Genomic DNA, 520,557 nt, shown 5'->3' on the forward strand with positions numbered 1-520,557 from the left:
ACATGTGGTTTTCAATAAGAAATGAAAAGCATATATGTATTTTAATGTTATTGCCAAGAATTTATTAAACGTGCCAAGATAGTAGTAGCAGCAATAAAAAAATAACGTGCTGAATATTCTCTTCCAAGGCATCAATCATCTCGGATTTATCTGCCTAGTCAAGCGACTTCACACAATTTGACAAAAAATAGTTCAGCGGTGTTAAATCACATGATCTTGGTGGCCACGCCACATGTCCTCCAAAAGTTTCCTTCAATAAATTGATTGTTTCGTTGGTTATACCGTTCTTGAACGACTTATACCAATCAAAAATACGTGCACGTGATAGGCAAGACTCCCCATATGCCTTCTGCAACATTTTCATTAAGTCCGTCGCACTTATTCCATTGGAATAACAAAATTTCAAACAAACACTATTTGCTCAACGTTAATTTCCATAGTAAAATTCGAAAAACACACTCGAGGTTGACTTGTTTATAGTGCCTTAAAAAAAAACTATGTGACAGATCGCGCTCAAATTTGACATGTAAACATATAACAGTCCTGCCAACCTAAGCAAAAAAAAGTATGGCCATATGTCATGTCCTTGTCGAGTTATGGATAAAGTCTCGTTTTGCGTTGAGCAGAAGGTATGTATCAAATTCTAATTCCCTCTGCCCATGGAGCACACAAGAGAGTGACTTTTTGCGGATGTTACAGCGTCTTATAATGTCTTTTGGATTTTCATCACTCCAAATGTGACATTTTTTGTTTTTTACAACAAGATTATTCTTCAAATTCTTCCAAAAAGTGGATGGCCACAGGTCCAACTATTGTGCGCGATGGCGGATGGGATCATTCGGTTCTTCTTTACTCTGCTCCACAGCAACGAAAACGTCTTCGCTGTGGCACTGAAAAGCGTATTTGTGGATGCGAATTATCAATCAATGGTTGCTCGAGTTACTGACTCTGTTAGGTGATTATGTCGACCGAATTATATTATATGTAGCGCCCGATGCATCCTGCAAACTGAAGCAGTATTCAAGTAATAAATTAGTCGAAAAGACCAACTCCGAAAAAAGTGTTACTTCATTCAAAACCACATATCTAAAAAAACACCCGTTATATTACTAAAATTTTTGTATAATTTCTTTATATATTAAAGGATTTCCTTAGAATATATTTATATCGATTTTTGTTTTTTAATTTGGTTTGACGAAAATACCAGCGAAAATTTTCAAATGAATCGCAGTGTTCTTTTGAAGCTGGGTCCAGTTAGTTTTTTTCTCACTTATATACAGCATTTAATTTATATGTATATCACTACGAATTTAAAGTTTGAATTTAAATATTTAATTTTAATAAATATTTCGCGACAGTAGTACGGAAATATATATCGCTGCGAGAGAAAAAATCTCAAACTTATTTAGAATTTTTTTTTTCACATTTCTGCAAAAAGATAGTCACAAGCAACTGCTAATTTAAATGCAAAAATGCACTTTTTAAATGAATGAATAATTGAAAAACACAAAGTTAGTCCAGGACAACTTTCTACTCTCGCAGTGAAGAAAAATGAAATGAACTTTGAAATTAACTGCAGGCAAATGCAGCAGACGTCGCTACGCTCCACACGCAAGTCGATATGTATATGCACATAAAAACACCTTAATATAATACAATCTTTAGTACGCACGGAAGTTATCTGCCTGTCTTCCGCACACACCCACACGCTATCTTGCGCACGTGAAGAAGTTGCCTTACAAATGGCTGCTTAATTTTTTCCAACTGATTAATGATGCTAATGAGTCAAACGAGCTTGAAGTCGTCTTATGCCAGCTAAGGCACTAACCCCAAGCCCAAGCCGATGGCAACAAGTAGTTCGACCCCGCGCCCCTCACTCAGTCTCATATACGCACACATACATACCTACCATATATTACAAGTATATTATAATATATAAAGGTTGTAGAAGGGCTGCTCGACTTGCTGATTGTGGAGAGTCTGCCATTTTGTTGTTGCTTCTGTTAAGTTGTCTACTGCTTGTGGGTAATTAGGCATACTTTTTGCAGCCTTGTCATTTCATTATCATTATGCTTCATTGGCTTCGAGAAAGACAGTTAAGGCAGCTAAATATGTTTGTAGTGTGCTCAGTGCTCGGAGACTCACAGACAAGTTTTGTTTTGTAGCTCAAGCACTTGTATGCCCTCCATGTTAGTTTGCTAGCGCTCTGATTCTGGTTCTATGCAAATATTAAATGCTGAATCTCCTTGCTCTACTTTTACTTCTATTTCGAAGGCATTGTAGTAATGAATGTGCCAATCAGGCACTAACACCAAGGCACAGTTACAAAGTCATATTGAGCTCATCAGCTTTTTGCTCTCCAATGAACTTTAATTCGAGCAGGTGTTTGTAATTAAACGGAAACTTCAGCTAATGAATTCCTTCTCATTTGTCAACAATTACATAAAGGTACTACCGCTGCAAAAACTACATATTTTTTTAATTGAAAAAGCAAATGGGACACCTAGTGAGCTCTTATGGTGGTTTAAAATATTGGCGGAGTAATTTGTCTTGAAGTTATGATTTTTTTTAAGAATTGGATTTTGACAGAAGGCAGGTTTGTAGAAGACAAGTGAACCAACCTAAAAACAAACATTTAAGCACAGTATTACCCTACCAGGGCAGGTTACATGGATCTAGTGGTCACATTATAAGTCACATATTTTTGAAGTTGCTGAAAAAGTTAGACTCACTAAGCAACTGGAAGGTGTTGACTCTCACCGTTCAAGCATTAAATGACATTCGTTTTTGCTGCAAAGGTCGCATTCATATTCAGGGGTGGTGAGGATTTCGATAAATAACTTAAAATTCTCACATTTTCAACTAAATTTCCGAAAACCAAGACCACTGCATCGCCGAGCCAATACCTGGTAATATTTTTCTCCGCGCTCATACTGTATGTATCTGAGAGGGATGTATTGACGTGGCGGAGTCGTTGGAAGAGAAGATTGGGAGGAAGACAAGTTGTAATCATCTGGGTACTTCCTGATGGTCTAGATTTTTTAAGATTGAGGTAGCAACACCCTGGATCTCATACGTTCAGTCTCAATGAATTTTTGACTCGCTGGGTTAAACTGAGAGCGTCTGTTTGCTAAAAGAACTTCTTCCCTCTAATCTTATAAAGCTACATGTTTGACGGTACTATTGAAATAACAACAAAAGCCACATATTGCCACCACATTTAATAAAAGCATCCGTCAAACGGCCAAATACTTACAAACATAACAAATATACGAGGAGAGTGTATATATGTTTAGAACAATTCGTCGTCTTCCAATCGCGTCAACGGAAGCTCTAAACTACTCGACTTAACCTCATTAATTTGCATAACACGAAATGGAAATTTCCTGTACGTGATTATGAACACAATTTAATGAACTTGTCAGTGTGTTAAATGGCCGAAAAACGCAAAAAGATGCGGAAGACAGATGCGGTAATTCGCCACATTGGTATTTTGCGAAAGCGTTAAACGTCTGTGACTACTTACAATACTTGTATTCGACTATTGTTGGTGCTAAAACTAAAGCGACGTCTTTACGCACGTACGCCTGATGAAGCAAGCTAACAATTTAATGTATAAAACCGTTGTTGTTCTTGTTGTTGTAAGCAATTATGTTGACATATACCTGCTGATTAAATTTGATCATATTATGTTGGCACATGACGGGACTGTGAAAGCATGAGAGAGTGTGGAAGCAATTGTAGAAGTATAACTTTAGGCGCGTGACACAGAAGCTGAGAATAGAAATTCTAGTACATGCGCCTAAAGTTATACTTTCAGTGTTTTGAGTACTTTCAGTGTACTAAGGTTTTGAAAATATTATTAGTGAGAAAGTATTTTCAATAGACATTAAACAAAATCAGAAAATAAGCACATAAACTCAAAATATTTTCATAAGCCATTTTTGTGATGCTTTCCCTTCGGTATTCAACTGTTGAAATGTGTTTAAATTGGCAATTTGCGAGCTAATCAATGCTGCTTGTTCGCTCAAAAGTACAACGCACTAAACGCCGTTATGCCTTTGGGATATGTGATCCAACACACACATACAAATCACCTGCATCTCAGCAACACGTCAGCTGGTGCATTGCTGAGCTGTGCTCAATCGCGTCTCGTTAATGACTTTATAAGAAGTTTTCGTACATGTCCACGTGCGCGAACGACATGTTAACTCTGCTGCTCACCTTTGGGCTTACATCAGTCTCACGTCGTCGCTTGGTGCTCGTCGCTCGACGCTCAACCTGCAGACAAATCGCACAAGATGTTATCCTGAAGAGTTGGGCAAGTTTAATGCGATATTTGTAGGCATGAGTGTTTGGATTGATGTAACGTGCGTTAACAAGCGTTGCACGCAGCGTGAGCGTTGACTGGCGCGTGTCTGCTGTACGTCACGCTTCTACTATATGTCTCATTTTCTCTGCGATTTAAGCATTTCCGATGCGTAATATGTTTTGCAGTGTGAGAGTCTACTAATGCTTCTGAACGAGCGCTTTCAATGTCTTTATGATTGACTAATGAAACTTTGGCCGATAGTTTTGTGGCATTGTATAGGGGCTTAGGGTGAAGTTAATATATTTATAGCACTTGAAAGTTATTTTTGACCAATTTTTTCAATCACAATGAGTTAAGTGATTTTGGAAATTAGTCCACTTGAGATACTTTGACTGTGAAGGCGGACGCCCATGCGTATGAGTAACATTTCATGAAAAAATATTGTTTAAAGTGTTATTTTTAATATAAGTCTAGCTTTTATTTCACTGGTTAGGAAACAAACTATTTAGTACTTAATTAATAACATATATATATATGTATATATATAAGTTATTTGAATTGGAGCTACACGTCGAAATATAGCATGCTTCTAAACAATCTCTTATATATGTTTCTTATTGCCAGTCATCCAAGAAATTGTAACATGTTCCATTATAGCAGACAGGCGTTCGAAGACAAAATAATGTCAGTTCCTTTTATTATTGGGCTTTCCTCCCCAGAGCACGTTTTCTTTTACCTTTACTACATAGAACTGTTTTTTCTAGAAATGCTTTAGTAGCTAAAGCGACTGAGCGCATTCCGATGACTATCGCCGTTTGCCAAAGCCACTTTGTCTCAAGTAGTTCACATGTAAATTTCAGCATTCCAGCTGCCGGTTGTTCCAAAAGGTTTATTTAGTGTGTCATTTCAAAACGAGCATTCTTAAAATCAAGTTATGGAATTTCCTACGTTAAGTTACAGGGTTCAACATACTTTTCGACTGCCGCTTTCTTGTAATTGTGAAGCGAATAGAGAAGCTTTCTTTCAGCAAATTCAGTTACCAGGTATTCTTAGCCATTTTTATCATTTTGTTACTCATAAAATTAGCTCTACTGCATTTGATAGATCCCGCTTCAAAATATGCTTTTCAAATTAACCAAACTCCAAACCATAAGGTTTGTGTCATTGCTAAATTGTTGCCTAGTTTAACTTTTGGTATGACCCTAAGGCTGAGAATCTAAGAAAAAATTAACTGAAATGTTTGTAGTATTAAAAGTAGACTACATATTCACTAGAATTGGAGGTTTTCTAAAACTATATGCCATTAGTTTATGGTAAATGTTCCAATCCAAAACGTTGTGAAGGTGGGAAAAATGTTTTTAGTGCTTTCTATCTAAATATTTTTTTTTTGTTCAAACTCTTTATACTTATACATTTATTTTTCGATGAATTATTAAATTAAATGGTTTTTTGGTGTTTCTCAGGAAGTAGTGTGGTATTTTCCTAGTCATCTGTAGTTCTATAGTATCGAAAGTTATATGTGTTATTGTTTTGCTCTAGTAACAGCGAAGGCAGAGTGAATATTATGGATAACTGACTTAAAATTTATTCCTGTATTTGATATACGATCTCTATGGAATATATAATATGTAAGCATATATAAAAGATAATATTCTTAAGGGTAGCAATTAGAGTGAAATTAAAAAAAGCCGATCTTATCAAATTTCAACATTTCATATAACTAAAAATAACATACTCAAATTTTAAATCAATATCTCAAATAGTTTTCGAGTTACAGCGTTCTAAAGTGTTGCCGCTCAGTTTAATAGGTTAAATCAGCTTATTAAGTTTATCTTTAAATGCGTGTTTATCAAAACTTCATTTTTCAAATTTGGTTGACGATTTCTTAACACATACGATCCGATCATTACCAAAATTTCTGCATATTCTGTAGATAGTTTTCCATACAATGACCTACCAGCCTTTTTATTGGATAAAAAACGAGTTTTAGCAGGCCAAAAGCAACCAACATATTGTGTAAAATTCAACTTGTTCTTAAAAACTTTTAGATAATTTTTAGATTAATTTTTCCATCGGCCATTGTACGGTCAATATCTTCAAGTTGAGAGTTTTTTTTTGTAGTTTTCATTTATAGAAAACACCGGGGGAAATGGCGTGTCGCTCGAAACATATTTAACTTTTTTTCAAAAATTTTATTGTTTAATCCTAAAATATGTATAAATATACCATTAAGATTTAAAACAAGTGATAATGTAGTGTGTTTTTTTAATTCTCAAAAATTGCCTCTTTTGAACTTAAAAAAGGTGTGTCCCTTAATATTAAAAATTTGTTTCTGTTACAAAGTTTATATTTTTTTTGGTTATTCAAAATAATGAAGCATACAAAATTAAAAACTCTTACAAAATCACTTCATGCAAACATAAGTGAAACCAAGAGCAATTTCAGTTTTCCCAAAAGTCAAATTCTATATAATACATCAGTTGCATACTCAATTACTTTGGCTTGCTTTGTAAGCGCCATATCTTCTCTTCCTACTCTACATCTGCGCTGTCAGAGATTTCAAGGATTTCTTCAGCACACACACACACACAGGCATACGCTACAACAACAGCAACTGAATCAAAGCAATAATCAAGGAACTGCATCATAAATTTAATTTTATATTAACTCGTGCAAAAATGCCATTGCCGAGTGACCTTAAGACACAAGCATGCCGGAATGTAACTAGTGCTGCTGCTTACTGGCATATTATATTATGTACGATAGTGTAGCATTTTATTTAATTTTTATTGTTGTTGTTTTTGCTGCTTTGTTGCTTTTTTTGTCATTGTTCAAGTGCACTACTGCGCTACTAATCCACTCAGCAAAAGCAGCCATTGTGCAGCAGCGAGAGTTAAGTAAGGATGCCATTCTCAACTCAACTGGGCAAACACACTTACGCAGACACACACATACCTATATATGTATATGTGTATATATAGTTTTGACCGAAACTCTAAAAAATAAGTGCATATGTATATATAAATTTATATGCAACAATGCCGGCACACACACTTTGTTGTTATATATATATGTATTTAGAAGCGTATAGTCACACACACACACACACAAGCAAAAAGTGTTTTCTGATATTCGTAAGTGTATTTCATTTCGACAAGATTTGCTCGAGCACCAAGATGCATTACAATGTCAGAGTATAATCCTTGCCACCCATACGTTTGCGCTCAGGCAACAGAGCGCCGACACGTACTGCACACACACACTCATACTCATTCTCACATAAAATTTAACTACAACAACAACAAGTACGACACTACTACAGCTGTATTGCGTGATTTTTCATTGCAATTCTTTTTCCATTTTCAACTATACAGTTATACACACATATACAAACGCTGATAAGGTCACACACACACACACACACACACATATGCAAACACTTGCATGAAATTGTATTAAAGTATACATTTTCTTCTGCTTTTTCTCGGCTCTTTAGTATACATTATTTGAGTGTATTTGCGAGTAATTCATAGCAAAACTCTTAGATTGCATTACAATGGCAGTGACCATTTCTTTTGTGAATTTTCTTCAATTCGAAATATATGTGCAGCGACAGCGTAGCCAACAGCAGCAGCAGCGATAGCAGTGCTTTTGATCCAAGTGCATATAGAGAATGCCCGAGTGGCCGTGTATAATTCGCATTTCATATTTTCTTGCAATACATTTCGAGTGTCCTTGTGTAAAACGTAAGCTCTTTAGTTACATAGACACGACTTTTTTACTTCTTTGCAAAATTTTGTGTGTTATTTATACCCTTAACAGTGTATATAAACTTTGCCACGAAGTTTGTAACACACAGAAGAAAACGTCGGAGATACTTTAAAATGAGTATATAAATGAAAAGCATGATGAACTAGCTGTGTTGATTTAGCCTTGTTCGTCTGTCGGTCTTTAGGATCGTCCCTTTATATTTATGTATATACGTATCTCTTATTTTTGAGATTCCGATCTGAAATTTTGCACAGGTCCTTTCGTCTCCGAAAAGTTGTTCTTTTATCAAAACTGCCAATATCGGCCGACTATAGCATATAGCTATACCACATAGCTGAACGATCAAAGTCAAGTTCTTGTTTGAAAAACTTTTTATTTGACGAGATATCTTAATGAAACTTGGCTCAAATTATTATTTAAGACAACAGTATAATCTCTGAAGATATTGTTAAGTTCAAATCACTTTAGCCTATAGCTGCCATACACATGATCGATCAAAATCCAAGCTTTGTCAATAAAAAACTTTTTATTTCATAAGTTATTTGCAAGAATATTGCCTTGAATTATTGTCTGATGCAACTGTACAATCTGCAAAGAAATGGTTCAGATCGGAGCACTATACCATGTAGCTGCTATACAAACTGAACGATTGGAATCAAGTGCAAGTATGAAAAACTTTTTCATTTAAAAAGATGTCTTTAGAAAATTTGGCATGGGTTATTGTTTAAGACAACGGTAAAATTTCCGAAGAAATTATTCAGATCGAGTCCCTGTAGCCGTCATTCAAACTTACCGATCAAAATCAAGTTCTTTTATGAAATCTTTAGTATTTGTGAAGGGCATTATAGCTGACCGAATTTAATGTTTTTTCCTGTGTTTTTTGTGTTGGCTTTTGGATTCTTCACTCGTTTTGGATTTCTATTTCTATTTATTTATTTTTTTTTGGACTTCTTTTCCTGTGCAACTTATGTGAAGTATTCAAGATAAATGGCAAGCGTATGTCACGTACGGCGTGTGCAACAAGAACTGACATTTATAACAAAAGCTTGCAACAAAAACAACAATAGAGTAATATAAACATTTATTAAAAATATTTATACAACGGGAAAGCGTAGAATTGTTTTCTGTGCGGAAATTAAATAAATTTATTTTATTTGTGAATTTGCATTAGAAAGTGCTTTCGGATTTTGTGCGCAAAGTTTAGTTTGCATGAACTTAATTGTTGTTGTCGTATGTGAAATGTCACAATTTCATGAAAGTTTAATTAAAATGTGTTCAAATGTAGCACAGCGTGTATCAGAAAGCAACAAACTAATTTAGTTAACTGCACAAATGTAGTTTAAAACATTTTATTTTCGAGTGATTTTCAATATTTAGTAAGAGATTTACTACAGCAGTGAGTACTTTTCACATTGCGAGAGCTTAAGTGAACTTGCTTAATTTCTTATAGTGATCTTTGCAATGCTTTTTCATATATGAGTCAGGCTGTAAGCTCCACGTCTCTATGAGAAGGCGTCAATGGCATTGAAAATCTATATTTTGTAATAAGAAAAAAGATACGTGTATAAATTTTACAGTCGAACAATTGCTCAGACGAAAGCTTAGTGAATTTGCGAAAGCTTTATTAATATGTGAAAGCTTTATGAGTATGCGTAAGCTTAATGGATATGTGATAGCTTTGTGAATATGCAAAAGCTGTATGACCTTTCATTCTATTATATAGCAGCCTAATAGACGGCAATATTTAAAGACTTATTGTTGGCTTAATTTTGGCAGACATTTCTGCGTTTGTTTGTTCCAGGACTAATCTTTGCAGACTCTATATATATAGTTTGATTGACATTTTATTGTGGCCACATTGGTAAATTCATGACACGCATATATATACATACACATCTTCATACGTACATACTTCCACCTATATTATCCCATTTTCTGTAGCTTCACCACAAACTCAAAATTTCACCTTAATAACTCTAAGTTTTACATTGCAGCCGTGATGTGTTTCTATATTACTTTCTAGGAATTTATGTCTGTGGAAAATACCAGTTTATGCACACAAACACACCTAGCAACATTTTCACAACAAAATTTTCGGCAACATTCCTTTACTGTTAGATGTGCTGCCTCAACCGCACAAGAAAAATGCTGCGCCAAGCAGCCGAATCAGGTTGAAGATTTAATTTTGATCAAAATCAAATTACACGTTAGATACCTACTACTTATACTCAGCTGAGTGCCTAAGAGCTACATAGTTGGGTGCTGTGTGTGTGTGTGTGACTGTGAAGGAAAATAGATTAAAGTATGGGGAAAAATTGAATTAATCAGTAAGCGAGATGGACAGCAGCGTGTAGCGCTCGATTGCGGACGCCATGTTTGGAACGGATGTGCGTGCACAAAGTGCCAGTCGAGTGATGCGATGCGGATATGCGTGTGCAAATCTACATTGTGGTGATGGTCTTCATATATGAACTGTAATACAATTGTAGTAAACGTGATTATGGCGCTTCTTATAGGCGATCAGGCTGCTCTGGTTAAGTTCATACAAAGATGGATTTTTACCATTTGGATTTTGCGTTTCTCTACTACAACGTTGTAGCAAAATGATACAGACATTTATAGAATAGACGTAAACTGACGGAAACTTTTTCAATTCGTTTCTAATGGCAATCACATCAAGCATGCCAGCTGGCAGCTCTGTCGGTTGTACGTCCGTGGTCAGTTCAATCGAACTAATGTGACCGGTCAAAGTTGGGCACATCAAGTTGGGTATGAATTTCAAGCCATTTACACAATATTTCTGTTTGTTTGCGTACGTCTCCGCAAGCATGAACTCTCTTCTCTCACGTACATGGCAATAAGTATACATGTATTCAGGCAGTTCCTGGAAACACTTGAGTTATGGTTTGTTTGGTTGAATCTTCTTTGCAGATTTATGCTTATTTCAACTTTTAGTAATAGCAATAATTTCACCTTTTTCGACATGGAGGCGCAATTTTCATAGATACGTCGTGTTTATGCTTGAATCAGTGGACAGTAGAAGTGGGAGAGGATTTTTTTGGAAATCTATTTCACTTGTAAGATTGATGCTATTATTTTGTCATATTTATGAACATAGCCCGTAGTAGGTTTAGTAAACTTTTGTGACACCAATCGCAGAAGAGTTCGAGGTCCTAATATTCTGGCGATTTATCATCTTATCCTGCTTCATTATATATATCTATAACTTTCGCATTTTTCATCTCTTATGTTAGTGTATTATTATGGAATCTAATGTACAAGTACAATTGTTTTTTTTTTTTTTGAGTAATCTGAGTGGATATACTTCAGTCTAAGTGATTATTTAGCTCTCTCAACCGCCTTGACATCTTGAATATGTCGGTATAGTTTTTGATGATATTCGATTTCAGCAGCATGATAAATCTCTTGGGTAATCAAGCTATCAGTTCTCTCGGCGATACCTGTTGAGCACCAAGAACTGTAGTTCTACCTCCTTTGACATTTTAAGAGCTACCATGAAGCATACTTTTCGGCGCCTAGCTCATATTATATCAAAGTCACTTACCAAAACCCTATTAAAGCTTTAATACAAAAAATTTAGTTCTTATGTAAATTTTTTTCGTAGAAATGAAAAGGTAGACCTTCGAGCCTCATGTAGTTTGCTTATAAAAAAATGTTTTGCGAATGTAACCTACGAATAATTAAATAATACTGACAAAGCTATAATTTTTCCATTTTTTGTCATTTCAACCCTTAAACTCCGAAACATTTACCAAGCAAGGGCTGAATTATGAATTAAAGCATAATGGCATGCTTTTAATCCGTTTTTAGTTATCTCGTCCCAATAAATTTAGTAATTTATGCGGACATGTCCTTTTTCCACCACACTGCTTCCTCCAGCCAACCAAAGGCATAATCGCAAAATGGTTTTAGTTCTTCATTTCCTTTCACTTATCTACCCATTTAAAGCGAGTAACAGCAATAGATTCATTGAAATTATATACACAAAATATATATATCTATACTAATAAAATATAAAATTTCCTTCAAACAAGCAGAACTTAGACACTACTGAGCAAAAGCATATCTCGAACCAGCGGCTCGTGTGCCCAGCTGACGAAGGAGACGAGAATCAACCGTATAACTAAGCTGAGGGATAATTTGTGCAAATCAATTATGGAAATTCTATTTGAGTGTGTGCTTCGGGTTAAAAATTATAATAGTATGCTCGTTAATATATTCGTACGCTTCCAATGTGTAATGAAAACTGACAAGCGAAGCACTTCGTTCATACTCAATAAGCGTGATGCCAAGTATTGCATCTCTACGGGTTTATTTAAAGGAAATTATATTGGCAATGACTGGATTGGGCGTTAGATTGTTAAGAACATTTTATTAATATTCATTACCAAGCTACAATATTACGCATGCATGAGCTTGTTAGTTAATAATAAGTAAATTAGAAAATGAGTAACAATTAAACGAATTACTCTGCGATGTTAAGCATTTATTGATTATAATCTATTAATTAGGTATAATCAACTTGAGTAAAGTGTATATGGAATGTATGGTGAAATTAACGCCACCCGCCGCCTACTTTTATACGAAATTGCATATCTCAGAACTACTTGCCCCTTTTGAATCATATAATCCCGCTATATGAGGTATCAAGATATTCAAGTTGACTTTAGGTCGTTTTTATAGGCAGAACAAAAAAAAAATTAAAATAACTTATTTCCATACCCCCTATAGACTGGAAAAAATATTATTTTATCCCGTAGGTCAATTTAGAAAAACGGAACAAGTGGGGTTGAAAGAACGCCGGTCCATTGGGATACCTAAATAGTTCTAAGAGTTGATCAAAAAGACTCTGAAAAATCGGCAAGCGCTTTGAGCCTCCCACAAATTTGTTGAAACGGCTGGCTATTTTGCCAGGTTCGCTGAAAATATGACTGCCGAGATGTTTTAAACACAGTCTTGCAAAATCCAATTGTTGAGAAAGTGCCTAGATGTTTCCACATTTTTAACAGTTAGCGCCCGGCAAAATGTCAAATCACTATTAAGAACTTCTACGAAACGTAACCTCATAAAAACTAATATATAGACCAATTCAAATCAAATCAGATGAATTAGATGGCTAACTGGCCGATCCAGTAGCGAATTTGGTTGATTAGACCTACTGATGCAACGTACATCGATGTACACTTTCTAAACTACAACATAAGATTTCATTGTCTCCATAATTATCAAGCCATGATTTATCTTTAGCTTATCCAAGATCTTTAGCTAAGTCAGTGATTGGAATGACAGCTTATGCCTACGGATATCCTTATAGCCAGGATGGCTCGGATGTCTTAAGTTCATAGTCAATCGCTTTTCTGCGACCTAGGACACAGCTAATTCTTACGTCACGCATATTTTCCTTCCGAATGCATTTGACTTACCATTGCAATCACTTACATAATGAACTTCATTAAATTTATTCCAATGCATAAATATATCATCAGCAAGGATCTTATATATACGTAGTTGCGTGAACCGAACAAATATCAAAAAAAGCAATACAGTTATATATACGCAATAACAACAAACATACCCAATCCACTCGCCAACAGTCTGTACGGCATAGCAATCAGCTGCTTTGTTCCAACTAACTCGTAAGTCAGAGCTGATTTTAATTGAAAACTAATTGCTAGTATTAGCGGCGAGAGGGTGGAAAAAAATGATATAGGATAGATGAGGGTACACCCTCGAGGCAAATAAAAGTTGAAAAAAAATGACAAGCACGAGGGAGCAATGAAAATAAATGAAGAAAGTGTGGCAGAGAGCAAAAGGGTATTTTGCATTTCTAAGAAAAAACAAGGAATACATAACCTCCACAGAATTAAAAAGAAAGAAAACACTGAATTATAAATAGCCTGCGCAGGAGTTAGTGTGAATAAGTATCGAGGGCACAGCTCCTATGCAAGTTGCGACGTTTTCTTGCGCATTTTAATTGACTTTATATAATTTATGAGAGTGTTTCTTTTTATGTTTTTTTTTTGTTTGTGTTCAACAGCGAAGCCGCAAACGCAACTTTTAATTACTTAAAGAATAATTTGAATTTTAGCATGAATTTGTTTGTTGGTTTACGCACAAAGAACAAAAAAAAAAAATTGAAAAAACTTACCACGTTTATTAGCTCTAAAATATTCATTGAATTATTGAATTAAAATAACTTGCGTTGTTAGTATTATGTAAGTAACCAGTTACAGTTGCCAGTCAGTTACGTAAGGCCATCAAGTAAGTTATTGTAATTTATTTAGGAACCTCTATTAGTAGGGAATTCTAAAAACAAATATACAAGTACTTGTATACTTCAGTGAAAAGGGGATTTGGTCTACTTCACAAAACACCCTTAGTCGTTCGTACAGGTCTTCACATATAATATCTGCAGAAACCTGGTATTAAGGTTCTTAAATATTAAGTTGGGTGTACTTGGATATATTGACCTTTTTTTTGATGGGATAGGTTGATCTACACTAAGTTGATCCAAAGTAGTTACAAACCTTTACTAGATTAGTATTATTAGTATCCTTTTCATTTATAATTTTGTTTGTTTATATATTGGGTCAAATTTTGCCATCAAAAGTAGTACTACTTGGCAGACCTATCATTTCCATGGCTTTTGTGGACTTTATATTGGAATGTTTTCTTTTTGGTCGATGAATGTTCTTGTCGAACTCATTTAGAAACATCCAGGTTTAATCGCTGCTCTTCTTTTCTTGTTTAATCTCATGCGTAAATTTTTAGCTGGAAGCAAAGGAACGCTGTGGTCAATCCTATTCATCAATGCCGATCTTCTGAGCGCTCTTTGAGTTTACATTGCTTTGTTTTTGAGGTACAAAACATTTAATATGCTTTGTTTTTGAGGTACAAAACATTTAGTACAAAAAAATGCAATCACGAAACCTTATACCTGTTACTCTGACCATAGTTTAAAATTTGAGACCTGCATTTCTCCTTTAATTAATGTTGGGCTATCTGACTACTAATGGGTTCACTGATGTTCTCTGTGGCAATAAGCCCATAATGAATCCGAAAAGTGCTTATCTACATGTAAAGATATATCGATCGTAGTATTGCTCTTAAATGTCTTTAACCAAGTATGCTAAGTCGTTGTGTGAACCTTAGGTAATAGATGTATATACTAATTTCTGCATTGCTCGTTTTTCACCCTGTTGTAACATGTTGCATCATCCTCTCATCATTCGAAGTTCTTCGCTCAGCTCAATTTCCTTTTCGTTTCGCCTTCCTTTCTTGAGTTCTTATACAAAAGCATTCCTTGGCATCTGTCCATTCATTTTAGTCATTGTTGTTGTTTGGTAAATTGTATTTTGTTTATTACTTGCTGCAAGTGAAAACCCTTTCCGTGTACAAGAACTTGATGATGAACTCATCAACAACTCATTGCGTGGATTGCATACGGAATTTTTGTGTTTATTTACTTTGCTTTATATACATTTTTGGGGTCTTTTGACGGTTGCAGTAGCATTTTTTCTTTTGCAGATAATTTTTATGTAAGATGTTGATTTCGCTAAACTTTTTGAAAAATTAAAAAAAAAAAAATTAATTAAAACAAAATTAACTGTGAGAATTATTTCTTTTTTCTACATGTAATTAGCCTATTTTAATATTCTTTTCGTCTTCAGATTAACAAGTAATTTATTTTAAAAGTTTTGTTGATTTTGAGATAAAACTAAAAATATAAACTAAATTTGATATTTGTTTAGTTATTGGCAGAAAAAAAACCAAAGTATATACATAATATTAGAATAAAAAATTCAGATAACTAAATTTATGTTACGTTATTATTAATTAAATTTTAAATCAAGTAATTTAATAATAAGGTCATTAATAAAACTAGAAAGCAATATAGCTGAGAGTGTGCGTACATATGCCCATACATAGTTATCTATAAACAAATCTATTCCTTCTAAGTTATAGAGTCACATCTTCGTATATGAAAAAATATTTTATAAAACGTGTAGGTATGACATTTCCAATTAATTTTTAGCGAGTGCGTTGCGGAAGCTTAAATTTTGATACCAACTCTTCCTCTTTACACAAATAATAGGTTTGCTAATCAATAACACCACTGTAATTGCATATATAAAAATAGTCGTTCAGCTACAGGTTTTGCTATTAACACCTTTTATGAGCTTGAAACTTGCATAGGAAAGAAGCCAAGACATCAATCTGTTTGAAAAATTATAAGCGATGTTAAAATGTGGATGAGTTAATAGTTTTGTATATTTTTAGGTGTTTAAAAAGTTGAATTAGCCAGAATGGACAACTAGTTAGACCTAAATATTTATTATTTCAAGGTTAGGAGAATGAATGATTTGATCGGCAGCTATTTGCTATAGCTGCCATTTGTTCGGAGATTGCTGCGCTGCCTTGGACAATAAATGATTACATTTCATGAATATGGCTTCGTAAATAAACATATTTTACATGCAAGAACTTGGATTTGATCCATCTTTTGTGTGTTCCCTCTGTGTGTTACAAAGTTTGTGACAAGCTTAATAGGCCCTGATCATTTTTTTTCGACCATATGAACCGATTCGAAGACCCATACAGTTCTGTTTTTATATGTGGGTGTTTTGAAAATGAAGGTAGTTTACCTGTAAAAAAAATAATAATAGTAAGGTAGTAACAGCAGAGTAATTGTTGTATATGAACAAAAAAATAGGAAGAGGCAAGTACGATCGAAACCGGAAATTAAATATTTTTGCGAACCAAAGGAACAGATACATGTCGAGAAATGTTTACAAATTTTTCTGAGAACATGGGTCCGGAAATCTGTGACAGTAACTAGGTAATGTTATAAGTCGATACTTGAGCTCCTAAGTTTTTGGTAGTTACCTGTTATAATTATCGCTAAATGCGGGGTAAAGTTAACCGCAAGTCGAATATGTAATATTATGTTTAGAGAACCTGGAAGGAAGGTATGAATCGAATTCGATTTTAGGCTCATCTCATTTTTTTAAACTCATTTAACAACAATAGCCGGTGGGACGGAAATAATTTGAAAAATTAAAATAAAATAGTTTTTGGAACATAGTGCCATATATTAAGAACATTCGATAACTTTGTTGATGCTTGAGCTATAAATCCACAAAACTTCACTGAGATAACCCTTATAAAGTTAAACAACTAGTGCCAACGCTCAATTAAATTTTACACACACTTGTACTTTTATGTACATACCTCAGATGAGCCTCGTCTGGGATGGCCTTCAGTGCCTTTACCGAATTTTGGTTTTTCGTTTTCGGCTCATTTATGGAGCGCCATTCACTGGATTGGTCTAGTTTGGTGGCAAGATTGTCATGCTCATAAACCCACACCCCGTCATCAGGATTGATGCGTTTGATGAATATAAGGTATTGAGCTACGTTGTTTATCATCTCTTTTGAGACTTCTACTCGAAGTCGTTTTCCCAAAAGATTCTGGTCTTTTAGTATGAGTTTAGCCAACATGTGTTAAGTTGATCCATAAGAGATATTGAGATCTTCTGCGAAAATTTCTATCTGATGTCAACACGATGACGATGATTTCAAGCACTGTTACTTTAACTTTTTTGGTGTTATCGTCAGTAAGAGAGGTGAGATCACGACCTTCATTGATTGTTTTGTGCGACTAAAATATTTGTGTTCATCATAAAATATACTCCCCAAAACATTTCTGCTACATTTTCAATGACTCCGTGACCGTGTTTCCAATGGAAATTGCGAACAGAGTCGTAGGTTATTTTTTTTCATTTTAAAAATTACGAGACACATATTTCGACGAAATTACACACAAACACAAAAAGATTGTACCAATCCAATAAACATTTTTTGTCGATTCTGTTTACGCTTTCAATTTATATGGACTAGGTTAAATTTGATCAGATGGTATATTAAGCTTGCTCAGTAGTCATAACACAAAGCAGGTAATGTCATATATCAGTATATAGGATAGGACATTTATAAATGATCAGCGTGATGAGCTGAGTCGATTAAGCGATGTCCAAATGTCTGTCTGTATATACTCGAAATAGTCTCTCTGTTTTGAGATATATAAAATCCAATTGATCAAAAACAAGTCCTTGTATGGAATTTTTTTCAATTAAAAATAAATCTTCACTAAATTTGAAATGCATTATTGTTTAAGGCAACGCTACAATATCCGAATAAATTGTTCAGATCGGACCACTATAGCATTAGCTGCATACAAGTCAAAATCAAGATACAGATCTTTTTACACGCCTTGTGCTATAAGAAGTGCAAGTGAGAAGGATATATTAGTTTCGGTGCCGCTGAAGCTAACAGTTTTTCTTATTTAGATATATATATGTATGTATATCCTATCCTTCCTATGTATAGTTTGCTTATTTATGAAGTTATTAGTCAGAGTTGAACGAAAGCTACACGAGTCTCCGAAATCTATATCACCAACAAATATGTTGGTTCGTTAAATATTTTATATATTTAAATACTTAATAAACTTTTATGGCTTAAAAAAGTAAAACAGAATGTCAACATGGGGTTTAATCACTAGCGTTTATACATACATACATACATGCATACAAACTCGGTTGTGTTGAAATAAACTTTTGACTATTATATTCGCTTTAATAGCCATTAATCAAAGCATTAAAATTTTAATATCGATTCCTACTCTTTTTGTGCTGCATTTCTAAACAAAAGTTGTGATTCATAAAATATTTAAAATTATTTTTAATAGCTATTAGTTTAGTTTCTTTGTGTTATGAGCTGAAGCATAAAGTCAAAGCACGACGTTTTGTCAGACACCTACACGGCACACACAAATACATATAAACATTTATGTTATTGTAGCTAAATCACATTTAATACTTTAAAGCTAGCAGATAAAATGTGCAAAAGGCAAAAGAAAAACAAAAAAAAAATAATAATAATAATAATGCCAGAAAGCCACAGCACAAAAGGAAATACGAGATTGGCTAGAATGCAAATAATTGGAACGGAATTCTACAGGCGCTTAGCGGAATTGTATATAATTTTGGGTGGAAGCGCTTACCTGTTTTCGGCAGCTACGCCATCCAGTTAAGACGAGATTACGCAATAAGCATTTAATGCTTCCGCTAAAAGCTGCAAGTTGCGCTTACCCATACGAGTGTTAATGAATACGCGTAAAGTAAGTGGCTAAATATTTCCTCAATGTTTTAGTTTTTTATTTACGATGAAAAAATATAAAATATTTAAATTTTTTAACAAATTGTTTGTGTAACACACACTTATAGAGCTAAATACTAAATTAGAAGTTTTCGATGTCACTATGTTTAATTCCATGACGCTTCCTCTATCTGTACCTGTATACTGGCAAGTAGGTGTTACTTAGATTTCCGCCGAAAATCTCATTCACACGTGTATCTTCTGGTTTATTGTAGTTGTAGCCACTTTTCGAGGGATGTGTGTTTGTAAAGCCAGCAACAGCACTTAAACTTGCACTTCCAGCTGCGCTAGAACTTCCACCTCCGCCAGAAACTCCAAATGCGTTAGAACCGCCGACACTACCAGAACTTCCGACTTCACTCCCAACAGTACCAGAGATTCCAGATGCACCAGAACCTCTGACTCCACCAGTAGCTTCAAAACCACCGGTACCTGAGTTGGAGTAAATAACTTCGAATCCACTATTTGAACTGCTGGCAACATTGCCACCACTGGCACCAACAGCTGAAGCAGCATCGAAAGAGCCACTCTGATCACCATTATTGGTATTGGCATAAATGACTTCGAATCCGCTATTAACATTATTGCTGCTAGCTACTCCACTCTCGCTCTCTTCCGTCGGTTCAATGACAGCTGGGCGCTGTGCGACCACTGTTGGTTTGACATCGATTGTGATCTCAGTTGTTGTGCTCACAAGTTGCTCAGGTGCAGTAGTGGTAGTTGTTGTTGTTGTATACGCTTTTGTGCTTGTTTCCGGTGTAAAGACAGTGTTTGGTTCGGTTGTGCTCTTGGTGGTTTTCTTTGGTCTGCGTGTCGTCGTGGCCACATTGGACTTGAAGCCGAGTCCGAAACCGCCACCAATGCTGCCACCACCACCACCGCCAAAGCCGGAAAGTAGACCGGTGAACAAACCCAATTTGCGACTTATGATGCCAACAGGCAGTTGAAAGAGGCCACCAGTTGCTGATGAGCTTAGCGAAGCGGAGGAGGAAGATGATGAGTAAGAAGAGCCACTCCCGGTTGAAGGTGCTGAAAATATAATAAGAGATTTTGATTGGTTGATTGATTGATGGTTGGTTCAAAAAGGAGGCGCTCGAGCGCTAGAGATTACGGTTGTTTTACGCTCCTACCGGTTAGGTCTGATATACCATAAGCTCACTCTCGTCTCTCAATTTACTATTTTAGTGCTCTTAGTGCAAATAATTTCCAACTTTTATCGGCTTTTTTCTATTAGAATATTTTCATTTAGTAGTTTTCATCTTCTTATTGTTTTTGAATATGAAAAATGAATGAGTCCCTCTGTGAACATATTCGAGTTAAGTCCTCGTTTTCTAAAGAGCTTTGCGTGCAAGAATTTCATTCAAAACAAGCCGTTTAATTCATTAAGTATTCAATCTTCACTCACCTCTAGTGGTTAAGGCGAAGAAATTTTTCGACAACAAGAATAATGGTTTGGCCTCAGTCTGTTGCCACAGCACCGCCATTGTGCCGAGTAAGAGCAGCATAAGACCAAATTTCGACATGATTATATTACTTAAAATTTTTATTTTATAAAAAAAGTGATTTTTAAAAATTCTAGTTCTGCCACTACCTCACTAAAACACTCGTTTTTCGCTTTCACAAACGCTGCCTTGGTCTCAATGTGTTATGCTCTCGCCTGCCGATTTGGTACTGCCGATATGCATTTCCTTATTTAACTACTTAAACCGCAGAAGTTGTACCCAGCTAGAACATAATCATATTCGCTAAAGTGCAGAATTCTTGAGCGCGGACACGAACACACAAAGTGGCTTTTAATAAAGACAGGTTAAGGCCAAAATTCTTTAAATTTTGCTTTGCGCATCAGCAGCAGTTGTTTTGGCCGAGGCAAAACTTGTTGATTGTTGATATACAAGCGTACTCTCTGCTTATCTACCGCTCATGAGCATATACTTTAGCCTAAGTATGTATCTATGTATATATGGAAGACTACAAGCCACGCTTTTAAGCGAAGTCAATAATTTTTGTGATTTCTTTTGTTTTATTTTCGCGAAATCTGTTTCATCTTCTTCGCATACACAATTAATACTTTATCTTGCTTCTTCTATCTGTTTGTCAGTTATTGTTCTGCCGGCCGTGTGTTTGATACAAATTCACTTTTCAAGCCATTGCTATTTTTACACACTCGCCGACAGCGTCTCAACTCAATCAGGTTGTTAAGTGCGCGCCTAGCTAGGCATCTAGAATTTTTAATGCTTTCCAATAAAATGACAAGCTGAAGAAATTAAATGTCCGCATGTTTCATGACAGTATATATGCGCCTATATATGCATATGCTGTCTTCATCGAAGAACTCCAATAAAGAGACTCTTTTAACAATCACATGTGCGCATGCGTCGCTGTTTTATGAACAGATAGTTATTTTAAAGGTGTCGTCTGGGTTTCCCTTCAAAATGGGATTCCCAAATAGAGGTAAACCAATTATGACATTCTTCGTTTTCTTCTGGATTGGCCTTGTAAACAGCAAAGTGATTTTGAACGAGTCTGCAGTGGTTGTCTGGTTTGTCTGTGTCTTTCAACACATATACGAATTATCGTGTCCTCTTCTCTTTGGTTTTCAAAATATAGTAAAGATTTGCTTATATTAGTGCTATTTGCAGAGCTGGCGACTTTGCATTTACGATGAAAGATAGCTAATATTAGTTTTGACTCAGTTCAAAGTAGCACTTGTTCTCCTTCTTCTGTCATACTAAAGCTAGATTATTTACTTTTTGAAAATAATTATATCTATGTTTTTTACTCTTTTTTAATCGTACATCTATTTACCATTTGTACGCCAGTAAACCAAAAATGTCTTTAACCTAATTAAATTCCGTTAATGTACAGTGTTGCCACTGTTTATATATGTAAGTATATGTATATATTTATCTAAGCTCCATAACCACGAATTCAAAAGAGAATAGCTGACGACAGCACAGATTGCAGAAAACTTTTACAACATACCAGCACTTTGTGGTCAATTAGCAAGAGTGATACAGACGTAAAAAACCAGGCAGATGTGGTAAATGTGGGTATAGTTTTAGACGAAAATGTAGACGGAATAACTTAAAACTTAATAAATACCGTTAAATAAGATTTTGAAGTATGAATTATAATATTCATTGATTGTGAAAAACTAGTGTTGATATCAAGCGATTTATTCGGTATAGAGTCAATTAAATAAATAAACGGAAGCAAATATTTGTAATATAAGGGGATTGAAGTAATTCATGGTCCCATTTCGCTTATTTTTGGCACCAAACAACAGTATGTCCAAGATAATATGTTCGCTAGATTTCTTGCTCTAAGAAAGCCACTCATATACTACAAGTATATACTTATATGATATAAGGGGCACTGGGGGACGTACTAAACCCATTTTTTGATTCATGATTTCATCCCAAAAAAACACGGCTTGGTGACCAAAAACCCAGTTTTAGCACCTCATAATACAGAATACACTTCTGATCCCAACAAATACAGAACATTATCTCGGCGTCATGGATATTCGGTTTTCCCATTTTTCATCACGCGTCACAATGCGATGTAAGAACAACTTCTTTTTGGGGGATTCAAGCAGAATTTCTGATATGCAAAAGCGTCTTTTAACATTACTTGGCTTTTGCATAATAAAGTAATGAAAAGAAACTTAATCGTAGTATAGTGAAAGAGTTAAGTATCCGATTTTATACATCTGTACACTCTATAATGAAATTCTAAAAGCCAATGTTCTTATGAAGCTTTTTTGTTTAAGGCTTCGGCCATCAAGTTGTGAAAAAGTTCAGTTCTTCACTACTACACTGTTTCTTCACTCGTAATATTATTGCACTTCAGTGTGTAGACATCTACGAATTTATGTACGTGCTCTTCCATGATTTATTTTTATAAGTAAGTGTGTGTTTATGCGTCTTCCAGTTCTTTCATGTAGAATTCATACATTCTAAAGATACATAAGTACAATGTGGAGTATTCTCTTGCAGTTTCAGTTCATGAGCTAGTATTTTTATTGCAATTCTTTTTTTATCCCTTCACTTATCATTTATGCTTTAAACAATGTAATCTAGTACCTTAGCTGGTAGTATATACATACAGCTATACAGATGTATACTATATATATATACACTGGTACATATGTTTCCGGTATGAAGTAGATAGAAAATCGCTGTTTCTTGATTACTCTTCTACGCCTTCCCGGCTCTCCCGTGTAATCCACTTTAGTCCAGTCCAGTGCAACGTTTCTTGTTAATAGAGCATTTATGATTTATAAACGCGTAAAAATTATTACCATTGCACCTTGCTGACATTGATTTAGCGCGTCTGACCGGTTTTTTTATCCGTTACACCGGTGTAATGTGAATACACCTCCATTTAGTTCAAGTGGATATATGAATACATGAATGTAAGTAAAATATAAGTGCATGTTACTAGGTAGGGTCAAAGGTATGCGCTTTGTTTTCAATGTTAGTGGGATAAATCACTATGTCGCTTTTGTTTTATGAACTATGCAATTGACATAGTGTAAAAGCTTACATGAAGGAGGTCATTATCTTCAGGTTTTTGGTATAGAGCTTCGTCTGCTTTCGTTGCAGTCCTTGTTGCAGCGGATCATGTGCTACATAGGAGTTAGTGTAGTTTATTTTCTGTCATCTTTTACTTTGGTATTTCTCTCCGGAATTTATTTAAAGTTTTGTAAAGGAACTTAAATTCCATCAACTTTCCATCGAAGCTCTCGCGATGCTGACTATCCCAATGTATATTAATATGTAAGTATTTTCTCTCCGCTGCGGTATATTTTTCACATCACTCAAATTGTTGTCCATACTTTAAATAATACAATTAAGCATTCAAAGTAGGAAGAGTTGATTTCACCTATGATTCTGAATAAGAAACGAGATATTCACGATTTTTTTTTTTTTTTTTTTTAAATAGTTTATGAAAACTATATCTTTCCGTCCTACATTTTTATATTTAATTAATGTAAGATTGCCCATATTAAGTTAGCCACATCCAAAAGGAAACGTCGGAGACCCAATAAAGTATATCATATAAATGATCAGCTCGACGAGCTGAGTTAGCATGTCCATCTGTCTGTCCGGCCATCTGTATATACAGGAAATAGTTCCTCAGTGTTTGAGGCATCGCATGAGGAAGCTAATCTAGATACCTTTTCCCAATTGGAGGATTATAAAAGTTGTTGCTTGAGGTGCTGTTGTTATCGTATATTTGTTGATCATTTCGCTTAGAAACTTGGCTGTCGAACTACAAAGAAGACTGATCGGTTCATTTGATCCCCTGTATACCCAATCAATTTCGCAACAAGGAGGAGATTGGGATCTCCCTTGATGGGTCAAGTTGTCGGTAATATAGTCTACGACTGGCTTCGAACTATGTATATGATATGAATACCAACTCCACTCTTACCTACCTGTCGCACGTGTTCCCAAGTATTCTATGTTATGGATTCCAAAGCCCGCCTATATGTTCATAAAGCTCTCCTTGCTTCTCGTACATAGAGCTCAGCAGAGATACGATTCTTTGCATTTTTATTTATATCCTAATCGAAAGTAAATATGTATCTACACATGTACATATATGTTATGTATGGAAATTTTATGTACTTCGGCTTCACTTCTTGCGGCTTCCCTAAAATAGCATATATGAGTTCACTGAGCACCAAATGTCTGGAAAACATTGAACATTTTTTTTTAGTTCCAACAAATGAGCTTCAAACTCTTTTCTATAAACTTCAGAGTGCATTCAACATTTAAACGCGAATGCATGCACGAACACTTTCATACATATTACCAGCAGGAGTTAGACTAACACTCATTTCAACTATGTAAAGGCTCTAGCTTTGTTCTCAATACGAAACTAGTAGTGGGACTAGTTAAAATTTAACTAAGAATCATAGAAGTCGTCAAACCAGCAGTGAAAGAATGGTATTTTTATAAGTGTCCATATATTTTTGACTATATAACTTTTGGAGAAAGAAGACCACCAACTACTTACTACCCCGAATTCGTTCGTAGATCACTAGTTTCATACTCATGCTCCGTCCATTGTTTTGCCAGTGCTTTTCTCGTATGAACACGTTCACCATACACACTTACACCAATATTTATGAAATAATTTGCGATAGTAGAAAAAGTTATAAACATTTTTATCTTAAAGCTCATACACTTGAACAAAGTTTGAAAACACATTTGTGGCAATGCGGCACACTATTTTCACTGCATCGCATATACCGTTTGTGTGTCAATGTGTATGGGGTGCAATGTATGCCACTTACCCTGTCGGAATAGTTTTTAGTATTCAGTTATATGTTAGGCCCTTCTTAGAAGGTTTTGTTAGCTTTTGTGGTAATGCTTCCGCGTCGCTATTATGAGTTAACTTCCAATATGGAATTTTATTTAATTTAGGATTAGGTAAGATGAAAATTATGTATAAGAGCTCTACAAGACTATTAAATGTTTTAGAAACTACATCTAAGGTTGTTTAAATATAAAAATTTTTTTGTTTTTGATTTTTACCAGTCGATAATATTAACAGTATTATAAACATAATGAAGGACTCTAACAGTGAGCTCAATTGGCACTGGATGCCTCCTTCCATCGTAAAACCTTTATAATCTAGCCATCTGATTTTATCGTTGCGCTCAAGCGATTTGATGTTCCCAATGAAACTACTTATATAGCTGATTTTTTTTGTCGACAGCTATTCAAGGTTTGGTTCTTGATAGGTCCCAAGTATTCTGTAACAGTCCCATTTTTAGCGCATGCTCTCCAAAAGGCAAGTTCCTTGTTATACTAGCTGTGAGTCGGTAAATACTATTCCTGGACCTATGCAATAAGTTCTTAGTTCTTATCATGTCATACTTGGGCCATATCTACTTCGGTATCTTGCAGTTGAATATAGATTTCCGTCTACTCTGAGCTATTTGTTCAAAATGCGTACAACGCTCTCTTTTGATCGGTCGCTGCGGCCATAGTATTAACTCCGCCTCAGATTCATCTAAAGTAGTTCCTAGCTTGGTCAACTCGGTTTGCTTTTTAGTTGCCGAAAATATATCTGTTTTCGGGAACAAAAATTTTGGACAAGTGAAGTTGACTTGCTAGTGAGTAAAGCTTTCCTGCAATTGTTGACAACGCTGGAGTTAATCTGTGGTGTCGACAAGGACAGCAATGCCGCATGGATATCTGTGCATATCGAAGCTTTCTCAATCCTGCCGTAGTTATTTAATAGAACTCCATAGGTCTTCTCTATACTTAGTTCTTTCTCTTGAAAGATGATGGCTGAGTTTGGTTGCCGGATAAGAGATAGAGATAGAGATGTCTAGATCTATGGGGTATACCACCGTCCCTACACCGCAGTCCATTTTGGAGCCGTCGGTATTGTTAGAGGTAGTATCCTCCTCTCTCACTAAACCTCTTCTTCACTCACGTCTAGAAAGTAGCCCCACCCGAAAGTGACTATTGAAATCTAACCGTGGAAGGATATAGTCACATTTATTTAGGTTTAGCTGTTACACGATGGTGCTATGTTCGTAATAGTGATGAAAATTACTTTAGATTTTTGGTTGGACTACCAAGGGCTCTTTACTTCGCCGGTGCTGCAAAATGACGGTGAAGATGATGTAAATACTGAAAGTTATGTGCTTCACCATATATTTTTCCACTTTTAAAAAAATATTTGAAGATTTAAAAAAATTTATTGCAGAAAAAAGAAGTCTGACTATATCTCAAGGTAGATTCTAATGAAATTTTTGTCAAATTTTTTTCTTTTGGGACCTAAAACTTCGACCAAGAATGATGAAAATTATTTTTACAGTTGTAACAACCGGACGGTTCATTCTTCAACCTGTGTATATCATATAAAATATTTCATAATTTACCCTAAAAGTAGGCTACTGCAGTGAGAGAAAAATATATATTTTTATATAAGCCTACAACTAGGCTTAGAGTATAATATTTAAAAATTTTTTGTATTAAATAATTTTATTTATATTCCTTCCTTTTCTTACTTAAAATTGTTGCTCAATTCAGCTTAGTGTATTCCTGCAGGTCACTCTTGCAATCAGTTCATGCTGTGGCCGCCAAATGCTTGTGATCCCCCGTTGTTTTTGTTTTTTTTTTGCTAAGCTCAAGGCAATGCCCATGGCGTTCGCTGGAATGCGTACAGTTTGTAAGTGTATTAGTGCACATATTTTGTTCGTGACATTGTTCTTGTTGTTGTTGTTGCTCTATGCGAAGTTCTTCTCTTTCAACGCAGTGATGCGTAAATATGAACTTTTATGCCGAGCACGCACCACTTCTATTCATTCACACATGCGCTTCTAACCATTTGCTCTATATTCCACGTATATGTGAGTGTGTGCACATATATAAATATATTTCTCGGGGCGCGTGCATACTAGTGTGCAATGTGCGAAAAAAGTCACACAGTTGCAAATGCAGTTTTTCACGTTGTTGTTGGTTGGTGTGTATAAGTGCGCGCATTAGTGGTATTAAGATTATTTATTCCTGTGTGTGTGGTGGTGTTAGTGCACTTGCAACATGGCTACTTAACTGAATTTCAAAGTGCAATGCTGGTGTCAAAACTGTATAGAAAAATATTGTAAAAAAAAATTAGAACATTGCTTGTGCAAAAGAAGTTTGCAAACACATGTAAAATATGAATGCAGCGCGCTACACCACGGGTTTGTATTTGCTATGCGCTATAAAATAAATTCGATAAGTCAAAAAGGTGCGAAATAATAAAACCACAAACACTTAGTTATATATATGTATATATTATATATATATCACTTTTCATAAAAAAAAACTTGTTAAAAAACCTAGCAAAACTGCAATTCGAACTGTATTCACCTATTCACCTAACAAAAAATACAGTCGAGTTTTCTCTGCGTGGCGTGCGCATTTAAAATGCATGACTGCCTCCGCGATGGCCATTTTGGCGTATTCCAATCGCAACAGAGTGGCTCTTCTGCGTGCGTTCAATTGAATTAAAATGTTCACACATATCATAGCGTCAATGTTGTCGTTTTCACTTTGTTTGAAGTGCTTCGCTTTGGGTTTAAGCAAAACTTTTCAACGCCCGCGCTATCACTTACCACACCAGGCATATTCATTAGAATGTAAAAAGAGCGCAAAAATATTATTTTAACTTTGCTGTTCACTAAAAATTTATATGTGTAGGAATGAGTTTTCAGGATTCTAACTGGAAATAAAGAACTAAGAGCGCAGAGAACGATCAAAATATTCTCTAAAATCTAAAATCTAAAAATTGCGAAGTTTAAAAAACAATGAGATGTAAAAAAGTTTATATTGTGAATTAGCATTCATTAGTTGACAAATTTATGCACAGATTTTGCCCCATTTCGGTAACAAGTCAGCTTATGTCGAAACGTGTATTCAGAGTTAAAAAGTTGACATCCTAGAATATGCATTATATTCGCCAGATCTACCATAAATACCATAGAGAACATTTGTGGATGCTTAGTTAATAGACTTTTAAAGTCCAGAAAACAATGTTATACAAAAAAGAGTTAATTCACGTCAATTACGTCAGACACGTGTTGTCCACCATTTATTTCAATTACTATACCCAGAACAGGGTATATATGTTTGCCACGCAGTTTTTAACACAAAAAAGAAAATGTCGGAAGGCTAAAAAATGATTAGCATGACGAGCTGAGTTAATTTCAAAACTGTCTGCTCAAAATCAAGTTTTTGTATGGAAACTTGTGTATTGTGGAACCGAAGTTTGCTTTTTTTTGTTTTCCCATCCATTTTCCGAAATATTTGCAAGCAAAGTCGGAACCACGCATTATATATTAATAGTTCAATCATCTGTAACAAAATATCAAAAAAATGTTACACAAGTAATTAAGTACGATATGCTTTACCAAATGGCGTTGGAATTGAAATTTCTATCAACTTTACTTTAAGTATCAAATTAAAGTACGAGTAAAGTAGCGTACATTAGGCCCAATAAAAGTAAAATGTTTCTTGCCAACGAAATATTTGTGTGACATTTCATCATACTTGAAATTGGTAGCACTTTATGGTTTGAATTTCGAGACACTAATTTTGTCAATTTATTGTCATTGAATTTAACATAATGAAACCATGCATTAGGCTGTTAGTCTATCACTCCTATGGTGAAATATTTGTATGGTCCTTCGACCCCAGTCTCGTTTATTGTAGAAAAATGTGAACCGAGTATTTTGTTACATATGAATAATGTGAGATCCAAGTATTAAATTAAGCAAGTTGAAAATACTGTATACTGTGTTATAAATACCGCAGCACCACCTATCGGGTAGCCAACTACATTTTCTGTAAATCGGTTATTAAGTCTAAGTTATATGATAAATGAAAAACTGGGCGTTATTACTCAGCAATATCCCACGATATATTTACTGTATTTCGGTATAATTTGAAACAGATGGAAAAAAATTTATGAAATCTTAAAAAAAAAAAAACAATTATTTGTACGTCATTGCCTTCACTTGACATTCTAAATTGAAATGTTTGCATTCTTTCTATTAGAAACATTATTTGAATTCACATTGGCTTGGGAAATATTGAACGATTGGGTAATATTTCAGTAATTCCTGTTGAAAGAGACACATATTTACATATCTAGAATTGCAGTCAAATGAGGATGAAAATAGTGAGACTACCAGCCGGTGTCCAGAAGAATGCACAAGTACAAGACCCACTTAAACTTTTTATTGAAGATTGTAATAATGCCACTAGAATCAAGATAAATATGTATAATAAATTGAAATTGCGCTTTTCAAGCTGTTGTTAAAAAATATGAAGATCTTCTCGTCTATGAAGAGTTTGAATGCTTATAATCAACTAATAACGAACGATTAAATATGGTGTACACAAAAACCGTTAATCAAACATATTTATCGCTTAATATTTTTAGGCTTGATATTTTTGCAGGAGAATTCAATTTATCCTTCTTGAATATCTCCTAAAATATTCGGAAGAAGATGAAAAAATAAGATTTTAAGGAGAACTGAGTATCGTTGTTGAAAATTTAAACGTTCTTAGTACTCTAAAAGCAATGTTTAGTGTAGTTCATGTAGGTTTGCAATGGGTGTTCAGTTTTCTCTACTTTTGTACTTTCGTATGAAACTTTCGTCAGTCAAAATGATGTATCTACCGAACCAACCATATGATAGCTGTTACCACATATTGTAAAGTTACCACATATTGGTATCAGAGTTGCCAAATGTCTTGAGCATAAAATGGGCAAAGTTTTCGATGTCTTTGCTATTACTTGAGTTATCCATTTTGAAGTTATGTTATATCAGGACATGACAACATATTAGCATTCTATGTAAATTCAGGCGTGCTTTTCTCTGATTTGGAGCATGCTATATGCACGTTATATGCGAGACAGGCGTGGTTGTTTGACCACAACTTTAAAACTATAACAGAAAATGACATAATTTATGCTTTCTAACAACTTTAGTTGATTTGCTTCACTGGTTTATGAAGTACCATATACGAGGTGTGTTCAAAGCAAAAGGTGAATTTTGAAATGTGCGGGTTGTGTACATTCGATTATCGATATCAATCGGAATTTCTTATTCCTAAAACTGAAGAATTGATGATTGATGAGATCAAGGCAGAATCCAGGAAAAAACTGATAGCCAAACCGCAAAGCGCATTTCAGAAGTGCTTCTAGGATTGGCAAAAGCGTTGGCACAAGTGTATTATTTCGGAGGGGGATTACTCTGAAGAAGAAGGGACTAAATAGATATTGATGAATAAATAAGTACTTTTCAAAAAATAAGCCAAAATGCACCTTTTCTTTTGAACATAACTCGTATACACAAAAATTATTAGGAAGCGCCACTACGCCTTTATTTTAATTTTCCACCACACATGTGTCTTCGTAATCTGACTTTTGTATTAAATTTTTCAGTTAATGCCACAAAGTTCAATTTTTAATTTTTGGAATTTATTTTTCTATTCAAAAATGGCAAATTATAAAAAAAGTAGTTTGCTATTAAATTTTTCTTCCTGAGCAAATGCGCCGAGTAATATTTTACGGAAAGTCATCAGCAACCTAAACGATATTGGGACTTCCGACTTCGAAATTCAAGTACTACAAAGCTCACAAATACATATGTATGCAAACTCGTGCATCGCTCTGCAACAACAACTGTATAAAGCACACTTGTGCCAGCGGCTCAATGCGGTAGTATTTATATACACATGTATGTTTGATTGTTTGCCGTAAAACGTTTCTCTTGTAAATTTATGATTTTCAATAAAATGCCAATATAATTTTTTTACGCTAATGCGACAATGCAAAGCAAATGTCAGAGACATAAATAAACGATGTCATGCGAAATGCAAATAAAACAGAGGCAAGAACAATTTGAAAATGCCAAAAGGCGACAGCAGTCATTTGTGAATAAACATGGACAGCTGAAGTAATGATAAGCAAAGCAAGTAGAAACAAATGCAAAAAAAGAAAAAAAATCTGGAGAAATAATAAATAAAATAACATAAACAGAACATTTGGCAACACATGTCGCTGAATGTCAGAAAATTTAGAAAAGGGTATAAGGGCCGGCTTTTACCTCAGCAGAAAGCCAATAAATTAGGCATAATATGAGACTGCTGAATGGCAAGCAGACGCTGTTGTTGTAATAAAAAAGAGCTGCTTGTAAAAAGTGACTGAGGGCAATTGCTATAAACTGTCAAATTATGTTTTTCTATCGCGAATTTCTGCTTTACTAGTTTTTTTGTGTGTAAGCGCTTGATGGTGTTGTTGTTGCTTTGTGACTTGCGCCTGTTAGCCTTTTTGCTGTTTTCTCTTTAATTTTTTTTTTGCTTTATTCTTCTTCTTTTACTTTATCACTTGATGATACTGCCGAGTATTAGCAGCGCATCACGTAGCCGGTAAGTGGGGCGCGTGTTGTTGCTTGTGGACTGTGATTTATGTGGCAAAGCGGCCGAAGCGGTGCGCGTTCCCTCGCACATTTTTTGATATACATATAAAGAAGTCTGTCAGTATGTGCCTTCTAATATCTTGCAGCGCGCTACTAACAATTTGCGAAAAAATAACGCTAAGCGGCAAAGGGCACACAAACGATTTGACACTACTTTTTTAGCCCCTTTTTTTATAAAATCCCTTTTGCGGCGCTACACACATACATGCGCACAAAGCTGGCTATATTTTTACCTTTTCGCCACCAACACAACTTTGAAATTTTTTTTCGTTTTTGTTTTTGTCGATTTATGTGTCTATGAGAAATTATTCGCCGGTAGTATGATTTATAGGCGTCATACAAGGGAATGAGTTTAATCGGATGCCACGTACGACCACTGATTTTCGCGCTGCTTGTGTGTGTACATGTGTGTGTTTTTGTGGGCCCAAGCTGAGTCGCGTTGTCCGCACATATAGTTTTTGAATTTTGTTGTTTCAATGCAATTCCAGTCGAGTGCCTCCAATAGATAAGCGGTAGGCTGGCAATTTTTTACTCAACAAATATGTCAACGCGTTGTCAGTGGTGCATCAAGGCATACACCAAAGTTTTATGGCGAAAAATTGCTTTTTAGGTCAGCAGAATCTTTGCTGCGTGTCGTAGGAGTTGACTTTGCATGCAGTTTTTTTTTACCGCTTTTCTGGTTTAGTTGTTCTTAATGGTATTTAAATTTCCGTTAGACGCTTCTAAAGCGCTAAAAAAGCTTTCTGTTGGCGGTCTCTAAAGCTTCGACAAAGCTTTTTCAGAGAATAATTATATGCATTTTTTACGTTTAATATTTCGGCTCTTCTCAGGGTTTTTAAATTACTGCTGAGGGGTTTTAAAGCTTTCGCTATTTAAGAGCTTTTTAGGAGTTAAAGAGTTTTCCCCTTTAATAAGTTTTTAGAATTAATCAATTATTTCAAGGTAAAATGTTGGTAAATATCGTTGGGTGTTCCATAGTTTTATTATAGTTTCGATTAAATATTAAAATCGTTTTTAGTAGAAATTTCAATATGCTAATTTCTTCAATATTGATGTTAAGATGAAATGCATATTCGATAATGGCGAAAAAAAATTTGAAACAAATATTACCTTTTTTTGTGAGCTTTGAAGTGGAAGCTTATTATTGAAAATATATTTTCGAAGATGATGACAAGTTTTCAAGATTTTAATTCAACTAAAGTAACGAGGTATTGTATTTGACGAGGTGTCTTCACAATATTTGATGTTATTATTGTTTAATACAACATTACAACCTTCGAAGAAATTTTTTAGATCGGATAACTATAGCATATAGCTTCCGAACAAGCTGAACGATCAAAATCAAGACCTTGTATGCAAACCATATTTATTTGTCGAGATAGCTTCACGAAATTAGGCACAGTTTATTGCTCAAGGCATCCCTACAAGTATTATCTCCGAATAAATAATTTAAGTCGAACAAAGATGTTGTATAAATGATATTTAAACTGACCGATCAAAATCAAGAAAATTATCTTTTTATACCCTTTTATGCACTTGTGAAAGGTATTTTTAGCTGCGGTGCTGCGGAAGTTACCGGGTTTCCTTGTTAACATACTAAATTTGGGCAAATTTATAAATTATTGAAGCACAAATACATATCTGAGGGATAGACTTATTAGTGCTTAATAATAATAATTTCTCTTAACGAATTAAAAATATTTGAGCAGCTCTAAATTAATTTATTTTTGTATGTAGTTGCCACACGTTCAAACGTTGAATGTAATTAATGCAGTTATGAAATATTTCCGTATAGTATGTGCAGAAAACGAGACAGATTTAAAAAGCTTTATATCGATTATATATCTGAAGCTAGGCAGCAACTTTAAAAAAAGATTATGTAATTAAAAAATTATTCAAATAAAGTAAAATGTCAATCGGGCTATTATTGTGTTATTTCAGCTTTCCCACATAAATTTGTTCTATTTGAATAAGTATAACTACAATCAGCTGATATATATTATAATTGTGGCAAGTTTGAATAATTATACTTTTTTTAATACATTCAAAACAGTCGTCAACAACTCATATAAATATACCCTACTCCAGCTACCTAAAATCTGCTTTAACTCCACTACGACCTTTGTTTATTCAATTGTTGTTTTTGGTATAAGGTTTTATTGAAATCGCGCGTGCTCGTAAATAAATTATTTGACAAATTATTTCTATAGAAATAAATATCAAGCAACGGAAGCATTCTAAACGCATTGGTATTGTATTGGGTAAATAACAAATATTAACTACACCTGACACGTGCCACATTAATCTTCCTCTCATACTTGACTTGTAAGAATTTGGTTTGATTGTCACTTTTCAAAACGGAGGGCTAGATGTTTAGTGTTGTAATGTACTTTTTGGAAATTTTTGAAAATAAGGAGGTAACTAAAGTCAACTGTTAGGATTGCGTATATTTTGATCTCTTTCTGTAAGGAAAATGTTGAAGTTTGGTATTTTGGTAAATTAGTTTATAGTCATTTTATGACTGTGTTGTTAGAGGCTGTTTCTTGCTAATTTTGGGTTGCTAAAACCGTAAATGATACTAAGAATTTCATAACACGTAGGATTTTTGTGTTGTAGTTAAGGTGTAATTGGGGTCAAACCACCACTATTTACTCAAATGACAAAAAAAAATTATAAGTGGTGGAAAATTTGTGAACTCAAATTCGTAATCAAGAAAACTCAAATACCCACACAGACCTCTTAGCACATCAGTCGAAAATTTTTCTTTCAGTTTTGTTGAGTAGTGTAATATGTAGATTTATGATATTGTTGTATATTTTAAATTTCTCATGATAGCACAAAGTAAATTTGTTCTGCGCTTGCCGGCTTTGTAGAACGACTTAAATAGCCTTGAGTTACAACTGCAGTTTTATTCCAAAATAAGCTTCCGAATAAGATCATCACCTGATTATCATTTGATTTCTTAAGCTAAAACCTTATGAGAAGAACAATTCTCTGTATTTTTTGAGCGAAATAATTTTTTTTTTTTATAAAATAAGGAGTCAACACTCAATTGTTCCTTGATTTCCATATCTTTATAACAGTCATAACTTCGAAGACAGAAATAATTTTCATATATTGCGGTTAAGAAAAAAAATAATTTCTTACACGTCTAAAATAACACACTCAGTTGATATCATTAGTAGATCATATAGTAACCGATATAAAGTCAACCTGAAGGTCGAAAATCAAACTATTGGATTAATTAGAGTGCATGGGGCTTAAGAAAGGTACTGACCAGAATTTGTGATGATAATGTGGATTGTAAAAGTTAGGATGTGCACTTCATTTCATAAAAAATTATCGCAATCTTACCGTTATGTCTGGTATAAAGTTTGTCATAGGTTCGAAGATCCTCAGTTTCATTATCTGGCGACTGAAAGAGATATAGTCTGACGTCAATTCTTTTTAATTGAGAGTTCTCATACATTAGAGATAATATTTGGTCTAAGTTTTTTTCGGTATCTGCATTGATGTTTGATTTATTTATTGTAAGTAAAAGATCCTGATAGAATTGGTACTTGTATTATAGAAGAAGTAGGCTTTTTGTTTTTGCTGAAACCCTAGCTTAAGAATCTAAAGAGAATGTTAAGTGGAATTGCTTAAAATCGGTCAACTAGCTTCGAAGGTATGATATCTCAACTAAATGTGGGCGGTGATACGAACATTCCATGAAATTTATGTAATGACTTAAATGCAACTCTGTAATGCCATGTTTTGAGATTTCACAGAGAAAGTTCGCTTGAGACCACTTTGAAGAGGTGCTCCACCTCAGAGTGAACAACATGTCATATATTTAATTATACTTTGAACAGGGTACATTAAGTTTGCCACGTAGTTTGGAACACCGTCGGAGACCTGTTCCATTATAAATGATCAGCTTGATGAGCAGAGTCGATTTAGCCATGTCCTTTTGTCCGTCTATATGTATATATGGGAACTAGTAGCACAGTTTTAGATATATTGATCTATATTCATTTAAAAGGGTAAGTCAGTTACAAATATTTCCAAAGAGGGTTTTACACGAAGCAACTGACACTACTTAAGTAGGGCCAGTGGCAACATAATTCTATTACTACAATTTCACATTATTTGCGTATTTCAGCAAATGTTTCACATGCCTTACGCATACATTGAAGCTTGTTCTAAGTATGTACATATGTATGGGTTAGTGTGTTTATTGAACTTGTACGTGAATAGCAACGGCGACTGCAATGACATGCACAACTCCTACTTATGATTTATTGTTTCCACCATTTTATTGTAACCAAAATACGAACCTAAATTGAGTTGTCAATCAAATGACATGACTGCCAATGACAGCAAGAAGGCTGCTTGCGGAGAAATGGACAGTAGACGGCTCCTACTATGTTGAGTAGCTCATCTGAACTGGAATAGGAAGAGGGAGAGGAGTGATAGCGAGAGTATGACAGGTCTGGAGCAAAAGCTGAGCTAAGTTGGCGACTTGCATAAATTTATGGTGAATGGGCGAGTGATATACATACACACTATATTTAAGTAGATACAGTTATGAACTCGTAATTATCATCACTATATATATATATACACATATATTGTGTGTGTGTGTGTGCTTATTTCCGCTTGTTGGCCGCTGCTGAAATGTAACCACAAATAGCCATACATCACACACTGGTCAAGCGATAATCCTCCGGCGAGCGTGTATATAATTATCAATGTTTGTTATAATGTGCATCTCCACGGTGTTATGGCATGTGCGGTGTGTGATTGTTTGGGCGTGTTAATGTCCGCTGTGCCTTACCGAATGACGGCTCACTTCACTATACGAAATGACAACACGAAATGCATTTCATGTCATTTCAGCTATCGCTCAGTTATTACGATTTTCTGTCGCACAATTGTGATGTGTTATTCCAGCGGCGCTGTGTGTGATTGTGCTTGGGTGATCGTGTGTGTGCGGGGATTTGGATGGATGTTATTATATTTACCATTGCTTAAGTGTGTTTGCTCACGTACTCATGTAATGAAATAGTTTGCATGTGTGTATAGCATATAATGGATCGAGTGTAAATAATGGCCTACTATGGTGCCTAGCTTTTCATCAGAGCAAGTAAAGCTTTATATGAAAATAAATGAAACTTCTGCAGTGGTACCAATTTAAAGATCTGTCAGTAACTTAAGGATTCGAGCAGCTAAATCCTAAAGTAGTCCGATGTTCAGCTTCTTGGTGAGAAAAGGGTATGTGCAAAATTTTAGATTGATATCTCAAAAACTGTGGGACTAGTTCGCGTATATACAGGCGGACAGAAAGACGGATGGGGTTAAAACGCATCAACTCACCACGCTTATCATTTATATATATACCTTATAGAGTCTCCGACGTTTCCTTCTGGGTATTACAAACCACCCTGTTCAAGGTATAATAATATAGTAACATTGGTTTTTGATTGGTTGAAATCTCTTGATAACAGACTTTTGTTTCTACGACAAAGGGTGGTTCATCACCCTCAAGAAACCATCAAGTGTTACCAGATCAGAAGACAAGAAACAAACTTTTAATATCCAAAATCTTTCATGGACAGTGGACTTTTGCTGATTATACTGCTCCTTAGCAGGAATTTTGCCCTCTGACTTATATATGAATATGTGGCTAAGTATCATCTTGCCTCTCTTCCCTTCCTTGAAAGAGATGATATCAGCGAAAACGCTTAGTACATATATATTATCATTACTGATTTGGTCTACCTATACTCCATCCACTGTTGTCTGCTCGATTTTTTTATCTTTCCTCTCACACCTAGGCAGACCTCGTGTGACAGCCCAAAAGAAAAAAAAAAACGATTTTTGGGAGTTAAAAATTAAAACTATTGTATCTATTGTTTTAAAATTTTAGGGGTATTTTTTATTTATTTTATTATTTTTTTATAGATATATTTTAACAATACACAGTTACATATTTGAATAAAATAAATAATTATTATTCGTTTTTCACACAATAACCTACGGTGACAAAAACTTAAACATGGACAAAGTATCGGCTTTTTGAGAAAAAATAGTGAATTTTAACCATAATTTTGCTTGTTTTTAGTCCGCCAAATTTTAGTTTAGCCCACTAGTCCTTTTTAAAGCTAGAAAATCACTTTAAATACTTGAATTTATCTAGTGTGTGTCAGATTTTTGTTGGTTTAGGCCCATCTGCCTATTACTGTTATTCAGTTATACAGTTTATACTAATATATATGTACATATATAAGTGTCCAAATCTACTATCATATTCCTTATTTAAGTAAACATATTAAGCAAATTAATATATTTCTATTTCACTAAACTCATAATTTAACACAACTCTTTCAAAGTGTCTAGACAGCTTGACAGCTGGCAGAAATATTATTCTTTGCTTAACGCAATACATGCATTAAGAGATAAAGGATTAGTTGTGCATCTATTAGTATGTATGTTTGTATGTATTTAAATGATTCAAGGTTATATGTATGTGGTAGTGCATGACAAGCGTTTTTGGGATTATATAAAATAAAAAAAAATTCTATTTGCTATATATTTATTTAAATAATAAAACTTCTAGTTGCTATATAATTATTAATTAAATTAAGCTAAACTAGAGTTACAAACTAATATTGAAAAAATAAAATTACTAATACTTTTCTTCTTACAAATATATATCTTCGGTTGTTGTTTGCTTACTCTTTGCACATCTTTCGTATCCTCATTATTTATGCGAAAGTTTTTCTTTTACTAAACATTTCTTTTATTCACATGCTTCGGTTAGCGCAGAAAGCATAAACTTTAGATATGATCTGCAATTATGTGCGGTGCTTCTTCATTTTCGCGTCATTCTGCATGGCTTCATCGCTACTGTCGCGTGCACTCACTACTTGCCGCACTATGCTTTGCTCTGTTTCTTTGTTGGCTTGATTCGTTGCCAGTTGACACAGGACATCTACATCTTCGCTAAATGTTTCCTTCTTCATAACCTGTGCTACTGCTGTAGAATACTGCATAGCATAATTTTTCTCATAATAAATATATTAGCTTTGTTGTACTCTATGTTTCGAGTTAATATAGTTATAAGTGGCCGTTGTTTAAATGTAATTACTTTATTTACTGCAGTTGGTCATTTGGACAACACATGAAGAAAATATATTAAAGATATATTCAGAATCGCTGGTAACTGCAAAACTGCTATCCAGAGTGGAGCGTTTTCCACTGGACCAATGACCTCGCTGGTTGACAACCTGCTCTTGTGCCACTGCTACATCCTTTTGTTAGTAGAGTAGAGCGCAGGAGATCTACAGAACTACTTGCTCTTAGCAAATCTCATCTTTCCGCAATCGTGAGGATTTTTACTGGACACTGTCCAATAGGCATTCAAGCGGTAAAGCTAAAAAGCAAGGACGCAAGTTGCCAAAGTTGCATGGAAGGGAGTGAGGTTGAATTATCCAGGTACTTTCTCCTCCATTTTCCAGCCACTGCAAGACTGAGGTTGAAACATCTCGGTAGTCTTACCTTCGGCGAACCAGGGGATATGGTTTAGATACCACAAAGGACCAGCGTTCTAAGCTGTCCAAGTGAGATCTCTATTAAGATCAATCCCTTAACCTAACCTAACCTAACCTTAATATGACTTGAAGTTTGGTTATATCTGAAGAGCTGGGTTGATTTAGCCATGTCCGTCTTTGTCCGCCTGCCTGTCTGTATATATAAGAACTAGTCCCTCATTTTGCAAGCTATCGAGAATGTTACATCTGTCGTTATCTGATATCTTCACGAAATTAGGCATCGATAGTTGTCTAAGGCAACGATGTGTTATTCGAAGACATTTTTCAGATCTGATCACTATCGCATACAAACTGAACGATCGGAATCAAGTGCTTGTATGGAAAACTCTACTATTTGACGAGATATCTTCACAAAATTAGGCACGAGTTAATGTTTAAGGCAACAATATATTCTCCGAAGAAATTGTTCAGATAAGATTACTATAGCATATAGCTGCCATACAAATTGAACGATCGAAATCAGATTCCGTGAGGAACCTTTGTATTTGTGAAGGGTATTATAGCTTCGGTGCAACCGAATTTAACGTTTTTTTTTCGTTTTAGTTCACTTAAGTTTAATATTAATTTAAATTTACTGTACTTCTTATGCTAAATAAAAAATATTAAAAATCATCCAATTTATATTTCCTTTAGCACTCATTGTCTGTGTTCTTTCTCTTTTGATCTCGTTTATAATAAACTACTTGCCACTGCTGTGCTAATTTGTTTTAATTTAATTTTGTTTTTGTCACGACTAGCATGTTGAATTGCTTTAAATTTTTATGCATTAAGCTGTTATTGTTGTTGTGTTTTATTTTTTAAATTATCTCATTTACTTTGTTATTCCATTTTTCCTTAGCTTTCAGAAGAATCAACACATCAAGCGCGCTGCAAAAATGGCCAGTGATTATGACATGACATAAAACTACAAAGTGCTCGGCGTTCTTTAGCTGAATTTAAATGTCCTGCCACCACAACAACTATTAATGTGGGTATGTAGACTATGTTCACTTGTCGTCTTCTTGTTAGTGAATTTGTGGTCCTGTTTGTTTGGCTGCGGTCGCTTATTTTGTGTGGTGAACTAAGAAACTTTTCTCGACATTTCAATGATATTGTTGTTGGTGGCTTTTTGCCACATAGCGGTAGTTGATTTCTTGAAAAGCAATTAACGGTTTTTTTTTCTTAATGTGAAATGTGGGAGAATTTGTTGGTTTGGATATATTTTTCTTCCAAGATCTCTTTTGATTTAAAGGTAGCAAAGACCTAGATTTGGAAAATAGAGATAAGGCATTGTTTTTTTAAAACACTAAATTTGTGAAAATAAGGTGAAGATTAGAAATAACGTTTGTTATGTGAACATTGAAAATTGAAAGGGAAAATTTCTATCGTCTAATCTATCTATCAGTCTAATAAATATTTATTATCTATTCCTGAGCCTCAACAGCTGTGAGTACAAAAAGATCCCCAATAAATATTTTATTTTAATTAAGTATTACTGTATTTATGATGAGAGAACGCAACATTAACTCGTGAGCGAGAGAGGTATTTTCTATTATATTTTTCAAAAAAGTATACATTTTCTTTGTTTATCATTGTACAGTTTGTTTGTCCGCCGCATAACTGTAAATGTTACGCATTCTCCACATACAGCTAATGTCGCTCTGACCAACTGGCACTTGGTCGTTGGTCGTTGATGAATGTTTATGAAATTCATAAAATGTAAAATAGCATATTATCATTTGCCTGTGCATGATAAGGGCAAATTGCAAAATCGTCTCAAATGACCGCCATTTACGCAACGACGCACAGGCCGTGTGTGCATGTATGTGTGTGTGTGTGTGTGTGTGTTGGATGCGCTTGCAAAGCGTAAATACTTGAAAGGCGTCCACAGTACAAGGGATGTCAAAGAAATGACAGCAGACGCAGTGAAAGCCAGCGAAACAAAGGAGGTTGTGTTCGGGTCAGTGGTAATAGTTGTTTTGAGCGCTTGTCCTTTGTTCATTAAAGAAGACGAAACGTTGGGTGGGAGCTAGCTTTGCTCAAGAACGTTTAAACAAGCACTGACAGCTAACAAAAAGAATGAAGAAAATCTGAAAAAGCTGCAGATAAGGTGACAAGCAAAATTTTGTTTTATACTGCGATCATCAACAACACACTGAGTTTACTGTATTCCCACATAGACACTCAAACTGCATAAGCAAATATACAAAGCTGGAGTGGTTTCAGGTGTTAACAGTATTTCAGAGTTGTGGAAATTTCACATCTGTCAAAACCCTCGATATCATACGAACTGACCGATTGGAATCAATTGCTTGTATGAAAAACTTTTTCACTTGACGAGATGTCTTCAAGAAATTAGATATGGCTTATTGTCTAAAGAAATTGCGCAATATTCGAAGAAATTAATTTGATCGGACCACTATAGCATATGGCTGTCATGCGAACTGACCGATCAAAATCAAGTTCTTGTACGGAAATTTTTTTTAGTTGTAAAGGCTGTTACCGCTTCGTTGCAGTCGAAGTTAACGTGTTTTTCTATTTTTTATTGGGTCAGACCTATTTGTTATTGCTAAAGCTACAGTACCTAGTATTTAAATACCTTTGACTGTTATATCTTGAGGCCAAGCAGTGGCTATAAATTATATGAAAAAACTCGGAAGTCTAAAAATTATGTACTTCGCGTTTGGTCATTACATACATTCCATTTGTAATAACGGTACTGTATTTACTGGCATCATGGATACCATTTCGTTTGCTGCTTGAAAACAGGGCCATCTCTGATTCTTTTTTCTCCGTTGCGTTTTATTCTCTTTTATGATACGGTACTAATTTCCAGAATAAGTTTCTATTTCCATCCAGATCTAGTTGTCTCTGAATTTATTAATCCTACTAATCCTCTTGATCTGCAGTAGATGTTAAATAGTTAGTTTTAGAATTGATTTTAATTTTTAAGAGTTTTCCCAAAGTCGTTAGTGCTGTCAAAATTTATTTAATGTTTTTTGTATGACCTTACCTCTATCAATATATAATTTATATTTTTAAGGTATTACTAAGTTAATTTTTCTCACTTATTATAACATCTTTTATTACTGTAGCTCTCAGCAAATCTTTTCGCCTGCTATATATCGACCTTCCGAAAGCACCTCACTAACAAACCAACCACCAACTTTACCTACAAAAATTCAGATCAATTCGTCAGCCGAAGACTCGCACAAGTTTGAAACAGATACTTACAAACACAACGACACATAAGCTGACCAAACGATTGAACTGCATACTCCTAAGTACTAAGTGTTTGCAGTAGTCGATTGGTGGTCGGTGGCGTATACGTAACTTTTAGCATGTGCCTTCGAAGTTCAAGCTCAGTCAGCATTTGTTTATGTATTCATTTTCTGTTGGCTACTTTTGCCTGTAGCTCGCCTGCAAACACAAACTCACAACACTATGAAATTCATAGTGTTAGTTATGTCATTGGAAAGGCACTTCTCCTGCACTCGTTGTTGTTGCTGTTGTTGCTACTGTGGCTGTTGCTGTTGCTGGCTTGGTCGGTGCGTGTGCTCATTATTTGCAGGTTTCCTGGCAATTTTTCCTGTCATTCATGTTTATGCTAATATCTTGCTTCGTTATTGGGCTTGTTTGTTGTTTTTGCTTGTGTGTTGGCGTGTGCTTCTGTACGTGTGTGTTCATTATCTGTTTGTCCACAAAGTGAAAAAGCAAAGCTGAAATAATGAAAATTTTGTGGAATGCCGAAAATGCCACGAAATTAGTGCACACGCACAGACGCACACATACATATACTTTCATACATTTTTGTAGATTTTTGATTTTTTTAAGTGTGTCACTCCCATGTCTTTCAGTATTAGGAAATATGGCTTTCGTACGCGCCTTTTGAACACACTTTTCCTTTGTTGTATTAGTGTGTGTTATGAGCCTTTGTATTCTATGAAAATGGCCACGAGCAGTTTTTCTAATGAAATCATTAACTTTATGGCCTTTGACTGCTATTTATTTTAATTTTATTAAAATAGTGGTGTGGGTCGGATGGCAGGTGCCTAAAATCGCCACTTAATATCAATCACGTTAATATGGTGGGAGTAGGAAGCTAATTGACTTGTGTAAAACTTAATGCAATTTACTTGATGAGTAACCATTATATATTCAGCTGCATATGATTCATTCCATTAAACAGAATAATTGTGTGCTTTAAACGCTAATGCCTGCTGTCCGCTTGTATCTATGTATGTATGTATATGCTCTTCTTACTTAAATTAATCGAAATTTTTGTTGCCTAAACCAAATGCATAAAAGCTTATAACAGTAATTTTACTCTATATATTGTACTTGTACAGTAAAAAAAAAAAGAATTTTGACTGCATAAAACTTGCATAATGACTAGTTAATGTGTCTGCCAACTGCTGCTCCTATTTGTGGGTCGACAGCCGGTTTATGAATCATCACTAATGGCTCTCTGCTACTTGTGCATATGATGTTCCTATTTTGATGGAATTTCTATGCTAATTTGCGTCAACACTTGTTAGTAATGAGTAGCCTATTATATAATGATACGGCGTGCAAAATAGTAAACATGTGAGTGAGGTGTTAGGAGTTTATAGTACTACTAATAACTAATGTTAATCAAAATTGTATAGTGATCTTAATGAAGTAATTGTTACTTAATAGGGTAGAAACATATAGTTTATTTTTTTAACACTTTCACATAATTTCGCTCAAAGGTATGGCAATTAATGCTTAAAGGTGGTTTGCGGTACTTTGAAATGTTTGGATCGTTATAGAGGAGGTCTTCTGCGAGCCTACATATAAACATGATCATATCTGAATTTTCTTATCTGACAAACTGTACGACGAGTTCAAAGCAGAGAAAGCGTTCTCAATTAAGGAGTATTTACAGCTTTATGTAAAAGTTCGAAAATGAGTCAAATGGCATAACTTCCCATAAAAGCCTATTTGAAATACCATCACATTTGTTCGCTTTACAGTAGATATATTGAGCTTAAAGCACGAATTGAGAAAACTTCTATCAACTCTTATTTAAAAACAGTTAGGCTTATTACATATTGTTTCTGGACCCCTTTTATTATATTATATATGTGATCTCCCTAGCTACAACTGACTTTATGGGGCATCTCGACAGGCAAATAATGTTTTGCTGACAACTATTTTGGTAATAGTACTGCTAATGGAGACTGCACTGCAACATAAGCAATATGTTTATCATTAACTACCTTATTATTTATCTTGACCACTATTGCTGCCAGTAAACTATATTTTTGGTAGTTTAACTTTCTTGAATCATATTAAATGTAAAATATTGTTTTTAAAAAAATGTTTTTGTCCTCAAAAGTATATTTGCTACTTTTTCTATTATCTTAATAAATTTTTGTCTTGCTCATGAAATTTCTAAACGGTTCAAGAGCTGAAAAATGCGCTTCAAAGCCTAAACCATTTGGTGAACGATTATGTCAAGATAACAAATGTGCACACAAAAATATTGCCAACCTTAATGAGAATAGATTGAACAATTGGTTGACAATAGCAATTGGCAGTGAAAAGGCAGCGTGATACAGGAAACTTCAGTAATTTTTAGAAATATTTTAATGAAATTGGTATGTGAATTTGGCACCAAAGGTTGACAAAATCTGCTCAGACCTTCCTTAGCCTCATATTACAAATATAGCGCTTATAGTCTTTCTGGTACATATCGGTCAAGATTCTTGACATTTACATTAAATGGACATATTTTGTTGATCATAATATAGCTTACCAAAAAATATGGCTAAAATCTGTTTAGAACTCTAATTATTTTCGTCTCACTGATACACTTCGAAAGTGAGAGAAATGGTAAATTTTTAGTTATAACGGTCTTGCAGTAAGCAAAAGTTGTATGCTACTTCGGTAGTGAAACAAGATATAGTAATGTAGTTAAGTGATTACATGATTTATATAGCAAAGGTTAACACCAAATGAAAGTGGTTGGTTGGCAAATCCTCTTAATACAAACTTATCCTTTACATAATTATTGATTAAAGTTTCTTGTCTTACAAACTGCTTGATCGATTTATTTATTTATTAAAATGTTATTACTTTAACGGATATTTTTAAGTTTTTCTCGTATATATGTATATCGGCTGATATGCGACTTATTTTGTAAGTAATATTTTTTGAATAAGTTATTATTTTTTTTTCGCTTGACCTTAAATAAATATCAGCGACCATTGGTAAAATAAATTTATTAAACTTAGTAGGAATGTTGACATAACGCTTGCCGATACGCAGAATGGAAAAAAATTATCTGTACAAAATATATTTATAATAAATATTTCTACTTAATTCCCAAAGTCAAATCACTATTTTTTTAAGTTCATGTCGTCGAATTTTTGAAAAAAAGTTCGTAAAATGATGAACCCATACTTCTTAGATCCTGTAAGTACCATATATTATTTGTATATTTTATAAACGTATATACATATACACTCACAAAAGACAGTTAAGCAACGTTCTGGTAACAAAATCGAATGCAAATTTTAACATAACTTAATTTTTATTTTTCTATTTTACGTGATTATGCATGAGCAACTACTCGTAAGTGTGAGCTTGTGCATAAAATTTTAATATTACACTCAGCTAAAACTGAGTAATAAAAGAGTACTCTTCAACTATTAAGCTCAGCCCTAAGATGCTTGTAATTCTAATAGCAAATTTATTATTTATGAAAATTACCATTTATTACCATAATAAAAGTTTTACAAGCACAGTTTGCTATAAAAAAATTTTACAACATAAAAAATGTATATACATTTTAGATTAACTTATATATTGTGCCAAGGCTTTATGACTTTGTATTTTTTTCATAAGAGTGAGGCAAGTTTTATTAAGTGAAATATTATAGTTTCGATGGTGCTCAGATATGTGAGAGTTAAGTTTTATTGGAAAGCATATAATCCTTCTACAATGTTATCACATTTTTATGTTTCCATGGCATCTAAATTCCAATAACTAAGTAAAGAACTAAATTACTCTTCATTTATGAGGTAATCCATACATTTTTTAATGCCTTCAAATGGGGTTCGGTTAGGAAAAGCATTTAAAAAAATATTGTTTTTTTTTATTAAAACAAATATTTTCCCCCCAAAGAGGCGACTTTTTTTGTCAACCAAAAACAATGTTTTTGAAAATCTATAAAGTTTTGGGCAAAAACATTCAATTTTTTTTTTGTTATTTTTTTCTGAATTTTTTTCATTTCGTTCTCAACTTAACTGTCACTTTACTGAATCAATTCCACTATCTCAACCAATATTCATATCAATGCCTGCAAATCCCCAATTCTGCAAAACTACTCCGCTTTTTTCTTATAATATCTGCTGAGCAAAATTGTAAATTAGGAACAGGTAATCAGTAGAATATCTCCGTTTCAAATTAACTTCGTGTAAAATCTCGTTAGCAAGTATGGCGAACAAGCTGAGAGCAGAAAATGTACGAGTATATTTTCGTGGAAAAATATATACTGTAGTAACAACTGATGTTATCAAAATCGCACAGAAGAGTTTTAAATGTAAATTTGCTCCCTTTTCGAATCAAACGCGAAAGCATGCTGACCCATTTCAACCACTTGCAAGCGAAATTTTTTCTGCTTAGAGAAAAGAAAAATTAAAAGTAATACCAATGACGAGGTTGAGTTGGAAAGAATGGGTGTCTAGCTGGCAGAAAGGATATCTTTATTGAAAGTCACTGGACTGTGAAGTGGCGTGTCAATAGTCACACCATAGATACAAACGCGAATTGCAAGCAAAATTATGCTACTTCAACCTGCGATATGTACATATGTACATATTAGGTCTGCGCGCTGTACGAGAAAAAAAATCAAATTCAGTGGGTAAAACAAAAAAGGAAATGAAAACGCAGACGCAAACAAATAAGATGAAATAACAATTTTGGTGCAATTCAAATAAATACAACTGTCCATATATATAAACATACATGTGCTTTTAGGTATTGCTTCCAGGTATTGATGCCGTAAGCTGGTATATATAGTAAGTAGGTGGGTCGGAAAAAGGTCTGACTGTGAAAGTGTTAATGGCTGCGCATAACTGTCACCAAGTGTCCATACAAGTAGTGGAAGAGAAAAATAAGATATATATGCGTATTTTATTAAGTTTTTTTTTATCTCATGCATGTTAATACTCGTAGTAAAATCTGTCTTTTTATATTTGAGCAGTATTATCTGTGTCGAATAGGGATGGCGAAAAGGGCTTTGAAAATAAATTACTTGCATTTAGATAGCCGGAATGAGATTATACATTTCTATTTAAAATTTAACATTTTAGGTTAAAAACATACCAAATGCAAAGTTGAATAACATTAATTCGACTTTTTCGACACTCTGATAAAAGCGTTAGAGAAATAAAGAAATGGGTTTTTTTTCAACTCCCTTTTAACTCTTTAAGCTTAAAATAGCGCCAAATCTCTTAAATGCAATGATATTCTAGCGATAAGTTGAAGTTTAAGTGTTTACTACTGTAGCAAAAACATTTAGGTCGTTTCTTTCATAGACTTATAATGTAGTTTAATAGAAGACTATATAAGAAGACTTAATTTTCTCTAGGCATTTTGTAAAATATAGCCGAACTGAAAATGAGCTAGCTAGGATATAAATATTCGCAGATTCTATCACTTTAACTGTATGAATTTGTTTGAGTCTTTATCAAAAAACATTTGCTAATACTAATAATAGTTATTAATAGCTGATTCTTAGTTAATGCAAAAACTAAGTATATCGTCTCATAAAATCTACGACAACAAACGAAGAAAAGTGCAATTGATTAAACATAAATCAGTACTAATATTAAGAGCAAACAGTAACGGCTCCAAATTTTACGGAAATAAACTTTACTAGTTATTACCGCCACCTATCTTTCAAATATACCACTTGTCAGGCAATAAATATAAAAAAACATGGTATATTATAATTGTTTTATTTTTACGTTTTATTATAAATTTAGTAATTTACATAGTAATGTGAACGTTTTTTGAGATCTTGGAAAATATACATATGAGCAAAGAGAGTAGCTTTAAAGGCATTCGATTGTGAGATTATCACTTAATTAGCTGAAATATGTTATTGTTACATTGACCAGTATGTTATTGTTATATTTTTTTTTTGTTTTTTTGAAACTAAATTTTTTAATTTAAAACAAACCGCTCAGGTATTTTAAGTAAGTCGTCAGTCTTCCGCTGAAAATTTTCTTCAGTTTTTTATCAATAATCCTTCCAAATTATTATTGCTAGACTTGGAGGATTAGTTACCTGAACAAAAACTCCAGAAAGAAAGAAAGAAACAAGAAAAAATGTGAACTCGGATATACTGTCGCTATAACACCCTACACAAATACAAACGATTCCTTGCAAGAATTTGATTTCAATCATTGAGTTTGTATGGCAGCTTTGTGCTTTACTGTTACGATATTAACGTTTCTGGCAAATTAACAGCTTTTTGAAGAGAAAAGGTTGTGCGCAAAATTGCAGATAGATAACTCAAAAACTGAGAGACTAATTCGCCTATACATAGACAGACGAATGGACGGACATGGCTAACTTGACTCAGCTTCTTCGTGATATATGGTTTATATATATTTATATATGGTCACCTATGTTTTTTTCTATGTGTTACAAACTACGTAATATACCCTGTTCAGTGTATAATTTCTGTGAATATAAAACCGGCATCGCCATCATAAAAAAATCACTTAATTAAAATGTTTGCTAATACGAATACCAACTTAGCTGAGAATATCTTAACTTATTAAAAACAAGCTCAGAAACAAATATCACGTCCAGTTTGAGTATACTTCAGGCAGGACACGCTGACTTCTTGGCCGGACTACCTCAGAGTCGACAAACAACTCAGCGGCGTTTAGCTTGTACTGGCGCTTAGAGGGTTTCAGCTTTCGGCGCCTCGGATATACATAATTGAAATGCAGCTCAACCAACTTAAGGGAGATTACACAGTTGAAAAGCTCTAGCTGCTACAGTTGTCGATTGAAGACGCGCAGCAACTTACGAAAAAGAAGCTACGCAAAGTGGAGGCAATGAGAAAAATAAAAACAAAATAAAAGAAATAAAAAATATTATAGCATTTAAAAAGTGTAAAACTTTGCGCTTTTCACGTCCAGCTAATGTAAATAGTTTGTACCGTTTTTTAGTTATAATTTTTTTTTTTATTTCCTTTTCACTTAATTCTTTATATCTTTACACATTTTCTTCACGTTCCCAACAGTTGTGTTTTAGTTTCGCAGGGAAATTTACTATTGAAATGGCCAAAGGCGTAAAACAGTAAAACGCTTGGGATGCGAAGAGCGGGGGCGGGATGCTGCGCGCATGTTAAGAGTATTAACTTTATCAGGAACTTTTATGCGACTTTTTACAACAATTTAAATAATTTGCTACTGCTACATGCATAAAAGATATTGCACACAATTTTGTGCGTGTGTATTATTTTAACTCTAAGCTCTTTAGGGAAATTGTTAATCGCTCTCTTAAAACTATATACGTTCCTTTGGAGGTGGGGTTTATCCCTCACTTAATTTGTATAAATTTATTTTTAAAAGTTATAAATTACCTATTTGCTTATAGTAACTGAAATATATATACGATATCATACTATAGATGGAAAATTAGTGAAACGGGTAATGACCACACCCACTTCTCACTGTGCATAACTTATTTTACTAGATTATGCATACCTAGCTTGTTTAACTGGTATATCTAACAAACTGCTCGATCAATTTGTTAGACCTTAGTCTTATTTCCCATAGCTCTATTATAATGATTTTCAGTTCGCTGGTTAAATTTATGGCAAAAATAGAAATTAATATGTAAGATATTTTTGTGGCACTAAGCAAAAGGTATTGTATTAGACATATTAGGCTCAAGAGCAAAACTCGAGGAGAATTGGTAGTAAAATATACTTGTAATGGAAATTTCAATTCAAACAAGAAAAAACTTTAACTTTGCCTGCACTGAAGCTATACCCACCACAGGTGCATTACTAATAGTGTATAATGGTATAAAAAAATCTTTATCTTGATTCTGATAGGTTATTTTGTATGCCAGCTATATCAGTCTGATCAGAACATAATATTCGGAGATTGTGCTGTTGTCTTGGAAAATAATCTATGTCAAATTTCATGAAAATATCTAGCCAAATAAAAAAGTTTTTCATACAAGGACTTGAATTTGGTCGGCCAGCTTGTATGGCAGCTATATGCCCTAGTAGTCTGATATCGCCGGTTCCGACAAATGTGCAACTTTTCGGGGGGAAAAGGACGTGTGTAAAATTTCAGGTTGATATCTCGAAAAATAAGAAACTAGTTTGTGTATATATGTCCATACAGTCATACGCACATGGCCGAATCAACTACGCCCGTTATGTTTATCATTTTCATATATATTTTATGGGATCTGCGCTGTTTCCTTCTGGATGTTAGAAACTTCATGGGAAACTTAACTATTCAGTTTATAAATATACAATTTTAGCTGGAAGTCGACACAGAATCCTAGTTGTGAACTTATTTTCCTTCTCAAGATACTTAAATGCAAAAAGGTGACATCTTTAGTCATTTCTGTTAAGCTTCAAGATTTCCGCTATGTGAAAAAAGAAGCGAATATAACAGTATAGAAAGGAAAAATAATTTACGAGCAAACTGATGTCAGGAAGTGTTTAGATTTTAAAGAATGCTTTAGTTTTTAAAGATAAAAAAAAACAATTTGTCTAGATTTCCCGTTCAACTGCAAGTCCTATGGGAAAAAGTTAAATGTCAAAGTTATAAAGAAAAGTAAAAAAATCTCCAACTCTCATCTTGACACTTTTTTTACACAACCTCAAAATTTATTTGAAAAATGCAAATAACCAAGCTTTTGGTTTTTAATTTTATCTTAAAAAAATGTTTTTTTTTCCCGAAATTTGGGCTAAACTAATGTTTTTATGTCAAAAATAAGTTGTATTTCTTATTTAAAATATATATATATATTTTTTTTTTGACTTGTTTGAGTTAATCTTGGAAAAGCACTCTAGTTTTTTATCGAAAATCTTTACATCAAATTATCTGCTTTTATTAAAGGACGCTGACTTTTTCTTCGTTTAAATCTCTACGTTCCAATGCTATATAAAATATTATATATATATTTCTGCCAAAACGCAAAACAAAGGCTCCACTGAAATATTCAAGCCTGCTTTTTTACAGTTAATAAAATTAACAAATAAAAGGTATATAAAAAAAGTAGCTTTACGACGCCAAGTTAGTTTTTATAAATTTTGAAGTCACTTATACGTCGCGGAGCACGTAATTCGAACATGCTCTTTATTCGAATTGGGTCATCGCCTTATTGATATTTAGACCAGTTTTAGTATTTGAAATGATGGAATTTGCTATTAATTACAAATGGTGTTCGCATTATTATAATCAATTACTGTCTTGGCACGTTGCTTTACTTGTGTATTTCATTAGGTGAACAATTTCAAAAGTGAAATAAGGTGCTGAGAATTTAAATACTAAGTGAATAAAACTAAACCGTAATGTTCTTAAAGTACAGCCCTTTCTTGGAATATAATAATCTATTAGCATATAGTTAGTTCAAAATGTATTGCTACTTTCACTATTTGGACAAACTAGAAGCTTTAAATTGAAATTTACTAAATATTCAACAGATTTCGAGCAGTTTTACATTTTGGGTGAAGAAGTAATATTTAATTTCCTGTTAAACACAGCTCTCACTGCTCTATTTTTCTCACATATCAACTAAAAATTAAAACGCATACGAGCGCAAGCTAAATATATATGCTAAATATTCACTGAAAAGCAAAACTTTTGTCATAAATTATAAAATTTAATTTTTAACCACAGCCAACAGCGTAACTTCCGTCCGACTGCAGCGCTCGCAGTTGCACCCCTCACGCAGTCCTCTCCAACACACCACCCGTTTAAAAGCGCATTCAGGCAATATTTCCGCTTGTATGCATTGTGTTTGGTGTTGTTAGTGTTGCTGTTGTTCTATTTTATTTAATTTTTCGACTAAAATGATTTAGCTTTCTGTTTTGTTGCTATTCTTATTGTTATGGTGATTGCGGTTGTTGTTAGTTGGATATACATACATATATGTGAGTGTGTATAAACATGTGTATGTATATTCGTGAAGTTTTAATTATGCGTTAAAATTGTTTGTTTGTGAGTTGTAAAGTATGTCGTAGTATGAGTGAGCATTTTATATGTGGTTGCATTTTCATTAGCAACATGCCACATGCTTTTTTTTTTTTTTGTTAAATTACTATATGTTCTAATAAAACTGGATACAGTCTTGCAGGTAAAACGAGTATAAGCTGTACTTTCAAAACTGGCTAGCTTTAGTAAAAAAATATTTAATATGTATGTACTATATAGAATACAAATTTTTACGAATCCACCAATTACTTTCGACTTACTGCTCAAAATAAATATGTATATATACCATCTGAGCCATAAAATCACCATCACATCACCATCACGGTCTGACAAAAAAAAAAAAACATTTTCACGTATTTTAATGCAAATCTTTACTATCGCCTTCAAAATAGGCTGCTTTCGAGCCAATACCAGCCTGCCAGAGATTAATACAATTTTGCATACGCTTGTTATAAGCCTCGGCTGGGATGGCCTTCACTGTCTTAGCGAATGACGTTTAGAGTCTTCAATGGGCTCATGGCCAATCCATTTCTTTCAGTTTCAAAAACAGAAAAAGATCATAGGGAGCTAAATCTGGTGAATACGGTGGCGGTGTGATAACTCTCGCTTTGTGTTTGGCCAAAAACTCAGTTAAAATCATACTAAAATATGACGATGCAAGACCGTTGTAAAAAATCTAAGAATTTTTGTCTACAAATCCGGTCGCTCAAAATGAATTTTTTCAAAATGACATGAATACTACGCCATTATTGATCGTTTTATTATTATTTGTCGGATTTACTTAAAATTTTCAGAGAATATTTCATAGATATTATATTAATACTTTCGGAAAATTCAAAATTCGATTTATGAAAATTCTGACTAAAAAAATTTGTATCGATTCGGCGATATGCGCACTTAGCTTAACTGTTCTAGCTCGGGTCAAATTTGATCAGTTGATAGATCCTTTGCGAAATGAAACTGGATTCGAGAAACGACAGTCCAAATTTTCGTGGCAATTTCGTGTAAATTTTGGCATCGTACGTGTTGTATTGTGTTGTAATTCTGTGTATGCGTAATTACATATACTTGTCAAAAATTGGAGCAAAATTGGTATGCAATATATACAATTAACGGTATAAATACGCGTAATTATATTATTTGCTGTTATTCCGCGTTTACTTACATACATAAGTACGCAAACTAAATCAACAGCTGTAGAAGCCTAAATGTGCTCTACGTTACATTCCTAAGATTTCAGCAAGCTCTAGTATTAATTTCTCAATATGTTTGGCGTTACTTTCATGCCTCCCACGCTTCACAAGGGGGGTAGGTTTGGCCACGAGCAAGCGCCTTCAGCTTGGTCAACAAGCGAATATTTATATGTGCGTGTTTAAATATATATGTATATCTTGAAAATGCGTTTGTTCTTTGTTGGTGATTCTGAGTTTTTTTCGCTGCTGTCTGTCTTCGCTGCTTTGCGCACCAACAGCAGCCTGTGGGATATTTAACCGTTAAACGCAAACCCCACACACGCATACCAAAATGTACTTGCATGTGTATAAATATTTGATTAGGAATTATTGACAGGTTCCTCGAAAAACCGAAGTGCCAGCTATTTGCATACATATTAAACGAGAAGACATCACAAAAAAAAGCAATAATAATAATATTCGATTTGCCGCCGTGCAGCATAGCAGGTCAGCATCGCTTTCTTCTCACGGACAAGGCAGTCCTTATCAATATTTACTTTTAGCGGTGTACGCTGCTTACCCAACAAAAATACGAACTTTCGTACCCCACCCCTTATGATAACCTTAAGGGTAAGTAATTTTGTTTTTGTTGGCAGTTGCACGTGATGCCATTAATTCTGTTTGTCTGCCTGTTATTTCGAGCGCAATTTTCTGTATAATTTTTGTTTTCTCTAAGCAGTTAATAGAAGTGTAGTTAAGGGCCAACAAAACTGTCACGACCAACAACAATAATCAGCAATCACCTGCGTGTTAATAGTGTGTGAAAATGCGAAAATCACTGAAGTGTTTAGTTACCTGGTCGGTTGTGGTGCTTTAATTGGCAGCCTGCCACAATAAGGAGTCGCAATGCCAGTGAAGCAATGCAAGACACAAGTGTAACTGTACTTCGGACAAATGGCTAATGCGTACTATCCAAAGAATGCCTAGTTATTTGCTTAAGGCAGACAGACTTTTGTAGGTTGGTAGATTCTGCAGGCGCGCTCTATATATACAATACATTCGGTGTGCAAATAGTTTTAACAATTTCCAACATTTCATTATAGGTTCTCGTGGTACAAAATTTCGGTAGCGCTTTCGCATATTATTCACTAATAAGACATACCGTTCCACTTTTTTATTATCTGTTGAGCCATTTTTTAGTATGAGAGTAGTATGGCTCACCAAAAATCATGTTCCATTAGTAAGAGGAATTCCTTATTTTATATTTTAAATGCAAAATACCAGAGCTTGCCTCACTAAAAATACTATATGTATGCCACGAAGCAACTGCCCGGTAGGAATAGTCAACGAATTATTCTACTTCCTCTGCAGTTTTGGCACTACAACCGTGGGTTGATTACATATTTATGACTCAAAATCCAAATAAGAAAATCAATATATATAAGGTATTTGCGCGAAATTTTAATTATTCATCAAATTTTTTTCATAAAATTTTTTTAAATTTTTCCATAAAAATCATACCTGCCCTTATGAGATTAATTAATCATATCATTGATATCATATCATATAATATATAGTATATATATGTATATATATATTTTATTGATTATTTATTAATTGGTTCATTTCCAAAATACTTCCCTTAACACCTTAATTTAAGTCTATTATAGTCATCAAGTCTATTATAGTCATCGAATAGCTATATAATTGATCAGTTCTTGCAATAGATCCTTAGGTGCAATTATACCTTGAACTGAGCGTTCACGAAGTTTGTAACACCCAGAAGGAAACTTCGGAGACTCTACAAAATACAATATATATATAAATGTCCTTCAGTTTTCGAGATATCGAACTGACATTTTGCACACGTTCTTTTCTCTCCAAGAAGCTGCTCGTTTGTCGGAACCGCCGATATCGGACCATTATAGCATATAGCTGCCATGAAGCATCTTCTCATCTATTTGCGAGTATTATTGAAATTAGACGCGAAAATCGTCCAATTAGCATGTGATAGTTTGATCCCTTAGTAGGAATTTAGGAGTGAAGCCATCAAATTCATGGCAAAGTGACTATTTGGTTTACAAAGAAAAACCACGAGATTAAGTCGGGTTGCTCACTCAGAGCCAGAGACTTGTTGACAGAGTCATATTCACTGAGAGAACAAAACCCAAAAAGGTCATACTTGTATTGGTTAAAAAAGAGATTAAGGAACGTTAACTCTACGGTAGAGAATTACATGAAAAATATGCATAAACTGTCAAATATATTAAGAAATTAAGAAGATAAATGTAAATAAATGTTCCTTGCTGTATATTATATTTCTTGAATAATTAGATATACCATAATATAAAAGAATAAAATTTTGCTAAATATCTAACATATAGTTGTGGCATCCCCGGTTCATGAATACTTATATAGTAAAGACAAAATTTTGATTTATGTTACAATATGCTGAAGTTCTTTGTATGGTATATTTTTTTAATTAAGGAGGTATTGTAGTCTAGAAGCTGAAATTTCGAGCACTTTTTAAAATTGATATATTTGTCATAAATTTTTTTTTTTTAATTCATAAAGCTAGACATTCTTCAAATAGAGGAAAAGAAGAACACGTCCTGGACGTCACTATTTCTACTCTCCTAGTCATTTGAAAAGTTAAACAATGACAGTTTCTTGATGACTACGATTGTCATTACTGTATGAGCCCACAAAACTTTAACAAAAATTTTTTCCAACAAATCGCGGCTTTACAAAAATAAGGCTCAATTTTTAACAACACTTTTTTTCTCTTGAATATTTTAAAAATATTATAAATTCGAAGCAGTCAGTTTTTGTTATTTTGTATTAAGTGTCGTTTAATTAAATTTAATCAAATCAACTGATCAGAAGTTGACATATCGTGACGAAAGCATCGAAAAAGTAGTTTCGACAAAATATCAACATAAAACCGCTATAACTTTGAAAATAAGTTGAATTTTGAAAAATTCTTTTAGGGAAATATTTTTGAACAGCTAAGTTATCAAAATATGTAAGCAAAAAAGTTTATATTTTTCAGATTTCTAAACTAATATAACATAACCTCTTAAAAAAACAAAATTTTCAGAAATCAAAAATTGTGTGGGTTAAAGCTGAGTTGATCTCATAATAATCCAATCGAAAAAAATAGTGTAGTAAATAAACTGAATTGTGATATTTTGAAGAGAGTCTTGAAAAATACCTGAAAAAACACAGCTAGCTATTCTATATACTCTATAATATATAATACGTAATAAATAATTCATTACAGTTCTATTGAAACTGAAAACAAAATTGTTTCAAGCGCCGCGTGGTTCCCACTGATTATCAACTAAATTTTGATTTTATGCATATTTCGTACTTCCTTACAAACTTTCGGTTATGGTTTTCCATTAATAGAAGAGTAATGATTTTTTTTTTAGTATTTTATTGTGTCTATCTTATTTCGTTACCATTTATAATTTGCTCCCAAATTAGTTAATACCATTAACCCAATAAATGTGGTCAAATTAAAACATTATGTAATTTTCAAATTTCCCCTAAAATATTTCTTGCAAATTTACTTATTTATTGACATGTCTACAGTTCATTTTGTAAATGTCTCTTAATGAAGCCAATTTAGGTGCATCTGTTTGTTTAGGATTCCGGAATGGAGAACTTTTTTTTATGTATTATGTACAGTGCCTTACGCCAGTGCTGCCCTTTCCCGATTCCTTTTCGAGTTTAAGTTTGCTTTAGTGACATTCAAATGAGCTGACTATTTTGCTCGTCAAGTTTGTTTACTCGCTGCGAAATGGGAAAAACATATAAATCACAATTTCTTTTCTTTTCTTGACAAATTTGCATAGCTTCTTCATGACAATTTCGAAGAGGTTAACTCGGACACAGATTTATTTATACGTGAGGGTGAAGTACTTACATAGGTGCTGAAAAAAGTAAGAGGAAGGTTCAAAGCACACATGTACATATACATATTGTATGTATATATGTATGTATATATTTTTTTTATTCCATTCAACTGCCTGTGTTTTGGTTAAATACTAGCAAGTAAAGCTTACATTATCGTTATCCGACTACGTTCAACTTATGGTCAAGTGCATAAAGTAAATAGTACCGAAGAACAACAGAAACAAGCGCCAACGCAATACAAACAACAATAAGCGAGTAATACGCACTTTTACGAACTTAAACAAATAGATCCCAGCGAAAGGACTAAATTCCTTGATTGCAATCGAGAAAATTATGCGAATCAAAGTTTTTCTGCTCTACCTACTTTCTTTGCTGCTTCTTGTTTGGTTTAGCCTTCGTTTCGTTTCATTTCATTCGTTAAGTTCTCGCCCATTGTTTTGTTGTGCTAATTTTTGTTTTGTACGCAAAAGTAAAGAAAAAACCAAAGCGGTACAAGTGGAGTACAAGCTGAAAGCACACACACGCGTGAATATGGGTCAAGCAGTGGGCTGGTGGCTGGCAGTACGTCGAGTCGGTCAACGGGAGTGACCCGAAGGGGATACACTAAAGCAAATTAGAAAACTTTTTCAACCCATTTTCGAAGTAATAGCAGCGAGTGTGGGTAGCGCTTTAACTCACGCACCTTGAATGGTGTTTTTGTTTTTTTTTTAATTTTTTGCCTTTAGCAAGTTGGCTGCTTATTAGGCGGCGTAGATTTGCCGGTTATAATGCCGCTGCCATTGTTCTTCTGCGCTAATTTTCTCATTTGTTTGTGTTGTGCGTATGCGTTTGAGCTACAAAAGATTGTAGAATGTATGAAGTCAATATCCACACAGCGCTGGAAAGCTCAGCAAGAGCAACTCACTGGTCGAATGATTCTGGAAGTTAGTATTTCTTGCGCATACTGTTAATTGAGAAATTAACATAATAATAATGTAAATAATTCCTGTTAAAGTTACTGAAGAACTGTCTGTTTTTCAGTCAATTATTCAAATTTAAATAAGGTTAAATGCAAAACGAAGCTTGACATATGTATACAATACGAATTTGTATCTGTGAATGGCTGTTGAATCGCAAAAAAATTACTGGTGATGAAAACTTGATCATAAAAAATTCGCCTCAAGAGAAGCTTCTGAAAATCGACTATCCTCGTTTTTGTAACTGGGGTCGAGGGTTTCTGTGAATGTGGCATGTAGGACATTTCCTTCAAAATAACAGGTTAGCGAAAAGTGGTTCGTATTTGACCTAAATCGGACCATTCTAACTATGCAAGAAAAAAAATTATCGCAAAGATGAGGGATTTATTTTTACTAGATCTTATATATGGGGCTGGACTTATTTAATTAATAGGAAGCATGTCCACTTACTTTTATCAAAATTACCAATACTTTCGGTAAAAAGTCAGCTATGAGCACTGAGGATCTCTTCGCTATAAGGGTTCAGTCCGATTTTAAAAATTTTACATGTAAAAAAAATTCTATAAACTTTGTGCACCAAACTTGGTTCAAATTGGTTGAGTAGTTGCTGGCGCTTGGAATTTTTCGTAAAAGTGGGCGGTGCACCCATTGTCCAATTTATTGAGTATGCCGATTCAATGAAAACCTGCTCTGCTATTCTTACGCTTAATAAAAATTGCTAAATTTGCTTAAGTACTTTGATATCGGAATATCAGAATTTATGAGAGACCTAAAAACCACCTATTCGTATAATTAAGTGAAGAGCAAGGTAACCTGCTAAGTTTTAGGTACTTATATATGTACATATAAACCTTACCTTTTAAAGAAAAGCAAAGAAAATGTAAATTTAATAGGGAATGTTTATTATCATTCGAAATAACATTCTTTAGTATTTATTTTTTTAAGATTATCTATTTCATATGTTGGCCGCGGTCCTCGTTCGAACCTTTCGTCTGGGAACTGGCGAATGACACGCGTTATGTTTTGCTTCAAGGCCGGAATCGAAGCGGAATTGTCCGCGCAGACTTTAGACTTTACATAGCCCAACAGGAAAAAGTGTAACGGTGTGATATCACATGATCTTGGTGGGCAATCGACCGGCCCAAAACCTAAAATTTATCTGCTCACTGAAGTGTTCTCTCAATAAATCCATTGATTGTTGCAATGTGTGGGAAATGGCGCCGTCTTGTTAAACCAAATGTCGCCGAGTCACGAGTTTCAATTTCAGGCATCAAATAGTCGGTTATAATGGCGCGAGACCTGTCGCCATTGACGGTTACGTTCTCACCGCCATCATTTCTGAATAAATACAAACCACACCAAACCGTTGTTGTTTCTGCATGAAATGACAGCTCTTGAATCTCTTTAGGTTGCTCTTCGTCACGAATGGGGTAATTTTGATTATTTACATACTGATTAAGTCAGAAATAGGCCTCATCACTGAACAAAATTTGGTTCGAAAACGTTGGATCTTCTTGGAACTTTTCAAGAGACCATAGAGCGTAGCGTTGCCGCTTGGAAAAGTCGAGCGGCTTCAGTTCTTGTACAAGCTGTGTTTTGTACGCTTTCAATTTAAGATCTCGGCGTAAAATGCGCCAAGACATTCCATACGTCAGTTCGAGTTGCTGCGAACGACGCCGAATCGACTCTCCGCGGTTTTCGTGCAATAATAATTGATGGGTCTCAAGATGGGTGATGGTATTGCGAATGGTACACTCAGGCCGATTATGTTAACCATAAGTTGAGTTGTTAAACATATTGTATCCGTTGTTCAGGCATAACTCTTTCCATGATAAATTGCCAAACAATACTGAACAAAAGTAACATGCCAGCTTGACATGATTCACGCCTGATCTGTCAAAAAAAGTTATTGAAAAAAGTACCTCTACTTAGATTACCCGTTACATACCATAAACCTTGCTATTGCTGTTATTTATTATATTTTGAATGTGGATGAAGAAAAAATGTCTGATACTAAATACCATTGAATCCTCATTAAGTTTCTCTACACCTACTGTAACAAACTAAATATCTGCATAGACTCAGTTCTCCCTTTTCACTTCGTTACTTATTTTGATATGCATGGGTTTGGAGCTGAAATATTTCTTCTCTCCTATTTGCTTACGCTTTGCTGAGCCTTTTTACTTGCTTGCTTGCTTATATTTAATCTGCACTTCCTCTCCAACTACAAATTTGTCATTCACTACTTTGCCGCTTTCCTTCCGACATACTTCACTCCTCGTTCTCCGTTGTAGGTTTAATTTTGTGTCACATATTAGTCGGATAACTTGCAATAAGCCTAACTTTGTTACAGTCTATCAATGCCGTACGACACGGTCGACTAGTTTGGCTGTTTAGACGGTTAGTTAGCTGTTTGTTGGCCGATACTTTTAATAGGGTTAATCGTGAGTGAATTGTGCGTATGTGTGCCCATTTATGTCTGTGTCACTTTGGGTTGTGTCGGCATCAAGGCGCTCTTGCCGCCGTCTGAAATGTTCACATGTGTACTTAAGATTTTATTGTGCGAGTATTTATACTATTTTCTCCTTGGGTTAGGCCGGCGCCAGTTGTAGACTTTCTTTTGCGCTTCATTGTGAATCAAATGAAGCGGCAAAGCTAAAATTACCTATGATGCTAGTAAACAAACCTTACTAATGGGGTTAAAGTTAAAGCTTGTAGAGTGGTCAGTAATTTTTAATAAAGTTTGCTGATTTGCTGGAATATTTAATAAAGAACTTTTTCATGTTGTAAATATCTTTGGGGTTTCTACATTCTTTGTCGCGACTTTCGCTTTTTCTCTTTTCTTGCTTTTGTTAAAATTCAATCCTATGGTCCATACGGGGAGAGACCTTAGTTTGGATTCGATTAAAACATGTAAAGTAGGTGCTATAAACTTCGTTCCTGTTTTGGTTTTTTTTTTTGTTATTTTGTTTGGATTGTTCATCCATATATCATAGAAAACTATTTACTGCCGATATAGTATCAACGTTCGTTCCAATGTTAGAGATGATTTTTTGATCCCGTTTTTTAAGTTTCAGGGTCCAGCTTCTTCAAGCGCTCCGATTTGTATCTTTGCATTATCTACAAAGTCAAAGACATGCTTTAGTTTAGTACATAGATATATAGTATATATAGATTACTATAAAATAGTAATATGTATATTTAACTTGCAACCCCTCTACTACTCCATTTACCATACCCAAATTTCTACATATAACAACCGATGTTTTCGTCAAGTCATGAACGTCTGCATTGAAACTAACTTAAGAGCAAAAATCATATCCATAACTATAGAAACATATGTACACAGCATTCAATGGCTGTTAAACAATTCGTAAACTAACTTGTTCATCGCACAATAACAATAACCGAAACAACAATTAGTGTGGAACCATACTAAAATCCAATACAATATAATACTATATTTGTACTCGCCGAAAAGTTTTGGTTTCTTGTTTTATGAAAATAGTTGAATTAATAGCAAACAGCAATTACAATGAGTCAAAATCAGTGTTGGATGTTGGCTAAAACAACTGCAGAGCCAACGTCAAAGTAATATATGGTATGGATTGGTATGTATGGGAAATTTCTTGTACCGTTATTTAGAGCAACGAAAGTAGCACCAAAAAAACTAGAATTTTGTAAACTACCTATTTTCTTGCGCTATTAGAAAAGTTATGTAATTTTATATATTACGAACACTTTCAATGATCGTCTATATATGTATGTATATTATATATGGCAACGCCAGTTCTTAATTGATGATTTTTTGATACCATGAACAGGGTATATTAAGTTTGTCACGAAGTTTGTAACATCCAGAAGGAAAAGGCCTTATAAAATATATACATAAATGATTAGCATTATGAGCTGAGTTGATTTAGCTAAGTCCGTATGTCTGTCCGTCTGTATATAGTCACTCAGTTTTTAAGCTATCGATCTGAAATTTTGCACTTGTCCTTTCCTCAAAAAGAAGCTGCTTATATGTACTTGATTCCGATTGTTCAGATTGTATGGCAGCTATATGCTATGGGTATCGGCGGTTGCGACAAATGAGCAGCTTATCGGGGAGGAGAAAAGCACAGGTGCAAAATTTAAGATCGATGTTTCAAAAATTTCGCGAGTAGTTCAGCTATATATAGAGAGACGGACGTGGTAAATTTAATATACCCTGTTCAGGGTATAAAAATAATCCTTAAAGTTTCAGGTAGAAATTTGATTTTGATTTCCGAGAGCATTCCATGTTCGGTTTCGCCCGAACATACGCCCTTCTTACTTTTTGCTTACCAATTTGTTTGCTATTAAAACCACAATCAAGCACAAACGTGAGTGAAAACTTTATCACCTATCTAAAAAACTTAATCACTGACCTCTTACTGGGCCCATTAAGATTAAAAGGCGTGACACTCCAGCTCTTAGCATCAAGTAAATTTTGCAATCAAAGCCTATAATATACACATCTACATGTATGTACAAACACACGAAAGCTCTCTAATATTTTTTACCACAACAATCAAATTAAGTGCCACCAGCACGCTGCTCGATGCTTTTCAGCTGCAATTGAGGCGTGTAATCAAATCTGCCAATTCGCGCTGGCACAACATACACACACACGCCCATGCACACACGGCCACCGCCTGCTGTTGATAAAATTAGCATTTCTGATGATACTCTTTAGGAGGGCATTTCGATGTTTTCCGACTCGAAATTCAGTGTTGAAATTGCAATGCGTTTGCACGCTTTGTTTTTGTAGCCGCCTTTCGATTTGTTGTCGAACAAAGTTTGATTGTTTATATCACAGTGTCTACATGTGCCTCGGCGGGTCTCCGTGCTTCCCCAGCACGCTTTTACTGTCTCTCTCTCTCTCCCTCTCTCATGCTATTTGCGTGTTTGGCTGTCTGTCTGCTTGCCTCTCGATAACGGTATGTGTGGTTGCCACTCGTCAGTTGACAAAATAGTCAACGGAGCACTGTGGCACGCTTCTCGATACAGAGTACCGTTCTAGCTGAATCGGTCGTCGGTACAAATGATTGCCTCGGTATGCAGGTCTGTCGCTCGCTTGTCCATTTTTCCATTAAAATGCCACGTTACGCCTACTTACTATGCAAATTGATTGTCATGCCACATAAAAATGTCATTTCAATGTCAATTGTATTTGCGATTGAGCGCAGAAATGGCTAGGCGGTGGGGGGAGGTGGCGCTTGTGCGAAGGGAACAAGTGCGTGTCTATGTAAATCCGTTAACATGCATGTAAATTTGTATGTGTATTTCATGTGTGTGCATGTAATTGTTACTGTTTTGCTGTAGATATGCGTGTATACATGTGTGTGTGTGATTTTTTCTGTTTGTAATTCTGCTGTCAATCCAGTTTGCTCTACTTCAGTTTATTACGCTGTTCAATTTGCATTGATGACATTCAACATCGCAGTCATTATATTGTTGCTCCCTCCCCTCCCCTTTTCTACGGAAATGCATAATACTTACACACATACAATTACAAATCCCATTATTTGCTGTGCATATCCTTCCGGCTCCGGCTCTACCTTTGCAGGTATGCACACACTCACCGAGCAATTTAAACCAAAATTAAATCCTAGCATGTGTGTATGCATGTGTGAGTGCGCGTGTGCATGTCCAGTTATCCACTTTAATCTTGTAAATATTTCAGAGTACATTAAGTTTTTCGTGCGCCTTTATCTCTGCTTATTTGTTGCATGTATTGCCTGAATTCTGATGCGTAAGTAGTAGCCCTTATTTAAATCTTTTTTTTTTCGAAAGAGTTTTAACCTTTTTTACACACATGCACCATTAAAGGGTTTTTCTGCTTCACTGGAAGTTGCTCCGAAAGTTGTATGATCGATTTGTGCAGCTTAATTTATGTAAATAGTATGCAACACCCTTTAAATATTTGGAGTTTTAAAATATGTGAAGCAAAATTTAATTTGGTTTTTCTTTGAAAAAAATTACGACTTTCTCATATCGAACGTTAACTCGACGCACAGCAGGCTGAAAGTGACTGTCTGCTGACACAAAGTGCTTCATTTTGCGGCCAGGGGTCAGAAAGAATAAAATATTTTGCACATTTTGTTTAGAGATTCGGACTATCGAGTCATAGTACTTCGTTAGAAAACTGATAAGATTAACAGGTTACAGCGGAAGGGCAGGCTCGGGAACGAAAATGCCTCGCTTTTAATATAATAGGTACGGGGCGGAGTTCTGCCCTCTACGTGCGTTCTACTACTGGAAAGCTGGGCTTTGGCAGAACTTGTTAGCAATAGTTCTTGAGCTGCCGCAAGATCCTTTTGTCCCCAAGAGGTTCGCAAGAGATTTGGTGCGCACTTCACTCAAAATAGGAATATTTTTTCCCGACTTTTAGAGCATCTAACTGGTCACTCACCTATCGGTGTCCACAGCATATGGTTGAAAATCTTACCGACGCCAGAAGAATACGAAGTAGATACATCTGATACGTTTTTTCTCTTCTTCTTGATTGTCCCGCCTTTGCGAGATCAAAGCTTAAAAACTTGTGAACTCTCACTTTCAGTCCTCCCTCTAAACTGGAGTTAATAGAAATAAAACAGCTTAGCAGATTTGTATTGGCCTCAAGGCGCTTTGTTAGTTTATGTGATCTCATCTCAGGAGTTCTTTTTTCTGCCTCCACAAAGGACTGTATATGGTAGTCAATAGGTGCAATCCAGTTCAGTACCAATAATGCAGAATTATTCTGGAAATTCACGCTGTGCCAAAATTTTCGATCATCTAAAGTAAAAATTTGATCAAGCAATGAAATCAGTATAATATGATCTTCCAATTTTTCGGATCAATTTCCCATTTCCTTTAAAATATTACATCCTCAGTGATTACCACCTCTTCACTACTGTCGTTAAAATAATTCATAACTTAGTTAAATGTCATCCAAGCACAGGCGATCATAAAGGAATTATAAACATTATTTTGTTGCTGAGAGTAAGTGCGCTACATTCTCTTTCACTCACACATTCGGGTTTGTGTTATGACTGTAATATATTCTGTATGCGTTCCGGCTTAGTTCGCTATTTCCACATACCATCTATTTATTATAGTTAAAGCGGCAGAAAATATTCCTAAATAGTTGTGGCTGAATTGGCAGTCCTTGGTCTGATAAGATCATTAGTTCGTACCCAGCATGCAAGCTTGTTTGTCATCAGTTGTTACGCTATTCGAAATAAATTTCTGATTTCCCAACATACGGGGTTACAACCCCGAATTGGATGTGGGCATGTTGAGATAAGGTTTTTATTTGTTATAATTATTTCTGCTGGTATACGATCTCTTCAAACTGAACTGTTTCTTACAATGTAATCTATTTGGAAGAATAGAGAAATGAATGCTTGTGCCTATCAGCGAAAGGAAAGAAACGAACTTTAGACACGCACTGAGCCCCCCATTGACAATGGAATCATCAACACCTTTATCGATTCCCTCCCAGTGAATGGCATTCTTGGAGTTAAACCGCCACCCAGACGAAAGCCTCGTGTTGCCTCGAAAGTCGAAAGTGATACTCCAACAACTTCGAGCTGTATACTGTAGCAGTTTAAACTTTTACTTATCCAGAATCGACCCCGACATAACAAATATATGTGCAGCGTGCAATGAGTCCTCGCGTGATTCTAATCACCTCTTTGTACCTTCTGCTCAAATATAAACGAGACTGGCTCAAACAACAAAAACGGTTAATTATTCTTTAATATTTATTTTATCCCCTTCAAAATAGTCACCATTAGAGGCGATACACATATGCCACCTTTTTTTCCAATCTTCCTAACACTTCTGGTAGGCCGCTTTAGGTATGGCTTTCAGTTCCTTCTTCGAATTCTCTTTTATGACTTCAATCGACTGAAAATGCTTTCCACGAAGCGGTAATTTGAGTTTAGGGAAAAGAAAAAAGTCACACGGTGCCATGTCGGGTGAATACGGTGCTTGCGGAACAATATTTACGTTGTTCTTGGTCAAATAATCGCGTACAAGACGAGACGTATGAGCTGGATTTTGGAACAAGTCGAGCAGACACACGTTCATGCCCAAAACATCGTGAATAATGCTATGAGCGGATCCATTTGATATGTTGAGCTCACTAGCTATCTCTCTTTCAGTCACACGACGATTTTCCAACACAATTTTCTTCACTTTTTCGACGTTTTCTTCGTTTATTGACGTTGCTGGACGACGATCATGGGGCAAGTTCTCCAGCGATGTGCGGCCGTCCTTGAACAACTTATACCAATCAAAAATACGTGCACGTGATAGGCAAGACTCCCCATATGCCTTCTGCAACATTTTCAGTGCGTCCGTCGCACTTATACCATTGGAATAACAAAATTTCAAACAAACACATTTTGCTCAACGTTAATTTCCATAGTAAAATTCGAAAAACACACTCGAGGTTTACTTGTTTATAGTGCCTTAAAAAAAAAACTATGTGACAGATCGCGCTCAAATTTGACATGTAAATATATAATATAACTGTCCTGCCAACCTAAGCAAAAAAAGTATGGCCATATGTCATGTCCTTGCCAAATTATGGATAAAGTCTCGTTTTGCGTTGAGCAGAAGGTATACCTAGCGAACGCCCCTCATCTAACACACGTTAGACGACTTCGATGAAAACCAACTGGAACTGGAAAAAAAACAAGAACATTGCTTTCCCTTGCGAAAAGCTTAAACTCCATACTATTTTATCTATATTGAATATTTGATAAAAACGCCATGTCACATGTTTCGAGAGTATGGTCCTCGAAATTATCATCCAATAATCACAGGGTGAGCAATAATGTGGATATGACAAAATAAATCCATTTGAGTAAAAAATTTGAATTTTAATAATATTTAGCCCTTAATACACCTTTAATAAAGGAAACACATCAGCCTATATAATTATTTTGTATGTATATTAAAAACACATTTGGATTTAATAATATTCGACTTTTATTTATTTAATTATCTCATTTCGCTGCGCATTTCAGTTTTTACGAGTTTGTTGCTTTACACTTTTTATGTTTTTGTTGTATTTGAGTTTTTTCGCTCAATAGTTTGAATTTTCATTTTAATTTTAATTTTAATTTCATATCAATCTTATCTTATTTAGTTTATGCACTTCATTATATAAGTATATATTTGTTTTATATGCATTACTATACTATTATATATGTATTTAGTACGTTACTTTTTTTTGATGTTTATTGATTTCTTGTTGTATGGTAAACCATTTCACTTTACGAATTCAGTACAATATAATTTGCATTAATATTAAATTTATTTATAAATGCTTAAATACTTATTAAACATTTAAAAATTTCCATTCTTATCATTTGCTTGTTTACTATTTTACAGTTATCATTTTTGTAATATTATACAATATATATTTTTTTAATGTACAAATAAGGTTATGTAGATAGTACTTTTTAATAATGTACAAATGTAATTGGTTGTCAATCACTTAAACGATTTACAGGCACTCCACACCGTTACTCATACAAACATACCCAAATACTAACCATATGTATCTATAATATAAAATAAAATGTCATTTATACTTTTTTTTAATTACAATAATATTTTTTTTATATTTCGAGTCTATGAACTCGCATAAAATATATTAAATCATTGTACAGTTTAATTTTACACACTTTCATGAATAAAAACTGAAATTTTTTATTTTTAGATATGCAGCATTGGACAAGTTTTGTAGAAAATAGTCTAAAAGCATTTGGCTTTTATATAAAGATATTTAAATTACTTCAAATTTTTTCATTTGAAATTTTTTAATTAACTTTATAATATTATAGTTTCATGGGCAGATAAAATTAAAAAAAAAATTGATTAACTAGAAAATGCATCCAGTGGTAACTCGTTGTCTGCAGTAATCTTTCCTTGGAAGTATTTTGGAAAAAAAAGAAAATTTAAAAATTTTTTTTAGATATATTTTTTACATTTTATAAACAGTACTACATAATAAAGCGGCACATGAAAGATACAATTTTAAAATGTAGAAAAAAGTACTTCTCAATTTTGTTTTCAGAGGAGGTTTTAACTATTATAAAATAAAATTAATGTTAAATAAAAACTTTCGTCAAAAAAATTAACGTGTTTGTGTTTTAGTTTTTCTCACGATTCATGTTAAAATTAGGTTTGTGTCTTTGCTGCCAAATACAACTTTGTTTTTGTTCTCTATTCGGCGGTCACGCAACACACTGGATAGCAACAGAGCATTCAAACAGGCGCATAAAAATCATAGTAAGTAACTGAGCGCTTATTTTAGCAAAATTTACTATTGGTTCCCACAGGCCAATCAGGAACAACTAGTGGCGTGACTTAGTCGCGATAATAGATAATTGGTAAATCTAAGGAAGAAACACCGTCTTCTATGATTCATGAGCGCCTGGTTATTTTCGAAACGAATTTAATTTTATGCAGTTTTGCAGCATATCTGCTGACGACGTCATACATTTTCAGTTTTGTGTTTTCATCTTTCCACCAGGTGCCCATAAATGTATATCAAGTTGCTAGGATTATATTTGAACAATGAAGACGATATTAATATGTGGTCATAGCTTTGCTTTTGGGCTGTTGCTGGCATTCCGAACATTCCAATGGGTGCGTGGTATGCAATTTTAATGAATTGTATGTGCACAAAAATATTTAATAAAATATAAAAATTTTTTTGTTGATGATCCACTGAGTTTTCTGTGCGCCTGTTATTTTTAGGAAGGTCTTTTTGTTGCCCAAAACATTTTATTTTTATTTTTAGGCTTCCGGAAATATATTTTTTAGCAGGTCAGCATACACGTTTAGAAAGTGTGTTCTGGAATATATTTCTCCATACATTTTTATTTTATAAATCCATAGATTTGTTCTTTGTGTATTATAGCTAAAGAAAAATCATATAGTTTTCTGTTTGCTTGTTAAGTTTCCTGTTCTCTTATTAGCTTGGGGAAGCTTGTCCTTCCTTTTAAAAATTGTAAAAAATTCATTTTGGAATATCAGTTGATGTGGGTGGATCAGTCAGTCAGATCAGTATGACCACATAAATTTACTAAACCTCAGAATTTTAGCAGGCGCTCATGAAAACACATCGGTGGCAACTAAAATGATTTTGTTGGTAGTTTTGAGCATACTTTTTTACTAACATTAACTTTAAATATATGTGCTAACTTTTCTGGTCGCCTAGTACCCAAGGTTGTACAATAATGCTCCTTCAAAAAATCAAAAAAAAAAAGAAAACAATAAGGAAATATATAAAAAAAAAAACTTCAATGTTTATCAGGCGCGCATAGAACACACAGCGACTTGCCGAGAGTGCATACCTTTAGAAATAATAATACACATATTAGCATGTCAGTTGTTATTTATTATTTTATATACAATATATAGAATGAGACCAAAAATATGAGAGTTTAGTGAAGTATAATTCCAAGTCGAACGGTTTTGCATTGCGAGAGAGTCCGCTTGATGCACTAATCAGCATGCATCTGCTTTGCACTCTCTAGCTCTCAATGCAAACACAAGGACTCGTTGTCATAACAACTACATATACGTACGTGCTCAATAGAGATCTGCAACTCTTACTAGTTTATGTAAGTGGTGAGAAAATGTGTGAGCGAGAGAGAGTGTAGTGCACACATTGTCAGCAATTGAAATAGCGCTGATCGCCTGGTTCTCAGGATGACATTTGTTTGAAATTCGAATTTCTTACTTTCAAGGTCGGTCATCTTCAAACTATTTGCATTATTTGTTTATATATTTGTTGGAGCTGCTGTCATGGCTGCTGTTGTGTCGGGTCTTTGGCGAACTGCATGACTTTTAATTAATTGTTAATTTCATCTTGCATGCTGAGTTGCTGCTAATTGCAATTCACAGTTGTTGGAAAAGTTATTGTTTTTCAATGAAGCTGTAAATTCGTTTTAATGCAACGGCAAATTTATTCGTTTTTTGTTTACCGAAAACATACAAAAGCACAGTACTTTGTGGAATGCATTAATGCACATGCACACGTGCATACATAGCACGACATAGCGCCGCGCTGCAATAAATTAATATGCATGGCTTCCGCATTTTCATACACACACAAACACACACATACCTATATATGTATATACATGTGCACACGCTATTAATTGTTTTTTACGAGTTTATTTGCTGTTTATTTTAACATTTACCATTTATTTACATTTAATTTACAACATTTATGAATATGCATACATATGTAGGTATTTATGTCAATTTAAATTATTACTTTTTTTTCATATATTCTTGCGTACTTTGTTTTTGTTGTTTTTTTCATTGTTTTGTATGTAAAATTCTAGTTATTTAATAAGTTGCTAATTAATTTAATTTTACGCTAACTACGGCAATTAAGTTTTAGTTACATTTTCGTTTGTTGTTGTTGGTTTTTACGCTTTTCGCAATGTTTTTTTATGTGTTGTTAGTTATTATACAAATAATTGTTTGTGGTCTTCTGCAGTTTATCATTATTACTACTTTTTCGATTTCACTTTAGTTTAAGTCTACTCTACTTTTTTACATAATTTACATAACATTTGCATGTTTTTGATGTTTCACGTTGTGTTTGTTGGTATTTATTTGCTAATTACACAAATAATTGCAATACTGCACACAAGTTTTAACATAAAAGGCGATAATTTGATTTTATGAGTAGTTTAAAGATTGCATTTTATTTGATTATTAATCACGTATATTTGCTGTTGCGTAATTTGTGGAAGTTTGTCGAACGCATTGAAGTGTTGTGGTGGTTATTGGTTACAAAATAATGGAAACTAATTTAAAAAGAAATAAGTAAAATATTCACAAATGTGTAGAGTAATAAAAAGTAAATTTTGTGAAAGTGATTTAATTAAGGGCAATTAGAGATGAAGGATAAAGAAAAAAATAAAATAAATTTTCAAAGGTTTGAAGCAACTACTCAAAAATTTAGGGAAAGGCCAAACAGAAAAATTCACGAAAATCATCAACAAAACTAAGAAAGAATTTTTGAAAATTTTAGATTGCAAAAAAAAAATTAAATAATTTCAAACAAAAAAAAAATTTATATTAAAAAGTTTATAAATAAAAATAAAAAAATTATAAATTAAAAAAATCAAAAATTAATTTACAACAAAGATTAAAAAAACCGATATATATTTATACATATATATATAAGAGAAAAATATAAAGCTAATCAATTAAAAAATAAAAAAAATTAAATATATTTGCAAAAATTAAATATATTTCCAAAAACTAACAAATAATATTTTAGAAAGCTTAACAAATTAAAAAGAAAAAAAGAAAAAAATAATAAATTGAAAGAATTAAGTTCTGTAAGCTCTGAAAACAAATTTAGTTTAAAGTTTCTCATGAATAAAAAAAAACCGTTGTTCAATAGGAAACTGTAGTGTTAAGAAGCACTCATTACCAGACAAACGTAAAAATATGTCTATGAGCCAAGTTTATATCAACCGATTTCTATATTTTATAATATGTTGCTGTTCGTTATGTTTTAGGCCTTCGTGTATACTCGGTATGTTAGCAAAGAGCAATATAACAAAGATTACATAAAGGCAAATTTCAAAATAAACTTGCAACCTTTGGGAAAATATTTTATTTGAAAGAAAAAAGTTTTTTATTAGTGTTATTAGATAAAACAAAGTTTTGAAAAAGAAACTAAAAATGCTCAAATTATTCTTGAAAGGTTCTGCCCTGAATCTGATTTGCTGAATAGGTCCATAATAAGTTTTATTTGCATATTTTTTAGAAGGAAATTTTCTAATGAAATTTTGAAAGCGCATTCAATATACTAATTAAATCTGCCCAGATTGTTAGGGTCTTTAAATTTGAAAATTCTGTCTTAACTTCTTGATCGAAAAATATTATTTGAGTTAATACAATGGCGACTACTTTTACTTTTGAAACTTTATTTATATATTTATTCATAAGCGTATGTAGAAATATTATATATTAAATATTTTCAGAACTCAAATTCTGTTTGAATTCTTGTGTCTAGTAGCTTCGTATCAGTTCATTACAATCAAAAATAACTTATTTTTATGCTTTAGGGTGCATGCCAAAAAAATTCGTAAGCATTTTAAAATCTATTGAAACCTTTTGAAAATTTTGAGAACTGTTTTTTTTTACTGAAATCTACACACTTTTTAAAATTTGCATTAATAAAAGAAATACCAAGCCATATGCTGTACTCAGCAATTTGCTGTTATGCTACACTGCTGTATATTAAAATTCTGTTAGTGAAGGTATATTTGCATTTAAAATTATTTCAGTTTTGTATGTTATGTATGAACAGTTTCAGAAATTATTAGCTTCAGTTGGGATTTTCAGCAACTGCAATATTTTTTTACATACTTTGGTTTTTGTAAACGAACCACAAGAATGCGTAGCCAAGCATGAGTTAATATTGCATACTTTACAGAATTTAATAACAGTGCCTATAATGATTCACTTATTGAGAGACAAGCATGAGTAATTTTGCAAAATTTTTTATGAAATCTTTGTTTTTCGGCTTTTTGAATTATGGTTATTGTGAAATTAATTTTTCTCTCTTTAGTTTCATATTCCTTTGTGTCAGCCAAAGGCTATTATTTTAACTAAAATACATGGTTGCAGCTGCATATGCTTATTGCATGAAGATACATGTGGCGCTCAGGGCAAAATTCTAAAGGAAAACATGAAAAATATGCTAACTTTCATATTTCGCATTTACGGTGAGGAAGTATGTGCTAACAAGTTTATCAGATTTAAAACAAAAATAAAAACATTTTTTTTCATAAATTTCATTTGGTTAAGAAATTTTTAAACAATATACAGACAAAAATAAACATTTTTTCTCGTTATATTATTAACATTGACAAAATTCTAATACTTAAAATAGTTAAGATAAAATCATTATTAAATTAAAAGTGTTAAGAATTGAATTGTAAAATATCATAAAATACATTTTTTAGACTTTTACAAAATATATATGTGTAGTTAAGAATTATAAAAGTAATACGTAAATTATAGAGAACATTTTTATAGGATATTTAGCATACAGGCAATGCCTTAGAAATATAAATTAAAGAAAATTACATCAAAATAGGCGTAGAATATACGAGTACATATAGCAGAGCAATAAAATTACTAACAAAATATTATTTTTAATATATAAAAGAGCTAACTAAAATATGCATTTTATATTTAAATATATACTATATACAAAATTAAATCCAATGAAAGCGGCGTTGTATTTTATATTTGTAATATGCATAGTTTCTTGCTTGAAGGCGCAAGTGAACTGCCTATATTTTATATATTATATTAGTTTGTATTTTTTATTAAAATTTGCAGTGAATGAAGAAAAGAGAAAGTGTCGGTAGTGCAAAATGAACCAGCAATATTTTTCTTTAGTTTCTGGTGGTTTCTGCCTGCTCACACGTAGTTTACCTCTGCTATAAATTTATATGTGGTAGTTATTTACTAATTTACAAATTATTTACATACAAGTGGATAGTTTGTAGTTAAGATTTTTTTCAGTTTTACTGTGTAGTTATTAATATTTAGTTGTTGTGTCACAAAACAAAAAAATTAAAAAACATATATATATATAAATCTGGAGATATCGAAAGCGAAACAAAAATTTTCTGCGGAAGCAAGAAAAAACATGAATTAAATAAGCCATAGATAAATTTATGAAGATTTCTGTTGTTAAAGTTATTTTCGTTAATTTCTGTTTTCCGCTACTGTTCCTATAGAGAAGAGACTTCTGACTTCATGTGTATCAGAGCAGTTTACACTGTACACAAAGATATGCGTGTAAGCCAAAAACTGATCAGCAACAAATTTATAAGCACAAACAGAATTACTAATGGAAACAGAATTAACAACAGAAACATGATTACCAACGGAAACAAAATTGCGAACAGAAACAGAAATTATTTATATTAAAAATTTGTTTACATATCCGCACAAACAATGTGTTATACAGAAAGCAAAATTGGCAACAGAAACATGATTATTAACAGAAACAGATTTAACAACAGAAGCAGTCATTATATGTGTTAATAATTGGTTTACATATACGCATAAGTTTCTGTTAAGTCTAAGACTGTAATTATTTTCAGCGTAAAAATTTGAACTTTTCAAATCAAAATCGTGGCTGTTGTAAAATTTTCGTTATCATTATCGAACCCGACATCATCTCCTTTGCTATTACTTATGCTTTAGCATTCATGTATATATGTTAATATTAATTGCTTAGCGCACCCTAATACGCCAGTACGCACTAATTCCACTTAAATTGTTGCTTTCATTATTCTAACATTTCGTTTCTTCTACTTTTCAGTTTAGTGAATTTATATATATAAATCATTTTACTAATAAAAGGCTTTTAGCTACTAATTTTTTACAATTTTCAGTTTTTTCATTTTTGTTGTCGCTTTATACACAATCACAAACGCAAATTCATTACTTGCTTGTTATCAACGCAACGCGAGCTTTACTCCTATGTCCTTTCATTGGTGCTCAGCACACGGTTGTTGGTTGTCGCCGCCGTCGCAGTCGACGCTTTTGGTGACCTCTTCAAACCGACATTTGGCGTCGCCTGTTGTTGTTTCTGCTGCGTTTCGATGCGTTTCAGAAATGGCAATCGTGGTGGCACATTTCGGTTTAGGCTACTGTTGTTGGTATTGTTATTGCTGCCGTTACTGCTGCCCGTTTTGCGTTGCTGACGCATAATTTGTTGCAGCTCATTTATTTCGTGTACGCTGTCGTTAGCAGCAGCCGTTACGCCAGTTATTAGTGACTGCTGCTGCTGCTGCTGTTGTTGTTGTTGTTGTTGCAGTACTGCTTTCGTGCCGCGACAATAGTATTCGATGTCGTCGATATCACTCAGCATTGTTGAGTTGTTTCCCACCGACTTCGCTGTGCCTGTTGCCCTTTTTGGTGTAGTTTTTGTTGCTGTTGCAACTACTTTGCCTCTATAGTCTACCGTTGGCATATCCAGTTCGTTGACGTGCACCTCTTCTGTGGCCATTGCTGACCGCTCATTTACTTCGTCGCATTCATCGCGATAACCGTAACCATCATCGTCCTCCTCCTCCTCCTCGTCCTCGTAATCATCATTAGCTGTGCCCTCATGCAGATTTGATTCGGCATCTGCTTTTAGTAGCTTGGATGTTGCGGCATTTCGTGGTCCACCTCCGCCGCCTCGTTTCTTCTCCGATTTATTTGGTATTTTGTTGTAGCGAATTGCATCGCGTGCATTGCTTGAGCGCTAGGTGAGAAAAAGAAAGCGATATAATCAGCTTAGATTGGACTTTTGAAAACAATCGGAGTTAATTATTGTTGTAAAAATTTTATGTAATGTACATGTACCATATATTTAAATTTATAATGTTTTAGAGGTATACAATCTCCTGTGCAGATAACTGGTAAACCAGCTGTTAACATAATCACATGATCATTAAATTACCACACGGATTTTAAAACGTTCAATATAATAAGAGAGTTAAAACAATAACAGCTGTAACAATTATAAGGTCCTCAGTAAGAAGTGGTCACTGCTTTAAAAAACTGGTTTGGGTCCATTCTCACGGTCAACATCAACTCTCAAATGGTACAAAAGTTCAATCTTGAAGTTATGACTCTCACGGAGATCAGGAGATTTGGTCACTATAATTGAACTAATCTACTCTCTTGTTTACATTTTCATTTAGATCTACAATAGTTACCTTACAAGACCTCAAACCCAAGATCCACCTTTCACTGAAATAAAGACAATTTGAGGTTAGGAGACAGAATATGGAAATCTTTATATCGATTTTACTGAAACCAGATATTGTTCTTGTCAAATTTCAATATACTAGCTACCTGATTGTAAAACACAACTTACTCGTATATATACATAATTATTGAATAAACCTACATACCTATATCAAAAAAAAAAAAAAAAGAATTTCTTGAAACAATTTAAAAACACTTAAATCAAATAATATTTAAACAATAGTTGTCAACTTTTTGAAAAAAGAAAGTTAATTTACTCAGTTAAAGAACTCATTTCAAAGGAAAAACTCTAATAGCGAACCACTCGGATACTAGATTTATTCAGCTATTCATCTCTGAAGCCGAATGAGCTGAATACAAAAGTAGTCGTAGAAGTTATTTGCTTTGAGTAATTATAGACATTTCGTTTTTTTCAGCTACTACTCTTTTAAGCTGAATAAGCGCTTAGAGTCAAAAAGCTTTAAAAGCCTAATAACAAGTTTTATTTCCACACCTTTGCTGATCTTCGTGTCCTACTTAGGGTGAGGAGCTTCATATAATATTAACGAAAAAAAGTCAAAGGGTCACACGATAAGTTTGCCCCGAAAAATATTTTCTGTGAGAGTTTTTGTGTGACATAATTAAAATTCAGCTTTAGATATATGGGCTTTAGGCTTACTATGGTCTAATTAATGCAATAAACTTTACTTATAGTAATTTTTACTTATAAAGATAGTTACTTTGTCTTACACGCTACCATATTATACCATCAGTCCAATCGTCCGTTTAGCCCTATTAATGACGACAACCTCGTAAAAGTTAAAGAAATAGTGCTTGAAAATCGTCGTGTTGGTATCAGAAGGATAGCAGAGTATCTGAACCTTTCCAATGAATTAACTGAACACATACACATTCATGTTTCCGTTATGAAGCTTGTCAATGCTAGACTCGTACCAAAAGATCTCAATCTTTTGCAAAATCGATCTCGAATTGAGGTCGCAAATGAGATACTTGACAACGTGGCTGAAGACCCTACCAAAGTCGCGCAAAAATTAAAGTGATGTTCATCGTTTTCTTTGATTACAGTGGTGCGGTTCACCATAAATTCTTTGCACAGGATCACACGGTCAATAAGGAATACTACTTGGTCGTTTTGGGAAGTATATGTGAAGCAGTTTGTCGTAAACGACCGAATTTGTGGCCAGAAAATTCATGGATTTTTTACCACGATATAGGCCGTCTCATTTTGGCATAATTGTGACTGACTGTTTGGATAAGAACATGAAAATAAACCACGGTATGCGTCAGATTTGGTTCTTTGTGACTACTTTCTGTTTTCGAAAATAAAAATCCGTTTCTGGGAACGCGCCTTGAGTCCTTTGAAGCTATTGAAAGTCATTCGCACTGAAGGCCATTCCGAACAAGGATTATAAAAATGCTGATGAAAAATTGTTTTAGCATGTTTATATTGGCTCAAAAGGAACCTATTTTGAAAGCGATAATAACGATTTGTTTTAAAGTACGTATCAGTCTGGATCAAATGATAAAATCTTATTTACATCGAGTATATGTAGGTATGTAGCATAAAGCCACCAAAATGTTTAAAAATTTGTTGTGTGACGATGACATAGTTTGTGGCTAATATTTGTATTCTATCCTCCAAATAAATAGTACCAGAAATTTCGGATTAAAATTTTCGATTTCCTATAGTTAAAATATTTAATCCCCGAGCATTGATAAGTTTTTGTGTGAGTTATTATATTTAATATGCCATTCTATGAGAGTTAACTTGAAACAGAACGAGAATTTCTACACTGCTCATTATTTAGTTTTCATTTAAAGTACCATAAAATCAAAGCTTTGAAGCTTTCAAAGTCGCAAGTTGCATATATAAAGATTTATACAAATAAATATATACCACAATGTGCATTAGATGAAATATAATGCATGCAACTAACCGAACAGTTTGTGGTTTGCAACCGCTGAGCGATTTTCTATAGTTAAAATACATATGTATTCATATCATAATATAATACATATGGACAGACGAGACACGGACGCATTTAATAAAAGTAATCACAATTTTATATCGACATCTAATATATATAATATATTTATTGTATATATGTCCTGCATGTTATGCACTTCCGTGTTAAGCAAATCTGCATGGTAGTCAAGCCATTAGTGCCATACAGGCGCGTTGATATTCTATAACAAATTGTTTAACTTCATAGCGTTATGGTGTGTTCGTTAGAATGAGCCAATTTTCGCGCAACGTCCGACCACCACCCGATAACCTGCTGTGCATACTTTAGACCAACATGCATATTTGTAGATACATATATGTAAACACATATATATTATATATGTAAATATTATAAGTATTGGCGCTCACTAAACTACCAACAGTCAATCGAATAGTCAAACCGAGCAGCGGCTACACCACTCAACCGCTCAAGCGATCAAACCAATAGGCGTAATATTCAATGGACCAACTAACCAACTGACTAGCGCAGCCAATGTACCATAACGGCGACCAGTCAATTACACACAACGGCATATAAATATACACGCACACACACATACTTAGCTTTGAAACAAATATAATAAAAATGTGCGTGTGTGTTCATATTGCGGCTATTCTATCAATAAATCGTGATTACCACTGCCGCTATATAGGCAACTTTGTTGCTCTACTATGTATGTGTGCGTATATGTGTGACTCGTTAGTAATGCTAATAATCCGCAAAAATGTGGATATAAATGTGGAAACATAGTAAATGGCGCACATGAATGGCGAAAGGTCTGCGTTGTCTGGCCGAAAATTTCGAACACAAGCGCGAAAATTAGCGTGTAATGCGTAACAAAAAAAAAGGCGAAATTTCGAAAAAATTTCAGCGTTAAATGCGAAAGCGTAAATTTGCGATAGTCGAACTTCCTTCCTTGGACGCAGCGTTGCATTATTTGTGAAATTCGTAATTTCACAAATGCGTCCATTTGGTGGTCAAAAGTACAGGCATATACAGTCACATGCATACATATAAATAAATATATATAAATATATATTGTAATTACACACTACGCTCTGCACACTACAATAAACTAATAAGAACATGCGCCTAATATTATGCTTGCTTTATGTGCATTTTGATGTTTTGGCATGTGGACATTGTGCAAATTGGAGATATTTTATTTAGACCGCATTGTTATCATTTAAAACGGTACAATAGATGGCCGTGTTGTGTGGCATGTTAAACGTTATAACGGTATTTAGCTTTAGCTCATAGATTGTGCGTTAATAAGTAGTTGTGTGTTGTTGAACATGACTCATTATCACCGTAATCTCAGTTTACAGCCATTTTGGCGATTACAAGCAGAATTTTCTATTATTAAATGATATTACAAGGGGCAGTTGGTATTATAAATATGTAAGGAAATATTTTCTTTGTTGAAAATTTTAGATTTCAAATTTAAATCATTGAATAATTTCGAGAAAATTTGATAAATTTTTGAATATTTTTTGCCGGATTGTGATCTTTTCATACTCGTTTTCTTAAGAAAAAACTATGAAAAAATGGGCCAAGTGATAATGATATTATCAAAGAAATTACTTTTTAAAATTATTATTAACAAAATTTTATTAAAAATAATAATTTTCATTATTAAAATTTGTTAATAACTTCATATTCATACCTTTATCTAGTTGTGACTTTCTTTAATTGGGTATGCTAGTTTAAAATTTTCGAAATATCAAAAATAAAATTTTTTTTTACGTATTTTGACAGTTTAGATAATCAAAAATATCTCTGTGAAAGAATTTTTCAAAACTCAAATTATTTTCATAACTGTAGCCGTTTTAGTGTCGTTACAACTTGGCCGGTTTAGCTTTAACTTAAAATTGTAAGGGCATTTTTTTCGAAACTGTCTTTTTCAAAACATTAGCCTCAGGTTCTGAAATGATTTATCTGAAATTTTAAGATAGTTTTCTTTCTAGACTTGTCCGGAAGTAGCCATATTCCCAAATAAAAAGTTTTACTATTTTTAAAAAATTCGAAATTGTCATAAAAAGTGGTAAAAAGCTATTTGTTTTTCAGGCAGTTGCCATTTCGTGAAAAAAATATTTTATAATTATTCTGTAGTTCCAGGCATAGCGATTATATTCTAGTAGTCTACTATTTTTCTTAAAATTGTATGTTACTAAAGAATTGCTTAAAGTAATTGAGTAGTTTAAAGTATTCCATGAGGGTAATGAAAATGTAAAGTTTACATTGTTACCTACATTGTTCAATCAATTCCATTATGTTGACAATCTCACAAGAAAGGAAGGCATCAGAGAAAGATAGCAAATTGAACACATTTTGTTTGATGTTTTGAACATTAAACTTTTCATAGTCAAACTCAAACCAAAATATTGGTTTTTTTTCCTTTTTGTAAACACATCGAAAAATGAAAAACCACGCAATGATACTCAAAAAAAAAAATAATAAAAAATAAAAAAAATCACACCAGTTTCGCAATTTTTGTTTTCTAAGATCTTTTATGTTTTGAAGAACTCGAATATTCGCTTTGGAGGGGGATTCTGGTCACATACAGTCATGCAATTGAGGCCATAAAAGGAAATACGCTGTACGAACTCATTTTGACTGAAACCTAAAACATATGTATGTATGTATGGAAAATTCAATACGCCATTGACAATTGATGAAGGAGACAAATCAAATTGGTAGACTAAAATAAGGGTGAGTCGATTTCGAAGGCTATTATAAGAATTCGTACTTAGAAATATGAGGCAGTTGTTATTAAATATTAGAGAGAATAATACAGACCTTATCAGTGTTGGAGTATTTGCCAGCGTAGATTTTTTAATAGCATATTTAACTGGAGCAATTTTGCTATTGGCATAGCATAAACGATAAATGCAATATTAAGTTATTTCAATGAGTTTGAAGGGGTGCAAACTTCCCAATTAAAAAATTTTTGAATAAAAATTGAATTTTCAATATTTTCATTTCTTGAAAATTCAATATCAATATTGAAATTGCATAATTCGTTTTTATGCTAAAAATTGCAAAAACTGAGTTAAAAATTGAAAGTTTAAGTTGTGAACCTAAAACAAAAATTACCAATAAATTGATAAAATATTTTGGTACTTAAAAATTGCAGTAGCAAAAATAAGATTGTTTTGATACAAAATGAAAAGCAATAAAAATGCTAGATTTACATATTTCTAACTGAAACACAATAATTATTAAATATAATTCAAGGTAACTAAAGATAAATAAGACAAATGAGCTTTCCTTTTACAAATATAACCAAAATGGTAACCAAATGGTTGCGCGTACTGCAAGTGCAAATTAATTAAAAATTCCAAAACATAATTTTTTTTAATTGAAAAATTTGATAAAATTTTGTTACTTTTTAAGCTGCTTTAAATATTAATTTTTAAAGTTTTTTCCGAGTTTTTGGATTAAAGAATTATTATTACTTTTTTTTATAATCTAGTATTTGGGAGCAGAAATTTGAAAAAAATTTTAATTCTGGTTAAACTAAAAATTAAAAAAAAAATTGTGTCCAACCTTGCTTGAACTTGAGTTAAGTTTTTGGTCATAGATAAGTTACAACTTTTCCTTGAACGGGTAATCTATAATTGCGGATTATTTATAAAAAATAATTTTGGATTAATTCTACAAAATAATTTTTTAAATTTCCTCAACGTTAGAGGCAAGTGAAATGCCATATGTTGACAATTAGAAATCTAACAAGGATGTAAAAACTATATAAAATATTAAAGTACTGCCTATATTATTTCCCTCTCAAGGTGAAACGAGTTTGTTAATGCAAAAATATATTTTGAAAAAGAAAATAAAATTGTTATTTATAAAATCTCCTCAACATTTAATTTTTTCAAAAATAGTTAAATACTTCGATTTCTGAAGTTAAAATCTTCGCGAAGCAGCTTGAGCATAACTATAAGGTATATTACGCCTAAATGTAGACTTTCAAATTATTATACTCCAACTTGTTCAATAGTCACCGAGTATGTTACTGGGAAGTGGTCAACCAACAAAACCGAGTGACTTTGGCGAATACCCAATTACTGTCTACCAACAACAACGTATAAAAGCACCAATAACAAAGCAATAAACAAATACCAATATAAGCGAGACAGCAAGCAGGCGCAACTGCTCAAGCGACAGTGATAGCAGACGCTAAACGACAAGCAATTTTTCAATGGCTATTGGTGGAAAATTGTTTTGCCCCGCATATATACACATACATACTTTTATGAAGGTATACACATACATATACTCACATATATATTTATATGTACACACACGTACATACATATATACCACTTTTATGGCCAACACTTACGTGCTATACATACAAACATTTATTTGCTCACGTTTTATGTGTGTAAGTCAATGTTTGTTGTTCGTACACACACACACACATATGAACATATGTAAGCAAGCATATATGTTGCTCGTAATCCTGTTTCGTTGTTTAACTTTCTGGTTTTGTGCGCTCAACCATACCAATAAAATGGCAATAAACCAAATATCTGCGCGCTTACGGGGCGCCTAAACGGTCGCAAGCATACACACAGCCGCACACATGCGCTTACTACAGCTAAGCGCATATTTACAAGTAGACATGTGTGTGTGTGTGTGTGCAGTGAAGTATGTGGTAGGCCATGCAAACTAGCCGTGTCTGCTGGTGAGAAGGCATTACGCGGTGAATAGGGGTAACACTTTGAGGTAAGCGAAGCGTGTGCCTAAGCCAGAGAGTTGACACACATACATACACAGGCACGAGTCGTCAGTAGGCCTGTGACCGCACAAAGCGCATATAGGTTCTGCAAAAGCGCACTTGCTATATAAGAGTGCGTGCGTTCGTGCGCTCATAAAAGTTTGATGGGTCGCGCCAGCAAAGGGGTAAATAGGATTACGTAAGCGCGACGTCAAAGGCGCAGCGGTAACCCATTTATTTGTTTTGAATTTTACAGCGCTCGGATATTTAAGCGCGTCATTTCGCTAAATACGTGGCCCGCATCGCTGAGCGCTAACCAACACACGCACATGTGTTATTGCTTTATCAACAAAGCATAAATTACACATAGCCAAAACACATTAGGGTGGGCCCAAAAACAAATTTTTTTTTCCGTTTGGTACTCTGAAAAATGGGTCCTTAGACACCTAAGGGTCTCACAAAATTGTGAGCTTTACAATTTAAAATGATTTTTTTCATTGAGCTATAAAATTCATAAAAAAATGTTTGCCTCAAAAATATCTTTCAAACCTTTAAGTTTACGAAAAAAAACGTAAGAGACCATTTTGTAGAACACCCAATTTGCTACATAATCTATGAAACGAGATACTATTCTTTTAAACAGTTTGGAAGCGAAATTTCAAATTTTCTATCTCGTAATAAGAAAACAATAGAAAACGGGAAGTCGGAGGACCTTTCTGTTACAATTAAGAGCTTAAACTTGCAGAGATTTTCGTAGATGTGTCTAAGAACCTTCTTTTCAGATTATCAAGCAAAAAATATTTTTTAATTTTTGACCAACCCTAATGCGCATATGCATATAAACAAATATATAGACTTATACATACTCGTGCTGCTCAACCATTTGGCTTCCGCCGCTTTTATAGCTTCTCATTTGTTATTGCTCATATCGGTATCTCTCTCATTTACCATTTGATGCGTGCACCGCTGCTGTTTTTTTTTTGTTTTTTTTGTTTAAAGGATAAAGGATATCCTTTTTCTTATGTACCAGTACCAGTACAAGCACAAAATAACAACAACACATTTTGAACAGCGGATGTATTCACTCACTCGTAAGGATGACGGATTGATGGCGCCGCAGTGTCACCAACAACAACGTTCATCATTAAATTGACAAGTACTTTTCAAACAATTTACTTCTGACTATGTGTTTAGTTATTTATAACTGCACATAGTTGCATACAGACATGCTTCTATTGAAATAACATATATACAAATGCATATATGTACATACATATATGTGACATTCTTTGCATGATTGACAGTGGAATCGGAAAATAATCGTCATGCTTAGCTTTATTGCTAAGAAATTTAAACTGACAATACTTCCGGGTCTTCTTGAATTTTATTAGTTGCTAATCATTGCATATTTTAATACAACAACAACAAATATAGTTGTATTTCTGAACAAATATACTCGTACGTCATATATTGTGAATTGCCCCAGAAAAGTAGCTCCAGTTGGGAGCAGGTATAAACCTCCCGTCACGATCCGAAGCAAAGCGCGGGATTTCAATGTGTTACTGACTTAAATTTTTACCTCGACAGAAAAAATGAACAATACTTTCTTCTATTAGTTGTTCGAGCAAAATTTATGTGTTTGACTTTCGCCTTATCTTTGCCAATGCTAAGAAGGGTAGAGCAAAAGATAGATATTCATGGCTAAAGTTTCAGCAACCGTATGAGGCCGATCGACTTAGTTGAGGCCTGAAAAATTGCCTTTCAAATGAGTCGGGATGAAACTGATAAGTAACTCAAATGAGGAATGGCATCAACTCGAATGAGGAATGGGCAGAAAAATTTTATCGATATTAGAAACTAAAGTTTTGTTAGCTTAATTTAACCACAAAGAGTTCAGATGTCAGCATTCAGAATACTATGTGAGAAACAGAAGTCCGCTGTCTACTGATTTTTTATGGCCTAAAAGTCAAGCCACTGATTTTGAGTACTATATAAATAAAAGAAAGTCAGATTACTTAAACCATTTATAGCTCATCAATGATAGGACTGATATTATGGTATTCCTTTTTTTGAATTCTTCTCTGTTTCAAATAATCGAATTACTATTAAAATATTGGAAAAATTCCTTTAATTATTCTAAAAATATATCCAAATACATTGAAAATACTCGTAACGAAAAAAAAAACCAAGAAAAAACGTTAAATTCGGTTGCACCGAAGCTATAATACCCTTCACAAATACAAAGGTTACAAAAGGGTACTTACAAGAACTTGATGCCGATTTAATTTCGTGAAGATACATCGTCAAATAAAAAAGCTTTTCATGCAAGCAATTTATTTCGATCGTTCCGTTTGTATGGCAGCTATCTACATGCTATAGTGGTCCGATATCAGATCGATAGCTTAATAACTGAGAGACTAGTTTGTATATATACAGACAGATGGACAGACGAACGGATGGAAAGACGGACATGGCTAAATCAACTCAGTTCATCATGCTGATCATTTATGTATATATTTTATAGGGTCTCCGATGTTTCTTTCTGGCTGTTAAAAACTTCGTGGCAAACTTAATATACCCTGTTCAGGGCATATTAATTCAAACGCATGCTCAGCTAGTTATCATTGAAAACAAGAACACGACATTTTTAAAAATAAAAAGGATCTCTTCTTCTTTGAGTTTCGAATACTCATATCAACGTTTATTGATATTACCTTGTGTAACTACTTTGGCATAAGCTACTTTAATAACTATTTTCTAAGCAATCGAATATTTGCATAAAAGACCACAGCTAAATTCGCCTTAAAAGTAAATAAATATCAATTGAGTTATCTATAATAGTTTGCCGTTGATTTGCTATTAAATTTGCGTAGCCAATGATTGGCTGAAGGCCTTGAACTTTACTGCCAGCCAAATCATAATAAACATCAATTTCCAAGAAAAGCGGTGAGACCTTATTTCACAAGCAAATTGAGGAAAATGTCAAACGAAAGCTGCGGAAATGTTGAATATAGTAAGAATTTATGACCTTTACATAATCAGCGCTAAATGTTGACGATGAGCAATTTATGTATGTGACAAATGAAAGCGTGAGAGGCAAGTATGATTTGTATATTGGAGGTATGTTGAATAAATATGCTTGCTGGAGGCGTTCGATTTATTTAAGTCAGTAAGTTTATGACTTGGTGGTATCGTATTACTGGCTATGGGATATAGTAAGTTGAGCGATAAAGATTTTAGCGCTAAATATTGCTGTCCACAAATTGAGTGAAATTTCCTGCTATCATTTGACTTTTAGTATGTTGTTGTTGTACAACCGCAGGCTACGCACAATTCGTCAATTATGCGCAATCGAAGTGTTGGCCATCGACACATATAGAAACAGATACCTCGGCAGCATATTTATGCTCGTAGCAAAAAGTTGACTACTGTTATACAGCAGCGCTCGCTCGCGTAGCAGTCGTGAACAGGAAGACACGCAGATTTTCACTTTTATCTGATAAATTTATTACAGTGGTATTTGCATAGATTTCGCTTTTACAGCTAAGAATTTGGCTTCTTATCATTTCCTCGTCGACTTTCCTTCTTTGTGCCTTCGCTGTTTGATTTTCGGACCACACGTTCACATTTTATACATAGCTTTGCGCTTAGCGCACGCTGCCATTGCTTTCTGCACTGAATTATATTTGAAAAACGTAAGTCGCTGTACATACGGCTAGATGTGAACCTGACTGTTCGTTCGTTGATTTTATGCGCATTTTCGCCGTCAGTCAGAAACCGAAATTTATCTTTCCAATAACATTTTCTCGTAATTCGCTTCACAACGTTGGTAATCATATTTGTCTGCGGGGCGAAATAAATTGCTGTGAATGCATGCAGCGGTGTCGTTGTCCATGTTAAATTGTCACGTTTTTGCAAATATATATTTCGATGACGACCGTTAAATATTATATAAAAACTATATTATATATGTACTTGTATATATATTAAATATACGATTGCTTAGAGTCGATAATTGTATGCTTTGCCTTTCACATAAATTCTTGTGGCGTTAAGAAATGCATACGCTTGTGCAGAAGTTTATTTGACACCAAACAGCAGCTTTGATTTCAAACGCCTGTAAATATGCCACTTTATTTGTTCCTTTGCGCAGTAATGTTATTGCTTGTTTTTATTATTCCAAGCATTTTCTTATTTATTTATCATGAGAAGTCAGGAATTGAAAATCGAACGGTAGCTTTATCAACACTTAAATATATAGACATACAGGGTATTTCATCAACTATTTCGTGTATCAGACTGAACATTTTTTAAACAAAGTAGCGTTAGCTTTGGTGGCACCGAAGCTATAGTACCCTTCACAAATCAAACAGTTTTCCATAAAAGAACTTGATTTTGACCTACCAGTTTGTATGACTGCTGTGCACTTTAATGGTTCGACTTAATTAACATATTGTAACTTATCTTTGAACAATAATTCAAATCTAATTTCGTGAAGATATCTCATCAAATGAAAAATCTTTCTATATAAGAATTTGAGTTTGACCGATTAGTTTGTTTGACAGCTATCTGCTGTAGTATTCCGTTATTGGCGATGGGGAGAAAAAGATGTGCACAAAATTACAAATCGATATCTCAAAAACTGAGGGACTAGACCAAGGCTAAATGGACACAACTCATCACGCAGATCACTTGTATATATATATATTGTATATTTTACAGGGTCCCCAACATTTGCTGCTAGGTGTTACCATTTAATATACCCTCTTCAGGATATAAAAAAAACGTATTTTATATTTTAAATTTATTTATGATATTTGGTCCTTTAAAAATTATTTAAACTACCTTTGGGCACAACATTAGTTCAGTTAAGTTAAGTTTTGAAGCTGTATTCATAACTTTTCAGTAGATGATATAGTAATAGTTTCAGCACAAATATTTGCTTTGAGTTAAGCAGTGGTCCTAAGATTGTCAGCGTGCTTTTGCCGAGTAAAGTCAGGGGAAGTCAAACTTGAACAATATTGCAATATTGCTAGTAATTGTCAGGACCTATCTTCACGAATATTAGGGTACACATAACTCAATATAAATCAATATTTTTTTCCAAAGAAAAAAAATTATAAATGAAAAAATAATCGCCAACGCTGGTTTTGTGTAAAAGCCGAATCAAATTGTCCCTTTTATGGTTATTCTACGGTATTTTCGGGATAGCAAATACCTGCTCAATAACGTTCCGTTTAAAATATCCCTACTTCGGTGCGTTGCTGCGGTATGAAGCGATTCATGATTAGAACTGCATGAAACTAGGCTTTCTAAAATTGTTCTAAACGAGTTCTATTCGGCTACCAAAGTCAAAATTATTTAATATTTCCATATCGACATAAAAGATGGCGCACCCTGTAATACCTAACGCTAACAGCTTTGTTACTAATTTGGCTGCTCTTCTCACTTATTTGAAGCTCACACTACTCACATTTTGAATATATTCGCTTAAATTATTATTAATAACTTTTATAATTTTTTTGAATATTGAAAAATGTATCTAAATATTTGTTGACCCTCGGCCTAACTCACCGGGTAAACAATTATTTTATGTTATTTTTAACCTATCGCATTGTTTTTCATCATCTAAATCGCATATTTTATTGTCATCTATTTAAGTGTTTTTTCCAAATAGATAAACAAACAAAACGACACATATATATATACACACACATACACATATACACACAAATTTCCACAGTTCCGCCGGTAAGGAAATGAAAACGTTCGCAGATTAGAGCAGCTGTTGAAAATTGAATATATTTTTGCATATTAATTTCTGCGCCTGTACCGTTGCTACATCAACAATTGTTGGCAATTGTTAGCATTTGAAAGAATTTGCATAAATAAATGAATACAAAAAATATGCATTTTGTAAATAAATATGGTTTAGTGAATTGAAATTGAAAATATTAAATGACTTTTGAATTTCAATGATATTAACAGGAGGGTGATGGAATATTTTATTGCTGGTTAGACGGCGGTCTGTGGGTGTGGTAAGCCGAAACATTTTCTCTCGGCGCGTAAAATTACAATATAATTAAATTCGTGGATTTTTGGTTAAATTTTGGAGATTTTGAAAGTACTTGAGATTGCTGAATATTTTGAGTTCAAGGCGCTTGTTTTATATTATAAATACACAATGAAAGGTAATTCATCTCTTACTCCACTTATGCTAGTTTAAGCTTATATACTCCATCAGATCAGCAAATAAAAACTCCAGGCTTGTGCCGGTTATGTATATCCGACTGTCGTAGCAACAGAATGAAGTATTTGTCCCGCAATTTAGATTTTCATTTAATTTAGATTATTATAAGGTAAAATAGGTATAAATCTTTTATAATTTATGATAAATAGTTATTTCTTAAAAAATGCCGTTTTTAATAAGTTATTGCGGAAGATTACTAAACGCTTAGTTTTCGTTATAGAAAGCTTCATGTTACTCTAAATTTTTGTTTATATACTTGTAGGTAAAAACTTAGTTCAAAACTTTAGTAGCAATGAAAATTAAAAAATGTTTATTGAAAAAAAACCTTCACAGAAACTGACATATTTTTCTATTTTCGAGTCAAAATTGGGTTGGAATTCAAATCATGAAATTTCGACTGCAAAACCTGTTGATAAGTCAGTTTTACTAAGCCATGTCCAAATTTATAGTGGATTTGCATTTAGCGATGAATTTTGGCAGCAGTCGTCAAGGGTTCGGTTGTGACTGAAAGAGTTTTGGTATCTTAGATGACAGACATTAGTATCAAAGAAAGAGATATAAAAAAGTTTACGATAATCAATTATTTTATATTGTAAGCGATTGTAACCAAATGTATAGTGGAAAAATATAAAGATCCTAGTTCTTCAAATCAGTAACTCTTTAAAAGTATTTAACGCAAAAATTATTTAAAGGCATTCTTCATTTATTTTTAGTACAACAGTTTTTTGATTTTATTATGGCATTAAAGTTCAAAAAATAATAGGGGCTCGGCCTCTTTAAAAAATCAGATACTTCAGCTATAGATAACACTTGTGATTGGAGTGAAATATTTACGTATTTCATTAAAATGCGACCAATGAATCGCTTGTGATTTATTACAGATTTGATACAGTCTTTTTATATTAGACTAAGCCAAGAGCTTTTCAGATATACTAAAGATAAGAGAATAATATTAAATGAGGAGTAAGGATAAGAAGGGACTAACTGAACTAGGTGAATCCTCTCTTTCTTATATTTATATCATGAGCAAGAAGATTAAGCTTACCACGAAGTTTGTAACACTCAAAAGGAAACGTCGGATATCCTATAAAATATATACCCTATAAATTATATACATGTATAAAAGATCAACATGACGAGCTGAGCTCGATTTAGCTATTTTCGTCGGTCTGTATATACGCGAACTAGTCACTCAATTTTTGAGATATCGAACTGAAATTTTACAAACATTCTTTCCTTCCACAGAAGCTACTCATTTGTCGGAACCATCAATATCGCACTCCTATACCATATAGCTGCCATACAAATTGAACGATCGGAATCAAGCGCTTGTATGCAAAGCTTTTTCAGTTCATGAGATATCTTCAAGAAATTTTACGTAAATTATTGTCTAAGGTAATGGTGTAAACTCTGAAGGAATCGTAAAAATCGGAAAGTTTAATTTTGTTTTCCCTTTATCTATAAGCATACAAGCGCTTGAACCTCTGCATTTCTATTTGTATTTGGTTTTTCTAATCAACTCCAGGAATGTGAGTGAAAAGCTGAGGTTCATTAAATATATATATATATAGCGTCAGGCTTATACGTTATAAACTAAACTACTTTATAATTGATAAAACAAATCTTACATTAATTAGTCCCACTGCAACATTATACTTCCTATAGTTGCCAACGAAATCTCCACTTACCTGCAGCACAGCAAAAACGACCACAACAATGGTGACAATCGCCAGACAAACGGCCACAGCAACAGCAGTAATTGCAGTCAGCGGTGAGCTCATACGCGAAAATAAACCGCCACCGTTACCGGATATATCCTCATCCAAAAAGCCACCATACAAGCCGCCACTGTAAGCGCTGCCGAATTGTTGTTGCTCCGCAGCTGCGGCGATGCGACGCTTGCCCGCTGGCGAGGCATTGATGCAACCGCCTGCAAAATCAAACAATAGCGATAAGAAACACAAGACAGAGCTGCTGCCATTATGCATTAATAAACTCATAACTGTAGATGTGTCAATGTGTGAGTGTGTGAATATGTGACACAATGCATGCTTTGAAAATGTGTACGATTAGATACGCGCGTTTATGCCTTTGCATACACTTACCGGTATCCTTATCACAATGACAGCATGACTGATCCTCCGGTGCCGCATCGGTGGGACAACAGGGCACACATTGATTATTTAAACGGTCCAAATGCAAGGGGAAAGCGCACGTTTTGCATGAATACTGGCCGGGGCCGGAGCAGGAACGGCACGAGTCGTGACAGGTTTTGCACGTTTGTGTGGGCGAGTCGTAATACTGTGACCCCAGGCACTCCATGCATAGGCCGCCGTCAAGCATGAAATGTAGCGGACAGGAAGTGCAGGCGAGTGGTCCGGCGCCTGAGTGGCATAAAATTATGGAAAGAGAGTAAAAAAGAAAAAATGCAAGCAAAAAAAAATATAAGTAATGTGTGCAGCAGTTGCATAAAAAAATTAAATTCAACAAATCAATTCACTCAGCGCGGCACGTGCGGCAAGCTGGTGCTAAGCAGCTTTGCAACAATTGCCAATGGCTGAGGGTCGGGAACTTACCGTTGCAAGTTTTGCAATAATGATGACACTTCTGACAGCCAAACTCGGATTTGTAAAAACCCTCCGGGCACTCCGGATGACATTCGCCGCCGGCCAGCTGCCAACCTAACGGACACTGTACGCATTGGTCGCGCCGCGGCCCGCTGCAGGTGTGACAGCTGAGGTAACACTTGGCGCAGGTGCCACGGTCGCTGTAATAGCTGCGAGTGTGTGTATGTGTGTGCATGTGATTGGTGCGGGAAGAGAAAAATGAAAAAAAAATTTATATAACTTTTAGCACGAGTGTTTGCTGAACAATAATCTTAAATTGTAAAATTTTTATTTTGTGCTGCGCGGGAAGTGCGCGGAGGCAGCAGTAGGCGGCAGCGTAGTTCGGCAGGTGAGCAGCGAAATGAGTGTGAAGTTGGCAAATGTGCAAAAGTTGTCGTTAAATTTTCTTTACACTCTACTGTTATGCTTTGCAAGTAGTTGGCGTTGTCTTGTTATTGTTGTTACTTTAGCTGCTTGTTAGCACTTTGACAGAGCGCTGTAACTTGCGAACTTTTAATGGTGACGCCAACGTTATGTTGTTATATGCTATTGTTATTTTTGTTGTTGCTAAGATTTTGAGTTGTTCAGCTTGTTGTATTGTTGTTGCTTTTAAATATTTGAACAGTTTAAGAGTTGCATGGAGTCGTTAATCAGCAGCGCTTGCGACACGACAAGCGGCCAAATTACGGTGCGTAGAAACAGTTATGAAATAAATGTGAAAAATAAAACAACAACAAAAACACATTTACATTTCTACAACTTGTGTTGCCGGAAAATATAAAGTTTTTACTAGCATTTTTCGAAATTACTATAAATTTTGAAACACCGTTCAGAAGAGGTAAACTCAGTTTACAAGCGGTGCTTTGCAATCTCAAAACTTGTCAGCGCCATCGACGAAACGCAATAATCGCAACAAACTTTATCGTCTTTACAAAATCAAAGTCAAGCGTAAAATTACTTTCCCGTTCATTTCCTCCAACTATCGACCTACCAGGCCGCACTACCCCCTCCCTCACTCAGCTACAAAAGCGCCTGCTTCTCAAGCGCAGCTACAATATTGAGCCCACTATAATGAGCGCTTCGACAAATGCCATTAATTACCCATCAGCGCAGGTTGTGCGACATTCGCCGCTCTGCAGTTGCAATCCTTTGGCGCAGGCGGTACAATTCATGCGTGACACGCATTGTGTGCAGGTGTGCAGGCACTTGGCGCATACGCCCGCCTCCATGTAGAAGCCGTCATCGCAGCTGCTGACGCAACGACTCGACTGAAGGAGTAGACTTTGCGGACACGAAAGGCAATTCGATTCGGTGGGTCCATCGCAGGTTTCGCACGTGGAGTGACAGGGATGACAGTGATTGTTGTCGTAGTACTCAGCTGTTCATTGAAAAGAGAGGAGAAGAAGAAAAGTTGTTAAGTTTGTTGATGTTAATCAGTTTTGTTTTGTTATGATAAAAGCAGGAATATTTATAAAAAAAAAAGCTTCATATTGTATATCATATATATTAATAATATTTTTCTTTAAAACTGTGTATACTTAAAACTTTAAAACAATTGACAGAGTAGTATTTTTTATTACCGAAAATTCTCTTTTTTAGGCGGCCCCTTAATACAATTCATTAAAGATAGTGCTGGAAAAGCGGTAAGAGCATAATTTCGAAGTACATCTTATGAAGTATTATTTATTTACATGAAAAAGGTGTTGAAATTACAAAAACAAAAAATCATCCATCAAAATCGCCTTAAAGATACCTATGATATAAATAACACTAGGGTAGGGTGAAAAATTTAGTTTCTGTTTTCACCATAATACGATAGTAATGCCAACATTGCTTTGGCATTTGGTAAGCGCTAGTAAATATAATTTTTTGTTAGACCAATTCTGAAATGTGGCTTGGAAATTTGGAAGCCAATACTTCTAGTTCGTTTAGTAGTTTATAGTGCTTCCACATTTTGTTTTACATATTTTAGACCAGTAATACTATCGTGAATGGAAAATTGCAAAATCCAAAATCAAATTACATAGATTTTTATTTTTTATTTTAAAATCTTAAGGACTTAAAACCAATTATAAATGTCTATAAAAAACAAAAACAGGGTATTACCAAAACATTTTTTGACTTAGAAAGAAGAATTTCTCGATCAAAGAAAGGAGCGCCATACAGCATACGTAAGAAGTCATATTAGCGCAGAGTTGAATCGCAAGTGTTGCCCTTATGTTTGAACATCTGGTATAGTCTGTTCGATTCGCTACTCTCCAGCGTTTGGCGAATCGATAGCTAATTATTTGTGGCTATTTAAGAGATTAAGCTTTTTCGTTAATTTGCTAGATTTCATTAATTTTTACTAACACTAAAGAAACTTTTTCTAAGAGCAAAGTTATCAAATATCGAGAGTACGCGCTGATTTGTAGGTAAGTCTAATTTATAACTACCCAATGCTGTATAAATCTAGAAGTAAGAATGAAAAAGCAAATTTATAAATTTTGCTTCGACATTTCTGTGCAACTTCTGATAATTCCGATCTATCTATTTTGAACTATTACAAAAACTATTAGGTGAACGAAAGATTGTAGAGATCTAAAAAATTTGAAGAGTTTTGTCTAACTCTCTGCTCTGTCATTGCTAGACTTGCGCATTCACAGTGTGAAATCAAACAAATTGAGAAATTTTGCAGAAAATACTCTATGAGTTGAGCTTGTTGGCAAAAATCATGTTTAATAACCGCACCATATCAAAAATCGCAGCACTTAATATTGAACTGGTGGAACGAAAAAGCAATCAGTACTTCTGTGGCAACATAAATGGTGCATGTAAGTAATATCACGAGAAAATGAGATGAAATTATAATTATGGCAGGTAAAATGAGTTGATGTGTCGGAAAATGAAACACCAAACGAACTTATAAATAGCACGAAGTATATATATACACACATACACACACATACCCTTCAGCAAACATGCTTAAAACCAGAGCTGAAGAGAAGAAAGAAAAGGGCAAAAAGCTGATCACACAAATGAAATGGTGGAATGGTCAAGCATAATTGCAAATGAGAATGGGAAAATGTAATTTGACGAATGAAATGAATTGGCAGTGCAGCAAGAATGAATGGGCGCTATGTAAACGTGTGGCAAGGCAAGGCAGCGACCGCCTGCTTAAAGTGTTCACATTGTTGTTTGTGTGCACGCAATTTTATGGCAATCATAAAGGCGAATTGCCACAACGGCCTATACTTGCAACCGCCCATCTTACGGCCGCCTACACGCATCGCTTACAGTGCGTCAGATATGTCCGTGTATGTGTGTCTCGTACGAATCTGCATACGAAACTCATTTAAATCACACGACTCTGCGCAAATTTAACGTGCTTTTAATTTCGTTTTGTATGCAGTGCAAAGAAGTTGGTCACAGATGCAAATTGTTGTCGGGAAAACGGTAATTGCCCCGTTTTTTATGTTGCAACGGCATTTTAATGGGTTCTTTACATGAGTGAGGCATTTATTTTTTAAACGATTTGCCTTGATACTGTTTGTAGGCTTTCGAAATTTAAAATTATTAAAATTTTTTCCAAATCGTATGAAGTGCATTGAGTTTAGTTATATAATATTTTAGACGAGGTTGTGTATTCTTTTCCTTTACAAGTAATTTTTCCTAATTAATTTTTAATGATTTCGAATAATTTTTTTATAAAATATGTGCACACATTAAACATAGAGTAAATTTTGAAATTATTTCAAAAAATTTTATCTTAAGTTAAGTGGCAACTCTGTATAAACATTTTTTCATGTCTTCATGTCTCTTTTATATCTTTTTCAAATAAACTGTATTCTGAAAATTTATTAATGGCTGTTTTTCTTATCTTTTCTATAATAAATATGTGGCAACTCTGTTTTTATGTCACCAACATTCTTGAAATATAAAAAAGTAATTATTTATTGATTAAGTTACGGCTTTGTGCTTATATTAAATATACGTTTAAATTTGTATTTGTTCAGGTGGCAACTCTAAAAAAAAAGTGTAATAAAAAAATTGTATTAATCTTGTGCGGACACATTTTTCAATCTTCAGTTTTAAATTTTTTTCAAAAGCATTATTTATATATATATTTTGTAAATTAATATATGTGGTAGGTCTGTTTAAATTTTTAGGTGTTTTAAATTAACCCGTTTCAGTTTAAAAGCTTTTGACTGGCTTGTTGCAAACAACTTTTGTTTTCGATTTTTGCAAACTAAAATTTGATTTTCCGCAAATCCAATCACAAAAGAATACCCCAATCAGTCTACGTATGCGTTGCAACATTCTTTGTAGTCATCAACATTTTCTGAGCCTTTAATGCTCGGCGTTGTTGCGCTGTCACTTTGCTGCTTTTGACAGCTGCCTTCTGCCAGCCGATGCACGTGTCATCAAGCCAAGGTGGCTGTAGCTGTAGCAGCAACGTGTTGCGAATGCAAGAACATTACAATTAGCCTGCCAAATGGCTGAGCAAATGACCTTTTTACTTTATTTTATATCACTGCCTCGCCCATTAAATGGCCCGCCTACCGCCTAGTCAGTCTGCTGTTGCAATTGCTGCAAGCGAAAAGGAAAAATTATCGCCAAGGTATAGTTAGTCAGTTGGGTATATCGAGCTGCATGCTCTGTGGCTTATTCATCAACTGCCCAAGCAGACAGCCGCTTGATGTCTATTTGTCCGCCTCACTTGTTTGGCTCGTTTGGCATGCAAATGGAATTGTCACTTGCAGTTTGCAGCCAGCAGAATTCACCCTAGAAATGCGTAGGCTGAGTGCACTCTCATATAATATTATATATGAGGACAGAGGTGGTAATAATTTGAAGCAATCCTGAGGGATCAGATGCGATTAAATTGCAATTTTTTAGTGACCATTCGGTCAAACAACCATAAATTCATATTTTAAAACAAGATTTTACTCAATAATATAAATCTTTTTTAATTTTTAATTGGCATGAAAAAATTTATTTTTTATTACCTGCTTTCCTTAAAGCAAATTACTTTACCAAACTATTGTATATGAAAAATCAAAAAAACAAAGTTGTACTCGGCTTGCGTGCCCTCTTTGCATGCCTTGCACTTGCGTCAACTCTTGCATGCCTTGCCATTGTCACTTCCTGCCGCTACACCTTTAATGGTGTTCTGAAACTCATCACAAATGTTGTCAACAACAGTTATGCACCAAAGGGTGCAAGCGCAGCACTCAAGCATATTTATACACACCTACATATATGTATAATATATTTGCAGTTGTATGGTGTGTCGCGGCGTATACGTAACACCACACAAATTGACTTGTTTGCTCCGCTGTTGTGGTGCAAAAGTGTTGTCGCTGTTTTTGTTATTATTGCTGCATCTCATATTAAAGTTTCTTATTTGGTTTTGCTACTCTACTGTTATCTCGTTGCTTCGTGTGCTCTGTGGTGGCATTTTCCTTGCTTGCCACATTATTAATGGCGTCGAAAGGGTTGAGATTGTTTTGAGATTTCTTTCGTGGGGGAGCGCAAAAATTTATTTGTATTATTACGCGGTGCACATACTCGTAAAATATCTTAATTGCTATCTGTTGGGATGCTATACCATAGTTGGAGAAGTGATTTTAGGCCGTCCCTGCCATTTAAGGTTCGTGAATAAATCATTTTCTAAAAATTAGATTTTTCTAATCAGTAAAATCCCAGAAAAAAAATTAAGAAACGAAATATTTGAAGGAATATGGAAGGGAATTGAGTTTTTTTGTTAAGCATCTCATATTAATCTTATTAGTAACATTTATACCCTGAACTAGGTATCGATATTAAGTTTCGCTCACCCTGTAGGAAAATGTCGGAGACCATATAAAATATATATATATAAATTATCAGCATGACGAGTCGAGTCGATGTAGTTATTTTCATCTGTCTTTATATGCGGACTAGTCTCTCAGTTGTTGAGATATCGAACTGAAATTTCGCACACGTTCTTTTTTAACCTAAAAACCGCTTTTATGTCGGAACCGCCAATATCGCACCACTATGGAAACTTGCATATTTGACAAGATGTCTTCACAAAATTTGGCACAAATAAATGCTTAAGACAACGGTATAATCTGCTTAGAAAATGCTTAGATCGGATTACTGTAGCATATAGCTGATATACAAATTGATCGATCAAAATTCAGTGCTTCTGTGTTCTTAGAGTAATGCTTAAATTAAACTTTTGGTTCTTAAAATTATAATTTAATTGATAGAGTAGTCGAAAAAAGTCTTAGTCCACCCCGCTGTAATATCTAAGCATTTTTAGACAGTTGAAGTATGTAAAACTTTAAGCCAGTTTCATCGAAAGATCGCACAAAATTTAGTTTAACAAATTTTTTTTTTTGGAAAAATTTATGTTAAGCTAAAAACTTTACTAGTAATATATTAAGTTCCTGTTTTTTATTTTGTTTCAGGTGACACGAGTTGCTAGAATAACCGTCTCCCACTTAAAAAAGGTGATTCCGAAACTTTGCCTAGTAACGTCCATTTTGAATAAAAAACTTAATAAACAGTCTTTATGTATACTCAAATAAAATATTTTTAATAAAGCTTCAGAGAGAAAACTTCTATACCTATTTTCTTAGTCTCAGAATAAATTCAAATTTAAACCTCTTTTGAGTGCTCTAGAATGACCTAATTCTTTCAGCAACTTTTTGCTTTCTTCGGCTATAAAAATATCGACTCATGTGTTGATCTTAAAGGAATAGGATATATGCATATATAAAACTCTTTACTACATTAAAGAACCAACCTAATGTCAAATAACAACTTATTTTTGCATTAATAACCATCACAAAAATCCGAAAGCAAATAATATATGAAGATCAAAATAAAAAAATTCTGTATATATGTAAGCATTATCAACCTATATTATACCGGCACTCTGACACCTTGTATATTTTCTTAAAACTCTCATTTCTTGTATATATATATATATATAGTACTTACATTCATCGCAATTCTCACTGCCGGTGATAATGCATTTGCTCTTCTTGTTGCGCGTCCAATTTTCGCGACACGTCAAGCAAAAGCCATTGCTGCTACATGTTGCACAACCGGTGGGACAGGCAACGCATTCTTGACGTTTTTTGTCCGCATAGTAACCGTCCGGGCAATTGTTTAAACATTTGCCATCGAAGGCAAAGCGACCCGAACGACACGTGATGCATTGCGATTCGGCGGAACCGTTGCAAGTGTCACAAGATGGATGGCACGATGCGCAACTGAAATAAAAGAGCAACAACAAGCATTATAGCTTAAGGTAAGAAGTGGCATATACGAGTACATATGTATATGTATGTGTATAAAGTGTATATATCTACAAGCGAAAGATCGAAGAGTATATGAGATTTTTATGCAAAAATTTATTCCGAAAAATATTTTTGTATGCAAATGTATGAGAGTGGAAATAATAAATGGATATTTGTATATATGCATAAACATAGCAAGGCATATAGAAATATGTATACTATATAATATGGTTACGAATGCCTGCTGACTATTTTAGCCATACACACATACTTATGCAGGCCCTGTAAAGATTTGTCTTCGAGAATCTGTCGCCAAGGGTAATAACTTTCGTTATCCTTTTACATATATACCTGTGCATAGAGTATCTGCTTTATGTAAGTGTATATATACATATACATACATATGTTTGTAAAACTGTTCAGTACGATTATATTTAATGGCTGCAGGTAAGCAAATATTTCACTGCAGAGTGAGTTGTAACATTTTATAAGAAAATCACCAAAAAAATTTTATATTTCTCGAAGTGATGAGGTGTGTTGCACCGCTTGTCGAAGTGTGAAATTTAATATTTTGCATATTTTTAAATTCTGGAGGCAAGGTAATGTCGTCTATTGCTGATGACAGCATGACGTTCAATGACTTTTTTATTTTTTGAAGGTGATATTATATTATCTCTGTTTCGAAGTGAGTTTGAGTTTCTGTGGTTTTAGAGCTTAGCTTAACATATGCAGCTTGATACCAAAATCTCTTAGTTTTATTTTGAAATAATAAAAAATCACACATTTATAGCACGAAAATACAAATTTTTAAAGAATAAATCGGAAATTGATTGTATATTTTTTATTTTTTATTTTTGCAAATTGATTACCAAAATAATGGTACGGTTCGAATAATGCTGAGCCATGATTAATGACTTTTTCGTGTCGGAATTGGAAGATGTTGATGTGCACCACATTTCGTTCCTACCACACGGCGTTACATACCATGTAGTCAGCGAAATCAATTTATTGAAGGAAACTTTTGGTGGACGTATTATCTCGCGACGTGAGCCTGTAGCGTGGCCTCCAAAATCGTGAGATTTAACACAGTTGTAATATTTAGGGTTATATGAAAACGCTTATCTAAGCAGAAAAGTCCGAGACAATTGATGCCTTGGAAGAGAATATTTAGCGCCTTATTGCTGACGTACGGCACCAATTGCTGCAAAAAGTGTGCGGAAATTGATGATTCGAGCCAGCCACGGCGAACACATGCCCGAAATCCTTTTTAAAACATAACGGCAAACTGTTATATTAATAATAAAGCCAAATTCGTGGTCATAACATTAAATAATAAGCGTTTTATTTCTTCTTAAAAATCACGTGTCTAAAAAAATCCTTCTTTATAATATTAAGACCTCAAATTTTACACGATTTTTTTTCGTCACTTTTGACAAAATTTTCACGTTTCTAGGGCAAAAAAAAATTAAAATTGTTTTTTTTTTTTGGCACACCTTAATGCTCATATATATTTTACTATTATATTTGAAAAAAAAAAAACTAAAATTGATTTAGGACATATAGCAAACTTAATTCTCTACTGTAAGTTCCTGTTTATAAGTAAGTCTTGGATTTGCTATGATTTTGCGCTGAATATTTGTAAAAATTGCGCTCGTAATTACTTTTTGAACTGTATTTAAACTGCTGCCAACCCAAACAATTGAGAAAGAAGTTGTGCAATTATATTTACATCTTTATCAACTTTGTTAAGCATATTTCATTTATGTATATACAATTTTTTTTGGAAATTTTAACCGCTTTTAAAATTTCTCTAATCGTCACAAGTATGAATTCCTAATTGAATATGATATTATTAGTATTTTAATTCTATGTACAGGTTTTAGAAGGCTTTGACAAAAAATATATGTAAATTATACTTTCAACGCTTGACATACATTTTTTCAACTATGACTAAATCTATCGCACGTATTATTTTTCGCCTTCAGCTACTAGCATGAATGTATGCAAGTGTGTATGAGACTGTTCGAAACTCCGAACAATGGATTTCTGACTAAGGCTGTTGCACTCATAGTCGCAAGTGTAGTACATACATATGTATGTATGTGTGCGCAGTGGAAATGTTATAACCGATGTACATATTATGCTTTTACAAGGAATGGGTAATGCAACACATATTACAATAACCAAAGTATATGCAAAAATAGTTTGGAAACAAAACAGGACAAAAAAACATTAAAAGTATGGCATGACATATATGGTACATTCGCTAACTCCTATATAAGTATTTATACAAATATACATACGTTAGTCACTATATAAGGGCAACAAAAACTTGGTTAGAAAATCTATATGAGGCTAGTTGTAAATGCTAATCAGAAATCTAATTTCACTACAATAATATTTTCCGCCTCCCACTTTATTTTTATGCAACATAAATTAGATAAATATTATTTTATAACATCCCTAACACACATTGTAAAGCATAATAAATAAATTTCTCGACTCGCTAAAAATTTCCTACAGAGCATCTTATGCACTTAAAATGCGCACAATTCAAATGTAAAATATTTATACACGGATTCAACTATGTATATATGTATGTACGTGTACATAACTACATGCCTGTGATGCGGTGGTAGAATATCTGATATTCAATTTTCAATTGGAAATAGATTGAATGCTTTTTATTCAATTCAATTGAATGCAATTCGTGTGCGGAGGCAATAAGCGTTCAATGAACGGTAGCGTGGTCATATTGTGGTACTGGAATCGAAAATGTCTGATTTATAAATGTACACATACACATATATACATATGTATGTGTGCGTGTTAAATAAATGAAAAACGCAACAGAATAATAAAGGACCGACGAGGAAAGGAAAAAGTCTGCCGTTTATAGTTGTAGCATTAGCAGCGCGTGGTTTTATTGTGGCTCTATGTGTGTAATTAAGTATTGCTGAGATTAAGAAATATGGATAGGATAGATCAGCATATTTGAGAGCATCATGTTGTAAGGCAAGTGACTTTGCCTAACTTGCTAAGCATATTTACCGTCACAGTTTGGTTTAGTTCCTGCCCAAGTATAGAGTTTGTTATACACTTACAGAAAAGAAATAAAACCTTCAACATTTAAGAAGAAATGAAACGAGGCCAAGAGTTTAGCTTTATTGTAAATATAAGGGCTTGTCATTATGTTTTGAAAATGTTTGCGGACAAGTGACAGTCGCGGCTGGCTTGAATAAATTCCAGCTGATAGACACAATTTTGGACTACTTCTGCAGCAATCCGTATGGGCCGTATATCAGCAATAGTGAGTCGAACATTCTCTTCCAAGGTGTCAGTCGTCTCGGACTTATCTGCGTAGACTATCGACTTCACATAACCGTACAAAAAAAAGTCCAGCGGTGTTAACTCACAGGCGCACGACGCTTGATGATGCGCTCACCTTGCTCTCAATAAATTGATTGTTGCGTTGGCTTTTCTTCGTATGGCAATAAGCGCTGTCTTTTTGGAACTAAAACCTGTTCACATCAATACCCTCCAATTCAGTCACGAAAAAGTCATTAATCATGGCGCTATAACGTTCCTCATTAACTGCAACATTACGGCCGGCTTAAGTTTTAAAGAAATATAGACCAATGATTCCTTCTTCCTAGTGACTTTTTGAGAATATAACGACATCTGAATAATGATTTATTAACGTACCTATTCAACCATAAATGAGCTTCATCGCTGAATAAAATTTTTTTGTGAAAATCGGGACCGGTGGGCATCTCGTTTTAGGCCCTTTCACCGAACAAGCAAGCAACGCTTGATGGTCATTCGGAATTCCCGCAAACCGAGAGCTAGTCGCTAAATCTTTCATAAAGTTTATGGGTTTCATTCGGATCTTCTTCTACACTCTGCGAAACAACAGTGTGGCGTGTCTGATGATGAGAATAAACGTGTTGCGAAACTGATCCATGATTGCTCACATTACCGCAGTGTCGGTTGATTATGACGACCAAATATTGGACGCTGTGCACGATGCTGCTCGCCAACGGAAACATTATTTTGGTAATAAATTTGCCGGATTTGCAAACTTTGTTCTTCAAATAAATTGTTTAAATCGGACCAATATAGCATATAGCTGCCATACACGATCAAAAACAAGTTCTTTTATTAAAACATTTTGTGAAAGATATATATGTAGCTTTGAGTAACCAAAGTTAGCGGTTTTTTTTGTTTATAAATGTGAGTGATGTTCTAGTCGAAATTCGTATACAAGTGTTCGAATGTTAACAACAAAAATGTTAAAACTTTAGAAGTTCCCAAAATTATTGTTGGGTTATTCTAATACAGTGGTGAGAATGCATCAATTGTTAAAAAAAAAGTTTTGTGGAATAAAAATATGTGTTGCGTTAATATTTAGTGGCTTTAATTATAGAATAGATTGAGTAGAAATGCGAGCAGTATTATATCTTATTCAGCATATTATGTGAATGATTAGGACCGCATTTTTTTTTAGTATTGCTTCACATCTGATAAATTTACCGTTAATAAGATTTTAGAAGACGTGGTCATGCTTTTCATAACTGCATATTTTTGTGCATAATGCATTTAATTAAGTGTCATTTGCAGCTTACATAATTTACTGTATGCACAACCATATACAAATATTGCCACTCGTAAACCAGCCACACTTTTTTATATCATTCTTTTTTTTATCATAAATAGCCCACGGTGCGTTGCAGTTAAGTTGCCAAAAGTTATTGAAAAAAAATTTTTGCAATTTGTATTTGCAAAAAATATATGCAGCAGAGGTCAAAAGTAATTACATGCACGCCTCACTATGTACATAGGCTTAACTACAAAAAATTATATAATATATTGAATAGCGCTCCAACACTGTTTTCTTATTTTAAGGTTTCCGCTCAATATAAAAGTTGCGACAGCTTTACTATGCGGTTAAAAACCATAACTACTTACACATACATACACATTTTTTTAATGCATTGTTGCCATGCCGCACTAAATTACAGTTAAAATTTAATATTTTCCTTTGTTTTATAACGCGCGCTCGATTCTTAATATAGAAAAAATTTACACAAATAAAACGCAAAGTAAATAGTGCAAATAAAATTTGATTGTGAAACGCTCAAAGGCACTTTTGGAGTTGTCGCGTAAATTACATTTGAAATTTCGGTTTTTCGTCACGCCAACATGTCGCATGCACGCGACGCACAAATTCGAGTTGACAGTTATTCTCATATTTATGTGTAACTATGGGCGATTTCTGCTTCATGTAAGCGGGTCTGTCATGGCAATTAAGCGCTTTATTTCTAGATATGCGCTTGTTGTTTTTGCATTTTGTTGGAAACAATTGCATTTTTTCATCACATTTTGGTGGTTAATTTGAAATGCTGTTGTTGCAGCGCACGTATTTGTCATAAATACTAAATTTTTCTGCTTTTTATTTTTGCAGCTATTAGTGTCACGTGGTATCTGCACTGTCATATATCGCGATTTCCACCAAACTGCCGTTGCGGCGAAAATCAATGAGTTATTGAATATGAAATTGTTGTGCGTTGCTAAAAATATTATAGTAACAACGTAGCATATGTGGATATGTTTTTGAAGTATGTGTGCGTGTGTGTGCGATTACGGCGCAAATTAAAAAGTGTCGTGATATGTTCCAAACACCCAAATTATTGCAAGCGTAAATTTTAGAATGATATTTATATAAGTTTGATTTGTTTTACAATTTGAACAAAAAATAATTTTGCAACATTTTGTGCTGTGTTAGAATCGTGTTATGCAATTATATGTAATTGCTGTGGTAGTAAATTCAAAATCAAATTTAATCGGATTGATTTTTAGAACCTTTTTAAAGATTTTTATAGATTTTTAATTGTAAAAAAGCTTAAGGGGTTGCATGGGTTTTGTCGCGCCAAAAACGCGCTATTTTCATTAAATTGTTTTTTCATATAAAAAATTAAACATTTTATTCAAACTTTTCGACAGCACAAACAATTCTTACGCCTTTCTTTCTTCAGGTCAGTCAGTACATAATTGCTGCTCCATACCAATATAGTTTTATCTATAGCGATTTTTTTACCAAGCACAGGGTATATTAAGTTGGCCACCAAGCTTGTAACAGCTAAAAGGAATAAAAGAAAACGTCGGAGATCCAATAAATATGTACGAGTTTTTGTTCATATCATCAGCGTGGCAAGCTGATTTGGTCACAACCGTCTGTCTCTCTGTATAGACGCGATCTCAACTTTTGAGATTTCGATTTGGAATTTGGCACACAACCTTTTCTACCCAAAAAATTGCTCATTTGACGGCACCACTGATAGTGGACCACTATAGCATATAGCTGCCATGCAAAAATTAAGCCTTTGGAAGGAAAATTATTTTATTAAGAAAGATATTTTCACGAAAATCGGCATACATTGTTTTGTATCTATCATCCTAATTGAATTCTTGATATCAAAATAAATATAACTGCTTTGACAACCGATTATTCCATTTCGTGAGAAATCTTTGATTAGAGAACGGCTAACAAAATGGATGCCAGATGGTTTTCCTATCATTTGCAAGAAAAACAAACTTAATTAAATCTTTAAATTTTTAATTGCAAAATAAATATGAAGGCGGTCAATTTATTAGCTTTGGCTTTGCATTTTTACTTCGGTCTCCTAATCAAGAAATGCTTACTAAAAACTTTAATACCTTTTCCTCGTGATTACTTACATTTAAGCTGTTTTGTTCACGAATAATAAATGGATTTGTATCACAAATATTCTAGCAGCTTAATTCGTCTTTCAATTGGTTCGCAGGTTAAGCCTTATTTAGTTTTATATTATAATATTTGAAAAAAATGTATATCTTGAATACTTGAAGAACTAGGTACATGATACGTTTTCTTAAATATATATATATATATATATATATATATATATAAATATATATACACTTTTAGGCCCTTAATTTATTGTAACCTCGCTCATTGTTGACACCTGATTTTATTACTTTTGCAATTTTCCTTTTTTTCACTTTTGCAATTTTCTTTTTTCTTTTACGAGATAATTTAACTTTTTCACATGTCTTCATTCTTTGGTGATTGAGTGGTATTTATGTATGTAGGTCTATTAGAAGGTCAGGGCGTTGACACACATGTGACAATAACAAAAAATAAAACAAAGGGGAGTGAAAACAACGCGCGCGCGTAAATAAAATGTTGCTGTCAGTTTTGGGGAACGAGCTCATTAAGCAACGGTAAGTGATTGTATTGATTGTCTTCAAATATTAGCTTGTGATAAAGGCAGAAGTAGATAAATTCTCTAGCAAATGACAAGTAATAAAATTATGGCTAAAGTTGGATAAGAAAATTACAACAAAATCGAAAATTGTTTACTAAAATATATGTCATAAAAGCAGTTTAAGTTAAGAAGATCTACAAAAGTTAACGTTATTTAATTAAAAGAAAATTTAATTAAATAATATTCATTTAAATGTCTAGAAATATACTTAAATTTTCTGCAGTTACTGGCTAGCATCCAAAGTTATAGCATCTAATTACAAATTCAATCCACCAAAGCAGCAAAGCGACCAGCCCTGAGCTAAACGAAACATTGCAATTTAATGGCCCCTGCAGTGCTGCTAAAATAGTTTTAGTGCTTGAGTATAATTTCCAACTAAACTGTTTACACAAGCCATTGGCGTTTGGGCTATAACCAGCTGTCAAAGCTGTAGCAGTACAATGATGGATTATGGTCATACATAAGTTAATGCATATAAGAAAGCACACACACACATGCGCAACAGATAGATATACATATAATAACTATACATGTATACTAATATGACAAATGTGTGTGTATCAAAGAGCCTGCTATCCGCAAGATATCCGCAATGGTTATTATCATGCTGAGCAGCACACGTGTAGTTTGCTGATAAGTAGCGGTAACTGTGAAGCAATCACATGGCCACATCGGTGCATGCAATTATGTAAGGCTTGATGCAGTCTGGCGTCAAATTGCAACACATATGCAGCATATTAGCGATTGTATTAAATTATATAAAGACAATCAACTTAAACTACATAAGTAGTGGCGCTGAAGAGTGAAGTGAAAATGCAGACGATTCGATGATGCTTACTACAAAAAACAAAAAAATTAAAAAAAAAAAAACTGGTAAAACTTCAACAGCTAAGAATACTCTGATGAAGATGGATCTCTTGTACCTAAGCACAAAATGACTGAGACCCCATAAGGTCAATATAAAACGAGGAGCTCAGGATCTACACTTGATCTTATCGAAACTGTACTAAACATATGATGCATTGATGTGAGAATAGTGACTCTCAGAACTAAGCTCTCATATTCTTAAGGAAATTTCCGAACATTTTTCGAACTGAGGTTTTGCAGAGATTAACCTACAGCAGAAATTTCATAATCAATGCATTATCATAAGAACTAATATCAAACACTTAGTAAGCAAATTAAATCTTTAATGATCTTCAAGTGTGTTATAAGGCTTTATAGATTTAATCATGGAAAATGAAATGACAAACTATTGACTTAGCAGGCGACGGAATATAGGCTGATAGTATACGAATTTTCTGCCAATGAATTCTTTGAATATAGTAGTAGAATATAGTCATATATAATGAAGCTAGTGACAATTAGCAGTTAAGAAACAAAGCTAATGACTAGTTATACCATATATTGTAGACAACTTCTCTTCAGCAGTTTCCTGACTTTGACAGTTCTACCCACTAAAATAGGGGTTGATAGTATTCGATAATATACACCACTTTTGCAATGTCGGTAAAAAAATATTATATATCTCATTAGTAAAGAAAACATAGCTAATACCCGCAAGCCAATGCCCAAAACCAAAACTTCGACTACATTTCGTTTTTGCATTCCAAAATATCAAACATACCATGAAATTGATTTGGAATAATTTTTGTTGCACATTCGAATTTTCCAGCTTCATTGCACCACGTCAAATTGCATATTAATGAGAAGTGCAATTAACGGAAATTCGCGTATATCAAATGTGCACAATAGCAACAAAAGCGCACAAATAGCATATCAATTACCGCGATTCGTGAGAACAATGGCAAATGAAAGACAAAAGAAAAACGCATGAATCATGTGGCAATGAAGGGAATATACAATATAATAAACGAAAACGAACAAATATTTGCATGCAAATGCACAAACATATATATATGTGTAGATGTATGCTTATGCTATATACTTGTATAATATGTAGGAAGTATAAAAGCGGCTGCTATAATGCAAATTTAATTGGAAACTAATTACAATAACACTTGTGTGCAATTAATAAAATGTGGCGAATAATTTTTTGATTTATTTGCGATTGAAGAGTGTTTGTGTTTGTGTGCGTGTATGTGCAACAGGCATACATTTGCCTGTCAACTTTTGCAATTTGTGGAAGAATAAATTCATAATCACACTTCAATTTGAATGAACAAAAGGGTTTTGTCAAATTTGATATTTCCGATAATTATTAAATCGCTAAAGAGGCAATAAATTTTCTAGCATGACTGTAGTCAAGCGGAAAAATGAATAGTAAATAATAAAAAAATAAGAAAAAGCCTTAACTTCGGCTGCAAAGAAACCAAAATATCTTCGCAAGTGCTTTTCTTTTGACATACAAGTTGAAGGGCGTAAAAAGATGTTTATCTTGAATTTGATCGCTCGGTTTGTATGACAGCTATATGTTACAGTAGTCCGATTTGAACAATATATGCGGATATTGTAGCGTTTTTGTGGATAATAAGCTATGTAAAATATCTCGTCAAATAAAAAATTTTCCACACTGGACTTGATTTTGATCGGTAAGTTTGTATGACAGCTCTATATATTTGTTGTCCGATATGAACAATATGTTCATAGTTAATAAAATTGAATAATAATTTGTATCCAAATTCGTGCAAATAATCTGTCAAATAAAAACCATTTCCATACAAGGATTTGATTTGGATCGATCATTATATATGGCAGCTATATGCTATAGTGGTTAGATAAAAATTTTATAAATGAGCGTGTGCAAGATTTCAGTTCGATAACTCAAAAACTGAGGGACTAATTTGCGTGTATACAGACAGACGGACGGACAGCCGCACATGGCTAAAATGACTAAGCGCGTCCTGCTTTCATTCAGATATTAATTTTTAAGGGTCTTTAACGTTTCCTGCTTAGTATTACAAAATTTCCTGTTCAGGGTATAAATATTATATAATAATGTTTGTTTTACTTGTTTTAAAATGTGATAACCCAAGCACATACATATTTACATATATCACTTCAAAAAGGTTTTTAGCTCCAATGAATTGCATTTATTATATAATGTGGCTACTACATTTCACTTTATTGCATTCATCGAAAGCAATTTCGCAGTAATAACATTTATTGAGTGATTAAGAGTAAAAGCCACTCATATCGTTTACAAACGTAACTATTCATTAAGTTAGTTTGTGCATATGGTAAATATATTTAGGTTATGTAAATGAGCGTAACAAGTACTTCAACTAAAATCAGAATTGCATATGCTATGATGAATCAAATGCCCCTCAAATAAACAGATATATGGTATCAGTTAATTAAGTTTTACAAGTTATGTGATGCACATGTTAACGCACTAGAGCCCTGCAAAGCAAATATGTACATATGTACATTCTAGAAATGCTTTGTTGCAGCAGAGAGGCACTATTAATGACCTCTGAGAATCGTTATTCGCTAATTGGGGCGAGAAATTTATGTTACTGACAACTCTGACAGGTGCATGGTTTTTGCTTGCATCAGGGCAGAGGTAATAGTGCTGAGCGAAACGTATGAATACTGTTAGGGGAGTACAAGTGTTTACAAAACCTTTGAGCAACACGCTTCGCTTCTATATAAAATATTTATAATTTGAGTTATTTGAGGTTTATTCTTTAATGAGCATTTAAGATAAAAGCCTGGCTTTACAAAGGAATGTGCATAGCAGTCTAAGTGTGGTCCATCTAAGCTAAAGATAACTAAATATAATATCATAGTAATTTTCAAAACTGAGGCCAAGACTAAGTAGAAATTATGGGTTCCGCGAAGCAAAGGCATTGCTAAATAAAGCTGTACAAGTTTTTGACCTCATATTACGAACAGATTAGAGCCAATATTTGCCATTTTATAGTTGGAAAAGTCTAGTTTAACTGTAATCTTATTGTACTTACTTGTAATCCTCGGTTTCGTACGTGTGAAGAGGACAAGCCGAGTAGCATTTATGTTCGTGCATCACTAAATGATGCTCACAGCTGGTGCAATAGTCGGGACGATCTTGACACGAGGCGCAGTTGGCTTCGCATGGGACACAAGTTTTGTTGTCATAGTCTATGAATTGGTAATAGTGGAAAAATTAATTACTATTGATAAAATAATTTGTAACATCCTAATATTCTTGCCTAACGATGTATTAGAAAGTGGGTGTCTAGGTTTGAATTATAAAACTAGTCACTGATATAGCGGTCTTCTTAATAATAAATAAATACTACTTTTTTATCAATATTGATTTTGAGCTATATTCCATCATCTATACTGATGCTAATGTGGTTATGATGCTCATATTATATTCCATGCTTTTTCCTACTTACTTTCATAATATCCATCCGGGCAGACTTGCAGACATACAGCCAGATCAACGACATGCAAATGAGCTGGCGCACATGTCAGACAGCTATCTTGTCCAGCACCGGCGCAAGTTTCGCAGGACTCATGACAAGGCCAGCAAACGCCACCCTGATTGGGGAAGGAGCGCGGTGGACAGCGGCTAACACAGGTGCTGAAAGGTAAGGTAAAGAAATTATTGTATCAGTGTGTTAGGTATATTATTCTATATATATTCTACTCACTTATCCAGACGGTAGTGTTTGCAGGCGACACATTGCGTCGGACCACGTCCATAGCAACCCTGCGAATCACATTCGGGATCGCAATCATGCAATACTAGCTTGTTATTGGAGTCAGCCATGACATTCTGACGCTGAGGTGTGGGTATATTGTGACCATCTACGGTGGCGACCGCTTGCTCGGGATTCGAGCCAGCGCCGGTGAATAAATTTTGAAAGTTCAGATAACCAGCAAATTGATCGGCATTATAGTAGCCACCCTCGTTAGGCGGTTGACCTAAATCCGACTCAGTTGGATAGGTGTAGGGGTTAACGCCAGCCGAAATGCGCATCTGCTGCTGCATCAGATCGCTCTTCAAACGCATAGGCTGCACAGCGGTGCCATAGAAGATTAGTTGCCACTTGGAGAGTATGCCTGGTTGATTGACACGTCGACGTCCACCATTTATAACTTGTAGCGTCCAGCGACCTTCCGCTTTTTCACCCCAGAAGTGCACACTCAAGAAAGGCCAATCATCAAAGTTCGACTTCACAATATCACGTGGTCGCTCGGTTAACAGCGTGCTGGTAGTACCCATTGGCGAAGTAAGTAGGATGCGCAGATTACCACGTGGGAAGAAACGCAAGGTGATGCGACACTGCACATGCTCCAAATAGCGTACTTCATTGATCGTGCCCGCACAACCGTTCACATCCATGTGTGTGGCCAGCGTGTAACCGGGCGAATCCTCAATTTTACGGTCCTCATTATTTTCACGCGACTTGCAGATATGCTGCGGCGGTACAGTTGTCCATTGCTCGGCCAAACTAACCATAGCGCCAGCGTCCATCAGGCCATAACCGAACTTGTGGCTGTACTTTCTCTTGACACCATTCAAAATCCAACCACTCTCCTTCTCCAGTGGACTGGGACGTGAGGTGTAGACGACGAGGTATTGCATATCACGCCAGGTGAGATTCGGATTGGCTTCAAGTGCAAGCGCGCAGATGCCTGCTGCTAGTGGCGCAGAAGCGGAGGTTCCGGTGTGTTCGACAGTGCAAATATGATCGGGGCGTAGGCGACCATCCATATCAACGGTGGCAACGCTTTTGTCATGGCCAGGCGTGCCTGAGCTGTATGTGGTAGCGAGTGTGGAAGAGCATTCTTCCAGATACCAGGGTTTGTAACTGAAAATATGAGAGGCAGAGAGACAAAGAGAGAGAGAGAGAACAACATTATTAAAAAACATACTTGTAGTAATGAAGCAATACATATACAACGTCTACCAATAGGGATGACTTGATTTTGACAGCTCGTGGCGGCCATGTTTGTTCACAGATTTATGTGAAATTTTGTCAGTGTGTTCAGCAAGGCTTGCCACTTCATCATGTCACGTTTCACTTTGGTACAATGCTTGAAAATTACCCAAGATTATTACACAAATTCACGTTCTGCGAAATATTCACGAAATTCGCCTTCATCGAAAAATCATATCTTCAGATGAGTTCCATTTCTGGCTTCATCAACATACAAACGCTCTTTACGCGAACAAGTTCCAATAAGGTGTTTCACGTCTAAACATGAACATATTGCGTGCAAAGTTTGGCGACTTGTTAATTTCGAGAAATGGCTCAGTCAAATGGCCACCAAGTTCATGCCTTTAGATTATTTTCTTTGGGGTATGTTTAATCAAAGGCTTATGCCAATTCACCAGCAACGCTCGAGAGAGCTCGAAGACAACAACATTCAGTGCACGTCGTTCTTGTTGCTAGGCCCTGCATATGAGTTTATGAATATGATTTTTATAATGAGACAGCAGCTAAACTCAACTCACATATTTCTGTCAGAAGGGGTATGCCTATCATTTCCAAGACCAGTATCTAATATACTATTCATATTTAACTCAACATACCAATTTTAATAATAAAACTGAACGTTTTAAATATGCTACGATATTTTACGTCGACCCGTTGGAAATTCTTGTCTGCAAGGCGAAACTTTTAACAGTGGACTGCGAGTGTACGAATTCGGTATTGGTTCAAAACTCGGTGCCTAGTTTCAACTGGTTTCACATATTTCATATATTTTACTTCGTAGTATAGACTCGTTTGGATTTTAGTAAGTACGGAATGATAAAGAATGACAGTCGAAGACAAAACACAAGCAGTTAAGAATGGTATGGAACCAAGGCTAAGCCTAAGGTGATTCCACGAGCATGAATAAAGATTCTGATGTGACTTTAGTCTACCCTGTAAGTTAGTTAGACCCTAGCCAAAATTTTTTAGAAATTTCGAAAAGAGATCTTCACCTCTGTTGGTAATATCAAGCAGAAAAAGTCTTAACTGATATCCTGAACTGGTTTAAAATCATTTCAAACCTTGTCTATGCCAAGGAAATAGTGTACAACTTTTTAATTCTAGTGAGTTCGAAAAACCAATACCTTTTGAACTCACTTTGAATATTAATTTTTGAGCTCAAGAAGTTATGTCTGATAAATATTAATTTGCCTGAATGTTGTTGCGTTCACGGTAATTCGGACAGGCATAACATACATCCGTTAATCTAAAAAGACTTAAAATTCAAAATTCCCGCTATCTGATCAATGGGGCGCCTAAAAAAATGCACCACAACTGTTATTTATAATTTTGTTTATATCACAGGCGTTTTGTGCAATTTAGGTGAAACTTTAAAAATATACCGTTAAGCTCTTAATTGGCAATTAACAAGCACGCCTACAAAAATATCGCAATATAAGTTTATCGCACTTACTTTACGCAATTTTAGGTATGTAAATTATGCAATATCATTTTATTTAATATATTTTATATTAATAATGATATGGTTGAGGTTACAAGCACACACACACGCACACACTTGCATATGGCAATTTTCATTTTAAAATACCATAAAGCCGCTCATTAATTGCCAATTAAAAATGAAGCAAACGTAGTGACGTAAGCTATATGCTTAAATACGCCTAAAAGTAGGCCAGCACTCACGTAAGCACACTAATTTAGTGTCGCTACAGAGTGACAGCGCTTAAGCGACAATTTTAACCTCAAAACCAATCATTTTAAATAAGTATAAATGTGAAATGCTCACAAATATTGAATAAATATGCAAATTAGTGTCATTAAAAAATATAAAAAAAAAAACGAAATAATAACGTAGTGGTAAATAAATAATTTTGGCAATAGTTATGCGCCACCTCAGCGCAGTCAAATGGAAATTTCAAAGTTTCATTTAAATCATTTGGAGCAAAAGTTCATGCGCAAAATACACAAATACTTGCGAATAATTTTCATAAATTTCAAGCATGCGTTCAAAAAGTATTATGAATACATGTTTGGATATACATATGTAAACAGTTATTTAGCTTTGTTTTTTGTTTTTTGGGCGCTACAAATAGCAATTTTCATTTTGGTTATAATTGATTTTAGTTGCATATATGCTTGATTGCTCGAAAGCAACAACAACCTCAATACCACTAACAGCATTATTAAAATATTTTTTGTCGGAAATAAATAAATTGTTTAATTATAAAGTGTAGCGTTGTAAATATTTTACTATTTGCTGTGGTTCAAGCACCACATATTGCCCACAAATAAATCCATCCATATATATAATATCTACATAAAATTACAGTAAACTTATATTCGACTAGTGATGACTGTAGTCAGTCATGCCAATAATTCTAATATTCACATGTGTAATTATTCAGTTTTGTAACGAAATAAAAGTTATGCAATCTTTGGCATAATTTTTAGTATTTAAAGTTTATGATCAACAAACATGGATATCTACTATATGCAAGTGCTAATAAACAGTCTTGATTACTGTTTGCAATAATACTATAAGTAATAAAAGAGTAGAAATTCATATTAAATGAATTCGAGGTCAAAGTTATTTTATTTTATTTATTTTTATTTTAGCAGAAAACGTTCAAGCTATTTGTGAATCGAAATACCGAAATTTGCTTTGTATTTTGCTTAAATACATGGTTGTGCTTAAACTCATTCTCTGTTGAAATTGCAATGTCAAAACCAATCGCAAATCTTAGTTTTAATTTTCATCACAATCTCAATCACAACCACGATCTCAATTTCAATCTATATTTCATTCACAATCTTAATCCTAATTGAAATTTTAATTCCGCACTCATTCTCAATCTCAATCTCAACTTCAATCTTAATCTTAATCTCAACCACAATCATAATCGCAATCTTAATCTTAATTTCAATCTCAGTCTCAGTCTCAATCTCAGTTTCAATCTCAGTCTTAATCTCAATCTTAGTCCCAATTTAAAATTTAATCTCAATTGCAATCTCAATCTCAGTCTTCGTCTTAATCACAATCTCAATCTTAATCGCTTTTTCAATCTCTATCTCAATCCCAATGTCAATTTTAATCTCAAAAAGAATCTCAATCTCTATTTCAATCTAAATCTTAATCTCAATCTCAATGTCAACCTCAATTTCAATTACAATCTTAATCTCAATATCAATCTCAGTCTCAATCTCAGTTTCAATCTCAGTCTTAATCTCAGTCCCAATTTCAAACTCAATCCCAATTTCAATCTCAATTTCAATCTCAATCTCAGTCTCAGTCTTAATCACATCTTAATCGCTTTTTCAATCTCTATCTTAAGCCCAATGTCAATTTTAATCTCAAAAAGAATCTCAATCTCTATTTCAATCTCAATCTCAATGTCAACCTCAATTTCAATTGCAATCTTAATCTCAATCTCAGTTTCACTCTCAGTCTAAGTCCCAATCTCAGTCTCTATCTCAATCCCAACCTCTATCTCAATCTAAATCTCAATCCCAACCTCTATCTCAATCTAAATCTCAATCTTAATCTCAATCTGAATCACAATCTTTATTTCAATCTCAATCTTAATCTTAATCTTAACTCAATCTCAATGTCAACCTCAATCTCAATCACAATCTTAGTCCCAATCTCAATCACAATCTCAGTTGTAATTTCAATCACAATTTTAATCTCAGTCGGAATCACAATTTCCATCCCAAACTCAATTTCAGTCTCGATCTCAATTTCATCTTAAAGTTCCATATCATCCCTATATCTATCTGCATTTTATCTTTATATCCATCACACGATTTTCATCGTAATATCATCTGCCCCTTAACAGTACTATCTCCAAAAACACGCTTATTTACATGTTAATCTTTTAATATTCACACACAACAACACATTTGCCCACAAGCTCATTCGGCACGCTTCTCTTCACACCACCCCTTAATGTATACATATTCACAAACTTACCCGCCTTGTGTTGCACTCGAAATGGACAGTGTGAAAATTGAATTCGTATAGCCATCGCAATTGCACGAATCCGTATAGCGACCACCATTGCCCGAGGCCCAAACAAATATTGAACCTTTGCCTTGTCGCCCACTGGTGACGCCATAGATGAAAGCACGTCGCGCCAACGGCCCAGGTCCGTCAACAGTTGAGCCGTCGTCCTCGGGACCCCAAGAGGCACTGTAGATGTCAATATGTGATGGATTTAAGCTCAATGCCTGCGCCTCGACCACATCATTCACTTTGCCATCCAACATACGGACGCCTGCAAAAGGAAAGTGAGTGAGGAAATCAAATACAATAGTGAATGCCATCGGAAGCTAGGTTGATTTATAAAAGAAGATAAGCACAAATAAGGTATATGTGGTGGAGGAAGTTGAGTTAAATGCAACTGTTATATAAATTATATAAATACTATTCGGTCGCTCAGCCAAGTCAAGCATTTTCGCGTTGCAAAGGACTAACTCTGTAGTGCGCACAATAACTTCTTTATACATTACAATTAATGTAGTTTGTCTGTAGAGCCAGCTCGCACCATTAGTTTAATTTGTGCGCTAATAGATGATATTGCGGCAGCAACATGGCATGTGACAAGCTCTTTCTGTGCTTCAAATGGTTAAGAAATAAAGCACTGAGCCTCCATTAATGTAATTAATTAAGCCATATAAAATGTACTTGTTTTACTTACCGCCAATACTCGCATTATATGCCACGCCTACACCGCAATAGTTGTTAAAGGCAACCGCAGCCACTTCACCAGCACACCTGGTACCGTGTTTGTTATCTCCGTTATCTTGTGGCGTTGGATCCGAATCGTTACCGTTAATATCAAAAGATGCATCAGGGTCCTGAAAATACAAAAACGGTTTTAGCTTAGACCCATCTACATATTTTTGAATATATTTCATATCAATATTGCATACGAGTATAATATAATCGTTTCTGAGTTTTGGTACTTTAAGTAATCAATTAAAAAACTTTAGTTCTGCTAACTTAACATTATAGCGTAGATGAAAATTGGCGAAAGCGGCTTTTTAAGGCAATTTTTTAGAACAACAAATTTGTGGCATACCACAAGGAAGCTTTTTTAGTTAGTTTTGCCTTGACCACTGTTTTTTAAGACACGCTTTTTGAACTTTGCATTCATTTTATCAGAAATTCAGTCGATGCAACATAGATTGTTGGTTTAAGTAAGTTACTAAAATGTAAATGTAAAACAAGATAATCAGAATATTCATGATTCCTTATTTTCATCTCTGAAGCACAAGCTTTCAGGCATTTCTGCATAGCTCTTTCAAACAACTTTATCTCAAATTTGATTTATTCTAACAAGCATTAAACATATCTATTAACTATTTCGATAGAAAGTATATTGTCCAGCTGTCATTAAAAAGTATATGTATGTAGTTCTACGTTCCAACTAGGTACTACGGGAAAATATATATTTTTGGACTTCTTTCACAAGCCTACCTGTACCATATACATATAGCAATATTCTGTGCCTTTTAAGTTGATTTGAGTCTCCAACCTATGGGTTGTTATGAAAAAAGAGAATTAAAATTTTAACTATAAGAGCATCTATGTATTACAGATCCTATCTACTCGCTAAACAGATAGATAACAAAACGGGTATGAGTGACTATGAAAAAGCAATCATAAAAGAAATGGAATTGATATTCGCACACACACAACACGCACAATATCTGAACTATAATCGATTATTTGGGTTTTAAAATAAAAAGCGATAAGAGATTGCAACGGGTAATGGGTGGGTGTAAAGCAGGCATAACCGCTCTTTCTCCCTCATTATTTGTGCTCAGCTGTAAATATGTTTTTAGCGTTGGCGCTAAAATTTATTTACGAAATCATTTGGGAAATCAACGAAATGAATTTCTCCTCGCACTTTCAATACAGCGAGACGCCATTTGTTTCAACTGCGCTATGAGAGTGTCTATTTATGTGTGTGGGTGTGTGCTTATTGGTACCTTTCTGTGCGCCATTTTATAATGTTTCCTATTTTGATGATTTTTTTTTTATTTTGCCAAGCTCCGCCATATTTCCTTTGTCATTTTTTGCTGTTTCAGATAAAAATTTTGTGCGCGCGAATAACTATAGCGTTCCGCTTTTGCGTTTAGATATATATTTGGTGTGTGAATAGGTGAGTATTCACCGTCAAATGTGTAGGTATTACGGTTATTGCCGCTGGCGGTTTGGCAATAATTTTAAAAACAATCAACTTTTGAATTGTATGGGTCATTTATATTGTGGTAGTAAGCAAAGATGAGGTCTGTGTTAACAAAAAGATGCAAAAAAGAATGGAAGAGAAAGGCAGCAGTAACTAAAATTTAATCATGAGAGTGTGTTGGTGCATTGGCAAAATGGCGCAGAGCACAGCTGCAACACTTTGCAATCCCACACTTAATCATCTTTACATTTCGCTCTTTAAATGATTGTTTTTCATTACGATTTCAGGCTCTCTGGGATTTGCGAAAATTTCTACTTTGTTAAAACAATAGTTAATTTCAGTTGTTGTCGAATTGCAATATAAAATTTCTGCAAGCAGTTAATGTGGCTGATTCTAAATTTTTGCCACTGTATGGTATAAAAGAACTAAAGAATTGTAACTAAGCTTTTAATTAAAACACACAATGAGTATGCTAGCTCATAGCGGCGCGCGGAGTTGTATCTGGCGGAGTTACCGATTACATTGCATTAGGTTAGAATACTAATTGTACGAAAAAAGTTTATGATAACAATCAACAGAAACACTAACTTAATAAAATGAATTAAACTGAAGATCATCCCGGGTTTATAAGCTGTCTCTAAAGTCTCTGGGATTAGTGACTCCGTAACTGAAGTCTGTATTCTTGCATCACTATAGATCGAAGGTGTCCAGCAAATAACTCAATCAGCAACATTTGAAGCACAGTAATGTCACTGTGACATAACTTATCTCCATCAACTACTTTACTTTTGAATGAATAATATTCCAAATAAAGCAAAAAAGTGCTAATTAAGTTAAAAAAAAGCGGTGAAAGTATTCACATTTAAATAGAGTTATATCTAAGTATATGTAAGTATATACAAATTTCTACTTTGTTGTTATTTTAGTATAAATATATTTTCAGTTCCAACTATTTTTTGTTACTGGAGAAATTTTTGTGAGTTTGACTGTCACCTTCTTCTGGCTTTTTTAAGGATAGTTTGCTAAGCATCTTTTCTCTGGCTTTTTTCAGTACACGATTCACACTTTTTCATTTCATTAGTAAGTCTTGCCATAAATTCTGTTAAAAAGTTTACAATGTATAAAGCGAGGTCAAATTCGAAAGGGCCGTGAAGTTATAACTGGAGCAAAAGTGTACCAGTAGCATAATTTAGAAGCCATGGTTAAGCAATTAGGCAATACTCTCTGCAATGGAGATCATTTGAACTTCTAGCAAAAATCTGTTCCAGCACACAAGCCAAAAACCACCCAGCAAAAGTAATATTCCTGGTTTCATAACTGCAGATGATTGACCGTCTGGAAGTCCAAATATGAATCTATTGAACAGTTTGTGGTCTGAGGTGGAGAACATGGCCTGTCGAATACTCCACAAAAATTTAGATAGTCTCAAAAAACTTTGGTTCAAGTAGCGTCGGGCTTGCTACTACTGATCAATGGCAGCATCGTTTGAGGGCTTGTGTAAAAGCAAATGATAACTATTTCGTACAAAATTTTGTACATCGCCAATTTAGTATATGCGTTTTTAGAAAAAAATTAGTTTAATATTTATAGCGGCGTGAACTTGTAACATAACTTATGGCAAGACTAGGTAGAATATTTGAGAAGCGAATATTATTAGAAATAGAAGCATGATTGTTAATAATGCTCACAACTCAATAATTTCCCTATAGAAAAGTAATTTTTTAAAGCTTAACCTGACGTTTGGTGTAAAATTTATAAAGTTTTTTTTAAAGGAAATGAAGACGAATATTTTGAACGAGTGAAAATTAAAGAATAATTGATTAAATTCAACATTTTCTAGGCCTCTTGACTGATTTGAAGGGTTAATCGAATTTTTCAAAGTCACTTAATTTTAATAACTTTTTCAAAGAAAGTATCAAAACCATTGAGTTATATGTAGGGCAATCATTAATTGTTTGTTTATTTAAATTTAAAACAGAATATAGGCTGTGCAGGTAGTTGGCTGTAGGTCTGTCATCATTTAGGAGCTCAAAGACCCGAAAATATTATTTTCCAATTGCGACTATTCAACAAAACTTTTTCTTTTTTAATTTTATTCACAAAGTTTCAAAAACCGATTAAGAATTTACCAATAATCTGAAGACAAAATTGTTTATTGTTTTCTGCAATCATCTTTATCAAAAATCATCTTCATCTTTGTATGGATAATCTTGTCTGAAAAGTACTATCCAAATATAAAGTTAATCTAAAAGAACTGAGCGAGTTATATTTCTGAACATGACGTAAATAGTTGAAGAGTTTTAAGAAAACTTTGATATAGCTTCGACCGTACAACAGTTGGTTTTGAACGGGATTGAAATGCAAAACCTTTAGTTTGAAAATAAAATTAAAAAACCCAAAAACTTGGTTATTTAAATTTTTCACATACATTTTGAGGTTATGTGGAAAAGAAGTTAATACAACAGTTATAGATCTTTTGATTACCTACAACTTTGCCATATAAGTTATTTCTATAGGACTCCCAGTTTTGCCGAAAATCAAGGTAAACTGTTTCGGCATTGGTCTAATACCCCTAAGGTTTTGTTTGAAAATAGGCAAGTTCAATCTTATAACGTTCTTAGTTTAAAAAATATTTAATTGATAATCTATTAGTTTATTTTACAGTCAATGCTATAGGAAAACATGCGATATATGTTATAAAAATTAGATTAATGACCACAACTACCTACAGCGAATTATTAGAATTGGATGTGTGTAACAGTCTCAGTATAGTATGGTATCAAACAGAGCGTGAGAGAAATACACGACAGCAATATACTGACATATACGGCATAAAGCTTGACTTAGAGTATGCGAGCATATCTCGAATATTAGTATATATTATAATAAAAGTTGGTAAGTATTGTACCCTTTCATAGGATGTTTTACTGCTGTCCATAATCATTTTTAGTTTTATTTCTTACTCGAACTTAATCCTTCCCACTTGCTTTCTTTTTTATCTTCTTTTGGTTTAAAGTTTTTTAGAAAAATAGAAAATGAGGAAACCAAAGAAAAGCTTGATTTTACAATCAACAAAGGCTTAAGGTAAATCATATTTCCATACGAAATGTGTACTATTTACTATTTTATATTGCATAAAATTTGACACAATGATATCAACACTCATGCTCATTCATAAGTATCTGCTGAATTTAAACCCTTTCACTAGTCAATAATAACAATAACATTTAACAGACCATCAACAATGCATACTTATTTTGTGCACTTTGTGTATTTCAAAAATGTCAAAAGAAATCAAAATAAACAACAATTTTGCAAACAAAAAAAAAAATAAAAAATTAGGCAGCAAAAAATATCATTTATTCACTCGATGTGATTTTCGAATATTTCCAATCCGATTGAATTACTTTTCAATCACATTCTTTGGAATTTATGTTTTGTGCTCTTTTGTGTTGCCTATTCTTCTGCCTTTGTGATACCATTATCCGATTTGCAGTTAAATATTATTATACATTATTACTCATAACCGAGTTGCAAATAAACGAGAGCAAGCAAACGGCCGACGTAATTCGATAGCACCAAAAATATTTTCACTAAATGGCAGTTTACACACGGACTCTTTTATAACCCAAAACGGTTTATTGTAAGCGAAGGGACGACGAGGAAAGCCGAAGAGACCGAGCTACTTATGCTCGGGTGGCACGCACGTGTTCTTTTTCATAACAGTTCGCTGCTAAGCAATTCAGCATTCCTTTTCATTTTGAAATTCTTTTTATGGTTGCAATAACGCTCGGTTTCAAATATATATATACGATAAATTAGGAAATTTGAATTTCGTTATCTACTTTTTTTATGTAATAAGCAAATATGTATGGGTAAAATAATAAACATATTTTAAAAAATTGTGAATAAGGAGAAAATTAAGATACTCAAAAATATTAATTTTGAATTTTTAATAACAGTTAGCGGTATTAAATGTAATAATATATACAGAAATGATTTCTACAATAATAAAACTGGAGTTACATTTACATTTTTATATTTACATAAAATATTAAGATGCTACCATATTTATTTATGACAGAATGACAGACAAACTCGATTCGAATTGCTAGACTCTTGTTGCTCGTGTGAACGTACAGAGTGACACCAAAACGAGAATTTGCGGATAATTAACGACAACAGAGTCCCCATGTAAACGCAGTATAAGCTGACCGATAAACGAAAAAGCTATGATTAGAGGGCTGCAGGGGCAGAGAGCGACATAGAGACAAAGAAAGAAAGAAAGAAAGAAATAGTGTAGTTATACCTGAAAAATAAAAAAATTACTGTACAAGGCTGGCAAATGAGCTGCGTAACTGATTGGAAATCACGTGATTTGCTCGCAAAAGTCGACATTTATAACTAAGAAGCAGTGCAGGAGTAAACACACACAAACACACTCATAAAAGAATTGAGTTGCAAAGAAATACGGACAGTAGCGGGAGACAAGAAGGTAAGCTGGCACAGCAGGAGCACTAAAACAAAATGTAATGTTAAGCAGATGATGCGACACGCTGCTTCGTATTTTTGCATTTGTAAATACATATATGTATATGTGTATGCTTTGGGTTTCTGTGAATACGCTTTAATGCCTAGAAGTAGGCCAGCTTGTTGGTTGTCTCTTTGAACCCTTCGACATCTTGCAAACAATATTCTTACACGGCTGACTTAAATGAAGGCAAGCCAAGCAAAATGCTGTAAAATAAATAAAATTAAAATGAAAAGCCTGCAAGCAAGTAAGACTAGACTGGCCACAAAACCACAATTCTGCAAATGACATTTGAAAATATGCCAAACAAGTTGATGAAGACGGTGCTGATGGCTGCGGTTAACGATGTTCAATTTAAACTGAGACAACAGAACTGTATATTGGGGGCGTTTGAAAAGGAGCAGAAACTAAAATATTGCCATTGGTGATAATAACGACAATTTTTTATTTGTGTGTGTTTATTTCGTGGTTTATTTTCGAGAAAAACTTGTTGGTTAAAAGAAATATTTTGTGAAGATGCAAAAAGCGCTGTTTTCGTTTTTATCATCCGTCGATATGCTTAGCAGCAAAGCTTCTACCGTAGAAACGAAATTGAAAAGCCTCGAAAAGGCGATTAGTATTGACTACTTGTTGACTTTATTTGGCTATTTTTTTAATTAGTGCTTTAGCTATATATAAATAGGAAATAAAATCGCTTCTCCTTAGATATATCTTACTGCTTACAATGGTCTATGGTATTATGTAGCTTTTTATATTGAAAGGATTCCCCTTTTTAACCAAAACTTCATATCTCCCCCTCAAAACAGACCCTTTAAATTTAATAAAATAGTGCTTTTAATTAAGAGATTACAGAAAAAAGCAATTGCTTTAATTTTTCTATTGAGCTAAAATGCGTTTGAGAAGTCTTAGTGTCATTTTTTCATTAATTGATTGTAATTTATGTTTATTACGAATTTTTATAAGAAAATTTTCCAATCTACAGTGAGTGGTTACGGATACTCAGCTTACTTACTATACTTAAAAGTTTATTAAAAGCTTCTTTATAATTGGAATTTAATTATAAAAGTCTGCCGAATTTTAATTATAATAATCATATAATAAATAGAATGCAATGCATTCAAAATAACTCCTACTTCGGTTTCCGGTCTTACGGCAGTACAATATATTGCTATTGCGCCAAAATGTAGGCAATGTTTTCTATAAAAATTTGTATATAGTAAAAAGAAGCCCTCATAGAAACTGATTATTACAATTATTGAAATGTTTAATGGAAGTAAAAACATCAAGTCAAAAAAAAAAAACAAAACAAAAATTAAATTGAGACTGTTTGGAGCATATATGTGCTCAATTCACAATAATAGAGAACTATCGAACTAATTGTAATTGGCAGGAAACACAATTGTGTCAGCATTTTAATAACATTGATCCATTCAATGATTAAAAGCACGCACTGAGAGCAGTTTCTTTGCTGTATATATCTCCTAAAACACTCCACCCTTCTTCGATGAATCTAGTAAAGAACAAATTAGCTAGTCATTCGAAAGTCTCCGATACTAGCGCCATGTTTTCCTTTCTGTTTTACTTTGTATACTTTACTTTAATTACTTAAATATTATGTAATTTTTTTTTTCAAATAACAAAAACAAATCTAGTCAACTTTTCACAAATCTTTCCAAACTGATTAGTAGTATACAAAGTTGCTTTATACTTCGACAACTTTCTTGCATTAGGAACTTCAGCGATTTTATATTTTTAAAGAGAAATTTATGAAACAATTTAACAAAATTAAAAGAAAAAAAATATTATTTATTTTCGAATATGAAACTGTTCCATTACAAAATCATAAATAAATCCGCAACTGTAAAACCGTAGGTCACTAAGCAACGAAGAGTAAATTTTTCTGAGCGCTATAGCAAACACGATCATAATAAGATAAGGATAAACCGAATGCCACATGTAAATGCCGCAACTTTCACCATTTATATGCAAATATAGAAATATGAGCAACGGCAGGTCGAGAGATAACCAGTTTGTATGTACAAAAATACAAACAAATAAATAAGTACAAGAAATGGAAAGAAATTTGTGCAACCAAAGCGATTATATCGCCAGCGAGACAGCCTAGAACGTAAATAAATAGGCGATTATGCGAAACAAAGTGCGGCGATTATGCGGCGGACGTGAGATACATGTACTCCCATGCATTACCAAGGCCCAAAAGTCACTTGTAAATTTAACATCAAGTAGACATGCAAGTTTAGAATGACTAAAGCCAGTAGAAAAGTGAAATTTCAGCTGAGTACAAACAAAATACAAAAGTAGTTAAGCTTTAAAAGGCATTTATTGCAAAAGTTGCGCATACGCCCTGTAGCGCCTATGGCCGATGTATAGCGTTGCGTGGCGCAACCACTTGCCGCTTTAGCGTAAGCAAATCTGTTTTTGATTTAGATTCAAAGCGAATTAAGTTCTTAGACTTTTTCAATTATTGTCTGCCATTACAAGTATATTGCCAAAGTTTGCGGCTCGGCCTTTGTAAATGCTCGAAAGACTTAAAGTTTAATCTCAAAATATAATTTGCCATAGCATTTATGTACACATTGCATACAGTTGTAGAATTATAAATATACACCATTGTAAATATATATATGTGTAAGCAAATATCTATAATTGTTTAGGTACTTACATAATTTTGTGCAAGGTCAGGATGATTCGTTTGTATGCCATCATCGAGTATGGAAACAACAACGCCTTTGCCGGTGTAGCCTTTCTGCCAGGCGGGCCCAATATTCATATCGAGACCATCTTTGGCGCCACCATTCTGTGGAGTGCGGTGATTGATGTTGTTTGTTGGTTGTTTTTGTGTTTTTTGTTTTTTTCGTTTTTTGTTGTGCCGTCATTTGAATTGAAATTTTCGTTTGCAAATAGCAATATATTTGCGGGCCATATGTAAATAAAATGTGGCCATGCATAAAAGAGAGGGGGAGAGAGAGAATAAGAAATAGAAATTTATATTATAATAACGGTATAAGAATTGTAATTTTTATATATTGCATATAGGTATGTAACATGCACTTTTACCATATTTTTCTAAAATAAAGAGGAAGTTAATATATGCAGCAAAGCTTTAAAATATTATACCATTTAGTATAAGCATACTTTTTTCTACGCTATTAGTATTATGTTTAAAAATAATTTTGGAATTTAAATATATTTACTCTATGCAAAAATACTTTAATTTTTAAACGTGTTTCGAATAACCTAACAATGCTTACAAAATATTAGTAAATATATTTTTACTACGAAGCAATAAAATAAATTGCAAAAAAAAAAATTAAATAGTCCATAAACAAGCAATATGTTATGTTAGAGATAGTTTTGTCCATTTTTGAGTTTAATGAGTCCTCGTAAGATATATTATTCAAGCTCGAGCAAACTTCTTCTCAATTGTGCTTTGCTAAGTTCGCCTGAGCTTGAATGAAAGGATTTAAAAAATTTTTTGAATACTTGTCCATATTTAAAAAAAATCTGGCCTTTATTGAGCATAATTTTCTCCACAAGAAGCTGCTCATTTATCGGAACCGACATCGGACTACTATATATATACTATACTGAGCTAATCAAGCTCTTGTATGGACTTTATTTTATGATATATCTTTATGAAGTAATTGCTCAGATCGGCTACTATATAAACTGACTGATCAAAATATAATTCTTGTAGGGAAACTTTTTTAATTTTTTTTATATAGCCTACATTTAGCCGAATTCTACTTTCCCTAAGGATTGCAGTAAAGGATTTGAAGCTTTTAAAGTTCAATAATTGGTATTTTGTTTAGGGTATTAAATGTGTTTCTTCGAGTTCCCAGATTGTGATCAAAGTCAGATTCGGCCAAAGAGAATGTTGCTCAGTCTTTCACTTATTATTAGTTATTAAAAGTATGTGAGTTCCAAAACTTTCCAATTATATTTTTTCAGATTTGATATTTTAAACTTTCATGAGATATTTCAAAAATTTTAATAATTTGAAGATATGTCAAATAAATTAAGACACTTATCAAGGCAATGCTATGCTAATGCTATGCCTACATTTTGGCGCAATTAATAATAGAAGGTAGATCACTTTCAACTAATTTTTTATTTTTATTTCTAAACGATCTGTACATGTAAGATAATAAGGGTTTCAAGTACAAACGAACTTCAGCGAAAAATATTTTACACTAGGCTCATACTTTTTAAGCAATATATTCATGAAATTTCTGTGGCTTTTGCTTGTTTGGGTTCCTCAAAATGTTGAATAATATTCTTGGCAAAACTGCAGAGCACTGCATTTTTAATAGTAGCTGAAAAAGAATCTAAGTATAAAATCAGGGAACATTTTCGGCATGAAATATGCAACGCAATCAAAGCTTGTTGTATTTCTTTTCAATCGCTCGCAGCAACTTAACTCGACAATCATAAATGCATTCATGCTTCGTCTTCCTCGTATATGTTGCTTGACCGAAAAATGAAGACAGACAATCGCGTAAAATGTACCTTAATGCCAGTGCCATACTTTTCGCACAAACTGTCATGAACATTTTAATAAACGAGTATAAATAATTTTTGTGTATTCCCTTTTAGCGCTTTCGTCTTCAGAGCTTACTTTCGCTCTTGCAACTAGCTACTGGTTTTCTACGTCTGCTTATTTGTGCGGCTTAAGCATATAAATCTTAGTGCAGAGTAATGCCTGCGGGTGAACTTGCCATTTACTGTGGGTAACCGCACAACTAAAAGTAGCGAGCTTCTTTTTTCTACTATTTCCAGCACTTTCTCACAGTTTTGCACACTTTTTCTCTCGGTTAAAACTTTGCAAGCGCCTGACGGCAAGGATAATATGACAAGATCCTCACAACAAAGCGCTGGTCTTTCTTTGCTCCTCGGCAGCGCTATTGTGAATTTTCATGGCTCTGCTTGGCGGACTTGTTTGCCTGTTTGCTACCTTGGGTTGGCTTTCTTCTTCGCCTGCGCACGCTTTTGTCACTTGCAACGTGTGCAGTTGGTGCATGTGTGCTTGTTGTTGTGCCTGCTCTTGCTGCATTGTGGGCATTGTCAAGTTGGTTTACCTTCTTGGTGTAAAACTACAACTTAGCCACGCGTATCATCGTCGTGTCCTTGTCGAGGGAAGGGGAGATTGCATTTGCTCGCAATCTTTATTTATATTTCGTTATTTACCTTTTCTTGGCCCTCAACTGAAGCTTCTGATTTATTCTTATTCTTTGTGCATTTATTTTTCATCGCTTTGTGTGTGTGTGTGTCTGGGTTGTATGAGTGAAATGTTGTTGGTTTAGCTTTGTTTGGCTGTTGGTTTAGTGGCATTGTCAAATCGAAAATCCAATAAATCTGATGAATGCAAGAGCAACTTTCCAAGGCTTTAGTTGCCTTTGAGGTGTCGAGAGGATGAGTAAGAATTACGTGAGCAATAAGTTGGTGGTAAAGGCGTATAACATTTATTGGTGTAGCATGGCTGGGAAGTTTGAGTTAGTTTTATGAGGAAATTGTTGTAATGAAATGAAATCAAATAAAATATATTAAAATAAAATAAAATAATATAAAATAAAATAAAATAAAACAAAATAAAATAAAATAAAACATAATAAAATAAAATAAAATAAAATAAAATAAAATAAAACAAAATAAAATAATATAAAATAAAATAAAATAAAATAAAACATAAAAATAATAAAATAAAAGAAAATAAAATAAAACAAAATAAAATAAAATAAAACAAAATAAAATAAAATAAAACATAATAAAATAAAATAAAACATAATAAAATAAAATAAAATAAAATAAAATAAAATAAAACAAAATAAAATAATATAAAATAAAATAAAATAAAATAAAACATAAAAATAATAAAATAAAAGAAAATAAAATAAAATAAAACAAAATAAAATAAATTAAAAGAAAAAAATAAAATAAAATAGAGTATTAAAAATAAAGAATACAAAAAAAAAAAATTAATTAAAATACTGTCACATTAATAAAAATTAACTTAAAATAAAGTGATATAAACTGAATCAATAAATTTAATAAAAATATTAAATATTTAATGTATTTAAATTAAAATTTAATAAAATAAAATAAATGAAATACATATTTCTTCAACTCCGAAGGATATAGATTTATATTACTGTATATATTACCAAGATAATTTACTTCAAGAACCAAACTGAAAATAAAATAAAAAGCAAGCTAAACACACTACCCAAACAAAGTTAAGAATAAAAGAGATATGTTGTTAGGAGTTTACTGTACTTAACTAACAGGTGGGGTAAACTTTGCTTTACTAACGAATAAAAATTAAAATAATTAAACCAAGACAAAACATATGAGGTTATTCATTTTGACTACTTGAAGCGCCGAATTTTAAGCAATTTCTTTTTTTACAACTATTGCAGTTTATATACATTCAACTTAAAATATGTTGCCTTTATTTTGGGTGTGTTAAAAACCAATCGTAAATAATGCCAATAAATAAGTGATGCATTGCTGGGACTTACACCATACTTACACTTGTATTTACTATGTACATAGGGAAGAGTTTCAACCAAATAAAAACAATACCAAATTAACCTTAACATTTCCGCCATTATGCCACCAAGTACATCCCGATAGGGTGAGGATTGAATTTAAAAATAATAAAATAAAACAAAATTTCTTACATACTTCACTCACCAAGTACCACTGTTCCTTGAATAAAGGATCAGGAAAGATGTTATGCGATGTGGCAGCGCGATATTGAATGCGTGGAGCGCGTGACAACAAAGCCGAGCTGCTGCGCGCCGACGCTGTTGGGTGATATGCTAGACGGGAGCCTGGTGCGTTGATAAAACCTGCACCGGGTCTTATCACATCGTAAGGGCTGTAGCCCGGTAGGCTGGTATAGGAACCATCACGTTTTTTGCGTAATTTTTCATGCTGTTGCTGCATCCATCGGACCTGAAATAAATTTACGGGTAAAATTTTTTTTTATTTTCGACTAAGGAAAAATTAAAAAAATGATTAAGGTGTATTAAAGTGTTTATTAAGCAAGTAAAATAGAAAGTATTTGAACCACAATAAGATTTGTTTTTATCACTTTTAGTAATAAAGCGCCTAATTGTAGGCAACACTTTTTTCTTAATGTAAATTTTGAATGCAATTTCGTTAAGAAATGCTTTAAGTACTCACCTCGGGTTCGAAATTTAAGGCGCTATGGTGTTCGCTACTGATACGCAAAGAACGTTTAGCGACACGACGATGGTGGAAGAGATAGTAGTCTTTTAGGGAACCAACCTGCAAATAATATAAAAAATTATTAAAATATTTGCTTATATTTAAAAAAAATTTATTTAATTATTAAAAAGTGGCAATTACTAGTATTTTATAGTATTTGTTCGAACTCAAAAATTAAGTATTATTGAAAATTATTATTATTGTTTCAAAATAGTTTTTGATTGCCCGTAAAATAAATGGCATTTTTGCTACATTGAATTATGTCAAATGGAATAATGGTGTTAAGAGATTATAATAATTTTTAAAACTTGAATATACTTAAAAAACTTAATATATGTATCTCTATACATAGTATAAGACGTACATAAAAAGTTTTTATTTATTTTTTTTAAAACAAAGTAGTAAAATTTTTTTCAATTCAATTCCACACAAATTATTCTCTAAATGTTCTGAATGTTACTTCTCGAAATTCAGCAGTCGACCACAGCAACTGCACAATATTTCTAAATCCCATGCACTCATAGTCAATTTTAGTCACTCATACGCCATGTGGTCACCCCGAAACAAATTGCCAATAGCATAACTGTGTATGTGCGCCGTTGAATAAAAATCACTTGCATACCCTTGGGCGTGTAATGAAAAGTTTTTGAACGAGTGAATGCAGAAGAAATGAGAAATCAAAAATCAGAAAATCGAAATCTGAACGTACCATGGAGAAATGTTTTTTCTGCCACTAACAAGATGTTTATTACTTTTGCTTACCGTTAGAGTGGTTTACTTCGAAATTTACTCGGCTTGAGCGGCGGCACATGAGTATTTACTACGCAAGTGTGTGTGTAAGTGTGCAACTGAATATGTTTGTTGTTGTTGTTTTTTACTTTCAAGTTTATTTCTACTCTTTTAGATATGTTGTGGAAATTCCCAGAAGCATGCGGTGGCCAAATGCCTGAAGTAGCATTTTGATTGGCAAACACTCGGAGCAAAAGTGCTGAGTCGAATGGTCAATGAAGGAGTTGTTCAAGGTAAAAGAAAATAGCATTTGTGTATTTATAGAGTGACGTGTGTGCAACTAATAGTTGAATTTAATTTTAGAGCAATTCACTAGACAATTCCTGGTTGGAAGGAAGAAAATTAGTGTGAGGTAAAGTAGAAGTAAAGTGAAGCTGGAGTGGAGCGTATGATAAAATACGAGGAGACTGAGAGATATTTAAGGAGTCCGTATGTATGAAAGAATGGTAAGACGTGATTAGAAGTACTCTTTTTCCATCTAAATGGCTAAAAATCTCGCAAAGTATATAAATATTTTTTTACTGGCAAAGTATTGAGGAGACAGAGAAATATTTTTGGAGTTTATATACATGGTAAAGGCATAAGATGCAACTTAAAAAATTTTATTTGTTATAATTCTTCAAAATTTCTCCAATTTTTTTTTATTAAATTATTTTTCCAATTTTGGTATATTTTCTCATCGAAAAATTTCAAGCTCAAACATAATAAAAAGACTTTTTCACTGGAGGTGAAATTTACACAAGAAATTTGAAATTTAAATAAACTTCAAAATTTTCACATTTGAGTGCATATTTACCAACACCCAAACACACATGCGCATAGTTTAAACAAACACTGCTGTTTACCGTAAATTTTTACACACGTTCCTAGCCCGCATGCTGGGAAATTCTCAAATAATTTGCTATTGAAAATTGCATCACGTTGCACAAACGCCAAGAAAATGCATGCACCAAAACTGTAAATTGGCTGTGACAGCACACACATGCCTGAACTTTCTTCTCCACGCACACATACGTATATACTCATAAGCATGTGTGGATGCATGTGAGCGCCATCAATAGACACCAAATATTTGTTCGCGAGTTTTTGATTGCGGTATTTGAAGTATTCTCAAGCAATGCACAGCGCTTTTGTTCGTAACTGTGAAGCGAGAAAGAGAAAATGATGATTTCCTAAAAGCAGCAAGTTTTACAAGTAGGGGAAGGAATGCAGGCATGGTGGAAATTAGAAAAAATATATTTGAGATGTTTGAATAACCCGGTAGGGAGTATCGATGGATAACTATGATTTTGAGAAGATTATTACCTTTAGCAGGAAATATTTATTGAAACAAATATTGTAAAAAAATTTTATAAATATTTTTATTTAGGGTTGCCAAGTAGTTTTGGGAGAAAATTTTGTTATAATTATAAAAAAAATTTATTAAAAAGTGTTTAAGTAATTGAAATTTTTGCAATTTTATGGCGATATAATTGAATGGAGCTGCCAGATTTTATGTAAAAATAGGGTTGCCGCCTACAAGTGATTTTAAAATCTATTAATTGTTATCACATGAAATTACTTAATAGCTGAAATAGTTTTCTGCACAACTTTTATCAATTAAAAACTTATCAGTGTTGCCACCTTTTTAAACTTAAAAAATTATATATTGCAATATTTGTAAATAAGCGGTTTCTACTTATGTAAAGATAAGGTCTTCCATGAAACTAATAAATATATCTGGTTTAGATATATATACATTTTCAGTAATGAAAAATAATTGTACAAGTACATGGTAACCAAGTGAAAAAATATGTATAACAATTCCAAAAAAAACAACACGCATGCAAAAAGTTATACTTGTAAAATGATAAATAAAATATGTGTGAAATCTTGCTGTTGGTATGAAAAAATAAAATTTAGAGTTGCCACCGAACTAGTAAAACCAAAAAAATTTATATATTCATGAAGTGCCGAAAATATGCAGTAGCATATCCTTAAGGATTAAAACAAATTTTTCAAGGCTACCATCCATCCAGTAAAAAACCAAAAAGTGAGTAACTTAGCTAAACCTTTTCTTCAGAAATAGGTATAATACAAATCTCAATTTAAATGTGGCAAAAATGTAGATACTATTAAATCTACACATATTAATCCTTAATACCATACATTTTTTATTTATGAAACAGTTCCTAATTATATTTATGAAATAATAAATAATATATGTGTGAAATATAGATTTTGAGACTAAAAGTATTTTTTAGAGTTGCCATCGATTTAAAAAAAAAATGAAAATATTTTGCTAAAGCCCAACGTGTAAAAATAGCTCTAGAAAAGCGTTTAAGGACTAAAGACAATTTTTCAGGGTTGCCTTGTATCATGTAAAACACTGAAAATGGCATTACTTAGTATTTCTATACCTTCACTGCAGGGCAAAACACGCAATATAAATAAATTTACATATATTAATTTTATAGCCATAATTTTTAATTTTTAATATTTTTTAGGAGAATAATATATATTATATATACTTATATTAATTTTTTGCAATATGATTGTGCTAGCATCTTTTACGATTTCTTTAGGCAACTTACTCTACTTTCAAAATAAAACTTTGCTTTCCGCACAATCTAAAAGATCTAAGAATTATACACGAAAGACTAACGCAACTATTAAATTAATTTTTCACCAGTTTGTGACTCAAGTTTGTGACTCACTTCTGTATTTGCTTTGGCTTATAATTTGGCATTGCACGCTTTTCGAAGACATTTCGAATTGTACACATAAACACTATGTTTAATTATAAAACAATATATACATATTTACATACTTCACGTTTAAGCCAAGCTTTCTCACAGAATTTGCGCATACACTCAAACTAGTCTAATTTATGGCCAATTTTCCGAGTGACAAGTGCAAAGGCTTGGTGCTTTGAACGCAGAAACAACATTTTGTTGATCACCCACCACAAACACAACATGCATATTCACACTTAAATATTCTATATAATGATCAAAATTATTTGCGCCGGAAATGCAATGGTTCACTGGCAGGAGGTCAGTCGTTGTGTTGAAAATCATAACAGTATTTATGAAAATAATAAATTTGCATATAAAGTAAATTAAATACAAATACACTGGCCGACCGCAATAACAGCAAACTGCAATACTCTTTACACATACATACATAATACAAGCAAATGAATTTATGCAGAAACAACGTCAGCTGAAAGCAGCTTATTTATAACGGTTGTTCCGAGTGAAATTTATGGTTTTATTGTAGCATAAATTTTAATTGAAATTTGCGCAAAATGTGTGAAAACCAAGTGCATCAAATGAGTGATTACTACTTAGTTTCAATGTTTGACAAGAAACGATTGCCCCGAAAAGTATGCAACATTAATTAAAGGCAGTCGGATTAAAGCCAATGTAAGTTATATTTACATTGTATGCAAATTTGTGGTCAAGAAAAGTGGTCGACATGTCTCTGTGGTTGTTGTGAGTGTGTGCAGCACATGTGCAGTTTAATTTGGTTGCAATTAAGCTGCTTTAAATTTCAATATTATTTACACGCATACACATATGTATATGGTATATTTTTACAAGCTTAGTAAGCAATGTAAATCAACGCTCAGCATTCATGCATACGTAAGTGAAATCAGAAAAGGTTTCCTTGCGGGAATTGCTGCAGTTTGCTAATCATTTAAAAGCTTCTGAGGCATTGCTGCTTGCCACATGTTTAGTACTAACAATCTAAGAGAGCTTAATAAGCCATTTGCATTTCTACCTTTTCATTAGCCACTGACAGTTATTTGTATAATTTCACATGCTTGTATATAATATATACTTCTATTAAACATAGCTATTAAACATATGTGGCAATAGTTTTTAAACACATCGAACTAACATCACCTGACGACTGAAAATATATTAATTAAAACTACTTACTCTTGCCAAAAATTCTGTTACAAAGCTTACAATACATACAACGAGGTAAAAATCGCAGAAAAAAAGCTGCAGAAAGTGAAATGATCGTCTCCGCGTGGTTCAAACTAATTTATTTACAAAACTTCGCAGAAATCCCCTTAGAAAATAGATTATTATCTCAAGGGAGATGGATATATCGCCCAGATCAATGTCAAGGCTAATCCGAGATAATATCCACATTAAAGCCTATCGTCGGTCAATTGGGCATCTTCTGAAATTAAAGACTCAACAAACGTTCAACGGCCATCAGAGTATCCTATTATTCCAAGGGATCAACGTTGTCACCATCTAGTTCTTGTAAGAGTTTGGTAAGGAGTTTCCTGTAAAGGCGTTTCACCTCTTCACGTCTGTGAATAAGGGATTAAAACTGAGGCAAAAGTGTACCAGCACAATGTTGTAGAAGCAGTGTTTAAGCAATTAAGCAATACTCTCTGCAATGGAGAGCATTCGTACTTTTAGCAAAATTCTGTTCCAGCACACAAGCTAAAAACCACCCAGCAAAAGTAATATTCCTGGTTTCATAACTGCAGATGATTCACCGTCTAGAAGTCCATATTTGAAACCATTGAACCAGTTTGTATTCTGAGGTGGAGAACATGGCCTGTCGAATGCCCCACAAAAATTTGGAGAGTGTCAAACATCTTTGGTTCGAGCAGCGTTATCAATACCAAGAACAGCTGTTCGTGCTGTTATTTATCAATGACTGAATCGTTTAATGGCTTGTGTGAAGGCAAAAAGTCATTTCGATAAAAAAATGTGTATATCGCTCATTTACTATATGTGTCATGAAATAAAATTATCTCTATTAAAATACATATATTATAGTTTTTTGTATGATGTAACAGTCTGAACTTGTAACAGAATTTATGGCAGGAAAAGGTATATATGCATGTACTTAAATCTAATGAAACAGCAGACGCTTTGAATATTGTTAAATCCATTTCTTACATATATTAAGGCATATAAGTTTAACATATTTCAATGGTAATAAAACCGCTGCACTGATTGAGCTTCATTTCCTATTTACAGTCAGCACTAAGATTTTCATCGAAAAATGGAATGACAAGTGAATTCTAGGCAAACTCAGAGCATCTAGTGCCACTTCCTAATGAGTGTCAGTGTGTAAAGAGCAATGACGGTTATTAAGGAAACTTTTTTTAAAACAGTCGAAAGAGAGTTTTCGTCCTTCTTAGTGGCCGCAGTTGTGAAAAACGTAAGCAAAGCAAATTTATCAAAATTTAGCAAACTCTTGAACCAAAAAACAGATACTCTCTTGAACTATTGATTTTTAGAGCAATATTATATGTAACTCATTTCAACCATAAATCGATAGAGAGCATTCTCTAGAATAAAATATTTAGGTCTAAGCTTGTCATAGCATATTGTGGCTTTTTTTAGATGCAAATTGAAAAGAATAAGCTAAACTGCTGAATACACTAAGATATCAAAGAGATTAAGACCGAAAATGCATTCACAATTATTGCTAATAGAAAGAAATTATGATTTATTTTTGCGACAGTTTAGGTGCTATCTTCAATATGAAGCAGTTAAATGATAGAAAGAGGGCTAATAGCCACAATATTTCTAGCCAATTGTCATTGCTTTTACGTAATATTTTACAAGATAATGAAATATCTATTCAAATATTTATGTTCTAAAATTTAATATAACATATACATAAATTTCATAAATTGATTTTTTTTTGATCCTTTGATGATTTTATTGTTTCATTTGTGTGCACATAACAACAAACTATAATGAAATGTATAATGCCACAACAGAATCACTCAAATCGAAAGCCAGATTAATGTTTATTCTTTTCTTCAACGAGAAGCTGTTTATTTATTCAATTGGTTTTTATGTATAATTTTATTTTATGTTCAACATCAGTCTGCTTTAAACTAGTATAAAATGCATGCAAGAGCAAAAAAAGCAGATATCAAAAAATTATTGCAAATATGAAATATTTGCTTGAATTGAAATAGATGTATGTATTTATTCTTTAGCTATATGTATTTTGAATTGCAAATTTAATTACGCTTAAGTCTTTTAATATACATGGTAAGTATTTTAATATTATATAAAAAAAAAGAAAGTACAAAAAAGCAAGAGCCAACTTTGTTATTACAAAATCTTTGTTAATTTTAAGAATTTATAAGCGGTACTAGGAAAAAATATTACGCATTTTTCATGAGTAAAGGTTAACGTCTACTCGAATCCAAGGTAATATCTTAAATTTAAGGCTCAAAAAAATAATAAAATATTACCAAAAATTTGTAAAAATATAATAAAAAAATAGGTGATGTAAAGCAATATACATATTAATAGAAGTTCAATGTAACTTTTGGACCGATTTTATCAGCTTTTGGTACAAATTATTTTGCCTTAAGAATAACAAGCTCAAATTTCTTTAAGACAACTTAAATATTTATTTTCATAATGAAATTATGTTTACACGTAGACTACCCCATCTGTTACGTAACTTCGAAATTGAAGAGTGTATTTTTGAAGTTATACACTGCTTCACAGTGATATCTGTCAAAGCAGAGGTCAATTAGTACAAATGCCTTTAACGTTTTTAATAAGTATACCGTGCCAATTTTCAATCGGCGAAATACTGAATGCGGCAACAAGGCGTATAGCTTATTTAGCAACCTAGGTTATGTGATTTGGCTCCATTAGACTACTTTTATATGCGGTGCGTCAATTAGCTATGATAATCACTAAACAGTCACAAATAAAAATTCGAGACAATACTTGTATTTGGAAGAAAATAGTGAGCACGCTGAAAAAAATTGCGTTAATGAAGCCAATAAAACTATCTGCATAAGGCATCAAGAAGAAAGACAAAATATTGATAATTTTATGCTTTTTTCTTCAAACATAAATACCATAACTAATAAAAAATAAACACAAAATAAATTAAAGGAGCTTCTTAAAGCGCTTACATAAGTTTAAAAGTTCAGCCAAAAAATATATGCAATTAAATATATGGTATATGCAAGATACATACATGTGTGTACGAGGTGTGTTCAAAAAATAACTGGAATTTAAAGTTAAAATTTCGCAGGTTTAGAGAGTCCAATTGTCAATTTTACTTTTAGTATATTGATATAAATGCCCCTGAAGTATGATAAAATGTTCAGCTGTATTCACTGCTTACGTTGTAGCAGCTGCTAAGGTTAAACGTGTTTTTATGAGCTTGGCGATTTTCGCTTGTTAAAAGCTACCACTTTGAATGTGTGAAATGTGAGTTTCTCGTAAAAAATAGTACCGCTATGATGCGCCAGCCTCAAAATTCCCATATTCGCTAGACATAGCTCCGTGTGACTTTTTCATATTTTCAGAAATGAAGGGAACCTTAAACGGCCATCGGTTTACAAGCATAGTTGATATTAAAAGTTTTTCCGTTATTTTTTTAAACACGTCTTATGTTTGTACGGCTATTAGGTATTATGCATTTATATGTATAAATGAATATATTTGTATTTATATTTTGTTGGTTGGTATGATTCCTTTTTCTATTTTTAAAATTTCAGTTCCGGAAACATGAATCCAAAATTGATTTATTCGTTGCTGTTATTGCAAAACACATAGCTCACTGGAGAGTCATTACTTATTTAATATCAAATTTATGACAGGCAGGCAAGTGTGAGTAAAACTTATGCATGTGTGCGTTTAAACTCAAAAAAAAAAAAAAAACAAATAAATGTATGCGTAATATATACTTGGGAATGGTTATGCGTATACATAAATACAATTGCTAATATATCTTTCAGTACCTGTTTATATATTGTATCTAAGTATGTATTAAAAGCAGCACGTACATGTAAACGAAAATTGCAGAAAATACGAAAAATAAATATCGGCGCATAAATAAAGGTATATAATCTTTATTTTAAGAAATAGGGTAAATGAAAGCGCTATTGCCATATTACGAGAACCGTGCTATTATTTGGAGCAATTTAATTTCGGCATATATATTCGTATATTTATACCCTGAACAGAACATAACAAGACAAAAAAGAGTGACAAAAAAAATTTACGGATTTTGATACAAATTCCAACTTTCTGTTACAGCTTATGAGATAATGATCTGAAATTTCGCACAACTGCTTCTCTCTCCAAGCAGCTGCTCATTTGTCAGAACCGCCGATACTGGATAACTATAAGATATAGCTGTTCTAGAACTGATCGTTCAAAATCAAGTCCTTGTAGGGAAAAATTTTTCATTTGACTAGATATCTTCACAAAATCTGGCTTGAATTATTGTCCAGGGCAACGGCACAAGCTCCAAACGAATTGCTGAAATCGGACCTCAATAGCATATAGCAGCGTTTTGCAATTTCTTTTTTTGAATTTTCTTGAAAATTAATTAAAGCTTTTCAGCTGAAATTTAGCTACGAAAAAATATTAAAATATATTTTAGTACAAAAGATCTCAGATATTTATTTTTAGCACCGATATTTCCAACTTTTATTGAAGCTATTATTCCTTTTGTTACACTCGCGCCACATGTGTTTATTTTATTGATAATTAAATTGCCTTGTTTACGCATTCGGTGAAATAGCCGGCAAAATGGAGCGTAGGGAAAATAAGGTGAAATTTTTGCCAAAACAAAAGCGTCGATAATTAAAGCTTGTAAATTTGGAATATAATTCTGCTCGCCTATACAAAGTAAGCCAACAGCAGCTGCCTTTGTGCGTTTTATTAAATATTATTTACTTCATACACCAAATAATTGTTACTGTGCTTTGTGTGCGTGTGTGTGTGCAGCAACCAATTTAACAGTTTATTTAAGCATGTACCCACATACTTACGCTCCGCAACAAAAACGAAGTGCATAAATAATATTCGGTATATGTGTACGTGTCTGTTTGTATTTCTTAGCTCATATGTATGGTGAAATTTCGACCAACACGCTCACCAATATAATGCCACCAAATTAGTTGTTAAATACAATTTTTTTCTCTTCCCAATTTTGGTTGGTCATTCTAGACCATTTTTGTAGGTTTCCGCTTGCGTGAGTTTGCAATAAAATTATTATTGACATTGTAGCAATAAATAATATCTAATTTGCGCTCTGCAGCGTACTCAACAAAGGGGAGGTGAATGGAGTGAACCTGTGTGTAATGTATGCTCATTTGGAGTCTTTGTGTGTGAGCAATAACGCCTCATATAACCGTTAATCATAGATTGTGGCAAATATTTGGGTTTATACTGTATCGAGTAAATCAAGTCATAAATAACGGAAATGACCAAAATAGAGTATATTAGAAAATAACATTTTGGATGTTTCGAGGCAGCTTTCAGGCTGCTTAGTGAGCGGATAAAAGTTCTTGCTATTAAATTATAGAAATAGAAATATTTTATTGATTTTACTAATATGTTACTAATGGACTCCAGAACCAATTAACAGCTCTGACTTTGTAACTACACAGTTTAATGAACTTGCATAGAGGAGTGTGTTTAGCTGTACTTTACTATATTAAATACTAAACCCCTAAAATGGTCGTAAAAAAGTAAGCTCTGAAATAATTTAGTAGTCATTATATTAGAAGGTAGAGTTGCCACTTATTCAAAGATTAAAATATGACTTTTAAAAAGATAAAAAGATTACGAAATATGCTCGAAAAGTAGTTTAGAAACCTGTTTATAGGAAATACTATAAAATAGAGTTGCCACATATAAAAAAAAATATAAAGGATTACTCACGAAATGTTTAAATAAAATGGAAAAACCATTAATAACAAAATATTTTAGAACGATTAATATAAGATATATTTTTGAATAGAGTTGCCACCTAGAGGACATTTTTAAATATCACACTTAAAATGCTCAAATCGTTGAAAACACGCCAAAAAAAATTCAAAAAGTATTTTATAAGTATGTTTATAAGAAATATTATGAAATAGAGTTGCCACCTATTCAAAAAATAAAAATATCAATCTTGATATATTGAGCTTGTGAAACCAAAATTTTATAGAACGGTTTATATTAGACACCTTTTTGGATAGAGTTGCCACTTATCGACAATTCATTACTGCGGAAATATTTAATATAGGTACCAAACGTATGACATTTTAAGCAATTTTGCAAAAAGTTTAGTAAATTATTTATTTTGGACATTTTTCGAAATAGAAAACTTGCTCCTTTTTTAAAGGTTTAACAGCACTGTCTTTATATTGGTTAACACTGTTTATTTTTTATTTAATGTTAGTAATTTTTTTTGGCATTATTTCTCGTTTTTGAAAAGAGACAATGCTAGATTTTCAATGATTAAGTTAGTTCGTAAAAGCACGCAGATTTGGTTGGCGTCATAAAGTGGAAATGTCATAGATATTTGAGAAATTGTGACGCCGATTTTATATTGAATATTCTCTACATGCAAGAAAAAGAATATAATTACAAAACCTTCACATGCTGCTGTCAAGCACCTAGTGTTAGTGAGATATTAGATCTGAGAGTAGTGAAAAAAAGCATGAAGAACATAAAGAAAACAATCTTGATGAAACTCGATTTTATATTGGCCAAAGATACAAAAAATATATAAAATAAGTTTTGAAATTCTTCATTGACTAACTCTATATAAAATTTGATAGCATGCAGAGCGAGTGTCTGTGACGAAAGTTGTTTGCTGAGGACCGACAAAAAGATGGAAAATCATGAAAGAATTTCATCTCTTCATTCTCAATGCAGTTGTGACAATATTTTATAATACATCAGGCATTTCACAAGAGCTAAATATGGTCGAGTTAATGTTTTATGCAATGAGGAAGTAAATAAAAATAACTGTTCAAAGAATGAATGCGATATTTTTTCAGAAAAAGGAGTTTTGGCTTGGTTAATCTGAACGATTCGGATAACTTATTTTCAGCCTGTGTTATGTAAAAGACTTTAGTGACCCTATGAATAATTGTATTGACCTAATTTTTACTAAAAACCACAAATAGCTGCTCTGTCCTCTTACAAAAAATATTAGAATCAGAGCTTGGCATATACAACCTATCCAAGTATTATACACCTATAACGGGGTCCCTAACAGTAATATGAATTTTTCTTTGACTTTATTGGATTAGCTTAGAGTTTTTATATTTAGTAAAACATTTTCCATTCTCAAATGCAGACAAATTTTTATGAGTTCAGACAAAAAAATTTTCCGCTCCCAAATGTATGAAATTTTTCTGCCGACTTCTTGGGAAAAATGTGACTCTTCCCTGTTACCTCCTAGTTATAGCATTTATAAACCGTTATACATAAAAATTTAGTATAATATAACACATTCATTAACTATATGCTGTGCTAATATAGTACCACAACTTTTTGTGGTTTCAAATTTGCTCTCATATATCGTCAGTGCAATTTGTATGCAACATTGTATCAAAAATTTACTCAGGTTAGACAAACAACCTCAAAAAATCATTCTTTTCCAAAGAGAGGCTCAAAAATTTTATAAATATCACATGTCGCATTTCATATTGCGCACACCAACACATTGGCACATCGATACACATAATTCCATATCACCGCAATGCACTCATATTACTCACCTGGCCTTCGTTGATAAATCCGTATTTATTGGCAATTAAGTCGGCCATTTGCCAGCCAGCTGGTATGTGCACCGCAAAGTCATTCGTATACATCGGTTGCTGCGGCAAGCTGTGCGTGCCACGCAGGCTATCCAACAGCTCATCGGACAGCTCGAACGGCGCATCATCATCATTAGACACTGCGCCGGACTGCAATGCTTTAGTAATATTATTATTATCACCAGCAACGCCACCGTCACTGCTGCTGCTGCTGCCTTCGATGAGTGTGCCACTCACGGCGCTGTTGCTGTTGTTGTTATTGTTGGTGTCAATTAGTGGCCCCGCGGCCACCAGGCTGGCGAAAGCTTCACTATAATCACTTAGTATGATGTTGACAGCCGTGTTGTTGTGGTTGTAATTTTTATTATTATTCTCATTATTGTTGTTGTTGCTATTGTTAATAACATCATATTGATAGGCGTCCGCTGTGCGGTGCTTCGGCATATCGCGATAATTACTGCTAGTCTCGTCGTTACTACTCCTGCTGCTGCTGCTGCTGTTGTTGTTGTTGCTGCTATTTGTATTTACAATTTGACTAATTGGCGCTGGGTTGTTGCTGGGCGAGCCAGTGGCGCTAACGCTGTCTGCGAGCACAGTTGCCGCATTGTAGCTGCTTAAAAATATTACAACAACAAAAGCATAAGTAAAAAAGTTGTTCCTTCGTAGAAGTGTGGCCAATGTGTTGCAGCCATTATTGGCCCACACGTTGCTTTGGCTGGCGGCTACGCGTGTGTTTCTTGTTGTTGCAGGCGTACTTGCTGGCTGCTGGCATTGTGCTGCTGACACTCGTGGTCGGTCGCACCATTTTCGTATTTGTGCAACATTTTCTCGTTGCTGTGCTGTCGCAGTGTAGCAACAACGGCCGCTAAGCTTATTATGCCTGCTTCCACTTACGCTTTGTTGTCGTTGCTGATTTAGTTGTTGTCGTTGTTGTTGCTGCTGCTGTTTTCGTGTGTTGCAACGTGTGTGGCAAGTGTTTGCTGCTGCAGTTGTCGCCTTTATTGATGATATTGAATTGTCACATTCATCATCGTTATTTTTGTGGTGTGTCAAATGCATAGTTGCCTTTGACACGCACGTTGTTGTTGGGGGGTTTTGGGGGAGTGGTGGTGAGTTGTTGTGTACGTGTACGTGCACTTATCAATTCCGCTTGTTGCAATTTGTTGCCTTTGGTATTGTTGTTGTCGTCAATATTATTGTGTCTAAAACGCAAATTGTGTGGCGTTGTTGCGGATGTTGCGTCGAATTTTGTTGCCACATGCGTGCGGTATTTCTAGCGTAGTCGAAATAAAAAGTTATTATGCGAAATTTAAGTTGTTGCTGTAGTTGTTGGTTGTTAGGCGAGCGCTGCTATCCTGCATTCGAATACATTTTCAGCATAAATTGGAATGCGTGCGACTGAAAAAGGAAAAGAGCGAAATTTTAATTAAGCATTCTCGTTAAGATTCAGATGAAAATATAATTTAGAGCTCTAATTTCGAATTTTCTTTCGAATATTGGTACTACAGATAAGAAGATAGAATTCTGAGAACAAAGATATAAACTTAAATTTACAGAAAATAGGACAAATGAGCAGAGACATTTTAATTGGCTGCGCAGGAGCTATAAAACTTTTTATACAAGTAAGTGCTTTTGGCATGAAAGAGTATACAAAAACCTTTCTTCTTTCCGCTCAAAACGGAAAAAGTTTGTATGGCAGCTATGAAATGCTATAGGTTTCCATTCCGATTTGCTCGGAGGTGTAGCGATGCTTTGGATAATAATAAATACTTTCTTGGTGAGAAAAGATTATATCTCAAAAAATTAAAGACTGGTTCGCGTATATATAGTTCGCGTATATATATACATAGTGAAATCGACTCAGTTTGTCACATTGGGAATTTTTATATATACTTTATTGGATTTCTGATTTTGCCTTTTGACATAACAACATGTTTACTAGGGTGGAGCGAAAAAAATTTTTTTTTTTGCTTAGCCAGAGGGTAAAATTGTGACGAATATTTTTTTTCCAAAAATTTTCTTTTTATATTCTAAAAATTTGAGACTCAGGTTAAGCAAAGAAAATCTTTTTTGCTCCACCCTAATGTTTACCTATCTAAGATTAGGATGACAGGCAAGCTCTTAAGAAAGCATTTGCAATATTTATTTACTGGACACAGCCTATATTAGTTCAGTTTAGAGCCTTAAGGCGATTCTCAAAATCTATCGAATAACCATCAAGCTTGAAATCTTTGTGATACCGAAGAAACTTGATGCATGACATGACATCATTTTCTCCACTCTTTTAAAGGTATGTCCCGAGAATGCTTAAAATTTTGTGGATGATTTCATCTTTATTGCCAGACAGCTCATCGATCACAAGCATGTGAAAGACTGAGAAGGCAAGAAATGTGATACGGCTACGGTCAAATAACAAAATGGTAAATTATGATACCCGGGGAGAAAATGAACTACTTTCTGAGTTAAGATCGGTTTTTCAAATTTAACCAGATTGTTGTTCTACCAATTTTTAGAATAATTTTTAGTGTGAGTTCTTCAGATCTTTTGAGATGAAGTTTTTAGGAGACTGCATAAAAAAAGGCGATTTTTGGAAAGAGGTTCTTCAACTGCGGCATTCTCCGTCGATGAATCATAAAAAGGGGTCGTTTATTAAAAAAAAGTTTAATTTTATTAAAGAATTTTGTGTGGTCCAAAAAACTGGTAGGTCATAGTATGGAGAATACATACAGAATATGCAGAAAGAACTTTTGATGTTGATCTGATTATATGCTTCCAACTAATCACTCAAGCAAATTTGAAAAATATAGTTGTGCGAAAAACATGCTTAAACCGTAAACCGATAGAGCGATTGAACTGAGCGTTGACACTTGATAAGGATGTGGCTCAAAACACCTTTGGGTTATCGATTTAAGGTTTCAGTATGTTATTTTTACAGGTATAGCCTATCGAATTATGAAAAAACGATTTTTAAGAATTCCACACCAGATGTGCCGCGTTATAAGGCTTCATAATTATCAATAAATTTTTAATATATTTCACCCTCTAAATTTTTGCTGGCTTAGAAGCGCATTATCTGTTACAAATATATTCCATAAACCTCTAACGTTGTATATGCCTCATAGTTTGTGTTAGAAATTGGAGTTCTAAGTGCAGACAGATCCTCAGGAAATAAGGCAATCACTGTAGATGCTTCCTTTGGCAGCAACTACACCTTACAGCACTCCAATAAAAGAAATCCGGGATGGTAAGGGGAAAACACAAACCCAGTCTTTTGATGGCGACGCTAAATGAGTATTGTGCGTAATAACAATTTTCCGAGTATGGTTTCCTATTACACAATATGATAAAATGTTGCACGCATCCTGCTAACAGAGTGTCATGCAAGGCGCATAAAAAGTGACAAAGGAAAATGTGCACCACGCACGCACACTAAGCAAATATAACAATAATAATAACAATGAAAGAGGAAGCGAATGCTAAAATAACAACTACGATGCATAAGCGTAAATATACCGTTAGTGCTGACACAATAAACAACATATGCAGGAAAGAGAGGGCGGTTAATAACTACTTACATGTGTGTGGATTAGGGTATGTTAACAAGTGGAGCAACGCTCGCTTCAGGTAAGTTAAGTAGGCATTAGCCAGAACGTATGCTTGTATTACAAGTGGAAGGTAGAAACGAGTGAAGGTAAATTGTTATTGTATACCACGTGCTTGCTCGAAGGGAGGGTGGCGCAAAAAATGCTTCAAAAGTCGGTTAGTAAGATGCTTGTATTCTTTAGAAATTGTTTTTTTGCAACATTGTGTGCTGCTGCTGTTGTTGCTGCTGTTGTTAGCAGTGTAGTTCTAGTAGTTAATCAGCCACCTGCTCAAGTGTTTTCACGACTGCTTAAAGGCTGTTGTGAGACAAGTTACTCATCAAGTTGCCTCTTATGCGCACACAGGTACACGTGTGGGGGTATGGGGCTGAGGAATTTATCGCTAAGCGACAGCATTTATGCTTTTGCACTTACTTTGTGCGCGTATTTATGAGCGCTTACTGGTTAGTGTACACACACGTGCTGATTATATGTGTGTGTACTGATTATGTGTGCGTGTATGTATGTGCCTCATTTATATTTAAGCAAATGACAAGTCATTAACCGTTGAATAATTGCCACATGTCTGGAATTTGTAGGTGTTTATGTTTAAATTTTACTTTCAACACTCAAATTAATGTCACTTATACGCACCGGTGCACCATACATTAAGGGTACATAAGAGATTAGGTAAATGCTGATAGATGTTTTTTGGTTTTATTTTTGGAATTTAGTGTCTACCATTTCTATAGCGTTTGTGTGGTCTTGTCAACTTTGCATGACATTGCTTTAGCGCCGCCATTAATTTTAGTTGACACATAGACAAAATGGAGGTAGGAATGCTGTCAGCAAAGGCCATTAATCTGCTGAGGATTAAATTTAGCAGATTGTTAAAGCGTTCAGTCTGGACGTAAAGGTTAGCTTACTAAGTATATATAAAGAAAACAAGTTTTACACTTGTCTAGGTGATTTTTTTGTAAATATTTCTTGTTGTTTTCTACAGTTATTACTCTAGTCAATGTAATTTTTTTTTTTGTGAGTATTAATTAAGTTTTTTATATAAATGGGATATACAATTATAAAAAAAATTGTAAGCATAATACTCTCTCAAAAATATAATAAACAGATTTCAAACTCACGCAAAAACACTGCCTACAAATAGGCGCATTATTCTTAGCGAAGACACATACCAAAAAATTTATTGTGGTAGATATAAAATGCATAGTATAATTGAATTTCGTTACGCATTTCTGTATTTTAAACTTCAATATTAATATTTTATCTTATCTGAGATTTAAATAAAATATATTTACACACCTAATTTGAAATTGAAAAGAAAACCTTTTTTTCATATTTCGATATATTTATTCTTTGGAAATAACATACCAAAATTTTAAATCGATATCTCAAATAGTTTTGGAGTTACAGGCTTCTAAAGTGCAGTCACTCAAAACTTATTTTTCGAACTTGCTTGATTGATAACTCAGAGACAAATTGTCCGATGCCTATCAAAAACCGAATTTCCGCGAACGACCATAATTTTAGGTAAATTCAACTTTGGTAAAAAAACACCACCATTTTGTAAATTTTTGCTTTTGTTTTTTGAGCGCAGGTCATAGTGCGGACAATATCTTCAAATAGAGATTTTTTGGTTAGGTTTAATTTAATTTTTGATGCAGTAGCTTTTTTTTTAATTCCCTAGTATAGCCCCTTAGTATATCCAGATACTAATGTAAATATCTATATACCAAACATAAAATAATTATATTTAGATAACGAATTTTTTTTACACGCTTCTATATTTATAGCGAAACTTTTTTGTGGCGAGAAATTTCACGGGCTATCAAAAACGGTATCAAATTCATTAACTAACTTCAAGCGACACAGACACAATTTTTATGATATTTCATAAGAAAGTGCACATAATATGGTATATTAAACATTATTTAAGTTGTGGTTGCGTATATAAATAAAAATATATTACATTTAAAGCCCGTTAACCAAGTAGACTGACAGGCAGAGAGGTAAAGTGAGAGTGGGTGTGAGCTATAAATAAAAAGGAAAACCACCTCAAACCCAGACAAATCAATACAAAGGTCAGCTACTGCTCAAACACTCACTCACTCTTTCACACGCCGGTCTCGGCAAAAGTTTTGCAACACGCCTGAATCCCCAGAGGCCAGTCGTTTTATGCGCCATTTCAAACTCAGTCGGATATTTCTTAAACCATCGCATGCAGACAGGCATTTTTATAGCTTTAAATATTTCTTTTACTCGTCTGCTGGAATTTATCTAGTCTCATGAAGGTTGCCAGAGGTCGCCGAAAGGTTTAAGTCGTAAAAATGTTTGCATCAAGGCCAAGGCTTGCTCGTTTACATGCAAGCGTCTTTAAAGCATGCAAAAATATGGCAATTCAAATAATTTTTATTTATTTATGCATTTGTTTATGAAGTGAGTGACATATGTTTGTCTGTGTAACGGTGGCGTTGGTCTATAAATTTCAATAGAAATGATATTATTATGAATCTCTAATGCCTAACTGGTGGTGATTGTTTAGTATGTTAATATTGTTTTGGGAGTTGTATTTAAACTTGATTTATTGCACGTCTGTCATAAATATACAATGAAGATATTTATGGACATTTAGGGAATATATTTATCTATATGTATATATATAATATTAGTAAGGTCTCGAAATATATGTGCAAATGCGTACATCTTACTGACAGGTATAAAAAAGCACTGAAGTGTTCAAGTGTGTAATAAAAAAACCGCCGTGAGAAAATATGAAATTTAAGGGGTTTGAAAAAAATTTAATGGAAGCGAGTCGTAAAAATTTTAAGAGTATTCAAATTATATTAAAAATTATTTGGGGAAATAACAACTAGATACTATCTTTATATTTAAATATATTATATTACATAGGACTATATATTATTAAGAAGGGTTACTTAACCAAATATGAATTATTTTGTTAGCAAATTTGGTGCGCGACTTCGATAAAATAAGCCTAAATGCAGGCAACGTTTTTAAGATGAGCAGTAGTACTAAAATATTATATAAATGTCGATGCTAGTATAGCTACGAAATATAATCAAAAGGGTTTAAAGTTGTTAAATAATATTCCGACTACTATAAAACATGCAGTTGGAGTAAAAACCAAATGAATTAAATTATTTAGTATTTAATATAATATATTTAAATATAATTATATTAATCTCAGCATTTATGGTGAGTGACTGCGCTAAAAATATATCTAAATGTAGGCAACGTTTATTCGAAATTATCACCAATGGCCACTTGTGAATTCTGAAGATAGTTTAATAAGAATTATATTGAAAATAGTTAGCGGTATCTAATAATTTAAGGAATCTTAGTGAGCATTAAATAAACTAGTAGCCATTTGAATGCTATTTATATCATTGCCAAAAGTTTTGGTTAATGGCTTGGCTAAAAGTATGCCCAAATGTAGGCAACGTTTGCTGTAAGTAATCAGTAAATCCTGATTGTGTATTAGTACGATATAAATTGAAAATAATTGAGTGGAGAGAACGGTGGAGTAAACATCTAAATACTGCTTATATCATTGGCAGAAATTGTGTCACGCCTTCATATAAAAAGGTGCTTAGATGTAGGCAGCATTCTACAATGAGTATTTTTCCATGTCCAGCGACAGATAAGGATGAGAATAGGTCTATAAAAAATTAAATAATTAAAGGCTATTCTAAATACAATTTATGAACTCCAGTCTAATAAAAAAGTTCTTGTTATTCTCAAATACTTTGAAGTCGACGACATCAAGTTATAACTTCAGTGCTTACCAACAGTGTTAACGTGCCAAAACCAAAGTGCAAGTATGCTTGTAATTTGGCTAACGGCGAATATTTGTCAGACCACGGCTAATTGAATTGGATTTATGCTGCTGTCACTCACCAGCAGTATTTCCCGCCGACTTATTTCCTCACTTGCGTGAAATTGCATTATCTTTTCACTTGGCGATTGCCATTGCCAAGTAGAAAAAGACGAATTTTGCATTTAGCGAGTTCACTTGCTACTGCAGCAACACTAATTCAAGCGGCAATGTTGGCACTATGACGACAAAACGATGGCTGGCGATAAACGGCAGCATTGATCAGTGACAGCAGAGGCCGCGCATTCACTAAAGCGAAGGTGGACACCAATCACCAATCAGCAATTGAGCGCAACAGCTAGAGATTGCCGATTGAAATGGCGGTGTCCTCACCGTCACCGCACGTTGTTTGCTCATAAGCGATGCCATTGCTTGCTTTTCACCAAATGAACCGGCTAAGGGGTGTGTGCGCGATTCATTCAAATGCCTTTTCGATAGCTGCTGCCTTATTTTCGTGGCAACAGTTCGCATTTTTTTGCTAAAGGGTGATTTTTTAGAGGTTTACATTTTTAAGATCCAGTTTTGCCAATTTTTTCACTACAATAGCCTTTAAATGGTTTCGTTATTTTTGAATATAAATGTACTGAGAGAATCTTTTAAGCATTATTCTACGCTTGAAGTTATATAAACACAAATTTCTTTGTAGCACGAGTTTTGAAAAAAAATTTTCTGTAATTTTAAACGTCATTTCACTGTACCTAACCGAAGTATTAACAACCTTAATATCAAAACCATATTTTTGTTCTGACAGCTAGGTTTGACAGCCATTTTTTGGGAAAATTTTATGCAGCTAAAAGGGACACCTTGTATTTTTCAGCTGCGTGTGCAATCAACAGCATTTTTTCGATTCCTACAGCTTCCAGCGTACATATCAACGTTGTCGGACTAAATATAGATCGTAGGATTCACACATACTGATATACAGCCATTGTTCTCCCATCGCTTTTAGCTGTTGGAGCAATGCTGGGACCAAAAGGTGAATGCACTGAAGCAAGTCACGCAGACAGGATGTTAATTTGGCAAAGTGCAAATAAAGTGAATTGCCAAACACGAAATTAATGTCAGCATACATACATTTGCACCCATGTATATAAATGTACTTACATGTATGTGAAAATTAAATTGGCTATTGTTTAAAGTAGATTATTATCTATTTTTGTTTTCGAATTAATTTTTAACCGTCGTCGTCCGACTATTTATACCGGTCATACAGATAAAAAACTGAGAGTATTTGGGTAAATTAAATGCTTGATATTAAGAAAGACATTATCCATGACTATGTCATGTCTGTTGAAAGTTCACAAAAAATTAATTTTTTCTAACCCTTCTATAGGTATTGGCAGATTTTGCTGATTTAATAATGGCGTGTGTCTTCTTCGTTTCAAAATCTTTCAAATAATTGATTTCAACAATGAAGACATTATCAGCTCGCGAAAATGCTCTAGACAAGAGCTTTCTTTCTTACAACAGATATATATATCTTACCAACCAGTTTCATGAACTAAAACTAGGGAAATTCCATGTCGTTTAAGACTTGTTCTGAGTTTGAAGTATACATCGGATAAGTATTAAGAATATTTTCGATGTTTCTGGAAGAAATTTCTGATTTCTTGCGATTGTCCAAGTTTAATGGGAAGCTGCAATTCGCTGACTAGTTCTCAATTATTAAACACACATTTGCGACAAATGTCTAAGATTGTGAAGGGTTAGTCCAAATACCTTTAACTATATACTATACTCTAACTGCCATGATCGCCAGACATAATGGAATTATCTGGGTATTTCTGGTGTCGAGCTTTGTACAACCATTTTAGAAATATTTTTTGTAATTTAAATATGTAAAAATATATCTTTCAAGACGTGCAAAAGTCGCATCTACTCAAACAAAAATATTTTCCTTATTTTTTCAGTGCTTTCAAAACTTAATGCACACAAATGCTCTACTTGTGTCGTGTTTTTGTGGAGTTTATTGTTATTGTTTTTTTATGTTCAAATAACAATGCAATTGAAATGTGACGACGACAAGCATATCCTTTTAATTTTATGCACGTTAGTATCGTTGACTAACGGAATAAAAGTCTGAAAGTACACACCTACATATGAATATATATTCATTTATATATTTATTTTTATGTATGCATATTTTTACACAACTGTATGCTTTGTGTGAGATATTTTTCAAACAATTCACTCGGTGACTGACTGACTGAGTGCGTGAGTGCCGCTTTGTTGCTGCTGTAAACATTTCTTTGTTTATTATGTTTGCATTATTATGTTGGGAGGTAAATGTAACATATTTTTTTAATGCACCACTAATGCATGCACGCTTGTTGCAAGCGTAATTTAAGGGAGTTTCATGAAATTTTTTGGAGCTTTAAATATTTGAATATCAACAAGAAGGTATGTAATGGAAAAAATGTAGTTAAATGGAAATATTATACCCTAGTTTGCTCAAATCCGGTTAAAAAAGAGAAACAAATTTATTGCCAAAGATTTTTTTGTAATTACACAGTAGGTATGTCACCATCGATTTTTGCATATTTTGATAGTTTATACCTTTGAAAATAATATAATAATATTTTAAATCGATATCTCATATAGTTTTTGACCTACAGCTTTCAAAACTGTAGCCGCTCTGCACAATCAGCTTAATAAGTTTTTCTTAAAACATAATTTTTAGTTTTGCTTGAAATTACCCGGAAGCAAATGTTCAGATCACTATCAAAATTTTTTGTACCAGTATTTCATGAGCAGCACAGCGTTGATTTTGGCACGAATGCTTACCTCGTTACTGGTTCGAGGACTCACTGCTGGTGTACTTTTTGCTTTTCACATTACTTCACAAGAAGAAGTTAAGAAGAGGGAAACAGAGAATCTTTGCGGCAGAAATGTATATTAATATTTATTGGCTCTTTGTGGTAAATAATCGACGCCGGCGGAAATTACAGTCAAGCTATTGACAGTTAAGACGACATGATGGCTATTAAAATGACTTTTGTATAAGTACATACATATGTACAAGTATGTACATACCAGTAGCTATTTATTTCTTCTGAAGTAGTAAGCAAATACATATTAACAAAACCACATATATATGCATTACTTTTTAATACAATTTTTATATAAATACATACATTTTATAAGTATGTAATTAAGAATTCTTAGAATTTGATGATTTTTAAATTACTTTCAAATTCTAACCGAATTTATGCCCACGACGGCTCACATCTCGTTGAGCATCTCAAAAGTCTATGATTCGTACCACACCGAGCGGTTTGTGTGCAACAACTAGTAATAAATATAAACAAAAATAGTTATAAAACTGCAGTACCACGATATTTATGTGCATATTTCTAATGTCAAATGTCAGAAACATGCAAAAGTCCACTCCACTGAAATGTCAAGTTGCAACATTCTACATGTTTTTGCCAAATTTATTATTATATTACAAATGTATTTAAAAAATAAATAAAAACAATTTTTGGAAAATATAAATATAAATGTAAAAAGTTAAGTTTTAAAGCAAATTTAAGTGCTCTCTCTGCTAAAACAGCAACTAAGCAAAGCACCTGCTCTTCGATCTCGCAATCATGCCAAACACAAATCAGTTACAACTGCCACGCCAGCGCATTCCACACCGGGCATTTATTCAGACAATGCAATCTACATTATGTGTTTGTTGTTGTTTTTAAAATATTGTTTGTTTTTGTTTTCTCTCCATGGCATTTCTTTTCTTGTTACATTATGAACTTTTGTGCCCGTGATGAATGAATGTTGCGACAGACCGATGAACAGGACGAAATGGATGGAAAGCCAACAAGGCAGGCGCACATTTTTCTTAGCCAACAATTTTGCTGGCCATTGTACTTGGCAACATGACAACATGGCATTGTTGTTATTGTGCTGTTATAATTTCTATGGACAATTTTGTTTTTTTTTTTTGCTAGCGTCCTGCTCCCAGCATTGCACTGAAAAGCGAAAAATTGTAGTGAGGAAGAGAGAGAGAGAGAGCTGTTTGCTTTCCGTTTTCGGGTCGAAAAGTTAAATGATGGATGCGTTAGGAAATTAGAAAATACTTTTGCATGAAGTTAGATTGTAAAGAAGAAGAAAAAAATTAAAAATAGTCTAACAAATGATGAAATGTATGGAAGTGAAATGTGAGTAAAGAAGGCGCTCTTCAAACTATTGCAATTATGAGAAAAATGTGAAACATATTTTACTAACGGGAAATGTTGACGAATTTGTATGCAAATTGCTACAGTAATCAGTTTTAATTTGTTTTAAATATATATTATTAAGAACTATTAATTTTTTCTTTATTTGTTTGAAAGAAAATTGCCGCTACAAAGACTAAGCGTAATTTTTACAGAATATACTATACTCAAATACATACACGCATACTCTCACTAATACTTTCCGTTAATGTATGCGTTTATCTCTCATTTGAATTAATTGTTTTGCTTTCTCTCTTTAATTTGATACTATGTAAATATATTGGTCTCTTTTCATTGTACAACTTAATCTTAATATGATCTTCAATCACTTTCATCACCTCGCAATTTGTGCGATAATTCTATTTTCTTAATCCAATCATCGCCTAATGAAACAAATGAAACAATCGAATACATTTGATTACTCAAGTAAGTAATTATAACTGTAACGCATTGCAATTCACATAATTTCGTTTAATACACGAACACATATGTAAATACATTTATATTACACAACTAATATCTACCATATGTATGTGTGCACCATTACACTTTAGTATAAGTAACTGCTGCAAATTATTTGAATTCTAATTACGTTTCAATTAAAATGTATTAATTACATGTCATAGTTTGATTAAAACGTGAATTAGCAGCAAAATGTTTATGACATTTACATATTTGGCTGTCGCGATGGTAATTATATAATATATAGTCATAGGTCGTATGTATGTACCATATGTACTCATATATTTGTATGTGAGCTTCGAAAATGCTGAGTGAGAGTCTTTTAATGGCATATATATTCATTGAAATCATTGCAATAGATGAACTAGATTAATATATTTTAAATGAAGTTTTGATTATTTTACAAGAATGCCAGCATATTTATTTATAAGCTTCCTAACGTTTCGATACGGTCGTGTCATTAGAATGGAACTCATATGGTTCTCAGTAAAAACCTAAACTTCAAAAGGCACGTGTATGCATTACACAGCTGAATCTTGAGATATGGCATTTTGAGTCAAGCAAGTTGTGATTTTTTTTTAACATGTGAAATTGTTAAGAAGAATATTTACCTTCCGAATATTTATTTTATAAATATTTTTTCATGTTTTGTCTTGTCCTCAAGGTGAGAAGCCTTTTACGTCTAAAGAGCATATTTCCTCAAAATCTCTGCTTAACAGTTGTAAAAATCAAGACATTTTGAATGCTCTCAGTAAAAACTCATTGGAAATGGATATTTATTTTTAGATTCGTCAAGAATACCACGGTTGATGCCATCAAGTCTTAATTTTCGTCGCATTTAAAAAAGTATGAAATTAAAATTTAAAAAGGATTTGGTATCTCAGTGAAATATTCGTTTCATACAAAAAGCTGGCCTGGACCTTACGCCAGACGAAACAACCGGTCGATATCGGTTATTAAAATTCAGTACACTACCCAAATGGACGCCACAAATAGGTTGTTTTGGAAGAAAACTTAAAAAAGCACCCAAAAATTGTTTTGACGATAAAATGAGCTTGATCGAGTTAGCTGACACCCTAGCGTGATAGAAAAGATGTTGGATATATCATGAAAATTTTGGATGTGAAAGCTCTGTGCCAAGCATTGCTCATGAACTTAAAATCTACTAAAATCAAATCGTATTGACGATTTTGTACAGTGATTTAAGCTATTCATTTGAAATGAAACTAAATTCAACTATCATTACACTTGATGGCATGCGATTAATCGAATCCTCTGCGGTCTGCAAGCAACATGCAAAAAGCATCACTAGTGACTATAAAATTGATAGCAAAGAAAGTTGATGGCATGAATTGCCTCTAAGTTGCCTCCGAAGCTCCGGATATGGGACGCAGTTACTTTTTTCTATTCTGAAATCTTTTGAGAATGCGCGCAACATCCAAGATAGACTTTGAAGCCAAATATCGATCGTTTCAAATACAATGAATAAATTCAAAGATGCCTACTAGATTAAATAATTAAATAGAATTTTACATATTTTCAGTCTGTCTTTTATATTTCAAGATTTAGTTTACTAAAAGCTATTCTGAAAAGTGTGCATAAGGTTTATAAAGGTGTGTGGAATAATCATCTAATAGTAGAACAGATAGAGAAGCCAAACATTTTAAAAGAAAACTGCGGATCATGAGTTCAAACCTCTGCAAAGCTGAACAACATATAAACTTAGGCGATATAAATGTTACATGTAAAATTACAATATAAAATTTCAGCAGATTGAGAATAAAATCTTCATGATTACTTTTGTGAACTCTTGCACTCGTAGATCAAAAATTTTGTATTATCAAGAAAAGAGTTAGTTGACTTAAATTTATACACCCAAAATGAAGCTGTAAAAGCAAGAGTACCAAATCTCTCTTCATTAGCAAAAGTCTTATGGAAATATTCAATATTTTTTCATTATCAACAATTACAAAGCCGTAAGCGTTTCCTTAAAACTATAAATATAAAAAACACATATAATATTTCCGCAATTTTATGAGCAATTTGAACGTTACGAAATTTCAATATAAATATTTTAGTTGCAAAATCAAAATATGCACATCTATTAAATGAAAATTACGCAATTGCTCGAACGAAACGCCAGTGAGCGGATACCGACCAAAATAATAAGTGGCAGCAAAATAGAGATAAGTGGGAAAAATGTTGACATTACAAAATGCCAGCAAGCGCCACGGCAAGCCATAACGGCAAATATTTAGCGACACAAAAAGGTGCGCGAACACACTGAAAGAGATATGTACCGTTATGGCAGTGGATTTGTATCGGCAAAATATTTGCAAAGCAATGCAATGGCAAACAGGCAGCGAGACGAACACAATGCAACGGTAAAATTGCGCGCTGCAATGTCTAATGGCACACATACAAGATGTTAAGGCATGATCGTGTGTGGCATAACACATGCCACAAGCCAAGCGCTCGCACAAACAACTGCTTACGTGCATACGTATGTAAGCATACATAAGTGTTTGTAGGTAACGGTAAATGCAACGAAGGTATGAGACTTTGTGCTTTGTTGCATGCAACAGCAACATATTTTAGTGCAACAAGAAACGCAATGAGCCATGAATTAGATGCCTTTTTGAGAAGCGGCATGCAAATACAAAAACAAATGAGATAAATGTCCAAATATGCATAATCACCACTCAAAATACTGTTATGCGCGAAAGAGTGTGCTCTTTTGAAATGCCGTAATTGCGAGAAATTAGTGCGTGAGTGTATATAGGAATGAGGTGAAAGGATGCATAAAGCTGCATGTTTGAATAAAATTATTATGCAACGCTTGAGTTATATCATGTAGGTATGAGTATGCCAAACAGCGCTTACAAAAATAGCGAGCACACATTCCCGCGTTGCATAAAGTGTGCCACTTTGCCACTTTGCCACAAATTGTGGCACAAATAGCGCGTGAAGAAGGCAAGCGGAAATGGTTAGGCAAAGTGAAACGGCAAAATTAGCGTTCGCATATAATTTTTACCTTTTTTATTTGAAAAGGTGGGAAAGAGAGAATGAAGTCAAATGGTGGAGGTCCAACTAAAAATATTTTTGTTCATTTTATTCATACTCACATTCAGTTTTATGTTCATACTTATGCTCACGGTCATATTCATACTCATACTCATATTCAAATACATATTCATACACAAAGTAAATATTTTTTTATATACAAACTAATGAAACACATACATAACATAATATTCATACCTATACTTATGCATATATTTATACTCGTAGCCATATTAAAATTCACTCCCCTATATTTCAATTAAAATTCATTTATTCATTTTATTACTCATTCGTATAATTCTACTTATACTCATATTCATTTTCGTATTTAGTCAGACTCATATTTTTTTTTTGTTTATATATACACATGTACATATGAACATTCATACTAATATTCATACTTATACTCATACTCATATCCATAAATGTGCTTATTATAGTATTCACACTCATATTAAATTTTATACTAGTATAAATTTATTCTTATTAGTACTAATCATAAATCAAAACTCTACTCATACTTATATCTGCTATATATACTCATACTCATATTCATGTTTATACTTATTTTGATAATTAATAATCCTACTAATATAATATTAATATTAAAAAAATTAAATACATATTCATACTCATAATCATACTCATACTCATAATCATACTCATATTCATACTAATAATCATACTCATACTCATATTCATACTCATAATCATACTCATATTCATACTCATAATCATACTCACATTGATATGTATGTATATTTGTATTCATTTTTATTTAATGATAATTTATTTATACTGATTCTTATATTAATAATTCTAATTTGGTATTTATACTCATACTTACCATATATTTATATTTATACTTTTTTTTAATCATTAATACTCCTAGTATTAATATTGAAAAATTAAATAAATATTTATACTCAAAATCATACTCATGTTCATACTCATAATCATACTCAGTTTAATATGTTTGCATATTCGCACTCACTTTTTAATTTTATTATAAATTATTTATAATAATTCTCATATTAATAACTCTACTTATATTCGTTTTGGTATTTATACTCATACTTACCATATATTATATAATATTTATATTGATACGTATTTTTAATTCATACTCATACTCATAGACATACTGCACTCAAATTCATATTCATACCCATATTTATACTAGACCACATATTTCTTTTATTTCCATATTCAACTACACACAACTTCTTCCTAATCATGCATTTGGTTGCATTTTCACTTAGCGTCACGCCTCCGTTAAATTACCATTGCATATAAATTGCGCTCATTCATGTGGCGCTGCAAAATATGCTATGAGGTTGAAAATAAAAGCGAAAATATACACACGCATACATATATGAAAGTATGCGTCAGTGTGCGTGCGCAAATTGCTACAATTTATGTGGCTTTTATGTTGATATGCTGCGAAAAATTCCGTTCTATTTTATCAGCACCAACCATCTCATTTGATATGCACAGACAGGCTTATTTACCTATATACCTAAGCGCATACATATTATATGATATAGCTGAGTTTGTGGAATACGCACGCTCGCGCGCCTAATTTTAGGCTACCGTACTTTCCGGTTTTATTTTGTCTATTGCCATAAAAATTTGCATTCGGTGTTCTATGTGTTAAGAGTTTTTTGGGAAAGTTACATGCATAATGCACACGTAAGCTAGTGGTGTTGTTGTTTTGCAAAAACCATACATCATATTTAATTTCTTGCCTCATATTTGCTTGCACATATGTATGTACTTACATATGTATGAATATAGAGCAATCAGATTTTGCCAGTTGCTTTTTCTTTAATTTAAATATTCGTGCTTTTTGTTGTTGTGTGTTAAAATTGTGGCATTCTGAAGTGAAACTTTTTCGGCACGGTACAATAAAATCGATCGTTTGCAACGAAACTGTGTGACACGTTACGATGACATTTCACTAAGCAAAAACATGGTAAAGTCTGAAAGGATTTAAGTTTTTCTTGGATGATTGTATAGAGCTTGAACGCTTTGATACAAAAGTAGGTAGTCAATAGGTTGCCACATGTTTGCGAATTGTAAGTCAAAAAAATTGTAAAATTATACATTACAAATAGAAGAGCTTAGAAAACATTTATATTTAAAAATATTTTATAGGGTTGCCATCTGTTTTCATTTGTCATTAAATTGAATTTAATAAATGCATGAAATATGGGCAGTCAACCAAGCAGGTTTAAGACAAATGCTTTTCTTAATATTTATAATTATATTTTAGGTAAGGGTTGCCACCTTTTTTATTTTTATTCAATTAAATTGGCATAAGACGATTGCGATATCCAACTAGACAGTTTTAAGGAAAAAATCGACAAAACGACAAAATACAAGGGTTGCCACAAGTTTTAAAAAATTATATTTAACAAGGGATAACTACAGTATTTTAATATTGTTAGCAAGTAATATATGCTGCAGCATTCTGCAAAGTAATAGATATAATTTTAACATATCTTTAGGCGCTAAACTTCAGTTTTTACAATTTGGTCTTAACATGACTTCTTGATGCCCGTTTTGAATGCAAACGTTATTTAAATATATAATAAAATTTACAAAATGTTACGTATTTAATGTGAAGCAGGTGCAGTTCTATCGCAATTAGTTTTCGATACGGAATTTAAATGCTTTGCGGCGCCTAAAATGCCACTACAATTTCTATAAGTTTATTGTTAGATGATACGAACGCTTTTGTTTCTTCATCGCTTCAGCTCATACTAGTTTTAGTTGACTTTTGCAAATGTAATATTTTTGTTTCTTATACTAACTACTATTGATATTTTTCTTTGCGCTACTGAAATTTGCACTCACTTTTTTTATTTTGTCATATATATAATTCCACAATTTATATCTCCATAACGCAATAGCTTTTATGTCAACGCTTTGGGTTTATATAATATGACCATAGCACTTATAATATTCATAAACTCATATCTTTTTCACACAACTTTCCTTTCTACTTTAGTTTCACTTAAAAATATATATCATTTCGCTATGGTTTTATGCAGCCATATAAAAATGGCACATAAATGTACGACTTCTTCTTCAACAAACTGTGTGAAACTCACTTCATTTGCCACACACTCAGACATGTGCAAAATGTGATTGTACTAACCTAACTACCAACTCCTTTAGCAAAAGAACTAACTGATTGTGTGAAAGAGAGTGCGCTCATATTTTAAAAAGCTTTCAGCTTCTTTCTCTATATAATATCTTCAACTCATTTTTGCACTTCACTGACTGCTTTCTTTGACATCAAAGCACGCAAATGCTTTGCAAGACGTTTCACTCCTTTTATTTTGAAATGTTTATATATTTTTGCGGTACTATACTCCATTTAAAATTTGTCACGTATTCAGTTAAATTCATTTATCTTCTTAAAAAACAAATATTTTAAAGAGAGACGTTGGCTTAATGGTAAAACAAAAATAAATAGTAGTTGTTCTAAAAATATATATTTAACCGTTCGTTGCATTTCGTGAAAATAAAATTACATAATTCTGAGCAGAACACGCAATGCCTCTTTTGTCCAATGCGAAAAACTTAAACACCAGTTTTTCACTTAAACATACAATTTCGCTTTATGTACTTATATATTTACTAACGAACTAATGACTATCTGCATTTGATTTATAACTTCAGGTACAAGTAGATGGCCAATTGGTATGCAAATTTCTTTATATGATTAGTGCACCAAGAATTTTTAAAACTGACTTGAAAGCTATACCTTTAGGGAACTCTACGTTTAAAAACAAGAAAAATCGTAAGTTTTACTTAAACTTTGAGGTCTTCTTTTGAATTTTAGAACAAAAAAATTTGCATTTATAACAACTTCGAGTTAAAAATTACCACTAGGGTTGTTGCAAAAAATTTTCAAGTATAGATTTTTATGCAAGATATCGATATCGATATACTGAACTTGGTATACACTATAAGAAAAAATTTTCAATCCCGCTCACTTAGGAACATATATCAGCCTATATAACTAAGATTGTTTCATTTAAGTAAGACGAAGTAAGTATTTTTTTTTTAATGGCAGGCCAAACTGAGTATAAATCAAGTAACAGCTGTGGAAATGACCAATTCCGAAAAAAGTATTATATATATATATTATAAGTTACACACATTTTTTTATTGAGATTAAAGCCTTAAGTTTATTATATCACCAAACAAATTTTTCGACAGCAATTCATATACAATTTTCTAAATAAAATAAATTTAATCTAAAATAAAAAAAAAAATACACAAACAAACTCACCTTTCAGTTACAGCGGCCTTTTTCAACTTAAACGAAGTACAAACTAAACTGGCAAACACAAAAAAGTGATGTGTGTAGGTATTTCCGAAGGACACTTTTCACACAGCGTGACAATGGCGACTTGTGTCGGCAACGCCTGTGACAATGATGGCGACACAATGGTGATGGCAACAGCTGTCGAAACAAAAATAGGGCGAAAGAGAAAAAAAGTAAAGAAATTCAATTAATTACCAGTGAAAAATGTAAATAACAACAAAATATATTCAAGTGAGTATATTGAAAAGTGTCCCCACAGTAAACACACCAACACATAGGCATTAACGGAGACAGCTAAAAAATCATTCACCTACTTTTAGGAGCCAATGCCATTAATTTCTCGCACTCTGCTTTTTTCGCCTAGTTTTCTTGCTGGCAAACTGCCGTCTACGACACTTGATAAATTCAGTGTGATAAAGTTTTATGGAAAAAAGTTGAAAAAATAGTGAAAAATAAGCAACAGCAACTACAACAGAACCGTCTGCATTCATGGAATGAGATAAATTACATTGCATGATAGTGGAAAATGTCCGGAGCTTCCTGCTGCTGCATACATTTAGTGTACACTCGCGCATAACTTGCTCGACTACTATGGTGCAATACGCACACTTTTCTCTCTCTACCTCTACGAGTGACGTCCGAGCATTGTGCGCTATGGAATTTTATTAATTCCTACATTTTCCAAGCAATTAAAAATTATTGACTAATTGCAAACGGATGTTGTGAGTATGATGATTACTCACACCAAAGCGGGGAGTGAGTTAGGCACAGAGGGCGGTAGAATGCAAGGGAGAGATACATGGTAAGATTGATGTTGCAGAAAATGTGTGGAAAAATGATGAAATTGATGTTGTTGTTTTTTATTATTCTCATTTTCCTTTGTTACTGGCCTTCCGCTACGGTTATTACCAACAATTTTTCACTTAGTTGCAAACGTAGATGAGAACTAAGTTAAGGAAGCAATTGCAATATGACAAGCTAACTGAAAAGAAGTAACGAATGGTGACTAGAAATGCGAAGTCTGAACACTGTAGAGTATATCAGGCGCGTGGTCGACCGCCGGTTGGTGAGTGCTGTGTGGGTTAGGGGTTTCGCGGTGATTGGTTGGTTGACTAGTCGAAAGAATGCAATTATGTTGAAAAGCAATTATATAAAATAATGTCACTGCAAGCCGATAGCAGTGAATATGAGACCAACGAAGGGTAGGGAAGAAGAAAAAAATGGATTAAAAATAGAAGTAGGGCAAAGGTCGACAAAAAAAAATATAACAAGTCTGCGCTGGCAGTGTCACAAATTAAATTGCATTTAAGGCACTGAGCCAAATGGCGAGGTGTTACGGTTAAGAAACAATTATTTCCAACAACAAAGACGAATGGAAAAACTTACAGTGAGCTTAAAAAGTTGAGGTTACGACTTGTAGCGCTCTATGTATTTAAAATGAAAAATGGCAAATTATATTTTAAGGAAATTAAGCACAAGACCTGATTACAGCCTTTGGCTTTAGATGCTTATTTTAATAGCTTTGGTTCTGTTTTGTCAAACCAAAAATTGCAAACGAATTTCTAGTCATATCAATCTTGTATCTTAAGTCAGATTTGGCAGCTATTATGCAAATAATTTAGCAAAGTTGAAATTGATCAAAAGGTCTTCCAAGTTCAAGAGGAAGCTAACTCCATTTTAAATAGTTACCGTACTACTTATCGGGTTTTAAAGCGTAGCCTGGACGAAAAATGTACTCATTTCTGATTGACAAAGTTCTGAAAAAGCTTCTTGACTGCAACACCAAAACTGTTGCACAAAGAAATCAAAGTAAATAGCTTTGACTACCAGGAGTAAGTAGTAAAATTGATCTATAAAGCTGGTATAAGAATGGATCTAACATGAAATAAACCAGAGTGTGTATTTTAAGGATCGATACTATAGTTTCTTGAGCAATATACAGTTGGTGGCCATTTTCGGCTATCGTTCTATCAAAGGATTTTGACAGGGCCAATTTCTGTAAATTTTTAAGTGTTAACTTAAAAAGGGACTCGTCTATGGTAAACTTAGTTTTGTGAAAGTTTTAGAGTCAAAAGTTTATAAGCTGTGTTATTAAAATATCTTTTGAGTTAGGGAATAGGTTCACAGTTTATCAAACTATCTTTCTAACTTTTAATTGAAAAGAATATCTATGATTTATGGGCGCTTCACTATACTATTTAACCCAGATAAGCCGTCGATGGTGTCCACTAAAAAAAAATTATTATTTTTACTAAAAGTGTGTTGAAAAAAATGTTACTTTCGCTGTTTTTCGAGAAGTAAACTCTATCCTGTATTGAAAGAGGCAAAATTTCGCAGTATATAAATCCAGCCAAAAGTTCAACTCGTTCCAATTTTTTCAAAAGCACATTACTTTACCTTCCCGATAGTAACAAAAGCGCCTCTACAAACAAGTGCTGAAACAACTAACTCGATAAAAAAATGATCGAAAAACTACACGAAAAATTACTGCCACACTCACTAGTCACGCACACAGATATGTCGTGAGCAAACAATTGCACTTTGTGGCCAACATAAGTCATCGAAAGAGTGATTTTGGTGAATTTAACCCTTTCACGTTCGGTTTATCAGCTAAGATTACGCGCTTCCCGACGTTGTGAGGCCGCAACTTCCTAACTTTGCTGACAACCGCAGCAGAGCAAAATGCAAAAGTTTATTTATACTCACGTCTCTATGTATATCAGCTAGTACAAAGGCAAGGAAATACAACTGTGGAACTAGTGAGTGCGTTCCGCGCAGCATTAACAGGGTGCGTCACGAAAGTATTTTTTAGTGATTGAGGGAAGATTTTAGAAGTAGAAATTAGAAATTTGAAATATAAAATAATTCAGAGAACTTTTCAATACTGTTTAGGCATTAAAGTAGTAAGCTTCGGATTGTTTGACTAAATTTCGGTTTTAAGTCAAGAGAATGCTCATTATGGTGTCCGAATATAGAAAGAATTTTATTACATCACTTTATAAAAATTGTATATAATAACTAAATTGACACCCTGTATCTGAACATGCAAACTCATCGATGCAATGTGTTGCTAGGCAAGCCACCACGACAATACCTCCATATGTATGTAATGTTGCTGCAGAAAAATTGGTGTGAAAATGGAAAATTGCACGTTTCGTATGCTCTGCGATGCGGTGTAGTGTGTGGTGGTGTTGGTAGTGGCAGCCGCCTCGGTTATCATCATAAATCATGTTTTTAGTTTTCACACTCTTCCGTAGCGCGCATGTTGGTCGGTCGGTTGGTAGGTTGGTAGGTTTGGGTTTTTTTGCGTTAAACTTTTTGGTATTTCAGTTGTGTGGCAACATTAATTCTATCAATTCTTCATGCTGTCTTTTTTATAACTTGCAATTTTTTCAACACTATTTTTTCGGCTACTACACGTAATTTTTCGCGTAAGTTTTGGCCACAACAAACTTGCAATATTTCGAATTTCGAACATTACGTTTGGACTATGCATAGATTGGGATATGCCTGATATGTTTGTGTGTATGTGGGTGAGTAATGCTTTATGAGCTTTGTTTGAACTATGAAATTGTTCTGTCGCTTGAGGGTTACTACTGTTCGGTGCTTGAGTTTTATTGTTGTTGTTTTCGATGGAATTGCTCGGGCTATGAAATATTGTTTTTGCAAATGTGGAACACAGCGGCTATACAAATATGGATGTATGCAGGTGGCAACATGTATAAATATACATATAAATATTTGGAGTTTTTTTTTCAAATATATAGCGGATTTTTATCCAATCTTGGTATTATTCATAAAAACCAAATACCCTTTTGTTAGGGTAAAAACTTACAAGGTCTAGGTTTGATAAAAATTCTCGTCCTTAGTATCTACTGTCAGTCGAGCAACCATAGTATAGGAAGTGGGCTGAAAAACAAAATGGTAGTCTTAGATTATCTAGAATTATGTTTATGGGTTTTATACCGGCCTCAAAGCATTTTACATTTCTACTGCGATTTTAACCTAACCTTAACTTACCTTATTCTGTGGGAGAAGAAATAGTGCAAAGAAATATTCGATTTGCCCACACAAAACAACATGAGCCACGAGCTTCAATTGCACCTAGGAATGATAGATCGTCCGACGTTGACTGTCTCATCTTAAAACTTAACTAAGTCTGTATAGACGAAGGCACATATTTCTTCACCATAGCATTTCCAAGAATAAACATATACTCTTTAACAAATGTGTAATAGAAAATTGCTTAAGCCATAGAATGGAACAGTTCCTGATGTAAGACTGAAACAGACTTTTCAGCTTATATACAATGCTCAACTCTTCTTCTAGTAATTTGAAGTTATCAATTTTCGTCTAAGTGAGAACCAGTTCCAGTATCGAAACTTCAAATTGAATTCACTTTCAAAAAGAGAATAATTTGGCTGAGCTATCAGTTGGAAACTGATCTGGTATTAAAAAGGGCAATAATAGCATAAAAGGAAATTTTTACTACGGTAATGGCAGATATAGGAGGAAAGAGAGATAGAAATAGAGATAGGGACAGAGATAAAGACAGTGATATAGACGGTGACAGTGACAGTGACAGTGGCAGAAACAGTCAGAGACAGAGACCGTGATTTAGACGGATACAGTGACAGTGGCAATAGCAGTGGCATAAACAGAGACAAAAACAGAAATAGAGACAGATATATAGAGAAGGTCAGGTTTCGTGAGATAGAATAATAAATTAATGGTTAGTTTAACTTTACTCTTCACTTCTTAACACAAGAAAATATGACATTTGAGAGAAGGATAACCCAATGAGACCGTTTAAAAAGAAGAATCGCACTAAACTGTTATCATATGCAAGAATGAACTCACTATCATTAATGTATTACAAAATTTTTTATAAATTTACATATTCTAAATTCCATCATCTCAAAATATTCAACGAACGTGAACGAACTGACAACTTTCTCATTATGTGCAACACCTAAAATGTCGACACATTCACAAGATTATACTATTAGGAATTTACTATTACTTCTGAAAAAACGCCTCTGATGTGACGTTTTTTCTGCGCCTCCATTATCACACGCGAAGAAAAACTATGCGCGGCTACATTTCGCATGCCACACACGCAACTATTTTCTTCACATATGCCCCTTACTTTCCCTTCTGAACAAGTTGCACGTTCTTTTGCTTGTTGCAGTTTTTGTGACTTCTCCGATTCTCCTATTTCTCTTCAAGAAAAATAACAGTTTTCACAAGCGCGACGCAGAGACAGCACGGCTTACACGTCCTGCAGCGCGACTCATCAACGACACTTTTGTGCTTTCATATCCTCTTATGTGTAATGCTTTTAGTGACAGGGAACGTGTGGGTACTCACGTCGGGGTCTCGTTTTTGCATTACTTTAAGCTTCTATGTCACATTTTTTGTATTCACGCTATTTTTATCAGTGAGAAAGTGTTGTGTATATATGAAATCTGTGCCTTCTACACTTCATTGCGTTCACGTTGCTTGCCGTGGAGGCTCTTGTACCTACACACTACTAGGAAACCCTTTTGTGACCCACACATTCTCTGTCTAATATTTCGTCTAGCTGCCACTATATGGGAATCGTTTGCCGCGTTCACTGTGTGTTTATCGCTCCGCCTATCTGAGCCAACGTCTGTCTGTTGTTTATGCTGCAATTGAAGTCGTCGCTTGAGTGCACCAAATGAGTTTTCTCGTCGGCTCGGCTCTACCAGCAGCAATTGTCTTCCTTCTGCAATGCCTCTTTTGCCTCTTTTATAGGCATTTCTTGGGATTACTTTCCACATTTGCTGTTTTGATTTTCTTTACAGCTCATTCTCTGACGCAACACGTACTTTGGTAATTTGAAATGCAGCGTCAATGTCAGCGCTGATGATGGCATTTGTCGTCGCGCGCACGCGTATTCACATTTTTTTCACCCAGCTTGCTGCACTTGACATGCGTGCACTTTTTGCTCCTTCTTTTAGCCGGAAATCAGTGCGGCAACGCCGCTATATTGGAATTGGTGGCAACTCTTTTTCTTTACACATTCGTTTGTTTTTTCGCTTTGCACATTAGCTGCCGATTTTTGCCTTGACTCAAAGCGATTTTTTTGTTGCAAATATTTTTTCAGTGCTGCAGTCGTTCATTACTTTTTTACTTCACACTTTTGCCGCTTTATGTTGGCAAATATGGCGACAATTCGCTCAAGTAGTGTGTCTATAAAATTTAAGTTGCAATAAAATGCCATGACATTTGCTCTGCTATGCGCATACATATGCTTGGCATGCGTCATTGCCACTGAAGCACTTACAATTGTACGTGTGAAGACACAATAATGGATTACTCGAATGCTTATTTGTTTCGTATTGTGTCGCTGAAATTACCTCAATTAGTGTGCGATGAAAAATTGATTCTTTGCATGAATGCGAATTTTTGTTTTTGTAATCACGTTCTTTCTTTCCATCGCCTCATTTTGCATTGGTAGTATAGTTTTCAAACAATATATTTAGTTAGCGCAAATTTGCTTACAATATTCGGAAAACATGTTTTTATCAAAATTTTATGTAAAAAAATGTATGGAAAAAAATTGCCTAAAAGTATGCAATATATTTAAGAAACTCAAATTTTATTCATGTCACATACCTTTTTTACTAATATTTGAACCATATACCTTAATATATATATAATATGATTGAAACATGTAATGTTAAACTTAGCAGGACTTGTAATGATAAAGGCCTCTTTATTTCTAAGTTGCTTACAAGTGACTGAATTTAAAAATGCTGCATTCATTTCATTATTCGATTCGATTGCTACCGTAAATGGCTCAAGCAAATATTCTTAATAATGGCCAAAAGGAGCTCGAAAATTTAGGCTTATATCCCAGGAAACTTTAACTGAAAACAACTTAACAGAGTATAGTCCTAGTGTTCGACGCTTTTTGTGTCCCCTCTTTGCCCATTCTGTAAAAAGAAAACAATTAATTTTTTAATCCCATCGTTATGCCGAGCATTTCATTTTGTTCCAACTTCCATGGTACAGATTTCAACATTGACCATAAACGCAGGGAGAACGAGTGAATTCTTGGTTTAGGCTATATATTTGACCTTTGTTAGGCTAATCTTCTTAAAATTGAGATAGATAAAAACCCAGGAAGCTTTGTTTTACTCTCTCAATATAGAAATCGTCTGGTGATTGCTATTATTATGAACTCATCGGTAAGATATTATTACATAATTTACTTTTATCAAAAATTCCTCAGTAGACGGTTTTGGAATGGCAGTCTGTTTATAAGTATTTTTATACAATACAATTCTCTAAACATAGGTTAGGATCAGGTTATGTAATCAGGCTAATATTCGTGGATCCTTGGCCAATAGTCAGCTGGAAACTATGTTCGTTGTGATGCCCAGAGCACCTAACTACTATATCATTCACATATCGACAACGCGCATTGAGTCTATCACAAATTTGTCGTGACGATTAATATCAATTCCAGCCAATTCGTAGAAGGTATGAGAATCGAGATGCTTAAACTTAAGTCTAGCGAAAGCTAAATAGTGAAGACGATAATGTTTAGATGTTTCCACCTCACCTTCTACCATAGAATATTGAGAATTTGGGTCCAAAAAATTTTTTATTCTAACTGCATGCATACCAAAAACACGGTGTCCAGACTGCAATCATTATGTCAACATTAACCTTGCCAAAAGCAAGTAATTGAAGAGACCGCCTACGCTCCACCCTAAGCAAAAGATTTCGCAAACAGAACGCAAGGGGACACGAGAACACAGAGAGTTCCAACCTTACTCCTAAATCTTATTCAAACAATAAATAAAGTCAGTAAGGAATTTTAAAACAATGAAAAAGGTCAAAGATTCATATATATGATATCAGATTTCTGGCGGAATCTCACAACGAAAGCGCCATTTTCTGAAGATTTTATGAAGCAACTGTCGAATTATACCCTAAACGAGGTATATTTCCACGAGGTATTTTGTCACGAAATTAGTAACGCCCAAAAGGAATATATAATACTTGTATATATATAGGGTCTCCTATAAAGTGTATATACGTAAGTGTCTGTCCGTTTGTATATATGCAAAGTAGTCTCTCAGTTTTTTTAAAAATATCGATCTGGAATTGTATACACGTCTATTTCCCACCAATAATTATTTGTCGCAACCGCCGATATCGGAAAACTATGGCATATAGCTGCCATACAAACTCAACGATAATGCTCTAGTCCTTGTATGGAAAACTTTTTTATTTAATGAAGTACCTTCACGAAATTTGACACAGGTTATTACTCAAAGCATCGCTATAATATCCAAACATATTGTACAGATCGAACCACTATAGTTTACGGCTGCCATACAACTGACCGATCAAAATCAAGTCCTTGTACGAAAAACTTCAATATTTGGCAAGATATTTTCACGAAATTTGTCATATATTATTGTCCAAGACAGCGGTGCAAGATGCAAAAAAATTATTCAGATCGGATCACTATAGCTTAAAGCTTTCAAACTAACCTATTATAATTAAGCTTAAGATCTTTTTATACCCCTTTATGCTATAAAAAATGGAGATGTGAAGATTATTATAGCTTCGAAGCAGCCGAACTTGACGTTTTTTTCTTGTTTTTAATTAAATATTTGAAAATTTTGCAGAATAAAAAAAGGTGCATTTAATATGAGGGAAAATAAAGTTGCTTAAGCCACCCAGTTCATTAGTGTTTAAGTAAGTAAGTACATTATGTAATCACACGTTTAAGAAAGAATATATGCACTTAAGTAATTGAATAAGTATGTAAGTACATAAGCATGCAAGTATATGCATAAACATTTAAGGAATAATAGTCTAGCCTTAATAATACATAATACATACAGATACGCATAAGTACTTAAGTACGTCATGTAATTAACAAAAAGCGTTGTAACCAAAAGTTCGTATAACGCAGCAGACACACGAGCATACATGTGTGCATATATTTACACACACACATATGCATTATGTAAGTGCCACATTTCGACAATTTTTTTTTCTAAAGGCGTAAGAAGACGCATACTATGCATTTCTATACTTAAGTATGTATATATTTATAAGTATATATGTGGGTATATAAACCGTCTTCTTTTGAGTGCCGTAACTTTTTCGCCACACCGTCTCCTTCCGTCCGTCGGCGTTGCTTTCCTACTTTCATTTTCTAATACAGCTGTCGTTTTATATGAATTTATTGCCATCGCGCTCTTCTGCATACATAATGATTTTGAAAATTTATTTTATGCCACCAAGTGACACAGAGACCCAACACGCTTACTACATATCTACATATATTTTATGTTGCGCATTTTTTCCACATTTTACAATATTGGCGAAACTTGTCGCCTTACTTGCGCGCTTTTGCGCTTTTTACAGCTTCTTTGAAAATTTTTTGAAATTTGCTTTATTTTTACATTTGAAATATTGTTGTTTGTTTGTTTGTTGTATTTGCTGCCTTTTTTGCCGTAAACTGGAGCAATTTATACTGGCTTAGCCTAGGATCTGAGTTAAGTGCGCGTGTGAAAATAAAATAAAAATTTTGTGAGTGACTTCAAATTCATGTTTGTGTGTGTGTGTGTGTGTCTACGCACCACTGTTTGACTTTAAACTTTTTTCACTTATTTGACTCACTTTTTTATTATTTTTGGTGCTGCGAGAAAAAGAGTTAAGCATCGAAGATAGATGTTGAATCTGTGACTGAAATTCTAAACATTTTCGAAGTACAACAAAAAGGCAGAATTTATTGCTTTGCAACGCTGCGTTTTTTGTTTGCATGTGTTTGTGTTGTTGTAGTTGTATATTACATATTCAAATGTACGCGGGCATTTGTTTGGACTTTTACAAATGTTGTCATGTTAGTAATCAATAATTTAAAAAGTTTTCTCGTGTAATGCCTGCCATTTGAAAAAGCAAAGTTTTTCCATGCATAAATCGTTAGGTCGGGAAGGGTTAAGGCTACTCTGATTGGAAGCGATTAATTTAGAGCGTGCTATAGGAAAATAATTTTTAAGCAGAAAAGTAGAAGGATGAAGCAGTTTAAAGCCAACTTCTAGCAATTGATGGATTTTTGTGAAGTGATTTTTCAAAGTAGACATTCACGTACACGAAATACCGAAAAAAATAAGCTTGAGTAATTACACGAAAATAGTCTAGATTTACTTTATTCTGACAAAAAATATTGATTTCATAGATTGTATACACAAATAGAAGAAGAACCATTCAAAACTGTGCAGCTTTCATGATCTTTTTCATAAACAAAGTCTCTCCCTTCATTTTATGACTGCTAGCCAAAAGGTAGGCAATTTTTTACTTTTCTGAAAAAATAATTTTTCGAAGAAAAAAATAATTTTTAAGTAGTAAGCAACTATTTGAGAATACCCTAATTCATCTAGTATTACGGTATTTTGTAAAAAATTATTGATACCACAGAATTTCGACACAAATAGAATAAGAACCTATCAAAACTGTGCGGCTTTCATAACCTTCTTTAAAAATGGAGTGTCTTCTTTTATTTTGTGACTTCCTGCCTAAAGGTAGGCAACATTTTTAAATTACTAAAAAACTACCTTCGTGATAAATAACGGGACGATACTATGGTAATATGAATTTCTGCCGCTTTTGAAGCGCAGCACAGAAAACTGTATATAATTGGTGAGACCGTAGTCAAAACACAAAAAAACAAAAAAAAAAAAGCAAAAGCAACGCGAAAATTAAAAAGCAAATATTTGTTAAGTTAAATACCTGTAAATAAATTTTAGGAATAAACTTTGTCTCCGTAAAGTCCCCAAAACACTTAAGCCGCTTAGGATAAGACAAATTGCTATAAATAAATAATATAGAGAAATGAATGAATGAATGAAGCGTAAAACGGCGAAAAGTAAATAAATAGCATTAAATGCAATCAAGCGAATGCGAAAACAATCAAAGCCCATGAAGAAGAAAGAGCAGGGCTTGGATGAAATTTAAAAAGTCTGACAGCTGGCACATTGTCTCCTACTGCATATTATTTTTTTAGGCACCAGATGTCTGCCTTGTGATGCCGCTAATATGTTTACCTAATTTTTTTGGGTGTTTATCACAACTTTGCGGCTTTTAAAAGTGGCTAACAGGTGCTGCCACCTGACACTGCTTGACACTGCTTTAGTAATAAATAAAAATAAATAAATAACGTAGTAAAGTTGCTAGCGTAACAGTAGACAGTGTAACATTCACTACACATGCTAACGAGGCTTGAAATTCACTTTTGCTCTATGTAATATCAGCCTAAATGTAGGCAAATAAAAAGTTCGAAATATGAAAATTTGTTAAGGCGTACTTTGGAGCAAAAAATAGTTTTAATGGTTATAAAAAGTATGGGACACCTCAAAAAATTATCACGTCTAATTTATAATAGCATACAAATAGCATTACTACATAGCTATACTACTATAGCTCTATTCGTACTACTAAAAGTACGATAAAATCTTTGGATATTATCGCTTCAAATATGACAATATGTCAAAATATAAGCAAGATCGGTTCAGGTCTTTCTCTGGCTCCTAAATATCGAATATGAATATGTTTGATCTTCAGGTTGTCATTATACCTTGTTCGTCGGTTAAAAAAACCCTATAATTAGGTTTTGCAGACACATTAGAGTTTCACTGGCGCAACTTCCTTCATTTTTAATCTATCGCGAACTGTTACGAATTTGGCGATATTGACTTAGAAATAAGCCAGCTGCGGTTTCTTTGCAAGGTTGATATTCGTCAAACGCAAAATATGCTGACTTCAAGTATATTTTTACGATAAATTCCCTACATATATTTAAAGAACATATATGATGCTAACAACTTACATATTTACACACAATTTCGTGTTGATGAAATCGCAAATGGTAGACAATACTATAAAATGAACATTGACTTTTAAAGAACACTATAAATGGCTATTGTTGAAGTTTAAAGATGCGGAATTTCAACATGTCATTAATTTTTAGGAACGCTATGCTCGTCCACTGGCTACAGAGCACACACGCAAGCATATTTAAGTATCTCTAACAAACAGTTAAAGCTCTTTAGAAGACTCATACATAGGACAAATAGATGGCAAACAGACCGAAACGGAACTGGGTTATAAAGCGCAAACAAATAGTAGTATTAAGAGTGGTCCATACACTAACGAGTCTATATGCTTGCGTGTGTGCATGCTTTAGTACAAACACATACTCATTTAGACTGCAACAAACACATTTTCTTTTTGACAAAAATCAAAAAACCAAAAAACCAAAAAGAAAAACATGAGAGTTCTACAAAAGATTTTGAAAATCGTTAAAATTATCGTAAATATTTACGATGCACTTCATTTCACTTTATGCGTCAAATATTCATGAACGCAGGACTCTATGTGTGTGTGCTTGCGTGGTTGTAGTAATCATATGTGTTGGTATATGTTTATATGAGCGACTTTTAAATAGCGAATGGTTGGAGTCGGCGAAATAAGCATTTAAACGAGCATAATCATTTGAGTTTTATATGAATTTCGCCATTCTCGCCAAATATGTGTGTAATAACGATAATGTCTGGCTGATAATGGTGGCGATAACGCCGACCCCCAATGTGATAATACAGCAGCGAATCAACAGTGAACGGGGGAGTAGAAATGCTGTAAATATCCGAAATGAGCTGTTAACTCTGAAAGTTCCGTTTTTGATTGGTGTTGAATATAAATTTTGAAGAATATAATGGAAAAACAAAAAATATTTGAATTCATATGTGAAAGTATTGAGTAAGATAAATTATTATTTATTAAAAAGCGGGATTATTATTTTTTTAAACTTTTGGTATAGAATTTCAGCACGTTCTTACGTAGAAAAAATTCCGTAAAAGTCAGCACATATTCATTCTCCTGAACTCGGGAGAGATAAAGTACAAAGTGTGGAAAGTGGAATGTGTAACCGTAACTGTAATGTAGAAAATATATTTGCAAGTAGAGTTGCCAAATATATGGAAAAATATTTTCAACTATAGAATACTAACTTTAACTAACTAATTAAAGAAATGTAATAAAAATTTGTACAAATATACTACCAAATTTAAAACACAATGCAGTTGTTAATTGATAGGGTTGCCACACTTAAGAACATTTTATGAAAAATATTGCCAGATTATATAATATTTCACAAACCTTTTTTTGAACAGGTTTGCCACACTTTTAAAACTATGTACTTTTATTTTTAAGCGCCGTAACGACTTAAGTGAAGAACTAAAAGGTGAGTAACTGTAGAATTAAGCAAAAAAAAAAGAACTTATTATATAAGATGAGATTAAGTTTATGAAAAATTACTAACAAAAAGCTTGAGTATTCGAATTTTAAAATTTTTAGAAACCCTTAATGTGGTTTTCGAATATATGTACTAGTATGATTATGATAACTGTGGACTTTAAAGACTTTTTGTCTGGAATTACTGTAGTGTTTTGCCTCATTATTTTATTGATTAAAATATATATATGTCATAAATATTATTCGTAAGAAATTCCCGTCGATAATGATGAAAAAAGTGTGTACTTGGTTTATATCCGTTTGTGCAGATATTCGGACATCCTAATGTTCGATCAATTCTATTTTGCATCTTCAAATACTAGGGTGATCTATCATTTGATCAAATATAACCTGGATGATCTATTTAAACTACGCGCAAACCGAATCGATAATTCTTTTATGTTCCTGTCAAGCTTAATCTCTACAATTAGTATATGTTTAGCAGCAATTTGTTTAAGATGCCAAGGAATTGTCTAGCGATTTTTGCTATGGGAAATAATTGAGCAACGAGAGAGCAGAGATCTCACAAGAAATGCTTGAAAACGTAGCTGACTACGGCACAATCATCAAATTCATCATGAGTGGCGCTTCAAAAGTAAACCGAAATCGAAAAAACTACAATTCGCTGAAGGCACTGAAGGCTATTCCAGCTAAGGCTTATAAAAAGTTTATAGAAAATTGGATTAAGCATTGGCATGCTTGTATTGGCTCAGAGGCATATATTGAAGGCGATAATAAAGATTTGTATTGACGTAGTCTATTTTTTTTTGTATATTTTCGTTTTTCTTTTAACTATGGTATCAAATGTTATTTCCAAATTTTGGAAGTTAGATAGTTTTGAGAATCTTCCAAGGGATAGATTTTTAGGACAATAATATTTATATTAAGTTTTTGCTAAACAGAATGCTGGCAGTGGAAACAACGCTGGTATCACAATTAAATGAAATTATATGAAAATCATTAATCGTGACTAAAATTTTTGTTATAATTATTTTTCTAACCTCATCTGGGTTTCTACATTTATTTATGATCATTTACGAGTAAATTTTAAATCTCTTTAAAACAGCTGATGTTTCGATAAAAAAAATATAAAGTGATTTCAAAGTTCCTGGAAATAATTTGTCAAAAGTATATGAACAGGACCAAACAATTTAAGAAGGACACATGTAAAGAACACCGTTAAAAGAGGAAGAAAAACCAAAAAGGACAGAAAATAAAAATAAGTGCAGCCAAGTTATGGCCAGCACATCGGAATGAGCGTGCGAATGGCGTAAAGCATTATTGCCTTCATTTCTTGAAAATAACAAACGATATAACAGCACCGACAAAGGCTTACATAAGTGCAGTAACACATACGTACAAACGCACGCGCATATGTGTAAGAACTGATCAACTTAACTCTTACGTGTAAAGAAATAACAAAAAAATCAAAAATATCCACAGTAATGGAAAAAGGGCTGTCAGAGAAGCAACAATATCGCGGCAGTCGAGAGCACAGTAAATGCGGTGACGGTGTCGAAGCTTTAAAACAACACGTTCAAATCAGTGGCAAGGCAAAGTGTGCAAGTAGAAATTTATTTTCATTGCTTCAGCGAGCGGGAAGCCGATGCGGGAGGTGCGCAAAAGTGTGCGGAAAATGCTAAAGATGCTCAAAAGTGGCAGTAAAGCAGTGAAAAGAATGACAACAGGCGTATGTAAGCATACAAACGAGGATAAGGCGCGCGTGTGATTCCGCTCGGCAGCGCAGATATACCGCTATATATATGGTAAATGTATGTATGTGTGCGTTGATGTAACGCGTAGAAGCATACATGTGTACATCATTTGACTGTCTGGCTGCGTGTATTTTACGACATGTGGAAGTCTTTATTGCGCGAAAATTTCGCTTGCATACTTTAAGGCGGCTGACAGCACGTACAGCAAACAACTACCAAAAAAAAAATATTTTTATATATAAACAACAAAAAATTTGACTAGGAATGAAGCGCGTTTGAAAAAAGAATGCCACGTCAATTGGCACAGAAAAAAAATAAGAACAGCAAGCTGGCTTGTAGAAGTGTCTACGTGTGCCAAAGAAGCCGAAAAAGAAGCTGCAAACTTCACGAATGAATTAAATTTAGCGCACGCTATGCAAATAACTTAAAAAATTGGTGACTGCCAAAGCCAAATCCATGGGAAAAACTAAGGATGGAAATGGCAACGAAAGCCAAGGAAATGAGCGAAGAAGTAGAAAATAAAACGAGAAAAAAAGTGTACAAAAGAAATTGGATGTACTTGTGAACCGAGGAGGAAGTTGAAGGTTGAAAAATTTTGCAGCGCGTATAACAAAAATGCAGCAGCAGATATAGTTTATACTCAGACAACAACAAAGTGAAAGCATGTGGCAACACAGCAGACGAGAACACGAACAAACGCTGGGCACCAAAAAAAAAGACGGGTGTATTGGAGCAGCCAGGAGGAAGTGGATGAAAATCCGTGGAATGAACGGGAATTCAAGAGCTCTGCACTCAAATTGAGCACATCATGTTGGCTTTGGTATGCTGCGACGTTGGTTACACTGTTGACTCCATTACCAACAACCAAATGAAGGTGAATGCTAACGAAAAATTGCAGAGAGCAAATCCGGGTGAAGGGGTGTAGAGTGCGCTGTACGCAGTCGTGCATGGAAATAATTTGTGAAATACGAGCTGCTATGAGCTGCACGGTTTTTAAAAGCGCTACGAGTAAGGACATACTACGCAACTTTACACAGTCAAGGCAATGTTGGCTTTGTGAAGCAAAAAAAAAAAAAAATTAAAAAAAAAAATAGTAATGAAAACCTCGACAATCTACGCATAAGCGTCTTCGCAAATATAATTTACTTAACACTATATTTGTAGAAATACATACACACACGCACGCTATTCAACTCAAGTGACCCGTGTAAGCAAGCGTAACTGGATGGCTGTCCCAAACGACAGCCTCAGCACCTTCAATTTCACATTGAGGTCATTCTTTGTCACACCACTACTGCATGTATGTATGTACATATATATGCCAAGTTGTGCTGTGATACTTTAAATCCTACGCATACACCATTTACACTGCAATGGCATAGCATACTTACAGGCGACTGCACTGCTCAGTACATTACCCTTTTAATAGCTTCATAAAAAGACTCGGTGATCTCGTAGTTCCGTGCATAATGATTTAATTAAAGACACACAAATAGTCATTAAATTTGCGACGCCTGTGGTTTTTGTTAATCTAATTTTCTTATATTGGCTACTTGATATGCTTCTGGGGGCAATTTTTTGGGTAATTTGAACCCAAGTAGCGCTGACTTGTGTTCGTGTGTAGCTGTGCGCTGTGCGCTTTGCCAATTGTGATTATCATCGTACTGCGTAGGGAATTTTAATTAAAAATCGTTTGTTAGGATTTAAATGGCTTTAAATGCGCCGAGATTAAGCTTGAGGCATTTTATGGCTGCATAGGTATGCTCCTAAAGGTATGCTATTAAATGACCCATAAAGATAGCAAATGTTTATTTTACTTTAGTTTATACCTAAGAATTTATTGAGGTAAAATTACTAAAATATTGCAATAAAAGCGCTGGTAGTTTATATACGTTTATGAGTTTTTGCTTTTTTCGTTAAAATTGAACTCCGATTGATGGTAAATAATTTAATTGAAAATTGAAATTTGTTTAATGTACGAAATAAATAAGCAATTATGTTACCTGTGGCTTCCTTGATGACTTTTTTTAATATAGGTAAATAGCCCCTAAAAGTGTGCTACGTAATACAAAAAGTATCAAATAGATATCGCTTAAAATACTTAATTGTGATGAAATAATTAAAACTAGACGACAACTTAAGGTAACCGCCAGCGGCCGCTCTTAAGCCATTACGGCATCATTCGGCAAATAGTGATCGTAAGTGAGATCCAAATAAATAATGTTAGGCTAATTTGCTAGATCTGACAACATTTTTAAGTTGTTTTTAATTCTAGCTTCGCAATTTAGTTTTAACTAAACATTAAGACTCCTGATATATACTTGAACTGAGCATTTGTACGGGTACCGCACTGAGTTCTTCTCATACTGTTTTGTCTTTGTAGTTGCTTAAATTTCAGAGTTTTTTGATGACCGTTGCCATGTTATTCAGTTTTCTTATTCCTTAAAGAGAGAGGATGTTTGGTTTGTCCACCTTCCACCGTATCCGATAGCCACTTTATGGTACGCTATGTATTTATAGTGTACCAAGGGCAGATGTGTTGCTTTAACAGTTATTGCTTTAAGAGTCATTTGAGAGAGTTGAATGGTCTGGGGAAACTGACTTGGTACGATTTTTCGATTTCCTCTTTTCACCATCAAGGTTCATTAAGAATGTTGATAGGCATTTTCGTCTTTGATAGCATTAATTTGTTTACTTGGGACAGGATAAACTTAGTTTGCCACGAAGTTTGTAATACCCCGGAGGAAACATCGCACCTTATAAAGTATATATGGTATATAAGTGATCAACGTGACGAACTGAGTAGATTTAGCCATATTCGTCTGCCAGTCCCTCTGTACATCTGTCTGTCTGTATATACGTGAATTAGTACCTTCGTTTTAAAATATCAATCTGAAGCTTTGCACACATCCTTTCCTCCCCAAGAAGCTGCTCATTTGTCGGAACCACCAATATCGGACCACTTTGGATCGGACCGTCTTTAGCTGTTGTTTTTTCTTGTTTTCTTTGAATATGAAAAAAAGTTGTTAGGTTACACCAAATGTCTCTCATAATGCAATAACTAAGTTTTAAAAAATCGAGCTTATTGAGTTTGCTGTCTGGGTAAAATATAATCTCAGAGCCTCCAAGAAAGCTTCAGAAACAATATTATTTCAAATAGTTTTTTAATAAAGTTTTTACCGAAAAGCATCTACGCACAAACATACCTTTTCAGCCAAAAATATATATGTATGAATTTCACCAGCAAATTTCGGATTTGGTTTTCACATACCTGAAAGTAGAGAAGAAAATACATTTTTATAGTAAAAACAATTAAACGGCTTAAATGTAAGTATGAAATTGTGAAATTAGAAATTAATGTTAAATATTTGTAGTAATGCAAATTTTTGTATATAACTGAAAAACCATTTAACTTAATTGGAATAAAATTTTTGTTTAAGAAAAATGTATCAATTTAAGAAACAGCCCGAGTCTAATCTAAATAACCAGCATAAATTGAAACAGCATTACAGAGCGAATACCAACAAAATCATTTAATAAATTCTGAAATATTTTATATTCCATATTACACACATTTCCTATGCTTATAATGAATCTATATGACTACGTGTGTGTGTGTGTGGATATGTGTTTAACTTTATTTTAATACACAACCGCAAATTTACATTTCCGTTTTAAGTTCTAATTTCTTTTCGCAAAGCTGTTGCACTTGTCTACAAATGTATAACGGTTTGTATTTACTATTTCCTTTGCCACAAAACAGAGCAACAAACATGATGCCATGTGGCACGTAGCAGCAACACGAGTGAATGAACAAATATTACACATATGTGCATATATATAAATATGCATATAGTATATACAATATATGTATATAAATATGCACATAATACATTTTATTGCTACGAGCAACACATAATTACATATGTACATTACTAAAATGCTGCATCGAAATGCTAATATTGCAGTAATCGCATTTGCCACTGCGCGCACAAAATTTCCATATGCATATGCATATATGTGTGTGTGTGTGTGTGCGTGTTCACACGTGTAAATATAATGGATGCGTAAAACATGAGAAATTTTAATTAAACAACGCAACATGCTGGCAACGCTTGTGTTTATTAGAATATTTTCGAAAGACTTACAGACATATATATTTATATATATAAGTGTTTATATGTGTTTGTATCGTGCTTAAATTTTGGCAACCAAAGTAATTTTAATGGAGCTTAAATGTCAAACCATGAAAACGTTAATGGCGAAAGTTTTATTTTATTATTCTTTAATTACTTTCTGTCGGCAAGTTTTCAAATTTTCCGTTAACTCCTTACAGTACTGTTCATACACAAGTTTTTCCACTCACAGCCATTAGCACTCTCTTTTTCACCGTTCTCCGAAAGAGAACTGTGACTCCTAATGTCAATTCAATCTAAGCTGAACTCGGTCCCAATGAGTAAATTGTGAGAAAAAAGGAATAAAAGCTCAGCTCGAATTTTCAAAAACTTCGGAGTAATATTTCCAACCGCTAAATATTTGATCTTATCTAAATATATTGCTAACAGAAGTCCAAAGTCAGTGGAAGTTATTGTTTCTTGTACGCGGAGATTGTGTTGCATGTATAATTCTACACTAGATTTCAAGGTTGTTATGCTTTTATCATTATTGCTAGATTCAAGTTAGCCGAAACTGTGTAGAAATGTGAACTATTGTTCAATGTGTTCTGAGAACACAGACGAGAAAGTGCTGATGTTTTTATTTTGAGTACTCAATGATCTTATCTTTAAAATAGTACTCTTTAAAAGAATAGATTATTGAATTCGTTGAAATGCTCTACTAAATACTTACGTTCGAATTTTTGTCAAGAGGCGCAGAGACGTATTATCTTATTTCTTATAGAACACTAGAAGATAGGACTTCCATCTATCATGGCTTGACCAAATTGGTTCTGACATCATGTTTTTTATTATATCCTGGGTATATTAAGTTTGCCACGAAGTTTGTAAAACCCGGAGGGAAACGTCGCAACTCCTATAAAATATGTATGCATAAAATGAACAACGTAAGGACTCTCAGTTTTTTTAAATATCGCTCTGAAATTCTGCAGACGTATTTTTCTCGCTAAAGGGCTGGGCTGCTCATTTATTGAAACCGCCGATATCGAATGACTATAGTATGTTGCTGTCATACAAACTGAACGATCAAAATTAAATTCTTGGATAAAATACTTTTTTTAATTGACAAGATATTTTCACGAAATTTGCATGGATCCATGGCAATGGTACCATCTTCGCATATAACTGCCATACAAACTGAACGATCAAAATCTAGATTTTGTAGTATAACTTCTTTATTTGTGAAGCGTATTCTAGCTGCGGAACAGCTGAAGTGAACGTTTTTTTGATATTTGCCTTTCTGACTAGAACATATCTCCAATTCTATTTTCAATGTCTTCGACTAGTCAGAAAAGGTATATTTTTCATTAAATACACCCGAAGTGCCCAGAATCAAAAGTCATCAAAAAATTGGTCACGTCGGAAGCACCAAGAAACCAAGAAACCAAGCCTACCGAAGAAGTACAGAAAAGAGAGTTCCCAAAAAGGATAAATAGCAAGGAAGCAATCGTTAAAAACACATACATATTTGAAGATCTATAAATTTTACTGCATTAAGGCCTCAAAGTAAATATTAAATTATAGTTGGTAAAGATTTCGTATTCATAAAGCAAGTTATTTTTAATTTAATAACTAGAATTTAGCTTTGCACCAACAAAAAATAAAGTCTCCTCCTAGCAACTTCTTGACTAACCGGTCAACCATGTAGAAACTACATGCACATCCTTTTAACCATGTTGTCGGCTGTCTTGCCACTGACACATCACAACTTTTCCGGCAGCTGGCTGATGTTGATGTTGCTGCAGTGCTGTGTAAACTGTTTCACGTGCAACATTTCGTGAGTGCTGTCAACATGACACATTTAAAATGGTAAATGCACCAACAAACACAAATAAACAATATGAATTGCACTTCAGGGCTACATGCCAAGCCATGCCAAGCCAAAACAAGCCGAGCCATGCCACGCCACTTAACGCTACTCCACTTTCGGCTACATCGTTGCTCCATTTCTGCTTTAGACTGTGTAGCACCTTGACAGTGTTTTTGTTTTCGCTTTTAAGCTACAAGCTCACAGTTATTTGTTATAACATTTATTTATTTATTTTAATATTCTATTTTATTTTAAATTCACTTTTTTGCGCCCCTTCACTTACGCCATTTTATGTTTTTAATTCCACTTCCGGCCTGACTCTACCTTGACTATGCTTTGGTGCCGCTGCAGCGTTCTGTGTATGCTGTGCTTGCATGGCCCTGGTTCCAAGCTGGTGTCGTTAGTAGGTCGCTGCTCTGAATTTTCTGCTGCTCTTGCCGTTGACTTTGGCAGGTTTTTAAAAGCAACGGATGTTCTGCCAGCCACAGCGGAACCCGTGGGGCATATAACTGTATGTGCACTCGCTTTCGCTGCACAATTCATTCGGTAGGAATTGTGGAAATTTTCGGTTGCATATAATAAATATAAAATCATAGTACAGTAGAGAAAGTTAAAATTACATAAGAGAATATAAATTATTTGTAAGCAGATCAAGTAGCAACAAAGTAAATATAGAAGGAGAGCTTGAGTGTTATGTAAAGCAGAATTATGGCAATTTAAAAATAAGAAGAAAATATTTTGAATTTCAACAGTAAAATTTTAGGAGAAATCATACTAGGACCTCTATTTTCCAGATCTTTATCGGTATAAAACGTTTAAGATTCGGTAAAGTGGTTAGGCTAGTCCACGATTTAAAAAAATATATATTTTATTGTGCTTACAGTAAACTTTAAGGTCTTAAATCCATTTCACTGTTCAAACTTTTTTATAAATTCAAACTCGTGTTCAATAAAGACTCAAAGGGAGCAATTCGATTCTTTTTGCTTTATTAATTGTCAGTTAACGATCGAAGGAATAAGTATATTCAACTCTGTAAATATATACATAATTTTTATTTATTTTTAAACAAAATGCCTTTAAAGATAAAAAAATCACAAAAGCGAGTTTCTTTTGTCTTTGAAGTGGATATAAGTGGATAAGGGAAAGTTAGGTCCTTCATACTAATACGAAATCTCAGGTTTGTTGTTTTTATTATTATTACCTGAGAATAGTGATAACAGCTATTGTTTCATAGTATGGAGCTTTGGACTAGTTCCAACGATATTACAATTAGACTAGAAGTCAAGGAAATTATTTTCTGGGTGATGTTTTAGGCGATGATAATGTATAAGTACTTAGAACATTGGTGAGACGATATTTCAATTAGGCAAAGTGAGTTTCATCAAATTAGTAGATGTTATTTTGTTGCTTTTTGATATAGGAATAAGGCCTGAAATATGGTAATAATTTGGTATCCCGAATAAGCTCACGACATATACCTTATCCTATATATGAAAAGGCAAAGTATTTTAAACTCTGAGAGCATATAGAACACTCAGACCAGATTTACACAGTATAAATGTTTCTTATTAGTTCAATAATGCTCTTACATCTTGCAATAGCTCGGCTGCTGTGACATAATACTTTAAAAATTTATTCGCCTTCGATTGAGGACGTTGAAATCATGCCAGGGACAAAATGTAGAATAAAAGACGATGTTTTAAAAGGTGTGTTAGATCTTTGGCAGAAAACGCTGACATTTTGTTTTACAAAAGATAGTTACCAAATCCAATCAACGTTCGGTTTAAACTTTTAGGAAGTCTTCATTGCTTCCGTGGAATCCAGCCTATTGAAATGTTAAGGAAATTCTATGAACCAAATACATACAATTTTGACAACGAGCGTTCGAACAGAATTTTTGCCTAGAAAATAATTTTACTTTTTATCCCCCAAAAATAAAAACAACTAAAACCCAAGCTAAGCGCAACAGATAAATTTGACTACCTATCCCTACAGGGGCCTTACCAATAGATCACTTTGACGCTTAACACACTTAAACTTTTTTATTTATTCTGTGTTCTTGAAGCGTTGACTGCGCTGAGATAAAGCACACACTACTATAGTTAAACAAAAACGAATAAGAAGCGAAGAAAAAATAACACGAAAATGAAAAATTCGAAATCGAACGCATGAAGGGTTGCAATTTTTTTTTGCTCTTTGCTAACGCTACAAAGTACATATTTACTAACTGACAGGCACGTACAAAGTTGCGTGTGTGTGTGTGTGTATATGTGCATAGCATATCTCACATCTCCGCTGTCAGCATTTCACTCATTCTAGTGGTTAGAAGCATATTTTTCTTTGTCATATGCACTAGACCGTGAAAGAGAAAGGACCGCGATGCTCCGCGAAAGTGTAAGTGGAAGGCGAGGTTGCGATTTGGAAGCAAGAAACAACAAGACGACCTTAACTTCTTATCAAATGGCGATGATGATGGGTCACCGAGTACATATGTATATTTCCCATGTATGGCGTATTTGCACGCGATCATACACCAAGTAAGTATTATTTTTTGGTGGAATCTTGGGGCGTAAGCGCAGTTAGTATACTGCTCGCGAGAGCCTATTATTCATCATTGATTTGTTGGCTGCGCAAATCTTTTAAAAATAATGTTGCTTGTTTCTGTATATTTTTATGCTTGCTTGTTGTTGTTGCGCGATTGTGCAGCTACACGCCTGCTGCCAGTCATTGACAATTTATTTACCGCCATTTTTATTTGGCTCCGCGTTTCACTTTCGATACGGACTTTGATATGCGTGCAATCGAGTATGTGTTTGTATGCAATAAATTTGGGCGCATAGAAGACTTGTTGGCGTTTCGCTTACCACGCTATCTTTGCGCAATGCTTGAGTAACGTTAATGGAAAGGCAATACCTTCGTTTCTAGTGAGTGGGAGTCATTGTGGAACATTATTCACTTTGTTGTATATATTAAGAAAACAAGAGTAGTATAAAGAGATATGTTGAAAGCTTTAAGTCCAAAAGTAGGTCAAAAATCTATAACCAAAATCAGTGTTTACATCGTTAGAAGAACAGAACAATGATCGAGATGTAACAATGATAAAGTCGTTGGTAAAATACAAACGAAAGTCAATAAGAAATACATAATACTTGTATGTATAGTGGCCAAGGTCGACATTTATATCAACAATAGGTAGAAGTTAAAAGTTAAATTCACGGCGAGCTAACCAGTATGACTTAAACTAAAATCATCACCATTATACTCGTATGTCCGATCTTCAGTGCTCGCATTGCACGCGATCGCCACCGACTAGTATGAATTCGCCTTGCTACTGCCTCTCAGTATTTTTCCTCAAGCAAATTCTTCTTCAGCTCTCAGGGAGGTTGCATAGAAATTGAGTAATTTGCTGTAATTTCTAGCATCATATTTTCTAATGCTGATGTAATTTTTTCCTAATTTTATAAATATTTAGCTCAGAAAATTCTTTGGTTAAATAACGAAGATTGTTTAAATATGTTTAAAAATCAGAAGTTAAGGAAAGTATAAATTTTTGCAGAGAGCACAGCATAGCTAGGTTGAGTATGCGCATTTTTTAGTTATGCACGTACATACAATAGTATGTGCAATATATACCCTGATTTGTGTATTACTATACTAAAATTTAATTTTTCCTTGAATAATATGATTTTAATTACTTCCGAGGACTTGTTTTAATTTAAGCCACTTGAATATGCGAAAACCCACATACACACACAAATGCAAGTACACATTTATATGTATGCATTTGCAGAAGCAAGCGTTCCCTTATCCACACCCTTTGTGTTGGTTATTTGCTTGGTTTAATCATGCAAGAATATGGCAATAACGAATGTTGCAAATCAAATGGCAAGAATGCAATTAGGAAAGTCAATTAACCCAGCTGTAAATGTATGTATTTCTAGCATATATAAACTAAAATAAAGTAGTATAACTAAAATAAAGTTCTTACATTTTAGTAAAGGAAAAGAGAACTTTAATGTAAATTCATAACTACTGCAACTAGTTCATTGTGAACTAGACTCGAACTAGTTATATAGACGAACGTAAACTAAACCGAAGTTCTAAGATTTTAAAAAAGTAAAAGAGAGCTTTGATCGGAATTGAAAATGCAACACGAGGTCTATTTGGGACTAGACTGTAACTAGTTAGTAAAACTTTAGTTAAACAAATTTGAGTATAAACTAAACTAAAATTCATTAATTTCAATACAGAGTGAAAGAACTTCGAACAGAATTGAAAATTGTTGCAAGTGGTACATTAGAAACTAGTTTGTAAGTAGTCAGCTTTAATTTATGTATTCGATTAAAATGAAATTTCTGGGTACAATTGAAATAAATGAGCACTTCGATTGAAACTAAATATTCTTTTCGGAACTAGTTTGTAACTAGGCAGATTTTAATTTATATATTCGACTATATTAATTAAACTCTAATAATGAAAATTATTACAAATGGAACATTGGTGACTAGTCTGTAACTAGTTACATTTTGGCTTTAACAATGCTACTTTTAAAAACGATAGCAATTGTATTTCAAATAATGCAACTAAAAGTAATATGTTTAGGCTAGCTTGTATGCAACTCACCGTTGCAAGCTTTTAACTAAAATTTTCAGAAGTTCGAAATTTTCAAAATTAAAAAAATACTGTTCGCTTTTTTTCACTTACAAGAGACTTTGATGCATGATTTTACAGCAGAAGCATATGCATACGATTAATGCATAGATTGTAATGCCAGAGAGAGCGTGAAAAAAATTTTATATGTACCTACACATTTATTATGTGGCATATATAAACACATGGATATGCAGTGGTTTGAGCTTCGACTTGACGCTAACCAAAACCAAAACGCGAGCGTAACAATGACATAGTCACTGTGAAACATGTGGCATGTAGCACGAAACGCTTGGACTGTGGCAAGCAAAATACAAATAACTGGAATTTTCTTTGCAAATATATGAGCGTATGTGTGTGTAAATATTTTACCGAAAATGCTGTGTACTAAATGAAAAATATGCTTGCTAGCGGGTGAGTGTGTGTGAGAGAATATATGTGTAAATGAACATACGTGTGTGTTAGTGTTAGACTTGTGGTTAGCGCCGGACAGCTGCAGAAAATTAATTTACTCCGGTGTAAAGTGGCAACACTTTGTGTTTTAACAATTTTGCGCTTTCTTCTCGCACTCTTCTCCACCATTACCCATTGTTTTACGTTACTTATTCTTCTCTTTCAAGCGGATTTAACAAGAATTTCTGTGTGAAAAGCAATATAGCCAAGTATGCTTGCAGAAAACTAAGCATATATTCACATACATGTGTATGTGTTTGTATATATGTGTAAAGATTAGTGTAAATAAGAGCGTATAAGGTACAATATTTACTACCACGTATGTATATATGTGTGTGTTGGTCATGTGCAGCGAATAAATGTAACAAGGACGAAAGCAGGAAACCGCATATTGTTTGGCTGTATGTAACTGTATACGTAACGTCTATATAATTACACAGTTTTATGCATGTGTGGGTGTTATGTGGCACATAACATATGTGTAGGTAAATACATAGCAATTGTTAGCGAAATAGTTGCCATCTACATTCAATTAAGGTCAAGTAAAATGCGAAAATTAAGTTTTAGATTGAAATTGCAAATAAAAGTGGAATTTTGATGTAAAAATTGTGTAAATTTAATTTTTAATGAATTTCTTAATGTTAAAGTGAACGGAGAGTGGAATAAATTTTATTGTGCGGAATTTAAGCTTGTAGGAATATGTTATTATTTCAGTATTAAAATTCTTCTCGTGAGAGTATCTGAAAAACTCATTTTCTTTTAACATAAACTTCATACAAAAAATGTTTATTTAAAATCTGATACAAAAATATTTATAGAATCTACTAGATTCCACTGCAAATATCTGAAGCGAAGAGGAAATTCATTAGTTTTTAGTCATTCCTTATTAAACAAGGTATAACATCTGACTATTCTCTCACGATCGTTTGATAAAAGCGATACTTTAAAATTGTGAGAATATGTGTTTTCTATTAAAGGCTTCAATTAATCACATAACTGTTCATAAATAAAGGAACAAATTACTCAAGCCATCTCTTCAAAGAAGCAGCAGTTGATTTTATTGCTAGGAAAGTTGTGCAGTAACTCGTTAGAATCATTCGTGTACCGAAATCTTGTGTGATATATTAACTGCTTTAGCATTTATGCTTAAGAACAGATATATGAAACAAAAATCAAGTGGTCAAAATCTGTTTAGCTGCATTAAATATTATATGAGCTTCTATCACATATTTTCCATTAATTTTTCAAAAAAGTTTTTGATTCTTCTTCAGTGTTTTAAAGAAAAGCCGCAACATAACTACTTGAAAGTGTGACCAGCCCATAAATTCTAAGGAATGTCGATTTAAACAATACTTCAAACTGTGTATGTGTAGGTTGTATTCATAAAAGGCTGAGTCAAATATATGGTATATAAAAGAATATTACTTAATACAGATCCTTTAAAATCAATGGCTTTTGAAGTGAATGACACATCCGTAAATTTTTTTTAATGATCTCACTAAGCTAGTTTGATATATACTCAACACTAGGAGTCCTGCATTAGATACTGAGAAAAATATACACCACTACACCATCTGATCAAATTTGACCCGGATTGGTCCACATGCACTGCGCGCAAACCGAATCAATAAAAAAAACTCAGTGAGTTTATGAATATGACGTCGAAGCTGCACAATAATCTAGCGAATGGCGCTCCAAAAATGAGTCGAAACTGCAATGTATAATACGCTGAGGGCATTAAAGGCCATGCGAGCCGAAACTTACATATAATAAGTGTGTGGAATATATTATCAAGCGTACGCTCAGGAACCTATTCGGAAGGCGATAATAAAGATTTATATTGAAACACATGAAAAATAATTTTTTTTTGGCAGTCCGAGTCAACATTGATCAAATGGTAGTATAGTTTTTTGTATGTTTATTTCTCAAAATACGAAATACGTTTTTAGGCTTGGTTGTACAAGTAGGTTATATCTGACAAGAATATCGAAAGTTTTGACATCGCTATCTCGTTGGTCTGGAACTTGTTTCTCACTTCTGCTTTTGAAGAGTTTCTACTAGGTAGAATAGATTGTTGTGCTAGCTTCCAAATGAGTTGTAAGGCTTGTTGAATGATGTTTTTATCTCTGAAATATACTCGGATAATAATGGCTTGATTAGTGTTAAGCGCTAGGCAAACTAATCATTCTTAAGTGATGTGTTGAATTCTGTGAAGTCGTCTGAGAACTGAAAACGATTAAAAATTGTTATAATTTGTAATTGCTTACTATAAAATGTATTTGATATGGATAGTTGATATCTTAAAGATATCAAAGGTACTGAAGAAATGTGTACGATGTATCCCTCATAAAAGTTTTGGTATGCGAAAGAATGCAGAGTCTCACAAATCATTGAAAACCAAGGCAAAGCTGCATGAGTTGGACTTAGCACTTCTTCTGTTTACACCTTATTCACCTAATCTGGCTTTCAGCGACATTCTCCGGTTCTCATACTTTATAATAATATTTTCTGTGAACAAATTTAGTGCTTGTGAAGAGATAGTCAACTAGATTGAAATATATAAGTAGACGGTGGAAGGTCACTATAATCGATGTACTGCATTCGATGCGAACTACGTATATTGAATAATTATAAAGAATTTCTTTAAAAAAAAAGTAATTTTCTTTGATATACTACGAGTAAATAAATTTTTAGCCATTCTGGCACATAATTACTTTCCGACAACAAAAATTCTACTAAAATTGCGCTTTATGCTAAACATCTTAACTTGAAGACCTTAGCAAAATTGCAAGCTTTTCGCGAAACTTTCAGCAAGTAACCGCAAAGATTTTGCGTAAATTATAATTCCATAGCTGAGAGTAATAAAATAGTGTTTGCCTAAAGTTTTACACTAAAAGCTTTGCGAATTATTCTTAAGTAAAGTTTGAGCTATTTTCGTATTTTTCACATTTTCTTGCACTACTATCTCTTTTTGCTCTTTCGCTTTTTGAAGAACTTAAGGCAACTCAACACAGCTGTAAGAGTTCGGCTTACAGCAGCACATAAACACATTCACACACACACACACATGGACAGAAAATTGATCGAGTAAGCGCAACGCAGCAAAGTCATTGCCGAGTGTGTCGCAACAATCTATAGTTATCGCTTCAGCAATAGCAGCAGCAACGGCAGCAGCAGCAGCTGGACTGCACTTTGTAAGCATAACACAACAACAACAGTCACATTTTTGCTTTCAAATCTGCTTACGCCTGACTTTTACTTTAAAGGCTTTAGCGCCTGATGGACGCTGAATTCCCTAAGTGAATTTTGTCTGTCGAGCAAATAGAACCTAAAGCCTTTTACAACCATCAGCGACACACAAACACACACTCATACACTTCTAAAGTTGCATATATTTTACTGTATATATTATATATAAATTTATATAGCATCTGCTTTGGTTGCCATTTTCCACAGTTTCAATGCATTTACCAACTTTTCTGCGCAGCAACCCAAGTCTCGGCTATTATCGACGGGCTTTATTGTTGGTAGTTATTTTTGTTGTTGTAAGTGCATAACCACATTGTTGCTGTAGCATGCTAGCATACAACTCTGCTCCGGATTTTAGCACAAATAAAAGCCTTCTTGCTGCCCACTCCCTTCCGTCGTTGCCGTTTTAGTTAGACAACATCCTTATTTGGCTGAGGGTTGCCACTTCAGCGGTGGCACTAACTGTTACAAGTATGGTTGGAGTGGCAGTGCCGTCACGTGTAACTATAACTACATAACGGCAAGTACACCAGCCTTGTTGTAGTTGTTGCGGTGCAGCCTGCTTTGAGGGTGTTGCTCATACATGTATGTGTGTGCGGTTGTTTGTGTCTGTTCTTTGGAGAGTTGCAACGAAAATAGCTCACAATATATCAACTGACATTTTTCATTGTGAGCATTTGATAGCCTGTTATTGTGCTTGTTGCTTGTTTTGTTGTGGTTGTAGTTTATGTGCTTGAAGTAGAAGAGCAATTGCAGGTGGAGGTCAATGTTGTGTAGGCACTTGTTATGTGTTGCTAATATATTCGCTTGCATTGTCGTTGTTGTTTGTGTGTGGCAATATTTGTCACTGCAGCTAACTGCCTGCTGCCTGTTATCTGGGTTATGTATGTACTTTTGGGTAAGCAGTTGAAAAAGTGCAAGTGAAGTTTTTGCAATTTTATTTTATGTCACAAATTTATGCTTTAGTGGTTAGGAACTATGTTATATATACCATATGTATGTACTAAATCTAATCTATAAAAAGAATTTCGTGGATTTAAGAATATATCCTCAAAACTGTCCAACAATCTAGCGAATCGCACAATAGGTTTTGCGTGGTCACAGCGAAAAAGCCGAAAAGTGCGAAGTCGATGAACTTGCTAGAAAGATCACCTTTATTCCAATTACAACCGATGGGAGGCGAGTCAGTTTTCTGATGTCCTCTTGCGTTCTAGCACTGAAACTATGGATTTCTATTGAGCTCGGCACTGCTGGATGAAGGAAGGCGAGATGGCATTTGATGAATCTTATCACTTTCTCCTCTGTTTTCCGGCTTCTGCTAGACTGAGATAGAAATATCTCGGTAAACACACCCTTGGCGAACCTAGTGAAGTCGCTGGGATTGATAAATTTGTGGTAAGCTCAAAACGCTGATCTGTACAAGTAAGATCCATAGATTTTAAATCAATCCTACGACCTAACCCAACCTAACCTATATCATTTCTATTCTTCCACAAAAATTGCTTACGACTTTCAGCCAGTAAAGAAAACATGAGGTTGTATATGGGAGGAGAGCCCTTTCTTCCAATACCTCATGAAGTTCTTGACATTCCATTTCTCATACACGATGATCTCAATTATGGTTAGCTTACAGTTTGAAATTCTCTATAAGGCTTAGTTTCTATGTGTTTTAGCCAAAAAACAAGAAAGTACAATATGTGGAAATCAAAGAAAATTTTATCACTCTTATCTGGTGACACCTATTATATTACAGATTTTAGGAAAGAGACCTTCAAATTAATATTTGAAAAAATAGGGAATATATAATATTATATCATAACCTGAGCTATCTGGTTCCGACGAACAATTTAACCTTTTAGAAGCTGAGTTTAAACGACAATATTTATTCTCTTATGGTTCTCAAAATTAGGCACTCAGATTGAAGCTTGAACAAACAGCTTGATACAGCAGAGCATACAACATACTCAACTCATATTTATAATTGGTTCAGTACAGTTTTAGATGCGCAACTAAGTTCTCGCTGTTGTTTTTTACATAAAATGCAATTTTATTTTCGAGTGGAACTGCTTCTCAGCTAGACCATGTGAGGAATATGACAGATGGGGTAGGGCTTCCCGTTTAAACGTTTGCAGGTATGTTTTATCGGGTTTGGCAATTTGAGGCCGATCGTTGTCATGCAGCAAAAACACTTTTTCGTGCCTCTTCTGGTATTGAACTTAGTTGCGTATCTTATATTTCATGGGTCAACCACGTCTGGTACTAACAGAAATGAAATAATAATCCCACCCCCTTATGACTTACACACTTTTGTATTCGAAGAAATCGTTATTATTGTTATTTAAAGTTAGTTTTCAAGAGGTCTTTAATATGTAAATACATACGTCTTATATATAGACCAAACTATATTTATTTAAACTGTTATAACCACACGCAAAAAATTGTTTTTCCAAAACTCCGCTAATAAGAGCAAACTTTCATGTCCAGCTAATTTTATTGCCACACATTTTCACAATCAAAAACTAAATGCATTGCGATTGTTCAACGCGCTCTGTCGGCCAATAAGTCGGCTTGAGGTGGTGAACTAGAGAGCGAGAAGAAGGACGCACTACATCATTATCATCGGATTCGACTAGAATTTTTTTTTTCGATTTTTATGCTAGGAACCATTACTTTCCGCTTAACGCTTTGCGCAGCTTGTCATTGAAGCCACACTCGGCTAACTTGCACGCTTGAGTACATACAGCCATACTTAAATCTACTTTATGTCGCTCGTTTAACTTTCAGCTGCTTCATGCCACCACGACTATTGGAGTTTGTCGCAAGTTGGCAATTAAAGTTGCTGCAAGAAAAATGGTGTCACAAAAGGCTCAACAACTCTCTCACACATACACATACACGTACATAAACGCATAGAAGCAATTGCGCAGTAATTTCCTTGGCATTTGCTGCAAACATGTTTCCTCACTGCGGCTGCTGCTGCCGCTACCATCGAAGTTCGACTTCTTCTCCTTCTTCCTAATGAAAACCCTTTGTTTTGACTTAATTTATTCTTTTGTGGTGTTCGCTTTATACGAAGCTTTTATTTGTGCTGTTCTACTTACAAACTTGTAAAGGAGAGCAATGAATTGATATGCCTCGTGCGCCCGCGGTTATTGGCTAACTCGGTGTTGGCGATTGAACTCAAGTACTTCAATCAGTCGCTCAAAGCGTTCAATGGCAGTAAAGGAAGTGGAAAAGTAGTAGCGTACCAAGTATGGCAGAAAGGTGCGGAGACGCGAGAGAAACTTAACTCGTTGCTTTGTGACTTTTGTGGACTGCACAAGCTATTTTTCTCTTATTCTTCTTCTTCCATGTTTTGTTCTCAACTTGCATTTCCTACGTCCCTTCTTTGCTGCTTTTGACTAACATACTTCGTCGTCAAGTTGATATTGTTTACTTCTCGCCTTACCTCCTCCTTCACTGCTTCCTTCACTGTGGCTGCACTTCGTTGTGGTGGCAACACTTGAATTTTGCGGCTAAGAACAATTAAGTTTATTGATTTGAAAATTCAAAAAGTAATTCACCAGCACTTAGCTGATAGCGCTCTGCGGGCATTGAGGTAGACAAGGGCGCGAGTTGTAAAAGACTCGATTGTGTGGATAATTATAGTGAGAGCTCATTAAGTGGTCGCGCATTCAAGGGGTTGGGGGGGGCACAATGTAAGTAAGAGCGAGTCCACAGTCAAGTGTGTACTCGTGATAAGGCGGCAAAAAGCAATAAACGCTTTCGTATGGTGTTGTTGTATTTTTGAATATTAAAATAATTTGTGGCCTACTTTCAACAGGCTTGCCTTTACAATTAAGAACTTATTGAAATGTAATGAAGAGCACAGCGGCGTAATTGCAGTGATGAAAGGGAATTAAGTGTTTGATGGTTTAATTAGCATATTTTATAAAAAGCAGAAAGCAGTCGGAAAGTATTAATTAAATGTATCGAAAATATAGTATAATATATATTATTAAGATTGAGAAATTTTAGAACTTTTTTTGCAAATAAAAACATTAATTTTGGTTGCACTGAAGCTGTAATACGCTTCAAAAATAAAAAAGTTTTCATTCAAGCTTTATGCTAGTTTTGTCTGATCTCAACAATTTGTTCGGAGATTAACCGTTATTTAGGATAATAATGAATACCAAATTTCGGGTAGATATCAGGTCAAATAAAAATTTTTTTTGTAAAACTACTTTACTTCGATTGGTGAGTTTGTATTGCTAACTATATGTTACAGCAGTTCGATTCAAACAATATATCCGAAAATTGTAGCCTTGTCCTGACCAATAATCTATGACAAATTTCGTGAAGATATCTCGTCAAATGAAAAAGTTTTCCTTACCAGCGCTTGATTCCGATCGTTCAGTTTGTATGGCAGCTATTTGCTATAGTGGTATGATATCGGCGGTTCCGACAAAAAAGCAGCTTTTTGGGGAGAAAAGGGCGCGTTCAAAATTTCAGAGCGATATCTCAAAAACTCAGCCGTGCTGTGCCTCGCACACCTCATTGCCTAAGGTTCTACTTCCCAGGCTTATATTTATATATACATGTATATGCCTGCATCTTTAACTCACTTATCATATTTCACCTGTTCAAATGGCAATTTATTCCATATTTTGTTCGCACAGCTGCTTTTTATAATTCAAGCAAGCAATTTCACACTCATGAACACATGCAAATACACCAGGGGGTTCAAATTCATATGTTGCATGAATTATGTTGCTCATGTGAACACATATGTATACATATATAAAATATACTATAATAAATGTCAATAATATTGAACATTTGTATGTATAATGGAAGATTTGTGTACGCATGCATGAAAATATGTACAAAGACAAAACTCAACACATAAACACATGTGTATGTACAGTTACTAACATATCTACATGATGGTACAGTTGCTTTTTATTCGTGTTTAAAATGCTGCGACAACAAATAAATTCCAGTTCAATAGCTTTTTATATATACAAGTATGCCACTTGTCAGTCAAATATTTTTCTTGTGTTTGGGCTCACTGTTTTAGGGGGGAGTTGCTGTAGAGTGCAAGTGGTATTAAAATTGCTGGGAATGTACAACTTGTGCCTGTTTGTGGAGGAAAGAACAATAAATAAACATTGATAGTAGGTTAAGCTTTTTTTTTTTGGATTCTTGAAGTAAAAAATTCAATTAAAAAATAAAACGAAAAATTTTAGACCCTTTTAAAAAAACACTAGCTGACCATGTCAACCAAAATACTGAAGGTAAATTAAAAATTTTTAAGTATTCATTATGAAGAAATCCTGAATTTAGAATATACAAGTCTTTCTTTCCCTCAAAGTGTTTTCTTTTTAGTAATTTCGTTCAGTTTTGTTTCTAAATCAACAAAGAATAACTGATATTTTTTAAACTAATATTACATATTTAACTCTAATATTACTAGTTTGTAGTAAAAATACTTTGTCATCCAAGCCACATACAAAAAAAATTATAAATATTCTCAAATAAATGTTAAAGTGAAAAATTAAAGAAAGAAACCAATAAAACTCCTCGAATTTTTGGTCTCAGAGATTAATTTTATATATATGTAAAACTAGAAATGTAACTCTTCCAGAAACTTCATTAATAATCTATAGAACTGTGTACTTATTTAAGGTTATGAACCCGAAATGGCAGTATTTTACACGCCACACCTAAAAAGAAAAGAAAAGTAAGCAACAGTAATGAGAAAGTTTTAGACTTCTTTGACTTCTCGTTATGAGAGGAGTATATGAGAACACCTCTGTACGTTAAACTCCTCTTTTTGTAATGAGACTGGAATTTATACAAGAAAAAGAGGGAACCTTTAAGTTTTATTTCGATTCCGAGTGTTAAAGGGATTTCATGAAAATTGCAGATAGAAACGCTTAACGATGGTCTCCTATTAACTGTCGTGGTATGACCGCTATACATCATTCTTGTAATGTCATAGAGCTTTGGTCTAGGGTTGTTTGCAACCTTAGCATTATTATTCTGGGAAGTATAAGCCACAATACCAAACATTTTATAGAAAAACCTTTTTGTTCGCTTAATATCTTTGTATGTCTCTATTCATAACTATAAACTAACAAAGGAAATACAAAAAAAAAAAAAAAACAATAGTACTTCTATGTTTTAAGAAATGTGATATTACCAAAAAATAAGCTTATTGAAGTTTTTCAGTCCTTATGAACAAAGATGTGCAGCAAAGGTTTAAGGATAATAGCAGCGTTTAATTAATCAAATAAGTTACATAGTGGCCAATAAAAGGAGATTACAGATGTGATTTCTTTGCACTGTTTTCAAGCAAGATTTAAAACACTTATGGCTGATGATGGATTTTAGTGAGTAGCTTTCTCGACAGATTTTGTTAAAGACCTAGTACTTGTAACTTATTTTATAAATGCGCCGAATTTCGAACCTTGTCCTCACCCAAAGTAATGATAAAGACATAAAACATCGCCGTGTTATGTTGTTTTTCTAAGTTTTTGTAAAAAAAACAGAAGAGAAAAAAATTCGCGCACAATGACTCTCCCACGCACACTCAAGAGCAGCGCAAATGAAAAAGCAGAACTCGGAGTACAAATACAAGCACATTGTATTCGAATTTTTATGCAGTAATCTGTCACTTATTACTCGATTTCTTTCTACACATAGCTCCTTTCAACATGGTTGTAATCAACGACAAAAAAAACTGTTGCAAGCTCTTTATTCACAGCTGTTGACCTGATTTTTGCGCGCGTTGACATGCAAATAATAACAATATCTATGATTTTTTGCGCCCTTATTCATCGAGTTTATTCACCAAGCTACGCAGTTTTTTTCACGCTTTTCCGGGTAGAGTGCTGTAGCGGTGCGTGTGCCGCTCGCAATCAATTACGCGATTAAATTTGCTTCATTTGGCGCCAATGTATTGAAAGTGTACAATCGAAATCAATTTCGTATTTTATTATGTGCGCAGCACGTGCCGAACAAGCATTGCCGCTGGCTGTGACTGATGGCAACAACTTCACCAATAACTCACATACTCACACAAATACTATTGTATATATTTAAATAAAGCGGAGCGTTAGCGGTTGTACTCCAGCGCCTGGCGCACTCAGCTGTGCTGTTAGATAGGTGCGGAGCGTGTTGTGAGGGGTATATACTCGTTTGACTGCAATACTTCACGCGCTTCAATAAGCGACAATAATACGCCAGCAGCGGCAGCGCGAACTTTTAGCATTAACGCTTTGTCGCCCTATAGATAAGGTGAGTGGAGTCAAGCGGATATTTGAGCGTGTATTTTATCTACAATTATGAAATTTGTTTAGAGCTTTTTTAATTCACTGCTCCGAGATGTCAGAGAGCATGGCGGCATTTGGCGATATCTTTGAGTAAATTGTAAAAGTTTCGAAGGATTGACTTCATACTGCTTGGGCTTAAGGGTGGGTGGCGTGTCTTTTGCATAGGTCAATGAACATTTTATTTGTGAGAGATCTCTATTATTGTATGCTGTTGCGCCATTCAATTTGTTTTCATATATGCGAAGTGTGATTTCGAATTGTTATTTTTGTAATGGCTTGCTATTAGCAAATAGCTAAGATATAGGGTTATAATGTTGATCGTTTATTATATTCAGTATTTACAAGGCAAGTAGATGGTTATTTTTAAAACAACTAAAAATAATATTTAGTTAAACATTTGCCAGACACAGCTGTCACTAGGATTTCTAAAGCTCGGTCGTTGCTTCTAAAGATAATATTTTATTATTTATATATATACTTGTAGATATATGTAATATTAATATGATTATAAAAGGTTATATATACCTTTCAGCTCTGTTTACTTCAGGTCTTGCGATTCACCAAACTAAAAAATTTCGTTTCCCTTTTATACCCAGGGTAATTAAATTTAACAAAAGCAAACGTCGGAGACCCTAAAAACTATATATTTATATACATACATTATACACATATAAACGATCAGCGAGACGAACTGAGTTGATTTAACCATATGCATCTGTCCGTCTGCCCCTGTCTGTATATATGCGAACTAGTCCCTCAGTTTTTGAGATATCGATCTGAAATTTTGCAAACGTCCTTTTCTGTCCAAAAAGTTGCTAGTTTGTTTTCGATATCGGACAACTGTAGCATACAGCTGAGATACAAACAGAACGATCAGAATCATGTTCTTGTATGGAAAACTCTATTATATGACGAGATATCTTCAAATAATTTGGTATGCATTATTATTCATAGTAATGATATAATCTCCAAAGAAAGAAGAAGATTAGAGCAATATAATCATTTCAGCATATAGCTGCCATGCAAATTGATTAGTCCTTGATTCTTGCAGATATTTTTTGCGTTTCCGTGAAGGCACTAAAATCAAACAATGTCCGCACTCACAACCATATCTGTTATATTAAGTCATTTTACTTTCGATAAAATTTGATAAAATATTTATTTGACCCTCTCTTATTTGGTACATATAGTCTTATAACACAAAGACTGAAGGATTTCTTCTTCATACAGATATTTAAATCAAAGTAAGCTTGATATACATAGTATTGCTACATTGTATTTATGTGTGTTAAGCTGTGTGTCAATTATAATACGAAAGATATATGAATACTACCAAATTGAATACAAAAGTAGGCAACCAGTCAAGGAAGGTTACGAAACCATAGTGCTTGCTTAATGAATATAAATGCAATCACATTGATGGCATTTAAAGGGTGTGCTAACTAACTGTGTACATGCAAATATATATTCCTATATATTATATAAATCTGCAACTTTGCAAGACTTTCTGATTTAAAATGAGCATACATGTTTTTTGTACTAGAATAGTCTAGACTTCTATGGTATACGCTGTTAATACTAAATAAGTTGCTTTATCTCAGATCAAACTTTCATTTGTGGCCATTTAAATGCCTGAATATATAATACATATGTACATAGATGCATTCACAAAGATTGTTTTATTATATATATGTATGAACAAATTTACTAAATGTTACAGAGCTACTGCAGTCTGAATGATTTTGGTTACGCAAAAGCATATCTAAATAATTTTCTTGCTGCTTTGAACATAAATTTATTTCTCCACACAGTTGAGTGATTTTGTCCAGCTGCGACATAAAGCACGACTGCTGACTTAATGTTTGCTTTGGAAAGGATTTTGTTGTGTACGCGTTTTTATTGAAATCAGTTATGATTTTGTAATGCTGCAAATTACAAAAGCAATAAAAACTGTATGAAGTATGGAATAATATTGCTAAAGGTTTACTTTTAGTTCACTCACTTTGCGTGATGGGTGTCGATAACTATATGACAAGTTTTAGATATAATGTAGCAGGTAGAAAGGTTGCGACATTATCTGAATATTAAGTATATAATGGTAATTTAAAAGCCGAGAACTGAGAAGGCCAAATAAATGATGTGTAATAATACTCACTAAACTTGTTTTATTATGACTTGATATTTTTTCATTTTGAGAATTTTTGGTTTTTTTATTTTGTGAAATGGAATTTATTTCAAAAATAGTTTTTATTTAATAAAATAAGAAAAAGCGGCTGTTTTGTTGTAGTGAGTAGAGACACGCTTCAATACTACCCAGATATCTGGTTTCGATTCCTGTTTCGACTAACAACAAACAAGATTTTTCTAAGGCTATTTCCGCTTTATACCTTATAACTATAAACCCTCTTAAAAAACTAAACTCTTAAAAAACAAATTAGGCATTGTTTAAAAACTACTTGTAGGCCACTCTATTTGTCGGACCATATGGAAGTAAAAGCTCAGCCAAACATCCAGGAGAGAATTAAGCACTATCCATTGTTACAGGAGTACGTTCTGAGAAGAGTAAAGACATCTTAACTTTTTTGGCTTAATTGAGTTATTCTAATAACAAGTACCAGTACAGTAAATTCATCTTAAGCTTGACTCTTTATTAACGTCAATTATGCTACAAGAAGTTTGAAGTCTTGCATTAAATTTGTAAAATTAGCGCCACGCATTGCAGTTATATCACATATTGTAAAAAGCTCTCGTGACTTTATTTCAAAGCCTTTTTAGCAAACAATATCCGCTCTCTCTAAGCTTAGTTCTTTCCAAATGAATTTCCGTTTGGCGCATAGTCAATGAAAAGTCAATGGAATGGAATTTAATTTAAATAAAAACTGCGGTATTTTAGTTGAACAGCTTTTTAATTTCTATTTTATTTTTGTTTTTATTTTTTGTGCGCCACTGTATTTGTGTAGAAAATCAATCAAATGAGAAAATTCGAAAGCTGCACGAACAAGAGCCGCAACAAAGCACAGCTAAACAATTTCAAGTGTGGCAAAATACAGTAGAGGATGAAAAAAGCAGAAACAACAAAATGAATAAATTAAAAAAGTATATATTTTAAATGAAAATGTGGAGTTAGGCATGGAAGAGAGTGAAAATTAAACGAATTTATATTTTATGCCAGCAATAGAACAGAAATTAAATTAAAAACTAAACTTAATTGTACTTCCTTATTAAAATTGCCGAAATAGTGGCTTAAAAGCATAATGCGATGACCAAAGGTTGACCGATGAGTTTAGTGAACCTGCCTAAACCCTCAAAAACAGCTAAAAAGAACACACACAACAATTCGTTGCCACCACTTGAGAAAACTGCAACTTTCAGTTCTCCTCACAAATACTAGCATGTAGCAAAGACTAAACTGTTTCTACGCTTATTGTTAGCTAGCCGCTACGCGTTAAGAACCCACCAAAGGCGCCAGGCAAGCACAACAACAATTGCACTTACAGGGAAAGTCCAAGGCAGCCACCAGCTTTGGATGTTGCTTGCCGAACTCAAAGCGCAGCGTTTAACATTGCTTCAAGTGTGGCGCTTGTGGTTGTTGTGTTGGTTGTGTAATTGTGTGGCAGCACCAACTTTGTTTGTCAAGCGAATTACAATTCGGCAACAATTTCCAAGGCTCAAACTTATTTGTGTTGTTACTATTGTTGTTAACTGCATTTTGCTTGTGGCATTAGCCGCCAGCTACAAGAGAATGCAAGTTAATGCCAGTAGCTGTCACTGCCAGAGGCTGCAGGTGCTGCGACGCTGCTGGCAGCTTGAGGAACCGTGAAACTTTACAGCGCAGAAAACTTGCGCTTTTTCACGTACAAATTTGTTGTAGTTTTCGATGACTTTTTCGCTTATTTTTTTCCTTTCTTTTTCGACAGTTTTTATTTTATTTTTTGAGTTTTTGTACGTTATTTCCGTTTTGTTCGCGACGTTTTTCTTGCACCTTTTGTCGTCTCATCGGCGCAAGAATTCAAATCAATTGTTTCTCCCTCTTCTAGCCCAAGAACAAATACGCGCTCTTCTCTCAGCATTCACGCGTTTGTGGGTTGCCATTTTTTTTGTGCTTTTTTTTCTACACTCTCTTTATTTACCTTTTTTCGCATCGCTTCGATGCTGCAACAATTGCGAAATTACCCAGAATTAAAGTTTTAACCTAATTCCAACTGAAAGTGCCTCTTCACACGCACACAAAAGTCCTGCAAAACGCTGCATTGTGTGAGTGAGAGCGCCAAAAACTGAAAACTGCTGCAAAAAAAGTTCCAAAAATCACAAACGAATAAAAACGAAATTATATAAGAAGTATTTAGAGTAAAAACCGTAGGAAACTTCACGAGCGACGCTCGTTGAGAAACGCAAAAGCGACTTTCTGTTGTTGCTCCCATTGACCAAATTGCTAGAAAGTAATAAGAACTTCTGCTAAACTCGTATAAAAAATAGCAAAACTAACGGTAAATTTTTATATATGTATATACCAAGTGTATATATACAAACAGTAAATGTATATATAGTATATATGTACATATATACTAAGTGTGTATGCATATATCAGTGTGTGTAGTGCTTCGTGCGTTGTTAAGCTGTCGTAATGCAACATGTGCGGGGCGTGGCAAACCTTATGCGACGACAGCACGGCGATGCATGTTGCAAGTTGCCGTAAAAGGCATTAAATTTCAACAAATTGCGGTTGTGTGGCAATATAAGTGTTGTTGCTCTTGTTTCTTTCCCTCCACAGTTATAGAGCAGTCGGGCATTTGACCGTTTGTTGCTCTTTTGGTTAGCTAATGACCGCTTATGCTCCTTTTTACGGCAATTTTCCTACACTTTGCGTCGGTTTGGTGCCTTTTTCGTTTCATTTTGAGCCGCTTTTTAGCATTCTGCCACAATTTTACGCTTTTTTGCTGCACTTAGCGTTGCCACTTGTTTTGTTTTTTTAATACTAAAAATTTTTTTCACAAAAAATAGAATGCTACTCCTTTCGTATTACCGCATAAGTGCAATTATTCTAGACTGTGAAAATAACAGCACACACATACATAGTAACATACATACACAAACACATGTATGTAGTTATAGTGCAGTTGCACTAAATATTTGGTGCAAATTAAAGAAAATATTTAGCTTTCTTGTTGAGTATTATTTTCAAATTACTTTGCCGAATTGCTGCTTTTAATTACTTTTTAGTTACTCATTTAGTTGCAGCGTTAAAACAAAGTATGCGCAAAATTTTGTATTTGTTTTTATTTACTTTTACAATTTATTTTATTTCATTTTTTTTGTAGAAATTGCAAGGGAGTTTTAAGCCGTTAAAGGAGATTTGGATTAATGAGCGTTTCTTTTGCAAGTAGTTTTGCTTTTCCAGCACCTGTGGGTAAGATAATGGCTTCACTAAAGTCACATTGAAATTTGCAGTATCTTAGTTGATGGCTGACTTTGTAAGAAAATTAATACTCGATCAAAATTGTATACATTTATATATTTATTATATGAAAATTGTGTAAATATTTTTAAGAAACGCTTCCTTATTTTTATAGTAGCCAGCAGAGATGCAACAAGAAGAGCTAGTTCGAGAGTTTGTAAGAATAGAGAATAAAATTTGAATTTTAACGATTAAAAATACATTATTATGCTCGATAAGAGCTTATATTCCTTGCAAGTCAGAAAAAACACGTTTGACGTGCTTATTTTTGTGAAAAGGAACATTATTTAATAAATAAATGAGAACAGAGTACTTTTGTAGCAATTAATTAATTTGAGAATTCGGTGATTAATTTTGAAAAATTTTGGTTTTCTTTGATTTCGAAGCCCATCACCAGAAGGACCACCGATAAAAGGCAGTCTGGCTGTTAGAAAAATATTTCGGCTTAAAATTATTTCAAATGCAAAAAACAAAAAAAAAATTATTATAATTGTACTAGAATATATAACGGCTTTAACAAAAAAAAACAGTCGTTTTGAGGTAAAAATGTTACAGAGTGGCTTTGAAAATCGATGCTATCATTATAAACTTTATTGCTTCGATGATTGCCTAACAAATACATATATCTTATCTTGGAAGGACGTGTAAAAATTTCAAGTTGATTCGCTTTCCTAACCAACTCAGAAAACAGCGTTACGAGTAAAAAACTGACTGACTGTAACTCTGCATGAATACTAGCAGTGGTGATGATGCTTAAATTACGACTTTTTGAAGTACAAGTATTTAGCCGCGAAGAAAAAAAAAAAGATAACTTTGAACTATCACCTATTCTATAAATGTCACAAAACAATTGTCCTACTATTCTCTATGCCTTTAAGGACGACCGCCGTGCTTACCAAGAAAATGATAAGGCTAATACAGTATAATAAATACAACTGAGGCTGTCCGTTACTGATTTATAGGCAGTCCCACGACATTCGAGGCGACATAACCCAAAAGGATTCAGATTTATACCATTTTTCATATACCATTTTGGCAATATTTTCGACGGCAACAGCAACAATAACAAATATTTTTACGGACCCTAAAACTACGTCGAGGTTAATGAGGTTAATAATTATTTAAAACTTCAGGAATCTCAAATTAGAGCATTTAACTGATGTAGCTAGTGGTCGACAGTGGTCCAAGAACATTTTGTGATTATTAAAACAATGTGATAACGTAAGGCATAACCTTTAAAGCTAATAATCCTTAAGGTTGATTGCCAAGATAGATGGATATAAATATCATCCATCTACCTTTTACCAGTTTATTGTGCATAGCCATGAACTTTATATTGGATCACCGTAACGATTTAACAAACAGCTGAGGAAAAAATTCGAGACGGTAAAAATTTAGAAGTAAATAACACGGCAGAGCTCAACTTGAGTCCTACAGTGCATTTCTGCTGTATTATTTATTTAAGAACTTTTGTTAAGAGTATTTCTTCGTTTATGCATGGCAATCATGAAAATCAGTACAACCACATAAACGCTCTGAAAAAATTATAACCGAAAGCCTTTCTTAGTATTTAAGTACTTAAAAACATTTAAAAATATTTTTTTTCCCTTTCCCAAACAATATGAAGAACAACTAACAGTGAATGATAAATTTCACTAAAATAAATTTTTATTATTTGTACCTTGCGAATTCCTGCATCATTCATATCACAACTTGCTGACAAGAAATAAATACTAAATTGTTATAAATACTTGCGAAATTTTGTAAATATTTTCATTTGGTTAGAAACATTACAACGTTTCACAAAATTTTCTGCTATCAATTTACTAACAGATATTTCCAATAAAGTGTTCTTTAAAAACTTCATTCCTGTTATTACAATACAAGATATTTTTTACCTGTTCTACACCTATTTTCTGCAAAATAACTGCTCGTTATTGCAATATGAGTACAGCAATTTAAAATTTTTGCGCTGCAACTAGCCAATATATCGCCGAAAAATTGTCGAAAACAAAGCACTCATGCTATTTATAGAAATACAAGAGCATGCGAGCGTTCAATAAAGCGGATATTGAAAAGTTGAAGTTGTAAAGCGGAAAAGGAAAAAATAACGAGTAAGTAAAAACGAAAACGAAGATCCAGAAAATCTATTTTATAAGCTGCCAACTTTTGCCAAAGGTACAATGTACTACACAATTGTTCTATATATACATATGCATGCGTGTGTGTTTGTATTTGCAAGCGCAGAGGAAGCAATCAGTCGAAGATTTCGCGATACTTAGCGCACTTAACACAATTTCGTTTAAAGAAAAGATAAATTGATGCCAACATGTGCACAAATATTTTGGTTTTCCCATACGAGTATTTATAGCATTTTTATGTATGTGTGTGTGTGTGTGGGAATATGAAGCACATAAGCTTAATATCGCTGCCGAGAATGTAAAGAGTTGCAAAAATATTTTCGATTATACGCGCAGATTTTGGGCAAAGTTCAACTGCTACACACACACACACGTGAAGCGCACGTAGTGTAACTGTACCTGAAGACATTTTATCTAAATTCGCGCTTGTGGGACTACACGTGCCGCAGCGCAATATTGACCTACTTTTTTATTCGATAATATGGCGTCGTAAGATGCGCTGCGTAACTACCAAAGCAAATACAACAACAAATATTTATAAGTACCTGAGACTTCCACTAGCACAGTGCGAACGCAAGAAAACCGGTAGTAGAAAATAAGCCAAATAAGCGAAAGTCGTCGAGCAGGCAGCCAATATTCAGCAACTATGCGAAACCAAAGCGAAGCGCTACGTCTGCAAGTCAGCGCAGCAAACAACAACAACAGCTGTAGTTGTGTAGTCACTGACAACAAGAAGCGGCAAAGTAATGAAATTGCAATTTGAAGGATAAATAAGTGCAGCAGCGTGCAACTTCTCGGTAGTGAGACGTTACGCATTCGAACGGATATTAAGCGCGAAAGAGCGGCTAAGAGGAACTTGAGAGAAATGTACGAGTCAAACAACAAAAAGCATATGTTTGTTGTAAGGTAAAACAACAAACAAGCTAAGTAACAGAAGAAAAAACCAAATAAAACTGAATAAATGCAGATGCTTGTAGTAGACTGACTACCAACGGCTTGGCTTAGTTGAAAAAAAAAAAAAATATCGTTCGAAAACTGGAGCAAACAGTTGTTCTTGCGTTGCGCTAAGTTTTTGGTTGTTGTTTTTGTGCAGCTACGTGAGAAACCCCATAATACAGCAATCGACAAGCAGAACTTATTTGGTTAAAGTTTCGCCAAAGTTGCGCACCAATTTCGCACACCAGCCCAACTCGCAAGGTGCAACGAATATTTGTTTATTAGATGCGTTGAGTACCTTAGCGTGGAAATCTAGTAAGAAATAGCGTGTATATATATAGATAAAAGTGTGCACTGCGTTATATCTGGGTGAAGTGTGTGCCATTATGGAGATTTCTATGGTTGCAAAGGAAGCGAAAAGTAAAAGCGAAGACATATACGTGAGTGGTGCGGCATGGCGTATACGTAACCTGTTAGTTGGTTGGCTTTATTTGTGCAAAAATGAAGATTTCAATACTGTTCCCATGCTAATATGGTACATATAAGTGCTCTTTAAACCATAATTATGTTAGAGATATATAAATTCGAATAAGAAAGAAATTTCAGAGTGGAGCAAGTGCAACTTTGTGAGGTAGCAGAGAGAGGGTTTTGCATACCAGGAATAGTATATGTATGAATATAAAAATAACTCACACCCTTATGTCCGCAGCTATGCTGCTGCTTATGGAATATAGATCTGGGTTAAGAGTTTCTGTGTAATTTTTGTGCCAAATAACTTGGTGGTTTTTTTTTTAAGCTGGGCTCGCATGGGTTGAAAGTTTTTAATTGATTAATATATCTGTGGAAGATTTTGAGCTTTTTAATATATACAATTACAGTAAAGTTGAAAGAGTTTCTGATATATTGTATTTTAAATGTTTATGAAATATATTTAAGTGATATAATATACATGAATAACAACATTTCGGTAACATTTCGGCAACATTTCGGTTCGTTTCGGTTCCTTCATAAGTGGATTATGAATAGGATAAGCTCAAACTATATATCAAAACGACCTCAAGAAGACTGGGCGCCTGTTTGACTGATGTTGCAAAAAATATTTTGTGGCATAGAATACAGAATTCTAAGACTCTTCTTCATTTGATATTTAAGCTTTCGAGTCGAATTCTAGCGTACTTTTAATAGTCGCTCAGTTGTGTTCTCCAAATGAGTATATCCATGAACCTATGTCATACAACCTAGCAAAGTTAAAATGCAAAATTACCATATGTGGTGAACAGAACAGCTGTTAGGGATCCATGGAAAGTCCAGTACATACTCAAAAACTGGCTGAAACCATAATTGATAATTTTTACTCAAATAAAACAAAACCACTGAAGATCATTTTGAAAAATAACATATGCTTTTATATGCAAATTTGAGGACAAGATTTTGATTGGTTGTGATCTAAATAAGTCAAGCAAATCGTCTATCCAGTTTATATAACAAAAGATCTCTGAAAATCTGTCATCGAAATTAGTTCCCTTTCACTGATTTGACACCTGCTGGTTTCGTTTTATAAGATTATTTAAAATGCCAAGTCTACGTAAGAATTCTACGAACCATTGACAAGTTCAAGGTCGAAACTCTCATTAATTTAAATGTTGCTATACTATATAAAAGTCGAACTAAATTGTAGACGACTAAAGCTATTTTTCCTTAAATAATTTAATATTGACATCAGATATAGAGAATCACCTTGTACATAGTCAGAAAAAGGCAATGTTGAGGAGTTTAGACCAAACAATCTTTGTAGGTGAATTTTCAGATTTTGGAGAGAAATTTAGCAACACAGAATATATCACTTTGCGATAGTTTTGATGGTTGACAGACCCAAAAGTTACTACTTCTAGGCAAAAGGAAGCTAAGAGTAACGTTGTAGGTGTCATCACAGGTCACTTATCCTTAAGATCGCATCTACAGAAAATGGAAAAAGTGAATTCGGTGTAGGTGCTTAGCATGCGCGGAGGATGAATGTGAATGTGTGTGATTATGTGAATGCTCAGCCTTCAGCTTTATGAGACGTAACATATTTTATGGCTGCCGCTACTCCAAGACTGGAAAAAATCAGGGCTTTTAACAAATCCTCTGACTTTGTAGGTAAAGCTTAATTAGATTAGCACCCGTGAGTACAATGGCGCTAATGATGGTCTAATGAGTAATGGGCGTAATGATGGCACCAAACATTTGTAATGCACTCTCTTACGATTTCAGTGTATTAAATTGGTCTTAAGTAGTGTTTTTTAGTGGTCTATATGAATTATAAACAGGATATGTAATACATACTTAGGATTCATTTTTAAAAATGTTGCGCTCTAGTGGTCTCTTCCTGAGGCAAAATGAACGTTTAGAAAGTATTTTTTTCGAATAAACGTATAATCAACACGAAAAAAAATTATTAAATTTTTTTTATAATTTTTTATAAAAATTAAACAAAATTTGGGAAAAAAAAAATTTTCTTTAATATTAATGTAGTATACCACCTGTTCAAATTTATTTCGTCCTGTTCGAAATTTTTTAAATTTTATTATACTACTGAAAATAGTTGTTATCGCTTTAAAATAATGCCGTTTTAAGTAAATTTTGCATAACAATAGTTAAATTTTTCGGCTGAGATCACTCTTAACGCATTCGATAATATTTTTATAAACTCCCCGGCTCATGTTCCTTTTTGAAATATCCGGTTAATAAGGCTGGGTCGATAAACTCCGTTGTATACAATTATTTGAGATATGAACTTGCCTTAGTGTAAGATACTTTTACATGTTACAAATCTATATGATTTTTTCCATAAAACAAATATATATACCCTGGATAAAACTACTGCAAAAAAAAAAAATTAAATTAAAGAACGCAAATAATGATGTTAACCAACTTCAATGCGCACTAACAAAGCGGAGATAGTGAAAACTAACAATTGCCTGCAATTTGCACTTGTCATTTACATCGACAGCAACACGCTGGCAATAATAAAATTTCTAACAGCTAGAGTTGTATGTAAGCAAAATACAAGAAAAAAGTTATTTGTGTTTGTGTGTCAATGTGTGTGTATTCCCTATGCAATGAATACATAATTGAACGAGGGACAAATTATACGGTATTCATGTGTGATTGCGTTCTAATTTGATTATCAACGGAGCATTTTTTTTTTAAAGAATATTTTTGTATACACATACATGCATATTTCATTTGACGTTTTGTGGGTTTCTCTTCATCTGCTGATTGTCACTTTGCGGTGATAAGCGTGAAACTGGCGGTGACATTGATTTGATTCGCTTCGAACAGTTGATTTCTAATGCAATTTAATGAATGAGTGAACAGCTTGTTGTAATATGAATAAATAATTGATTATTCTAAATTTAAGAAGAGAACACATTTTTTTGTTGTGACTAAAACAATGCGATAACTGTTCGAGAGATTAGATTGGAAATTGCTTTCCGTGTGAATATTAAGTTATTCATTTATAAAATTGGCATTGTATTGCAAGCTTTTATATTAAAATTGGCCGAAACTTTAATAATTTTCACAGGTGCATTTTTCAAAGCATAAACGGGTATAAACTGATCGTTATTCCGATCGGTCAGTTTATATGGCAGCTTTGTACTATAATGGTCTGATCTAAAAAATATGTTAGGAGATTTTAACAATGTCTCAGTTAATAATTTATACTAAATTTTGTCGCGATAACTTTTTGAGTTTGACAGAACAGTTTGTGTGACAACTATTTGCTATAGTTTTCCGATTTAAACATTTTCTTTGAAAATTGTAACAATGCCTTAGATAATAATATACGCCAAATTTCGTAACGATTCCTTGCCAGATAAAAAGTTTTCCATACCAGAACTTGAGTTTTACCGAACAGTTTGTATGGCAGCTTATGCCATAGTGTTCCGTTATTGGCGGTTTCGACAAATGAACAGTTTCTTGATGAGAAGAGGACGTGACCAAAATTTTAGATCGATTATCTCAAAACCTGAAACACCAGTTGGCGTATATACAGACGGACATGGCTAAATCGACGTAGCTTATTAGTCTGATCATTTATATATATACTTCATAGGTTCTTCGCCATTTTCTTGTGCGTGTAGCAAACTTCGTGATTCAAGATATAACTTTAATAAATTTATAGAAAGTTGTCGAAAAGTTGGGATATATTTTGCTCATTTTTTATACACTAATCTTGAAACCAGCACACATTGAGATGGAGCTATTGTATGGCTGACCTATAGAGTTATCTTAACCTTTATAAAATATAATACACAATAATTTCGAATAAAATGTTTACAACCCTATAATTAGGTATCGTAGACGTCAAGCATGAGGCGATTCATAATCGATATATATAAAAAAATGCCTTTCCCAGAAGTATTATTCTAATTTTGTCTAGCTGTCAGCCAATTGCAATATAAATATTAATTTCCATGTCTCAAAATCCGATTCATTGTGCCTTGAGCTTACCTCAATTAGCATTGAGAAGATATTCTTAAATGCATAAATTTCAAAAATAATATTAATTTCTAATATTCAACAGAAGTTGGTCGCCAAAAAATGCCTGCCAGTGAATTTCAGACAATGTGAAGAACAAACATGGCTAAAATACGCAAGCAGCACTTGTCCAAGCTAAAGAAATGCGAAACGATTTCAACAATCTCTGCGACTGTCACTGCTATTGTGTGACTTGGCTATGATGCTTTCTACTATCATTCGCTTTACGAGTTATTTTATTCCTCTAAGCCATATGCAGCAAGCGTCTGGCTGGCATTGGCAGATATACACGAATGCAGACATACTTACATTCACACATACATATTTACACGCACACACTTGAAACGGATAGCGCCAGAATGCCAAAATAATTGTAAGTCCTTCTTCGTCCTGTCACCGCGTTTCGTACACAACCTTTCACATTTCCTTCAACTCATAACGCTCTACAATATTACACATCTCTTTATTCTTCTGCTTCCCCTTCCTTTTTCCGCATCATCACATCTGAAATTGGTAAATTCGCCTACTAAAATAAATTCTCGGCACTTGATTATTTACTTTCGGTCACTTTTCCTCAATCAAAAAGGGAAAATCTTATGCGATTCTTTTGGGGTAATTTTTATTGACGGCGAAGCATGACCAGATCAGGTAACGGGGTGGCAAAATACAGTTAAGAAAACTCGCAAAAGGGAAAAGGCAAGTCAACTTATAAGGCACGCTACTTAAGCGATTTATCGCAGCTGATGTGACTTGACCAATGTAAAGTGTATTGAAAGGCGCATAAAAAGCATTTTAGCACAAATACTAATGTGCTACAAAATGTAAGGTTGCCATATGGCAAAGCAGTCATTTAAAAGGATATATTAAGTACATAAGTGTGAAACGAATTGCCACAAGCGAGCCCCTAGAAGTATACCGTATACCAACAACACGTTATGGAAGGTATGTGCGTGTGGGTGTGGCTGCTGTACCCTTTTCTAAAGATCCCTCATAAAATAGTCATACAAATATCAATATTCAGCCAATAAATATATAAGGATATGTGTGTTATATTGGTTTTATATACTCAAGCACATGCTACGCATATATGCTTAAGAACTTTTAACACTCGAGCTGAGTGCTGTATTTTTAGAAGTGATAGGTGTCAAAACTGTCAGACAACAAACTAGCTGGCGACATCAACAGACATGTTGATGCATATATATAATATTATATATATCTATATCTATATATATTTCATACACAAACCAAAGTAAAGGGCAAGCAGTAAGTCTGTTTGGAGTGACAGCGTGGAAAGTAGGTTTTCAGAGCAGGAAACTAAAGTACTGACAACTTCCATATACTAGTTAACTACATACAAACATACATTAACACATTTAGTATATATATATATATATATATATATATGTACATATACATATATTTCACTTATTCGATATGCATATGCATATCCCTTCGTAACCTCATGAAGTATTGAGTGTAGTAGAAAGTTCGAAAACACGCACTGCTACTTTCTGTCCTTTGTCCTTTGTTTTTGTGCGTCTTTACATCAAGTGCAGTGGCGTTCAGATGCTCTCAGTTCCACAAACGGAAGTGCTTTTTTTAACACTCGTACATATGTTAATAAATATATGTGTTTCATCATTTAAGTACCTACCACCTACTATAAATATTTTATATATATACACCTATCTTCTATCTTCTGGCTTGGTTGTGTGCTCGGTGGCGTTGGAGTATGAGTGCTCATCGCCCATGCTCTTTTTTAGTATTTTCTAACTTCTTATTGGTAAAAAAAAATATTTTGTAAATTTTTAGATGAGAAAATATATAAAAGTAAGTGAAACTGATTTAAAAATTTTAAATTTAAGAAACACTCACAAAACATCATGATCGTTTGAGGTTTCTAGTGAGTTAGGCGATTTTACTTTTGCTTGATATTACAATAATATTTTGCCATTATCCCACATTCAAGAGATTTTTCGTTTAACGTCTCTAATAAATTTAAAACTGGAAATATAATTCTAAAATTTCGCCTTGTCTGTAATCCAAAAAAAAAAAAACAAATTAATCGTTTACAGAAAATCCTTCAAAATAAAGATAATTTGGCAATGGATTATATATCAGAAGGCTTAAAAAGGATATAAAAAGGTAAGTTTGCACCGAATTTCATGAAAGAAACTTTTTTGTAAAAAATAAATATAAAAAACACAAAAGCTTGGTTATTTGAATTTTTCACATAAATTTTGAGGTTATGTGAAAAAGGTGTATATACAAAAGTTGTAGATGTCTTCATTAGCAATAAATTTGACATATAACTTTTTTCAATAAAGCTGGTAGTTTGGCTAGAATTTGAAATAAACCAATTTTAACCCTTAAAATTTCAAACGCGAACCTTCCTTTCCTCTTCCCGACCTCATTTCGGCCGTAAATTATTTTTGCGTTCACTTTTGTTAATTTATCTTACTTTTCCGATAGGTATCAACCTGCAATGCATTTTTTCACTTTTTATTATTTTCAGTTCTGCACTGACCTATAATGAATTTTAGTTAAACCTTTCCAAAGCTTTATGATGACAACGACTCAACTATCTTCTATCTCCACGAGTTTGGTGAAGTTTCCAAATTTTCGTTCCAGAAATAAGATTTAAAGTTGTAAACTCAAAATAATTCTTACAGCGAAGGTAAGCTAGCGAAATAAGTGCTTCAGTAAACGTAAATAATAAAGTGTTTCTAATATATTTTTGATTTTAAATAAACTATAGAAATCAATATGTTTCGTACATAGAAAATTTGCTTTTACATAATAGTAATATTTATCTAGCTAAGTCACAAACCTTACGTTATTACTTTTCAGAAGCGCACATCAAAGTAAATTTCGAATGTCAAACCTTTGTATTTTATGTGAAACACATACCTGAAAATACAAGTAAATATATATTTTATATAAAATTTTATAGTAAATTAAATAAATTAAATTTATATTTGGCATTTTTCATATGTAGTATATATTATTTTTATATCTTCAGTAAATACAACTTTCTACCAAAAAATATTTAAATTACTAAAATTACTTTGTCTATGTTAACAGAATTTATGTATGAAGCTTATATTTTAATCATGAGAAAAACTTTGGCATGAAAACCTAAGCGACACGCTTTGGAATTTACAAATACGATTAAAGCTCTCGGCAAATATGGCATCTTAAGCTGCATACCGAAGAGATTTTCTAGAGCACAGAAATAGGCGCTAAAGAGCGTTGAGTTTGGCAGTCATGCAGACTATAGCAAATAAAATATAAGAAGGCAAAATAAAAGGAATTACGGAATACAAAAACGTGTTGGGATTACGTTTGGCGTTGAAGTAGTCTGTGGAGATAAATATGACAAACGTATATAACATATATATGGGGAAATATGAAAAACTAGTAAAGAAATTATTGCGTATAAAAGAAAGCAGAGTGAAAAAAAAAGGAAGAACGAAAAATTAGACGGGCTAATATATAAGTTGTCAGCTTCAGACAGCAGATAAAATAAATACAATCTTCACACACTCATACTTATAGGTCCACTACTTAAACGAATATTATCTTACAAATATATATATACTTAATCATAGGTATAAAAACATATTTGTAAGAACACGTATATATTAACTGCATGTTAAGCATATGTCACATGCTAACGGCATTTACGAGCTCATAGTAACATTTAAACTAAACGGAATAAAGCCCAAAAATGTTTGTAAATTACAAACACGAAAATTCCAACTAAATTTTTAAGGAACAAATTATGCGGAGTAAATACATATTAGAAGAACATAAAACAGAGAACAATCAAACTAAGTTGTACAAAATATATGAAAGCTCAAATTCAAGAGTCACATTCTAAAGGAAAGAAATGGAAGACAAATTCTTCACAGTTTTTAAAAACACTTTTCACATAATGAACTCAATAGATTACTCAACACAATATTCAAAAGTCGTTGTTCAAGGCCGTTTTCTTAACTAGTAAGAGAAATGTTGAAAATTTTTCAAAAAAATTTAAACATTTTGATATTGCATTAACAAAATTGTAGATTGTAGTAGAGTGTAGTGTAGTAGATTGTTTGATGATTAAATATTTATAAAAAAATATATTATTAATTTATTAAAAATATTTCAGTCGGCTATCTATTTCAAACTAACATATGAAAGGAGAAGTGAACAGTGAATCATTTTGCGTCAAACACCAACCAAAATGGAATACCATGGAAAAATAATTTTTATAAAAGAAAGCAATCGAGCATTAAAACTGAAATACGCAATCAAATTTAGATATTCTTAGGCATGTTGCTACCAAACTATTGCATACGACTTTATATGTGGTTAAGTGAGGAGGCTGTGCATAGCACACACTCTGCCAAAGAAGTCACGCAAGTTTGTATGTGCCAGCTTATGTGAGTCCTGCTCACCCCTCTTTCAATGGCTGGAACATACAAAAGCGGTTTTTAAGCGATTTCTGCTTTTTTTTTTGTTTTTGTAAGATTTGCCACAATGCACGCTCGAATAAAGTTTTGATAAATTGACCAAAACTGCTGCTGGAATACCAATTTCAATTACGAATGGTGTGTGCTTTTTGTCTGACTTCAGATGTCAATATGTAAAGATTAATGTGGCTGTGTGTGTATATGTATGCAGTTGTGTGTGTATGTATGTAGTTGTGTGTGTGTATATAAGTGAGTGTGCCGTAAACCAATGACGCGAAACATATTTAAGGCAATTATATGAAAACCGATACGGAAGTCCAAGCAAAAAAAAAAAATGTTCCGAAAGAGTTGAGATAGCGGAAGTGGCCGGAAACATAAATAAGAACTGGCTGTGGTGTAAGAAATTATGGAAATATAAACTGCAGAGACTGAATGAGCACAATTGGGAGTAAAAGTTTAATAAAAACAAGAATTAGAGACAAAAGAAATGAGCTAATAAACAATCACTGAACTATTAACTATTCGTATAGTGCGATAAACTCCACCCCGAACACTTTTAAGGAACATTGATGACTTTTTCTTTAACTCTCTACAAAGGATAAATGTTTTGTGGTGAACAAATATATATGTTTAACTATAAATATGTATTTCTGCGTGCCATTTACGTGCCTACTGCTTGCCACCGAAAATTATTCATGCATGAAAATTTCAATTAAACTTTTAGCATAGACAAGAAATTAATTGATTTATATGCCACTTCGTTGGTGCAGGCGCTGTGTACGTGCAAAATAATTTCTACAAGAACTCATTGCATTAAATCTTCCTTTCACTCATCCCCGCTCACTCCCACTTTATATCAATTTATACGGCAAGTGAGTCGAGAAAATGAGGATTTATGACGGCGTATAACATATGGGAATGAAGCGTGTGCAACACAATTCTGACGCAAGGCATAAGTTTTAATAAAGTTGTCAGTGCAGCAAAATTTGCAAGAAAATAATCATAATAATAATAATAAGAGTTGAATGATGGAATCTTACACTAAGCGCATATACTTGTAGGATGCAGTGAAGTTGAGGGGAGGAAGACAAATTTCTAATTGAAAATGTATAATCTGCATATGTAGAGAAATATATTTGGGTTAAACATGCTCAAATTTGTCATTTGAATTTTGAAAAGTGTTATTATTTTCTATTAAATAAACATGAAAGCAATGTTACGTATACGCACTGTTGGTTACTGAGAGGTATCTAAACAAACGCTATTAGGTTTGCGAAAGGAAAAGCTATTTTGACGTGCATACATAACATAAGTATCGATAAATAATTTATGCTAATTAGAAAATAGAAAGGTCTGCTCCTGCGCAAGACTTTTGGCATACAATATTCCTCATTTCTCTCGGTCTTTGTAAGCATAACCGAAAAATTAGATTTTTTGGTTGAATAGGATGATCAATATAATATTATGATATAAAGCTCAGCTTTATGTATTTTTAAACTTTTCATATAAATTATTAAACACTTAAATCGGTTATCAAGCGGTTACCAATCCGTTAGGAATCGGTTAAGAAAAGTTTACTTTGCTTCCTGTTGCATATACGCACTGTTGGTCAAAGTGATAAAGTGAAGGAAGCTGTCTACGGACTCTCAAAAACAACCAAAACTGAAATGAGATCATATTTGCAAAGTAGACTACTTTAAGGGTCAGCGTATTGCTTACTTCCGGAATCTTGCAATCAGTGAAAGTATTTGAAAGCTATGGAATTCAATTTCTTTAATATTTATATTATTTTAGGGTTATGGGAGTAATAAGCTTGAATATAATCGACTACGTATAAAACTCGTAAATTTTTAAAGCGTTCAACAACTTTGAAGAATTTACTTTGATTAATATTGCTCATACGCACTGGTGATCATAATGGAATAGCAATAAGTGAGAAATACCTATGCTTGTGGAAACAGTTCACTAAAATCTATTCTTCTTGTAGAACAATTTTTTTCTTGCTACTGTGATCAATAGCTTCAAGAAACTAATAGAATCGTTAGAATTAAATTTATTAAATTTTTTCTTTGATATTATATCTTGGTTTGTATATGTATTTGTGGTTATTTTATTTCAATAAAAATATGTATTGCGCTACTATTTTTTCAATTTCAAATAAAGATGATTAAATTTGATTTGCTTAGTGAAACTTTTCTGTTAGACTGCTGCAGGCTATTTCCCTTCCAACCACAAGCTTATTAGTTGAGGAAATATTTACAATTTACAAGCCCTTCCTTACTGCTTCAAAAAATGTCCGATTATTTGCCGCATCCGTTACAAATTTACATAAATATTTATGTACACATGTCGACGCGTTGTTTATTGACCATAGTGTGTTGAAAAGGTGTTGATGTACCCAAACAGCGGCTGTTGTTGGTGATTTTATTTTGTGCATGTTGAGTGTGCGTTATTGCTCCGGCTGCGATTATTACCAGCGCTGCTAGCTATTATCTACCAACATTATGTAGCGTATTATGTCACAAAAGTGTCAACAGGGAAAACATGGAAATTTGTTTAACCTTTTTGCAGCCGGTCGCCACAGGTGAGCCTTGAGATTTTTTCATAATCGTTTTTTATTTGTAAATATGTATTCCCTACGGATTTTGGTTTAGTAAACAGATGGTTTGTTAGTTTTTTGATATCTGTTTGTGTACCTTTTATTTTATTGTGGCTTGGTAATCTTTAGGTACGTCATGTGAAAAGGTCCTGGCATGACGCATTAATTTGATTAGGTGCGGTGGACTGGCACAAGAGCCCTTTTTGTTTGTTTTTTGTGTAATGTATTGTTTTGGGTGACTTAAGCGCATATAAATATATATTAATATTTAAATATATATATTACAGTGGCTTGGTATGTTTTCTTTATTTACAAAATATACATTACCAGCGACTCAGCCACCTAAAGATGCGTTGATATGCAAACAAATTCATGATATTTTCTTTTCTCATATTTTTTAAGGTATCTTATAAGCAATAAAGAATTACAGAGATAATTGGGTTTGTCTGCATGGGAAACAGCATATTAAATATTATGTTAATTTATAATACAATTATAATTTTTTTCGTCTCCATTACATGCCATAGCGTGTGGTTTCTGAATTGTTTAGCAGCAGCAAACCCATGACTGCACGTAAATGGTTTCTCACAGCCACAGCAAATCTCTCGTTGAGCGTACACGACAATCTCGTGCTAACAATCACTTGAAATCTTTTGTTAACGTTTATCTAATAATTTATGTGTATGTGTGTACACCCAACTTTGACACCCTATATACTTCCGTTCTTCACCATTATTTCACTTTGTTTGATTTCGGTGGTCTTCTTCATTTACTCACGATATCGATGTAGTATTCACAACTTCGCCTACAATTTTTTCTCACTCCTCTTTTAATGCGTTTCCAATTTCACTTTCCATTATCACGCCACAACATTATTTCCCTATCTATTTATTTATAAAACCATACACACATGCATATATATATACTAGGGTGGAGCGAAAAATAATTTTTTTTTGCTTAGCCTGAGGGTAGAATCTGTAGATTATAAAAACAGAAAATTTTTGGACAAAAAAAAAATTTATTTCCATCTAGAGGCGGTACGGCCCACTCACTTTTAAAGTAAATTTTTGAGTTAACATTTTTATTTCGTAAAAAATTTTGGATAAGTTTTCTAGAAGCTGTCCTCTAGAGGAAGTCCTCTTTCTGGCCAATTAAAAGGAATCAACGTAAAAAAATTTTTTTTGTGTTTTCCTTAAGCGTTAAAATAAATTTTGAGTCAAAAATCGTCACATTTGGTAATTTTTACCCTCAGGCTAAGCAAATTGTTTTTCGCTCCACCCTAATGTATACCATATACCATATATGTGTGCATCTTCACTCCCTCTGTTGTTTTTAAGGTCTGCCAGCCATCTGCTGCAGCAACAATTTCTGATTGTCATTCCAGCTGTCGCTTCCCAACGTCGCACACACCTTCGCCTCTCTTTCCAAGCTGTTGGCTTCGTGTTCTCACTTGCCCTCGCTCGTATTGTTCTTTTGTATCTGTATGCATTGAAATGCTAATGTAATTGTGTGTAATTTATTTATGCCTCTGCCTTTTCCGTTACATATGTTATCACTGCCGTGCACAACCACACACACACATTCATACACCTAGCTTTCAATGCATAAACATGCACACAGATTCATTTAAGTGTCATACACATTTGATTGTTTATTCATGTATGTGTTTATTATTGTGATTGTTGTTGTTTTTGTTTTGATTTTTGTTGCGCCAACTTTGTTTTTTTCCTGCCACACAAATATTTAGTTAGTGTCGTTGACTAAACGGCTGAGATTTGTGAAATTAACATTTGAGTTTTTATTTATTTTTCATGTTGACTTTTGCCTGGTTTTAATTTGAAGTGATATGTTGGTGGTAATTAAATACTATGTTAAGTCAAAAAAGAGAATATGTTTATTACTACAACAATGGCTTATTAAATATTTGTATGCATTTTTTTGTTTCCGTTTTTTTTTTTTGGTAAAGCTATTCCAGAAGGAGAGTAAAGTACGGGAGAATTCTTTCAGATGACTTAAAAGAAATTGGGTGTCATACGAATTGAAGCCAAGACACTTACAAAAAATATTTTGCATGTTAGAAAAGAAGAAAAAGAAATTGTTTTATCATCGGATTGTGACTGCTGATAAAAAGGGATTCATTGCGACGAACATAAATGCAGAAAAACATATGTTAAATCAGGCTAACCGGCCAAATCAACGGCAACGTCAAATATCCATAATTTGAAGGTAAAACTTTGTATTTGGTGAGGTTAGAAAATCGTGCTCTATTATGAGCTTTCAAAACTAGTTGAAACCACTGACGGAGAAAACTACCAAAAACAACGAATGCCGGAAAGTGACTAGAATTGAATAAATTTTATGAGTTGAAATTTGGATTTGATTGAAACTAATGTGGAAGAGAGAGGAAACAAATCAGAGAATACTGTCGGCATTAACGGATTTAACATTTGAAGCATGCTTTATAAAAAATTTAAAAAAATATTTTAATACTATATGCTTTATACTCGCAGTTAAATAGAAAAATATTCCTAACCTCTGACGATGTTAAGTTTTATAAAGGCAGAAGAAAATGTATGTCTATAACAAAATACTTAATGTAAAATATTTTTTTTTATATGTAAACTATTTTTGAAGCTATGCTTTATAACTTTGTAAATATTTAATTTTCTATTACTAACCTGTTTTAGTAGTTCTAGGATAAAATAGTACAGCAATGCTCACCTGAAAATATAAAACAAAAAATTTAGTTATTTGAGTGTTTATAACTACAAAGAATTTAATAAGCATGTTGTTTATTTAGAGCAGGATAATATATATGCTTAGTAAAAGTAGATAATCGATCAAATTTTTGATTTCAAATTTTATTAGAGAAATTTTAAAAATATTTTTAGCACCTAAACATGAATTACACATTTAGAACAAAGAAACTGCACGAAAACTGTTGTTATTTATAAAAAATAAAGGATTTTGAAAGCAACTGGCAACATTACATAAAAAGTTTATTAATATATAAATAATTTGTCGCAAAACCAATAAATCCAATTATCTGCGGATCAAACCCCTAAGGTACAAGAAAAACATTGTTGAAGCAATACCGTTCTAGACATTCACTTCGAAACGCTCTAATGAGCACGAATTTTTCAAATAACACACGCTCAGTAGATCAAATGACAAAAACAATAATGTAGCAATGAATGCGTTCCAACAAAAACAAAAAAAAAAAAAAATTGTGCCAGCAAAGGCAAAAATGTGAAAGACACATATTCGCTTTAATAGACTGCAGTTCACACTAAAGAAGTTAAACGCAAGAAAAGTAAATGGCAAGATAAAAAAAAAATAACGAATACATTAACAAAAAGCTGGCAGCACTTTGGAGTGCAACGAATGTGCAACATCACATTCACAATTGGCTCAAAGTCTTTACGTCTGCAACGAACTTATGCAATAAATGAGGAGTGGTGTTTTCAGCGCACTAAAATAGACAACAACAATAGCAACAAAATGTAATCACAAACGTCGCTTGGCAGTCTGTATTTGCCATTCGCTTGTTGGCGAACACAAAAAATTGTAATAACAACAAAGAAACATAAAAATACGTGTGTTTGTGTGCGCGTGTGTATTACACGCTCAAAAATCAACTTGAAATGCAATCGTAAGCAGTGGGTCGGCAAAAACCGTTATGAACAAAGGAGCACTGATTTGAAGTAAATAAAATGCGACTACCTGAGAGATCGCATTGCAAACGATTGCCAATATGGCAATATTGTTTTGAAATGAAAAAGAAAAACAATAAATAAAAAACGCAGAAAAAATTGGCAATAGCCTAGTGACTGAAGTGCGGCCGAATAGTGAAAGGTGACTTAGTGGGCTGAAGAAATTGTGTAGTTAATTGTGGCACGAGTGCAATCGAATAACTAGATTGGATGGTGAGCGGCAATAAGAGTAGCGAGTTAAAGAAAGAGCCAAGTAAAAGAGCAGAAAAGAGAAAAATGTGTGTGCTGTAAATATTGGTTATATGCGAGTGAAAACTATAATTGAAACACAGTTACAAATTGTGAGCTTCGGCACTGAAATCTACAATAATTAAACAGACATTTGATGAGAATGATTTTGAAGCCATAATTTCTTATACCTCGAAGATCAGCAAGTGACATTTTTTCAATATACGCCTTTTAAATTTTTTTAATTTTATAGTTTCTTGCTAGTTATAATAACAAATCCGCCTTTTTATCTAATTCGGTTAAAAACCCACTCATAAAGCACTCAAACTACAATAGTTGTAACATAAAACATTTACTCATCTTCTTCAATCGATCAGAAAACCCCAGATTTATGTGGGAATTTTAAAGTTTGCCAACAGCAAATTGGCAACGATATGATGCAGCCAATCATGCATCATGCTGGTTTCGCGGTCTACTTGCATAAATATTTTATATTGTGGGTAGCTTAAAGCAGACTTGTTCGCAGATATATATGACAGAATAGTAGAAATATAAATGCAATTATAAAGCATTCAACTTTACAACACCTTTTCTGATTACATCGCATAAAATAGTGAACATTGCCAATACAATCATCATACCAATACCATTTTTAGTAGAATATTAGAGAAGTCTTCTTTCAACGTAGCTAAACTAAAATTTATAAATTATATCATTGTTTGCTTATATGTAAGTTTTGTACTTCCAGAGATTTCACAGAGTTTGACTAAAGTTGTTTATATACTTATATTATTTCTTCTATGGAAATTGAAAAAGAAAAATTTATTAAAATAACGATATTAAGATGATCTGTGACACTCTGTAGTTTACACCTTATTAGATTAAACTAGAGTAGAATCAGCGCTGGATTGGCTAATGCTAAAACTTTTAAGAAGTTTTTGGAGCTCCTAATTATAAGCAGGTAAGAAAATCATCATTTCCTTTCCATTTACAATGCGGTATTTTCTGATTAACACAGTAAATAAGAAAAGAAATTCAGTTTTTTAAACAGAAGCAGAATAACAACCAATTTTTCGATCTTTGAAGTATCATAAACCACACTAAATTTCGGTATGCATTACTACCTATTCATTGAACAATATACGTATAACATTTATTTGCCCGAAAAGAACCTAATGAAGTATTGGAGCTTATTAGCAAATAATAGACAATATGTCTTTTTCTCAAATATTTTTCGACAAAACATACCGTCTGATCAAATTTGAACCGGACTGACGGAAAAAAAAAATTTTCACATATACAAATCTTTATTATGGCTTTTTGAACATATATGTGGGGGTGCTTTGAATACTCGGTTAAACTGACGCTTTTTTGTGATAATAAATAAATAGTCTTAAAGCATTTTTTTAATATCAAGAATATATGTATGTGAAATGTTTTTTGTTTGTAGTTTAAACTGAATGAAAAGTGAATTAATTATTATAAATAAACATATTGATTAAAATTTGTCTAAATACCCGTCTTTAAAATTACACACCAATAATTCGAATTGAACACATCGTTTATGCGGCACAGGTCTTTAATTTTGCCGCGTCAGTGTCCAACTGCCTTTTATCTTCTGTCGCCTAGTTAATCTCTTCTCCCAAAAGCAACTGTAGTCACTTGAATCTTTCAAATCCGACATATAAACATTCATAAACTTTAATGAACAAAAAAATCGACTCTTAACGTTTTATATACTCGTAGACATAGAGAGTCGTAGTCGTAATTGTACGCTTTCAAAATAATTTTGTAAATATCAATATTATAATCTCTACTACTTTATATAAGACAACACAAATTCTTGATGTTAAACACTCAAAATCTTTTTTATTAAACATAATCAATTAACAAATATATTAGTAAAATAATGTTACTTGATAATGTCCGTGGCGTATAAGTAACCTTCATTGTTTAATTGTTTGTGTCTGTTAACATCCCCGAAATGCTTATGAGATAACTAAAAGACGACTGAAGAATTTATGATTTACATAAGCAGAATCATAACTGATAGCTCTGGTGATTAGAAAATAAAAATTCGCTATTCAAACAAAACCAACCGGCGACTTAAAACTGTTAGAAAAATTACGCCACTAAATTGAGTATAACCTGCGGCTGCCTTTACCCGTAGTAAAGTATGTATGCAGTATGATTTTCAACAAAAAATATATGTAGAATAGCTGCACAGCAGTAAACTGAATGTATTTCGAGAGCGAAGGTCTAAATAAATGCAGAAAAAGCGAATGCATCTGCGTCGAAATTCAATTCCAAATTTATGTATAAGTACTCAATAAATGGCTTGTCTGTATGTATGCCAGTTCTTGTTCAACCAAAGTGCCACTAAAACCATGCACGTCAGGTAAAGCAATAAAATCTGCACCATTAAACGGTATAGAATTGCGTAGCAGTTAAAGAGTATTTAAAAAAAATGCAAATAAAATCAAAAACCTAGGCAAATATCAGAAATAAAACTCGTTAAATATAAGCTCAAGCCGAAGTGCTCCAACAAAAATTTCAGCTACGAACAGCAGTAGCAACAACAACTTTAGCAATGTCGAAATGGAATTTTCTGACTGAAAAATAAAGACAAAACAGTAAACAACAAACAGCAAAAAAATCGAAAAATTTCGTAGTTTTCAATAACATTTTGGTGAAGTGTGCATGCAGCAGTTGCCTGTGGCAGCCGCAAGCATCTTCATTATTTAATCTAAACATAGTCTCAGTGAAATACGAAAATTTGTTGATGGAATAAGAAGATAAACATATTCATAAATATTTCTTTCTACCAAAAAATTATTTATGGCAAAACCATTGGTTGTAAAAGCTCTGTTCGGCACAAAGTCCGGAATCACCATTAAATACCAATGTTTAAGACTTATTTTTAGATATCTTGACTATGCAACCGAAATAAAAAAAAAAACAGTAATTAAAACCTAACACAAGTATTTACAAGTAATTTACAATTGATAACGAAAATATCTACAATTTTTGCACATACAACTTTTGCACATAACCTCAAAATTTATGTTAAAAACTCAAATAACAAAATTTTTGGATTTTTTATTTTTATCTTTTACAAAAACAATTCTTGCACGAAATTTGGTAAAGACTTACTTTCTTAGGTCCCAAACACATTTTATTTTTATTTATTCAAAATATTAAGGCGGTAACTTATTTCGACTTAAATCGAAATAAAACACTAATTTTCTGTTAAAAATTCTCATGTCAAAATTGTAGATTTTTTAAAAAGCTAGTAAGTTTTATGTTGTTAGGAATCTCTACTTTTTGACGGTAAAACAATATATTTACATTACTATAGTAAGTTTTTTCAGAAAAATAAAACAAGATCCCAAAACAAAGGAGAATTCGGACAATAATTACGACAACTTTTCACATGAAACCTTTTTAAATTACATCAGTTTCTTTCACTTTACATAAACTTAATCCAACTGCAGTGAAGATATCGGAAAGTTAAACGGTAGTGTTTCGACGATTATAAGAAGCGCTGGCATAAGTGCTTAATATCGTATGGGAGCTATTTTGAAGTCGATAACATTAATGTAGACGAATGAATCAATATGTTTTTCAAAAACCTAAAACTCCCGTCTTTGAACACACCACGTCAGTGATAATCAGCTGAATCCGAACTGATCTCTTTTCCACAGGGGTTCTGTTCGGTTTTTCGTAATTTCTTGAGAAAAATTAGCTTTTGTTTTCTGCAAAAATTTCTAACGAAAATTTCCATCCACATACAAGACTCCTCATTTTCGATTACTTAGATATCTTCTTTTATAAAAAATATTTTCTCTGGACTTACGCATTTTTTTCCATTTCGACATTGCAAAGAACTCTACCAAGTTCCACAAACACAACCTAATCCTAAAATTTCAGCTCAATAATATTATATTATGTCATCACAAGCGCCGTTAAACACATGTAGTCAAGTTTACTATTTCATTTGCGTAAAGAGCTTTGCTAGTTGCTTCATTACATAGATTATTGTGTAATTGCATGCCACAAAAGTGTGTAAGTGCCACAAAATAGGACAATAGCGACATTGTTGACATTTAGGCGCCCGCACCGACGAGTGATTATCCAGCAAAATAAATAAAAACACAAATGAGAGTAAAGTAACAAAACAGCAACAATTTACGGGCATGTTGCAACACCTCAAATGCACACACGAGCAATGAGATAAAATTACTTGTATTTGTTTGTTTAAGAGTTGCGTCTGCGCGCTCTACAAAGCGCTGGCGACAGCACAGCTTAGCTGTTTGTTTGTTTATTGCTGTTGGTGTTAAGTGCAACTGCCGCATTTGCAAAGCACAACCGGCTGGTGGCAAAAATGAACATTACAAGTGAACAGTTAGTTGTAAATGCAGACATGCATACATAGTTATTTGTATTTTTTGTATATATATGTGAGTATGTGCGTGGAATTTAAATTGCAACAAATGTTGCCGGCACATAACAACACATACATGTCGGTGTATATGTATGCCTCTTTTTTTTGTAAAAGCGCGTAAAATGCACTTATTGCTACACATGTCACGGCAATGCCTCGTTAGCGCATAGCTTGTAAATATATGCACGTGTGTGTGTGTGTGTGCTTACCCAAATTCAATTTCGTGTCGCTTTGCAACACTGTTTTGGTATATTATACATTTTATTGAAAATATTTTTGCAACAAATTTCTACTCATGTGCCTGCATTTGTGTATGTGTGTATGTTTGTATGTATGTTCGAATTTGTGTTTGCTTTTGGACTTCCTCAATCACAGTCGCTGTGGCGGCCAATTTTCTGTGAGCGACGCGGCACGCTTGCGCAAATACATACCGACACTCATATGTTTGTTGTATTTGTTGGCGCATGGCGCGTGGCCAACTGTGCATAAATGTACATATGTATATGTGTATGTATTAATTTATTTATGTTTGGTATGAGCGCTGTTGGCCAAATGGTGGCAATAATGCGGGCATGCGCTCACAAACACACACACACACACACATATAAGCAATAAATGTACGTGTGTATTCTGGTGACATTTCCTAAGCGCTTTTATTTGCTTTAGCTGTTATTTGTTGTTCTTGTTTTTTTTTTATTGCTTATTGTTGTTGTTTTTCCGTTTTCTATTTGTTGTTGTTTCTTTTATTGCATATTGCTGTTGCTTTTGAATTTCTTGTTGTTATTGCTTTGTGTTTTCTTATTGTTGTTGTTTTTGTTTTGAGTTTTCTTATTGCTGCTGCTTTTGTTGTTGAATACCGTTGTAGTTTTGTGTTTGCTAATTGCTGTTGTTGTTGCTGGTATCTGTTTACGAATGCATTGTTGCGTGTGCGGTGAAAGTAAACAAATCTGGCCTAAATGCAGACGCGCATATTGTATGCAGTAAAACAAATAATAAAGTTAATAACAACAACAACAGCAACAAAAGAAAACAACAATTAAAAGAGCGCTGCAAAGAAATGTGGCTATTTGCGGGCGCAAATTAATTAGATCGTACTCTACAAAACACTCAAAAAATAGTCAAGTAGAGATACATATGTACATATGTACAGTTACATATTGTATAATATGCATATATCTACATAAATACCGTTAGATGCATATCCATATATAATATATTTGTTTTTGCACACTGAATGTGTTATGCAACACTTTCGCTGCTTTAAAGTTGCCCAGCGGCATTCAGTATACAACAACAATAATAAAGAAAAGTGTAATGGCACAAATAACAGTAATAAGATATTAAACGCAGATAGCTTCGCCGCAACATCTTCGATACAGCCGTTAACAGTTATGCGGTTAATGAGCAAATATGTAAACACTAAGTCGATTTTCACTTTTTTCTCAGTCTGTGGAAATATTTGTTGCCATTTTGATTTAATTTGTTACACCATCATGCAACATTATCGACATGTGTCATTTTTATAGTTTGTGGCATCTCGTGATCTAGGAAATTAAGTAATGTTGTGCATATCTGGGTATGTTGCGAGAAAAATATGTCATTAGGTATCATTTCATAACCGATAATATTTGTTTTTTGTTATGAGAAAGTGTATGAAAAGTTACTTAATAACTTGCATTCGCTTTATGTTGCTTTGTTATTAGCTAAAGTGTTGCATATACTCGTAACAAGTAATTTAATCTCAAAACTTTACAGCTGTAAAAACTTTTATTGAAACTAATCAATTTTTATACCTCCTTAATATGTAGTTAATATATATATAAGGGGTAGACCAGGTAGTGGTACTTTTTTCAATAGCCTTGTTTTGACAGATCGCGGTTGAGTCGTGTCAAACTGTCATGTTATTTTTGTTCAACATTCTTTGACATTTTATCATGAAAAGACTTACGCTGTTTTAGTTGTCCTGTGATTCCTCCCTCCTTCTCCATAATGGGAGGACCACCTCTTCACAAATATATAACTCGTATTTAAATACTTACAGTTTTTTTAACAGTGCATTGTGACCTTTAGAATGCTTCGTTTGAAAGGCTGCTTCAAAACGTTTCTTGTGCTGAACACTCATTTCACCTATTTCACGGCACGACGTGAGAAACTAAGAAGATCAAAAAAGCTGACCGAATTGTAAGAGTCAGTGATCACAATTGAACAATGCACGAAACGTTATTTTTTGAACGCACTGTATATTCGCAATTTTAATTTTTGTGAATTGATCCGTCCTCATATTTATATAGTATAACTTTCTGCACCACATTGAAAAGAAATGTATACAGCTCTGCTGCTATTTTTAGAGGCCGCTTTTAAAATTCTATATATATGTACATAAAATGTTATTAGTTTGTATAGTTAAAACATTTGTATGAGCATACTTTTTAAGTGTAAATACACTCGAAGTTTTTATGGTGTTTACCGAGGTGTTACCACAATTCTTTATTGAAAAAACCACGACGGCAGCGTTTTTATCATTTATGCATTTGAAAAGTTGTACAAAAAGCAATGTCGACATTTTGGTAATTTTAAGTGTCCCTTTGTTCCAAAATAATAAAGTATTTATGTAACTATGGTAGATAGTCGTCAAGCACTTTACTTTTTGCTATTAGATTTATATTCAGAACCTATGTAAATTGATTCTATGAATTCAGTAAAAGAAATTCCATTCACTTTTTATTCTCGTTCAGCTCTCCGCTACTCCAAAAGCAAAAGCTTCTGCACATAGGTTAATCTAAGTTAACTAAATATTGATGAGCTTAAATTTTTTACTTATAACATATAAAATGGCAACATTTTTATTTATGATTTATTAATCAGTTAATTAGGCATTCTCACTATTTTTTATATATTTTAATATTTTTTTCTTATATTGATTTGACAAATAAAAAACCCCTCTCAACGATAAAAAAATATTTTCTTAAGTATGAAAAATAAGACTCTATATACTTTTGTAATACTTATGAGCATTCGGCAAAGATTTTATTGGTATTATTAATTTTTACACTGACTTACACTGTAAAAACTAAAGTTTATTTTAACTAATTTCAGAATTTTCTTATACGTACAATACGCACAAGAAATATTATACATTATATTTGATATATACAGCAGACGCTTCTTCTTTTAATCGCGCTTAACTTTCCGTGTTTAACGTGCAACTTCCGTTTTCGTTAATTGCAAACAGTTTTGGCGCTAACAGCTACAACCAAAGTGTTACCGCAAGCGAATGGCATTGAAAGCAAAGTGAAGAAAGCAAAGCAAAGTATACAAAAAAAAAACACGAAAAACGGTAGCAAGTTGACTAATTGTGTATTATGTGCATACATTAAGTATTGTGTATTAAATTTAAAATAATTAGTGTTAGAGTCTAGCGCAGAGCTCCAGCTGAGTTACGTACATATGTGTGAAATGAAAACGAAAGCAATGACGGCATACTGGTGAAAGATATTGTGTAAGCAAATAGAGAAAAAAAAAACCGCAGGTAGAAAGAGAGCAAAAAAAGGTGGTATAGGAAATAAGAAAGAGGAAGAAAGGTAAAAACAAATGCTATATAATATATAGTTATGTACTGTAGGTATATATAGATGAAAGCAGTGAAATTGTGAAGACGTGCAGGCTACTAATTAGCATGCAATTTGCATATTTCAGCTTTTTTGGAGGCTATATTAATTGTATGCGCTATTATTTTATTAATTAACGTTGAAGTTGCTGGGTTTTCTACATGAAATTTTGTTTTATATTTAATATTACGAATTACTTGGCTATGGAGTGAAGTAGATCTTGCACCGTTTCGCATAGTAAATATTATATTAATTGAAAGAAAAATTATTATACCATTTGCTGTACTATTATTTATAAGAGTCATATAGCAAACTTTATGCCACAAAAAACAAATAAAAAAAATGGTAAAATAGTTTACTATATTTTGAAGTGTTTTCTACTAAAAATATATGATTAACCTGAGATTTAAGAGCGAAAATTATTTTCGCAAATAATAAATTGCTTTTTCGTAAATAGTTAAAGAAAGATCATTACGTTAGTTTGATATCTTTTAGATAACTTATTAAAACGACAACAGTAAATTTCACTATTTTGCTTTATAGTTTTGAGTCATGACACTCTTTTAGTAAAATATGAGATATTTTAATGTGCGTGTACTTCCATTAGCTTAACGCTAAAAAGGTAATTAAAAATATTCGGTAGCTTAATTAGATATAATTTTTTCGTGTATTTTTTTTATAGCTTACAAATGTACCGCTACGGTTGCATAAACAAAGTAAGAGAAATTATAGAAAGCAATGGTGAGCTGTTTTTTTATTTGGTTGGCTATAACGTTACGCCTATGATATAAATATTTATATACATTTATAAAAAAAAAATTTCTTTTTGTTGTACGCGCCTAAACAAAAAAGCCAAACTAAACTGATAACTAACTTAAAAATAAAATATATTATAATAATATAAAATAAAAACCTAACTGGTATTATATTATATATTCAAGTATGTAAGTATATACATTAGTAAATATGCATATGTGTTGATTTGAAGGTAAAAATTTCCAAATATCCGCAAAGACCAACTCGCACGGCAACGCCAATGTCAAGTTGAAAATTAAAAAAAAAATGAGAAGCGCAACATACGCAAAAGCAAACAGTTTACAAAAACAAATTTTTTTTTATATAAATATACACGAATATAAGGTAAGAAGCACATCTGGCAGCGACGGTGAGACTGCTGACTTTGGCTTTGAATTTACTGTGTATTCAAATAAATAAACAAAATTACTAGCAAAGCAGTCCACAAACATTTTGTGTGTATATACATATACATATATATAACTGTAAGTATGTTTCTATGTATGTGTTTGTGTGCAGTCGCGTGCCGGCATGACAGCTGCTTTTCAAGTTGAAAATTTTCTCTTTTCCGTTTTTTCTTGCACTTTTGCGGTGTCGGCAAGTTTTGGTGACTTTGGTCGAAGAAGCGCATGCAGCAACAACAAAAACAATAAGCGGCAAAATTGCTACAGAAGACTACTCACAATAAGAAATATATACACATATATATATATATATGTACATATATGTAGATATGTAACAACTCAGCGTAGTGAACTTTCTCAAGTCAAAACGCAAGCAAGCAAAATTGCAAGGAAAAAATTATAAAGAAAAGTAAAATAATAAATACAAATGAAAAATTAGAAAAAAATTTATGTAAATAAAAACTCGACACAATTTGGCTTTGAACTTCACTGTAATAAACTTCGCACATATACATAGATATGTACGCCATACACACACACACACACACACACATATTTTGTGTGATATACTACGCTTGGTTAAGTGGTTTGTTGCCATTGACTTCATATGCCACCACTGTGCCACTTGTGCCCGCCCAAATAGCATGTACATAGTTAACGGTTTGTAGCGGCATTTGCTTAGTTGCAAGTTTTTCAAGGTGCGCACATGAATATCTACATCTACAGCCACATAAATATTTAAAAGTTGTTGCTTTGTGCGAGCTTCGGTTTGTTTGACTCGTTGTGCCACACAACTAGACTGCACTACTTACCACACTTAATGAATACATATTTACAATTATAAATATAAACATTTATTTGTAGCTATGTATGCCTGTGTGTTGCAAACAGTTTACTTTGCTATAAACGTGAAAGTGTGAACCTGTTTTATATTTCCTTTCCATCTCCAGCTGTTATTTGGACTTTTTTGCTTGCAACATGCATTAGCGTTGCGTAATAAACGTGTTGCAAGCAAGCAAAAATTGCGTAACACTTGCCACTTTTCACATTTCTTATTGTGGTTGCCGTTTTGTGTATGGCGCACAGCTGTTGGCGTCGTGCGGATGTGCGCAGGCGTAGACACTATGTCAAGACGCTGAAACGGAAGTTTATTTGGGTAACAGTGGCACGTTAAGCGAAAGCGGAAAGTTGCGGACAATTTATGGATTTTACTTAGGAAAAAAGAGAGGATGAAAACAAAAATATAATATGCAATATTATTCGCGAAAAGTCAACTGGATTAGACTAAAGTGTAATATGTAATGTATAAAACATGCGTGTAAATGGACCAGAGACTTTACGTTTTTAAGATTGAAAATAACAAAAAAGCTATATTTTTAGTACTTTTAAACTAAAAACCTTTTGTAAATAAAAAACAATTTGAATCAAAAATTTGGAAATAAATTTATTTTTTTTCTTATTTTCGAAATCTTTATAAAAAATATATATATATTGTTTTGATCAAATTTTGATACACTTATACTTATTAAAAAAAAATAATGTCTTCTTAATTTTGTTAAGCAAAAAAAAAAATTTTTTTTTATATTTTATTATTATAATTTTTTGAAATCATAAAAAAAATTTATTTGAATTTATATAAATTTAAATTTTTTAAAATTGGACATTTTTATGCTATTTTCAAATATATTAGTTTGTTAATTTTTTTTAAGCAATAAAATGAAAAAAAAATACTTTTTAAAATCATAACCAAAAAAAATTTTAATTTATATTTTTGTTAGTTTTAAAATTTTTTTATTAATTTTTGACATCTCAAAGTAAAATAACAAATTTCTTTATTCAATTAATAATTTTCATAACATAAAACAAAACATTTTAAGAATATTTTATCTATAGAATTGCCATCTGATAAGAATAATTAATTTTTGTAAAAAAAACAAGTTTAAAAAGTTTTTATACAATTTATTAAAAAATAATACTATTTTCCAATTTTTTTGTAAACCAAAAAAAAATGTATAAATATAGTTTTTGAAGTCCTAAAAAATTTTTAATTTATATTTATGCAAATTTAATTTTTTTTATTTGACAGTCTTATGCAAATTGCAAAACTTATATTTTCCTAACTTTTGTAAGGCAAAAAAATTTCGAAAGAATTATTTTTTGAAATCATAAAAAAAAATAATAAATTTTTTTTTTTTTTTGTTAATTTTGACAATGCTTGATTAACATAACAAATTTTGTTACTCAAATAAGAATATATATAAAGTCGCCACCTGATAAAAATTATTATTTTTTTTAAAGAAAACAGGTTTAACAAACTTTTATTTTAAGATTTTTTTTTGTTTTGAATTTATTATAAAAAAATTACTTTGAACTTTTGTAAATTGTATTAATTTTTTTTTTTAATTGTTTACATCTTTATATAAAAATCTTATATAAAAAAAATTCCAATTTAAATAATCATGTGCATAACATAAATCTGTATCAATAAACACATCGACCATATTATAAGAATACTTATTGCACTTATATACAACAAATCCAATTTTATAGAGTTGCCACCTGATAAAAATAGAAACTGTTTTACAATATAATGATTAAATAAATTTTTGGAAAAAAAGACAAGATATTATTTCAAATGTTGGAATGGTGTTGCCACCCTAATTAGATATATAATTTTATATTATATATATCCTGGAAAAGTATGAGTGAGTGATGATGTTTTTTTTGAAGTTTTTTTTTATGGACCACACAAGTATAATTAAAATACATAATCACAACTACATTAGCAGCCGATTTGGAACACAAAAAATAAATATATATAATTATTTAAATATCCAATAGAATTTAACATTGGCTTAAAACTTTCAAAAGGATAAGCACCAACAATTTTCAATAAAAAACATTTTTAAATAAACACTGCTATCATTATTTATATTCATAAAACATTCAAATATTAGCATAAATGAAAACTGTCAGCTTAATTTAAAAAAAATAATCCAGTAAATATCACAATTAATTTTTGTTAAATAAATCTAAAAATTATGCAAGCACGCCCTCGAACAGTCACTCGCTAAAAATCGCCAATCAATCAAAGCACAAAACATTAAAAGCAAACTTTCATAGACACACGCACACTCACATATATGTATATGTAAATGTATAAACATATCCAGGCTGGCAGACATAAATCAGTGTCATTGAAATGCATTTAATTCGAGAAATTTGTGCGCATAAACAAATACACACTCTTACTTATCAACTTGTGCGCATAATTTATAAAACAGTGGAGAATTTGTTATCGGCGCAACAGACAGCAATTTTGTTCCGAACATATTTTACAGCTAATTTCGGGCAACCACGCCCGCCCAACAGATATGCGAATATGCAAATTTAGAAAGATGGAGATATAAGCAGATAATTTATGCGAACAAAATGGCTGGAAAGAATGCAAATTAATTTTAATTGACGGTTTTTTAGTGTTTTGACGTTTTTGAATTAATTATTTTGGTAAAATTCTCAGAAGTTGAAAAATATAATAATTGCTGTCAAAATTTTATATATTATTTCCAATATTATATAATTATGTAGAGAGATATACTGGAAGAAAATATTTCAATTCTATACTCAAAATTCCGTTTGAATATAAAGAAAAAGTTGGAGCATTCGAGTTCATAGACAGTTGTGGTTACTAAGATAATCAGACAAACTGAAAGCAACTTGGTTAGAAAGATATAATTCCTGCTTTTATTCTAGTATTCTAGCCTGTTGCTTTTCAAAAATAAACTCTTCAATTATTTAACAAGTTTAGAGGTGAAAGTGCTATTAGAGAATAATATAAATTCCATTCGGATGCTTTTAGGACTGTTAAGAGAGAATAAAGTCATACACTAGCGATCTACTAATAGTATAAAAACGATTATTGTTGTAGTTGTAAATATATGTACTTGTAGAATGAGAGCTTCTATACATAACACGATCGGCGGTCTTTATTTTCAATTCCTTGCGAAGGTATTGAGGAATCTCAACCTATCGATCTCTGAACTTTTCTTCGAATATTATTATTTATACAGAAAGCTCTAGCATAGTTTTGCAGCTAAATATCTCCCTCTTAACTGCAATTATTTGTAATAGTTGCGAAAATTGTTAGTTATGGTAAAAAAATTAGGTCCATTTTTCGCATGTGGCATTTAACATTACAGCTCTATCTTTATAAAGTTTCCTATTTCTTCAATTTTATTTTTCTTCAGTATGAAATGTGTCACATCGCTGAAAATTTACAGCCAGTAAAATTATAGACGGTACTTTGTTAAATTTCCGGTTTTTATAAATGGTGTTGCGGTATAAGCCTTCGCATTGTTATTTTTTAAAGCGTGCTAGAGCTAAGAATGAATGTTAACTTTGACAGCAGGTTTGACAGCTATCTCTCTAGAAAATTTTTACCTCAAGGATATATATAGATTTATATAATATATTTGTATAGGCATAAATATTATGAAAAAAAAACAAGAAAAAATATTAACCTCGGTTGCATCGATGCTATAATACCCTTTCAGATCGGTATATTTGTATGGCTGCTATATGTTATAGTGACTCGATCAGAACAATTTCTTTGGAGATTGCATCATTGCCTTAAGCAACAACCCATTCCAATTTTTGTATAGATATCTCGTCAATTAAAAAAGTTTTCCATATAAGCACTTGATTCCGATTGTTCAGTTTCTTTGGTAGCTATATGTTATGGTGGTCCGGATGGATAAGGGCGTGTGCAAAATTTCAAATCAATAGCTTAAAAACTGAGGGTTTGTATATACACAGACAGATGGACATGGCTAAATCAACTCAGCTCATCATGCTGAACATATATATAGGGTCTTCGTAGTATCCTTTTGGATGTTACAAACTTCGTGGCAAACTTAATACACCCGTGTTCAGGGTATAAAAATGTTAAGCTTTGAAATTTCCAACAACCTAAAAATTAAGCACAATTTGAACCGCTAACTACAAAGGTTTCGAGAATTATATATCTGCGGTCTAAGTATAAAAGAGAGCTACCGACCACATTTCATTAAACTAGTTTGGCCACTCAAATTGAACCTGATACTACGGAGCCTTGTTCTGCCATCTTAAAAAATATTTTTAAGGCTTATTATTTCATCTCTCTTTATTTTTAATCTTAGTTGACAATGAACCGATATATTTTGCATAGGTTTTATTGCTTTGTATTGTGTCTACAACGGCTAAGGTCAACGAGGGTATCTATAGCTGTCTCTAAATAGATAGTTCGAAATAAATGGCAACCTTGAGATAAACATTTAATTTTATCTTCATTTAAATCATAACCATTACCAGCTTTCAAAATTTCATTACCTAAAAATACGAAAAAATAAGTATATTTGTATATATGTATGTAGTATGTGTGATGTCTAAGTACATTTGCATGTGTGCCACAGATCGGTGCGCTTGGCATTTGCACAATTCACTTTTTATTTATTGCCTCTAAACGTACACTTATGCCACCGCAGCGCCAACAGATTTCATTGCCAACATTGTATGCATGTATGTATGTATGCATGCATGTTCGTATGCGTTAGCTTGTGAAATTAGAGGTAAACAAGCAGTAGCCAGCAGCTTTTAGTGCAAATAGCTTTACAACCTTGAACTGCGTATGGCACACTTTGCTGGACGGTACAACAATTTAGCTGGCCAGCAGTTGAGCTTTGTTAGCAGCTAAGGTAAATTTCTCACACACATATTTATAAGTATATGTGCCTATGTATGTGTGTATGCAAACAAGCAGAATCTGCATTGTAAGCGTGCGTTTGCATTTGGGCCACATCCATTTAGTAGTTTATACATCCAGTTGAGCATTGAAGCACTTGGCTTGGTCAAGTTGGTGGACTGATTGCTACCTAGCGCATATGTACCAAATGTGTATATGTGTGTAGGTATGTGTGAATGATTATTTGCGTATGTTGTTCGTTTTGCAACAAGCACGCTAAAGCTTTAGTCTCAATAAAGCAACGATACATGTTACAACAAAACACTTTGCAACAACATTTCAATTACAACAACAACAGCAAATTGCAATAAATGCTTTACAAAAACAACAAACATATTACAGCCACCTTTATATTACATCAACCAACAAATCAATTAGAACAACATTTCAACAACAACAACAAAATTGTAAAAATTAATGACCAACAACAAAAACACATCATCTACAAACAAACTAAAGCATTCTTACAACAACAACAACTAAGCCCACCTTCTAAAAGCACTAGGCAATGATGTTTGAGAACAATCGATGACATTTGTTTGTCAGCGTAACTCATCTAATTAGAGTCACCTCGAAAGTAAACAATTATTTACAGACGCACGAGTACATACAAACACACATGTTTGTCGACTTTGAAATGCGCGTAGAAGCCAAGTGGAAATGAGTACAAGCTCATTCATGCATATTTAAATATAATTACATGCATTTAGTTTCACATTTGCATTAGCTTGAGAAAAATTACTGTAAACATTGCCAGCCCTGAACTACTGGCGCGTGATGTCAGTGAACTCGCAGCGGGGAGGAGCGTAAATATTTTATTACAATAGCTGAAAAAATGATGAAAGCATAAAAATGGTTAAAAAAAAAAAATACTTGAATGCTTTGCATTGTTTAACTGAGTTTACAGGAATATTTAAATTTTTTTGTGAAGAATTTTGAAATTTTTTTGTGGAGAATTTTGAATTTTTTTTTTTTACAATATAGAAAAGCAAAGGTTGGAAATTTTCTTGATTTGATCTGTTGTAGTATAAGAAAGCATCGTTTTCTATTACGGATACCTAACACGGCTGATTTATTTCCTTTGCTGCAAAAAAAAAACGTAGTTTGAGTTAACTCGCAGTCTGTTATTTTCGCATATGCCAATTAAACGTCTCAACTCTCATATGTACATATGTTCCGGTAAGAATTCATGTATAGCAAAGCAAAATCGGATAGTCACTCATGCCTGCATTCACTGAAACAAAGCATGCCATAGAAGTATAATCAACGGCATTGTTCTGGACTTTCAGCTTAAACTGTTATCTCCCAAAAACCATGCTCAATGATTCACACAAAAACTTACATACAGATGTGCCGCGTTTAGATAGTGTGTTTCACGAGAAAGGCCACGTTAAATCATAAATGGAAAATATTATACATTTTATTTTGATTTTTATGTTTTTCTAATATCTTGAGTTGTTAAAAAATATTCCCATACCAAGATTTTTCGTATATATAGATTTTTGACAGCGACAACTATTTTCCACTAAAATTTCCGCAGAAATTCAGCAATACATATATCTCAACACGGAAATTTAAAGCGTATTAAATATGCTTGATAATATATCATCGGTAATTCAGAGAGCGCTGGCTCTACAACTATCTAAAATAACACTAGATTAGGTTATGTTTCGGAGCTGATCTGAGTGGCGAAGTTCATGAGATCCATCTTAAATCGATTCTTTCTGATGTCAAAACTCCTAGGTATGCAAAAGAGAAACTCATGTATCGATAATGTACTTCGGGACTATCCCAAATCTGTTGAGGCGGCTAATATTAAATACAGCCAATACGCTCAGTTCACCGAAGGTATGAGCCTCAGTCTGGCGAAGGCTGAAACAAAGAAAATTACTAAGAGGATACTAAAATCTTTTTTCGAGGTTCGAGTAAAGGTCTGTTTTTCTTTCTCTAATATGCAAATATTAAAATAAAATTTATTTTTATGGCTTTTAACTCGAACATTCAGAGCGCTAATTTCTATACATCGGAAAATAGTATATGCTGAGAACTTCTTCTGAAATATTCTGTAATTTCAACACCTTCAAATATAGACACACAACAGTTTGTTTGTATGTGAGCACAACTAATCCCCGCATATATGTTTGTAGGTATAGGTAAGCTACTACGAAGCAATTTGCAGTTATCCGGAAAGCCGGCAAGACGAGTCGAATCGACTCAACTCGACGCTAAGCCGCTTAAAGCAAAGCGAATGCTCAAATAATGATGGCAAGCGAATAACGAGTGAAATAGAGATATATACCTAGAGAGTGGGAGAGTGGAGAGGGCAGAGAGCGGAAAGGGAGAAATGAATAGCCGGTGACGGTATAATATTTGGTATGAGCGCATTTTTATCCTGTAAATTTCACATGCTGCTAACAACGTTTATACCAATTTATTTTCTTTTTACTTTCTTCTTTGAGACAATTTCGGTCATTTGCACCTATTGTGGGGCTTCTACTCGTTTAGATTTTATTTTTTGTCTTGCGTTTCCAGTTAATCGCCTTTAAAATCCATGGTACATTTTTAAATCATTTAAGCGCAGGTTTTGTATTTAGTTGCTTTGTTGAGTAATATTTTTTTTTATTTTCTCTTTTACTATTTTGGCAGTTATTCTCTGTGCTCTTGGCTGTCATGTTGATTTTATTATCTGCATTTTTTTTATACTCTGAGCAACGTATATTAAGTATGCCACAAAGTTAGTAACACACAGTAGGAAACGTCGGAGACCCTATAAAATATATACCTATATAAGCGATCAGCGAGCTCAGTCGATTTAGCCCCAAAAAGCTGCTCTTTTGTCGGAACCGCTGATATCGACGACTATAGCATATAGCTAACATACAAACTGACGGATCGAAATCTGTTCCTAATATGGGATTGTATTTGTAAAGGGTATTATAGCTTCTTTCTTGTTATATTTACTTTTTAAATCTATTTCTCTCTTTCTCTTTCTCTCTCTCTCTCTTTCAATTTGATTTCGTGTTTGCCTTGCGGCCTACAGGAACTTCAGCAATTAAGACTTCGTTCTGGCTTGCTAAGTTGTTTTGTTGTTCAGCGCCTGCTGTGGCAAGTTGCACAAGTTTATTTTCTAATTATACTTGTACCCACAAACTACCTTGGAACTTTAAACAAACTCAACTAAGAAAACCACACAACAACAAGAACGTGTGCTAAAGTTAACCAAACAAACCACAAACTTACAACGTTGGAAGTTTGCCGTTATAACAAGTAAATCCTTTACCTGGTTATTTACTTCATGCCACACGCTCTCTTATTTGCGAGTCACAGCTTACTATACTGTTACACACAAACGTATACTCCAATCTGTCGCCGCATCTCGCAACTATCCGGTCCATTTGCAGTGAGGAGCGGGCAATTGACGGCAAATTATTGAACGGATGGGAACTAAATGAATGTGCTAAATAAGAAATATACACGGTATGTCTATGCTTGTATTGATGTAAGTACCAAGCAGTATTAGCGTTTTACTCTCACACAGCGAGTGAGCGCCTGAAAGCGCACCAAAGAAGTAAGAAGAAAATTTTTAACCAACGATTTCTTTAGAGGCTTCCTCTTGCACCTTTGATACTCGACACCCGCACCGTTACCGGTCATTTTACAATCTTTTTCCGCTTCTCTTTCTTGCCTTGTTTATAAAACAAGTTTGGGCGGCGTTAAGAAAATAATACCATGGAGAACTTTTAATGCAGCTCACCACTTTTTGGGTTTTGTCAAATTAAAGGGCTTAAATGGGAAAGTCATGTGTGACAGGAAGAGAATGCAAGTAGAAGCTTTGCTGTGAAAGAATTTTAAGGAAGTAGAAGCTTTCAAACATATGTGACAACTTAGAATAACAGTACAGGAGCTAGAATAACAAAGAGTTTCAAGTTTTTAATTGAACAAAATTGTGAAACGTAAACAAAAGTGGCAAAAATGCAAGAATAAAAGAACAAAATACATTTAAGAAAGTGTTAAATTTGACAATGTCAAGTTGTAGAACATAAGCTGTATTTACACTGTACACAAGTGGTGATTCAAACAGAAAAGGAAAAGAAACACGAAAAAAATAAGTAACTCTAAAAACTTAACGAAAACAACAACAAAGCCAGTAAGGACCTTAAAAGAACAATGTACAAATTTTTCAACATATATAAACAGATTTAACTATTATAATTTCAATTTGATGTGAGGAAATTGAGTCGAACTCTGCTTGCCAGGCGGTAATACTTATGGCAGTACCTATTTGAAACCCAATCGAATACGGAGATATACACAGATTCTAATGAGTTTTTAAAAGAAGAATGTTGGTCATTTTCTAATAAATCCTGAATATATATTATCTATCTATATATCTATATATTAGATGTTAGGAGGCGTTATTTTTGTGCAGAAAAAACGAAGAAACAGCTATACCGATTTGTTATTAAGGTTTGGTTAGATATTTTAAGTAGTCCCTTCATTTTCTTAGACAAAAATAAGAACGGATTTTTAGAAAAACAAAAACTTTCAAACTTCATCCTTTCAAAATGAACTCGAAAAACAGAAATTTATGAATTGGAAGAAATATAAAGCAAGAAGTAGTCAAAAAATTCTTAGTTTAGACACATTTTTTGGAAATGTATTTCATACAATTTGTCAACTACTGCAAACAGTAACAACGTCAGATAAAGGTAAGGTGCTTAAGAGCGCTTTATGCGAAGCCTTTTGAGCTTGTTTTTGTGAATCGTGTAACAGTGTTACCACCCTTCGAAAAAAACTGGGAATATTCTAAAATGTTCGTTTATTTCAAGAAATCTGGACTTGAGGAAATCATCATTCAGTGATAGAAAAGTATTATATGTATATACATACGATTTACAGGGAGCAAAGAAATGGAAAAATCGCGTATGCGGGAAATATTATATGGTTCATTCTGAACAATTTTGCCTAAGAGAGCATGCATCTAAAACCAGTTTCCAGCCTGCGATTTTTTCGGTGAAGTTTAATTTTTCGGGGTTATACAAATTTCTTCGTCAGTTTTTTATATATCCAAATGAAGTTTAATACATAGGTGCATTTTGAGATTCTATTGATCATTTGTCGGAATCAGCCAAATCAGAAAACTACATCACATATCTCCCATTAGAAAAAAAGTCGACACGCTCTAATACACAAATGTATATATTTTGAGAAAAGTTCTTCAAAAGAAAAAGCAAAGACAAAGAACTTAAAAAATTTACATGTATGAAATATACATCAGAAATCTATATCTAGATGAAAAAATTTTCGGTTGGGTTTTTTTTTTGAAGTGTTTTAGGGTATTTAAATTTTGACTAAAAAAGTCATATAAGTAAGAAAGAACAGAGATTTCATAATAATGTTTTTATTTTTGTTATAAAACTGTTTTTAAAATAGAGTTTTCATTGAACGAATACAAATAAATAATCTTTAAATGTGAACTATAACTATTATTTATTTTCAAAAACAAATTAAAAATTCCAGAACTCCCAGCCTGATCGAGCATACAACAGCAGCTATTACTGCCATAAATTGTGCTTCAGTTGAAAATCGAAAATCAACTTGCAATAAAAAATACACACGCATACACATATATATTTACATATACATACGCACAGAGCGATGTTGCCAGTAACGAATTTGCAACAGTGCGATAAAATGCATTGCGACCAAATTGAAATAAATTTCATGTAAAAAGGCAATAAATTTGTACTAACCCACTTTGTAGCGGAAAGTTGTTGCGCGCTTTTAGGCGCTGAACAGCAACAATACATATATTTAAGCAGAAAACAATTATATAAAAGCCAAACTGGCGATCAACAGACAGAAAGGATCGCGGTGACATAAAAAAGAGGAAGCGATACACACACACACAGTTATACACACATACATAAAAGTAAAAGTTGCATGCAAGCAATTGACTCAAGTTTACATTGCGTTGCCACAAATTTAAAAATTGAAATCGACTCAAGCATGCAATACGTAGAGTATATACACATATGTGTTGTATACACACATTTTTTATATACATACATAAAATAATACATTCATAATGAAAATATGTGTGTGTTTTATCAATTCTCACTACTCAGGCATTCCGGTTGTTGTTGCAGCGTTTTCAGCGCGAACGTTAAAATCACCAACAACATTAAGGTTATATTTCTTAATAAATGCGCTTATTGTCAGGCCAACAACAATAACAGCAATAGCAGCAGCGCGTAGCTGCAACATTTGTACAACTTGCAACATAAAACTTTTATTTATGAACTGGCGAAGGGCGAATGTGGTAACTGTAAACTGACGCTAAGTACAAAAGACGTAACAGTAATAAAACCAGCAACAATAAACACATTTACAGTTGGCGGCGTGTTGCACTGCGGCAGCAGCATCCGATATAATTCAATTAAGTAAAACTATGTGAAGACAATAAAAACAACCAAGGCGAAACGAAAAGCTTAAAAATGTGGCATTACACAAAAACAATAACAAGAAAAAAATTTGTTCAAAAATGCGCACTTAAAATGGCCGCAAGTTCCGACGCCGCACGAAGCGCTCATAAATTTCTTAGTTTTAGTGGATTTTATTGCCATCCGCAAAAGTGATTATGGCGCAAAACTAAATGAAAAAGGGGAAAAGTTTAAATTCGAAAAAAAGAAAAATTAAAAGCGTAGTATATTATATAAAATAGTAGTAAAGCTGACAAATACATGCAGCATCTTGCCACATACGATTACAGTGCCTACTCGTGCTCGAATTTTTATTTTATGAGCAAACGAATTTCTTGCAGTTTATGTATGTTGAGAAGGGTATATAGGAAAAAATATGTATGTGTATATATATTACTTGCGTGCGAGCCTACCGTAGATACGAAGTCTTGTGAGTCCAAAGGTAGTATGCAAGAAGTTTTAAAGCTAAAATAAATGTTATTTAATTAAATAATATAAAATTATATTTATTTTATAAAAACTCTTAGGACTGAAGCTTTATTTTATTTAGGATGTAAGATTTGTCACTTATTTAAACGTAAACTATCTAAAAGTTCAACAACGCCCATCTTCCTTATGACACCATATTTCTTATTATTTCTTAAATTCCCTCCCTTCATAATAGATAAATAAATGAAAATATTGAAATAGGACTTTGCCCATATAGTTCTCTTAAGGTTAAGCCTTTTTTTTTTTGAAGAACAGTCGATTTCGGCTTATAACTTTTCAAGCTCCTAGAAACCGAATAAAAAATGCTCCGATACTATAGCTACATGCTGATAATATTGATCAATCTCAGCGATGTCTCAAAGAAACGAAGTGGATATCTTTGTCTGATAATAATGTAATTTGGTGTTAAAAACAAAAATTGGTTCGATACTCGTTTTAGACCGTTTTTACCCAATTAAGTATTTTCAATCTACCAGCTGATTATATATCATATAATAACGGTCAATTTGTGCGGTATCGTAAAGAATAGAAGACAGCAATCTTCCCTAAAAACAATATGTAAATATTATCAAAATCGGCTAAATTCTTCCCTTAACCCTCATATACTTGTTATAAAGATTTTCCAACTTCCATTAGACTTTATACCATATAACCGGTCAATTTGTGAGATATCTTATCGAAAGTCAGAGAACAGTTTTTTTCGTAGTACTATTATATCAATAGATATAGTACTATCCTATCAAAAATGGACAAAATCGGGTTAATAAAAACCTTAGCTTCTGGTTGACTTTATACCGCATAAGTGGGTAAATACGTAAGATTCCTTACCAAAATTAGGTGAACATATAATTTTGGCAACACTATAATTTGGTGGCAAAAATGCATGAAATCGATCTTCGCATCGCACTCATCCTAGCATGGTATTATATAATGTTATAGTGTACTTATAATGATAGTAGTGTACTTATAATGATAGTAGTGTACTTTCTAAAACATACTATGGTTTAGATGAAATTAGTTCTACTTTGCTCTAGATCTCAAATACAATATAAAATGATTTTAAGCCATTCGTTTGATTATAATCCCAAATATCGTTTAATATGTACGGCATTTTAATACATTTAGGCGATTATACTTTCTTGACCATAATCTGAATAAAACTGGTTCAGACCTTAGTTTAGCCCTATATACCTAATTTTAAGATTTTCATGCACTACTCTATTATATTTGCGAATATATGAGTATCAGTTAGTATGCCATATATTTTAATAGCATTAAGTGAATATATTATCTTTGTCTTTAATTGATTTGGTGATTTTTACTTTATAACACCCATCCATATATGTATTGCCCCCATATAGTAAGAAAAAGGACTTTCATCTATTTGATTGGTTGTACTTGAATTCATATCCAAATTTTTTAAGATGTAAGATACTGATATTATAGAGCATTTTAAGTAGTATACAAAATTTTACTTTTTACTTTTAATCATTACTATTCCGTCATTGCAGCGAGTCCAAGGTTGAACGAACAGCCAATTAAATTACTCAATTAAATTAATATAAAAAGCAGGTGCATTTGAAATAAGTTCTGCCATCAGAAAAAGTAACGATTTAGAATATGGATTTATAGTGAGATTGGTAGTGAGAATGTGAGTTATTCGGAAATGACTCTTGTTAGCGATAGAATAATTTTATATTTATATATAAGGCTTATAAGATATTTGGCTAAGACGCACTACCAATTGTATACTCGAGCAAGAAACTGTTACGGCTTTCACTAAGGTATGAAAATCCTAGGCATAAAACCAGCTTCATCTAGTATATACTGTAGGAAAGGTTTTCTTGGCAAAAATTTGCAAACACGATTTATAAAGTCTTTAAAGATCGAAATTTAGAAGCTTCCGAACTTAATGTAGACTGATTTCATTATTCATAGCCGATGTATCAAAAAAAACTCACTCCACTCCATAATACCTCTTCAAAGGTAGCATAATGAACTTAACTAATGGTACTTACACTAGACTGCCCTTCGCGGAAGAAATTTTGTTTTTAATACAGTAATAGTGAGAGTAATATAGAACAGTAAGAAACTTTCAAAAAATTAATATATATATATATTTTTTTTTTGAATAAAAGCAGAGTCATAACATAATTAAATAAAATTATACATTAAAGAAATTGTTTAAGTTTTTATAAACAATTTTTTTTGCAAGTCTTGTGTGCCAATAAAAAGTTTTGCTAGAAGCAATTTAGAAAACACGTTACGCATACCAAGCTAGCCCACATATACTCAACATACAGCTGTATAGCCATTTCTATACATATATATGTTATACAGTTACAGTCAGTTTCCTGCAACACAAGTCAAGGCATGCGCCAGCGAAATTTCTTTGGCCAGCATTCGCGCTGTGAAATTTTAAATTATGAATCATAACTTGCCGCTGCGTTGCGGCAAACACCGCTGAGCGGCATACAGCCAGTTACATACAACGAGACCACTGCATGCAAATATGCAGCCGCTGCAGCAAAAATACCGTAGTCTGCTTGCTTTGTACGCGGGACGCCGTGTTGGGCACGCTGCATGCCACAGAGACCGCCATGGTAGGCGTGCCTGTGCCATATATAAATTGCGGCGAACGCTGCGTGCCGTGACTTCTGCTCTAACAGTGTTTGCTTGCCGCCCGCCATTTAAAGCCTCACACATACATACATACATACTATATACGTATGTATGTTAGCTTCTTTACAACGCTGCTAGTGTTGTTTCTAGTTGCGCACTTCGCTGTGTTCACACATTTCATCGACCGCTTTGTCCAAACACTTTGCTGACGCCATTCATTTGCGCATACATACATACATACATGCACACATTTGCCGTTCCAATGCGCTGGCAATAATTTCACAGCCTAATTTATGTTTGTGTGCGTTTAACTTACGCTAAACTTGTTTTTGCTATTGTAATCTTGCCCTGTTTGCCCTTTGCTAATGCAACCTTTTTGGTGTTTAATAGGTTTTGAATGGAAAAAAGCCATGCGAAGCACCAACTCACACACACACACGCATACACACAAATGAAATTGCACATCATTCGCGCTCCATCGCTTCAGCTGGCCATAATTCAATTCGCAACTAATACTCACTAACTCATTTTCAACAAACACACACACACACACACACACACGCGTGCAAGCCACCCAGCGTTTTCTCTTCCTTACTGTCGCAATAATTCAAATTATTTAGAGTGGATTAATTTTTCGCGCTATTACGCAGTTTTACTGTTTTTTGAAGGCATTCTTTGATTTATGTGCTGCGGCGCTTATATTTTTTCAAGTGAGTTGATGAAAGTGTTATTAAAAAATGCTTACAATGAAAAAATATTGCAATTGGATTTGGTGTAAAATTTTGGAAGGTTAGCTTAGGCTAGACCTTGGTAGCCACATATACACCTAGTTGATGCTTGAGCTGGTGGTTTTGATGGTTTATGGGTGAAGTTTAGATGTTCGAAGAAAATATATTCTTGTGTTAGAAAATTAACCCGATAAATTTGGCAAATAATAGCGAGATACTTGCATATAGAACTAGTAAGGAGACACTCAATATTCAAAAGTAATAAAAGTCAAATTATTTCTTAAAGGTTTCTGGAAGTTCGAAAAATGCCTTATATGCAGTTTTGGGCTTCTAGGATGTTGTTTTATTGTTGCTTTTTGTGGGAAAACTGCTGAGTTGATAATATTTGGCCGGATGTAAACTTGTATTCATTCCTGTTACACAGACAAAACTTAGATTTGAAAGCTAATATACAATATATTCTGGCAAAATAATTTTTCGAAATTTGTCGGCAGAGAGAGAATTGTTTTCCATTTACATTTATATGTAAGGATAAGAGGGTTGGTGTCCAGGATGCAAGCAACTAATAGCATTTCATACGAAACATAATTATAGACAGCATATCTGTAAATTTGGCTCAAGTAGCCATTTGCGAAATTTAATTTTACCATGTAAAAAAGACCATCTAGCTAGGGGTTAACAGGCGTTATTCAGCAAAAGTATTTGGAGATAGGAAAGTGATTAGGTGAAGCTTTAACAAGATGTTGCTTAATAGGAATATCCTTCTTCTCGTCTCACAAAACTTGACATTTCGATCTACTAAGCGCCGGCTTGAATGCATACCTAAATTCATGAATGGTAGGAGAGCGAGACATTTTGATTGTTATTTAATTTCAGTTTCAAAAGGTAGGCATAAATAACTTTGAGGTAATTTGAAAATATCCTAAAAATATATAAAGCAGACTTCGACTTTTATAATTGCAAGCAGTAGAGAAATATAAAGAACTGAAGCCATTGGACCACCGTAAACAACTTGAATACAATAACGCTTTTTTTAAGAAAATCATCTTCTCCGATAAGGCACAAACTCTCCATTTTGGTTCATGACGGTACGTACTTCTTTCGAAATGAAGCTGATGGCACGATTACTGTCAGTGGAGAGCGGTATAGATCGATGATAAGCAACTTTTTATGGCCGCAATTGGAAGAAGTTGATCAGATCAACATCTGGTTCCAACAAGATAGGCATACGTATCGCACAGTACGTGCAACAAACGATTTATTGCAAGAAAAGTTTGGGAGGTTCGATAATTTCAAGAAACTGTGACATTGAATGAGTCCAAGAAATTAGAATTGAATCCAAGAATTAGACTATTTCTTGTGTGGTTTTTTAAAGTCATTGGTCTTTAGCAATAAACCAGACTTCCTTCAAGCTTTAGAAGTCAAAACTGAAACTCTCTTCAAGCTTTAGAAGTCAATATTGAACCTGTTATTCATGACATACGTCTTGATTTAGTGGAAAAAGTACTCGAAAATTGGGTTAATCGAATTTGTTCCCGCAAAAGAAGTGGTGGAGGCCATTTGAATGATCTTATACTCAAGAGTTAATTGTATCGATTTTGCTTCACATTAAATAAAAAAATTTTAGTTTTCTTAACAATTAGTGTGTTTTTCAATCATATCACTTTTATTGGAAAACCCTGTACAAATGCACTCACATATGTATATATGGAAATATAGAGAGCTGCGATGTAATGACATGCGGCATGCGACAAATGGGCGAGAAAATTTGAGGCTACTTGTACATCAAAATATACAAATAAACATATTTGGGTATATCAGTCTGGATGCACGCAATTCGCCGAAGTCAAAATTAAATTAAAGAGCGAAACAACAAAAAAACACATTCAGACAGACAGTCTGTAATTTACAATGCAAAGGGCGTAAACAGCGACGACATGAAAACAAACGAGCAACAAGACGACGCCAAAAACACAAAAGCCAAAAGACAGGAGGAAAGGATGCTAATTTAAAATATGCAAAGAAACGGAAGAGATGCAAAGCGCAAGTGAAGGCGGCGCTAATTTTACATAGAAAACAACACGCTTCGCTCGTTTGCTGCGCGCTGACTGACTTTCAACATGCGGCGCTAATTAAATCGTGGCGAATTTTATAAACACACTCAAGCGCAACTGCAAAAAGACACAGCCGAAGAACAAGTGGCATAAAGCAAAAACAACAACAAGTACTTTTGCGGGTTGTTTGCGTGTAAATGTGTGCACAAATGAATGAATAAGTCGTGAAATCAAAGCTGACACGCCAAGTCGGTGTAATTTCGCTGCTGAAAGCATGCTGTGAAGTACCCACTCACATATTTTAATATATACATGTATACATATGTTGAAGAGTCTTTGAATTTGCAATTCTATTTTACAAATCTCAATTTGTATATTCTCATGTGTGAATTTTTTATTTGTTTTTATTTTATCGTCAAATCTGGCGCTCATCGGCGCACTTAAAGCATGCTTCGTGATTATTTGGCAAAGGTGTCTTCACTTGGGCATGTATGGTAAATAGATCCAGTTATATGTTTCATATATTTGTATAGGCTGATGTTGGCATGAGAAAATATTTGTGAACAAGTGCACATATTTGTTGAAGAAGCGAGCACTTGTGATGCACTTTGTAGTAATTTTTTGAATTGGCTATACAAATGTGAAATTGTTATAACTATGCTGTCTTTTGTTGTAAGTAATGTAGCTAACATGCAAAGATATACTAATGAAGATATCAGCAAAATTTATATTGTTTTTAAAGAATTATGTAATACGACATTACTTGATTACGTTGACACTACTGGAATTGTGGCGGAGATTTTCGATAAAAATTGACAGCTGTTTTGTAAATTGTTCCGAAGCTTCGCCATTCAATTTTCAGACAATATGATTTAAATATCTCCCCAAAGAAAAGATCATCTACAGATTATTCTGTGTGACAATTAAAGCAATTTGTTTTGCATCTAAGTTTTTGAGCACAACTTTTCGCCAATAGCTTAAAGTCAGATATGATAACGTTCTTTTCTTGACCGAAAAACAACACCATTTTCGATCTAGAAAACTCATAATTTCTCTGGTTAACAAATAACATATAGTAACTTTAAAGAAAATATGTCGAATTTGTTTACATTTTTTTTTTTTGTTTTTCTATTTACAATATATCATATTACATTTCGTTAGATCACGACTCCTAACTTTAAGCTCTTCTAATATTTCGTTTGTGTTTTAATGTGAAATTTTGTAAGAATTTATTTTCCATTTTTGGCAAAATTCTGTCGTCTATATCTCCAAAAAGACCATACTAAAATTTTAAATCGATATCTCGTTGTTGTTTTTCTCTGACAGGCTTCTAAAGTTTAGACACTCAGTTTAACTAGCTCTATCAGTTTATTTTTAAACGGCTTTTTCTCGATACAGCATTTTTCGAATTTGCTGTGGTGATTTCGGAGACAAATGTTGTAAGGGTTATCTAATTTTTTTACATGTTAATTATAAAGTTCTCCAAACAATTATAAAAGGCCAAAAAGGACAAACATTTTGAGTAAAATTAAAATTTTTTTGAAAGACGCTGCCACTTCATAAAATTAGGGTTTTTTTGACCGTAGCTCATTGTATGGACAATATCTTCACTAGAAAATTTTTTTAGATTTTATCCACCGAGAAAGTCGGGATCACTGCAGAAATGAAGAATCTTATTTTAGCGCTTTAAAAATTTTACTGTGTACTTGCTGTGTAAATATGCCTCAATATAAACTTAACATTTAAAAACAATTAATATACTTTTTTTTTGTTTTAATTTACAAAAAGTACTGTTGTTCCGCTGTCACACTGGGTTGCCGCTTGAACTTAAGGTTTAGATATTTTCTAGGAGCTATGAAGACAGCTTGATTGCTTTTAAGTTGTTTCACGAGCGCTAAACTTATGTACCCATTTCTTAGTCTACTGGCCATGAGTAATAGTGAGTTGTGATAGTATTATTGCATAGATAAGTCATTGGTCTTCTGTTGAATTTTAGTTGACTGGTCTTTTAGAAAATCTGCCCAACACAATACAGCATATGGTTAAAAACCTTTTCAATTTATGACCGAAATTTTTAAAGAAGATGCTCATGTTTAATCATTAAAACAGCAAGGCTCGAACTAGCCTTGTTTTTTCTTTCTGTAGATGTTAAATATGACAAAAATGTTGTAGAAAAAACCATGGAGAACAATGTGATTGAAATTTATTAAACTTTAACCTAGAAATTTTATGTCGATCATTATATTAATTATTATAAATTCTGCTGAAAAAAGGTCCAACTAGACCCAAATATTATCAGTTGAGCACTCGTGTCTCTTAGAATGATACCCACATTCTAAAAAATACATATATGTACTTCTTCAGCTAGAAGGAATAGAATAGCTGTTATGCAGTCACAGTCTGGTACATATATGGATTCCTTACTAAAATAAAAAAGTTTGTACTTTTTGTAAGCTTTTGGCTTTACTTGCTTAGCTTTAAGTAAATTTGAAGATCCTCCTAGTAAGATAACTGCGCTTTAGTCTTGTAAACATATTTTTTGTTAAATTTTAATTTGTTCCCACTGCTTTGAGAATTTTTAGCAATTTTGCTAATTACAGCAGATACAGATCTAAACCAAATTTGCTTGTAAGTTAGAAAACATTTTAAAAATAATAGATTTTGTCAATATGACGGTTTAAAACAAATATATAATTGACATTATATTTCATTATAAATATTTTTTGATTCTTCAAAGCCTTCCTTTTCTTCGTACTAAAGCAAAACAGTATTTCTTGCAGCAAATTTGCATATGAAATATAACATTAGTTACACCATTCTGTTAAAGCACACATTACAGTGCCACGCCCATTGCGATAGCTAATTAAAAACTCTACAAAAACTCATTTACAACTATCTTAATGCAACGCCCAAAACTCATGCAAAATTTTTCTTGAACAATTCTTTGCGGGCAGCGAGTGAGTGCAAAGGAAAGCGAAGTTAAATTAGGCTGACACACTTTCGCTCTAGCGACTGTGCTTTTTTAAGCCAGCAGAAATAAGAAAACAGCAACTAATTACTATCAATTTCCTGCCGCCCCGCCAAGCTGCGCAATATTTTGTGGCAAAAGTTGTGCAATTAAAAATTTCAACGAAGATGCTACGCTCACCACAACCACACAGGAGTACAAGTATAAATATGTATAAATATCTGTGTGGATAGTGAATTTGGCGCAGAGTTTCAGCTGCACGTCGCAATTATAAACAATTTAAAAAGTGTCCACGAGCAATATTGCATGCAAATACGAGTGTGTAAGTAGTGCACAGTTAAGTATTTGCAACAGTGAGCACTGCACCGTTAAGTATGTGCGTGTATGTGGCACTGCCGCAAATGAGGATGAATCTGTTGGTGTGGGCGGCTGCAAAAGAGTCAACAAGCAACGCCTGCGTCTACAACACAAATACTTGGCAAATGAGTGGCGTTGGCGGTAAAACGGTACAAAATTTACATTTTAAATTCTCGGCAAATACTCGAAAATGTCCTTGTTGACTTTGCCTGGCAGCCATGTACTTGTCAACATGCCTATCTAACTACCTGTATGCAAATTTGCTGTGCGGCAGTAAACGCTCGACTGATGCTCGGTGATGTATGTTGGGTAAGTAGTTAAGGGGTAAAGGTGGAGGGGGGTTTAGTGCGACAAGTGTTATATATATACAAGTATATATATCTGACTATGTAAGGGCTGACTGAGTGCAAAAAGTTTCGAAAGTTCACAGAAAAAATTAAAAAACTTAAATTTTGAAACTTCAATATGCTATGATGGTAGATACAAGCAAAATAGGTATTTAAACTTTTAAGTTTAGTTTTAAATACAAAAATCAATATTGATAAGTATTTTTTAATTCAAAAAATTGTGTAGCAAATAAAAAATTATTTTTCAAATAAAAACGTGGAAAAAAAAGGATAAAAAAGTAAAAAAAATACAAACAAAAAACATTAACTTCGCTTGTACTGAAGCTATTATACAATAGCTTTTTACAAATAAAAAAGTTTCCCATACAAAAACTTGATTTTGTGCTGTCAGCTTGTATGACTGAGCTATATGCTATAGTAGACCAATTTGAACAATTTGTTCAAAGATTATAGCGTTACCGTGAAGAATAATCCATGTTAAATTTCGTGAAGTTTTTTTATTAAATAAAAAAGTTTTTCATATAAGAACTTGATTTTGATTGATCAGTTTGTATGACAGCTATATGCTATGGTCGTCTGATAGCGGCAGTTCCGAAATATGAGCAGCTTCTTAAAAAGAAAATAACGTGAGTAAATTTTCAAATCGATAACTCAAAAACTGAGATACTAGACAGAGCTAAATCGACTCATAGATATTAAAAAGAGCTAACATAACATTGTATATTACTAATTTAAACTATAGCACCATATGAAGCAGTTATCTTCCCTATTCCAAAAATTCCATTCTCTGTTTCTGTTCTTATCGCTGCTGATTTTGCAGTCATTGTTGTTTTATTAGTTAATCACATACAAATGTTTGCGGTGATGTGTGTGCACGTGTGATAAGCACGGAAAATTCGATTAATTAGCAAATTCAATTAATTTCGCATTTCAAACAAACAATCAACACAAACCAATATAACTGCTGACGCCTTCATTCATTACCATTCAAGGCTAAATTGCTGTTATGTCATGCAGGAAAGCAACAAATACGCATATCCGTTCATTGTAACACACACAAACCACCGCTAATACTGTTATTATAAGAGCATATCTGCGGTTTAAGTGCCGCGCATTGTTGTATTGTAGCATACAGTGGCAAGCAAAATGTTTATGAAACACACAAACACACATTTTTACGATGTATTCCAAGAGATAATTCGATTTGTTTATTTGCACATATCAATAGAAGTGCGTGTGTGTGCGAGAGTAAATGAGCTCGATTACGTGACCTGTTACCACACACAAACCCACAATTATGCCGAACATTTGTAAGGTATGAGAATATGTGTGTGTGTATGTGTCTGGCTGAGCGATTTTTCTGTCATGTCACGCTCGTCGGTTATTAATAAATCATTAAGAAAGCATAAACTCAATCAACAGAGCAGCTAATTTATAATTAATTTAATGTAATACATGTGCTATGCGCAACACGGTGATACATGGCGTATGAGTGACACTGCAGTGGGTATTATGTGAAGGTGTGTTCGAGGGTATGTTATGGCATTCTATTTGCTTGTGTGAACAATTATGACGGAAGATGAGAGCTTAATTCACGAACAATCAATTGCAATTACTTTCAAAAGTACAAAAATACGGGAAAAAAAGAGTGGGTAATTAAATTTTGCAAAATAATGCAAATGCAACACATGCAAATTAACAAAAAATGCATTTAAACTTGACTCATGAAAATGTGATAAAGTTAGTGTGTATTTATATTTCTAAAAAAAATTATAAAATTAATATGAGAGAAATTAAAAAGAAGGGATATATATATATATATATATGTATGTTTGTATGTATATATGTTGCCACCAAAAAAATATAAAAATTAATTATGTTAAAATTAAAATATTTATTTCACAGATTTTTTGACAATGTTTTATGTTGGAGAATTTTCTAAAAATCATAGTTGTCAATAATATATAAATAAGTTGGAAAATTTGTATAATGTTACGGATGACTTAACACAAATTTATATAATTTTGGAACGGAAAATGTTTTAAATAAATAGGATTGCCAACCAAAAGAAATGTTTATTTAAAGAATTTGCGTAAAATGTTAATATTTGTATTATATTAAAGATTATTCGAAAAAATGTATACAGTTTTGAATGTAAAAAATAAAATATTTTAATAACTAGGGTTGCCAACCGAAAAAATTATAACAAAAATATTGGAATATTTGAATATATGCAAAAAGTTGAAGGTCAGTTGACCAAATGCTATAAATATTTTAAATGATAAACATTTTTTAAATAAATAGGGTTACCAATAAAAATAAAAATAAAAGCAAAAAGTTATAGAAAGACTTTAATGTATGCGTAAAACTTAGGAGTATTTTAAAAAATTTAAAAAAATTTAAAATTTTGAAAAATCGAAGATTTTTAAATGAATAGGATTGCCAACAGTAAAAAAAAGAAAAAAAAAATATTAAAATTTTAATATTTACATAATTTTTAATATTTGCATAATATTAAAATTTATTTGTCTTGAAGTTTGAAGGAGGGAAATTTTTAAAAGACTAGGGTAACCAACACAAACTATAAACCCAAAAAAATTTTAGAATTTTTATAGATAAAGAAATATCATAATATAAAATTTTCATTTGAATTACTTGGAAAATAGATAACTACAATATATTGTCACAACTTTTAAATATAAAAGGGCATTGCATGATAAGAGTATTATGTTATAAGAATCTTCAAAACAACAAAATAAGGTACAAACTGACTCGAAAAACAATGTTATATATAAATGAGATGTTAAAAAAATCAAGTCATGTTAGTTATTCAAACGACAGCCAATAGTTTGTTAGGCAAATTCTGCAAACGCTTCCAATATTGATTGAAAATTAAATGACTCCCATATTGATACTCAAAATCTATAGACTACTTATAAAATCTTTAAGAGCACTTCTAAAATAAAGAGTAAAAACAAAAAAATCACAAGAAAGCAGATTTGTTGAAGCCTTAAAAACACACTACCAGCAACATGGTGGCGATCAACTTAAATTCGTGCCACCATCACTGCTTCTACACTCAACTTCCGCACAAATTTGATGGCAAGCATAGCAGTTCTTTAGCAAAATGAAACTAATATTCGCTCACCGTGAACAAGAGATTGCCACTTCGCAAAAGAGGGAAAAAGTAAATATGGGAAAAGAATCTAAAGAAGTGCTTATTTATTTACCTTGAGGCGTTTTGTTTTTGCAATTTGTGCACAGGCAGCAGCTTAAGTGCTGCAACCATAAAGTTAAAGCGGTGGTGCAACGATTTGTTATCTCAGCGTTGCGCTGTTAGCGGCTCAGCAGCCCAAAAGCACCTGCGCGCCTTAGTTAATGTGGTTGCGAAGTGGCTTTAAATGCAAAAGTTGCGCGAGGAATTTGATTTTATTTGCGCTCATTTTTTTCTGCACATTTTCAGAGCTCTGCTGCGCCTCTTTTGGCTCTTCACACTTCGACAGGTTAAAGTGGAGTTTAATGCAATGCTGAATGGTAATAGAAGGGGATTTAGACTATGCAAGCGGGCGCATAGGTATAAAAGAAGTCAATAGTCATCTTATATAGGTTTTGTTTACTATTTTGAAATTAAATGAAAAATGTTGAAAGTGGTTCTCCAAGGCAGCAAAACTATAGTATACTATATCTACGTATGTTATATGTCCGGTTTGAAAATTAGATGGTTATATAAGTATGCAATAATTTCTCAATTTTTTAAAGCATACTTTTTTGCATTGAAAAGAAAATGGTCGAAGAAAAATATTTAGAATGAAGGAAACTTCGGAGGTCCTATAAAGTACGATATATACATACTATATATTTATAATATAAAAGAGCGTGAGGAGCTGAGTCGATTTCGCCAACTTCGTTTGTCCGTGTGTCTCTCAGTTTTTGAGATATCGTTGTGAAATGTTGCATACGGTATTTTCGCCTGAAGATGTCGTTAATTTGTTGGAGCGGCCGATATCGAAGCACTGCAGGCTGTAGCTGCTACACAAACTGATCGTTCAAAATTAAGTCCTTGTATAGAATATTTTTTTGTTTAAAAAGATAGCTGCACCACATTGGGCGCAAGTTATTTTTTAAGACAATGCTACAATCAGATCGAAATACTATAGCATATAGCTGTCATGCAAACAACTGGTCAAAATGAAGTTCATATAAGCAATCGTTTCTTATTTGGCAAATTATCTTCACGGAACAAGGGATGACAAAAAATTAAAATTCAACTCAATTAAGGTATCAACTTGGTTTACAAAAACAAAAATATATATCTACAAAATAACCTCTCTTTCACTTTTAGACTCAACACTATTTTTTTATAAGCAAAAAGAATACAGTTTTACTTCATAATGTTCATCCTAATCAACAACTATATAACTATATAAGAGAATTAAATTATTTGTGTGTATAAAATTCGAAAACCCCATCCACAATATAACTTAATAATATTCACTTCATTTCCATCAACACGCAAGCTGTCATACGCTATTTGCAACATTGAAGCGCAATTGCTGATGCAAATATATATGTACATTGTACATACATATATCTATATACTAAAAAAAAATTAAAAAAATATAATTATATTACAATGACAAGTGCAACAGCATAAAGAGATTGATGCAAATTAATAGCGTGCAACATATGCCACCACAAACCTAAATAAACACGCGAACATACAAACAGACATAAGCACATATGAGTGTGAATTTTCAGCTGCTTACAAAAATGTACATTTCTCATATTTATTTCATACACGTACATACATTTATACAAGTATATATACAAGTATATAAGTATGTTAAAACATGAACTGACTGACTTGTAGCGAATAACCAAGCCTTGGCAACCCGACTGACAGCTGAAACAGCCGAACTAACAAAGCATAAACAATTACAAAATGAAAACATTGAGCCGATAAACCAAAAGCCATGCATTAACACAAATAAAAAGACAAAAAAAAAAAACAAACAAAAAATTAAATGGAATGCGCACAGCCGGCAAGCGGGATAAATAGCCTGTCGAAAATGCATTTAACGAGCGGGCATTGTGGTTGCTACACATATAAATATATAAATGTAAATGTGTATAAAAATAGTTATATCTGTGTGTATATATGCACGCAGTAGGGTGGGAGGGAAAAAAAAAATTTGTAGACTTTAAAAAAAAGAAATTTTTTTTAACATCTAGAAGCGGCCACTCACTTTTAAAGTAAATAAAAAAATTTTTAAGTTGATAACTTTTAATTGCCCGGAAAGAGGACTCTCCACAGCTTCTAGAACATTTTTTGCGATATACAAATTTTAACTCGAAATTTATTTTAAAAGTAAGTGGGCCACCCCTCTAGATGTTGAAAAAATTTAGTTTTTATAATCTACAAATTTTACGCTCAGGCTAAGCAAAAAAAAAAATTTTTTTTCGCTCCACCCTAGCACGCAGTAAAGGGAGAGTATGTGCTTTGCCTGTAATAGCAACAAGCGGCATTATAATTTTTTATTAAATTAAATTTCGCGATTGACAGTTGATATGAAGAGAATGAAGGAAGAAAAACACGTCTGTAAATATTGTTTATATACACACAATTGTGATTAAGTATGTGTGTATATTAGGGTGTCCGTTATTTATCACTTTTCATTCTTTTTTGCAAATGTCCACAAAAAGTTTAGTTTTTCCCCTAAAAATAAGAATCTAACGTAAATTGGCGTTTCATTGTCAATTTGAACCGTGTCTATATCATATTTTTTTTCCGTGTTTATAACAAGGGATTTTTTGATATTTCGCATTGAACAAATAAATATAAAACTTTAGAAAAACTATATTTTAATATAAAATTTTCCGCTCTACAAAAACGGTCTGAACGATTTTTTTTTTTCATATAACAGTCCTTTAAAAGTTATACGCATTTGAAATCATGCAACAAATGTACTGAGCATTTTAATATACTTGTATGTATGTGTTGCTCATACGACATGGTGTACTATATGAATACGGTCCATTTGATGTATAAGTTAAAAAGCGTATATCTATTATAATAGTGGCTCTATGAAAAAAAACATTAAGGCGTTTTTTGTAGAGTAAAAAAAATTGTATTCAAATATCTTGTTTTCAAATTTCTAGATTTTATTGTGTTGGATATAAAAAAATATATGCAAAAAACAACAGCAACAAATAGACCCAGGTTTTTAAAACATGGGAAACTATTATGATTTAGTCATGGTTTAAATTGAAATTAAAGAGCCTTTTTACGTTGAATAATTTACTTCGGAAAAAATGTGAAAATTCAGAAGTGACTGCCAAAAGAAACAAGAAAAACGTTAGCTTCGATAGCACCGGGAGTATATATTACACTTATTACTTACAAGAATTGGATTCCCATCGCTCAGTTTATATGGCAACTATACGCTTTAGTGAATCAATCTGAAAAATTTCTTCGAAAAATGCATTATTACCTTAGCTAATAAGCCAAACTAAAATTCGTGAAGATATCTTGTCAAATGAAAAAGTTCTCCATGCAAGCACCTAATTCCGATCATTCAGTTTGTATGGCAGCTATATGCTATAGTGGTCCGATATCGGCCGTTCCGACAAATGAGCAGCTTCTTATGGAAGTCAGAACATGTGCGAAATTTCTAAGGGACTAGTGCGCGTATGTGCAGACAGACGGACAGGCGGACATGGCTACATCATCTCAGCCCGTCACGCTGATAATTTAGATGTATACTTTAAAGGGTCTCAGACGTTTCCCTCTGGCTGTTACAAACATCATGGCAAACTTAGGTAATTGCATTCAGTTTGCCAGTTCAGGGTATAAAAAATACACAACTACTTCAAAACTAATGGTCACCCTAATGTATGCGTGTAAGTGTTGGCAATTATGTGCGTCTGCATATGCAAATTAGTAGGCTTGGTAAAAAATCATAAATCAATATACTGCAAGTAATTCAAACAGAACAACTATTGTACGCAATTTTTTATTGTTGTTGTTAAAAAAGATTCAGGAAGTTTTTTGTTGTTAAAAAAAAAAACGTATAGTATTTTTGTTGTAAAAGACAATTCATAGCGAGTTTTTTGTTGTTGTAAAATTAATTCAGCGCGAGATGATATGCAGATTGCTGTTTGTCGATTGCCGACTGCGGCAGTTCATGCAACAACGCCTGTGTTGGCAGCAAATTTCATATATATAAATAGCGCACACATACAAAAACACACACACAACTGCACTCATTAGCTGATTCAATTACAGAAGTATGAGTGTGTATGTATGTTTTTAAAATAACAACAACTTCGGAAATATACAACTGCATTGTGTGTGTGTGTGTGCTGCTACTTTTATTGCATATCTTAAGGCGTATTGCGCTGGAGGCCGCTCCGAGCGCTATGGGTGAACTGACTTTTTATCGGCGATGTCAGCAGACGAGCGACTGTGAAATGCAAATTTCGCGATAACGGTAAAGCAAATGCAAACACAGACACACATATTTCTGTTAATAGCATTGCTTTGCAATTTACCCGCTGCAATCCGGTAATTACTGTCGCCCTCAAGTAGACTGCTTCAGGTAAACACACCGACAGATCCGCCAGGCTTATTTTATATATTTAATTTATTTTGCGCTTTTGCAGTGCCGCAGGCGCTAGACAGTCTTTTAACTGTTAGCTGCGGTTGTTGGCGGTAATTTTATGCTCGCTGATTTTTTGGTGGAAAATATGCACGCTTATAATTCGATTCGGGGTTCAGTTGCAGTTTTTTGTCATTTATAGTCTGCGCCGGCAGACCATTCTGAAATTTTATTTAAAGCAACGGAACGGAACAATAATGGAATTAAACGGATTTCAACGGAAGTAAGTAGCGGGATATTAATAAAAATAAAAACAATGACAGTCGATTTATAAAAACCAAAGAGTGGTAATTATTTTGAAAAGCATGCAGTATGCATTCTGGGTCTGTGCCAAATACTAGCGGTTGGTTTACATAACAAAGAAAGAAATCACGAATAATTGGACCCAATAGAAGGAGAAAAAGGTATTGCGTTGCCCCACATCTAACGCATACTCCGAATCTGCTCCTTAGCAACATTTTCCCGTGCTGATACCCCAAAAGAACACTCGCTGGAAGGGAATTTAGCGATAATAAAGTGATATTTCCCGAGACAGTGGCATATTTGTAAATTGTGCCACAGAACGGAATGTTGGAAAATCGCCAATATGGGTGAATAACCTTTGATAGCAACTGTATTGTATATAATATATATAATAAACTCGAATTTAGTATCTTAGTGATTTGCGTTGCGTTTGTACAAACTTTTGACCATACTGCTTAAGTTTTTATATACAATGCATACTATTATTAGAGGCTCAATATATTTATTTCTTATATACAAGGTGTTCTAATAGCTATACTGACTTTTTTTTAGAGAAATCACAATCAAAGCTCGACAACTTTAAAGAAACTAAAGAGAAATTCATGACATTTATGTAAGCTATGAAGAGCCGCTTGTGAAATATAGACAAATCCAAATTTATATTATAAAAGGGGTTTTCTTATTCGCAAAAGCGTTGGCACGTATAGGGTATTTGAGGTGAAACTCGGAAACCGTCAAGCAAAGTTCCAAAACCATTCAAAAAGGTGGTAAATAACTTACACATACTAAACATCTTTTTATACTAGTATGCAAAGTGCTTTAAGAATTATTAGTAGCACCCTAAATGTAGGCAACATTACAGTTATGACATGGTAAAAATATTAAACTGAAGCATTAGCTGTTGCCTACATTTAAGCATGGCATAGCAAAGACATGCACCTATCGTTGTAATAAAAAACTCAAACATATAGCAATATTTTCCGATAAAATATATTAAAAAATGGAACTTATGGAGTGGCCACCACTTAAAAACTACAAATATTTGTCTTGGGCTTATTTGCAGTAGAAGATTTTGATTTAAAAAGCTGTGTGTGTTCAGCTGCCAATATACATTCAAAGTTAAACACTCAACTTAATGAAAAAAAGAATTTCCATTCTATTTTTATTGTACTATTAGCAACTATCTGCTAACGAGAGTGGCAAAAACGGCCGATTTACAAAAACGCTCTACTTAAAAGTTCTAGTATTTACATTGATTTCAACACTAACCCATTTACTGTAACTTTTTCGAATATTTCATTTTTGTGTGTTCATCGCAGCAACGAGTTAAAAATATATAACTGTAAGGGCATAACGAATTCAATAATCTACATAAATTGAAATGAATGTCAGTTTTAAATTGCAGCAATCTGTGTGTGTTGCACGCACGACTGTGCTGGTAGATGTGAGCGTAGGGCAGCACCTGGCCGCCACGCACGTGCCTACAGATTGGAAATTTATATATAAAATTTGTTATAGGTATAGCATATATGTATGTGTAAGTGTGCCTTCTGCTTGTGCGTTCCACGTTACCAATTTGAGGCGTTTTCATTTGACCTGCAGCAACATTTACAGTTCCAGCAGTTATTGAGGCAGCAACAAATTATTATTGAAATTAAAAGGAAAATATAAATTGTTGCTGCACTCACACACATATACGTAATATAAATAGCAATCACATCCGGTTATCTGTTGGAAAATGTTCAACCACCTGCATCGCCTGTTGACCTGAATTGAGACGCAGATAATATATGTACACAAACAAACATATATACACATAAACATACAAACATATATATACACATACCTATACACATATGTAGTACGATATATACACACACCTATAAAGAGCAGTTCATATAAGCAAACTTTCGCCAACTAAAGGACTATGCGTGCCAATGGCTCCATTTAGTTGACACACACATACAATCATACACATGCCGACGACAGGAAATCGGGTATAAAAACAGCATCGAATAAATGCGAAAAAAAGTCGAGAATGTCACAACACAAACCGCCACATGCATTCAATTTTAGTGCAATTAATTTGATTAAAATGAAATTGATAAAGTGCAAGTGCAGAGTGGAAAGTTGAAAGCGCCGGTGAATGTTGACTGGATATGCGGGAAAGCGGAATTGAAATCAGCGCAGAAAAAAATTGCCGAAAACAAATTGATATCGCAGCGACTGACTGGCGGCGGCAAGCGTTGACGACAGCGTGGCGTTGCGCGTAAGCTGCGAGTGTCTACTTGGGTGCACGTGTTTTCGAGTTGTTGTACAACAAATGACCTCTGATGCGTTAAAAGAACCTCCTGGAAATACTGATTGCTCGGCTATTAAAATAATTCCTCAATGAAAGGAGCGGGAGTTGCTTATACATACAATTTCCGAGTATATACCACACTTGTAGACACACTCAAGCGGATACAAAATAGATGTGACCATAAAAGAAATAAGTTCTTGGAATACTTTGCTGATCTGGCGCGCTTTTCGAATACAATTTTTTTTTAAATTTATTTCGTACGAATTCCCTAAAAGTTTTTGGCTTGCTTCCAATTGATATTTTTTTTGTAGATTTATACCGCCTTCTATCTCCTTGGAATTTATTTGTTTTTATTTTAGGTAGAAATATGGCAAACATATGCTAACTGAAAGCTTTTCTTTCTACTACTTGTAGTAACCAAAACGATAAAGGTGTCGAGTTTTTCGGTTCAGTGGGTAGACAATAACCCTAAGTGGCTCGCAGCTTAGCCAGATCACCTGAGACTCTGCTTTCATGAAGTTTCGTAAACTCTCAATGGTTTTGATTATTTTAATGAAATTTTATAGCAGTAATATGTTTCGCCGTCATAGATCGAAAAAGACCATGCTTATAAACTATGATTTGATATTTATCGAAGTGGGGTACAATGAGACATTATAGTAGTTTGATCACTTTGTTACATGTATAGTGAGAGCTGATTTAGAATGATATTTAGAGTATTCGGGAGACACAAATTATGAACTGAAAATACCACGCACTATCACGGAAACTAAAGTCCATATATTGTATATAATGCATGGAAAAATCAATAAATTTTTTAGGGATAGTACTGATTTGCGATAATATGAAGATGTTTGGGATTATGGAAAAGCTGGCAAGTTAACCGTATCACTGTAGACAGTCAGTGAATCTTTCCAGACCCAATTAGCACCTTATCGGCTAAAATTAGTACATCTTAGATATCTGATCAGATTTGAACCATACTTGATTGGTTGACACAACCATCACAAAATTGAAGCCGAGTTTTAGGCGAAATAACAGACTATGATAAACTATTACTGGCAGAATACCGGGCTTCCGCTGCAGTTTAGAAAACTTTTTTTTATTTTTACAAATTTTTGGTTTGAGTAGCTTGAAACGTATTTTCGAATAAAATCGGTCATATTCTAATCTGAAGGAATTGGAAATGTTGACTTGAAAATAAAGGGTTATAACCACTTGTAAGTCAGAAAAACGCATTTTTTTGATTTTGCTTTTAATTAATAAATAAAAATAATGCATATTTAAAAAATATAATGCACTTTAATAATGCGCTATTCATTTTAAAAAATCTTGGATTTCCTTGCTCACGTAGCCCATCTCGAAAAGGTCCACCGTAAAAAGGTATTTTGGACTGAGGAAGAGTTTTCTGCTTAAAATTATCTCAAATCCAAAAACCAAAAAAAAATTATTAATGCAATAGATTAATGCAGGTAATGATTCAAACTAGTCAAAATTTTGATTTTTGGCAAAAGGGCGGTTTCCCAAAATAAAGCGTTTTTATGAAAAAATTAAGATTTCAGAGTGGCTTAAATTGCAATTATCATCGAAAATCTTATTCCTGCGAACATTAGCTGACAAATATATCTGAATAGTTCGTGTGAAAATTTCAAGTTGATCGGTACAGCCATTTCGAAGAAATTTTCCACACCGTTTGTGAAATCAGCGTTTCGAAAAAAAAAATTTCCAATCATACAAATATGAAATAAATTTCAACATTAGTCTATAATTAAAAGCTGAAATATATAAATAAAAGAGATGAGCATGGAAAAGGGAAGTTAATAAATGTCTCACATTACTCTATAAAAGAAATTTAAATCTCAGTGTACTTAATTAAAACCCCGCAAGAGTAATTATTACTAATTCCATAATCCTCTACTTTGTGTTGCTTCTAATGACATTTTTTATTTTTGGTTGACATGAATGAAATCTGCATAATATACAATACATCCCAGCATATTTAATTACAAGCAAACGCTTATCTACACACATTAGTACATATAAATAAAAATATAAACATACACACATACATATAAACATAAAAGTACACTTGTTTGCATATTGAATCATCACTTAATTTATGTTGCTCATTTACCCTTTCCCACAACGACTTTTATCCTGACACCGATAATAGTGTAGCTCACACACAATAAACTGCAGGAGTTGTAGTTGTAGAGGGAACAACAACAACAACTACAGCGCAGTTTAGACATAGCTGTAACGTGTGATAAGTGCAGCAAATGACGCTTAAAACTTTTTAAAAGTGTAGAATGGTAAGTGAGTGTAACACAAACACACACATACTCTTCATTAATACCTTTGCATATGCACATATACATTTACTTGCATTCACACATATGCATAATGAACAATTACAGTTGCATTTATCACAGACACTTTTATACAGCACAATTCAAGGGAGAAATTTCTCAGCAGCCTCAAGGGTAAAATTCAAAATTGACAACAGAGGAGAGTATGTGTGTATGCAAAGTGGATAATACAAAAGGGAAGAAGCAGAGCGTACATGAAGGAGAAAGCTAAGCAAGCAGATCGCTTGGTGTCGGCAATAAAGCACTTATAGCAAATATATGCTTATTATGGTGTCGCTGTTGGGAGCCCCACATGTGCATGCATGTATGCAGTGCGAAAAATATAGGGTGAGGCCATAAGTAGTTGCTTGTTTTCATTCGATCTCTGCTCTGCAGTAGACTAGTGACAATAAAACAAATGTGTAAAGGCAAATTGTATGCGTGATAGTTCAACTGTTGGGGAATATACTCGTAAGTCTATGTATATAGTATTGTGTGATACTGAGATACTGAACTGAAAATATTTCTTTTGTTTTTTTGTGAAAGCATATAACAGTATAATACTAATATTTGTGAACCTTATTAGATGGCAGAATTCGAACTATATATTTTCGAAGCTATTCGTTATACCTTCATACTGCTTATCATAAAGTTTAGATGATAGATAATAGGAAAATGAAATAAAGAAAGAGAAAAAAAGCATATTTTCGAAAAGTGATGAATACTGGAGGAATGTAAATCTATAAAGCAGTGATATTTAAACAAAAATATTTAAGCCATTGAACTTATATATATACTAGAGATTTGCAAACCTATGCATCAAGGAGCAAGTTTCATAGAAAACTAAGCGGGCTTAGAGTCCTAAATATAATTAGTATAATAAGGTATTAAAGTGATAAGAAATATAATATTTTCGGTATCGGATATTTTCTTTGTAATATAATCTAATATATAAAGCTCTACATGCAACGTGTTGTTAAAAGAAATACATAAAAAAAAATAAAATTTATTCTTTGATATCGAATTTTCTGGGCAAAACCAAAATAGCAGTTGATTGGCTAGTACAGTAACAGGAACTTAACACTATTGACATTTTTAGCCACCTGGCTTCCGTTTATGGCTTAGCAATATGGCGTATGTTCTCTTTGCTGGTGTACATCATTGACGAATTATCCAACAATACTGAGACGAGCAATCATAAACTCGTCTGAAAAAATTGTTTCATACAAAATCTTATCTTTCTATACATTATATAGTAACATGCTACGATCGCTCTTATACAATGCAAGATACATATCACTAAAGCTATCTATTGGAAAAATAATGTATTTTATTTACTAGGCCTTATATAACATTGCCGAACTTAAAACAAATGTTTCCAAAATGTACGGAAATTAGTAAAAGTTTCTGAGAACAATCTGCTCCAAGAAAAATTTTAATATCTCTCGAAAATTTTATGCTGTTAAGATAAACCACATTAAAAATAATAGTAGGCACAGCAATATACAGGTTATAAGCAATGTTTGGTATATTGTCACTTCTAGTAAATTGTTCGAAAATTTGCCCATATCTCTCGGAGAGATAAAACAATTTTATTTTTGAAATATTTATTTTCGAAGTTTCCATCTTCATAAATCGTTAATCAGATAGAGATTTGTTACAAAGGCATTTTAGTTAAGGGGTTACATGGGTTTCGTCGGCAAAAGACGCCCTATTATCAATATTTTTTTTTTTATATAAAAAATTAAATATTTTATCCAAACTTTTTTTTTATTCCAAAGACACATACTTGATAAAGATTTTGTGAAAATTTCAATGGAAAATATTCAAAACTCGATCATTACGACGTCATTTTTGGCAGTCCTTCGGAATAAAATAGTTCGCGAGAAGACTTGACAACTGACTTTGAAAAAACAGTTTCGAGAAAAACGCGTATAAAATTTTAAATTACTATATACCTGATCTCGAGCGCGCATTGTGATTTTGCTTTGACTTTAATTACCTTTCCGAGCATTCCTCTGCGGAGTATTGAGAATTTTGTGCAAATATTTGCCTAAAACTCGTCAGTGCTCCAATAAGCAGACAGAAATAAGTCAGAAGCAGACAGTCTTGAGAATCTATGTGACTAGTCAATAACACATCTCTTTTTTATGATCGTATTCCAAGCGACGTGGACGATCGGTTATGAATATTCTCTATAATAACTACACATCATATAGATTCGGATTATACTTCAAGATTTGCTATAAAGTGAAGCCACTGTCTACAAGAGGGTGACCTGACAATAATGGAACTCTTTGCGATTCTATGCAACACTCTTTCTGACAGCTTAAATAACCACTTCGTGCTCAACAAAATTTTACAACCAACAACGAAATGTTGCGAGTTGGTTAAAGTGGCTACTGAACAGGGTATCTTAAGTTTGTCACGAAGCTTGTAACACCTATAAGGAAACGTCCCTAAAATATATACATATTGTATATATGTATGAACAGCGTGATGAGCTGAGTCAATTTATACATGTCCGTCTACTACTCTGTCCGTCTGCATATACGCAAACTAGTCGCTTAGTTTTTGAAATACTGATCTGAAATTTGGTAAAATTTTGTTTTTCAAAAAGAATTTTGATAGAACAATGACTAAACTCTTTCTTAAAAGCTTCTGCTTGTATTGATCGCATAGAGGCGTACTAATTGACATTTTCTGAGAAATCACCAATAAAAATATTTGTAATAGCATAACGATATATTCTGCTAAGATGTTCAAATAAGAGTGTCAAACAACTAGCTCACTTCACTACAGCGATTTATATTAACGCGTTATAGAACGGCGTTTCAAATATTTTATTGCGTAACTGCAACTTACATATCTATGTAATATGTATGTATGATATTAAGACACACGTCTGTATCAAGAACTTAAGTTCTCTCGAACGCAATTAATTTAATAGCAAAACGATTTCGCGTAATTAAATCAGAGCGGTTGCCTGTGTGTAGTGGAAAAACTTAAGCGTTTTTATGAGTATCTTCAAGAAAAATTCCCATAGACAAACGACCAAATAAAATGATAAGTCTATAAGCACTGGCACACTTTTACGCAAGCTGTGAGGAGCTATTAAATGCAGCTGTACATAACTGTGCTTTCAATTATAAATCCACAAAATGACTTTAAAATCGAACGTACGAATTGCGAAGTGGGTTTATGGTAAAGTAAGTAAATGGCCAATTTGTATGTAGGTTATACACACACACACACATACACATACAAGTGCATATATGTATATTTAAGGAGTGGTGTAATAAGCGAGGGGAATAGTGTTGGTGAGCGGCGGCAAATGGCAAATCGGTGAATGAGTTGCTTATTTGCACATTTTGCTGCCTGACTAGCTGCCTGCGCGCTGCCTCACTGGCTGACTGACTGCCACGTGGATGCGGCAGGTGCCAGCGGCAGGCAGGGCATTGGTAAGCTGATGCTAATTTACTCGCATCCGTAAACAAATCGATCGAACTGGGTCAAGATAAATCAACTTTGAACCGAATGCAGTCGAGTGTGAGTGAGGCACTGCTGGCGGCAGCGACGGACACGGGCCACAGATGCCGGCGAATGCACTTGAGTGGTAAACGGGCGGAGCGGGCGCCTGTGAAATTTACTTTGTGCAAAGCAAAGCTGTAGCTGGGGCTGAAGCTGAAGCTACAAGCGAAAGCGCCTTTGTGTGTATGTTGTAAATAAATAAGTAGTTGGCATGCGAGGCGCTGCATGTGTATGTGTGTGTGTGTGTCTGTGTTTTCAAAGGCAAATAAGATACACTACGCGTGTGTGTGTGTGTGTATGAGATATGCATGTATGTGTTTGTGTTGCATGCGAAAATGTGATTAAAAATGTGCGCGCTATTTTGAAATTAAATTCCGAACTCAAAGTGAAACTGAAATTCGAAGCATTAGCGTTTGAGTGCCTTGAAGCGCTCACGTGCAAGCAGCAAGCAAGCAGTTTGTGGGCGAGCAGCCTGAGTGTATGTGCGTGTTTGCACGTGAGTAACTTGTCTGCCTGCACGCTTCATAGTTGCAATAATAACGAAACACTACTTACATACTTGCAACAAATTGATGTTGCAAGCTATCTAAGGCAATGCACGTGTTTGACAGCAGCTTACAGCAGACGTTTTACTCTTCGTGCCGTTGCTTTGCCTTGGTGAAATTCAAAATGCTCAAATGTAATTAACAAGAAATAGTGCTATGTGCCCGCTGCCAAGCAAACGTGCCACTAACATACAGCAACAGCATCACACTATACTTTTACATATGTGTGTTGCAATATCACGATTCATAAGTCAATGTTGCAGCATCACAACGGCGGAATATCGGAAGAATAGCACTGGGTATTGCATGCTCGTGCGCGATAACAAGCGCTCCAATAATGTATTACGCTGCTATCTGCTGTGGCAAGTTCAAAAGTTCGCAGTGTAAGCGTGCGTTTTTGTTGTTGCATTGTTACTAAAAGCTTCTCAGCGCAACTGTCAGTTAGAATTTTCATCTAACGGTGCAACCATATTGACGTGTTGTTTCCATTAGCCGCTGCAAGCCAGCAACCCCAGCTGTCAACAACTCAACCATCGTCAAACGTCAGCAGCTAGCATCCGAAGCATATCGTTAGCTGCTGCTACTAGGTAACATGTTGCATTGTTATATTTTAGAATATTGGCGACGTATGCATTGAAATTTGAAGCTGATGAGTTAGCAAGAATTTTAATATTTATATAATAAGAAGCTAATGAGTATATAACTGTAGGAAGCTTTATAAAAAGCCAGTTGCAGCTTTAGGATATCTTCTCAGCATGATGAAAACGGAATCGATATTGCAAAAACGTATATTAAATGCAAAATTCAAACATGACAGAGCTTGCATCTCACGGTCCACCCACGACTTATTTTACTTCTGGGACAACTGGCACTTCATAAAACCAATTTTCAACTTAAGCTGAGTAAATATTTCGTGTTTGTGTGAACCTTTGAGTCACAATTGAAAGAAAAATATTTGAAGGAGCCATTTTAACCTATACAGTTAGAGAGTCACCGGCCTTCGGATCAGAAAATTCAGCCTCAATGTGAGAGAATATAGGGTCTAACTACTTCAAAATATTCCGACATATGTTTTTTGTAGTTGTACTACTATGTGATTGTACTGAGACGATAACGCCCAGTAGTCATCAGTAATCTCTAGTACAGCGGAATTAATAAAAATTATATAGCATAGCAGAGAAGAAGAAAGAAAAGTGCATCTTTGGAGCAATAAATGCGAAATAATACATTTTACGTTTCATATATTAATTTAGAAATCGCCTCGAACTCGAAAGCGCATTAAAAAAATGTTCCTCTTTCTCACATTATGCCCTTCTAGTTTTCAGTCACTTATTTGCGGAGTTGAAATTCTTGCATGATTAGCTTTCAGTAGAGAATAAATATTTATAAACTTTGCAGTTATAAAAAGTGATTTGTCTTTTTTCTTTTCTTATTTGTATTTATTTAAAATGAAAGAAGAAAGAAATAAAGAAATTTTGCTAGTGCAAGTGTATAAAGAGTCCTCACCTTCAAAACGCATGGTTGAATTTTGGGCTGGTGAATTCAAACGTGGTCGTACTAGGCTTGAAGACGATCCACGCGAAGGACAACCAAAAACCGCAATTACACCAGAAATCATTGAACAAATTTATAGTATTGTTAGTGAAGATTCAAGTTGGACTAAGCGTGAATTTTGCTAATGCCACAGGTATCTTAGACGAATGAGTACTTTTATGGGTAATTAAATATGAAAAAGCTGTTTAGAAAGTTAGTGCCGCAAACGTTACTAATTCAACAAAAACTAGATCGAAAACAATTTTCTCCGCATAATTTGGAGCGTTTTAGGCAGAATAAAACCGATTTCTTGCATCGTTTTATAACTATGGATGAGACTTAGATCTACCATCATGATCCTAAATTGAAACAAGAACGTTTGCAGTGGACTGAAGCTGCTTGTTCTGCTCCAAAGTAAGTGAAGTCACAACGATCAGCAAAGAAGGTTATGGCATCAGTTTTTCGGAATGCAAAAGGAATTTTTTTGATTGATCAAAGGTAAAACAATCAACTCTGAATATTATTGCAGCCTTTTGGATAAGCAGGATGAAAAAATTCGTGAGAAAAGAGCAGGTTTGCAACACAAAAAATCACTTTTTATCAAGACAATGCACCTGCTCACAAAGGTGTTTTAATAAAGACAAAATTCAACGAATTAAGGTACGTATTGCTTTAGCATCCACCGTATTCATCAAATTTGGCCCCAGCGACTACTACCTCTTCAGAAACCTGAAACAAATCCATCGTGGGATGCGTTTTTTGTCGAATAAAGAAGCTTTTACAGCCGTAGACGGGTACTTTGCAGAGCTTCCGGAAAGCCATTATAGGGATGGCATAAAATTATTGGAACATCATTGGAATAAGTGTTTTAAAATTAAGAAATATTATATTAAATTAAAAAAAATATTTCGCAACAAAAACAGTAGTTTTACATTTCGCGCGCAGACAATTTTCAACAACCTGAATATTAAGAACTAGCAATCTGCAATCTGATAAGAATATAATGACATCCCAATGATAATCCCCAAAGTTGTAGTCATATAATAATATTGCAGTTACTATGTATATGACCTAAGTTTTGTTTCGAAAGGAAACTAGAAGTATTAGACTGTCGAGCTGTAAAAAGACACCGGCCTAATTAATGGAGTAGGTCCAAGTCAGTATGGTATAAGCCCCTTAAATCAGCAAATTTCTTAAACCTCGGATCCTTGTTGACCAACTTTTATATCGGATATTGCAATAGAAATGAAAGATATGGCAATAAAGGTTATCAAAGACTCAAGTCATACTTATTCGGAACTGGAAAATATTATTTCTTATAGAACACGAAAAAACGTTAACTGCGGTTGTAGTACAGCTATAATGTCCTTAACAAGTTTAATTTTTCTTACAAGAACTTGATTTTGATCGGTCAGTTTGTATGACAGTTGTATGCTATAGTGGTCCAGTCTGAACAATTTCTTCGAAAATTGCCTTGGAAAATAATCCTTGCAAATTTCGTGAAAATATCTTGTCAAATAAAAACGTTTCATTATACAAAAATAATATATTTTCTTACTTACGTGCAACTAAGTTAAAACCGCGGATCAAGCCAATAAACTACCAACAACAAGCGTTTTGATTCAGACTATAATGCTTACCTGTAATTATAAAGAGAAAAAATAATATAGAGACTAATTAAACCACTTGACAATTGACAAGCACGCATATATTTGTATACATATTAATACGAAGGCAAACAAATTGTAGCACAATGCTTGAATATATAAATAAATAAGTGTATTTTAAACTCGCTGAAAACCGCAGAGCAACTTATCGACAAAATCAATTATTTTCATGCTGCATTATTTAGGCCATAAATTGAGGCCGTTAACAAATCCGCACAAAGCTTCGAACAAATAGAGGCGCGAACCTTGAGCAACAAAAGTACTTAATAACCGAACGAAAATTGAGCACAGTTGAGCATAGCTGAGTGGCGGAGCAAAGCGCGTGCACACACACACATATATACACACACAAACATAGAAGGAATATTTCAATAGTTTAAATGAGTGTGGCGCCAAAGTAAAGCTGAAAATCTACACAACTTGAACTAAGTGAGTAGCAAGCGTGAGAGTGAGCAAGCTAGTGCATTACATAACAAAGTCGAACAGCTGAGTAGCAAAGCAAAAAACAACAGCAAAACCTTAAACGGCAAACAAGCTTGAATTGAGGCAAAAGTCAGGTTGGCAAAACGTATATGAAATGGCTTGAAAATTGAAATTGAAAACAGAAAGCCTACTTAAATAAGCAACAACACGCACATGTATGTATGTATAACTGCACATTTATGCACATATGGCACACACACACACACGTACAGAGTCCAGATGAAAAAATGCTGCCTTATTTGCGGTAACATGCGTTTTGTTTGTGCGGCATGCCACGCTGTGGTGGGGCCACTACAAGCAGCAACCGCCACCAATAAAAGTGAACTCATCGAGCGGCAACCAGCAGCCAACAGCTACGGTGAAGCGGCCGCAACACTCGGAGCAGTTCACCGCAGAAGGTTGTGACCGCAGTCGGTGCGTTGAAGGTGAGCGAGTTGTTGTTGTAGTTGTGTTGTTTGTTGCCGAACGCATGGGAAATTTATTAACGGCCAACGGAAAGGGATGAGTCACCAGTGAAACAGTGTAGGCAGTAATAATGAGCGCCTCTCCGTACATGTATGTATGTGTGAATGCTGAATGGATTCATATTACACCAACACATACATATACATACTCGTATACACTCAACGCCTTTTATTTGCTTGCGGAGCTGTGCCAGCCGCCTGCAAAAGTGGCTGGCGTCTGCGTAGAAGGGTTAAAATTAAGGTTGCATAAATAATGTGGGTGCAAATTTAATCGACTATAATATAAATGATTATACAAAACGTGCACAAATTGTACAGCGGTGATGGAGTGTGATGTCTCTTTGGGTTTGAATTGTGGCATATGTGAGCAAAAATCAAATGTTGCGGCTTGTCAGCGTAAATTATGTGCAACATTTATTAAAATGTGTTGAAAAAAAGGTCGATTCTTGATAGGCAATCAATGTCGGCATTAACTTTAAGTGTTGCAGATATGTGGCAGCAATATTTTAAAGCTAATTTTTTTTTAAGTTATATACTATGAAGAGCTAAACTTCTATCAAGAACTTGACGTTTGCTGACTATTTTGGCTGAAATTAAAGTGATGGCCGATCGGAGTAGCTTTAAAATGACCCATACTCAGATATATTACATTATAAGCATGTATGTATCATCAGTGTTCGTTTGACAGATGCAAAGCTTTTAAAGAAATTTCATATATATTTATTTTAAATTTTATTTAATTTGCTAGTCTGTGCTTACTAATATCGGTGCTTCCCGCTTTCTAATTGCTTCAGTGTCGAAATACCGTTTTTCATACTAAATCAAAATCAGATTATAAAATATTTGTACTTCATAACATCCTAAATGTAGGCAACGCTATTCTACTCTCTTCTAACTTACTTAACTGAGTGTCGTTCTTTATTTTGTTAAAATCGATTAGCAATTCTCGGTATTTTATAACTGCTTTCAAGAGTTTTTGCCTGTGTTTACAGCAAATAGAAGTTTCCTAGTCAAGCACTCAACAACAGCAAACATTTTTGTTCGTGTTTATAGCATCATCTTCTTCAAAGCTACGATTGCGGCTGTTTTGTATTTATTTTTTGAGAGAGAAATCTGTAGTCATTTGCTAGAAAAGCTTTACGATATTTCTTCTTAACATTTCTATTTGCATGGCATCTAAGGCGATGACAATATTTCTTCTTAACATTTCTATTTGCATGGCATCTAAGGCTATGACAATTTTGAGTTGCTGTGCTGCTAGAACTAAGAAATCATTACCTAGAAATCTCTAAGAGCCTGGCATCACTAACATATATATAATATTAATATTAATATTTTGATATATGCGAGTTATTAAGACCACAAGACATCCGAATAAATAGCCAGTCAAGTATGCTCTGCACTTAAATACATAAATACATATCTTTGGTTTATACTTGAATAAAAACCAAATGTTGAAAAAATTTTGTTGTTTAGAAACATTTAGCCTAATTTATGAATAATTTTTGTTGAAAAAGTTAAATATAAGCCGAGAAGAATATTATATATATTGTTCATAAACGTTCAATTTTCTCTTTGCCTAAGAAAAGATTCGTACACATACATACTTTTAAATTTTAAAAAAATTTAATTTGTGCTTTTGTTAAATTTTGCGTCAGATTATCACTTCGCACCAGCGCCTTTTAGCACACATCCTTTTTAACAGTTGACTTTAACATAACACTTTCTATGCAAACAACTATGGGTGCATACTGGTACACCCCTGCTAACATATAGATACTCATATATCCTCAGTATAGTAATATTAGTAAAGCAGAAGGCAAACAAAAAGTGTGTCATCATGCAAACAGCAAAAGCAAAAGGAAACGAACAAAAGACACGAGAGATATGAAAGGAGAAGAGGCTGTACGTTAGCCGGCTGCTTATCGAAAGCGGAGATTTTAATGCTTTGCAAACGCGAAAAAGCCTGCGGTGCACGTGCATATGTGACATAAAACAAAAACAACAAGTTAGAAGAATGAGGCAGTAGTGACATGAAGCGCGTGTTGCAAGCTTAGCTCAGCGAGAGCGCAGGGTATGTGCGGTAATAACCACTGTAACAACCATATTAAAAAGCATAATAGGGAAAGCAGTGCAGCAGGCAAGACCTACACAAGCTACGCTACTGACTGCTAGAGCCAATTTTGCATTGCAACATGCCGTTATAATATGCATTTAAGCGTTACAACGGCGCAGTAGCATATTATCAGTTTTGATGTGGTATTTTAGATAGCCTCTAGTAATACGAACCAAAAGTGGAGTGGACCGAAACTAGTACGTTAAGTACTAATGTCAGATTTAGGTAGGAATTCGAGTATTTGGACCACATTTGAGCAAATTTTACGTTTAAAAACAATTTTTTTTTTCATATATACAATGGTGTTGCCACACATTTCGTTTTTTTTTTGTTTTTTTTTTTTTTGTTTGTCTTATTAAGAACCAGAAAAATATATATCTGTATTGTACCATATCATATTTTCTGTATGCTACGGTATGCTCATGTTCTTTTTGTCGGCGCATGTTGCACATTACAGTTATGTGTATATATGATGCCTACTATGTACAAACACCGTTAAAACTAGATATATGCATGCTATTATTTAGGTCAATGAGTGCGCAAACGGGATAAGTACAGACTAGATTTGTGCGTCCTGTGTCTACACACACTCACATGGAGTCTTTTCGCTATGCCCTGATGGCTGTGCGCAACTAGAAGTAGAAGAATCGGATGGCTGTAAATGCTATTATGAGCGTGTTTTGCAAGGCTTACAAACGTATATATGCTCGGACACAGACGCGTTGACAATTATTTGCCTTTTGTTTTTCGTTCCTCATTCTTCTACTGTGGGCGTTGTGTTCTTTGTGTGGCATATGTGGGAGAAGACACTACTGCTGCTTGGTTTGCTTTGGTCTTTGTCTTGTTTTGAGGGCGTCGCTGAACACACAATGAAAACGAGATTAGCCTAGCATGTTGCTGGGGTCACACGACTTTGGTTGTACTGCAGACCTGGAGTTGGGCTTAAAGTGTGCTGAAAATCGTATTGTTTCTTCTAAGCTTTCGCTTTTTAGTAATGCTCTTTCAGGTTTTTGCTGCACGCCGACACTTTTTTAGGTTTACAAAGTACTCTGATGGAAAATTTAAAGTTTTTGAACGGTAGATATGATAGTTGGTTATGTAAATTACGCAACAGTTTTTAAAGACGCAATTATATATTTTCTGGCTAGTGTGCAAGTCTAATATCTTTAGATCTTCTTACTTAATTTCTAATTAATTGAAAAGATAGAATTTTTTGCAAAAGTGTAGTTTGAGAGATATCAAATTTCATCAAAAAGTGGGCGGTGCCTTGCCCGCTGTACAGACCTCTCTCACCAATTAGCTGCTTACATGTCCGAATCGACAATCTCGGTCTATATATATATAGCTTATGTTATGGCTGTCATATAAATTGACGGATGAAACTCATGTCCTTGTATGTCAAACTTTTTTGTTTGACGATATACCTTTCCCAAATGCGGCATGGAATATTTTTCAAGACAACGTTATAATCTCCGAAAATATTGCTTAGATCGTATCACTGTAGTATATAGCTGCCATACAAAGTGAACAATCAAAATGAAGTTTTTATATGGAATTTATTTGTGAAGAGTATTTCAACTTTGGTGCAACAGAAGTTAAGGCTTTTCTTGTTTTGGTATATCTTTAGTAACTTACGATGAACCATGCCCAATTTTCCAAAATTTTAAGACCACGTATAATCTAATCAAAGTCAAGAGAGGTTTAAAATAAATGATTTCAGTTTTTGCCTGCCTCAACTTTCTATGTTTTAGGTATAGAAGAGGGAGAGCGAGAGCGAGAGAGAAATTTATATCTCGTAGCAAAAAAAAAATGCCGTGCTCCCCAATTCATTCTATCTATAAGCTTAAAATGCTCTTCAAATAAGTAACTCACAATATGCAACAATTGAAATAACACTTTGTTAATTTTCTGCCACATGCAAAAAAGTCAAAATGCCTCAAGAAATTTACTAGCAAAATTTTAAAGTAAATAATTAATGGCAACAATACAGCAAGGCACCAGAAATATCTTAATTAAATAGCTTTGTGACAGAATTAATTAAATTTTCCAACACACACACACAAGAGAAATTAATTACACAAATACACATACACAGGATTTACCACATTGACATGGCCACAATACCACACATGGTGTTCACACTTAACACACACACATGCACACATTTAATTACACTTATATATATATATGTGTGTGTGTGTGTGCAACAAAGTATGCGAGCAGTCAAACCGCAATTTATTCATAAATATGTGAGTATATGTACGCGCGTGTGTGTGTGTGTGAATGCGTGGTTAATGCTTCAATTGCCTTCCAAACAACTGAACACACATTCCCATACATACCGAACGAAACTGACTTTCTTCGCAGCACCGACAATTCTCCGCTGCCACTTGGTGCGCCTTCTTATGCGCTTCTTAATGCTGCTCGCTTGCTTACAAAGTAACGGGACAGCTTTAATCTAATGTAATTCGCTTGGCACTCTGCTATAGCTACAGCTACTAATAATTTCTGCTTGAAAACACATGACACACACAAACAACAACAACAACATAAACAAATACACAAAGCCAACAACAACCAACACTTACACTATATTTATAATAAAATTTTCGAGTACTCTAACTCGCCACATTTGTGTGTATGTGTGGTATATACTTGTACATATATGTATGGTATATACAGTTAGAGCGGTGGGGGGAACAAATGAAGGCGTGTGCATGAAATGTTGCCTGCTTGCGAATACTTAAAGTTTCACCAAACAAATATGAATATCAAGCGGCTTCATTGTAAACCAAAGCTTGTTTATATGTAACTATATGTATGTATGTGGGAGCATCTATGTGTGCGTGGTTGGTTGCGTGTACATGTGTTATGTAAAATCGCTTTTTCATATCCGCCAGCGACGATTAAGCAAATTATGATTGGCATTGCTGTCATGTTTTTGTTGTCGCAATTTGAAGATTTCATCTTAAGCGCCGCGCATGCCGCATGAACGGTTTGACATTTGTCGACTCAAATCATTAAAAATAAAATGACAGCTGAGTGTGAAAGGCGGGCAGGCGTGGCATCCTCAACTGCTGACAATGATGATAAGGTAATGGAAAACATTTTTTAAGCGCCTGGTAAGTGAAAGTAAGCGTGAAAAAAGTTTCGTAAATCCTTAAGCCAGCTGTATAACAAAATACATCTTTATGTTGAACGGGGATTTTCAATTTGTGAAAAAAGTTGAGTTTTTTATGCAGCTTAGCTTAATTGCTTGCAGTGCACAGGATGGTTAACTGGGAGAATTTGGTGTGAAATGTAGAATGATGAACTATTTTCGAACATATGGTGACTCCAAGTTGTACAAATAAGTCATGACATGACAATTTAAAAAAAAAATATATATATATTTCTATCATAATATTTAAATTTTGTTTATAAATATCTCATGCGAGTTAAAATGTTTATACAATTTTTTTTTAATAAAAATTAAACATATTTAATACAATCTTACAGACTTTTTTTTCAAAAATTTCTTTGTTTTCCCATAAAATCAGTGTATGTATGTATAAACTAATAATACATATGTAGGTATACCATATACTTACAATACGTGCGAGTACATAACTGCATATCTACTACTTGTGCAAGGTCTTAATATTTGCGAAATATAAAATTTCAAGGATGAAATCTCAAAGCTCGGTAATCATATCCATAACCTACCTACATATGTATGTATGTCACCTCTGAGAAAATATTTGTAATAGCACGCACGTACGTTGCAGGAAATTGCAATCCCAAAATTCTTCTTCTTCGAATTTTTGGGATTCAATGCCGAAATAAATTTCATGCAATATATTTCAAAATAATCAATTTTTTATTGTAATGGTGCGAAACTTCGGTATCAAAAAGTTCAATCCCGAATTTTCGGGATTCATTACCAAATTAAATGTCTTGGCATATATTTCAAAAATTTAAAGTTTTTATTGTAATTGAGCGAAATTTCAGTATCAAAGGGTACAATCCCGAATTTTCGGGATTCATAACATCACTAAAATGAATTTACTGTCATATATTTAAAAAACAGAAACTTTTTATTGTAATTTGGTCTGAAATTTCGGTATCAAAAAGTACAATCCCGAATTTCTGGGATTCAGGACTAAAATAAATTTCTTGCCATATATTTCAAAAACAGAAAACTTTTACTGTAATTTGGAAAGTTATTCAACAGTGTTTTTCTTACAAGGAGTATACAAATTCAGAAAACTCTCAGAAAAGATAACGTCAAAATCAATTGAATGTTTAAAGGCGAAGAAAACCAGTTTTTCGGAACAATTTTCTGAGACAGAAATATAAAAAAAAACTTTTTAAAATCTTTCCAACTATTATATCACCATGGCTCACAGTGTATTTCTTAAACGACAAACAATAGAGACAAAATGCGACTAGACAATTTCGCCACCTAAGCAACGTGAGTGGCCCCCTCTTTGGGCTTGTATAACAGTTAGACGGCTTAACCTTCACTTGAACGACGGCAACAGAAACAGCTGCAGTTGAGACTTGTACAGCTGAAGAGAAGTAACGACTTTAAGCTGCCAAGTTTAACAGCCAGATAGCTTGCACAATCATGAATCCTTAAATTCCCTTAGGCGTACACAGAGACGACGCCAGTAGCATTCAGGCAGCCTGAGCAGCGCCGAGTTCAAAGCAATGGAAAGTGACTAGCTACTTATGGTTACCACGGCCTGTTGGCGGCTCTTGTCATATGTATGCAGACGGGCAACTGCTGCGTATCAGATTATTGAAATGGGATTATTATGATAACATCAGGGTGACAACCGGATTGAGGTGTGCCTAAATGCTAAAGCAAAGGAGCAACGATAACCGACGAAAAGGACATGCACCAAATGCGACAGTTTCGCGTTTGTATGTATGTATATGGTTGTTGTAGTTGTCGCCTTGATGGCTATAAGCGCCTTTGCGTTGACGCATTAACGATAACATATCACCGGTAGTTATGGGAAATGAAAATGCCGGAAACTCTATTCGCTGTGACACTTGGTGGTTGAAAGTACAAAAATAAATGAAAAATCAACATTACATTCGCTCTCTCAATACGCCCATAAACATTGCTGAGGCACAGGAGTAAGATAATTTTTTATTTAAGCACATACTTATTGCATCATGTCTACAGCGCTGTGTAAGCATATAAATTAAAATGGCTGTATTGGCTTAGAGCACTTGCTGTTAGGAGTCTGAGGTTTTGACTTAGCCATTTTGCCTCATCTCTTGCAGCTCAAAGCTTTCTCGTCTTAACGCAAGTTCTTACTTCTGTTGTTCTTCTTATTCGTTATGCGCTACATCTTTTATTCTACCTCGTAGCTTTTTAATTCTGTTATATTTTCCTCCATCAACATCATGCGTCTGCGGCAGATTTATTTTAATTAGTATTAGTTGCTCATACGCAGTGGCGGTTGCCAAAGGCACAAAGGAATTATATGAACGCAGCTCATACCTATGAAAGTTTTATTTTATTTTCAAGGCATCTGTGTATAATAGGACTTTGCTTAGATTATACAAAACATATGAGCAGTTGATAGAGTACAGGAAGATGCGCAAGCTTCCGTTTGTAGAAGTCAAAGCATGGCTTATTTTTATCCACGCATAGATTACGATTTCTGTGTGATTTATATTTCGTTCTTTATATAAAGAAATTAAATTTTTGATGGTGATATTAATAGAAGAATAAGAAAAAGTAAAAAAGTAAGAAGTTCACTTTTATATTTGTTCAAAAGCTCTTGTGTAACATTTTGTATTACTTACTACTTATGGAAATGGAATATCAGTTACACTAACCCTTAACACTTGAATGGAATTTGGGTCGCGACTATTAGAGTTAAAAGGAATGATATAAGAACTCTAGTAGGAGTGCTAACAGATCACTGTCTAATTGGCAGACATGCCAGCAGACTGGGAACACCATACAATGATTATTGTAGAATGACACCATGCAACTATTTTCGAGCAAAAACAATTATTTTTATATAAGCTTATTACTTTTGTTTGCTTGTATTTTAAATATTATTTCAAAATCTTAGCTCTTCTGATGCTTGCCATATTAATTCATAAATCAGTGATATGCTATATTTTAAAGTAAATTTTAATAAATGTCAATTTAATTATCTGCTGCGTTGAAATTATCTCACGTATTTTTTTAATGCGCATATTTTGATTGCAGATTTACAAATTAATTCCAGCCAGCAAAGGCGTGCGCGATTTTCAGCATAAACAGTCAAAGCCGATGCTGAGAGCAGCGACAAGGGCAACGTTTACATTTGGCGTTAATACCTGATTAAGTACACCAACATGGCAGGAATAAACAAACAAATAACGCTATGCGCACACATCAACGAATTTAGCAAAGGCTTTAACTCTTACAACCAGCACACACACACACATGCGCACACGCGCGCACAGACATATAGATAAGGTAGATATGGTAGATATGGCATAAACAAGGTCAGATATGTCGGTTGTCGTTTAATATATGTAGATATACATATGTATGCAAAACCGTAGCTACACATATACAAACAACACGCACATGCAATAACAAATACGGTAAGCTGAGCTTATATTATTTATATCTGTGTGTGCACTTGTGCACATATACAAAATTGATTTAGTTTGTCTGCAAAGCTGGATCTACCGACTTTAAGCGCCTTATTTGTACACATACATCTACATACGCTAGTGTGTCAGCGTGCAAATGTAGTGCAATGCAGCTAATAATGTATGTGTGTCACGTGAGTGTAGCTGAGTCTTATTGTCATCTGTGACATTGCCAATAAGATTATTTAATTTAACATTTGATTAAGCAGTCACTTATTGTCATTTCTGTTGCCAAACGCTCTTTGAAGTGAGAGTTAGTTTAGATGGCGGGGTGGAAAGTTAACTCTAACAGTTTTGAAGCCAGCTGCCATTGACAAGACACTTACTATCTGATTGCAAATTTAAGCTTAACATATTTGCTCGAATAAATGGAATATCGGAATATTTCTATTTCAACAGATGTATACCAATTGCATATATTTGAGTGAAGAGGATAAGCTTATGCACTTTATTGTTATATTTCTAGGTCAAATTGCTCTCTGTTTGAACTAAGCAACACTGTGTTAGTTTTTGGCAGTTATATTAGTTGAGAATATTTGTAATTGTTTGTTCATTTATTATTTTATATTATTTAAAAAAGGCAAATTTGAGATTTGATATCGATTGTAAGCATACATAAAGGTGGACAAGCTCGGATACCAGACTTTGATATTTCTCCAAGAATTCTCCAAAATTTTATGATTTTACTTATACAATTCAATGGTTTGGTAAGACAGCTTTGTTTTCTTGCTTTAAGCTTTTTGAAAAGCTACACATTTTTGACAGAATGGTTAAGGCGGTATTCTAGTCTAGAAATACTTATAAAAAAATATTTTTTTTTTTTCAAAATTAAACTATTAAAAAATATGTCTACAAGAGTATTTTTCCAAATTCAAGTTATTCTTGGAGATATAGTCGTTTGCTGATCCAGCGTCCGAATTGGTTTGTCTGGAATTGAAACTTTAAACTTTTTTCTCGAAACTGTCTTTTACAAAATGACACCCACTATTTTTGAGGTTCTACTGCGCCAATTCATTTAAAATTTTTATTGGCTCTTCTTTTTAGGCTTGTCTATGTATGAAACTAGCCATATCCCAATTTTTACAATGTTAAAAAATTTGAAAGAGTCAAAAAAGTGGTAGAAAAAATATTTTTTCTTTCATGCGGTCATTTCGTGAAAAAATTCTTTCAACCTTCGTAGTTCCAGACATTGCGACATTATTCTAGATAATTTTTTTGTTGGTTTGCTGGTAGGGTTGAAATCGTTGATATGGCACGTGCCAATTTTCTTGAGAGGAACCACTTTATCAGCTGCTAGTTTTTGATATTTTTAACTCTTTTTATTTTCTAATATTTTTTTTTATTCGTGTAATGTTAGTAAATAACTAATAAAACATTCGCTTAAAACGCTCAGTGCCAACTATACACCTTCAAAAAGCTAGCTGGGTTTGATAAATTTTATTTTTACTTTAGCTTCACAACCCGATTTTTCTTCGACTGGAAGTCGTGGAAGAAAATCCGTCACAAACGATAAAAGTTTGAGCATTCATAGAGATTAGGCTCTGTCTTTTTATCATTCTAAGTGCATATAGCCAAATCTATCACACCAAGTTTCTAGAGACAAAATCTGAGGATAATAATCTGTTCACCTTGTCCGAGCCAATTGTAGCCATCTTAATCTGGCCATCTGCTAACAACACATGATACAGCTATATTTAGAGCTGCGTAATGCTAATGCTAATGTTCATCGGAATATTTTTTGATCGATCAAAATGTGCTGCCACACAGCAATATTATAGCTAAGATATGATGATGGCGTTAGAAATTTATAATTTCTGATTCACTAAAGGTGTAGTAAATTTTTCGAATTTATGTGATTTTTCAATATTTTTTAATTCCAGGAAAATAAATTTGTGAGTAAAATATATATATATATTGTATTAAGGTGGAGCGAAAAATTTTTTTTTTGTTTTGCTTAGCGTGAGGATAAAATCTGTTGATTATAAAAAAGAAAATTTTTGGACAAAAAAAAATGTTTTAACATCTAGAGGCGATCACTCAGTTTTAAAGTAAATTTGCGAGTTAAAATTTTTATTACGTAAACAATTTTTTATAACTGTTCTAGAAGCTGTGGCGAGTCCTTTTTCTAGCCAATTAAAATTTATCAACTTAAAAAAGATGTAAGATGTTAAAAAAATTTTTTTTTGTCCAAAAATTTTCTTTTTTTATAATCTTCAGATTTTACCCTCAGACTAAGCAAAAAAAAAAATTTTTTTCGCTCCATACAAGTATATGTATATATATACAAGTAATATATTTAAATTTGCGTTTGGACTAAGAAACTTGATTTCCGAGAAATAAGACATATGCCCCACATTTCGGCTAAAAAAAAAATAATTTAATATATTCCTTAGCGTTCTGAAATTTTGACAATTAAATAGAAGAAAAAATATTCTCTATACTCAATCCACCGTATAAGCAAACCCTCATAATTACTTTTAAATTCATTAGTTAACAAGAGTTCTAATAATCTGGAAAAAGCACCATATGTGAACTATGAAAAACGTTAATATTAAATGAACGTCATATATATTTTTTTGATTTTTTTTTCTTTCGAATAGTAACTTAGTAATTATTTTGTATTACTACTAAGACTAACTTAATTTATTTCTAATTATTTTTTTTTTTAAATAAATTATTAACATTACCAAACAACTACAAAAAAAAAAAATTGTATTCAATTTTCCAATTAACTCATAAATTATTCGAAGTAAATAACTTTTTACCGTTACTTTGAAATGTTGCCTATACACGCAAGCACTTTTAATTGTTTGAAATAACAAATTTGTGTGAGAACTAGCTCAGGTGATGTGGAATATAAAAGCAGAAGTGTTGGAAAAAATTATAATACTTTAATTAACACTGAATTATACAGATATACAAGTGAAGACATACTATACTGAGATAAAATGTGTATTACGTAAGGTTAGTTGGGTACAACTAAAAGCAGAAGCAATAACTTAACTGTTGAATCAAAATATAACAAAAAAATAATTTTGTGAAAAATGTGCCAAACAACAATTAAAAAGAAATTAAAAAGTAAAAGTTTATCAGAAACCAAGTGAAAATTTTATTACACCGAAGAACAAATGACATTAGCAAAAGCAGCGGCAGCGGCAGCCGACGGCGCCAACGGTCGATAATTATTGGCCTAACTCGCATGGCTGGTTCGCAGAACGACAAAGGAGCAACTCATGCTTACATACATTCATGTACACATATATATATATATATAGATATATATCTATATATTGCTTACATCAAGGCCATTTAATTGTTATGTCACAATGGCAACACCGCCAGTCAACCGCGAAGATGACAACGCTTAATTCCTAATTATGGTGACAGATAATTAGCGTGTCAATTTGTAAGCGGCGCAGCAATCTAATTAACAGCAATGGAAAGACAGCGAACAACAACAACAGCAATAACATGTGCTAAGAAGCTACGAGCGTGAAAAGCAACAGTGACCTAAGAATAATGTGAGAAAAGGGGCAAAGGCGAAAAGGCAATGAGGGAGAGAGGGCGCGAGAAAGATTTAATTATATATAAGTATATATATATAGAACTATATGTGTTTATATATAATTTTAAAGATAAGTTTATGCCTCTACAAATTAATCTGACTACATCCAGTATTTTTATATGCTTTTTACTATTACAGTTTTTATTGTTGTAGCTGTTAAACGAGATTTGAACACATCTAATGCATGCTAGCGTAAATATACAATTTCATATTTATGTACTGGCGCAAAAACGCCAGAAAGTATACTACGCATACAGCATGCGAGTGAAAAATAAAATCAAATTACTCCAAGTGACAATATCTCATGATCTATTCCGTTATAAGCGCAAGTGAGGAAAAGTGAATTTTTCAAGCTTAGCTATGAAATAATATATGCGCATACAGACATATGATATAGGGCGATGTGGACTCGTATGAATAACGGCAGGGAGCCCTATATATTTTTCAAATGTTACGTATACGCCCCAACAAACAAAATTATATGTAGATACAGTGGGTATTTGTAATGAAACATGTCTACAAATTTTTAAATATATTAAAATTGAGGAACAGAATTATTTTGAAGTAAACTGTAAATAGCTAAGCAACTTTTTTTATTTTTTTTTTTAATTTCCAAAAATTTTATTAAGTACAAAAATATTTTGATTTGATTTTTTGTTTGTTTTGTATATTATATTTTATAAAATTCAGTGTCTTCAAATTTTTAATTTTTCCTATCAAAAAAATCTCATATTTTCCGCACTACGTGACACTGTACATATGGCACATCAGCTCTGTCTATACTCCGCCGCTGTAAATTCCTTCATAACTCTGCTGTTACTAAGCCAAACAAATTGCTACACACAATTTTCAAGCTATACTACTTTAGCGCGCTGCACGTTCTACATATTTCTCAGCGCTCGTTGATCTTTACTCCTCCTGCTTCTTCGCTACAACACGCTAGCAACACTCATTTTAGCGCTGTAAGTGTGGCAATATACACAGCACGAGTTCATTAAATTCCAACAAAATGATAAATTTACTGGCGCGTCAGCCGAGACAATTATACATATGCATACATATACAGAGTTTGTGTATGTGTATGCGATGGAGTGGGAGAAAAATGGTGATGGAACTTCAAGACACATAGTAGACGCTATGCTAGTAAAGCCAGGCAAAGATTTTAATAAACTCCAAGAGGCTTACATAGCTATATTAAATATGTTGTTGTGTACATTTTATAATATATAGACATGGTACAGTTATATATACACTAACATTGTATATATGAATAAATAAGGATATTGCTATATGTAAGGGAAAAGTCTGATGTACGCGCATATATTAACAATATTTATCTAGGCACATTTCTTGCAAATATTTAAGTTTTTAATAATATCAGTATTATTCAGCTAAGCCAAATCAAGCTTCACCCATGAGTTTTTTTCTATGAAATAAATTCTTTAGACTTTACAGAAGTTTTCAAGAAATTTGTAAGATTAAAATACATTTTTAGTCAACAGTCGCTCGTCTAGCAGCAAACTTGGCAGGCAGTGAATCTGATTACAAAGAAATATGTATGAACTAAAAAAAAAGATTTTTTGGTTGTCAAATAACAAAAAAAAAACTTGCACTGTTATTTTAAATTTTATAATGATGAGTCATCAAGAGATTAGAAATAACAAGAAAGTAATAAATTTTGGTATATAAATTTGTTACAAAAATTATTAAAGCTATTTTTATGAATATATATAATTTGGAGCTGTGGCAATGTCGTAAAAAAAATGTTGGACTGTATTTTGTTTGAAAAGCTTATTTGAAGTGTAAAACCAAATTTCAAAATTTATCTCTTTTCTTAGAATGAATTGCTTAACATAAATATGTATGTATATAAGTACGTACCCACCTCAGAAACCATCATCTCTTTTCAATATCTAATTGATATATTGCATGTCTCGTAAATTGCGCTGCTTATAACTTTTGACATGTTTACTATTGATTAGTGTTATTTCGATTATTGATCTTGCGCACTTTAACACTAGCAAATGCTTTGCGGCAAGTATTAAAGTTATTATGTGTCATTTCATTTGCTTCGTGTGAAAAAAGTATTTGCGAAGTTCTACCATTAGTGTTAATGCTTTGCAAACCATTAAAAGGGTTTATTAGGATTGTTGTTATTTTACTATCTAACAAACCCATCTAATTCAATGACTAGTGCAATTACTATGGTTTACGCTAACCTTGTATTCAACATGCTAGTAGCGGACCATAAATATTAATTAAAGCGAAACAATGATGGGTAGCAATAATATGTTTTGTTTACTTATTGAAAAAAATAAACTCAATTTTAACTGAAACTATGCAGTCTTATATCAAAAAAATTACTTTTAGTTGCTATTAACACAGCACGTATACGCCCTGTTGAGCTGTGGCGTTAGTAAAGCAACCAACGAATAAGCCTATGGGATTATAATCAGTGTGATTATGAGCAACGACAATCAGAAATATTTCAAGTAATGTAATTATGAAAATACAGTGTAATTTAAAAACATTTACATCTAAATTTTTACACCTCAGCAGAGTAGATGTAGGGTAAGCCGAGAATATGATAATGAGCGTATTAAAGATTATTGTCTTTTATTATTATATTAAACAAAAAATATATTATATTTATATACATAATATATTTTTGTTCTTTTTAGTTTCTTTTCAGTTTTTATAAAGGGTGTGCCGACTTTTACATCAATATAAAAACTTGGAATTATTAGAGAAAAGCTATATTTGTGTTTTATTTGGAACTTTAAAATTTATTTTGATCATTTCATAATCCAACATCAATCAAGTGGCCTCCTTTTCATTTCGAGAAATATAGTCGTGAATTTGGTACGAATGCTTGAGCGTTTCAATTGTCCGAGGAATACTGGCGTCCAGTTTTTATTTTTAAATTACCTCATAAAATCAGTTGCTACCAAAACCAGTGATATCTGCAACCAGTCGTTGTCACCACTTTTAGATTTCAAAGGTTCATTAAAATTATCTGTTAGGATCCAATAAAGGTTATAGCCTCATTTTGTTGTAGTTAACATCAAAGTAATGAAAATACATAATGAATTGTTGACGTTTCGAGCTCATCACAAATGTCTTAAGGCGGTTAGCATCGCAGCCACTTCGCTAGGTTCGATAAAGGTTTGTTTACCGAGATTATTAAATCTCTGTCTCGCAAAAGCTGGGAAGTAGTAGAGAAAGTGCCGAGTTGATGCGACCTAATTTTCATCCACACAGCTTTGGCAAAAAGGATCCGACAAAATATTTAGACACCCCGGGTGGCTCATTAGACATTGTCCAGTCGAAACACTCAAATTATTTCATTCCAACATAAATATACTTGAGTTGAAATTGGCAATGTAGGAACAGCAGTAATTACTGTAGAAAGCTTGAATATATATATATATACATCATATTTTTTCAATAACTACCGACCCACTACAAACTTGCTACTTTTTAAAAATGAACACCCAGCCAGCCTACACACAGCTGAGCAAGGAGTTTTAATTTAATTTTGCGGTCACCAAATTGAGCGGCTGCTTGCAGTAAATTGCCGATTATAACGGAGCAGCATAATTCAGTGGTGAAATTGAGTATGTGTGTGTGTGAGAATGTTCAAGTAAATGAGAAGCTGTGAAGATGACATAAGCGTACAATTCACACGCGATTGTTTTCGCAATTTTTAAGCGTCTACTTAAAAATCCGTTATTTTTTCCCGCTCTACAACCATCAGCCGTTATGAGCCTGAGCTTGAGGTGATATTTCTGACAGCTGTTCGCAAAATTGGCGGCTGCCGGCTTGATTGTCCGGTTGGCTAGCCGCTTAATGAACTTATTGCCTGCGTTGCCAATGGCATGTTAACAGCTCGGTTGAGAGGCTTAATGCGCCGCCGTATAACAAGTATGTGTGTGTGATTGTTGGTAGATTTCACTATGAAATATTACTTGCCTCTTAGCCAGCCTGTCTACTGTTGCGCTAACGCACTTTGCTTGATTGTTAAGCAATGTTAATTATATAATTTCATTTAACGAGCCAGTTCTGTGCGAACGAACGGCTGCTGTTAATGGCTGCACTGAAAGGACGACGACCCACGAATGCGTTATGCATATGCCGGCTGGCACGTGACGAGAAGAGCGGGTGAGAGGCGACATAGCGGTAGAATTTGTAAACTGTAATTAAAATTTGCGAGCTCGACGAAATGTAAGTATGTGTGAGTATCTGTGCGTATTTGCTTAAAGCAGCAGCGTGTTGCTCTTGGGTGTGTAAATGCCCTCGCCTATATTTGCTTGCTAGTGAACGAAGTGTTATGTTAAAATCGCTTTAAACGAATTGGTTTTACTTACAACTGGTTAATGTAATTGAATTGCCCATAAAGCGTACCTGCAATGGAAAGAAATACATATTTAAGTTATAATGTATATAACAATAACGATTTTAATAAAAATCAAGAAGTGCAACTTTTATAGCATAAGAGGTATAAAAAGATCTTTATTCTGATTATTATATCTTGAATATGAATCTATGCCAAATTTCATGAAGATATCTTAACAAATAAAAGAGTTTTCCATACAGGGACTTGAGGTTGATCGGTCTGTTATATAACAGCTATATGCTTTAGTTTTCCGATATCGGCGAATCCAACAAATGAGCAGCTTCTTGGTGGGAAAAGGACTAGTGCAAAATTTATGATCGATAGCTCGAAAACTGAGGGACTAATTTGTATATAAACAGACATACGGACGGGCAGACGGACGGAAATGTCTAAATCAACTCAGCTCATCACGCTGATCATTTACATATATATTTTATAGGGTCTCCGACGTTTTCTTTTGGGTGTTACAAACTTCGTGGCAAACTTAATATACCCTGTACAGGGTATAAACATTTTTGTTAAGAGATGGCAAATATAGAGAACTAAGGCTTTTTTTAACAAACAATTTTATTCTACCGTGCCTAATTTGTCTATTGAGTTTAGTATTAACTTAGCATACTCCCGATTTACATTTCGCTACTCTTAAATATATGATTTCGAAGAGATTTTCACATATTTAGCAATATCCTTATTAGGAGTGCGACTTTGCAAGATTTCATTAAAAAATGCGCCTACATGTAGACTACATTTAAGTGAATTTTTCACCAGAGAATGTTAAAGAGCACGCGCCACCTTTGAAAATCGATCGAGATCTCAAATGGATTTTTGAGTTACAACTTTAAAAAGTGAAGCCGCTCAGTTTAATCAGCTACATTCACCTTTGAAAGTATTTTTTTCAAAACTCTATTTTTTTCGAATTTGCTATTGTGATTATTCAAAGGCAAATGATTAGGTTACTTGTGCATTTTCTGTATATGATTCTAAATACAAGGGTTTACCGGTCCATAATCACTGCAGCAGTTGAGGACCTTTCTTTCAGCGCCGTCGAAGAAAATCCAAAAATATTTTATGTTTTTCTTAAAAACTTATACTGTCTGTTCTGGAAATATGTATTATTATACCCTTCAATTTTAAAACAATTGATACAGTAGTGTTTTTTGGTTTTAAAAAATCGCTTCTATCGATTTAGACTGTCACACTAGCTGTGCCTGTTCTTGTCTAGAAAGCTAGAAAGCAAAAAAAAATCTACTTAAATTTTTGAGTAGTCGCCATTTTGCGAAAACTATTTTGTTGGTTCATACGATTATGACATGTCTACTAAAAGGGTAGAAACCGCGATTACGAGAACGCGGTCTTTTTTTAGTCTCTATTTTAAAGATTCATAGCTTTATGAAAATGTATTTATTTTTTAACTTCCCGCTAAGAAAATTGAAAATTTTCTAAAAATCGGGAAGATATTGGTTTCACCCCATTTTGCAAAAATCGAGTTCTCAACAGATCTCGACGTTTTGAGGGTCGAGGAAGCTTCCCCGAACATTTCTACGATGATGTCCGTATGTCTGTATGTATGTGTGGATGTATGTGTGTGTGTGTGGATGTATGTGACCCCCTTATAACTTTTAAACGGCTCAACCGATTTGAATGAACTAAACGGCATTCCAAAGGGTTTCATTGCACTTGAATTTCGTGTGAGTTTGGACCCAATCGGACCAGTAGATTTGGAGAAATCTCAAAAATAAAAATTTTGAAAAATCGTTTTTTTCGAATTTCTTCCAAACGACTTGACCGATCAACACCAAAAACTAATCAGTTCCAAACCTTGAAAAAACACATCGTTTGCCGCAAACCGGGTCGAAATCGGTTGATTTAATTGCGAGATATTGAAAACGAGAAAGCGAAATTTGAACGTTAGCGTATGAAATTAGCGGGAAGTTGCAGGGATGGCCCTTGAAGCCAACCGTTTTCCACATTTTTTTTTATGTGCACTATTGAAGTGTGGATAAACATATATTAAGAAAATCGAGAGCAAAAAAGTCTTTTGCCAAAAAACGCCCGGAATTCGGCCTTTAGACTGAATACCTACTTAAGTATGATTTTAAAACAGCAACAGGAAAGCACGAGAACATGGTTAGAAAATTAATTAATAGTGCCTTAACTTAATTAATAACATTTTTTATTGAAGAACTTCGCATATGATTACAGCCATTACTATCTCATTGAAACTAGGTTTGTAAATAAATAATTTGACTGACATATATCTACAGTACATATTTATAAGAACATTCTGTCACGCATGCTTCCTTTTATTAAGGAAACCTGCATGATACAATCTTATAACTTTATGTGATTTTTTTTTTGGTGCCCTTATTTATTTATTTTTTTGATGCCAACTACTTGACAGAGAATATTGTTGCTTTTCCTACAACTTATAACCAATTCAATTAGTTGCCTTTGGAGTAACCAACTATTTGCACTGTTATTGGCATTGCTTGTGCTTTGTGGCATTTGGAAATGTGGAAAATTTGCAATTGATTGCACTCGACGCACTCCAGGCACGCACTTTTGCACTTGAAGCACTTCAATATAGTTAATTACTCTTATTGTTGACAATGAGTATTGGTACTTGCAGCGGCTTGTGTGCGTGTATATACTCGTATTAACCATCTGCATACAAGCAGAGTTAATATTGATATAACGGTATAATTAATTGTGCTGCGCTGCGTAAATTCTACGTGGAAAGCAGTAAGAGTACGTATGTGGAGTGCTGATGAGTGCATATTACTCATACGCCGTGGCATGAAATTTTAGAAAATCTACCTAATGCAAAGAGCAAAGCGAAAGAAGTGGGTAGTGGCCTTTCAAATATGAATGTAGATATCTTATAGTCTTACTTAATTAGAAGAACTGAATTTAGAGACCGACGAAATCGATCATCAAACTACAAATTGACGATCGAGAAGTTCGCTCATAAGTGCACCAAAGGAGTAGGGGAATTATATATTTTATTAAATGAAATTTTCAGATATATAACAAATTCCAGTGCGCAGAATATTAAATAAATAAAAAAATATTATAAAAAACAAATATATTTAAAAAAAAATTTTGTTAAAATTCGCAGAACATGAAAGAAATTAGTATGAATGAATACGCAGAATTGATTGCAATGGATATTATTATAAAAAATACTTAATTGCCACATTAATATTTAACAAAAACATACTTTCGTTTGTTTATTTTTTTCGAAACTGCTACGCTTTTTGTTTATTTTTAATAGCTAATTTAATAATTAATTGCACATAAATGCGTATAATAAAATTGTTTAAATTGTTGTTATTAAATATATGTACGTTAATAAAAATTATGAAGCATTTGTCAATCAGAACGCACAATACCGAACACTACGTGGTCTACAAAGCGCAACAAATACGGTTGCCACCAAAGAAAAACATACAAATTTCAACAAAAAATTTGTTTTCAAAAAATAATGGCATTGGACTAATGTTAACATTATTTTTGCACAAATGCTGTATTTTTTCTTCTTAAAAATTATAATTTTTATTGAAGAAAAGTAATGATTACTCTAATTTTATTGAAAATATTTCTTTATGATGTGAAGAAATAATGATTACATAATTTTTAACGCAGATTATTTATATAGAACTTAAAATAGCAATAATTTGTAATTTTTTTTATGAATTATTAGTAATCTAAAAATAGTAATCATTACATTATTAAAAAAAAATTTATTTTTAATAAAAAAACATAATCACTACTTAAGTTTTATTAAAAAATAATTTAATCAAGTTAATGGGTACCAATTTTTTTTTTTAATATTTATTTTTAATGTAAAAAAAGTTATAATTATATAAATTTTTCTTTAAACACTGGTTTTTTTTTGTGTAAAAAGGTAATGATTATATAAATTTTATTCAAAACTATTTATTAGCAATTTAAAAAATTAATAATTTTATTTAAAAAAATTTGTTTGCAAAAAAGTAATGATTACATAGCTTTACGTAAAAAAATTTTTTTTTGTAATGATAAAATTTTATATATTTTTTTGGTGATCACAAAATTTTTAATAAATAAATAAACACCTTAAATACCATTTATAGTGCACACCACTGTAATTGCTCACAATTAGCCGAAGTAAATATACAAAGCGTAAAGCTCAAAAATTACATTATCCAAAAAGCAATAGTTGCAACAAAAAGCCACACAACTGCAATTAATTACATTACATTTGTAAAAACTTACATTGAGTACAAGCGCACGCTGAGCTTTGCTTTCTGACATTGTATTGTACATTATATACCTACATATCAACAATAATAAACATACACATGTATTTAGTGTTGCTTTAAGCAAAAACGTCATTAAATCAAATGTAATTAACGCACACTGACGCACAGAAGTTATGCACCAACAAGCAGCTGATGTAATGAGCTTTACATGCACACACACGCAGGTACACAGAAAGAAATATGTGCAAAAATCTACAAGTATTTATGCAATTTTCACAACAATGCAGTGGCACGAGGCCAAAGCGGCTATTCATTAAGCGCCGTACAAAACGCTATGTTCGTACAGTTATGCTTTAAACATGCGCATGTGTGGGCGTGTGCCTGCGCAGCCGTATGTAAATACTCATTAAGTTATGGCATTACTTGTCGACAAGCAAAAAGTATTAGCACGCAGTTTAATTTATTTAATCATTGGCAAATTAAGCGGCTTAACAGCGTTGTGAGCATTAGTGAAACGCCCTCATAAAAGCGTGCTAAATCCTACTAAAATTTAATAAAGTGATAAAAGTAGAGACGTGACTAAAAGGTATGAAATTGGAATAATCACAAATTTTATTGATAATTTGGTTTATAGTTGAGAAAGGAAAATATAATTTTCCTTTGAGGCATTTAATATATATTTTTTTTTATAAAACTGACGTGCTTTTCAATTTCAAAAAATCTACTTTCCTTTATGCATGCATATCGAACATACATACCTTTAAAAATATTGCCGCAAATTTGAAGTTGATCTCACTCGGACTGATCGACTTGAAATTCTTAGATATATATATATTATACATAATTTATTAGCAATAAGATTTTTAATATTAATTTCGATTTTTTAAACCTCTCTGAAGTGTAAATGTTTTGCGAAAACGAAGATTTTTTTTGGAAAGCCGCCATTTCGTCAAAAACATAAATTTTGGCTATTTTTTCGATTTTTATCTGTATGTATCTTTTGTTAGAATACATTTTTTTGATTTTTGGAATTGAGATAATATTCAGAGGTCCTCCTGAAAATTTGATACGGGATCAAGGGAGTCCAAAATTTTTCAACATGAATCACCTTCATTAAAGTACTTTAAATTCTGAAAATAGGATGGTAAGACCGGAACCCTACGTTGCGTTTTGGATACCAAAGAGGAGCTGCTCCGCAAGAAGAAGAGAGTGGCCAGAGAAAATAATGGGATACAACTGACAGGCATGCGCTAGGCTAAGTTGCTCATGGGAGGTTCCAACTTCACTAGGTTTAAAAGTGTAATCAAACTTCTGAGGGACGAATTTCAGTTACTTGTGACAGTTTATACTGAGCACTGTAAGCTCAAGAAGCACCTATTCAACATGAGTAAAGCTTCTTGCGTTAACTGTCAGTTCAGCGACATGGAGCCGGAAACTCTCGAGCACCTGATGTCAGACTACACAGTAGTCTGTAAGCGTAGGTTAAAGGCCCTTAGATCTATCGATAAGTATAGGGATCAAATCTCATCAATAGCACCTAGTAGGTTACTGTTTTTCATTGTGCCTTGTTGTGACTCCTTGTGTCGGGAGGAGGAGACAGTAGCCTTAGGTCCCGGCTTTTATTGCCTCATTTTATTTCTATCCATCTAACCCCTTAACAGAACATCACAATGATTTCCGAAATTTTCACCATAATTGTGTTCAATTGGCCATACAACAGGGCACTTAATTAATCGCTCAATTATTATTTAATTGACAACAAAATAAACTCATGCAGAAGTTCCAATACGAACTTGCAAAGGTGAAGCTGTTAGAATGACGAAAACGAAATGGCTTAAAAAGGGATGACATAAAGCAATATGTGCTAAATATCAAATAGAACAATCACTGTTAAATTTACAACAAATAAACAATTCAGAAAAATTTTGTTAGCAAGTAAGAGTATCACATACCAAACGGAAATAAGCTCATTTCACTAAACCACCTAGCAAGTAGTAATTATACGCTGAACAGATATATTAAGTTTGTTACGCAGTTTGTAACACCTAGAAGGACACAATGGAGACTCCATAAAGTACATATGTATATGTATAAATCAGTGCGATGAGCTGATTTGCTTTAGCCGTATCCGTCTGACGCTCTGCATAGACGCGACCGAGTTCCTCAATATAGCAAAGACAGTAAAAGTGAAGTAAAAGTTTTCAATATTTATGACTGGCATCATAAGATTTGGACTTAAGCTGAGAATAACAGATATTTAGTTTCCATAATGGCAACTTAAATATCAATAATATGTGCAACTTTTGTGAAAAGCACTTACCTGATAGCACGCAATCGAGTATACATAGGTAAACCCAACTTACAACTATTATAGAGCGAACACCTTTTTGAGAAGCACATAAAGCCAGTCGATGAATGACTTCTTTTGAAAACAAAAAATGTAAGGCAATCAAACCGCACTACTGAAACTTCAGAAATAGGTCAATGAAAGTTTATGAAAAAATCGAACTTCTGCTATTAGTATGCCCAATAACCTACATTGTATGATGAATGTGATGAATCCAGAAAAAGTTCACAATATAATTCAGCAATATGCACGCAACGCAACACAGATTACACAACACACAGACTTCATAGTGAAAAGCAAAAGCGAAAAGAATATGCATTGAATATTCATAAAGTAAATTAATCCCCATAGTAATATATTGCGGTCGCTTGTTGGCCAACACGAAACAGCGGAGATGCTGTTGCTGCCACCGCCACCGCCGCTGGTGGTAATACACTGACCGACTGGCGCGGCACGAACGCGAAGAAGTTGGCAGTGGCAGTGGGATTTCCGCTTCAACGGGTGCAACACTACCACACGCACACACACACACGACAGCCACAATGCCACAAGTACAATGCATAATAAAGAACAACAATGTAAGCGTATGCGTAAATAACGGGCCAGCGGTTGGCAGGTGGAGTGGAGCAAAAATCTGAAGAATGAATGAAAGAAAACGAACACAAGAAATTGGGTCAGAAAGCGCACTCTGGCGGTGGGGGCGAGATACACGCACACATATATACATTCTTTTATATACTTTACTCGCTAAAATATGGGTACCCATACCCATATACTTCACTTAACGCGTTATACGCGCATTTTTCACAATACTGATTACTTAATAAAGTTATAAAGTTCATTATGGATAGTAGCTCGAAAAATTATGAAAGCAATGGAAAACAAATGTAAAAAAGTGAAAGAAAAATATTTTAAAAAAGTTGAAAGCGCATACAAAATTCAACAGCGCAAATGAGAAGTTATTATGAGCAACTGCAAATGAGTGAAAATTTCAGATTAATGCAAAGGTGAGTAATGCAAAGCAGATATGAAGTCTACACTTGCAACACCAGGATTGTGTGCGAGTATCTGCAGATATTGACCTTAATTGAATACAGCATACAATATGCTTTACGACTAACTATTACCGTTATTTCTGTGCCAAAAATATTACTCACGAACGGCAGCAAAGCAGCATAATGAGCAAATGAGTATTTGTATTCGAAGTAAAAAGATGCTCGTAAAAAAATATAAAAAGCACATTGACAGTAAAAAGTTGGAAAAGGTAAAATATTCGCTAAGTGAAAAGCGAACGAGGTCAAGGTGCTTTGGGTTATCGCTTCGTAGCAGTGAAAAGAATGCGAATTTAATTGGCAGTTTGGCAGCTCTTCTCATTCATTGTTCGTGCATTTTTAACCGCACTTTTGTATTTCCCCCCCTCCACGTTGCTTGCAGAAGTTGATAAATTATGTGAATTTGTGGGCGGCTTTTGTAATGATTTTCTAAAAATATGCTTGTGTATAGGGGAATGTGAGTGTAGGGATGTGAGTAGCTAATCAACGCATTAAGATATTGTATGTAGAAGGGGAAAAGCGAAAAAATGAGAAATTAATTAACTTCAACCCCAAAAGGATGGGAAGATTAAATACAAAATGTGGAAGGATATATGTTTGAAAAAAATTGCTTGGAATGAAATCGGCATCAATCAAAGTGAAAAGCGAATCAGACTTAAAAAGTACGATAAGTAATTGGCCTTACCACCAGATGCCGCGACTATCGTAGCAAGAATAATTTACTATTGTATAGCAAATTCTTGTAAACGGCCGAAGCGGAGTCGTAATTTGGTTTTGACGGCGTGTGGCAGTGGCCGGATCAGCGGATTTAAGAAACATATAAAAAGTACAATATCGATCGGTGATTCGATCCTTGCCGTTGCCAGAAACCAGCGCTGAAAATAGCTACGACGGAGGATAACGTAAAGAAGACCACGATCGCGTATCGGCAGACCGCCGTTTGAAAGTGTGCGAGGTAGCTGAGAGAGAGCAGGTATCGCAAAATATCGGTTGTGTTATATCCTGCATGAAACATTGCACATGAGGAAACTGACGGGAGACCCACGTTTGCTCATTCCAGATAACAAGCACAACAGGCGGGCTACTTTACAGCCGTGTTTGACGATGCGTAAGCGCAATCCGAAGGTGTTGCTGCGTCATTTCGTGACGAAGCATCCACTACTACAGATGAGAGACCAAGAATCAGTCGAAACTGTTCATTTGACGCGACCAACCTGTTCTGAAGAAGGCATAGAAGACCGATAAGACAGAGCCGGAAAAAAACTGCTTTCAGAATTCTCAATGTGAGATGTATCAACTACTTGACTATGGGAAAATGGTTATAAGGCTCTGTTATACTGAGCGTTTGCTCAACGCAATGGGTTGCAGAAAAAATGGTCAGGTATCGAATTAAACTCTAAGTCGTAGTGCGAGCTACTCAAGGTCAACTCTAGCTAGGAGACGGAAAACTTACAGGGAAGCCCGAGTAGTCTTTAATACCTGTCTGGTAGTAGTATCTCTAGTGCTTCCTTTGCAACTCTCTAGCAGTCATTAGTTTTTGACTCCTTATATAGAGCGAAAGAGTTTATCTACACTTTCTCAGGATATAAAGGATATCGGTTGCTGAACATTCAAATGATTTATCGGTTGATTGTGCATTTGAGTGTTCGTCAATAAATACTAAGATTGAACTGCTATTTTCTTCTCAACTCTGGTCTACAGTAAAAACACACCTAAAATATCATGGTCAAATGTAGTCTGATAGCAAACCTGGTCGTAGACGATTAGTACGTCCGAACCCAATATATTCGATGACCCAAGGAATTAGCTGTTTGCCCTCCATTTTCATAAAAATACAAACTACAAAATTCAGTTTTCAACTTTACCACAATTTTACAAGGAGTATTTCTCGCTTGTAATATATTATAAGCTTTTAATGAATTAGCACAAGTGCAACTTAAAATTTCCCTTCCAGCCTTCATTTCTTATTCACAGCGCCGCTCACACAAATTTATGCTCGTTGAATTAACGCAACAATTTCGCAGCTGATTGATGGATCTACTCACAGGTTAAATATTATATGCGTTCACAACCGCATTTTGATGAGCCACTAATGTTGCAACTTAGTGTAAAATACGCTTAATGCAACTTTTAACGATGCAACATGAAAAATCGTTACCGCAACTGCAACAACAAACACAATACTTGCATAAATAGTCACTCCAACAAGCAGAAACCGCCAATATGCATGCATACATGCGCACATATCCACCTGCATAACTATAAAAAATCACCAGCATATACAGAGACACACACATAAGTATGCACGCAAGTGCCTCGCTGCATTGTGCAACGGTGCGTGTATCCAGCGTACTTATTCCGCTTTGTGCTACATTTTACGCAACATTTACGCCGTTAGCCAAAAGATTACTTTGTCACAACTTTTGCGTTGCTCTGCGCTGCGCTGTGGCACACACAAGTGGTGCCAGAAAAAGATGCAAAAACAAAAACAATAAAAAAAATTTTAAATACGACAAAAGCGAAAATAGAATATCTAGAGCAAAACCGCTTGAAAATAGCAGGAAAGCTACTAGTATAAATATATATGAATGTGTGCGTTTTCTTCAAGGTATTAGCACGAAAATTTTTCAGACGCCTCATTTGGTAGTGAGAATATGTATGTTTGCAGTAGAAATGCGAATGAAGAATATATTTCTACCACAAATTTCACTGCTTTTTAGCTTTAAGGCTTTCTTAAATATTTTTTTCGGATTTTCAAACTCTCATCTAATTGCTCTTCGAACGCTTCGACTTCTATATTTGACCGAAACTGCCAAAGGTATCATAAAAACTTTTCATAGCTTTCCACAGTCTGTAAAACAACTGAGCTGCACCAACGTATCTGACTTTTCGGCAGTCAGCACTTATTCAGCTCAAAAGAAAGATTGCTGAATAATGTGCTGAATGCTCAGCCTAAAGGATGCTAGCTGAATAAAGTGCTGAACGCCGAAGCGCTTGCAAACTTGTTATAATGTCGAAAATGTTTATTTTGGACGCAAATTGTCAAAACTGTTTGGAGACCGTCTAGCATTCGCTTGATTAATATCAAAGTACCCTGGCTGGCATAGCTTGGTGAAGAAGTTGAAGTTGTCCTATACTGAGGTTAAAACATCGTGAATGTCATAGCTTTGGTGAGATGAATGAATTGACTGGGGGCTATATTAATCGCCTCGACAGATTTGGAATAGCCTTTATGCCTAAGCGCTTTTGGCACACCAAAAGGTGGATGTTTTAACTGTACAAGTGAACGCTTCGCGCACTTCGCAGACATATTAACCACAATATTTATGAAACATAATTCATCCACATCAATATTAACTTCCGTATATAAAATCTATTTCCCAACACAAGACCAAACCGGTCTCAATCGGTTTACGGATTTGTAACAAGCTATTAAGCATGCATACTCACAAATGCCTTAAATAAAAACCGCTTAACCTATCAATTCAGCGACGTGTTCGCGCTTCAATAAAAAGCGAAAACACATCAAACCTAAATTGATGCGAAAAGGTGTGGACCATAACCAAGATGATAACGTCCATAAAGTCAAAAAAAAAAATGCATACATATATTCACACATTAATAGTTAAATTGAAGAAGATAATGTTTCAATAGACGTGACCTTCACTTCATAAAAAGCACTCAAGCTCACATTTCTACAACTTTAAAGGTTTATGTGTCGTTAGGTACAAAAACAAAAACTCAAACGATTGCTAAGACCTGTTGGCTCTTTCAAAATTTTACAAGGTAACTGTTGCTTCCCAACAATTTCGCATCAATGTCATTTTATGAGCAACGCTTGGCATTTTATTTGACGTGAGTCTTGATCAATAAATTATTTGCGTAAAGCGGTGTTGTTAAAAGACTATAAAATTGAGAAACTCTGCTGAAGCAGAAATTCAATAAAAAAATGTGTTTATAAAAACCGAATGGTGTACGTAAGTGGTAAGAATAAAAAACTATAAAGTGAGAGAATAGATTTGCAATTTTCTCTCTGGCGACTGAATAAAGTCATAAAACTTTTTTATTGCTCCCATTTTGTAGACAAAGATTATTTTGGTAGTGGCATTTTACTTCTTTCACTCTTGTTTACAAAGCTTAGTTTTAACACCTGTAAACCAAGGAAAACCGATCGTTAATAATTTAACCTTATGAAGAGGAAAGTTGTCACATATGCTTTTCGGTAACACAGGAACCGAATGTTTTTTTTTTTTTATTTCCAGCCGCTAGCAAACAAATCCGGAAACTTTTATTTTAAAACTATTGAATGGGGTATGCCAAGGACTATTCAACTAACTCAAGCAATCGAAAAGTACCAGCAATGACTCTCCGACTATGATCATCGATCATTAACAATGGTATATCAATGACCCTTAAAAAGTAATGTCGTGAAGGAGTTACGCCAGTCATAACGCTAAGGCATATATAAAGGAAATTAAGCATACTTTCAGAGTACCAGTTCAGAAATTTGACTTAAATTAACTGAAATTTTAAATAATGGTCATATATGGTATATAATACTATTGAAGACATACGACTTAGGAATTGGCTTTTTCTCACTTTGAGACTCATAGATGTATGAAAAAACTTTATGAAACGATTATTAGAAAATAGAATAGAATATACGTATACGCAGGTAAAGAAGCATATGAAAGTTTACGAATAGGTCATCATAAGGGACGGGAAATGTCATTACCATCAATAGCGAGCCTTATAACACAATATTGAAAAAAGAGACTCATTCCGTGCAAAGTTAAGCGAATCGTTCAGTTCGAAAAATGACCCAGTCAAATGGCCGCCAAGATCAACCCTTAAGCCTCTAGATTATTTTCTATGGTGGCATGTTTAATCAAAGGTTTACGCCAATCAACCAGCAACGCTTGATGAGCTCGAAGACAACCTTCAGTGCACTGTAGCCGAAATTCCAGCCAAAATGCTGCACCGAGTCATCGAAAATTGGCGTAAATACGTGGAGATATGCAAATGGAGTCGTGGTGGCCATTTGGCGGACGTTTGGTTTTAATCATAAATGGCATAAAATTATCTGCACAACAAGAGAAACAGAACCCATTTTGACCATATTTGAGAACTTTATTTCATTGTAACATCTTGTTAGGCTAGATAAACCCTATATACACGCGGCTGATGTTTATATGCAGGACTTGGTATGGTGTGTATGTTAAGTTATGTTATGTTGTTATGTTATGTTATGGTTTGGTACGTTATGTAATGTTATTTTTTGTTATGATATATCATGCTATGTTATGTTATGTTATATTAAGTTATGCTAATTTATATTATTTTATGTTCTTTTAATTTATTTTATTTTTTTATAGTTTACGTACCCTATGCCAGTAGACGTGTAAACACTACAGCCTACATCGTACAGTTGTCGGCAATTTACGGCATATTTGCACGCAAATGCTGATAATTTCAATGCAATGAATCGTCTTTGCCTATCTTTTTGCTATTTCTCGCTTCACGTTTGTTTTTGGTGCAACCAACTGCAGTTAACATCTTCCGCATGTATGGTATTTAATTGCACATACAAGCATATATGCATATATTAGTAGGTATTAAAAAATAAAATATGCAGAAATGTTATATTTTGTCTGACAGTTAGTTATTTATTGTTGCTTCTACAAATCATTTATCATTATTGAGCAATCAAAGCAGGAAATATTTATATAATTGATAAGCAGAAAGTATTTTCTTTTATTTTTATATTTTTAATAATTTATGAAGAGTATATACACACTCGCTATAATTAATTTTAGCATATTCAATGAAGCTCAGGCTGGCTTGCATATGAAATAAGGGGATTTTTTGAGCGCTGGGTATTTTGTAAATACGCTATTTAACAGTTTTTGTTGCATTTTTTAGCAAATAAAATATAAAAATTAAAAAAAATTGCCTATAAATCACATGGATTGTTTTATTGATTTTCCTGGAAGTTTTTGCTTGAAAATTTTTTTATTCAGAAAAATATTTTTCAAAATTTATTAAGTCGGCAAAATTAAAATATGTATATTTACTACTTGTGCTAGCTGACCCGGCAAACGTTGTTTTGTCATATGCTTTTGCATATGTAGAACACAGCGACTATACAAATATGGATGTATGCAAGTTGCCACATGTATAAATATATATATATATATATATATATAGGTATGTTATTTTTAAGAAATACTTTTTTTAAGATTTTTTTTTTCAGGAATTTGTTTTTTAAATAAATATAGAGTGGAAAAAGGAAGTCGGCTTCGTTAACTGATTGATTACAATTATTATATTCGATTGCCATCTTGTGGATCTGATCAGAGATTATTTCAGTAATCTTTATTAATTTCTTTCAAAACTCTCCTTTTCTCAAGCGATTAAATACATATTCGAAAATTTACCACACACTTTGAACGCACATCCGGCTTTAAACCCGCTTTTGTATCTAAAAATTAAACACACAATTTCCAGAATTGCCTGTCGCTGCGGCAGCCAAGCAGTTAGTTTGCCTGGTTACCTGATAGTTCGGCAAAACTTTTTCACACAACAGCGAAGTAGTCAAGAATTTCCATAGTTTGCGTCTTTTAGTTCGTGTTGCAAGGAAAAATGCCGCAGGGCGCCTTTTACTTACTAATTTCACTTGCTTTTTTTTGTTATTTGTTCCGGATTTCACATTTCTCATAGACCTAGTTTTTACAAGTTCTTGCTACTGAAACTGGCAGTTGTGCTGTCAAGTGTAAAATTTTAATGTACGCATACAGTGCCGTGCAAAAACTTGTGTTCAAGTTTTGCGCCAACAGCATATTACCACTGCCACAGTGCCACACTCCCCACTCCGCGCTCCATGCTTCTCAATACCAAAAGCGTGTATACGGCTGTGTGTGTGTGTTCTGGTGTGTATGTGTGTTTGTTCACAAGAATGCTATTTTACTTCCGCTTCTTTACATTTTGTAGCGCTTGTCAGTCGCTTGAGCAGCCGCACGGCATAAATAGTCAGGCAATGCAAATTTATATACACACTCACACACACCCATAACTATATGGAGCGTAGTTTGCCTGTATCAATATGTACTTAGGTGAATTTTGTTTTTGCAATCGCACTTAAAGAAATAGCAAGTGGCGCGCAAAGCCAGCGAAAAAGTGCCACCAGTGTCGGTAAGTAAACAGCGCAAGTAACTAAATAGCTACTAATTGAGTTACTATTTGCGAGCACTTGACTGTCGAGTTTTATATTTTATGTTTTATGTTTTGCTACTCCCCATAGGCAAAGTATATGCGAACGTGTGTGTGTTTGTGTGTTTAGCGGGTGAGGAAATTTGCATGAAAGGAAAACTTGATGCGAATTTTGCACTTTCGAAAAATAAATAAATTGGAGGAAAGTTTAAACTAGTCTTACGATGGTAGTATCACGCTCTACAAATTATTTCGAGAAGGACCATTTCATTTTATACATACATAAAGACATTGGCACAGAGGTTGTAACGCCCAGAAGGAAACGTCGGAGACCTTATATAATGATCAGCGTGATGTGCTGCGTCGACTTAGCCATACGTGTCTGTCAATCCGTTTGTTCATCCGTCTGTGTGTCTATATTTAAGCAAACTAGTCTCTCCGATTTTAAGATATTAACCTGAAATTTTATCTGAACCGCCTATATGGGGCCACCATAGAAAATAATATAATATATATCTTTTTATACCCTTTTATGCAACAAAATGCACCTCTGAAGGTTGTATAGCTTCTGTGTAGCTGTAGCTAACGTTTTTTTTTTATTTCAAATATATTTAATTAAATCTTTGAAAATAGATACATAGACATTTTCATTCAAAAATAAATTTGACCTTTTATTTTTGCATACATTTTGTTAGGGACAGATATTTATTGCTAGAGATCTCAACAGAAAGTAAATATGAGTAGTTTTGAAATACCGTGAGCTTATTTTGAAATTTGAGGTTGTGCAGCTTTATGAGGTTCACAGCCCTCCAAAAAGATCTAACTTTGACAATTTATTTTTCGAGTATTAAAACAAGCACCGTATTTCTCTCGCAAGCTTTACCAAACAATAATTTCAGTATACAAAAAAAAATTTTAAATTAATGTTTTTTAGACATTAATATCCCCCATGCAGGGTTAATCTTCGAAATCAACCGTTCCAAGAGAGCGTCTGCAATCGAGGGTGATTTAAGGAACTCGAACCATCTCAAATAAAAAAAAAACATGTGATTTTAAGCTACATGCGATCTGCTAGTAAAGTTCGTACATTTTTAGCCTTCGATAGATTGTTCACAAAATGGCGAACTTTTTCAAAAGCTTAAAATTTTGAACGGAAAAATTAGCAGCAAATTATTTATGAAAAGAGTTGCAATAATAAGCCAGATATCATAAGAGGTATATTACTTAATATAACCATGAAGCTACAGTAAAAATTTCAGGTGAAAACTCGAAATAATTTTCAAGTTCAATCGCAGCCCGATTTCAGGGATGGAGTTTTGAGAAACAGTTTTTCGTGATTAAGCTGACGAACTCCAAGGATTTGAAATTCAAGCGGACTGGTCAGGAGAAAATCAGTTTTACTTTATTCTAACAACTTAATAATGTACTATAAAAACTGAAGTGTCACTAAAGCCCAAAACATTTTTTCGATTTTTGAAAATCCTGAAGTGGCCTAATACTTTAATTTAGCATTTTTTGACATTAAGAGCTGTTTCGAAAAGATTACCACAAAAAAAAATTAAAAATATAATTTTGAAAATATATTACGTATGTAAAAATATATGTCAGACATTTTCCAAAACTTCTTAAAATATCAGTTAATCTGAATTAATAGCACAAATATCACCAAAACCTGTCTTCATAAGCTAATTATACAAGAAAACCATTTTATTTGAAAGAAACATTTTTATACCACAAAAAAAAAAAAAAAATAACTAGGCCACATTGTCACAAAAATTGTCACGTCAATCACAAATTTTGACGCTATGCAATGCAGCTATGCTGCAGTCAAAAAAATTTAGAAAGTAATCCAACACGATGCGCCGCTGAACATTTCGTTACATATGCTTTACAAACTAAAAATTTTCGGCAACATGTGTGACCCAAAAAAACACACAAGCGTACGAGGCTTTTCACGCTGCCACAGAAAGTGACATGTAACTGTTTCTGACGAATAGTGACAAATTGCAAGCGTACAAAATAAACGCAAAAATTAAAAAGACGAAGCTGAGCGGTAAACTGTTCTCGCATTTGCGGCAAAAATTAGAATAAAGTGAAATGAAGAGTTGACGGATTACGAAGGGTATTACAGAAACTTAATGTTATATATTTGTCATTCCATGTTAAGCGTCAGAAGTGTTGAATTTAGTAAAGAAAACCTTTCGATTAACTTTAAAGTTACGATATTTTAAATTTCATTAACTTATTTTTTCATTTTAAACCATCTCAATTGCTATTCACGTATAAAAAATTTAACATTTCAAACAATTTCGTACCTCAATTTCAAGCTTTGAGTTTATTATAGATAAACTTTTGTATGTAAATGTAATAACTGCATGTATATGTGTGTGAGCACTTACCTGTAAAGAGAGAGAAAAACAAATTCTTTATAAATCTTTGAAATTCCTTAATTTTGCTAGGCAATTAAACTTCTTTTATTTACCTTAAGCTGAACAAAATTATTAAAATGAGGTTAGAATTCCGTTTTCTGTGGCTTTACAACAAATGCAACATAAAGAAAATAAATTTTTGTGGTTAAAGCAAAAATATGTGTAAATACTTTCATGTTAGGTAGTAGTAAAATATTGTAAAATTTTAAGTGGTTACTTTGTAACTAGTTCACAACTAGTACAAAAGTAATTCGTGCGGAGTTAGACATACTTTTCTTGACAAAATATCAGTAAGTAACTCGTACTCAAAGGAAAAAATACTTGTCTTTTGCAAAGCACAAAAAATTTCCACTGGGTGCCCAAATCTGTGAAATTTTCGAAAACATGATGTATGTACTACTGTAATAAATTTATAACCAAAACAACGATTGCCACAAAATATTTGAGGCAAATTCGGATTTGGGTAAAGTCACAAACTTTAAGCCAATTAAAAGTTAAAAGTTAAGAATTGAAAGGCTGTCGAATTGCAGCGCTGTGCTTTGAATTTGAATATATATGAATGTAAGCTAAAATATTTAAGCTGGTATAAACATACTACAATTTAACTTAAAGTACATGTAATTATTAAAGATTTATGTGTGTACAAAGCTGAAGCTTTAAAGCCAAACAATACACTAAACATATTTTGAGAGAATTTAAAGACTTCAAAAGGAATTCGAAAATATATTTTTTACGCTTGCAATACACATGCGTTTACTAGTAAATACTAGTATTTGCACTTAACTTTGAGCTACTTTATCATTTTCGGCAATTTGTTTTAATACTGAAATAAAAAAATATGTACCACATGGCGTATACGCAACTTTCGTTAGCAACATTAACAGCTACTTTGCATGCTTGCTAATGTAACTATACAAAAATCAGCTTATAAATAAAATATCTGGTATAAAATAGCAGTAATTATGAATACAAATTAAATTCCTCCTGGCATCACAACAAATACAAAGCAATACCAGAAATGTTGCCAGAGCAACTATGCCGTTAAGAGATTAATTAGATTTTCAACTTCTGTAATGTCTCCTTGGCAAAACAACTCAGTATTTGTCGGTAAATTTTTCCATTCAAAGGCACTAATTAGTAAGGCATTTGTAAGCGCATTTCAAACAATTGAAAAATATTAGCTTAAAAATAAGAGTTTCAGTTAAGCGATTTTATATTTCTGGCAAAATATTTGAGTAGCAATCTTAACAATATCTAGTACCTTTTATTGGATTACTGTGTAAAGGACTTAGTTGCTAATTGTTTACTGAGAAAGATTATTAATATAAATGTAATTCTAAAGAAATTTTTTCTGTAAAAAATATATTATTGCTTTAGCAAAACACTCTTAGTAAATCCAAATTCATGCGAAATATATTTCATTAATTTAATAGTTTAATTTAAAGAAAAAAGCTAAATTTTCCATAATTACTACCTACATTGGATTTAAACTAAGCCTTAATTTTATATTAACTGCATATTTAAAAATTTGGAGATTAAAAATTTTTACTTTACATTTTAAAGCTTTATTAATAATATTAATATTATATTGTATACGAGTACTCGAATAATTTTTGATTATCTCCAAATACTTTTTCATTTTATTTAATTTATTTATTATTATATCGTTTATACAAAATCAAACTTTTAAGCCACGGCCTTCGAAAAAAATCACTATACTCGTAGTTATATGCCTGTTGTACTGTACTTACAAGTATATCGTATACGACTGATATATCTTTATTTTAAGCTAAAAAAATTAAGAACGTGTTTTCTCTTTACCGTTGATTAAAAAATTAGGCCACAATTTTCAAGAATTACATTATATAAAATAGTCTACAGCAATAATTTTATTGACATACAAAAGGTGTGTGAGTTCGTTAAATTTTAATCACTGTCTGAAGGTATGCTAGCCTTAATAATTAGTTGGCCTTTGCATACTTTTAGGCAAACAGTGAATATATTCGAGTATTATAATTAACACCGCTTTTGAACAGTTTCGAAATATGATATACTAAATTGCATTGTCTTTAGTAAAAAAAAATAATAAATTCAAATAACAATAAGAAATCAATCCAGCGAGAAAGGTATAGGTTAGTCAGCAGTCAAGTCATTTGTCGAAGGTGCATGTTGCATGAAGACAAATTATAATTGAGGATTTTCGTAAACAAGTTCTACTATAGACAATATTAGTTCTATTGCATTGATTTTCTTTCTCTCATTTTAAATGCCTACAAATTTAAGGCGATTATAATTTCCACATATGTAACTGAAAGTTTAAATACTTATTAATCAGAAAATTATAAGTGACTTTTTCGTATTTTTGGAAGTTCCATAAGAGCAAGAAATATAGCTTATCTCATTATGCATACGAAATACCTGAGAAGTAATTTTATATCTCTTGACCTTGCCACAGTTTTAAAGGTTAAATTCACTTATTAATTCCAAAAGCTCGATTTGTTTGCATATATAACAAATGGACATATATAATGGACAAAGAAAATAGTATCGTTATATGAGTATAACAATACTTTAACTCCACAAAATCGACTCCCAAAACGTAAAACGTCTTTTTCTTGAAACACCGTTTTCGGTTGAGGAAATTTTTTCCGAAACGGTTGGGTCGTTAGGCTTGAAGGTTTTACGTTTTAGTAATATTTTTCAGGTAATGAACGCATAAATAAGATTTTTGATAACCATTTAGATATTTTAAGCCACTGTGAAGTGTAAATTTTTTTACTAGAAACAATTTTTTTGGGAAGCCGCCATTTCGTACAAACTTTTTATTGTCAAAAGTTAAAGGTTTAAAAAAATATTTTTTGATCCATAATAAACATTTTTTTTGTTAATTGGATTTAACATAGCAGAAAAATCTTACATATCGGTAGACAGCTTTTTTCGAAAACTCCCCTAAAGTTCGACTATAGTAAAATAGAAATCCAAAACTAAAAAAGTAAATAGATAAATACTATAAATATATTTATTAAATGAATTGACTTTAAAAAAAAAAATGACAAAATCACAGTTTACTGTGAACTCTTAAATATTAGAGCTTTATCACACTTCTTCCATGCCAACCAATTTTGTTTGTCATACTCGGGCACATTGCTTGAGCAGCACCTAAACAAATGCCGTCATTGGCAGGCCTTCCATGAATAATAGCAAGCGGCATCGGTTTTCTGCGCACTGAAGCCCGTTTTTCTAATTTGCCGGCGAATATTATTTATATACAACGTTTTTCTTTTTCCTTTTATTATTTTACATGCATTAGATGGTTAGACTTTGCTTATACAAAGTATTTATTGTTGTTCTTTAGCTAGTTTGCATGCATGTGCTTTGTGCAGTTGTCTATTACCTTTCCGTTAGCCAAGTTTTTATATTGTGTTCTCCAGACTTATTTATATTTAGCACTCAGCTGTTGTTATTGTTATTGTGCCACTGTTGCATTTCGCTCGGCTGTTAGCTAATATTTTGCCTTTGTTGCCATTTACCGGGCGCATTGCTTGCGCTATGCTAATGTTTTGTTTCACATTTTTTTTTACAGAGCTTTCAAATATTGCTGCTGTTGTTGTCGTTGTTGTTATGAAAGCCAGTTCCTTCATTTACGCTAACAATATGCCATTGTTATTTCCCGGCAGCAAACGCCACAGCACACTCTTCCACGGCACACACTCATTCTCCTCCCTCGTAGTGTCATCTTGTTTCGCAATTGTTTGTGCATTGTTTGCTTTTGTTTTAGCGATTTTCTGCACTTTTAATAACTGCAACTGTGGAATTGTTGCGCTGCCATTGTGCTGAGCGTCTAAATTTTTGCTTTGACTGCAGTTTTTCTAGCACTTATGGGTATTTATGTGCTGCATTGCGTGCATGTATATGTTTCTACACACACACATGCATACATACATATGTACACGTATACTCTTGATATATACATATGTATATACCCGTACAATAGTTTGTAGTGAAATTTGCTAATCAACAGCGCGCGCGAACAGTCAGCATCAGCGCAGCTTCAGGCGGTCTCCCCAACGCCAGGCGCTCTAACATAAACACCGTTGGCGACAGCGACACCCTCTTCAGCATGGCGTTGCCAACACCAACCGCCGCATAATGTGGCGCCAGCCACGCCCGCAACTGTTAGTGACACCAACGCTGACTTTTGTGGCTGCGACGCGTGTTGCTGCTGTGTTGGCAGGTGGCCGCGAGGCAGCTGTGTGCCGTTACTCGTCGCTCATACGCTTTACACTCTGGCTCGCGGTAAGCCTTTCCGTTTCCTGCATTTGCCTGCGTCCTTTAGTTTTCTTTTTGTTTGGCATTTCTTCACTATTGTTGGAAACGTGTTGGCTGGCGCTGTAGTTCTCTACATAAACGCAACACGTATGTCTGAGTGCAGTTCATTGGCCGCGGGTCATTTCTAACGGTCACTGTTCCCATTTATTATTTAAATAATTTGCGCAGTAATGTTAAAACAGCAAGCTAACAGTTGTAGTTGAGCGCAAAAATCATCAAGTTTTTAAAGCATTATTTCAGCTTTATTGAAATTAAAGAATTTGGGTGGTTTATATCCTTACATTAGGCTCTCATAACATTTGTGAGAGGTGAGTATGTGGGTGAAAAGGGGTAAATAAGAAAAACCAAAGAGAATGTATATGGCACTTGTATTAACTACAGGGAATATACAAAGCACTAATCTCAAGTGTCAACAATTTCAAATATTGTTATTCGAAGCAGTGCGCTTTAATACCTTCTAAGGAACCTGAGAGTTTTGAAGACTTTTTTTATTAATATAGAAATTAAAATTCAATCAGCTGGACTTGTAGGGCGGATGTGCAATAGTTTTTATTTGAAGAAATAGCAGAGCATTTTCACAATGCTTCAAATCCCAAACATCAGTTGGCTCAGGGCTTTTTAAGTTATTCATCAAGATTACCGAACCATCTCAAGAAAGACCAGTTTTATCTAAGGCAAAGTTTTAACTAATATCACATTTTTCTCAATATAAGATTATAGAGCCGAATTACGACACATATCTACGTAGAAAGCTCTGGGTCATACATATTAAATATTGAGCTTGGAATTTTAATAATATTTTCATTCATTATCATATTTTACAGAGAAATTTTTAAAAAGATTCTATATAAATTTAAATGGAGTATTGGTGGTTGAAAACAACAACTAAGCCAAGAAACAGTCACCAAAATCAATTACAAATAGTAATCAGAGCAAGAACAAATGATTGGTATTCAAAATAATTTCAAATTAAACGAGAGCATTTGGTTCTGGGATGAATATAATGGACGAAAAGGAGGAAAAAAACCAAATTGAAGAAAAAGTAAATATTGTTTCTGAATTTGACTTCCAACTTCTTTAGCTTTCACCGTATTCTCTGCCACGATTGACTTAATTCTACACCTAAAGCTTGCTAAAAAAATAAATTATCTGCATTAAGGAATAATTTTAAAGAAGGCTACCGAATTAATAATAATTGACCATGTTTTCATTACTTAGACCCAACTGTCGACCCGAAAAGTAAAAAAAGATCGTTATAAATGCAAGGACACACTCCCTGGTAAATTTGTTAAATCAGCTTTTCTTCAAAATCGTATGCAAATTTAAGCCTGCCTGATATTATCAAAAAACAAAGCTTTATACAAAAGCTCACTAATTTATCAATCCCTTCTCGCATCCACAAAGCTGCTTTGCTGATAAAACGCAGCCCAAGCCGCTTCTTGCAAATGAAAAAAAAAAACCAATAAAGCATCAGCGGAAATGAAAGTAGATTTTAATTACAAAGCAATTAATTATAATTGTATTTATTTATGCTTATAACAATAAAGTGACACAATGTAAAAAAGCGCCTCGATAAAATATGCAGCCGCACGAAAGCACAAAATAACACAAATCCATACATACATAATTGAATATACACATACATACATATATTATATAAGTACAAATGTTATGTTTGCAACAACAATTTAATTTTTTCTGTGTTTGTGTGTGTTAATGTGCAAGAACCTGCTGCCGCACATAAATTTTGCAATTTTCATTTAATTTTAATTTTAATTTTACATCATCAATGCTCATTGTTGTTTTTGTTAAAATTTATGCTGCATATTCTAGGGCTCACATCACAAACACACATACATAATGCATAGTAGCATTTGCTTTTGTCATAACTTTTTTCTTGTACTTTTTTATATTAAAGAATTATTATTTATTTTGCTCGCATTGGTGTGCGTGTGTTTATTGTTTTTTTATAACGCTACTTATGCTGTTATTTTGTGCGTGTCAACGCTTTCGAGTGTCATGCATTATAAATAAATATTTGCATTTATTATTTACGCATAAAAATTGTGGCACATGTTGCATAAGTGACAATAAAGGGCACACAGTAGATGCCGTGATGGCAGTAATGGCAAATTAAACAGAAAATATGTAGACCGAATGATTAAAAGTTGGATTGGATTTTTTTTAAATACTTATTAAGTATTTAAAGCGATCGAGTGGCTGAGTGAATTGTATATACATAATTTTTGTTTAACATTTTGTAAACTATTAAAATAAAAAACCAATTTTTTTTTTTTAATTTACATAAATTTTGAAGTTAAAGATATTTAAAAGCTGTCAATACAAAAGTAATTTTTGTTACCTACAACTTTGTCATATAACTTTTTCCACAGGACTCATAGTTTTGTCGAAAATCTAGATAAACCATTTCTAACCCTTAAATATTCTCTTTCCGACTCCAGATCGTCCGCAAACTATTTTTCCGTTAATTTTATGTCATTTTATCCACGTTTTTCATGGGTTTCAACCTACTATGATATTTTTTTCGCTTTCAAAAATTATCTACCCATGTCTAGTTTGCAAGTTCAGCTTGAAAGAATTCTAAGGCTGAGAACTTTGTTAACTTTGTTGTTCGTTCCACAAAAATATTTTATAGACTTTTATTCTCAAGCAAAAATCATTCCGAATTTCAGTTTAAGTCCTCGCTGTTTCTTTATTGTCGCAATCTAACTGTAGAACTTAAAAACAGACTTAGCAAACAAAAAAAAAGACGAAAACATCCGCTAGGTGGAGCTCTGGTTTGGACTTTGTATACAAATTATATTTTTTAGCACTTCAACTTTAGTGCAGACATTAGCAGCTAATTTTCATTTACTTTTCACTTATCTAAGAAAATATTTTTTAGATATCATACTGTACATGATATGTTAGTTAGATACAAATTTCTATTCACTGCCTGACAGTTGATCATAGGCTATTCAAAGACTCACTAGATGGCGCTGATAGCCAAGCTACGTTAGGATGCCGATTTAAAAGCCATGATTTGTTGGTAAATATTATATATTGCAAATATATTTTTGGCAAATTTTCTGATATAAAAAATTTGCACGGCCATCAGGCTGAGACTTGATGAAAAATTTCCACATGTTTAGATTTCTTTAAAAAAGATTTGTATTAATGGTTTAGATTCCCATTATATTCAATTAAACTGTTCAATCCGCTCGGTTAGACCAAAGGTAGAAGAAAATTTTGCACAAAGACATGCCAAGAATAACTAGATGAATTAGTTTTGGACCCATTTACATTACATACTATTACATATTATATAGTTTGGAATTTTAAGTAGAAAAAAAGAAATGAACCGAAAGTTCATGCTAAAGTAGCTGGCATCAATGCTTCCCCATCAAAATCCTCAATCGCAACATTTTTTGAGAAGTGTTTAAACTCACAACAGTGTTTCCACAATTCTTGGATCATAATATATAGCGGAAGTAAAACACAAATTTTTCTAATTTTGCTATACAATGGTCTAAAATAAGCAATTAATAAAGCTTTTAAGCTATTTTAAGCTTTGGCTTTAAATTCTTTGTTCTGTTGCTTGGACTAAGAGGCAATGAACTTGTTAGTTTTTTACAAAATTTATAATTTTCAGCATTATGGTTATATGTCGTTATTTATTTTTGTATGGCTAACTTGATTTGCCTACCAGCTTTATTAATTACCAACTCAGCATTTTTTTTCTTTTTTTTGAGATAAATAGCACAATTTGCAATAAAAATATGGGTTGCACGAAAAAAAGTATTAAAATCAATACATTTGCTGAATAATTTTATCATTTCCTGCTTACAAAAATAAAAACGCTAATATTTTTTTGCCGTTTAGCATTAGTAAACTATACCACTAATATATTTAAATATTATTTTCTATTATTTCATATTATTTTTTAAATTTTATTATTATTTAATTAATAATATGGATAACAATAACTTTGATTTTCAACAAAAAGGTGTATGGTTTAGTAATATTGAGTTTACGGTAGATAAGTAGACAGAAATATAAATGTATTGTATGTAGCCACAACAGTAAAAAATAGTTAAGCTTTTTTACTTTTCCAAATTTATTTGATTATTATCTTATATTTCGTTTTTGTCAATTAAAAATGAAAACAGCTGTAGAGTGCGTGCTTATGGCTATGTATACATATATATGTAGCGCCATATTTGTATACAAATCACCATTAAGTGAGCTTTCCGGTAGCAGGAAGCTACTAACAAAATGCAAGCACGAGAAAAACTGTGCCAACACATGCAAATCTATATATGTACCATATTTATATCAAGCACCAACAGGACTGTGGTGTAAATGTTTGTTGTATGTATATAAAAATATTTTCAGACGGTCATAGTTTTGAATTTTGTTTTTTGCCAACAAGTCAGTCACCTAATTTGTCCATTGTTCACTAAATTCTGGTGCTCAGTCAGTGAGTACGCAACTCAATTAAAATTGCCAACAAAGCATAAAGTTCGAAAAGTCGAAGATTTCATGACAAAACGCCATTAAATTTTGGCAAATCATAATTCATTTTATGACAGCAACAAATCTGACACGGAAATCGTTGCCGAAATATATAAAAGAAAAATGTGGAGAAAATGTTTTACTAAAGAAATGTCAAAATTGAAAGCAAGCAAAAATGGGCGAAAAATCAAACATTAGTTTCATATTTAAATTCAAAGGAAATGTAACTATAACATTTAGTAGAAAAATCGAGCATAAATACAAACTTTAATTTTCCTTTTGCGAGCTTTCTTAAATGAATAAGTAAATTTCAACATTTGCTTTCTATACACTGAACAGGGTACACAGCCCACGGAGTTCTTAACGCCAAGCTGGATACGTTGCAGACCTTATAATATAATATATATAATTGATTAGCGCGATAAGTATAATTTTTTAAGCCATGCCATTTATTTAGCTATTCGTCTGTATATATACAAACTTGTCCCACAGTTTATGAAATAGGGATATGAAATTTTGCGCACGTCCTCTTTGTTATAAGAAACTGTTAATAATTCGGACACCGATATCGGACCATTAAAGCATATAGCTACTATACAAACTGATTAAACGGGTTCGTCTTTTTCATTTGACGAGATATCTTTAAGAAATTTGGCAGGGGTTATAGCCTTAGGTAATTATGTACCGGTATGAAATTAGCGTTTTTTGTGAAAATGAAATACTATTTTTGAATAAGAAAGTAAAAAAAATGATTCAAAGTTTTGACCATTGCTTTTTACATATTTTGAATTTGTGGATACCAATAGAAGTGTTCGCCTTTTGAAGCAAACCATTCAGGCACCCAATTTTCTTTTTCTGTTCTTCAAATGGAAACAAAAAATTTAAGCTTTCTGCAAATCATTACATTCCGGTATAAAATTTGCAATTTCAACACAATGAAAAAATATAAAATATTCTAACCTCAAAATAAACAAAACGCTCGTTTTCAATAAACACTGTAGGTTTTCAAAACAATTTCCAGGAACCATTATAGCATACAATTAAGTATCGCGCACATGCACTCTCCTCGCCTATAGTTAAATTTTCAGCACTTTTCTTGCTTCGCTGCTTATTTATTGCCTATTTTGGTTTCCAGGAATTTGTGCGCTGTTTCCTATTTCCGGCGGCGCAAACGAAATGAGCTGTTAATGTGCCTTTAAATTGTCTGTTCAATGTTTAGTTTGACTTTCAGTTCATATTTTTGTTTGTACACAAACCTATATATATAAATATCTATATATATATAGTGTATATGTGTGTGTGTTTTGCACTTCAATACATTTTAGCACACAATTTTCCAAGCTCTCCCCAGAGATGGCACGTCACTCAAAAAACCATTGAAAGCGTAGCTTCAACACTGAGGACGTGAATTTCACTGTTTTAGTTGTTGTAGTTCTTCCTGTTATTGCTGTTGTTGTTGTTAATGTTATAAGAAAGCAGTTGGGCTCGTTGTTTATAACTTCTTTGCTTTTGCGTCGTTACTTTTGTAACCAAGCAAGTGTGTGTGTGTGTGTGTGTATATTTAGTTATTTGCAAATATTTATAGCACACACACACACATATACATACATATATTCTATATATATAATACTATTTATATATATTTGAGTGTTTAGCAATGTTTTGTGCCCACTTGCCGCATTGTTGATTTGTCTGTTTACTATTCTATGCCATATTCGCTGCTTTTGCTATTATTTGCTCGTTTGTTTTGCTCCTCTAGCTGTTATTGTTGTGTTTGTTATTGTTGTGGCACTTATATCTTATATAGATATATACTCTAGTCTTTGTGCCACATTTTCAACAACTTCTGTCAATTGTTGTTTATATGTGTGCGTGTCTTATTTTTCTTGCTATTTAATGGGTTTGGCTTTTCAGCGCTCAATTTTCGTTTTACAACAATAACAAGAATAAAAATTTGATAATGTTGCCAATATTTTGTCGAACTTTCTTAACAACGGAAGAGTTCGTGTCCTTCTAAAATATCATAAACACACATCTCTTTGAATATGTATGTACTTATGTACATATGTGTAGAGACCAGTTTTTGGTGTTGTAATGTGTTGACTTATTTTTAGATGTCGTCCTTGCTGTCAATAGCATTATTTTATTGTTACTCTTAAGCGAATTTTTGACGCTTTTGTTGTTGTTGTGGTGTAACCCTACCTCCCACTTTCTTACTTCAATATAATTTTCTATTTTGTATGCTATGTTTTCGCCAACTTTGTTGTTGCGCTGCCAATATTTTTTGACTGTCGTCCTGGCAATGGGAAAATTCCAATAATAGCACATGACATTTTCTCCAAAAATATATAGATGCATATATACAAACACATACACATATATAGGGTGATCCATTTTGAGATTCCCTACTTTTTGAAAGAAAAAACACAGACAATTCAAATTTAATGGGGGATGTTTATTATCATTCGAAAGAACATTATTTGTCATTTATTTTTTGCATTTTAGCTCTTTCAAATGTTTAAATTTATTTATAAATAAATAAATTTTATTAATAAAGTTGAACAATTTGTAAATGCCAATCAATACTGAACAAAAATAATATGACAAGTTGACACCACTCACGCGTGATCTGTCAAAAAAAGTCTATTGAAAAATTTACCTCCACTTGGATCACCCTTTATATATCCCCCAGCGTTACAACTCGTACAAAATACCATCACAGTTGTCCCGACCACGTTTCATTGTTCGGTAGTTTAGTAGTGCATTATTAGCAATAACGGTAACTCTCTTGTGAATTGTTCTCTTGATTTGTTTATCTTTATACTGTTACAGTTTTTGTTCTGCTTGTTGCTATTTGTAGAACTATCTTATGAGTGTACATAACTTCATATATTGAGAACAGATACTATGCAGTCACTCATAATTCTCTCGAAATTTGGTCTGTTTACTGGCAATTTAATAGTCTGGGAGAATTCTTTAGTTCGATAAAACATGCCTTAAAACCTTGCAAAAATATGGACTTGATAATGTGGTAGCAAAACGCTAGTTATAATATAATTTAAAAGCATCAATTAATTATATAAGTAGTAGATCCGACATTTTGTCATCTAAAACTGTTTCCATCTTATCTATTAGCTAAAAAGTTATCTGTTGCAGCACTCTCAAAATAAAATTGAGTATCTCAAAGTTCACTCATTTCTTGATGAAACAATTTGGTCTTATGTACAATGTTACATTGAGAAAGCCCGATTCAGCGCCCGTCGTATAATTTTGTAAGATCGGTTTTAACATATTGATATAAGACAAACATATATCAAAAACTAATAAAATCAGTCATAAATACAACGACAACACATATTTCGAACACTACGCCACCTAACGATTTTTTGGTGAACTATGTGAAAGTAAGCTAACTAAGAAATAACCAATTTAGTTGTACCTAAACCGCTTCAAAGTTTAAATTTTATTTACTTAACACATTCAGGGCTTAAAACCATGTACTGAACTGTTTCCCAGGTTCAAAAGGAGTTTCACTTCCAAAAAAAAAGTACGTAGTTGTAGAAAAAGAGGAAAGGTGCAAATACATTAGCTTCATAAATAATAGATAATATTTAAAAAAGATGCTAAGAAAACTTATTTTATCGATATTTTAATCGATATGTTACTCGACATTTTAATCGATATATAAATCGATAACTCTGAAAAATATTTTATTAAATCGGCTAGCTAGTGAGCAGTAGATAGCAGTGGTAATATAATATATAGAATTGCTAAGGACAGCGCGCTTGCTCTTTCCTAGTGAAATCATCAGCCAAACTTCTGACTAGTGAGCATAACATATCGACAAAAAATCGCTTACATTGCTAACATCAGAAAATAAGCCCTTCGCGTTTATGAATACCGCAGTAACTCATCCTAGATCTGAGGAGAAATGTGAGGAAACGAAAAGTGAGACGCTATATCAATAAGATCAACACAGTTAGTGTTTGTGGGTTCTACTAACCACGAGTGAATTGTATGCAAGATTTTACATACTTTCTTAATGAAGCAAATACTACTATTTTTTGCGTTCTTTTTGATGGAACAGATAGATATAAACTATGTTATCTTCATTACTACAGTTTCATGTTAAGCCTAGCGAAGTTCGTCCACCGATGAAGACATTCCTAACACCACGCTAATGTGCCACCAAAGCGACAACCTGCAATAATTCCATATTAAATATGATATAAGCCGTGGTAGAAAAAATAAACCTAACAAAACCACAATAAACAGACAAAATAACTCACGGATTATACATAAGAATGAAAAAGTAGTTGCAAGGCACATAAAATTGTAACAAATCTTGGCTAAAGCAAGAAGTGTCGTTTCAAGGCACGTAAATGTCTAACAGCTGGTACGTGCGTAACCAAAACTAACCGAAATACGTGAACACATACCACACACTATATATGTATGTGTAGTTATAGTTAGACTACATAAACCACAAGGCATAAATAATTTCGCACAATCTTCTTATGTATTAGAAGTGACACGTCACACAAGCACAAACACACACACACATGTTTAGCGCACCACGAATATGCTACCTGCTGCAAGCGCAGATTTCATGGAGCTACATAGAAGCTTGCTGTCTGCAACAAAAGCTACTTTCGATATATGTACATATTTATATGCACGCATCAACTGTAAAATTGGTCATAAAGCTTGTCGATGCGACAGTTACGCACATTTTTCGTATGCAATTTTGTTGTTGCTGTCAGTTTTAGTTAAAAAAATTGTAGGTAAATATATATAGTATGAGTATGTATTATGTATACCTGTTTATAGACTTACTCGTTCCTTCCTCTATGAACCTTACCTATATGAGTTCTCCAAATTTTTATGTGTTTGTCTGGCATTTTTTTATTCAGTATATCTATATATACTTGTATTCAGCACACTTTTTGTTTTATAATTTTTCTACTTTTTTTTGCTTTTGTTTTCTGCAGAGTGTTGATGTCTACTTTATATCCTCATTGGCGGCAAGTAATTTGTCGAGCTCCCTGCGCTGCATTAGAATATAAAAATGTATAAAAATAGCAAATGGTAGTCGACAGTGTGTCGTAAAAGTACAGCACTAACAGACATGCGTACACCTGAGAGACGTACTATATACAAGTAAGACTCATGTACAGCATATCTTCATTAAAGAAAGAGAAACAATTTATTTTGAGAGGGTGAAATTTGAGGAATCCGTTTTTCTTATATAATATTATTTTAAGGATATTCCAAAAACATGAATATGCATATGTAAATTTAACACTGAAAAGTCAGTTTAATAAATTTCTGTAATGCATTAAAATCTTTTCGTCTAAAATTAAGCATCGCTTCGAGTTTATTAAGCGCATTTTTACGATTCTCAAGTGACTTGTAAAACGATTTTTAAAGTCGCTATGTCATAAAAATTATACTTCGATGAATTAAAAGAATTAAGTGAGAAAATGAATTGGCCGACATCGTTTCACCATTTCACTGCTCATTAATTTGGAGCGACGCTCTGCTGTAAAAGGATGTAATAACAAAGTTAACGAGTTGAACTCGGTAGAAAGGTTGAGATTGATAGAGAGATAATTTATTGAAGCAGACCGCTGCTGAATCGCAACAAAATCGGTTAATTGCAGAAGCGGTTGGTGACTGTCGATAAAAACCGGACTACTTACGATAACGGCAAGCGAAAATGGTCGTGGCCTAATTGCTGTGTGCCGGTGCAAACGGTGATAAAACCAGAATTAGCGAAGAAGAAGGGTTTGCTATGTGTTTGATGGTATTGGCAGGAAATCATATACTATGAGCTGCTTCCGCCGGCGGCCCAATGCTTAAATCAAACCTTTACTGTCAGCAATTGTGCGGTCTGAAGTAACCAATCGCCCAGAAGTAGCCAGCATTGGCTAATAGGAGAGGAATTGCATTCCATTCGGACTACGCCAAGCCACATTCTAATATATTCAAAGCAGCTCAAATACTTTAGTGAGTGTAAAAATGGATGAGAATGTTTATATGATATTCAATGAATATTTTAAAAAATATTTATTACACTCAGACCTCAGACAGTTTTCATTTGTTCACTCCAAATTAGGCAGGCATTCTTAAGATCCAATTTTCTATGAGATTCAGAGAAGTGTTCTCTCTCGCTCTCAATATTTTGATCAGTAGCAGAAGTGATCACCACTTTCTCAACCTTCTACTAGCCTTACATAGATTCCTTTTTTCAGTACTGTCAAAAGGAGCCAAGCGCGCCCTGTAAAGTATTTTGGATTATCACTCTGCAATATAGATAAAGATCATTTCTGGCATCAATAAATCAAAACACACTCATGCACTGTAGTGATCATCCTTGACTTTTAACTCTGCCAAATCGAAGCCATTCTCTTCGCCTATATTCGAAAAATTTATAACAAGGCTTCGCTACATTTAGATCCCTAGGATCGATTAGCATTTACTAATAATAAGCTAGTTAATCACAAAGCTATTAGGGTATTTTTGCGATCCTCCCTTTTCTGCACAAAATAATTACTGGGTGTATAAAATGGTGTCGCCAGAGCCATTTTCTGCTAACAAGCTTGACACATTTCACATATACATACATATCTAAATTTTATAGCGCACAGTAACTCCATAATAATAGCAGCAACATTGTTGCGTATAATATACGTTGTATACATGTATATATGTATATACATATATGCTTGTGAGAGAAATTTGTCATTTTTAATGGAACTGTCAATAAACGCCCCCCCAAACAGCGCCATTAATTACAAGCTACGCTCTCATATGAGCCATACGCTTTGTGAACCGTAATGTCAATTACGCGCACGCATACATGCATAACTCACACATACATAAATGTATATGGAGCGACACATACATATATACATATATACGCACGTGAAATATCTGCTTACAACATAGAATTCGCGCGTTTAATAGCAATTTTGTGCGCAGAAAAAAGCCATAAAGTATCCGCGAAATAACAGCGCCAACAACAACAGCTGCAACCGCAAAAAAACGGCGCTAACATTTAATTAATAACGTTAAAGGAGTATGTGAGCAGTGGCCGTGCAGCAAAGTAGGTGAGTGGTGTGAGAAACAAATAGAGAGAGAGCGACACACACACACACTAACACTCACATATATACTAACACACTGACACATCGCGGTCGTAAAAAGACAAAATGGTCAACGCCGTTTATTGCATGTTGTGGCAAGTTCATATAGCACTTTGCTGCTTCGTGCGCATGCGTGTATGCGACTTTTTTTTAACAGGTTACTTAACGCGCGCTTCTTTGTGTGCGTGTCGGCACGCGTGCATGTCAAAGTGGTAACACCCTTGCGTGTCGTAAAACGTGTGTTGCACATGATTAAAAACTCGTGTAATAAATGCATTTTAAGGCGGCGAACAAAACCAAAACTTACAACATAAAAAATGACTGACTCACTGCCGCACTCTGACTGCTAGCTGGCTAGCTCACTGACTGACCGCTGCCGTTATGACAGCGACTTATTGCGCGTTGACTGCTAGTTAAATGGACAATAGCAGTTCAGCTGTTGCCACATCACGGCAAGGCTAAATTTTGAAAGTCTACTCTTTACAGGCACATGAACAGTCTTCAGCAGAAAGAAACTGCATTTGGCGCACGTTTTCAATATATAATATTTTGTAGTTTTTATAGTTATTTAAATGAAATGTGTGCTTATATGAAGTTTTATATCACAAACTGGAAACTTTTTAAACTTTTCAGCGGCCTAGTTAAATTTTATTAATCACAGTACTACGTAGTGGCACTGGAGGAAAAAGTTGCCATATTACATATATCAGCACGAAATTAAATAATTCTACTTCAAAGATAAATTTAGCGACTTCAGTAATTTTGTTTATTCTTAAGGAAACATCGGAGACCCTATCGATATATATCTACGTCTGTACATATGCGAACTAATCCTTCAGTTTTTCAGATATCGATCTGAAAATTTTTCAAATTTTTTTCGATCCAAAGCTGCTTGCTCATTTGTCGGAACGGCCGATATAGCATTTAGCTTTGGTGCAACCAAAGTTAACATTTTCACTTGTTTTTGCTCATATGATATCATATCATGTAGATATATTTGAAAAAAATTGTCCGAAAATTTGAAGGTGGTCCGCGAATAGTTCCTGAAGTATAAGGATATTTGCAAAAAAAAATGTATCTTAGTTTAATCGGCTCACAAAACCTTAAACGCGATTTTCTCGAAACGCTGTTTTCAGTGATGGTGAAGAAAATTTCCCCAAAACGGCTTGACCGATCAACTTGATATTTTCAAACGACCTTCTCAGATAGATTCGTAGGGCAATAATAGGAGTAATAAGATTTTTATATGTGAAGTGTAAATTGTTTCTCCTAAAACGGCTTTTTGCTAGAAGCCTCCATTTTCTCAAAGATCAAAGTTTTGACTAGTCCTTCAATCAGTACCTATACTCATCTGTAATAATAATAGTTTTTAGTTTTCGTATTTAAAAAATCTTTCCACCGTTCGATAACTTCTTTTGGAGGTCCTCCAGGAGTTCGGCTACGGGATCAAAGGAATTAAACTTTTTTTTTTTTTAATAATAAGCCAAATTTTTAAAGCTTATTTAAATTATCATCGGAATTATGTGTAAATATTCAAAAGTACTACAAATAATCCCAAAACCCATAAAAATCACTACACTACACACTACAATCTGTACCATCTATTTAGCGTTAACAGCGCTCCATGCGGTGGGCTTAAGCATGTAAATACTTCTATACAACTTTCTCAAAGCATATTATCAATTTTATCATACTCAAAAGTCTGAGACAATATATTCGAAACAAGAGTTTAATACCATATATATTTCAAGCAGTCAAAGGTTCAATTTCTCCATTTCGAACTAGTATGAGAATGGAGCGCTTTTGCTTAAGACTTTTTAATCATCAACTTTTTGTACTCTGTCCTTCCTGTCAAAAAGTCAAAAATATAAATAACCTTCATGGTATGAACAGTGACTTTACATACTAAATTTTGGTAAGTGGAGCACACCAAAAAACATTGCAACAGTTGTAAGCATTCATCAGTGAAACACAACGAGATTAAATTTTGTGGCCGAAAAAACTCAATTTGTAAAAAAAAAAAAGAGGAAAAATAAAATACATGCCTCGAAAGGTAATTGCTGTCTGTAATTGTATAAAAAGACTTTTTTATTTTGATACATGTTAGTACGCATGCGTTGAGAAAAAATTTACTCAGCGCGCCAGCGGTGTCAAGGTAACGTTGTAGTTTCTAATTTTGGCTCTTAACCGCTGAAAACCTGGTGTTAATTTGCGCTCGTTGGTCAATGAGCGTACATTGCTCGCACTTTAAGCTTTTTTTCCTACTGTTAACTCAATTAAATGTCGCACATTGTGCAAATATACACTTGAGTGTTTTTTAACTAATTACTAGACAATTATGGATAATTGTTTCCTTTTTCTTGGCTAGAAAAACTAATGAGTATATTTAGCAACACCATTGTGGTAATTATCTCGGATTAAAATTGGTAAAAAAATATATAAAAAAAAATTACACTTAAGTAATCGAGAAGGCAAACTGGTCAATATGAGAGCGGATTGTAGCAAATTGACAAGACACGCTCATATAATTAAATATATATGTAATATATTATAAATATATATAGTGAGTGCAAGTATATATGAAGAGTAGCTACGTACGCAACTTAAGCAAGTGGTTCATATTTCCAATTATTAAAACCATTTCGCATGAATTTATATTTCCAGTTTAATATAATTTACACTCAAGATCAACCTTGATGCAGATGGTTCCATTTAAGATGCGTGGTAAATCTGAATCGATAAGAAATTTTTTAAGTAAGTTTGATCTCCAGTAAGTATGTGAAAATGTTTTCTGTCTGAAAATGTCTTTTTGTCAGTCCGGATCAAATTTGATCATATGACAAAAAACCATTCTTCTGCAGGTGTTGGGCAAAATAAGCCAAAAAGTAGAGATTATAATTTTAAAAATATATTCACATCACATATTTACAAAAAAAAAAAAATCCAAAAGAGGGGGTCAACTACCGCTCAAGTACAACAAACAGCGAGATCCAAGAAAGGCTTAAGACAAAATGAACCGAAGCGCAATTGAAACCCATATAAGTACACAAGTGAAGCAGTTATGAGTGCACCAACAACAAGAAGGTTCTAAGTAATACGCAAAAGCATAGAATATTGACATTGCTATGTGTCTATCACCATATATACCGCAAGTACTACAAGAACCACAAACATTCCACATACCATTAACACCTCGAACATCAGTCAGTGTGCGGTTATATACATACAAACATATATATTCACTATTACATATTGTGCTACTATATCATTTGTATGCAAAGACTGGCGTCTTGACGGCGTCAAAACAAAACGCAATCTTACCACACACGCAGCACACATGCGAGCAGAAAAAACACAAAAAATTATAGAAGAAACAAATTCTCACAAATAATTGCCGAGTACAAAGAGAAGCAAATCAAAAGGAAAGACCAAAATAATAGTCTAGTGAAAAGGAAAACTCTGTAACCGTAAATTTTTGTAAGTAACACATACTCGTAGACGTGGCGGTAATCAACGCCGCCGCCATCCACAGAACCATTGCTGCAGAGCCATGCCGTGTCGAGCGTGGAACTAACAAACGGACCATTCGCTCGACCAAGGTCTATTGTGAGACGACGCCATAATTGACTGTTGTGCGCGGCATACAAAGTAACTTTGACGGCATAGAAATTAAACGGTCTGCATGTGTGAATGTGTGTATATGTATGTGGAAAGGTTTGGCGTGAAAAATTCTTCTATTCCAGCCACATAATTTCTTGTCTAGAAGTTTCTATAATTTTTGGGTAAAAAATTACTGTCTAAATGTTCAATGTTGCGTTTCATCCACGGTTTACAGATTGAATGGAGTGAGTTACTTATAAGCAAACTTTATCGTATTTAAAAGTAAGTATACGTTTTTTACGCAATTTAATAGCACTACAGAGGCGAGACTAGCACTTTTTATCCAAGTGCAATGGATCTCGGATAATAATTTTTCCGAAGAATTGTTTGAAAATGATTTAAATGGTGATTATCTTACCGCGACGACGAGGACCTACTGAATTGGTATAACTAAACCTGCTTCATATTAAGGAGGAATCCTACAATAAAAAGATGAATAACTCCGTCACTAGTGTGAAGCCTTTTAATTCGGATAAAGTTGAAGATTACGTCCCTTTCAGTACTGATTTCTCACCCAACACTACAGAAAAGGTATAAAAACTTCAGCTATGTCTTTTTTTTATTCCGAAAACCCTCATCTTGAGTTGAATTGTGCTAATCGACTGTACCTGAACTTGTTTCTTAGAACCACAATAATCTCAAACATAAAAAGTTTCCAACAAAAGAGCTCTCCAGCCGAAAAAATAACAAAAGTTATCTACATCATTGAGAGAGGGGGTAATCTGTGTTCATTGTAACAAAAAAAAATGACCTTCGACGTTTTAGTTGATGACTAAGAAAACTATCATCACTAACAAGAACTAGTGGCTTTTTAAAAAACTAATTGGTTAAAACTAATATCGAGCTGTTCGACAACTTAGTGGATAGTCAACGTTGTATTATTATTTTTTATTATCTTGAGGGATACAGACCAGTTAAATTTGGGAACCAGACAGCGGGAGTGGCATCGCTAGCACTAACACTTTTGTAGAGTCTTAAATAAATATGTTTTTCGCTAACGATATTTTAAATAATTTTATGAGCAGTGAAGAGATATTAGAGCTCAGAGTCAAGTAGTTAATACTAGCAGTACAGGCAGTTCGACAGCTTACTGAATATTCACTCTGGGGATGAATCTTCTGATGACTTTAGTCGATACTAAGCAGTTAAATTTGGGAACTAGATCTTGCAGAACGCATCGCCAAAATTATCAGTTGTTTTCAGCTTCATATAAAAATTGTATGCCTTTGGCTACCTCAGAGGTATATAAAGTTTGAAAATAAGAATAATATATTTAGTAGAAAGTAACAAGTAGCGTTTAAACAAGAGCGGCTATTTTAAAGCCTGCAGAAGTGAGGTCGTTAAACAATCTACTCAAATCAGTTTCGAAATCGTAAGGCTAGAAACTTTCATGACAAAAAGGTGGCAGAAGTAGTCGAGACTAAAAAGGTCAATTGATGTCTGCGTGTTACAGAGAGAAATAAGGAAAAAAAAACGTAGAAAAATATTTTAAATTTCGAAATCCACCTTTTATATCAGTTTTCATCAATCATGATTATTTTATTTAGGATATTAGAACTTTAAATTCATATCTACGATCAGAAATTTCTTAAGTTAAAATAATCTAGTGATTTAAAAAATGTTTACGAATAGTTTAGTTTAGACTTACACATTTTGAAATAAACAAATAAAGAACATCGAGCTTACCTAAAAAGAAAAATTACTATTAGAAAAAAGTTTTATTAAAGGAGTAGAAGTAAAAATAGATTTTAAACAAGCTATTATATAATATTATCGACGCTGAAAGCCACAATCTCAACTATGCCATTAATTCTATCAAAAGCGCAATCAAATCGAATGGAAAGCCACAAAACTGAAATAACAGTACAATGGAGGTGAAAAAATTCGGTAGAAATGCAAACAAGTAGCTAGCGCTATAATGTGCTTCGTGGACGACACCTCACAACATTTGCAGCACACGCAGTCAAGCAGGTAAGACGCCTATATTTATGCAATGCATGTTCAGTGGATTGCTACAAATTCATACCAACATACTTTTCTGTGTGTTCATTTATTTGCCTTAGCCGTGTGCTTCTTTGTATGAGCACTGTTTGGTATATGTGGCATGCGGCATGTGTGCAGAGTGTGATTTTCACATAGCATTTCTGTGGCTGCTCTGATTACTTGGCTTGCTTAACGCAACTCATTAAAATATTCTGCACGCATTCAAAGGGCAATCAAATGAAATTTCATGGCAACAATAGAATTTGTGGTTTCATCATTAAGCTGGACTTTTTTTCTCCACATTTAATTCCTTTATTGGCTGGCAGTTGCAATTGTTGTTTGGGTTTCAGTATGCATTTCGAGTTGGACGTTATTATGTTAACCTTTTGTTCATAGAAGTTTGTGTGTATGTGTGTTTGTGTGTATGTATTTGAGGTTTTTTACAAAGCTATTATCCTGGCTTTGTGGCGTAATTTATAAGGCTATTGTGGTGGATTTTCGAACTTATTTGCACTCGCTTACTTTCACTCACTTTTCTTTCTCACTCAAACTCTTCTGTAGTTTTAAGAAGCTGTATGGCATCTGATTATTCCATTTCAAATTTGCACTTGAAGCCAAGAATGTTGCATAATTATTATTAACGTTTTCTAAATTACTGATTTTTCATGTTCTCTATTTTTTTTTTTTTTGCTGATAAAAACTTATTTAGCAGAAAACATAAAAGTTTGAACGCATAAATACTCAATTATTTTGTGACCTCCAATCGCGATTGCCATCTGTGAAACTGAATTATAAAAATAATGCATAACCGAAAATTCGATTAATTTTAGTTAATGGCAAGAATTGACTTTAGCGCGACCTGCGGTAAGCCCAAAGAGCATTATACGTAGGTTGCCTTTTATATTTCAGGATTTGGCAACCTTTGTGGTGCAATCTGGTGCAACTTTATCGTAAAGTTTGACATTTTTGGTGTTATACATACTCAGAACATTTTGACATATATGCGCTATTTGTATTATTTACAGTAACTCAAAATATTCATCTTGGTCAAAAAATGGAATTAATTCAATCGCTCAAAAAAAAAGCTCGTGTTGATTGATCGAGAGAAATGTTAAAAAAATACGATAGTGGTACTTTGAAACACATCTATGAAGACCTGACAGGTGATGAATTGTGGGCTTATGTGTATGAGCCCTAAAGTAAACAGCAATTGACTGTTTGGGTGTTTCAAGATGAGCCGAATCCTACAAAAAATGTACGCGCACGAAGCACTTGCAAGCGAATGGTCCCCTTTTTTTTCAACTGGACATGTACACAACGTAGAACAGTAAATTCTAAGTGGTACTAAACTACTTTTTGCCAGTTGTCTTTCAAGAAATCAGGAAGACCAACCACAGAAGTTAGAGTTCTCTTTACCACGACAGTGCGACCTCTCAAACAACTGCTTGTTTGAGCACTCAAAACAGTGATTTGATGAGCCATCGATCGTATAGTCCTGACTTGGCACCAAATTACTTCTTTTTATTAACTAAATAAACTAAGAGGTCAACGTTTTTCGACACCGAAAGAGGCGGTTGGTGCGTTCAGAACGCATGTTTTGGAGATACCGCAATGAGAGCGGAAAAAGTGACTTGACAAATGGTTCTAACCCATGCAAAATTGTATAGATCTTAATTGCGAATGTTGTTTAAAACAATAAAGCGATTTTCGATGATAAATATTAGTTTTTAGTCTCTAATCCTGAAATATAAAAGGCAACCTATGTATGAAAACAATATGAGACAGAAGAAATACAAGTACTAAGGTACAGTATTGAGAAAAAAATTTAATAAAGCTTAAGGGTTGATTTTCTAATCACGCTATATAACTTTTAATAAGCTGGTAAAAATTTTATAAACATATATAAATATGTATGTATATAGTCATGTATGATTGATTATTAGTTCAGTTATGATTACTCAAATACGATCTTGAGCAGACGTAAAAAAAAGTGTCTCAAATCTGTTAAGTCTTATACTTTCGCTTAGTAGAGCGTTAAAAATAGAAACGATCCAACAACTAATGCGATTTGTAAAGCACAATGACAGCGAAAACGAAACCAAGTAATTGTGACATACTGGAAAGTTAGTTGGTTGAAAGGGGAGATTTAGAGATAATGTCAGACGTTATCATGTCATCTAAATTAAATTTTAATTGTACAACAAAATTGACAATTTTGTTCCAAAAATAATAACTTTGAAGCCAGTCTTTAATATATGTGGGCACTGGAACATATTACATCGCTGCTGCCAACGACAACGGTAAGGATAACAGCAGTCTTTGATTCGCCATAACAACAAAGTTAGCGAGTTGAATGCGATACAAGAGAGTAAACAGATTTATTATGAAAAGGATATAACCGCTTTCATGAATTTTTTCAAGTTTTGTTTTGTGTATTTGAGCCCAGTTTTACTATTGTGAATGGATCAAATGATAAATTATTGTCAAAAAAACAGAGTTTGACTTTTTTTGTTCAAAAGAGTTTGTTCGATTCGCTACTCTTCAACGCTGAACGATTTACTACAAATAAATCTTCAAAAATCATATCACTAATTTTCCTCCAAACTGTAGGCATACAAGGATCACATGGTTGATTTAAAATTAAAAACAGCTTAATTAAAATTTCACACTTCCAAATTAAAATCCTTGTCAGCGTGAAAGGATAGCGACCACAGTCTGGCGGCTAGCACAAACCGACCAAAAGAAAAGGCCATCAAATAAGAAGAGAAAAATAAAAACAAAACAAAAAAAAAGTTGCGAAAAGAAACTTGGAAGGAGCCAAACGCGAGCACAAACGAACTTAAATTATGGCTAGCAAGAAAGAAAATCATTAAGCTGCTGCCCAGCCCCCCAGCCCAGCGTGCGCTCTACTAAGCGCCACTGCTGTTGGTAGCATACTTAATTACCAGTTTGTAATTCCACGGGATAGCTTATTTAAGACATTAAAAATGTTACGGTTTTGGTTTTTTTTTCTCAAAGACAATACGCGAACTCACTTTCGTAAGCTTGACCCACACATACTTATACCTACATATAGATATCTATATATATATATATAGGAGAAGAGGGGTGGATGTCAAAGAACAAATGCAGAGTCACCATTGGGGCATCTTTTAACGATCGTAAAATGTGGCCATCTTAACTGTACTTTGTGTCTATTAATATTAATAAAATTATTGCTGTGCCCGAACAACAACAACAAACAGCGCGTACACAGATAAATATGTTAATTTGCAGTTATGTTGCCGAAGGCTGTCGTAATGCAAAGCATAAACAAACAAAAGGCAAAACCCATAAAACAAGTGTTGGGTCGCATAGTGGAAAATTTCGTTGCAGCCTTTTAGGCGTGCAAACTCACATACACCAAAATCACTTGTGTGTGTTGTTGTGCGGGCCTGTGGGGAGGCGGTGCGCATAATTATGTTTTGTTTTGTGACATGGTAATTGTTTTTCAACTGCAAATTAGAGACCAGCAGATTATGCCGGAAGCGATATGAAAAACTGACAAGCGCACACACACACACACACACACATCTTCATGCTCGTATTTGTTGGATTTTATATGCGGGATTTTATGTGTGGGATGAAAACATATAATGTCTGTGTATATGGGCTTTTAAAATGTCGTCTAATGGCACTTTAATGTGTATGCCACGGCCGACAGAGCAACAGGAGCAGGAAAACTATTGTTATACTTTTAAAATTATTAGCTTATATAATTAAGTGTTGTTTTTTTGAAAGACATGTAGACTAGAGCGCTAAATATATGTTATTAGTGAGCTAATAAATTTAAAAACACGAAAATTTAAGATAGAGATTTACTGATAGAGATTTTTAGGATTTTCGCCTAAATATATGCTTTACTTGTAACTTGTACTTCTACAAAAGTTCGTTTATTACCTCACAAAGTGAGTGTGGCCTACATTTTGACACACTAAAAAAATACTTTGGGTCTGATATTTAAAAAAGATATGGAAAGTGTTCAGAATTTTCCGCAACGACCAAGATTTTGAAAGTGAAAACAATTAAAAAAGAGTTTATAAAATTTAGAGTGCTCAATTTTAAGAGCAATATTTCTAGAAGGAATGCTGAGCGTAATTTCAGACAGCGCATTGCTAATAGCAACTCCATGGGTAAATTTTCAAATTCAACATTGCTAACGGCAACTCTGTGCAGTAAATTTTCCAATTTCAACCAATAATATTGAAAATTGTATGTCTGGCAATCGAAAACCTTGTTAAATTTACCTCGTTTTATAGAGAAATTAAAAATTTGCAGTCTTTCATTTTCGAACTTAGAATTGTTATTTTAAAATATGGGTAAGACATTTTTTTTGCAATTTAGTCTGAGCAATTTTTATACAAGTATAAAGCTGATGAAACATTTTATAGTGTAAGCGAGAGTTAGCATCATTCAAACTATTGAGCTTGTGTTAAGGAACAGAGTAAACTTAAGATAAAGAATTTGTTACAGTTGCTTATCTTAATTGCTGCGGAAGAGCATATCCCTGGAACAGATATATTATCTCTATGTGATTAGCCAGAAAGCTCATCAGAACTTAGCTGCAATGAAAGCTGGGAGAAAGCTCTTAAGCGAGATCAAGAGCTCTTGTGAAAGCTCTAAAGAAATATAAAAGTATATTGAGACTTATTTCTGACATATTTTAAGAGCTTTTATCGAGCTAGATCGTAATAATTTCCGATCTCTTTTAAGCGCTTTCACCAAGCTTCCGCTTCTGCTAAGTTCTAATTATTTCCATACCCATCGAGCGTAGGATAAATACCACGGATGAGCCAACCAGTTTTTATACGTGACATGAAGAAGTAGAAATTTGACAGAATAATTCCACTTTTATTATCAGATTAAATACATATTTTTGAGTGGGTTCTTAGTCTTGACTAATGTAATCTATTATCAGCTTGGACTTCAGCACATAACATTATTTTCCACAAATCAGCAATACACTACTCACTATATGTCGTAATGGCAGAAGTATTCAAATAAATTGAGAGCTCATAAAATATTACATGCACTTGGCTGTCGTGTCCTTAAGCACATTTTAGCAATGTTGTTGTAAGTAATTCATGATTATTTTTGGCGTGTACGTGTATAAACGCATATTGCATCCTTTTAAATTTTATGAGCGCTATAAAAAGCCGCTGTCCTCGAGTTCGTGTCCACGTATCGTTGTATCGTTGTCGCCCTAACTGTCATTGGCTTTGTGCACTTCACTCGTCGCATTTGGCGGACGATGTTCGCTGTTGCCTCCGCTGTCAACGTGCTGTCAGTTGGTGGTCTAGGCTATAACTAAACCGCAAGTTGAAGAAGAGCAAACACACATACATACATATGCCAAAAGCTTAATAGTGAAAGCAGCAGAGGAAAGTGAAAAAACATTTGCTGTCACTTATGGCGCACACACCCTCATATACAAATGTTCAACTACAAAGGCAAAGTGACCAAAAAGGGCAGAAATTCGGTAAAAGCAAAAGGGATTTTTCTTTCAGTACAAAATCGAGCGCCATGCCAGCACTTAGCACTTGGCTTTGCTTTTCATTTTGGTTTGCTCTTTTTAGTACCTCTTTTTATGCTGCACTGCCTTTGCCAACAACTTCAAATGCCAACAACATCATTATCCTTGTTGTCTTTTGGTGTTTTTTTTTTTAGTGTGGAACTAGCGTTCGCGAAAATAGCCAACCACACGCTTGCACTTAGCTGGTTTCACATAAGAAAATGACAGTAAAGATGTGGGCGAAAAAAATTAAGTAAAAAAGTAAGGTGGATCACGTCCGAGCGCAATAGAATTATTGTATATTCGTGAAAGAAAGTTTGATCGCACAAATACATATAGAAAAAGAGTTCTTATGTCATAATAACGTGACGTTCTTTTTATTGCCAGACACCTCGGACCGTGAAATAACACAGAACAGAGTCTCAAAGTATTGTTTTCAAACTTATGCCGGTATTTTTTAGACACAAGTATTTGAAATGATCACGAAAGAAAGTCTTACATTAGTCTTATTTTAGTTATCCTTTTAATATAGATTAGTCAATTCCTAGATTCAACTTGATCTAAGCTCTGATTTGTTCTACTCATTCAACCTTCAAACATCGAAAACCACACTATCACAATATACATTACTTGTAGATCGGCCGGGTATCATAAAAAACTTTGGCAGCACTGTATTTTCTGTAAAGCAAAATTTTGCGTCCAACCAAACCGAATGCGGAAAATGAAACGAGCGCAATCTACAAAAGCAGAAGCAGTGGGTCAGCTTTAAGTACTAACTACAAGAGGGTATATTCAAACTTCCCACAAAATTGGCATTAAAAACTGCAGACAATAAGCGAATTCAAGGATGTTTTTGTCATTATTCTAGTTGCTGGTGCTGCTGCTTCTGATGCTTGGCTATAATGCTGAGGTTACAATAGGATTGTTGCGGCGCTTTTTATTATTGTTTTGTATTGTTCACCGTCACCGCATTATTGTCAATTCTATGACTTTTAGCGACATTGACGTTGAATAGAAGCCAACTTAATAAGCTCAAGGATACTTCGGACAAGAATAGTGGTAATTCATTTGCCTTAATTATAATTGAAGAGGTATTTAAAGTTTAGAGGCGGGTATGGAAGATTTAAGAGCAGATAGAAATGAAATGAATCGCATTTGAAAGCAGTTTCAGTAAGAATGAAGAACAGGAGGACACTTTGCTTTTATCAGAGACTTCAATTAGGTAGCTAAAGTACTGTGTAGACCAGCTACCTGCAAATTTGTTTGCTCAACAGTAATCCATTGCGTTCCACATATCGAAGAACATATATTTTACTTACTTTTTCATTTGCTTCAGAGGATATTTAAAGATATTTCATAGTATACAGTTGTAGTTGGATTAGGATATAATAAGCCTTAAGCCATGTTTTCTTTATATGTATATTATGGCTACAAACGCGAGTACTGAAAAGTATTCAATATTTTTTATTGAGTGACTTAATTGTTTAAATAATATTTAGCAACAAAACTAGGTTATCTTTTCGGAAACGCTAATAAAATGAGCGTTGTAAAGATGAGTTTACGAAATATTCCGTTAATATACTTGATTTTGTGAAAGTTTGACGTTTGAAAATTTTTAAAAATTTGGTTTGTTTGTATGTTAAACTCCGTGTTTATTGAACTCGAGTTTGTGAAACAACAAAATCTTATAATTGGAGTTTAAACCAGATTTATATATTTTTTTGTTAAACTCCAAGTTTATTAAACTCGAGTTTGTGGTACAGCAATAATTTCAATTTAGTGGTTAATACAGTTATAAGAATTTTTCTTTATGTGAAACTCCGTGTTAAATAAACTCGAGTTTGTGGAGCAGAAAAAATTTCTATTTGGTGGTTAGGACAGGTCTAAAAATTTGGTTTGTTTGTATATTAAACTCCGTGTTTATTAAACTCGAGTTTAAGGAACAACAAAATTTTAAAAGTTTAAATCAGATTTATATTTTCTTTTTGTTAAACTCCGTGTTTCATAAACTCGAGTGTGTGATACAGCAATAAATTCAATTTAGTGGTTAATACAATTCTAAGACTTTTGTTTTTATGTGAAACTCCTTGCTTATAAAACTTGAGTTTGTGGGGCAGCAAAAATTTTCATTTGGTGGTTAACACGGATCTAAAAATTATGTTTGTTTGTATGTTAAACTCCGTGTTTAATAAAATCGAGTTTGTGGAACAACAAAATCTTCAAATTGGAGTTTAAACCAGATTTAAATATTTGTTTGTTAAATTCCGTGTTTAATAAACCCGCGTTTGTGGAACAGCAATAATTACAATACAGTGGTTAATACAGGTCTCACAATTTTGTTTTTGTTGTTAATAAACTCGAGTTTGTGGCATTACAAAATTATAAATTTGGCGTTTAAGGCGAGTTTGTCTGTTTGCTAAACACTGTAATTAGTAATTTTTGTCTTGTTGAGGTCATGTTCATCGAAAATGAGGAGGGATAATTATTTCGATAAGAAAAGGACAATATTCAAGACAAAATTCTATATTTGCAGAGCGATCAAAAAAATAGTAAGAAGTTATTAATATAGAAGTGAGGTAAGATGCTTAGTATACTCTTCTGTTCTTGCTTCCAAAGGCATCAGCATTATAACAGTAATATTGAATATAGCAGGATATAAAATGTGGCAAGAAAAATTCATGAATACTCTGAAGCTATAATATGTTTGAGGAAATTATAATGATGGTGGCCATTTAAGAATTTTGAATTCGAAAGCGAAACCATATGGATTACCGCTAAGCTTAGTTTTTCAGAACTGAAGATAAACGGTGGGTCTTTATGGTTTTCCTTTCTTCTGAAGAAAAACAAAATTTTTTTTAATAACTAATTCAAACCCACAATTTCATCACTTGAAACCCTTCTGCACTGATGGTGATTTAATAACGTTAAATCCAAATTTAAAAGCTCCACATTCTTTAGTGACTCTAAGCACATAATCCTTCATTTAAATATTTAGTAACCACTAAACTTTTTAAATAAGTTTGCGTCGCGAAAGTTTATGCCCCAAAACTGCACATTCACTCTCATATAAGTTTCTACGAAATTTCGGCTTGCCATTTTACACATGAAAACCCTCAAAAATTAAAAAAAAAACTCCTAACATAACTAAAATGGACTTCGCTATCGAGCTGTGCCACACATGTATATATATATATTATATGTACCAACAACAAACAACTACAGTCGCTTGGTAGTTGGTAATTTTGTTGTTTGTGCGGTTACTCTATATCCTTGGTGGCCCTAATCGCTGACTGCGGTCGCTGAGTAACACAAATACAAATATGCAGTAAGTGAAAGCGTGAGAGATAGCATGGCAAATAAGTCGAGTGTGTTGTAGCTAGCAAAAGCGTTGCGCAAACCACTCCAAAGACGAGCGACTTGTACTAAAATTTTCATATAAAATGCAGTTGACTCTGAAGCGTTTGCCACTGCTAATTCCCGCAAACATTGCGACCTAATTTTGGCGTATATATATTGGGTATACAGTACTCTTCGTAGAAAGTATAGCGATTGCCACATTTAATGTGACTGTCAGTTCTATGGCAAGCACTCATATCAGACGGCACGCGCTTTCCACATTACCGCCTGCCGCACTCTATGTACAATGTAGTTATGCTTTCTGAAATTTAGACTCGCCATTCTATATAAGGACTTTGGCATTATCAGTATGCGCTTGTCCTTGCTTTACGGGCAGCCCCTTCTTGTTGCCGCGCCATTCATTCCGCGCATTCTATATTTGGTAACAACGCCATGACATGTTCGCTTGTCGACCGCTTGGCTGGTCCTCGTTTGCCAGTGTCTGTGTACTGCCTTGTGGCTCCTGACGCCAACCACGTTATGCCTCTACTTAACGCTGGCTACACTTTACTACTGTCTGTTTTTCGTTTTGTTGTTGAGCCCCGCCGCCTCTTTGTCGTCATTCCGCAGAGTCGCGCGCATTATCTTTGCCACTTTGTTGCTTATTTACGGCGATAAAATGGTTTGCAGAACACGTTTACTATGTTGCTTATATCTGCCGCTTGTTTATACTGTCATTATCGGTGTGTGTGTGTGTGTGTACACATACATATTTGATGTTGCGAAAATATATTTGCATGTTTGTTGTGCCCCTGTGTGTTTCTCTCACCAAAGCAGCGTGGTTTGGGCCAAAAGCAACCAGGGAGTTGTCGCTGTTTCCGCTCGCTCTGCTAGCGCTTGTTGGGAACACAGCCGTCACGCCCTCATTAATGTTCACCACTAGTGCTTGACATTGGCTGCTTTGCGCTTTTTTCGCTATTTTCTACTATCCTCCCGTCGCCATTTTAAGTTTATCCTATCTTTGGGTCGCAAGCGGTTCAACGCTGCCGCTCAGTTGGCATATTCTTTTGTTAGTATCGCCTTGTTTTCTTGGTTTTTTCGGATTTTTAATGTTATCCAGATATTTTAAGTTTAAATTTTAAGTTTTATGTCGCGTACGTGGTGTTTGTTTGTCTCCCGCCTTTGTGGCCTTAACGGCTGTTTTGTGTTGCTCTTAATTTTCATTGGTTGTTTCAATTAGTGGGTACCCTGCAGGAAAAATTTCAGCAAATATTTTTAATGATATTTGTTTTGAGAAATTTTAAAACATCTTCTAGCGCAAAAGAATGTCCATAACATCTCCATCTACTACTTAAGGGGTTACATGGTTTTTTTTTTCATATAAAAAAAGGATAAATTTTATTCAAAGTTTTTATTATTGCAAAGACACATATTTGATAAAGATTTTATGAAATTTTCAAAGTCACTACGCCTGCTTACGCGTTGACAACCGTATTTTAGACAGAATCATCAAACGTAAAAAGAAAAATATACGTGTTTGAACTAAGACCATTAACTAGATATTGGATTGGAGAAAAAACAAATAAAGTAAAATTTTTTTTTTTGAAAATACAGTTTCGAAAAAAGCGCCTTTGAAGTTTTAAGTGACAACATAGCTGATCTCGAGCGCGCAACTTTAGCTTTAGCTTTAAAGCTGTATCTTCAAAACTATTACTGGTATCAACTTAAGAACTTAGAACAATAATCTAGAGATGTTATAGAAATAAATAAGATAATAATTTGTATTTTTTGAAACCGTGAAACTCATGTGATCTCTTAAAAAGTATTTACCAGTTAAAGAAGACTCTACATTGATTTGTAGTTTGAGAAGACATAGATTGATGTTTCTATGAAATATTTATATTTGAATAACTAACAATAGAATGCCTTGTCTTAAGGACTTACCAACCTTTAAAACAACTCCATTTATTCAAAATTTTGGAACGTATGAGCTATATTTTAGAATTCCTATGAAGAAACACTTTCATTCTATTTTGCCTTGAAGAATTTTATGATGTTACGTTTACCTCCAGCATACTTGACGTTTTGGTATTACAAGTATTTAGAACTTGTTGGAGCCAACTATCAAGCTTTTGGACAATGTAGAGAAGTTTTTGGGCTTCTCTGTCACAATCCTTAGAGATGTTTGTACATATAAATGTAAAGTTTATTGATACAGAAATAAGTTTAACTTATAATTGATTTTATCTAGAAGTCTTTTAAATTTTTAAAAGCTATAAAAGCTATTTTTTTAATGTGGATCTTCATTAAGTCATATAAAAGCCAAAATAGTTGCACAGATACTTTTAATATTTCTTATTGTAATAAAAACTAGATTTATGCTTTCAAGTTATTTTAATTTCGCTTGCATTTCCCTACAGGGTACGGCAGAATCACAAGTGTGTGCGCACAGTTAGTACATATTATTTGGTAATGGTCGACATTAACTCTTAAATATTAATCTAAATTCTGCTTTAGAGATTTGCCTGGCTTTTTGAAATAGAGTTGAATGTATACACCTATATATGAATATATATGTTCATAGAGACAGATATAAGTTTGTAAAGTATTAAAGCTAAGTACGATTTTCATACAACCATTGAGTTGCTGAGCGCTTTAACGTTGCGCTCTCGGTGCAATTTTCGATTCAAATTATTTGTGATTATCTCGAATCAAAATGAATTGTCATTTCATTATTAAATGAATTTATCATGAATTTTTGAGCACTAGTAGATTGGAATATATGGCAGAGGAGTTAGGAATAATATATAATACCATTTTTCCATTTCTCTTCTCAAACTTGCAGGAAATCTATTATAAAATACTTGAAATTTTATAACAAAAATATTGATAATTTTTTCCCCAAAAAAATTTAGTAAATTCGCTTAATTTAGTATCGCTATAAGTAATATATTTTTCTTAACGTTATCTACAGCTATCTTATCTGCTTGCAAATTAATTTTTCGGGAACTCTTAACTGCCAAAAAAGGCAGCTTACCTTAAGAACTTCAAATTTTCTCACCAATAGCCATTATGTGCCACCATAAAGGTGAATGTGCACTTGAACTAATGGAGAAAATATGGTGAAACGAAGTGAGATGCGCCGCAGTGAATTATAATAAATTTGTGTTCGGGCTAAATTCCTGTTATGCTTATTACACATGTGGGAGAGCTATTTTATTGCCAACTTAGTCAAGCAAAAAGTAGCTAGGTGTTTGGAGTAAGATATTTATATTTTTTCGAAAAAAACAATAATAATAATAATAATATCTCTGCTCCATAAAATAAATAACACTAAAATTTAACTGCAAATGGCTTTATGTTACATATCCACATATTCGTGGATATCTTTGAATGAAAGAGAGAAATTATCATAAAATAATTCAATAATATCGACGCATCTAAGCTTAGCAAGGTTAAAGGTAGTTTTTTTTCTCTCTCTATATTTATATAATGTATACATATAGGCATAGCTGTTAGAAGAAACATATGCCTACATATGCATACACATATATGATATCTGCCGCTGTTAGTATTAGGTATTGACGACAGAAAACGTGAGTTAGGATACTCATTTCTCTGTGGGTGTAATGGTCTACTGATTTGAACTAACGCTGGTTCTTTGAGGCACAAACTGTTTAGTATTCAGCGTAGCATATATGCATAAATTACGAAAAATAATGAGTTAAGGGAGGATTTGCTAGTTAATATCACTTTTGGATATAAAATTGAGATCGAGATGGTTCATTAGGTTTGACATAGTTCGTCGTAATATAGTTAGTTCAATTGAGTCGAAATATTTCCGACGTCCGTACAACAGGTAGGGGTTTTGCCTCAAGGTTCTGAAAAGAGCCCAATATTCTGTTGCAATTATAGTTCTTCCTCCATCATCTGTTCTTCTAACAAGCACTTAATTTTTATTTTATCAGTAAAAAAATGATTCTCTAATTCATTTAGACAGTTAAAGCAAACTACAAGATATGGGTCTACATTCCCCAAAATGCTGTATAGATGTAAGGCAGCTATAGGGACTTCAAATCCTTTGCAGAGAATTCCTTTCAGTAAACTATATCAGCTTTTTTGGGGCGGAGATATGAGTTATGAGGTCAAGGAATAGTCACAAAATACTAAATTTGGTGCTGAAATTCTTTTTCACAGAATCAACTTAACTATTTTATGCAAAAAAACACTCGTTATTTTTTGAACGAATCGGAAAACGATAGCTTCGTGCTGAAATAAATACCCAAAACCCGGTTGTGCGGATCCTTCATACTATCTATACAAGTATTTTGAGCAGATAGTTCAACAAACCTTGAAAGCTAAAAGAAGAAGACTAACAATTCAATTAGAAAGAGTTGTTACAAAATACTAGCGACATTATAAAAACTCAAATAAAGGAAAATTACAACCTTCTTAATTAAAAAAATTTCAAAAATCCCACAAATAATTCTGAAATAGCAACGCACTTCAAGAGTCAATAGCATTTAAAACATCCTCTGGTGTCTGACAAACTTTCAACTTACACCCACATCTTCATTTTAGTGCCTATTACTACAAGTATTACAAATATTACAAATTTCATTATGTAATTACTTGTATATACGTGTTCTTACGCATGTGTCTGCAACAAAATAGCAAATCCTAACACCGATTTCCGTGTTATTTGTACAGCACCTCGCTGTTGCTCATGTGCCACCTATGGATTTGTGTTGGCTACAATGACTGACTGATGTTGAGCCAACTTCTTTTTTGTACTGCTCTTTTCTTATCGGCTTTGGATTTATTTGAATCTAAATTGAGTCACTTTTTTGTTTTTGGTATTTGTATTTATGTTAAGAATTCTTTGTTTTTTTTCCTCCACATGGTAGTGCTTAATACAGTTTTTTCGCGTGTGAAATGTAGAGAGTTTGGTTATTGTGCTTTTCTTGCTGTTTTCGTTGTCTTTTCCAATCGGATTCATTTGCTTTGACGGTTAATGGCATATAATACTTATTCCTATACTCCTGCTTATATGTATACATTGCAAATACTTCTAAGATACTGTACAGTTTGTGGTTGTATAACGTAGAAAGTGACCTTCGTCTCGGGGGCAATGTAGGCACTTCTATGCAATGAAAATTTAATGGCTTCTTCATACTGTTGCAACTTAAAATATTTATATTATGTATGTATCTATTTCTGTCCATGTAAGTGTGAATAACTGGAAATGAGGATGACATGTGCAGGCATTTAAGCGATTTATAATAGTGTTGTCATTGTCTTTGACACATACAGGGCAAGAGGACGCTCACACATGATAGTTGCTTGTTTAGAATCTGAACTCTGTCATCACTACAACTCCACCCGCTTTATATATTCGCATATAACTACTAAATAGGGCGTTCCCATAAGGCGCTTAGCTCGATACACTTGCCCACTGATGCTTCAACTTCTTCAAGCCGTGTAAAAAACTCGATTTCTGAAGATCTGGATAGTAGGCACTGTTGGTAGAGCAACTTTTTTCTCGTCACATTAGATCACCATCATTTTGTTCTTTTCCAGGTAGTCGATGTATGTAGATCCCACCTTGTGAATTCCTAAAAATGTTTGTCAACTTATTTTCGACTATTAGGACAATCTTCGTCTTTTTCGAAGTAGGTTCTCCAGGTGAAGTCCCACATTTCAACTATTTCTTGGTCTCTTTTGTGTATTTATGTTTCGACGACGATCGCAAAATGAAGTAGAAACGTCTTCGAATTGCACTTAATGATTATTAGACACTGCTGTGAAGTGGTCGCACTATTCCACTCGTTATGCGAAATGAGGAGACTTATGCCCAATATAATAAGTGAAAGTGTTTGCAAGATAATTCGATATACTATTCGATATGTTTCTGTATTTCTTGTATAAGCTAACACCAACTTAGACCCGCAAGATATTTATTAAATTTATTTGAATAGTACTATGATTCCAGAGCTACTTGAAACTACCTCAACCACGCAATTGATAATATCCGTATCCATTACTAGGATAACCTTGGTATTGATATTGATATGAGACACTATCAGATTGGACATCATCAGATTGCACAGCAGCACCATTATTGTCGGAGCCTACAGGTTTTTCAGGGCTTTTCGGATTGGCGGCGTTCTCGCCGACACCGTTCGATGCAGGTTCTTTACCAGCGACTGCGTGGCGAATTTCGCTGACAAGCTTCAAAGGAGCTTTAGCCATACGATGTATGAGAGCAGTATCTGGTACCGTGGTATCTTCATCCTTATTGTTAGGATTATCGGCATAAGAAAAATCTTAAAAATTGGATTATGTAAATTAAATACTTGAACTATATCTGGTAATACTCACCCATGAAAAGGATTACTATAAAGCTCAAAATGACAAGCGCTTGCCGTCGGCGAAAATGCAAATGTTCGGATTGACGCAACATTTCAAAGACTATTTGCATCCGCTGTGCTACAATTGTCACTCTAGATTAATTGTACTGTCATTTTGAGGTCTATTTATTGCAACAACTGTGACTAATGCCATATTATTCTGTAACGAATCGAATATGGATAATTTGCTGCGGTGTTATAAAATGACATTGACGTGGTGGAGTGGATGGAATACGACCGCTTTGACAATTGAAACGAATCAATTGCTTATATTATTCTTTGGTAGTTACAAATATACTTTTAAATTTACACAGGGTTCTTGTGTAGGTATAAGTCGATATTAGATTCTTGTCTGTCGGTGGAATATCAGATTGGTCGAGTATAGCGTTTTAACGTATTAAAAATTATCGATTTCAATTGAAATCGGTATTTTAACCTTCAAAATCTATCGATATGTCTTTTGACGGCCAAAGGAATTTTCGTTTTTGGACCTTTTTAGAATATTAAGGAAAAAGTGCAACCGATAACCAATCGATAGTGTAGTGAAAATATATATATAGGTATATCGAAGAAAACAATTTCTGGCAACTTATTAGTTTTAATTTTTTTATCGTTTTACAGAGTATAATGAACGATTTTAAGACCAAAAACTCGTTCCATAGCAACGAACAGCCACCATATTCACCGGATTTGGCCCCATGCGACTTTTATTCATTTCCAAAACTCAAGTTATCACTACTAGAGGGAACTGATTCTGAACTGAACTGATCGATTATTAGAAAAAGAGGTAGCAGATGTGTATTGCTTCCGAAAGAACATATTTTAAAGGCGACAAAATAAATATTGATGAAGATTAAAATTTTTTTGTTTTATTTCCAATTTCCGGAAACTTTCTGGTCTTAATAGAAACATATAGAATATACATATAAAAATACACATGTTTATATATATATTTATATATTGTATATAAAAATTTTATTTTCTTACCTGATCGTGTTCTTATGAGTGACGATAGCACTTATACTATTTACGGTTCGGAGGCTTATTGCCGGACGCTAATTGATATGTAAACACTTGTTATTGTCAATTAGCGTATTTCGCAGCACAATAAAAATATGTTGAGTTTTTGAGATTTTTGGACTTTCCATTTTCAATGTAAATCACTGGGGAAGTACAAATGTTGTTATTCAAAGCGTTGGTTTTTGACTGTTGTTAACTGTGACGGTTACTAATGATACCAGGGTACGATTAATTTTTATATCCCAAACAAAGTTATTGTCTACAAAATTCAACAAAATTTGCTTTAGCAATGGTCGCTTTCGTTGCCCTAGACATCCGAAAAAGTCGACAACAACAATTATTCGACCGATGGCGTCACATAACAATTTTCAGTTCACTTAACCAACTAGCCGAATATATTGACCATATATTAATTAAAATTTAAATATCTTGCCTATTTAATCAGGAGTTAGCCTCTCTATCCATATTGTCTCTGAATTTTACTGAATCCAATTACTTTTGCCATTCACCATAGGTATTCCCGAGCAAAATTAATATTAATTAAATTACTTTGCCTAGCTTAAGTACAATAATTACAGTAATAATCGTTCGTTTCTACAATTATATGCAATTTATTATTTTTTAATTACGACTTTGGGGTTAAGTTTTGTAATTAATATGCGGGGCACCGCCCACATTTAGGTGAAATCACATATCTTCGAACCTGCTCCACCAATTTCAACCACATTTGGCGCAAAAGATTGCTTTGCCATGCCCATGTTACAATGCGAAAATGGACAGTAACCACGCCTACTTCCCATATAACACAACTTTAAATTCCATCTGGTTTTTTCACTTTCCAGTATACAAATCAAGCACTTATCGATATGCCATCTCAGATCTAAAAATGGTCAAAATTTGGACCGTAACTATTCAAGCCGCCACATATCGATTATGTGGACCCCAGAGCTTATGGCTGACTTTTTGCCGAAAATGTTTTTTTGCTAATAATTAACCCTTATGTTGAAAATGGGTTGAACCAGATCAATACTTCCCCTAATTGCCTGAAAATAAGTTCTCAAGTACACCTAACAATTTCAAAAATTAATGCAATCAGCACTTCCATTTCTATGCACCCAATGATTTTAGTATACTTTTTCCTGACGGAAAGTAAAATATAGTAATAATACTAAGTGAGTCTATGACCTTCAAAATAAGTTAACATGATGACTAATTTAATTTCAATCCATTCACTATTTCGTCGAACAACATTTCTTTATCTAAAGTTTTGCCAACACCAGAAATTACACCGGTTTTGATCCTTGCAAGTTGCAGGAATATGAAATGTTCGACTACACCCGAACTTAGCACTTTCTTACTTGTTACTCTAGCAGTTATGCGCCTCAGCAATGATATAATTTATCATAAGAATCTTTATAGAATTTGTTCCTGAACAAACAGAGAAAATAAAAGAACTGTTTTTTACCGAGCTGCCACGACTCAAAAGTATAGAGATGTGCGGAGCAACTAGGGAGTTTATATCTTAAAGGATTTCAGTTTCTGTGATACAGCGTTATTGAGGAACTGATTTGAACAAGTTAAGTCGAGGAATGTTTTCTAAGCATAGTCTTTCATTTTTTGAGCTGATTTTCTTGTATTGCTAAAGAATCAAATTTCGGGAAATCTACCGGTTTCAAAGAAAGAAAGTTTTCGTTCGTCGAGGCTCTGCTAGTCGATAAAGATTGGCTTGATAGTCAAACTAATCTAGCATAAACCATTTTTTGATTATTTTTGAGTCTCAAAAATTTTGACCTTGATAAAAGTTCTGCCCTGAGGGCACTTATACAGCAACCTACAAGTTTTCTAAGCTCAACTTTGTCTTCTGATACAAACCATTCTGCTTAAAATCTGTTTGAAAAATAGTACATCCACCATCAAAATTTTACTCTTTTCGGAAAAACCCTTCATTTGGTGTACTTTAAATGAAGTCTTCAAGACAATGTAGATGAGATACATAAATGAATCGCGCATACATATATACGATTGCTCCCGACCGTTTGCCGAATCGTTATTCCAAAACGAAATGAATCATGTTGGGGCATATGAAAACAAAGCAGGCATAAGATTGCAACAAAAAAAAAAAAACAACGCATCAAATAAGTGAGAGATGCGAAATTACAAGCTACGCTGATTGCTTTCAATTATGCAATGAATAATCACGTAATTAAAGGAAGAGCGCAGCGACTGGGCCAAGCCGTAGCCACGGACCAATGCATACGGCACTGTGAGTGTGGGAGATCGGCACGGCAATGCGGTAAGTAGAAAATCTTGTTGGAAGTGTAATTAAAAAACTTGCGAACTTACAACGTTTACACAACTGACTAAATGAATGGCGGCAGCTGAGCTGAATTGATTCGGCTAAAAGGCGCTGTGGCAGCGTTTAAGCGCTCGGGCGCTTGAAATGGATGGCAAAATATAACTAGCAGTGCTTGTATAATAAGGCAGCCACTTACCTGGTTAAATGTTGAATACCAAATTCAAAGCTCGTCGTTGAGTGCTTGAACTGTCACACTTCAACGTGCATTTGTGGGCACAGGAGCAAGTCGACGATGCAAGAGTTTATTAGCTATGCGAAGTGGAGAAACAGCGGTGTGAAAAATCCAATAAAAATTATGCGTAAAAGATATGGCGAATCGGTTAGTTAGGACTGTAGTTGGCACTACGTTTATGGTTGAAAGAGGAAGAGAACTCTCTTCTATATATTTTTTGCAGACGCGCAACACTTTCTCAAACAACCGTTATGCGACCGTTGAACTTTCACGTTTAATGGTGCTCACTACTTTTTCCGGAATGTCCTCACATCTAACGGCAGGGCAAGCTAATCAAGCTTAAATAATGAACTCAAATCGATTACTTGTTGCCGCATGCAAAAAAGAAATAGCAAATCAGCTGAGTAGATAAGAGAAAATTAGCTAAAATCACGTTGTCTTTTATTTTAGTCACGTAATTATCTATTGGCTTTTTTATTGAATTCTTCTCACATTTACTTTGTGTGAAGCATTTCACGCTTTTCCACAACTCGTGCTATTGATTTTCAGCCTCGCACACTTTGTCGGCAATGCGAATTCACGCGCGCTCACGATTCACGTACGAATGCTTGTAAAGTGGTCGACAGATTGGCAGTGCATTGATGACAATCACGACAAAACAGCAACAACAACGAAGATATAGAAAATTATGCAAAAACAAAAGAACACACGGTTAATATAATTAAAATCAGCAGCAACGCGCTTCCGCTTATTGACTTGGTTATATCTGGAGTTGAGACTTATATAACGCAGTTATGTTGTTGTTATTATTATTGTTATTATATAATATTATCTTTATCGGAACGTCTGAACGTCTGTTCTGCACAGAACTTCACTTACACACTTTTGCTTTCTTGCAACAGCTTTTTATTTATATTGTGATTTTATATAAATTTTTTTTTTCGCTCCCGCTTGTGTTTGCTTTCTTACTTTATAAGACTGACAAACAACAAAAGTAGTATGAAATGAATTTTTATATTTTTGTTATTGTTTGCTTGTTTACTTTTTCAACTTATTTTTTTTTTTTGTTTTGGGGCACTTTTTTATTTCTGTCTGTTTTTAAGCAAGTGTTCGATTTCGTTGCCTCGAGTCTCGATTACTTAATATTTTTTGTTTTTTGCCTTTTTATACAGCGGTGTGTTCGCTTTCCGACAACAGCAGCCTTTCTCGAGTTTTTTTTTGTTGCTTTTGTTCTTTCAGGCAGGTGTTGGCGTTGACATTCTGCAAAGAAAATATAAATAAATTATTTTTCGTGAGGTAATATACATATACACACACATAAACGCTTCAGTGTTGCTATTTGTGAAGCGTTTAAACTTTTGTACTGCTTCAGGTGAAGAGTGAATGAACTTGGGTGGTTACGTGAATGGAATTGGGCGGGTTAAAGTTCGGCATTTGCACGAAAAATTTTTCAAGGCAATATTTAATATTTGTATGAAATATGGGGCCAGAAATTATCTCCCGCCTTGCATATTAATAAAAATAACTGAATAACGCTTAAAATATCTCGATATAGTCTTAAAATATGACTTTAGGTATAAATTGTCGGTATATATGATAATACCTACATATTATATTGTTTAAAATTATAAAAATATTCAGATAAAAATATTTACTATATATATTTACTTATTTATTTATCCACTTGTGAATTTCAATATTTTTTTTAATACAGTCATATCGAATGTACATATTTTTGAAAACATTCCCCGAAAATTTAAAATTAATCCAGCAAATAGCTTCGGAAATATTTGTAAGAATTTTTAAGTTTAGTATATTTGACTCCCAATACTTTGAACGCGTTTTTTCGAAGCGCTGTTTTCAGAGTCGGTGATGAATCAAGAGAATCCAATATCTTTCAAAATTAATCACCGATTATTAAAGTACATTAAACTCTGTATACATATTGTTAATTAACAGGATCTTATATAAAACCATGGATTTACTCACCATCACTGCCAAAATTTAGTATAGTCTCTCTTACTACTCAATAATTCAGTCTTATTAGGTGACAAAGGAAATTCATATCTGGCAATTTTCTTGCAAAACCCGTATATACTCAACCACCTTGATAATTATTATTTTCATATGAAATTCTGTGATCTGTGACATGTAATATTTAGTACCCTAACGGAAAACGTCTGCACGCAGTCGTGCTACCGTCGAAAAACAATATCCAAAACGGAAACGGTCGTGAGAGCGACCGAAACATGTAGTAATAAAGAGCTTGGAATAGTAATAAATAAGCGCATTGGTAAATTCTATCAAAAGTTGAGACGACTCATCAAGAGTTCCAGAATAATTTTAAAAACCACAGAGCAATTTTTAAAGCCTACGAGAGGGTTTAGGTAAATTTATATTTGTGGTACATTGCTGCATTTATGTAATATTTATAATTTGAAAACAATAATCAAAGAAAGGCTTAAAGAAGCTCATAAAATCTAATAAGCACAAGCATTTGTATATTTCAATTAAATATTATTGGATTTCAGTGCAAACCTTGCTGCCTATAAATATTTATACTTGCCTCGCCCTAAAAGCCTCGTAGTCTCAGCTTAAATCATTATTATTAGCGCATATGAATATATAAGTAGAGTAGTACAAAGACGTAGACAACAGCAGGCTTAACTGTATAGTGCTTTCGAAGCTACAATAGAAATCTGCCACAACAATTAAAGTCATTTGGAGTAATTAAAAGAGCTTGGCGATGATTGAAGGATTTTGTTAATGAGATAATTAGGAGAAGACCAGTGAAAAGATTTTACATTTGAAAAGGTTTGTTAATGTGATGAATACTCAATTGAAACTATTAATATTTTGTGATTATATAGAATACTATATGCTGTCATATATTTTCAGCTTATGTGCGTCAAATCAGATACAACCACAATGCCGAAAGTGCCACTGAAATTCTTAAATTGTCAAATCAACGAAAACTCTTTGATAAAATTGTCAACTAAACCTGGAGCTAGGGGTAAAATTTCAGACAGTTGAAGAAATAAATCGTATAAAATAAAAATCTAGAAGAAAATTTAAAATATAATCCACTGTTACGTAGCTACTTCAAATTTTATTGACTCTTATGGCAGTTTCACTTTTGGCAAATTAACCTTTTTGCCTGAAAAATTGTCAGCCTGCCGCAAATCAAGCGCAGACATCAAAGTCTAGACTGATTATACAATTGATTGCTTAGATATTTTGTAATACTTTGCTTTATTCGCGGTATTCGTTTTACGAGCCGAAATTCTGCGAAAAATCACTTTAAACTGTTTCGTTCAATCTTCGATGGTGAAGTGCGCGCAAGAATTTTTATATGGAAAATGTTTAATTTAATATTTTACAAAATCTGTTGCAATGAGCTAGAAGAACTTATAAATTCAATAACTACCTAAAAGTTTTTTGTTTCTTAAAACATAATTATTGAAATTCAGCGTGTACAGAAGCGAAAAAAATATATCTACAAATTTGATTAAAGGCGCTCTATATCACAAGTATTTGTACTTTTACTGAAGTAAAATTATAGCAATTTTTATATCCTGAACAGAGTATATTCAGTTTTCTCCGAAGTTTTTTATATGCCCGTCTATCTGTCGGTCGTATATACCCATATTAGTACATCAGTTTTTGAGATATCGATTTGAAATTTTGCACACGTCCTTTTCTCCTCAAGAAGCTGCTCAGTTGTCGGAACTGCCGATATCGAAACACTGAACAATCAAACTCAAGTCTTTAGATGGAAAACTTTTTTATTTGTCGAGATATCTTCACGAAATTTGGCAAAAATTATTGCCCGAAGCAGCGCTACAAATTCCGAGCAAATTATTTATTGCTGAATAATTTTTTATTTAACAAAAATTTTAAAAAATTAATATTATTATTATATAATCTCTGAAATATTTTATTAAGCTAAAACTATCCCACCTTCTTTGCGATTAAGTATTACATAGCTAATTTTAATTTTGCTAATCTATCACTATCATCATGACGTTTTCTAATTACATTAAATAAGAGCCAACTGCTAGAAAATAAGATATAAAATAAAAGAAAAACACCGAAATTGAAATAAATTAAAACTCGCCGCTGAAAGCGACTCCCTATTCGCAGCTGGGAACCTTACAAATTGCGCACTCTCACTTTTTTCGCTCTTTAATTTTATGCTTCAATTATCGCACAACTTTTCCAGTAAACGCCAAACACCAAAAGAAGAAAACGCCGTAACATACAATACCACCATTCAAGGCAGTTGCATAGTAGATGTAGGTATGTTTAGAGGAACTCTGTTCGTATTACATAAATTTCGTTAACGGATGACTTAACAAACATATTGCGGAGCCAGTCGACTTCGATTTTTCTTTATTCAATTTTTCAAATTGCAAAAAACAAAAAAACAAAAACAAAAAAGGGAAAATAAAATTTGTTTGGCGCGCACAGCGGGAGCTGATATCTCTCGCCAACGACTTAAAGGGCAAGCAGACTGCTTAAAGATCTTTTCGCCTAACAAAATTTTCGTCATTTAACTTTTTAGATTTTATTATGTTTCTGCAACATTTTTGTGAAATATCTATTACCAAACAATGTTGTCGCTCGTTTTCTTTGCTACAAGTAAAAAGATAGCAGTTAACTATTGAAAGAGACCAACGAAAAATATAGCATTTTACTATTAAAACAGACCTGAGGCAAATGTGGCAAAATAATGAGGGGAGAATAAATGAGCAGAGTAGTATATCGAATGTGCATAGTCATGTGAGTTTGTAAGTATTGATAAAGTAGTAGGGAAAAGTAGCAGTAACCAACCGGTTTGCATTCGAATTTTTTTGCTCTAAGCTTCGCTTTGTATCTTTGAATGTCGTTGGAGGCATAAGAAATGTTCGAATAAGTTATGCATACACTCAAAGTAAGTGCCCTGCTGGAAAAAACTTACAAATAAAAATATATTTTAATGCGGCGATAAAAAAGAAATTTTGTTAAATTTGTGTAAGATTAGTCTTTCTACAAAATATTGATAAATCATTTATATAAAGTCGTCACGAACTCATATGTTCTTATGTACGAAGTCATTACTCCATTCGAGACTAGCGATTTCATTCTAATTCGTTGAATTTTTGTTACTTCGTACTAATTGAGAACTCCCTTTGAGACTAAGGTCTTCGTTTCAATTCGGCAATTGTTGATTTTTCCTACATCTTACTAATAATGAATGAAAAAAAATAACAAAGTGAAAAATCGACATTTTCTAGAACAATGAGGATAAGGCATTTCATGTCAGTGGGCTAGTAATGGTACGAAGGCCACTAGTGTTGTAACAGTTAGAACTAGTACACTTTGAAGTAAGGTTCTAAACTTGATATATAAGGTTGTCAAATATCTCCCTTCCGCTTTTTTGCTCTTAATTCAATGCTTTATAAAAAGTGTTACAGTGATCGGATTTAGTTAAAATATGCGCCGTTTTGTTCGATGATCTGTTTCCATCTAGACGGCAACTTCACAATACCTTCCTCGTAGTAGCCCCCCTCCTTATTTGCGAAGAATTCGGACAGCCACTTTTCACAAGCCTCTTTTGAGTTCAACTTCACACCACCAAGGGCAATCGCCATGGACAGGAACAGGTGGTAATCACTTGGCGCTACGTCCGAGCTATATGGTGGATGCGATAAAACCTCCCATCCGAGCTCCTGTAGCTTCTGACGAGTCATCAACAAAGTGTGTGGTCTGGCGTTGCCCTGGTGGAACACTACACTCTTCCTATTGGCCAATTCTGGACGCTTCTGGTCGATCGCCTGCTTCAAGCGGTCCAGTTTTTTGCAGTAGATGGTAGAATTAAGCGTCTGGCCATATGGGAGCAGCTCATAGTGGATGATTCCCTTCCAATCCCACCAAACACACAGCAAAACCTTCCTGGCCGTCAATCCCGGCTTGGCCACTGTTTGGGACGATTCACCGGCCTTCGACCACGACCGTTTTCGCTTGATATTGTCGTATGTGATCCATTTTTCGTCGCCAGTCACCATCCGCTTCAAGAATGGGACGAGTTCGTTCCGTTTCAGCAGCATATCGCAGGCGTTGATTCGGTCCAGAAGGTTTTTTTGCGTCAAATTATGCGGCACCCAAACATCAAACTTTTTTTTGTATCCAGCCTTCTGCAGATGGTTCAAAATGGTTTGGTGGCTAACTCCCATCTCCTGGGCGATGTCACGAGATGCTATATGCCGGTCTAACTCGATGTATTCCATGATTTGATCGGTATTTGTCGTCACAGGTCTTCCGCCGGCTGGCTTATCCATGGTGTCGTTTTCACCGGCTCTGAATCGTCGAAACCATTCCTCCGCGGTTCGAATTAATCTCACGGAACGTTTCTCTAGCGGATTTGCCTTTAACGAAGGAAAACTTTCAAATAGCGCGAGTTTCGGCGTTAGTGAACTCCATGTTTACACGTCTATAACTGTTGAACGCAATATCCAAACTAATCATGCATATCGTTGTTTTGTAGGTTATGTCAAGACCTTTCAAATTATGTATAGTGTTGCCAGATACGAGCTCTGTAGCGCTTTGTACATTGCCGCGAAATTCAAAAGACAAAAAAGCGGAAGAAAGATATTTGACAACCTCATATATAATTCGCGGACTAATTAGGCTTGAGGCACATATAGTCATTACAGTCTCAAGCGTTTCTGGTTTTCTCAAATGGAGTTAACATATTTTGTATACTTAACTGTTTATTTTTCGTTTCTAATAATTTCTCTTCGACGCTTAATAACTGTTTTTTAATTGTATTTTTATTAAAGTAAAATTCGTATTAAATTCGAAATGTTGTGATTGAATTTACAGTTATTAATACAAAAATGTTGGTTAATATCTATATGGTAAGCTTCGTGACTGCAATAAATATAGTATATATATAGTTTCCCAAAGTTCCGAGGTAAAATACAACGCCACATGACATCAATAAATTATTGATAATTATTTTAATTGTTCGCCTAAATGTAGGCAGCGTTTTTCTTTGAAACCTTTATTGCTTCTCACAAAATTGTAAAGTATTGGATATGTATACGGTGAGAGCGAAAAAGTATATGACCACTTGCAAAAGTGTTGCCTACATTTAGAATGAGTCTACGAATGTGTGTGAAATTGCGGGAAGAAATTCAATCTTATTTTATGACAAAACCTATCTCTTTTTCAATACCCATTAATCGCTTTATTTCTCATTTTATTTAAGTAGATTCAATTGTTAAATTCTACTACTAAACTTTTGAAGAAATATACATTTTAATTGATTTATCATTTGAAAAAATATATTTATATTTTTGTTTAATTCTGAACTAAATTTATAAACAATTATGAATTTTTGTTTTTCAACCATACAGAACTATGGGCCTATGTGTAGACAGCGATTCACTGTTATTATTTCGTTGCCTCTTAGCACACCGTTAAAACTGTTGCCTACAATTAGGAGAAGAGTGTGAAAGAGTCTGAAACTATATACTATAACAATATTTTATTTATTTTTAATTCATGATTACGTTGTTCTCACCGGTTATAGAGCCATGCTCTTAATTGTAGGCAACTACCTACTTTGACAATATTGCCTACATTTAGGATGAGTGCACAAGAGAGCCTTAGGTTAAGGACATTCAAGCTGAATATCGAATATATGTAGATATATAAATGCATAATTAACTTATTAACACCCATTTCAATACATTCTATTTCCGCATTAATTTATGTATTCAATAAATAATCAAATATGTATGCAAGATACATAACAATACACTTTCGAAGAAGTTCCTTCACTGTTCAACTAATTTCACTGTGGTTGTAATATTATAAATCTTCATTGTTGTACAGCAGCTTTTTGTTGCAATGAAATGAAATCGAAATTGAAAGGTAATTCTGAGCAATACATAGCAGAGAATATCGTTAGCAGAAGAGCGGCAACAGCAGAGCAGCAGCAACAGCAACAGCAAAGAGCCAACTAAACAAGCATTGTCTTGCCACACTAACTGGCAGCAAGAAAAGCGCAGCAAGCAACAGCAATACTAATGCGATTGCCACAGTTTTGTGTGTTAATGTGGCAACAATGGCAGCAAACGCTGTGGAGCAAAACAAGTTGGCTTTATGCAAAGTAAATTTATGTACCTCATATATATATATATATTATCATATATATATATATACCAAACATATATGTATAAGTATCACAGTTTGCCACACTTTTGCATGGCCAAAGCATGCAAGCTGTTTTTGTTGTTGTTGCAGCTGTATTTGCAGTCTACAGCAGTGCTGCAGCGCCATCAACAAGCCAACAATATATAATTCTTGCCAAACACTGTTAGCTGTTAATATTAAATGTTGTTGTCGTCAACGTTTCTGCTGTTGTTGTTGCTCTGGTTGCAACTTATTGTTTGTTGTGATTGTGCTTGCTGCTTTGGTTGTCGCCAATGCCTGTTGCAGCTCTCAGCACTGCTGTTGTCGTCATCGTCAGCAGTCACATTGTTGTTGTTGGTTTTGCAGTTTTTTGCTATTGTTGGTTTTGCGTTGTTCTGCTTGTTGCTGATGTTGTCGTCAGTGTCGTCTACAGGCATTATTACAACATTCGCCGCATTTGCCATTGTCTTTGCTACTAAAGTAGTTGTTATTGTAATCTGCTTGCAGTTCCCCATAACAGCGCTTGTGTGATTATTGTCGCAAAAATGCGCAATGTTATGCAGTTGCTATAGATTATTGTTGTTGTCAAGCTTAGTTTCTCGCTATTTTCAGTCATTTATTTTGCTTTTTAAGCTCTATGTTGTTGTTGTTTTGTGTTTTTTTGAGTCAAGATCTCACTGTCTCTCGCTTCCTCGCATTCTCTCCCTTTTACTCTTTCTTTCTCTAACGAAAAATTCAGCCATACCACTCCAATCGTTTTGCCTTGTAGCACTTACGGCAAATTGTTTGTTGTTATTTTTGACCGTTAAACTAAAAACTTTTGTAATTGGAATTTCTTTTCAGCTTTAGTCCAAAATTTTATGTTAAAAGTTGGACGTTTGCATTTGAAAATCTTGGCCACTTTAAACTTCAAGCTTCCAGCTAAACAAATTTCCACATTTCCCTCAATGTCCGGTCAGTGAGAGTCCACTTGCGACACACATACAAAAATATAGACACACACACATATACTTGTATGTATGTAGTTACATACATATTTGTACACAACACCCACTAATCCAAATATTTACGCATTTAAATACTTGCATTCTCCATCAATATGTGCCTTGTGTCGGCTCGTCTCTCTCTCATTCTTGCTTTATGAATTCAATTTCGAATTGAAAGTTTTGCATTTCCCGAAAACCTTTTAAATTATTGAAAGCATATTTTGCTAGTTACTATGCAGCGCTTATGCCCGAAATTTATGTTTTTCTTTAATGGATTTTGTAAAAGTAAAGGCGTCCTCGTAGAGTTAAAGTTACCTGTGGTAAACTTATAAAGAAACTTTTGTTGAAACAATAACATACTAACACAAACAAACAACAATAATATCGTAAAACTTGTAAAACAACAAACATATTTATAAATTTGGTTTATAATCAGGTTATAATATATATTTTGCTTTTAGTTCAAAGTGTATGAAAATTAATATTACTTATCGGTTTTAATCGAATTTACAGTGGTTTGAATATTTCGTTAATACATACTTAAATATTCCATAAAAAAAGTTCCATTTCATTACAATATGATTTTTTTTATTTTAAAAATATTTCTGATAACATTATGACGCCTTAGTTGCTTCCCAACGTATATATAAGAATATTAAATCGAAGCTACTTATAAGGTCAATAAAATAAATCTTATAATGTTTTCTTAGACTTTAACAATATTTATGTCAAACTCTATATGATATTTTCTGAGGGTAATGTTCCCATATCGACTAAATATAGGATGCAAGAACAAATAATAGCTGCAACTAAAATTAAGATTTAAGATAAAAATGTTCTTGGTATTTGTCGATAGAAAAAGAGGGAGCGTCATTCAAGTAAACAATCCCAAAGGTGAGCGATTTTCATTCGAAGGAAAAGGAATGAAAGAATGGGAAACTCAAGTAAAATCGTGCATGAGTTTAAAACACTTTTATTTTGATTATAATAATAGGGCTAGTGAACTAAAGGAAAGGCATATCGATAATACTGAAAGTTACGAAAATATATTGTTAACCGATAATTTAAAAAAATTTGGCTACAAAGTGGCGAAAGCAATAGAAGCAACAAAAATGTTGAAAAAGTCTCATGGGTTTAAAAAATTTTACGATTGTAATACTGTGACTAATGAACTAAAGAAAAGAATTATCGATAACTAATAAAAGTTAAATATATTGATTAATCTTTAATTTAAAAAATTTTAGGCAAGTGAAATTAACGGTAAAAACTAAACGAGTATAGGAAAATTTTTAAAGACTTTAAAAACTGGTTTCGATTATATGTTAATATTGTGGCTAGTGTAGCAAACAAGTACCATTAAATGAATAATCGAAAATTTTTACAAATTTTAGGCAAAAGTTGTTAACTGTAAAAAAACTATAAGAGATTTTTAACAACTGCTTAGTTAGCTATATCGCTTAATCGATAATTTAAATATTTTTTAAGGTATTTATCCTTAACATTAAGCAATACAAGAGTATTGGAAAATTTTTGTGGGTTTAAAAATTTGTTCTTCGATTATGATATTGTGGTTAGTGATAGAACCATGCAAGTACTAAGAAAGGAATATCGATAATTTCAGTAAGCTTTATTTATCGATTAATCGATAAATTTGTAAAACTTTACATAAGTATCGTTAACAGTAAAAACTATAGAAATGTTAAAAATTCTTGCATATATCGCTATTGTGTCTTAATATTATTTAAACAACGTGCGTTAAAAATTATTCTTGTAGGTTTGGATTTTTATGGACTATAATTTTAAGTTACGTTAAAATAAGTATATATTATACTAAATTATAATATAGTAAATATAGTTTTTAGCGTTTTTGATTTATTTATCTGTGATTTCTAGTAATCTCTAAATTAAACAAAAAATACAGTTAACAGTAATTAGTATTATCGACACATTTTTGCCATTTTGGCTATTGTTATTGATATTTCTTAGAGTGTTTTGTGTAGGTACCAAGGTCGAGGCCTTTCAGTAAAAACTGTTCTTTAAACCGTATACCTATCACAGCTAACTAGAATGAAAACTAAGCTTGCTAATAATTACTTGTGATAAATTTTAATTTAACTTAAAAGTAGTACAAAGTAGTCCCTTAGTTTCATGAAAACCGCGTCCCCGTATATGATATGTTTATATTTGCGCTCTGCTATTCATTTATGACTCATTTTGGTGCAAAGTCTTGACATTTGTTTATTTACATATAATCTACTTCACATATTTGTATATTTACCTCACACTCGAGATAGTTTGCACTCGCTAATGGCTGAGTAAGCATTATTTCTAACTTAAAATTTATGAGTTTTTTTGTGCAAGGTAAAGGGTGACATTTTCTCTAAAGATGTGTGTAAGCTGATGCTAATGTTTTTCAATAGAAGATGTATACTTTTTGCAATATCTGTGAGGAAATTTGCGAGGAAATTAGCGACCGCACTCACAGCAATTAGCTGCACTTAAATGATTATTCAAAAACGTGAATATTACAACAATCTTTTTCGACAGTAAATTTATAGTATATAAATGTGTTTAAATATTCTAAAATGAAATAAGCTATAGGTACTTTAAGTAACGTCTTATGTAAAGTGAGCTCATATGCGCCAATTTTCAAACTGAATGATCAGAACATAATGATGTTTTAATGCACCTATTTTTATTCAAATCGCCTACAAGGTAAGATGGAACGTAATAATTAACCGGTATGTCAAAGTATTGGATGTCTTCTCTTAAAAAAAGTTTTAAGATGTGAAATACATCAAAAAAAAAATTTGGTAAAGTTGAAACACGAAAAATAAAATTGTGACTGCAAAATAAACAGTGTGTTTGATATCGCAACGAAAACGAAATCGAAATAGTCGTAAATAAAAGCATGACAAGTTAATCGAGCGAGACGAAATAAACCTTGATTATGTCTTTGGTGGGATCGATTTGCAAATATGTAAATTTTTAAAGATATTCAATAAAAATAAAAAACTAGCAAAAAAACACATAAAAACTGAAATAAAATAAAATTAAAAAAATAAAACAAAATAAAATAAAATTAAAAAACACAAAAAATAAAATTAAATTAAATAAAACAAAATAAAAGGAAGTAAAATAAATGAAATGAAATTAAATTAAATTAAATAAAACAAAATAAAATAAAGTAAAATAAATGAAATTAAATTAAATTAAATTAAATATAATAAAATTAAATTAAATTAAAATAAATCAAATAAAATAAATTATAAAATAAAATATTATTTAAAAAATAAAATATAACAAAATAAAATGAAGTAAAATAAAATAAATTAAGGTCAAAAAAAAAAAATAAAATAAAAATAATAAAATAAAGGTAAAATAAAATAATATAAATTAAAATAGAATTAAATTAAATTAATTAAAATTAAATTAAAATAAATCAAATAAAATAAATTATAATAAAAAATTATTTAAAAAATAAAAAACAAAATAAAATGAAGTAAAATAAAATAAATTAAGGTCAAAAAAAAAATAAAAAAAAAATTAATATAATAAAGGTAAAATAAAATAATATAAAATAAAATAGAATTAAATTAAATTAATTAAAATTAAATGAACTAAAATAAAATAAAAGTAAAATTAAATTAAATTGAATTAAGTTATATTAAAATAAGTTAAATTATTTTAAATAACAATTAATATATAATTATAATAATAAAATATCAAAAAGAGTAATGTAAAAAAAAAAAACAAAAAATTTAATTTTTTAAATTAAATAATATAGAAATCAGTTTTATAATTTTGAAATGTAAAAAAAAATATTTTTCATAGGCTTTTAAAGCTTCAAGATTTGTATGCATATATCACATGTATATAATTTGTGCAAATTCGAAACCAAAACACGACAAATAAAACTCTACTGCGTTATCCAAGCTCGAGTCCAACATTGAGTCATAAAGCATTTCCTATATAAAGTTATAATGTATACAACAACAAAACAAAACTAGTGTGGCAACAAAAAAAAACTTGCACTCAAAATCGAATTCAAATAAAATAAACCATAAATGTATTCATAATGAAATGATTTGATTATAGTCATTGATTGCATAAAAATTAGCAATGATTATTGGCAACAGACGCTGATGGCAATAAAAGCCACAAACATTTGCGGCAAAACGAACAAACACGAGCAAACACAAAACGAATAAAAGCAACAAAACAAAAGCGCAGATGAATTTCTCGAAGCAAACGAAAGTGAATATGTATATAATATATATATATATCGGTAGAGTACATAATATACATAAGCGTGTGTGCGTGTGACGAAATGGGCAACAATAATAATGGCGGCGAGCAAAAAGCGCTGATAGCCAACAAAATAAATGCATATCGATTACCGATTACAGACACACGCACAGCCATAAACACACTCTAAAAGCGCCGAATAGAAATTCCTTATGCATATATGTGTGTGTGGCGCTGCCGGCAACAGTTGGAACCTCATTGACATTTGTTTACTGACTCAGTTAAATGGCAATTTCACTGTGAAATTTAGGGGAAACGCTTCGAATGTTAATCAAATTTGTGCAAAGTGTCGCAATAAATCTACGCTAAGGGCAAACAACTCACTCCATGTGTCGTGGCAAGCAAATCAATAGGCAATGCGCAGCAGAAGCAGGCTGAAGAGTAAAATGAAGGAAACGAAAGTGGAAAATGTTAAAGATTTTTTTGTTTGTGTTGAGAGCTGAATATAATGAAAATGCGACATTGCAAAAATGTGAGAAAATAAATTTAATTTTACACTAATTCGATTTATCAGATTCGGTCTACATATACGATATATAAATTTAATAATAATACAAACCGGTTTTGGCTAAATTAATTTAAATAATCAGTGCGCCGCAGTGTTAATAAAGGCGGCTATATACAAACAAAAATACACATAAGCACAGTGGGCTGATAACTTAAAAAAAGACAGGAAAAAGTTTATATTTAGAACATGAAAGTAAAAGTATATTATTTTTTTTAATAAAATTTTTACTAAAATATTTGAAAATTTCAAACCTCGTATTTTGAATATAATTAAAAATATAATATAAAATAATAAATAAAAATTATACACAACCTTCTATTACGAAAAAAATCAGTACAAAAGCTAGACTCATTAAAACTTTAAAGAATACAGCTCCTTAGGCACCAGTATGAGTTTTTCAAAAAATTAACTTTGGAATTCTAAAAACACTACAGACTAAAAAATCTGTTTTGTTTCAGATAGTACGAGTTCCTAGAAGGACCGTCGCCCGCAGAGACCCTCTTGATAAAGGTTATTCTTAAGCTTAGCTTTTCAAAATGTCAAAATTAAAGTTTTATATATACTGAATACACGATTACTGAGGCCTGATAGAGAAAAGTTTCGATCCATTTCCCTTACTCCCAAAAAAAACTGAAACATTCCGCGGGACTTTGGACTGGGTTAACCCCTTAAGTAAGTTTATTATATCCTCTGTATTTATTCACCACGATTCGTTAACACTTGAGGAGTGTCGAATCGAACAGACAACTGACAGAATTCAAATAGACTGACGAAATGAAATGTATAAGAATGGCAAGAATATATATAGGTAGCACACTTATACCCCATATAATTATCATAAAGGCCATCATAATACGAAAAAGGGCTTTGCGCCTAGCACAAATTTCTTGAGGCAGCTAATATTAGTTTTGGATATCTCTCCAATTCTCCAAAAATAGCACTGCCGAGATGCTTCAACCTCTATCTAGCAAAAGCTGAACAATTGAGAAGAAAGTGCGTGGAAGTTTCTACCTCACCTTCCTCCATACAACTTTGACAATTTGCGTTCGATAATGTATAATGATTGATGAGTTTACTTGTTATTGTCTTCATATGGACCTATTCCGATAAGATAACCGAGTTTATACCTAGCGAGCAGACAAATCCGCGCAGAATCAAATCATTAATATATAGATAAAATAAAATCTCTACTAATGTGAAGCACTGTAAGCAAATACTAACATGGAGCTAAATATATTTTCGTCGCTATCGGCGCCTCATTAAAGCGTTAATTGCGCCAAACATTAAGCCATAATTAAGGTGGAGCACAAAAAAATACTTATTTAGCAGAATATTGATTAGAAGAAAAAGAAAAATAAGTTAATACAATACAAACTGGTAGGCATTCATATGCAAATTGAAGGATAATTAACCATAATACTTTGAAATCAAAAGCAGTAATGCAAGTTAATTTATTATTAATTAAAGCACAATTAAGAAATAAACTCCAGATTAGTAAAAGAAAGCTTTTGCACAAAAATAAACAAAATGCATGGATATATGTATAATGATTAGATTAAACAGACAGAATATAGAATTTCAACTTTCTATAAAACTGGGTTTTTAATGAATCAGCAATTGCAACTCGATATTTTTTCTATGCAACAAAAATTGTTGGTTAAAAATTAAAAAACAAAAAAATCTGAACAATTTCTTCATAAACTGTATTATTATCTTAGGCAATAACCCTTGCCAATTTCGTGAAAATATCTCGTCAACTGAAAGAGTAGTTGGCCATGCAATCAACTGATTCCACATTCAGCCCTGAAAAAAATTGCCTATGCAAGCATTCAGTTTGCCTAACTATTGTTCTGTTGTTAGTTTGGTAACTTAATTAATGGATTTAAGTTAATGAGAAAGTCTGAAATCATAATTGATATTTCTATGTTGGAAACAACTTTTAAGCCACAACTTCAATTAATGTGAAATTTACATAACAACTATTGGACACTAACACCGCTAATTATTATTAAAATTCGTAATTCTATAATACTATAGTTTAAATGCACTAATTGAATATAGCTTAAGTGCAAAACAAATCTAGTTTAGTGGTTTTGGCTTAACAACAAACCGAAAAACAGTTTAAAGAATTAAAACTAAGTCAAGCACAAGTTTAAATAAAACACATCACACATACATACATATGTACATATGTAAATTGCATAATCTAAGCAATGAAATTTATAACAAAAACCAGTTAGAATGCATCTGGACGAACTTGACCAACTTCTTAGCCAAGACGTTGCACTCATGCAATGAACTACAGAGAGTTATTAATAAAAGCAGCTGCGTTGAACTTCAACCGCAACAATAGCAACAAAAACCGCAACAGCTGTAAGAATTATGCACTCGCATGTGGCGCAAGCAAAAGATTTCGATGTGAAACTAGGCTGCTGAGTGACAAAGAAAAATTATGTAATCGAATGAGCGCAAATAATTTTTTTATTGCTTTTTATACCCTCAACAAGGTATAGTAAGTTTGCCATGAAGTTTGTAACACACAGCAGGAAACGTCGGAGACCCTATAATGTATATATATATACTAGTATATACATATATGAACAGCGTGACGAGCTAGGTCGATTTAGGCATGTCCGTCCCAACTGTTTGTCCCCCAGTTTTTGTGATATCGCTCTGAAATTTTGCACACATCCTTATCTTTTCAAGAAACAGCTCACTTGTCAGAACTGCTGATATTGCATCATTAAGCATATAGTTGCCATACAAGCTGAACAGTCAAAATTAAGTTCTTGTATGGAAAGCTTTTTCATTTGACGAGATATCGTCACAAAATTTGGCATGTTTTATCAACCAAAACAACGGTATAATCTCCGAACAAATTGTGCCAATCGGACGACTATTGCAGATATATCAAAATCAAGCTCTTGTATGAAAACTTTTTTGTTTGTGAACGATCAAAGTTAACGTTTTTTCTTGCTACTTTTTATTTTTTATTTTGCTTCGTTTTTTTCTTTTTGTTTTCTTTTTTGAAATCCAGCGACCACAAGTCAAAATTGGTCCAATATGTGCATAACAGATGCATATATAATTTGTTGTTATGCTATAAGGATACACTCTGTGAACAACCTAAATCTTAATTTTCCTTTCTTTGAGTGCCAAGCTAATTAATTTAAATTCAAAAATATATAGATGTATTTATGTAAATGTTCTTATAATCACCTCTTTAAAATACATAATTTTCTCTCTAAAAAACCTTAAAAGCAAAGTTATTTAACGCATGATTGACAGGTGGCAGCTTCAGAAAGCAAGTCATTATTTTGCTTTAGGAAATATTATTGAAAAGTTACCTTTGGTTTTTAGCTAATTTATTTTATCGATTTTAGGAACAGATATTTATGTACGTACATATATACCGTTGTAGATATAATTTTTCCAAGTTGTAACCTTGACTTTGAATACACACAGCATAGAAGTAAAAAGTTTACTTTAATTTATGCTGATAATTAAGAGGGAAGCATCAGAACAGCTGGCAGAACTCAATAAAAATTAGACTGAACAAAAACAAGGTACAAAGGTATATATTTACATAGAAACATACAGAGGGAAATGTAATTCATAAAAGACTCCGGGCGAATGACTAAACAGAGGTAAACAACGCAAACAAAGCGCGTAACAACAACACTCATGACACACTCAAAGATAGCCGCCGCATTTTAAACATTTCGTGGCAAGAGGAGCAAAAACAAACTTTTTTGAGAACAATAGCAGCTGGCCGATAAAGGAAAAAAGCGGCGCGCAAACATGGCAGCAGGAAAGATGACGGCCAACATAATACGATATAATGATGATAATTATTAATTAAATGACTAATGAATGCAAGGCACGCACAAATATGGTATATAATAACCTACCTACATATATAGCAGTACTAGTGAATATATGTGAGAGATGGTTGAAAAAATCACAAATTGACAATACAAATACTAAAAACAATAAAAATAAAGCGCAGCAGAGTTAAATAAATACTAGCCAATAAATGTAAAAATAAATATTGCAAAAAAGTCCCCGAAAAACAATACGATCTGGCAGCTGAGCATACGAAACGCATGCAGCGCATGTGGAAAATTGAAATGAAAAACAATAAAAATAAATAATATTAAATGAACAAATGCGTAAAAGCGAAAAAAAACAGTTCACATCTATAAAAAGTGGTTTACCGCAATAACTACAAGGGTCTGATTATGTATACACATATACATACAAATATTTATACAAGTATGTGCTTTAAAAAAAGTTGCTGCAAAGTGAAATGATTTTTAAAAATAATAAAAATGAACACAAGCAAAGTATTTTTTTTTTTTTGTGTATTTTTGCAACCGCAATAACAATAATAGTAATAACAGCAACGTACAGATGAGATAACAACTCGCGTGTGAGTTCAAGCGTACAATCAGCCGACAGCGCACAATAAACAAGAGTTTATAGAAACTGTAGTACATAGAAATATATATGAGTACAAGTATATAGAATTTTGTGAAATACTAGAACGAACTCAATGGAATTCGAATAGTTGAATAAATTCGATTATGATATAGCTATTATATATGATTACAAACCACAGCTTACAGACCGCGCAAGCAGAGTACGCGAAATTCAGTGACGCACTCGATGAAGCTTTTATATCATCGAGTATAATTAATTATTAAAATTTTTATTTTAAATTTTCATAATAATTTTAAGTCTATTGTGTGATACTATATATAATTACGAATAACGAACGCAATTTGATTTAGGCGCCTTGATAAATATAATATAATATACAAGAGTTCTAAAAGCTCTGAAAGCGCCTCCTGAGCTCGAAAACACCACAATGCTAATGAGCTGCTGAAGGACTATCAAGATTAAATTAGCAGTCTAAGTATAGCCTGATGATAGACAAGTTTTATAAGAAAAACAAACAGTATTGTGCTTCAAATTGTTTGGATTTTGCCGACTATCTCTCTCTCTCTCTCTTTCTTTTGGAAACATTTAAAAACTGGAAACCGGCTTATGAGCTCTCAAAACACTTTCTTCTTAGAACATATCGGTGATATAGTGAGAAGATATTTCGGAGTTCCGCTGACCACATGCGGGCTGCTCTCATACAAATATCTCTTGAAACAGCTTACTGAGTACTGAATAATGGCTATCCAGGAGCTGTTAAAGATTCTTTCACGAAGAGATGATAAGCAGATTTTTAGTAGTATCTAACAAGCGAATGAAAGTTGTCCACCTATTTAGAGCTGATTTATAATGAATTTTAGAACCTAGAGCACTCTATCTAGTATGGTTCAAAATTTGTATAGTTTTCGATTATATAAGTTCGACGGACGAAACTACGGAGCTGATACAACAGTAATTTTTTCGATTCAAAATATCATCGACAAACAAGATTCAACGATCTCTTATGCTCGAAAGATAGGTTATTTTTTTGGTTTCTGAATAAACATACAAGTATATCAAGTAGAACTTGAAATTTCAAGATTTTAAATTATTTACGACGGCGCATCTATTGAATATCTTGATACTTTTTCAACATATGAATATTCTTTCTCAATATTAAGCACTTTTCGGAACTAAGAGCTAAGTAATTTGCGACACGATAAATATTTGGTTTGAAGGTTTCTTTACTTTCAAATAAAAGTAACACAAGCCAACGAGAGAAAGAAAATCAGCCAAACAAGAAAAAACGTTTGCTTCGGTTGAATCGAAGCTATATTTCGCTTCACAAATTAAAAAATTGCTTTACAAGAGCTAGAAGTTGATCATTTCAGTTTCTATAATACCTATATGCTTTAGCAACCCGATCTACACAATGCATGGCAGCTATATGCTATAGGGGTCCGATATCGGCGGCTCCGATAAATGAGCAGCTTCTTGGTGAGAAAGGGACGGGTGCAAAAGATCAGATCGATATCTCAAATACTGAGGGACTAGTTCGTTTATATACATAGGGACAGAAGGACAGACGGACATGGCTAATTCACGTAGTTCGTCACCCTGATCATTTATATACCACATATAAACTACATAAAGTATAGGGGGTCTGAAATTGAGGAATAAGTCTCTTTCTTAAGATGAGAATATCAAAACAGCGACTTTTTTCGAACATGATATTACTATGAAATTCTTAGAATTTTTCTTCATTAATGTTTGTAATCGACACGAAAGCAAGATTACTGAAACTTGGATTACTATCGTCTAAATTACAACCAGATTCCTTTGTATCTTATACGGAACTAAAGTTGATCGCCGTAATTTATCAATTTATAACTGTAGATTAATCACAAAAGGGCTTCGCACGAGTACGTGACTCTTAGGGAGGCGCTAATCACAGTTAAATATCAGAAAAATTTTATTATTCCAATTGTTTTCCACATCTACTATCGTTCCAAACAAAGTTTGATTAGGAAATAAATTATTTAAGCACGAACTAAAATTAGCACTGACTTAATCATAAAAAAAAAAAAATACAGCAAATATGCGAATATTTGTTTGTATATAATCTATAATCGTCTGCAATAATGAAAGCATCGTATATTATTTTTCAACGCGTGATCATAAAGTTATCACTAGCGCTGCTGCCACTGTTGACCCGCATGCGAAGCTTCATATGCTTCAGCAAATATGTAAGTATATAGCGAATATGAGAAGAAGAAGCAGAGGTTAAAGAAGAATACTCGATTGCAACACGCTTTTGCAAACGACATGCGTGCAGATAATAACAAGAAAATTATACTTTAATATAAACTATGTATTACAAATGAAGATAATGAGCGTAAATAACGCATTTATATCCATAAATTAAAACTAAGCCAACGCGACTTGAGCTCTTTTAACTAAACCAACTAAACTAAACCAAGCAAACAAGCAAGTAAGTAGGTAAGTAAGCAAAAGATTATAGCGAAGAATGTAGGTAAATAAATATTAATGTTATAAGGAGATTCAAAAACAAATAAAAAACACCGGAGATGCTCAGCGTGACTAAAGCGTCTGATTGAAAGTGAGCGTTGAAGTTATTTTTAGGTGAGTAGTGTGAGGTTATGTTGTTAACGACGCTCGCGCAATCGATACGATAAAGCGTTAAATGCTGCGCTGGTGAAGGGGTTCACTCGAAGAAACCTATAAATATACACATAGCATATATATAATGAAGCACAACGCGCCAAGCTACAGCAACGGCTCAGAGAAGAAGATGCGAACAACTTTGAGCAAAAAAGCAAAATAAAAGAGCAATATGAAAGAGTTGCTATGCTACTTGCGCTGACTCTGTAAACTGCTGATTAAAGCAACAAAAAAGGTAACAACAACAACAATAACAACCAAAACGCAAACTTAAAGTCAACAAAAACAACAGGTACAACAAGACTTATAGCAATAGCATTGGCATTTGGTTGATGTAGTGCAAAGTAAATGGCAAAAGCCATGGCGACCATATAATAATAACAACAACAATTCAACAGTGCAGACGCGCTACAACTGAGGCATAGATTAATCAGAAGAAGAAAAAGAGGAAAATGCTGTAAAATAAGAAAAACCGGACTGCGTAGACTTTCATTCTCTTTGAGAACGAAATATGTAATGCAGACAGCTGTAGTCAGCAGCAACAGTAGCTACGAGAATAAATGCTTAATGCGTTAAAAATGCCGATAGAGGGTAAAAAATAGATTGTCGAAAATGAAGGCACCATAAGTGTTGCCAATTTTGAGATACTTTTGTTTATTATTTATAATATTTTTGATTTTTATAAAATATTTTTATGATACAATTTTTGTGAATTTTGGCGTTTTTTTTTTTTTAAATGAAATGTTAAATTTTTTTTGGAAAGTAAATAGATATTGAAGAATACTACAGTAAATACGAAGGTCAGTCAGAAAATCAGTTCCTTAGAGAAAATCGCCTAAAGTAATGAAAAGTTATTAACCTTGAAATATATTAATTTATTGAGAGAAAATCGTCTAAAGTAATGAAAAGTCATTAACCTTGAAATATATTAATTTATTGGTAAAACAAGAAATAGCGTTAACTTCGTTTGCATCGAAGCTGTAATGCCCTTCTCAGATACAAAAGGTTCCTTAGAAGAATTTGATTCCGGTCGTTCAGTTTGCATCGCAGCTTTATGCTACAGTGATCAGATCTGAACAATTTCTTAAGAGATTGCATTATTGCCTTAGGTACAAAATTTTCCATACAAGCACTATGACAACTATATGCTATGGTGATCCAAAATTGGCCGTACCGACCAAATAACAGCTTCTTGGTAAGAAAATGAAAAGTGCAAAATTTTAGATCGATATCTAAGGAACTAGTTCGTATACCATATATACAGACAGACGGTCATTTATACATATATTTTACATATATTTTATATGGTCTCCGACGCTTCCTTCTGGGGGTTACAGATTTCGTAGCAAACTTACTATACTCTGTTCAAGGTATAAAAATATACTGCTTTTGTCAAAATAGTTTCCTACATATTCTAAGACTTTATCCTGCAGGATGAAGAAATATTAATTTTAAATATACGTACAATGTAATATTTGAATATTTACCATACTTATGGTAAATACCGCTCAAGTTCAGCTGATATAAAGTTTAAAATTTTACCAAATGGGATTAATTTTCATTGATCTGAACACTTGAAGAATCTTAAGTGGCTATAAAAATATCAAAAACACTATAGAATACTCGGCTGAGTACTGGACCAAACCAATTCTTTCAGAAGATTGAGTCACAAGTAAAAAAAGTTAATCGAAGTTGGCTTTGAAAATCGAAATGTTTGCTTTCAATATTCGAAAACGTGTTTGCGGAAAACGGCGCTTTCACTAAAAATTGGTTAACACAATCGAAATAAGAAAAAAAGTTAGCTTATATCCATACGTTTAATATTTTAAAACATATGTACTTAATATCATTAATGATAAGGCTTTTCAATAAGCCTAATTTCGAACTTGGAAGATAATAATTTCAACTTTCGGGCTAACAACGAAAAATAGAAAAATTTCTTCTTAAAGTTTCTCAAAAAAAAATCGATTTGTCCAATAGTCGTCGTTTTTGCCGGATGGAATATTTAAGTGGTCAAAGAAGTACTTCCAAAGTTGATGCTTTAATATATTTTTAACACATTACATTGAACAATTTTTTTTCAATAGGCTCAAATCGTTCGAAATATAAAAAATTTGGTATATCTTTGGAGAAATATTATAACATAGAACCGGTTTACAAAGACCCAAGAGCGATCTGCGTGATTACCACCCCGTGTATAAGCCTTAATACTTAAAACAACATAACTTAACGCAACATAACACTTCAAATATTTTTAGTGACATTTTCAAACCTTTCACACAATATTTTCAATATAATATCACATAATTTTCAAGGAAAAAAACGCTACAAGTATTACTATAGGTTATAAAAATGGCTTTCTAAAATACTCTCAACCGCCACTTCGTATATTCAAATCACTTAATATATTTCTAAGACAACACTTTATTGTCGCGAATTAGAGCAGTTTTCAGGGGAGGTTAAAACCCAGAGACTTTTATAATTTTAAATTGACATCAATTCAAATTTTATTCTCTCAAATCTTAAAGTGGGCAATTTAAAAAAAAAAAAATTAATATACTGATTTGTATAAAAAGAACTTGCAACTTGATATGAAAAGAACTGCTACTAAATGTACAAATAATTTTACTAAACCAGCTTTAAATAAATTCTAGTAAGCTTTTTAAACACCTGAATCTAACTTTCATAATTCAAAATTATTTAATATTATCTGTCATATTTAAATTACTGAAACTAGTATAGAACAAAACATTCACTAAATAATAATTTTAAGCATGGCAACACTAATGAAGAACACAAAAACGCAAATCGAAAGTGTGAAAAAAGAAACAAATTATGAAAATGAGTAGAAAACCACTAAATACCAGTTTCCGCAAAGCAAAAATATAATTAAAATACCAATAAAAATAATAAATAAATGCCAGTAAATAATGTTGATTGGCAAAAAGCAATGTTGAGCTGCAAAGCAGAAGCTGTAGCAACAACTCTAGCAAAGAATAATGATGCTAAAGCACTCTGCAAGAGCAAACTGACTGTCACATAGTCATCAGTCAGTTAGATACTTGTATGTAGCTTTATATGGATTTATAAATAAATGCTAGCAAGTATTTATGTATGATGTGAGCTCAACCAGTTGAAGAGCATTGCTAGATAACAACTAGCCTTATAAATAATTGTATATATACTACACACATATATACCTATATACAAAGAAATACATAAATTTAATATTTATGTTGACTACTTCGCTGTTCATTGCAACTTCAGCTAGAAGTGACTAGCGACGAAAACGATTTAGAGATAAGAAATACCAGTGTATGCGTGGTAGATACATTAAAAATGTATACACACATGCTTAGAAGATATATATGTATGGTACATAATATAAGAAACCAGAACTTTATGCATATGCACGTATGTGAAGCGAGCGTGAAGAAATGCATGAAGAGTTAAGAAAGATGATAAAAGCTGCAGCTGCTTGACTTAAAGCAAAGAATTTTAAGATAAAATGTTTTTTTTGTTATATGAATGCATTATTTTTAGACGACTTAAAGACGAATTTTTGAGCATAAAGTAAATAAATAAATAAAGATAACAAAATGCACTAGAGTACAAAAGTTGAAATTAATTTCTACGCAACACTGAAAAAAATTAAAATTTTTTGAGCTTACAAATTTTATCTAACAATATAAATCTCAGATATAATATTATATATGCCCGCACTTGAAGAAAAGACGTTCAAATTTGAACAGCCAATTGTATTATTCAACTTAAATGCATCTATTTAATTCTTCATGTTCCTTAATAATTAAGAAAAACTATTTTTTAACTTTTTTTATTTTTTTATGCAAATAACTTTCATAAAATTTATATACTTTACTCAAAATTGCACAAAAACGTGACTAAGTTAACTCAAGTGACTAATAGATTTAAAAAAGTAATTTTCCAGTTAAAAAGCGATTTCTGTAAACAGCTCTCACCGCATGTGGTTAAAGTTTTGCGAAGCGCTTATCGTCAATGCTTAGTAATTTACAGAGAAAAGTTTTTATTTAAAATTTCCTAGAGTTTAGACTAAACTAATTTAAATTTTCTAGATTTACACTATAGTAATTTCATTTGCAAACAAATTTTTTTTTGCAAAAATATATTAAAATGCTTACAGCCGTTTTGGGGAAAACCATTTAAGGGAGAAATTATTTAGAATATTTAAATTTTTTGGAAAACTGGCATACCACAAAAAGTAATTCTCAAAATGAACTAATAGAACAACCAACAGTTAAGCCTATGTAAAATCAGATGTTTAGGCTTTTATATAAATATCAGCTAAACCTTATACTTTAAAACATATAAGTATAGATCTTTAAAATACTTTAAGTCATTTTCGATAATCGCATTTTTTATAACCGAGTTGCAAACGTACACTGCAAGTGGAATAAAATTTGTTTGTTAAACCACAGAGAACAAAACTTATTGCTGGCTTTAGGTTTAGTTATATACATGCCTTCTAATCGTCAGCGAAAGAGTATACAGCAGAATATAAAAAAATAGACGGTAAATAATATGTCAACAATAAATTTTTTCTTGTATATATTCACAGAATCTGATCTCGTTTATTATTGTTTTATTTTATTTTCTTTTTTTTTTTTTTTTGTAACACACATCAGAAAGAATTGAAAATGATGTGAAGTTCGTTGCGGTTCTGAAAATGTCAGTTATTAACTATAAAATATTTTGATTAAAGCTATCGGCTGGAATGTCTATGCTTCTAAACAAGAGCTAATATTCTCTCATAATTATTGTAAATATTTGCCAGAAGTAAGGAACTGAATCTGTAAAACCAACCGCTTTGAGACTAGAAACTATTTTTAATAGAACTAGAATAATTTTTTTTTCGACCTGTTAATTGCACTTGAAAACGCTTAGATAATGTAGAAACATATTTTTGAAATATTTATGATTTCTTGCTAATTTTTATTGCCAAAATTTTTTCCAATTACAAAAAAGATTTTACGTATTTATTTGATGAAAAGAATACAAAATTTCATCAAAAAAAATATTATTATTTATTAAGGAATAATAATATTAAAAATTAAAACATTACTTAAAATTCGCAGAAATCAGAAGTTAAAGAAGAAACTATATTAAAATATAACTTATATTTTTACACATATAAACTGTTGAGTTTATTATTATATTAATATATTATTCAAAAAAACATGTTCAGTTTCTAACTTAGACCTAATTCACTAATTTCTGCTTTAATTTATTTAATTTTTAATTTTTTCATAATTTTTTTTTTTTATTTAGTTTAATATTAATAAGTTTAATTTTAACTTTTTTAATTATAATTTTTTTAATTTTAATTATAATAATTATAATTTTTTTGTGCTTCTTTTGTTATTTATGTAGAAGCCGATAATTAACTCTTCAAATACTTCATCTTACATATTTTCTTATGAAATGTCAAAAAACAATTAAATTCACTGCAGAAACACTCTCTCAATCATGATCTCCTCATCGTTGGTATTTCCTTAAATTAAAAACGTGAGTAAAAAAAAGCTGCTCGTCATCTGAAATTTAATTGTTCGCTGGAATTAAATCTTGTAATTCACATATAAATACACAGGTATATATACATATATAGCACACTTCGCAAGGTTGTTTGTTGGTGCAAATGTAAATGTGAAAGGTGCAGTTATAAATACACAAGCAATTCAGCGCCAACTAACCTATTGACTGCTGACCTAACCCACAGTCATAAATTGACGACGCACACGAAAGTCAAAAACACTTGGTAAATACACCTATATAAGTACATACAGTGTGCGGCACTTATATGTATACACCTATGCTTAAAGTAGGAAAGATGCCAGAAGTGGGGAGATAAAAATATAAAGTAAAAATTGGAAAACTCATTGGTGACCGATTGGATTTAAAACCTTTGCATATACTTTCAGCGCAAATATTCGAAATTATTTATTTATTTTCTGAAATGAAGATAAAGCAAGTAAACAAAAATTTGTTGCGACTCGCTGCGCTCTACGTGTTAGTAGGTTTCTTATGAGTTTAATTTTTTTGGAATCAAAAAATGTGCGTAATTATCTGTCTCAATTATTTTATATATGTTTGTAAACATTTTTCGCCATTTACTTGATTTTATTGCGTTAGCACTATGCTATGTTGGCTTACAGCAAAAATTAAATTTTTATGGCAACAGCAAAGTATGCAGTATGCACGCAATTTAATTTATGGCATTATTTATTCGTTGCAAATACCACACATTTTTTTTTATATATTTTTTCTTATTATCTTATTTTATACCCTGAACACCCAGCATTAAATGTCGAGACCCTATAAAATATATGTATCGATCTGAAATATGGCACACATTCTTTTCTCATAAAGAAGCTGCTCATTTGTTAGAATCGCCGTTATCGGACTACTATAACTTAGAGCTGCCATAGAAATTGAACTATCAAAATCAAGTTCTTGTATGGAAACTTTTTTATTTATTCAGAGTATTACATATACCTAGCTGCGATTCGGTTAATGTGTTTTCCTGCTTTTTTTTTAATAAAATTTTTATTATTTTCTTTAATCTTGTTACTTCTTTATTGATTAATTTATTTTATTATACTATATCAAATTATTACGTTATTTTATTTTATATTATTTTTTTATTATATGCTCATCTATTTTATATGCGTGCTTTTGCCTGTAGCTCCGGCGCTTATGAAATCAATTTTTTTATTGCTTTACACTTTTAATTGTTATTTCTCCTTTCTCAATTATGGGTTGCTAATATTTTGCACGAAAGCTTCACTCAATCGAAAGTTAATGGAGTTGAGCGATAGGCGTTAAGTGTGGCAAACTCTTTGGGCTTAAATACATATACATATATAATTATAATACTATATTTGTTGTTGTTTGTTGTGGGTTACTTAATTTCTGGTTTCGCGTAAATTACACAAACTTAATGCTATTTCGGCTTTGGTGCAGCTTGACTCGCCATATATACCTACATACAAACAGAATAACAAAAATGTATTACAAAATACACATCGAAAAAAAAATATATACTTTTTTTATATTATATCTATAATATTATATATCTGCACAAGCAGCCTTGAAAGCGCGCCTCAAATCACTGGCAAATATTTGCTAAGCGTTTCTTCGTGTGAAGAAGCGTTCAAAATGCTGACAACAAATTTGTTAGTAGAAAATATTTGTGGAAAAATATATTTTTATTAATATATAATATAAGCAACATGGGTACTTCTACTAACGGTAATACATACACACAAGTGCACCGACACGCACGAAACAATTTCGGCCGTAAACGAAAAAGAAGCAGCGTCCAAATGTGTCGTAATGACGATGCCGCCGACAACAATATAAACGGATACGAAATCGAAATAAGTTTTTTGCCAACTCCTATACTCGGTTTACGAGCGAGATGGCTGGCTGACTGACTCACTGACTGGCTTACAGCAGAACTGGCGTTGCCGCTGGACCGTCACGAAATGTACAACGATGGCGTGTGTAGCGTTAAAAAGACGCACGAAGTCACCAAATCTGGCTGCTGGCTGCTGTCACGCCGACTGCACCGATCAAGGGTATACTGCTCGTTATTGGCAGCGGAGAACTTGCGAAAAAACGCGCACTTAGTATTGCACTTTAACACACTTTATCACAAAATTTTCTTCCAATTATTTACACTTTTGTTAATTTACTTCTTATACGTGCTAATATTTGCACAATATACAGATATTTTTCAATAATTTCGTACGCCTTTTTATTCGATTACAAAAACGAGAACGAACCGTACACGAGGTTAGCGTGCGACGCTTGCGAATGCGATTCAACGACAATACGGACACTACACGCGATTCCGTCAAACGAAACGAACCGTTCGTTAACACGCTCCAACTGAAACTGAAACGACCAAACCGAATGACTCCAATACTTGGGGCTGCGAGCTCCACAATATGTGCATAAAGTACGAAGTCAAATTTCAACAATACACCAGTAAACGACTGCCTTGCTCACTACTCAACGAATTGGGAGTTAAGCATTGGTGAGTAATATGTGTACATACAGGCAGGCAGGCCGAATCAAGTCGGCAGTGTATATTAGCGGCAGAGTGAACGACGAAAATGTGTGAAGATTTCTGTATGTTATTGCTGTATAATTTGCAAAGTAGTGACGAACTAGCCGGCTCTAACATTGTTGAAATGATGGGAGTACAAACATATAGATAAATAGTTGAAATTTATTGAGCAACATTTTTATATTTTTCTTTTTTTAGTAATGTTAACTATAAGGCTGGCTGATGGGTGGGAATTTTAGAGTAAACAAAAAGGTACTACAACAACAAATAAAAAGCAAAGAGTCAATTAATAGCTGGATAGTGAGTAAACAGTGTCGCTAATAGCTTTAAGTGAGCTGAGTTTTTTTATAGATATAGCTATAACAGTCGCAGTTTTGTGATTAAATATTCAACGCTTTTGCATCAAAATGCTTTTAGCCATACCGAAAAACAATAAAATAGAACGCCAAAAAAATTAGACAAAATCAACAATATGCTCTAGCTCTCAAACTCACCAACAAGCAACTCCTCACTCACTGCTCTCAGCGTCGTATTCAACAGTTTTCGTTTTGCTATAATTACAAAAAAAAAAACAAAAAATATTCGCTGTAACTATTTTCAACAATTTTGAGGAATGTCTTTCGTCAGCTGTAAAGCAACACTCGCTTACAAAAGTGACGACACAGCACTTAGACAAGCCTTCAAAACAGCAGTAACATGAGCGGTGACGCTCAGCAACATTTTACGGTGTTAATAACAGCAACAAGGCGCCGAAAATGTTAAACGTTAAGAATAACAGCGCTTTAAAAATTTTAAATATTTTTCTTTTATATTTTACTATAAAATATAATGAACAGAGTGAGCATTAATTTCAAAACAAAATGGAAAAAAGGTTGACAGCAACATGCTGCAATATACATCACTATGTAAACTCTTAACAGCTCAAATGCGTTCACATGCGTTCACAGTTTACATAACAGAATGCATGCACATAACAGAAATTTTAAAGCATTCAAAGATTTTATGTTAAACAAACAGTATGAACAGCGAAAAATTAACATTATCTCGTATCAACACGTAAATATCACATAAGAGCTCAAAATGCTCACTAACCGCTCTCTCACTTCCGTTGTTTATATAAAAGTGTAACACTTGATACCACTTAATGCTGCCGCAAATGTTGCTAAACAAGTTTTGATGCCGGAAAGAAATGTCAACACTTCCGGCTTTCAACAGCAGCGGCCGACAACATTAATGAACTACTCTTATGCGGGACTACTATTACTTTCGTGAAGACGAAAGTGGAGTTATAGCGAAGAGTTTTAGATATATTACGCTCTCTTTAGTAAGAGTTAAGAGCAAATTTTTACTCGTGTTTGTTTGTGTTGTAAAGCAGTTATAAAGGGAGAAGTCAAATTGTGTGAATAGTAGATGCAACAAGCGTTTATGCTGCAGTAAATGTTTGTAAACTTTTTTCGTATTTTGTGCTCAGACGGAAAATATGTTGAGTGAGGTTAGGTAATTGTGCTTTGTGCGGATTAAGTAATTTAAAAATTATGTTATATGAAGTACTTTCGCTGGGAAACACGTGACTTTTTTATATGATGTTATAATTTATAATAAATACAATATATAATGAAATTCATGATTTTTTTTTATAATTTTTTATTTTTAATTAATATGATTTGGTTTTCAAATTCGAAGCAGAAATTTTAAAATTTAGCCTTTGGGCCGTTGGCTCCGAAAAACATTTTTTTTTTTTGCTCGCATTCTCTTACCTATAGCAAGCATTCTATTTTTATTAGTTCAGTAGAAATATCCCTAATCTAAAGTGTAGCCGTTCGATGTAATCAGTTTACCTTTAAAACCGGTTTTCTCGAAACAGAATTTTTTCAGCATGTTCTGCCTATAATTCTTCATACAATGACCAGATTTTGATTTAATCGACATTTTGAATTCATTTTGTCCTAAACTACCAAAAATTGGGGTGAAATTCAACTTTTTTTAAACAGCTATCACTTTGTTGGTTTTTACTTTATTTTTATATAGGTTTCAACTAAGGAGAAGGCCGGAATAATCTAGTTAAGGACATTTTTATTACGATTAATTTTTTCTTCAAAATTTTTTACTATCTGTTCTTAAGATACCATTAAAATACGGTCTGAAACAGTAATCGCCACGAAACGTCCAGTTTTGGCCAGTAGAAGAGGACTTGTGTTCCATTTCGGCAACGCCAGGATACAGACACCGATTGTGATTCGCCTTCGTCTGGGACTGCAGAAGATGCTTTAATACTATATTATATCATTGAAGGAGTGATGTTATTCAGATGGGTACACAATAATAAAGCTATATAGATAGCCATTAAAGAGGAAAAAAGATGTTAAATTTTTAAAAAAATTTTGGACTCTGTTTTATTGAAGTATACTATAGGTATACCATGACTTAACAGTAAAAAGTAAGTATAAATAATCACTGGCATACATTTTGGATGGAGTCCCTGTAGAACTTTTGTCGTAACATCAGGGCCGTATTAAGGGCAGAGCCGACGGAACCGCGGCCAGGAGTCTCACAAAATGTAAGAACAAAATCATTTTTGTATACTTTTCCTGTTATTGTTTCTGTTAAGTTGTGTGTATCATTAATCTCAAAGGTTACACATTAGTTCATAGATCCCACAAACGATCGTATATTGGTGTGAAGTATTAAAAAGGGTTTCCAGGTTGACTGTATTACTAATGAAATGAGAAGAGACATCTGATTATATAATTAACACCGCAAAAAGGGGTTCCCACACGTATCCCGGCCCTGAGTACCATGATAATCTTGGTAAAAATTACCGAATGTGACTTAAAATTCATATTAACGCTTGGAAAGTATGTTGTCGTTAAAGACTTTTTTTAAAACTCCAATAATGACCACAAAAACTTTTTTTAATTTGATAACTTTTAATTGTCCAGAAAGAGGACTCTCCACAGCTTCTAGACCACTTATAAAAAATTTTTACGAAATAAAAATGAAAATTTACGTTAAAAATGAGTGCGCGCCTATATGTTAAAAAAAAAGCAAAACAAAACGCTCCACCCTATTGAATATTGTTTTAACAAAATTTACGTTTTTTCTGAAAAACTTAATACCGGGGCAGATTAGTACTGATTTATTTAAATGTATCTCGCAATAAATAAAGGATACTCGTCACAATTTATATTGTGAGTGTAAACAAAAATTTTGGTTGAAACTTTTAAGAGGTAATTTTTCACCAATTTTAGTTTAATATTAAAGTTTAAAATTTAAGCTTACAGAACCCTTTACTTAAACAACTTTCTTATCCTTTCACTTTAAATGTTCAAAATATGCACCGTAGAAGTCACAATAACCTCAAATATATATTTATCAAATGTCTGGACATAAATAAATTGCCATCCTTTGTATTTCATTCGTAATCTTTTTCATTATTCTTTGCTGCAAGCCTGCCAAATGCTTATCAACAGCTCTTTATAGCTTCGAGAATTGAGAGCGTTTTGTGAAAGTGCACAAAATTGTGAAAATATCTAAAGTATAACAGTAATAACAAAAAGTGTCACACAAATACACACGCACACCAATATAGACGCTGTCACACTTTTGTGTTTGCCTATACGACAATGAATCAATTTATTGTAAAAAGCGTCAGTTGGCGACGTTCTAACAAATCCTTTGCGCTAATAGATTACCAACGCCGTAGGAGCGAAGTTGTTGTTGTTGCTGTTGTCGCTTGAACAGCTGTTGCGACATACTGATGAAACGGGCAGCTAAATGCAACGAAATGAAGGCGCTTAGAGGGTAAGAATGAAAAGGACTCGAAAGTATTTTACAAAGCACAGAAAAGCGGTTGGAAGTGTGTAGTTGTTGGTATGATTTCTAGTCCTTGCAATTTTGAATATGTATGCCTGTGCATCTACTATACATATGCACGTTATTAAGTATATCTGCTGGATGCCTTACACAGTTGATGATGGTGGACCAACAGCTCGTAAATGATAATGTGCTGACTGGCCACTAACTATTGGCAGTGTAGGGGGCCGTTGTTGTGAAGAGAAGGCAGATATCTCACTACAGAAAAATACATGTGTTTGATATGTGTAAATGCCTAGGCGCCACAATTACAGCTTGCTTTGTCGAAATAGTTGTAACTAAAGTTAATAGGCTTGGATTGAGTTTAGATATGTATGCATATAAAGATGAGGAAGTGTAACTAAGTTCTCATAAGTTATTGTGATAGTAGGATACTGTGTTTGGAATTTGCCTTCACAGTCTTTCCGAAACAAGCATTCACAACTTTTTTTTAATATAAAAGGTTTATATTTTGGTAAGACTAATTGTTCTCCACGCTCAACTATAACCTAAGTTTTCACTTTTTTTTTTTTTTGTGAAATCATCTACTATTACTACTATTACTAAAAGAAAGAGTGCTCCTTTGTCCCTTTCACACTTCCTCGTAAAGTTTTCACTTGGTTAGATATGACGGTTCTTTAAAGAGTACTTGTATCTTATAATTTTGCTCGACCACCTTTCTTCTTTCTAGTATTCTAGATTCAAATGTACCCTTAAATTGTTCGTGCGTCTTCGTGACACTCATTTGAGGCCGTCTGTCGTTATTTTAATACTTCGTACATCAGATATCTGTCCGGCTTCTTTTGACATTAGGCTTAGTCACTCTAACACTTAAAATCTTGGCTTCCTTCGGAAGCTCAACCCTTTATTTTACTTTTCCCGTTTTAGTTGGTACTGGTTTGAAAGAAACTAGCGTATGGCTCCAAGATATTTTCATAAGATCGTCACTAATTGGTCTAACAAAAATATTAACCTCAAGGCTTTCCATTATTCAAGATGGAGTTTGCAGTCTAATTGGTTATTTATACAATAGTAATTGCGGTTAAGACACTTCAAACCCAAAGGTAAGTTTTTTGAAACTTGGACTATTTTCATCTCCACGAAGCTGGGTGACTTAACTACAACCGTATTTTAATAAAAACGGCAAACTGAAGTGTCTTGCGAACTACGAAGATGTAACGCAATGGCCAGTGAAAAGAAAAGTAACTGCTCCATCAATGCCAGGAGGTCCACAGTCCACAGGAGCCAAAGGTGTTTAGCACAGGTTCACTATACATATATTATATGAGCTATACATATACTTGCATGTATGTGAATACAGAAATACTTTGTATATGACTTGTTATATAACTGTAAATATAAATCTTGTTATATAACTGTAAATATAAATCTTATTATATAACTGTAAATATAGCGAGCGCCTGTCAAGTCGAAGTGCAGAATGACTCTACTCACTCATGACTTATTAAAAATTGATAAAATGGAACAACCAAAGCTGTAAGACTGAAATAAAATATACGCCGTGGATATGTATAGGTACAAAAAATATAATATGTGTAGTAAGTAATCCCGAATTGACTATTAAAAATTATTTAGAAAAGTCAAAAGCCCAAAAGTCTCGAAAATATTTCGGGATCCCGAAACCCATTTTTTTAAATTCGAATGAAAAAATGTTTTGAAAGCAAATATACCAGCTGGATTATGTATTAAAGAGTATATAATAAGATATAAGAAAATTTCGGGATCCCGATATGACATTTTCAGAAAAATGTTAAGATATTACTATATGTACAAGCAGGGGAATGTATTTAAGCCCAAAAAATAGAATGCAAACAAGCATTTCACAGCCGCCTCTACAAATAAACTGAAATAAGGTCAAACTTGCATCACTTTCAATATAAGCGGGACTGCAGGGTATGTACTTATAACTGCATATAGTTGTATATGTATGTAAATTTGCAAGCGTTTAACCCTATTGCACGCAAGTTGCGCCCACGTAAGTACACATTTTTCACCCACACACTGACGACATTGACAAATCCACGTCACGTGTTGAGCAGCGAAGTTCAAAAAGGCTAAAAGAAAAAGTTGTGCGCGTATAAAAATCAGTTGCAATGTAAAATCTTGTTAAAAGCTAACTGACTGATGGATGGAGGAATTTACATGCACACACACACACACACACATACTGACTTAGCATAGTACCACCTGCGGCAGCAGAATTCACAATACAACCAACATCTGCTGCACGCAGCCATCACTCATACGACCTGGCGTTCCTTATTATTATATTACGTGAAGTTAAACGCCAGACTGGCGCACGTTGGTGTGACGCCCTTGCTGTTAGCAGGAGTTTAATATCGAGTCAACCAGTATGTGCAATTTTTCGTGCACCAAATGGAAATTCTTTTATGATTTCCTTTAGCTGCATTGCCATTGGCAATCTGCTACCGGTGAGCAATTGAACTTGTGAAACACATCACCAGTCAATTCCTTAACTTAGCATGGCTACTACTTTCTCATAATTTTTAGTTTGTTTTCCTCGATCTAATGATGCTTGGTATGAAGCGTTGTAGCACAATGTTATTTTTGTTGTATGTTTCAAAATTTTGGTTTTCCTCTTTCCCATATTTTGACAGACAGAGATAGATTTTTGATTACCCGTTTGATATTTGAGTAATTTGCTGCTCTGAGTGTTCTATTAGGATGCACATTAGTAGCCTAGTTTAGTTGTACTGCATATCGAATTTTCTTATTGTACATTTTCGATCTTAAATTACCAAAAGCAGCAGGCTCCTAATGACCGCTCACCAGAAAAATACACTTAATTGTTCATCATTTATATACAAAAAACTCACAATTATTTCACATTTTTCAAACCTAGTCATAACATTACCCATTTTTATACTCTTGCAACATGCTACAGGGTATGGTATAATAGTTTTGTTCACCTAACGGTTGTTTTTATTACTTAAAACTAATCAGGTAGCTATAGAGTTATAAATACATGTCTTGGTATCTTGGCACCATAAAAAGGATGGTGTTGCGGATGGGCGTAATCGGATCATTGCCACTCCTATCACATCACACTTGCATATTGCAGAAATGTCTATTAAAATATCCTTGACAGCGAAAAACGCAGCGAGTATGTTCTGTTAGAATTACATTTGTTTACAATACGAATATATACATACGTACAAATATTTACTAGTATTTTTCCGATATCAGTGCCTTTATTTTTCGCACACAACGCAATATTCTGCTCATTCGCCACGTTAGCTTTTAGCACTCTGCTATGAGCTGTCAAAATCAATACGTTATGTTCTCGAACTGTAAAGGTAATGTGGGTGTCGACACTGTTATATGAGCAGCTCAGCAGTTAAGCTTTAAAACGCATGCGCCGCAAATGTCAAATAGCCACGATGTAAGAGTGACCTGTGATAATTTTGATTGCACTTACGCTCTTTTCGCGGAGATTTAACGAGTTATTTTATCATAAATGGCACTAAAGAGCATACAATCTTACGAAAACTCTTTAGTGCTGAGAAAAAAATGTATTCTACGCATCCCTATATAATTTATAAAAATAAATGTGTAAGGAAAATTCCATACAATATAAATATGTGCTATTCTAAAGCAAAGAAAAAGAATACAAAAATATTACACCCCCATCCAACATAATTTTTTAGGTAGTACGTGCCTAAAACTGCAATACATGAACGCCAAATTAAAGTGAACCGAACTTCTACAATACAGAGCATTTTATTAAATATTTATCTGACATTGGACACTTATTTCATGTTTAAGAGCAAGACGAATTGATAAAAGTTCGAGATCGACGACAGTAAAATTACTTGTACAAAAAAACCAACGACTTCTACTAAAGAAGAAGAGGAGTTCAGAACTTGCCGAAAAAGGCATGGATTGATTTTGAAAAAATCAGAAAAAGGCCGAGTTGAGCTCTGTGAATACTAGATAAATATATTTAGACAGCATTTAAGTGCTTGGTTCTGGTATTGGAAAATTAGCGGAAACGCCTATTCGTAGGGATATGAGTGGCATATTGTGCGTTCTTCAGTTTCATTATATATTGACGGAGTGATTGTCTTCAACATAGATGCAAATATTTTCCAAATTAGTTCAGATATAGTAGTACTACCAGTATTTGTACTCTGAATAACGTCTTTACTAAATGGACTCAGCAAGAACTGATTCACTCTGCATAATATTTACGTCAATTTGCAAACAAACACTAAATTATTTTGGTTTTATAAAATATCTTCACATAAATACAAGTGTGTGAAGTCATATCAATTTTCATTACCATTTCCCAAAGACTCGAGCCACTAACCAATTCACCCTCCAACTGAGCCACCTTTGCACCAATCCACGCATCATTTTACAGCGACATAACAACCATACCCTCCATAATATATTTTACATAGCTACACATCGCCGTCTGCCACCCCCTGCACTATCCACCGCACTGTGGGTTTTACAACATTTCGTCGTACTTGTCCCCATTGCACGTTACCCCATAGTTCCACATCTAATTTGCATATACGCACAACAGTAATTGGATTATAAAAGATATCGATGACGATAACAATGCTGTTGTTATTGCTTTGCTCTTCACCATTTCCCTATTTACTCTTAACACATGCTTGCTGTGTTGTTTACTTTTGTTTTTGTTGTGTCATTGATACTTTGAAGAAAAGCAAAGCCGGCAAGGTGCGCAGTGATGATTGTTAATGTTATGGATTTAAAGGTGAAGGCGTTAAAAATAACTCACTGCAAAGGTGCGAGCATAACAGGGTGTACAGTTTCAAAAAATAATTAATAGCTGCGAGTCTAGTAAGTAACTGCGCGGTGCTGCAACGAATATGGTCGTAAACGAGATTTTGATATTCGTGTGACCGCTGTCAAATGATGCATGGCGCACCCTGTATGTTAAACATTTAATAAGATGTTGTGTAAATCTGTGAAAGCAGGAAGAAATGGGGCAGCAGTTAAAATGATTTTTTTAATATGAAAACAAAAAATCGTAAAGAAAATATATGGAAAAAAAGTTGAACCACGACTTGGGGTCTCTACGAGTACTGAAATTGGAGTAGAGCACAGTTCACACGTGCACAATTTGTCTGGGCTTGTCTTTTTATTGCTAAAGAAAATAAATATCACATGGTGAAAATGTTAAGTTATAATAATAACAAAAGGCTGTCGGAGTCGTCAAAAAATTTATTGTATTATATAATATAAACAGTTTTTCTCTTTACAATGAAAACAAAACGCTCTACCTGAAAAAGTCAAGGTACGTATTGTCTTACGCTCAAGTGCAGAGATTTTGTAATATGGAAATAAACGTCCGGTGTGCATAACTGGAACATATCCGGTATTTTACCAAGAGTCAGGGAATGTAAATTCGGCAGCATATCAAATAAGTAAATAAACAGACTGTAGTCTAAAAATTAATGTTTGCGGAAAACCCGGAATACTGGAAAATGCGAAATCATATTACATCGGCTCATAGGCAGGATATTATTTCGCAAAAAAGTGGGGTTAATACAGAAGAGATTTATTACTACAAGTATAATTCCCTTTCGGCTTAACAATCTATACCTTTTTCGACTATCTTACAGTCGATAACTTAACATAACAACTTCATCTCATCGCTGACTAAATAACAAGAATTTCTTTGGTTTTTATTAAAAACTAAGTATTAGTTACTAACAAATGTGGGTTTTAAAATTTTATAGTTCCAAAACTTTCAAAAGGCTCAAATATTGCTGATAAATATTTCTCAAACATTAAATAATAAATTCAAACAAATTTCCAAGTAGTAACTTAATACTCATCTGCGAAATCGCATAAAAGTCGCTCTTTAATCGAATGCCAGTAGATCCAGAAATCTGGATAATCCTAAATTCAACATCTATTAAGCCGCACCAGTGCCAATTCTTATATTGAAAAACAGATACACAAACAACGTAATCATGCCTTGTGTCAACTTATGTACACACTTATATTATATATCTGAAGTAGTCTAATAAACTGGATACAACTAAGTAGTTTAAACTGCTTAAATATCTCGTGTTACAGTATCCAAAATGGCTAGGGATAGGCGAGTGAAAAGCAATACCAAGTCATAACAAAAATAGCGTGAAAACGTACGAGTTGCAAAGTGATTTTAAATGGACTTTAGAAGTAGAAGGAAAGAAAGTATAACAACCAGTATTATTCATGATTAATTGATGTAGCTGGTGAGTAATAAATTTCACAAAATTGGGATAGATTAGACGAATGACTAACCCAAGAGATGTATTTGTTTCTGTTCACACAGCCTTTTAAACTTATTTATGCTAACATCTACTGAACCTTAAATTTGGGTATTTTTCTGTTAACATAATGTAGAGTAAGACTCTCAAAGTGACAGAAGTGATCAGTACCAGATCTACTTAAAGGATTTTAATACCGCTTTCTACAACCCAAATTTTTTAAAATAGTCAACATTGTAAATACCCTGTTCTAGTTGTTTGATACTAAGCGAGATTCCACACAAAAGGACTTTACAAGACAAGAAAACATTAAGGTCTAAAATTGTATTAAAATATTTGCCGGCCACATCGGTATTACTTCGCTAGACTACGTAAAAAAAATTAAATAAGTCTGAAAGGCTATGTGAACAGAAACAAACACCTCTCTTGGATCAGTCATTCGTCTGGGCAAACATATAACTGTTGACAATTAAAACTTTGAGCTCCAACGTGGAACAAGTCAAGATTTATAAGTGCTACAAGAGCTAAGTATGTGATTGATTACGTCTTTTCTCGGCAAACGCTACAAAATTTTATAAGTCTCGTAAAAAAAAGTATAGGCGATGATCTCATCTAATGAGAAAAGAGAAATGGTATTTGGATTTTTATGGATTGATAACTGTGGATATTGCATAAACCAGAACTATAGATTGTATTATATAATGCGGAGTACTAAGTACACCGAATCAAAACATCGTGGCGGCATCTGGTGGAACAAATCGTCTGATAGGTTCTCCTCCAGAAGTATTTGATGATTAACCCGCTGGTGGTAGGGAAAAAGTCCAAAGCGAAAAGCTGGGTTTATCTTTTTAGAACAAGAAAACAATGTGAAAAAAAGTTAAGTGGGGACTTGGCCGTGGCATAAAGCTATAATAGAAACACAACAAAAAAACGTATTCACAATATAAAAATTAATAAATACATATTCCCAATAAATGCATATTAAATCCAGAATATTGTCGGGATATCTAACTTAAAATTTCGAAATTTTGGAATTTGAAAGTGGTAAGGCGAGGCTCGAATCCGGAAAATTGTGTAGAACACTATTCATTCTGGCGTGGGCCAAATCCCGAAAATTTTCGGGATCACCAATTTAAAGTCACAAACTTTTGAGATCCATAAGAGTTGGGGTTAGTGAAGAATACTATTCATTCTGGCGTGGCCGCAGCGTTACGAGTATTAAACACTTTAATGTAAAAAGTTTTAAGATTAAAAATTTGTTCAAAAATAATTTCCTGTTAACGCTCTGGACTTGAAATTCTTAAATTAATTAACAGTAAATCAAACAATACGCTATCTACATAGTCAACTCTGTGAAATTGTACTTTTTGCTGACACGCACAAACCCTGACCTGGGCATGTGGTTGATGATGGGCTTCGGAAAATTTATTTTTCGCTTCGTGTGTGGGTGTATAAGTGTCACACAAGTCATGCGGTGATATTTGGCCAAAAGCCAAATGTACAAACCACAAGAACAGGAATAAAGGAATAAAAACATACGAAACGAAGCCAAGTGAAACGAGAGTTTAAGTCAATAACTCGTAATTTTACCGCTTCACGAATTTTTTTTTTTCACGTAAGAAATGCGCTAAACTTAATTTTTTTTTTTTTTAGCATTTTTTCGTTTTTTTTTCTCTTCTTTGCGCACGCATATATGTAAACAGTGCAGATTGTAAATAGCATGAAATATGCATGACCATGGAGGTCAGCTGGGTCTTGTCGCCATGCCAGAGGGTTAAATACATATTTTCGGATTTTCGCAAAAAAGTATAAATATAACAAAAACACGCTGAGAAGGAAGTAAAAACTTGGAAAAAATGCGTTAATTCCAGTTGCACGGTCAGCTGTTTGCTTGCACTTGGCGACAGGCAAATAGGCGGACGCACAATGAATCCAACATGTGGTGAGTAGTGCCAAAAAATACACCGAAGACAAAACGCCCACTTACACATGTATTCACAGGCGTATGTGTGTGAATGTGTGTAAAACGTGACTTACCGGCAATCACTTTGGCGCTACCTACATATTTGGCAAAGCCATTTACGTCAGCAACAAAGGCAATCAACCGGTTTGGTGGAGACGGCTGGCAGCATAGCTCACTTTACATACATATAACCAGATACGTATGTGTAAATAAGTACATATATAAACATATAGATATATGAATATCTACATATAAGTTGTTACATATACGTTATTGCAGCCACTTAACAATTTTTGGTAAAATGCAAATTTTTTCCAAAATTTTTTTTTACCGACTTTTATTTGGTTGCTTTATTTATCTTTTGAACCGGTTTTTTTAATGAATATCTTTATGATTTAAATTAGCAATTTTATTTTATTATTTCGCTTTTTTTTCGCTTCAAAGACACTCATTTAAACGGTAACGGCCATTAGCCGGTTTTACTTTCATTTTCATTAACATTTAGTGCCACTTCTAAACCAAATACACAAATACATATAAATTCACGTATATTTGCACTACAACTGTATGCGAGTTGGGTATATGCGATCTAACGAATAGCGCAAAATAAACAAGAAAATCAAAAGTAGCCAAACTTTTGGACAAATTGCTTTGAGAGTCGACGCAATCGCTGAGGAAACCAGTTTAACTGCATCGAGCAGGAAGCCCCGCAGCATCGAATGTGTAGTACAGTGGGTAACAAGTTGGAAATTCACAGAAAATTAAACAAAATTTTCTTGACCGAAACTTACAAACGTTATATATTTATTTAGATATTTTATGAAACTTTAAAGCAAATAAATTTTTCTTTAAAGAGAAGCATTATAGTACAGTGGGTAAAAGTATATGAATATACAGGTACAGGTGGTTTTTTATTTCCAACATATTTTCAACATTGTTGTTACTTCGTAAAGTCTTCTGAATTTGAAATAAATTCTCCAATTAGGGGGGGTTGAGACCCAAATACCCCCTTCATTATCATCAACACAAATAATTATTTCCTTTTTTAACAGAAATTTTTGTACTTTTTTAAGAAATTTTTTGATGAACAATTATTTCTTTATTTTTCTTATTGCTTTCTAAACAATGTATTTTAAGTAAGTTAAAGAGTTTACATACAACATTCTTGTCACATTTCAAAATTTATACCATAATTAACCTTCATTCGACTTCAGAAGCAGTCATTCGTAAATCTTGAGTTCGGAGCATCTAAGTTCTTTTGACACTTTTGGTTTATACCCGCTTCGCTTGCATTGCAGCTATAATACCCTTCACAAATACAAAAGATACTATACAAAAACTGGCTTTTGATCGGTCAGTTTGTATGGCAACTATATGCTATAATGACTCTATCTGAACAATGTCTTCGGAGATTGCACCATTGCCTTAGACAATAAGCCATGCCAAATTGGGTGAAGATATATCGTCAAATGAAAAAGCTCTGCATACAGGCACTTGTTTCCGATCGTTCAGTTTGTATGGCGGCTATATGCTGTAGTTTCGACAAATGATATCACAAAAACTGACATAAGACGGACATGGCTAACGCAACTCAGCTCGTCCTGCTGATCATTTATATATATTTTTTATAGGGCCTCCAACGTTTCGTTCTAGGTGTTACACAGTTCGTGGCAAACTTAATATACCCTGTTCAGGATATAAAAAAAATTTAGCTTGTCTTAAAACCCTTGATAAACAAATCTGAATGCGGAATAATACTAATAAATATTTTCCATTTGAGTAAGTATTGCAGGAACTATTATTATTATACAATAAAAAAATTCAAAACTTATGTATAACTAATTCTGATTTTTCAGATATTTAAATTATTATTTAATACTGCACGAAATCACACAAAAATTCAATATAATTTTTCTTAGCAAAAAAATTCGAATGTCCACACACTGTGCGCCTAGTATGTGCAGTTGTTGCAGCTCGTTTCTGCTGCTCACTAGCGGGAAATTACTTTGTTAGTTATATTATTGTTTATGCTTTAATAGTTGCTCGGCACTTAACATACATAACATTGTTTGTAAATAATTAAAACATACTCAACACACACTTTTATTTTTGTTGTTATTCCATTTTCTACACTTTACGCACTTTTCTAAGGAACTTTCACGAACGCAACGCAAACACAGTTAAAGCACAACACTTTAACACACTACAACAATGAATATGCATAACAAAGCGTATAATTTTAACCAACAACAATAGGAATTTGCGTTACTCTTAGCACTGGTTTCCAGTAAAATATTTATAAAATATAATTTCTTCTATTATTATTTACACAAAACACAACTTTCTTGGTAAACACGCCGCTTGGCACAGCTGTTCGCTCTTTTTAACTGTCAAATCGCGCTTTTGACACTTTGTATGCAGCAATTTCTGACATTACATTTTGGGCCTACAAAGGCTGCTCTCCAAAATGGTAACAGCACAGCCCGCAGTCATGCGCATTGAGCCGCAACCAGTTGGCAATGTGAGCTAACCAAAGAGCGGATAGGAAATCAACAACAAAAAACGTTAGCATAGTAAAGTGCAATGAAGCGAGCGCTTGGTTGAATAACAACTGCCCAGTACACACACCTACACACATATGCACAAGCATTTGTTCGGGCTGTGTTATCAGCGGTCTAAGCTTGCCCTGCTCTGTGTGCACGAGAGCGCTTGTGGAAGAGCGCAAGCATCTAGGAAATTCACCAACACTCTCTTTTGCGGTAATAAAGCTGCGCTCTTGCTCGCTCCACTCTGCTATAAAAGCGTACGCAACATGAGCGCCGAAGCAACAACTTCAAAATGTTGTGCAACATTTGAGTGCATTTGATAATGTTGCTGCACTTTAAAGTTGCTGTTTATAGCGCTGTTAATGCGAAATCGAAGGCAAAGCATTGGTGATTTCGCTGTTATGAGTGCATATACGAGTGTACATGGTATGTAGATATATATTATATGTACATATATAAACATGTGTATGTAGTTTAGATTTTATCTTAAAGCAAAATTTAATTTTTGCTTATGAAAAATTTTTAAAAATTATCTTCTTATAATCTCTTCAGCTTTTCATAGCTCAATCTGAGCGTAAATAAAGGTGACAGCTTTGCTCTGACTTTTGCCCTGCTAGATAATTAATTAGCAGCTCTGTAAGTTTGTAAATTTAATTAATGAATTGATCATTTGACGTGGGTCAGTGGCGCGTTTTGTGGCGAATTTAATTCAAGTTTGAAAAAAAAAACTAATTTAAGATATTTGTACATACACATAAACATACGTTTTTAAAGGTGATTGATTATTTGGCATATTTAATTAGGTACGGAAATTGAGTTAAATTTAAAGTGATGGTGTGTGACCTTTAATTTAATTTTGCAGTAAGTGGTTGGTAAACCTATTTAGAAGCCTTTAAATGTGTATTTTATTAAGATTAAGATTATTAATTTGCTTAAGATTAAGATTATTTAAACTTTTTTCCTAATAAAGTAAGTTTATAAATTTTTTTCTCTACAAAAACTTTCTCATATACATACATACAAGTATATGTCATATGAGAACCGCAGACGTTGAACCTGTCGACGAGGAAATCAGGCTGTAGAGGAATAAAACATCAAAACAAATCCAAAAGATGATTTTGGACAGCAGCAGCCAAATGAACCCACAATCATTTAAAAAAATTAACGAGATAATAATTCGAAGCTTTGTTTGAAGCTGTGCAATCGTTATTAACCGAAATTTTTTCGTATGACAAACATGGTTCCATTATTTCACTTCGAAGTTGATTCCACTATCATCTAACTAAAAGCATAAAAATACATAACTGTTAGCTGACTTTTTGATTAGGAAAGATCAACAATAGTGACTATGATATAGAGTTTTTGGAGAATCAACAAAAGTATTATTTCATCAAACACACAAATAAATAGAATTGGTAGCAAACTGGCTAGAATTGAGCTTCGTATTGCTTACGTATTCTCCAGATTTGGCGTCTAGTGACTTTTTCCTGTTCTCAAAACACAATAATCAATCATATAGAAATTTATCGTAAATGATAAGGTAAGCACCGAGAAAAATACCTATTTTATAACAAAAACTCATAGTAATACAATAACAAGAGAAATGTTAACCTCGGTTGCACCGAAGCCATAATACCCTTCACAAATACAAAAGATTACTTACAAGAACTTGATTTTGATCGGTCTGAACTGTTTGTACGAAGATTATAGCGCAGGTTTGGATAACAACGCATGCCACATTTCCTGAAGATATCTCGACAAAAAAAAAGTTATCAATACAAGGACTTAATTCGGATCATTCAGTTTGTATGGCAGCTAAATATGCTAAAGTGGTCCGACTTCGGTTCCACCAAATGAGCAGCTCCATGAGGAGAAAAAGATGTGTGCAATATTTCAGCTCGATATCTCAAACACTGACTCAGACAGACGGACATGGCTTAATCGACTCAGTTCGCCATACTGATCATTTATACACAGATGTTATAGGGTCTCCGACGTTTTCCTCTAAGTGTTACAAACTTCGCGGCAAACTTAATACTCCCTGCTCAGGTTATATATGATGTGATTGAAATACTTACAAAATATTGACGCGAAATATTCTATTTGTAGATGGAGAAAGTGATTTTTCATTAAGACAACATAATTGTATTGTATAAGAAACCAATGAAAACGATAAAAAAAAATTTATGAATTTTGCTTTGATTCCTTTTCGCATTCTCCATATAGTCTGGGTCTGATCCCCAGGCCACTTTTTCGTGTTCTCAAACGTCAATTATCAATTGGAAAGAAATTTAAAGACAATGAGGAGGGGTAATCACCAAAGCTATGGTCTATTCTAAAACAAAGGAACCATAATAGCGTATTGTCTTAATTATGATGACTAAAAAATTGAGCTTTGCAACAACAATTTTTTTGTTTGACACAAAGCTTTTTGTTTCACTGAAACTTTGCTCTCACAAATTTTGGGAAACCTCTACGTTTTTCAATCCGAAAATCTATTTAATATCCTTAGTTGAATTACGATCGGCTCCGGTTGTTCTGATATTTAAATTTTTCTAATTCCTAAATGTAGGCAACTTTTCGGTTGTAATGCCTGCGATCCAAAGTAAATAATAAAAGTTTGCTAATATGTTGCCTATTATTAGGAGCCATCTGAAGCATGACTTGAATCACGCTGAAATTTCTCATAACTTAAACAAATAAGTATTTCATCTTAAATTACGTTTTTATGCAAAAGTTCGACTATAATAAAACATAATAGAAAACCACATATTCAAATAAAATACATTTCTTAAATCGTCGCAAAAACTTGCATTGTTATGCGCGCAAAAATTCTATCAGTTTATAACATAAGTTTAACTCTGACAATCGCTAGAGAACAAAAAATTTCTCCACACTGAAATATCTGAAAATGCATTACTTTATCTCCATAGGTTCAAGGAACTGGCACAAAACACGAAGAAATGAGAAATTGTCTGCCCCTAAGCTTAAATTAAAGTCAAATATCTCGAATATGCATGGAAAAGCCATTTTATACTAGAATTAAAAAAAAAATATTGCAATATAATACATTTCCACTTGCAGCGAAAGATTGAGTTAAATAGTGGTTCACAGCATACAAGCGACGCGGCGAGACACAAGCACGCTCTCGAATACAAAACAAGGATTGTGTATGTGCATAGCTGTGTTTTACAACCAAATAATGGCGGATGATCTCCCAACTCAGACAACGTGTCACAGGTGATCCATTTCTGGCATCGCCTTGTATACAGATGACAGCCAAAAACCTGTGCGCACACAAGTAAATAAATATTACACCTGGATTTGTGTATATATTTGCGTTTTTTTTTGCAATTTTTGCATTCTTTTTCTTTTCCTCGCATGTAAATTTATCGAAAACTATTCAAGTGCATAACCATTGCACGTACCGATTGCATCCGGTTATTTGCTGCAGAGTAGTTATTTCACCCAAAAAATGCTGGATTCCTCTGCGGAAGTGAGAAAATAAGCGAGTTTTGAAGGCAAAATAAATAGGAAAACGGTAAAAACAATATGGATTAGAATAGCAAGCATATGGGCGCATGTGTGTGTGTTGCGCTGTTCTAGCAAGGTTTTTACAGGTAGCACTTGCACAAATTTGCATTTAGATGGAAATTCGTTCGGCCAGCGCCACCCCATGCAACAATAGCCGTGAGTGGAGCATCGCAGCTTGTAACAACAAAAACGTCGAAAAAGTGTGACAATAGCGAAAATACACACGTCGACATAGGGGAGTGGATGGGGTGTGCGGCAAAGTGCCGTGAGGTGCCACCAACATGCCACTTTCAGGCGCGTTTTTGTTGTTGCATTTTTCCGTAGCTTCTGCTAATGCCACCGGTGCTGCTCATGTTGACGCCGTTGCTGTCGTTGCCACTATTACTAACATCACATGCTGGCTGTTGCTGCCACACTGTCGGTAGCAACGGCAGCGCACGAGCGTTTTCGCACTTTCCGCTGAATGTGTGAAATATCTACACGAAATGGCATGCCAGCTGCAATGTTAAAAAGATAGCTAGCTGTCGGCACAAGAGCATTGAAAAGTGCATAGTTACACATACTACTACATATGTATGAGTGGAAATGACAGAGCGTCCCCAGCGCTAATAAAACAAATTGGTTCTTATGTTATAACATATGATGCGCCTATGGATACCGAGTTTATTTTGTATATTACACAAGGAAAGTAGCAATTCTGTAGAACGTTTCATAAGTTCATTTACCTATAATTTATTTATATTAAATATAAATAATATGGCAACACTGCTGATATAAATTGTTAAAATAAGCAATTCCTAATTACTTGTCAAAATTTTTAAATTATGAAATTTTATATAATAAAATTTTTAAGCATGCATTTTTTTGCGGGTGGCAACGTTATTGAATATAACTTATTAACTATAGCAAAATTATATATTAAATAAATAATCAAGCATGTACTTATGGATATGCTATAATCTGATCAAATTTGACCCGGACTATTCGATTTAAACTGCGTAGGCAAACCGAATCGCAAATCTTTTTTTCCTAGATTGGTACACCATTTTTTTTATGTAAGTGCATAGTTTGATTTTCATATAAGAACTATTTTGTGTACGGCAGCTATTTCCTTATGGCATGAACAGTTTGTCTGGCGATTATTAGCAAGGAAAAAAACAATTAACAACGAGTATGCCTGCAATTTTTTGTTTTCGTTAATGACGATATTATTGAAAAAGTTAAATACACAGTGCTTAAGAATAGTCGTGTTGACATCAGAGAGATAGAAAAAAATCTCGACATCTTCAGATGCTTAACAACGTAGCTGAGAACCCTTCATTCATACAAACGCATCATAACTGACGACGAGGCGTGCGGTTATGAATATGACATCGATACTGTAAAACAATCTAGCAAATGGCACTCCAAAAATGAGACGAAACCAAAACAAAAAAAAAAAAAACAAAAAAAAAAAAAATTCTGACGGCACTGAAGGCCATCCCAGCCGTGGCTTACAACAAGTGCATGGAAAATACGGGGAAATCTTGATTTCTGTTAGTCCAGGTCAAATTTGATCGTATGTTGTTTACAAACAAACTACATTAATTTAAAAAAATATAAATGTGGCAACCCTGTTTATATGTACATGATCGAATAAGAGTATTTAGTATACTTTTTAACATAATATCTCCAGAATACTTCATCTAAAGTGTTTTTTCCAAATTTTTTAATATTTTGACAGGCGCTAACACATTTTCAAAATATAGCTTTATTACTGCATGTGAAAAAAGCTTTTACGATATAATGATTTTGTAATGATATATTCAAAATATTTTCATATTGGTAATTCATGATTTATCTATATTATATTATATATTGTATAGTCTATATGTACTAATGTAGGTGGCAAGCCTAATCTATAAAACTATTCCATTTGAATATGTTTCAATTCACCTTATTTGTTTTCAAAAGTAATATTTACCATAAAATATAAAAATGTATGCACATGTATTTTCAATTGTGTGGCAACCCTTTTAAAAAAATTTATGAAAATAAATTTGGCAGCTATTAGACGTTTAATACCAGTTTAAAATTTTTGTTAGTAATTTTTTTTGTAAAAATATGTTTCTTCTCACACAGTTGGCAACTCTAATTCTAAAAGAAAAATTTCCGATTAGATTAGCTCACCTATTAAATTACAGAAATGTGTCTGAACCCGTAAAAAAGTTCCTATTCCCCTCATACCTTAATATCGTGTTTTATAAAAAATGTCTCCAATGCCCTGAAAAGGGTCTCCAATAGTTATTTTCTACAGAGTTGCATTTCTGTCATTATTTTATTCTTGCCTTTATGTACATTTCGAAATTTATTAGCATATCGAGTGGCTGTCGATTATTTTAAATATTCGATTAACATGAATCGATTACTCTAAAATTAAAACGAGGCACAGCATTCGGTTTGACTTCCATAATTTTACTGCTATCACAAAAACATATTTCTGTTCTCTGTTCTCCGCAAAAATTGATGCAGTTTTATAGGTCAAATTCGGCTTCGAGTATTCTTTCAAAATGTCATACTATTTCTGGATACAAAAGAACTAGTGCAAATATAAACAAAATTTAGAAGTAGAGGATTCAGAATCTGCAACTTTATTTAGGTTAGCATTGTCTAAGCTTGGATGGTGTCAGTATACCGAGTGGTGTATACATACCAACACAATATAAAAATAATTTTAAAAAATATAAATATTTTTGCTGTGTAATTTCATAGCCCTTCCGAAAGACCTAACTAGAATTAGCATCTTAACTTGGTGAAGCATCAATATACAAACCTTCGCATTGAAAGTCCCATCAAAAAGCACATCACTTCACTGCAGTGTGGTTGTGGGTCAATTCCGCACTTTATCATCTCGCTAAATTGTAGCTGTCTTTCATTCTGCAAGTGAAATATATAAACTTGAACACTTAGCTACAATGTACGCATTCGTTGGAATACAAAACCTTTTCGCTTATTTCACCTCTTCGCCTAACCCTAATATTTCCTGCCCATAACCAAACAAGCGAACGGTATTTACCACCGCCGTCAGACAGTTGAAAGATATTGCACATAACTCCACTACAGCCGTGTAGAATAACCAATATTTACTTTTATACAACAAAGGCAATGGCACCAACTCCACATAAACACGCACGCACATACACAGCCACATTCAGCAACACCAGCGTGTTACGGTGGGGCCTGCGAGCTTGCGTTGGCTTGCAACAAGCAAATTTGATATCCTTTGGGAAATTTCATACCTTCTTCGCACGGAAATAGGAAATTTTATTTTCATTCATGCACTTCTGCTTTTCCCTTTGGCTTTCGCCGTCATTGATATAGCATTTCCGTGCTAAGGCATAGACAGTGTGGCTATACACGCTCCCAGCTGCGCGTATGTATTCCTGTACTAGTGGTTGCAATGGTTGCCACTTTGGCTCTGCATTTCTTTGCGTCTGGTTTTTTAGTTTTTTTTTATTACAGCCAATAAATCATATTTTCATATTATGCACAATTATGATTATGATAATGCAAAATGGTGGAGCCGCAACGCTCGAAGTCGATGCCGATGAGTAGAAAATTTGTGCTACAAGGTGTGCAATGGACGGTTTGATGTGGCGGCAGGGTTGGTGAACTTGAATCCCTAGTTGACTGCCAGTTAGCGCAAAGTGAATGGTGTTATTTTTTACATGCGTGGCATGCTTTTAGGCGCTTTCAGTGTTTTTGACAAGTTTCTCTGCTATTTTAATTCGTTTCCTTACTTCGTTTGCCTTGGTGTCATCAATATTGTCGCCCTGACGACGCATTAGCACATTGCGATGCTTTAAAACGCCTCAGTATTTAGGGTATGCCCACAAAAGTGCCACCAACGCGATTGTCATACGAATTCCGGCTACCACCATAAATAGTATAGGCATAAAAGCCTACGCATATTCACACATAAATACGTGCGAAGAAGTCGAAAGCAAATGACCGTAATGCGCACAAGGACCCCATTTTCCAATTTTTTTCCGCCACTCACCATTCACCACTTTTACTTGAATACCGCCTTGCTGCTACGCAACTCCCACGGTCGACGCACAGCGGACGGAGAACCTTTAGCGACTAGGCCAACATAAATGAGTGCTAAGAGCAACGCGGCAATGGCAGCTTTGTAAATTTATGATACTTTAAAGGCCACTAAAGTAGCACCAGCGGCAAAAAGGACACTCAATGTCGACGATGTTGCACATATAAACGAAACGGAAGGCGCAGCACCGTTAATGTGCGTGTGAGTGTGCAAATGCTGTGAAATGGAAAGGAGTGTGTAGATATGTATATGTGTATGTATGAGATCAGCCATTGTATAGAAAGGCGGTGTATTAAAATGACTGAGCGAACAAATTTGCAAGACAACAAATACTGATTGTAGACAGATTGTAGGGTAAAATTTGTACATTATAGAGAAAAATTTTGGCGAAAAAAAAACACAAAATTATAACATTTTAAGGCGATTTTTAAGAATTTAACACTTTTAAAGTAAATTTCGAGCTAAAATTTTTATTTCGTAAAAAGTTTTTGATTTTTGTTAAAGCAGCTGTGGAGAGTCCTCTTTCTGGCCAATTAAAAGTTATCTATTTAAAAAAGATTTTTGTGGTCATTATTGGAGTTTTAGAAAAAAGTCTTAAGCGACAACATGCTTTCCTTAGCCGTTAAAATAAATTTTGAGTCAAAGACCGTCAAATTCGGTAATTTTTATATAAATGTGAAGAGTTTAAACCAAAAACAATTTTTTTTTTTCCCCAAAAATGTTAATTCGAAATTTACCTTAAAAGAGAGTGGGCGTTAAAAAAAAATTTTTTTTTCCAAAAATTTTCTTTTTTTTATAATCTACAAATTACACCCTCGGGCTAAGGAAAAATTGTTGACGTTAACTTTAGACAATATACAATGCCAAATTTCGCGAAGATATCTTTCCAAATGAAAAAGCTCTACATACAAGCACTTGAATCCGATCGTTCAGTTTGTATGGCAGATATATGCCAAAATGTTCCGATATCGGCGGTATCAACAGATGAACAGCTTCTTAGTGGAAAAAAACTTTTGCGAAATTTCAGATCTATTATATATCTCAAAAACTAAGGACTAGTTCGTGCATGTGGAAACAGACGGCAGGCAGACTGACAAGAATGACTAAATCGACTCAGCTCGTCCCGTTAATCAATTATATACTGTATATAGTACTTTAAGGCTCTCCGACGTTTCGTTCCAGGTTCAGAAATTCTTGGCAAATTTAAAAAACACTGTTCAGGATATTAAAAATACTCGAGTATATATTATATATACATATATATAACATATATATGCTTGAGCTCTGCAAGCAAAGATGCAGCGTAAACATATACATATATCAAGGTCAAGCATGCAACCCCACAAATAACCACTAACAACCGTCCTTCACAGCGAACACTTCTATACACACACACACACACACACATACATACAGAGAATGCATAAAACACAGCGCAGTAAGCAGAATACAATGTAATAAAGTGAATTGCGTACATCGCATGGCAAATAAACCACTTGGCGATGCATGACGTTGCTGCTATAAAGTAATAAAATGCCAAAGTGTTTGATTTTGGTTTAATATTCATTGCGCTTTTATCAAAAAAATTATGAGCGATTGAATGGTACTCAATTTGTTTGCATTTCCTTTGATTAAATGCTCATAGTTGGCTAGAAATTGTATGCGCACCATTTTTTATTAATAAGCCATAATAAATTTATTGGATGAAGTATTGAAAGCGGTCAATGGAAAGTAACGAATATATACATAAAGTTTATACAAGTATGTACTACTATAAAATAGCTGCAGCAGCAAAGACGACTGCTTCGAAAAAACCACTGTATTACTACTCATTGGAAAATTTTTGTAGTTAAAGCTTCCCTAATATCTGTGACAAATTAAGAGATCCACATTGATGGATGATTCTCATGAGAAGATTTTTTCTGATTTCAACTATAATTAATTTGCATGCCGTAAATTTTTTTCGTTGACTAAAATCATTCTTCTTCATTGATTTTAACTGACCGACTATCTAGTGAAACTCACTTTGCTCTGCTGCTACGAGCGATTTACTGTTAAGATTAAAAGTGAGCACTCCATCTGTGGTTTGTTCCAGCCTTCATTCTTTACAGATCTTCATTCAACTCCAATATGTTTCATATGCCACCATAAGGGCAGTAACCTACCTTAGCGGTTCCCTACGATCCATCAAAAACTTTTCTAATTCTTCTTAAATGAATTCACTCTACTCTGATATTTATTCCACAAAACTCAAAGCCGTTGGTTTTCTGCTTTGCCTTATTTATGCTTAATAGGTTACTACGTGCTAGCCCAAACAGCGATAGATCGCTGACAACCCAAGGGCGGATAAATCCACTTCAACGCTACCGTAGAATCGGCTGTCGTCTCTTTCCGACCCCTTTTGCTTTTGAAGCTTGATAGACAATCCTAAGCAAGAAGAAGGAAGGAAGAAAGAGAACAAAGGGGAACTCTTCATTGATTTTCATACTAAAATATAAATTTGTAACATTAAAGTAAAAGTTGAGAGTCTGGAGTTAGTAGGTAAATTTTACGATTAAGACAAGAATTAACGTAATATTCAATGTTACAGTTGTTTTAGAGGACTGATACCTAGAGTACTGCTTAATAACCTTTTTGATACATGCAAGAATCGAATTATATTATAGGGGTTCCCCTTTTTTAGCTACTAATCACATTCAAATCAAACTATTTTAATAATAGATTAATCTTCAGCTATAAAATATCGGCCGAGTTAAATATACAATACCTGGCAAATACAGGAGGAACTCATATAGATTACTACCATGTATAGAAACAATATAACAACCTCTAGAATTATCTCTGAGAATTATAAAATTATAAATATATATATATGCCTTGTCGCATTTTTCATCATCTTTTACAAATTCTAAAGTAAATTTTTTTAAATTATTCGTCTGAATAGGCTTGTCATTGATTTAGTAGGTTCTTCGGGAGCACCTTAACAAACAAATTTATAGTTTTGGAAAATGTTGCTGTACTTGTTGAATGCTTACATGAATTTCACTTGCAGAAATCCATAGTATATTCTTAACAGAATAGAAAAATATATATGTATGTGTAAGTAAAAACTTATTTCTATTTAAAAATTACATACGCCTAAGGTAAGCAGCGATTAGAAGTTCTACTATTCGAAAATATTTATAATTTAAGACAAAGATAAACTGAAGCTTTTTCTAGAACAGCTATCAATGCCACTTTCTAAACTCTTCGAAAGAATTGGCCGCAGGTATTATCTTTCTAAGGACATGTATTTAGTTACTGAGAATTGATCCAATTTCTATATATCACCCCAATTTCTTTTTTAAGTTTTGCAACAACTTCAACTTTTAACTTCCGTTTTGGGGGTGTCAGTATAATTTAATCCGCTTTAAATGATTAACGCAGACTTATACATTTTCAACTTGAACGCGCCATCTCCCCACCTATGTATACCCATAATCCGCGTGAGCCGCAATTTGTGTTTATTTTCAATTTGCGAATAAACGAAGCCAAAATCCTGTCAAAGCAAAACAAGATGCTGCTTTCATGACACACAAAATGTTCGCGTGCTTACAAATTTAACAATTTTACTTTTCAAAAGCGTTCACACCCTGCAAGTGCGCCGCAACTTTGCGTCCCTCGCACAAATAAATTGCGTTACCCAGTAATGTCCTTCGAGACAATTTTGCGGCAGATGAGCTAAGTGGTGTGCTATACGAAGGTGGGTGGGTAGGGCGTTGCGATGCTTTTAACGTCAACGTAAACCACAACAAAAGGTGTAACAGTTATACGCTGTCAGGTGGATGTCCGACACTTTTGGTTGTGTTAACTGCTTTTCACCTCTCAATCGTTTCAACGGGAATCTTCTCAGTTCCACGCGGCCTTTGACTAGTTTTCTTATGTGTATGTATGCGTGGAAGTCTGTAGATCTTTGCTATATATATATACTTGTATATCTATATATGTATGTGTAAGTCTGTAGAGTCTCTAAGTGTCCGTAAGTATGTGTAAGAGTATTGCAAGCTGCGCCGGTGTGAGTGTGTTGCTAAATATCCTTTGCGATATGCAAAACCATTACGCTTTTTAAAGTGTTTACTTTGTTGGCGACCACGCCTCTAAACTCCCACAATGAGCGAACACGTTTTTTCCGTTGACTGCTGATTTACAATGACAGCAAAATTAATGTTCTACTTTGCCAGCGTGTACAGGCCTAATAATAAGCACTACTGTGGCAGCGGTGTCTAGGGCTATAAGTCCGCAGAGAGTCAGCGGCGTGCTGGCTACAATCAACTCACACACACACTCACATATATATAGCTGTAGAATCAACACTGAGCAGGCGAGCATAATAACAGGCAGCCCGACATTCTCCGTACACGCCTACGGTCGCACAAAGCGCTCTCCACTTACACGCTTGTCGAGTGCTCGCTGTTCCGAGTGGGGCCGCATCTCGACCTGCACTCCTCAAATATCCAATTCACCAACGCTTTGTTGGCTGCTTCATAAGGTGTTTGTGGTGGTGTAGGTATGTGTGTACGTTTGAATGCCACTTTCTTTGCTGTCCACCCATTTGTACCGCCCGCTCTTTCGTTATTCGCATCCCCTGCACCGTTATTATGTACACTGAGAGAGTAATTCGATGGCGCTGATGAAATAAGATTATTTATTACTGAATTCTCTCCTTCTGCCGCCAACAAGTACCTTCTGAACACACACACATACATATATAAAAAAGAGCTTGTCCGCTCAAGTGCTATTTTAGCTCGTTTGTTCGGCTTGTTCCGCTGTCTTTCGACCATCATAAATTGTTATTGGAGGCATTGTTGTCGCAAATAACGTAAATAACCATTTATCATATTGTAAAATTCCCATATAATATTACATATCATAACAGGCATACATACGTCCACACATACAACCATACACACACACACACACGAGTAGCAGCACATGCATTTAGCGCGCGCAAACATATTATTGATATCTTTGAATCCTCAGCATACAATTTTTTTTTAAGGAAACTCCTGTAAGACAGTCAACCCGCGTTTGTTGCCGCATAGCGCATAAGGACCGTGTATTCTGAGGCTTTGTGTGCGCTGTGTCCCATTTAAATTAATGATTGTTGATTTTCGATATCAAGTAATTTGACAAAGCTGGCTTGTAGCGGCTCTTGTTTTCTAATTTATGGCGACTTTGTAATTGCAATCGCTTGCAATGAGTTTACACACATAGACAAATGGATGAGCTTAATAAATCAGTTGTTTATAGATGAGTTTATAAAATAATTTTTGTGGAAATATTGAATAAGAAAGCGCATTACAGATTTTACAAAAAACAAACATAAAGATTGTTAACTTCTATTAAAACGAAGCTACAATACCCTTCATAAATATAAAATTTCACATACAAGAACTTGATGTTGATTGTTCATTTTGTATGGCAGCTATATGCTATAGTAGCCCGATCTTAAAGAATTATTCGGAGCTTGAAGAATAGTCTTCGATAATGCCAAATTTATATTTACATATACTATATATATTTTTTTTCTACTGTTACAGCTTTTAATCTTTTTTGGTGCACATATATATAATATAAATTATATTAACCCAATTCATCCATCCTTGGCTAAAAGCACGTACAATTAATAAAGCGTATTTAGGTAATTTTTCAAAATTGTTCCACGACCAAGCAACTTATATGTTATTATTATTTAAATTTTACCAAGGGAGGACAGACAAACGGGCTGAGGTTAGCCGATGGATGAAAAGAGAAAAGGCGCACGAAAAGAGAGATGAAAAGACCAACGGGGATGAATGGCCGGACTGACGGATATCGGTAAATAAATTTGCCTTGCCATTCTGAATATTTGTCTTATATAATAATATATCTATATCTAACTAACGGTATGCTTACTTAATTCCCAAAGGCCAAGGAATGCGTGTACCAAATTTTTTTTTATGAATAACAGACGAACCCACCGCAAGTTGGATGGTGGAAGTACAGACACACGAAGGTTTTTCGGAAATAAATTCGTCTCGTCAACTTGCTTTATTTACTTATATAACCCCGCATGTATCTCCATCTAACAGACGAGACCATATGAACGGACAGATAGACGGATTTCGGAAAACCATACGACTCGCTTCTATGACAATTTTGTTTATATAACCATATATCTATCTCTATTTAACATGAAGTCAGACGATGACACATGGCGGAACGTATGGATGTATATCCGGATATTCATTCGTCTTGTCTGCCTGGTCATTTTGCTTATATAAACCCATGTCTGACTCTATCTAACAGTTGACGAACAAAACTTACTTGTGAGGTTATATAAACAAGTTTATACCACATCTGTTACTTTTTCCATCATAAACTCAAATGCCTAACAGATAATGAAGTTTCTTGTCAAGAAAAATTGAAATCTTACATTTTAGCTGCAGGTCGGTATTCCGAAATATCAAAAATTTTGGCGCCTATTTTAACCTTTAAGAGGAGAGTTTACCGATTCTGAGACGTATGCTGCTAATGAAGATAATAGAAGATAATAAGATATTTGGGTGTGTTTACCGCTGCAAACTCCTCTGAACTAACTAAACACTTGCTGTTTTGAACAATTTCTTAAGCTAACTACTAAAAATAGTCTATTAATTTTATTAATGACTTTTCCTAGCTCTAATACTAGTTTCTCTTCTATTTTTTGCACAAATAACGGCTTTGATTAAAAATTATTTAAACATTATAGTTAACACAATGAAATACAAGAAATTCAAACCTTTTAAATTTTTATGTTCATTATTGTAATTTCTCTAATAAAAAACGCTTCAATGCCGCCAAATATGAATGATATTAAAAAAGATAATCACAAACTCTTAATTAAACAAATCGCTTTGCAATAAAAATATAACACCATAAAGCATACACATGTCACAAATGCAAGCCGATAAAAATGGCTATGAAATTTTCCTGTCATATTATATAATGCACTAATTCATAAATTTCGCAATACAAATGATTGCCAATGCATCGAGATATGCATTAACGTCAATAACAAATATAAATGCAGCTACAATCAACAAATTAAACAAATGTGTATGTATGTAAATATTTATATATTAGAGAAAATTCTATGTAAACAGTAAATGGACTAGTTGCATTCTCCTATAAAAATAATTACAACGGGAACTAGTTTTGCAGAAGTGCCAAAAATATAAAATGGAATATATCAAAATCAGTATGCGAGTAAAATTTCGTAAAATAACTATAAATAAAATTAAAAATATAATTAAATAAAAATTCTTATTTTTAAATTGAAACATATGCAAATTTATTAACTATATCAGCTTTCCTTCGAAACTTCAAACTATGCGCTTAGTGAGTAATTCGTAACTAGTTATAGGCGATTTGAAAAAATTATTAGTCGTCAATACCCCAACTACAAGTATGAATTAGGTACACCACCTAAACGAACTAGTATCTAGTTCTTTTGCTTAGCTACTACTATTCCTCTATACATATTTTTTTCTATTATTGCACTCCCAGTAGGCGTATCACCGCTTGTGACGAGAGTGCTTTCATTTTGTATTTATATAATTTCAACCATCCTGTTGTCTTCATAACTTTGACCAAAATGCACACTGACTGCGAACAGAATAGCCGCCGCACTCTAATAAAATAGATTAATTTTTTCTACAGCGATAAGAATTTCTTTCACTTTTTGCCACGAACAATGACAAATGTGTTCTTTTTATGAATGAACAATAATATGTAAATTGATACCCGCGGCTGTACTAGTTGGTATGGTAAGTAAGCATTTTAGATATTCGTAGTTGAACGGCAAATGGATTGGCACGTTTATCGCTGGCAATTATTATAAGAGGTTTTCAGCGATATGTATCTAGTCGTGTGCACTGAAATAAATTTCTTATGCAAGGGTTATTACTTAGCTTCTTGCGAAGGTGCTGGCTGAGTGAGAAAAAAATTAATGTGTTATGAAGTGTCTTGTGTTTTATGACGAATTAGGGTCAAACGACCTCAGAAATTATTAAATGCGAAAATGTTTATATTCCGAAATTTCTTGCTTTCGATATTGCTCTAAGTTGGTTAAGCTCGACTAATACCACAAACAACTCTATGTTTTCAGTTGATCCGAAACTTCCAATCTGAAGATTGTGATAAACAGTATTAAGGGAAAATGAAGAGATGCTGAGTTCTTGATCATGAAATACTCTCTCTTTTCTCTCCCTCTCTCCCTCTCTTTCTTTCTTTTTATTTTTCTATCTTTTTCTCTCTTCACCTCTCTTAACTAAGAACATTTGTAACGAAACGACTTCCCAAGTTTACTATATGGTCATATATATAAAGAGTATTAGTGAAGAAGAGAGAACTCGGGCAAAAAAGTCTACTCATATTCATAAATTATCAAAAAATACATGTAATATATATTTCTTACTTCGAAAATGGCCACTGTAGCCTTCGGGGTCGATCGCGTCCATTTTACACGCAGGTAGTGGGTTCAACTTATGTCAAGAAAAAAAAAATAAATTATTAAGAAATGGTTTTCGCGGGGAAATCGCCTAATGGAAAGTTTTATGGTTATACAATAATAACAACTTAAATTTTCCCCTTTTAATAAATATTTTTATTTCTGTAAAGCATTAATTATATATTGACAATATTATTCCTAACCTAATATCTATAAGTTTTTCAATGCTCTAACTAATTTCTCACAGTGCTGCAATAATTTCCATTAATTAAAAAGAAATCGCCCATCAGCGCTGTTACTAATTACTAGGTTTGCACCTAGCTGTCATTTGCTGTCTACATTTTGCCGCATTAGCACACAACACCTACAAAAAATTAACACGGCACAAGTGAAGATGTCCGAAATCAATGGACGGCCGCAGCCATTTTTGCAAAGCTTTAATTCAATTTATTATCTTTGCAAACTTTTAGGCGTTTATCCATATGATTTGCAGAAATTCTATTATCAAGGCATACTGCAGGGCTCACGCCTAGGCAGCTGCGTGGTGGTGACGGTAATGTGCATCACCTTCATGCTCTTCAACTTATCCATATTTACCTTTGGCGACGAACAGGTCACAGCAAAGAATAGTAAGTTCAAAGTAATGTGGCTTTTTATATTTGTATATTGTATATCTTTTTTTTTTGTATTGTATATTGTATAAATCCAGATCACCTAAGTATTATCGTCACAGTAGTGTTTACCTATATTACTCCCGCCACCATGTTCACCGATCAGATAACCGCTATACGTAATCAAACGCGGCTACCTGAACTCTTCGAACGCATCGACTATGTCGACGAGGATCTTCGGCAGTTGGGTATTTCGGTGGATAATCGACGCGTACAGCGCGGCATTTGGCTGATGATCGGGTTCACTTTTTTCTGTGAATTTTTTATATTTTTCTCTTCAATCTGGTTTTTGCTTGACGAATTGAAATGGACCACAGCGCTATGGATCTTTATCTCGCTTCCAACATTCTATAACACACTAGATAAAATTTGGTTTCTAGGCATTTTGTTGGGGCTGAGAGATCGTTTTGACGCCATTAATGCAGAGCTGGAAAGGATAGCAGAAAATCTGGAGAAAGGACAGACACGGCAGCTGAAGGGTGAACTCTGTCAGGGTAACGATTTGGTGCTGCAGACATCACTGCCACTGCGCATGGAACAGGTCGAGGGTATGTATAGAAAAATTCCTTCGGAATTAAATAAATGATTCTAGAAGTTGTCTTGTCTCTTAAGATATCAAATTGGAGCGTCTGGTGCGCAATGCTTTCGGTGATTTACTGCACGACCGCGAACCGATTAAAAACTGCATGCTCAGCATAAGCCATGAAAGCTCGCTTTGCACATTCAAAGCTGTACAGGAACGTTTCATAAGCTTATGTCAGTTGCACGACAGCACTTGTAGGATTGCCAAGTTGCTCAACGAACTTTGGTCGTATCCAATATTGATACTGATGGCCTTCGGTTTTGTCAACGTTACATCACAACTTTACTTTGTTTATTGCGCTACGCAAATTGACGTACGTAACGCTATCTTTTTTGCCATTTAACAGTAGTTCTTACGCTCTCTTTCACAGCATACCATCCCACTGGTCTTTCGCTCCGCCAAGGAGCGCTCCATCTCGACCGTATTTCTCACTTACATCGGCGGCAAATGCGTGTCGTTGATGCTTTACAGCTGGAAGACGTCACAGGCAGCGCGTCGTGCCGGCATTTGCCTGCATAAGTGTGGCGTTGCCGCTGACACCAATGCGGTTTATGAAATTGTCAGTGCTTACTTTTTTGTGACTTTAATTGTTCTTCATATTTTTTTTATCGTGAGACTCATGTAATTTCAGGTTAATCATTTGTCATTGAAGCTCTTGAATCACGCCATAAATTTCTCGGCATGCGGATTTTTTGCGCTGGACATGGGTACTTTATATGCGGTACGTGCCTTCGAGCAATATTCTGCAATTGCTTCCCTATTTTTTAGTAGCCACCAGCATGCGTATGCCTTCTGAAACCGTTATATTTTATGCGTATTTTTGATATGTTTTATAGGTTTGTGGCGCAATAACCAGTTATCTGATTATACTCATACAATTCGATATGGCCGGGCAACAAGTGCGGATTTCTAAGGAGTTGGCTGCTTCGAATGAGACTACCGCCGTTGAGTTAATAACTGAAAATTACACCGTTATGCCGATGGCATCAACAACGCCATGGGATTAGATATGGGATGTAAATTTATAGATTTTGATAGAAATGTAAATGAGTATATTAGCATGCATATATTGTATATTATGGTTTATAAATCGGATATTAAATGTAGAATTTTACGATAATTGCATTATTAAAAATATTCAAAATGATACTCATAAACTCCATGTTTTAAAAACTCCGTTACAGTGGATTGAAGTATACAAAATAATCTGATATATTTATTATCATTATCTCAGTTAGATAGCTATTGGAAAGTATGATGCTGAAGTGGTATCATTATTTCCAAATAGGTGGCAATCCTTCAAAAAATAAATAGATTATCCAGAGGGGTGGCAACCGCCATAGAATTTTAATTTTCTATTATACGTATTAAAATTACAAATTTTTTCAAACCGGTGGCAACTTTCTATTTTATTTTTATTTTATTCAATCTGGGTATTATAATGAAGCGTACAAAATCATCTGATATGTGTATTATTATTACTTCAGTTTCATAGCTTTTGCTATAAACCGGTTGCAGTGTAGTTAAATTATACCAAAATTTCCAAACAATTGGCAACCCACCCAAAAATATTTTCGAATGAATATTTTAATGAAGACATTAGACTAATAATAATTTTAATTCTTTTATAAATTAAAATCATAAGAAAGAATGGAACTCAACGAAATAATTCCAAAATAATAATTATAAAGTAAGCTTTTAAAAATGGGAAAATTATAAAGCTATATATATTGTTGTTTTTCAGTGGAGATACATGTTAGCTTTACGTAAGGTTGGGGGATTTGAAAAAGGAGCCTCAAGTTGTGACCTAAAAATGGGCAGTAAATTGTTTATAAACAAATTTGTATTGTATTATTTACACAAATTTTGAATTGACACGAGCTACAGTCTCGACATATCAACGCCACCTTTTTTAAAAAACAAAGTTTTGAGCAAAAAGAGTATTGCTTCTAGAACTCTAAGCACCACTCTGCGGAAGACCAATTGTCAAAGAGATCGTTAAAACAATGGAAATCGACGAAGTCGACCATCATGTAAGCACTGTTTCGAATATCCGCGAGCTAAATATTGCATACAAAAACCTAATTTTAACAAGGCTGGATATAAAAAGTAACTCGATGTATGAGTGCCACACGAGTTAAAGTAAAAAAATCTCTTGGACCGAATTCAAGGATTTGCCATGTGTTCGGTGAGATTGACAGGAAATCATGCAATATGAGCTACTTCCCTGCAGCTAAATTTCAAAATCGGACCTGTGCTTTTAATAATTGGATCGTTTGAGGGAAGCAATTGCTCTGAAGCTGGTAACTTTGGCCAATAGGAGAGGAATTGCTTTCAATCAACGCTAGGCCACACACAACGCTAATGATTCGCCAGAAGCTACAGGAGCTCGGTTGGGAAGTTCTTATGAACTATCTATAATATATTGCTGGTACCAAGAGATTACTACCTGTTCCTGTCAATGGCGAATGATTTGGCTCGGAAAAAATTGACCTCAAGAGTAGCTTGTAAAAGTCGACTGTCCCAATTTTTTGACAATACCCGATGAGCTTAGAAACAAATTAGTATTAAAGCGAATGCAAATAATTTCCCATAAATATTCAATACATATATATATATAGCAAACATCGAATTCATATCGATATTTTATGGGTTAAATTCTAATTTCGGCGGTGCCTAGTGTGCGCTCACTACTTATGAAATTATTGCGGTAAATTTAGATATTAATCAGCAGACGTACAAAGTGAATTGCCAGTGCATAACTATGAGCGTGTTTGCAGCAACTCATTAGTGGTTAATGTGTGTGCAACATATTTGTCATCGAAATAAGCAGTAAACAGCGTTTGCACACAAACGCACACACAAACACAGCTATGACACGCTTCTATACATGCCTTTGGGTGAGCGTACAAATACACGTTTACTACTCGGCATACATATGTAAATGCGATTGGATTAGCAGTGAATTGCCGACCGCATTTGCCGCTCAATGACTTACACGCATACAAACAAACAAACAAATATTTGTCCATGCGTTTGGAGTGGGTGTGTGTGTGTGTGTGCGCTAGGCCTTCGTAGGTAACTACTAATGCGGTGCTGATGAGCGACGAGTGACGAGCGATGTACTCGAATTGCATGCACCGCGGTCACATCACCGCTAGCTGTAAACCAATGTTGCCACACACCAATACACACACACATCTAAGTATTTACACACACAATTGCATATATATATTCGTATTTACCGTTGACATCACGAAGCCGAACTCGCATTGCTGAGTTAGGCCGCAAATAGAAGCCGTCGCTGTTGGATGCAGTTAGCCTGCTGCCAAACACCGTTATTTGACGGCTTGGTTGCCTGACAATTTGACTGATTTCCAAGTGTGTAATTAATTAAATTTTCGCATTGCGCAATTGCGAATGTAAATGCGAAATGTGAAATGTAAATGGATATTAATTAAAATGCCAATTAAAATTTTTTACAAAATATATATTTTCAAAGCTCACATTTTTATGGCTGCACATTAACAAAGCGCACTATCGAGCGCTTGGCTGTGGGAAGAGCGCTAAAACAAGGCTGAGAGCAGCTAGTGCCGCTGCTCAGCGCCTAAACGTATGCAAGACTCGTTGTTTGGGCAAGGCGAACGGCTAACAAAAAATGCTAATTACAGAAGCAATCATCATCACCCACAACGCCAGCAGCATTACCAAAAAAAACAACAACAACAATAGGAACAAAAGCAACAAGAGTAACAACAACAAAAAAGGTCTGCAGCCACTTCTTTGGCTGCCAACATCATTAGCCCGTGCAGTGTTACCGCTATTTGGGGCGTGAGCTAGTGGCTGCTCGGCGATGACAAAAAACGTGTTGGAGCTGTTGCATGTAGCGCCTGCTGCAGGCAGTCGGCAGGCAGCAGCCTGCAGTCGGCGGCAAATGCAAGTTACCGTGAAATATTGTATGGCTTTGGCATTGATGGCATTGCTGGTGGCGACGGCGGTTGGTTGCAAGGCTATTTCTGCTTCTGCTGCAAGTGACTGCCATTCGCACTCATTACAACTTATGTTGCCGCATGCAGCCAATCATTTGCCATTTGCAGGCCTCATATAGAAATTGTAAGCTTTTTGCTTCCACGCTCATTTGAATGCGCAGTTTCTTTTATTGTTGTTTTTTTTTTTTTTTGTAAGCTTTGCTATAGCCATAAAAATAAAGAAAAAATTTACCTAAAAAAGCGCGAACGCCTAAAAATCTGCTAAAAAGCAATGTTGCTGTGAAAAAAGTGCAAAATCGGGTGTTGAAAAAAATTGGCGGTCGAGTGAATTGCCTGTGGCTAAGGCTTTTGAAAATCTAGCCTTAAAAAAATTGAAATGACTAACTAAAATATGTAAATAAAATGTGCAAAAAAGTAAAAATTTTAGTGGCGTGGTTGGCCGTAAGTGCATACCAATTTATGTGTGCATGATTGCAGTGTTGCATTTGAAAAAGCCGCTCTCTCGCTTTGTGCATAATTAAAAAAATTCAGCGAGATGTTTGCAATTTTTTGTTTTTAGATATTTCCTATTTTACATATCAGTAACATTAAATTTTAAAGGCATACAAGGTGTAATTCAAAAGTTTCAGGATTTTTATTTAAAAACGAATATTATTTGTTCTTTTTTTTGCAAAATTTATTGGTCGCCTTCAAAATAGTCTCCTTCCGCCTGAATACAACGTTTTGCGCGTTCAAGAAGGTTATCGAATGACTTTTTTAGGTCATTTGTCGGTATAGCGTTGAGGATAGCGGTAGTCGTCTTTTGGATGGCATCAACGTCAGCATAGCGGTTTCCTTTCGCTTGGCTTCGGGCTCATATTCAAAGCACCATGTTTCGTCACCAGTCACAATCGATGATGTCTCTTGAATGTTGAATTCTGAGGTCTTTTTCGTTTTGTTTCAAAGTGTGCGGAACAAATCGAGCACAAACCTTTCTGAGGCCCAAATTTTCTGTCAAAATACGATAAATCGACGCTGCGGATATTGATAATTCCGATTCCATATATTTAAGCGATGATTTCGGCTCTTTTTTGATGAATTCACGCACAATTTCCGTGTTTTTTTTTCGTTCACAACATCTTTGAGAGGATTTTTGGAAAACACTTTTATTGGCTTATGAGAATTGCTTGAGAAATCCTTTAAAAGATCAGCCACATAGATTTTAAGACTGCGATAAAATTTCTGTCTGAACTGGCCTAGTAAAGCGATACTGAGAAATATATTTTACTAAATATGGTCGAGGGATGATCCCAAAAATTGCATTAATTCCGCAAAGCCATCACATTTTATAAAATAACATTGTATAAGAGCATAAGCAGACTCGCCCATACTCACACGGTTGCAATGCGACTCAAACTCAAGTTCACTAAAAGTTAATATTTTTCTGAATTCAGCATTCAAAGCCAAATATGCCACTATATTTTCCAAGAAACCAGACGTAAAAAGACTACTTTTCTCTGATACAGTGATATCTCGAAAGTACTATTATACCGTACTTATGCTATACCTGTTTCCATTTATTTTTAACCCACTGTTGAATTAACACCAACAATGATCGCTAGAATTCAACACTGCTTAACACTGAGTAAAAATATAACAAATTGCAAATAAATTTTTTATTGCATGCGATAAATTTAAATATGTGCTCATTTAATACCGAAATTCTATAAAAATTATTATGACCTTAAACTAATATGTAAACTGTCGTAATTTTTTATGACTTCTCAATATATTTTCTATCGCGTGATTTTTATGCAATTTTCGTTTTAACAAATAATTTATAAACTATTTGCTGTATTTGCGGTTACAAAATAATAGAGTTATAAAGTGGCATATTAACTGCCCTAAAATAAAAATTAAAACAAACAAAACTTTAACGTCTGTTACTATAATACCCTTTACAGGTGCTTTCTTTTTGCATAAAAGTGTATAAAAAAAAGAATTTATCATTATATTGATTTTTATCAGTCAGTTTCTTTGACAGCTACAGCTATATGCTCAAGTGGTCCAAACTGAACAATATATTCTGAGATTATATAGTTGCCGTGTGTAATAATACATGCCAAGGGTCGTAAAGAAATATTGTGAAATTAAAAGGTTTTCCATACAAGGACTTGAGCTTGATCGATCAATTTATATGGCAGTCATTATAGCACCTAAATGACTCGATGTGAACTATTTCTTTGCAGATTACAGCGTTGATTTTAATTATAATATTTGGTGAAGATATCTGCACAAATTAAAAAGTTTTCGATACAAGCATTTGATTCCAGGCGATCAGTTTGTGTGACAGCTATATGCTATATCGGTCCGATATAGGCGCTTCCGACAAATGAGTAGCTGCTTGGAGAGAAAAGGACGTGTGCAAAATTTCAGAACGATATCTCAAAAGCTGAAGGACTGTTTCGCGTACATATAGACAAATAGACGGACTATATATATATATTAGGGTGGAGCGAAAAATAAATTTTTATTTTGCTTAGCCTGAAGGTAATATTTGTAGATTATAATAAAAGAAAATTTTTGAAAATAAATTTGGAGTTAAAATCTTTTTTAGACAAAAAAAATTTTTTTTTTGGTTTAGACTCTTCACATTTGTATAAAAATTACCGAATTTGACGGTTTTTGACTAAAAATTTATTTTAACGCTCAAGACTTTTGTTTTAATATTCCAATAATGACCAAACATTTTTTTTACGAAATAAAATTTTAACTTCAAAATTTATTTTGAAACTGAGTGCGCCGTCTCTAGAGGTTGAAAAAAACTTTTTTTTTGGCCAAACGTTTTCTTTTTTTAAAATATACCGATTTTACCCCCCTGCTAAGCCAAAAAAAAATTTTTCGCTCCACCCTAATATATATATACTTTATAAAATAACCAAAAATACATAACTATATGCTTTTTCTTAAACACAAAGGATAAATGAAATCGTTTAATCAGAAAACATTACGTTCCCCTAATATTTTTATGACTTTAGTATGGAAGATTGGACTTTGTTTCATCTTGTCATTTATTTTCAAGGCAAGTTACTAAAATATTCTGAGAGTAGTTCGTCTTCAGCACACTGTTCAAACTTTTTTAAATATATATAATCATTTATGTAAACAAATTTACATGAGTTCTTCTTTAAGCCTCAACATTAAATTATGCAGTAATCTTACCGTCCGCCTCAAGAATCCTCAAAAATAACCAATACGCCCCAGTCAGCGCAATGTTTATCAAAAATGCTAGCTTTATTGTGACTTAAATATGAAAATCTGAAAATCCGCTTGCCAGTCTGCCAGTTTTACTGTTCTTATCCACAATTTAAATGCGCCGTCTTTTTGACTTTTTTCCAACACTTATTTCCTTACTGCCACTTTCATTACACTTCGGCAGTATAATTCGGTGTATGGCAATGAAGAATGAATTGCCAGCAGTTTTATTGACCTCCCGCACACAATAATAAACCAGCTAACGAACACTCGGCACACACAGACACACATATGCATGCATGGCCCGGCAGTTCAACACTCGCTTAACAATTTTAACAAACACACACGCACAGACACACACACACATACTCGTATGCAACCGTGCATTGCGACTATTGGACGCTGCGGCTTTTAAACATTTGCCACAGATTTTTTCTCCCCGCTTAACCAACGCGCATTGCATGTGCGCTTTTTGCTTGTTGCTGCCACCGATGTGGTTTTTGTTGTTTTTGTGTTTTTTGTTTTGTTTTTGCATTTTTGCCGTCCCTGTTATTGCCTTGTTACGCGTGTATTTGCCATTTTAAGCATTCGCCTGTGGCAGTCCATGCAGCACCAGTGTGGCAGTCTCAGTGGCAGCGACAGCGACAGCGACATCCAGAATGCGTCGCTGGCAATGGCAGTGACAGTGTTGTAAAAGTCTTTAACGAGCCAGCACTTAATTTTTCTGTACGCCAACGCCGCCTCCCCCTCTCCCTCTCCCTCTGTCACATGCACCTCGTTCTCTCCTGTCACATGCAACTCGTCCGTTATAACGTAGCTGCACAGCCGTTTGTGCTTGCGGCAAGATCACCGAAGCGCGCCATGCAACACACATACTTGCCCCCGTCGATCCGCTCCTGCAGCCCTTCCGCTCCGTGTGTTTTCGTTTATTTTCTTTAAAATTTGGTTATATAGTTTTTTATGCGCTTTTGACTTAAAAATTATTGCGCGACTTTAATGTGCTGAGATTTTATGCAGGAAAAATGCTGTAATTAAAGAAAATGTTGTAGTGTTAGTTAAGTGTGGTGGCGGAGTGTGGTGACGCAAGCGTCTCGTAGTAAAATGTTAACGCAAGCTCAGTGATGTTAATGTCTTCTGGTTTGACTTTCAGCAAGTTAATGTCGCTTTTTTTATTAGCTTATAGCAGAAGTATAAAATTGTAGTAACTTTTTTTATGGCAACCCGTATATTACTTCAATTGTTCGGATAAAAATTTAACAATATATAAATTGGTTATATTTTTGAAGCATTTAAGTTTAAGTTATTGGGTATAAAGTGGATCTAGTTTATATTTAACAAAACGACGCTGGTAGATCATTAATTTGATTGACTAAACTATAGCAGACTCACCAAATTATTCAAGCATAAAAGTTTTTTAGAATTCATCCCAATTACTCCTTACAAAATACTGAAACAAAAATAATTACTGATGGAATTCGATAGCGAAGAATTCTACATTCGAAACTAACTTTACCTTTAAGCTCTGATTACTTTGTTAATATTTATTTGGTTGAACGGCGATTTTACGAAATCTTAAAAGTTCTGGTAGGAAGCAGGCGATGGCAGCATTAAAGCCAAAGTCGAATTGTCGCAAAGGTTATAACAGACTGGTACAAATCTGTGTACCACGCCAACACACTTAAAAAGGATTTTGTCAGAAAAATATTAACTTTGAAATATTTTTTTATACATAATGGTATTCAGCAAATGAAATAGGACTTCGCCTCTGAAGATATAGTACTGAGTTTATATAAAGATTTTTAGATGAAAAAACTGTCCTGAATAACTAAGTTTTTCATACATCTGCATCAATGTCTCAATAAAAAGATTTGATTTTTAATTTTTGGCAGTAATTTATCATGTAAGCCATTTACAAGTGATCTATAACTTAATTAAAAAAATTGTTAGTATTGAAGAAACCGGTTATACCACTTTAATGAGGTATCCGCTTATTCTCCTATATCGAAGCAAACTCGCTCACTCTGTTGCCGCTTTCACGTGTAAAATTTTTGTCAAGAGAGCAGCACTTAAAGATTGCGAGCAGAGAAATGGCGAATCGAAGCCAGTTATGAGGGAGAGAGATTAGTTAGTTATGGTAGGAAATTTTTTTTTGTCATAACAATCAGGATAATTGAATAATAGACTGTTTTAATATTTTAAATGAAAATAAGAGTTAGAAGGCCACAAAAGCGAAAAAGCAATACAATTTCCGATGAGTGAACATTTTTGGGTTTACACTCTCATTTCTCGACAGTCAGTTATACAGCAAAGAGCAAGAAAATGGACAAATGGTATTCAGTTCATTGCGAAGCCGAGAAAATTCACTGGAATTGAGCTAACCAGTTTCTTCATGCAACAATTTCATGCGTTTATAATGCTGCTACAGTTTCCTTGAAGGAAGTACAATAAAATAGACATATGTAAATAAACAGTTAGTTACATATAAATCAAAGTGGGCCACGCAGCCATAATGCTCAACGCATATATGAGCAAGCGATGTATAGAACGAGAGAGGGGTGGCTGTAGTGAACCTTACGCCGTCGTACGCCAGTATGAACAAATAATTTTTGGGGTCGCTTGCCTCGAGTAGTAAATATTTGCACTGCAACAAGAACAACAACAATACGAACGACAAACAAAGTAATGGCAATATAATGCCGCAATGACTTGATGCATTCTCGACACACGCATGAGTGAGCGGCTGAATGAGTGAGCCAGTAAATGCGTATGGCTGAGTGAGTTTCGTAGTGCAGCGGCATGGCAGTGCCCGCTGCCACGCAATAGTAGGCGACCTTGTCCTTATGCCAAACTACCACACAACTCCAGCTATATTTAGCATGTTGCACAACACAGAGCATGGCAGAGCAGAGTACAGCATTGGTTGGTTGGTTTGCTGATGATGTTGCAGCTATGGAATTGAAAGCATCCAGAAGTGGTTTTACGCAAAGCTGAGGCACTGCAAATAAAAAATGCAACAGAGGAATGTTTAAAAGTGTAGCAAATAAAGCAAAACAAAAAAAAAAACATTAAAACGAAAAAAAATATTAAAAAATGGAAACAAGCAAAGATTGCATGTGTGCAACAAATACTGGTGTGCAACAACTCTTAAAAATTCAACGAATTTTGCGGTGCTTATCACGCGTGCTAGTATTTCTATGTGTGTGTGTGTGTGAGTGTGGGTATGTGTGCCGTTATACTCTTTTTAGAGTGGCTTATATGAGCGCCACGACCGTAGAGTCAAGTAACCCCCTCCACTTTTGGCAGGCACAGATATTCCAATGCTTGTATACGTGTGTGTGTGGACCAAATAAATATGTACATATATGTGGATGCATAACCACACTTGTAGTTGTGCAATCCAAGTTGGCAATGCCAACGCGCGTTAGTGCAGCAGCGTTTGAGTATTTTATGCTCAAAGTAAGTTGAAGTGTTTGTTTCAGTTTTGTTTTCTGTGTTCATTTTCTTTTTGTTTTTCCAAATTTCTGAATGAATTTACAACTTGTATGCCAAAAAGGAAAATGCTTGCGAATGTAGGTAAATAACAATTTCATTGTTAGCGCGCATTTGCCTCTGCCTCTGCCTCTGCCTGCCAATGAGTGTGTGTGTTGGAATATGTGTATGTATGTATGTGTGTGCAGAAGGTTTACTAGATTTGGACAAATATTTGCTCCAAAGTCTGTATAGAAAATGGAATTGGAAGAAAATCAAAATATTTTCGGTATTTTTGCATAAAACATTAAGGCACATCAACCCCAACCCCACCAGCGCTACTCACACATGCAAAAATAAAAGTGACTTTTAACTAGTTTTAAAATTTTGAGAGGATGTAGGATATTTCCACAAATTTATAGCATTTTCAGATGTTATTTTTTCATCATCAGTCGCTTTTGAGCTTTCGTCTTTCGCCTTATTGCTACCAGGGTCGCCATCGCTGAGGCCGTTGAACATAAGCAATATTCTATTATTTTTACTAATTCGAAAGCATTTTTAATTTTACAGTAAAACAAGAAAAAACGTGAACTTCGTTTGCACCGAAGCTAGAATACCTTGGAAAAAATAAAAAAATTTCCATACAAGGACTTTATTTTGGTCGGTCAGTTTGTATGACAGCTATATGCTATAGCGATCCAATCTTAAAAATTTTCTCAAAGATTGTAGCGATGCTATGAATAATAATATATGTCAAATTTTGTGAAGATATCTCATCAAATAAAACGTTTTTTATAACAAGACTTGAGTTTGATCGGTCAGTTTGTATGACAGTTATATAATATGTTATAGCTGTTCGATATCGGCGTTATCGACAAATAAGCAGCTTCTTGAAGAGAAAAGAATGTATGTAAAACTAAAAATCTATATGTCAAAAATTGAGGCAGTAGTTCGCGTGTATACAGATATACAGACGCGCTGATAATTTATGTATATGATATATAAATCTTTGACGAGTCTATCTGTTGCTACAAACTTTGTGGTAAGCTTAATATACTCTCTTCAGGATATAATAATATTTTTTAACTCGAAAATTTTAAATTTGTAAGACTAATAACATTACACATGGTCAGTTAAAATAAAGTCCTTTGTAAAACGAAAAACTTTTAAAAATGAATTTGCACTACATTCCGGTCCAAAACATATCTTATGCTTACGCAAGGTTCGGCTGTGGTGTAGTAAACTTAAGCGGACATCAAAATTTCGAACTTATAACTTTTTTACACATATGTATTGAGATCACACGACTCTGTCTCGAAAACAGCAACAACAGGATATATGGTGATTGCTTCCGGAGTAAATACTCACTGTCTGAGGAAGATTGAACTCAGACTCAGTAAATATGCTGTAACCACAATGAGATGGCAACCTTTGCTTAAAAAATACTACAGCGATCTGGAGGCATCAAACTAGAGTTTTTGTTAGTCATAAATACTGATGGGAGGCTTTTCGAAAGAGCTTCTACTAGCACACGAGAAACCCTCAACAAAATCCTATCGCCAGATCATATTATTATTATTAGGTAAAGGTCCCTTCTTTATTTCAGTAACATATCTTACACTTTAGACAGCATTTTTAATCTAATATCAACCAAAGGCACACTTACATTCGATATCTGTGGGCCTGAAAACAAATAGTATGATTTCTATCATTTTTAGATGAGAAGTAGCGCACCTTGAAGGCACTATTTGTGTTAAGTTTTGTTCGACTAAAGTGAAAGAATCATCTGGAATTTAATGTTGTGTTATATAGAAATGAGGCGTGGTTTTAGTACAATTTCACCAATTTTTAAACTGTAAGATAGAAATTTCAAAAAACTGTTATTTAGTGGAATTTTGTCGAGTATTACCGGTGATATGAGTTTTGGTCTAAAAGTGAGCGTGGTCATGCCCATTCTCTAATTTTTTTCCGAGTTACATTTTACCTTATAATCTTTATGGTTGCTTTTGTTGTTGTAGAGTTATGCCGCTACAACAACAACGACATAGTCTGTAATGCTTCTGACGTTTTTCTTTAGAAAATGATAGCAATTTTAGAAACCATCTGCAACGCACATTTTGGAATATAATTATATAACTGCCGATAAACTTCTAAGCTACGTCTTGGGTATTAATTCAAAAACACACATATTGTTTTGTTTTTGTAGCAGTTGAAATTTTTTCACTCACGGAAATGTTAAAATGAAATGACAGCAACCGGTTCCGCTTCAACGTCAGTGATTTCATTGTGGCACAACTTCTTGGTGGAAAAACAAAACTATATTCTTTCACCACTAGCTACTCTTTCTTCTCGTTGCGCAATGCACATGTGTATACACTTAAATGCCATTATATTTCGTCACTGCAATCATTTCGTCGTTTTCGCCTAAGTATGACTTAAGTGCATTTGCACTCTATTCTACCCTCTTCATAGAAATGAGAAGGAAATTGAGCACCTCGCGTGCAACCACCCATTCTATACAAGTTAATAACAAGTGCTAATGTATTGTATATTGGTGCACTTTCAATGCGCTGTTGTGTGCGGTTTGGAATTCTCTGCAAAAACCTCATTTTCAAGCACAATAACGGTAATAATAATAATGCACTTTTATTGTTGTGTTACTCCACTTTTCCGTGGCATTGTCGGCAACGTCTTGACTGCAAAGGGTTTCTGGGTAAGTTTTCTTCGCTATTATATCTCTTTTCTCATGAGAACAAACCAGTTTCTCTCTTCAGTTGTAAATATATCATGTACATTATTCTGATTGAATACATCATCATAGCCTTGGCAATACTAGTGAGAGCTTACGTCCACCATAATACTCGTATGCTCTAATTATCATATTCTTCCAGCTAAGAACCCGTATGATAGTAATTTCAGTTTTTTTGTTGCTTAGCTCACCCATCGCTTGAGATTTCGTTATTTAAGAGAAGTCGTCATTAGAATCTCTGGAAAATTATTTTGTCCACTTTAAAGTTTTTGTTATGAGAGAAAAATATACAGATCATACAAAAAGTCGCGATTCCTTCACTACTGTGTGTTTTAGTATACAATCCTCACGGTTAGGATCTCACCAGGCATGTGGCCTAGGCCTTCTGATCGATTACGTTTTAAAAAGTTGCCGTAGTTGAAATTTTTTACTCTTAAAAACTTGTAAAATTTATAAAGAAAGTCATGTGCCGAAATACTCTGAGGTTATCATAGACCTGTCCAAATTGCATCACCCTTTATTTTCGTTCTTTCCTGTGTAATACTGATACACACTTCCTCTTAGGGTAATTGCAAGTAACAATTGAAATAGTTTTAGCCTGTCAGTGGTTGTCGTTTGTAAACAAAGTCATTACTTTGATTTTTATATGGAATTTCAATGCTTCGCTGGATTTTCATATTTGCAAACTTATTTGCTTTTTATGCGAAGAGAGGATATTCAAAAGCATATGAAAATTGCCTTTATTGACACGTACATATGTATGTATACGTACTTAACTTAAAGAGAATGTGAATTTTATATTAAAAATGGGGACTTTCTAAATTTTTAAGGCTAGGGGCAAAAAAAAAAAACAAAACACGGGAAGCTTGGAGTGACTCGAACCGGTATGGTATACTGTCCTTCTTCACTTAAAAATTATTATTTTTGAAATTTATTGAGATGGAAAATTATTACTTCGGATGTAATTGAAATATGTAGTACTTAAAGATCCAATTGGATATAAGGAAACCAGAAATAGTTCAAGGAATCAGATGTGGTACCTATATATTCACGAAAAGACAGGCTAGGGTTAGGTTAGATTGAGAGGTTGATTATAATCGATGGATCACACTTGAACTGACGTTCGTTCTTTCTGTTACCCATAAACTTCTAAAAGAGGATCACCAGGTTCTCATTAATCGACAAAACGTTTTGAGCTGATCACAAATTGCTTAAGGCAATTAATATTAATCCCAACCATTTCGCTAGGTTCACCGAAAGTGTGTCTACAGAGATATTTGAAACTCAGTTCGGCAAAAGCCGGACAAAGGGACAAGATGATTCTACCTGACTCGCTTCCGATCGGATAAACTTGGGCTAGGATGCCCTCCCTAGCAAACTCATCAGCTTTGCAGTTTCCGGCGATTCTGCTGTCAGCCAGTGATCTCAAAGTCAGTATAGCCACTCGGCTATTGGAATTAATACACAACTCCTTGAAGGAAGATGTACTGCGGACATCGTCCACGTAAGCCGCCACCTGGCAGCCTCGTTCCACTCATCTAATATAAGGGGACATATATAAATATATATGCATGTTTTGAAATTTTATTTCAACAGCGAACACCAACATATTTTCGATGTCTTTAGAATTAGCAGATCACACTTTTCGAGCTCGAAAGTAGAGCTCGAATCATTTCAAAATAACGGTAAAAGTATTAAAATAAAGTTGTCGAAAATTGAAGTAATTGTTTGAGAAACACTATCCGCTTAAATAACAAAAGCTTCGCATAAAATGTTAATCACACCAAAAAAATACTCCAACAAGCAGAAGTCTTACACAAGTAACTCCGCTGTTGGCAGACAATACTGCTGACAACACAACTCTAAAGCAAATATTATACCATAAATGCTTCATCAAAAATAATATATTTATTTTTGTCGTACACTGTACACACATGTAGACACATACGACAATATAATATATGTACATGTCACTCAGCTACGACTGAACACACATCTGCGCTCCATCACATATTATAGTACCGTTATGATAGACATTTGTCATAAATGATAATTTATCAAATCGCACACAGAACGCATCACTCATAGCGCAGACACCGAAAAATGCCAAAACTACAACAATAAAAGTGGCACGCGAAATGAGTTGGTAGGGAACCATGACGCCGCCAAGAGTTTGAGTGACACCAGATGTAGCAATTGTATTAGGAACTGTAGAAGAGTTAGACACAGTCAGGCTAGCAGACATCGGAGCAGTAACGCACGAAGGAAAAAGTAAGAAAAAATTATTTTTCGGCAATCTGCTATTTGCGATAAGTTGCGCCAGTTACCCACTAGGAATGCACAGTTCTTTGTAAAATCGTGAAAAATATTTATCTTTTTTCCCTGTTGTTCAGCTGAGCCATAGAATAATCGGGAGTTGAGAGCTCTATATGATAAAAGCTGCTTCTATTTCAATTTACTATGCTTACCAGACGTACGGAGAATCATAGTTTATACCGCTTAAAACTAAAAAATCTGAAAACTCCAAGAAAAAATACTTAACTTCGAAAATTTTGTACTAAACTTAAACTCTAGCCGGCTCGCCTAGTTTTTTCACAACTCCCCCTTTATTTTGTTATAGCCGAATTTCCTATTGGACTCATATTGCCTTTCACAATTTACGCGTCCGCGTGCGCTCACAAAACATGATAAGCACTAAACTGTGGAGCGTGCAAATGTCAAAAATGTTGCCAATGGTGTTGACAATTTGATTGCAACGTGGTAACCCTGAACGCACGCAACGCTGTGCTTTTGTTGTCATCTATTAGTTATAGTGGTGTGCGTGTGTGTCTGCGAGGCGGTGAGTTGATGATGTGCTCGTGTCAGTGAAATGTCATTTGCTTAGTCGCGTTACAGGGCGCGGTGAACAACATAGTGCCTCGGGCGAAATCAATTTTTCAGCATTAACTGACAGTAGAAAGCTGCTGAAAAGCTCACTGCTGCTACTGCCAGTACGTTTTATTCGCAGTTTTTTGCTTTCGGTGCGTGAAATGTGGTGGCTTATTTATTTGCATAGAAAAGGGGTTATATTCGGAGGCGGGCAGTGTTTTACATTACTTATATACATACATACATATAAACATATGATGTGACCCTCATTCGAATATATGGATCCGAAGGGCTTAATTCTGTGACTACAAATTGCTGTGACGTCTAAAATCAGCTGCTCCGGCTCCATGTCGTAAAACCGGCAGCCTTACCTTAATGTTCTCCCTATGCTCGAAATAGCCTACTTTTAGCGACGCAATAAATATTTTCCACATAAATATTCCAACAGAATAGGAAATGATCCACATCAACGAAGAGCTGATGCGTGTGACAGGGAGATGATTTTTCATGACAAAATTTCTATACTTAAAAAAAATCATTCGCCATAGACAGATATAGCTAGTAATCATTTAGTGTCAGTTCCGGACTATAAGGTGGATGCATAAGAAGCTCCCAACCAAACTTCCGGAGTTTTTAATGGAATACAATTCCTTTCTTATTTTCCTGAACTGGCAGCTTCTGGGCTTCCTTTAAACGGTCCAATTGTTGACAGTACAGATTCGAGTTAACAATTTGGCATTAGCCGAGCAGCTTATAGTAGATATTTCCCTGAAAATACCATCAAACATACATCCAAACCTTCATTCCTTGCTTGGTAAGTGACCTATTTCATCATCAGTAACTATCCGCTTCAGAAAAGAAGCGATTTTGTAGAATATAGCGTTTACTTTACCGCGAGGTACCATAGTTATAATTTGGAAAAGGATTTATTTTTACTAGACCTTATATAAATTTACGAAATGTCCTGTGAAATACTCGCTGAACAACATGACATGTACTGGATAGATTTAGGTACCTTTCACTAGATAAATTTTCTACTGAATAGCATCTATTGCAGACTCTCTATTATTCTACTGATTCTAGAATTTCTTAGTTGTAATCTTTCATCCTGTAGAGAACCAAGTTTTTCATCAAGTTAATTCACCTACGAAAACACTTTGCTTGATACCGTTGAATAATCTAAACCCTTAGGTAAAAATTTTGAGGTTCACAAAGAAGCGTTAATTGAACCTTGGTCTGAAACTTTAATTAGTCCTGAAAGCCTATTTACGGAGTAGGGCCGCTAATAAACTCCTGACCCTTAGATCTCTCCCATAATACCTACATAATGATTCTTCATATTCGTAAGCACCAGTGTATGTTTTCAGTTGAAGCTATCATATTTTGAACGCACCATACTGCTGCTTGTAAATACTGATAGCGAAACGCCATTGTGATAAAATATTCAAAGTTATCTCCTCTCGTGTAATTATGTATATGCAAATAATGATGCAACAAAATTTAAGCCATAATCCCATATTCCCCAAACAACACAGTCCTCCCCATGGCACACATTCCTGGCGAAAATTATGGCGATTTCTTGTTGTCATAACCAACAACAGCAACATGCAACAAACACTAGCATGGATAGGGCTTCAGACAAGCATAGAGCCACACATATTTTCACGAATATGAAATCATATTTTTGCCACCACATTTCCATATTTTATTTGTACACGTCAAAATTTTTATGTTCAATCCCACACCGCACAGTTGTATCGGGAATTTCCCATTTGCTTCGTTATTATTCGCAATTCCGTGCTGTTTCGTGACATTTCATGCCATTTACTGTTACGCCATGTTTGCCCATTTGCCCATCGCATTTGCCAATGAATTATTGTGCAATCTTTTGCGTTTTCATCAAACCTCGCGGGTGTTCTAACTGTTTTTTGGTTTCACTCCACTCTTTTTTTTTTTTTTCATTTTGCTCGACTACCAATTTATACAATACAATCGGCGCTCATCAAACGCAGCGTAACAAAGCAACAGCAGCGCAAAGGAAAATGAAGTAAAACAAGTAGCGAAATTTGTGAAAGCTTGTAAAAAATTGTGGAAATTTTATTTCCAAATACCGAAGAATTATGATGGCCGCCGCGTGAGCATTCAATGGCAGCGACACGCACTTGACTGCGACTGGCAGTGCTCTGACGAGCGCCACGTTCCGCTATGCTGTGCAGTGCTAAGTGTATCTGTCCTCACTGGCTCTGGCACGTAATGACAATGCCAACAGTTGAACTGATTGAAGTGCCGTTTGTCATACACAGCAGGAGGGTGGAGGTCAGATTATGAGTCCGCTAGCAGATAACTCATACAATGATTGCAATGGCATTGGAATGGCTTTACAATACAAAGGATGGAACTGTGTGTATTTCTATAGGCGGATTAGAGTTGTAAACAAGTCTTACTTACCTTAGAAAGGGAACGATGAGTATTGCTCACAATAGTTGCGTGGCATACTTGTAACTATTTCCCTCTTACATTCTCTTACTCTTGCGACCACTTTAACCTCGTCGCATTTTTGGACTCATTATTTCATTCACTCAAGAAAGGCAGCTTCTATACAAACATTATACTAAGTTAAGCCAAGTCTTACCATAAACCGTCCTTATTGTTAATGGTTCCGTTGATTCAAGTAGTCGTAGTATTTAAATAATTATTGAACATCTTTAAGCAAATCAACGGGATCCTTCAAATGCTACCCTTCCTTTATTAAAGAACCATTAAAAGGTCTAAAAGTATTCGACAATATAACTCTTATTTACACGATATGCATGACATGCAAAGGAAATCCATCTTCATTATGTGCACCAGAATTAATTTTACTTAAATTTTCCTATGTCCTATATTGAACACATATAATACAATAGTTTCAAAAGCATCTCTCGACTGATCGCCGACTTTAACCATTGACAGCAGCTGTTTAAGTGTTTTGAGCCGAACCCACAAGGACACGGCAGTGATTTGTTCTCTCAGATATTAAAGCCATTTTAAACATCGCGGAAGAAAAGCTCTCCCACATCATCTTCTAGCAACAGTTGATATAACGTTAATTACTATTAGAGCTAGAGAATCTATATCTACGTGTCTTAGAATGTATGTATGTTATGGTTTTAAAGCCTATTTCTTGGTCTTTCGAAGTTTTCGATATACAATTATTTATAATCAATTGATCAGTGAATTATGATCATTAAAAAAGATCTTCTTAATCTTGAGAAAGTCTTAAAATATGCAAATATCTGCAATCCTCTCTAGTCAGAAAAGAATTTAAAGAGATAGTTTGTAACCTTAGCGAATCTACTCGCTGATTCACAATCGAGACTAAATCTTCCACCGAAGAACAAAAATATTTCTGAGATTTATAATTTCCTTACACTTCCTCTACATAGTTGCTTCATATATTTGAATGAAAATTTTGTCATGAGCCATAAAAATTTGTTTAATTCAAAAGCTAAATGCCGTTGGCTTTTTATTTTATTTTCTCTTTAAGAAGCTGCTCAATTGTCGCCGACGTAGGACTACTATAGCAAATAGCTGCCATACAAACTGAACGATCAAAATCAAGTTCATATAAGAATACTAACCTTCACATAGTATGTATAGCTTCGGCGCAGCCAAAGCTAACGATTTTTTCTGTTGTTAAACAATGCTGCCAAATGTACACAAGAAATACTTAACCGTAAAACCTTTTCCCTAATGTGATACACTGGTTTTAATACTCCTATATATATTTAAATATTACGCTATTTTTGATAAATTAGATCTTTATATATAAAATCTCTAAATACTTGTATCATCTGAAAACATTTTCAATAATAATAATTTTCCACATATGTCACCCTGTATTCGATTTTCAACAATTTTACGATCAACTTACTTTACAGCCTGAAAGTATGCAATAAAAAGTCTACAAATATTTAATTCTCTACAGACGCCGGTTGCGAAGTACGCACTTCACTTTAATGCCCGAATATAATTATTTAGCTCAACCGCTTTACTACTTTTTGCCCAGCGTAACCAACGCTTAACCTGCATCCCCAGCAGCATTTATGCCGGATTTCGACTCGGCCAATAGAGTTACGGCAAATCACGTTTGTTACACCTTTTAACGCTGCCAAAAGCCAAAAGTCCACACATTTTTATCTCTGCTCATCTATGGAGTAATCAACGCACCGCAATAATAACTGTACTGCAACAACAACAGCAACTATTTAACAGCGGTAATAATAAGCGTAATAATACGTGGGTTAGTGTTACAGTTAGGTGGCGTGGGGTGGGGACAGCGACACATTAACGAACGGAAATCTGTTTATTGCCAATGTAATGGCGCGTATTCTAATTCAATAATTACATTCCACGACAAACTTTATGCCAAACGTGCAACGTTTGAACTGGGGAGGCGCTAAGCGGCAGGGTGTGTAAATTAGTTGACAGCCAGAGAGGCAACAGTAAGGCTAGCGAACTTTCTTGTCTTTCACAGAGCATGAAAAAACTTGGTGCAAACTTTGGTACTGAAAAATATTTACTAACAGGAGAAAATCATAGCGTGAAAGTTCTGCGGAAGTATTTACATAGCACAACACAACTACAACAATAACAGCAACAACAAGTTTTAGCGAATAGCCAACAAAGTAAACGTCATTTTGAGCGAGCGATAAACAGGAAGCCAGAGCAGCCAGTGACTGTGGCAAATAGGCTGCGGACGCGTGTGTGGCGTAAGTGTGTGTGTGCCTATGAATGTATGTGCCTGTAGTGGGTGTATCGTTGGAGGCAAAGCCAACAATTACCATAATAAAAGTTTTAAACTTGAGAAAATTCACGGAAACGGAAGTAAATATAATAAATAGTATTGCTGTGACTCCAACACCGCCGCTAACTACTGAAGCCAAAGTCCGTGTTAAATCCAGAGTGTGTCGGTCTTTTTGTGCTCAGGTAGAGCTTCTATAGCCCGCATAGCTGCTAGCAAACGTGAATATTCATATATACATTCATTAAAGTATTTGTGTGTGTGTTTTTCTCTGAGCGAAGTATTAAAAGGGCAACTTGTCGCTTATTAACGGAAGCCAATATAGTCAGGTGCGCGAGTACCAAGTCACCAACAAAAGTTTTATTGTCGTTATGAAAGCCATTGCCGAATGACTAACTGTAATAAGTAGGATGTGGAAGTGACTGTATTTCTTATAGTTTAATTAACGAGGTCTTGATGACGAGAAGTATTTTTCTTACGTATATAGAAATAAATATATATAATTATGCTCTGATAAGCCCACATTTGACCATTGTCATATGCATGATCTTCGATACTAAATTATTTATAGTATCTACAACATTCCCTGTTCTGGTTCGGTAGCCAGACGGATGACACTTTTGGCAATCTCATCTGCTATTTCATTTCCCGGAATTCCTTTATGGCCTGTAACCCAGTATATATACAGCCGATTTACTTCTCCATATTGAGTTTCCACATCAGCTTGGTATACAATATTACCCCCAGGTACTGGGTATGCTACATAATTTTTAACTCAACCTCGTTAAGCTTCGGGGATTTCTATGTCGGGATTTTGTACCTTTTTATGAAGAGTACTACAAGTATATCCGTCTCACCGTGATTACCTCTATTTTTAATGGATTTTGCTCATCGGTGTATGACTATTAGAGCGTGGTTGATCACGTTACTGATTGAAACGCTAGAAACTTCCCCGTCACTAGTAATGTTATTTTGTCTGCGTAGGCAATCACTTTACGTGCTTTCCTTTTAAATTTGTCCAGAAGCTCATTAGCTACAAGTGACCATAAGAGTAGTGATAGTTCCCCCTGAAGAGCTTTTGTTTGCGCTAATCTGAGCAATCTTGCTTCGTTCCATTCTGTATTAATTCTCCTGCAGTTCAGTAAAAATTTTATCCATCTTATGATGGCGGGTTCGGGCTGCTTCCAGATTGTTAGAGATTTTGTGTTTGGAGACACTGTTGAATGCTGCATTTATGTCGAAAAAGACGCTCAGAGCATATTCCTTATGCTCTAGAGCTCTTTCTATATTTAGTGTTAGCGAGTGAAGCGCAGTCTCTGTGGATCTACCTTTCGTAAAGGCATGCTGTGCTTACGATATGTTAGCCAATAGAAGCTTGTCTCTAATAGAAACGTCTAGAACTTTATAAATTCCAAATCTTGTCATGCTGGAAAATTATTGTATCGTATTTAGTGGCAAATTCCGAGCGTTTTTCGGCAAACGCCGCTTCAATTTGATGAGTTCTTAGTACTGATCCCCCCAAATACAATAATTTTTTGCGTTGTCGTAATGGATCCATTTTACATCACCAGTCACAATCTGTTGCAAAAACTACTTTTTGTTTTGGTACATGGAAAATCTTCTTTAAACGTCTCTAGGCTTCAATTTATCCGGCTGCTTTTAAATGTTTTTAAATGGCTGCTGGAGTAACACTCATATATTCTGCGAGCTCTTCTTGTATTTGGCAACAATCTTTATCGAACAATGTTTCCAGTTCCATATCTTCAAACTTTTTTGCCACCCAGGACTCACTATCGTCTGTCATATTACCCCATCTAGCGGTTATAATATGGTTCAGGTCTCAAATTTGACCTTCATTTCGTGTTAAAGCTTTAAAGAGTTAAACTAATGAAATTTATAAAAAACCTTTTTAAGGTTGGAGTGCCAGCACTTTGACATTTTTGTCTATTTGTGGTTATGAATTGTTATTGAACATGTCATAAGTTTACATGATAAATTATAACAGTCAAAATTGTGATTTCGAAAAATTAAAAATTTGCTACAAGCTGTTCTTGTAATCTAACTGACTAAATTCTGATTAAATATTTATTGCAATTTAACCAAATATTTAAATATCTGACAAACGTTGTTCTTTGAAATTTAATCTTCTTAAAGTTTTCTGAACACAATACTTATTTACTGGACATTTAAAAAACCGCGAGCTGAAAAACCTTACCAATTATATAAGCACCCTTAAAGTATAAAAACTACCTCTGTTACATAATTTCATTTCACCCCAAACTCACTTTTGCGGCTTACGATTTCAATCGAATCACGGCCTCGTTACAAAACACTCATTTCCCTGTTTGGCTGTCCATTGTATTAACCCTTTCGCTTGATTTCACTTTCGCCCTTCTCAACATTCGAGATTTGATATTTTTCATTCATTTATCATGATTAACATTTCTATTATTTTTTATCATGAATAATTATTGTTTCTCCTAAACACCTGATTACATTAATGCAATTGTTCCAAAGTAATGGCAACTTCACGTTTACTCATTTAGAAAAATTTTTTTTCGGATGAAATTGAAAATCAATTGTTTAAACAGCACACCCATTTCAAGTGTCAGTTTCATCTCATATTTTGTATAAAACCAAATGATAAATAATATAAGTACTTTCAAAAGTCCCGGAAAAGGTAATGACTTAAAGATGTAAATTATGATGTTCGCTTTCTTGCTTTTTTACATCTCTCATTTATTTTGTAGTATGTTTATTAGCTGACACAGTAAATTAATTACAATTATTTGTAACAAAGGAAAAAGGAGCAGCCAATCAAGTAGAAGGAAACGGGCAGTAACACAGAATATATTATAATAACTGGTTAAGCTTTAGACAAAAACTCACCTTCCTGTGCGTTTGTTATATTCAATTTCTTTGGCTAAAGGTTAAAAAAATACTTTACCGAGAAGTAGTGTTCTATTGCTATGGACTGATGCTTTGATGAACATAAGCTGCATTGATATAAGTTTGACTTCGCCCAGAAGAAATGTAGTAACTGTGGTGTCTATATGACCACCATTAAACGGAAGTTGTTGTCACCTACGCGAAGAAGTCTAAGGCATAATCATCCTTTTGCTTTTTTATCAAAAATCCTGGAATCATTTTTATCGCATACAGTTTTTTTAAGATACTGCTTCATCCTACAAACTTGTTGTGAAAATTTATTACGTAACCAACTAGTCTGATGATCCAACAAAACTTGACGCTTGATCGAACCAGGCTCTTCTAGACTGGTTCAGCAAGAATTGGCTTTATTAGCTTGGAAGTTTTATGGCATTAAGTGTTTCAATAGAATTTCTAACGTATGGTCACCGCCTGCATATCTTATAAAGACTTGCTAGTCGATCAAATTTTTAAATTTGCCTCTCTCCACTATGTTAGGCTGGTTGCTCATAGTGCACTCATAAAATTAAATCAAAACAGTTGAGCTATGTGCCCATATGAATCAATCACTAAAATATCGTCTTAATAAAGTAAAGGTTGCGCTGTATGGCTTGTTGGTACCGCCCTGCTAGAATCATCGAACACTTACACGTTTGATTTTGATGTAAGGAATCTAATAGTTAGAGAAAACTGCCAGTAGTTTAAAAAACGGTCTGGTAATAAATTTTCTGGGAGAAAATCAGCTTGTAGAGTGTCTTCTGAATTATGCGCATTTACAAATATAGCTCTTATGCTATTCTATATGTTCGTGAAGCCTGAAATTTGAAGATATTTTGAGGGTAAAAATCTAAATATAAGTTATATGGTAGAGTAGACGAATTCCTGAAACTATTTTTTACGATTTCTATATGCTTTTCCGGTGCAAATTGGACAAAGTTTACTGAACACAAATGTCAAAAGCATGTGTTTATTTTGACAGCTCGTTTGATAGCTAACCCTCTAGGAAATTATATGTTTCTTACAAACAACCGATCTGTAAAAATGGTTAATATATAATTTTGCGTTGAGCATATGTTCAGCGTATGTAGATTTATTTTATGATTAAACATTAAAGCCGCCTTATAATAATATACCAAATCCGTGAATCCCAAACAAATTATGTTTTCTCTATACGCTAAGCCATGGTTTTGGAGAAATTCCACGACGTTCGGGATTAAAAAATGTAAATATATTTATTTATAATATTTATGCTGTGTCAAGATTTTAGTGTCGAAAAAATTAAAATTAGTAATCCGTTCTTTTGTCCCAAAAAAAGATATACGAATAGTAATGAAATCGCAAGCAGATTTAATAATTGAATAAAACTAGCACTAAATTAAATTCAAATTAATATTTGTATAAATTAAACGAAATAACTTTTAAGAGTACACATGTTTAAAATATACTATGTATATATATACGAATACATAAAAAATGCAAATCAGTGTGAATGGTGAATTATTAAACAGTTACTGACCACTCATCGCCATTAATTAAAAATGGTGTGCGAATATCGATAAAAACTTGATATACATAAGCAATAAAAACTCTGCTCGATATTAATATTTATTAGTGTGGCTTCTGGTGACATGAAATCGACATCGGTCGTAAAATTAATCAATATTAAGCAAATCTTCTTGTAAAAGATATTTAAACAAAACATTTATGTCATCTTTTTCACATAAAACAATTATGTATGTAACATAAAAATCACACCATAGCAATACACACATATGTACCATATATATATTCATACATATTTACGAGCTTTAGTTAACGATGTTAATGATTAAGTTGCCAAACGCGTGGCCACAGCTTTAAATGACAGCTGAAGCTATCAATTTTGATTAAGCTGAAGTGAGTGTTTAATTATTTTTTCAACTTAGCATAATCATAATTTTAGTTGTCTTTTTTTGTTGGCTTTGAATTATGTTATTTCTTGACTGCCGTTGATGTTTTCGTTGGCAAATAAAATGCGTGCTTGATTTATAACTAAGCTAATAGGTATATGTGTAGTTATTGCACGCCACTGTAGGTAAAACCGTTTGTAGGTCAGTGACGCTACGATTTATTTTCGTTTATTATTATTTTATATTTTTTATGTTTGCATATAGGTAAATACATTTAGTAGATTCATAATATTTTTTCCTTCATGTGTTTCTACTTCATTAACGTCAATTTAATAATTAATATTGCCTTAATTGGAAATTGAAGATAAACCAGTTTGTTATTGTTTTTCAATTTATAATTAAAATCAATCAACCTTTTTAATAAGTAATATATATAACATATTTTTACATATTTTTCTTTTTAAGAAAGTATAAATTATCGGATGAGATTTTTGATTATTAAGATAAATTTTAAAATTAATTATAAACAAGAAGATTGCACCGAAATCATAATAATCTTCACAAATACAAAATGTTCCATAAAAGTATTTAATTATAATCGTTCAGTTTGTATGACAGCAATGTGCAATAGTGATCCGATATCGGCGGTTTCGACAAATGAGCAGCCTTTTGGAGTGAAACGAACGTGTGCAAAGTTGCAGATCGATATCTCAAAACTTGAGCAACTAATTCGCGTATGGGCATTTATATATATTTTATAAGGTCTGATAATACCCTTTACCTAAAACGAAAACGAAGTTGTTAATAGGATATATAAGAGATTTATATGTTAATCAATTTTCAATATCTGTTTGATATTTGTCCAAATTTAGTTCGGTATATTCTTTATTGGAATATCTCTAGCATAACCTAGTTCTTCTCAATTTAAAGTTGACACAATTGGTGGCATATATTTTACAGCTAAGTATGCTATAAAGCTGAGGGACATGCCTTATAGCGAGGAAAATTGTCTATCTGCAGAAAACATACTGTCGTGTCAGTGAAATATAATCTATTTTTATAAATTTTTTTATAGAAACGTAATAAATAAGTTATGGTTTTAGATTACATTAGATTACGACTAGTAAAAATAATTATACTAACAAACAATATTTTATAAATTTGTAAGATAAAACTTTTCCTCCTTTATGAGTGCAATTTCTTACCGTGCGTCAGCAAATTGTCAAATATGCAATACAATATCCTCTATTTCGACTGTTTCTGTCTCACGGATAATATCCAGTTCTCTCTTACAGATTCAGTCCATTACAATTTCGCTAAAAGCAGGTATGATCAGATCTCATATTTGTCATAACGACTGCTAAAAGCGACTCCAATTCGCTTTGCAAGAAGTTGTGGAACCTCCGGAAATGTGGATTGAACTCAACACTCAGCCCTAAATCGCTATTTAATCTTTAACATATTTCCAGTTAAGTGTTTTAACTGAACTTAAACATTTCAAATTTACAATAGTAAAAAAATGGAAGAAAACAAAATCAGCTAATCACCACCAAATCGTGGAGGATGCAATTGTACAAATAACAAACGATTATGTTAGTTACCTGTGGCGAGGTGTTGATTTGTTCATTGCTGAGTCATTTCTTGCTCCACATATTTGCAGATGAATCTTATTAGCAATAAATTCATTAACTTGTTTTTATTTTTTCACCTCTGTTTTTGGAAGATTTTCTTGTTTCTTTTAATTTCTTGTAGTTAGTCAAACTATTAATCGCTGAAGGCAACGGCGCTGTCTTCACGCATAGCCGTGGTGTCAAAATAATAGGCCTGACCTAAGTCAACTAGACGAAATCTGCACATATGAAGTGGCAATTTTCATATGAATATAATATATGTCGTTGTGTGAGCGCGTGTATAACTTGCTTTGTATTAATTGTGTTGAATTAGTCTACGGAAGGTCAGCGGCTCGTGATTTAAGTCTAACTTTTAGACACCTCTCGATAATTATTTGTTGTACAATTTTTTTTTTGATATTCTGAATTTTATGTTTATTTTGTTCGCTTTCGGTGCATCGCGTTTTCTTTCGTCCGGCGCAGAGTTTTCAATGTCATTATTAATTTGTTTAGTTTTCATATTTTTGGTGTATAAAAGTGGAACGAATTCAATGTTTAGACATCAAAATCAATTCGTTATTCATAGCAAACAGTTAAACAGGAAACAACAAAAATGGTTTGTGGAAATTATATACTTAAGTTATAATAAATTAAAAAAAATTAAGAAAAATTTATTTCGGATAAGCGAGCTTAAAGAAATTAAAAAATATATATAAAAATATAAAAATTAAAAATAAAATTTTCTTAAAAAATAAATACGGAAAAAGTTTAAAAAATTCCAAAAAAAATTAATATCCGCATAGCTCAGATTAAAAAAATCTAAAAAGGTTGAACAGTTGCAAAACTTTATTAAAACCAAACTTACAAAATTGTTAAAAAAAATTGTACTCAAATATAATAAAATATAAACTTTTGTCAATGGTAAGAAATAACAAAAATATATAAAATAAAAAAAATAATTTCTATTTCAAAAAAAAAAAAACAAAATACATTTCAAATTTCAGCGAAAAATTGATTTAAATTTTTATTATTTGTTTTGTATAAAATATTTTCACTTTCAAAAAAAAACTTAAAATTTCAGCGAAAAATTATTTTAAATATTTATTCCGATTAAGTAAAAAAATGCATATCTGTTCCAAATTTTCTCGCTTTTTGAGATTAGAAAAAAACTTTAAGACTTAAAAAAATATTTTAATTGTTGTCAGATCATATCCTCAAATATTTACGATGTTGTAAATAAATAAATTCTCTAAAATATTACTGAAAAACTTTGGTTTTAATAAACCCCAAAATTATTTACTTTAATTTTATAAAATAATTCAATACTTTAGTATTGATATTTTTTCAAAAGTACTTTATTTTAAAGCCTTTTGTTTGAGTTTTATTAAATTCAAAAAAAATTTAAAAATGTTTAAACAACTTCTTTCATCTCCAGAAACTCACCATCACCATATTGGCATTCATTGGTTGCGTCGCCGCTGACGTCTCACACTTATCCGGCTCGTACTTGCCACCCGTACAACCTCAAACTCAGTATCTGCCACCTGCACAAGAGTACTTACCTCCTTCTCAACCGCAACCACAGTATTTACCTCCCGCAGCACCAGAACCACAATATCTGCCTCCTCAACCACAATACTTGCCACCTGTCGCGCCACAAGCTGAATACTTACCACCTGTTGCACCACAACCTCAATACTTGCCACCTGCTGAACCTCAACCACAATATCTGCCGCCTGCACCACAGTACTTGCCTCCTGCTGCTCCAGCACCTGAGTACTTACCACCTGTTGACACACCTGTCGCAGAGGATGGTTACCGCTACAGAACCGTGAAGAAGTACCGTTTGAGAAGCCACTAAACTCTCTTGGTTGTGTAGAATGTGAAGAAGAAGTTGTTAAAGATTTTGTTACTGAGTTTCATAATCGTTTATAATTCCCGCATGAAATACATATATATTATTTTTGTTGATTATTTTCTAAACTCTCACGAATTTATACATTAAATTTATTTGCACAAAGAAAAAAGAAATACTTTGATTTCTTGAAATATTTCTCCTTTAATTCACCATACCTTTATATATACATAAATACGTTGGAAGACAACGTCTTAAGTATGCCAAAAGCTAAATGAAATTCTCTGAATTAATTGTATTTCGCATATTCGGTTCACATTTCCTTTGCACTTTTTTAAGCTGAAACTTTAAGCTGCCTTTCTGACGTACAAAAGCCTCAGCATTAACTCCCACCTATGTATATACTCACATACGGTAAATAACAAGTACACATGTCCCCAAAACGTTTTATACACTGCATTTCGGCTATCAACCCAATTACCAGTCGTCTTGTATGGATTTTATTTATCTTATCTCTGCAGAGAAGTATACATTTATGCGCAAAGAGAAGCTTCGTCTAACCAGCGCCCTTAAAATTCTTAAACCAGCTGGTGGCATAAATAACGCATGTCACAAAATATTAGCCATTATCCGGAAGCAGCTATTCAAATGCTTGTAAAAAGCAAGCACAGAACAAAGCAAAGTATTTAAATGCAGAGAGCAAAGAGAGGATAAGAGGCAGAAAAAGTAGAAGTAGAAAGAGAGAAATGTTCGTACTTCAAACCAAAACGAGCAACGCCTTATAAATAAAGAAATCCTATAAATCGAACATACATATGTATCTATATATACATATGTAGATGTGTCTAAGGAATATCTGAATATGCAAAATAAGGCTTACTTTTTTAGAAACGTCTCTATTGGAAACTGAAAGAGCATAGACAATCCAAGAAATGCGATTGCTAAACAACGCTTTTACAAATATGTAAAATCGTCTTTGAATTAATGTTCATGCTGATTTATTGATTACAAGCACTCGTACCACAACATAACATAATGTTTGTATATAACATATTTGCGAGTAAGGTGGTGAATTATTCGACTATGTTGTATTCACCTTTTATTTAGTTTCTTTGCTGATAAATTTTTACTACAAAATACCAAATATGATATCCTTACATTAAAGAACTTTTTCTGGGAAACGATACCGTTTGAGAACTAAATATAAAGCTTTTTCCACATGTCTATTTCGATTTACGATAAAACCAGAAAATTCAAGCGAGACGAAGTGGACTCAAAAATTCCAAAAACGCCAACTTACAAACTAGTGGACCCAAATGACAGTAAGTGTAGGCTGTCCATTTGAACTTTAGTCATCGTTTAAATCAAATAAATATCATATATATCAACGGCACTGCAACCATATATGGTTGATTGGTTTCCATATCTCGCACAAGGCTCACTCGGGTTGCCAAGATTAGTTAAAGCCGAGGTCAATCTTTCCCGAAAAAACATTTGGAAAACCGGTAGCGTTCACCATTTTCACCTTAGACAAGGGTATAAATATGGTGATAGTTTACAAATATATAACAGAAAATACACACTAAGCGATGGTCAGTAGTTTTGAATAAATTGGTATTTCACTGAACACGATTGTGGCAACTAAAGCAAGCATGATACGCATGGTATCCCAGTAGAGAAAGCAATGAATCAAAATATTTACGCAACATCTAATTATATTCTATCTAATATTATTACGTACTCATATCTAACAGCTCTTCATATTCTCTGAAAGAAAATTAATTTTGGTGGGGTTATAACCATTGGAGGATACCTCAGCAAGGTTGGAGCATATAGGATACGTTCAAAAGTATTACTAGGTATTTATCTCATTAAAGGATTGGACTGATAATGACAGTAAAAAATTCTCATTTAGTTAAAAGTCTCACAAGTTCTCAAAAGAACCAATTATTTGCAGATAGAAACGAAATAGTTGTTTGAACCAAGAAGAGGTCTACTAATGCATCGGAATCTTCAGCGTGTAGAACATGGGTCTTCGTATGTCTGTCGCTTTCCGATCAACTGTATAGTATTTAGGATTATTTCTGGTTGGGAAAGTTGTAATCATTCGACAGTTTATCTCACATTAAAGTATACGGAAATTGGGAAAGGATTGGTAAGAGAATTCATTGAAAGGAGATATCCAACCACTGTAGTTCTAGGCTTATAGATAAGTACAGCGTTTTTCAATCAAAAATGGCTACCACTAAGTTAGTAGGGGAGCTTCTATAAAGAGGTGAGTAAGTTTAAAAGTCAGCTTTCACTCCCCAAGAGAGCAGTTCATTGACTATCATGATTAGCTAAGCGTGTTAAGGCTAAAACCTTTCTGGGTGTTAATTGAAATTGTTTATAAAAAAGACAAAGTAAAACAGCACTTCCTTCTTGCTGACCTGAATTTTTGTACTCACAAAGGTTTTTATATAGGTAGTTACGCCACCTCTTTTTCTAACCGGTTTAAAACTGGTATATTACTATGCAAAATATGTAGATTGAAACCTGGAAGGCATCGAACAGTAAAAATTACTAGTATGAAAGAGAGACAGCAATCTAGTTGTTACCAGTTCTAACGTAGTTTATAATCGATGAATTTTACCGCAGGGTTATTGCATTAATATACAAGAAAAAAGTTGGTCATAAGAGCATTTCGAACAAATGAACAACGAATAAGCGAGTCAACTCAAGCATATTTCATTATTTATGTGCATTGAATGGAGCTGTTTGTAGCATTGACAATGAGTAACTATCGCCGACGAAATGTATATGAGAACGTCGCCGCAAGAACGAATGCACGAGTGCGAGGCAGACATATAGTGACTAATGTTCAAAAGAGCAGAGAAGGGGAAATGGCTATCATTTGGACACAAAAGCCGTATAACCACACAAAGGATAGATGAAAAAACAACAAAAACATGGTGCAGTTTAACTGTAGAATAAACTTGGCCACATGCAAAACAACAACAAAGCCATAGGACAGTGGCAAAGTGTCAGTGCATGCATTTGTGAAGGTGGTAGGGGTATACATGTGGACATGTAATTTGTGTAAAGTATGGAAACCTCTCAAGAAATTATATATGCCTTTATGTGTATACTATATATACTCAATATATATATTTATTCAATAAAAAAAGTGAAAAGGATTATACCCCCGCTACTCGGCAGAATAAAGCGTATATACTTCACAGGGCGTATGTGAATAGCGGTAATGCATATGGGGCTGAAGCTCATATATAGACAACATGTAGGTAATGATGTGAAAATCAATTTGCATAGCCACAAATGGCTTGACAGCCAGAACAAGCGTAAAAGAAAATCTATTTATTGTCGGCAGATTTATTTACAGTATTTATTAAGGTGGAGTGTATAAGAGGTTACACTTCTAATAGAAGGTCTATTTCCAACAAAATGATTAATATCCTTGTCCAAGGATAATTGCCTGTTATTATGTAAATCAAAGTGTCGTAAAATCGTCGCCGCCGGTAGAAATCCTTGGGTCATTGTAACAAGTGCTTTTTGTTATTGCAGCTAATCTTTTTAGATTGAGTGGGGTGTAAAATAATCGCAAATGGGTTGCAGGCAGGCAAGTAAATGCATAATCCATTATATAATAATAGCAATTTGTTACCGCTAAGTCTCATAGTATACCATAAGAAGGGAAAAAGCAAGTTTGAAGAATATGTGGTACCTCTGCGGTATCTCAAATCCATAGCAAATAGTATTTAAAAACTTTCGAATCTGTTAGGGGAGACCTTGAAATCTATATAGAAAATACCTATTTTGAGTTATAGTAACAAACCCAGCATAAAGCTTGAGAAAAAACATCTTTAGTTAGATGTTTAAAATTTGGAAAAAATTCTTCGATTCTACATGATTGAAACTTAACTATACTCAGGTATGAAAACTAAAATACTTTCGTATACGATCACATGTAATGCCAAATTCAACGAAAGTCGGTTCCATATTTTTTTGAGGTACGAATCTCCAAGCAATTAATAATTTGAGGGCGGTCCAAATAGTGTCTAGCCACACCTTTTAATGGCATCATCATCGTATGGGTTAAACGACTTTCAAGTTGGTTGCACGCCGGTTTTTGAAGAGCCACGTAAAGGTGCACCAAAATAAACTATCTCGGAGGATAGCGCATGATGTTGCCGATTGAACGGTTAACAAAAAGGTATACCACGTAGCTCATAAGCTGCATGAAAGGTTAGGCATGAAAAGGCTGTTGGCGCGATGGATGCTAGGTCTACTCATTCCAGGACAGCAAACCTAATCGTAAGACCATTCCACAGCAGCTTGCTGTTTAAGTGAAAGAGCTTCGTTTTGTGACCGTCGATGAAACATTAACATAAAACACAAAAGAAACCAAAGAACAATCGAAACAGTGTATTTCACCGACGAACCCGCCCGAAATTGAATACTATTTTATCGACCGTAAAAGTGACCGTTTTGTGGAATTCAAAAAGTGCGATGAACTGCTTAGAGAAGGAGTGCAGGGCTTTAGCACACCAAATATATATATATATATATATATTATTAGTCGATGGACGCTGAATCAGGAATATCGAGCTAAGAGGAGACTAAGTTGAAAAAAAATCATGTTTTTCCAAAAGTATAGTTTTCGGCTATGTCCTACTTGGAGCACTCTCATATACCATACCGAATATATATTATTATTTTTTTAGTATTCTTTTCCAGAAAGCTCTTGAATTTTTTTAGTAGAGTTAAACAATAACGTTATATGCTTTAATACTTTCTGAGGCACATATAATAAACCTTTTAAGCGCTGGTTTCCATGCTAAGCTTAATTATGGCGTTGCCATATGGTAAGAAGGCATAATTCGGTGTAAGGAACATCTATTAGTATTCTGTTTTTATTTTTTCTACAATTTACCATATAGCCAAAAGAACTAAACAAAAAAGCTACAAAGCAAATTTCGGACTTCATTGTGTAAACAATTTATTATAATAAAATAATTGTTAGAAAACATAATCTTCATAATAAATGTAATTAACAAAAAAAAAACAAAAAACAAAAAAAAAATTTTTTTGTAACATAAAAGATCAGAGATGCAGAAAGAAACCGCATTTCGGCTAAGGAATTACAATACCCGCATGCTTCTATTTGTGCTGATATAAAAGTGAATGCAAGCGCCTTAAGATATGCTACAAGCAAGCACAAAGCAACAGCATATATAAATGTATTTGTAAATGTATGTAGCTGGTGTTTAACTGCTTGCTACGCTGGCTGCTGCTTTGAGCAGACAATGTATTCTGTGATATGACATGAATGATTTGCCTGCCAAGATGTATCATTTGTCAACGTGTCAAACAGACTAAGACGCGCTGCGCCCTACCACCCACCAAAACACCCACGAAGCAAATAAGAAATGCATACAAATATACAAAACAATGTTCTTGAAAGTGGGTTGTTCTTGGTGGCAAGGATGAAAGTGGTTAGGTGGAAGAAAAGGCGCAGCGAATCGTGTGTGTATTAATAATTCGCCTGGTGTTGCAAATTTATTTTCATGCCCCATGCGCTGTGATATTTTATTTCGCTATTTTATTATTTATTATTACTTATTTTGTGTCTTGTATGCACTCATATATTTCTATTAACATACTTAATACATACAAGTGTACATACCTTAATGTATGTGTGTAGTTATGTTTGTATCTTTTCCGCTTCCGCTTCAGTGTCTGCTTCTTGGCGTTTATTCCAGCTTTTTGAGTCTAACTACTTTAGCTGCTTTTCAACTTTGCCAGTCACAAAGGGCCCCAACTATCCCAGAAGTAATTCAATGTTAAAGTTTTCTACTCCTTTTTGTTGTTTTTCTTTTTGTTTTATCATATATTTTTTGTTGTGTTTTCCATGCACGCTACTAATACACGCATGCGGCACGCGCATAATAGCATTAGTAGCAGCACGGACATGTGGCAGCAACGAACAATTGCATTGTCATATGAATGTGTGGGAAAAAAAAAACAAACAACAAAAACAAAATTATTTCTGTGCAACAACAAAAATTTTGCAGCACACAATGCTACATTTGCTCTTGGTCGGGGTAATGACATTGCGTAGAAAAATATCAGCATTAAACTTCTTGATTTTTTCTTCATATTAGTTTTTTTATTTTTTATTTTAATTCGTCGCTTGTGACACAAAACTATGACAACACTTCAATTTCGCACACGCTCGGCAGCTGTGTTGCCTTATTTATTTAGTTAATTTCGCTCGACATTTAGCTGGCTCATTCACTTCAACTGCTGCCAAAGTCAATGTGGCCAAAGTTTTTCACACCAACTGTGCGGTGTTTGAGTGTGAGCGTATATGTGCATGTGCAAAGGTGTATATGTGTATATATTGCTAACTTTTCAACTGCTTCATTGTCAATATCAACGCTTACAAACACATACACATATTTGAGATGAGGCACACTTTTCATTGCTTGATAAACTTTATCACACACACATATACACTCCTATATCGCTGGGCAGGCATGCGTTTACTAGACGGAAACACCGCCACGCTTGTAAATTCCCATTTTATGAGCACTCACTGTATTTGATATGAGAAACTTTTTTCGCAGATACTTTATTACAGTAGTATTTATCTCTTCTTTTTTTTGAGATGCTTAATTTTTTTCTTTTAAATTTTAGTTTCTTCCTTTTGTTTTCTGTTGTTTTTTATTTTAAGTTTTCGGTTTCTTTCTTTCCTTTTTTAGTTGCTTTCTTTTTGTTTTTTATTGAATTTTAAATTTTTTCGTGTTTTTCTGCAGCTTAGCTTGTTTATGGCGAGTCACTTTAGCTTTTGTTCACTTTTTTGGGATTTCCCGTGGCGCTGTCATTTCCATTTTATGTTTGCTTTCGTGGAAAACTATGCGGAAATGCGCAGATGATGGCATTAGTATACGCATATGCACTTTCCTTAATTTTTTTTTTTTTGGCAGAAAGTGTACGCAACTAAACCCTTTTGTGAAGAAAATTGTGCCGAGTTATTGATAAATGTAGTTGTGGAGCATGGAGTACTTGGGCTTAATGTCAAAACTATAAATGTCGGACGAAAATGTTTGTTATGAGTTCAAGTCTCTATTCAGTTGCCATTTGTAATGCAGTGGAGTCTTACTTCTTCTTCAATCAGCAACTGATACCGGAAAGGGAACTGCTTGAGTTAAAGTGTCTGAAAACATTGAGTCATTTCATAGTCAGATAATAGAGACGTGAAAACCATCTAACAGTAGGCTACTATAAATTGAGAGTTTTAGTGGTAGAACAATACATTCACTTCGTAAACTTAGAACTAGGACTATAAGGTATAAAACTACTGACAATAGCTCAGGCGCCACAGCTCCGATGTCAAAACTCACTGTTACCCAGATAACTGCAATGAAAAAAGTTCATTTTCAAAACCAAGGAAACAAGCGCATTAAACCACTTCCTCTGCTTCAGAACGCAACGTCAGAAGATTCTATCACCGTTTTGACTGCGCGTCGCTATTGTTTATTTTATGCTACTGTTACGCTGTAGCATACTTTTCGGCTTAAGCTGCCGTTTGCATTGTTTGTATACAACAAAAGCAAAGCACACGCGCACACGCTTACACAACCAAAAAATATAAATGAAGCAGAAGACAGGAAGAGTTGCATATGAATGCGATTTGCTTTGAAGCGTGCAACATCAAAAACGCAAGCGAATGCCACTTTGAAGAATACGCAAATAATATAGAATATGGAACTAAGAAGCTGTGTGAATTTTATTTGAGTGGATTATCAACTAAAAAATATGCATAATGCTAGAAATGCAGCCAGGGGTTTTTAACAATTTTTTGGTTCGTTACTTTGACGGAAGAAAATATATAATAAAAATATATAGATATAATATATTCTCGATGCTTAAAAGCTGACTTGCAAATACAATTGATAACAATCTTTATTGCAGATGAATAAAATTAATTCATGTTATCTATAAATTTTTGTATACCCTGAACAGGATGTGACACCCAGAAGAAATCGTCAGAGGCCCTATAAAGCGTATATATAAATGATCAACGTGACGAGCTGAGTCGATTTAGACATGTCGGTATGTCTGTCCGTATATATATATAGCCCAGTTTTCGAGACATCTCACTTAAGTCTCAATTTGCACATATCTTCACAAAATTTAGCATGGATTATTATCAAAAGCAACACTATAATCTCCGAGTAACTTTTTAGATGCAAATCTTATATCAGCTATTGCCATACAAACTGACCGATTCAAATCAAAATAAACTTCTTTTTATACCCTGTTATACTATAAGCAATGGACCTATAGAGGGTATTAAGACTTCGGAGCAGCCAAAGTTAACTTTTTTTTATTTTTAGTTTTTAGTTTTTTATATAATATTTTAGCTTTCTTTTTTTATTTTTGGTTCCATTTCAACCCATTTCTTCTTATTAATATAAATTAACTGATATTTTATAAATCATTATTTTATTGCTTTTGTTTTATTTATCATTTAAAAAAACTTTTTTTGTTTACCCGTATCATAACATTTGACATAAATATTTTATTTGCTGTGTGATAGTTATGCAATTTTTTCCCTCTCGTTTAACTAATAACCCGCTAAATGAATTTATTTGTACTTCATAAATTAATGATATTGGTGCGCTTGAAATATTTATTTTATTGTGTTAATAAATTTTAAATATTTGCAATAAAATAAGTAAGAATTTAATAAAAAAAGGTCGCTTATAAAAAATTTAAAATTTAAATGACTTTGTAGTTGCCACTATTTAGCAAAAAAGCACAGTAAACTTCGTTTATTTATCTTTCGAAGCGAAAAAAAACGAGATGAAATGCTAATAAAATAGTTTTAAGTTCACTGATATGCAATTAAATAATATGTGTGCATTTTATTTATGGCATTTAATTTTAATATGCAAATGATTTTATTTTGCGACATACTTCTGTTCAAATATTTTCACATTGTTCTTGTTATTTGTGAGTTTATTTGAAGTATATATGTCATATAATAGTTCTATGATATGTTTGTATATATGTATATACTCATAAATATACCGGTGTTTGTATATAAGCGTATATATTTTTGCCATGGCATGTTTTATATATTATATTTCTAGTTATTCATTTTAATTAATTCCTTTGATATTTTATTAATTTTTATTTAATAAAAATTGCTTATCCATTCCCAATTAAATTTTGCTGTTTTGTATATTTCATTAGGTGATCTGATTTATTTGATTTATTTAAATATTTTGTTTTTGTTTTTCCTGAAGAAATTTGAGCAAATTGGTAAAGTAGTCGCTTTGAATGAGTTCATTCACCAAACTCAAGGTACCATACTTAACAGAAAAAAATTTTATTCGAGCTTACATACTTGTTGATATTATACAATATTTACAAATATTTACAAATTTTGATACTTAACTATTTATATAGCTGTAACATATGATTAAATTTGACCCAGACTATTCCCAAATCGACTCAACATATCTTGGTTAATGTTTTGCTATAAAGCAAGTAAATGCTAGACTCAAAACAAAAACCTGAATCTTTTGCAAAAAAGATAGTCGACAACGAAGCTAAGGACCCTGCATTAATCAAACGCATCATAGCTGCTAACTAGACATGGGTTTATAAATATTATATAAAAGAATAAATATGAATTCGAAACTATTCAACAATCTAGCGATTGGCTCCTCAAAAATTAGCCGAAACCGAAAAAACCACGTCAAAGTCGGTCAAAAATTAAGTTGATGCTCATAGTTTTTTTTTTTTTTGTTTTTGCTTACCGTGTTGTGATTAACCCTGAATTCATTCAACAGTGTCAATAACCGATCGTATATGTGGACAGAAAAATTTTGAATTTTTCTGCACGATACTGTGACGTCATATTCTAGTACGATTGTGACTGACTTTTTGGTCCAATACGAAACGAGAGTCATCGCGCAATCACTGTGTTTGCCAGATTTGGATCCCGGTGGCTTTTTTCTGCCTCCAAGCTGATATTTATACAAGAACATCGGATTATATAAAAGCATGCTTAAATTGGCCCAAAATGCGCCCATTTTGAAGGCGATAATAAATTTTTGTATTAAAATACGTGAAAAATTTTTGTTTTTGTTAGTCCGAGTCAAAATTGATCGATTCATATATTTACATACTTACTTACTCATATACATAATTAGAAACTTAAATACTTGCATACTTATTTATACCTACACAGATTTACTTAATACATACATACTTACGAACTCACATAGCCACGCAAATCCAACTCACTAACATAGTCAAACGCACTACAACCAACATTTCGCATCATGCATCATTCATCATTGGAATTTGTGGTCCGAAATGTCACACGATAAAATCACAAACACACACGCGCACACACATACATAAATGGTGCCGCATATATGCTTAAGTGCATGCTTGCATTAGTGCGAAATGTCACCGCTGCGTAGACGCACACGCATAAGTCTGGCGCCTTAAATGCTCACCGCCCTCCACTCCTAAGCTGGTGTGGCTACCCGAACTATCGACCTGTCGTGCGCCCGCAGAAGCTCATTTCCGCGCTCTTGCACTTTGAGGCCTTAATGCGTCGACGTGGAGCATCACCGCTGCCTAAGGCGACCGGGGTATGACGTAAATCCAACTTAAGATATGCAAAGTACTTGATGTAATGCAAACAAACTTATGAGCATAAAGATAGATTTGTGATTGCAAACGCATATAGATGTGTGAGTGTGTGTAAGTGGGTATATATACAAATTTTACGCAATTGCCGAGCAGTGGAATGCTCAAACATTTGCTGATAAATATATATACAGGTATATGCATTTATGTATGTATATATATATATATATATATCGATGTATGGCTCAACAATGTTGAGTAGACTTCATTGCGTATGCGATTATTTGAATTGCTATTAGTGAAAGCTTTCGGGCAGTGGCTTAAAAGCACACTGAAGTTATACGGTCTTCGAAAATTCAGCATTCAGAAATTTATAGGCCATTTTACATCCTTTTTTGAGTTTCATATATTTTCATTTAGAAATAAATAACCACCCAATTACTTTTGTTGGTTAGAGTTCATATTTATACGTACGAATATAAGCTGTGATTCATAGCTGATCGTTCTTTCGTAATTTCCAACACTATAAGCGACAGTTACGGTTTCAACAAGCTAAAAAATTAGTACGATACCTACCGGTCGACTCATGTTTGAGGAAGCTCACCAGCTTACTGCTAGTCGTCTTAGCCTAAACTATACTAAACGAGCTCGACTTCGTTCAGATGGTCAGGACGTAGTGGTCGCAGTCTTCTCTGCCCTTTCTCTTTTCTGTTCCTTCTTTCAGTTGCTCAGCACGTCATTGAACCTTGGTAGTCAAATTAACTCTATATCAAAATAGACAAATACCAAGTAACAATCAACTTCGACCCAAATATCATACTATAGAAATATTAATTCTAATTCTTCTGATCCTCACGTACAACTTCGAATGCATAGCCATATAGCAAACAGTAATTTGGATATTATGTTGGTCCGTCAAATCAAGCAAGGAATTTAAATTTATTCCATTTGATTGTTGGAGCTCGAAAAAGGTCAAAAAATGTCTGCAATAGAGGTGAAGACGCTGTCTGGCAACCCTTTAAACTCTACGCTTTTGCTAGATCCTTGACCGAATTTCTCGTAATTCTCATGTTTGCCGAAAAATAGAGTGCTTTGTAGTTCTAAGCGGGCTCGGAATATCCGATGTATTTTAAAACAGATACTTGAAGGTCAACCAACGTGAGAAAGCCGTTTTTATTATTGGTCGGGATTTAGGATCGAACACATATCCCACATCCCGGAATTATAGTGAGGACAGTCAACTGGAAACCTCAGCGACCACAGTGTTGAACGTTTACAGATAACAATTCTTATTAGAATTTTATTAGACGAGTTACGTTATTTATTTGATATATTTTTGAGCTATTCCGAATACTTAAGATATAAAGCTGAATTTTAAGATTCTTACATCTTTTGTTGACACAATTTCAGCTCGGTTTAATTTATTTTTACCAGATTGCTGTGCGTTGCATCAATTAACTACTAGATATTAGTATGAACAAATTAAATGCAATATTAAATTCAAGCATTTAAGAACTTTTTAATACCGCTAAGCCTTAAAATATTCAACTGCAAAACTGAAAAAGGTCACAAATAGGCTCATACAATGCAAACGAGCTTCAATAAGGCACAATTAGCGCCATGTTAGTGACGAACTCTATTTGTAAATATGTAATCGTTTTGATATGTTGATCGAGTGGCAAAGGTATTGTGGTTGTTGTTGTATGTCGTTAAGATGATATTATTAGATAGATAACATCACTTGCGGTAGTTAGGCACTACAACTACTAAAACACAATGCTATCGACAGCTAGATAACAATCTTACGAGCTCTGTTGTCTGACGTTTTAGTGCTGCACAGTTGCACATATATGTACCAGTATATAGTTGTGTATGTGTGTATATTCCAATTTAAATCATTGCATAATTTACAGGCCAATCATTGAACTCTATTACAAAATTTGCATTATATTTACTTTGGTTATCAAAATTTTATGTGTGATAAATATTGCAAACCCATAAGTATGTAGACATATGACAAATCTTGGGTTTGAGGCTAAGGATGTTGATCTAAACTTCAGAAAATATCAAAATTTCAATTGCCAATAGCGAAGATTTTACTAGAAATTTGAACTTAACAAACCTATAAACTGAAGTGCCAGTTGCAAGTATGCGAGCTAGCTGAAACAGTAGCTAATTAAAAATGCCGTGAAGGTCATATTCTGAATGAAATGTTGGACATAAGAAAGCTGTGCGATGAGTAGAACAAGCACAACTAGAAGACCACTTCACAGCAGTGTCTAACGCTGCTTAAACGTGATCGCTGAATTATGGATTCATTGGTACAAAGTAGGGACTATGGAACCGTCGAAGTAGTGGATTTCGTCGATAAACCTAAAAATCCAATATTTCGCTGGCCGTCGCGTTTTGCAATTTTCAAGGGGAAATATAAATCAACTACCTAGAAAAATGTATAAGTAAATAGGTCAAAGTGCCTAATATGTCAAATGATTGAGCCGATTCGACCGTCACATTTCCATCTTTTACAGATTTGGTCCCATGCGACTTCTTTTTGTTTCTACTTGTAAATATGGAAAAATCACTCGCCGGACAGAAGTTTGAGTCGAGTCCAAGATTTTCACCATGGAGGCTTACTGAACAGACTTCCAGAAAACATATTTTACAGAACTGTTAAAAAAGATAGCGCAATTATGGTTCAAGTGAATAGATTTTAGGGGAGACTGTTGCGAAATAAATTGTAGCTTATCCAAAATTCTCATCTTTCTATTTAATCATCGATACGTTGATCGGATGACCATCGTACTCTAGGAATTTTGTAAAAAAAAAAAGCGGATTGCCTTCTGCTGTAGCATTTCTTGGGACCAAACTACGGGTATGCTATATGTTATTCATACACAAATATCAAATATATAGAAATTAGTCATAATTACTATATTTCTCCTACGGAAATAAAGTTGATATTGATTGATAAATTTCATGAATAAAATTTATTTTTATCGAACCAAAAAGTTATGATTTCATTAATTCTTACACATATTTGAAAAGCAAATTTTTCTCTCATAACTACAACGGCATTCAAAAACATTACTGTAAAAAGTGAACACAGCTTAGAATTATGAAATTTTGTATGGATAGACATACTTCAAATTAATTTACTTAGAATATTTCTTTTTTTTGTACAAACTAGAGAGATGTTTTGCATTAAATATACGCTAGACTCACATTTACGTCATTTGTCCTCGAATTTGAAGAGAATTTCAATAAATTCTGAAGTTTACCGCATAAGCTATAATATCTGGTTCGATATAAGCAACTCTTTTTCCATTACTAACTATAATTCATGCTTGAAGCAAACACTCTCATTCTGTACTGAAAATCTATTTTGTGATGTGTCTATCAAATTTATTTTGTATTTATGTGCATACATATATTCTAATTTGTATCACGTTTTCATATCAATATAACTGATTTATTTCATAACGACATAATACTACCTCCTCCACTTGCATTTAAATCTCTGATATGCTTTGTTTGTGTGTATGTATGTATGGTATGTATGTAGGTATGTAATTATGCACATATTTGGCATTGTTGTTAAGCCGCAACCGCATTACAATTCGCTATTCACATCACATTGCCAATAATGATTAATTTGCCGTTGAGAGTAATTGAAATTACGAACCACATCCATACGGCCACAGACAGTTAACGCAGCGCTTACAAATACCTAGTCATAAAAGCATTTGAATATTTGTGAGTCTATGCTCTATATATGAATAACTAAATAATTGGTGTTTTCTATTCGCCAAGCTGAGACTATGTAAAACTAGTAATTAGAGGCGCATCTTTGATATATGAGTAGAACACACTAATTCTGAGATGAGATGAATTCTCGCTTCTTCTCTGAAATGAAATTCATAGCTTTCGTATACTACTATATATAGTTGCAATTTTTGAGAGTAAGTAAGACTTAAAGAGTTTTGTTCGAATCTCAAATAACAGAATAATATTGTTTCATTTACTAGCGCTCTCTCATAGAAGTAAATAAAAGTAGGTAAGGTCTAAATTCAGGTGTAACCGAACATTTTATAGTTTTTCTGCTTGCAAGGAACATCTTCAGATTTTGGCAAAATTTTCATCAAACTAAGGAAAGTATCGCCGTGTTTTATGCATTCAAGGAAAGAGGATACACTGTTATTAGAAAAAGATTATTTCTAAATTGCATTAAGATTTCTTACTTATTGACCTGTAAGTCCAGTATGAAGTGAACCGGAGGATCCAAAATATGAATGTTAGGTATATGGGGATATGTTGAATTGCTGTCACCCATTTTTGGCACAAGTAATAACACGTTTTCGACAATTTTTAGACGTATGAAGAAATACCTTGAATGCACTATTTGTGCAAAGTTTTATTCTAGAGATCTAAAGATAACTTTATTGAGCTTTGATTTGTATATTATAAAGGGAAAGAATCAGATGGAATTTCAAAGCTTATTAGGAGGGAATTAGGTGTGGTTGTCATCCGATTTCGCCCATTTTTACAATATCTAATAAGAATATTTGGGTAACCTTACACATCAAATTTGGTTGAAATCAGTGGAGTAGTTCCTGTTATATCGCGAAACATTACCAACCACGGAAACAGGTCGCCACTACTTAATTTTGAATATTATAAAGAAGTGTTAACCTATTTAAATCAATAAATTTGAAAATATGTGTATATCTATATTTGTATAGGTTTATTTGATTGGCCAGCAAATCACTTGATTTATTAGTTGGCCTCTTTACCTCAACTTGATATGCCTATCATAATATTATGTTATGCAAATTCCCGTTTCGCTATTGTTGTTGTTACGCATTTTGCGGTTTTCATCGAAATGTGGTGAACTCTCCGCTGTATTGCTAAGAATTTAATTACTGACTCACCTTTGGCATAATTATTTGAATTTCCAAATACTACCATAAGCAGGGCTTAAGTATTTGTGTAAATGCATTAGTATATAGAAATATGTGCATATAATATAAATGTATTAAATGATAAAATAATTCTAATCGTCGAAATAAACGGCAATCAAAGTACAATACCAGTGAAAATTTGAATTATTAATATAAAAAATAAATATCAGCTTTTTGAGCTCTCTATAAGCATAGGCAAGTGTTTGTATTATAAAAACTTCGATTTATAATGCTGCATATATTCTGAAGTCGCTTATATTCTTTAGTAAAAATTTGAAAAAAAGATTTACTAATTTTTTATTCAAGTATGCGAGTATGCCACAGTATTTGTTTGATTTCTCGTCGACTAATGCAAGTTTATTGGATTTTTTCAAAAGTTTCAAAGATATTCCGTCTCAACCGGCTCAAGGCTGAGCATTTGTAAGGGTAAAGTTCCAGCGTTCATCGTCCGCGCATGCTCTGCATTTTGCAGACTCCTCTTTAACAAGTTTCTGTAGTTGAAATGTTAGTGGTAGGTGTTCTGCGTTAGCCCATACAATGTTATATAGTTTCCTCTTGCCTAAAAGTAGAAACATTTTGGTCTTTCCACCATCAAAACTACCTCTATGTTGTTAGCGATGCAATACCTAATGTGTTCTTGTAGAGTCCGTTAGTTCAAGCAACCCTTGAAAAATCTGAATGGTCTCTGCCAGCTTAGACGAATTACATTTGATTTATTCGAATACCATGACAAGATAAGGCCATCGCTGAATGCTTCGTTAATTAAGGTCTGTTGCTCTGCCCACATAATGTAATTTTTAATCTTCTTTAAAGATTTAGAGATCAACGAATCTCTAAATATTTGTTGCCTAGTTTGGGACAGATAAGGGCTGCTTTCATCGTAACAAATGCTTATTCCATTTAGGGACCAAAAACTTAAATAGCAACACTGGTAATATAGATCGACTCCTTAAAGTCTCAGAATATCTGGATTGACAATAGGTGACATGGGATAACAACTTAGTATGACAGATACAAAGAACATCCACAACCGTTCTAAGACCATGAGCTATAAAAAGCTTTTATTTATAAAAAAAATCACTTTATACTGTTATTTTTCGGTTGTCACAAAACTCACGGAACGTTGTCTCTGACCCAATTATTCATTTCAACAATAAATTCAAAGAGCTGCAATATTTGGAGAAATACCAATTATTTATGTGCACTCCGCTGCAGTTCAATTCTTCATTGTTTTGACATTTTTAGGTAATAAAATATAAAGTCCACATAAAAATCGAAATAAAGCACAGAAAAACCTACCACATCATCGCGATCCAAAACAAAACAAAGCGGCCAAGCCGGGCACGATTCACCACCGCAGGACATTTATTAGACAATGGAAACCGCAAAGCCGTGGGTATGATAAAATACTGTTGAAAAACATTAGAAACAAAATCCAAAAACTAACACAACCAAAGATATGAACAACAAAAGACATGCGGGAAAAATGCAACATGCCGAAAAGAAAAAACATTGCATTAAAATGCAAAACTTAGTGAAGAGTTTGGCAAAATAAACCAAAATGCTTTACTTTGTGTTGCAACAAATGTAAAATGTGTGTTTGTGTGTCTATGTGCTGATATGAGTGCACGTAACAATCGGAAATCGTTTTGACTCGCTAACTTTTGTTTAAAAACATTCGTATTCCAAATTTTTTTCCGTTAGAAAAATATAGTACATATACATATGTGCAAGTAGCGGTCAGCACGAGTCGTAAATAGAAATAGAATTTTTTAAGGCAGCATTAGACAAATAAAGCAACGGAAAAGTCTGCTCATACATATATACTAATGTTATGTTACATATGTACATTGATATATTATATAAATGCCGTTAGGATCTCCACGGAAGTTGTATATATTAAAATGGTATTCCTCTTATCAGCGATATAGAAGCACTGTTGACGCCGTTTAAGTAAATTTTTGCCAGTTTTGTATGTATGTATGTATGTGTATACACTGATGGTCATATAAATAGGCACGATTTTGTTTTGAAAAAGTTTTTCTTTTTGTGGTATGTGTGGGTCTTAATGAATTATATACATATATAAAACCATATATGTAATTCAAAGTTTTAAACATGGTAAAAAAATTATAAAAGTTCTAAAGTTTTCAAAAAAATATTCTAAAAATTGAAAAACTTATTATTAGAAATTTGTAAAAAATTTTGAGATAGCAGTTTTGTAGCCTATGCAATTTTAGTGTAAGAGTGTGCTAGCTTAATGTGAGCTTAAAATTCTCGTTGCTTTTTGAAAGTTTTCTCTAAAATATATCAAACATATCGTGCTCCGAACCAAACTCTTTGGCTACTTCAGTAATTATAACAAACAAAAAGTAAATTACATATTTAAAGACACTGTATTCATAATGTAGTTTCTTGTAAGCCTGAAACAATAAATTTTTTTTGAAGAAACCTACATTCATCGTTATCACACCTGCATATATCAAAAATAATGTAGATTATTCAATTAACTCAACTAACTCTATCCTGCCTCCAAGACATGCTTACAAAGTTTTCAAAAATTGTCTTAAGTCGTTCATATTTGTTAGTAACAGTACATACATTTCCGATTCTGAAATAATCTAAAGGAAAAAAAACTCCCAAGAAAAATATTTCCCTCTGGTGTTAATACGTTTGTAAAATGTTTGCTTATATCAGAGAAAAGATCAGAAACCCAGAGTATTTTTAACTATTATATTAAATGATTCCAACGTCCAAGGATCCATCTGGAAAGAATGTTTTGTATATTATTCATCCTGCTCTTTTTTATTGTGGAAGAGTTGTGTTATTTAAAGCTTCCAAAAGATTTATGTGTTGTAATTTTCGAAAATATTACGCCCTCATCCACAATAAAGCTCTTTATTCATACATGTCTTCACAGTTATGAACTTGAATTTTACTTCTCGGATTGTAACCTGTCGTTCAGCTCTTTATTCAACCAATTGCAGACCAATATTTTTTCTTTCTCTTTTCTTTAAGAACCGAAATTCCCTCAAGAAGGTGCGGACACTCCAACCATCAATAAAAAGTCTAACTATTTTCAACGACACAACGCCGGTTTTCCCTCTTTAAGCACCAAGTAAGCTGTGGACTATTTCAAGTACTAAGTACGAAGTACTAAAATATATTGACTTAGATAACACATATGGGTGTATATGTACCTACGGCTTCGGAAAATATGAAGAGCTAATACGAATAACACCTAGAAGGAAACGTAAGAGACCCTATCAAAAAATATGGTAGTATATATAACTATAAACTTGTATATATAAGATCAGCGTGACGAGCTGAGTTGATTTAGTCATGTTCGTCTGTCTGTATATACTTGTATGGGAACTAGTCCCTCGGTTGGTGAGAAATCGATATGAAATTTTGCACACATTTTTTTCTTCATTCTTTCATGTATGAAAAATTCTTTATTAGTGAAGAGTATTCATTTATCGGTGAAACTGAAGTAAAGGTTTTGTCTTGTTAATAGTCAACTAGGATTTTAAGATAGAACGATATCAAAGAAAATTTGAGATCCAACCGAAAAAAGCCTTCAAGATGGAAGAAGCTTTGGAACTTTTTGAAATATTGCAGTTGAGCAAAAGTGCATACACTACGAAGTTTTGTTGTGAATGAAAAAATATTTTAAGATTAAAAGAAAATAAAAAATCAATCGAGGAAATGTAGCTGGTTTCATTACCTTTCATTTAAAAATTTATTTTTTCTTCAGCACGTGTTTCTACTAACAAATTTCCCCCTTTTCAAATGCTGAACTTTTACTTCGGTTGGTCAGCTCTATCCGCCGACCAATAGAGAAGAGCCATTTGAAGCATGACATTTTTATATGGCAAGCAAAGAACGTTTCTTCAGCTGGCAGCGACAGCAAATTTTATGAAAGAAAAACAACTGTTAAACAAGCAACAATGCAAAGGGGATGTTTTAAAAAAGAGCAACAGAAACAAAAAATAAAATAAAACAAAAATCTGCCACACTGAATGCAAGTCGGCAAAAGCAACAGCAAGAGCATGTGTCAGTTGCGGCTCGTGTCCTTTGAAATATTGCTTTGGATTCCACTAAGTTTCCCTATGCCTTCCTCCACATTTTGCTGTACGCCTTGTTGCATTTTGTTGTCATTTAAGTGCTTTGTTTCTGGCTTTCATGCGACTTTCGCTCCGCTACCGACGTTCATGAGCGACGTGTTCACTGCATTTGCGTGCACTAATATATTTCCTTGCTACTAAATATTTCCTCGGACATGCGCTGACCACCCAACCATTACCACACATATGTGTGTGTGTGTGTGTATGTGCTTTCCTAGCATTCTAGCGCTTCAGCGTTGCATAGCTGAAGACAGCGAAAGGCACGCAGCGAATTGATGGCAGCGCCACACCGCCATTTCGCAGCTCGTGACTTCCTCAAGTATTGGTGACACTTGATTTTATGCAATGCGATTTGGCGCACACGACATGCCTGTTGGTTTGTGTGAGTGTGTTTTGTACGTGTGGCTTTTCACCTGTAATAATTCCCCGCTTGAGTAGTCACGATTGCGCTGTGTGTGCGCTGTACGACATTTCTGCGTTGCCACCGAATTTCTTGGCTCTTCTCTTGTTTATTTATTAAATTCATGGTTTCCTTTTTGTCGTAAATTTTACTGTCAGCGTTCGGTCAACAAATGCTTGTGGACTGCGGTCTTTTCAATTTGATTTATTATTGCAGTTATTGGTTAATTCGATATTCAGTTTGCAATGTCCCAAGTTGGCTGAAGAATTGGTTGTGTTTGGAGTTCGTTTTCTTGCGCCATCTTCTGTTTGTCTAAGGCTTTTTCCCCGATCCTCTCAACTTCTTTGTCTAACGTCTGATGTTACTGATGAAATATTTTCAGAGCCAAAGACTCGCATCCGGTCTACATAATCTGGAAAATGTAGCCGCTAGATAATAATTTGCACAACTACTTTCATTGCAATATTCGTTGAGCAATTCTGCGGAGGTGACGGTCCTTGATCGGTTTCGTTCGGGTTGTGTACCAGTTCTGAAAGATATTCGTAATTGCCAAATAATTTAAGTGATATACTTATGGCTTGATAACAAGAGATATTATTTCCCATCTTCTAGTCCAAGTCGCTTTGCATTATTATTTTATTTTCACACAAGAAAAATAATACCCTTCACACCTGAATTTCTTATAGTAATTATAGGTTTTATACAAGAATTTAATTTCAGTTGATCAGTCGATCAGTTTGTATGGCAGCTACATCTTATAGCGATATCTCAAAAACTGAAAACTGAGAGAGTAGTTCGCATATATAATATATAGACGGATAGTCAGGCAGATGAACTTAATTTAAACGTCACGCAGATTATTTATGTATATGCTTATAGAATCGTGGCAAATTTAACACCCATACCGTTTCAGGTATGACATGGTGAAGTTATTTCCATTTACATGAGAGGCTTAAATTTGCTACTTGAACTTTTTTCACAGATCGAAGAATGTACTAAAACTTACTGGTTGTAATAAAAAATCAATATTATTGTGAGGCTTCATAACATTCAGTCATATTTTCAATTAAGTTAATTGATTTCCAGTTAAATAATTATATTACAAAAAAATTTAAGATAACCATTTGATGTATTTTTTCTCCCATTAAAAACATCTTGATCGCCTCACTGGATTACTAGGCATTAAATATTCTCATAAAAAATCAATTGTAATAAATGCAATCATTCAATATTTCATAAGAAGCAATCTTGAAATTTGCATACAGACAAACGGGTTTTAAAAGTCGTTAAAAATTACTTTATTTATTATGATTTTATTTGTTTCGTTTATTTTTCAATCACAATGCGAATTTATATGCTATTTCCTATAATAGAACACAAAAATCTCTGCTTTTCTAAAAAAAAACTTATTTAGTACTTATATGCGAGCAAATATGCAATCTAAGTTTTGCTTATCGGCCGTATCCTGTTTTGAAAGTACCTGACGATGCTGATGCCGATGCTGAAGCTGATGCCGATGATGAGGCTGACGAATGAGCTGAACTACTTGCACCACCATAGCCTCCACTGCCACCATAACCACCTGCACCACCACCTCGACCACCAGCGCCATAGCCACCAGCTCCACCAGCACCACCGGCTCCACCAGCACCACCGCTGCCAAAACCACCGGCGCCACCAAAACCGCCAGCACCTCCTAAGCCTCCACCTAGGCCAAGACCAAGTCCGAGACCTAAACCAGCGCCGCCGTGTTGTCCGTGTTTTCTGTGACCGTGACCATGACCACCGCCAGCTCCACCACCAAATCCTCCATCGAACCCGGCCCCTCCGCCGGAGCCAGCTAAACCGCCTGCAGATCCAAATCCACCGGCACCGCCTTTACCGCCGCCATAACCGCCGGCACCAGATCCACTTCCAGCAGAGCTACCGGCTGATGCTGATCCTTGTCCTCCAGCTCCACCTTTTCCACCACCGAAACCTCCAGCACCGCCAGCTCCACCACTCAGTCCACCTCCAAAGCCTCCATCAAATCCACCTCCAGCACCGGAACCGGCTGAACCACCAGCTGAACCATATCCTCCAGTGTTACCTTTACCGCCACCATAACCCCCGGAGGATCCTGCACCGCCAGAGCCACCACTAAGTCCACCTCCGAAGCCTCCATCAAATCCACCTCCTGAACCTCCTGCGCCAGAGTTAGCCGAACCACTGGCCGATGCGGATCCATGTCCTGCGGCGCTGCCCTGATTGCCGCCAAAACCGCCAGGTCCACCTCCAAAGCCTCCCCCAAATCCACCACCAGCGCCAGAACCGGATGAGCCACCAGCGGATCCACCAGCTGAACCATATCCGCCGGCGTTGCCTTTACCACTACCATAACCGCCAGCACTGCCAGAACTGCCACCTAGTCCACCTCCGAAGCCTCCGGCACCGGCTGAACCACCAGCTGATCCATATCCTCCGGCGCTACCTTTACCGTCACCAAAGCCACCAGCGCCTCCTGCACCACCACCAAGTCCACCTCCAAAGCCTCCAGCGCCAGCATTGCCTGAACCATATCCGCCGGCACTACCTTTACCGCCGCCATAACCACCAGCGCCGCCTGAGCCGCCACCCAGACCACCACCAAAGCCTCCATCAAATCCGCCTCCAGTGCCAGCATTGGCTGAACCAGCAGCTGAACCGTGTCCTCCGGAAGCGCCTTTACCGCCGCCAAAACCACCAGCGCCGCCACCGAGTCCACCTCCTAGGCCTCCATCAAATCCACCACCAGTGCCGCCACCTGCGCCAGCACTGGCTGAACTACCAGCGGAAGCATCAGATGAACCGTATCCTCCAGATGCGCCTTTACTGCCGCCATAACCGCCAGCGCCGCCTGAACCGCCAGCACCACCACCAAAGCCTCCAGCGCCTAGACCAGATGAACCTCCAGCAGATGCTGATCCGTCAGCTGATGAAGAGCTTCCAGCACCACCACTGCCACCTAAACCACCGCCAAGGCCTTGACCCAGTCCAAGCCCGCTGGAAGCAGAACCACCAGCGCTTGCGCCACCAGCTCCACCATAACTTCCACCATAACCTGAACCGGAACTGCTTGCCGCATTAGCGGACGCCGAACTCAGACTCGCTCCACCGCCTAAGCCAAGACCCAAAAGGCCGCCTTTAGAACCACCAATATCGAGTCCAAGGCCTAAACCCAGTCCACCGGACCCTCCTCCGCTATGTGATACTCCATAGCCTGCAAACAAAATGACAAACTTTTCGAACATACTCTAAACTAGACACACATCATCATCCTTACCGTTGCTCAAGGCTAGTGAAACTGTTAACAAACTAAACACTGCAAACGCTCGCATGATCAGAACTCAAATGTTGCGCTCAATACTCGCAGATGCGCTTATATAGAACTCATTCTAGGCACCAATTAAAATACTGCTTAAAAAGACAACGTTCAGTAAGCAGTGCAAAAACTTTATTTTCTTCAATGTTTACCCCCTTGCCCTGCTAGAGGGAAATGCGAATAAACAGTATTGATCGTGGATTAACCGATAATTCACTCATAATAACATTCAACTTACTTGTACATGTACAAACCTACTTCTATATAATGTATGTATGTATATATATTGATGTATATCAGTGTGTACATCACGTTTGGGGGAAACCTCAATCCCCGTCAAACAGTCGATGTGCTCACAGATTACTTTGCATATTATTGAGGCATGAATTTCAGATGTGCGAAAAATGTTCTTCTCCCAATCAATGACTACGGTTAAATTCACCCTACACTCGGTTTAAGACATAAGTTGTAAGTTTTTAATCACTTTCTTAAATGTGAGCATTCTTAGAAATATCAGCAACTGTTAGACACCAGTTTCTTCACTTATTATGTCTATATATTTTATAAGAAATCGACATAAGCTTCTTCTGGCGTATAAACTATCAGCCTTTCGTATAAATTTGCTTTATAATACTAAATATTTATTATAGGAAACGGAAGAGGAACTACCATAAGTATTGACTATTTTCTTAAATAGTTATATTCTTCTTCTTACTCAGAGTTCTTTATTTATGACAATTTTTCAAGTCGCAGTTTGCTCGACAGACCATAATTCTGTAAGTCACCACCTCAATCAGTATATTTTTTATATTTCAAATGCTGTCTATACTCATTTGCTCTCAAGTTTCTCTTTTCATCGAGACCACTAAGCTGATTTTAATATATTTGATTTTGTTCTGTGAAAGAATTGATGAAATATTACAAAATACTTGTCGGACCTTGTTTTGAACTACATACTCGTACAATGTGATCTTCACATAACAGAAGCCTTCTTATGTATAGGTATATAGAAGATATTCATCTCGATCCAACAGTCGCAGAGCAAATGCTCTAATCTTAGAACAACTTCGTGCATTCTCTGCGTTATTTTATTTCTCCTGTCCTAGTTTCTGAAAGTAAAACGTGAGCGGTAAGTGCTGTGATAATCCCAATCTCAGTTACAAAATATATTTCCTAAAAGAAAAATCCTTTTGTTCGACAGGGTATAACATACAATCATTCATAGTACCCCAAAGTATTGCCACGAAATTTGTAATACCCAAAAAGAAATGTCGGAGACCGCATAAAATATATATAAGTGAACAGCATGACGAGCTAAATCGATTAAGCCACGACCGTCTGTATACAAGTCAACTATTCCCTCGGTTTTTGAGATATAGATCTCAAATTTTGCAAACGGTCTTTTCTCCCCAAGGAGCTGCTAAATTGTTGGAACCGCCGATATCGGACTACTATAGCATATCGCTGTCATACAAACTGACCCATAAAAGTCCTTGTACGGAATCTTTTGTATTTGTGAAGAGTAATATAGCTTCGCTGCAACCGAAGGCAACGTTTTTTTCTAGTTGTTGGTATTTTTATATTAGTCGTGTTCCAAGATTTGAGTCTTTGGATGAACTAAGAGAAAATACAATAGAAAAAGTATACATTTCTCAATTTCTTAATAAAATATACTCGTATAAAAAAATATATATAAATATATATTATTATTTTATATTTCAATACAAAGTGCCAATTTTCTACACTTTTTCGAATCGAAGTAGTCAACTGCAATGTTTATAGCGCATGCGTCCCATAACCTCATCGTAGCCACTGCGAGCGCTCGTAATTTGTATGCGAAACAGGTTTACTGGATTTTTTATTCCACATGAAATTTAACGACACCAAACCAGATGCCACTTTCAACATCAACAAATTACGCTACGAAATTAACAAAATAAAAACAATTAAAAAGTGGGAACAAAAATAGAAATTTTATAACCGGCAAAATACATATATACATGTGTAATACATACAAACATACTTGTATGTATGATAATGAATTACAAGTCATAAAACGTATAAACGGGTGCTTTACCTACGAAAACAGTGTCTGAAATCTACAAATGTAGAATCTTAGGTGAAAATAATAACAACTCTCATGGTTGGGTTTCTTCGACAGAAGCTGTGGTAAACCAGAAACCAAATTATTTTTTATCAAAATTTCAAACTTATTTGTTTTAGAAATGAATATATGTTTACTGCTGACATTGGACCTTTCCGATCAATCACAGTTTTTTTGTTTATGGGGGTTTACGCTCAGCCAAGTTTACTCTCGCAAGCATATGTATATACGAGTAGATGCATATGTTTTATTAGTGATCATATATGAATACAAAAATATTCTCACCACTTTGTTGCGTGCCTAGAAAACATTGTTCAGCCGGTTTTACCAGCTCAACTTTTGCTATTGTTGCTGCTATCAGTGACGTAGTACTTTTGATTAATCATCGTCAGGTATATTTTGATAGTTACTTATGCATATATGTTATATGTATAATTTATCGTTCCACATACGTGTGCGACAATAAACATGTTTGTCCAAAAAAATATTAAAATTTTGACAAATTGTTTTATTATAAAAGCTTATTGAGACATCGATATGTTTTGAATGCTTATTTGTAATTTCTAAATTAATGGATTTTCCAGGTATTCAATTTGTTTAATTTTTAATTTTTTCTATGAATATTAAATATTTTTTTGACAGACAGTCACGTTCTTAAAGCTTTGTTTCGTGGTTTCGAAAAAATACTGTGAGTTTATTTTTCGATACATATGTAGATGAAACTTGTGTTATTATTTAATAAACTAACGAACATAATTTTTTCTTTTTTATAAAAAACCGGCATTGCTTGATACATTTTAGCAGACATAGTTAGTTTATTTAAAAGATTTCCAACTTTCTGATTCTTTTTTACAAATAACTAATAATAAAGTGTCTCTAATGTGGTCTCCATCGAACCACAGCCACGCCGACAAAACGATGTTATTCAAGTTTTCATTTCAGCTCTTTTTCATATCTAACCGTAATTTTTAGCAGGAAGTCATCAAAGGGAGGGCGCAGAGGGTTTAAAAGATTTCAACAAGTGGAAGTGATCACGTTCTGCAGAATGTTTAAAGTACAAATCTTATGCACCAGTCAAACTACATCAAGTAAACTCGAATATTAAGTTTGGCTACCTAGTAAAAATTAGGAAAAAAACCTTCTGCTTAAATATAATATTTGGTTCAAAACTACTAAAAATGCTATATATCCGTAAAATGTAATCCCAGAAGCTCAAAATTCCGTTTTAAAAAATTTACTAATGGCTTTGGTACTGACCATTTTAGGTGAAACTTTATATTTCTCAAACCGTTCGATTGAATTCATACAAATTTTGTGCAAATCATTTTCCTAATATTTCCAAAAAAATGTCTTCCAAATATGTATGCAATCTCGCTATACCTTCTTTTAGTCTCAAAATTTACACCATGTATATTTGTATACCATCTGATTAATTTCGACCCTGACTGACAAAAAAAACTATATTTTCACGTTATTTAATACAAATCTTTATGATCGTCTTGAATATTCTGAGCCAAAACAAGCATGTCAATGGGATGGCTCTCAATTCCTTCAGCGAGGCTTGGTTCGTCATATTCATCAACTCGCGTCTCGTCACTAGTAACGATGCGTATGATGAATATATGAATATTTATATATTAAAGGGTCCTCAGCTACGTTTTCAAGCTTCTCTTTTGTAACCTCAACTCGACGTTGTTTTTGCGTTGGTTTTTTGGTACGTGTTTAGTATTAACACGCTTCATACCCAAAACAATAACCGAAACGGTTAATTGAGTTCTGCTAACTTTCTGTTGTCAACATGACCACTTTCAAATACTGTCTCTTTAAGTTTTTCGATGTTTTCGTCAGTATATCATAGGTGTATGGATGACTTGCATGATGCGAGTTTTCGTTGACTTCACGACCTTCACTGAATACTTTGTGTTTGTGATAAAGTAGAGTCTCTAAAACACTTCTGTAACATTTTCAACGAGTACGTAGCCGTGATTCCATTGGATATAGAAAATTTCAAGCAAACTCTTCAATTTTTTCCATGAATTTTTTTCTTAACTTAAACAAAATAGATTTTTAGTTTTGATAGTCAGTTATCGTGATAAAACTCAATTAATATGTTACCAATAGTAATTGTTAATTTGATACCGAAAATGTTTTCACCCGCTGAATAATTTCGCTTAACAACGAAGTAACATTTTTTGGAATTTAGATTAGAATATATAAAAGTTAAGAAAGACGCTGCGACCTAAGTCTATTGTGCCCGCTCCTATTATCACATTACTTCATTTCAACCAATTAAATCAAGAAGAATCAATAAAGCGCCTGAGTGAATGGATGTGATATGTAGTATACCAGTTTTGAGTTGACACATTAGCCTGCAGTGAACCATATACTAGCTTCCTGAATTTGCTTTTGGCAAGGACAATTAATTGCTTGAACCTTTTTGTTTTGATTTAATAGCATAAACACTTCAGAGATTTAGAGTATTCAAAGATTTCAATGTTGCCGATGTTGCTGCAATGGTATCCGAGTACTTCTGGGTGTCTTAGGTGATCATATTTAGACACACCGTCAAGATCGAATTCGATGATTAATTTGGTGGCTACAAAATTTAATGAGAGAATCTTAAATTTGACAAACTTTTCTCTCTAGCTATATCTAGTGATCCAGTATGCTAAATACATATTTTCGTTTTGTTTACATAAATGATAAAAGATTTTGCAAAAGGTTTAGATTTTGACAAGAATATCAGTAAAACACACATAAAGAGTTAATGTAAAAAGTGATCCATCTGCGACAAAAACTCGGACCGTCACATCAAGTTAACCAAATAAATTGTAAACAAATAATAAACTAAAAAAATTAAATGATTAATTATTAATTGTGGTATTTTATTGATCAAAAGCAAACAAATTCTTAGAAACAGAAGAGAAACCATTGTCATATTGCCCATGACTGATGACTACCATTAAGTAAAGTTCGTGAATTTTTTTCATTTATATAAAATTTATTTGTTTTTATCTCTTCATTAAGAGAATCGCCATAAAATTGCAGACATAATTTACGCTTCAATGGTCATTAGTAAACAAGCCGCACAAAATACAATATACGACATAGTAAATTTTTTATAGCTTATTGCTTGTTTTCTCCAATATATTTTTTATACGCTTTAGCAACTTTTATTCTTTACTCTGCGCTACTAACTAGTGTTTCGAATGTCCGCAATAACTGAATGTGACGCTCGCATGCCAACCAAAGAAATAAGTCGCCAGCAATGGGAGCGTAAAAATCGCATAACTTTGGTAGAATTTTTTAAAATTATTTTTCGTCGTGTATTTTTTATCGGTTTTATTTATATCTATTGGGGATTTCATTGAGTGAAAAAAGAAAGGAAGAAATTAGAAAACCCAACCGCCAAAGATGGATCACTCTTCACCACGGCAGTGCGAGTTCTCACACATCGACTGAATTAACCGCAGTTTTGAGCTCTAAAAACATGGATTTGATAAATCATTCGCCATATAGTCCTAACTTGAGACCGCGCGACTTAATTCCATTTTTTGGCCGAGATGAATTTTTTAAGTTACTGTAAACAACACAAATAATGCTCTTATATCAAATCGAAAAACAATCAAAATTAAATAACGTCCTAAAATAGTATAGAAGTCCAAAAATTGTTTAATGCATGCAAATTTACTGTTGGGTATACTTGTGTGCAGACAACATATTAAATATTTCTCAATTCCTTGGAATAAAATAAATATTTGAATAAGATAAACGTCAGCAGACTTTATGGTGATCCCCCAAATGTATACGATTTTTCTATGTCAAGCGATATCATGACAAAAAATAAACAAAATAAAAAACAATTTCTAATTCGTCTTAAGTCAAGTTATACTATCTTCAAAAAAATATTATTATTTATAGGTTTTTTATTTCGTACTGATAATCTTCTATTTTTTGGGATGTCGCGCTGATATGTATGTATACAATCTTCACAATAAAACTGTGAAAACATTTACTTACGACGCGAAGAGTTGCTAACAACACTTTTTTTGCGAAAAAACAGTTGAGCTGAAAACAATACCTTCTACTAGAATTGTTGTGCGTTGTGAATGACCTAAGTAGAGATTTGTTTTTGGAAGCTAACTTTTCGAAAACACAAGCATTTGCGTAGTATTAAGTACCTATTGGACATGTTTTGTGAGGTTATAAACTCATGCCTCATTCGCGTCATAACGAACAACCCATAAGTAGATAAACTCATTGCGTTATTAACGAGAAATATCAGATGGACCAGCTCGAAAGACTCCGCTTATTGTTTGATTATGGATTTGCATCGAAAAACTTGAATAAATCGAATAAGCGTCGAGTAAAGAATGAAAAAAATGTTAATGTTGAAGAGAGAGCAACTCAGTATTGTGGAAGCAACCTTCAAATAGGTATTTAGCCGCCGAAAGTCTGACGTTACGTCGACAGGCTGATTAAGCTCTTAGTGACTTTTTCCTCTTACAGCGCTGATATCTCCAGAGCAATTTTGAATATTACCCATGCTAAATCTAACCGGCCTGAACCCAGATTTTAATCGGATCACGGACTGACAATTTGACAGCATTTCTCAAAATTATTGCATATTTTTTCTACTTCTAAACACCTACAACATAGAAAGAAACCGATCGAAATCCATAAAAAGATACCAAAACATTATGGATTATTCATTTGTATATGGTCATAGAACCAAAAGAAGCATAATTATAAAACGAAACGATGACTATAAGAAAACAAAGAGAACAAAAAAAGATTTTCTTCTTCTACACTTTATATTAAAGAATAAAATAAAACCAAGAAAAAAAACTATTTCAATATTTAAAAGTTCATTGGCATAATTTTCTTTCAATAGCTGGTCTATTTTGATTACAATATGATAGAATTTATTTCAAAGAACGCCATTCAGCACTCAAAGGATTAAGAGCAAACGATATATCGGCAACCCTAGGCGCTTAAATATAATTTATTTCAATAAATTACCTTCTGTTCAGCATTATTGCCTCTAGAATTAGATTTTTTTTCAAATCGAAAAGATTACACAAACAAATTGATAGCTAATTAAAGAATAAAGAGACACAAAAAATTATACAATAACTAGGCATACAAATATATAAACACAAATCGTGTCTGAGCAAATCGTTTTGAGTACGAAAACCAGTTTTTGTGTTCTCGGCAAACAAAAGACTTTGCTTTGCGCACGAAAAAGCAGCGAAGATAAAGTTGCAAAAGTGTGAATAGAAGAAAAAAATTGTAATAAGAATGCTTAACGCGTATTTGAAAATATTAAATTTCAAAATATTAATAATTTTGTTTTTGTCATGTTAGTAATCTATATTTGTTACTAAATAACAACAAGATTGGGTTAGTAACTCAGTAATGACTGGGTCGATTTTGATGACACTTGCTTTGTTAAATTCGTCTTCACTTCGAATAACAGTATAACCTGCTTAAAATATCCGCAAAATACGAATTATTATCAATCTTTGATTTACTACTTATGACCCTTCGAACTTTGTCGATTATTTGCACATTTGAGTGCAAGAAGATCATACATTTTTACCAAAAAGCTATATCGCTTAAGTTGGTGGAGTTAACTAAAATAAACACATTAATTTGAAAAAATTCTCAACTAAAATTTGAACACACATATTTTTCTTGAATAAAGAATGAAATGAATAATCCAAAAAGGCTTTAAAAAACCACATTTAGCGTTAGCCAAAACTTTCGCTCATTAATGATCCAGCAAGTATGAGTATATTTTCAAACTTCTACAATTACATATTCATGACTTGCTTAAAGTCTTACACCCCAGCCTTCTAAATAACTGCATACAATTTACAATTCTGTTATGTAATCCCATCTGGTGGTGGGTGTAATTGAAAAATTGACTAGTCATAAAACTGTATAATTTTAGTGTCAGCGACGAAATTATAAAACAATTGTGTAGTATAACTGCTTAATTGATTTGCTCATATATATGTATGTGCTTAACATACAGTGGTGGGTATAGAAATATGAATGTAAACAACATTTTTATAGCCTGAACCAGGTATATTAAGTTTGTCACGAAGTTTGTAAACCCAGAAAATGTCGGAGATTTAGCCCTGACCGTCTTTCCTACTGTACTGTACTCTGTATGTATATATGCGAACTAGTCCCTCAGTATTCCTACTGCTGTAACATATTTAAATATTTTTCAAATTTTTTATTTTTTTTTTGAAGAAAGATTGCACCTATTTTATTGTTGTTGCTGCGATTATCTATGCAGAACATATGTTTTATATGTCGGCGTCATTTCTGAATAAGTAGGAGTTTAACCTGCTACAATCACCGGAACGAAGTGGTGCAAAGGTCACTCTGGACTCTCGGTGCAATCGGAGCTCTTCGTCTGCTATGTATACTAATTAAAGTCCAAGTACACAATTCACTTAGAGGGATTCGGTAGAGGTGTTCATGGTTTTACTGTGAATGGCGGTAAGTGCGTTTCGTAAGTGCATCCTTAGTCTGGTCGACCTACTGTGCAATGTCGTCGTATTTAAGATTTACAGACTTTTATTCAAAAGTTCTATCACCCATCGAACTTGAATTGACAATAGTTCCTTAAAAAAAACATCATAAATACTTCAAAATATGACGATATCATCCGTCATATCATAAAAATATTGTTTACACTCATAACTTATATGTCAAATGCTTCATAATTCGTTTTTAGTGGCAATAATACTTTCAGTTTTACCGCATATCAAATTACAAACTTAACCCCAAAGGCGCAATTAAAAAATAATAAATATTTTTGCATGCAATTAAATTGTAGAAGCCAACGATTATCGCTGTAATTATTGTACTTAAGGTATGCATTGTAATTAAATTAATGTTAAATCGGAAATATTATTCAATTTCATAGCTGTGGTAAATTGCAAAGGTAAGTGAATTCAGAGATAATATGGATAGAAAATCGGTTTCTTGATTAAGTTAGATTTAAGTTAGAATTCATATTAGTTGAATATATTCAGCTAGACGCTTAAGTGAACTGTAAATTGTTGTGTGACGCCATCGATCGAATAATTGTTATTGTCTACTTTTACGGATGTCTAGGGCAACGAGAGCGACCACTACTAGAACAAATTTTGTTGGATATGTAGTATGTACATAGACAAGAAAAAGCGTAGACTTTGTTTAAACCGAAGCTAGAATCCTAGCTAGAACCTTTTACAATTAAAGAAATTTCCATACAAGAACTTAATTTTGATAGTTCGATATGTAGGGCAGCTATATAATATAGTCGTACGATCTGAAAAATGTCTTCAGATGTCGTAGCGTTGTTCTAGGCAATAATTTATGTAAAATTTTGTAAACATATCTCGTCAAATAGAAGTTTTTCGTACACGAACTAAATTTTGATCGTTCAGTTTGTATGGTAGCTATACGCTATAGTGGTCCGATATCGGCGGTTCCGACATATGAGCAGATATTTGAAGAGAAAAGGACATATGCGAAATTTCAGACCGACAACTCAAAAATTGTACATATATGCAGACAGACGGACATTGCTTACTCATCTCAGCTCGTCATACTGATCATTTATACATGTATATATTTTATAGGGTTACCGACGTTTTCGGTTGGCTGTTACAAACTTCATAGCAAACTTAATAAACCCTATTTAGGGTACAAACATTGATTGTACCGTTAGTAAACGTACTCCCATGTCATCATAGCGGTTTTTCGATAGTCTTTCTCAAAAAACCCAAGCTGTTTGTAGGTATGTAAATAAAAACATTTGTACTTCCCCAGTGATTTAGAATGAAAATGGAAAATCCAAAGATTTCAAAAACAAAAACTCAACATATTTTTATTGTGCAGCAAAATACGCTAATTTACTATAACATGTGTTCACAGATCAATTAGCATCCGCCAATAAGCAAACGAACCATGAATAGTATAAGTGCTATCGTCACACATAAGAACACGAGCAGGTAAACAAATAAAAATTTACTATATATATAATACATATATATTTGTAGTTTCTATATATATATCAATTCGCACAACTTGATAACCTCTTACAACACCAACAAATATAGCGTTATATGTTATGTGCATTTTCTTAGTAGTTAGCTCGCTTGGCAACGCGCGGGGTAATGAACGTTGTGACGTCTCTTCGCTTTTCGAAGATAGATACACACTGAGACTTCAAAAAGCGTGATTTGCATTCGCACTGCACTCGTCTCAATTAGCTAAATCAGCTATGAAGTCACACTGCATATTAGATTTGAATATTGAATATTTTACATAGACTTTCGCGGAAATTTCGTACGATTACATGTAAAGGAAACGGAACTAAATAACTGAAAGTGGAAAAAGTATTATTCCAAAGTCATTTGTAGAACTCTTAGATTGCAACGCGTGTGCGAAGACTGGCTTTGTAATTTAGCAGTAGTAGTGCTTATTTTGATTGCTCTCAGAAGATAGAATAATTTTTGAGTACATGGGTCGAAGGTTCTAACAATGCGTAACAAAGAGAGTTTTCTATTCGAAAAGACTATATACAGGTGAAGACGTATGTAACTAAAGTATTGTAAATTTTACTTAGCAGTTGTTAGATTATTGCAATCTTCTGTTGACCACCCAAGTAAGCTGGAATTTTCATAAGACCTTAATGTATATGGGCGGACATCAAAGAATAACGATAGACGATTTTATTTCTAATCGAAAAGTTATCAGTTGTATTACAAGAGAAAATTTCTTATATTTTTAATACTTTTAACTATGTTATTATAAAATGTGATTTTGCCCTCACATGCCTTTCGACTGAATCCATTTAGCAGAAACTAATATCTGAACCATTTCATAGATCGTTAAATTGTCTATAGTAATAAGTTTTCATTCTCACTTTAGAATAATTTGTTCAAATGCATAAAACGTCCAAATAAAATAAGAAAATATGCATGTCTGTGTTATTTATTTGAGAAATTGAATATCACAATGCGCCAACTGTAAATATCAACATTAAGAGCTCGAACTTTGTCAGAACTTTTTTTAGTAATTTCGGGCGATATTTTATTGGAATTTAAGAGCTATTGAGAGCTCCATATATATGCGGATTCTCCAGAAAAGTAGATTCAGTTTGGAACTAGCAGAGCAACACATATTTTTAGGCTAGAGAGAGGTTACTTTTTATTTAGCACAGTCTATCAGAACAAGTGAATTATGGAAACTGTTCTGAAAAATATGCTCAAGTTCGAAATAAAGTGTATCGATATCAGAAGAGATGAACGAATTGGCTCTAAGCATTATGAACAATGCTCTGATAGCAAAAACAGCCAGATATTTTTCATAAAAACCGTAAATATACCTTCTACTCTTCTTTCACTTCTATTATGTACCTTTAAACCGTAACTCGAAGCTTATGAAAACAAATTCCCGATTATAGTACAAATGCAAGAGTTCGGTATCGTAAAATTCATTAAAAGTGGTTAATGATATAAATTATTCCACCGGCAGTCGATCACAAAAAGTTGAACATCTAAGAAAAATTACTTTAAATTGTATATTAATTAAAAAAAGTGTTACTTTTCGCACATTTATAATCGACAAGACAATTGAGCACATCACTGAGGGTCTAATTGAATTGATGAATGTACTTGCTGTAGTCTTTGTCACTTGAGATGACAGCACTGCATTATTTATAGCTTTTAAATAACTTATAATTAATAGTAAATGCAAAAAGAAACTATGAAAAGTAAATCCTATAATATGTGAATGTAAATAAAAACAAACGTTAAAAATATTTGTTTGAGACTGAGACATACATATTTACATGTTCTAATAAGGAGTATCCTTTAGGAACTCGTACTTTGCTAAACAAGTTTCTAGTTTTTTTCTTTTTCATAGTTACAGGTAGTTAAGTTTAGGTTATATTGCTTGGCAGTCACACCTTACATAGACCTACTGGTCGTTTATAATGCCAGATGGAAGTTCAGTTTACTTCGAGCTGAATTATTCGTCATATAAGACATCACCTGTTGTTGTTGTAGCGGCAGAATTTTGTCGAGTTGACAGTCCTTGGCCGGAAAAAATCCGGGGCCGTTCCGGTTCCGTAGACCCGACTGTTATGGAAACGGAATATGGAAACGGAACCTGTTTTTGCGAAGCTTAAGGGAGATTTGATATCTAATATTTGATACTTCATCTAGCCCTTGAACTGCGAAACTCCTAGATATCTAGACGTGGTCCTGCGTCTTACCCATACCTTCTTCCCTGCCATTTATGCATGTATTATTGTTACCAATGCCCCATCGCTACTAGTTATTAGTTATAGAGAGGAGAAAACTTGGAGGAGATATATACAGAGGGTTGATAAAAAATTAAATTCAAATAGAAAAACACAACTTTTCCTCGGCGAAAAATTTGCTATCGCTATATATTATATTTTCACTTCACTCTCAATCGATAACCGATAACCGATACACTTTTTTCTATTTATTTTAATAAGATCGAAAGTAAAAATTTCTTTCAGTCAGTTTTCATATAAAATCGATCATTTTTATTACGTTACAGATAAGCACTAGCCCAAAACTGAAAGAAGCGTATGTTATCGAAACTTTTCACCAATAGCGAGTGAAAATATCAGCGATTTGAAGCTTTATTAATATGTCTGCAAGTAAATACAAAAAAATTTTAAATGTGGTAATTGCTTATTATCGATTTTTAGCGATAGCTTCTGTTATTTGTAACAATCGGAAAATCGTTGGAAGTCAACTTCAGTTCTTATGTATTATATACCTAATTAGCTTGATAGTTATACTAAAATATACCGCTTAACACCGCTGCCACAGTGAGATATATAAAGATTGCTACCAGATAGCTTAGGGAGGATTTTAATCTAAATAAAACACTAAACTAAAGCTCTGGCTTTCCGCAATACTTTCACATATAAAAGCGCTATACTCGACACAGAGGGTCAGCTAACATCAACTTATACCTACACTAGAACCCTGTATAAATTGAAAATTATATTTGTAACTACCAAAGAATAACAGAAGAAATTGATTCGTTGCAATTGTCAAAGCGCTCGTATTCCATCCACTCCACCGCGTCAATGTCAACACCGCAGCAAATTATCTATATTCGATTCGTTACAGAATAATATGGCATTAGTCACAGTTGTTGCAATAAATAGACTTCAAAATGACAGTACAATTAATCTAGAGTGACAATTGTAGCACAGTGGATGCAAATAGCCTGAGTCTTTGAAATGTTGCGTCAATCCGAACATTTGCAATTTCGCCGACGGCAAGCGTTCGTCATTTTCAGCTTTATAGTCATCTTATGCATTGGTGAGTATTATCAGATTTATTTGAAGTATTTAATTTACATAATCCAATTTTTAAGATTTTTCTTCTGCCGACAACCCTAAAAATAATGATGAATCATTGAATGGTGTCGACAAGGATGGAAAACCCGTAGCCTCCGACAGTAATCATTGGGCTGCGCAATCTGATGCTGCTCAATCTGATGCTGCCCAATCTGATGCTGTCCAGTCTGAAGCCTTAGAGAGTAATCATGGGGCTGCCCAATCTGATGCTGTCCAATCTGATAGTATCTCATATAGCTATGTTGACCAAGGTAATCCTTATTATAGATCTGCTAATTATTATAACAGTGGTTGAGGTAATTTCAAGCAGCTCTGGAATCATAGTAAATTTAATAAATATTTTGCGGGTCTAACTTGGTGTTATGTAATACAAGAAATACAGAAATATATCGAATAGTATATCGAATTATCTTGAAAAGACTTTCACTTATTTATATTGGGCATAAGTCTCCTCATTTCGCATAACGAGTGGAATAGTGAGACCACTTCACAGCAGTGTCTAATAATCATTAAGTGCAATTCGAAGAAGTTTCTGCTTCATTTTGCGACCGTCATCGAAACATAGATTTTCTTGTACACACCAAAGACCAAGAAATAGTTGAAATGAGGGACTACACCTGGAGAACCTACTTTGAAAAAGGCGAAGATTGTCCTAATAGTGGAAAATGAGTTGGCAACCATTTTCGGAGATTCACAAAGTGTGATCTACATACATTGAATTTTTTACACAGGATAAAGAAGTTGAAGCAAGTGTATTGAAGTGGGGCAAGTATATCGAACTAAGCGAATTCTAAGTTAAGTAATAAATCGCGCTACTTATCAGACCGCCCTATTTAATAGTTATGTGTGAGTATACAAGGTGGGTGAGGTTATGTGGATCATAGAGTGCAGATTTTACTCAAGCGGCTGTCATGTGTGAGCGTCCTCTTACCCTGTATGTGTCAGTGGTAATGGCAAAACTATTATAACTCGCTTAAATGCCTGCACATGTCATCCTCATTTCCAGTTATTCACACTTACATGGACAGCAATAGATACATATATAATATAAATATTTCAAGTTGCAACAATAGCAAGAAATCACTAAATTTGCATTGCACAGAAATGCCTACATTGCCCCCGAGATGAAGGTCACTTTCTGTGTAATACAACAGCAAGCTGTGCAGTATCTTAGCAGTATGTGGGAAGAAGCTTTACACAGCATTGTTGCAACAACTGCCTTTGGTTTACTTTGAATAATATATCAATCACTTTCATTAAAATTCACCATAGTTTAGCACACACACACAGTGCGGCTCCTACAACTCGGCTTTCATGTAAACTATACATATACATACAAATCTATATTTCAACACAGCTGCTGGAACACTGTCTTTCGGTTGTCTGTTATATTTGCGCAATTTCTCTTCACCCCACTGTCGCTTTCACACTCATCCTTACTCACTTGTGGCTGTTCCAAATATCATTGAATGCAAATTTTTCTAATGGAAATTTAATTTCCTAATGCGTATTTAAAGCGCCTGCTACTTTGATAATAGCTTGTTCGCTTGTGTCGAGGCTGTTCTTAGTAGCAGATACAGGATTATTTACGCATTTGTACACCGAGTGCTAATATTTAATACCAATATAATATGGCACAATCTGAAGTTCGGTTTGAGGCTTCTGGTTGAAAATATCTAAAATTGTTATTTAATATTGGGTAACAGCTGTTGCTGCCAATCAGTGAAATTATTGGAGCGAATGCTCGTCAACTTTTTCATTGTCTGCTTCCTTTTTTCCCATTCTTCTTCTTAGCAGACACTTTATTCCGCCGCTCTAGCCGAATTCGAATGGTTAATTTCAATTTGGACAATCGAGTGTGTGAATACTGTCCGAAGTCTAAAACGTCTAAAATTAATATTAAAAATTTTTTGTAAAGACGTTCAATCCTTGGAAATATACATAATTTCTTACAGGAGCAAACTTCTCCTGAAATCCGTCAGCCTTTTGAGGACTTTGGATGGCAAGTTGGTGGAAAAGCTTGGGAAAACATTTAATAAAAGAGTAAGGTCTTAAGCCGTTAAAATATTTTTCATAACGAAAATATCGAAATCCATGAATACCAAATACTCAGTGAGTCAAGAATAAAGGCCTTAACTTTATTTACTCTCTCAAGAAAAGCTAAGATTTGTGGAATTGAATGATTTCTCAAAGAATTTCTATGCATTAAGCTTTAACTAAGTCTATTTTGTATACAAGAAGTTTGGAACACAAGCACAACACACGAATTTTGATATTTAATTTGCTACTGTCCTAAGAGATTTAGTTATAATTGTCTGACAATTAGAATAATATAAGAATTCGCGTTGTGATCCTGTAATAAATCAAAGGAAATTCTAGTTCAACCTAAAAGCCATAACTGCTGTGTGGTACCTATATATGAGGGGTAATAAGTTCAAAATAATTCAATGTATAAAAAATATATACTAAGAAATATCTTGAACATTTTTGTTTTGAGATTATATATCCAACATAACAACCTCGCTGCGTTCGAAGCGAAGAAAAGCTCGAAAGCCAGTAAGATTGTTCGAACACCATTCAATAAATAGCATTTGTAAAGTCACAAAACGTATTTCAGCAGGAAAAACTATGTCATGTAAATTCTATTTATTGAAAAGATACTATATGTACATACATCAAATAGTTCAACGAGTTTTTAGAAATAGTGGGGAAAAGTATAACCGCAAAAATTGTAATTTATTATAAAGGATGAAAACAGTTTTTAAAAGAAATTTTCCCTTGCAAATATCCACCTCAAAGTGGAGTAAAAAATATAACATTTTTTTAACAAAAAACAAAAACAAAACCAAAACCCAGCTTTCGATGCTGCCCAAGTAATTTCACTTGTGTGGCACTGCATCACTCTCTGTTGCCTGCAATCAAAAATATTATACCAACATAACAAGTGCAAGTGTCTATGTATGCAAGTGAGTGTGTGTACATGTGAGCATTGGATTTTGGTAGTAAAAGACAATAACGAGCGCCGCTTTATGGGGAGATCCCAAAGGCTGGTTGTTCCTTAAATTTCCAGACATGACTGCAGCAAGAGATTTATTTATGTAAGGATATGCACTCAATTCAAAAGGAAGCAGCTATTCTGGTGTATTTGTACAATTTTATATAGGGTGGTTCAAAAAGCAATCATAGTTATTGTATCTTTTCAGAAGTATTCTGCGGATATTAGAAAAAGAGGAGTCAGTTTAAAACATATATTCGTTGTCGGAACCGCCGTCGGGCAACTATAATACAACTATACACTATAGCTTCCATGCAAACTAACCGATCCAACTCAAGTTCTTGTATAGAAAACTTTTTTATTCGACAAGTTATCTTCATGAATTTAGCACAGATTATTACGCAATGTAGCATTATAATCTCAGAAGAAATTGTTCAGATCCGACAACCATAGCGCATAGCTGCCATACAAACTGACCGATCAAAATAATGATATTGATATTTTTATACTTTTTAAAAAATATAACTGTGAAGTGTATTATAGCTTCGGTGCGACCTAAGTAAACATTTATTCTGTTTTATCATGGTTCTGAAAAACATAAAGATCCACCCTGTTTCCAGGCGTACGCTGATAGCAACTACAACAGTTCACATTCCTTGATTTTTACACTATTTGCCCCTGTGCGCCATAGCAGCCGAAAGTTGATTCGTTTTCGTCACTGTTTTTTCACCCGCTTTGCGCCAGTTTCCATGTTTCCTTCATCGCAGAAAGATATATAATTTTCCTGTTGTAAGTTTCAGCATCCTCTTGCACTATTCGCCTTCTGGCCAACTTGTTTGCCGACAATACAGGCACACACACACAGACACACAGCGTGGAAGTACGACGCTTATCTTCCGTTTGACTTTGTTTTTATGGCGTGCTTGTTTTCGCTTCTCACCACTACGATGTTGATGTTGAATGCTTGTTGTTGTTGTTGCTGCTGCTGTTGTCATTTGTAGTTGATTTTTCCTGTGTCGAGCGAGTCGCCGGCATTTTTGCTCATTGACTGCTAGTGTCATTGCTGTGTACTTTTTCGCCTTCTTCGCAGCTGATTTGTGCTCACTGAATGCCGTGTACACGTGTGTGTGTGTATACCATGCTTGTGTATTTGTGTGCGTCTGCGTGCATGCGTATGATGGAAGCCAGTAAGTCAGCCGACATGCCAGGCTGTCAATATGTGTACCAGTATTTGTTCCTAGTGTTGTTGTTGTTGTTTATGCGAACTCTGTACAATATATTTATGTTTTATGTTTTTCACTTCCTCTTCATCCGGCAATGCATTCCATCTTACGTTAAACGTTACTGCTGCCTGCTGCCTTCTGGCCACTCAAACTCAACTCTCCTCTCTCTCCTTCCCTCCACTTCGTAAGTTCCGCGCTGTTTATCGTTGCTACTGTCTTCCGCTTCAATGGCTTCAATATACACTTCCTGGGGGAAGGCTTCACAAATAATGTGTGTTGCCGCTGTTGTAGTTGTTTTTACTGTCTTTGTTGTAGTTGCTGTTGTAGCAAAGACAAAAGCACTTGCTCCATCATTTCCAATGAACGTGTTGCTGATTTCTTGATAAGCGAGTTACTGCAAGCAACCCGAGTATTTTGCCACAAATTGGGGAGCGCGTAATTGTTTCAGCTCAACATTGACATGCAGATTTTCCGCGTGATTGGTAGTCGGTGCCAAGGCCTTGAGGGTGCGCAAAACTTCTGTTATTGTTTGATTTTTCCGATATGCTTAGTAAAATGATGTGAGCAGAAAATTTGTCCTTGCTTTACTAAAGGTTTGAGGGGTATGCATTTCCGTAGGTTGATATATGCGCTAGTAAGAAGATGTTCCAGTCAAATGTAATACCATACATAAACAAACATACGTGTATACTATAATAAAATATGATTACCTATTGTGACAATCTGCTTGGGATGATGATATGCTGCTTTCCTAAAAAAATGATCTGTGTCCTCTCAAGCTTAAAACTTTCAGTGAAATGTCTCATTCGGTCTATTTGGTCTACCTATAAATTCTTCAAACTTTTTTCTTTCTTAAAATTTTTGTTTTATTTCATTAACATTTTCATCCATTAGCACCCACCTCTCTTCATTATTTTGTGCCCACTTTTCTAAAAGCGTCTCTCTAAGATAATTTATTACTAGTAATTAAAAAAAAATGTTCTTACTATTCTCTGGAATAAGATATTCTATCATCTAGGAATTCCGACTTAGGTTAGCTATAAACTTCGAATGCTTCGAAATTAATGTAAAACGTGAAATGCACGTTGTTGTCGTAGTAATGGAACAAAAAATATTACCATCTCTTGGGTGATATAACGGAAAATTGTAAAATACATTTTAGTAGGTATTCAACTCTTTACTCTGAATTCAAACAATAAACGAAAATCTTCAATAATTCACTTTAGATATTAATTTTTTAGATTATTTAGATAGAGAAAACGAAATACAAGTCGGACACGACGTATGAGTAACGACGTTCCAAAGTAAACAGGACTTTAAAAAAAAGGACAGAACAAATGGTTTTATCGGCAAAATCAATTCATTTTATTAAAAATAGTCTCATTCTGCTTTAATACAGCTTTTTGCATGGTCCAAAAGCATGTCGAACGAGTGCTTTAGCTCGTTGCCCGGTATGGCCGCCAGTATGCCGGTGCAAGCCTTTTGAATGGCCTCCACGTCCGCATAACGCTTTCCTTTCATCGGCAAATATATTTTTCCGAAAAGGTAGAAGTTGCACGGTGCCATATCAGGTGAATACGGGAAGTGGTTGATTGTTAAAATGTGAGTTTTAGTCAAATGATCGATGAGACGGCGCATTATCGTGCAACAAACGCCAACTTCCATCTTCGCGTTATTCGGGCCGAACACGTCGAATACGGCGCACCAAACGCTTTAAAACTCCAAGGTAGAATACCGCATTAACGTTTTGGCCGGGTGAAACAAATTCTTTGTGGACAATACCCTTGTAATCATAAAAACAAATCAGCATTTTCTTCACTTTTAACTTCTCCAGGCGCGATTTTTTGAGTTTCGGCTCATTTCACATTTATGACCTCACGACCACTTTGAAAACGTTGAAACCACTCGTGCACTCTGCTATTGGAGAGGCAATCATCGCCATAAGCTTGTTTCATCAATTGGAACGTTTCGGTAAAAGTTTTACCAATTTTAAAACAAAATTTAATGTTGGCTCTTTGTTCGAAGCTCATTTTCGCACCGATGACAAAAACATACTGACACTTAAAACGCAATAACTTCACTTCCAATAGATGAAATGTCATGAAATTAATGAATTTACTGGAAGTAGATAAAGGATAGCAGATTCTACCGCACTAGTCGACATATAGATAGCGCCACTAGAGTTTACTTTATTAATTTTTTACTCTTTACCTTGGAACGCACCTTGTATCACTAAAATCGACAAACAAAAGTAGTCGACAAAATTTTGGAAGATTTATATTTCGTCTAATTACCTTGTGTGTATAAATTTTCTTTTTAAAAGAATTAACGAAGAAAAATTGTAATATACAATCAAAATTTTAGGAGCCACATGGCGTATACGTTACCACCAAGTACATGTAATTAATATCACAATTAATAACTGTATTAATATTTCCTTTTCTTACAAAGTAATACCTGCCTGGCGTATACTCAACACCTGGAAATATATACCATGGCGTATACTTAACAATTTGTTTAGAAAAACGTTCGTGTTTTTACGTTTTTTATATTATTGTAACATTGTTCACATACAAATAAAATAAAAAAATTTATTATATTTCTCATCAATACATGCTTCGATGGCTTCTAGCTTTTTAGTAAGACCTAGAAGGCTAGCACCATCTCCTTTAAAAATTTGTTTGCAGTACACACCTAATTGTTTGTTAGAAAGCCAATGCCATTAAATCTGCGCCGGCATTGATCCAGCCAAAGTTTCATATATAAATCCACCCTTTAAAACACAAACATACATTTTCGCTTTGTATTATACCGCATGCCCGATATGAGAACAATACAATATGAGAGTGAAGAAATATGAATTACATATATATAATTAACACATATATGTATGTACATATAATTACTGAAACCCATTTTCATGCCAGCCGTCATGCTAAATACTAATTTTGGCGCGTATATTTGCACAAATTTTGTGTTTTCATTGCCTCCTCGTCTTTGTATAATCATAGCGATGTAAGATGCCATATACAAGCTTTAATTAGCGGAAGTTATAGACATGTGCGCCAACAATTATGCATATTTTGGTGTAATTAAAAGTCGGAAATGGTGGATGGCCATAAAAATAGAATGCAAAATATTTAGAATAATAGATGGTTTTGCTTAATATTGCTTCCATAATGATTTTCATTCATATACATATATATATATAGAAGTGAGAAAAATTTAATATACAAAACGCTATTATCGATATAACTGGTTATAACAAGAATTTATTTTACCTACATGTTCTTAGACAAATAGAAAATGAGTTGAATTTACTGTTTTACTTAATGAAACTTATCCTGCGTTCATATACATATGAGAATTTTTTATTGTACTGCTATGAAAAATTTTAAATCGATCAAATGCAATAACTTCAAAACTCATACGATATCGGTACTAGTTATCAAGGTATTATTTAAAAAAAAAATATAAATCAATAAATGGCTTAAATCAAAATTGGTATATCATCTAGCTACTCTCTAAACGTGGTTGTAGCCTAAATAATGTTACCATATACAGCATAATATGTATCATAATTAAAACGGCATGCCACCGTCCTATCAGTTTTTATATGCTTAATGCATCTCTTAAAATTATTTCTTAAAGAGACTTGTTCGAAACACTTTTGAAATCAATCCTATTGAAAAATTATATTGAGAAGAAATAAACGGCGCCTCCTATACGATCTGAGTTTATACCTCATATTCCTTTTAAGTATGTTTTTTAGAATTCCTGAACTCTTCAACAAAATTCTTAAAAGGAAATAAAATCCCTAAGCACGAAAGAGAAAAGCGAGTATATTTTGACTTCGAGCATACTTTATTATTGTCTTTTCAAATAGATTTAGGTAAGAGCGATTATGGATAAGTATTTTATATTTGAGTATTTACGAAAATAAGTGTGCTCCAAAATTCTTTTTGAGGTTGTCTCTGCTTTTCATTTATTTCTGCTTACTGGTAATAGGTATCAATATGAAAATAACCTCTCACTGATCTTGATTAAATAGTTTTATACGCTACCGATATAGTTTTTCTTAACCAGTGTTTTCGAATTTTCAAAAATGCACCAGATTATGCTATTTTTTATTCAGTTATCTCAATATTAACTAATTTTTGAGCCTATGCCTTATAGGTAAGTCGAATATGTGGCTCCAAGTTTGATGTAGTGCTCCAATTTGTTTAAATTTTCTTCAAAGAATCAGATGCTGAAATGCCAGAAATAACAAAAAATATCATATTATAATATAATTTATTTCCTCTGCAAGGTGTCATGCTTAGTCTTGTTTGCCACTTGATCTTTTCACTACTTGCCTGTCTATCATTATTATAAATCCCCTAAGCGCAAAAGTGCTATTTTATTAAGTTTTTATTAACTTGAACAAATGGTACATAGTGTGTGAGTAACTTGCCTATTTGAATGTCATTACTACAGACGCACAGGCGACTGAACGGGAATGGTAAAAATAAGCATTAAATAACACTAAGTTATTATTTTGTTATTTTTAATATTTTTTATTTAAAAATATTGCATTGATATACTCGTATTGATTTCATAAAGAAACTGCAGTCTATTTTCATATACTCAAAGAGAAAAGCACACCTTTAGGATCAAAGTATACCCAAAATAATGGTAAATTGTTCCTAAATAACCGCACGAAAGTATATATTTATGATTATATAAATATATAATATTTTGTTTACTTTTATTATTTTTGTTGTTTCCTTAATTTTTTTAATGCAAAAATACTAAATGCCCAAAAGTGAAGTAGAACGTAATTCTAAATTTAACAAAATTTTATATTATACTTGAATAAAACTATATAAAACTCCGTCAATGCAAAAAAATTCACAAGCTAGTTTTCTTCAATTTCCACACTTTTCTACAAGCAAAAGCTTTCAACTCAAAGTCTAACATAAAATATCGTACAAGTATATATATGAAAACACATACTCTGCACATTTCAACTTACGACCTTAACTACATATAAATTGATGTGTCAACGCAATTTTATTTCAGATAATTTCATAACGCTATTTCTCACCCCCTACCCCTACACATACACTTCCTATAGATATGTATGTTTATGTCGGCTATCTTTCGTCATGTCTGCAAACTTGTTTTACGCTCATCTTTCGCTTGCTGAAGATAAAATAAATTTAGCGCAAGTCTTATCTACCGTTTCATGTTGTTGTTATTTTTGTTGCTGTTGCTGATGGCATATTTGTGTGTCATACGAAGTTGATCATTAAATGCTGGCATTGACATTTAATACGCCACAAGTATCCACACCAGCAGCATCAGCAACCACACCACTAACAGCACCAACATCACCACCACCCTCCACCAAGAGTATCCTTGCCATGCACCCGACAATTTAGCCAGCCAGCACGCACAGCCAAGCATATTTCATCAGCACTATCAGCAGCTTCATCATTATTATTTCAGCCAGCGCATGTTGCGGCTATACACCGACACAGCCAGCGATGCAGTGGCTATCGTCAGCAGAAGTTAACGTCAGTGCGGAAGACAGCGCGCAACTTGAATGCCAACAGTAACATTTGTTTTAGTTTCCGCCACAATGTTTTTGCTGTCGGCAGCTTTATTATTATCAATCTTTGTGGTGATAGCGGCAATTGAGGTTGACTGAGGTTAGGGGGGGAAGTGGTTGGTGCGTCAACTTTTAGCTGTTTGCTTTAATAATGTTATGTCACAGTAACAGCGGTTATTTGCAGCGATTTTGCAAAAACAATTCAAAGCAGGAGCTTAAATAGAAAATGTAGAATAGACTATACATACAAATAAAACATCCTCTGCAAGACTGCGAATGGCGGAAATGAAAATTTTTCGTTAAAAAGTATGTTTATTTAATTTCTTGAAGGATGTTGGAAAGTGTAAGAAATATATTACTATTGAGAAAAATGAGAAATGATTTGACCAAGATTGAACGGTGTTACAGGGATTTCTGTATATATGACAAAACCAATATATTTTATAATGCGCAAAATCGGACACACACAAACAAATTCTGTGTATCTCAAAACTGAAAAGTGCTATAACTACGTCACAAGTTATGGTAAACAAACTGAACTCGACACTATAGTAAAGATAAGGATTTATTACGTTAACTTCGGCTGCTCTAAAGCTACAATTTCCTTTACTTTTACAGGTGCATTTTATATCATAAAAGGATCGGTATCTTGATTTTAATCGGCGGTTTCGACGAATAAGCAACCTCATGAAACGAAAAGAACGTTTGCAAAATTTAGACAAATATCTCAAAAACTGAAGGACAGGCGGACCTACAAACGGAGCTGGCTAAATCGACTCAGCTCGTTACGCTGATCATTTATATATATTATATTTTTATCAGATACCCAATATTTCTTTCTGGGTGTTACAATCTTCGTGGCAAAAACTTAATATACTCTGTTCAGGTTATTAAAAGCTACCCTAATAGGTACAGTGTGATATCTCACAAGTTTCAAAAGTCATCTCAAACGAATTTCATAAAAACATTTTATTTAACCATTTCTTAATACACTGTTAAAATGCATGTAGTCTGCTAATAACTACACTCACCGTATGGGAGGTTATGCCAAAAACTACTAAAAGTGTGAGATTTGTCTAACAAAGAATGGCATAAGTGAAACTGACATGAAAAAAATGCATTCAAAATTTCGAGTTTCCTTTTGACTTTATATTACTGTGCATATTTATCAATATGTGATATTTGAAAGGAATTAATATGACTTAATGTGAAATCTGAATGAAATCGGTCTAGAGAGCCTCGAGAAACCTAATATAATAATATCGCTCCTCTGGTTAATTTTTCTCTTCACTTCTGATTTTTTTTTCAACGCATCAACATTTATGAAAATATTAATATACCCTAAAATTTTATGCTTTAGTATATGGGGGACTAGCATTATCTAATGCACAATACACATTGATCACACATCCAACGTCGTGAATTAATCAAGCAAATCGGATTCTCTCAATTGAGCGCTTTGCGAACGCTCCTATTAAGCTCAACAAACAGAACAACCAACGCTAGCAGTTAGCCAAACGAGTATATTCTATGCCAAGAGTTATTTTCATTTCCCCACTATTACATGCGTACGTGTGTGTGTGTGTGTGTGTGCATGTTGGAGCGCTTAATCATTAGCAGGCAATGTCAAGCCGAACTTTGCCAATGCAAACAGAATGTGCAGCGCTGGCGTACGATAACACGCTGCCATGGAGTAACAACCAAGCCGCAGAGTAGTTATTAGCCAAAGAGGCTTTCCGTTCACTCGCCAATCTGCCAGTCAAGCTAATCAATTCCCCTGGCGCTTCTGTCAATTCATGCCTTCATTTGTGTCACATCATTTCATCAATTGCGCGAGCAAAAGCACGCTTCTGTATTGTATATACATACATACTGGTTTGGATGAGATATGTGAGATATGTGTCTGATGTGCTGTCCGTCAAGTGGTCAAATGAGGATATGCAATTAGAGATGCAGATGCGTATGTGTGAATATATGTATACGAGTACGTATGTGGCTAATAATGTAAAGGTTTTACATGATGTACATATATACCTATATTATATAACATAGCTACCTACATATATATATATGTGATGATGGCTCCAACAAGCTAACTCTATGTATCACATGAAGATCAAAAAACGCTTTTTTATTTATTGCAATATGATACAAATTGGTGTGGCGATCTGATGTCACACCACTCTTCCGAGCATAGCTGGGCGTATCTATACAATACCGCGCCAACATCCATAACAAACTCTAACGAACTCAAATCTCGAGACCACTTTATAGCTAATTGCAGCATCTTATAGAAACTATTTAGCTATTAAATGATTGACACTGAAGTAGGGTTTCAAAAAATTGAATATTATTTGTTGATAATCCTCAACATTGATCAAGATTAATGGGAACGTTGATCATTTCCAGTCTTAAGAATGTGTGGACCAATACTTACATCGGCTTATTTGCTATATTTCCTAGATGAAAACCAAACTCTTTAGTGTTTTAGGTATTATTCGCTATGGAACTAGTTCTAGGAAGGGTTTAAGTGTGTGCAATCTTAATTTTTTACTTCTATAAATGAAAAGTAGCCAAGGTTGCCAATAATGCATTAAACAATTATTGAACTCAGATTTGTGTTAAATTTTTTTTATTATATAATTCTAAATACCGAATTGAAAAATCAAAAAGAAATTTTAATACCATATATGGATTTAAAATATAAAAACTAAAAAGTTTTAATCGCACAAACCGGATTATAAAATTATTTTAGTTGCCAACATCGGTTTAAAAAATTAAAATTTAATTTTAACCCAAATTTTCTAATTAAAAAATTCGCAGCCCTGAAGATAGCATCTCAAAATATAAACTCTTATATTTTATTACGATTTGTAAGGCTCTTTAAAGTTTTAAGATTTTAATTTGATAATTTTTAAAAATTTCTATGGCAAGAAATTTTGAACTATTTAACAAAATTTGTTCTCAGAATTTTTTTTTTCATATGTCAACCAAATACATTGAACAACAAAAAATGACATGATCTTTACTTATGCCAACTACATGTATACATCAGCACTTCAACCTTAAACTTGCCTGTCATAACATCTTATCCTAAATTCGCTTCGCACACCACATAGTATAATGAGATTGAGCGATGTCTCTGTCGCTTTATTTGCAAACATTTCGTTTGATTTATCGCCCGAAGCCACCGACTGTCGCCGACAAACGTTCAATTAGTTATGACATAGCAACACGCAAACACCACTCAAATATCCTTTGGCCGGAGATCGATCCACCAAGTATGCAGAGTTTAGCTGCGCTCTGTCACTTCACTTTGCCCTTGCAATGTATTTGTTATGCAATAATATCGACAATCTCTATTGACAATGCCGTCACTGTTGTTAATGACAAAGCTTTACGTAATGATAGTGTATGGGTGTTGCTGGTTGCTGGTTGCTGTTATTGTTGTTTTTGTAATTGTAATAAAGCATTAATACGCTTATCTGTGGTCGCAATACGTTATGTGCCACAGCAAACGCTGCAGTTGCTGTTTGTATATGATATGGATTTGAAGAGAACTCAATGTAGAAGCAGTGGTATGTGTTTAGACTACCATATATGTCAAACATGTGTATATATGCGTATATTATAATTACTTGCGTATAGGAGTTTATGTGTTAAGATCGTGTGAGTACGGAAATGAAATCTGGATGCAGTAGTAGAGTGTGATAGTCAAGTGTTACAACACCTTACTGTTTGGTGTACATCGATGACTCAAACGGCAGATATTTCTAACATATGTGCATTTGTTAGTACAAGATTTGGTTTTAATAACATGCTATTAACAAATACTTTAAAAATATGTATGCAGTTTGCTAATGCAGCTCGTTCGCATATTCTCAGATTTTTCCAAACGTTTTTGAATTCACAATATAAGGTTGCCTCTATGGCTCTATGGCTTTGATATATCTGAAACACTTTAACTTCTTTGTAGTTTAAAGCACTTCTTTATAGTTCGAAGCAGCTGCTTTAGTATGTTTCGGTATGTAATGGAAAATATTTCCAGGAACAAAGGTGTTCTTTAATATAATAACGTAATCTAAATAAATGCACCGTAATTGTCCGCTTGGTTGAGATTATTTAAAGACAAGTCAGATTATTGACAATCATAACTTTGACACGGATCAATTTTAATCTGGAAATTAAACCATGCATCATTCTAGCCAACATATTCTTCCTTGAACTGAATACACTTGTCCACAACTAAGCTTTTTTCGATAAACAAATCCAAAAATATTAGTTAGCTTCATTGTGAAAGGCCTTAAACAGAGTCCAAAGCGTGAAGCGTGTCAAAACATCTGTTGAAGCACTTTGAAAGTTGCAGAAAAATGTATTTGTGAACCGTATTGAACCAAAGGACGGATAAAACCGTGAAAAATTCATTGCTGCTTAGTATAGAAATTTTTCTATGGTAAAGAAAGCGCGATAAAAGAAACGAACTTCTTACGATTTTAACACAAAGCAAGTAAGTCGAATTGAGCGTAGAAACAAAAATTCGAATCAGTTTAATATCAATACAAGCAGAGTTAATTCTAATTCTGATTCTACCAAATCACCCACGCCACTCACTTCTTGTAAAACCGTAGACTCGCCACTTTGAAACCTCAAGTACCCACATAACTCCATGTGACTAATAACGGTTGAGCGCAATAATGCTGATTATAATTATTTCTCCAAGCGATAGCTTCGATTTAACATATATGTACCTAACGTTGTATTGCAACATAATCCGGTATATGGGTATTAACACTAAGCAAGGGCTGTTGGCTTCAAGTGAGGTAAGCTAAAGTTGTATGTTGGTATTGGTAAAATACTTGCATAACATAAGTATATACGCAGGAGTGCTTCATCAATAAACACAACCCCGCATATACAAAATCAAAGTAGCGATAATTTAGTGGTTAACTAAGTAGGGGATGGAGACTACGTGCCTGAAGGTCGTTTTATTGGCGTGTGTACAAACGCTTTGAAATATTCCTACATGCATGCTTAGGAAGCCAACAACAAGTCTGCATAAGCAGTTCGTTTTTGAATAAAAAATACTTGAGTCTTTGTTGAGGTATTATGATTTGCGCTGATTAAGGGTAGATAGCTAAGCATATACAAACGTATATATAGATATGTGTTATTATTGAGTTAATACGCGATTTTTGAAAGGGTGGTGAAAAATCCAAACAATAAAACAATATAATAATCGTCAAACAAAGAAAATATACTTTCATCAAATGGTCTCCCAAATCAATTTTTGAGAGAACATGTAGTAAGGAAAAGTCTTTAAGTAAATTCTAACAAAAATTTAGCAGCCATATTATTTATCTATTAATTGTTTGAATTTCTCTTTTTATAACAAATTTTAGTTCCACCCATTACATACTCATACGCATGTATGTAGTAATATCACACATAAATCTCCCACTGATAGACTCATTACCAAGTCATGAGTAGACACTTGAAAGTGGCATAGCTTGTAACAATATGGTTCATTACGCTGATGGATTACCATACACAAACACACATACAGAGATACTTACCACATACACACACACCTGACACTGAAGTATCCACTTGCATTGAATAAAACTCTGACTGCTGGAAATTCTTTGATTCAATCTACCACGCATGGCCTGTTAGCTCTTACATATGCGTTCGTGTGGATTATAATCAATGTTGCTGATGAGCTTGATAAATATTCATCATTAAAATTGATAACCAAGGGCAACCAGCCAATCAGCCTCAGACAACAATGTGACTGAGTAGGAGTGCAGCTTATTTTTGGAAGGTTACGTATACGACGCGGCATACTCACATGTGTTGGGATTAAACAGACAGACAGGCATTTTTAAAAAGAATTGTCATTCCGATGGATTTAAAAAATAAATTCAAATGCTAAATTGAAACAATCATTTTTTTAAATTTTTTTTTCCATATTAATTAATTTTTGTATTTTTACTTAAAAGTTGTGGCAACAAAATATGAGTAAGAAGTACTTTCCAGTTACTCTGGTAGCGAAAAAGTAAAAAAAAAATTATATTTGTATAAATGGATGGAAACATATTATTAATAATCAGAAGCTTTACAGATGTAGATCAAAGAAATTGAAAGTTGAAAATCCATCTTAATTTAAGAATGTGCAAAAATAATGGTCATTACATGAAAATTACTTTACATAAAGAATACAATTATCCACAAATATATTATATCATAACATATTGTTTAAATTGAACCACTGTAACAAATATCTGCCATTCAAACTCTCCGATCAAAACTACGTCACTGTTTTTTTTCTACAAATTTGTAAAAAGTTAAGGACTTTGTGCATTTCGGAATCAGCATAAATTCCACAAATCATTTAAGCCTGGAGACCAAGCCAACCTCTTTCCAACAGATGCTACTTTGAGAACGGTAGGCGATTAAGAAGCAGATTCCTCTCTCGACGAACAAAAATTATGCTCTATAAGTATCTCATTATTCCCAACCTATTTTACGGCGCAGAAACATGGATGATGACGAACCAAAATAAAACAGCAAAATCTTTTGAACCGTTCGCGTGAGCGATGAATATCGGAAATGATGGAGCCACGAACTGTATTAGTTCTATGGCGACATGTATACAGTTAAGCTCATAAATAACCAACTAATGCGATGATTAGACCATGTTGTTCATGTGGAAAATGATGATTCAGCGAAAAGTTTCTTCAATTCGAGACCTGTGGTTGGACAATGGAAGCAAGGGCGACCACGCAGACCGACCCATGGTTGTAGTGCCACAGAAGAAGACCCTTTAGGCTACTCAAATATTCAATATTGATACAAGGCTTCAGTCCTTCTACGTAATAAGTGCACTCACTGCCACTTCATTTCCAAGCTTTGACTTTTTAAATCTGTATTTTTGAGATCAAGAGCAGTGAAATCAATAGATCAAAATACGAAGAACACAAGTATGATTATATTAGACTCTCTGGTCAGTTGTCTTAATATGAAAAATTAACTATGACCTTTATTGATGAGAATATTCTTCAGAGGCTTTACCTATAACCAAAAATTATATCAACCTCCATCAAGCGGAAAGCCAATAACCAGCAGCCAGTGAATATCAAATAAAAAAATACACAAACACTTGTATTTAAAGAATGTATATAACTTTTTGTAATGTTTGTTATTTACAACCACTTTTTCACTACTATAGTTAAAGCCAATCGCAAAAAGCACACAACCTCAAAAATTCTTTTATTTTCAAATCATAATTTACTATGTTGCTAAATACTTAACTGCCCCGACCACTAATAACCAACCAGCTAGCCAACCCACTGCTCACGCCGGTCCTAATGGCAGGTCATTTTCGCAATTTCAGTCTATAAAAGTTGCAGAAATCACACAACAACAAACTTCAACATTTACCAACACCTATCCGCACACACACATACACTCATGCCAAAATATAGTTCCGTTTTATTAAAACATCAAAACGACACACTTTGAGATGAACTGTCAAATGCAGGCCGGCAAAGACCACCGCTGCAACAAAGCCAAACTTCAAGGAGAAGCGAAAAAAATGAACAAAACAAAATTAACACTAAACCTACCAGCATTGCATGTATAACTATTCCTACCATGAGCGGTCAAATGACGGATTTTGAAATTACTTATATCTCTTAATATAAAATGAAGAAAATAATTATTTCATAATTAAAAATATAGTTTCTTTTATTTAAAAATAAATCATCTACATTTTATTCCTTATAAACAACACTTTTTACAAATTATAGGCTTCTCAATCGCACATTTGCCGCATACGTACTTTTTACATTTTAGACAGAATTTGTTTGTCTTATTTTTTTTGCAATATCTTATCTGACATGTTTTCCGATCACTTGTTTGTGCACTAATGTTTCTGGCTGCTTTTGCTGGCTCTTCTTCCTTGCCTGGCTGTTGCTCTTTTTGATATTCGCTTATAAGTTCTTCTCCCAATTGAAATAAAAAGTTTTGCCTTGATATTAGACTTCCCGTTGTTTCTTTATATAATATCCATGCATTTATCCCGGCTAAGTCTAGGATATTGAAAAATACTTGTAGTGGCCATCTCCGAGATTTAGATTTTACAGAGTATTTTCTGGCCATTTGGTCTGTAACATCTACACCGAATTTGGTGTTATTATATAATCTTATTGTCTCGGGTATACAGGCATCATTTTTTTCAATTTTCACCGAATTATGCATTGAGCTAAGAATCAATACCTTTTTATTTTGTTTAGCCTTATAAACTGTCAGAGTACAATTATTTGTTGAATTTTTTCCAAACTTTAGAAATCAAAGCGAATTTATCGGTTTGTAAGCGATGACTTCTTTGATTTCTTTGATCAAACCGAATAAACCTCATAATTTCCGTAAATGCATTTCTGCTCATAGTATTTGAGAAAAATGCTGGTCCCCATTTTTTGTTCCATAGGAGTGAAATATCTAAATTTCTTGCCTCATATGCACCTCGTGCATACAATAATCCGATAAATGCATATAATTTTGCAGTAGATAGATTCCATTTAGTTCCCAACACTCGAAATGCCTCGGCTTCCGTGCAGTTTCTTATATGTTCGATTGTATTATGATCAACAATAAGAGAAAATGCTGTAAAAAATTTATCTTTCATAATAGTTCGTTTAGAATGCCCGGTTGGGCTTGATGTTTCTCTAAAAATATTATGCATCTCTGTTCTTCCAGGATTAGACCCTTCTTTTATTTCTTGCCATTCAGTTCCGTCTATAGCAGTTTCGGTTAGCTCTTCTTCATTCTCACTTTCGGAACTAATTACAAATATCCTTCTCTTTTGTCTTCTACGTATGTTCAAAATGTTTTCTTGGTCACTATCGGTGTCAGAGTCGTTGCCAAATAAATCAAAATCATTTTCCTCTTTGTCATCTTCATTATCAGAAAATTCCCGTTCATCTTCCGAACACTCTTCGTCAATATTATTTATATTCTCTAATAATTTGATATTTATCGAATGCCTTGACATTTTTAGGCTGATATAGATGCACACAAATAATGAAATAAAAACTAAAAAATGTGGTTCGTTGAAAGAGTAATTTATAACATCACTATTTCCACTATTTCTTTGGTACGCTCCAAGTACCATCCAAATCCTTTTACAAACAACTGAACTCAATCTTATGCTAACTTATGCTTATATAGAAAATTAGTATGTAAGAGAACTGACGAAAATAACAAAGTTGTTATTGCATACGGCAAAATGGCCTGACTAAACAACAGTAGAATGGTATGATATGCCAAAGCCAAACGCATCACCTGATAATGGTGATTCCTGTTGTTCTTGTGTGCTTCACAATGGTCTGACCCAAACAACGGTAAAAATGCCGAAGCTAAAGTGCGTCAGCTGATAATGATGATGCCAGATTGCACCTAGAGAATGGTGCTGCCAAATTGTATAGCATAAATCTCTCAAGTTAATGGAACTTATGATGAATCGTTAACAGTATCTATTTTTTAATTTCAGATTTGAGTTTTCGAGAGTATTCTATTACAAAAACATATAAATCGTTCAGTCGGTCAAATGACCGCTCGTGGTAGTTAAAACGGTCTACATAGTTATCTCAAAAATCAAAGAATCGAAAAAGTAGTAAATATTAAAAAAACAATTGTATGCATATTTTAGGAAAAGTCATGAAGTTTAATGGCGGTATAATAACGTGGTGCTTAGAAAATTTTAAAGAAAATTTGAAAACGGTCATTTGACCGCTCGTGGTAGGTTTAGTGTTAAGTATGAAACTAACAAAGTAGCAGCAACATAATTTGATGTGTATTAAAAAGTAATTTGGTAGCCTACAAAGGCAAGTCATAGTTAAGGTCGTGCGGCAAACGAAATGAAACGAAAGCCAAGCAATTACAAAGTATGAGGCAGCAAATGAGCAAATGAGTGCACAACGGAGAGGGAGCGAGAAATGCATGCAAGTAAAGAAAGTTTTCGGTATGGGTCGTCAGCTTTTCGGAGCGCTTATAAAAGTCAATATAAATGAGAAAAAAAATGTGTGGTGGCACATAATTAAAAAACTATTTATATTATTTTAGTAAAAGTGAGGGGAAATTTTTTTTTGAGACTTTTAGATTAAATTATATGGAAGTCTATGGTATAGGGTGCTCATTATTAGCCGAAGTAATTAAAAACCCATTGACGTGTAGCGCAATGAACGTGTATTGAAAGAGGTTTACATTAAAGGCATTAATAAATGAGTGCCTTTGAGGGAAATTTCTGCTTCTAGTGTTGTTGAAGTTTTTAATTAAATCCACTTAAGCAGCTTTAACATTACTTTTAAAAGGCGGTTTTTTTACTAACTATTTTATTCAGATATGCGGCGTGAATAGAGATTTTGAATAGAGAGGCTGTCAAAAATTGAGAATCCAGTTGCGTTTGCATAAGGTAACCATGCCTTTCAATTTTTTTCTGCTCAGCTTCCTTCGCCACTAGTGAAAAACTGAAGATCCTGAGCTCCGTACGTACCTTTCTTTTGAGACAAGGCCCTTTTATTTTCAAGAATATTCATGGTACAGTCATATAAAACTGTTTAATTCATAGAACGGTTATTTTGAAAGGTTGAAAAACATATTTTTAGTTATGTTTCTAAAGGTCCTCGAATTAAGCTTTTTATGCTCAAAAGCGAAATAAAATTAAGCAATAATTTAAGACATTGCCTCGATGGGGAGTCAGAAATAGTTTTGCGTTAATCTAACCTCTTCAGACTTTATTGCCTTAATTTTTTTTTTCTATAAAAATGTATGAGAATATCTCATGAAAGAAAATTACGCGAGCATTTAGTCTGTGATTTTGTCTTCAAAATGAAATAAATATAAGCTGTCATCGATGCGTCAAACATTAGACATTAAACATTAGTAACGAGTCGATAAAACTGTAACAGTTTTTCAGACAAAAAATTCGGACACGGCTAGAAAATATGACAGGTTCGCGGCGTTATATTTTTGTAAAGCTTTTGACAGAAAACTGAATTAATAACTTGTAAAGTCAGGATCAAAAGGATGAAAAGACAACGAAGACAACGTTTATTATAGAAATTTTCCTTTCTGATACTTGGGTTTTGTCAAAATATCTGTTATTTTTTCAGCTACCATATTAACTAATTTTGACTTTAATGTTGTTAAATTAAAAAGCTCAGCCCATGAAAAGTTCAGTTGAAAAAATATCTGGGCGTATATGATGATATTTTTCACTGAAGGATTTCCACTCATAAGAGTTAGCTTTAAAAATTGTCTGTATCCGTCTTTAGGCTTACTCTAATATAACTTATACCGCTAGAATCTTAATTGAGCACAAATAATTCCTCTTTAGTTTGTTTATACATGATACTAAAAATATTTATACACTGTGATATTTTTATTCAAAATTAAATCTATGCAAAGCGAAAAAAAAGCAAAAATAAAAAATAAAATATAAAAATAAACTAAAATGGAAAATAAACTTGCGCACCCTAAGTAATTTAGTTGCTAACTTTTATCTATATCTTCTTTTATGCAACACAACAACTAAGCATTGGTCTCTATCAAAACCCACTGCCGCCGGTGGTCACATATGCTATCGCCTCAGGCCACTCACACTGATTTTTCTGATTGGCTTTTCAGTAGCTCTGCCAAACATTATACTTGCCATGAAATACTCTCCAGTTTTAATTAGTGTCTAACAGCAGCTTGAGAATCCTTTTTGCAGTTACTTTCCATTTACTCCTACACACAGTTCATCTGGTTTATCTGGCAATGTATTGATGCACTGACTGCTGATTAAATTCGTTGCTATTTTCGGTTTTTACTCTATTTCATTGCTTTTTATGCATACTTTGTTGCTTTTGATTTTGTTTCTTCTACTGGATTGTGCCATTTTATTTATTCATTAACCAGCATTTTAAATAAATTTCTGTAATTACTGTTTTAGAGTAATTTTCTGCTTCGTTTTTGGCTTAATGAATTACTTTGAAATTTCTGTGATTAACATATTGGTACATTTTCTTTTATTTCGGTCAACGTGGTGCATTATATTATATATACAGTGTGTTTCGTCTTGTGAAAGACGAATTACAATAGTATAATTAGTTAGATATTGTATATAGCGAATATGTATAATCTTTGGAATATCTAACAAATTTTCACTCCATATTTACATTTTTTTATTCACCTATAGTTCAACAGTGGTATTACAAAGTATTTACTGAAAGAGACAGATGCAAAATTCAGACTTGGATTGCCATGTGAGAACACATATTCGTATAATTTAACGCTAGACTATATGGTATTTTTCAAGGGTATTGTTGGAAATTAGATATTAGTTACTTCAGCATGTCGAAACAAAAAAAATAACGTTTACTACAGTTTTACCGAAGCAGGGTATTATATCTGCACAAATACAAAAGATTGCTTACAAAATAACTTTTATCGGCAAGTTTGTATGACAATTATATACCATAGCGACTCGATCTGAAAAATTTCTTCGGAGATCAATCACACTTTAGGTAAATTTGATAAAGTAATCTCGTCAAATGAAAAATTTTTCCATACAAGCACTTGATTCCGATCGTTCAGTTTGTATGGCTGCTCAGGGTATAAAATTAAGAAAGCTCCCCAAAACTCGTTTATATATTCTTCCTATAGGCAATAATGATGAGGAATTAGTTACTTAGAATCTTTCTAGGCGTTAGTAAATGATTTCTTTATTTTTGAAGGAATATTTTGCATTCCGTATGCTCATTTGTGCCATATTTTTACAAAGTTTTATATCTACAATGATATTTAAGACCACCTTCTTAACATTACAATAATCTTATTATCATTTTCGGTTACTTGCAGTATTTTTCAAGAACGTAAGTAAAAATAAATGTTTATAAATTGTTAAAGTGTTAACAAACAAGATTTAGAAAAACAAATTCAACAAAAAAAACCTTAAAAAGAAATTATCTATTATCTCATATCAAACTGGCAGCACTCGTGGATCAACACATGCGCAAACAAAGTCTTTCAAACACAAAAATTCTCTAAAATCTAGTTTAATGATAATTGTGCACTACTTAATCAATATATTCAAAATTTACCTATATTTTCAGATTTTACTTCAAGCTGGCGTTCTAGATGAATTTTTAGGCTTGGGAGAGCAGAGTATAAAAATATTTTATTTAATATTTTAATTATTTCAAACTCGTATAAGTAATTTTCATACCTCACTTGTAGAGAGTACAAAGAGAGTTAACATTGAGGAGATAAAGGCCTAGGCCTTTACAAAACTGTGACCCGTAGTGCTGTATTGAACTTCAATGGCAATATCCCACACCCTACACTTAGCTTAAAACTCAACCAATGCACGCTTAGTTTTTCCCTTATAAGAATCCTTAGTCGTTACCATGAACATTTTCGATTTTTTTGCTCAATGCGCAATTTATATAAGGTCACTGAGAGATTTTTAGGCAAACCTTGGGAAATATGGTACCCGATTTGCTATATAATTTATTCGAAGAAACCTCTTAGACGCGATACAATGGGAAAGAGTGATATAAAGTTATAAATATTCGTCTAAACTCCAAACATCGAGGAACGAGAGTGTCCAAATGAATTTATTCTGATTATCAACAATACGAAAGATATTTGAATAAAACTTTAGAAGGTATTGAACTAGTTGATGTCCGTTCATATTTTTCCTTACTCGCCTATGTTAAATACATAACCTGCAATATGTCCGTTATCAGTAATAGTCTTCCTTTATGCTTCATAGTTACCATACGTAAGTATAATTTTGTATAAATATTTATTATGCTTAAAACACGGTATCTTCCCTACAATCGGCCAGAATAAAGCAAAGCAATTCCTAATTGTAAGTTAAATTTTATTCTGCAACTTTTTTATTTTATTCTTTTAACTTCTACTTTGTCTGTAATTAAAATCATTGCAAATGCCACAAAAATGAAAATAAAATTACGAAATGGCAAAAAGTTCAAAAATAACAATTAAGAAAAATAATTCATTCAAAGTAAACAAATTTATGCGATCTACATACTTTTTTTATTTTGGTCAATTTTTACTTTTGCTCTTAGTTCCATATATACCTATGTATATGTATATACACTCACATCCGTTACATTCGTACGAATGCCATTTTTAACATTGTTATCTTAATATTTTCACTGCTTTAAAAACACCACGTTCTGCTCATTATATTTATCACTGACCTTAATAACGGACGCCAGCTCGTAAAACTCAAATTCTAACATTCACTTCGACGACCGTCCAGCTCAACGTGCTTCCACGCGGCTGCAGCGCTTGATTGCGCTACTTGCCACCGCTGTTGGTGTTGATGTTGATGCTGATGTTGATTTTGGTCTTCAGCGCTGCTCAGCGACGCCGTCATCACAAATGCACAAGCGTTGCCGTCGTGTGCGCCGTTATCTACGGTATATCCGTTTCCTTTTCCGTTCGCTGTTTGCTCGTCTAGTCGCCCGTTTGCATGCGGTTAATGCTTGGCTTAGCTCCAACCCCGTCATAATGACATGCAATAAATTCCAAAAAAATCTTGCACAACATTGTTAGCAACAACAACAATTGCAATAGTAACATCAGTAGTAGCAATTACAACAACAACAGCGATAGAAACTAAAAGACTACAGGAGAGTTTTGCTGCAATTATGGTGAATTCTCTGGGAAATTACGTTTTTGAAGCGCTGAACTCACCTTAAATTCTATAGTTGCATCGGCAACTCATTGTGCATCTACTTGTTGTCCAGCCAGACAAACAATTAATCACCTTTGTGTATCCTTAGCAGTTCACTTAGTTGTCTGTGTAATCCTTTCAGCAACCGAAAGCCATTGCCCAGCGCTTGTCAACAGATGTGCGTCGACTTTTCACTTGGAGGCCAAGCAACTGCTGTTACTCCTACACCCCCGCTCACGCTCTTACTGCGCAAATAAGTAAGTCCAAGTGCTCTTTCTTGTCATCATGGCAGCGAGACCGTAGCAAATTCCCTCAATCACATTATTTACATTTTTTCAGCATTGCAATGGTTCGAACTCAGTCAGCCGCACTTACTTAGTTGCACTTTTGTCCACTTGCAGTAACTAAAAATGCAAAACATTGCATTATTCGCTGCTCTTCAACTACCTTGAACTGTTTTAGCGATTTGCATTCTGCTTCCGCTCTGCTCCCCCTGAGCAGTTTGTGGAGTATTTGTTGCTATAGTTTCAGGTAGTTTGGTTTATCTTTTATGTTAAGGTTTGCGGGTTGTTCACTTTTAGCTTATTTATTTACATAATTTTGCAGCAACTTTTATTTGCAATCTCGTCGGCGCAGCAGCGTAATGTTCGTAAGTGCTTCTTATCTCGCATTTCCATGAGTACTCGTACTTAGAATGCATTAATTCGTTTGGCGAAGGTAACTAAAGCGAAAAAGTTAAAGTGAATTAGTAAATGGTTTCTCTTCTCTGGATTGCGAAATGTCTCAGATGTCAATGATCGTTTTAGAAGTCACCAGAAAGCTTCGACTACTGTCAACGAGCCCAACGACAATCCAAAATGTTTAAATGAAACAAATCTGACGAATCACAGTGTCTCTCCTCAGTTCTATCGACCCAACGTGTTCAAAGTTATCTTCAATGAAAAATAAGACCAGAAAAGCTACTAAAATTCTTTCAACTAAACCTCCTAGAATAAGCAAACTCATAAGTAGTCTTCCATGGCGAGATTTTCGGGATCTTGCAAATCTTCTGCATACAGATCCTGTTTGAGCTTTTCTTAGAGAAAATGATTATTTCAAGGTATCCTTCCTATAAGCGGGAGTAAGCGGGACTGGGAAAACTATTGAATAACGACGGAAGAATAATGAAAACTATTATCAAATAAGGCAAACGATCGAAGACAACGACATAGTGCCCTCAAAAACGCGTTACTTTACTCTCAGTAAAAATACATATCTCTCTTTAAATTTCACCAATGAAAGATACGCTGCTTAGCACTGCTCTTAAACTAGATTTATTACCTCAATGTAGGATTATAACAAGACATTATATACCTCACTATATCATATTTCTAAGCTTACATAAACTCAACTCTCAAATCATAACTCGATATTGGATATCTACTACAATGTGTCTAGACCACAACTTACCCAAACACTTGTTCGTTATAAACTCCATTCAATTGGAAAACAAATCACTTAACCAGCTGAGTCGACAACCGCTATTCAATTATCTTCAATTGCACTCGACCAAATTCAAAAGACATCCGGCTCCGAAGCACGTCGCTGCTCGGCTCATTCACTAATAACTGTACACGGCCATTCAACGAGATATGCACAAATGCTGAATGCTTCTCAAAAGCTCGACACAAGAAAACACACTACGACATGTAATAAAATAAAAACAACAACAACAAGAAATATACGCAAAAACACAACAACAAATTCAACAACAAATTGAATAAAAAACTCGAAACACGGCACATTTCCAGAGCAATGCACATACTTGGCCCAGCAGTGAGTGGTCACTTCAGAGTCATAAAACATTTTTCGCTAAACTGCAATTCAGCAAGCCAATAACAAAAACAATAACAAACAACAAAAAGAAGAGCCTTGCATTACCAAAAAATAATTTGTAGAATATGTTCGGAATGCCTACTGACAACTCATGGACATGGAGGCCACACAAATTCTCCAACTTAGCACAGCAACAAGCCAGTGCAACAACATGCACTACAAAAACAACTGCAGTGTAAACAAGACAACCAGAAATATTTGAAATTTTTATACAACTCTTTGTATGCATTAGTTGTATGTGGCCTTGTTGCTGTTGTTGTTGCATTCACCTTTTTTCCCACCACGGTCATGCAACAACAAACTTGCTGCTCCTGACCACTACAATTTACTGGACAACAACAAATTGGCCAATGACACAAGTGTTGCCGGAACGTTTAGAACATTTGCTGCCCCGTAAAATAATTGCCAACTGCGGTAAGTGGACAACAAACGGAAAAACCTGCGAGTAGCAGTGGCAGGCACATGAAAAAAAAAACAAACGAAAAATTGTTTAAAAGAATTACGACATAGAAAATAGAATGTATAAAAATGCAAAAAAAAAAACAAAAAACCATGGTACGAAGTGGTAAAGGATGTACGCAAGCCGGAAAGCGGCTGTTGGACAAAGATCTACATTACAACAACAATAGAAAGTCTTTGTTTTAGTGGCAGCAACGGTCTAAGCCATGCCATTATGCTATTTATACTCTTAATGGAGTTTCCAACGAGCAAATTGCCACCAATCGTAATAACCGCAACAACAACAACAAAAACAATATAAAAATATAAGTAACCACAAACACCAGAATGCCATCTAAACTATGTAAGTGGTGGTGGTGCTCGGAGGCATATGTGCGGTTTGCTCAACATTCACTTGGTCAAGTTGGTCAGAGGTTTGTAATGATAAAACTGGCTCGGAATACGTGATTTGAGGTTAGAGTTTTGATTATGCTATAATTGGTAAGATTTTGTTGGTTGATTGAGATATCTTGTACCTTCTGCGAACTATAATAGGTCAGCATGACTGTAATTATCTTTCAAGAAAAATTTTAATTTAAAGTATAGAATCATTAACTAAGGTAAGCATAATTTAATACAGGCTATGAAAAAATTTAATCCATGCTAGGATTACCCAAAAAATGCTATAACGGTCCGATATCGGCGGTTCCGACAAAGGCCACCCAACAGGCAGCGTCGGAGAGCCTATAAAATACATATATAAATGAGCAGCATCCGTCCGTCTGTATATAAGCGAACTAGTCCTCAGTTTTCGAGATATCTATCTGAAATTTTGCACACGTTTGTTTTTTCCACAGGAGCTGCTCATTTGTCGGCACCGTCGATATGACCACTACTTCTAGCAAAAAGCTGTCGTACAAACTGATTGATAAAAATTCTGTCCTTGTATGGAATACTTTTTTTGACGAAATTCGGCGTGGCTTATTATTTGAGGCAACGGTACAATCTTCGAATAAATTGTTCAAATCGGACCACTATAACATATCGGTTTCACACATACTGCTAGATCCAAGTGATTCCTTATATGAAATACTTTTATATTTAATAAGATATCTTTATGAAATTTGGCAAGGATTATTGTCCAAGGCAACGGTATAATGTCCGAAAAATTCTACAGTTTAAACTATTATAACATATAGCCAGCATGACCGAACAAAACCAAGATGAAAAATATATTTTCTACCCTCTTATGCTAACTATAATAAATGTACCTGTGAAGGATATGATAGCTTCGGTGCAGCCGAAGTAAACGTTTTTTTGCCTTAAGTTAATTCATAATATCTCAAGAGTGTTTTAAGTTGATTCTAACAAAATTGACGCAGTTATGAATAAAATGGCGTATGCTTTTCATCAAATTTGCAAAGTTTAAAGTGTTTTCCCCACCAGCCTTATTTTCATAGTGGGAGCTCCTATAACTTCTTCTACTTCACCTATCATTTTGAAATTTTGAACACTATTTCTGTACATAATTTACTAGGTACCGCTGTTCATATTTGTTAATATTTTTAGTTTTAGCAAATTGATTGATTTTTCGCAAAAAAATTGCATTTTTGTCTTCAAAGTGTTCCCAAAAACTTTATTTTTTTAAAAGCGATATAATTTTAAATTTTAGTTTCAGGTGAGCCAACTACGAGTTATGAGGAGCACTCTAATGCAATTTTTTTCCGAGACGCTCCAGAGTAATTGCTGACATAACCGTATTTAAAATAACTCTCCATAAAAATTTAACAGAATATTTTTCATATATAATATAATATTACACTATCATATATCATTGTTTTTAAAAAGAGGTATGAACTGTTTCGAAAAAAAATCCTAAAAATGGTTTCTACACAAATTAGCTTTACTTTACCCTTATAGATATAGGGTAGATAATTTTTGAAACCAAAAAAAAAACAGAAGATAGTAGGAGGAAAGCCATTGGAGACGAAAAATAAAATAACAATGAAAAATTGGCAAAAGTAAAAAATAATTTACGGCGATCTGAGATCGGGAAGAGGAAGGCGCGATCGTTATTGAATTTCTAAAGGTTATAAATGCTTAATCTGGATTTCCAGCAAAACTGTAAGCCCTTTAGAAAAAAGTTGTATAGCAAAGTTTTAGCTGAAAAAAGGATCTACAATGTATATACACCATTCTCACATAACCTCAAAATGTATGTGAAGAATTTAAATATCCAAAGTTTTGGATTTTTTATTTTTATCTTTTACAAAAGAATTTCTTTCATGAAATTTGGTAAGAACTTACCTTCTTATATCCCAAAACAACAGTATTTTTTTTTTTAATTAATATTTCGGATTAAAATCGGAAAAAACTCTAACTCTCACGTCAAAACATTATTTTTTTTAAGTCTGTAACTATCTATTAAGGAGAGCATTAGAATCATAGTAATTTTACAAAAAAATCAAACTTAAAAAAATACTTTTTTTTATAAATAATGAAAGTTTTGTTTAAAAAAATATTAATTTTTTTTAATGAAAAGCCGCTCATGATGAGCGTCAATATTTTCGTCTTGTATGCAAAGAGTGCTTTTATCTCACAAAACCTCATTCATTTTGTTTCACTTCTGTTGGTAGCTCTCCAAGAAAAAATTTCTGCATAAAAGAGCCAAACCAGCGGCAACACAAGTAAATGCCGTTACATAAGTCCATAAGTATTCACATGCAATTGTTTATCAAAAAATGATTTAAGTACTTAATGTCCGAAATGAGGGCTGAAAACAAGCGCCAGTACATACAAATTATATATGAAAGCTGGTACTGGCAAAAACTTCCTGTATGTGAATATATGTGTGTGTATTTGTGTGCGCACGTCACTTCAGCAACACATTTGCTGGCTTAAACTCCCATTCAATAGCCAAAGTTGTGCAGCAGTTTAGTGTAATTGAAAGAGTTTATAGAAAAAATCGACGACAACGACAACGACGACAACGACGAAGAGCTGCAAGTTGTGTACGTTGTCCGTCCGGACATTGAACATTTGGAAAATCTCTACAACTGATGCCACAATTCACTTTACGACTAAAACTTACTGCCAACAGCACAAGCAACACAGCTGGGGATGGCGGTGAAGGGGAAGCAGTAGAAAGCTTCTTACAGTTCGCTTTCCATTGACCACTGTCACCGCTGCATTTATGCAACAATCCCACAGGCGCACACACAGGCATATTCGCTTTATTATATGTTTTATGTGCAACAAGCATATTTGTTCATGTATTTATGTGTGTATAACGATACAAATCCCGTTTTTCATGCTTGAAACAAACAAAATTCCACTCACAATTTGTTGTGGCCAAAACACATAAAACAAAAGTTGCAACCTCTTTCATGTTGCAATGGTCAGTCAGCTGGTCGGTTGTGTATGTGTGAGTGTGCGTGCGTGTATGGCAAAGCAACCGGTATTTGTTGACCAGCTTTGTAAGCCGCAGTCCACAGTCGGAGAACGCAAAAAATTACAAGAAATCGTTATCGAAGACAAACCGCATCGACCGACAAGTAGGCCGAACCCCAAACCTAACTAAAGAAAGCGCACTTGACGTAGCGGAAAAAGGGAAAAATTAGAAAATATCCACACATACACACACAAACATACACGCACTCATATATACATATATATTTCGGTTTTGTGTGACAGCTGGGGCGGACGCTTTGATATCTGGCGAGAATCGTAAGTGCTTATGCAGAAGAAATGCTGGACAAGCAGCTGGGCAGCAACAAACAGGCGTTTGGGCGGACAAAAACATTGAATTGCAGTTAGATTGAAAATTTGAAAAATCAACAGAACACATATAACAGAAATCCGGTACATTTATACGCTCTTGCTTTGTTGTTATTGTTTTCCGACATGTTTTTATTCAAGTCAACAGAAAATTTATGCTTTTTTTACTATGCATAAAATATGCATATTTCTTAGTCTGTTCGAAGCTTTGAATGAGTTTCAATGAGTGGTAATTTCACGCGAACTGGAATTTCGGTTTCTAGAGACCACACTTCTCACTAACTGATTTTATAAGCGTCTCATGAAGCCGTAGCTTCTTTCACTAAAAGCACTTACGGGTTTTATAAGATGAAAGCTTTCTAAACTTTGAAAAAAAAAGCTCCATAAGAAGAGACCAATTGTTTTTCCTTTTGTCCTTGAATAATGATCTGCATCGTATTTGAATATGATTATTATTCTTGTGCCATCAATAGAATGATGTATTTCTAAAACATCTATGAAATGTAATACTGACGCTTTTCACTCTTTAAAAAAACATAAAAGAAAATCTAATACTCCATTAGTTTACCACGGATTTGATCATCTATTACATTTTTCGCATATATCAATATATTAATGGGAGTTGTCGCTTTCACTTCTATCATGCTCTTAACACTAATAAATTTTACTATGCTATGCTGTTCTGCGCCATGCGTTGCTATGCTATGTGTTATCAACAACTCTTTCGGTAAAAACTTTTTTTGATCTTCAAACTGTGTCTTATATCTTCGGTTTTCAAATCATATTCTAGATATTATATCCTGCAACCTACAGTAATCATGGATTTCTCTACCGCCACGCAAGTGACTGGATGATGCTAGGAAATTTCTAAAATATCATTATATTGTTCATTGCTCTGCTTCCGAAAGGTTTGAGCTTATACTTAGTAAAGCTCTTCAGTTTCATAATCCATTTTTTTAGAGCTAAAAGTTACTACGTATAATTCTGATTCCAGTCTTAGACAGCATTAATTCATCGAATTACATACCATTGAAATACCGCTTAATCCCTATCAAGGTGGTAGATAGTTATCATCACATTATTGTCTAGATTCTACAATGAGGCTTATGCCGTTTTCAATGAATTAATTGTGTCACAAACCCATCTGAGTCTAAGCTTACTGACACATAAAATACACAGCTTATACATTTTGGCACGGACTTGTCGATTTAAGCTGAACTGCACCAAATCGATAAAAATCTTTTCCTACCATGCTACAAGTTTTTTGTTATGTTCGTGTGTATTTTGATCTCCATATGTTAATTAGTGTGTGTTTCCAGCTATTTGTTTACGACGCAAAGAGTTTGTCTGGCCACGGAAAAATATTCAACAACGAACTTGCTTAGAATTTTGTGTTTTCAAATACGGCTACGAAATCGTTCAAAATGTTGCAGACGTATTTTGGGAAGTCTATTTTATCACAAACATAAGTATTTGAATCGAAAGCTTGCTTTATAGAAGTCTTCCATCCACTTGTGTTGGTTATCAAATATTGTTAACATCAAAAAGTTAAAGGAACAGAGGATCTCAACAGATCATATGGATCGACTCACCTATTAGGCTTATTGTTTTGGGTATGAATCATGTCAACGCTAGACTCGTAGCAAAAGACCTGAATGCGCTGGGACATTTTACCATGATTGTGACTAACTTTTTGACCAATCACGAAACGGGAGTCAAAGCCTACCCACTCCAGCATTGGCGCCCTGTGGCTTCATTTTTTTTTTTTTAAACTCCTGCTATGTTCCTTCTCTGTATATTATTTAACTGTTTAGACTCTTAATATCTAGTAGGATTACTTCGAGTTGACCTTAAGTTCAAACTAGTACTTTTTAGGACTATTACCGGACCTGTAGTAACCTAGGTCTGAACACTGTATGTTGTGTGTACAATGGAAACTGATCAGAAAATGTAAATGCATTAAAATTTATAACGTGATTAGCTCCGAAACTAGAAAGGTATCCATCGAATTACATTCATTGCTTGAAGACTTAATGAATCGTGTTGCACATTATTAGGACGAGCTTTGTTTTCGTTGCTATCATGGATAAATAACTCGATCACCGTTTTGGTTTCTTCTTTGGTACGATTCTATTAGACGCCGTCATTGCTTTAATTGATTATGTTCTCTCAGCAAGAAAGAAAATAAATTACTGGTCTTTTGGCAATCTCACACCATATCACTACGGCTATTCCTGGGTATTATGTAGGCATTCCATTTATTTTAATGAAAATTTTCAATGGTTAGGTTTGAGATGTTTTAGAACTAATTCAGGAACTCATATATGTAGTATTGTATATTTGTTAGTTTCCAAGTACGCCGTTCTGATGGAAGCCTATCTTATACTAAGCCAGATCTTAGGATTTAAAGCAAAACATCAACTTGGCATAGTGAAATTATAAGCAAGAACGATCAAATCGAGTAAATTGAAATACTTTTGAACTGTGTCCCACCACTTGGTTCAAATGAGAGAGGTTCGAAAGTCGCGTGAATATAAAATTACCCATACGGAACCCCTCTACCTTACCATACAATATGATTTCATATGTACACCAAACATATAACCAAATATTCTTAATAAAATTGCATTTTGTCGGGAAGTACGATAAGAATTGAAAACAACTAGTCAAATCACTGTTACAAAGCCAACAGCAATACCAACAAATAATAATAATACAAGCAAGTGCCAACAACAGTTGAGCGTAGACATACATACATCTACATATGTGAACCGAATAGTTGTATGAATGTTCGAACAAACTCAACGAGCTGACAATAACCTGAACAAGACAAACTAGAATTTATTGCAGGCAAACAAAAATTGTTGAGTAAAAATAAAATTCACAATAGAAATACTACACATGAAACAGGCAGTGTTGAAGAGACTACACTTGTTATTGCATGTTATTGTACAAGTATTATACTAAACATTAATTACTCCGGGTTACGCTTCAGCTGCTCACAGGCGATTGGCAACATTCGGCTGCATATGAATATATGGATTTGAGTGCTTCAAGTGTTGGAGTTGGAATAGAAATGCAAAGTTACAAATATGCGCAAGTATGTGTGTGTGTGTGTGTGTAAGCTAACAGTGAAGCCCTCATGTTGTTTGTGCAACACTTGTTTACACACTTGTAATCCCATTGGTATTTATTTGCTCGACTTAGTTACCAGGTTGGCTTGCAGCTTCTAGCTAGCTCTTAAGTCATTTGTTTGCTGAAATTTTTTGGAAAATTTATTTAATTAAAAGTTCAACTGCTCTTGTTAATATTGAGCAATAAAATGATACAAATAAATATGTGCGTAGAATGCTTCGAGATGATTATGTTGTTAATATACGTATGTACCTATATAAATTCCCTTGTGCACCAGAATGTTTACGTGGTTAGAAGTTAAAGTTGAAGCCTTTTTTGTACTGAAAACAATCTCTATTTTTTCGAACTCTTTCCAACAACACAGCAAATGTAGCGTTTACACATGCATATGTGAGAGTGCGTGGTAAGTAATATAGCAGCCAGACTTAAATGCTTAACAGGTTAGCTCATAGAATTTATTTCTTTGTATTTTGAAACTTTTAATGTAAGCAAAACCGCTTGCAGAGGTGTTTTTTTATAATTTTTTTAGATTTTTTAGATTGCAAAGACACTTATAGCGAGCTCAAGGTTTAGTAACTTAATTTTCAAATGTTAAAAATTCTAATGCACTAATAATTTGTATATGTCTAAACAGTATTGATTCCATCAAAAACCAGTGTTTTATTTCCCATTTAAAAGATCATAAAGTTTGTATCACCCATAATAAATAAATTCGCCGAAACAATTTTCGCTTTAAAGTTAAGTCGAACTACACAACATCTCGTTTCATTTATGTCATAAGAAACTGTAAGAAATTTTGAGCCGATCTATAGTATAGGTATAATATTATAGGTCAATCAAAATTACTATTCACTATATACCCTCTTGTTTCAACTTGAGAAGATAATTTATATATTTTTTCTTTTAATATGAATCAAATTATGCCATATAAAAATGATACGAAATTCACTCTCAAAAAATTCCTCAACTGCTTCAAATTCTTCCAAGCATTGACACGCTTCATTCACGAAACATTAACCAAAATGAGTTGAGTCGATCCGCAAGAGATGCTGAGATCCTCTACGATCTCTCTGATGCCAAGACGACGATTCTTAACTGTTAGCTTTTTTGCTGTTCTCATGATTAACAGCGGTGTATAACCGACTCGTATGGGGCAAGTTTTTGATGACTGCACAACCTTCAATGAATGCTTTATGCTACTCAAAAACTTATTCTCGTGATAAAGTGGACTCCGTAAAAGACTTCTGCAACATTTTCATGGTATCTCTGCTATAAATCGCCAGACAAACCTCTCGCGTCTTAAACAAACAGCGGCCAAACACATTCTAATTAACTGATGGAGATCAATTTTCACACGAGCATAAAAAAAGGTTGTCCCAATCTAGGAAAAAAATTATATCGATTCGTCTTGATATATGGTATTTACTATATAAACTATTGTATATTGTATTAGTAAAGTATTGTTTCTTTTTCATAAAAAATTAAAAAAAAAAAATTGTATTACTGTTTACCAATATAGGTATATCCACATACTAATACGTTCATTTATGAGTGTTGTGGCAGTTCATGTTCGTGCACTCGCTACAACACCAACACCAAAAAATTTGCCAAATATCATAAGCACGCTGTACAAGTTCAACAATTTGGCATTACGTTTATTAATCCAAATTTGTTTGGCGCGCGGATGTTCTACGACTTGTAAGCAAACATAAATACCAACACCGACGCTTACACCCATACATTCACATAAACAGTTTCTCCCCAAAAAAGCATATTGTACGGTTCGCTGCATCCTTTTCCATTTTGGCCACTATTTTACACGTTTCTATTACATTTTCTTTTTCTGGTAACCTTGTACTGCAAATTGTTGACTTTATTGTTGTCAACATTGTTGTTATTGTTGTTATAGTTAGTGCATTGTCATTTCTAAGTTAATAACTCATCATAATCACTAAATTTATCATCGGATTCAAGCAATGTTGTTTCAGCTGTTAACTTCGTTGCTGTGTTTTACGAGGTGAGATCGGAAAATCGGAGAAATTCGAAAAGAAATTTTTCTTAAAACCAAAATGAAATTTTAGAAATTTAAATTTTTGATTAAACGTTCCTTCAGTACTTTCAGTGTGTACTGCCTCGATAAATATATATATTTTTTAAATTGGATTTCTTTAAATAAAATATGTTTATTTATTAAAAAAAATCAATTCAAAATAATTTTTTTTAATATTGCTAAAAACTGGAATTTTAAGAATAAGGACCTGGAAAGTTAAGAATATTATTTTTTTTTTAATTTAATAAATATTGAAAAATTATTTTTTTTTTATTTTATGAATAGTTGAAAAACACTTTATACTTTATTTTTTTGTATATTAATAGATATTGGAAATGAATTTAAAAAACAATTTTTTTTTTTTGTAATTTTGTAAAATACTGGAAAATTATTTTTAAACAATTTTTTTTTTTTGAATTTCAATAAATTGAAAAATTAAAATTTTGATAAAAACTTGTTCTTATAAATGTATTACAAAAATATTTGAACAAACTATTATTTTGTTATTGTGATAAATATTAAAATATCAACCGAATTGTTTTTTTTTAGTTTCGATAATTACTCGTTTTGATAAAAATTCAAATATTTGAAATTTTTTTTATAATAAAAGCAATTTCGATATATATCAGAAAACTACTTTAATTTTTTTTTTGTTTTTTTATTGATAATTACTTTTAATTTATAATTTTTTTTTGTAATTTTGATAAAAGGTGTAAACTATTAAATTCAATATTGAAAAAATTTGGAAAAATTATTTAAAATTCAATTTTAGAAATCTTGGAAAACTATTTAAAAAACTTAAATTTTTTTTAATTTTAATAAGTATTGAAAAAATATATGATTTATTTTTCATAATTTCAATAAATACTGTAAAGAGTTTTATTATTAAAAGTTACAAACTTACAAACAGTTATTTCCACAAATTTCTTCATTTAAAAATAAGCTCCATTAAATTTCGTAGTCATTATTTACTCTTTTGATTCCCTGTTTAATAAATAGTTTTTTTCGGGCACTTTTCGGTTCCCAACAACACATGTTTCTTCGGTTCAGCACCCAGCTACATACATAACCCCAATATCTACCTCTGTTACATTATTTGCCATTGTTGTTATGTTAGGCACTTCAACATTTCTTCATTTCGTCGCATTTTCGTTAGTTTTAAGCTTATTGTCATTGTTCGTTTTGGACTAATCCGCTAACTTTGCTTTTTTGTGTTCTTCTGTTTGTTAAGAATTTTTTCTATTTTCACAAATATTTCATTGATTTGACGTTCCTTTTGATTGTGCACTCTAATGCGCTTTGGTTAAGTTTATTCTTGCTTTGGTCATGTGATATTTACTACTTCTTTGTTCTTTTGGTTTCTGTCTTTTTTGTATTTTTGTTTTCTTTTCACATTTTTGCGTATTCCCTTGGGTTCTTCAAGTTTTCCGCAGCGTTCGGATATGAATGCTCATATCTCCTGCATGTTGCTCATTGTTGCTGCTGTTCGCATTGTATTGTGGCTCTCGCTCTGCGTAATCTCCAGTGTAATCGAATACGATTTTTCATCACATGCTCTACTCATAAATCAGCATTCCTTTCATCACTTGCATTATTTGCGCTTCATGTCACGTGAGTTATTCACAGAAGTATGCGAGAGAGGCTACAACTTTTTTGTTGTTTTTTTTTATTTTTTATTTGGTTGTAATAGAAATAGTGGTTTGTTATTGAATTAGGTTAGCATATGGTTTCAAGTGTGTTTACCAAATATACATATCAGAAGTCTGACGAAAAATATTTAATAGTGTTTATTAAGTGAAGGAAAGATTATTAGAAATCTGGTACTTAGAGAAGGTATAAAAACGCTGAGTATTATTAGTGTTGAAATAAAGAGTTCTGGAGATTGTTGTTAAACCACCTACGCCACAGAAAGCTTTTGGTTTCAGTTGATTTGGCCCATTACGATCTTGGTATCGGTTAGTTTGCATATATCCAGAGCACTGTAACAGATGTTGTAACAGATGTTATTTGTGTTGAGCGGCATGCTGTACAAGTGTTAATCGAAGCGGGAAGGAGAAGGCTCTGAAATTGGGCAGCTGTTACCCTTATGACTCGAGGCAACATTCGCTATTCGTAAGCTAATGGGAAAGTTATCAAACCAAGACGATAATGTCGGGTCAGTTGTTAGGTGTGCAGAAGGCCAACTGTCTAAATTTTTTAACCTTCCAAATGTGTTTCTTTTAATGGCGTGTTGGGATAGTAGAGAACGTTTACAAAACAAAGAATTTTATATCCCGTGTAACCATTGATTTTCAATTTGTTAGACAATGTTTTCGTCGTTCTATAGCTCATCGTTCCACCTCAAGCTGTAACTATTATAACAAAAATAAAACCTTACCTTTTTATAATAGAACGAACTTAATGAACTGTTTGCTTAGATTTTACGTTCTCTGATCATAATTCTAAGCAACAGACTCCCTATCAAAAAGTAGTCCTTTAGTCCTTTGGTAGTCAGTGCCAAAAGAAAATTTCACTGTGAAAGAGAATTTGTTCACTAGTTTTCCGGAAATTAACCGGCATTCATCGTTCAATAAAACTACGATTCCACTACTGCCTTCACATATATACATATGTACATGTTTACTTTTGCATACTTTCAAAATATAAAATTTCGTCCATTCGTCAACAATCACCGAAAGAAATCACTGTCTGTTGCCACAAATGTACGCTTCAATTATCTTTAATATGAGAACGTATGCGTGTAAGTGCATAAACGCACAGACAAATAATACATAGAAACAAGCAGGCTGCTATACGCTCGCTGCTCATGGGTACATGGGTTGGACCTCCACTTCATGAGTTGTGGTGAGCTAGATGCCACTGTTGGCCAACAGCTAAAGTGCTGCAGGTTACACACTAGCTCCATGCTGACGTCTAGTACGAACATACAAATGTATGTATGTAGAAATTCACAAATACATATTTATGTCTGTATGCTGGTCCTGTCAACATGTTGCTCACATCGATACCGGCAGCTAAATTCGTCCACACTGTTGATTTTTGTAGCTCCTCGCATTTGTTGCATGCCATCGCTATTGGACTGCATATGTTTGCATACATCGTATGTGTATGTTTGTATGTAAGTGCCCGTGTGTGTGTGTGTGCGTGTGCATCGCCGAGTCGCAGCCATCATGTGAGCGTATTTGTATAGGAACAAAATAAATATTGACTATTTTATTTGTTATTTCAACAATTTTGTTGACACAACGACGCGCTGGACCGTAGAACAAATACATAACGTGCCAGATTGTGAGTTAAAAATGAGAAAAAGAACTAAAGCTTTCCACTGACCAGCGTTGCCAGTATATAGAGAATTCTACTAAAAGGTTTTCCAGAAATTTTCAACATTTTGTATCTAAATCATTGGATTCTATTTTTTTTAAGCTAACGACAAAAAAACACATTCACATTGAGAGTATACATACAAACTTTATCTTTAGGTATTTAAACACACTGCTAATATAGCAGCTCTCAAAACACTCACAATTTGGTTGTTTTTTTGGTATTTTGAATGGCCCTTCTTATGGTTGCTTGCGAGTTCAAAAAAAATGCTTATAGTGTGCTAGTCTACTCTCGATTTCACTAATATTGCAACACTTAACTTTAAACGGTGTTACTGTAGCAGAAAGTCTACGCATCTTAGTATCTACGAATTGCTCTAAGACTATGCTAAAGAAAGTAGATAGCAGTTATAATACAATCTAGAGATGTATACATTTATGTTGCTTGCAATTTCTATAGCACCTACTTTATTCGTACTAAGTACTAAACCAATAGTAATAAAGTAGTTGTTGCTTCACATGAATTTTGTAAATATAGCAAGTGTTCTTTTGCCATTAGCTTACATTAGAATGCACCTTGTACAGAGTTTCGTTGATCTATTAGTGTTTGAAATTAGAGCGGTCAAGCCTTGGGACTCTGTGACTGCTTTTGCATGATTTAAGGAGTTAGGGGTAGTCAGAGGCACGAAAACATGCGAATTTTCAGTAATTTTGCTATTAAAAAAAAAGTAGTAATAAGGCATTATTATACAATACTTTGACTTGAACTCACGAAAATTTCAATGTTCCAAAAAAAGGTCCTTGCTTAGACAATCATAAGCTCTTGGAGATTCAGCTAAAATCAATCGGATAGAAAAAAATGTGTTTAATAAGTAGATAATCCTGGGTCTGATCGAAGCTTTTTTTTTGTTTTTTTTTTCTAGATTTTTGGGAAAAAATCAACAGTTGGTCTTAAAAAATCCAAAATAAATCCTTCGTTCAGGCCCGAGTTTATTATGTATTCTAAAAGCTGTATAAATTTCATTAAAATTCACTGAGCGGTTTTTGAGTAGCAGTTGTCTCCAATTCGAAAAACATAGTTTTGAGAAAAACGCATTTAAAGTTTCTTGCAGCTGCCACTAGCTACCTGCTCCCGAGCGCTTTGAAGTGCCCGAGCGCTCTTTGTTATTTGTCGAATAACTCAAAAGTAATTATTGGATAAACTTGAAATTATTAGAGAATATTTTCAAGATATTACACTTAACGTAAATGCAAAAAAAAAATAGCTTTTTGAAAATTCTGACTACCCTTAACCCCTTAAAATCATTTTCATTGCCTCTAAGATAAAAGCGAAAAATTTTACTAATGCATAATAGTTTATTATTCGTGTTTGTAACATGAAAAGATGCCCCCAAATTTATTAGAAACTGCACGATATTGCTTTAAATGCCATAAAAAGTATAAAAATAATACTCCCAAGTTTTGAGGGACTTAAATCTCTTCATTGATGTTAGTTGAAATTTAAACAAACTAAACCTTTAGCTGCGAGCACTCATGCTATAAGTTTGAACTAATTCGGATATATAGATCTACCAAATAGACAACCAAACTAAAAGAAACTTCGCTCAAGTTGTTAATAAGTTGCTTACTTCAAACAGATCGCTAAAGGCATGTTATGAAGGACGTAGATCTATGAACACCTTAAATAGATTCATGAAGCATTAAAATATAGTTTATAAAATCCTTTCCAACTACAGTCTTGCTTAAGAAGCCGGAACAGAGCTTTTTATCCAACCAAGGACTGTCAACTCAGCAGCATTCCTTCAAATTACTTCAGGATGTTTACTGCCGCTACAAAAACAACATATAGCTTAAAAATACTCAATGTCAGTTTAAGAAAAATTTTGTATCTCTTCGTCGATTTGGACAGATGGGCTTATTTTCTCCTCTCGATGATTTGCCATTAATTTATTATTACGATTATGTTCTCTTATCCACTAACAGTATTAAATCTCAAAATTCAACCAAAACTATCAATATGGCAACACTGTGAACAACCGCCACATTCATCGCCACTGTACAACCAATTCCCTTAGCAGGGACACTATGGAAATGACAGCTGCCATATTTCTTTTTCAAATATTAAATTTACTACAACGTATTTGAAATTATTTTTTGCGCGTCTGCTTCCATAGCATACATACAGACAAGCGCAACTTTTTTTTACTGCAAAAATAAAGAAATTCAATTTTGATATTTGCAATCAATTGTTTTGGTGCTCGGCTCCTTTATTTATTTAATACTTTTCGCGAAATTCCATAAACAGTCCGTTGTGTGCGCGAATGACGAACACAGGAATTTGACGCAACACATTTTTATACCGTTGATTACTTTTACACAAATACTACAAATACAGATGTGTGTATCATATTTGTACCTAGGGTTAGTGTGCATATCGTCGCACTCGCTTGTCTCACTAATTACAGGAGTTAGGGTCATCAATTTTTTTGTTGACGATTCTTCATGGAGTTTGTGCATTTTACCATGATGATAAAGCATTCAGTGTGAAATTTAAGTTATTTGTCATACGAGAATTCGCGCATAAAGAGAGAGAGAAGCAAAAAATTGAACTAACAAGAATGCGAGTATTAAAATCAGTGGACTGTAAAACAATTGTATTGAATGCGCAGACATATATACAAGTATATACATATACTATGGTATATGTAAAATAAAAATATTAATATTTTAGAGAGAACATTAGAGGCAACAAGAAAATTTTCGCACTAAAATAAATATGGAAAATCTCTTTAAAATGTTCAGAAATTTTTAAAGTAGGATAATATAACTTCAACATTGAAAGCTATTACCATCACATCATTACATTAAGTTCATCCACTTGATTTTATTAAGGTAGCTCATATATTGCCCGAGAAATTTGGTATGCATTCGCTATAAGAGAGCTGAAAGGAAGAGCGACCCATTTTTGAGCAATTTTGAAAAGCAGTGGTAACCTACCATGAGCGCTATCTTTCAGTAGCGTCGTTCTTGATAATGTTTTGATGATTGTCAAATTTTTGCAATTTTGAATGCGGTTGGATTGCTGAACTTTTAGATGAAGTGAAGATAGTATCACTTAGTTGAGAGACTTAACTAACACAAGTACAATTTTTTTAAAAATCTTTTCAGTATTATAATGATGAACTCTTGAAGCTATACTCCATAGTTTAATCTCATAAGTCTATTTGTTCTCAAGTCTAGCTGAAATCTGTGTCCAAGTAGCCAGTTATTGCCAGAGCTTCACGCTTAACTGCTTTCTTATGTGCTTGATGTGAGTTGATTAAATTAATCATCTGTCTAGTATTAAACCAAGATATTTAAGATTGTTTGGCAATGTGGCAGTATTATTTTCTTGTGGCAAAGCTGACGTGACCGTGGATCATGACTAAGGCTTCACTGCGATTTTTTGATGTTGTTAAAATTATAGTTAAACAAGAAAAAGAGTTATCTCCGATGTATAATACCCTTACCCTTCACATAAAAGTTTGAACACAAGAACTTAATTTTGATCGGCCAGTATGCTATAATGTTCCAATACGATATAATCTCCGAAGTTTTCTTCGGAATGTTACAAACTTTGTGGTAAACTTAATATCCCCTGTTCAAGGTCTAAAACGTACAAAAAAGGTGAGATACATTCTGTTCATTCAAACGATGT

The 520,557-nt window shown here is 33.8% G+C and overlaps 6 protein-coding genes and 2 long non-coding RNA genes across 14 annotated transcripts; 3 read left to right on the top strand and 5 right to left on the bottom strand.

The window, feature by feature from the left end:
* Positions 1 to 19,300: 19,300 nt before the first annotated feature.
* On the bottom strand, positions 19,301 to 21,014 carry LOC106619387 (putative per-hexamer repeat protein 5). Of its 2 annotated transcripts, XM_070110245.1 has the most exons (3): positions 20,915 to 21,014; positions 20,729 to 20,856; positions 19,301 to 20,352 (listed from the first exon to the last, which is right to left on the bottom strand). In XM_070110245.1, the coding sequence occupies exons 2-3, from the start codon at positions 20,844 to 20,846 to the stop codon at positions 19,451 to 19,453; spliced, it is 1,020 nt and encodes a 339-aa protein (XP_069966346.1). In that variant the 5' UTR covers positions 20,847 to 20,856; positions 20,915 to 21,014; the 3' UTR covers positions 19,301 to 19,450. The 2 variants fall into 2 exon arrangements, with proteins under 2 accessions (XP_069966346.1, XP_014092928.3); XM_014237453.3 differs by having other exon boundaries at positions 20,729 to 21,006.
* Positions 21,015 to 74,595: 53,581 nt separating this feature from the next.
* On the bottom strand, positions 74,596 to 393,751 carry Fur2 (furin-like protease 2). 6 transcript variants are annotated; one of them, XM_070110815.1, is made up of 19 exons: positions 378,479 to 379,123; positions 350,058 to 351,353; positions 173,765 to 173,843; positions 162,944 to 163,117; positions 143,369 to 144,805; positions 131,020 to 131,124; positions 130,525 to 130,788; positions 126,494 to 126,628; positions 117,783 to 117,942; positions 117,056 to 117,359; positions 111,793 to 112,956; positions 111,535 to 111,722; positions 111,118 to 111,274; positions 99,583 to 99,857; positions 93,712 to 93,988; positions 92,581 to 92,780; positions 92,110 to 92,388; positions 91,693 to 91,934; positions 74,596 to 76,513 (listed from the first exon to the last, which is right to left on the bottom strand). In XM_070110815.1, the coding sequence occupies exons 5-19, from the start codon at positions 144,464 to 144,466 to the stop codon at positions 75,743 to 75,745; spliced, it is 5,619 nt and encodes a 1,872-aa protein (XP_069966916.1). In that variant the 5' UTR covers positions 144,467 to 144,805; positions 162,944 to 163,117; positions 173,765 to 173,843; positions 350,058 to 351,353; positions 378,479 to 379,123; the 3' UTR covers positions 74,596 to 75,742. The 6 variants fall into 6 exon arrangements, with proteins under 6 accessions (XP_069966916.1, XP_069966920.1, XP_069966918.1 ...); XM_070110819.1 differs by lacking the exons at positions 173,765 to 173,843; positions 378,479 to 379,123 and adding an exon at positions 393,650 to 393,751; XM_070110817.1 differs by lacking the exons at positions 173,765 to 173,843; positions 378,479 to 379,123 and adding an exon at positions 393,482 to 393,627.
* LOC106620464 (uncharacterized) lies at positions 346,023 to 346,650 on the bottom strand. The gene is made up of 2 exons (XM_014238971.3): positions 346,517 to 346,650; positions 346,023 to 346,461 (listed from the first exon to the last, which is right to left on the bottom strand). The coding sequence occupies exons 1-2, from the start codon at positions 346,614 to 346,616 to the stop codon at positions 346,145 to 346,147; spliced, it is 417 nt and encodes a 138-aa protein (XP_014094446.3). The 5' UTR covers positions 346,617 to 346,650; the 3' UTR covers positions 346,023 to 346,144.
* A 16,460-nt stretch (positions 393,752 to 410,211) lies between the features above and the next one.
* Positions 410,212 to 412,402, top strand: LOC106625559 (gustatory receptor for bitter taste 66a). The gene is made up of 6 exons (XM_036362337.2): positions 410,212 to 410,685; positions 410,766 to 411,275; positions 411,340 to 411,623; positions 411,681 to 411,869; positions 411,942 to 412,031; positions 412,147 to 412,402. The coding sequence occupies exons 1-6, from the start codon at positions 410,451 to 410,453 to the stop codon at positions 412,315 to 412,317; spliced, it is 1,479 nt and encodes a 492-aa protein (XP_036218230.2). The 5' UTR covers positions 410,212 to 410,450; the 3' UTR covers positions 412,318 to 412,402.
* A 12,237-nt stretch (positions 412,403 to 424,639) lies between these two features.
* LOC106620460 (uncharacterized) lies at positions 424,640 to 440,689 on the top strand. Its single transcript, XM_070110305.1, has 2 exons — positions 424,640 to 424,714; positions 440,264 to 440,689. Exons 1-2 carry the CDS (start codon positions 424,640 to 424,642, stop codon positions 440,687 to 440,689), a joined length of 501 nt encoding a protein of 166 aa, XP_069966406.1.
* A 21,446-nt stretch (positions 440,690 to 462,135) lies between these two features.
* On the bottom strand, positions 462,136 to 464,296 carry LOC106620461 (uncharacterized). The gene is made up of 2 exons (XM_036362335.2): positions 464,144 to 464,296; positions 462,136 to 464,080 (listed from the first exon to the last, which is right to left on the bottom strand). Exons 1-2 carry the CDS (start codon positions 464,196 to 464,198, stop codon positions 462,294 to 462,296), a joined length of 1,842 nt encoding a protein of 613 aa, XP_036218228.2. The 5' UTR covers positions 464,199 to 464,296; the 3' UTR covers positions 462,136 to 462,293.
* Positions 464,297 to 476,892: 12,596 nt separating this feature from the next.
* LOC106620463 (uncharacterized) lies at positions 476,893 to 478,111 on the top strand. Its single transcript, XR_011396561.1, has 2 exons — positions 476,893 to 477,667; positions 477,723 to 478,111. It is a non-coding gene; the product is annotated as an uncharacterized lncRNA (long non-coding RNA).
* Positions 478,112 to 501,596: 23,485 nt separating this feature from the next.
* LOC138857459 (uncharacterized) lies at positions 501,597 to 505,284 on the bottom strand. The gene is made up of 2 exons (XR_011396551.1): positions 502,286 to 505,284; positions 501,597 to 502,215 (listed from the first exon to the last, which is right to left on the bottom strand). It is a non-coding gene; the product is annotated as an uncharacterized lncRNA (long non-coding RNA).
* Between the last annotated feature and the right edge of the window lie 15,273 nt (positions 505,285 to 520,557).

This window comes from Bactrocera oleae, chromosome 5 (assembly GCF_042242935.1).
Source record: "Bactrocera oleae isolate idBacOlea1 chromosome 5, idBacOlea1, whole genome shotgun sequence".
In the NCBI taxonomy this organism is placed as follows: domain Eukaryota; kingdom Metazoa; phylum Arthropoda; class Insecta; order Diptera; family Tephritidae; genus Bactrocera; species Bactrocera oleae.

Coding starts and splice junctions, on each gene's coding strand:
- LOC106619387 (XM_070110245.1), bottom strand. CDS start 20,846: ATGTCGAAATTTGGTCTTATGCTGCTCTTACTCGGCACAATGGCGGTG. Junction 20,353..20,728: donor CTTCGCCTTAACCACTAGAG/GTGAGTGAAGAT, acceptor TTATATTTTCAG/CACCTTCAACCGGGAGTGGC.
- Fur2 (XM_070110819.1), bottom strand. CDS start 144,466: ATGCATTTGACACACCACAAAAATAACGATGATGAATGTGACAATTCA. Junction 130,789..131,019: donor CCTTAAATTTCGAACCCGAG/GTGAGTACTTAA, acceptor AATTTATTTCAG/GTCCGATGGATGCAGCAACA. Junction 111,723..111,792: donor AAACACTACCGTCTGGATAA/GTGAGTAGAATA, acceptor CTTACCTTTCAG/CACCTGTGTTAGCCGCTGTC.
- LOC106620464 (XM_014238971.3), bottom strand. CDS start 346,616: ATGCAAATAGTCTTTGAAATGTTGCGTCAATCCGAACATTTGCATTTT. Junction 346,462..346,516: donor TATAGTAATCCTTTTCATGG/GTGAGTATTACC, acceptor CCAATTTTTAAG/ATTTTTCTTATGCCGATAAT.
- LOC106625559 (XM_036362337.2), top strand. CDS start 410,451: ATGTCCGAAATCAATGGACGGCCGCAGCCATTTTTGCAAAGCTTTAAT. Junction 410,686..410,765: donor ACAGGTCACAGCAAAGAATA/GTAAGTTCAAAG, acceptor GTATAAATCCAG/ATCACCTAAGTATTATCGTC. Junction 411,276..411,339: donor GCGCATGGAACAGGTCGAGG/GTATGTATAGAA, acceptor TTGTCTCTTAAG/ATATCAAATTGGAGCGTCTG.
- LOC106620460 (XM_070110305.1), top strand. CDS start 424,640: ATGCACTTTTATTGTTGTGTTACTCCACTTTTCCGTGGCATTGTCGGC. Junction 424,715..440,263: donor TGACTGCAAAGGGTTTCTGG/GTAAGTTTTCTT, acceptor TTTCATCTCCAG/AAACTCACCATCACCATATT.
- LOC106620461 (XM_036362335.2), bottom strand. CDS start 464,198: ATGCGAGCGTTTGCAGTGTTTAGTTTGTTAACAGTTTCACTAGCCTTG. Junction 464,081..464,143: donor TTCACTAGCCTTGAGCAACG/GTAAGGATGATG, acceptor TTTTGTTTGCAG/GCTATGGAGTATCACATAGC.